Source organism: Bombus huntii, chromosome 11 (assembly GCF_024542735.1).
Source record: "Bombus huntii isolate Logan2020A chromosome 11, iyBomHunt1.1, whole genome shotgun sequence".
NCBI classification, from domain to species: Eukaryota; Metazoa; Arthropoda; class Insecta; order Hymenoptera; family Apidae; genus Bombus; species Bombus huntii.
Window position 1 is genome coordinate 6,016,408 of NC_066248.1, and position 551,407 is coordinate 6,567,814.

General features: G+C 39.6%; 7 protein-coding genes and 2 long non-coding RNA genes across 30 annotated transcripts; 4 read left to right on the plus strand and 5 right to left on the minus strand.

Moving 5' to 3' along the window:
- Window positions 1-1,040: 1,040 nt before the first annotated feature.
- Window positions 1,041-25,765, minus strand: LOC126871309 (collagen alpha-2(IV) chain-like). Its single transcript, XM_050629946.1, has 8 exons — window positions 25,625-25,765; window positions 9,328-9,448; window positions 8,888-9,247; window positions 7,341-8,591; window positions 3,660-6,827; window positions 3,372-3,515; window positions 2,565-3,299; window positions 1,041-2,434 (listed from the first exon to the last, which is right to left on the minus strand). Exons 1-8 carry the CDS (start codon window positions 25,658-25,660, stop codon window positions 1,041-1,043), a joined length of 7,209 nt encoding a protein of 2,402 aa, XP_050485903.1. The 5' UTR covers window positions 25,661-25,765.
- A 32,308-nt stretch (window positions 25,766-58,073) lies between these two features.
- Window positions 58,074-83,556, minus strand: LOC126871407 (transmembrane protein KIAA1109). 11 transcript variants are annotated; one of them, XM_050630173.1, is made up of 51 exons: window positions 83,411-83,556; window positions 82,419-82,729; window positions 82,188-82,331; window positions 81,780-82,099; window positions 79,430-81,705; window positions 79,082-79,368; window positions 78,709-79,012; window positions 78,445-78,630; window positions 77,474-77,846; window positions 76,900-77,403; window positions 76,562-76,820; window positions 76,136-76,483; window positions 75,983-76,059; window positions 75,576-75,912; window positions 75,323-75,501; window positions 75,020-75,245; window positions 74,560-74,948; window positions 74,322-74,483; window positions 74,123-74,248; window positions 73,008-73,146; window positions 72,055-72,297; window positions 71,349-71,605; window positions 71,234-71,263; window positions 70,780-71,083; window positions 70,298-70,693; window positions 69,713-70,222; window positions 69,214-69,629; window positions 68,691-69,132; window positions 68,366-68,613; window positions 67,604-68,298; window positions 67,364-67,524; window positions 67,082-67,290; window positions 66,645-66,874; window positions 66,331-66,549; window positions 66,176-66,247; window positions 65,955-66,110; window positions 65,702-65,881; window positions 65,422-65,623; window positions 64,917-65,299; window positions 64,440-64,849; window positions 64,027-64,356; window positions 63,649-63,957; window positions 63,369-63,561; window positions 63,051-63,280; window positions 62,683-62,967; window positions 62,414-62,602; window positions 62,117-62,323; window positions 61,900-61,923; window positions 61,117-61,247; window positions 60,834-61,030; window positions 58,074-60,762 (listed from the first exon to the last, which is right to left on the minus strand). In XM_050630173.1, exons 2-51 carry the CDS (start codon window positions 82,669-82,671, stop codon window positions 60,543-60,545), a joined length of 14,967 nt encoding a protein of 4,988 aa, XP_050486130.1. In that variant the 5' UTR covers window positions 82,672-82,729; window positions 83,411-83,556; the 3' UTR covers window positions 58,074-60,542. The 11 variants fall into 11 exon arrangements, with proteins under 11 accessions (XP_050486130.1, XP_050486123.1, XP_050486124.1 ...); XM_050630166.1 differs by having other exon boundaries at window positions 76,148-76,483; window positions 78,307-78,630; XM_050630167.1 differs by having other exon boundaries at window positions 67,094-67,290; window positions 78,307-78,630.
- A 1,031-nt stretch (window positions 83,557-84,587) lies between these two features.
- LOC126870836 (uncharacterized) lies at window positions 84,588-87,569 on the plus strand. 3 transcript variants are annotated; one of them, XM_050628892.1, is made up of 9 exons: window positions 84,588-84,810; window positions 85,002-85,172; window positions 85,310-85,554; window positions 85,613-85,839; window positions 85,906-86,169; window positions 86,245-86,436; window positions 86,516-86,757; window positions 86,855-87,169; window positions 87,239-87,569. In XM_050628892.1, the coding sequence occupies exons 2-9, from the start codon at window positions 85,090-85,092 to the stop codon at window positions 87,357-87,359; spliced, it is 1,689 nt and encodes a 562-aa protein (XP_050484849.1). In that variant the 5' UTR covers window positions 84,588-84,810; window positions 85,002-85,089; the 3' UTR covers window positions 87,360-87,569. The 3 variants fall into 3 exon arrangements, with proteins under 3 accessions (XP_050484849.1, XP_050484850.1, XP_050484851.1); XM_050628893.1 differs by having other exon boundaries at window positions 84,588-84,795; XM_050628894.1 differs by lacking the exons at window positions 84,588-84,810; window positions 85,002-85,172 and having other exon boundaries at window positions 85,377-85,554; window positions 85,642-85,839.
- A 144-nt stretch (window positions 87,570-87,713) lies between these two features.
- LOC126870830 (ATP-dependent DNA helicase Q5-like) lies at window positions 87,714-93,510 on the plus strand. 3 transcript variants are annotated; one of them, XM_050628881.1, is made up of 13 exons: window positions 87,714-89,265; window positions 89,387-89,511; window positions 89,634-89,798; window positions 89,881-90,057; window positions 90,135-90,314; window positions 90,415-90,520; window positions 90,602-90,713; window positions 90,791-91,018; window positions 91,093-91,287; window positions 91,374-91,497; window positions 91,568-91,840; window positions 91,920-93,132; window positions 93,207-93,510. In XM_050628881.1, the coding sequence occupies exons 1-13, from the start codon at window positions 89,178-89,180 to the stop codon at window positions 93,254-93,256; spliced, it is 3,036 nt and encodes a 1,011-aa protein (XP_050484838.1). In that variant the 5' UTR covers window positions 87,714-89,177; the 3' UTR covers window positions 93,257-93,510. The 3 variants fall into 3 exon arrangements, with proteins under 3 accessions (XP_050484838.1, XP_050484839.1, XP_050484840.1); XM_050628882.1 differs by having other exon boundaries at window positions 87,714-89,048; XM_050628883.1 differs by lacking the exons at window positions 87,714-89,265; window positions 89,387-89,511; window positions 89,634-89,798 and having other exon boundaries at window positions 89,911-90,057; window positions 90,115-90,314.
- A 65-nt stretch (window positions 93,511-93,575) lies between these two features.
- Window positions 93,576-112,417, minus strand: LOC126870834 (scavenger receptor class B member 1-like). Its single transcript, XM_050628890.1, has 8 exons — window positions 111,634-112,417; window positions 101,559-101,814; window positions 101,089-101,230; window positions 97,458-97,658; window positions 96,987-97,211; window positions 96,587-96,749; window positions 95,877-96,121; window positions 93,576-95,655 (listed from the first exon to the last, which is right to left on the minus strand). The coding sequence occupies exons 1-8, from the start codon at window positions 111,845-111,847 to the stop codon at window positions 95,308-95,310; spliced, it is 1,794 nt and encodes a 597-aa protein (XP_050484847.1). The 5' UTR covers window positions 111,848-112,417; the 3' UTR covers window positions 93,576-95,307.
- A 13,655-nt stretch (window positions 112,418-126,072) lies between these two features.
- LOC126871310 (uncharacterized) lies at window positions 126,073-135,148 on the plus strand. Its single transcript, XM_050629947.1, has 5 exons — window positions 126,073-126,438; window positions 127,171-130,659; window positions 130,732-130,866; window positions 130,977-132,944; window positions 133,298-135,148. Exons 1-5 carry the CDS (start codon window positions 126,073-126,075, stop codon window positions 135,146-135,148), a joined length of 7,809 nt encoding a protein of 2,602 aa, XP_050485904.1.
- A 735-nt stretch (window positions 135,149-135,883) lies between these two features.
- On the minus strand, window positions 135,884-480,941 carry LOC126870837 (fasciclin-3). 8 transcript variants are annotated; one of them, XM_050628896.1, is made up of 11 exons: window positions 480,611-480,941; window positions 157,155-157,481; window positions 156,155-156,289; window positions 155,875-156,063; window positions 155,335-155,519; window positions 153,729-153,870; window positions 153,079-153,099; window positions 151,632-151,745; window positions 140,664-140,694; window positions 138,673-138,841; window positions 135,884-138,188 (listed from the first exon to the last, which is right to left on the minus strand). In XM_050628896.1, the coding sequence occupies exons 1-11, from the start codon at window positions 480,693-480,695 to the stop codon at window positions 137,988-137,990; spliced, it is 1,599 nt and encodes a 532-aa protein (XP_050484853.1). In that variant the 5' UTR covers window positions 480,696-480,941; the 3' UTR covers window positions 135,884-137,987. The 8 variants fall into 8 exon arrangements, with proteins under 8 accessions (XP_050484853.1, XP_050484852.1, XP_050484860.1 ...); XM_050628895.1 differs by having other exon boundaries at window positions 153,049-153,099; XM_050628903.1 differs by lacking the exon at window positions 480,611-480,941 and adding an exon at window positions 200,036-200,095 and having other exon boundaries at window positions 153,049-153,099.
- LOC126870855 (uncharacterized) lies at window positions 300,558-301,504 on the minus strand. The gene is made up of 2 exons (XR_007691450.1): window positions 301,118-301,504; window positions 300,558-301,033 (listed from the first exon to the last, which is right to left on the minus strand). It is a non-coding gene; the product is annotated as an uncharacterized LOC126870855 (long non-coding RNA).
- On the plus strand, window positions 352,193-357,001 carry LOC126870856 (uncharacterized). The gene is made up of 3 exons (XR_007691451.1): window positions 352,193-352,874; window positions 353,397-353,588; window positions 354,207-357,001. It is a non-coding gene; the product is annotated as an uncharacterized LOC126870856 (long non-coding RNA).
- Window positions 480,942-551,407: the final 70,466 nt, after the last annotated feature.

Below are 551,407 nucleotides of genomic sequence, written 5' to 3' on the forward strand. Positions count from 1 at the left end.
ATGTACAGTTAAATACGAAGTTTAATTAATTATTCGCGTGAAGTATTCCACGTACCTTAAACCCTACACTTTTTGGAAAAAGATTGATCCTTAAGAATTTGTCTATCCGTGGCGACAGTTCTGTACGTGCTCAATAAAAATTATAGTACGTATTAGCACTTGTACGATCAATATTTAACCTCAAGCATACGTTAAACACGAGAATACAGTGGATGATTCCATTTCTCACGATGTTTATACAAATTAAATCGAAAGAAGATCTTTAAACGAAAATACAATTAAATATCAGACAGTTTATAACTTTTTACGCAATCAACATCGAGCGAAACGAAATAGTATCCTTGAAATTAAATAATAGATGATATATTATAACTAGAAGGTAAACTAAAGATATTTTTTGCATCGTTATAACTACGAAGAGGGAGAACTACGGAAACATTCGAATTCGACGATAATACAAAGGTTTGCTTTACATATGTGTCTCTGTGAGATGACAAACATCGAATACTTTATCCTGCATTAATCCTTACGTATCCTGAATTTTTATAAAACACAATTTACTGCTCGCGGAAACGATTCTAGAAACTGTATTCCAGTTTCGTTTCGCTGTCCCCGTCGCTGCAACAAACAGTAACGTCTTGTATTCCAGGTTTAATGATTAAAAACTGTCCCATAAATTATCATCCGTGTTAAAAGAGAAAAAAGTTAAGAACGAAAATGCAAAACTGTTATGTACGCTAGCCAGTACGCTACCTCTGGATAACCATAGTCGATCGTTCTAAGTACCACGATCCGTTACTTTCACTCTGTCAGCTTCCACCTAATCCTGTAAGAACGTACAGATTATGGTTACCCATTGCGAGACAATGATGATTTTTCTCGTTGGTTTTCGATCGTGTCTCTCTTTGGCCATCCTTCAGCTGTCCAGCAGCTGACGGACGGGCAGTGTTTCTCCGTTTTACGAACCGTTCCCGCGGAAATTCTCGGCTGTCCCTGTAGCCGAGTGACGAACTAAAATCCGTGAATCGCAATCGCACTCTTCACTTGACGTGCCGACTCTTCGCCCCCCTCCTTTCCGTCCGACGCCGTGCTGAAACATTTAAAAAGCCAAGTTTTGCTTGCCGCAACGCCTCGCGAAGATTCTCTATATTGCCAAGCTGATTCACGCTGAGAAGCTTCGTTTCGATTTTCCCGGTTTGCAAGCCGCACGTGTCGCATGCATATGGGACAGGCATTGCAGAGGGGAACATGTCTTTCATGTTTTCGCTGTCCGTCTCGTCGTTGCCCGGACAGTATGGTACAAATACTACTGGAATGAAGCCAAGCTGACCAATGAGAGGAATGGATGTCGTGCTGGTGGTTTTGACTGTATCGTTTCCAGGCTCGACAAGGTAACAGGGACAGGTTTCAGGGTCTGGCCCTACAGACTGATCGTAGGGCTTGATATTGATCGGATTCGGTGGCTGAACACCGATCGCAGCGAACTCGAAGCTCGGTTCGCTAGATTTTTCGGATAATTGGTTTACCTGTTTGATAAGCGCGGCGGTATTTTCTTCGGGGCTCGTTTCTATTCGAATCACAGGTTCGCTCAATTTCGTCACTTGTTGCGGATATTTACGATTCTCGCGAGAGCCCTGTTGCAATCTGTCTCGGCTGGAGTACTTCGCACTAGTGGTAGGACCACCCACTCCGTCGTAAACAGTTTGAGGAATTGGCGATACAATTTTCTTAAGATCTTCGTAGTTATTTCGGTCTTCCTGTTCTGTGTATTTACGCAATTCCTTTCGTTGCGTTTGCAGCAAAGAATTAATTTCGTCCGCATTTTGGTTCACTTGTCCTGTCTGATAGCCGGGTCTCTGGGATCGATTTGCCAACTGCGAGTCTATATATGCATCCTTCACTCCTATGGGACCGCTTATCTTGCTTGGATATGTAAACGTTGTAGATTCGACGTTCTTTTCGTAGCCTTCATTCGAAGTTTCATTATTGAAATATTTCAATTCGAACTTAGAGTTAGAGGTTAACCGTTCTACTTGCTTCTGTCCATACAACGGATAAACGTAAGAGGTTGGCGTCGTAGCTTCGTAATATTTGATGGGATATTGAATCTTAATTGGTCCTTCGTAGTGTGGACGAATTGTTGGGTGAGCTCCAGGCACGTAGTCGGGATCACCAGGCCATGGCCCATCTGGGCCGGGCGAACCTGTCGGCCATGGACCATCTGGACCAGGAGGGCCATCGCCACCTATACCTCCTATTCCTCCAATTCCACCTTCAGGGCCTCCTGGCCCGCCTGGTCCACCTGGACCGCTTGGTCCTTGAGGACCATCCGGACCATTGGGCCATGGACCATTGGGACCATCTGGACCTACACCACCAATTGGGCCTTCATGCCCGGGAGGATATCCTGGATATGGGGGATACGGAGGCTGATCTGAAACAACAGAAAAAAATTTATAATTTTAGTGGAATATATATTAATAAAAAATGAACCAAATATTTCTATTATACTAGAAATTCTACACATTTGCTAAGTTCAACATGGAGATTTAAAATGTACATACCTGGAGTTGATGATCCGGGATGTCCATGATGTCCAGGCTTCCCAGGCTTTCCAGGGACCTCTGGATACGGCGGTGTTCCAGGGTATCCTGGTTGCGGTGGGACAGGTGGGACCCCAGGTATCCCAGGCTGTCCCGGCCTACCCGGCTTGCCAGGTTTACCAGGTTTTCCAGGTATACCTGGTATTCCAGGAGTTCCTGGCGTACCGGGGGTACCGGGATAACCTGGTTGTGGAGGTATTGGTGGAGTTCCGGGTGTTCCAGGAGTTCCTGGTCTACCAGGGATACCGGGATAACCTGGTTGTGGAGATATTGGTGGAGTTCCGGGTGTTCCGGGTGTTCCGGGAATTCCTGGCGTACCGGGGATACCGGGATAACCTGGCTGTGGAGGTATTGGTGAAGTTCCGGGTGTTCCGGGAATTCCTGGTGTACCAGGGATACCGGGATAACCTGGCTGTGGAGGTATTGGCGGAGTGCCGGGTGTTCCAGGAGTTCCTGGTGTACCGGGGATACCGGGATAACCTGGTTGTGGAGGTACTGGAGGAGTTCCGGGTGTTCCGGGAATTCCTGGTGTACCAGGGATACCGGGATAACCTGGCTGTGGAGGTATTGGCGGAGTGCCGGGTGTTCCAGGAGTTCCTGGTGTACCGGGGATACCGGGATAACCTGGTTGTGGAGGTACTGGAGGAGTTCCGGGTGTTCCGGGAATTCCTGGTGTACCAGGGATACCGGGATAACCTGGCTGTGGAGATATTGGCGGAGAGCCGGGTGTTCCAGGAGTTCCTGGTGTACCGGGGATACCGGGATAACCTGGTTGTGGAGGTACTGGAGGAGTTCCGGGTGTTCCGGGAATTCCTGGTGTACCAGGGATACCGGGATAACCTGGCTGTGGAGGTATTGGCGGAGTGCCGGGTGTTCCAGGAGTTCCTGGTGTACCGGGGATACCGGGATAACCTGGTTGTGGAGGTACTGGAGGAGTTCCGGGTGTTCCGGGAATGCCTGGTGTACCAGGGATACCGGGATAACCTGGCTGTGGAGGTATTGGCGGAGTGCCGGGTGTTCCAGGAGTTCCTGGTGTACCGGGAATACCGGGATAACCTGGTTGTGGAGGTACTGGTGGAGTTCCGGGTGTTCCGGGAATTCCTGGCGCACCGGGGATACCGGGATAACCTGGTTGTGGAGGTACTGGTGGAGTTCCAGGTATTGCTGGAGTTCCTGGTGTACCGGGGGTGCCGGGATAACCTGGTTGAGGAGGTATTGGTGGAGTTCCGGGTGTTCCGGGAATTCCGGGCGTCCCGGGAATACCGGGATAACCTGGCTGTGGAGGTATTGGTGGAGCTCCGGGTATTCCAGGAGTTCCTGGCGTGCCGGGGGTGCCAGGATATCCTGGCGTACCAGGAGGACCAGGATGACCGGGTCTACCTGGTGAACCGGGACTTCCGGGGTAACCCGGATGTGATGGATGTCCAGGCTTACTCGGTTTGCCAGGTTTGCCAGGTTTGCTAGGCCTGCCAGGTTTACCTGGTATTCCGGGTGTTCCAGGCAATCCAGGAGCTCCAGGACTACCAGGGGAGCCAGGATATTCCGGAGATGGTGGATATGGCGGTGGATATGGCATGCCGGGAGTTTCTGGAGTTTCGGATGAACCAGGATATGGTGGTTGTTCTGGAATTGCTGGGACGCCAGGTTTCCCAGGTTTCCCGGGTTTGGCAGGTTTCCCAGGTTTGCCCGGTCTTCCTGGTGCACCAGGATATCCTGGTTGTGCTGGGCCACCAGGTATTCCAGGCGTTCCGGGATATCCAGGTTGCGGCGGCGTACCAGGGTAGCCTGGTGTTCCTGGTATACCCGGTGTACCGGGAGTACCAGGCGTGCCAGGGCCTCCAGGTTGGGACGGTTTTCCGGGGAAGCCGGGTTGTCCTGGCGTACCAGGTTGAGGTGGTGCTCCAGGATATCCGGGAGTTCCCGGTGTACCAGGCGTTCCAGGTGCCCCAGGTGTGCCTGGGTATCCGGGTTGTGGTGGTGTTCCAGGATAGCCGGGTTGTCCTGGCGTTCCAGGTGTGCCAGGTGTGCCAGGTGTGCCAGGTGTGCCAGGTGTTCCGGGTTTACCTGGGTATCCAGGTTGGGGTGGTGTTCCAGGATATCCCGGTGTTCCCGGTGTACCGGGTGTTCCTGGTATGCCTGGGTATCCGGGTTGCGGCGGTGTTCCAGGATAGCCGGGTTGTCCTGGCGTCCCAGGTGTGCCAGGTGTGCCAGGTGTGCTGGGGCTTCCAGGTTGTGGTGGTGTTCCAGGATAGCCGGGTTGTCCTGGCGTTCCAGGTGTGCCAGGTGTTCCGGGTTTACCTGGGTATCCAGGTTGGGGTGGTGTTCCAGGATATCCCGGTGTTCCCGGTGTACCGGGTGTTCCTGGTATGCCTGGGTATCCGGGTTGCGGCGGTGTTCCAGGATAGCCGGGTTGTCCTGGCGTCCCAGGTGTGCCAGGTGTGCCAGGTGTGCCAGGCTTGCCTGGATATCCAGGTTGCGGCGGTGTTCCAGGATAGCCGGGTTGTCCTGGCGTCCCAGGTGTGCCAGGTATGCCAGGTGTTCCGGGTTTACCTGGGTATCCAGGTTGGGGAGGTGTTCCAGGATATCCCGGGGTTCCCGGTGCACCGGGTGTTCCAGGTGTGCCTGGGTATCCGGGTTGTGGTGGAGTTCCAGGATAACCGGGTTGTCCTGGCGTTCCAGGTGTGCCAGGTGTGCCAGGTGTTCCGGGTTTACCTGGGTATCCAGGTTGCGGCGGTGTTCCAGGATAACCGGGTTGTCCTGGCGTTCCAGGTGTGCCAGGTGTGCCTGGGTATCCGGGTTGTGGTGGCGTTCCAGGATATCCAGGTTGAGGTGGCGTCCCAGGGTAGCCGGGTTGTCCTGGCGTTCCGGGTGTGCCAGGAGTGCCGGGTGTTCCGGGTTTGCCTGGGTATCCAGGTTGGGGTGGAGTTCCAGGATAACCGGGTTGTCCTGGCGTTCCAGGTGTGCCAGGTGTTCCGGGTTTACCTGGGTATCCAGGTTGCGGCGGTGTTCCAGGATAACCGGGTTGTCCTGGCGTTCCAGGTGTGCCAGGTGTGCCTGGGTATCCGGGTTGTGGTGGCGTTCCAGGATATCCAGGTTGAGGTGGTGTCCCAGGATAGCCGGGCTGTCCTGGCTTTCCTGGTGTACCAGGCGTGCCGGGTGTGCCGGGGTGTCCAGGTTGAGGTGGCGTTCCAGGATGTCCGGGTTGTCCTGGCTTTCCAGGTATGCCAGGAGTGCCAGGTGTTCCAGGTTTGCCCGGGTGTCCAGGCATGCCAGGTGTGCCTGGGTATCCAGGTTGTGGTGGTTTTCCGGGGTAACCGGGTTGCCCTGGTGTTCCTGGCGTGCCAGGCTTGCCAGGTGTGCCTGGGTATCCAGGTTGCGATGGTTTTCCGGGGTAGCCTGGTTTTCCTGGCGTTCCCGGTGTTCCCGGTGTACCAGGCGTGCCAGGTGTGCCTGGGTATCCAGGTTGTGGTGGTTTTCCGGGGTAACCGGGTTGCCCTGGAGTTCCGGGCGTACCAGGCGTGCCAGGTGTGCCTGGGTATCCGGGTTGTTCTGGCGTTCCAGGTGTGCCAGGAGTGCCAGGTGTTCCGGGTTTACCTGGGTATCCAGGTTGGGGTGGTGTTCCAGGGTAGCCGGGTTGTCCTGGTGTACCAGGTGTGCCAGGAGTGCCAGGTGTGCCGGGGCTTCCAGGTTGTGGTGGTGTTCCAGGATGGCCGGGTTGTCCTGGCGTTCCAGGTGCTCCAGGTGTGCCAGGTGTGCCAGGCTTACCTGGGTATCCAGGTTGTGGCGGCGTTCCGGGATATCCGGGTTGTCCTGGCTTTCCAGGTGTGCCAGGAGTGCCAGGTGTTCCAGGTTTGCCCGGGTGTCCAGGCATGCCAGGTGTGCCTGGGTATCCAGGTTGTGGTGGTTTTCCGGGGTAACCGGGTTGCCCTGGAGTTCCGGGCGTACCAGGCGTGCCAGGTGTGCCTGGGTATCCGGGCTGTGGTGGTTTTCCAGGATAGCCGGGTTGTCCTGGCGTTCCAGGTGTGCCAGGAGTGCCAGGTGTTCCGGGTTTACCTGGGTATCCAGGTTGGGGTGGTGTTCCAGGGTAGCCGGGTTGTCCTGGTGTACCAGGTGTGCCAGGAGTGCCAGGTGTGCCGGGGCTTCCAGGTTGTGGTGGTGTTCCAGGATGGCCGGGTTGTCCTGGCGTTCCGGGTGTGCCAGGAGTGCCAGGTGTTCCGGGTTTACCTGGGTATCCTGGTTGGGGTGGTGTCCCAGGATATGCCGGTGTTCCCGGTGTACCAGGTATTCCTGGTGTGCCTGGATATCCGGGTTGTGGTGGTGTTCCAGGATAGCCGGGTTTTCCTGGCGTTCCGGGTGTGCCAGGAGTGCCAGGTGTGCCAGGCTTGCCTGGATATCCAGGTTGCGGCGGTGTTCCAGGATAGCCGGGTTGTCCTGGCGTCCCAGGTGTGCCAGGTATGCCAGGTGTTCCGGGTTTACCTGGGTATCCAGGTTGGGGAGGTGTTCCAGGATATCCCGGGGTTCCCGGTGCACCGGGTGTTCCAGGTGTGCCTGGGTATCCGGGTTGTGGTGGAGTTCCAGGATAACCGGGTTGTCCTGGCGTTCCAGGTGCGCCAGGTGTGCCAGGTGTGCCAGGTGTTCCGGGTTTACCTGGGTATCCAGGTTGTGGTGGTGTTCCAGGATATCCTGGTTGTCCTGGCGTTCCAGGTGTACCAGGGGTGCCAGGTGTTCCTGGTTTACCTGGGTATCCAGGTTGGGGTGGTGTTCCAGGATACCCTGGTGTTCCCGGTGTACCAGGTGTTCCAGGTGTGCCTGGGTATCCGGGTTGTGGTGGTGTTCCAGGGTAGCCGGGTTGCCCTGGCGTTCCAGGTGTGCCAGGAGTGCCAGGTGTTCCTGGTTTACCTGGGTATCCAGGTTGGGGTGGTGTTCCAGGATACCCTGGTGTTCCCGGTGTACCAGGTGTTCCAGGTGTGCCTGGGTATCCGGGTTGTGGTGGTGTTCCAGGGTAGCCGGGTTGCCCTGGCGTTCCAGGTGTGCCAGGACTGCCAGGTGTTCCGGGTTTACCTGGGTATCCAGGTTGGGGTGGTGTTCCAGGATACCCTGGTGTTCCCGGTGTACCAGGTGTTCCAGGTGTGCCTGGGTATCCGGGTTGTGGTGGTGTTCCAGGGTAGCCGGGTTGCCCTGGCGTTCCAGGTGTGCCAGGACTGCCAGGTGTTCCGGGTTTACCTGGGTATCCAGGTTGGGGTGGTGTTCCAGGATACCCTGGTGTTCCCGGTGTACCAGGTGTTCCAGGTGTGCCTGGGTATCCGGGTTGTGGTGGTTTTCCAGGGTAGCCGGGTTGCCCTGGCGTTCCAGGTGTGCCAGGAGTGCCAGGTTGTGGTGGTGTTCCAGGATATCCGGGTTGTCCTGGCGTTCCAGGTGTACCAGGCGTGCCAGGTATACCTGGAGTTCCAGGTGTGCCTGGGTATCCGGGTTGTGGTGGTGTTCCAGGATAGCCGGGTTTTCCTGGCGTTCCAGGTGTGCCAGGAGTGCCAGGTGTTCCTGGTTTACCTGGGTATCCAGGTTGGGGTGGTGTTCCAGGATACCCTGGTGTTCCCGGTGTACCAGGTGTTCCAGGTGTGCCTGGGTATCCGGGTTGTGGTGGTGTTCCAGGGTAGCCGGGTTGTCCTGGCGTTCCAGGTGTGCCAGGAGTGCCAGGTGTTCCGGGTTTACCTGGGTATCCAGGTTGGGGTGGTGTTCCAGGATACCCTGGTGTTCCCGGTGTACCAGGTGTTCCAGGTGTGCCTGGGTATCCGGGTTGTGGTGGTTTTCCAGGGTAGCCGGGTTGCCCTGGCGTTCCAGGTGTGCCAGGAGTGCCAGGTTGTGGTGGTGTTCCAGGATATCCGGGTTGTCCTGGCTTTCCAGGTGTACCAGGCGTGCCAGGTATACCTGGAGTTCCAGGTGTGCCTGGGTATCCGGGTTGTGACGGTGTTTCCGGCATTCCGGGATATCCTGTAAATGAAATTTTTGTATTTGTTATGGATCTTTTTAAAATTTTCGTACTAGTATTCTTTCGTCGCATGTTGTATGTTTCGTACAGTATCGACGTTTGCCATTCTGTCATGTTGTGCATACCAGGGTTATTCGGGTATTCCGGTTGTTTTGGTGGATTCTGTATTTTACCTGGTTATGTCAGTGTTCCACCTATGATTGAACCGTTTGTGCTTGGGCCTTTGTGTTATTTAATGTTAGTGTTTTGGTTTCGAACTTGACTTGTTTGTTTGTTATTTATATGAATAGTGATTTACCTGGTATTGGTATGACGCTTGATCCTGAACCCGTTCCATCGAATTGTCTACATATTTCTGGGAAATACAGATTTGCCCATTCTGTAATCACCCCATGATGATCGTGATGATCATCATGTTCCTGATGATGTTGTCCTGTGTCATCTTCGTGGTGATGTTCGTGTTCATGAAGGAACAATTCAACCGAGTTTCCTGGTTGAACAACTCGATATCCCCAACCATCGCTGATGTAGAACGTTGTTTTCAGCTTTCCAAATGGATCAATATATCCATAGCATCCATACGTGATGTCGTCTGGACCGCGTACCTCGTGATGAAATTGCCCGTTGGGACTTACTTCATAACCATAATTATATGCATCTGATAAGAAGAATAATAATATATTCAAATATGTACGAAACGATTCTCCAATATGCTGTCATCAATAACTATATACTCACTCGAATAGAAATCTTGATTTAGGTATTGAATTTTCTGCTCGTCACTGATGTTCAATATTACTTCTCTACTCTGCCTGCTTCCTTGTTGCTGTGTGTATTGCAACAGAGATGTGGCAATCACCTATTGCAGATGAATTTACGATTAATTAGTAAAAAAATTGTGTTTTATTATTACAATATTCGTTTGCATTTTATTTTGTAAAGTATATAGTTATGACACTGGGTTTTAGAAGGCTGATTATAAATCAGGAGAAAGCTATAAATAATACAGTTTGTTATTCTAATACGCTTGTAACTCACACTATATGATTAATTAATCAGAAACGATAATTAAGCACGAAATTAGCCAACTTGTTTTTCGCTAGGTGGACTTTAGCTGGACTAATCTTGTTCACCTTTTAAAAGCTTAGCAAAGATTCACTAACAGATCGTCTCGTCATCTTAAATGTCAAGTCGACCGCTTGAAGTTCAGAAATATGCTTGCTGAAACCATGCAACTACATTTTATTCTAAAAATTAGTTCCCTTTTGATTTTAAACAATCAGTTAGGTAACATATTTATATATTTCAATTTTTTAAATTTTCTTTCGTCATAAATCAGTTATATAGGTATAGCTGAAAATGACATACAAAATCTAATTTTTTATTGCCCCTGGGCTTTAATTCATTTCTGACTATAAAAATTTCAATAAGTTTATACACATTCTTTATTCTGATATTTCCTAATATAAACCAGAAATATCTAGATTAAATTTTGTTCTCTTAAAATATTTTAAGAATACTGTTTCGCTATTAAAATACATATAAAAAAAAAGACTAAAAGGAGGTTTCGCTATTACTTTACGAGCATTATTTTTGTTCATGTGCCCTTAACGAACACCTTCATACACGCATAAAACAAGGTAGTACCACGAAATCGTTGTACTATGCTTAATTTCGCTCTTTTTTTGTCACTAACAATAACGTTTGATCTTCTTATACCCTAAAAGTCAACTTAATGAGTCCTGGAATTATTTCCACGTGCTTAATGCTAAAAAAGCCTTTTTCATTCGCGTTGCAGTTTAGGATAATTAAAAAATAAAGTCGCGTAATCTTTCAATGGAACATCATCGTGTTCCTCAGTGGAACGATAAACATCTCAGGAACGTCGGCAATCCTTATAACGTTTTACACTTCGAGTGCTTCTTCCCCGAAGAAATTTTATTTCAAAATAATGAGGTCAATGAAGCTTGTACGATTTACGTCGACAAGCCACAGTCAAAGGATAAAAATCGTCCAAATTTATTGCTTCTGCTTGGACGTTCGTATTACTACTATTGGCGCTATTACAGTCACAGTGCGTCATTTTATCTCCCACGTTTTTTAATTATACCCTGAAACCACTAAACGATCATCGGACGTGATATGCGTAGTAAAAGGACAAAAAATGTCTTTTTATTCATGAAGATTTATTCGTAATGATTATAAGAATCATTTTTATTGCTCTACGCTCGTCGTAGCGATAGTGGACTTCCTTCGACTTTGTGGTAAAGCTGCTTCGTTACCTTCGACGATGTTACGGTGGTACAGTGAGATAACAATGCGACAATTAACATGTTAATTTTGTATGGACGATGATTTAACGAGATATTTCTGCTTTATGTGTTCTTCGCGCTATACACATTGTTATTAAATTATGGTTTCTACGCGTTGCGATTAAGAAATTGTTTAAGCACCGCTTAGTGAAGCTTAAAGGATACAGGAACAAAGGTACCCCGAGTATAATGAAACTAAGCTTCAGGAGCTTAAAGGAATGCAAAATATCGGTTAGACGATGGAGACTTTCACGGAGACGAAGTAAAAATATATTACGGTATAATCGTAACAGAAATATTTTTCAGAATTTGAACGTTAAAGAGATCAGATGGAACGAGTCGATTCATTACCAAAGCAAACATTGCGATTTTCATTAATGGGAATAATTGATCGAAAGTTATATTTTATCGAAGCTACGAATAAGAGCAGATTATCTTTATGCTAAAGAAAACTATCCCAGGCAAACGAGACGCTGGTCTTATTTAACGTTAAATAACATTCATAATTTTTCATTAAAACTTTAATTAGTAAATTGAAAGTGGATATTTTCGTTTAAGTAGATTATCCGAATATTCCATTACGCGAATCCTGTCCTGTTTATCAACGCCCACTCGTGTCAACCGAAAGTGAAATTTCGAAGCAGTTTCTGCGCGATACCTCGGCCGATCCTACCGAACGAGTTTAGATTCACGTTGTTTGCTTGCGTATTTATCGGTTATTGCGGATCGATAGCGAAGAGGAATTATTAATCGCGTTATAGGTTCGAAAAAATACGACTTTCCATTACTTTCGTTCGATTTCCAATTTTCATTCGATTTATGTGTGATCTGGTTATTGGTCTACGAGCATTTTTACGGTGTTTAAGAAATATCGAAGTTAGATATAATGGCTGGGAAAGAAGTTACGAGTAGAAAATACAAGACATTCGTTGCAAACGTATACTTCAACGAGATGACAAGATTCTAATTCTCTACAAAACTCTAATTTCAGATAAATCTTTCTTAACTTTTGCTATGAATTTTCCCAACGCTCTAATCATTGCAAGCCACACTTGTTGTGTATCAAAGCGTTTGAAAGGGTAGCCAGTTAATAGAGACGTTTGTTATAACACGCATCTTCTCGTTCGTGACGTTAAAACACGCTTAGAATTATCAACTTATGTTCGTAATCATGATTGATGGTTGCTTAGTTACGGGTTCCACCCACATGAAAGGCAATTGAAACGCTACTTTATTCTTCACAAGTATTTTTGACAGTCCTATTCAATCAGATTAATGATACCTTGCTAAGCTTTAATCACTGATTTCAGCTAGAAAGCTATGATTTATGCACGCGATGTAATAAGTCAATAACGAAATGAAACAGATACAAATTGGCATTGAGCAATGGGTCGCGTGAGCCTTCGCGGTAAGACGGTACGTATAAAAAAATAGCTGATTAAAAAAAGTTTATTTTCTTTTGCTTATTTTGCATAAAATTTGCCAGGCTTTCCATTCCTAAGCGTCGTAATACGACGATCGAGGAATGTGCCGTTGAATCGATTAGATAGAAGATTGATGGAAAGAATGATGCATTTTCTGGAATTTCACCTTATCGATCCAGCTATTATTAAGAAATCCTAACATCATCGATCACCAACCGAACGATAATCTCCGTGAAAATATTCATTTATAGAAACTGTTTATGCATATACGAACTAGTTCCAGCATATTCTTAATGGTATCAAGGACGTTGGTACCATCGATCTCCGATCGTATTTCCATTCTGATATTTCCGCGACAACGCGTCAAATCAAACATTCCAAAACGTACAACATCTACGATAGTCGACGTCAAATATAAAAACGATTTAATATACGTTTGAGAGATGTACGATAACATCTGATCATTGGTAAAAGTGGTTTCTAAATTTGACAAGTGACGCGTATCGCTTTCTTTCCACGCCTTGCAAATCGCGAACCCTTTCTCGCCCCGCGTTCCAATCCACGTCGATCGAACAGGCTGCGAAAGCAAATTGACGCGGTAGGTTCGCTCCTCCTTGACGAGTACGAGAAATCAATGGTCGCGTACAACCACGTAGTTTCACCCATGAATAATAAACGAAGAGGTCGTCTGGACTCTGAAAGCGCGAGTATTCGATCGCGAAACATCTTGTTCGGCACGAGGTCGACCTAGATCGTTGTGAAAAGTGGCACGATCGCTCGTATCCTGCTAGGACGTTCTTTGCCGCGTGATCGATGATGTCAGACAGCCGTATCGTTCCACCTACGAAAAGGGAAAGTGAGATCCCGAGTAGCTCTTCTTCCCGACCATCTCTTCGCCATATCTCGCCTTCTGTATATACAGTCCTTCGTGTGTGGTGGGAAAGGTTAATATATGCCAACGCTCGACCTGCCCTGCGCCGTGAATCAAACGTCGCCTGTTAATCCCTCTGGTATTCGTGCCGGCGCGATATTTTAGTGGACAATGGTAAATCAAGGATCGAACCCCAGGCAGTAACCATCCGCGTTTACGCGCCTCACCGGCTGTCAAGATTAACATCGTGTCGCGTCGCTTAGACGTCTTCAGGATACACACGGACATAAACCCACATTGGGAACCGGTGAAGATTTCGCGGGGGACTCGAGGACGTCCGAGAACGCGCGAAAGGCAGTTGATCGATCGTGGTCCGGTCGATCGAAACGAATGTTTCGCTAAGGAAATCACAGGTCACAAAAGTACTCGGACAATTGTAAAGAAGTTCGATGCGTGTGTCATGTAAAATATGTTGAAATTTCGTTTGCGCTGTGATGAGACACGCGAGTACACTTTTTGTTTTCTTTTTTCTTTTCTGTCTTTTCGTTGATGTGCTCTGGATATGGTAAAATTATCTTCATAGAACGCCATACGCTTTTGAATTTGTAGACACGAGCTGCGATAGGAGGGAGCGATTTTCTCACTAGTGTATTAAAGGACGAAAGACGAATTCGTCCGAGGTGGTTGAAATTTTTGCGAATAAGAGAGAGTTATACATATGTGTACATTGGCGAATATCGTTTCGATGTACGTATTTCGGATTGTTTATTCTGCGTCCCTGTTGCTTTCATCGCGATTCGCTGTTGTTGATTTCGAATGTTAGGTGCGCGCGAAGTTATTTCCCGAGGGAAAAATATTATTACGAGTAACTACTGTTTAATAAATATTCATATGGTAAATATGCAGCGTGATAGTTTCGGTATTTGTATCTCGAGAACGATAAATAATCACGTTTAAGATTACATTGAAAATGATTAGTCTCATATTAAAATACTTCGATTAGCTATCAAGCAAAAAGTTATTACATTTTCCCTGTCGTCTTCCCTTGCGATAACTTGTCCTGTAAACTATGTATTTTTTCTTCCGAGATGATAATTCGAAACCTCTTAAATTATCTGTAAATCGATAGATCCAGTCTCGCTATGAATTGCCTTTAAAAACCTAATTGTAATTCTCGATGCGGTGTTAGCATCGTAAAACCGAGTATTAGAGATTATCCACGGAACAGCGATGAAATGGCACGTAAACGAATGCAGATTATCGAAAGATGAAGCGGTGTTTATCGAATAGGGCATCTGAAATTATACGTATGATTTTCAGGCGAAGAAACGTGGATCCGTATGAATATCCACGTGACGAGGATTGTCCCGGCCGATCGAGACGGTCGTCGATCCCTTAAAATGGTATTCTATACGTTAAAAGTAAGAAATCTTTCGTGATGATTAAAAGCAACAACGATCTGTATATCCTTTTGCAGAAAAACAACGAATTTATTAACGAAACAGGTAAATTCCGACGAGGAAATTTTATAAATTGTAAAAATTGTTAAAAATTTGATAAAAATGTAAAAAAAAAATTGAATAAAAATGAACTATTTGCCGATAATTTGTTACCCGTCAAATCACGCTATAATTAGTTATTATATTATTACGCGGCAAAATAGTTACCCGTTTATTACCTGGTTTTTCCACGAGAACTTTACAATGGGAAAGGCGATTGGGATTCGTTTTCTCATCGCACGGTGAAGATGTAATCAGTCATAAAATTCATAGCGATAAATTCATACGGCTCTGTCAATAGAATAAATTCTCAATGACATTGATGATTGATAATTGAGAATTACAAGTCAAGGGCCGGACGAACAACCGTAAAAGTTCACGACAATTCATAAATTCGTAGCTTCGTTACGCGTTCTATTTGTTCCGTTTCGTATCGAACTGTTTTATTACCTTCGATACGAATCCTCCTCCGTGAAACTTTCGTTTTCTGAGTCATTGGTAATCAGATAACTCGGCCTCATATATCAGTACACTGGAGGATACAGGCATAAAAAATGCTATAAAAATTCGATTATTTATACGTATAAAAACTTTCTTGGTTTATTCATCGTACACCATCTGTTCGTTAGAAAAGCGACGCAAATAAGAAAAGTACATTTTTGTGGAAATCTCATCTCGCCCGAACTATCCTCTTAAATATCACGCGAAACGATTCTTCGCGTAGGAAACTGGGAATATCAAAGTGGAAAATTTCATTCGACTTTCGTATTAAATTCCGATTTGATCTGAGGTAGTCGATTTGGTAGCAAAACGAACGCGGTTAGTCGTACTTGGTCGCTTGTTCTGATAACACTATCACGCGGCATCGCATAAAGTCGAACAGTATTGGCCATTATACGCGATCTTTTCTATATCTCGTGTCGCGATTGAAACGTTAATTTCCTTTCTACTCGTTGGATCGTGCAGATTTATTTTTGGTACGATTGCCAGACAGAGTATGGCGTTCCTGGTCGACCTCGAGTATCGAAAATTGAAAACGAAAGCTAGCTTTTAATCGAGTCGGTGGTTAAATGAAGCAGCATCGCAAATAGTATCTGAGGCATATAAACGATCGTTTAACACGAATTCGTTTCGTTTGGTTTCAGTGGGTGACTGGTGTTTGCGTTTTTAAATAGCACATTTTTAAATCGTGGCCGCGAGTGCCTGGCTGACGACTTCTTGAAAATGAGAACACCGCGAGTAACGAAGAGATACTTGGACCAGAACGTCGTGCCATCGTGGTTCAAGGTAAGAAATTGTGCCCATTCGTCACTTCCATATGCGTAGCCTTTTATTTACAAGCGGCTCTAAGACCTTTGTTGCGTGAACGATTACGCGCAAAACTTACGCACAGTATGCGTTTGCCGTGTTAAATTCTGATTTGTTTAAACATGCAGCAAGTTCGTGTGATATATTGTACCGAAACAGAGGAGGGAAATATAGATTAATTATCGTTGGGCAAAATTACGTACGCGTGGGTAAACGTCATGAGTGGATTTAAGCAAAAGTCAAAGGTGAAGTTATAAAAAGCTAGAGGGCTTTGAAAAGTATAATTCGTCTAAAAAGAATTCTTTCATTTCCACGTTTTTAATCCGTTCTCTTAATCAAGTATTTTCTGATCGATGGAAAACCTTTTTGCATAAGAAAGAAATAATAGGCTTTGAAGCGCGATAGCGTTTACCGATAATATCAACATCGCTTAAACCCATTTTCACGTGACAATCTCGTAATAAGCTCGATCGTGTACACACAGGCGATCTCTGTGGAAGAGAAATAACACAACGATATCATCCGTGACTTGTGTTCGCGGGCGGATAGCCGGAATATTGCAAAATGAAAACAGAGAATCGTGTAACACGGTTATGAGAAAATTACAAGCGTATGTAAGATGTTCGAAATCTTATTAAGTCTCGACAGATATCGTTAATTAAAGCGTGTGAACGCATAATGGTTACAATTTCTTCTCTCTGAGAAAAAAAGAACGATCGGCTGAAAAGATTGCGGCCGTCGATTGCATAATCGCTCGTATGTACCACGAAACGCGCTACTCTATTCACGCTCGTCCCGTTCTCCGTTTTCATTTACTCTGTCATTTGCATACAGATGTTGCGTTTTTGCGGTGTATAATCATTATGACAGGTAGAAACTCGAGGGACGTAAAAACAAGTCCGTAAATATGTGTATCTATAATCTTCTCGCGTGGAACATCCTTATTAATTATTAATTCTTCTATCTTATCTTTCGTATCGTGGGTCTGATTTTAATATGCATATAGTTTGTTTCAAAGGTGAAAATTTCATTAACAAAGTCTGTTAATTATTTACAACTTTTCATACTTATGGACATAGGCTCGCGAACAGCCTGTGTTCGAACGCTTGTACAATTCCTTTGTATATGTAATCTTTATATAAACTTTGACAGTTGCTTCCAATTTTTCCGATATGATCTTGGCAGTGCTATCTCATTACAGTGTTAATGAAATTTGAAAACGTATATCATATGGACATGAAAATTTTCCATAAGTATTTTGTGTTTAAGTATTTTCATGAAGCAATGTATATGTATATATATTGTATATATATATATATAAAGTTAAATAAAAGAGAAGAGTGAAATATAATTATTTCCTGAAGAAAATTTGAAAGAGAAATTTTGAAGTTACGAAGCTTTAAAATCAATAATTAATATTGCAGATAATATTATAATAATAGTAGTACTGTAATACTTAATATAGCAAAGAGAAAGAAGATGTATAATGATGTCTCATTTGAGAAACTACATAATTAATAATAATTGGATCACGGTAGAAAGATACTAGAGAAGAGAATAAAGTCGATTATTGTCTTAACGTGATCCCCATAAAGAGAACGCAACGATCTCTCGTTCACATGCTCCAACAGAAAATAATTACATACAAGCTCTCGTAATCCTGTGACAGAAAAATTCCACTAAACGAGGGACAATTAGCAGAAATCGATACTCTTTGTGCAAATTCATTTCCTACATTACTCGTATTCTGTTCCACGCGTTACTCATATCTTTACGTAACTCGACATGATTCTCTTCTTTTTTTTGTCAAGTCACTAAAAATCTAAGTCACTAATCAAAGAGAAGAAACAGAAAATGCATATATCGAACAAATCGTACCGTCATCGGAAGGATTTCCCCGAGACAGGAATTTCCATCAGCAGTTAGAGTCTTTATATTTAACATTGCTGTTTACACTTTGCACTTGTTCTTAACTGTGTATACAGTTGGTTTTGAAAATAATCGAACATTAGCATAACTTTGACTTCTACGTTCTGTACCCGAGATAAATACAGATAAAACCGTGCTATTGAACAAAAGGACTATCAGACAATTACCATTTTTCGCGACACGAAAATTCACTTTTTCCCCAACGTTTCTTTAAAATATTTAAACAACGGTTTGTTCTAAGCCACAAATTCTTTACCTCCTGAATCTATACACTTCGATATACCACATAGCATTCTTGCTGTTTTATCTGCTGTTTTATCTTAAAAGTTATACTACTATCCGAATATCTTCGAGGTCGACCGTATATGCTCGTGTATCAGACATTAAAATAAAGTTTAATTTTAGTTCGGATACTCCGAGCACCTATCTTTCCTACATGGATAAATTTAAATCTTTACGCAATACCAAAAATTCCTACATTTCTAATTCAATTACAAAATAACGAAATTCGTTTGAATCAGTTCCACTGAAATCTTTCACAACGAACAGTCGTTAAATTGCACATCCCTTGGCATGTATTATACTTCTGCTTTAAAAGACGAACGTATCTTTAAAATCGTTTTACGTTTGTATCAAAGATCTAACATTAAAACAAACATTCTTTCTTCACACGGACCCATTTGCCTATCTATCGTATCAATTAATCTTCCTAATAATTTGATGCGCGATCGCCTACGGGGTGGTAAAACCGATCAACCCCTGTATAATGTATATCGCGTGATGAATCGGCCCGAGGCTGGACGGTGGCCTCTGTGTCGCGAAACACGAATCGGCGCATCATAGCATTCAGTGAAAGTCAGCGACGAGTTGCGTAATGGAACGTCGATATCGCTTGGAGCCAGGCCTCTGGCCTGGCGATCGTTTATCTTACGGTTTGGCCGCATCGATTCGAGCAGATACGCGCGCACAGCCGAGTTTAGGATCATTCAGATCGTTTTCTATTCGGAGAAAGTTCAGCCGGCCTGGTTCGTGCGAAATTCATGGCCGAACGAGCTCGAATCGTTGAACACATAGGATAAGACCGAAGCGAGATTGATAAGAATTGATTGGCAATTCGAGTAGGAATGATAATCGTAGAAAGAGGAATCGATTTATAGATATTAGAAGAGGAATGAACTTAGTGATTATTTCCAGGGGAGGGATTAAATGATAAGGATGAAAGAAGTTTTCGATATTAGATAAAGTAACATTTCTATTGTTTCGTTGAGTTTGAATGGCTGACACTGCAGTTCAAGTAAGTCGAAGGAGATTCAAATAGATTGGTCAGGTAGGTTAGGTGAGATATTAAAAAATAGTCATAGATATAATTAAAAGAGATGCAATTAAATAAGTTGCAACTGACTTAAATGCATCGATCGGTCGAAGTTGTGTGCAGCATTGATGAATAATTGTATTTGATATATTGATTGATATTGTATTTTGATAATTTGATTAAATATTTGCTTAATATCAATAATATCCGAATGGTGTTTGAATTGCAATGCTCAAACATCGATATCGTATTGTACGATTTGTATTGCGATCGATTACGTGGATGCTCGCAGGTTGCGTGCTTCACGGGAATCGTTCTATCCGATCCTCGAAACATCGAGGGATCGTTGTTCCAAAAATCAAGATAACTCGGTGGTCTCGCAACCGACACTGTACGCGACACTTAATCTCCCTCCTTCTTTTCCTTCGTTCATCAACGTAATCGTACTAATTGTTCGTGGAAACAATGGCCGGTTGCGGGAGAAAAGCAATTTAATATCAGAAGGCCAACCGGGATATTACCGAAACCAGATGGAGGCGGTTTGCATTATTGGGAGGATTACGAAAAGAAAGTTAGCTCGATAGGATCTACACGGATTCATTGTCAGCCCGTTGCGGAGGTCGTGGCAACAAGTGTGCGAGGGTTCGACGGTGTTTGTTGCGGCTTTGTGGTTTCTTCTAATGTAAAATCAGACAAAACGCGAATTAATTTATCACATACTGCCTAGCACGTGGAACATTGAACAACAAAGGAATAGAAAGAAACTTTTTTAATTGAAACACCAGAAATCGAATACTTTTCATATTTGTTTTAGAATATTTTTTCCTAGCTTCTTTCTAATGGTGACGTTACCTCGATTATAGAAACCTTTCACGAATATATCATGCGTGTTATATAGAACTTTTTGAAATTTCGTTAGCACTATGGTGAAACACGACTATTAAGATTGTATCGATAATGTTTGAAACGAACTTGAAAATATATATGGAAGTTACAAAATGTTTGTCTGGTTTTCATGAGCTGGTTAAAAATCACCAAAGTATCTGATCGGTAAATTATTATCGATTGTATCAGTAAGCAACAATATTCAGCAAATTGTCAGAAGAAAACTCTCTCTGAGGATCTGCCACTATTTAAAAAGAAAACAAAATTTCTATTCCCGTGGTATCTGTTCCAAAATATTCCCAGTGATGCAACTTTCGATCGTTGCACAGTACTTTCACATTTTCTATCTATTTTCTCCCAGATAAACCCGAAATAGAAATCTGATTTAATCATTAGCATATTCGTAACGTTACCACCTTGCTTTGTAACACTTGCTTTCTATGTCATTGTTCCCTGATTGGACACAGACCATTTTCTGAAACCCTGAGTCATGTTCTCTCTGTGAATTTGTAACTTCAATCTTTCTGCATATCGAAAACATAAGAGGCCAAGTAAAATCCTGCGGGGAAATTAATCGAAAAGGACATTGTGGCAAAATCAGCGTGGCCGATACACGTGCTCCTCAAACAAGACTTTCTTGCTGTCTAACCTTTAAACATTGTTCCTTGCGCGCGTCTTTCACAACTGAGTTGCAACGAGTTGCTTAATGCATCGCGTACCAACATTATGTTTTACTGATTACATTAATATATAAATTCTTAGACAAGTTGTACGGCATTTAGTGAACTTTCGCATCGCATTGAAAGGAACGATTATGGTTTTTCAACTATTTAATTTCGATATAGGCAAGCATTATTAAATAATAATTTTGCTTTTCGCTTGCAATTCACGTTATTGCTCTTTATGTATTTCCCTGGGCACATGCAAATCCTTTTACTTTTCGATTTGCTTTGTAATTTTCAGAGCTGCCAGTGTAATTAAACACAAATAAAAAAAAAAAAAGAAAAAAAAATGATGCCCGAAGTAACAATTTCAGTCGGTTTTAGCTCTAGAAATTTAAGAGAAAATAACGTGGTTTATTGTTTGTTACGTTTTAGCTGCGATTTTCTACGCGAATCAAACTTTAATTTCAGAATTCCTCGCCGTGCTTTTAAACCGACTGCAATTTCATTTAAACACCTGCTGTGCTCAATTTCAATCACACTTTACAACGATTATACTCTTGACCCGAGCAATCGAATCTTGCGTACATTCGCGAAATAATTTCCATCGTGAGTTACGATTATATGGAAGATATTGCATGATATTTAGCTAGAAGACCTAACGACGAAGGTAAAGGGTAATTGTGAACGTGAGCGTATCGGCGATCAAGCATTCAATAAATCATAAAACATAATTATTACCTCAGGGTATCAGCTTTTAGAAAAGTTTCCACGTGAGAGGGTAGCCTTTTGAAATCTGTGTTATTTAGCCAAGTAGTCGGAGCTCGTGACGAGCGTCGTATGTCGTTTCATCAAAGATCCGTCTGTTTGCGAGGCAGTTACGACGAATCGGCAGTTAAACGCGTTTGCAAATTACCTTTTACCTTAGGGTGGCTGGTACATCTCATTGCACCACCTCGTGACTATGACAACGAGTTCGACGAAACTTTCAATTCTATCCAGGATTAAATGACGATTGTGGCCAGGTGCGTGTGCAAACTTACTCCCTTTGTACTCTCAGCACGTTTACACATCGTTTAAATGTCTTTCAAATAGGATCTTCTCGCCAAGGGAATTATCTCTGCCGTAAAAAAATTCCCCCTACATCTGGTTAATTAAAATTTACTCGTCTGACAGACGTCGCGGTTTTTAATTCTTGTTAAACCCTTTTTTGTAACGTTTCAATAGAGATACACGGGTTCTTGAAAGTATTCGAACACTCGTAGACATCTTTCACCGAATACATTATGTACGAAACATTGTGAAATTTCATTAGCACCGTTATGAGACTGATTATCATGATTATGTTCGTTAAGTTTGAAACAAATGCAAAAGTAGGATATACGTATGTAAAAATGAGAAGATATTCACTAAAGTACAAATGTACGCGTATTTCGCAATGATCACGAAAGTTAAGTTTAAGTAATCAATTAACCATTGTATTGATAAACCTGGATATTCGTTGGGGACCTTCGTCAATGCTAATTTTTTTTTATTGATAAACTTTCAAACTTTATTGATAAAACCATGAGACTCGTGTCTCGTTAGAGTACTAATCAAGACGTTTTACGTAACACGTACGATATACACATCGAGGGTTTCTGTGATATGTGTTCAAATACCTTCGTGAACCACTGTACAAAGAAGGTAAAGGGGTTATCTGTTAATAGATATCTGATAGATAAAGATTATCTATTTCGTGGAAGAGTCGATGCACCGTTCAGGGAGTCAAAAATTTGCAAGAAATTGGCGGCCAGACGAATTTGCAAATTTGCAACGTACTATCGCAGAAGCGCAGTAAACGGGCAGCTGCGGACCGGAACAAATTAGCTGAGCTTTTGTATTTAACTAGCCGTATCAAAGCGTTAAACGCTGTATCTCGCCGGATTTGTAAACAGTACAAACGGATTGCATCTGAAGATAATTTCTAGAGATTGAAGATAGAGCCGGAGCAGCCTATAGTTCAACCGGTAGTCGTCAATCATTGCCAGACTTTCGATAGAAGAGGCCTTATTCGAAGTTCTCCCGACAGATGAGCAGATCTTCTGCTAACCATTGACCGGCTATTATTTCACAAGCCCTTTCTTTTTCCCCAGCCCCCTGTACCTATCCATCTCCTCTGTATTTGTGCACTTAGAACCCTATAGTTATCGCCCGTCTACCATCAATATCGGAGACTCGTTGAAAAGATCGAATCTAATTTCTAAATTAAAGAATCCCATTCTTTCAATCTCTACGATTATCTAATTCTGTCGTAAACAAACGATATCGATTTTTCATTTATTTCAGTGAAAAGTATTTCTTCAAATCTTTGTTCCATCTCTCTTAATTCATCTTCTATTAAATTCCTAATTACAATTTTTTTTTATTCAATACCACAGCTACTAGTGCTTTCTATCTTTGGTATTCCTCTCGAATATCCTCTTTTTATTCTAAAACTCGCGAATAATTATGCACGTTAATGGGACAGATTCTTCGTCGATTCGTTGACGAGTCCCTAAACGTTCCATATACCAAAACTCTGATCCGATGTCTTTATCGCGACCGTCGATCGTTCGTTTCGCGGTTGTTCCATCGTTTGTACGCAAGTAGTCGCAGCTTACTTATATAATTTATACCCTGAGAGACAATGATGCGTCGGATAGCAGGGGTCATCTCGATGACTGGCGACCGATACGCGTTCGAATGCATCGTTATGCGTCACGCTCGAACGAACCACGGGATTACACGCGAGCATAATAGCGTTACTCCCGCGGCATTGAGAGTTATGAATGAAATGTAGTGCAACGACATTGGCGTGCGAGTGCCAAGATCAATGAAACTCCGCTCCACGAGCATCGACCATCGCGATACCGGCCTATTATATTATATGATGGTGCAATCGTCATTCGCTTCGATTCGCGTGTAACTACGTCCGACGCATTTCAAATGTATAACCGAACCTCTGTTATCTGCGCAAGGTTTAATGACCTTGAAACATTCCTCTTCCAATCCCTACTCGTACACGTAAGCGGAATAATTAATTTCCACGTGATATTCTTGAAAATTCGTTAGAGGCTTCCGATCGAGATTAAATAATTCTTGAAATTGTTTTCGCAACCACTGTGAATAATTTCTGCGCATAATTGAAATACTATTTGTATGTTTTTAATTAATCTATACTATGAGAGTTATTTGATTGATGAGAATTATTTAATTGGTGAGAGTCGATGGAAATTGCACTAGGAATACTCGATAAAGGAAATGATCTATATTATTTCCCAAAAAAAAAAAAAAGAAAAAAAATAGGTAACATATAGAGTAAGAAATCTAAAAATTAAACTTTGACGAGTTGATAAGGATTAAAGGTTGATTTTTCTTTTGTTTTTCTAAACATAAGCGGAAGTGTGTTGGAAGTAACGAGCGTTACATTGGGTGCAGTGCAAGAGAATGATCGCCGACCCGATTGTTGGTTGCGATTTTCTATTTGCAGTCGAATAAACGTATGCCTTTATTTCGTAATTCGTTGATACTTCGTCGCGACGTGGCGTGAATCTCTTTGCTTTCATCCCAGAGAACGTGCAGGTGTAAACGCCTATCATCGCTATATTTAAGTGACGGCTACCGTGAAAGATTATTCGCGGATAAACGCTTTATTTCAGTCTGACTAATGATCAATCAATTTCAATCAACTCGTGGCTAGTACGCTAATGAATTTCTATATAATTTGAAATCTATTGAATAACGATAGTGCGATCGATTAATTTTACTTTCGTGATAGGAAATATTTGAAATTTTACAAGTCACACGTTGTTTTTATATTTTAACCACCCACTATTTCTATTTTATTTATCTATCGTTTAATAACATAAAATTATTAGACCGTTTAGAAGTTTCTTCGCATATTCCAAACATATTTTTATGTTGAATGAGACACGATGAAGAGTTTGTTGCAGACGAAGGTACGTGCGCAAATTTCAATGGATACGTAGAATTTGAGAATTATTGCAGAATGTTCATATGAAAGGACACGTTTTCTGTTTCTCGTGCAACCTATGAAACGAATAGAATGAACTCAATATTGAAATTGCGTCGAGTTAATAAATATCGTTCCCGCGTTCCACATATCAGCGCGAAAAAAAGGGAAGCTTCAATTAAAAGTTTAATTGTAACATGGAATAAATCATACACACAATTTGTAGTGTTGCGATTACGAACTTGTTGATAACATTTTAATTCCATCGATATTCGCTATCAATTTAAAACATCAAAAGTTTGATCGCGTTATTACACAGAGTAATATATCGTGTTCCAAATATTTCAAGCTCGTCGAGCACCCAAACAAAATTAGAGTACAGTTTACCCATTTCTCGAACTACACCTAAATCACAATCAACGTTTCCAACAGCTCGTTTCAACTTCGAAAACGACACTTCCTCGTCGCGTTGCAAAAGGATTTGCCAAATAAATAATTTCCATACAAGGCCATCGGACCAAAACGCAGCAATCCATGTCAATGGTATTCTACTCAGCCCACGCGATTATCTCATCCATTTCTACCTGATTGCCAACTCTAAAACGTCTAAAACACCTTGCCTACTCTCGACAAACTCAACGAACCTACATCCACGACCGTTCTATTTGCAGCGAAATTGAGTTGTAACGTTTCTCTGACCAACATCCCGTTTCACAATTACCTAACTACGGCAATTCACTGACTCGACTGTCAAAAAGGAAGAGAAGATGAAGAAAGAAGCGAAAAGGAATAGAAAAGAATTTGTAGCACTCGTGGTCCTGCGTATATGGGACACGTACCAGGCTGAAGAAAGCGGCGCGCACACGGCCGACCATCCTGACGCACCGGTTGCTTCCGTTTAGCAAGGCATCGTCACGACGATCTCAGTCTCGTACAGATGATGATCTCTTCGTATTGTACACGCAGTGTGCCGTTCGAACTGAAAGACTGAAGACGTAGCCAGCAGAAGAAGGCTTATATACAGGGTGGGGGTCGGCAAGACCAACCGACCAACTTGGTGCCCATCCTCTTCTTGGTGTCTTCTCTTTTCCCCATTCTTCTCCGTTTCGACTCTTCAGGGATAATTCTTACGTGCTCCCCACTCTATTTGCCCTCCCCCTCACGATATAGTGATCCTTGTTCGTCTTGAATCTGCAGGACCCTTCCGCTCGAGTAAAAAGGAGTCATGGAACGTGGCACGATCCTCCAACCATCGTTATGCTTATGGAATGGGGGATTCGATGGTTTCCGAGGATGGCTGATGGTTTCAGAACACCTCCTTTTTTCCCTACTCCTCCATTCTGTTGCTTTTGTTTTGGTACCTTCAAAAAAGGCTCGCGGTTGTTAGTCGAAACGAGGAGGTGTGCTATAGACGGATGATCGATGAGTGTCGAGCGATGTAAATCGTTTCTTCCACCTTTCTTCGGGGGCGGTTTCGTTATTTTTACCAGCGGCCATGGAAGAATGTGGGTGGCAATCGGGAGTTTCGTTGCAGTTTATCTTTACGGACGTGTTACTTTCTTCTTGAAGAGCAAAGAGTGTATTATTTTTAATATTATTTTAGTAGATTTTATAGAAATTTGCGATCTACTACGTATCTTGAGAGTGTACCGCTAGACTGCGAATTTTTATGCCTTTGTGGGAAATTTAATTTCTTTTTCTTCAAAAATATTTAAATTTAAAAATCCATACGATACTTATGGTATGTATCGCCTGTAAAACTGAACAAAGCACGGTAAAAATAAATCAGGATTATACGTAAAAGCACCCGGAACTACGCAGAATTCTCTCGCAGCATTGGAAAGAAGAAATTCGTAATTCGGTCCATAGCGTGGCCTTTCCAGCGATCGCAAGGACTGTGCAGGTATTTCGCAGGTGGGACGCGACGCGACGATGAATCACCTCGTTAAAGATTCTCGAGAAATTCACTGTATCCGATTCATCAAGTTTCGTAGGTACGCAATTGGGAAAGGCCGAGATAGATATTTGCACGTTTACGACCTTCGATTGGCTAGATCGCGTAAACAGGAACGCATTTTTCTACTCGATGAAGGCTTTGTACGCTTTACACCGGAGGCATTTTTGTCATACAGCTGCACACGAATGTCTCACGATCCGAGTCAATTTGGCCTCAAGATTATCGTGAGAAATAGCGAGTTGCTCACAAAAGTGTTCGAACACTCGTAAAAACCTTCTATCGATATGTTGTTCGTGTCATATAGAAAATTCTGAAATTCCATTATCGTCGCGATAACATCTGTTTGCCATGATTATATTAGCAAAGTTTCCTTTAAATTTACGTTACATATATATATTTTCAAATTGACTTCGAACACTTCGATATAATTATGAGAGTCGGTTCTATTCCTGTTCTACTTCAACTCATTTCGTTGTCAATGAAATTTTAAAACGTTTAAAACGTAACACGCATAACGTATACGTCGAAGTTTTTTATGACAAGCGTTTAAATATCGCCACGGGCTACTGTACAGAAAACGCGACGAAAAACTTACAAACGGATATCTATGGAACAAAGGGTAGCTTCAAGTGTAGTTGAGTTAGTCATCAATTAGACATCGATTGAGATATACTTACAGGTATCGTGTCCCTGGAGAACCTCCATTAACGAGCATTTCTATAAAGGGTTTCAAGTTTGTTGCAGTTCAGTTACCAATTAACGATCGGATTTCTGGATTTCGCTTCCGTGTCTCGTGTTCACGCAAATATGCCGAATGCCATCAAAAATGGCAATAAATGACTACTTTGATCATAGTATTTCATGTCTAATGAGAAGTCGTAACGATAAAAGTATCATTTTAGAACTTTAGCTAAATTAATGATGATGTTGGAGATCAAGATTGATGATAGTTTATTGTAGCGGTTTTTAATAGAAACGACAGATACGTGGTAGGAAGCTAATTAAAAACCCACGAGTGATTCTGTATATAGATAACTTGAGAGAAATCTACCTTTATTCTGTCATATCGAAACATTATTTTAAATTTATCTTACGATCTTATCTGTGACATCTTCCTACGACGGATGAATTTATAGAAGCGTGTCGTTCGTGTTTGCAGAATTGGATATAAGTAACGTACAATGAAATGTAAATGTAACGAAATATAAGAATATGTAAAGAGTGGAGTTGAAGATCAGTTTGGCTCTTGAGAGAGTGCATTACAACGAAGAACATCGAAGCTGACATAACGATGTATCCAAACATTAGGCTCCTTGACGTTCTAACATAATGAGTCATGACGTTAGCGACGAGCTATCGAGGGTATCGCTGGGAAAGCTCCAGAATGGCAGAGGCCATTTTTTTACCAACATTCGCCACAGATGTACTTTAATTAGCGAGTCGAGAGCCGCGTATAATACGCCGCATGACGGTTCATGTAACGCACGAGATACACAGTGAAAAAATAAATCAGAGATACGTAATAACATTTTTTCATACGATTAAAACTTCATTTCCGTTCTCGACAATATCAAATTTAAAAGTTTGCTTAATATGCATATGGCTAATAACTTGGTTAATTATCGACCGATTGCAAACAGAAGATTATTTTATATGCAAAAATAAATGAAAAAAACGTAGAATTAAATTTTTCCATTTAAGCCCTCTTTAAGTCTTAAAGAAAACAAAGTTTCAAGGGTTTAGTTACAAACGATCAATTTTCAAAGCTCGTTTTCTCGTAAATGAAACCGTTCTATGGACCAATTTTATTCTACATTTTTTACTGTGCAATGAGCCGGAATGAGCCGAAGCTTAAGAAATCTTCAAACTCGGCTTTCTCGAAAACAAAACGTCGTTCAGAAAATTTTATCGTATATCATCGATTTTCCTTCTTCACGTAGAACCTTCCCCTTGTAAATCGTACCATAATTACTGAGACACCCCGTATAAGGTTTCAAGAAGACACGAGCGTTTTTGTGTGTGTGTGTGTGCGTGTCTTGCATAACTCGAATTTGAAGCGTAAACCTTGACTTTAAAACTGGTTGCACCGGTGATGGCCAGTGGCTGCACTTTCTTCGCGATCGGATACGCTTTCCTTGCAAAAGCTAAACACGTTAACAATTATCATTGGATTTCAATGAATTTAGTTTTTCAGCATATTTGAAAATAGCAGATCGATATTATGATGACCGAAGTAATGACATTTTGTTGGAAGATGTATCGTCGACAGATAATTTGGTATTTGATTTTAATTTACAGGATCGATACTTGATAATGTCTTTCGAACGATGTAGTCAATGATTATTATGTCGTTATGACGATGATTTATTAGCTGCCTGAATGTTAACGAGAGAGCCGCGATTTGCTATTATGTATTGAATAATTACGCTAAGGTATTTTTCGAACACGTTGGTTTTGTAACACAATTCTTTGTTTCGTTGCTATCAATCTAACCTTCCTTCGACTGGCGTGTTTCAGTCGTAGACGATCGAAACTATGGGTTTCAATTAAAGTTAAAATTATTTAATAAATCTTGCCATGTTCATGAAATACAGACTACGAATTAAAATTAAGTAACTTGGTCCATCATGTCGAAAGTGCCAAAAATGTATCGCACATAATTTCTGTTTTTTTGAGAAAAGTTAAGGATGCAAGCTATTCTTCGTGATTTGAAATAAACTTGTGACAATGAGACGTGGGAATTTTTTATTTGGTAACGTTGGAGAAAGAACAGTTCGTATTTGGCAGTACGTACATTACATATGCATATGCAATATAATTAAGAAATTCTTTTCTCGCTTGTATCGCGTCCTCTTCCTATCACATATTAAAGTTTGTTCAATCTTGCAGAGAGTGTTCTGTATTTAAGTTAGAAATTTGGTTAATGTAGATACGAAGCTTTTTCACACGATGCCACTGGGACACGTCTCCTCCCTTTCCTTTAAGCTTGCAACCTTTAAACCTGATCGTTATACGTTGCTATTAGAATTCCTCTGTCTCTTGGGTCCGGTTTGCTTTATTCGACAACCGTGAAATTAGATATTTGATTATTCCGAGCTGTGAATTTCTCCGATCGTGGCATACCTCGGAATGTTTTAAATAAAACCCATCGCGTGCAATTTTCTTACGTTAGTAAACATTCAGAATGCTAACATGCTGTGACATAGAATACCTCACACGATTTTACTATTGATCATGCGATATAGAGTGTGACACGTTTTCACTTTCGTATCTGTCTACTTTACTAAGCTTAACTTTCACGTTATAATAATACACAACAGTTTTATCATCTATTACACAATTATCAACAACACACTATCGTGTGTTTTTAGAGTAATGTTGCAGTTAACTGCAGTCTAATTTCTTAGAATATTCCAATGAACTACATAGCGTTTTGAATCATGGCTAAATATTCTAAAATACCGTATCGTATGTCTCAAGTTTTCTCGTGTTCTCTTACAATACTACGTTTGATCTACGATATCAAAACTTTCGTATTATCTTACACATATTACGAAGAATATAACAAGCGACATTTTTTAAATGAAAATCCACTACGCTGTTAAAAGTAATATTATACTAACATCGCTATATTTTTACGTGGTTTTCGGATCAGATACGTATCTTTATAACTCTTTTCAACATATCGTATCATTGTTAATCAATCAAATTTTCACCATACTTGATGGATGTATCGCTTAGCTTCACAAGGCCTGTATCTTTCGCTCCTTCGTCGTGAATTTCCTTCCCCGATAGTACTATAAATAAAAAGTATTTTCTTTTATTTTAATTAACGAAAATGAACTTTTTCCCCCGTTATCGAATTAACACAAAATTTCGCCTAACAATTTCATCCTACCCTTATATGCTTTTACTCCCCTATCTTATTTTACTCCCTTACTTTATCACAGTACAGGGATCAACCCAATTATCTCATACTACTTAGCACAGTAACCTTACCAATACACTTTGCCCGGTAAAAAGTACTGAAATTTTTCACGCTGGCCTACATTCGAAGTCGCATTATAATTCGGCCTGACACCACGATGGAGGATCGAGCTCGATCCACGATTGATCGCGACAGAGACAGCGAAGCAGCGGCATTGGAGACTGTCTCCTAAAAAGTTTCTACTGCTTGTTGCCATTCTTGCGCGATGATCGCTGTGTTTTGCATGCCGGATACGTAAATCGACGGAACGATACGAATTTTTACGCGGACCTGCTGTTACAGATTTCCATCTCGCCCATCCTCGTTCGATCAACTATCACGTACACGCCGAAAAACCTCTCTCAGCCGTTCTAATTTCCTCTTGGTAATTTCACCCGGGCAAAACTATCGGAAACCCTGCCCGGAATACGATTATCACGCAGACCAACATAACGACACGGACACGAGTCTAAAGGGGCTTTGCTTTGCTCGTTGCGTTCTCCAACCTCGAATTAAAGGTTTGAAAGTTCCATTCGTGAAATGGCACGATGTTTGGGATATAATATAGAATTTGTCGAGTATGAACGTTTCAATTTTCCGCGAGTATGTACCAATGATATTAAAACTACTGGAATTATTTCACGATACGTAAGGAACTTGGTATTTTGGTTTCCTTGTGTGCTCCGCTATTTGAGGTATTTCTTGCATATGGATGAAAATCGAGAGGAACAGAAAGTTTTAATTAATCAATGTTAGCTTCGTCATTTTTCACTGGAGACTTGTCTGTCCAATTAAAAATGTTTTTAGCCGAATTTGGTACCAGCAAAGAGAGCAGCTCGTTATTAATAGTTCGATGTAATTAAAAAGTTTTTAATTATCATTCAAAGAGATTCGACATGGATTCAATATCTATCTACCTTTGAAATTCTACGCTTGAATTTACGATGTTACTCCCCACTAATCCTTGCATTTTTGTACCAAACAAATTTTAAACGGTTGAATAACATTACGGAGGAATAAATTTTATTGCCGAACGATCCGAGATTGTTACACGATCTTTTTAATTAATCGCTGCATCGTGCAGTATTTTTTCCTGAAAAACAGAGGAAACTTTCTATAATCACGTAAACGAAACTATTAATAATGCAAATTGAAACCTGTAACTGGTCATCTGGTCAATATATTCGGAAGAAATTCGGAAGTGGTTTTTGGTTCCTTAGTTGCCCAAACGTTGCGTGTGAAAATAATATCCGTGACACGCAGTCACTTTCACCGGTGCTAAGATTCATTGTCAAAAGACACATTCCAACAGGAATTCTATCCATAAATTAGCACATCAATTTGTCTAGTTAATTCGGAAATGACACATCGTAGAAAACAGCTAACCGCCGTTAATCGCTTGGAAATTTCGTTGATCGTTTGATTAATCGAAACGTTGGAGATAGTGCCGGATAATTAACCCTAGACGTAAGTAATTGCTCCGTAGTAACGGCTGCCAATTGCAATTTCCAACTTAATTACTAAGATACGCGATACATAAAACCTTTATAAATCCATATGGCTATTTAATTCTTTACGATTCGAGTTCCCATTTCCACGTGTTATCATATTTCAATAAGTTCAATGAGCTGTGAATAACTTGCTTTTAAAAACTGTTCGCAATTTCGAAATATATTTTTCCATTTTACTAACATATTTCTATTAAACAAAATATTAGAAATAGAATAAACATGGTACGTCTGAAATAATACAATTCAAATAAAATACGGAATTGATATCGACGTACAGGACTACGAGGATTCAAAGGATGCCAGGTCCGCAAATTTGATCGCAATAGCAAAGTCAGAAAAGTAAATCTTATTAATTCGAACGTAATTCAAAGGAAAGTTACATTGGAGTATCAACCTACAAAGAAAGAACCGCTGCGTCAAGGCGTCTCTACAAAACGAGATTTTATAAATAAAGAAAAACGAGCTGTCACCTACACCAGATCTCTTAGAAATAAGAAAATTGAATCTTGATTAATACAAATTCCCATCGCCTGAGGTATCATTGTTAAGGAATACAGGACCAAGTAAGCAACGAATGTACAAAGGAATCGTCTTCTTTTAAATAAGTGATTTCCTTTAGCGACCATCTGCGGTAAAATCATTTCTGCAAGCGCAGTTATCAGTCAGTTTTCTTGAGTCTCTCGGAGGAGAAAAGCTTGAGCCATTTCAACTTCTACCCATTATCGAAAAACCGTTAAATTTCACTTGCAAACGGCGTCACTATCGTACCTTCGAATTTCGTATCCGATTACGTTTCTGCGATGCTTCTTTTTATCTTTCTCGAAGTAAGCAATGCGAAAAGTTGCAAAAGAATGTTCAAACAGATGGAAACTCTGAATCGAAATTTAGAAGATTATTCGCAACTTGGTTTCATTTTGATTTCGTTTATTGTCTTTCTTATCTGCGGCAATTCCTCTTTAACGAAAATTAATGAGCGCCTGAGAAGATCGTGACAAAAGCAAAGGATCGAAGAAGCCGCAGGAAGAATAACGAAGAACAAATTTGACAAGGAAATATGATCCTGAATCGATATTAGTTAGGCAACAAAATTACTTTCGTTCTCTTTTTATAAACTTTCCATTGACGCAATTTATGGTGTATAATCATAAAGGAAAGCTATTTTTGAGATCAGAGTTTTCCGCTGTTTTCGAGTACCGAAGTATGTATATCCTGACGAAGGAAGTTAGTTAAATGTTTGCATGGAGTTTTAGATTATCCGTGTCACTGTGGCCTAAACTATCGACAGGTTAAAGACTTGTGGTGAATTAGAAATTTTCAAACGGTGAATTTGTTCGTAATGATCCAATAATCGAAGCTTCAGACACTAAACTTCATTTACTTTATGTCAACGTGGAGATCTTTCAGAGAATATGCATGAACATCCACAGTATACTTGTCAAAATCTTTTGATACTGATCAATTTTTGCATATAGCTTGTCAACATCTCCTGATACTTTTTCGTTGGTTGTATCTTTTTTCAAAAACACAGTCATATGCATACGTATAAATATCACGGAGTGGGAATATTATCTTTGAAAACGACAAGTAACAAATTGTGACTTCGTACACAAAGTGACACTGATTTACGTTTATAGCTGGTTTCCATAGCTGACTTTAATAATTAACAAGGATGAAACGATAAGATCTGCTTCGCGAGCTCTCTTGATAAATAATCAAACGGAAACCGTCAACTTTCGAGCTTAACTTCTTTGAAATTTCTTCGACCAATGAAAATTCTTTCACGATGAAAACTATCCGTTAAATCTACCAACCCTCTAATCGCCTAGATGCTTTCCGCAAAATTCTATCGAATGAATGAATAAAAAGTTATGGTCGATTGGCCGTTTCCTTGGCCATTTTATATAAAATCAGGAAATGTCTTAATATTTATGAATAGGTGTGAATATACGTGTAGCATTTCAGGGTTAATCATTTCTTGTAAATCATGTCAATCGTCCCCGTGGAAAAATATTTCGCAAGCCAGTCATACCTCGAAATAAAATTTTATTGAAACATCTACACTTTGGATATCGACATTCGTAATACGTTCTTTCGAACCAACGAAATAGCTTTTGCATATAAATTTCTCGCAGTTTTCTCCGCGATACTTGGTGTTGACATTAGCTAGAAAATGAGACGGAATTCGAATTGGCAAGAAGTCGCGCTTAATCGTGAATCACACGCGATCCCTCATCATGACACAAATCACTTTCTCTGGCTGCTTAACGTCCTACAGAATGATACTCTACGCCGTGAGTCCTCTTGATAATTTCCGACAAAGTATAATTTACATGTGGTAACTGGTTTGACACGCTACCGCGCGTAACTTTCCCGCTCAGGAATAGAGGAAAGAGAACCAGTCGGGACGCTCGTCGTCGTGACTTGCTAGTCGCGCGTTAACATTCCACTTCCTTGACACTATGCTGACACTGTTATTGTTGTGATATAATCGCGTTAGGCAGCCAATTGAACAGGCTAACTGAATATAATCAGCGAAAATTCTGTTGACGATTATTCTTGTTGCGTAGATGAAACGGTGAAAGATATTTATAATTACACTGGCATCCGTGTTATACGGTATGTTACTAGGATTATGTAACATGTACGTGCATATAATATTTATATTAGAATATACAACTGAATAAATCTCATGGTTGGCTGAGTGACGTAAGTCGGGTCACTGCACTGCATATTTTCATAAAATACACTGGTTCCGCAATTTACGCGGCATTTTTTTACGTGAGACACTTTTTACTCTTTTTTACATGGTAAATTGTGTTACAATTTACCATGCGGTAGTTTTTGTGCGCGATCTTAATTTACGCGGCCAGGTAGGTGTTGTATGAGATAAGAATGAAAATACGTTACATTGTGCTAGTCATCATACGTGTACGTATGTTTTCTTTTGTACTGGCAGATTTTATTTAGACGATTTTCGGGACCAGTGTAATGTCCTACGTTCTTACAGAAAATTCGTAGTATTTTTTGAAATCATAAGAACGCGTCATAACAGACAGTAAAGTTACACTTTAATTAACTACGAAATTAAAAAGAGACGATGCTTGTAAGAATTGAAATATATAAATAAATGCAAAGTCTGAAAATCTTCACACTCTAATGTGATATGTAGCACATTGTATGGAACGAAAATTGATGTTTATTCTTTTCATCGTTAAAAGAAAAAATAATAAAGACGAGGAAGAACTTGATAAGGTTTAAAACTGCGTTTTCTTGTATTCCAATGTATTGAAATCTGAAGCCTGAACTCGTATTCTAAAAGTTCTGCAAACGCGTAGAAAAAATGGTACAAACATGCTTTCGTTCGACTAAAGAAATATTCATTAAATATTGGTCGACGTTTATTCATCCACTGGTGTCCAATACCTATACATACAGACAAAATTCTTATATCGAGGCGAAAAATGGAAAGTAAAAATGAAAAACCGTTAATCGAAACTATTTGAATATTCGATCAATGAATCCAAGGAATCTTAAGGATTACAACATCGCGTCAACATTGCGTTAATGCAACACTGCCTGCATTTCCAACACTTTCGATCAATTTACATTATCGAATTCCGTTTCACAACGTTGTGACTCCGAAGGAGAATTCCAAGGATTCGGTCGATTCATTTTATTTTCAGTTTATTTCATTTAGATTTTACAACTTTATGAAACTTAAATTGAGATATTTACAAGGCCGTAATAAACAATCGTTTCGTCCTTAACGAGTTAAGGCAAACTCCTGAGAGGTGAAATTTACCTACATCCGATGAAACGTAGCACGAAGTATTCTTTGAACAATCAAACTGTCTGAAACAGGCGAACCAATAGAAATGTGCTTAAACGCGGTCGAAACGAGAAGGCGGTGGTGTTTTTCTAAAGACCGTGCGCCAATGTGAAACTAACTGTAATTCCAAAATTCCAGAATAATTCATCGTCGTTCTACATTCGAATCTTTTCACTCCGTCCGAACTACGACTTCGCGTTATCTCGAACGGCGCTGTGATTTTTCAACGCGAAAAGAATTCACGGATGTGACGTCAGAGATTATTTTGGGGCATACGTTGGTGTCTCGCGACCAGTTATCATCGTGCAGAGATCGTGGCCCGTTTGTGGGAAGGTTAAGGCCCGGGGTCTCGTGTGGGCGAACTGGTCATGTGAAATCTCGCGGCCGATCGATATATCTCGCCGAAACTCCTAAGTATGTACTTTAATTTATTGATTTATAATTTCGTTTCCTGGTCGCGAGATCGATTGCGAAAGATGCCGATGAGATTGTTTTATAGCGATGTTATGCATCGTCGGACTTCGTCCTTTATTGTACGAAACATTGGCAGAATAGAATTTAAAAAACGAGCGAATCTTTTTGGATGAGGAATTACAGAAGAGGAAAATTGGATTAGGCACATGTAAGGTATATTTATATTATTTATTTATTTATTCGATTGGAAAAAATTCATATTCAAAGGTGCTTCGTTTTTGCGATAAATAATATTAATCTTCCCGTGAAGGAAGGTTAATATTCTTACAAGTGTTGAACAATTGTGGAGAGTGTTATTCGAAGAAAGGATTGTTGAACGTATATCTTGAGCTTATTAATAAAGAAAATAAATGATTCGATGGGAAGAAAATTCAGATCCAAAGATGCTTCGTTTTTGCGATAAATAATATTAATCTTCCCGTGAAGGAAGGTTAATATTCTTACAAGTGTTGAATAATTATGGAGAGTGTTATTTAAAGAAAGGATTGTTGAACGTATATCTTGAGCTTATGAATAATTCAACGAAGCTTTAAAATCTTAAAACACTTTAAGAGCATAAAGCCCGGATAAAAGCTTAATTCATGGAGTATACAAAAAAGTAGTTATCTGCATATTGTATACACTGCGCCTGTTACAACAAGATTATCCTGAGTGCGTTTTCTTGCTGCTGCTGAAAAAGGAGAATATCGTACGGAAGAGAATACAAATTAATCCACGCAGGCTATAAAATCGTGAAACCCTCTTAAAGGGTTTGAAATAAGAATAAAAGAATGAAGTGTATCTTCGTTCGCTTCTTTACTTCTAAAATGGCTCAAAATTAAGCCGTGCATAAACTCTAGGACAACGTTAAAGCAATATCCTCCGGCTTTTCTTTCTACGTTTGCATGGGACAATTGCATCTAAATGAACTTACACCGAGAATACTTTCGAAATCGTTTTCCTCAGAAACGAAGCCTCGTACGGAAAATCTTTGTTCTACATTCTCAACTTGTTTTTTCACGTAGAATCGCTCCTTGCTGGATTGTACCATCAGCTACCGGGCGCTTTACATATTCAACACTCCCATATTTGCACCCCGCTAAACAAACATCAGCTTCAGTCGTCGAAAGGAAGGAAAGAAAAGAAGATAAAGATGCAAAAACACAACACAGAATGGTACTAAATTATCATAAATGCAACCTGTTTAAAGGAAAATCAACTTATTTCGTCGAGAATAGAGCCGTAGAAATAGTAGAATCAAAGGTAACGATCCTTTAGTGGGATGCGTCATGACTAGTTGAGGACGCGCTACTTGTAAGGCCGGATGAGCCAGCGATTGATCAATCTATTACATTGATCGATAGCGCAATCGCTCCTCTTTCGATCCGGCCAGGAATGGATTCAAATTCCTCGGTAATGTATGGATTGCGAATGGCCAAAGTCTCTGCGATTGTGAATCCTTGTCGCCATGGTGCAACAAGTGTTGCGCGCAACACAACCTTTACCCTGGAAGCTGTTTTTCAAGCAGATGTTCATTTGCTATTCGTATGACAAACGGTGTTTACAAAACCGAGTTTTGTAACGTGACCGGCCTTTTTAACCAACGCCAGTTGTCAGTCGAAACAATTACGGAAACACATTCATAATTACACAACTGATCGTGTTTTACAGGCAAAACGATATTCCTAGCTTCGTACAATTCCTTTCTCTCGCTGTTATGTGAAAAAATTCTGTCGAATATCTCATCGTCGATGATTTATCAACGATTATCGTATGTTGTTCAGTGATGGGAAAATAGGTGAATTGGTAATAGATGAAGATACGATTTAAACGATCGCTGACGAGAGTATTTGGACGCTTGTAGAAGCTTCTTCTCAATATATTATTTATTAGAAGATTTTGTACGACGCGCAACAGGATTACATACAAGTGGTAAACAACAGAAGATGTAAAAAAAATAGTTGAAATAAAAGTTATTCCGTGTGTAGGAAATTACATAAGAAAATGGTTCTTCCAAAAAATTTTCGCACGGATTTATAGGTCTCAAGACACGGTATAACTTTTATTTCGATAATTTCTTGATATCATTGTCGCTTACGATTTGTAAATATTTACGTAGAAGGACCAGCTCGGATAAAAGGGTTGATTTTTTCCTTAAAGTAAAAGACAGTCACGAACAGGATACGAGTAAATTCTTAGATAAGTCTAACGAACGTTTGTGCAAAGTTTCATCAATGTTGGCGTGTACAAGTCACTGGGATTCCCTTGTAAACGTATGTTTACAGTAAATGTCTTTGTACGCCACGGTATGTTGATTTTGGATTGCTAACATTTTCTTAGATTACAACAACGATAGTCACGGCTATTTACGTAAGCTTGCAGCTTGCAGAAATCGATAATGTCGATGTTATGTAGTTGAACGAGGTGCTTGTTTTGACTCTTATCGTTATCAGTGAATTATGCGTTCGTAATTAAATTGCTATCGATTAATATAACAATTTTACAAATATTCATGTCGTCGTCGTTTTCGAATTTTTGATCCGTTTCGTCAAACTTTTATTTGGACGCTTCGAAGCTTCTTAAGGCTCGACAACATTATTATCGATCTTTTTTCCGCTGGGAATCACTGCTGTTGTACTTAAAGTTTTCGCTTCTTCCGATATTGTGATTATCGGTGGATTTATCTCGATATTTGTATCGCAAAACGCATTTTATTAAGATGTTCAATCTAACTTATCTCTTTGTAATCGCTCGAAGTACTAACTAGCGAAATCTCTATATCTAGCGAGTTCTCATGAGAGTTCTTCGTCCAAATTCTTTCTCTCCGCTTTACAATCTCGATCTTTTAGACGTTAACAATCTTAGTTACAGAAGAAACTATTATGGCTACGTGATTTATTCCTTTTATACTTGAGATCTCCACGAGATATGTACGTAATTACATGTATGACTTTCTTTATTATCGCAACTAACAACTGCGGTCTTTACACAATAGACGAATTCCATAATAGCGAAATGTTTGTTTCTTAATTTAAAAGAAAAAGAGTGTATTATATCCTAAATCGCTGACAGTATATGTATTAGGTTGTCCGAAATGTTTCTTTCGTCTCATAAGGTGATAATAGATTTCTATTATTATGTTCATGCATAATTCAATAAACTAATATAAAACAAGAAACACTGTGCGTCTATTATTTCCTTATAAAACGAACGAAACTTTTCGGGCAACCTAACGTAATATAACGGTTAATCGAGTGAAAAACGTATATCCCACGTTTGCGTCGGCGAAAAGCGGCAAGTGAGATGCTTAAACGGGATTTCGTGGCGTAAACAAAATGCTAAAGCCCTCGAGTTTCGACGTAAATCACTGTTAAAATCTACTAAACTCTGACGTTGTTTCCACGAACTAGGATTCCGACATACATTGATTATAATTTGCTTAATTAAGCTTGTGTTCTCTTATCGAGATTGAAGAAAAAAGATGAGTGAACGACCGGAAAACAAGTAATAAAATGATATCGGTACCGTTATTTCACAACACCTTTTCAGAATCGAGCGCCGCTTCAAACGAGAAGCGAGAAATCTTTGGGCGGATTATTTTCCCAAAAATTAAAGTGCTACGTGTTGTTTATTATTCGAATTGCCGTAACATTTTATCGCTACGTTTTATCTCGCCAACGATGCCGTTACTTCGATCGATTGCAATCTCAGGTTTTAATGAACAACACCGTTCAGGAATGGCGTTTACGCAGGAAGATCAGGTCATCGGCAATGAACATCTTACACGGTCACTCAGACCATTCAATAAGTTATTCTTCGTTAATTTATTTCATTACTTGGTCAATTAGCGTGCATATTTCTGCATATCGTTATTCCTTTTTCTATCATTTTTTCTTCATTTAGTCGCTTTCTTCGGTTTCCAGTAATAACATTTTTATTGGCTACTTATTTATTCAAACGTTTCGATAATATGTACAGCAACAAATATATCAATAATATTGAAAATGATAAACATAAAAAAATATTGAACATGATATAAATTACTCACGGAATTACTTATTAGGAATTAGCGTCATTAATCATGTGGACAATTTGCATGTTTATTATTGAGTTTTGACATTTCTTTTATAAATTCACATCTCACTCTTAATCCTTCTTTTATCGTTTCTCTTTCATATTATTCTACAAATTTCAGCGGCTCTTAAAGGATTTAATCGAACTATGCTCTTAAAATTTTAAAACCACACACTTTTTGACTTGAATGATTATTCTATGATTTTTTTGTACTTTGATTTTTGTCAAATTAAACATAAGAAAGTTTGTATTAATAATGCCAAGCAACGAACAGTTTGTACGAATGTATCAATAGTCGTTTATGTCACACTCTATAAGAGCTTTGAATATTCAAACAACAAACCAATGTAACATTTAGGTTCGTACATTTTCTATTTCGCTTTCCGGTTCTCTTTAATAAACGTGCATATTGCTCGAAAGAACGCGCCAGAGTAGTATTTTTATACAATACGTGATGTATCGTAATGTCACGAAATGATTATGAAAAAATGTTTCGGCAACACGTCGATGATACTCGCCATCGAAACTTTTTCAAAAATTCCATTGCGAAGATAGAAAATAATATCGTGCACGTGAATCGTTCGATCGTGTAGCGAACGAAAATGATATCGAATGCGACTCCTGACAATTTAAGGAACTGTATGTGCGACAGAATAACCTGTCATGTCTCCACACAATGTTAATGAAATTTTATATGAACATAAACGTCGTCTATAATAAATGTTCAAATGTGGATTTTTATGAGCCAGTGTATGTCCAATTTATTTGTCGTAGTTTACGATTTCAGTAGCACGGAGAACGAAACTTCGCTCTGATGTCGATTAGAAAAAAATTCTGTTTGCTTCGTACAAAAAGAGAAATAGTTTTAATAGACAGCTAAAAAATAGTCTTATATATTGGGTATTATCTAGACAAACTCCATAAATTATACGATTGGAATTTTTATCGATTTTATAGAAGATCAAATGCGATACGAAGAGTAACAGAGTTTTATAAATTAAATTATAAATTCTTAGATTTTTACATTTTACTGATTTCAAAATTAATTTTAACGCAATTCGTTCAATTATAATCTTTATTATCTGTTTATCCAATTTCCTCTTCAAACCATCGTTCCCCCATTGCTCTCGAAATCAGCGTTCTCTCGTTTCCCCGTTAATTTCCGTTGTGTTTCAAGCCACAAATTTGGCCATGGATCTTCCGATGTGTTCAAAACTTATTCGACTGTGGCAACAACTAACTCGTTTGCGCAAAATACCAGACGAATAAAACAGAGGCAGTTAATTTCCAGCTTTTGTTCAAATTCCTGCTTCCAGAGTTGTACATTCGTGATATATCTATAAATCATCGGATTAAATAGCATCTAAATACATTCTTGTTTTTGGCAAGTGGCACGGAATTCGACCGAACGATGTTTCTGACTTCTGCGATACATAATTATCCGAATATATCGGATCCTTAAAACCCATTTAATTTAAACTTGTTTTGTTTAATACTTACGTATCCATAATAATGCAGAAAATTATAGGAAGTTTAAAAGTATAGCAGTTTCTGTAATACTCGATGAAACGATTTTCTACCGAGCTTCTACTCTTTAAATTATATCCTCAGAAATATGAATTTGCATAAAAATCGCAAAATTCTCTCAAAATATGACAACGCAATATTTTTTCTAAAAATTAGCTTGGAACATATTGTCCCATTACCTTGTCTTGCAATGGTTACAGAAACCGTCTCTTTCAAAATACCTGGGTTTATCATTGCATCATGAAACCGAGATACACCGAAATTTATTTAAATAATCGATACGTTGTTGAGAAATATACTTGTCCTATGGTCGAATGCGTAATTGCTTGATATTCGTTGCACGTCTCGAGGTTGTGTCTCCTCGACCCGGATGAGATTTTATTTATGAAGAGCAGTTTTCGAGCGCCGGTTATCACGGGAATTTTATCTATCGTCATACGTATTTCCTTTTTGTTTTACGTTGGTCCGCCTCGCGGATTCTCGCGGACGTGTAACAGGTCGAGGAAGAGACGTATTGGAATGCGTGGCTCAGTGGCGGAGATTTTTACCCGCTGACGAATCCTTAGCGGGAATTTTCGATGGTTGCCAACGAATTTCACGTGCCGTTTGCGTCTAGATTTATGTGAAATCTTTGATCATTGTGTTCTCGAGATCCTGTTCGACTGTGGAATTAGTCTCGGTGACGAGTTGGAATTTATTTCGTCGCCAGTGGAAGCTTGGAATTTATGATAATATCGAGCGTCATCGTAGTAGTCATCGAGTTAAAAGGTTTTTGGTCCGTGAAATTCTTTCGGACTCGGAACACTAGAAAATTTCTGACAACTAAGTTGAAACGGATTTACGTAACGCGTAATCTTAATTGTTATCGTAGAGTGGATGCATGGTTTTTCTTAGTAATGTACTCAACTTTTATCAATCAACGTGAAGGAATGGCAATTTATTGCGATAGATACACGCGTTGTTCATTTCCTTCCTTCGTTCATTAACATGATTCAATATGACAATATATATAGCGGGCAGAACATCATAGTGGCGAAAGTAAAGATTTTAAAAATTTGAATTTAGTTTTAGAATAGAATTATTTCAACTCTTGTATCATCCCTTTAGTTTCGTAATTAATTAACGAAGCTACATGTAACTTTCTTCTTTGCCATGATACGTGTTGATCGATTTAGTCATCATTGCGATTCTCTGCCCTCTGTATGTAATATATAATTATTTATATTTTTGATAGAATACATTGTCTAAATTCAGAGAAAGATTTATGACAATGCATAATTCTCGAACGATTTCATTCGATCTCTTATAGAATTGGTTTCACAAATGAGGAAATGAAAAGAAGAAGCTGGTAGAAGGTTAATATGATATTAAAATTCGAACAACGCAATTTTGACGAAGTTCAAATGGGGAAGCTTAAAAGAACGAATTGAAAAGTTTCAACGGCGTTGGAGTTACAGAAACTTCAGCCAACTCCGTGAAAGTCGTGGCGCGACGCTTTTCAAAAGAACGAAGTACTTAATTCTACTCGATGAGAAATAGAAAGTCTTCTAACAAATTTATATTTTCGATTCGTCCGTGATTTCACACGTCAACTATTGTGACAGACAAATTGTGCGAAATTTTACGAACCTCTTTTCATTACCACGTAACAAGATTCTTCGCCGAGAGGAAGAGAAAAATCGGCAAACGAAATCTAATAAGAAGAATGATTAACGAGTGGAGTATCAATTCAACACACATGCTCACTGTTGCATTAACGCATTAACGCACACATAGAAACCTACTTAACAAATGACAAGAATCCTTATAATCGATCACGTGTCATTAAACTAAAATAATTCATGGTTTCCTTCTTAATTAAAAAAAAAAAAAAAAAAGAAAAGTTTATCAATCATGGCTATTTCAAGTTGTATGTATATGTATCTATCTGTTCATCTAATCTATCTACCTACTCACTACCTTACAAGCAAGATATTAAACTCTATCAATATTACTTCTCTCTCAACGACCCATCCCATATCACTATATCAATCTCCTCCAACGAAATTTGATACCAACCCCTTGTCTACACGACCGATCCCAGGATAACTTTCTGCTTTACGAAAATCTTGTCTATCCATCGTCGATCATCGTGGATGGCTCTGGAAACGTAGTGGAACACGTTCGCTTTGAATGGCGAGGCGCATTGCCGGATCGCATGAGATACGGTGTTTGAATACTTCGTACCGGAAAACATACTCTTACTAGCAAGCCACGATATATGCCGTACACGTTTGACCCCCGTGCGTGAATTTTTAACAAACTTAAGCAGATTCCCCGATTCGCCGCCGCGTCTACGTCCGCAAGAACGCGCGCGGTTTATTGACCTCGCAGTTACAGACCGGTGAACCTGATAGCCGCTCTTTCGTACGTTGGCCTACGCCGCGTTCAACCCAAATTCTATCCTCGAAATGTCAATGTCGAGGCTAAATTACTACGAAGCTAGAAATTGATGCACGTAGGACTATGGTGAAATCGATAGGTGAAGCGCGATGTTTCATAAATCGCTTTGTCTAGGCGAGAAAGTAGCGCTTCATTTTGTATCATACGTTAAAGATTCTTAGAAACGACGTTATCTTGCTACGCTGTGTTCCTTCTTTCGTGATAATTAATTTTAAATTCAGAAAATTGGCTATTAGATTTCTTAATCCGTTAGGTCTCTTAATCCGTTAACGTCTCTCAATCTTAGGATATTTTTACCATCGGATAACGAACAACGTCCTTACGCGTTTCAATGTTGAAAAAGAAATATACAAGTAACGCGGAAAATCGTTTATGCATTCGGTTCGCTGATATTCAATGCTTTTGGCAAGTGCTTCTTGGACTCATTGCAGCTACACACAGTAAATATCTGCAGTAACTGTTTGCCCACAAGGCAGCAATTCGTAATGAAGGACAGAAAAAAAAACGGCAAAACTTTCTGAACAAACTCATTTCTCTAGAAATATATGATTCGCAAATTTGTTCGCTAAACTTGGACGACCACTCGGACGAAGGATGATATCTTTCTGTGGCAATTTCATCAGATGGTAATAAAACAGGAAAAAAGGACAAAAGAGGGAGAGCTCAAGGAGGGAAAATACAGGGCGTGGAAAGAACGTGCACCGTAGAAAGCGGAAGCTGTCGTAACACGGTCATTACCGACGATTAAACTCGTGAACATTTGACGCGAGTATTATTCAATATCACGCCGTAAGGTCGGCTTTGGAGCCATCGAACGGTTGTTTCGCGGGTTGACCAGTAACCCCGATTCGTGCAGGCCAATAGAAATAAGACTTTCGCTTCCTCGGCAGGCACAGTTGCCAAACATCTTCCGGAATTCTTCGCGGTGGCTTGGGACAATTAACCTTTTCCCCTAGAACCTTTAACGACCTCGATACGTTCCACGAGAATCGCTCGTTTAATTCGTTTCGTGAATCCAGACGATCAGTCTTTTACCTTCCACCTTCGACTTCATTCGACTCGATTAAAGTCGATTTCTATCGGTAATCGGTATACACCGTGGTCCTAAATTTGTAATACCATCGAAGTCAGAGGGATTCTATGGGTCAGAATAAGGCGAAAATCAGGAATAATGGGATTACGTTGGACGCTTCCTGTTCAGAAGAATTAAGTCCGAAAACTTGTCGAGTGTATGCGAATTTCAGTAATTCTAATGAGATAGGAGAAACAATCGTCAGGAGATTATTCTGTATACGATAATAAGTCGAAATGATAGAATTGAACTTTTTCGCTTAAGGGTTCGTTCCGAGAAAAATCAAATTTAGAAGATCTAGATTAATAATTCCAATTCGTGGCATCCCCAAATTCCTATCTCGTTTTAAATTAAGGAATCAAATTCCAAACAAATTAAGCTTCATGCTTTTTTATATTTTTCGTTCGTTAGTTCTCTTCCTCTTTTGACTCCAATCCGCGTCATTCGCAAGAGTTCCGAGACCGGTTGTTTTTGGTATCTCAAAAATGTTAAGAATGCACCCGCATCATTATGCGAAGCTGAAGTAATGTAACTTGTTGGATAAACACGACGATAACGAACCGTGGTATATATGAAACATCGGAAGACGTTATAAATGCGTTGAAAGTATAATGAAGCCGAGAACATGGTACCCGAGTGGTCCTAAAATTAATCAAGATTAGTAGCCGGTGTTTTTCCGTATCTTGGTGAGAAATAGATTCTCGAGAAAGCTGTTTTAAAATACAAGTAGCTCGAGGCATGTAGCATCGAGGAGAATTTGAGAGGAAATTAATTCAAATGTGAAATATATGAAGATGGATTTAAGCGAAACGTTAGAAGAATGTTATTCGAACCAAGAAGAGATAAAGCAAAATGTTGACTGTCAACGTTGGTATGCAGATAAAATAGTATATGCGATAATGGTTGACGTGCATAACGCGAAGGACATGACTAATTTCATCAGTCTGCTAAGACTAACAATAAAATTAATACAAACAATTAAGTAATAAATATATAATTTAAATCATAGAAACGAGGTATTATGGTCAAAGTGTAATATATAAAGAAAGCAGGCTGTAAATTAGAAGTTAAGAAGAAATTAGTGTAATATTCGGCGAAACTAATTGCAAATTTGTTTTTAAAAACTGCAAGTTACATAATAATTTAGTTTGAAATGATTTATATTCGGATCGAGTAAGTTTCAGGTTTGAAAATCTCGGCAAATATCAACATTAAAGTATAGAATATCGACTTTCGCATTGTACAAACGGCATAGTTTATCACGTAGGAAATTAGCGGAACCTGGGACTCATCGTAGACCATCTAGAATCTAGTGGATTTACCCCGACCTCGTTGTCGAGAAGCCTGCCACGGGTCACGGAGGAGTTAAAGAACCTTGAACTCCCTGCACACAACGCTATACGATCCGTCAAGGACAATCCAGAAACCGAAGGACTTTCATAGACTTGAGAATGTAAAATACCATTATTGTACCATTCCCAACTTTCTGACCGTGAGACCACCAAAACTTAGAGAACGAAAGCTATAATTTAAAGACAAGTGAGTCCAATTACCAGCCTGCCCGAGGTCAAGAAATCTCCAAGTCCACGACATAATCTCTATAAGCCACCCAAGAGTTGAAAAGCCTCGGAGGTCTCGATTACATAAACAAATTTCAAAATGCTTGGACCTATAATTTCGAAGTTCATTATTGATTATGCAGAAATTAGGATGTCTTGATGATCTGGAGACTATAAGTTGCATAGAAAGTAATAGCATAAGTTGCATAAGAATTCAGAAATTTCGAAACTCTACAAGTTGCACAGACGTTGACAATTCAGAAACCTTGAAACAATGACCCCCTGACGATTTCTCCACAATTCTAAAGTAGTTTCCCTGATAAATCTCAATTTTTTATTATTAGAGTCGAACGTTTCGACGTCCCTTCGCCTTGGACTGTGTCGTAACCGATCTTATCTTCAAAATTATGAATCAGAATCATGGATTTTTGATTAATCTGTAATCCATAATGTCAGTCAAGGTAACCATAGCTCCACAACTTTTGGTTGGTCTGTTGCAAGTTCATGATGTCAGGGTCGATGATTACAAAGTCTTTAGGTTTTAACTAGTTCTTAACTGGTTCAATGGCCTTCTTATTGTGGATGTCACAATTCGTCGTCTCTTAGATAATCCAAGATCCGTTCGTGACACTCAAAGGCATTTTGAGTTTCAAGGATTTTGAGCTGTACGATTTCGACTTGGTCCACGATTATCCGATATTTCTGAAATGTGTTTTTTATACAATCCGTGGCGTGTCCTACAATTTATCGTCTTCAGCGTCATCCTTATGCTAAATATTAATTTCTTGCTAAATATATGTTTGTAATAAATATCTTGTAACATATTTCAGACTGATTTCAATTCTTACCAACTTCGTCACGACGTCATCGTGCTTCATTATAGCGTTAACGAAATTTCAAAATATTTTACATAACATGTACAATATATACGTAAGACTGTTTTATGTTATGCATTGAAATAATGTCGTCGGCCACTACACCGAGTACATACTTCACATGAAAGCTTAATATTAGCTTCACGGATCTGCTCCAGACAAAGCTTCATTCAGATGCTGCGAATCAGCAACATAGAGAACAAAGTGTTTCTCTCTGAATCACCGTCAAAGAAACGCGTGCACGGCATAACGAAGGAAAAATATAACAGGCATAACAGAGACACGACATAACCTGGATCTAGTATTCCATTCCGAAATGATAGTTGATTTTTTTGCCGTGACGATGGTACACCCGGCTGCTTATAGTAACAACAAATCACGGTCGTGATGTGCGTTAAACGCTCGACCTCGTCAAATGCTTTTCTGCAAAGTGTCCCTACACGTCCTTCCTTTCAAGAACATCTCCATATTAGGGTGAAAGCCAGTGAACTGTTTGTTCGCGTACTATGGTACCGTGAAATTGTTACGCACGACCTCGCTGTCACTGCGTTTCTGCGAAATCTTAATTAGTTCTAGCTGGTTATCTTGATCAGAGACGTTCCTCGGAAGTTACTTTAATGAAATGCGGAGAACGAACTTGGTTAAGTTGAAACCTGCTCCATATGGTTGATTTTATGACTTTTTTATTACCACTTTTATATGAAGCAGATTGAATAACAAATATTCATTACGAAATTTCTCTTCATCTTCGATGTCCATTAGCGTTACGCGCTCAGGGTGGAAAGCAAGGTAAATTGGAAGTACTTAAATTCGATGGTACACTTATTTAGGGGAAGAGTAAATTAAAGAAAGTTGAAAGAAACTCGAGTTCTTTTTCGAGTATATAAAAAGTACCGTTGCATTTATTTAAATATTGCGTGTATGTGATAGAAATTACCACTATTCGGAATGAAGAAGATTATCGATCTTTATGAATCGGAGCTATTGATTAATCAATTAGCCTTTCACGAAATTCTATTCTTTTCTAAATCTTGTATTAATATAATAATATATGTAGAATTTGTTTCATAAATCCTTTCAAATGGTATTCAGTACCGTTAATATAGCACTTGAATGTATTTATGCAAGTTACAAAACAGTAGAACATTCTATTGTCGTTGACGTATAGTGATTTACAATGATTATCGGGCTAAACCCTGGTGATAAATAGGAATGAAATCTATGAGTTAAAACTACTACATTGTGAGAACATCAATGAATAATAGTCACTTTCTAATTCTCCGCTCGTTGCTCAGGTACAACTAATAGTACAAGCAACATCGATACAAAACATTGAACTTCGCAGCCGTCAAGTCATTAATACGTGTATCGAGGAACGGTGTACAGCATTTTAATTTGTTGGTCTGTCGATGGGGCTCACGTATACCTTAATTTATGTACAGGCGTACCTTTCTGCACCTGTTGTGAGTATTCACCATTCGACGTATTTATCGATCCACAGAGATCACGATCACGCGAAATTAAGCCTCGATTGAATTGCTGAAATATTTATTGCTTAAATGACTGAGCGTGGGATTGATTCAAATATCTTGTGTCATATTCTGAGACAAGAAATTTGACAGTCAGATTTTCACTGAGTTATTAGCTCTAATGGCAACATGTAAAACATAGTTTCGTGTAAAATCACCACTGCAGAATTTAAAAAGTTAAAGGCTAAATCGTCGCAACCCCAACCAACGCGAAACACGACTCGCTGAAAATTTAATAAAAAAGAAAAAAAAGAGGGACAGTCAAAGGCCAATTCGTCGACACGAAAATTGAAGTGTACGAGTATATCGTAAAATTTGTCGTTTATACAAACGATTCGTTAGAGAACGGTACACAAGAAAACCGACTGTAAAACAAATTGAGCTTTCCCTTTACAAACACAGCGCGGCTACTAACTATCCGTAGAAATGACGTAACGATTTAAAAAAGGAATATAGCGGCGCGGACTTTGTCAAAGTTAACGGCTTTTAGTCGCTAATTTTTGCAAATGGAAATTAAATGCAACCGATGATCCTTTCGTACTAATTACGCACAAAGAATATTTTTAAAAAGCGAAACGCTCGAAGGAAGGATCTGATGAATTAATACAGAACTTGCATAAGGCTTACAAAGCAAATTTGAGTTTGCACTATGAGATTTTAACTATCTATAAAAGTGGTATTTTAGCTGCTAAGAATCGTCCTTCTAAAAAGCACCAGTTCGCTTTACCTGCCAAGTTAAGAAGGATAAACAACTCCTAATTATTCTTCTCGCTCATTCTTTCATACTTTACAAAACGAAGATTTCAAATACGATTCCTAATAACTTCGAGAATACGTTCACGCGTGTGTAATTTTATTGAAAAATATGCCGAAGGTTATAGGGTTAATCGACCTGCTCGTCCAGTTACCAAAGCACCAAAACTGTTTAATGCTACGGCGCACCCTACATTACGCCCTCGAATCTGATTATAATTCCAGGCATCGCGTACGCACGACACTGCGCGTCATTAAACCGAAGATTTACGGGTAAAGATCAAGAAACGCTCCGGGCAGAATCGCGGTGTCATCAACCTTTCGTAATCGGTCGTGTTTCGCTATCGAAATCGGCGATTCGGTCGATTGTTACGGCGAGATTAGATCCAGCCGGATCTTCTTCATCTTCGTCGTCATCTTCATGATCGTCTTCGTCGTGGTCTCGTGACATTCGTGGCCGGTTTCGAAAACGATCGCAAAGACACTCGAAGACGCGCGAATAATTGCGAGGAGATTGAAATGGTGTCAGACCTTCGTGCGCATCGCTCGTGATCCCCTTGTGGATATTAATTGCCTATTGTCCGATTGCATGGATGCGCGAAACCGATCTTTATGGCAGCGGAAGGCTATGTTTAAGCGATCCACGGAGTGAGGTCGGGTCGCCCGAACGTCGAAGAATCGATTAAAATTGGAATCGTTGAATTTCATTTGCCTGTTATTCACGAGCGTGTGGGATAGTCGAGGAACGATTACTTCGAAATCAGCGGCAGATTGGACACTATTGGACAGGTTGTTTGTTCTCGGATACGGGAGCTTCGGTATCCGTGTCTCTTGGGGGGCTGATGACATACGAGCTATGACAATAATTGAAATTTAGGTCACATTTGTATATTCGATCTATTTCCTTTCACGGACACGTATATGTACATTTGTAGTGCTGATGTATGTTGGTTTATGGAAAATATCTGAAAACACTTTGAAATCTCATTAGCACTGACACGAAACACAACTGGCACGATTCTACTGATAAAATTTGAAATCAACCGAGAAATGTATGTGGAAGTTCCAAGGTATTTGTACGTATTTTAATTAGAGATGAGTGAAGAGAGATGATGATAACGATAATGATAAGAGAAAAACCGCTATGAAGGTAATTTCACCAAACGAGCAAACATAACAGTTAGATTACAGGATCGATAACGAACAAATCAACGAATTCAATGATCGTTCGATTTGATCACGTATTCGTTCTTAACAACGCTAATAGATCATATATGTTGGTCCGAGAAACACGATATCAACGATCATTCGCGTGGCAAGAATATTTCAATGATCAACCTGTTGCTGATACATCTAGCATTGCTATTGTGTTGTTGCTTCGTTATGCATCTGGATTGTCTTAATTATCGTCTCTATTACGTATCTCTGGCGATGGTACTCGGGGATGGAAAATTTATGATGCTGTTCTTCTTTGTCTATAGACACGTTACGTCACGTTTTATCCGAAGATCAAGAGCAGAAACCAACCTTGACATTGATGCGCAGACACCGTTTCCTCAGTTGGAGAAAGTTGCATATTTTTATTGCAAATCTATTCGTTTATCGATCTTTTCTGATATTTTTCTATATAAACGTTAAAGATTTGATATTACTAATTAATTATTAAATAAACACAATTTAATGGCACAAATTTCTTTTGTATCGTATTTAACTTGTATCGATTGTTTGCAAATTAAAAAGTCGTTGCTCTTTTATTTTATGGATTGAAAACATCGAAAATATTGTAAATCGTTTTATTCCATCATTCGATATCTTCGATGCTGAACATTTATGCAACAATGTATATCTAACGTCAGAATCAAGTAACAATTTGTAGCTTCACTTTGAACTTTCACGTTTGCTCATAAAGCTAGTCGTTGCTAGTGTTAAACAGAGTTTGCAAGTTTCAGTTTAATACGGTTTCATAAACAAGATTCGTCTCTACGCTATTACTAATTTTACCATCAAGCTAACCATCGAGCTAACTCGATGACACAGATATAAATGTTATTATACTCTTTCAACAATGAAAAGATAAATAAAGATATCTCTTAATTAAATCTTCTTACTATTCTACGAACGTTATCAAACTACTTTACGTATCAAAAGGAATTTATTTGTATTGCAACTGTACTTAATAGGTTGCGATACACAGCACTTTCGATTTATCTTGAAAAGAATTCCGACCGCTCGAAAGCTTCCTACCCAGTCGGAAGAAATTCCATAAAAAACAAATGAAGGGAGAGCAAAAGGGTTACTTATTCTCATTCCATGTGCCACGATAAGCCCTTGGTGCTGGTTCGAAAAAACCACGCCGTGGCAGGCTCGTAAAAAGGATCTTGCCCCCGAAACCAGTTTGGTGCAGGAAAATCCGCGAACAAATTCTTTCTCGCCGTTTCCTACTGGCTCCTGGCGTAAAAATGGAACCACAAAACAGTGCACGGTGTTGGTCAGTGGCCGGTGACCCATGAATTCGAACGAAATCTTACGATTCCTGCCGCGAAACCGGTTAAAGCTCGCTCTTTCGCCTCGCTCGCATTCAAATTTCAAGGAGCTATCAAGAACCGCAAGATGCAAATTGTTTTAACGAATTTCGTTCCCTCTGTTCAAGTTCGGGGAACTACTTTTATGGTGCTCGTGCCTTTTTGTTATTTTAAGAACACGAAAGGCGTGGAATTTCAAAAATCGAGTTGAAAGTTCGCCAGTAGAGTTTAATATTTTTCTTGCAAACATTTTAGAGAGATGTACATTCGCGTTTATCAATTTCTAGGGTACTTTTGGGGACAGTGAAAGACGTTCTTTTCTAATGATGATTAGGCAGATGATAAGGAATTGTTACTTGTAATTTATTCGCATTTCAAATTAACAAAAATACTCTGTGTTGTCTTATAGTACGGTACCTGTGTATTTTTTGTCGAACAGGAACGAAGAGATTAGATCACCTAATGGGCAATTTGAAACAAGAATCTTCCCAGTGCACGTAGATAAAAGTCTACAGATCCAGAAAAAGATACTTTTTGTAGTCTGACAATTACGTTACAAAAGACGCGAGTTGTTAATTGTGCTGCTGCGTGTATAAGGTGCGAAAGAAAAGAAAGCCATAAATCTTTCTAGATCCTGATCAACGTCCAGCGTTGATCGATATTGTTCGCTTCCGCTTTTTAATTTCTATAATTAAGTGTAAAAAAATGGGCAACGAATGGCAGACAAATCTTAATGATTTTCTCTATGAAAATATTCAAATATGAAAGGCATTAACCCGTAAAATCCACGAGGGTCGTAATGTCAGGAAAAGAAATATATGCATTATATAAAATAAAAATTCTAAGTTTTAACATTTTTAAATTTACTTAAAAGGAGGGTTAACTGTCACATAGTGTAATATCCTTTCTGATTTTATGGTTTTGGTCAAAGATTTGATCTCGGTCAAAGATTTGAAAGTTTGACCAAATTCTATTATTTATACGATAGAAATCACGAAGTTGTATTATATTTTGGAACTTTTAACGCCTTCTCTTCTTCTGTAAAAAACCGTGTTATGTAAATAGTAGAAACTTGGTGGATCCTTCCGCGTAGGTTGAAATCGGAAATAATTTATCTCACAAAATCGCATACGTCCGATCTTTTCACGTAAACCTAATATACTATCGTGGGTGTCTTGACTTTTTCTTTTGAAATAGAATTCACGCTTCTATTATAAAGTACTATCGATAATTTATGAAAGAGAATATAATTTCGAACAGTTGCAAAACCTTCAAAACCAACCGAAAAATTTCAGTGAATTTTATTAAAAAATTAATATAGAAATTACAAAGCGATGCTTTATGCGTATCAAGGCTGTTTAATGCTTTATCGTTTAAAATCTTAAAAATTGAAAAATTTCATCTCTTAAAATATTTCTGAACGTTGCTTCCTAATTGTTTTAAGCGCTCCGCCCTGTCTTCTTCGCTTCTGTTCATATTTCACCTATAATTTAATTATACGCCAATTTTCCATGCTCGGTGTCACGGTACAACGACAAAATGTCCATTAAAGTTTTAGAGACTGGAACGAACGGCTACAAAGTGAATTCGCGAGATCATGTTTCGTCAATAGGAAATTGGAAATTTTAGGTATGCGTTAAATGAACTAAAAAACTGGTAATGTCTCTACGATTAATCGCGAACTCCGTGAAATGGCATTAAGGTATTAGGCAGTGATAATACCAAGAATCAAGTACATTAATGTCACGAAAGAATGGACCGCCCACCGGCTTCGATACAACGTGAACTATTGCAAAATCGTTTAGGGACACGGAGCACGTCATCGTTAATATCATCTTCGTGATGGAGATCGTTGGATTCGATGAAGATTCACGACTGCTTGAGATCGAATTAATCACCAGGTGTGTTATCAAGGAACGTACAAATTCCTACACACCTAGCATAGTTATTCACTATATTTAACTCTGTCGTTTTATTTTCTGACTTCGAAATTTGCTGCAAGCAACCGTAGCGAGAGCAACGGTAATTAATTAAATAATGGTTACTGTGTTTCGAACTGATTTATCTTCATTATCCTTCTTACCGGTAATTGAATCTTAAAATCCTTCGTCTAAGCATCTCTTGCGATTCCCAGCATCCTCTTTCCGGTATAATATAAAGAATTCATTATTAGCGTATTTGTAATTTATAATAATGCTTTCAGCGAATTTTTGATTGAGAAAATATTAGGTTTCTGTTTGTTGTTGCAGAGCGCTGGATTAATTTTTATTTAAGACAAAGGAATAAACTTTTTGGAATTTTGCATCTTCAACGAATCGATTAGAAAATGGTCAGAGTTTAAAACTCAACGATAAAACCCTCGAATTCACCTTTTGTTAGTTTTTTCGTGGGTCTATAACAGAAATCCTACTCTCTTCCTCTCTCTCTATCTCTCTCTCCGACTCTAACTCGTCTTAAAACGTCACAACTTTGAGAACTTTATCAGCTGACAGTCTAGAAGTTTCCTTCGTTTATAAAACATAAATGATTTATCACGTTAACGTTCTTGTGTATGTTCGTGTGTATTAATACAATTTCCTATAACTTTCTCACGACTTCTGTCATATCATCCAAAATTTATCTGACAACATAGTTAACGATACAACTTACCGTAGCTTGGTTGATTAACTGTCTTACGATCCCGAGAATAGGATCAAGAAGGCTCTGTTTATACAGGCGAGACCCAAAAGACTTTGCACGTGATAAAAATCAAACGAACATTGAAATCATGGCGGAATAAATGAGCTCGTTTGTAGAGACTCGAGGCAACCTTTTTGTGATCCATCCATCGTGACAAGAGAATGGCGAAGAACGATTATCCATAAAAGTGCGTTCTACTAACTCTGAGACTACCTTGACACGGTTGTTCACATTTCAACCGAATGCTCTTACTCTTCGGTATCGTTTGAAATAATTAAAGAACGATATCGTTCCTTGGTCTTTTCTTCTGCCTGAATCTTCAAAGATTCTATGTACTCTTAGCTATTTAAATTTAACGTCATGAAATATGTAAAAGCAGGATTGTATCTTGGAATAAATGCATTTGTGCAATAAGATATGTAGCATGTATAGATGCACCTGCCAGCAAGATTCTCCAAAGAATTACTTTCCTCTTTCTTTTCCGTAACATCATTTCCATGAGGTCCGCAGAAGCGTTGGTGAATGTGAGATAGCGAACTTCGGAAGTTACGTCTCTCCCGAGGATCATCGGAAGAAATGAGACGACGATAAGAATATTGCAAAAATCGTATCAAGCGTAATATCGGTTTAAAATTTGTATACCTCTATCATATAGCCTATAGTGGCTGTTCATTGCGATGAAATTACGAAACTCGAATCGCAGAAGATTCTTGCAAGAAGCATCCTCCTTTTAATACTCAATGACTCGCAATCTGAATACGCAACAAAAAGATAATCCGCAGAAGAAGGCAATTGCCTGTAAATTAAAAGCACCATAAACTTTCCAGGAGGAATGAAAAATGATCGAGCATAACATTAAAGCAACGGGCTGACGATATAAATTTGTACGTCGCGCACACGTCGGTAACCGGTCAAATTATAATTCGGCCGGTTTCGCAACGAGGTCCGTTTATTGTTTCGAAATTTCTCCCGGACGTCGCGCGAGATATCGGAAATCGCCGGCCGTCTCGATCGATCATTCGGTGGGATCGCCTTGTAACGCGTGTAACGACGCGTTCCTCGCGTTCATCATGAATTTCGAGGAGGGGCGGCTGGCCTTAATTTCGCCCGCGGAAAAGGATTCCCGCGCTGTGAGACGCGTAACGAAGCTTTCGTTGCGCCACGCAACGGGACGATTTACCATGGCAAAAATTAACGACTACACACGATTATATCGCGCAGCGTCCAACACCGGCAACGTAAATGTGTTCCGGGTTAAACAAGCGGCTGTGACACGAAAATTGATCTTATCAGAGAGAACGCTGATTAATCGGCGTTAAGAACATGTAACCAGCTGGCTCGCCTACTTCACGACTGATTTCACGATTATTATTCGGCCACGAGAAGCCTTGTTCCATCAACTGCCTTTATTTCTTAATTACACGACCAACCGATTTATCGGAGATCGATTTTGCGCAGGGAGAAATTTTTATCGAGCCAAGTGAATCAGCCTGCGGTAGAATGCTACTTTATTCAATTTGCTGAATCCTCGCGTGCCTTTGCAATTCGAATTAGATTTTAAGCGAATTAATTATTTCAACGGATATCTGGCAGGAAATGAGATTAAGTAGAAAATTCTCCGAGTGCTTTGGATGCAGATGGTTCTTTGCTGACGTACTTTTGAATAATTTACTATTGAATAACTGCGTATTATGCGTAATCTTTTGATGTAAAATATCGAGAAATTTAATTGTAAAGTTCTCATGGTTTAAAAACTCATTAACGCTCAATGTTCCAAATTTTACTTCACTAAAATAATTTATGAATATTCTAGCACGGTTCCGAGTACACGTATAGAGTTGATTTTTTAAAATGTGAAACTTGGAAAAACTTGGACGATAATATAATCTAATGTCGTCGGGACGAAAAAACCGATTCACGGTGTCTGTGAAATGTCATCCTTGACATCTTTGGACAAAATAGATATGATCGAACAGGCTGCAGTATTGAGAAAAAACCGCGTGCACATTCCCCGGTCGGGAACCGGTCGTGGAGTCTCCTCCACCGATTGCGCAATTTCAGAATGCGCTTACTTTATCTGGACCTTTATCTCGATATGGAATATTTATAACATCAAAGGATATATTGCGACTAAATAGTCTCTAATGACTTCTTAATCCGTTGAGAGCATGTTTTATTCTATTTTACTTAGATGCGCATAAAAAATTGAAAGGTCCGTAAAGCTAAAAGAAGTAGAGAGAAACGGACGATGTATAATTAAAAAGAATAAATTAACAAACGTAAGTTTCAAGTAAAGGAAATAATTGAAATACTCCCATGATCGAGGAACTGCAAATTCGATAACTTTAATCCATGTACGTATAGCGATAGTTTCTTTTTTTTTTTTTTTTAATACTTTTATTAATTTGTTCAAATAGAATAACAAATGTACAAAGAAAGTAGAACAACAGTTGACAATTCAGTAAAAGCAATTATACGTCGAAATGAACAAAGACTATACGCCATAAATGCTACGGGGAGAGATGTTAAACATATCGTATCTCAGGCACATTAATATATTTCTTCTAATTTGGACATGTACCAATTTCACATCTATAGATACATTATTTTACGCGCTGACACATTTGGCTAATGAACGGAAACATTTCTAGTACACTAAAAAATTAACTGTTGATTCAGTTGCTTTGTAACTTTCGATATCCTTTACTCGAAGCAAATTTTTATCATTCGAGTATGGAAATAAATAAAAAATATTTATACAAATACACCATCTGTTTTCGTAAATAATACTAGTGTTGTAATGTAAAATCCACTATTCTTGTACTGGCTGGATCTACGAAGTCTTTATACATATATGTATATATATCTTTTTTATTAAATAGAGAATGTCACGCGCGAAAAAGTCGTAACTGTGAGCAAATATACACGCACGCGATACAAGTTCCGGTGAAAATTTATATTTTTTAAATCAATTAACGAGCAACGTTCGATACGTTGGATTAACTAAAGAGATTATTACATTTGCTAAATTTTTTTCTATATATTACATTTAAAGGAACATATTTTCCGTTACTTGAACATTTTTTTAATTAAGTCAATTCAACTATATAATATTTCAGGTGCAAATATACACGATAATCTTACTTAAATCTATTAACTATGTAGAAAGTTTCTATTAACATTGTAAATGTCAAAGTCTTATAGTATCAATATAAGAAGTTAATACTTTCAATAGAATTACGTCATTGCCGGAACTTGCATATAAAGTTATACATATATTACGATACGAATTCAATACGTACATAATATACATATACATATGTTTTACGACAAATTTTCTGTAGTAAATAGGTATTATTGCGATATCAGCGGTCGCGAACAATAACAAGCTCAGAATCACTATTTGCAATTTAGGAAAAACGATTTGCTTTCTTTCACATTTCATAGAAATATATCGACATATGCTAAATATGCATTTAATTTTATGTATAGAAAAATTCGGCTGATCAACTTAATTATTGCAAGTGATTAAATTGCAGTAATTTGCACTTAAAATTAAATAGTGCTCTAGGAAGACTGAACCGAAGAAACTAATCTTTGTGATTACATCGGTGGGTCTATAACGTGTACACGCTCTCGAATGAAAAAAGATGCTTGAACGACGATACAGCGATTGTTTGTTCTTTGCATACCCTCTACGTTACATTTCTAACCGATTTTTACATTTCATTTAAAATACAGTATATGTATACATTGAAATCCATTATCCTATAGTAACAACTTAAGTCTAATATGTACCACTTTTGTTATTTTATCGTTTTAAAGTGCACATTGCAATTACAAGTTGGCATCAATATGTATATATGTATATATCAATATGTACTTATACGAAAAAAGTCGGGCGATGTATACACAAAAATATATTACATTACATTACAGTAATAGTTTAATATGCACAAAAGCGGTTCGTAGATTGTAGAATTAAACAAAGACCTTATTCCGCCGTACGTTAAAAGATAAATTATCGTTATGCATAGGATTCACGTAAATTATCCTGAAAAATGAGCAAAAATGCCGCGACTGGTATCGATTAACTATATATAAGTTTTAACATCCTCCCCTCCTATTCAAAAGAAAGGAGAACAGGAAAAGAGAATACAGATTATAACTACAAAAAAATAATTTCAAGAATCTAAGCGTAATCCCGTGAGCAGTTTGTAGAAAGACAATTCTTTTGAAAGTAGTACGTGCTAATAAAGCTGCAAAGTTTCAAGCTAGGAAAGCATTCTGCTTCCATGCATAGATTTCGATATTTCTAACACGTACAATCGTTTCAGTTTTCATCTAGGCTCGTAAGTCTGCTTAAAACGCTAATATCTACACATAATACGTAATTTATAAAATTCTAAAGCTGAAAACTCGTTAAATACTTCCGATATACTAAACGTCGTACTCGAAACGCATATCGATACGATGATATATATAGATTGCGATTGCGAACGGCTTTTGCGACAAATTTCCATTTCCTCGAACAAAAATTCTTTTGTATGACTTTATGAAAATATAACGAAGCGTTGTTGAACGCTGTTAATACACATATGTTTCCTAACGCTCGTTGCTGTGCCCTTGGCGTTCTGTGCAATATTTAACACGTTCGAACGAAATATCGATGATGATAAACCTTTATCTATATATCTTAATATACAATTGCTTGATTACATGTTGCACATTATTAACACACTTCTTACAAATGTCCTTTTAATCATGCACTCTCAAAATATCAATTTCACGAGTAAGAGTTTTTTCCGATTCCTACACTGAACTGACCTGATCTGATCACTATAGTTTATCCTTTTATTAGCAAATTTATATTATTCAACGTTCACTTTATACAATATAAAGAAACAGTGATTTTATTGATATTATCGCCTACCAATTTGCGCAAAAAAATTGCGGACATTATTATGTTGGACGATTATTGTACGATTCCACTTTCTATTTGTGTTAATTATTTTTCTCGTTTATGTTCTTTTTGCTCTTCCGACGATTCTTCTCGAACGGCTAAAACCATCCTTAACATTAGAATGGCCAGTAATTTGTCTAAAGGATCCATAAAACCTCGTTGAATCCATTTTGGTATCGTTGTACGAGCATGAGAAAATCCTAATTTTTGCAAAATGTAATCTATTCCATAAGGCTCAATGCTTTTACCAGCCCACGAAAGTAACCTTTGGTATCAAGAATAAAGATTACGTCACACATAACTTAATAGTAAAATAATGGCAAATGTCATCATTACCTTACAGTTGGTTCAACATGCCACGTTTTACACCTGTACGATCGCCAATCTTTTATGAACATTTCTGCTGGATCAAATTGCTTACGTTTCTTCTCGTCTTCAGAAGTAATCGTTGTTGTAGCGGAAGTACTGCCAGTGTTTGAAGTTCCGCCTTTCTTTTCTTGAGGATCTGGACTGTGCGCTCGTGCACCCATATTCTATAAATGGTTACACAACAAATACGATTGAGAAAATACATTTTCATAACATGTAATTGCTTCGAAAAGATATAAGATATATTTACCACTTTCTCTTTTTCTTTTACATATGAAGTAATTAAATCATGAAGGAAGAAAAAGGCCTCTGCGTCTACCGTAACAAAAATGTGGTCCTCAAATTCCGTTATGAAACTACATTCAACTAGTGGCTTTTCACCTGTTAAAAAGCGATTTTTATATAATAAATTTTATAGAATATTCATCTTGTACTAATTTTAACATTGCATTTTAGAATATGGATTAATACTTCCATGATGATATACATATAACTTTTTAAATAGTCCAAAAACTATGTATCTATGTGTCAATACAAATTCGTCAATTACAGATTCATCTAATTTATGTAATGAATTCTATACTACATTACATGATTGTAACCTTTATGCTTTTCTAATATAATACTGAAATATAATATTTCACAATGAAAATGTTTATAGAATTATAACCTGTTATAATATTGGACGGCATTAGTCTTATACTTTTATATTAATAAAAACTATATACTACAACTTCATTATTGTAAGAAATGTATATTTAAACATTAATACCTCATTAATAATTTTATTTTGTGCGGATCATGCATACTTAATATGAATTTGATCATATAGATTAGCAATTACAAAAATTTAAGTCTAGTCTTTAGCACTTATTGAACATTTCATGCAAAATAATTTTTAATATAGTACTCTATATGTTAATAAAGCATTTAATAACCTGGCATAGTGTACAAATCAACCCATGTTATTAATTCCAAATTAAGAATGCTTCTTACCAAGTTTTATATAAATCAATTCTCTTTTTATACTTACTATATAATATATGTTTAGGTGCTCCTAAAAATATACAAAGGAAACAGTTGCAACACATAATTTAAAGAGAAAAAGTTCCTACTGCAGCTTTCATATTTATAAATACAATAGTATTATATATTAAACATGTGTCATCAGACACATATTTTGTTATATCATTAGAATTCTTAAATATTTTGACTTAAGTTGGATAACAGTAAATAGAGATGTTACGTACCGACAACAACTGGAGTTTTTGCGGTTTGCAGATGTTCCGTTTTTAGATGTAACTGCAATGATGGTAGAGCAAATATAACTTCTCTTCCATGAGAATGTTCTTGTAATTTTCCAGAAGTTGTTGATGTACTTCTCCCACGAGTTATATTACTACTATCAGACGTACTGTCTGTTCGTTCTCTTTCAACACACGGAAACCGATCTACAGCTGTACATTAAAGTGACAGACATTAAGGCACTTTCATTTATATTCTACTACTATTAAAATTAATTTATTTTCAATACATTTATAGCGTACCATCTATTTCACTACTAGCAAACGCATAATGAAACCATTCTTGCAATGATTTAAATTGTGGTGGGAATAATACACTACGACTGAATCTGCAAACAGTAGCCATAGAGTGGTGTCTTGCATGTTGTTCTTGTTGTTGGCCTAAACTGATGGTCAATGTTTGCACAACATGAACATCACGTGTATTTGGGGCTGTCAAAAATATCATTATTAAACCATTTTGAACAAAACACAAATTTTAGTCAGTTATACTTATATAAGATATTCCTTACATTCAACGCTTGGAATTTCTTGAGCTTCAGTAGTGAAACTAATACATGGTTCTTTTAGTGAGAATAGTGCCCAACTTTTACTTTTGAAATTAATTCCATGGAAACACGCTAAACTAATATTGCAGCCATGAAGTTCCATTGTTCCTCCAAGTACAGTTCCTGTTGGTGGTAAAGAAAAGCTTAAACTACCTAACTGCAGACCAGCTACTTGGGCTAATACACCTTGCCAATGTCTGTGATGACGAGCATCCGTCACTGTAGTTGTTTGATTTGTGTTCCATGGACCTGTAGTATATGAATTTAGAAATAATTCCATTATATTGATTTGAAATACACATAGCTCAACTATATTAAATATGTAGGTTTACCTTCATTAGTAATTTTCCTTCTTTGAGTTCTTTTTCTAAAGCTACTATTATTTACTCTTTGATGTCTTGGTTGTAAAGAACTAAACACTCGTTTACTACTTTTAAATTGTTGACTGAAAAACTCATCTAATTTATAATACATTTTTAATAGATCTGCTGTTGTAGATTTACTAATCATAATCTGCAATTGATCCCAACCCAAGTCTCCATGCATAAAAATTACCGCAGGTCTGTTAGGAGTGATATTTAAATAAAAGATTATATAAAGATTTGTTTAATTATTAACTAGTAATTATAAAAATATAGATATAAAATAACCTTCTCGTTGGCATAAAGGCATCTCCATTATTGTTGCGATTAATTTTCCATTCATCCCTTAATGTAACATCCAGTGAAGATACTCTAGACATCAATACACTTGTTCCCATATAATCCAATCGCAATTCTAATGCAAACAGTTTTAAACCTACAGTATGATCAGGTTCTATACCAGGTTCTTCTCGTATGTGTACTACAAGTATATACATACATAAGTAATACAATTAAATTAGTAAAACTAATATATTTTTTAGTATAAATTTGAATATCAATAACATACTGTATGTATCAATTTCACTCAATTCAATGACACCACCAACAATACCACCCTTTGCATCCAAACTAGAACCTCCTAATCCAATGCCTATATATAAATTCTTATGTCCAGTGCTACCTATAGACAGTCTTCCATCAGATCTAAAATCCTTTGTCATCCATGTAACATTGCCCATGACATTACCCATGTTCATGTGAACATTCAAACGTGTGAAATTTATGGCAAATAGTACTAATGTTTCCCATGCAGATTCTCTTAATTTAAGCTCTGACGTTTGTTTATCAGAAGTAAAACTCCATCCTCTACCGATATCTAGTATTAACATATGTATATTGGTATTAAAAATTATTAGAAATGATTGTTAAACATTTTATAAAGTACCTTTCAATCTTGCATGTTTCGGTATATCACTTTCTAAGCTCAATCTTAATTTATCCCTATTCAAAGTTGGACTTCGTTCTGGAGCACTTTTTGATAGTACATCAGTACCGTGTCGATCATAGTGTTTTAATAAAGAGCTACCCATAACTGCCTCTTCTTGATTCAGAGAAGGACTACCGTCACCCTCAGAATATGCTGTACCTGAACTTAAATCTCCTAAAAATAATCGACGTACTATACTACGTCTATACCACGCTTTTGGGAAAGCCAATATTTCACTTAATCTTCGCATATCATATTTAAACGAAGCAGATCCAATGTCAACAATTGCTGAAAAATTATGTAGAAATATTTCATTAATCCCTTTGGCATGTGTTAAATAACATTTGGATATAAGAAGAAATGATACATACTAGAAAACCGAATAACTGCACGACTAGTATCTGACATCTTCTTCAATTGTTCACTTTGAAAATTTAATTTACGACTTCTTGACATATGAAATTTTACAAATGCGACATTAATACTTAAAGAATCTTTTCTTTCGCTATCCGATAAAGGTGACCATTGTGCTTCTTTTAACCCAGTTTTCTTCCCACCACCATAAGGATGAAAAATATAAACAGAAAAATCAGCAAGACATCCAGTAACTGATAATCCACCAATCGCTGAACCAGCTTCTTTTCCAGTAGGTTGTGTACTTGGAGATTTGTACTCTCGAAACTCTATGAGCTCTTCTTCTGCTCGCTTGGACGAAAACACTATATCAAGGGACGGCAATTGCAAAATACATTCCACCCGAGAAACCGGTAAACAAGAGAATCTGAAATGATGAAAAATTATAATGACTAATAATTATAAATAAACTAATAAAATTATTTGAAAATTACCTAAATGTAGAAGGTTGCATATGAAAATATACTATCACATCGACAGGGAAACTCGCATAAACATAATTGCTGTTTGCTGCAGTAGCAGCCCAAGATGTGCTTTCCGCATTTTCCAATGGAAATACTGTATTTGTTTGTGCATTGCTATGAAAATGGGTTTTACTTGGAATCGGTTCTAACGTTTGTTCCAAAAATTCAAGGATATGTGGACTTATTATAGTTTCTTCTGGTATACTTTGAAGAGTCATCCAAGCAAATAAACTAGCCTTCTTAGTACTAGACTTTTTAAACGCAGTTACTGATGAAGGATTAAGCAAGCTATTGTCTGATGATACACGGGGAGACACAGATTCTTCTGGAAGTGTTTTAGATTCATAATGTACCTGTAATGAAATTTATTTAAAAAAAATTAATTTAGAACATGTAAATACAAAAACACGTGTACATATGTGTACATATATGTACCTTTAACATCTTATATATATATGCAACAACATATTTTTACCTTTACATCTAAGCCAGGAATATGAAAAATTGTTAAATCTACTAAAGGTACATTCGTGTGTTGTAAATATCGTAGTCGAGATGTACTTGCAGTGGATGATTTTTCTTTGCTACTTAAATGTTTCCTACTACTACTAGGACTGCTTGGTTGAAATTCAAATGTACCTCCAGAACACGATCGCTCCTTCTTCATTCGACTCATACTGTAAAAAGATATTCATTTACATCAAATGCATAAAACACGCGCAATAAACATTAAATTAGTTAATAAATATATATACATTTTAATTTCATCTTCTTTTCCTGGATCTTTTGTGTGGAGTACACATTTGCCACTATTAATTAGAACTTTTACATCAAGTTCAAAGTCTATATTAGGTTCTTGAGTTTTCTGAGGTGTTATGTACGGTGACGAAGTTGATGAGGATTGTTCTTTTCCAAACGAATCAAGTAGTGGTGCGCTATGAAAATTAAAACTTAGAAAACATAATATATTGTATTCATATCTTATCTATATCACATGCTCATACATACTTTCCTTCCATGCTATCATAACTCGATGTGTAACTAATATCTCTGCTTTTTTTTCTTAATTCAACTCGTTCTCCGTCTATTTCAATAGTTTCTGGCCACTCTAATTCTCCTTCTGGCAAACTTAACTCAGAACCAGCACTCGGAAGCGATGATTGTCTACATAACATCATTATTTTAAAAATGGTGGTAATAAATATATTAGAATTATTTGATAAACATACCTGCCCATTGTATGTGTGTCACTAAAAGTAACACGTGGTCCGCCTAGTCCTCTTACACGAAGGGAGGCAGATCTTTAAATTAATATATATCACGACATAAAATTTTGCGAAAACAAAGATAAAATATAGCTTTTATAAGTGAAAATATACAATACCGGCTTGGACCGCTTCTAGGACTACTTTCATAACTAGCGGAATTTGCTGAATTGACTTCTAGATTCATATCTTCAGGACTTTCGAGCTGATTTTCGAGTGTTGGTGAAGGTACAATAAACGAACGCGATCGATACGTATTCGGTTTTCCACCCAATCCTAATTTTCCTTTTATTCCTGAAGCTTTAACCGACTGTCTCCTTAGCTTCTGGATCATATCTCTATAAAATTTATATAGAAATTTTATTTTTACGTACTTAGTAATGTACTGCATTATATTTCATAGCAATCTAAAATGCGTTTCACAAGTTTATACCTTCTAAAATCTTTAAAAACCATAGCTTCCAACTCATGTAGACGCTTCATTTCTTGTTCTATTGTTCCGTGAGAAGCACCCAGTGACCGTAGATCGTTTATAATTTTTGCCTGTTCATTCATCTCTTTTTCTATTAATTTTGATCTCTTCTTCGCATCAAGCGTAGGATCAAAAACAAACGCTGGTAGACTGTCTGTCCAATTTTTAGATTTCTTCATTAGTATACTCTCCTACAAACATACAAAATTCGATTAATGAACAATACACATACCATTATGAAGCTTTAAATAAAAAAAATTTATGGATATAAGAAAATAAAAAAATCATATATTCTGTGAAAATAGTCTTAATAATTGATATCTAATTTCTAATACATTACCCAATAAAAGGACCGAAAAAAAGTACTATAGGATGAAATAAATATAATTAAACCATACTTTTTTCTTAACCTGGCTAGTACTATTATCTGGCTGATCTGCATCATCGCTATCATAATCTGCAGGTACATGAATATCATCTTCTTCAGAACCAGTCAACATTGTTAGTGTATGTCCAAGTGCTGACAGTTGTTGTCCTACATTAACATCTAGATGAATATCGACACCTTCCATTTGCCATTGTACATTTAAGATCCACTTGGCATTATCTGAAAATAATTACATTGCATTATCCATTCCCAACAAAAGAACAAACAACAAATAAAGTTTTATTCTTATTACCAGACTTATCTTGTTTTTGTGCAATTGTTCTACTACATACTTCATAAGTGCCTTCAGATACCATACATAAATTCATTATACTACTATCAGTTACATCTGGTTTCCAATCATCCAGGGAAGTTTCAAAATCATCAGCAAATCTTAAGCACAAACCCATAAATCTGTAAAATGATAATGTATTCATAATCAATTCGTTCATAACGTTTATTAAGAATTGAATAATTAATAATAACATTATACCTTGCTTTACTAACTAAGCTACCACTGCTGCATGCTGATATGCTTGTATTTTCTAATGTCACTACTACAGCACCCCTTGATTCGCCATCATACAGTCCCCTGTTCATACCCCAAGTGGGTGGCAAGGGATTAAGTGGTAAACAAATACCCATATCATCTACAGTCAATTGCAAAAACAATGTCCCCAAATGAGGAGCACTTAATTGACTCGTTATTTGACCAAATGGAACTTTTTCAAATACTTGCTGTGTGGCGGTCAAAACCTCTTTATTTAAGTTAGCTCTCTTCTCGTTCCAATATTCGTACGCGTTTTTATAATTTAGCCAAACAAGTATAGCTTTATCAATAGCCATTGGCTGAATATATATTAATGGACGCTTTAGCGTAATTAATACTACTTCCTTATCTTCACCTTGTGCCGTTTCTTCTTGAAAAGCGTTTCTTAATCCTACTCTGGTATTAAAAAAGGCAAATTGCTGAAATTCTGGTTCTGCTTCTTCAAATAAAACATTTTTTAATAATTGTCCAAGACTTAAATTAATGTCAACTTGTGCTTTCCCAAATAGCTTCATGTATGGATTTGGTTGTGTAGCACCAGAAACATTTTGTACTCTATTAGATAATTGAAGTTCAACAGCTCCAGTTTCCAGTCGAACTGCCGAATTCGTTGGGGTTGTTGCCGTCAATTGTATCCTCTATATATAATACGAAGAATATTAAATATTACAAATTTCAAATTATTGATATTAATATGACACTGACCTTAATGCGAATAATTAAAGTAAATAATATCCTTTTTACAGTCGCATTACTTGGCTCTTCATCTTCTAACCACAAAGGAACTGGTTTCTCTCCACCATAAACTTTTTGTACAACTTCATTTACTTCTTTCATGAACACTTTTTGTACGAATACTAAATGATTAAGGAGATCTGTAGTCAATGAATGTTCAAAAACACCGATATCTGCCGTTGCACTAAGATAGCTGCCTTGTCTTAATACAACACCATCTACAAATTACAAGAAATTCAATATATCTGTATCATAAAATGTATTACACAAATCTGTAAAATATTAGATTACTAACCAGCTAATTTACTATCATTCATGTTACTGTTACCATCTTGAATATATTCTGCAGATACATGTACTTTGGGAAGTTCAATGCTAGCTTCGGAAGGTAAATTTGCTTCCGTCACTTGAAGTTTCGTCGTAAAACTCAAGGTATGGTGAGGCAGATCTATCGTGAACTTAGCTTTACTACCAGTTATACCAGAACTAGTTACCTGATCCATTTTATATTGTGCTTGTAGAGATGGTAACAGCGCTGCTGTTATACTCAAACTTTGAAATATTATGTGAAATTGCATTACGATTGGTTCTAACAAACTAGATACAACTTGTGGTTTTTCTAAATCAACTGATGGTGCTGGCGCATAATGATGTGGACTACCAGGTACTCCAGTATCCACCTCGTCCTGTTGTTGACCTCTGGACATTCTTGAGGATGTTCTTGTTACCCTAAGTTCCTGAACATTTTTTATTATTTAGGATTATAACGAATTTAATTACCATTATTATCACTATAAAAAAGGAAATTATATATTTACTTGTAAAGTCGATGATAATTGTTTACTACCTCTGGTCATCATACCATGTAAAGCTACTGGATGTTGTGGAATATCTATGTTGACAGCGCCGACAGTCAGTAATCCACTATTCTTATCTTTTTGTCGTCTGCTAATACTCGAATACAAAGCTTGTGATTTGCCCACAGTTACTCTAACAACCGTTTGTTGATTAGGTGCAACGCCTTCTAGTAAAACAATCATTGTTCTACCAATTTGACCAGTCAAGCTACATTCTAAGCTGGCAGGTCTTGATTTCTTGCGGCATGTAAAACTTGCATGAAGACTCGTTATTTCTGCTTCAAGTTTCAATCCACTGAGAGTAGCTAATAATCTGGTCCTGTGTATTCGAGCAACTCCAAAAATAACTAATCTTGTCCGTTCTCCCGTAACAATATCTATAATATATTGTTATGTACATACAATTAATAATAAAATTTAGTTTTAAGGTAAGTATTAAATAAATTAAATTAGTATTAACTTAATTCTCGTGGAAGTGGCACAGGTGTTGAACTATTTTCAGCATTCAGTCCTTTCTCAATATCTGCATCTTTTGTTTCATTTAATAATTCATATTTTCGACCACTTTTATAATGTTCTGAAGCGTCCGCTGGTATGGAAAAACGATGTGTAATAGTCTTAGTCTCTGGTCGAGTAGCATATAAATCCAACAAATAGTAGATCGTTTTCCAGCATCGTGGCGTTAAATGTGTTGTATCTTTACATTTATCGGGAAGTACACAAAATTTGTCTAAACCAGATCCACTTGGACTCGCTCCAAAATTGGGAGTTATTACTCCTTCGCTCAAATTAATGTATCCTTTTACACTTTTTCCTGTACTACGTAGTTTTTGAGCAAAACTTTGCGGTCGAGATCGAATACTCGCACCAGGTGATATAATTTTCGAAAGATTGGGTTCAAAACTATTACGAAGTAATGGAACATCTATCTTTTTACCTTCTAACAAAAGTTGCTCTTGTAAATCAGATGCTGTTAAAAAATAAGAATATGTTACATTCATATTTAAGCATGTAGTTAATAAAAAATAAACAAAATAATATTTACTTGAAGATGATCCATTTTTTACTGCTGTATCATTAACAATTAAATTATTGTTTCGTTTACTTTCTGGTTGTTGTTCTTTTAGTTCCATTTGTGTTTCTTTAACATTTTGATACATATTACTAATTTGATGCAATAATCTGAGAAGAGGCATGTTTACTTGTTGACTAATGTATCGTATATTTAAACTAAAGTTCACAACTGTACTTGTATGTTTCTTCAATTGGCCCCGAGATATATATAATACAGTTTGCTTCTGAATCATATCATCTACCGCCATATCAGCCATTTTCTTAACATCAATATCAATGCCGATTTTTTCGCACAAAAATGCTGGTGTCTCTGGTGGTATATCCAAATGAAATTTCGAATTTCCTTTCTTTGTTTGGTACTTATTACCTAATACATTGGTTTAAATTCGCGATCATTCCCATTTTGAACAATATTTGAAATTGATTCTCAAGCAAATATTCTTTTTTACATACCCTTTCTTTTATCTGTTACTTTTCCAAATTCACTGACAACTATGTCAATACGCATAGTTTCCATATTCCCTACTAGAGATAAATTTGATCCTAACGAGTCTAAGGAAGATACATTGTTTATATTTCCTGACCCAATGGCAGATAACATTTGTTGTGGCATAACAGATAAGGAAGATAGAAGTGGTTCAAAAATTAAATGTGCATCTAAAAGTCTAAGTGAATCTTTCATAGGATAAAGAAGAGTACCACTTTGAACATCAGAATCTTCTGTGTCATCTGTTGTCATTGTATTGATCTTAGAATCCTGAAAACATATAATCATTATATTAAATAAAGAAACAAACAAGTATACCCTAAAAATAGAATAAAAATTCTTAAAATAATTCATATAGTAATATATAAAATAGAGCTTGTTAAAGGCAATACATTCAATTCTACAATAAACTTGAAGTACCTTTAAAGACTTTTGCTCTGCACGAAAGACCTGAGATGATAGGAGTAATGAAAATGTATTGTATTATAAATATCTTTTCTTGAACCTTTTATGTGTAATAGGAGATTTTGCTTACCCAATTTCCTTTTAAATTGTTTTTATCATTATCCTTTATAAATTCTTGTTGTTTAGCCATCCAGCTATACAGATCTTCACCAGTATTTAAAGGTTTATTGGAATGATGACTTGTAGGAGATGTAACTTGATCTAAGCTTCCAGTACTATGTTGACTACCATGTCCACCTCCAGAATAGATACTTGGATTAGAACCCAATTGATGAGAATGGGAAATGTGAATTTGTGGTGTCTTCTCTTCTCGCAATGTGCCATAACCTAATGTAAAACTCTACTTGTATATACATTATTTTTATGCTATTAAAAAAGTACAACACATTAACTAAGAAAGTAAAGCACAAAATACTGTTAGAGGAATAGAAATTCAGAGTTAGATAAACAGAAACAAATATAAGATAGATACTTAATAAGCGCTACAATGAAGTAAAAAGCAATACACGTGAGAAACAAACAAACTGATATGATATGATAGTGCTAGTCATATAGTGTTAAAGTTGAAGAGCAAGGCGATACAAACTACAAAGAAAATTAATGATATATATTTATTGCAAACAAAACAGTCTATTCACTAGAATATTCATTTCAACCATTTTAATCTTTTACTTTCTTTGTCCAGGTAAACCTTTCATCAATAAACTTCCAATTTACTTATATCATACTAATGTATAGACTGTTTGTACATAATCATTTAATCGTCTTGCACTTACTTATATTATTTGGTTCCCGAGTTTGATTGAATAACCCACCACTTGCAAGCAATGGAAAAACAATACTCGCTCGTGTACTAGCAGGCATTTGCGTGGGTTGAAGTGATTTTCCTTTCTTTAGACGAACTACTGGTGGAGAAGGGGAGGTTAGTGAATCTGGGCCTGGATCCGGTGTTGCTATGGGAGTTGTATCTTTTCCCCGAGGAGAACTTACAGGAACCGTCAAACCATCACCACAAATACCTGGTCATTCCATATCAAGCCATGATTTTTGTTTAGAAAGCTGATGACTATACTGTTAATATATGTTTGAAGAAGCATATTGTAACTTTAATATATATAGTGCTATATTTATTACAGAATGTATTTGGTACTTCAGTTTCTACAAATAGTATTCTAAAGACTGTAATTAAAACTTAAGTAGGAAAAATGTCTTATATGCAAAGACTAATAAGGACCAGTATACTTAAAAATTTGATAAATATTTGATTTCAAGAGTTTTTTGATATTAAATATCTAAATAACAATTATAAAATAAATAACTTGTCCTACATGTAAATTAAGAATTTTGATAATAATATTAATGAAGAGAGAAAATTGGACAAAAGTAGTATAAGCAAGCACATGTTATACATATTATACACGTATACGTAATTAATATGTAAATATCATACAAGTTTTTAATAGAAGATTAATGCTGTTGTGTGAATACTTCACAATCACTAATGCTAAAGACACATACTATAATGTGTCTATATGAGAATGCAGATTAAGATATTAAGCAATTATTAAAATTATGATTTAAAGCAGATGCTAAAAGCTGCAGGTGTATTAAATTGAAGTTTTGCAAAATATCAAATAATCTAATAAAGTTATATCAATAAAAAGATACTATACCAATTATCTTCATAGATTATATGATTAGAACCTTGTTTTAATTTAACTTATAGTACCTGTACTTTTATCTTGTCCAGTCTTGGCATGTGTATGCTTGTGCATATGGTCTGTGTGAATTAACATAGCACATTCATCTGTGACTTCCTGATCATCAACTTCTCCTGCGCTACCCTCACCATCAGTCAGCAAATTTTCCTGTACATGAATAAGTCAAGTCCAAAATGTTTATTTAATATCTTCAATAATGAAAGTCAAAATACTTTATTTGATCATAATCAATGATAAATGAAATAAATATCAAAGTTTTAATTTCCAATAAATCAAAATATAAAATAGTTAATGGATAAAGAATTGTGAGAATAGTTTTCAGAAGATTTTGGTTTCAGAAGTTTTGAATTTCACAGGAAGTCTTAAAATTATAACATAATTTTTACATATATATAATATTTTCAGTTAAATATTGCATAAGCCCTGAAGAAACCTCCACCACTTAAGATTCATACTGCCAAATACTACTAATTTTTACTTACAAGGCAAGATGAACATTATCTTATTTAAACACAATATAAATTAAGTAAAATACATATGTCCATGGCATACATATATAAGTTCTGTTAATAAACACATATACATCATTGCAAAGTACATTATATTACATTAGCACATTGTATTACATTAAAATAGAGTTAATAGTTATTAGACAAAGCATGTAAGTATAAATTTATTAAAGTGAAAGTAGATTTTTATATAAAAATAGTTTGCAAAGATATTGTGTTAGAGCTACTTCTTTGAATATATTTTGAAAATTCTTACTGAATTTTACATTGCAATCATCATCCTGTACATCCGTGTTTATTTGCTGAAAAAAAAAATTCTCTACCAAATTATGTTCCCTATAAAATATATTATGAACTTCTGAATGAAATAGAAAGCTTCCTTTTTGATGTACTATAATGCTATTAATATAAGAACAATTATATTTTAAAATTATTGCCTAATAAAGGATAAATGAGAAATATTACATATTAGAAAAGTAAAATGTTAATAATTGTTTGAGGAAAAATATTAATATAAGAAATATAAAAGGAACAAAGTTATATGAAATTCCATTCCCATTCTAATTTAATTTTTAATAAAGACATTTAAGTATAAAAACAAATAATATCCATACCTCATCTGGGTCTGAGACTGCAAATGTGACATTCAATGGTTTAACATGTTTGGTTTTGTAATTATGTTCCAATAATAGTGGAGTATAGAGAACATTCTTCCATTGTCTGCTCAATACTATAACTCCCTAATAATATATAGATGAATGCATATATGAAATAGCTTAAAAAAGATTAAAGTATGTTTATAATATAACTTACTTGTCGAAGTGTTGATAATAAAGGTAAATCTGACTCCTTTAAGTTAGCTTCAATGCTTTTTAATTCATTTAATAAAACATAATTTTGTAAAATTGTACATAATTGACAAGATGGATCTTCTTGTAGTGTTTTTGCTAATGGGGTTAATCTTCCGTAACGACTCTATAAAACAAATAATAACAATTTTGCTAAATATAATAAATTTAGTTAAACATACAACACATAAATAAATACATACTTTAGTGGGCATGTGTGTCGCTTGAACATCTAATGCTTCTGCCATGAGACAAGCAACTATAGCAGTTGATCTTCGATACATAGTTCTAAACATATGTACAATTCGAATTGCAAACTTATTGCTAGGATTCATCCAAGCATTTATAGCAGGTGATGCAGTACTTAGTAGATTCCAATCTAATCGAGTATAATCAATTTTTCTTGTTATGGGTGTACGAGGTGGTGCTGCAAAATTAAACCATACCGTTTTTAATTCTATAATACAAGAAACAGTATTTCCATTTCCTGCTTTTGAGGCGAGACTAGCACATGTTGCACTAGTATTTATTTGTGCTCCATTATGCAAGTTTGTCGAAGCTGTTTCTGGATCACCTATAGGTGCAGTAGAAGCTGTAATATAATAAATAATGTAGATATATAATATTTATTAAGAATCATTTAATTTACAAAACTGAATATACCAGCTGCATTGTCTAATTCTTCTTGACTCTTTACACTATCCGTATAAAATATTTCGGCATCGACCTTTTTACTATCGTTTCCGTTTTCTCCTTTTTCAAATTGAGATCTTTTTACTACTTTCAATTTGACACCTTCTAAACCACATTCAAACATTATAAAACCCAATCTATCTTCCCCGCTACCGAGGGTAAATTCTTCTGTTGCTTGTGGAGATCCAAATTGTTTCTGAAATAAATACACTTCTGATGAGTTTTAGACAATATATAGTACTAAGAATAAATTAGAAAAGATAAAAAACATACACTTTTCTCTTTGTCATCTGTAAATTGATGTAAATAATAATCAACACACTTTAGTGGAGAAGTTATTCTAGTACATGTGAATAACACTCTTGAATAATGAGCAGGAATTGCTGTTATAACAGCATCTTTTAATATTGAAGATTCATTTCTAAGTCTGCGTAATTGTGAATGAGCTTTCCCTATTATATCAATTATTTAAATTAATGTTATACAATAGTTTACAATTATTACAGTAATATGTTATGTAATTTACCTATATTTAGTGTAACTACAATTTCTTCTTGCTGTTTCTCAGAGGTTTCTATGTATACTGTTTCACCACTTCCAATATCTGCAACCACAGCAGCAGTTTGATGCCCAGGTAAAAATGCCTTGCTAATTTTGTTAACTTTCTTTTGATTCGGCAATACAACTGGTTTATGAAATGTTTGAACTACTTCTCGGGCTTGTTTTCCAATATAGAATCTTGCTGTCACATCATCAAAACAGATGGCGAATAACGATACACATGTTAAATCACGAATGTTTTCAAGAGCAGAAAAAGATATAATTTCTTCAACAACCGAGGCTTGCAACAAAGTTATGCTCATCTAAAATTAGACATTAATATACGCATAAAATATTTCATAGAAAAATTATATATTGTAAATTATTAATCACCTTTGGTAAAATAATACTGCCCTGTACTTGTGTCATAATACTTTCTTCATATACGTTTGTTTGCAATGCAATTTTACCTGTTATTAAACAGTATGAATGTTAACAAATACACATTTATGCATTACAAAAGGAACTGAATGTAATAAAACTAACGTTTATCATCACCTTGACCATTTTTTATATTTCTTTCAGCAGTGGATCGTTTTGAACTAGTTTGTACTTGACTCCAATAAGATAAACTTTGGTCTTGTTTTAAAATATTAGCATCTTCAACCTTTCCAATGCATTCATGATGAAGATGGTTTAGAATAGTTAGTGGGTGTAAAGTAGCTAATGTTGGTATAATAGCATCAATGAAACGTTGTAACGATTCGAGTATCATAGGACTTAACATGATATCTACATCTCCCTTAAATTTTACGATAACCGTTGTTCGTGATCCATTTTCATGTTGCACAGTTAATAATTCTTCCTTGTTATGAGTTGTATGATCTCCTTCTCCTTAATATAACAATACAATCTTCAGGTATACATATATGTCTTTAAGGTAATTAATAACATAAAGCTACTGTTTATTACCTTCCATATGATTAATAGTTGTATTATCCCAAAGGTATGGATGTGTAGGAGTTTTATTAGATGAGTTGGCTACAGGTGAACCATCAGATCTTGTAATCATTTTTAGCGAAGTAAATCCTTCAGCAACAGTTTCAAATTTCGGTACATATCTGCCACCAACATAAACTAGCCTACCATCTTCAGTACGTTGAAAAAGTGGTGTAGTAAATGCAGCACTTCCTGCTGGTATTGATGATTGACTCCAATTTGAACAACGTATCTAAAATTGATTGTATATCCCATATAAATTGCATCTCTCAGACACATTGAAAATTTAAAATTCACAAGTTTCAAACTACCTGAGTTAAATGGCTAACGTAGCTTGACATGAGAAGTGGAGAATCAACAATTGGCTTATTTACTTGCATATGTAAATTAACAAGAGTAACATCTTCTTGCGAAGATACAGCTGATATGAAACTAGTAGAAGAAACAGAATGGCTATCGGATGAATCACGTAATCCACCATTTCCACTGTTTGAATCAGTTTCGTTTTGAAAGCTAGTATTTCGATTTACTCTAGGACTACGTTTCGTACTTATTGCCTGTGGTTTTGCTCTCTCTAAAGTATGTGCTTTTTCCGATACGGTAACATTCACATTTGTTGAACTTTCTACAATAGACAAGTCTGATGAAAACTTTTTTTTCATGCTATCATTACGATTTAATACTGAGCCAGATCCAACAATAGATTGACGTAAACTTGATGTGCGACTTCCGCTCAAACCGTGACTTGTGTCCTCATCAGCAGAATAAAAAGCTTCTGAATGATTTTCTGAAGACATAGATATTGTCCGTTGAACCTGTAAACATATAGAAGATTTAAAATATAATTAAAAATATTATTTAATTATATTAATTTATTAATCTCACTTCTTGTTTTAATTTTTCTTCAGACTCTGATTTTACATATAATGAGTGGCGAGAATCAGAAATGTTGATACTATCAACAGTTTTTATGCTTGTTTGCATCGATTCAGAGAAATTTATTTCTGTAGATACTACTGGTAGTGATTGTGGACTATTTGATTCAAATGGTTCTACATCTGATGCATTGAAATAGTCAACCGCTAATTTAGAATCAGACACACTACTTTTTGGAGCAGTTTCGATTTCAGGAACACTTAAGATTGATTTGCTGCGTTCTGTATGCAATTTTGAATCTGAATCTAATTTTTGCGGTAGCTGTACAACAGGACTCGCGTCAACTAATCTAGAATATGGAACATCTTTTACACTGCTTCCACTGCAATAAAAAGTTAAAAGTTAAAATTTATTAATATATAATAAAATAAAAATTAAATGTCTAATCTGTGAAATTTGGTAGCAATTTTTATATTTATTTTTATTATTATATTATTAAATATAGCATATTAGAAATAAATATTAAAAAATAAGATATTTTCTATGTTAAAAAGATAAGCTTGCATGAAGCAGAAAATTTTCATGGAGACAGAACCCACTGAAACATAAGATACATTAAAAAATTACATTAACAAATAGCAGCATAAATGATATATAATTTTTATATTTTTGTTTATTATTACGCAAAATTTTTATTTGAATTTTTATTATTTTTATAGTTATTCTAAATATAAATGAGCATATTGTAAATTCAAAATTTAGCGTATTTGTGCAATCATGCAATATTTAAAGAAATTAATCAAATTATTAAAAAGCTGCTTCAAAGCTATTCCAAAGATTACCGAATCGATGTATACGAAAATCTTCTGCCCAGTAGTTTCCGTTCCCCACTGCATGCGAATGGACTTGCTGATGCAGTAATTAATTTTGTACTACTAGTTTCTTCGATACCGGAATCTTTATTATGATCTGTCACAGACCTTGGTCGTTCGACACCCTTTCTCGAGGTTTGTGATCCATCCTGCGTGGCAGTTATTTTTACTCCAGTAACAGGATAATCTTGTAAAGATACATCTTGTAAATTATAAGGTGATGTATGGAACACCAGTTGACCGTTGTGCAATATAGATTGTCCAAATCCTTTTTCTTTTCCGGATTCGTTAATTCTACGATAATATATGAAAAAAGTAACAAGTAGTTCGCCGATAAGTTAATAATTACTAGAGTAATTAATAGATTTGTACCTGTATGCGGCAACATTTATTCCATCTTGAAAATCATGGTAGCTTGGTTTAAAAAATCTTAACCCATTTCGATTATTTCCAAAAAATGCGCAGCCGCCTATACAACCACATCTTGTTGCTTTCACACCACTTTCTCGAGGCCATAAAAACCACAAACGTTTTGTGGCCTCATCATGTAGTTTTAAATATTTATTTTGTATTAAATGTAAATTATGTTCAGGAGTTGGAAGTGAAATAGCAGCTTCTAAGATTACTGGTCCTAAAGCTACAGATCCTACTTCTAACCAAATGTCAGATCCATCACCTAAGATATATAAAACAAATAGCATTATCTTTAACTTTGTATTTCTAAAGTTACATATATTTGTCATACCTGACATACGACTGCTTGCATTATTATGTGATCTGCCACTACCAGCTGTGTTGGTATTACTTGTATTTGCAAAATGATCAGCAGCTGATACAAATTGTCTTATTAATATTCTTGGTAAAACACCAGTTACCCCAGATTTTACTTGTTGACCATGAAGATTACAGGTTGACATGCGAATTGGAGATATCCAGGTATGGATAGTAGTTCCTACTTCTTGAAAATATAAATCAATTGCATCTACTGCTACTCTAGTCATTCTATATTTTATATCTTCTGAACTAGGACATCTGTAACAATATTATAATATTATTGTCTTTAAGTCTACAAGCATTAAAAATTATTGCATACCTGTAATGTTTGTCAACATCACTATCAGGACATTGTAAAGGTGGAATACCATGATGGCAATGATGTGGTAGATCTGGAGGACGTAAACTGTTTTCATTATTTTTTACCATTAATAAAAATGTTTCCAAAGATATAATAAGATGATGCAGTTGGGGTGAACTCATTTTCCCAGTCAATTTTCCTAATTGCACTTCGATTAACCATGCATACTCCAAAGTCTCTTGATCTAAACTTCTTCCTTCGTTACTGAACATTGCATGCCCCCTAACCTGCAATGCACTTAACATTAAATGTCCCTGATTTAAATGACGTTCTTTATTCGAACGAACGACGTTATCAGTGACTAATGCGATCGCTGGCGATAGGAGCAGCTGAAGCTCTGTTTCCTTATATTTCTTTTTCATTTCAAATCCAAATCGTTCCAAAAGTATAACTGGACAAGGAGGATCATTTTCTCCACAATTTTTCACTAAATGAGCTTGAATATCATGCATAGTAATTCCAACAGTTACTTCTAATGGTCGATAATCTCTTGGATCAAATGGTTTTGATTTTGCATCCTCATCTTCTACAGATTCAACACTACTATTTTGCACATCTCTGTCTTTACTTCTTTCTGTACTTATCGATGTAGGATTTGTTCGACTCTGTTGCATATCGGTAAACGTTTGATAATCGCCAAACAAGTTTTCTTTTAAGTGCATAAAATTTTTTAAAAGCGATCCATATAAAATTAATATAGATGGGCCAATCTCAAGATCTAAACTAACTTTATCAGGAGCTATAGACTGTGGATCAAATTTCTGATTACCGTTTCTTGTCCAATGAAGACCTGGTGATTTCCTGCATCTAGGAATTCTCATTGGAGATAAAAGAATTTCTTCTTTCTCTGGTGTTGTTATATTTGCTTGTGGCGTAGGTCCCAATGGTGGACATGGATGATATGTATAATTGATACTTAATGCCACAATTGGTACAGACCAACAGTCAACCCAGCCTGCTCCTTTCTGACAAACATTTCTCCACTTTTTGTTTTTGTTCAATTCTGACAAATATATATGTGATCCATCACGTGTCATAATCTTTGCATTTTTATTCAAAGCTAACAAAATTGTACGACTTGTATTGACTTCAGGTAGATAAAACGAAAGATCAACACTTTCACCTTGAATCCAGAAACGCAAAGGTATTGTAATGGGCAAATAATCCACAAATGGAAGATCAAATGATAGTTCAAAAAATTCCCCACAAAAAGCAATGTGCGCATTTTCTTGATTCTGTGATGAACAATCAATCCAATTATATTCATTACATAATGTAATTATTTCAAATTCTTTTAACAATAAATTGAACTTCCACGTATAAGGTACAAAATGTAAAATGTCAGGTCTGGCTTTACTGGCCCAATCATTAATCATATCTTGAAAAAATTCTTTGTGCGAATAAACTAAGTTAGCTGTGGCTTTACATCCAGTTAAATTTAACATCCATTCTTGATGATCGTTCCACTTTATTGGGTAATGACACTTAACACCAAACTCTAGCGTTTCGCTTTCAACTAAACTTCGATATTGCAAACTTGTAGTGGCTTCCAAGTGTAACAGTTGACCTGTTATTTTTGTAGTATATCCATCTTGCAAAACTATCCATGGCATAGTGATCTCCAGATATGATCCAGGTCCTACATTTATATGAACTGCATTTGTTTCCCTGTTTTTACTAAAAAGTATATCAATTGTAGCTTCATTTAATGTTGATAATCTTATATCAAATGATTGAACTTGTCTTTTCTCTCCAGTAACAGGGGTTTTTGTAACTTTCAATGGTTGGTAATCATTAGGGAAAAAGAATTTAAATAAATGTTCTCTTTGTCTATCAGCCCATGGTCCATAACTGAAATCAGTGCCCTTTCCACATTTAATATCAATGCCCCAGATTGGTGGCATAGCTTCAACCATGTCTCCATTTACTAATTGAATCATTTGTGGCTGTTCAGGAACAAATCCAGGTTCATCCATGTAGTAATAAACTTCTATGTTGTTTGAACTTAATATAACAAACCCTTCACCCATATATCTAGGTGGATCATCTACCATTCCTGTATACTTTGGACTAGGTGCTAAAATAACTTTGAAATTCTCTGCTTTACATTTTGTAAAATGCATGAAATGATCGTATCGAGATGCTGCCGGTTTCGTAGAATATACAAAATGCGCTTCTTCCACAGTTATTGATAAGGTTGTTGGTATTAACCGATTACCAAATACCAATCTGCCCTAAAATAACAGAACACTTTAAATAACAGCAACCGGAGATATATTGAAAAATATCAATTAATTTATGTACTAACTGTGCAAACATCTAATTTAATAACAGGTATTAAATCTCTCCATGTTCGAGCTATAACATGAGCTTCTTTTTTCCTAATATTATCAACGTGACGTGAAACATCCATTGCATTTATTTGTTGACGTGTTTCATGAGTAGTATTACTAAATGATTCTGCATCATGATCATCACTATTAACATTGTGATTTTCCTCATCAGGAAACATTTGTGGTGTAAGACCAAATGTTTTTTCTAATTGTGCATATAGCTGACAGCGATTATAAACATGCAATTCAAAGCCATTTAACATAACAGAAAGTCGTGTATCAGAATGTGAAAGATCTAGAAGAAAATTTATTAAAAACTTTAACACAAATTTATATGTTATAATTTCAATCAAACATAATACAATTGTTTCTATATAAAATACCTTCAGATACATCTTTGGGAACATAACTCCGCCACCATCGAAATATAAGCCATCCATCCTGTACTCTGATACTATAGTCTGTTGTGATATAAACTATATCTCGAAACATTATTTTTCCACTTAGTGCACTTAAAGTGAAAGAGCCTAAAAATAAACAGTACATATCACAATTTATAATGGTATGTATATTAATATAAAATAAATTATTCTTAGTATTTTTTAGGGACTTACCTACTTTAACATATCCATCCCTAATAACAAATCGATTTAATAATTTTGTTAATATATAACCAATGACTCTGCTATTATAGTAAGCTATATAAATAATCCATGAAATAGCAGATACTAATGAACAAAGTAAATATATAAAACTGCTATCCATCTTAAGGTCATCAAGGATGACATGATCAGAATAGTTCCAAAAGGCTGGTTCAATTCCAGAGAAAGATGGAACTGTAACATTATACAGTTCATTCTCCTCCATGGTGATATTGTTTCTTTGTTACAGAATCAAGAAATATTAGTCATTTTGTAATTAATCACTGAAACCATAAAACAAACATATTTATAGAAATAGTGAAAATACAAATATTTCTGTTTAATATACTTAAAATGCTTTGCTTGGAATTTCGAAAATATAATCTATAATTTATCATAACTTACTACTTTCATATTAATTTCTTTCATTATAATGTTGTTCAATTTTTATATATATTCAAAAGTTATTATGTACATAATTGGAATCAAAAACTTAAAAAAAAAATTTGTAAACATAACCTAATCAACTGACTAATTAAAAAAAATTTAAAAATTTATTCAGTAATCTCTGTAAACATATTATTTCACTATATTTAGTACCTGCTCCTTACATATGATACTGTTAGCAGTTAACAAAATATTATCTACTAATGAGTAATAAAGAATAATGAGTAATAAAAGAAATAAGGTTTAAAGATTTGTTATCAACATAAAATAGTGACTATCACAAAAGGTAAAAGATAAAATATGTACTTTGTTATACATTTATTGATACTTCGGGTTATTTAAATGATTATCTACTTATCAATGAAAGCAAAATATCTATTGTATGTGTATGTATGTATGTATGCATGTATATGTGTGTATATATATATATATGTATATATATATAATACAAACTACATATTTTAAAAAGTACTTTATGAATAAATACCAGGACAAATTAATTTATTCAACTAATTTACCTTTATTCGATAATTATATAAGAATTACACTCAATTTTTGTTGTGTCACTCATGGTTTTGTGTTTATCGGTACATCAGTTTTAATAGATGTCACAAAACTGTCATCGATAGACAGCGACACACATAACCATACATAACCAGTTGATTACCAGCACTAACTATAGATTTGGTAGCGACACCATAGATAAGGCACAAGATAGAGTTCACATCAGATAGAGTTAGTAATGTTCTAGTTGTCCGTTAGATGGCATGAGCTGTTATAAAAACAAAAGTTCGCGGGAAAAGACAGATGCTTTAAAATACTGAAGTATTAAACTCCAGTATTTATCGACTTTTTTATATTTACCCAACTTTATCGAAATAAATAAGAATTAAATAGATTTAGAGATTGCTCTATATCTTATTCGTATCGAGACTATCTCTCCGTTTCTTCGTTACAATTCCTGATTTAGCAAAATGTAAAATTCAGGAGGTTCAATTTAAAGGATAGTTCCCTTATTCAAGGAGGCATCTTGTAAGGATTCCAATAGAGAATGTGCAGTAGACTCCCTCCTCCACGTTCTCAGATTTGTGACTTGATCGAGGAGGCGTTATCGAGAAGAATCTTGTCAAAAGATCCTTTTCTTATCGCTGTCCTCGATTAAGAGGATTATAAAGTTTATAAGTTTCGAAGATCCATTTGAAACATTACAGTTGTCCCCTTTTACTGTTTCTAACTGCATTCTTGTTTGTGAATTTTTTTCTGCTCAAGTGATCACTTAATCTAGTGGAGTATTTCACCAAGAATGTCTTTATTATTGTTGAGTCAAAAGCTAAAAGCGATTCTCACGTTCTTCAAATATTTAGATAATGAGCGCTATTTCGACGATGGAAATTATTAAGATGGCGATATCACGTACCAATCTCCAAAAATTCATAGTGTTTTTTATATCTCGTCAGTGTTTTTAAAAATTATACGTATTTAGGCCAATAGTCGAAAATGATAAAGTCTATGGTAAAATTTGGATTGCAAAAAATTCAGTATTGATTAAGATAAATCATTTTTATACATTTTTATAGTAAAATAAGTGAAATAAATAATTTGTCGGATTTAATTTTAATTTCAATCACTGCTAATGCTACCAGAGATGCTATAAATTTTTTGTATGGTGAATCGATAACGTTGATGATGAGCAAGATGATTTTCTATCTTACAGTTTGTCTATGGGCGTAAAAATTGGGGCTAATACTGCGCCGTTAACTAGATTTGAATTAAAAAAGAATTAATTTTTCTACACATTTTTGTTTATACGTTATTTTAGTGATTTGTGAAGTAGTTCATACTTATTTAATTCATATAACTTGTTCTATACTCACAAAATAATGTATGATCAATTAAATGTTTGGTAAAGATCTTACGGGTAACGGTTTAAATAACTTAAATTTCATTCAGTTTTAACAAATTTTTTATTTTTATATAACACTGAAAACAGTTAGAAATTATTTTTACAATTCTATTAGGTTTTGCATATTAAATAATATATTTATTTTTTATTTTTATTGTATCTATTTCAAGATTCAGGGTAAAATTATATTTATATTAACTTTTCAGTTCGACGTAAAGGTGTAATTCCAATTAAATTTCTTTCGGTTATGTTTATAATATATTTTATTGTGGATATAATTAACGTTTTATAATTATGGAAAAATCTATGGATGTATTTACATGGATTTATCAATTAGAATGTCCACCTACAATATTCAACGATTCAGTAAAACAAATGTTTGTATAAAATTTTATAAATTTATTTTTATTTACATATAATGTGTCTTATAACTTTATTCTTGATCATGTATGATATTACTTAAATTATGATTATATACATATTTCAATTTTAAATTATCTATTATTTGTGATAGGTTGTACTCAGGCCTTGCTGGATTGATGTGGGATGATTTAGCTGAGGTTATATTTAGTGCTAAAGAAGCAAAAACAATAAGAAAAAATGTCTTATTATATCATTTAAAACAGAAAACATCTAATAAAGCTGTTCAATGTATGAAAAATTTATTAGAATTAAAATCAGAAAAAAATAATTTAAGGGATCAAATATCTAAGTTAGAGGAAGAATATGAACAACAAGATTTTAGAGTTAGGCAAAAAGGTATGTTATTACCAAAAATATGACAGAGAATATATATTTAACAAATATTTTTATTTAGTCCAAAAACTAAGAGATATTTCATCTAAGCGTTCTGTCATAAGAGCAAGAAGAGATTTACTTCAGATGAAATATGATCAAACTAATACACAACTTCATGATTGTAATAATATGAGATTAGTTTGTCAACATTTAATGCCACAAACTTGCAAAGATTTAGATCATAAAGTACTAATGGAAATGTCAGATGTAGTGACAAGTCTTTGGACCGGAGCAAATAAAAGACAAGTATGTATCTATATAACATTGAAGACAATGACAATTATATCTATATTATTTAGATTATATTTATAGGTGTGGGATATAGTATCAAGTAATCTTAGTCACATTGAAGTATCTACATTATGGCATTATTTATATCAAAGCTTAACTGAAGATCTGGATATATTAATTAAATCAGAAAATATGAAATCTGTGGAGCCAAATGGAAAACACATAAATATTGGTATTGCTAAAACATATGGACAGCATATTTCCATAGTCTCCAAACGATTATTATATAATGCAAGAACAAGTAATCATCAACAAAATGTTTTGGAATATATAGAAAAGATTGAGGTATGTTAAATATTAGTTAAATATAAAAAATTAAATATTAAATATTAACTTTGTTAATTTTAATTCTAATTTTAGACAGCTTCAAATAATTCTTCAGATATAAGTGAGTGGTTAGCATTAGCATTAGAAGTGCACAAATTAGAAAGTGAGCAAAGAAGTTTACAAAGAGAAATTGATAAAATTCGGGATGATTTATATGAAAGTAACACATTTGCATTTGACCTAACACAACTAGTTCTAGAAATTCAAAATACTAGTGCTGAAATTGTATGTTAACATTTTATAATTATTGTAGTGTGTATATGTATACATGATTATTTTTGCATTAATTTTAAATTAATTCTAGGCAACATGTATACAAGATATACAGCAATCGTTAAACCTTTTGAAATCTGCACCAATGTTTCTCATGAAAACAGAAGAAAAAATAAATGCGGAGTTACAAAAAATAATAACAATGCGAAATGATGGTTATGACTGTACAATGTTAAAAAATGATTTATCTACTGAATTGGATATATTTCATAATGTTTTAGATCTTAATGCTTTAAAGAAAGTCATGTTAAAAGGAGAAATTGGAATTTACAGGTCAGACTTCTTCCATATTGTAAAAATTTATTACTTTCTATTTCTAAATCTAAAATAAAAATTGTAAATTGATTTGTATATTATGCAAATGTTTTAGGCATACGAAAAGTTGTTTCAGTGAAGCATCTGTTTCAATTACTAACTCCCAAATTTCAAATCTTGCGTCATATTTTCCATTGATTCAAATTCCTATATATTCTTTAATAGAATGTTATAAAAATCTAATTTCAATGTTCATGTATAAAAAATTAGAATCCTTAGAAACTGAAGAATATCTAAATGCATTTCATTTACCCCCAATAACATATGAGGAGAATAATTATAATACAGTGGAACTTTTGAAATTATCACAAAATATTAATACGCAAACGAGGACAGAAATTGATGAATTTAATGAAATCTTAAATGATTGGTAAGTATATCAATTACAATTAATATTTTGACTGTGGATGGCTATTAACGTTTGTATTATTACTAACAGGGTGAATCAACCGGTTCAAAAAGTAATGGAAGTTATTGAAAAAGTTGTAGATGGTGCAACTTTCCCAGAGTGGATCGAATTTTATGATTTATTATTATATAGGTTACAAAATCCTACATAGTTATGTGTATAAATGTATTTTATTTCTTATAATCCAAAATTTTTATGACATAGAACTACATATGTATAATAGAATAATTTATATATTTTGTTATTAAATTTTGTAATATTAAAAATATAGTTATTATTTACTGGGTTGGCAACTATGTGATTTTAAATAAGAAGGAAAATTCAAAATTTTTGATTAAAAATATAACTTTATTCAATTAGGTATTGTCTGTTTTTGTTGATGACCTTTTGCCATCTTTCAGGCAGTGTCATAATTCCATGTACATAAAACTTCTGATTTGTGCCAGCAAAAAACTGAATTAATTGTGATTTTACATCAGCGTCATTAAAAATTTTACCATTTAAGGAGTTCTGCATGGAACGAAATAGGTAATCTGAAGGCGCAAGGTCAGGGCTATATGGTGGATGTGACAACACATCCCAACCTAGTTCCAATAATTTTTGGCAAGTCACCAAAGATGTGTGGAGCTTTGCATTATCATAATGGGCTACCTTTCTTGAACTGCATCTCTCAGTTTGGCGAGTTGTTGAACGTACATGTTTGAAATAATCGTTTGGTTTCTTGGTAAAAGTTCAAAGTACAGAATTCCTTTATAATCCCACCAAACTGACAGCATAATCTTCTTTTGGTGAATCTCAACTTTTGGTGTCGTCTGGGCTGATTCATCTTGCATCATCCACGATCTTTTCCAATTAATGTTGTTATAAACTACCCACTTTTCGTCGCCAGTAATCAGTCGTTTCAGAAATGGATCAATTTCGTTGCGTTTCAAAAGCGAATCGTAGATGCTAATGCGTTGCGTCAAATGAATTTTCTTAACCTGATGAGGGACCCATAAATCGAGTTTCTTGACATAGCGAAGAAACTCGATTTATGGGTCCCTCATCAGCTTAAGAAAATTCATTGTTTTAATTTTTTTTCAATGCGTGTATGCGATACATTGAGCTTCTCTGCAATCTCATGCGTTGTGCTATGACGATCTGAATAGATAATGGCCTTGATATGGATCTCATCAATTTCAACTGGACGGCCAGATCGTTAAACATTTTTCAGTGAAAAATCATCAGAACGAAATTTGGCAAACCAATTTTGACACTGCTATTCTTTCAAGGTTTCATCCCCATATACGGCACGTAACTTCTTGTGTGCTTGCGATGCGTTCTTGCCTTTTCGGAAATAATACAATAAAATATGTCTGAAATGCACGTCTTGCTCTTTCATTTTTAAATTGGGGTAAAAACGAAACTAAATAACTAATCGATACAATTTTTTTACTAAATTAAAGGTGGAAGTCCAAACAACATAAACGCAATACAGGTTAGGTGCTTTGAACACGCTGACAAAACAAAAAAATGTGCTAAGACCACCTATTGACAAAATCCGCATACCACTTAATTGCCAAACCAAATTATCATAAAAGAACATATGAATCCTCTAACGTATGCATATACAGTCTGTTTAACGAGACGAGGCATTAAACTTAAAATTTGATTGCTACGACTGCAATAGCTGCCGACTAGTGATTAGTAACTAGCGTCGACAGAGTTTCACTAGTCGGCAGCCAATAATTGGAGTCACAACGTCATATTTTGTTTAAGTTTACTCTGGTCTCGTTGAATGGGCTATAGTATTCTAGTATTTATAGTGACTTTATCTATACTCATAATCATGGCGGGTTTTGTAAGTAGCGTATTTATAAGTTTAGTCTACAAGGATAAAAACTAAAAAGAATTATTTTGTATAATGTACAAGCAATAATTGTATCTCTGCACTTTTACGATTAAAGAATTTAATTTATTGTGGGATAAAATGCTGTCAGTTGTTCTGAAGTCTGTATTTGGTTATGATGATTTTAAAAGTGATATTCAGAAACAAGCAACCACTGCTGTTTATAAAGGTTGATGTCATTTATAAATAACAAATATGTGGAATTTACTTATTTTTTTATCGGCATTAAAATTTGTTGTTATTCTTAATATTTCTGAATAAATCAACTACGATAAATTAAACATTTTTAGCCAAACAAGATGTATTTGTGTGTATGCCAACTGGATCTGGGAAATCACTTTGTTTTCAATTGCCAGCTTTAATGAAAGAAGATAAAATCACAATTGTTTTTTCACCATTACTAGCTTTAATAAAGGTATATATATATATATATATATACATATATGTTACAAATATGTATCATACATGAGCATCATATAGAAATGTAGAATATCCAAAAACAAACTGAATCTATCATATAATGTTTTCTTATTGTAGAATCAAGTTGACTTTTTAATAAGTAAGAAAGTTAATGCAAACTCATTGAATTCAAATACATCCACTAAAGAAAGAAATGCAATAATGAAAGATTTGGCATCTAATTCTCCAAAAATCAAATTATTATATGTTACTCCTGAAATGGGCGCACAGCAACATTTTCAAGTAAATGACTAATTTACAATTGTGATAGAATTTCCAATGGCTGTATGCATATTAATTGATTATTCAAATTACCTTTCTACAGGCCACAATAACAAGATTGAACAAAATAAAAGCATTATCTTATTTTGTTGTTGATGAAGCTCACTGTTTGAGTCAGTGGGGTCATGATTTTAGACCTAGTTATAGAGAATTAGGAAAATTTAAAAAATTATGTCCTAATATTCCCATAATTGCATTAACAGCTACTGCTGCAAAAGAGGTAAGTATGTATACTTTATAAACTTAAGGTATTTACAAAGGTTTAAAATTTAAATAGTGTGAAATATATTATTATAGGTGAAAGATGATATACTCCAATGCTTAAATATGAAAAACCCTGCCATATTCTCAGTTCCTGTATTTCGACCTAATCTTTATTACGATGTATGGTTTTTAGAAATATTAGATAAGCCATTTGAACATTTAAGAAATTTTGTTATAGAAGCTCTTGATTCCCAAGATAAATCCATTCCAAAAGTAAGTTATTGTGCATGATAAACTTATAATATATGTAACATATGTTAGGTAACATACATAAGTACATAATATGTAACATATATAACAAAATTAATTGCAGGCCAAAAAAAATTGTGGCATTATTTATTGTAGGAAAAAAGAAGCAACTGAAATAATTGCACATAAATTATCCAGTTCTGGTATACCTGCTCTAGCGTATCATGCAGGTAAATGTTATTATTATCCCTAATACTCATGAAACTAACAATGATAAAATAACTAGTAATATCTAATAATTATTTCTACAGGTTTAAAAAATCAAGAACGTAATGAGGTTCAAAATAAATGGACATCTGGTGAAGTACCTATTATTGCAGCAACATGTAGTTTTGGGATGGGTGTAGACAAGGGCTCTGTTAGGTAAATTATTTTATTTTATAGGAAGTGTATGTCACTTTTACTGACATTTGATAGTAATATTGTAATTTTATGTGCAGATTTGTAGTGCATTGGACAGTTCCTCAAAATATAGCAGCATATTACCAAGAATCTGGTAGAGCTGGCAGGGATGGTAAACCAGCATTTTGTAGGATTTATTTTAGTAATAAAGAATATTCAGCTATTGCATTTCTTATTAAAGAAGAAATTACGCGAAAAAAGTCTGACCTTGTAAAATTAAATTGGAAAAATTTTGAAAAAGCTGTTTCTTACTGTCTTGAAGCAAAGTAAGAATTATTATATTATCTATGAATATCCTCTTATATACAAAGATTTAAGTACGGTTTAATGGATTCTACAGATGTAGGCATGCCGTGTTTTCTAAATATTTTGGAGATAATCCACCTCCATGCAAAGATAGGTGTGATGTATGTAAAAAGAAAGATGCTGTTCAAGAAAGAATATCAAAGTTTGAAATGTGTCAAACTAGATCACAATCTCAACCTAAGTCCAGTAGCAATTTAGATGGTATTGCTTTACCAAAGTATGATGTTGAGTAAGTAATATACTTTAAAATGTTACGGTTATATATATTTTTTACTAAATTATAATTATCTCAGTCTTAATTATTTTTATCTACAGTGAAAATGAATATGGAGGGAGATTAGACTCAAGGGAAAAATTATTAGCTGAAAGTAAACGGGAAACAAAAGAATTAATTGAAAAACAGTTTGCTATTCGGAGAAATAATAATAAAAGCGACGAGGTAAATATATCTAAAGGGTAGACTTATATCTCTTTTATCGTTTTTCTTATCTGTATTTTTCCTACTTTAGTTAAAAAAACAAAATCGTGAAGATGCTAAACAATCTCATGTACGTGCACCTGAAAGTACTGATATAAAAATAAAAGGTTTAGCTGTGCAAATTCGTGAACATTTCTACAATCAATTGAGATCAGCCTTACTGGATAATTATGAAGCGGTTTTTCCTGAATCTAAAGGACAAATTCAAGAGACTGATATGCATGATTTAGCATATGATCTTGAATATAAAGAGTTATGCAGCAGTAAAATTGCAAATAAATATAAATTTGATATGTATAAATTGGTATGTAATTTGGCATTTTATATAATTCATTCATACTTTATTCATGATGTTTAATAACTTGAGTTTTTGGTAAATACAGATTTCTTCGATACGGAAATGTACCAGTTCTAATAAGTTACATGAACATTTACGCGATTTTAACGCAAAAAGTAAACAAAATAAGCGACTAGAATATTTTAATGAATATGATAAAGAAAGAAATAATAGTCATTTAGAACATGACACAGAAGATAAGTTAAGTAAACAAGCAAATAAAAATATTTTATGCCCTACATTTAAGACTGCTCTAGAACTAAAAAAAAGCGAAAAAATATTGGAAAACAAGCCTATTAATAAGAAAAATATATTCGAGGCAAGTATTTTACAAGACGATAATAAAGATATCAATATGATAGAATCAAAAGACAATGTTAGTAAAAATTGCTTCTCTTTTACTGAAGATGTGGTTGTTAAAAATAGTTATCTCACAAAAAAAGACAGTGAAAAAGCTATAACACAACACAAGACTACTGACTTTCAAGCATTAAGTGGTTTCACATGCGCTCGAAAGATTCACGAAGAAATGTTACTAAAGGATCACAATAAAAAGTCACGAAAATTTTCGAAAGAACCCGCAAAGGAAAGTCCCAAAACTAAAAAAGCATCTCCCGCAAGTAAATCAGTTTATGAGCAAATTTTGCAATCTACAAAATCAAATTCTGTTGTAGTTATAGAAGATAATGGGAGTAATGGTAGTACTAATATCGAGGTTGAAAAAGAATCAAAATGTCAAAATAAAAAGAAACGTAAAGATGTAAATTTATTTGAAAGTAACGTAAATACAAAATTGAATAAAAAGGTGAAGTTTGAAGAAAAAAGATGTTCTGTAATTAACGAGGAAAAGGTTACCAATACTGAAGACATTGAAATAAATGAAATCTTTAGCGATAAAAATAATAAAATTAATCATGAAAAAATTGAAACCAAAGACATTAAAGATAAAAGAATATTTACAACAATAGAAGATATAGAAAGAAAAGAAATGTCAGAACAGGAAAGCATAATAGTTGAACATGTAGAAATAAAAAAATGTTTGCAAGAGAAACGTGATAGAAAAGACCATTTAAAGCAATACACAGATAAAGATAAAAAAAAACTTGTACCTGCAGATAAAGCTACACAATTTAAAACTGTAAAAATTTTAAAATCATATTTAATGAAGTATTACCCATCTGAACGTATCCCTGATCGAACGGCATTTTCAAAAATATGTAGAGAAATGCATTATACTCTCCTTGGAAAAAAAATATTTGGTAATGTACAATTTTAAAAAGTTTTCATCTTTTTATGTTATTCAATTACTTTGAATTGACGGTAAATGTTTCAGATAAAGAGGGAATACAACAATTTGTTGCAAAATATATGACACAGAATTAATAGTCTTTGTCACAAGTGTCCATTTGAATATTATAAACAATTACACAAATTTTGTATATATACCTGTATAGATATGAAATCATAATTTGATTTAAGAAAAATTTTTTATTCATTATATATATTTATATCGGTATTGTAATTGTAAATTAAAACTCGAATTTCTTAAGTGTATCATTAAATGTATCTTTTTATTGAAATTTTTGTATTTGTAGAATCGAACCGCTGTAGTTTTTAATAAAGTATTTATGAGCCTATGCTTACAGTTTCTTATTTTTGCTTATAGAATATGTTGGCATTGTATTACAAAATAAATTTGGGGCCCTGTGTTAAAAACATTATTTATTGAGCAATTCTTACAAATACTTATATGTATCATTAACATTTCACTGGCAAGAATTCAATATTTTTGTAAAGAACATAACATTATTCCCATTAAATTGTGCAGAATATATAACTCAAGGAAATAGAATTTATGTATACAAAAAATTGTTATTGTTTTAAAGCTAAACATGATTTATAGGAATATATTTATTTGCATATTATAAGAATACTATTTCCTTAGTTCACTACAATTATTATTTAGATCTATAAATGAGGCAAGAGTGATGAAATATTTAAAGAAATATCCATACTTATGTTATGGGAACTTCAAAAATTTATACACAATGTGAATACTATATATGTTGAAAATTCGTAATTAATGTTGTTTGAACAATATTTACAAGTAGAGAACTGAAATACTTTGATATAAAAGGGGAAATAGTACATTTGGTCATATTTTAAGAATAATGTAGTCCTAATCTCAGAATTATAAATTTTCTTTAGAAAACTCAAATCTTAGTGTTAGAAACGTCTTAATAATTACTTAAAACTAATGGAAGACTATCACAAATTTAATTGTACATACGTGAAATTACGAAATAAATGAATATGTGATAACATTGCGATCTGGTATCATTATATCATATCATATGGATATGGTATCAACCAATTATATTGAAGTTCAATGACAGAATTTGCACTTAATAATAAAAATATAAGGATCTTTTTTATCATTGATAAAAAAGAATCTATGATGATAATATGTATATTTTACCACTTTTTATGATTAATATAATATAATACTTTTAACAGCTCTTAACAAAAGAGCAGTATATATTTATTTAGTATATGTAATTAATAATAAAATTCTATTACTATGATATCAATAAATATGTTTTAAATATACAAAATCAAATAATCCACAATCCCCTTTACCGTTTCCTAAATCCATTTCAATTTTAATTACAAACGATGCTATTCAAACTTGATATTTTTTGTATATTATATTACATATGATAACATGATTGGTTATGTTAATGAAGTACCAACTACCTCATGTTTTTCTTTTAATATTTATATGTATTATAAATCACTTAATCACTATACCAGTCTATAATATCAGTCTTAATGCACTTAATTATCTATATAAAATTAGAAAACCCCTTTATGCAAATTATTGTATCCTCTTGTGCTTCTTTATCTATAAGTGCACCGGTCTTTGAGAAATTTATTATAAATATAAAATACCATCACCAAAATATTAATAATAAAAATTTCTGCACCCATCAACAATTTTCCAATAACAAAAGATGTTAATTATACGTAAAAGTAGAAACTAATAATTTCTGAATTAGCACCGTTTGTATTGTGTCGTTTAATCAGTAAAATTACAATTGTTTAACAAGATGTCACTATTTACCACTTTGCGATTCCATTTGAAAAAGGTTATCAATTATTTCATATTTTATACACTATGCAACTATATTTTCATTCTAAGATCACAGTGCATTAATAAATAAATAAAATTTCAATTTTACGATACTATAACCAGTTTAAGAAATATCGAAGATAAACATATTTTCTTACTTATCGATGTGGAATTCGATATTTCGTTTGTATCTACCGCAGTATCTCGAGATTGAAAATAATCTGTATGCTTCCCATTGGTTTCGAACATCAATTTTACGCGGGAAATAGCCTCTTTCTATAGTTTTCCCGGATGTTGATGGTTACACGATATCTTCTTTCAAAGTTGGTAAGTCCGTTGTTAGTTCGGATTCTTTGCTTTCTTCTTTTGATTCAATTAACGAACTGTAATAAGTATCCATTTCGTCGATCTTACACGACATTCGCCTACTGTTAAAAAATTGTAATTTTTTGTTTTTCATTTGAGAGCCGAACCATTGGGTAGTCAACGTTGATTCTTTCGGATGTACGAAGATTTTGCGAACACCGAGAGCTATAAGTATAGGGCCAATGAGCAACGAAGAATAAATCATTATACTTTGAAAAACCGGTAAGAAATTTAAGTAGAACCAGAAACGAATAAGCATCGATGTTGGCAATTTGGACATTCCCTGGAAAAAATATATTGAAAATTAGATATATTTTTATGGGAAATTTTACAAAATTTATATTTATAATGTATTTATTATATTATATTGACAATATCATGACATATCATGGATTATTTAAATTTATTTGGTAAATCCGAATGTCGAGATATCAATGCTATTGATATATTCGATATTGAAGGTATATGTTCGATACTTGCAATTCGATATTTTTCAGTACTTACGATTTCGAACCACAGTAATGGTAAGACGAAGTTTTCGAATTTTTCTACTCTGGCCATATGTCCGATATTTTGCAAAGCCATGTTGATTTGAAAACGGAAAGCAAACTCTACCGGAAGACCTGACTGTGGTTGAATATATACGAAAGATTCGTGAGCATCACGGTTTGGAGTTAACCCATCGATAGATTCCAGGATACTTGGATCGGCCTTGTAGAAGTGTGGATACGAGAGAGCAATTGGAAATCCTGCATCATTGTGAAGGTAAGTAATCAACATGAATATATAAATTAATTTCCTTTCTTTTCGTTCTTTTAACTCCATATTCTTAATGTTAATGGTTGTACGAAGATGTCATCGATTGTTTATTATTACACAGTGTATTTACTCATGTATCTACTAATTTTTTAATATTTACTAGTATGAATGAATTATTCATTCTTCTTTGGTAATTAAAGCAATTAGAGTATATCTACGATTGATATAGGAATTTATCTCCCTAAATGGATCTTTTTTCTATCAAACTATAACTATCAATCTGTCTATTTTGACTATGTTAATTGATACTGTTAGTATGAGTGATGGGAATAAAATTTAACGACACCTTTTGATTTAATGTTAACACGATCCATACTTTGAAACATTTTTAATATTCGTCAATGTAAAATATATATTTTTTTATGCTATTTTTATAATCATTTAAACCATTTTACCGTAATAACAGTCGGTGACATCAATTAAGCCAGGTTTTAAACAATATCCATGGCGGCAGAAACATTTGTTCTCCGGAATGTAAGCACCATTATCCATTATATTTTCGACGAATGTATATTTATATGTATGCAAACCCTTTATTGTTTTTTCTCCAATTCGTGTCTGTAAAATTATGTTTTAATCTTGCTTATTATACCCTTCGATAGTAAACATCTACTTAACCTCTAATATTTTATATACTATTTACTATATTTTTGATAATAACTTTCTTTTCATAAGTCAATGATAATTCAAAGTAGTACGAGGATCCTTCGAAGATATATTACAAGATATTATGAAATTATTTGAATACGTAATTCTCAAGTGTTTAACGTGTACGAGCATTGAGATACAACTTACCATGGTGGCACTGCGACAGAGGCTTTTTCTAAAGAATAATACGGTATCGTTCGGCTCGATGTAATTTGCATACTTTGCTCCATCGCTAGCCCCCTTCACATTTGCACATTTTCCTGTCCATTGCGGCAAATTTACATCACCATTATACTTCTCAATCAAACCTGTCCGCCGTATATCCTTCTCGCCGGTATAAACGTTTATGTAATCACCCTCAAAATCGTACATCTGTAGTAAAAAGGAAACACTAAAATCTCTGCAAAATCAGATGTACAGTCGAGATTCGAAGTGATACCTAGCAAAAGGGTAGCGACTTTCCAGAAGCTTATAAGATTGTTAGTTAATATTTTTCAAGAGGACCTGATTAAAATTTAAAGTAATAATCGTCTGTGAATTAATTTATTAATATAATTGCGAATTAATAAATTTTCAAAAGAATTGAACAGACAAAGTTGTTAAGAATGTGAAACTCACTCTGTCAATGAGACCTAGTTTGTCAAATTTGATCCACGATGGCATCATCTTATTGCCAAGTGTAACAAGAGTGGATTTGTAGCCAAACATAAATTCTTTAGCAGTCATTCGTACAAGAGGGTACGAATTCGTGTTAACGATTAGTAGATTTAATGCTAATCTGGTTAGATAGGCAGAATTCCTCATTACGTTTGTGATACTCTGAAATGAAAAAAAGAGAATTATCTCATAAAAATGTGAAAAATTATTTTGCACTTGAATCCTTTTATAAAGATTCGAAGAGTCGAATAAAATAGCTTCCTGATTATTATCAAGATATACATATAATCGGATTCTAAATTATAAATTTGACGCTAGTGTAAACATTTGTGAATGTTAGCGATGAAACAGTCTAAGCTCGCTATTAATTAGCTATTTATTTTCTTTTCTTCCATTTGTAAGCTCATCAATTTTTGTGTCGCGATATAATTAATCTTCTTTATTATGAAATGTGATTTTTCATGGTCGACGTATTCTACAGTTAATTAACGATGACTTGTTGTCGGAAAATGTTAAAGAGAACATTATTCATTCCCGTATCTTCTGTTAGGCGACTTAATTATGCCGTTTCGTTTTGTCCTCGTACCGAACTAGGGTTTCCCTCATCTTCATTTTCTGTCTGAAAGTTCATTCACGCGGCTGCATTTAATTACATGCATTTACCGATCTATGTATACGACTAGAAGATCTCGCTTTGCGTTAACTATTTTTTTTACTACATATATACATTTGTATGCATGCGCACTGGTACATGTGCTACACACGAATATACATTGATAAATTTTTTCTTTATACTTCGACTGTTATGAATAATTATTGAAATGTTCTGAAGAGGAAATTGCACTTTCGGTTTCACATTTAGCTTTCCCTCTTCGTTGTTGTACGTAACAATCGTTCTTTTTGATGTTTCTAAGAACATAATTTAGAACCGGACACTATAGAGGATGTTGTTATCCGTGTTCATTGATATAGACGTACTTGCAATAACGGAAATTGATGATTAAGTCACTGGAGAGGACTGGTCATAAAACGCGTTGTGTACGATGAGAATATTGCATTTCTTGGATTCTTTGGATCTTATTATTATTTGGTTTATTTGTTTTTCTTTGATACAAACTTGTTAATAAAAAGTTTATAGAAGATACAAATAATGCAAAAAGATAATAACTGATGTTAGATTGATCGTAATGTTTGTTTAGTTTTTATGATCATTTAATAATATGCATAAGTTTTTAATTGAACGTTTTAGTCTTTTTTGATTATTACCAGTCCACTAATGGCACATTCAATATTTTAGAATTACTTCACTTCTTATAAAGTCATTGTCAATATGCAAGTAATCGAACGAAGTATGTTATTATGTTGCGTAAAGCTAAGAAATCTATTGATGAAATGTTTAATTCTCTTAAACAATTTGTATAAATTTTGCCTTAAAAAAGCACCCTAAATGTATGGTGAAACATTCTCTTGATTCAAGTACTTGATGCTTTCTTGCTTTAAATATGATGCATTCGTCAAGAATGTCTTCGTGCGTCGAATGGAAATTTACCGTGTATGCGTCGGCGATCACGGTTTTTTTCGAATGCAATACAATTCTAGGGAAACAGAGATGTGTCACGCGGAATATTTCGTTCAACCGGTATTTTTCTGTGTTTCAAGGAAATGTTCTTTTATAAACAACACATATAAAGTTGAATTTTAGTATTCATTGTAATGGAACATGATATAGCTGTAAAATTTTACGACGTCGTTGTTAGTTGAAACTTGAAATTTTTCCTACCGAGAGAATAGACTTTTTTTGCAGTTAAAATTGAGTATTTTACCCTACGGCATTATTCCACCTCTCTACCTTTAGCTTTCGTGTCTTTAGTAGGACATTCTTTTAAAGGAAATGAATAGATTCGAATATTCTCGATTCCTGGTGAACCACCTTGGACCACTTTACTTAACCAAAGTTTTATTTATCACATATATCAAATATGGTACTCTTTTACGCCACAATCTTGCTAGAGTATCTGTATGTTTTTATAGAAGTGGAGATATCAACGAATAATACCAAATACACTGATTCAATTAATCGTGCATTACTGAACAACATGTAATTTTCATGATTAGCTTTCTTTCTGTATGCAGAATTCAAACACAATATTATATAATACTTCCGTCTTTTTTGTCACGATGACCTGTAACCTGCTTTAACGGTAGACCTTGAGCTTTCTGCTTCTAATGAATATCCTATTCAATTTCTGTGACGAAGACTCGATTGGGATGGAATATATCTCCATTCCAATTATTTACATTAACCTGTTCCGTGCTTCTTTTCTTATCCTTAATATTGTAAGATATGGTATTTCTTTCATCTAATAAAGAATTTGCTTTAAGAACAAAATATTCTTCTTCATTTCAACGAAGAATTCTTTAAAGAGAAGAAAACGGAAGTTTAGCCGTGATACTCGTGAAGGAATCGTGCTTGATGAATCATTGACCCTATTGGCAGCTATTCTACGGCTGGATGCAACTTATCAATATATTATTTCTTGCTCTTGAAATTTTACTGATTCTGAGTACTATTAAATATCTCCTTATCAAATATTGTTCTATGTTGACAAATAATAATTTCTCTGCGCAATTACGTTGCAATGAAGTTATCATTTCATAATAAAGAAAACGAGTATAATCAAATGATCTTATTTGAAAGATTGTTTTCTAATTTTGATATTTGCTGAGAACTTGCCGATACAATTAAAAATATAACACGGTAGTACTACAAGTTCAAATGAATTATTAATGATGGATGACTTACTTGTTTCTTAACATTTTAAACTATGATTATGCGATTATCAGATTAAAGGAAGGTACATAAAGGTTCATAAGGCTTATACATTTATACTCTGTTAGCGATGAATTTATATACTAAAGCGCAAGTGCTGAATAAATATGCTAAAACACAATGTAATTAAGTAAACTCGTAACCTTGAAATTTAATTAAGTTGAAGTGTAGAGAATTAGTTGTAGTTGATTCATTTGAGCCTGGTAAAGGTTATCATATGATTTAGTATGTGTGTGTCAGTTATATGCGGTTATATAGGTTTATAGGAACACCTTATAGAAATTCTTTATAGGAACAGTTAGTGAATAGAAGCTAAACAGATTTAACTGAGTGAATTATCCGATGTTTGTGCATATGCATATTATGAAATATTAATAATTTTGGAAATATTTATGAATATATATTTTTGTTTGCATTCTGTAAATTAATAGGTTTTTGTAGTCGTCATGAAAATATGAAAATTCAAATATCCGCGAATTTGACGATTTTTAAATTCGAAAATGCGTAAATTAAAAAATTTCAGATGGAATTGACATTTAGCTTTTATATTTATCGAATCGCATATGTCGATTAATAAAACCACCGAAATTGTTCATTCATTTTCGAGATTTTCTTCGCTATGATTCAACGTGCATACACGTGTACATACTGGTGTAGATTAATCAACATTAAATAAGACTGTCTCTTGGTAATTGTGTGAAACATTCTCATCCGTTAGTTTCTCCTTCCCATAAAAGTATATAATTAAACAGTTTCGCTTACCAATAAGGCGATGTTCGGTAATATCATTATATCTTCTTCTGTCCCATTGCTCATATGTGGTATATATTGCAACGGGTGATGTAGATATGCCAGCACCGTACCATTGTCATTGAACTGAATATCTTTGTGCTCTAACGATTCCCTAAAAATCAATTATTTTACGACATTAAAGAAAGATATTGAGGCTTTCAAATTGAAATTAAATATCTATGTACGACTGAAAATTTTCATTTTTACGTGTAGCACCTTTAAAAAATAGTCTGTTGAAAATTTTATCTAATTAAACAAGAACGTTACAGCTTTTTAATCTTCCAATTGCAGTTTTAATTTGTTTTCAACAATACTGGTCATGGTTAAATTATAGAATTGAATAATTTATAATTAAATTAACTGTATATACTTAATGTGCTCGAAATAATTTCTCTAAATCACTTAAGTTTTATTTAGGTATAATAACTTGATACACTTACCGGTAAACGTAGGGTCCAATTTCCTGGAATCGTAGCTTGCTTTCCTGGCCAGATAAATATTCCTCGTGGTTTGTTACGTTAAAAAGATAGACTTTCAGGTAGAGTTCGATATTCGGTCTTCGCCATATTTCGAATATTTCACCTCCGGGGCTGAACATCACCTTCGCGCGGAAAACTATTTCGTATGGATCGAGCGCCATAAGAACACAGCCGATGGTAATACCAAAGAATCCCAAAATCATCGGCATGAGAATATCTGCACGGTTTTGAAAAATTAACGGAGTGAGAATTTTAGAGCATTCGATTCGTAATAATTAATATTTGATTCCATCGGATGATAAGATTGTTGATTGGATCGTTTTATCATGTCATTTGTCGACATGGGATACATAGTAGGTGTGAAAATTTCTTGATCGTTATATCGTTTTTATAATGAATTTCATAAAATACAGATCTATTGAATACGTACAGTATCATGACTAAAATATATTATTATATTCGTCGTTAATGTATAATTTGAACTAAAATAACAATAAAATTTGATGGAAAATTTTTGACAGACTCTTTTGTGACTTCTTTAAATTTAGATAATTATAGTTGCAAATGCCTGTCGAATGTAGAAAGCGAACTTTCGGTTTGTGCATAAATACATCATTTGCGGCTGAAACAAGACTTTTTTCCCCTGTTTGGTAATCAATTGCGTCAACGTGACTCTTCTGGATAAAGTACGATCATCTAACTTTTTTTTCTAGATCGTCTTACGTAATTTCACAGCAACCCGCTTTTCCTATTTTGTGTGACATTGTGAAAAACACTGTTTGGATCGAGCTACGAGCCCCAGTGCAATATTTCGATTGGTGAAGTTACAACAAAAATGATTCGTATGTTGGAATCGACATTATAAAAAGTGATCTATGTCTTGATTTATCGTCGAATGAAAATTAGGCTTGTGAGAATTATGTAACCATTTTTAAAATTATGTTTTTTATTCATTTCATCATCCTTTTACTTATTAATTTTAAATTGTGTAATTATATAATGAATATTGTCCGAATATATTGTTTATCTAGAATTTAAAAGTATCGAGTATTCTCTTGCTCGCTCGGGGAAAAACAAACGCGGACAAATGTCATGGTATGAATCCCTCAATTTTTTAGAGAATCGTATCCTTCAAGAGCTTCGAATTATACAGTCCAGGACCAGAACTTCCGACTTGTTTCAAAATATTACGTGCCGCGAACGGACGACAATTTGTCGAATTTGCATGAGATATATGTACTTGGAATACACGAGAATTCATTCTAAAATTTGTCGCTTGTGCACATGAAACTGTTCGATGAATTTTAAGAGAATATTCATCAGGCCTCGAAGAAAATATTCGAGGTTTTGCGTCCTTTTTAAAGGAATTTACCTTCGTATTATACTTTTTTTCATAAACTGATGTTTATTTCGATTGTGAATATTTTTAATATCAATTGGAAAATATGTATGTACATTACGCAAATGTTCACCTATTCAGTCTTACGAAGTGGTTAAAGTGCATCTGCTGATGCAATTCAGGTTGTAACATGTACTTGATTTCGATGTTTAAGGTCTCTAACTATACTTCTGGTTAGTTTTGGGTCGATATTTTAATCATTTGATTGTAAATGGCAATTTGAAAAATTTAACAAACGAATAATTAAAAGTTATTTTGTATATTTTCTTTTGTATCTCGATAATGATAATTTCCGATGAAAAATAATTTTCGTCATGCCTAAGCGAAATCATCTAAATTAAGATATTAATTCTTTAATATTAATATAAAGTGTATATAATATTAATATAATACTAATATAAAATTCTTAAATACTAATGGATTGATATTGAAAGGGACACTTTAAAAAGTTCATTTTCTCACGGAAGGGAGCAGAGATCGAAGCATCGATGCACGATAATCAACGATCTGTTCAGTTTTATTTATTCGTCAAGCATTTACGTGTTAGCGTGATGTTGTCGGAATCCTTGGCGGAATAAATTTATTTAAACGGTATATTGTGATATATCAGGAATTTGCATACATGTTATTTATCGAGCGAAAGAAAAGAAGATTACGTAAGGCTTGATTGTTTTCGAGATTAGGAACGAAGGACTCGATGGCCCTGGATTTTGCATAAATCTCTATTTTTGTTTGATCACGTTTACGCGGCTTTGATTTCTTTCTTATCTTCAAATCAAACGACGATGGAAAAGTAGCTGTAGTAGAAAATGACGAAAACAATTAGACAGTGATTTAGGCGTGCAAATGATATGCTAATTTAATGGCTTAGTGGCCACGTGTAATATATCGCATATATGTAAAATCCTACGGATAAAGATCGTCTAGATCTTTGATTACTTTTAATTTCTGCGCATTTTCTGTTTCCTGTTTTTCTTTTTTTCTGAACTTGATCACGAGACTGACTTAGTTGAACCACCTGATTTACGTAATTGTACGCACTATTACTGTCTGTGCGTTACACACCCATGGTATTCATCGAAAAACGATGAACGTGTAACCGATTGCTTTGGTAACCGTTAAGTAATCTTTTCGTAGATCACCAGGAATACTAATGTGTCGCGGAAATACAATCGCAAATATCGAACCCCGTGCGTTCCTTCGAAGGACGTGCATACCTGTCGATCGATATAGGTCGTCTTCAATCATATTGAATTTTTTGAATACGATTTAAGTGTAAGACTGTCCAAATATCTGTAAAGTATTATGAAATTAGATCCTGTTCCTCAATCGTTCGGTAACGTATTTGAGACTTCAGCTAATCATGGCAATTAGACAGGTTAGACTTAGAAATTGATCGTTATAAATAATCGATTGGTATAAATAACTTCAACTCGTAAGATAATCGCTCAATTAATACATCGTACGATGTTATCTCCGGCAACACGCCGTGCAATTGTCACGTAGTACGTGATAAGAGAGAAAATGTAAAAATAAAAGTAGCGAGACGCGGATTGATCATACGTCATTTTCTCGGGAGATGAAAATTTAATGAGATGTTTCGAGTAGCAACACCACGCGGCGATTGTAAACTAGAAAAAGACAGCTAACGATAAGTACTTAATTATAAGCGTGTGCACGAGAACCTTTTCAACATCATAAAGAAATGAGAATGATTTCCTAAAATGATTTTACGTAGAGGAACGATTATTTTATGTCATCAAGTTCGTTGCTGATTGGAAATTATTTCTGACATTTCAAAGTAGCGAACACCGCTAAGTTCGATATATGAATACTAAAATTCTGGTGAGTGATCGAAGATTACCAAATACTCTATAGGCCTATAGGTTTCGTAGAAGGAATCGTTTTGCTCTCGACTATTGCAAGATCGCTGGCAGTGCGGCACGATGTGGTAATAATTTTCCGGCGGTAATCGGGACGCGACTGCAAATACGCCATCCAATAGAAAGTGCATATTTGCCCCGTGTCTCGTTATATTTTATATCCAGGGAATCGCGGCTCTTTTGTGGATGTTCACTTTGACGAAACATCTAGCTTCCATACACGGAACAGGAAATTACAAAATACATATCTATTCGTGGGCAACGACGCCGTCTTATAGCAATCTTCCAACAAAATGTTACAAATCATCACGTAAATTGTAGATTATTAATCACAAGACTTCACTTACTATTATATCTTACATGTTACTTTTATAAAAAAACGTAGTTATTCTTTAGCAAGGTATACATTAAGCAATATGATAAAAATTAATAAGCACATATATGTAATCATGCTTCGATCTCCATAAAATTAACGTATACTCGTATGTGTTTAGTAATTGCTAAAACAGCAAATTTAATAGCAGTCATTTTCACTGATTTGGTGTTAAAATTGATATAAAAATGAAATACTATAGTATCATATTAGTGGAATCAACGAAGATTCTATTATCTATCGGTTAGAGCAAAAAGCTATATTAATATTCAATCTGATCTCATTTTCGAATTAGTTCCTTGTACATTGATTAATACGTAATTACGGCACTTATCGTCAATGCGAAATGCGAGCTCGTGTTCATTAACTAGATACATAGCATTATCGGTTAACCGACGCCTGCACGTGTGACTGCACACAATTTATTGTCAGATTAGCTGGTTGATGACTTCCATACGATCATTTGCTTGCAACGAACAATGCACTTTGAGACAAAAGCAACCTGAAGCATCGTTCGTTTAATAGTTTATGGATCTTTTTATACCGGTCGCGACTCGCGAAGTTGTGTAATGTAAATAAATCCAACGAAGGTATGGCACGTGCGAATTTTTCTTTTTTGTAGAACCTTGTTCGCAATGTGAACAAGGTAATAATGAAATGTTTTAGTTGCGTGCCGAGTCTACCTTTCTTAGGTTCCGACTTCGTACTGCAGGTACTTTTATTGTCATCTTTCTCCTCCATTTTATTTATGCAATCGCCACTTGAATGAAAGATCAAGATCGCGATTCTGAATGCATCGTACGTCTTTATAACTTTTGTCTTCTTTTATTTTTTATTTTCTTTATAGTTACGCACTCACTTGAGAGACTTCTAAATATATTCGTAACTTCATAATTTTCATTCATATGTAATTTTCATTCAGATTGCAGCATTCATTAGCGCGTGTATTCAATATTTTGATCTTTCACAGTGCGTATTTTTATATTCTTTATTCTTCTCTATTCTTATGTAGGAATTCCCATAAAATGTGCAGTAAGTATTACTCGGTAATCTTGTCTAAGAGTTAAGCTAAAATGCTAGATAAAATGGCCAGATAAAAACAAGCACTTTGCAGAGGTATGTTGAGGATATTGTTTTCACTGTATCAGAGGAGATCGTAAAATTCTAGAAAGTGGTAATTCATCTGCATGCGTAACAACGTTGTTTCGTAGTTTTGAAATATTCGCGTAATGACAGATTACGAGAATTCATTTACCGTGATCTTTCCCCTTTCTATTATTTCACAAGCGTTCGATCAATTGAAAAGTTCTATAGATCCCCTATTTCATGCCTTCCACCATTCATCATTCCTATTCTTTTCTCGTGTCTTCAGCAGGTGCATCGTGTGACCTTAGGTGAGAGATTTAGCAAGACACGTTCCATTCGCTTAATTTAGGATCTGACTTTTTTCAGTGAGTAAAAATCGTCAATTCTCATGCGTTGAATTAACATTCCGATGGGTACATCAAATGCCAGCAACGAACGACCAAATTACGAAGTCTCGCGTTGGTATTTTTAAGTGGAACCACCTTGCGCAAACGTCATGTAAATGAACTGGACGTACTTTGCAATGCGATAAATTTATGAGATAGAGGTAGTACCATATATTTTCCTAATGTAATTATCAGGTGGTAAATAATAGTTATTCCTTCACTTCATCTATCTACTTATTTATTTATTATATTTATGATTTTATGTATTGATTTATTTGATTTTATATTTCGATTTTTGATTTTATCGGCGTTCAATTTTTTATTCTTATGATGTATGCAAGATTTCTTGAATATTAATTCAATATTAAGGCGAACACTTTCGCGAGGTTGAGAAATCCGGGCACTCCTCCGTAGTAATGTACTAAACAGGGCCGGAGGGGTGAGTGGGTTGATGGTGGGCTTAAAAAAAGAAGGTGATAAATAACAGGCAGGAAAGGATATAGAAAGTGCGAGAAACAGCGTATTTGTCATTAGAAATAGCGAATTTAGGAAACAACTGAAAAGTTTTCAACAACTTGTTAACGTTATATCGTTGATATAATAGATATCTTTCTGATAGATACGCGTGGAAATTTGATTTTTAAATTTAAGCATTTCTAAATTTGATTGTTTCTTGTTTTCATATTTTTTGAATTTTAAATGAATGTTTTTACTATACATCCCGATTTATGTGGACTACTCTACAATGCGATAGGAATTCCTAACACAATTAATGCACTTATGCGTATTCAAATGTATCAGAATAAAATAGCCTGTCAGAGATGGTAAATTTTTGTTAAAGATCGTAAAAAAAGAAACGCATTTCTTTACAACGATATGATTGTTATTGCTGCTGGTTGGTTCAATAGACCCAGTTGTAAGTATGATATAAATATCAAAAAAGAAAAAGAAAATGATTGATAAAGACGATCGGAATGAGTTCTTTCTGTAAAATAACTCGTTAAGAAGCAAAGCTCGATCTAAGGAGAGAATACTGTTCGACGTTAATGGTTTTTCATTCTCCGATTTTGCTTTCATCTTTTCGTCTACTTGTATAATTTCCTGCATACCAAGCAAATTGGTCACTCTTTTTATTATCTACCTTGCTAAACCGCATCGGGAAAATGGTAGATGGCAATGTTGTGTTGCACCGGTTACAAGAACAGGTTTATCGAAGCTAAGGCGATACGAAAGAATAACCTTGCGTTCGACAGGAGACTGCCTACTACATTAAAATACCAAATTAGAGAAGCAACCACTATAATAACCGTTATTTTTGAACGTGTTGATAACCCTACAAATCAAACGTTAATGCAATTAACCCAGTCATCATAAGATAGTATCTCTTTCGGCCTCGATTGGTTTTATATTTATTCATCCATCCTTTTTTTATTTTTTATAATGTAAATATAGATGCTAATGAGTTAATAATAGATTATACCATTAAAAAATTCCTTAAGCATCGTTTATCATGCTGTTGGATAGATACGTGCGAGGTGTCTGGAAGTTTCTGATACTTTATTTTTGTCCCTTTTCGTCTCGATGAACCGGTTTTGGTGGAAGTATCCGGTTGTTCTTTTATAAACGATTTCAATACCATTGCCAAGTTATAAGAACTCCGAATCGAGGCGTTTGAAATATGTATAAATTAGTTTTTACTTTGATGGAAAAGAAGCAAGCTACCGACAGCTTCTTTAGAGATCTTTAATCTTTCGTGCTTGTCAAGAACAATTAAATTTATCCTGTGTGAATCTCTTTAGCATTTTGCATCGTTTTCGTTACCTTTTATTTCTTAAAGAAAGAAAACGTTCTCTAGAAGTTTAGTAGAAAAACAATTTTGGAATGCCATTTTATGCCACTCGAATACAGTACATAAGATATGCACACATTTTTCTAATTAAACGTATCGCTAATCACGCAAAGGATTGTTTATAGTTCAACTTGAGTGATTGAAAATGTTTTGACATTTCAACTATCAAGTTTGAATAAGTATTCAACAAGTAATCTTAACCACAATGAAGCTATACACAGGAAAAATGCACCATTCACTAACGTTACAGATAACTTTATCAAAGGTTTAAGGGCAAACTGATAAGATATGAATGCACACTAATACTAACGAAGCTATGATGCATTTCTTGAGGAACGCGGCCTCATTTGTAAGTTTCTGGTAATACGTATTACATGGGAATGTGATAAATATTCGATAACTCGATTACTTCAGTGAAAAATGTTAATACCCTGAGATGAGAGTGGTCAATATTTTTGTACATATTGGTTACGTTACTACTTATGCTGTCTGATTTCGAAGAAATGAGTCACGTTAAATATTGCTGCAAAAATATATGTTAATAGATTCTTGTGGTGTATCGAGCCGTATATCGAAGATCTAGCTATTACGAGTGACGAGTAAATGTTTTGAATTCGAAATAAAGACCCGTTGGATGTTCTTGTTTTTTTTATCAGATATGTATTTTACCGTCGTTCAGTGCACTCTGAATGTTTTCATCGATTTTAAAGTGAACAGATTATCCGTTCGAATCTTCAAGAATTCGTAATTTCAAAAAACTTTATTTCGAAGAAGTTCGAGTCGTCGCCATTTGGAATGACAAATTGACTGTTATTGCCTACTTATCTTTTACTGGCTTACTCATTTTTCTTGCCATTCTTTTTCTTCTGAATTATTAGGTATATTAAATTACTTTATAATAGCATTCGGTTTATTAATTTTTTACAGGTCAATTTGCAAATGACAATAAGCCACATAAAGTCGTTAGAAAATTTCATTAGTGAATCATTGCAGTAATTCATCAGAAGGTTTATTCTCTCGAGGAAAAGCTAGATTATCTTGTTACTTGGAATATGCATTCAGTTAAGATTCTGATTAGAAGATTACCTTAATTTGTATTGTTAAAACACCAGTTTATACGGCATTGAACGAAGAAGGAAGCTTTTCATATTCGAGGATTCTATGACGTTCTTGCGATTCTCCGACGCGTGTGTCCAGGAAGGATAATCATTATTAGCATAAAGTACGCGTGCCGTTTTTTTATTGCTTCATTGAAATCTTCATATGGAGACGGACATTCTCCTTTCTTTTTCCTTTGTTCTCAGTGAGTAGGAATTGCGATTGCTTTGTCACACGTACCGGCTATCATAAACGAATAAAGAGAGAATGAGAACCGCTCATTTTCCAAATTAAAACTTGTAACCTGTACTAGCTGTAACTCATTATGGAAATTTTGTTGTCTTTAATTGATGTTTTTTAATCTACCTATTAAGATATTTGAAAACTTTTCATAAAATTGGTTTAATATCTTCACTATTTCTACACTATTCGCTATTTTCACTCTTTTAAATAAGAACCATTAATTTTTCAAGCAATAATAGTAATTTTACAGCATTATTCTTCATTCATTTCTAATAAACGAATGATACATACGTAGCTGTACAATATTAATAGGACATAGATAAATGATGAATATATGGCGAAAATAGATTATGATTTTTAGCGTATATTTGCAACGCATCAAACATATAATCTGTTTATAAAATTATCAATTTACTAATAACCATAAAATGTTTTATTGACATTTGACACAGAAATGAAAGGCGATAGCGATATCAAAAGTAAATTCGTTGATAAACTACCCGAGTGGTATATCACTCACTTCGTAGACAAATTTTTATAATTTTTTATTTGTATTCCATAGTCCGAATGTCATTTAATCTCATGTTAAAAAATGTCGAAACGGGGTTGTTAAACTTCGTAATGTCCTAAATTTAATTTTATCGTTCCTCTAGATAAATATAATCTATGAATAGATACCAGAAATCTTTGGAGTCAGAAGCTACATGAGAAAGTAACGTCCAGAATAATTGCAGTGTAATTTATGAATGAGTGACAGAAATTTTTAAAAGTTATACAAGGCATATAATTGACAAAAAACAATACGAAGCGTAAAAAGCACTGTTTTTTATGATCTCTTAATTCTTCTGTCATTTAATTAGCTCCACGATATTAACATAATTCTTTCTTCAATAAACAGCTTCCCTCTTTGTTAACAACGATTATTTAGATCTATCTAAAGTAAAGGATTAGAATTGATGTGACTTTACGTAATAAATAAAACGTTGAATAAAAATGAACAAAGAATAATTGAAGCATAAATAGCCGGGGGCGAATTCTATCTCACGAATCTCACGTGTAACTGTATCAGATACGGTAATTCGATCATTTTAGGCGATAACTGAAACGTTGGCATGAAGATGTTGCACGATTATAGATTTATACTAGGAAGTAATTATTATTATATTATTATATATTATAATTATTCTATAAAAAAGAGTCGTGTCATACCATTCCATTTCATTGCATTACTTGATGTTGCGTCCACTTGTCGAATAACACCATGATAATGCATAATTTACCGTGAATGCGTGAATTCACTGATATTTGCTATAAATACGTATCATTTGCACTGCGATCGTATTTTTAGTTAGATACACTCGATAATTTCAGGAAATTCTATAAATTGGCGTTTTATGGTAGATTTGTAATTGCCTGATTTGTTGCAGCTTCGATTCGTCATCGTCATTATCAGCGATATAAACGTATTTATTGTATGAAATTTAATGTCTTGAATGGAGAGTAATACAAATTTTATCTTAATACTTAATTTTATCTTATCTTATAAATTTTTCACAGAAAGATTCAGCGTGAATTAATTTTCGAATCAACAATTCAGACTATAGTATATGAACATTTATAAATTCGTCCCGTCGAATGGAAACTTAACAAAGAGACAATTACGAATTCACCGTGCAGCTTTTGAATTTACAATTTCCGCATTTAAAAGCAATTACTTACTTCTCCATCGACTTGGCCTTTTATGCGTATGCACCGAGAGAGCCGTATTAATGAAATGATTCATGACAATCGAAGACTTTCTTCTTAAATCGCTTGCCCTCCGACTCATCGCCATCTCCTCGGATTCGCTGGAGTCGCTCTGATTTTGATTCGCGTTGACGTTCGAGTAGCGTCGACCGGTGATTTTGCTCCATATCATCGTAATTTCCTTCATGGCGTAACAGTAGGCACAATCTCTTTTGTGTTAGCGAAGAAAGTCCATAACAAAAGGCACCCGCACGAGAGATTTCGTATTATATATAATTCACTTGGCGTGTTACGAAAATTGCATGATAATAATTTCAGTTCTTTGACAGAGAATTCACGAAAAAAAAAATTCGAACAAATCAGATGTAGAAACGAATCAACATCCACGTAACAAACTTTCGACTCAAATAAAGTTCAAGTTCAATACACTATATAACGGTTCCTTCAGTCACACTGTGTGATAACTTTAACGATACTATGGTGTCCAATAGTCGATCGTGGACAGTTCTCGAGTCGATTAAAGATTCTTCTTCGTGAAATTCGACGATTTGAATTCGTGAAAACGTTACCAACGAATAGCTCGATTTGGACGATCGTTGATTGATCACTGAACGATTCTAACTCGTCACGCTACATAAATGGTCAGAAGAATCGTGCACTCGATCGTTCTCGGTCGACAATCAACTGTTCTCTCGGTCTCGGTGCGAACCGTGTGCGCTTCTGTACAAAAGTGACGAAACCATGGAACAGCAGAGTTCAAAAAATGTATTAAAGTCACTCTCGACCCCCACTTGCCTTTCAACCTGCTACTCGCGGTTCGTAGCACGTGGAGTACTGGCCACTCAGCAAGTCGTATAGGTGCCCCACCACCAGGTAGGAAAGATCAGTTGTTGCTTGAGAAAGATGAGGTGAAGGATAATGCAGCGCGACACTTACAACGTGCCACTCGGTTGCACTGATCAAAGGTCAATGGAATATTGTTGCGATCGATCATATATGCCAGTCAGGGGATGTCCGGCCGTTTCTTTATCGTTCAGGGCAGGTTCGTAACGCGGGGAAAGCTATTCGATGCGCGATTTGTTCGAGATTCTATAGTTCGAGAAGTAGGCAGTTTGTATGCTGGGGTCGTTTTCCCGTGTCTCGCTTCTGAAAAGATTACAAATTGATTTTCTTGTGTTGGTTAGGTTTCTGTTAGTGTATATGCCAGATTTAGTATGAACGGTAAAAACAATCGAGGAAATTGGAGCTAGAAAATTACTGTTTCACTTATTTGTGGAACAATGGCGTCATTAGGGCAATGTTTGTTTAGCAATTGATATCGTACGTGCAACTTAGCGAAAAATGATACAATTTACGAGATCAGGAAAAATAGTAGGATTTGTTTTACTTAAAGTACATAAAGATTTTTCTCTTAAAATTTAACTTTATGCAGTTTTTACTGCAATTTTCTCAAATCAAAAATTTTCTCCGTCCTTGTTCCATTTCGTCTCCGAGTTCCTCGTGTATGTTACAAAAACGATAAAACAAAACGAAGCATTCGCTCATTTATGGCAGAACATAATGTTCTGAGAATGAAGGAAAAAGTTTGCCAAAATGTTGCGTATCGTTCCGAATCAACCCAAACGCAGATAATCTTCGTTTCGAAAGAAATTTATTTGACGCCTCGGTTGATTTTCTACTAGCGGGAATATTATCACGAATTCCACTGGCTTCTTTTCGATTAAGGATTTATAAAGATGAGATTCGAAAGAATCTTTCCGCTCGTCGGATTCCTAAACGACAACAACCGTTTCGTATAGGAATTTTTTCTCGATCGAATGATTAATATGTTTACAGGGTGTATAATGATGTATAGCGTCGCGGTAAAAGTTTTTATTGATCAGATTTCTGCAAATTCACGCTATCAGATGTAAATAATATCCTACATGTATACGTCAATAATCAACTGTGGACATACCTTTTTTATAATCTAGTTTAAAGTACTGCCACACGTTGTAACGAAGACATTCATCAACGTCAAGGAATAAAGGAATTTCTATTTACATAAATAAGTCATGACACTGTCCTGTGGCTGAATTGTTTATTCAGTTACTTGGAATGAATTATTGAATGTTGATAATAAAAGACAAGGACTTTTTGCTGTAAAAAAATTCAGACAAAATAAAAATTCAGGTAAACTAGATTTATATTAAACTTTCTATGAGATTGTGTTTGGTTGTTTTCGAAAGGAATAGTCTGTCGTATCTATGCTGTTGTATGTTGCATGCACTTATGCATGTATATATGCATTTCAGTTGATCAAGTTGATTAATCATACTCATATAAGTTTATGACCCGTGATCGAATAAATAAATGATTACAATTATACGTATCGTTTGTGACTATGATCTCATGTGAATTACAAAACTTTCAGTCCAAGTTGGTTACTCGTTTAACCTTTTATGGGCTAATTTGCAAAGATTTAGTTTCAAAAAAATTTCGCCACAGCGTGCACGAATGTCAGAATACTTAAATTCTTTAACGAAAGAAATAAAGCACTCTCATAACTGGTTATAATAGCGTGTAATGCTGTGTATCCTTGTACATGCAGGCAAAGTTTCGTGAATTATGTCATTGTTCTGTCTACCTTATTATAGTAACTCATATAATTATTAATCTATTATAATTATAATTTATTTTATATTACTACGTTAACCAACATGAAAGTCGCAAGTTTTTATTCGTACATTGTTACATTTAAATATCGCAGTGGAGGAAATAATAAACATGATTAATAATACGTAACACTTGAAGATCTTTTGCGTCCTTTGCACATGATCAGCAATAATTACATTTCAAGGATACAGTAAGAATTAAATGTCGTTTCGTTGCTGGTATCCAATTACGTATGGTGTATATATATATATGTACATATAAAAGATAGGATTAAAACAAAGGTGGTAGGATATGTATTTCACCATGGATAAATTTTGAAATAGACGATCGAACAAGTTTATATATGGCTGAAGTCAAGGACCTGTAATACATCGTGCACTTCAAGGTTAATCATTCCATGAATGTTCGTACATAAGAAAGAATCTTAATCTTAGTAGAAATGTATAGATTACGAAATCGATTCTACTTATGATTCAAGAGTGAGTGTAATTCTTTTACGTTTATGTTCCTTGGAAGTAATTCATTCATTTGCTTACCTTAACGGATATAAACACTTTATGTAATGGTAAATGATAAAGGCTAAAATTAGACAAAATAAAAGAGTTAGCCACAAATTAAAGGAGAATAGCAAAAAGGAGAAATGGTAGTCGAGAATCGTCAATGATTATAAGCTAAAAATAAATCGATGATGGGCTATGCGTGAACTCGGTGGAGATATTTTTGTGATCGTCACATTTCCACCTCTTCAATACTGGTTGGGGTCAGAGTTTCTATCTATGCTCTGGATAGAGAAATCACGCAGACTGTAAGTTCAGTTCCAAAGAAAAGTTTCTACGCGTCAGATAAAGCAATAGCATGGTAAGTAAGAAAACGAAGATAAGCTGACACGCCAATGCTCGAGGAAAATAGCTTTAATTTTAAATCTTCGATACCCTGGTAACACATATATTCAACGTTTATTCAATAATTACATTTATTACATCATTTACCAATCTATCTAAGGGGAATCGGTATCAAAGGTTAATCGTTTTAAATCTTTGAATCAATGTTAATGTATGCCATAAATCTCGACAAAGAGCATTCTACGTTCGTAAGACTATACGTGAAAGGAGCAAAGATAAAAGTGGAAATTCTTGAAGTTATTGAAATAGGAATATCTGAGGTGTTGTGCATCGTCATTGTTTATTTCGGTCTGTCTCGTTGCAATTTACTTAGAAAACTTCTTGATTTGAGAAGATGATCGATAGAAGCTCCGTGGCGTACATTCGCTTACTGAATATTCCTTGCGCGCATATATGTATCATAATCAAACAAGAAACCAAAAATTAAAGTAGCCAACGTCGTCTGATTAATAATTAGTCACGAGCAAGCGTGCTTCTTTCGAATTGAAATCTTCCAATAAAAATTTCCATACGTTTACTGTATGTACCGAAAATTCTAGATACCAACGTTCTTCTTTGTTTCTACCCTGTTACATTAGTTCGTCTTCTTTTCGTTCGAGATGAAATTAATTCTAACTAGAAGCAACGGGCTGTTTTTATCATTCAATTAAGAATCACATTAATATGAAGGAATGAGAAATCGATCGAACATCCGTTTCCTTGATATTTTTCTGTATCTTCCCGCTTTCAATGCGTTATTATGTTTTTTTACTCGTAATATGATTGAGACCTTGTACTACAATTCACAACCAGGCTGCAAATTGTACGCGAGGTGGGGGGGGGGGGGGGGGAGCAATAATTCGTCATTATTCCATTCCATTTTGTACAGTTACTTTTCCCTTGATCAAGTTTAATGGTTGTTGTCCTTACATCTTACTGGTTTACCTTTATTTGCAAAACTTGATGTACGATTAATGCAGTTTAATATTATAAAACATTCTAAATTTAGAAGTAATTGATGCTTTCGGCTAAAATAATTAACAATTCAGATAATAGTATCGTGAATAACACCGATTCACCATACGTTTATCTGTATTCCCTGGCAATAGGAAATATTACGGAAATTAATACAGTTATCAAGGTACGTTTCTGTGAATAAACGAAATAGATAGCGGCATTGCTTTGGAACGTACATAATTCTGCGTATTGTTTTATTAATCGAGCATTAACGATTACCAGAGCTCGAATTCTATCTGTATTCTAGAACTGCAACGATAATAGAAGGAAATGACATTCTGTTATACATCTTCGATATTGATTCTATCTTGCACCCTTTTGTCTTTTAAAACGGTGGATTTTAATTGGTGGACGATGATACAAGAAATTTTTGGTCAATGAAACGAACAGTAATGAATAATTGATAACCATATCTATAAAGGAAAACTTATAAATCAGTACGCTTTATTATTTTAGTGGATTATTGAAGTATTCTTATCTTAATATCGTTATCTTAATGTTTATGTATTACGTACATATATTAGGAGAGGAATGACATTTTACAACTTTCGTAATCAGTTTAATTTTTCTTTTAGATCCTCGCAAGGTAACAATGATTATGATTTCTGACAATGATGATTACTTTCGATCATACCACAAGAATTTTAATACGGAATCATGAATTTTAAATAATTTTAGATAATTTTAAATAATAATTTATTTGGCAGTATTATTCTATCAATATTAATACTATAAATATTAATCCAGTGATTTGAATTTCGGATAACTTTTGATGAGAATACAGAATGAATATTTATCTTATTGAAGAGATTGACAATTCGATAAGATTTGACTTTTTGCCATTAAATGCTTACAATACAAGTAACATGTTACTTATTAAATTACAGTCCTGCGCAAAATGTTTCTCTTAATGTTTTTTGTATATCAAATTACTTGTGTAATTTGCATATTAGGTCCGGAAATCTTGAAGTTATTCCGGCGATAGACGTGACGCAAATCGTATGATCCACGAATTTAATATGAAACACGTTCATTTGACGCTTATTGCTAATTGTAGTGCGAAAAAAAGCAATGTTTGTTACATTTTCCTTTAATTACTGCCAATTTTTTCTTCAATCAAGGAAACAACTACAAGATAGATAGACGCAATAAATAATTGCATGTTATGGACAAGAAATATGCCAGTATGCGATTGATTACTTAGAAACTGTGATTATTCGTTTTGTGGGCTATCTTTGAAGTTTTCCACTCGTAGCACGATAAAATAAATGAGAAGAACAAAAGCAGATAAAAGTATTACTAATATTTTGCATTGGTACGCCATGCTAATACAATTGCTGTAAAAACCGAATTGTCTTGAAAGCTTTTGAGTGAAACGATCGTATAGAGATATTTTAGTTACTGATTTTTAATTGCCTATTACCAATCAATGTCTCGTTCAGAAAATCCTACAAATTCCGAATAATTAATTTAATTATAATTAATTATTAAATTAATTAGATAGTTTAATTATAAAGTGCATCTCTGGTAGTTTTTATAAATATAATATAATTTGTTAAATAAAAAGGAACAATATAATTTCGCGACGCGTAGTTTATTGTTGTGAGCAATTGCACCTTTTCCGTTTATTGAAGTTGGCTACTTGCTAGTTCGCTTTAATAGTTCGTGATTAATAGGTTTTCAAGACTTTAAACGCTTGCGATCATTCATTCTTTGAAATCTCGAATGTGGGATATCATAAATTATACTACTAGAATTGTGGCGCAATTAATAGTTTGTATATCATACGTAGTGTGTAACAACACGTTTGCTACTTAGGCTAGAGCACAAGTTATCGATTTTTTAAGTATCTTTAAACGAGAAACGGGGGTGATTTAAGCGAATCTCCGTCGTAACCGAAGTTTTTTGCTTATTTGTGCTATTTACACGATATACCTTATCAGCGAACTGATAACACGATTTCATATTTGAATGTATGTTATTTTTATTCGTAGCGAAAATTAGGTCGGGTCTAGGTTAAATTGTAGGTTAGATCGAACAGTTTACGTATTTTTATGTTACGTATTTTATTCTGTCGCTTCTATCTGGAATAGTAGTGGCAGGTTTTCACATATTCTTGCACGTACGATATTATTATGTAACAAGACCTCGTAAGTGCAATGCAGTGTAAACCATATACAGGGCTGAACCTGGTACCATTTAATTGCCAACCACTTTTACCAAACGTTTAGGTCGGTATCAGAGATATAGAAACTTCATGTATATCTTTATTTTTTATCTACTTTTGTTTTTTCATGCAATATTCGTGATAATTTCGAAATAATATTACATACGCTATGTGTAAATTAATCAATATTTCAACAGCGAACGAGAGTCAGATAATAAATTTCATTATGCAGATAAGGATGTCTAGGTATATAGGATAATTAAATTAAACTGAACTACAAATTAATTGTTAATTTGGTCGGTGAATTGTTTTCTTAAATTCGTGTTGTTATTTTATTGAAAAGTTTATGGAAGAAATATTGTAATTTATAATTGTGCAATTAATGTTTCTTTAATTATCCCAAACAGCATATATCCATATAAAATTATTTTCGGGAAACATCGAATCCTCAAGATAAAAAATGTACGATGCGTTATTGCCCACGACATAATAAAGGCGCGTCTAATTTTAGATGTTTTATTCAAAGAATCTGCAAAATATTTTCATATGTCCAGTATCCCAGAAGGTAAAGCAACTCGTCGCAGGTCCTAAAAGCCAATCTTTCTTTCGCATTTCTGTAGTGAAAAATTCCGATTGGTTACTATTTGCATACTTGAAGTTTGCTCGTGTCCAGTTCGGTTGCTGGGCAAGATAACGATGCAAATACCAAGTTTAGCGGGAGAAAAGGGTTTCGCCCGTGACGTTAGTGGTTATGAAGAAAAAGGAACTAAAGTGATTTTGGTGCTTATTTACGTATATATCTCGATTGCTCTTCAACCAGTTTCTCGTTATAAAAACTGTTAGGTTTTAAAAAGGAATCGCAGAGTGCAGTACTTTTTAGAGGCGCATATTCCAAATATATGTACATTCGGTTATAGTGGTTGAATAAAAAATAGCCATAAAAAGGTTGAATATACAACTTGAGGATCAATTTAAATGATAGTTGGTCAATGAAATGGAACTTTTAAAATAAATTAAAAACAACTGTCATGTAAAAAATCTGCTGAATATATAAGCATATATTTTACTGTTGAACTACTTGAATATATCATATTTTAGGATAATTATTTTTTAGTGAATACATAATATAATAATTAATAAATCAATCAATAAATCAGCGTGAATCTGTTTAAAAACATGATATAATTAATTTTATTTTTTTTCTTGGAAATATATGGAATATTATATCTTATTTATTCTATGAAACTACCCTATTTGTATATTGATTCACAATTTTTATTACAATGGATGTTCTATGTAATAAGTTGAATATTCTTTAGGGACTCGCCAAAGTGAATGAAGTTGATGCTTTGTACAATAAAAACGTATGTTCAGTTGATATCGCGGTATATGTCTAATTAAATAAATGTGGTAAATATAAAAATTTATACGTGATCATTTGGACTGTACTGTATTGTACAAATATCATGCTACTGTATTTGGAGTGTACAGTAGCATGATATTTGTACTTTATAAATAGGTTGTTACGTTGTTTACTTTAATCAATATGGCGTATCTAAGCAGGTAATAAACGCGATCAAGTTCTAATTAGTCGAGGAATCTGATCACAGACGCATTTAATGCTAATCCATATAGATTCTGCGAAACAAATAATTAGTTTGCCGTCAGATTTTTTTTCTTACAAATATCTATTATAACACAAACTTAACGAGATCTGGAAAATGTCGTTCAAGGTGTATCTTAATGATAAACAATCGTTTTGCAGTTTGTGTAAAATTGCGAATCATGTTCGTTCTAGGATAATAACGTAACTGCAAATATTATATGTTAGAAATAAAAAAGAATGAAAATTAAGCAGGTTTTGTACTATTATACTAACAGATCAACTATTTCATATATTTTTTCCACCTGTTAATTGTATAATAATTTTACACGTTGCACGATACCACATAGTTTAAGAAAAATATGTTCTTATTTTTTTTAGTTATGCGCACCTGTCGTGTAGTTATTTCTCATTAGTGATAATGTTGAATGAGAAAGAGTTTGTATTTTGAACAAAGGTATTTGGTAAGTTATTTCTTTCCATAGAATGAATTTGCGTAATTTAAGGATTACACAATGTATGAAAATATTGTGTTTATTCTGTGGATAGAAAATTAGCTCGCATCGAGATCGTTGATTTCGTGATCTAGATCAAAACGCACGGCACTACATATGAGATTGTCACCGCAGACTATCACGTGGGACAATAATTAACTGATATGTTATACAATAAATTAGTATTCATATCACGTACGATTTACATAATACATATCCGATTCTGACGTTTTGTGGAAATACCTGTTTTCTAGTATATCCATAAAGTATGTTTTAATTGCTCCTCGTCTTATTACATCCGATCATAACACAAGTTTTATGAAATTATACTATTCGTACTTTATTCCCTTCTTCAATGTTGTCAGATATAAATTATATAATTTTACACATGCAAGTATGTCTTATGGAAATTCTTGAGTATGCAAATTTGTTTCATAAGAGAATGGAACCGAGCTAAAATAATCGATGAAACGAGGTTGTTCACAAGAACCTAGTGACAGATCGCTGTAAAAATGTACACATTTCACTTGATTTACAAAAAATTTATATACGATTATTTTTTATTGCATAAGAGCGACCAATTTCGCTATGCAGAAAGCGCACTGTTGTATCGCGTTTAACAATCTATACGGAACTCTGTGAACAAGTGCGTGTTTGTTTCATCATGCGCGTGCTTTATATCAACAAATATCGAAATAACAAATTTTTGATAATTTTCTTTTCAGAAGGTATTGTTGTACTGTATTGTTGTATTGTATATTGAACGTGCATCCATTGTTTTTCGTGACATATTTTTATTGATTATTTTCGCAAGTTTGGCGTTTCATAATAATTCTAATCGTTGGCGTCAAGAATATTTTCACGTTAAAGCATGATGGATCCTACACTTTCTAGTAATTTCACTATTGTTTACAATAACTTTTGTACGCAAGCCTGAACAGTTGTCAGTGATTTCTACACATATGTATGTTACATTATGCTATCGACTATACTATTTACTCTTTATCATTGTTATATGTCAATAATAAATCTCTACATCTCTAATATCCCATAATCATCGAATTGCAACAACTCGTTCCCTGAAGGAAAATTTCGTTCCACCAAACCGATTAATATCAGAAGTTATATACTGAGACATTTTTTTCATTCTTGCTACACCGATTTACCATTAATCGTGGCGTGAAAATATTACGTATTATAAGATATATAGATAAATCACACTGTTTGTTTGCACCATTTTTGTATAAGTTTGTTTTTCACGTTCGTTACTCACGCTAACAAACCTATTAATTATTAGTCCCTATTACGTTATTTACGTTATTATATTCCCTGGTTATATTTTTCCAATATATCGACGCGCGCAATGTATATTTTCTTGATCTTTCGAAACTTAATAGCCACTTTTAACGGATACGATATTTGCCTGTGTGTTCGTTATGGTGTTATATTCTTTCGAGGCAAGATCATGGTATATACTTACATGGAAGTGTAAGGTGGAACGTTGCAAAAGAAATGCGATCGCTTTCGGGCGTAATGCGCAACGTTTACTCGTAAGACTGTTATGTCTACACGGAAGTTGCTTAACAATGTGATTTTAATAAATTGTTACCCGTGAATTCACGGTATGCGTAAATCGCGTTTAGCATAACCACTGTTTCGTTCACGTTCGGTTGACGCTATAACTCCTAAATTTGTCAAAATGACAGATGAATAGCAACACAAACTCTTTGCATTTACGTCTAAGCGATAACATACCGAATTTTTAAACTGTCTGTAAAACGATAGACACCGTAACTTACCGTGTTCTTCCTCAAGTAACTGTCAAAATCTATGGAAAGTAATTTGAGAAATCACGAACGACGTTAATAGAAGATTGAGCGATAGCGATAAATCGAAATAAATAGCAATGAATCATGGTCATCCAAAATGTGTCGCGATTGTGCGGCAGTCGCGAAAGAGGTTGAGAACCTGTAGGAAAAAGAAGCTCTTTTCTTGTTACAGGATTCCAAAGGAACTGTACGAACCCAATTATGTCACGACGCGTCTTGTATTTGTCTCGATCCGGTGACAGGAAGATAACGTTAAATCATCTAAGAAACGAAAGCAGCTCCATTTATAAAATTTCTGTGGAAGTAGGTCTGCAATTTTATTCGAGAAATCTATACCATCTCTATAAAAACGAAATTGTGCGATATTTTTTCAATGGACTTTATGCTTGTTCAAATTGAATGCATTGTTATCCAGCGACGATTGAAGGTAATATGTTTCTTGCCTTCATGGTAATTATATTCGGAATTATCATAAATAATTAGAGCATTGAATATATAAATAAATGCCTTTCAGGATACGTGTGTTATCCCACATAATAAGGGAGATATAAATCTATACGCTTGCTAATGTTCTGCGGTAAGTATAGTCGACTTATTAATTTTAATAAAAGATATCAGCGTAACGTCAATAATGTCGCATTGCAATAATTATTTCATTTTTACTGCGGCAATTTAATCGTATGAAACGTTATAATTTTCTTACTTACAAATTGACCTTGGTGTCTTGGTGTAGCAGAACATTTTCATGTGTCTAATCTCGTTCCTGTGATGACACTAAGTCCGATTACCATCGAATTTCGGAAATTTTTAAATATTTAGATTTAGTACCGTCTTGGGCGTCTTCGTCGACAAACGTTCACACACTGACAAAGACAATTCAATTTATCGCAGACTTTTTCGAATCGGGTTGAAATCATCGAATGATAACTACTGTTGGTTGCTCCTACTAACAGATAAGATGGTTTGTGTGAAGACACATATTGTCTGTCATTTGACTTAGGGTGATTCGCTGCAACAAACTTGTTTCCAAGTCACTTAACAACTTAATTTTGTTAGTGGCATAAATAACCACGCCGTTTTATACGCCGATTAGTGAACTAATTAGAAATTTCTGTATCTATACTGTGCTAATACTCAACCGGTTTACGATTTGCTAGTATTTTTTTCAATTTGGCCACATGTGTAGTGCATACGCTGCGCGGATAAATATATATATATATATATATATATATATATATATAAAGATAATAAGTCAAAGTATAATCCAATTCAATGCTTAAAGAGATAAAGAATAAAGAGAGATAAAGATTTCAATTTTAAATCTTCTTTCTTGTTAAATACAATATCTCTAACTTCTAATTGAAGATAATAAATTGGTTTCTTTATTTACAAACTTTTTAAGAAGGAAATCTCAATCTATATTATGTTTTTCTCGATACTAGATCTGGATTTTAGAACCATTTCTCCATTACATATTTCAAGGTTTGTTCTGTTAACAATAAATTTCTATCTTGCAATCTCATTATTGATCGAAGCAGTAGTAGCAGACATGTTTCTGTAGTTCTGGAACTGCTTTCAGTTTTGTTAGAATGTATCAGCCTCATCCGCTTATTAGTAATAGTCGATAATTATCGACTATTGATGTTGATTATAAGCAACATTCTTTTGTCGTGAACAAGTCGTGCAAATCGCCTAATTACCCGGTCATTCGTACCTTTTACCGTATAGTCGGATTAAACGGTTCACGGAAGGATCTTCTGCTCAGCAGAAGCTAGTGGAAACTCGTTTTACCTTTACGTATACGGTGTGTGAAATACTTTCGGATCATCAACTAGGGTTGTATCGTTACGCGTATATAAGATGTGTAAAGGACGACTATTATCAAATTGTATTTTTGAACATTATATTCATCTCGTTATTTGTTTTTGCTAATGTATTCTGGTAAACATTTTTTCAATCCGGTTAATTAGTTTCTATGATTTGTCAATTTTTTTTTAATTTACCATCTTTGTGCCTTGACTGTTTTATTTTTTCCTCATTTGTTATGTTTCTATGGCTGCAATTGGGAGAAGGAAATTAATTCTCTGTTTTAGAACTGGATTGATGAGCTTCGCGTTGATACTTTTTCATCTCCTCTTTATCCTTTGCTGTTAACTTTACACCTAATCAGTATAATACATTTTTCGCAAATAAATACTGATTTTTAGTGTGTCGTTAATATTATTCTCTTTAATGATATCGACGATACCTGCAAGACATATGCGACTATCGCAGGAACAAATGCTGTCGCATTCACTGTCTTTTGATTCCGATTCTCCTAAGGCTCTACGAGACGACCTTTCCGTACAGGGTTTTGTACAGATACTTTTCCTTCCGCGGCTTTTCTGTTGGCTCATGTAAGTCTGGCTTGTTGCTACCACAGAAATGCGTAATATGAACGAGAATTGAAATTATTTCTGTTCCTTTAATTACTATTATTGACGTAATTGCGCTAGTTTGCAAAGAAACGATTAAATGTAAATAGTCTTATGTAAAATGTAAAAGGTGGTATAAAGTATTAATAAAGTAAGTTCATTGCAAAAATGATTTGCATTCGCACAGTTAGCGGTTGAACAAATGTGCAAAATATCTTTGATAGGAACGAATGTGTTAAAAATTAGAAAAGAGTGCATGTCGTTTAAAAGAAGAATTCAGCTCTGTATATGAAATTACTATGAAAGTACCTTTGTAACTTAATTTAATTAGCGATGTTTACATTCAAAAGATCGTTACTTTCATCTTACCTGGGCTTTCCGATGTAATATCCATTTTAGATACACTAAATCCTAGGCAACCAATATGACGTGGATTAAGAAGGAATTGCCTCTCTTCTATCGAGGGTTTTATACATCCTAACACTAGCTCTGCGAACGAAACTCGTTTAACCAGTTTCCTAATCAATTTCTTTGACTTCTTTCTCTTCTTCTTTTTTCTGCATTTTCGATATTTCACTTTCATTACGGTTTTAGGCATAACTTCTTCTATCTCGCCTTCATTGATACAATCGGTTACTAGTTTTCTGCGTCTTCGTTTTTTGATTTCTTTCTTCGTTCCCTTTGATTCTTTTGCTCGTTCCTCTTTCCATTTTCTGTATTTTCGACAATCGGCTTTACGACGAAGATCCATATTTTATATAAAGGTAAGTTTATAACAATACCAATCTTTTTAAGAGTTCAATGTGTGTTGTATTGAGAAGTGGGTTGATAGGTGGATGCGCCTATTTACATCTTTGTATGGGAATATTCTGATTGATTTTTGATAATCATGATTAACTGGCTACGGTAAATCCATGTTGAGTTTTTAAAAGGTTCCTCTGGTGTGGATTTTACGTGAATGCATTTTGTCAGATCTATGAATTTATTAGAAGAACCACGTTAAACTTTCTCGCTTGTTTTTCGTTTGAGATAGACGTAACATTGTATGCAATCTCCGTACGTAGTAAACTTCATACTATATTTTGTATAATTTTTGACAGATAATTTACCAAGCATGGCAAAATTTTAAGTAACGTAGAAAGTACCTGAAAATGTTAAAATATTATCACTTCCTATTAGAAATAATCGTGTAAATGCACAAAATTATTTGATACAATTTTTTTAACAAAATGTAGATTATATGCTAAATCAAGTGTGAACTTAAAATGCTACAACCTTTCTTTCATGATTCCTACTGTCTTAGAATCGTTCAAATTCCATTGTATAAACCAGTAACTTGGTAATTAAGCGCAATGGTTCAAAAAGATTTGAAATCAAAATCAGGGCTCGACGTAAACCGAAAGAAGCAAGTACAAAGACACAAACTGAAGCAACTCGCAGAATGCGACGAGATTGTTTCTTCGGAAACTGTGAATGCTATCGGTCGAGTTACAGATGTTGTTCGAGCCGCCGATGACAATGCACCGAGTAGCGATGAGCTCGACGAAGACCTCGAAGAGCAGCACAAAGACCTAAATTTGCATCTCGATTTGCCAAATGATACGTATTCCCTGACCGCGATCAGGCCAGAGCTTCCAACCTGCGTTAGATATGGTGTTCGTGAAGGGATGACTCATATTAACATGCCAAAGTTTTCACCATTGTCCAGGGGTCATCAGGTAAATAAAATTTTCGGCACCATCGTAAACTTAGCTGTATCACAATTGAGGAATTTGAAAATTCACCGAAGTTACTTTCGTTGAACGGATTGTCTTTGCAGATCTATAAACTCTTTTGACAAAATATTGGTAGCATATGAAGACTACAAAAGAAAAGCATGACAAGCAATTTAAAAATTCGATAATCAATTCCACGTAACCAAAATTATCCATTTATTTGATCAGAGAATGAAACATGTCTTTTTGCAGCCTGTCAAACATTTAAAAAATCATTACTCGTTTGATTTTGCAGAAGATTTCACACATTTGTCAGTTATTTTCAGGAATCTTGCCACCAAATGACATCAGAATCACAAAATCAACAAAAAATTGTCTTGTCATGTTCATCTAATAGTATATCTGCAATTAAAATAATTTTATAGATATTAAATAATATCTGTAATTTAAGATAATCATTTTAACTATTAGGCTCTACCATTATTAAATATTTCATGACCAAAGTATTACGTACTGTGTAGTTATAATATTAAACTTGCACAACTTAAAACAAATTATCACAATTTACTCATTTAATGGTTTCCGCTTGAAAGAGCTTTCTTTTGATCAAATTCAACGAAATCGCAGGGTTTATGCAATTTTATCTACTTAACATACCTGCAAAGATGCAATCTTAATCGGTGCAAGAGACTTTCTGTCGCAACTTATCGCTGCTACCTATTATTTCGATGATAGGGTGGAGCAACAGCGATCGCGGCGTTTGCGACAACAACAGTTTATAAATCCCGTTGTTGGAACGAGGCGGTTATCGATCAGATTATCGAAGATGGAGATACGTTTTATTGTGAATCATATAAAGACATAAACACGGACGATCGACGAATGCTGTCGATCCTCGATTTAAAGAGGACTCTATGCGTGCAAGGCAAGTTGACCGTTAACGTCAGCATCGAGGAGGCTGCATACGCTGGCAAATTTCGCTCCACAGAGGTGACGGAATTGCATCTGGTCAAAGCCTTGGATTTATTCTTCAAACGCTACAACGCTGGTATTTTGGCATCATCAGTATTGAACGTGGCGATTTGGAAAGACTCGAAGTATTATAATCTGTTCGATGGTCAGCCAAGGAAAGAGAATTGCGAACCAGCAGGTGATGGAGTCAGTGGAATAGCTAAGCTGTTTTTGGTCAAGGATCTAATAGGACTTCTTTTTATTATCCTCGAGAAGAGCAACGTGAAGAACGAGCCTTTCGTTCTCTACGCGATAGCGATTAGTGGCGTGGATCATTACACTCAACCAGTGGATGCTGAGAAGCAGGAGAGAGCCAATCACAGAGCACAAAGACGACCGAGTGGTTATAAAATGCAGGAGAAGTATCGAGCTGTGGTCCAAGGCTCTTATCATGTTACACATCCTGTAATTCCAGCCCCACTTCGTAGTCGAACATTCCTGATTATAGCTCTGGCAGCTCTGGTCTATTCGCGACTGGTGAACGCCAATAAGTGGACCAGTGCTCTGATCGATCTAATTTTTAATCAATCCAATATATATTTCGTCGATCTGGTACGCGTTCTCGATAAAGATTTGGATGATAAAGAGTTCGAGCTTCGTTTGGACGATATCATGGGTGACATCATTCTCGGAGCATACTCCGCGAAAGTGAAGATTCGAACGAACGTTGTCCCAGGTCACGGACAGAAAAAAGGTAAACTCGGGATTGACGATGGTATACGCGAGTTCTTTCAGACTCAAGTGACCGGTCTGCTCGAGATAAAGAATTTCTTCTATGCAATTTGGAGACACGACGACACGTACTATTTCATGGATCCCTTTGCCTGTGACGAAGAAGGATTCCGAAGTAGTTCGGCTGAGATAGATGGTTCAGCGAATCCTGGGGAAGCTGCCTGTGTGACGATGAACAGCTCGATCAATCAAGTGGTGGAGACCATTATGGAGAACACGGGTAGTAGGGACAGAGATCCTTTTGTGATCCACGGAGTCCGAGTCCTGTACGTGAAGACTGGAACCACACCTGGCGGTCCGTTGGAGAAGGTGATCTATCGAGAGAAAGGTACGAACCGCAGGCCGCAAGCATTATCGCCATTACCGACGGTCAAGGACGACGCGTTAAAGCTGAACGAAGTGGTCGATATGAAACCAAGAATACGACCGGATGTGGATAAAATGAGGGACGTGGAGGTCCAGGTTCCAGATCTGCTAACAGACGCGGAGAATTATATGATGACGGATGACGAGCCTACGACTTACGTAATCGTGCCACCTGAAGAGAAGAAGGAGCCAGAGGAAGAACTTTGGGGAGAAGAGGAAGAGGAAGAAGAAGAAGATATAAGGAGATTGCGGGCGGAAGCTGGCGACATTACAGAAGAAGAGGAGGAAGAAGGTCCTGAAATAATCGAAGAGAAAGAGCCTGTTGAAGAACCAGTCGTGAAGTTAGTCAAGGGTTACAAAGTGATAAATCCTAATCGTTTGATCCTTCAAGGGTCGAAGAACTGTTTGGACGAAAATTTTGACGAATGGTCGAGGGGAAAGCAAGGACTGATAGCAGCTCTCGCGGTTTTGGCTTATAGAAGATTGAAGAATCCCACCAAGTGGCGAAACATGGATATCGATCAACTGGTCGACGTCAGCAACAGAATTTTCGACGAGATTATAGATTGGATTAGAAAGGGACGTCCTAAGACGAGAGATCCCGAAGAAATAGTTGAAGAAGAAGCGGAAGAAGAGGAAGAGGAAGAAGAGAGAGAAGGTGAAGTTGAAGAGAAATTGTTACCTAAACCAAGTCACTTGGATATGACGATGTTACCCCAAAGAATAAAGATGGGAGAGAACGATGTGTTCTTTAAGACGAAGATGAAAATTATTCAAGGTGAAGCGAGTCCTTTGGCAAATCTTGCAGAGGCTCTCGAATGCTACTTCAACCGATATCCAGAATTAATCCTGGAGAACAAGAGACTGATGTATGGTATTTGGAAAGAGGGCCCTAACTTCTTCATGTTCAATCCATACGGAAGCGACACAGAAGGTTGGCGTCTTCGCGACTATCCGGCTTCATTTGCAGTAGTAGCTAGTTTGAACGAATTAACCGATCTTCTTTACGGCGTGTTGGAATTCAACGATCCTTCCTTTATAATTCACTTCGTCGGACTGGACTCGATACAGCCTGGCCTTTATGCTACTGAGGAGGAAATAATAGTTCCAGAAGATGCCGTGATCGAGCAATTCAAAACGAGATTTCTACCGATCACGGACGACGATCTAGAAAAGTTACAGGCTGAATTAAAGGAGGCAGAGGAAGTTGAGGAAGAACCAGATGTCGTAGACGTGGAGGTTATGGGCGAAGAAGAGGAAGAGGAGGAGGAAGAGGAAGAAGGTAGGAGACCTGTGAGAAAGTTATACGAGGAAGAGGAAAAGCCTTTAATCGATCCATTGCTAGAGGCTCAGGAACAAGATCAACCTGATGCACCCTATCGTTTGAACCTAATTCTACTTACGTCCAACATGAAGGTCTTTGACGAAAACGAAGAAACCATTGACCAGGTGCACGAACAGATAGCCTTAGAGAAGTTAAAGTACAATCATCCTCCTCCTTACGTTATGCCATCTAGTAAAACATTATTGAAGCTTTTGGAAGCGAAACGAGCCAAAAGATCCATTCCATCTTTAGTATCGAGATTCTCCATAGACTCCAGATTAGATGTAAAAAGGAAAGGCGGAATTTCTATGATTATCTTGGCTAAGTCGACGATGATCGTACCGTCAGGGGTATTGGAGGAAGCGAAACCTTCAAAAATGATTAAACTGTCTCCGAAAAAATATTTATACTCTAGAATTTTGCCAATCTGTCTGATGCCTCTGAGAGCTATTAACGACATGTATATACAAGATGAAGATCTTGCCACGGCTCTCCGATTAGAAGATCTACGGAGGTTGGAGGAAGAACAGAGGAGGGCCGAAGAATATGTTCAAGAGCTTGTACCGGAAGTACCTGTGGGAGTTCGTATACGACCAACGTTGATACCACTCGGACCGATTATTAAAACGCCGATTTCTGAGAAGAGGACGATTACTTGTATTGAAAAGAAGAAACGTAAATGTTTGTTGAGCAAAGCTGACGAAGGCGATGCTTTGATGGAGAAGGTTCTCTGCAATACGGAGGATCTATTGTTAGAACTGTTCTTCCCTGACTTTAAAACAAAGGATCAGGTTCGTTTTAAAATAGTTATTATAGAATGGAAATTTATATATCTATTTACGATGTTTTCGTCGTCGTGATAGCAGACAGAACCAAAAGTTATGGAGACCAAAATTTCTGAACTTACTAAACCGATGGAGTCTGAAACGACGACGATTAAAAGGAACACAGTGGGTAATCAAAAGAAAAGGTCTGTGCAAGATTCGCGTGGTTTAAAAGTAAGCTCCATTCTTTAAGTGATTCGTTTGATGATTCGTTTAAAGTAAATATCGAACAGGAAATAATTATTATAAACTATTGTATGAATATTACTTATTTTCATTCTAAGCTGACGCAAGATGGAATCCGAATACTTCATGGTAACATATGTTTCAAAAATCGCGACGAAGTCCAAATCTGTCACTTCAAATCTTGCTTCTTTACCGCTCTGCTGTGTATTCTGGCGAAGATCAAACTGGATCCAGATCGTTTCTCCGGGAAGATTTTAGATCAACTCATATTTCTCGGAGACAAGATCTATCAACAAACCGGAAAACTACGGTATAAACCATATCGATGGTTCCATCATATCGAAATTCTCGATACGGTTTACAACGTGATCACGAAGCAGGCTGTTTACGCGGATCCTAAAAATTGCGAGGACGACGAGCTGGAATTCGTGCTGGACAATTTCTTCGAGAAAGATAAGACCGGAATCATCGTATTTATCAATTGCTCGTACGCCTTTTGGACGGCCAACGATCGATATTATTTGTACGATCCTTATCCCTGTGACGAGAAGGGTAATGTTTCAGAGGAAGGTTACTCCTGTCTTATGGAATTTTGCAACATGAGCGCGATGATCGATAAGATCGAAGCTAACGTCGGTGAAAATATTAAGAAACCGTATCGAATATACACGATATGTATAGCTCACATGGAGACAAGAAAGAGAGCGAAGAAGAAACGAAGAAAAAAGTGGGTTCATTGCGTGGAGAAGCAGGTCGAAGAAGTTCGCATCGAAGAGCCCTCGGAAATGGAAGTATCCACTAACGCATCAGAAGCATCTCTAATCGAGTCGGCCGACTGGGTGAAACAGGAATCGAAAACTAGTCTCGTATATGATATGACGATTCCTGGTTTCGCTCCTATTAAACATTATAACGCCTCGATGTTCGACGTAGACGTTCTGGAAAATGAAATCACCGCTCCACGATTGGCACCTTTTAAAAAATCTTCTGTAAGGGAATCGGAGAAAGTGGAGGATGAGTTCGAGGCGATAAAACTGTTGGTCAGGAGGAAAGTTTATGAAAAAAGGTTCAAGCCGCATACAGCAATCACTACTCCTTTGGATCTTTGCATCATGGCTTGGTCGTTGATTCACGATCCAGTTACCTGGTCTGTTAGGACGATAAAGGGACTGTTCGAGGCGAGTACCGACTATACTTTCGACAGCATGTTGGCCGCAGAAGATTCAACGGTCAGTGAAATGACTGATGGTTTATTACCCGAGTTTGAGATAGCCAATTACGTGTTTCGAGTGGTGTTCGTACCTCTGCACTATGGAACCCTGTACAGTATCGAGGGTTGGAATCTCTCGATGTCCTTGCAGAAAGTGTTCGACACATTCAACTACACGGGCGCGATTATAATTTGCGGTGATTCTCATATGGGTGTTTTAAAGAAGGATGAAAATCATTTTGCTTGGTGGACAATTAGAAGAACGAAAAAATTGAGGATCGTTACTTCTATAGATATGAAGGAATTTTTGAAGTTGATCGTTCAGGAGATCGATCAACCCGAGGAGACGGTTTTTATGATGAGAGTAATTACGGTTTCTTATGCCCAAAAAGTTGATCCTGACTGTAACGATACAAAAGGTCTTCATGAGCCAGTGATGCCAACCAGCTCGCTGGCGGAAATTCATAGAATGCCAGCTAAACCTTACGATCTCGAGGCAATATTCAGGCCTACCGTGCCAGAATCAAATAAACCGATCTTTATACAGGGAACGGTTGCCCTGAACAATAGAGATACCGTGACTGAACCGAGAGTTAAAAGATGTTACTTTGTCGCTGCTCTAGCGGTGATGGTGAAAAGAGATATCATTCAGAGTCCCATGCCAGGAATGATAGATAAAGTGATCGAGGTTGCTGAATCAGTTTATAGAGAATTTTCGGAGCCCAAGTTTCATACGGAACACATTTTGCGTAATGTTACTGTGATGAATAGAATTTTCGATTTTCGCGACTGTGCATCTCCTTTGGTAACGCTTACGCTAAACCCTCGAACTTTGAGAACCGACTTTTACGTTCAGGTTAGCAAATTTATGTTTTATTTATTACGTTAGATTAGCGCGTATGAAATGTCGTTTTCCCAAGATTATCCTCCAATTCTATCCTATTTTTCAAATATTCAATGTTGAAAAAACATTTCATATAATGGTTTACGAAAGTATTCGAATTTATAAAAACTTTTTATGAATAGGTATATTATGTGTATTCGAATTGTATGATGGAATTTCAAAATAATTTATATAACGCATACGATGTATATAAAAGTTTCCTATGACAAGTGTTCAAATACTTTTTTGTCAACCAGTGTACGTACTAATCTAACACGTTAATTAAATCACACAATGAAAATCGCTTTTATTCCCATCCATCACAGGTAAGGAAGCATTTACGAAAATATTTTAAAACGTACGCAAGTGGAATTCTGCATTTCACCAACTGCTGTTACGGTTTCTGGTATTCGAGAGCCACGAACGCGTATTACTATTTAGATCCTTACCAGTGCAATGAAAAAGGAAGGAAAGTTTCAAACGGTGGTAAAGCTTGTCTGTGTATCTTCCCCAGTATTTGTCAAATGGTGAGAAACATGTGCTTTAATCAGTTCGAAGACACCTCAGGCTTCTTTATTCATCGTCTGCACGTGGACTCGGTAAACGTGCCATCGTTCAAAACGTTCAAGGAAGATCCTATGTGGTTGTACCTGGATTATCATTGGAACTTCAAACACGCCCCGGACATCGTAAAATCAAATACCAAGAAGAAAAAACAAGTGGAAGAATCGGAAAAGAAAAACGTCAAGCAATTCTGGAACAATTACGCTGTCGAGGTGTCTAATCTTATCTATTCGGTTTGGGGAACCATTGGCTCTTACGATTCCCGATTCGGTGATCGGGCTGGAAAGAATCAGGCAGCCATTTGCGTGGCTGTCTTGGCCATGCAGTATCTCAGTCATCCATCGAGATGGGGTCCGGCCATTTTGGATTCAGCCGTGATCTGCGGAGACTCTTATTATACGGAAAGCTTAAGAAGCTCCATCCAAAAATGTGCCAAGCATTTCAACAGGTTCAATTTACAAAGCTCTTTCAAGATCTTTCCCCACTTGTGGACTATTGACTTCAGAGATGGTATTTGTGGAATTTTATACGGTGCTCGAAATAGGATGACTCTCGCGACTGCATTGCAGAAAGCTTTCGAAGAGTCACCGAACGTTCTCATCGAGTGCAACAAAATCACGTTAGCAGCCCTCGCGGCGAAAGATGGATACTACGTCGCTGATCCCTGTTGGGTCGGACCACCCCTGTTCAACAAGGACCATGGAGCGATCTATGTCCTTCGTTGTAAGAACATGAACTCCCTGGTCTACGCGGTGATCAAGATGCTTAACACTAATCAGAGACTCGATTTCCGTTTGACTCCTATCATGTTCACGTTTGAACAGGAGGACTTTAACTTTGTTGAAGGAAAGAAACGCGAAGCGAAGAGGAAGGTCTTCTTGGATCCTATTAGAACTACTCCAGGGAAAGTCACTGACCCTGGTATGCCTATTCCAGGCGCTCACACGGCCCCAGACGGGGTTTCTTATCTCACGTATCGCAAGAATCTTGAAATGGGCATAAGCAGAGCCCACGAACTGGAGAATCCTGAGTTGCCTTCGGTAGAGCCAGTGTTGGAGAAGGATAACATGACCAGCACGCTCATTAGTACCACCTGGCATCTGAATCTCGGCCAGGCCGCTCCTTTGGAGAAATCTACGCCTGTGTTCGAACCTCGGGTGATCCAACATGTGCCGGAACAGTGCGAGGCACGGGTAGTTGATTCATTCGAGCCAACTCGCCACGTGCAAATGTCTATTACCGACCTGCTGGCAGCCTGTGACGATTATCCAAGAGTGGTAGATTTCACTGGCGAACCTGCTCCACAGCTAAGACCGCTGGAATGCGCCGCCGCGCGTAGTTTTCTTAGCGACGCTACTCGTCAAGAATTTCGTGCTCATACCGCGGACATGGCCAGCGAAGTTTATAAAACTTACAAACATCGGCTTCCCAAGATAGCAAAGGAACGATCAGCCGCCGGCGATAGCGGAATACCTGTCGAAGACATTCATCCCATCACCGAGGAGGAAATGGAAGTGAAGCAGAATTCTCCTGACACCGAGGGAGAGACAGAGGGCACAGAAGATGAAACGTTTACGGAAACGGAAGCTACTGAAACCGCGGAAGACGACTAATGCACTGATAATTGTAACAAAATTCTAAATTATTGTTTTTGGGTAATTTGTTTTATTTGTTTCGTCAAGGATTTTAGAGGAAGCCAGGTTAGTGCCTAGTCTCTAGCATTTTATAAGGTCTGTTGTTTTATTACGTGATATTTAAATGTAGTCGACATTATTTTGTGGCTAATGATTTTTTGATGAGACGTCTTTAAATTCTTGTAAGTAAATGAGTATTGTGTTGTTGATTTTGATTTTGATTTTGATTTAATAAATTACATGGATTTTAAACATCAGATATTTTATGTTTTATTGAATTTACGTCTCGATGTAGGTATTTGTGGTTAATAAAATATTCATAGAGAGATATTGTAAAAAATTTAGTATGATTTAATTTCGTATTCTATGCTGTTTAATGTACCATGTTTGTTTCTACAGATACTTGCTCGTTTATGCAGTCTGGGATGTAATATAGAGATGCAGAGAATTGATTTAGATACACATCTAGTTCTTTATGACTTCTCAACAGTTATTGAGTTATTGTCCTTTGTAATCCTACAATCTTCCAATTTGGAATCCAAAATATGAAGGTGGTTCACCTTGGGCTCCGTGATGTGGAATTTTTTAAAATTTCAAAATTCTGCAAGTCAGAGTTACTGTGAAATAAGTATTCAAGAAAATGAAGAGAAATATTTACCTTATGGATAGAAGCATATTTTTAATAACATACTATTTAATAATTAGATAGAGATCTACATTGATCAAGTCGTAATTTATTTGACAAAAAAGGTACAAATCAGTAAGAAGAATATTCTATGATGGACGGCAATTAACATTAAAATTACAAACTTACAACAAAATTACAACATAATGATATATAAGTAATGTATATTATTTAAAAAAAATTTATTCTATGATGATAATGACACAGGTTTTAAGCTTAGAATGACACAAATATCAAGAGTTTCTTTAGTTATGATAAAATACAACTAACTTTCATAAGAAATTATACAAATATTTGTAATGTTAATCAATATTGAAATATGCGACGCAATTGGTATAATGATTTGTCGCATATGATGATCATTAATAGATATTTGTTATCGATACAAAATGAAATTAAAACAATTTATATAATATATAATATCTCATTCAAGCATACAAAAATTCACAATATACAAACGCAGTATACACCGTTTTAAAGCAGCTTGGTTCGTTTTCTGTTTGATATGATTCAAAATGACATGGACGCACCAAAATTACTATTTTACTTGCAATTATATCTTATATATAAAATGTAAAATATATTGTGCATCCTAAATCAGTCAAAACATGTATAGAGTCAAAATTTGTTATTTATTTCAGCTATCAACATTTACTTTTATATATTTTACTCTGTTTCAACTTTCGTAAAATTCGATAGATTCGATAGTTCGTTAGCATCTTGCACGTATTCACAGCAGTTTATAGGAAGCGAACTTTTCAAGCGACTTTCAAACGAACAGCACGTACGATACAAATATTACATTTAGATTACATTTAAATGCGCGATAACAAATATTAACAAGAAGATTTAAGTACGTGAAATCTCTGACTTTCTTTCGCGTTTAATGCACTTGATTTTTGAGAACTTGATGCAATCATCGAAGATTTTTTGTTTGTCATGGAAAATATCGACCGAACGTATGAAGAGGCATTCATGAAATTTTACATATTCCGATAAAACGGTGCAAGTAAATTGTTACTTTTGCTTCTTCAATCTAGTAGTTGCAAGTGTAAAATTCTTATATTTTCCTATCTTTTAGTCAAAAGCAATGAAAAATGACCGTAATTTATTTTACGACTAACGTTTAATGGTCCATTGATTTTTATTAATGAGCGGAAATGTTGACCGTCGAACGCCTTCGTACTTGTTTGCATCAAGTCATATAAATCCTGACGTTTTTTTTACTTTCCATAAATTATTTCCATAAATTATTATTATCCATAATACATTTTTACGGCGACCATTTTATTTTTGCACACGAGGTACTTCATTTTGCTTGTTCAACTTTGGACGTTATACCTTTTTCAACCTTCTACAGGAAATGGACGAGTATTAGAAGGCAAACGGTTTAACACTAATGGCTATGGTAACAAACGATTGTAGTATGTTGCCGGTTGAAGACCGGTTCTTTGTTTCGCAAAATTATGGTAAATTAACTCCAGATGAACTCGTGGCCTCGAAAGTATAAAATTTTAACGATTCTACAAATACACTAACTCGTTAAAGTAACTGAAAGTAAGTACGAAGTTACGATTTCGGTTGTTCTCCTGATTTGTAGAAATTATCAATGGTCTTTGGAAGTTTCCTCAATTCCACCCCAAAAATGTAGTTTCATTTTGATATTCGCAAAATTTATGAAAAATCGAATCTTCCTTTGTTAACCATAGAACGACATTCCTCCGATAGATAATTACGCATTAAATCCCTTCCAATTTTGATAATCTTATCAATCTTAATGTAACCTACGAAATAATTCGTAAGAGAAGAGAGGGAATGATAAAATAATAAGTAGAACGTTGGATCCTTTTCAGCCGAATGTAATTGCACGGTGAGACTCGTTTCTGACGTATAATAATTATCACTTTTTATTATCATTTCTCATACTAAAAAATTCCCATCGTATGCTCTTACACCGTATTACAAATAAATGAGAATATATAAATTCTAGATGATAGAATGGTTTTATATTCTCGTTATTAGATCGTAAACTGAAAAGGATCGAAATCGTTTAATAATGGGTACAATAAAAAAACGTAAACGTTTGATTATTTTGTAAAAAGTTGCATCTTCTTGTACGAACGAGCGAAGAGTTTACTCGTTGGGTGTTTGTTGCTGTTCTTCTGTCGCTGGTTTCGTGTATAAGATTTCGGCGTACTCCGTTTTGTCCTCGTTTAGACGACGTGGAACGCTTTGTTGTTGCTGCGTCAAGTCCAATTCTGCATAAACTATTCCTCCTTCGCCCGTGGTAGGATTGAGTTTAGTTTCTTGTGCACCCGGCATTCCAGGTTGTAGCTGCGGAATTTAAACAATTTTATCAATTTCATCAAAAACTTGCTTTGTAGTTGTTTGGGAAATTTCGAAAATTTTACATGGAAATTTATTTTAAGCGTGAGGAACTTTTTTGCGATAATAATTTAAATTGAAATATGGTAAACTGTTAAATTTGTTAAAATAACTATACATATATGTATACGTAATATAATTAATGAGTATATATTTTTAGAAATTCAATAGGAAATAGGCTCATACTTAAAATTAACTTTTGACATAATACAATGAATTGAATGTCAGTGATTTCTTAATTTGTTTATCGTCTGTTGTATTAAATTTAGATATAACGAAAAATTAAAAGAAAGTATCGATATCATAGAAATTATTGCATTGTCGAAGCTTCTACTGTTACTTAGGAAAAACGTAAAAGGGATCAAATTTATAGAAACGATTAGGATAAACGTAACGTTTGTTTTGAAACAAGAATATTCGAGAATGAAGTCACCTTTTCATCATCGACTGTGACGACAGTTCTCACGGTGTCTGTGTCCGCGCCAGACACTTTGTCCTTGTTGCGTTTAAAGAGGCGGGACAAGCTGATTCTCGATTTCCGTTCACCTCGAGATCCATCGACTTCTGTTCTGGAGTAACGGCCGGCACTCTCCGTATCACTTCTAATTAATACAATTTATTCCCTTTTAAAATTTGTGCAATTGTTACATTTTTATATTACCTTGTTCCTTTAGCAACGAAACAAATTTTGTGAGACGATAATTACATAGACAGTAGACAAAGAAACAAACACAAGAAAACAAATACTCGAAGTGATTATTCTGTAATCATGTGAAATTCCGATAAGCTACAGTGTAATTTCTAGAAAGTTATAAACTTATTTCACTTATTTATATTTTCTTCAAAAAGAATTGGCGCAAAAATTAATAACGACAAACGGCTCATGGAATTATGAAGTGGCGTTATTAATTGAGCGGAACGAATCTGGTGATCACGATTTGCATATCGCAAGGACATAATTGAGTCGAAAACAAGCATTATATGTTGAATAATGCACACGTATTCGATTACGATGCGCCTTTTTCTTTGACTTCAGATGATTTATGAATCGCTAATGAAGCTTTAAAGAATCACTTAATAAATACCATCTCTTAAAATATAGTTTTATCTTTATATATGAAGACAGAACCAGCCAATTGATTACGTTCAACATATCCTTTTGAAAATGTTGATGAAAACAAATGAACAAAGATGAAGAAACGTGCATATTATGTGCATGTTAAAGATCTGAAACAGATTGATTGTTAACTAATACGTTCAAAATTCACTTGTTCAAAAATGATTTCCATCTTATTCATTATTGTGTAATACAGACAGGTACAACCTAAATAAGTAACTTTCAGTTTTTGTTGTATATAAACGTCATGTATTAGGAAATTTTTGATTTGTAAGAATTAAATGTAATTAAGAGGGTGCAGTTAAAGCTGATTAGTAATAAGCATGCATATGGAGGAAGGGGGGAAAAAAGAGAAATGATTAAGCAGACACGCAAATTATATGATAATAGGCGACAATTTTAATTATTCCGATATAATTTCCTTGAAGAACTTGTAATTACTTCAGAACCAGTAGTAGTATAGAGCAATTTTTTCTTGAATATTAAGTTTAAAGAAAGAAGGAAATAAGTGATTTAATATCAATTTCCATGTAGAATTTATAATTATTTATATTATTTTTTTTCCAAGATCTTTTTCTTATAAGTCATAAAAATAAGCGATTATATAGCCAGTAAATTTATCGGAATATATGTTTATGTGTAATTATCATTTCAATAAAATAATTTTTTTTCCTCGTTACAATCGTTGTTGCCACACGTGACATGAATTATATACGAGGTATTTGTTACATGCGAATTCAATGAAAATTATCTCGGTATCTTCCATAAAATGATGATTCCACGTTTGATATTGGCATAAGCTTGAAATTCCATGTTTTCTTTTTCCATGAGAGAAGTAGAAAAAAAAGCTTGCCTTCGCCTATCGGTTTCGTCTGCGCTTTTCGATTTCTCAAAACGAAGTAGACTAACGCTTGCTGCCGGATCCGCGAAGTCTTGAATTCTGTGCGATTTCCTGGTAATATGGTAAATACCGACAGATAAATTTGCTTTGAACGGATAATCAAACGTGTCCATTTTTTATTCGACCGTTTTTCAGCCGTTTCTATTTGTTTAAAGAAGTAGAAGACATAATTATATGTAACTACGTTTGAACGGCTTAATTAACAAATTTTTTTCATCTATCTTGTTCATTTGAATAAAGTTTCATATCAGTGTCAAGTAAACGATCGAAGTATCTCTACTCTAAGGAAGCACCAGCAGAAAAAAGAATATTAGTTACGGAATTTGGTGTAGAATATTGAAACACTGGAAGTGCGTTGTGCTACTAGAGGGAAACCACTATAAAACCTGTAGAAAATTATACTCACGACTCGCCAAGGTTCCTAGATGTCGTGTTACCTGTAAATAATCGACGAAAATTCAGATCTCGATTAATTAGAATCTTGATATTATCGGAACAATGGCACGAATCAGAATTTCTAATTCCAAGTTAAATAGTTTCACTTGACCTGATTAATAAAGTATGATTGATCGATGGATAAATTAATTGAAAAACACTCAAAATATGAATGCACTTGAAATAAATTCAATCGATTCATCGTCGATGTTACAATTTCATCGTGAAACCGATGCAGGTTTAACGAAATTGAAACGCGAATTGGAAAATTATTTACGATGCGATGACGGGATGGCATATTCTCGTGTACGTTCGTGTGTATTTAAAACAAATGTTTTATTTCAAAAATCATATAATACCTAAGTATAATATCATAGCGATGAATGAACTTACAATTAATTACATACAGCTCTTCTATATATTAATTTCATTTGAATTCTTAATTAGATTTACTTCTGCCTATTGCGTTGTATCTACAAGTACAGATACAAAATGTTCATATTCTTTTCTCGTATTCGTTTCTCATATGGTCGCAGTGTAAGTGTGGAGATGCGGCTGTGTTGGTGTAGATTTGTGTGTTCGTTATTTTATTTATCGACCGTATAACATTCAAAATCTCAAATTGTCTTTTATCTGTTACTTCTTTTTCGTATTTTTTTGTTCGTTTTGTTAAACAGTGATTTTTTAAATTGTTTCTCTTTCTCCTTTCCTCTTCTCGTTTTTTAAACTTTAACGTTTAAACTAGTGATCTCTGAAGTATTCTTAAAGTGTTTCCACCGCTGTGATGCTGTTTGCATATTGGGCCCTCGTCACGAAAAGATTTTGATAAAATCAACGTCATTGCGTCAAATTATATGGAATATCAAAAGAACTGAATTTTCCGAGCGTAATCGGTTCTTTTCAATTCTATATTATAATGTATGCTTGTGCTCGTCCTATCGATGATTCACATTCTAAAAATTTTTCAGAGAACACCATACTCAGGTATTCGCGATCGTCAATATTTCGTGATCTTTATAATCATATCTAATAGCTAGACTTAACATAAATATATGTATATATATATAATATATATATACTCCATTGTATGGCCAACGATCATGCTTTCTCATGTTAATATTACACTAAAATCTTCGTCGTTAATTTATTAGAAGTTTTACAAATCTTCAATTTCGCCATTTTGTCTCGTTTATCGGTCGTATCTTATTTAGATTCTACAAAGAGAAAGAAAAAAAAAAAAAAAAGATCCAATATCAATAACCTAACAGCAGCATACTTATATGTATCTTAATACACGTATGTATACGAGTGTAATCGCAGCATGATCATCGTTGCATTTAAATAATTAACCATTACAAATAATGAACAATAGAAATGAATTACAAAATAAGTGGCTTAATATCGTTTAAAATGTACCGCAAGGAATTTTTTGTACATCAACGTATATCCGCGCGTAATATCCTTTAAAACTTCCTCCTTTATATCTTAAAACTCCCTATTTCCCTTTTTCCATCGTTTTCGCGTTAATCGATTATCGTTTCGACGTGCTTTCATTGTCGTAGTCGCGTTGTACGCGGGCCGAACAGGTCGAACACAGATTGTACCACAGACGGCAACGAATGCCCGTCTATTTCTTTCCTTTTCTTCTCTGCCATTATTCTCTTTGCTCCGCACGTACGGTAGCAAGTTCTTCGACAAATTCGTTTCTCGCGCGTAGGACTAACAATAAGACCGAGAGGGGATTCGAGCGAAACGGAGAAATCCTTCGTGTCTCGAATTATCGTGGAAAAGATTCCAGAGGTTTTCAGTGTATATTTTGGCAGTGATTATTTTCGACTCGGCTTCTCGCCCTTTGCAATCCGCTTTGTGCTGATCCTTTCTTACTCCCGTCATATCGTTCTGCTATGATTCGCTGTAAAATCACAAGACGTCCATTTTTGTTCAAACAAGATATTTCATTTTTATTTAACGTTACTGTCACGCGTTCGCAGGAATTTATACTTTGCACGCGTTTTTAAACATTCTTAGAATCAGAAGAGATCGCCAAAGATATGCTTCATAAATTATAAGAAATATCCTCGTGTTCGAGCAATTCAAACATTTGCTTTTCTCTTGTAAGAAATGGTTGCCTTCGTTACAACGAATCACAAGGGAAAGATAGTTTCTTCAGATATGAATATGGTAAATGCTTCAAAATCGTATATAACCTACGCTGTATGTGTGTATAAAAAAATTCGGGCGGCCCTGGTCTCGTTAGTCGTTTGAACGTATCATCGAATCATCCCCTCGCGTGTCTATTATGAGTTTAGATTAACTAGACGCGTGTTTCTTCCCTTTGCGTTAGGCTCTATTACATACACTAATACGTTTAATCGTTCGTACACATAATATATACCACAATAGTTACATGTGATTCGTTGGGAACGCACGAGGACGCCCATTTGTTCTACCAGACGAGACTTTTATAAATTAATTGGCAGCATAAAGTGACATCTTTGTACAATAACCAATGGAAAGAATGCGTACGATAACTCAATTTAAACAGATATATCAGGTTTTCCCTTCCTCTCCTTAAGTTTGTCCTCAGACTTAGCGGAACAAAAGGTGTCGGAACGTGCGTTGCTCACGGCACATTGACATACGGATGCGGCTCAGCCTCTTTAACGGCACAAACAACGCTTCGACATCGCGAATACGATACAGAATAGTACTTAATTGGCAACGTACATCCACGTTTAATCGATTTACTTTTTAAATAATCCAACGCTCTAGTTTCTTTCCCGCACTGTGTCTCGTCCGATCGCGTTTCTCTATTCACGATCGGACGATGATTTTCTCTTTCGCGTTAAAACTCACGCTTAAGTTGTATATAACCTTATTTCTTTGCCCGATAATAGTCTTCCTCTCAAAAAATTCACGGATAACGACAGGTCGCTCGGCAATTGGAGTGCAAGTGGATAAATAAGTATTCAGTTAATATTTACGAGTTGCAAGCCAAGTGCCCTCGACACAGAATATATAATATATTCATTACTATTATATTCAATCTCGTATCATAATATTTATAATATATTTATATATATATATTTATTTATTTTATATATATATATATTTAATATATACAACATGTAATTTTTTTCGATCGTCTTCGCCCGACCAGTTTCTTCGGTAGATTCTTTCCTTTTTCTCTTCCTTTAATTTTTGTCTGTTAAATTTATTACTTGACGCCCACTGTTCAAATTGGCGTTAATTCCTTTTATATGTAAATTAGATCGACGAGAACTCGTTGGACGAGACGATCCCTCTTTGTAAGTGAAAACACGATCGCATATGGAAAAAGTGAAGGAGTGTATGTGCAGAATTCGGAAATGTTTCGTCAACGAGTGACACACACAGGGTTCGATACTCTCGCTTCTTCTCACCCTCTCTTTTCTTTCTCTCCTCTCTCTTTTTTTTTTACGTTTTTTTCTATTTTTTCCCCTACTATTCTTAATTTAATAATTCATGTTTACGACGCCGTGGACACCTACGTTCGTGAACTTGTTTCTTCCTGTCTGCGAGTGTCGTACAACATATGTGTATGATTGTGTGCACGTGTATGTGGTTACGAGCGTAGAATCATAAGTTCGTTCCTTTCTTCTTGCGCGTGTCTTCTTTCATTTTCTTTTTTCTCTTTTTCGATGACGATTAAGCTAAGCAAAGATTATCCGTACAAAAGTACAAAGAACACTTATTGTCGACGGGAATGATAATGAAATCACAAAACTCACTAGTCGAAAAGTATTCCAGTCGCGGTTGATGACTTCTGTAGTTACTTTATATTATATGTATATCGTTCCATCAACTTTCAATGTTGTTTTTTGTATTCTTCAACCAGAAACGACACTTTGAAAGCGGACTAACACTCGATGAATCGTATGTACTCTTATAATCAAGAAATTCGCGATCGATAGTTTACGCGATTCGTCTACAAGAACGACTGGTGTTCGATGAATATTCCGTCAAGATTATCGTCGGTTAGAAATTTCCCTCTTTTTCTGAATTCTATTCGCACAGAGGCGAAGGTGTAGAAGTGTTAAATGATCGAACCTGTTAGAAACATCTAAAGGAAAAGAAAGGATTGTCAATGGAGAGAGCTCGGTGACGCGCGAGAACCGACGTCAGGACGTCACGATGGAGGAAGGAAAAATGGACAGCGTCCTTTGTAATCTCGTTAAAGCGAAAAATACTTGCAAATGTTGTTTTTGTCGCGAATGAAAAGGAACCAACGAGGTCTGCCTTCGCCTTCAGAGGGCATTGTGACGCTAATGAATCTGGTTGAGCTTATCGAACGTTTTTATCATCGTTACGAGTACATCCAATGATCAGATGATTCGTATCGATCGTAGAGATTCGTATCAAAAGTCATTTCTTTACATTTAAAATCAGACATCGTCTGATGGTGGGCTTTGTTCATCGGTGAATCGACAACGTGACTGTATGATATAAAATTCTGGCTGAAAAACTCTCCTGTAAAAAAGTACGATAGCCGTAGATTGCTTGCAGTGTTTGTCGCGATCTTAAGATACGAAGACGCACGATAAGTGGATGCACTTCCGGCTGAACTGAAAACGTGGCAGCGTTCGTGTGATTTATTTATCGCGTTAACCCTTCGGATAATTTTTTAACTTTTGTTTCATTTTTCCAGTACATGTTTTAAGTTATACATATTTTTATAGGAATTTTTGTGTCCATTTTATTCTTAAAGAACGTATTTATCCCACTTGTAAAAGATACCTTTAACATGAAGTCTCGTTATAAAATCGTGGTAAAAAAGTTTCAGTAAAAAGAAGATTAAAAAGCAACGATACATTTTCGAGGAGTTAACAATTGTTAAGTAAAAATTCTCTTGCGAAACGTGCGTAACCATTGTTACTGAGTCACGGTATATCCGAGTATTTTAAGAGTATTATAAAGATTGTTCGTTTCGAACAGTCGTTGAATCGTCGATCGAACGTGCAATATCGATACCGCGTTTATACATAGAAAAAACTATCGCGTTATAAGGGCGCGTATCTATCTGTGAAAAAGATCGTGGTAGAACACGCCCCGCTTCGGGCCAGTGAATCGTTTCGAAACGTACAAATAATACTGTCTCCACTAAAAATATGTCTAAATTACAAAACGCGAGATACGATCCACATGTGTCAGTCAGCACGTGCACGTCCTGGATTAAAAGGGTGGGCGCGTCTAAGAACGAAAGCTACATCGTGGAATGTGTTTGTCTCCTCTTATCTTTGTTTCTGCTGTTTGAACGTGGTAACGGCGTTATTTTTAATAGATTCCGTTGCTCGTGCACGTAAAGCATTTCTTCTCACAGCGATAATTCATTCTCCCGCGTCGACCACGCCGAGTTGTTGAAAGGGACACGTCCCCGAAAGAGCTTTGCAAAAATTCAGTCGGAAGTTTAACGCGTTGGAAACAGGCAAGTTTTCATTCGTTTCCGTATACGTTTGTTACTATATCGTGTAATTCGTTAAAACGTTCGGCGTTGCATATGTTTAAAACAAACTCGCGGAAAACGAATTGCGAAAGGAAAATTGTGAATTACCAACCGTGGAAAATCTGTGTTTGTCGTGCACGCGCAATTCCTACCTACGATACCTTTTCTCCCTGCTTCCTTTCTTTTTTTCTTTTTGCTCTAGATTTTCCTATAGCCCCCTCCCGCCCCGTTTCTTTTTTTTTTTATGTCGATGCGTCCTTTAGAAAAAAACCTCGACTACAAAATTTGATTTGTTCGCGCTAGCATATGAGACATTTTTCACTACTCGGAGAACTCGACTCGTCCTCTCCGTGTCTTTTTTTCTCTTCATACGCTTAATCACTTTGTTTCAATAATTGCTAGACATCGCGTTCAAGTATACGATAGGTTTCGTTCGCGTCAGAGCGAGACGACAAACCGCAAAGACACAGCTCTCTTTCTCTCTCTTGCTTTCTCAAGCTCGGATCTCCGGATATCGGCGTTCTCCTCCTCTCACGCGGGAAACTCGATTACAAAGATTTTACTTAGAATAGAGTGGTATAATCTGAGGACAGCTCGCAAACGCGTGTTACCTAACAATGATACCTTAGCGATACTTCGATCTTTCAACTTCTCGAGGATACAGAACGAACGAATCAATTCTTTCTTTCAAGTAAATTCTTAAGATAAACATTTGAGATTCCTGTTACCATAATCCCTTGCTTCGTCTTTCTTCCGCTTCGTTGAAAAATCGATCCTCGAAAAGTTAACGATCGTACGACGACGTGTGTGGTTGTACAAGTAATAACGTGTGAGTAACTCGATCGAAGCGAATTTTTCTCAATGTGACGTGTGTGTGAATGTGTGTGTGTTGTCGAGAAGAAAGAAAAGGCGGCGTAAAAACCGCCAATTGGACGACGGTGGATCGCGTCGCGAAATCCTATTTACAAAAGATACACGGCGACTGAGGATACCGAATGTTCGCTTTCGCGATTGCATATCGAGGCATCGAGGGATCGTTCCCGATCGTTGACGAGCGGAGAATCGTGGTTGATCGCGATTCGCGCACGGTCGTTTTTCCGGCTACGAACAGAGCTGCCATCGAAGAGACGGAAATCGTAGAAAAGTGAAAAAGCGAACGGAAAAATGGATCAGATCTAACGTGAAATTCTCTTTTTTATACTCTGCCACGCGAACGGAGTTTCTCCGACGAAATAATAATACTACGTCACGTAAAATAAATACGCAATAATCGTGCGAAAAAAAAGAAAGCAGTTCGTTTCGATAAACTAAAATGAGATTCGCGTATGACCAGACAGGGAGGAACACGTGTACGTACTTTTGGACGAAAACACGACAGGTGTACCTCTCTGCTGTCAATTTCAAACCCTTTGCACTTTCCGCGTATGTTTGCAGTTTCTGTGAATTTAATCCGAAGTTACTGTATCATTTAATAAGCAGTTTCAGAACAACTGAAAAACATAGCGTGTTCTTGTTCCCAAGATACGTTGGATCGAATTGACATCAATCAAGAGATTTTAGTTTCTTTGAAATAAAAGCTATCGATCGACTATTAAACTCGTAATATCATAAATTATCGTATACTTTAATGACCGTCTCCGCGGTCCTCGATAATCTGCATAATTTCAGCCGATAATAAATATCGATCTGACCCTAAGATGACTCGATCCAATTACCTCGACCTAAACGCATCGAGTATCGTGCAACAAGATATATCCCAAAGATGTTATTTTTCACGTGACTGGAGATCGATTTGCAAAGGGTTATCGAACCGAAACGAGGGGTGGCAGGTTATTTCCGCCGCAGAAGAAGGAACGACCGTTGAATGGACCGTCAAACGGATGATCGGTCTTTAAACAGGCGTGTCCGTCTTCTCGTCCTTTTTCGGCTCCTTGATGTCCGTGCGGCCGTTCACGTATTCCGTGCTCGCGTGTATTGGATTCTCCTGGCCACCCTGCGGTATTTTTTCATCGATGATACGCGGGTCCTCGTGATCCTCTTCATCTTCGTCCCCGGGGGTGATGTGCGCCTCGCTTCCGGCGCCGACACCGCTCGCAGCTTCCTCGTCGCCCCGACGCCTCGCTGCAACAAGCAACGCCACGATCGGTCAAGGCAAAAGTGCGTGTGTGGATCCCTCTTTCTTTTTTTTTATTTTTTGTTCTGTTCTCTCTATTATCTTTTTTTTTTATTCTTTTGTATTTCTTTGTTTTTTATTTCGGTTTTGTTTGACTCGATTATTCAAGGGTGGCGTATTTTCTTTGGTTTTATTAACGGTTCTATTTTTGCGCTCTGAACGATTGTCACGGGGTTAGTTAGTGGCGTCTCTGTCGTTTCGCGTTACTCTACGTTCCGATCGATTCTCATCGTGCAGGACAGACTGTCTTTTTTTTTGAGGAATTTGCAAACGCGCGAGCTATACGCCGAGGTAAGAGCTTTTCTTTCGTTTGCGCTTTAGCATCACGATAAAAGTTGCTCATCTTGTTTAGATGATTTTTAAGCGATTAATTTTCTACTGTGTTTTTATAGTGTGATTCGACGTTTGTCATACGTACCTCCAAGAAATAGTATAGATAATAGTTTTGCTTTTCTATCTGTCTTAGTGTCAGATACGAAAAGATATGACAATTGCTCAATCTCAAACGTTAGTTTAATCCAAAAGCTGAATTAATTGTCGATCGAATTGTCTATTTTCATTGACGTTTGTTGTACATCGTCGTGTGGCCGCGTTGCTCAGGCGTTTGCAATCGAGCGCGATTTAATCGGTCGTTAGAGCGGTTAATAATCATAAACATTCACAGGCAAGTCATCGCACTAATGTATGTTCCAATCCAAGCAAGGTAAATGTGAATGAACGTGAACGTGGTCAAATTTCAACACGTAACCAGCTAATTATCAGCTAAGATAAATAGTAAAAACATCGAGAATCGTGAAAGGTTCGAGATGGGGTTGGATTGTAAAAAAGGGACGAGCATGCTTGTGCGGTCATAATCTAGGAACAGATTATAGAATTAATAATATAATTAATTAATAATCACTGTTCTAATTGGGCAAAAAGAAAAAATATAGTCACGACGGAGAAGCAAATTGAAAGAAAGATAACATCGATAAAGGGTCTGGTCTGGTTTCACTTCGAACAAATGTCACCACACTTGCCTTCGCCGATTGTTCGTCGTTGCTTGTCGCAAAAAGAAACTCGCTCCTGTTTCATTTGACCCAGCGGGCCTTGAATTTAGAGGAATTCTCGCCGGGGATTTCTTGAACAACGTATCGCAACAGACAATCGTGGCCTGAGTCAGTGTTTTTCAAATAGCTTTCTTCTCCCTTACGAGCCGTTATTCGATCGCGAATGAACGCTTTTCCCCTTCAAAGTGTCGAATTAAATGCTACAGGAATACTTTTATCGAGAAGTTGAGCCAAATATCCGTTGAAAAGGAATTTTTTATCTTCGAAATTCTTTCTGTCTTTTCTTAATACATGTCTCGAAGAGAATTTATGATTTTTGCTTTTTGGTAGGTCGGAAAGCGAAGAATTTGAAAAACACTGCGCGAATAATAATGAACGGAGCATAAATTAGGCATCGTATTAGTAGTACATGCTGTATGAAAGTCGTAAGCACGATGTGCATGCACGAATGGCAGAAATATGTATGTTTATGATTTAATGAGATCGACTCGATGATATTCATAATTCTGTATAGTTTCGGGTTCTTTTTATTGCTCTTAGTAACGTTTGAAATTTTTAATAAAGAATCGTATTCAGATCTGTTCTAATCTTTAGATTCTTTGGAATCTTAGATACAGAGGTATTGTGTTGCTACTTTAAAGAAATATAAAAATCCGATTTATATAAAAATCTTTTTAATCAAATCATGTTTAACGATCGATTGGGAATATAGCAACTTTTAAGCAAAAATATCTTTGCCAGAATTGTGTTTATCGACTCACAAACCGATAAATGGATCATTCCGAACAATGAAATTCTGATTTGTTCATTTGTCACGCGAGTATCGATTATACGCCAGATTTCTGGCATGAATAATCGAACTTTAACTCTGTTTATTCTCTTCTACATACTATCGGAAGTTTAACCACTTTTTTTTTTTGCTTTTCTAGTACACTGTGACACTGGTTCGAGCAGAATTTAAAAATAAATGGGAATCGACAAAATTGTAAAAATCAAATCGCCGTTGAAGTTCGTTCGTATTTGCTTTAAACGCATTTTGAAGTTACATACTTTCATTTTTTATCCTAATAGTTCCTAATGAAACAGCCTTAACGATTACTAGAGTAACATAATCGTTTGATTCGTTTCTAGATTTCTAAATTCTCAAAATTTGTATTAAATTTAATATTGATTATCTAATCGCATGTTAACTCTCGTTACACACATTTATCCAAGGCAAATCATCTCGTAACATCGCTTTCCATTAATTCACGGCACGTATCGGAATCTATTGCAGGGATCGAGTATTTCCACGATAATTCGAGACCAGGTAACGACGACAATGTGAATGTGTCAGGAGAGTTGATTAAAAATGGTCTGACACGGATATGAGAAAAGTGGCGAGCAGACCAGCTGATGATGAACGAGGAACGAGCAATACTTTTAAAAAAAGGGGTGTTTTGCTGCCTGAGGTGACTTACCCCTGGACAGTGTCATGCCTAGAGTACGGAATCGCAAGGTAATTGTTGCTGTTTCTCCTTATTCTTTACTTGGCCCGACTTGCATGCTGTCCTATCGGTAGCGGCACAACACACAAGACATTTGTATACATACAAATATAGAGATATAAATTAAGAAACATGTATAGTTTTACGATGGAGTACAGCTAGCGAAGGTTGTTTGCTTCCTACACACGTACAACCGCTCATGATTTCATTGGAATTATTATAGTGTGCTTATTAAGAAACCTTCTCTCAATTTTTCTAGAGTTTCATAAATCGTTTTGTACGAGTTATCCAACAGACAATTTCAGCAACTAAATTCCTTTACAATCTAATATTATGTAAATGTCTATTATTTTGATAAAGGAGATGGAACACAAATAAGAAAAATTAGATATATAGAGGACAGCTGAAAAAAGAAATTGATGTAGTGTATAAATAACACAGTCGCTGCTGATAAAAAATATCGCTAATATCCTATCCATCGATACAAAAATAATATAAGATCGATTTTATCTTATTGCGTTGTCTGTAACTCGATCGCGAGTGGCTGACTTTAGCCAATTAACTTTTATCTTCCTTCGAGTCTGTGCATCGCTCGTTTATTTACTTTCCATTCATCGTTTATTATATTTGTTATTATCCTTGTCAAATCGAAGTGACAAAAGTACACGAAAAATCGCCAAAAGGGATGGGGAATCGCGCGGTACGAACGAAGTAGTTCGTGTGAATTATTGAAAAAATAGATACTCACCTGCGAAGCACCAGCGTCCGGTCGCACGGGCAAAAATTAGTATGAAAACGGTGAGAAGTAGCACCAGGGCTCCAACAACGATGGCGATGATAGAACCGGCATCTAAATCGACGCCTGAAATTTTATAGAAAGTCAAAATGACGTTTGTTGTACAACTTGTTTTTATCGATACAAACAAATTAAACTAATCTTATCATCGACTATTTCGCATGAGATAAATTTCCGCGACTTTTGTATAATATCTTCATCGCGATTGTAGTCTGCAAAGTTTCGAGTTCGAATATGAATAAGATCAAATGCAGAGGACACACGTATATAAAAATATTAAAAATATCGAAAATTGAATTAGAAAATATCGAATTAAAAATCATGCGCCAGTAATTGAATACGAATGCACCTCTATCGTTGAAAAATGAAGAAAAGCCAGCTTAACGAAGCTTTAACATTTCCAAGACACAGTCGATCGAACTTGAATATCTGTTAGAATAAAAATCAAAGTGTCATTGTGTCTTGTATATACTCATGTTAAAAAATGCGTTTCATCGATAATGAATGTACAAAGCAGATCGTAAATATGTTCGTGTTGGATAAAAAATATATATATACGTAAAAATATACATATATACGTAATGTAACAAGAGTCAACAAGCACTCTGAAGCCTTTGGTACATTTAATGTCTATGAAACTTATAATTCTAATGCAGAAATGTGCAAGAGAGGTCGGTGACGCGAAATCTGTGTTCGATATCGACAAAAAAGCGTTGATTCATGTAAAGGCGATCGCATAAAAATTTAGTCACGTTTATTTGAAAAATACAGATTTGCCATTCATGTTTGCAGTGGTATCAATAACAAACGTAACGTTGTATATATAACCGTATCCCGTAGCGCGGAGTTCCATTTACGTGATCCCTCTATGAATCTATCGTGTGACTTTCGCATGAATTGATGACACGGTTTGAAAATCGCGACGACGAAAAAAGAAAAAAAAAAAGAAAAATAAAGAAAAAAGAATAAGATGTTACAGCTACAGTGTTTGCACGATCTTTAAACAAACAGAGAAATATTACTTGGAGACAAACAACGTTTGGTAGATTAATAAAAATAGAAGATCGTTACGATTCTGCCGCTTCGAAAAATATCGCTGTTGTTCTTTAGCATTTCTTTTTCCTTTAATTTTTCACCGAATTCCCTTCATTCGAAAGTATACACAGACCGATAAAATAAATTTAACAAAATAAAAAATATCGTGAACCGACGTAGCTTAGTAGTAAAAATATGGCGATAAGTGTTTCGGCTTTGGGCATAGTTTATCAATTACAAAACGTGTCGTAATCCACTATTTTCATGGAACTTCACGCGTACGGAGCTACATCGACTACTTACTACGTATAATAATTTGAAAGAATGACATTACCTAGTGCGTGCATGTGTTCGGAGAGCTTACCATAGAAGTGACCGAACGGCCCTGCGTGAAAGCATGCGGTGAAGGATCGATATGGTTAGAAATACATAGCGCATACGGACACAATAGAGAAAAGACACGCAAAAATATTCTAATTCGTACATATTCGGTGTAATTGAAAACGTAATGACGGCCGTTGACTAGCGCGTGAAAGTGACAACGAATATGACATGAATCGGTAGACAGATGGTGAGTATGCTTGATCGGATGAAATGATGGTGACAAACACGAAATGTGAAAACTAACAGCATGATCGACAGCTACCGACGAATTTCAAATCAGTTTTATCGTCTTTCTCTATAGCGATATCGAATAATCAATATTCACCCGACCATACGAATGAAAATTAATTCTGTTGCTATTTAATACTTTTTCTCCCGTCAACATCGTTGATCGTGCATTTTTTTTTTTGTTTTACGCTTGCATGACTGATATTTTTAAAAATCTATTTTAATATTACGATCACACGATTAATGCTTGACATTTTTGCCTCTCTTCGTCTTTTATGTTTCCATTTTCCACTTTGACGCAGATAAAAGTTCGTCGTGATTTGCACGCTACTTTGGTGCACAGTGAGATTAGGTGATTTTTTTTCACGATAATTGAATTCTGAGCGTTTCCGTGGTTTTTACCTGCGGGTTCTGTGGCTGTCGACAAAATGATACGATATTCGTAAGCCCCTTCGTCGTTACGGGCTTCCAGGATATAGTCCTTCTCCGTGTCGGATTTTTGCACGCTGTCGATCGTCAGGATCACGCTCCACGCTCCTCTTCCCTGTAAAAAACAAATTCTTTGGTCACTTAATTACTCGATCTCTTACCAACCAAACGTTCTCTGATCCTAAAGGCGATTAATTTTTACCGTCATAAAATTGTAAATATAAAGATATTTTTACTTTTGGAATGTTTTCGAATTCGTTTATCTAACGAGCAGAGGCCAGGATCACTTTTGCATTTAAACGACGCTGTAATTTCAATCTCCGACATTCTATGGTCCGACCAAATTCTACCAACTGATATTACGCGTATTTCGATGAATTTTAATTTGATCATATTAATATTATGAATTCATTGCTGAATGTTTAATTTCGTATGCTGCATTATTATGCTAAACTTTTCACTAGCTGTGGTGTCCCTGAAAAAATTTCCTTAATGGTAATTTATCTATAAAATTTCCAAGCCTTCTGCATTTAATTATTTCAACGACGAAAACAGAAAATCACTTTAATTTATCTTTTTTCGAACGAGACGAATAATTCAACAGTTTTACTTATTTTTTTTCCTGTTGCCTCTTTTATACAAAATGAGACAGTTTTTGATACCGATAGTCGAATTATTTCGCGAGATTTCACTGCACGAATTTTAGCATCCGAATCGGCCGGAATTTCATTAAAGCTGTTTGATTAGCGAGAAACTTTGCGAGTCACGCAAATGTATAAAAAGCGCTAAGTGCACCGTGAAAATCGATGCTCTGGAATGCGGAATCTTTGTTCCATTACCCTCACTCGTATTCTCTTCCATTTCTCGTTCGTTCCTCAATTTACTCTTTCGCTGTTTTTTCACGAGAAAGCTCCTTTGGCAACTCAAATTCTACTAGCAGCTTCAGTATCTATTCCATCATTTTCTTCATTGATAATTCGATTCGTATCTCTTTTTACGAATTAATCTTTACATACTTCATTTCTATGTATAGCTTTACGTTTTGCTTCGTAGAATTCAATGTGCATTACTATTCAGGCATCTCGAGGAACGTTCAAAAAAATATTCAACATTTATAGCTAGAATTTTCATGCTGTGTTCGTTCGACCGAGCGAATTGAGAGAACACAATCGACGCGAACCTTTTACTAGTAAAGTCTATCAGACTTTCCAAGTGGAAGAATATTTATTTATCTGATAATAGAAGCTCGTTTACGTGGAAAATTTTTTAAGACGGTTTCGTACGGATTTCTTTCGATACGTTTCTAGTCTCGAATTAATGCGTGATGTTTCGTATTGATTTATACGTATCTCTGACTTTCGATAGTATTCGTTATTTAGAATAATGTGATTCTTTGATTTTTTAAACGTCTGTTGCAATAATTACAATATCGCATTTTCCATCTTGTTGTATGTTCGATATTACATTTTTTTAAATATATAATATTTCATTTTAAATAGATATGGATCATAATAATAATAAGAAGATATATGTACAGATATTAATTTGATGGAAGGTATAAGAAATTTCGTTAATTTACCAGATCCACAGCGGTCGAGGTTTCGAGTCGATTGCTTTCGTCTGGGTTACCCTCGGTGATTATTTCATTGTTCACTCGCCATTTGAAATGCGGCCTAGGGTTTGCGTAAACGGTCACGTTCACGATACCCTGGCGTCCAACTACGTATCCAAAACGCTCGATGGTTGGTTGCGGTTGAGGAGGATCTAAAAAGAAAATTTTTATTTTAATTGTTCCGCATCTTCCACAAATTTCAATATTCCGTCGTAATTCGCGTCACTGATAGAAATTCCATGCTGAAAATAAAATATTTCGAACATCTCCATATATACCCATGAAAGATTTTTAATTTGGAAAAATAGAAATAAATCGCTGGCAAGCTTACGGTTGAGTAATTAGAATTTATTTAATATCTCCAATAAGAATTTTTATTCATTCCTTTTTTTAAGTTCCTTACGTTTAGAAAGTGTTTGTACTTTTATTAGCAAAGAAGGAGTTTCTTGTTACATTACGTGTTGAGATTTGCAATTTCGTATATCGTTCGAACAATCGATCGCTTACAGAAAACTTGCAGTTGCATAGTAGTTTCCTTAGGCCGGTCGAGTGCAATGTGGCTGGCAACGCATCGAAGGATTTTTCCATTGTCCGTCCAATCCAAGCTACGCGATGCATTTTGCACGGCCAGTGAGTTATCGTCCAGGTTCGAGTCGTAAATCGTAGGTCTTTCTTCGTTGCCAATAGGTTCGTCGTCTAGTTATCATAAAAAGGACACAGAACTGAGTACGGTATAATCTCTGACAAAAAGTTAATTAAAAATCCCTCTATTTCGCCGACTAATTACCAAGGAACAAAGAAACATTGGCTGCTGGTCGTCCGGCTGGTGCGCTGCAACTCACTTCCAATTTTTCTCCTTTTCTATATATATTTCTTCCATCGGATCCAGGACTAGCGTGAAGCTCTGGATTATTCGGCGGTTCTGAAAATCCAGTTGCAAGCATTAATTATTCCTTAGATGCAAGAACGACGTTGAATTTTCTATTGAAAGTCAAGCGTTAAAATTGCCCAGCTATGTCGATGCTCGTTAATTTTCCACGGTTCAAGCAGGAGAAAACTTGCAGATCTTTATTTAAATTCGCTCGAAACATCTGCAAGTCTCCATCATGACCCGTTTTCGTCATTTATCTTTATCGACTTTATCTGAAAATAGTAATTTCCTTTCGCGCTACCCTCCCCTCCTTCTACAAACCCGTCGCGTAAGCAATTCTCTTAACGAAGATTAATTAGCTCTCGAATTCCCGCACACGTATATTCCACACTGTAATATTTTTCCCTGTACGGGGGAATACTTTTCTCAGACAACTAACGTCGCGAAGTTTTACAACGATTTTCTCATTAATTTCCAGGCTACGCGTAAAAACGACGACGATTAATTACGCGCGCTCTTTTAATTATGCTTCGACTCCTTTGCAATTAAGGATTAGCATCTGATGCATGTGACATACACTGCTGTTTTTAACTGCTATCCGTAACTCTTGTGTTAAAACGAATTCTTTAGCGATTCTTTCCAACGTATAAGGCTATGATAAGAGTAACTGCATCTTTCTGATGAACTGATTGACGAATATGCCAGAACGATCAGACGTATAGATTCTTATGAGAGAAGCTCTAACGTTCTTCGGATGTTTGATTCGTCAGGACTCATATCAACTGTAACCATAGCCTAAGAAAGATACAAGGAAGAGGAAACTGCTACTTCTAGTCTTATTATTAATCTTAACGCGAGTTGTGAAATTAAAATTAGACCTTGAAGAGTGAAATGGATAGAAAATAATAATACATACTGGCTACGATAATTCTCGTAGATGCCTGTGCCTCCGCTCGACGTTCGGTAGTTGTCAGGGTGCACTTGAAAATTCCATCGTGACTTTCCTTGATCTTGGCAATGTGAACGCCGCATTGGCCGGCCTCCGTGCCTTCTCCGTAATACTCGATACCATCTTCAGACGGTTGTCCCTTGGATAACACCATTCCACCTTCTTCGCCAGGTATTTCGACACGGCATACCCGTAGTGGTCTACCCACTCTGCACAAAATTTGCAAACTTTCGCCCAGTCGCACGGCAGTCTGATGTTTTGGCTCGATGTCCACGACCAGGTTCGGTTTCGATGCTGGAACCAAGAGAAAGAATAATTAGATTCTCTGATGAAAATAATTTCAAAGGCATGCTATATTATATCAGGTGAAAATTTGCGCACGAAACGGGACGAATTTAAAAGAATTGCAACGCTGATGGTTTTCACAGACACTAGACATTATGAATATATTATACTATATGGCGAAAATTCACAGCGTAGTATACCTATTATATAAAAACGCGTATGTGAAACGCGATGAATTTAAAGAGATTAAAATTCCGTTAGTTTCATCAGACGTTGTTTCAAAGTCTGCCTGAATTTTTCTCCCGGCAGTTAATTTTTTTGCAGCCCGCCATGCAATTGAATTATCGCGCAAAGGAACAGGGTTGAAGCTCCATAATTTTTCTTAATCTCCGCGTTACACGTTACTTCTTACCGGGTACTGTGAATCCTCCGCGTTTGTGGCACTCGCTTTCGAGAACATTCGTTATAATTTCATTGAAACGCGCGGAGATTCACGGTGCATATAATCGGCGAAGTAACGAAGATACAGTGTTTTAGCGAAGAAGTGACAATAAGTGTAGCCGTTTGTAGTGGACGATATCGTGCTATTTATATGCGAATGGAGTTCTTGCGAGGAGAGTTAAGGGAGGTGTTAAATTTATGGATACGTGTCCGCTTTCAATGGCTCGTAACTTATAATAATCAAGAAGACGCGCAATAAAAGCCTGCCTTCATCGACTACGTGGGCGACGAAGATTTAATATCAGCGTCACCTTGAAATTGCACGTCATCCCACGACGTTAATTTTAATTTCCAGTCGATTCGTTGCACGGTATAATAATCATCGTCATTACGCTCGCGGAGAGGCGTAACCATGGTTTTTCGGCTGTGCTTTTATACTTGCGTCGACTCGTGCTTTCGACTCTTCGTAAAGAAAATCGTAAAACTCATATAAGACGTTTCATTTCGAAGAATGAAACTTGCACTGTATGAAAACATTTTATACGATTTCATACTTTTTATATTCTTTGTACTTCTTTTATGACTTTGCTCGTCCTGCTTTCCAACTTCGTGAAATTGATTTCTTTAATCTTAATTCCTAAAAGCCCCTTTTATATTAGACTTTTTATACCTTAATTCCACTTCTACGGCTTCTTATTTCAAATTCTTAATCTTCCGCCATCGTTCTGTACACTTTTACAATAAACTGACGGAAGCGTTTCCTACTTTCTTATACTTCTATAAATAACACTTTCGATCGTTTCATATTCTTCGAAGATAATAACGGTATTACATTCTACGGAACATAAATAAGATTTCAGATTCTTTCGAGCGACAGACGTAGATACAAATATCTGTGTATCGTTGTATCGTTTTATCGAGTAACAAAACGACGTGAGATTACGTTTCCCATTTTGCACGGCTACCTCTTTTCCAATCGGTTTTCCCTATTTGCTCCCCACAACGTGGCTGAAACTTGCAGCGCGATCGTTCATCTAAAACAGCGCGGAAAAAAAGACGGGCGAGCTTCGAAGGAATTTCCTTTCGAACCAGCGCACCCCATCCCCATCGCTTTTCTGAAACTTTCCGTAATTGTACTGGTATGTAATGGATAACGAGAACTACCTACAGTCCGCTTGTATCGCAAATGAACAAAAGTTTCGGCGCAAAAAGCTTCGAAAGTATCGAGCTGTACCTGAGCCAGCTCCAATGTCTAGGAAATGGACGAGAGAAAGAGACAGCAACGCTTACTAGAAAAGCGAGAACGTGTAACTGCCACGTTCCATTAGTAATTGCATTGTCAAACTGGTGTTAGAGTTACAGTTTGCGTTATAAGACGCGTTATGGATCCATTCAAAGTATTGTAGCGGCACATGAGTCAATGGAAGATACGAGTCGGGAGAGACTCGTATTGTTGTGACTTGAAGCGTCAACGTTGTTTTGGTTTGCTAGGTTCAAAGGTAAACGAACTCCGGACAAAATATTATTTGTTATCGTCAACCGGAGTTACATTGGAACTTTTTATGATACCACCGGTCGATACAAATAGACGAACGCCTCTGTAGGACAATCAGTATAGCGAATCATTAAATAGCGAGTCATGCAGTCGAATAGCGAGCGTAGAGTTGAACAGTAGCATCGAGCGAGCGACGATTACGACAGGTATACAATATCTTTGTGCTTGTATTTAAAGTGATTCTAATATAATCGACTATCACAATTGTATCACTCGTATCTTTAATAAATCAACACGTTTAATAATCCATCTGAGCATCATTGAGCATTTCAACTTTCTGTGTACATATAATATATGTTTGCAACGGGGCTGTCTTTAGGAATAAGAATTTATGTGGATGACGGCTAATTGTGAATTAGAAAACCGTTTATTGTAGAGTATCGAACACGCAGTAGAAATATGCCTGAATGTATGTGTATGCATCGTTTACCTTGAGTAATATATTGTAGTTAAAGTTTTTCGTTTCGATAGCATTTGATATAATTAAATCGAAGCAGAATTCTCGTAGTATGTTTGAAATTGGGAGAAAAAGTAATCCAATAATGGGTGGATTGAAAGGCGGGCTTTCAGTTTCTGTTTCTATGTCCCTTGTTCAATTGGTCATCGTTCATACTTGTTTAAACGTAAGCTGTATTATGTTCTCGACAGTGCAGTGTGTAAAAGCGGTTGCACATTAAAAGAAAACTGGATTTCCCTCGGTTTTCGGCTTAGTTCGTTATAAGCAGTCACGCGTGCTCTTGTGCGCGATGCTCGTGAGCAACGCCGCAGTGAAAAACGAGAAACAGGCTTACGAGCGACTGTTCTGCAACAAATTAAATTTTAGAGAAAATTGGTTCATTATCCGTGCGAACGTTTCACAGTGTAACGCAGTTTGTTGCTATAATTGAATTACGAATCGGGCGGTAGCACCGTTGCCTTGTGAATTTATTGTATAGAGACAGATATAAATTTTATATTTTTCGTTACATTTGGAGAAAATTTATCCTATCCTCTGAACAATTATTTTGTAAGTTCTTTTATTACTTCTCTTCTTGAGAAACTGTCTGTTTACTACGATTTACAAAATTTACTGTCACTTGAACGCTGTTCTTAAAAGAAATATGAATGCAAATTGTCAGCTATTTAATTAAAGTATTTTCTAATATTCCTCCCAAGCGCTTCTCTGTGTAAAGTTAAGTATGTACAAACACAATCTTCCGTTTCTTTATCGCCTTGAAAATTATACCACGGTTGGTATATCGTTGCATAAAGAAAAACTAACGAGCATCTGATTTGTCGGCAAAACAAAGTCCCGCGCGCGACAAGGGATGACGAAAGATGCCTGTAAGAAGAACGGCTGATACAATTCGTGGGTAGTTATTATTCGATGCGTCAAGGCGAGATGAAATATGATAATCGTTATTCGCGCCACGCCCGGTTTATCATATTTCTTCGGTCGCATTATCATAATGGCATCGTGCACGAGATCGGCCACGTTCGGCTCGATGTGAGACAGGCCGTGTTCCTAACTCGCCAGATTGATGCAGCTTATGATCCCTCGAACGAAATTCGACCTCGTTTCTTCCTCAACGCATTGCCATCTAGTCAATTCATATGTCAGCGGCAACGAATTAGATGTTTAGAATTTTCTTATGTAGCAAATGTAACTGGCCACGCTTAGATCTAATTTGTATGATGATGATAGAGTCACCTCCGTGCCTCCTATGACGCGTTAATTGCTAGAGGGAAAAAGGAAACGAGAGTTGCTAATCGAACAAGATCGCAGTTCTTTTTGATTGAGTTATTACAGGCAAGTGAGCAATAAATCAGAGTGTAACGAGGAAAAAGATTTGTCGTGAGACAAAGTGGATATTTTCGGATTTTATCGATGTAATCGCGAATAGTCGTGCCTCGTTGCAATGCTAATGGAATTTTCGCAAGTTACGTATAGTATACCATACATGCATAATACAAAAATGTTCTATGGTTAGTGTTTCGTAAATAACGTTTACGTTCGCGTTTGCTGTATCCTTTGAAGATTACGCTGGGGTTTTGCATACAAGCGTTCTCTCCTACATAAACGTAACTCACGTCCACGTAAGAAAAGCTACGTCGCGATTAACATATAGCGTGTAAAACACATTAATACCGTAAATTACATACGGTAGGGCTTAAAACAGAGGCATTCTCGCAACCGATGAAAAATCATCATGAAACTTCTTCACCGGGGGGTTGAAAAAAGGTATAGAAACGCGGTACTGCAGAAACGACTTTGTTTCTCTGCTTTGATTTATTTGCACCACTTAATTAAATCCCGTCTCTATTCATTCGTGATTATAATCTTTTTACTGTGATGAACAAGAAGGAGCTTTTATTTTGTCCAGTGAAAGAACTCGCTAAGCGATTTCCTTAAGAGAAAGAAACTCCTTTCAACGTCCATTGTTCCATCAGGAACTTGATATGTACCTTAAAAACGAACATTTTTAATCACCTTTATTTCTTTAATTTTTTCTCCTCCGAGCATCTTTCATCATTTTTCTTTTTTCTCTTGATTCCACGGTGTCAATCTTTCACGTAAAATTAATTCTTATCGTTTATTATCTTTCCTATGTTCCTGTATTCTTCGCCGAGATGTACTCTCCGATGTAAAAAGAAAGTAAAAGAAGAAGAAGGAAAGCAGTAGGAGATTTCAAAAGAAATTGTCGAGCCACTCGAGGCTCTTTCAGTCTATCCTTAAGAGTCGTTATGCTTTCCTTTGTGAGAATCTTTCTTAAAACAGAGACAGTTCGCAAAGTAGCTCTTTCAATCAGCGGAAACGATACGCTCAAACCGTTGAAGCCACGATATCGCGATGCTACCGATCGATTAAACAAAGAAACCAAGTAACGATATTAAAATAAGATTTATTTCGTTACGATTCGAGGATTGGTTTATCGTAACGTAATTTCCTTTGCAGCTCGGGAATTCACGAGATTATCTGCTTGATTCTTCTTTAGATCGAAAACACACGCTGTAAACGAACGCGTTCGATGCTCTCATTAGATTAGGACACCGTTCGACTATCGTAAGCACATAAATCCAATTTGATTTTCCGGCCATCAATTTGTTATACGGCTGACGTCGCGATCTAATTTGAAACACCTCCATTTCACCGTCCCGTGCCCCTACATTTGCCGCGGAGGTCCGAAAACCGCAGCAACAGATGCGATGATTTGTGGACAGTGGCGTGCATCAGTGCACCTATGAGGCTGATGCACTTTGCAGCCCCGCATAATGAATCGACACTGTACTCGTCCATAAATTAAATTTAATGAAATCCTGCTTTATCTTTTTAGAGCTTCTTATGCGATGCCTCGTTTAGGAAAGTTTATTGAATATCGATTTCCTGTCAACATTCAACGTATCGTCAAGCAATTCTACATCAGAATTTTCATTATTTCGTGTCAAAACACGACTGTTTAGCCAAGTGATATAGAACTTAGAAATGATGTTTCACGGTAGTTGCAAAATACGTCTGGCCATTTGCGGTCTGCTTCTACTTGGCCGCTTATACGTATCCTAAGTGCAAGTATTAATCATATATCTGTGTATTTTATTGTTTCTTTAGATATTCGTCTTATTCGGAAAATTATTACGATCAACAATCATATTCAACGTCACCAAGCGTTTATAACTCATCGTATAAAGCTTTTTGAAAATTTTTTTTTATGATTCCAACGTAATTACTATTTTTCGATGCTCATTCTGCGATTAATTTTCTCTTCTACTTCGAACATTCAAATTCTTCGAAAAACCAATGTCGATTCATACAAAGGGGAAAAGAGCGATGGCAGGGCAAGATACCGACAGTCTAGCAGAATCGCGACAGAGTTTCATTGTCGAAGCGACTCGAACGATTCTGAAGTATGCCCCCAAGGTTGAGCCGCGTTTCTGTTTAAAGTTCCCTCGTAGCAAGACACGTTGAACCGCGAAGAAAAGAAAAACACAAAGCGATCCACCAATAATCATGCTCGCTCGTTCCCACGAGATACTTCCTTTCGAACTGCAGTTTTCGCCGAGAAGAAAATGCTCGTGGCGGACAAAGGGCGGAGGGAACAAGCGGACGGGATGAATCGCTGCCAGTTTGAATTTGCGTATCGATGACTGTCTCAACCCTTCCAAAAATGACTGGTAAACACGTCCTTTGTATACTGAATTCTTATTGCCGTCTATTTTTGTCGCGTTAAAGCAGGGAATCGCGAGACCTACTTGGGAACACGTGTAACCGCGAGCAGAAACAAAATGAGACGTAAGAGAAATAAAAACGAAGAGCACAGAGTTATGAAATACGAAGGAGAATTTAAAGCGCTGAAAATAGGTCGTAAAAATATAATTCTTGGTAATTTGCGAAAGAATTAAAATTCAACTCCAGACACATGGAAATTTAGAAGAATTCCGGAAAGTATATTTTAATAAGAAGTAAGCATGGACTTCTGCGAACAATTGCGAGTGACACGAATGATAGATAGCGTCATTATCTGGCCAAGGATTCGAACGAACGAACCTAATTCCTTCCTGAGAATATTGAATAGAGACGAGAAAAAATCAAATTAATAAAAGGATAAAAGTAATCGTTTTACCATAAATTATAGACATTTTATTTGATACGTAATGACACGATTGATAAAAGTCCATACGATGAAACAGTCGGTTGACTAATTTAAATATGGATTCAATTGAAACTAGCAATTCGTTGTGCACACGTTGACCCAGTAATTTTCAGTCGTCTGGTCGAGTAATTAATTGAAAAATATGGCGACAAGCGCAACGATGAATAACCAAAGTTTTAAAAAAATGGACAGTTCCCTGAAAGAAGTAGCAAAAATGATTTTCCTCGGTGAAATAATTTATAAGGTCATCCAATCCTGACGTCGTAAATATTGTTTAACCGCGATATTTTTTAACGTAGAACATCTTCCTCGTCTTCGGCGAGCACGTCGCCACGACACGGACTCACGAAGATTTATATTCTACTAAAAAATTTATTTTTTCTTATCGTTGCCATATCTGCGCTTACATATTTTCTGGGTGTGGCGTAAATTTCTTTCAGAAGAAGACGTAGTACACGACTCTTCGAGAATATCGTCGGCACCAGTGATCCGATCGCGAACCACGACTTTTAAATTTTAAAGGACGCGGTGAGATAATCTCGGTTATATGGAAATGCGATGCGCCGCACCCGTTTCACGTGTACACAATTTCCCACTGATTTCCAATTTTCTTGACTGTGTATTTTCGCCTCATGAAGTGTGCGTCACGATAGGAAATGACGGAGCTAGTTGGACGAACATATTCGGACAAAAGTAGAAGCGCGAGGGCAACGCTGGTTTCTGGAGCGATGAAGATAAGAATAAGAAAAATTAGATGTTAGAAGAAGATCGATCTATTTTTGTCTACTTTAAGTGGATTTTCATAGAACGACATACACCTAATTCTAATCTCTCTGTTCGTCTCGGTTGGTAATTTCTAATGAATTCTAGTGCACGAAAACATGCACGAAAATCTACAGGTGGTTACAAGCAGACTTTAGATTTATGGAAAATTAAAAAAGGAAAGAATGCATAAAATGCGCGATATGTTACAAAGTATAGTACTCGTTATAAGATTCAGCGTGTGAAAGGAATGTGTGTCCAAGTTCCATCTTTTTAGCTCCATTCATAAAAACGTGAATATGCATAAAGAGCTCCAATTATAAATACTAAAGCAAAATTACAGCGAAGAAGAAAACGAGAAAGGAGAAAAATTAAAAGAATCGTACGTTTAATAAGAGTATCCCGTTTCTGAAGAAAAACATATAACGCGATATTTCTTTTCGAAAATGTTATTTTCTTAATTGTCTGGCGCAAGGGGTAAAAAACGACGAAGAGCAAGAAGCATGGAAAGACGGATACGAGGAAAGGAATACAGAGCATGGAAAAAGAAGAGGAAGGAATAAAGTAACCGTACGAGGCGATGATACGACAAAGTAGAAACGGATGAAGGAAAGCGGAATTAAAGGGATGCACGAGGACAGTGTCGGAGCAAACCGCTGCGGCCACCTACTATATGCAAGCTGCAAGGGGTGGAACTAATCCCAGCCGGCACTTCTCGTATTAGATGATATTCTCTAACATTGCTAATTTCGCTCTCGGTGTGTCGCTACAAAATATGCGAAGCTACCCACTATGCCGTGTTTCGTGTTCCTGTTCCTGTTCCCTGTGCCTGGTTCACCCCATAGTTGCAGACGAGAGGACGAAACTCGATTTTCGTCGTAATCAGAGCGAAGTGCAGGCGCTGCACGCGGCTCGTATGTTAAAATTCAGGGCAAGGATGTATTTAAAGGATACGCTGACGTGGATATTAACTGCTGGCAATCCGTTGCAACGCGAAGGCCGCCCTCGAGAAAGGGCCATAATTTTCGCACTGCAGTTACGCGTTTCTAATTTTTATATCGCTTTAACTTGTTCGACTGCTTCTCCTTTCTACTGAATATAATGAAATAGTTTTCGACTGTTCGTGCGTAATTGTCAAGCTACCGTCGTACGATGGTTTTCAGAGTTGACATTTTTCCCTAGTTTTTCAACTTTTTATTAAATTTTCTCTTATTGCATTCGTATGCACAGGCTGCTTTGTTTATCGTTGTGTGATAAAACTTGCCCGGACAAAGTAATACTATTTCGAGGGGCGCGTGTGACGTCGGATGAAATCGTTTTTCGAGATCATCCTTTCATTCTAAATCTGTCGTTACGCATGCCCATTGAAACTGGGTAACATAATTTTCATAAGTTTCTTCGTGAAACAGTAAGTGATAGAGATATGTAGGTGCCTTGTTTCTCGTGACTCATCCTATCCTATCAAGAGAAAGTAAAGTTCTTCTTCTCTGCCTTTCACCGATTACGATATCGTCGAAGATCGACAAACGAAGGGATTAAAGATCTTTCCCGAAGACTGTTCGTCTCCGCCGTTCCTCGATAAGAATGATCTTAATTCCAGTGGAAAAATCGCTGGCCTCGTTTCCTTGCTGATAAGCTGCATGGAAAGGTATTGCATAGACAGACAAGTATATGCAAAAAGAGGATCCAGCGAAAAAAGTTGACGCTTTATGGAAGGGAGAAACACGACTATCGAGTACGACGGCAGAGTAGTTCTCTATGTTTCAAATCCCTAAAGCTTTTTCCAGACCAACCGAGCAAGGAAAAGGGTACATCATTCAAGCCCGGGGAAAATAGAGCAATCTCGTGACACATGGGAAATCCATGCATTACTTGTACCGATGGAGCAGTTGCTCTCGAACGTATTGCATTTTTGTATGGTGCGTAGCGAAGCGGCTAGCGTGACTTGGCTGGTGAAAGAGTCGTCGCCCCGCGATCACCAAATGGATCCATTTGGCCATTCATCGTGGCCACGTATTTGATGGTTTAATGACGAACGTCCAGAGTTAAAAGGTCCCTTCGACGTTTTAGCAATTAGTAACCTGTGAAATATTCGGAAAGTGACCGCGGCCGAAAAGAACTGTTTCCGGCGAATGATTGATAAAAGAAAGAGGGAAAATGATTTTTTCGTCAAGCGTAGTTCGATTGCCGCGAATTAATCACGGCTGGTCAGTTGAGAAAGAAATTATATTTTGAAGGAGCATGTACGTGGTTCGATAATACAATAGGAATATTTTGAAAGTATTTCGATAAACATCGCTTTTTCAATTTAATTGAACGTGGCTTTGTACTAAACGTTGTTTTATTTTTCATATTCCATAGATAAATATCCCCCGTGTAATCCACATTTTACAGATTATTTTATACGAATAATATTTATTTATTAATATATTTTACCGTCAGTTAAATAAATAAATAAATAAATATTTAATCCCCGTTTGGAAGTTAATCATGCGCACGTTACACGATATTAAAGCAAAACCGACGTGTATAAATTTTTGGCGGGTCCACGGTCGCGCGGATCCAACCATAATTATCATCGCCTTGTAAATCGTACCTCATGCATTAACCACATAAATTATTCTCTATGCGGGGGAGGAGCAGGTTCAGAAACTGCATTACATCATCGCGTGTATGCAAATAATTAGTCATTATCGAACAACGACGAGTATCGTGTATAATCATACGGATTAACGCGACCGTAAAAGAACAATCGAGTGTTCTCTATCGACAAAAATTGATAAATATTTCCTCGATTCAGCCGTTTCGTCGCGTCGACGAAATAACCAACGTGAACAGTCGAGCGCGCCACCATTTTATTGATTTTTAATTTTAATTGCCCATCCTCGTTAGCCTGTCGCAGCGACGAAACAGGATAAACACAAAATCCGATGTAAATACATTGCTTCGACGGATCGTACGAGGGATCACGCGATTTTTTTTTTCTATAATTAATCGCGCGAAACACCTCGATTTTTGTTCATGAATAATAAAAAATTGAAATTCGAGCGTGCTACGGGAGGCGTAATAGCATCGGTATCTCGATCACAGTGATTTTAATAAATTCCTGTAACTCGACGGAAATCTCTCTGTTCCTCTTACACGGCGTTGTTTTACAGGCCGACGAGTTTTAACGTTGATATCACGCGATAGATCCGAAAACGACAAGTAAAATAATTAATTTCACGTCCCGTTCGCAACGAAGGCTTTAAATGAAACGCTTCGCAATTGGTGATTATCTACACTTTTATTAAAAGATCGGCGAGAATGTCAGTTTCGAATTAAAAAACGATTTTAATTGAAAACATTTGGGAAATTCTCGTTACTACGAAAAATGGCACCATGATACGATAATCATACAGAAATAAATTAATCTTTGGATTTAAAAGATATAATACAATACATAATGATTTACGAACATTTTTCAACGCCTATTTTTCGATCTCTGATCGAAATACCTACATGCGCTAAATGTTCCTTGACTTCTACGTATTATACATTTTCCAATTTCTTTCAAACTCTATCGACATAATCGTGGATCATAGTCTGATCTCATTACTGGTGCCAATGAAATTTCACTACGATTCATGAAAATTAATCCAACGAATCGATCATCTCGTCTCGAGAAAATATCAATCTCTAACGTAACGTTCGATCAATAACGACGAAAGAAATGACACAGGGGGAAAAACTTAGATCGTCTGAAAGGTCAATGTGGTAGCCGATGGAGCTGCTTGAAGCGGTAATTTAGGTGAAATGGCCACAAATCTTGACGGGGATTAAGGTTGGTTTACACGACAGTAAATCAACTCATCATCGTTCGTCCGGTCCGAGAGCATCGTCAGCCTCGATTCACCCCTTTTTCCAGGTAGTTCGCGAACGCAGGAAGAGAAGCTCGTCTCAAGCACGATACGAAGCTTCTCTACCCTTCACGAAACTTGGCAAATCGGTTTTGCTCAGCCGATGATGGCGTCGGAATCGAGTTACGCAAAATGGATTTCGCGTTAAATAACTATCGCGTTTCTGCTCGTCGGACACGACACGGTCACGATCTTTGCATTTCTTACCTTATCGTTGTCCGTTGCTTGACTGCGGATATTTATACAAATTCATATTTTTATAAAACGGAGAAGTGAAATTAGAATAAAACTGCGTATCTTGGTGCATTCCAACGAAATTTAATACCGTTGGGTGGATCGACCGCGAAATAGAAGAAAACAAGGGTAGAGATTCCGAATTCGTTCGGCAACGCGAGTTCGTAGTTTGTTTAATTAGATTTACGCCGACTTCGTTCGAGATAGGTAAGAACAGCGTCCGCGAACTGCTGCAAATGGAAATTTAGTTTGGATGAGTGTACTTCAGCCTTGAAACTTCAGCTTTATCCCTGAAGTATCTCTTTTTCTGGAGCAAAAACAAACTGCTGGTTGGGCGATTAGTGTCAGAAGTGGAATATTTTGAAATTCCTTGGTCTTTCGATAAGATTGATCGAATTTATGAAATGGCGATCAAACGATGCCAAATTATCAAGTAATTCTGTTAAATTTTAGTTGCTTTACGGGTGGTCATATGACGATTTTTTAATTAAGAAATATGGGCGAAATTGTAATTCCTATTAGACAATCTAGAAGATTAATTAGTCACGATTAGAATTAGCCACGAGAGTCTAATATTCTGAGAAACTAAAATTTACAAGAGATAATGCAACATTGCACACGCGCAGAATAATAATAACGAAACTCCCAAAAGGTGCATCGAACGTTCGATAATGGGGTAAAAGATACGCTCGACACGTTCGAAAGTTGACCGATGGAAGAGACGTAGCTTGCCGCAAAGATGATTGTTGAGCGGCAGTTATCGCCGATCTGTTGTCACCTTACAATGGATCGGTTCGTAACAGTTCTCTCTCGTAGTTGCGCTTCCTTCCACTTATTCGCCAAGTTTCGTCGATTTCTACGTTGTTGTAGCCTCGCTGGCAGCGACGCTACGCCGTGAGTATTTCTGTTGCAAAAGCAACCGGTCGCACGGTTCGTTAAACTGTAACAATTAAACAGGGGAACAGAGTCTTCGGGCTTTCTGTTCCTGATTATTAACGATCCCGTGCGAAAAGAGCCTCTCTCGTCCCCCTGTCGTCCGGACGCCGACAGAATTTTCAATTTACTCTAATATTTGCTCCCCTTGTTTTCCCCGTTGCGCGTAAATGGAACACTTTAAATGGGGGAGTGGGGACGAAACGGTGATGCAGTTTCGCGAGGGTGCACCGAAATTGATCGAAGGAAATATACCAGATCTCTCCCTCGTAGCGACGACCGAGGTTTTGTTAAACGAGGCGTTCAAACCAGCGAATTTTGCATCGATGAGCGTAGACGGGTTATTTGGTCGATACGAATCGACAGACTCGTCGTGTGTCTCTCAATGTGTGCAACGGTATAATGGAGAAACGGGAAAGATCGAATCAATCAATGAAAGTAAAAAGAAATTGGAAAACGAGAGAAATTGAACGAATGGTTGAATGGCAAAATGTGATGACGACGATGACCGTGCGATCGTTTAGACACGTTTTTAAAATCTTTTTACAATATATCGACAAAAGTATTCGAACGCTTGTAGGAACATTCGATGAATATATACGATTGTTGAGAATTTTGGATCTTAATTGCCGAAATACTGGTATAGGAACATTAAATTTACACTTAGAATTTGTATTAGAATAGTTATATATTTATTCGATAAACGATTTCAAAGATATTCATCGATACTCACTTGCACGCGCCTCACCTTCTTCCATACCATACTGTTAACTCAACAGTTTACATTCCTTTGTTTTCGAGACGCCGCGCACACACATGCTTCCACACACTGATATTCACATACAAGTGTCACTACTACGCAGCTAACCTAGTCTGGCACATAAAATTAAACATATCTCGATATACGAATCGGAAGAGACTCATATTGTTGTGCCCTTGGAGTGTCAACGTTATTTTGGTTTGCTACGTTCAAAGGTAAACCAACTCCGGACAAAATATTATCACTGTTGTTTGTAATCGTCAACCAGAGTTCTTATAATAACAACTGTAGTTGTAAACAGACGAACGTACTCTCTAGGACAGTCATTGTAACGAGTCCTTATAGTGAATCAGTATAGCCTGGCATACGACCAGCATACAATATCTCTGTACTTGTATTTAAAGTGATTTTAATATACACTGACTATTACAATTTTATTACTCGTCTCTTTAATAAACTAACACGTGTAATAAACCACCTCATCGGATGAGAGGGAACTGGGCAACTTTTTCGACATTGCGCATATACAGACACGCGAACAGTGCATTTTACCGGATACTTATCATGTAGATATTGCAGGACAAAATTGAGACGTCCAAGCAGGCATGGTCATTCCAGGTATTTATCTGCGAACGCGATCTCGGCTCGAATATAAAATTATGACTGTCCACGAGAGCACGATGCCGGACCCAAAGATGTAAACACGACCCGAAACATTATCGTTAAGCCCACGCAACAACAGCTAGGGATACGAAATTGCATGCAATTGGAGCCGATGACGCCTGTTGTGGCATCATTTTGCGCTGTTGGAAAGCCTGTGTTTTCTCGTAATAACCGCGTCAGTTCTTCCACGATACTTGTTTAAGCGGTTCGAAACTCGACGTTAACGTGGCGTTCGATTTTCAATAGCTGCACATTTTCTTTTCTTTTGGGTTGGGAAAAAGTACAGTTATGCTACGTACGATTCTGCAAATCAAAGCATTCCGCGAACACTTTGTTCGTTGAAGTATTTTTCTGTGCAGGATATTTAAATTACACAAACGTGTCGGGTGTCAACCGTGTAAAATTCAACATCGTCTGTAATTCAACATTGTTACGAAATTTTTCCTCAAGCAAATCCGAAACCTCTGTTCGAGAGTTGCAAAAATCCTCATTAATTGTAGCTGGAATACCGCGCCGAGTAAATTCCATGTTTACATAAACGCGTATTCTAATTCACAATTAATAGATCCAACACGATTCTCGTGCAAGCTTAAGGTAAATCTAACTAAAATCTGCTTGAGCTTTCGGCTAAGCCAATAAACTCAATTGGACATTAGCCAAAACTGCGTTAGACTTAGCGCTAGATTAATCTCTGTTTAACCAAACGAAAGCCAGATAGTCCTCGAGATAATAATGAGGTGCAATTTCTAGATCTTTCGTTTGCGTTTCTACATATCCTCGTCCTTTTTCTTTTTTAATTTATTTAACTTCTGTTTATTCATCTCCTTTATTATTTTTATCTATCTTTTATTCTTATTATTCTTTCTTATTCGTTTCGTTTTGTATCTTTTTAAATTTATTTAATTTATAACATCCATAGAAATTCGTTCATCTGTACGACACGTTATTCTACGTGCGTAGATATTTACGAGTATCGGAAATTTTGGTAAATCAAAGTGAAAAATAGTCGTTTGACTGAAAAAATGCTTATTTTCATTCAGAAGGAAACAGTTAACGAGAAACGCTCGTATTTGTCAATATGTATTTCGAATGCAAAATTCGCATCCGTCTAATTGATGTAGAATCCTATTTATCGAGCTTTTGTTTTCCAACAACGAATCGTGAATGAACATCCGCTATAAATTAAATTCCCTAGACAGAAGAATAACATTTGCTCAAGCAATACACGTATTGTGCGTAATTACCTGTTACACCGAGCCGTAGCTTGATATTTGCATGCTTTATCGGTAATGGAATTTTGGAAAATTTCGGCGAAAATCTTAATTAATGTTGTGAAAATTATGATCGCAATATTCTATTTTGTAACTCAGCGAATTTCACGAATTAATTATTTAAAGCTTGTTTATATCATCGACAGGCAACAAGTCAAAATGCGCGCATTATCGAAACAAAGAGAATTTCCATTCAATTTTTCGTTTGATAATTTTAAAACGTGAAACGGCCAATCTATGTTTGACGCGTGTTTCGTTAAAAATAATTTATGGATATGAAATTTAAACAATTAAACGCCGTTGATATAAAATCCATCGTGAGAGATGATTTTTAAAGAATAACACGCAAACCGTATACATGAAAAGTAGGTACATGGGAAAAGATACAACGGAGAAAAAATAAAATACGAGAAATATTGAGGAAGTGGAATTTTGTCGACACCGTCGAAATTAATTAATAAAAACGATACACATGTTCGTACAGCTCGTCTATTTTATATACATTTTAAAGTACAAACTCTATTCTACTCTTTCGCGAACATGTTTCATCGTAATATTTGCTCAAATGACAGAAGCTATTTCATTTTCGACTCGACGTGTTCCTAATAGCGTGGCTGGGAACGTAAAATTGGACAGAGTAAAATTAGTCGGTGTACAACGTGCATAAACATTAAAGTACGCACAAAAGACAGGTATAATCAAGAGTTGCGACGCGACGCCATCCATGAATCCATGGTGTATTACCTTTCTGACGAGGGGAAATTGTCCGCTCGTACGTTTGTTCCCAAACTTTTTTAATAAAGAATTTGTTGCGGGAAATGAGGCTTCTCTTTCACCATAGAATAACAAAAGCTCGCAGGTTATATTACGCCGCTGATAAATTGCCACGGTTGCTAATACAAAGACAGTGAATGGATTCTGTAAAAACAATAGCCCCGTATTTGCATCGGATATTGGCGTGTTCGTTGATTGAAGTCCAAGGCAAGCACGGCTAATCTTTACACCAACGCTTCCTGTACAAGAACCACCATGAACAAGATAAAACTAATCGCAGCAACAAAGAATACAAAGCGGAAAAAAAGATGTTTCCCGATATTTCTGCTTTTATGTGCAACAGCCACGATATGTAAGATAAAATTAATCGGAGAACAAAGGATGGGAGAACAAATTTTCCTCGTGATATTTCCGCCCTTATAACTTTACAATTTCTCTCTTACGGGAAAGAATATCGAAAACGCGAATTAGACAATAATACAGAGTTATTATTTTATGAAAAAGTTTGAAAATTATAATTCAATTTCTCGCTAGAAGGATTGAAGTTTTTACAGTGGATAATTTAAGATTCAACATTTCTACAGAATATTGCCAATATTTTTGTTTTTCTATAAATAACTCACCAAGAGTATCAGAATCAATCTTTGCCTTATTTTACATGAATCAGTCGACATCAGAGATACTTCGCGTCTTAATAACGTGAGCGTCCTGTATAAGAACGTAAGAGCTGAGCCCAAGTGCCATTAATCTTCAACGTGGTTAACAATTCCTCGGTATTTTCCATGATTCCAATGGATTATGCGACAATCTCTGTAATCAATTATAGAAGCAAGTATCGGTGTAAAATACGAGAGGTATAAGCGGTCACTGCGATACTTCGATTCCCGAAGAAACCACTCGAGGCGAAAGTCAATGGAGAGAAACCAGTGAGGAGGTAATCTGACTGCGATTTTTTCCCCTCGATATTCTTTGGTTTTAATGGATGGCTCTTATACCGGAAAAAGGGGTTTGTCGAGTGTGCTTGGCTCGAGTATCTCCGTGGCCAGGAAATGAAAAAATCATTGAACGAGGACAACGAGGCGAAAAAGAAAATGGTGCACTGTCGAATGAAAGATGAACGTAGCCGAAGTAACGTACACGAATAAGACAGAAGTGACCCTTTCCCTCTTTCGTTTTCTTCTTCTTTCTTCTCTCTTGGCGATGAATTATACGTCGACAGTCCCCTTCAAGGTGTGAACAATTTTAGGCTACGAAATTTCGCAGTCTCTTCGCGATTTTCACGTTCAGAAGATTCTCCGGGGACGATACGTTGGATTTAATTTAACGAGACGATCGAAGTCGAAGGAAAGTTTGTGAAAAACTTTTATTTTATTTGGGATTTTAGTCGGTGTAGAATTTGTAGAGTGTAGAATTCAACGATTTCGTTTGGGACTTTAAAACAAGATCGTTGATTTATTGATGAAATTTCTAAATGAAGAAATAGACTTTTCAGTATTTCAATGTTCGCTATGATTATCCGAATAATATATATGTTTTTATTTCGTTGTAGCGTGAAATTGATTACACGCTGTTACACCTTATGTGTAATAGCAGCAAAAAGCAAACTTGTTGAAACGAAACAGGAGATATTTTAGAAACTGAGAAGCGATAAAAGGGTAAGAAAAATCGCACGAGCGCAGAACGTTGAAAGCTTTTTCACTTCCAAGCATTTAGGATATTAGGAAAGTGACGTTTAGATGGTTTAAGTTGCAAACACACAATCCAACACAACTTAACGCATTAAATGGCGTGGAAATACCGTACAACAGGAAAAAAAACGTATGAAACCCTCTTACAATTTATTCCCTGCGATTGTCATTAGCATTTCTATTTCTGAAAATATACAAGTAAAGACGAGTATTGCTATCCAAAAATCTTCAACTGAACCATCCTATCTCGTTGTTAATTCAGACACTGTATATTACATTCTATTTTTCATACGCATATTAAATCGGCGTCAAAACTGTAACATTTTCGATATGATTGAAACTTGTTTTTAGGATTCGGGATAGAGTTCGACATAAATTAGTTTGATACCATAAACCTTCACGAGGCTTTAAACGTTCATATTCCACAATTCCATAAAATAAGACAGCGTAATAGAAAGCAGCATAGACCAGAGATTAACATTGTTTCAATGTGCTTTTTGCACAAAGTTACTTTTAACGAGGCACATCCACAGACAAGATCGAAACTCGATAAACAATCTCTCGTCCTTTTCCATAAATTTCGAAGTTAGCTTAACGCCGGTTTCGAGCCGTCCATCCCTCAAGCTGGTGAAAATGGCTTTTGCTCGCGAGAATCGAGAAGAATACCAGTTTCCAAGGGAACAGTTGGACATTAATTCGAAACTTCCCCGTGGAGATGCACAAACTCGCAAGAGAATGCCGGAGTTCGAAACTGCGCTTGCAGTTACACGGCTCGGAATCATCGAAGAACAGAGAACACGTTCCCTTCGGGTTCAAAGGGAGAGTAGCTGTATAGTCGAGAGCTGTGTAAGACATCCGTAATCCGCGGAAACGCTTCGGATTAGCTGGCGGATTTTCCGAAAACGCGCCTCACCCTCGTTCTTGATAATCAGATAGAGCTAAGTTAATGCCTGCTTGCTAGGCTGCTTAAAACGCAGTCGAATTTCATCTCAACCGCTCCAGTCAAGAGCGGTCACGATGCTCGTTTTAATACTTTCCTCGGGATCGCCACTTATAATCTTCTTGCTATTTCAAGAGTTGTCCAACTGACCCTAATACCGGCCTATCGTAAATCGCGACGCGACGAAAACTTTCTTCTTAATACTTTGGTATCTCTTTAGACATCTTCTATTCCTGCAACGTTTAATTGTAAGCAGCGTGCAACAGGGAAGATAGAGAATTATACTAAATACCAGCGAATATTTCAAAACTGTTAAATATTTACTACTAGCGAATGTAACATCTGTGACGGCACTCGGCAACGATGTATATCGCCGAAGCGAAGTGCCTAATGAGCTATCAATATCCCAGCGGTCCTTCCGCCAAATGTTCGAGAAGAAGGCGTACGTGGCAACGGTCGCGGACGCTTAACAAACGGGATAGTGGGGATACTGAGGGGCGACAAAAAGAAAAGAATCGAATCCGATCGACAGTTAGGTTCGAACCAGGAAGCGATAGAGTCGAGTTGTAACCGGGCAGCCAGATTGACTAGAGAAACCGAGAGCGATACGCGACGCGATCAAATGAACACACTTGTTAATAAATATATTGTTGAACATTGAGAGTTTTTCTTGGGCACTTACATTCAACTCCACCTCACATCGATTCCTGATCCAATAAATTGAACGAGACGAACAGAGTTAAATAAAGAATAGAAAATGTAACGCCTGAAATTTGATCAAAAATATTTCCAGGATCGAACAAATACTAAACGATTGCACGTGGCTAATGAAACACGTTGAAAGTTGAAACGAACATTGTATACACTTTTAATCGTCTGAAGCTTACAAGCCGATTCACGAGTCCAACTTCCATGATTCATTAAACGCTGAAATACGTTGAAGGAATTTTATCCGTGGAAATCCACGGATCGCTTAACCGACAGCCGAGCGCATCGCTCTTACCTGAGCGGATTAATTCACGATCAGTGAAGAGAACGTCTTAGCAGTCGGAGGATGGTTCATTAAAATTCCATCGATACCAACCAAAAAGTGACACGTGCAGGACAGCGATGGTGAAATCGTGGAGAATATTGGATCCCTATGACGATGTCGGCGCAGGTAGTTAAAACTGCATCAAGCCATGTTCTCGCAGGAGGTGCCGCATCCATCGGTTGGCCAGAAAGCCAGCCTCGCACCAACCACGCCTTCCTAATGCTGCTGCCAACGCCAAAACCTTTCCACCGTGTCTATAGCCCGAACACAGACTCAATATCGGCTGCGACAAACCGAGAATCTTTTCCACTGCGCCGTCTAATGAAGTCCCATTTGTTCCAAGATTTCCTCCTTTTTCCTTTAATTTTTTGGCTCGTTGAACCGTGGATACTGATTCTTCAGCGTAGTATTGGGTTGGCAACTAAGTGATTGCGGCTTTTGTCATTACCACCTAATGACAAAAGTCGTGTCACTTAGTTGCCAACCCAATATATTCGACTAGCGTAGAACAAATTCAGTTACGATTGAAACCTAAATGCTAAAAGCGGCGGATTAGTTTTCGTATTTCGAGCGAATCGTGTTTGAATACGCGCTTTTGTTACACATCGTGATATGGGGAAAACAGTGGAACAGCCTTTAATGCCAGTTCTACTTTAATATAACGAGAACACGTAGCAATTATCCTACGATATTCTACTCCATGATATTATAATATTTATAATCCATAGGAATGAAATTACGCGTAACATCAGCGAAATATTAAAATCGATTTTCAATAATAATATCCCGTGATAAAAGAATATTTCATAAAGAATAATTCTCTTTCTTCTTTATCAAATACTCTGCTATCGTTCCTTTATTTATTCTATTCGTTTCAAGTGTTGGCTCGATGAAATATTTCCTCGAAAGCATCGTAGACAGGTCGGCAAGCGTTTGCGAGGCGCATTCGTATTTTTTCCAAGGATAGAACCAACGCTTTCAGAAGTTGGAGTAATTAATGCGATACTTTGAGAAAGTACAGTTCGTTTGATCTCGTAGCTCTTTTCGTAAGAAAAGTGCAAAGTAACCGGACTTGTTTTATCATCGTCAGAGTACGGGTTTTACGTTTGCGGCCGTGCTGCAGAATTATTTGCATGCCCGAAATTACCAGAGCCTTACGGGATTATAAAAAGTTTCGAGGTCGAACCAGCAATGTGGCTTTTCATATTCGTGTACGTTTCTCGCACAGACATTTAACTACATCTGTCGCGTGCTATCCATCGAATAGAAATTCGACGATATCGGCCTGTATTTTATAATAATAACGCTAACTCGAGATATGATAAATTGAATCGTTTGCTCGATGGCGAATTCGTAAGATAATTTGTAAGGAATGTAGTAGTCCAGAAATCTTTAATTTTATTATAACATTTGAAAAATTCAGCCAAAGCATTTTTACATTATTCCTCGAGATTATAGTAATTCTTTCTCACATTTTAAAGATTACACGCGTATTCGGGATTTTTTAAAATTTCCAAGAATGAATACACCCATGATAAGAAAATTTATTTTCCATCGAAGAAAATAATTCAACGAAATGGTATCACGTTCGAATCGAAAGAAAATTGATACACCAGTTCGAAATATTATTATTCGATTGATCACATGAAATTGCAGCAACGATCGATTATGAGCCCAGGAAGAGAAGACCACACATTCGAAGGTTGGGATCTGGAAGAACAGTGATCTAGAGCACGAGTTTCTTGGTAACCGCTGCGAGATATTGGATTCAGCGACTGTATCGATGTGCTGTGGCCACTTTAGTCCAAGAGGAATCCTCTTTAAATTGCTTCGTGCGCCGCGGTTGCACGGGGTCTCCGTCGCTTTACAACCTCGACTCCTCATTCCTTCCTTTTGTCCTCGTTTAATGCCTGTTTTTCCCCTTTTCTACCTTTTTCCGAACGTTATCTCGCTCTTCTTCCGACTCCTTTTTATAAATCCACGAATAGAATCCCAAACTTATCCCTTTAATAATACGGTTCTAATAATAATTTGTAATAGCTTTTATTGAATTATTCAAATGGAATCTACCCTTCTAATAAATTATACTACTTTCTGACGATATAAAATCCTGTATCTTTTTTTTGAAGATCTCAACCACTCTAAATTAATTATTTTTCAAATCGTCAATCGTCAAGCGATCAATTTCTCTTCTCGAGTTTAATTATCGGTAGATTACGGATCGAAAACGATTTTCAGGAAAAAACTGTGATTTATTAGAGGCTTGTGCATCTGTTCTCTCGCGATGACATCGTCCAACGACGACAACGACGACGTGACAACTCACGAGCTACATCCGCGCGATGCAAGAACGAAGCAAGCAAACGAATATTTATACCTTTGTAGTCGCGCGAAGCTATCACAAATTACCGGCTCAATGGCCGCGCGACTAACAATCAGCCACGAGGAAAACGTTATATTAATTAGTAGGTACGACGAGACGAGGCGGACACGTAAAATGAATCGTTCTCGAAAATATCCCTGAAAATCCGCTCCCGGGTCCAGAGAGTTCAACAGTCCGAAACATATGTGCCAACGAATGTTAATTAAATCACCGCCAGAAGCGACCGATCCGCCTCCATTCTCGTCTCTTCTCGTCTGCCATGATCTCGCCATGTTTTTAATCCTCCTTCCACCCGGTTCTCCATTTCCACTCAGGTGTTTTCGTTTTTTGACGAACTATCGGTGGTAGTTGGGACACGTGACTCTTCGTAAATCCTCCCAGAGCAAGCTGCGAATTAAATTACCATTACAAACTGTTTCGCGACCGGGTGCGGAATACTCTTCAACGGCTCTTGTGAAATACCAGAGGAAAATGGATGTATGAATGCTAGGAAGGCAAGAGCACCCAGTCGTTGCACCTACCACCTTATCGCGCGTTTCCTGTTTTTCTTCTCTTCCTCTTTCATTTCTCACTCTCTTGACTTCTAACTTCCTTTGTTTCCAATGTTTCCATACCCTTTATTCTCTTTCGTATCTTTTGATATTCCGTCAGTCGCTCGAGTGTTCGATTACCGCGTGTTAGCGTTACGATAACGTGTTAAGTCGAGGGTGGTGAGGTAAAGCAGCAAGGTAAAATCAAGCCGTCAAATTGATCCGTCGTTCGCGTGAGTTGTCAAAGAATCATAATTGATATAGTAAGGGTGAACGAACGATTGTCGGGCGTCTAAGTAAATATTTCGGTCTTACAGTTGATGAACGATGGAGCGTTTAAATTGTAAGAAATTGCACATGATACGGCGAAGGAAAATTTTTGCTCGACCACGAACTCTTTTCTTTCTTTTTTTATTATATTCAGAATAATGTTCCGCTCTGGTAGATATACTTTTTTGTCTAATTTCATCGTCTAGTGGATTAAACGCTTGGATTACCACTCACGCGTCACTAGGTCAAAAATAAAACCTACGCATATCGAAACGCAATTTTTCCAACGAAAAAGTAATTTCCTCGTACGAAGCAAGTATCAGTATCTAAGCGTTAATCCAGCCCGGAGGTTATGATAAACCTTCCCTAGGCGAAAGAGAAAAGGAAGTCCGGTCACCCGACGGTTTCTTCAAGAATTCGATAAAACGACGTCAGTCTCATTTCCATCGGGGGGCGTCAAAAGGGATCAAAAGGGATTACTTTGCGGTTGATTGGATCACGGATTTTCCCACGGATTTTCCTGCGAGTAGCAGCACCCATCGCATAAATTTCCACGGGGGTATCAATTTTACAACGGAAATTGTACGAGAAATCATGGGGAAGTCTCGTTACGAAAGCAGTATAACTGAAACGCGAGAAGAGAAGAATAAACCACCAACCGAACTTCCAACTGTATAATTTCTTCCACGATCGGCGTTTCTTTTCAAGGACGAAAATTTATCCGGTTAAAAAGAGTATTCAGCCGTTATTTGCAAACGGAATCTTCTTTTATTCAATCATCGCCACCGCGATCCTTTATATAGCGACAGCGGAAGCGTCAAAGGGTGGCAACGAGGTCGGCTACGTTTTTACGATCGATCGGATTAAATCTTTTTCTTCGCTCGTCTCTCCCTCTCATAAATTTACATCGACTGCCGATACCGACGAAAGTCGTCCAACAAGAAACGAGGATCGAGGAATAACGGCGCGGATAAAGATGAAGAGGTTAGGATCGAAAAGAGAGGAACAGGGATAGAAAGACCAGAGCGTCCTTGCAGAAAGGACGAGACCTCAAAAATCTCGACGTACGCCATTACCGGCGTCGTTGGATCCCATTTGAACGGAGCGCACCTCGGCGCTCTTGCAGTCTGGTCTCTCCTAATGAGACCGGCTTTTTCTTTCCTCCGTTCGTTCCTCTAACCCTCGTCCGGACTTTTCGCCCTTTCCCTCTCTTCGCCCCTTCCCGGTCCTCGTGGCCCTGGCACTCGTTTCTCTTTTTCTCTTTCTCTCTATCTCTCTCCCTTTCTTCCTCCTTCTCCATCCTTTTTTCTCTCTCTCTTTTTTTTTTTAATCCCCCTCGCGCGCCGTTTCAATGAGGAGGAGGTGGCACGAGGAGAAACCCGGAGCGGCTGAATGTTATCATCGCGCCGCCAGATGCAGTCTGAAATGGCAACGAGAGGATACGCCAGCCAGACTACACCCCGGCATAATTAAAACTTGTACTGCTCCGGTAGCGTCTCGAAGGTTAGAAATACGCGTCTTTTGTGAATACGTACACAGGCTCGAAACCTCTATAACCATTCCCTGTGTTTACGCGTCAGGCATTATCGTTACTTCGTAGCGCGAGCACGTGAACGCACATGAACGCACGTGAACAAACTCGCAACCCCTCCGTTTGCTCTGTGAATAAGGCGGCTCATTGAAATCGAACGTACCTGGCCGATGATGCCGCTGGCTATGTAGTAAATTAACTTCGCGTGGCTCTGCCACCGAGCACGGACGTCGCTCGTTGTTACGGACACGTTGACCGTGATAGCGGTTTCGCGGTGCTGTCGATTGAATCTACGAATCTACGATCTTTGTCGAAGGGCAGTCTGTGCGCGTTTGTTGCTTCGCGAAGCTGGAAATCAACGTGGTATTGTGATGGCCTGTTGCGAGAGGTGCTTGGAAAATTCGATGTTCCCTGTCGATACGTATTGAAATTCATTGCGCGATTTTACGTGTTAAAAATCATTTTATATTTCTCGCCATTGCGAAGAGGATTTATTTTTTCCTCTTTTTTTTTTTTTTTTGTTTCGACATCGCGTTTCGGTTTTATAATTGCAGCGCTGCCCATGGGGAAGTGGTGGCAGAGGTGACGCCTCGTGATTGACGTGCAGCACCGGCAGTTTGGTAAATTATAGATGAAAATAATATGTTCAGAGCCGTGTGAAAACACTCAAAGGTAACGCGTGTGTCAGTTGTGCGATTCAAACAGAGACGGCACATCCATCTGGAAAAAAGCAAACCGTGAAATATTCATTTAAAAGCGACGCACACTCGTTTGATATTTTGCCGTGCAGGAACGAGCTAATGCGATTTTCGATTCGAATGTCCGATTTCATCGAGCCGTACCGCGCACCTGTTTACTCGCACCGTCACGATTCATTGATTAACACCTTCGACGTTCTGATCCTTAATATTCCATAGGAAACGTTACGCCGTTTAATTAATTCATCCTGCGATTAGATATTCGGGTAAATACTTTCTCGATTGAACCACGTGCAATGAGATCTTTATTCCACGTTGCTAATTCAATTCCACACGGTTCACTCTAAATCGATGAGTCAATCTAATTTAACTGGCACAGAATCGATGATTCTCGTCCATTTAAAGTCGCTTGTTAGAATCGATTGGTCCAATTTCATTGAAAGTTACGAGTCACCAATAAAATAGTAACATATACGTCGCACTAATTCACACAATACAGTAACGAAGATATTTGAACACTTTGCACGTACATACAGGGTGGTTGGTAACTGGTGGTACAAGCGAAAAGGGGGTGATTCTACGCGAAAAAAGAAGTTGAAAATATAGAATAGAAATTTTTTTTTTAATTTTTCCATCGAGACAACGATCTACAGTGAGATCCGTTATAACGAGACGTGATAAAGTGCACGCGTATCGAGCGAAAATTCAAAGTCGATTTTCTCGAAAACAAAGCCTCGAACGAAAAATTTTTATTCTATATTTTCGACTTCTTTTTTCGCGTAGAATCACCCCCTTTCCGCTTGTACCACTAGTTACCAACAATATATATACATTTCCAGATTTCTTGCAAATTTCACGAATCCAATCACGACAATTGCAATTCTAAGTGAGGTTTCAAAATCTTCTGTCTAACGCTCATAATAAATTCGAAAAGGATTTCTATGTGTACTAATTTGTCATAAAATTCCATTTTGATATATACATATATATATTTTTTTTTATGGTAATTCATAAATACATATATTTAGCAGTAGCAGCTTCAGAGCTTGTCGCCTCAGCTGAAACGCGAATCCACTAACACGCGCGCGTAATTGCCATCTAATTAACTCTGTTTGTCGTTTGTTTTCGCATGAACGACGTTCCCGCGCTACGACAATAAACTATTAGCCGACTTTCACCGCGTCGATTCCATACAGCAAGCTGTTTCGGTAATCTTAATAAAGTTTATATGAACCTGCAGAGTACAGAGTTCTCGTGTTTGTGCTCGCAGGCAACAGCTACTTAAGCAAGACAAGTGCGATGTAAACAGAAACGCTACCCCCCTGGGGAGGGGGCGAGGGTTCGTAACTTTCGAATGAAGGGTGCAGCCAGCCATATTTCCAGCTAACGAATCCGCGTAGGGAGAGTTCGGTCAATGTATGACACCCACAATATTTTATTGTTCGTTGAGGCGTACTGGTTTCGTATTAAGCCGACGTTTCTGATTTACGCGGAAATTAGAGAGAAGAAGGGTACGAGGGTTCATTACCTCTCTGATATTTCATTAGCGGCCTGGTTACGTTGAAATAATAGAATTTTTCACAAAAGCACGAAGTTCGATGAAAATTGTATTTAAATCACGGAAATTTTCATTGGTAATTATACAGTTTAATGGATTTTTCCAATCTGGACGTTAACGTTGAATGGAAAGGTTAAGCTGAGAAACATGAAGTTTCAAAAATTTCTGGTTATTTCGTAAGAAGAAATGCTGGCATTAAATTGAAAAATTCTCGAAATTATCAGGTGATTAGCTGAAGAAACTAACATATAGTAGAACACAAGGAACGAGAGAAAGATATTTGCAACTTTTTCGATGTTCGTAAAAATTAGAAAATTTGACAAAATATTGCAGTAGTCGATTTTATATTTCGACGATTTTCTCGTGGCGCAATCGCCGTTATTGTTTTAACAAATATGTCGTTCTAAGATTTTTGCGGTAAGTTTCCATCGGCTTAACGCGAAACAGCTTTTAAGCTCATATCGGCGTACGTCGAGCGAGATAAGTTAATTATAACAGCGGCAGGTGCGTTTCGCTATATAAGCCGGAGTTAATTTTCAATATTTAAAATTACGCGAAACTTAAACGGCCGCAGGCTGTTCCTTTACGTACCGGAGGAATCTTCAATAATTTATTGCATCTACTAACGACGGATTAGCTATCGCATAAAATCGTCCATAATTCAAATTGAATGACGACATATCGTCTCTGGTGTGAAACCTCGTACGTTATTCATCCAGAAATTGTTATCGCGTCAAATTCGCTGATTTTATACTCCCAAGTTTCGCTATTAATTAGATAATCTCACACACGCGTATAACATGAACCGGAGTACTTTTTTTATCCTCTAAGTTTCATACTATATTCGAATTTTTGCTCCATTATAAAATAATGTTAAGATACTCGTATCTCAAATAGTTATTTAATTCTATGAAATAGTATTTTCTTTCTATTCTATTGTATTCGTAGGGAAACTTAAGGAAGGTTCGACCAGAATTAAACTTTTTCCCAGCTGTAATTTTTCTTGAAAAATTGTCCCTTTCTATAACAATGAAATAAAAATAAAATACGAAATTCTGGCGAAATTTTCGAAGGATAACGCGAGTGAACGACTTTCGAGTACAGTTAGACAGGTGTTCCATTAAATTTAAAGTATAAAAGGAGCTAGCCGATTTCTTGGGACGATGCGCTAATGACATTTCGCAACGTAAGACAGTGGCGAATAGGGAAAGTGGCGAGCATTGTCAGGTAAAAGCAGGATAACGCTAGAAGCTAAAACGAACACATCGAAGGATAATACCGGTCTATGAAATGAATTATATATTTGTTGCTTACTTAGTTTTCGTGTCTAATGACGAGTGAAGAAGAGATAAAACAGGAAGAGAGACTGAAATAAATTTCGTTGTCCAAGAAAGCTTGCATTAACGAGCACAGCTATCATGTTCTTTGTTTTCCTGGCGTCTTATCTTCATTTTTCGCTGTTTAGGAGATGATAGCTGACAGAAACGCGACTGCTATTCCTTATGCACGGCCCTGATTCGTGTCAATAGCGTTGATTAACAATAGCGATCATTAACGGAAAATTTAACCGTGTAAATATGTACAGAACGCATGTAATATACAGAAATGGACACGTGATTATCGTGGGATCTATTCGCGGATCAGAATTGAATGTTTGTTAATTAGTTGAAATATTTCAGCTAATTGTGATCTGGTAATTAAGTAGCTTTATTCATTGGTCTTGAGGTACCAAAAATTCTGATCCCAAGCATTAGTTCGGTGAGTCGTGCTGTGTTTTATATCGCAGACTTTCCTCTGCCCACGTGCGAATCGATCGATCAATTAATCCATCAGTGTTCATTCATCCATGCTGTGATCACAAGCTACTATGTTTACACGTAGTATGAACAAAAAAGAGTAAACTTCGCTATCAATGGATCCTCAAACTCACTGAACTTCCCTACTAGAGTGGCATCAGTATAAAACTTAGATCGAAAAAGTTCTAGCTTTTTACACACACATACACGTAGTTCAATGTATTTTTCAGTTTTAAACGATTAACGCTAAATCTCCATTAGAAATTGAGATTATCAAAGAAAAAAACAGGACGTACTACGTTGCACCAATCTGGACAGTGGTTTTCTTCTTGTTTTAATTGATATCTGCTTGTTCATCGGTATGTTTTCTGGGTTACCCAGGGACGAACAAACACATTTATCAGCGGCACGTCGACCCGTATCGCACGTCCGCTGTGCTTTTAACATGGAGAATTAGCACGTTTGTACGCTCGCTCGGACTTTTCGGGCCAAAATGCAATTAACTTTCGTCCTCCCCACACCTCTTTATATAATATATTTCCTCGCTTAAACGACACGCTTTCTAGGTCACGCGTGACGCATCGGTTTCACCACAATTCACAAGCGATAGTGATGTTGCCTTCACTATCGTTTGTGGTCGTTCCTTTTCATTATAATGGAATTACATGAATTGTGAATGAAAATTATAACGAATAATTGGATATACGAATTTCTCATCTACCTGATTATCCTACGGTCGAATGTTTCATTTATTTCACCGCGAAAACGAATCTTTCACAATTTTACGAGATTTCTTTGAATCGTAATATTTATTATTGATTCATTTAACATTCGATATCTCTTCTACTACGCGTAAAGGATGGATCTGCTCGAATGAAATAAAAATTTAAATTTTTGTCCGCGACAGTGCTTCCAAACGCATTTCCGTATTTACACGATACGCATTGACTCGGATCCATTGTCGTATCAGTGGCCACGACAGTTCGAAAATCGATTCCCCGTAGACGTTTTCTCCGCTTTCGATCGCGGAAACTCGAGCATGTCGTTCCGCGACAATCACGTTTCCTCGACGTGGCATAGATGTAGTCGTGGTCCTGGTCGTGGCGAAAGCAGAAAGTCTGAGGGACCGTAATGTCGACGGATGTCATTGCACCTTCGTCTTCTCTTTTTCCACTCGCAAAACAGATCGGAGCTTATTTCAATACGAATCGAGAACGGATTGCGGATATCAACGTCAGGAACCTGAATGAAATTACCATAATAAAGGGGCTACGCCCGCCAGAGAAGACGGTATCTGGACGACAGCCTCCGCTAGGATTCGGGAGGCAAATGAATTATCGTATCAAACGCAGAAAATCGCTTATCGATCCCTTACACGTCGACTTCTCTTCAACTTCCTAACCAACCCTTTCGAAGTAAAACGAACCAATTACTTCTTCTTACTCGGTTTATTTAATGCAGATTGGCCAACCGAGTTGTATCGAGAATCTTGTTACAAGATCTACAGGTATTTCTGTAGCTTCAGTTCGGTGACTCGTTTGATCGAGGCAAGTTGCAATGTTAGTTCAAGTTTGCAGATGTTTCAAAGTCATTATAATCAGAAATTTTTAAAATATTGTAACATTCAACACACTTTACTGTACGTTTTAACCGATGCAGTTAATGCGACTTTCGAGCAGTTTATGTTCCATTACTAAAGCTACAAAGGAGTATGTTAAAGAATGGCCATCTTTAGACCTTCGTGCGAACGACAATGCAAATTTTTTGTCCTTCTTTTCCAAGGTTATAGTGACCAACTCACTCCCTGATTAGTTTTACATATCACACGCGTTTATCTATTTTCTCTTGCAATTAGCTTTGCATTTCACAACCTATTTTTAATTATTATTTCCGCTCATGTTTCCCTTTCGCACATCGACGATGTCCGGAGTTGCGCGACCGAATCTTCCCCGCGGCAGCCTGTTAACGCGACGAAGGCTGCAGCCAGCAGACGATATTTCATTCTCGTTCGATGGCCAGAGACGATCGCGACGAACGAAATGTAGTGGACGGCGACAGAGAGAAAGGAACCATCCTAGCGCGAGGATACGTCGATTATCGGGAAAATTCGGGCTTTTTTTCTTGTTCCTTTTTTCAACGACGGCGCTCACTCCAACTAGAATTAATCTTTTTTTCGGGCTGAACGAAACCGTTGGCCTGTGAAGAGTACCAGAAGACAAGGACAGCATGTGGCAACGTTGGTAATACGGTGACGCGAACCGGGAAAGGGGTGCTTTCTGCTCCTCTCAAAGCAATCCCCTGCGCTGTGCGTTGAAACAATGCCGCCTGTGAACTTGCTCGAGCACGGAATGGAACGGAACCTGTTGCAGCGCGCGACCACGGCGTCACGGGAAATTGGATTTTTTAGAGTGCTTTGGACCCTCAGCCGGCAGCGACGCTGCTGGCTGGATGCGATTCTCGTGTATGTCGACGCATCGTCAACCGGGTACTCAGGATTTGGCTCTTCTATGCACGATACGCGAACGAGATACGCGACCGGTCAACTTTGTTACAGCTACGTTCAGCCGCTTCACGAAGGGGTCGAGCGGACAATACTCGAGTTATGAGACAGTGCCGGCTACGTGTCCAGACTTCGTTGACGCTGCTCTAATGAGCTTTACGCACTTTTCCCGAGGACAATGGAATTTGACCCAGGCTTCGTGTGCCTGGGGCAGGGAATTCTGTTACGATAGCACTTGGTGGGAGACGACACGTAGGAAGCGGTATATCGATTCACTGTTATTTTCGCCCTCAAAAACTTTAACAATTTTACGCTGAATTCCTACTGCTGTGTTCTCGAAAGAGTGAACGAATGTTGATTAACTTGGCTCCACGCTATTTTTCTAAATTCAAACAATAAATCCACGCGAAGCTTTCAGATCTCCATATCAACGTCGTAGCGAATATTATTTTTATTTCTCCAATGAAACATTGCCAATAACGATGATTCGTATTTGACCTGTAAAATCTGTATATTTTGTTGAAATGGTCACCACTTCTAAGAAAACTCTACATCTGGCCTTTTTAATTTTCTCAAGCACTGAAGCCATCGACAGCCTATAGACAAAAGACAAAAATAGCGTATAGAAAGTAGACAGAAGCTTGGGGGTTTTCAGTTATAGGGTAACACTGCTAGCGCGCGGATCTGGACCAGCTCAAATTATATTCCTACTTGTACTTACACTTCTGTGTTAAAATATATTTTCTACTTTACAATTTATCCACGCGTTTCTCTGTTTATACATCTAATAACCTCAACATATTTCAAGCTGCATATTGCATATAACGAGGAGCGATACATTTCCAATTTCACGCGTTCGTCTCTTCCTTCTGCAATCGTAGAACGCGGTGAAACGAAGCGAGGCGAATCCGCGTAAAGGATATTTAATCGAACGAATGAACAACAGTGAAATAAGACGCGCGATGGAACACGGGAGTAATTAATGTCTCGTCGAAATGATTAATATCCGCGTAGCAGACTCAGGAGAGTAACCGTTAGCTAGCAATCATTTTGGTAATGTATAATTCCGGCGACGTAACTGCAATTATAGTTCGCGCGTAATCTTCCTGTCTCCGTTCTCTCTGTTCCTAACGATCGAGCGGCAGCCATGCTGGCATATCTCGGGCCCAGACCGACCTAATCTCACAGGCACGGCTAATAACAAGCCCGAGATACCATGATGCGTGCACATCAACAGATATTACCGTGAACGTAACGTATTTCGGTCTGCTTATCGGTCGATAGTTTCGTCTTAACGACCGTTTCTCGCCAAAGAAGACGACGAGAAGCGTACAGCTGTTTCCATCCTGTGACTTTCAACGGGGAGACTCGATTTTCCACGGGAAACTTTCCAGCCCATCTATTGCCAGCCAGAACAGCAACTTGTCTGCGTGGGTGATGCATCGCGATACGGCCACGTATCTTCGTACATAGCTCCGCGATTTTTATGTAAAAGGACTCGGCGAACTTTTGGCCCCCGAAGACGCTCTACTTTCGTGTCACTTCGTATGTATGTACTTTGCTGGATTGAACGGGAAGAACTTTTCGGAGAGCGCCGGTGTACTTCGACGTTGAGGTTCCGCAGATAAGGAAACGCGTGTTCTGGTTGTTTCGACTTTATGAGAACGGATTTCAGATTTTGGATACTCGACGCTGCTTACGCCCTCTTTCTGTTTTTCTGATACGGTTGGATCGATTCTCGTAGGAAAATAAATTCTCGGATATACGTAAAACGACGGTGCTTGCAATATTATCGATTTCTCTACTTTTCTACTTGCCGAGTTGATCGATGTGGCTTCTCAATAGCTCCATTATCGCATCTTTTATGAGAGAGAAGAAAATGCGTTAACGGAGTGTATATTCTAATATCTTCCAAACGATGCCAACTACTTTCTTCCCTCCGTTTCTGTCGCACCAAGTCCACTACGGCGCCCTAAATAATTCGCCGATACGTACGCGTTGAACTGCCTCGTTGGTAAAAACAAAAAGATGACTCGAGTCGTATTCGAACGAGCTATTCCGCATTCTGACGTGTCCCGACGTCAAGGTGCAAACTATATGGCACACGAATGAGAACGAAAATGCAACTGAAGTCGTGAAGTTTGTTAGAATGCCTCCGACATGTTCGTAACTCGTCGACCTGATATAAGTAATACTGACTAAGTAGCAACATTGTTATTGCGGTTGGTGCAGGTAATTCTATCACGGGAGTAAGAGGGGCCGCGTCGCAAACGGAATGTGCAACCGCCGCACGCGAACGTAAGCCGCGACTCGCGGAAGCCGCTGCACACAGAGGGGCAAGAGAAACGAAGAGAACGAAAACGGAGACAGACAGCGTGGAAACGAACAAACAGGTATAATGCAAGAGAGGAACGTTTTATATGCACGACGACGCCTCGTGGATGCTGTCGCGCATACCGATCGCCTCTCCACGTTCCTGGAAACGTGTAAACGATGAGTTTTTCACCGACTATACCGTTTCGATGTTCGAACTTGTGCGCGCCTCGGCCGACGACACTCGCACCTCGTCTCTCTTTCATTCTCAACATTCATCCCGCCGAATTTTCCACGCTTTTTCGTTGTTCAGTTTTGCCCGCTATTGCCATGGAGTCCCAACCAGATAACAATTTGATAGTTCCAAATTTGAGCGTGATTTTTATGTACATCGATCGATTTTGTCGTTATTGTTGTCGTCGTTCGGTTTATTTTTGCTTCCCCTTTTCCTTTTTTTTTTTTCAACATAGTAGATATTTTCGTACTTTCATTTCGCTGTCGCTTCAACTACCCTTTTTGTTTATTAGATATCGGTTTTTACGCTGTTTGTGTCCGAACGAGATATATTCATCTGGCGTGACGCACGCCACGAAATGATCGGCTTTGACACACACACTATTTGCTCGCCGCTGAACGTTTGAATATTTTGTCAAAGGTATACACCGTATGTTACCGTACGTGATTCCCTGGCAATGTTTCGTCGTATAGGGAATTGTGAAAATGAGAAACGTAGCGCGATTGTTTTACGATGGAAATAGAAGCTTCTGGTCGTGTATTTTAACCGAGTTACAGGATTTTGGCTCTCTGATATCTCGATGTTGCGATTTTTATTAGTTATCTTGATAAACTATTCCAATGCGTTACTTTACGAAGATATAAATTCCATTTATATAAATTTTACACGTGTTTCACGTTCTTCCTGCTCCAGGGGTATACCACGCGGTCAACGTTTTCTCATCTATTACTTCAACAGCTACTGTTTACGTTTAATTAAGTCTCACACAACATTTCTATATAAATGCCACGAAATAGATTGCATATTCACATGGTGTACCACCAAATGCTACAATAATATTCTCTGTTGATGCAGTCGCGTTACTCATTGACAGATCGGTGTCTATGCAACTCGTGTATTAGCTTGTGGCGGCACATGAGTCAACGGAAGCTTCGAATCGGAAGAGACTCGTATTGTTGTGTCTTGGAGTGTCAACGTTATTTTGGTTTGCTACGTTCAAAGGTAAACCAACTCCGGACAAAATATTATCATTGTTATTTGTAATCGTCAACCGGAGTTACATTCGAACATTTTATAATAACAGCTGTAGTTAAAATAGACGAACGTGCTCTCTAGGACAGTCATTGTAACGAGTCCTTATAGCGAATTAGTATAGCGTGGCATACGACCGGCATACAATATCTGTGTACTGGTATTTAAAGCGATGTTAATATACACTGACTATTACAATTTTATCACTCGTCTCTTTAATAAACTAACACATATAATAAACCACCTCAAACTTTTCAGCGACTTGCAGTGTCTTCACCTGGTTTCGTGTAATTTTTCATAATCGACAAGTTAAAATGGTAATCGACGTAAGCGTTGTTTCAACTTCCATGTAATCGATCTTAAATTCTACTTTCGAACAATTAAGGATGCATTTCCAATCAAGGATTGCATACACTTCTATCAAGGATGCGTGCAAGGAAGAGTTAAAACGATTTAGAAAGAATTCTCCAAATTCTCCAATTAATGAGGTGAAATGGGAGGAAATAAGTTTGCAACGTACGATCGGATCAAACGAATGTCCACGGGCAAACCCCGCGAGTTTCTCTAATTTCCGTGCTGATATCATGGCAAATTTGGAATTCGGTTTGACGAGAAGCCGAGTAATTAGCTGTTGAATGTCGCGACGCAGTTCCGAGGATACGAGGTGCGCGTCTTGTTTGCTCGTACGGGCCGAGTATTGCACTTTGACAAGTTGCCTCGTCTCTGTGCCGAAAACGTGCTGTGTTTTAGCTTTCGTTGCCGGCAGAACTTCCCCCTAGGCGCGCTGCACTCGAAAACCCTCCTCAGAATGTTGAAACTAATTCGACTATCGAATTTTTGAACGAAACGTAGACGAGCAGTTTGATAAAAATTGTTAGTTGGCGAATTTATAATTCGCGGGAGAATTTTATTCGAATATTTTCTCTTTATTTGTAGTAAAAATATATTTGTACGTTCAGGTTGTAAAAATTCCCAGATAAATACTTTTTACGGTCCTGTGTAGACTCGATATTCCATTTTATTGCAGGATTTTTGCTTGCAATAAACAAATTGATTCAACAGAAACGAATATAATAAAGTTATTGGGCGTAAAAGTTACTTTCGCGAGCCACTGCGTTCGCCGAGTATAAATCATTCGGAACAAAATGTCATTGGGCCACAAAGGGTTAATTTCCAAGTATAAACGCACAGAATATAAAATTCCAAGTTAAAACCTTTTAAGCGTGTCGCGGGAATTAAATGGAGAAAGATCGACGAAAGGAGATCGGTTGTGTAAGAAATTCAACGGTGATATAACCGAACCACTTGCCAGTGAATTAAGCAGAGAGGCAACGAGCAAAGCTTTTATTCCGACAAGGACGATCGTAGGAAATTAAACATCGATCGGGTTTCATGGGGAATGGCTGGCGGCTATGGCAGGCCTCGTCGCTTCTGCATTAAATTCGAAGACGTTACGGTCCAAGTCGTATAATTCTCTCCGTATAATCCATATATCCACTGCCTATCTATTCTCGGATTGTTATTCCCGACTCAGCCACCAACCAGTTCAACCTCTGTAGTACTAAAATCGAGATATTGCGCCTTGTAAACTGACTATATCCATCGGACGGATTATGTGCTAACTCAAGGAGCTTACGTGCTGACTTAATAATCCTTCTTGTAAATCAACCCGGTCTCTCTTCCACCGATTCACTGATTCACCGATATCGTTTCGCATTTTATCGCCACTTTCGTTATTACGCGTCCCCATCCGTTCTTAAACTTGTAGGTACTTGAATCTTGAGGATTACATTCGCGTCTCGAAATGACTGGCGAGATGTTTTGTCCGATCCATTCGGGATATTACTACTGCCTCTTGTTGCGTTTATCCAAACATCCGTTTATCCAAGAATAAATTACCGACTCAGCAAAATTTTTATGTTTTACGATCGTTCAATCGTTTTACCATTTTTTTTTATACAACAACGTTAATAAACGATTCATGTTTTTACCAAGGTTTTATAGCCAACGAAATATACGTTTTCCGAACGATCAGACTATCGTTATTCTTGAATTTAAGAACGCGTTCCGCAGGTTGTTTAAAAACTAAGTGGCAGAGAAATAGAAATTTAAAGGAGAAAGCGAAATAAAAAGTTTAATCAACGTTAAGAAAATTCAGACGTTTTACTGCTGCTCCGTTCTATTTTTTTTCTTACCAAAACAACGCAATAAAAAGTTGATGTTTTTTAATTCACAAAAAAGGTATGCCTACTAAAGTCCAAGGTTATCATCGCGGTTCTACGCGTGTATCCTGAAATTGCACGTCGTTTTCATTTGTTCCAAAGTACGCTGGAAAATTAAATATGAAAAACGGTATATATCGTTTCGCTTTCTCGAAATCAGACGTGGCTACGGAATATTTCACAATATCCGACGACATCTGTGCGGTAAAATATTTACACGCGTGTGTAACTCGTACAACTTGAAATTATCATGCAACCGTTTGTAGCCGCGCGTGTCGTTCGTCTTTCCATCTTCTCGTTTCGCTTCCGTCCCCCCTTTCCGCTTTCTCTTCCTCTTCTTTTTTTCTCCTTCTGCCTTCTCTGCCCGACGCGACGTCGCGGTTTCCGTGGATTTGCATAAGTCCACGAAAGCGTCAAATACCGTATACCGACAGGAATATCTTATCAGGTCGCGAAAGTTTCCCTCGTTACGATACGAAACACGCCGAAGAATTTTTCTTGTTGGAACGCCATCGATCTGACTGTTTTACATTGATTTCTGATTAATTTAACTTTCCTGTATATCTCGTTTCTGAAAACGCAGTGGCGTCAAAAAGTATCTGCACACAGTCTTATTTCCCAATTTTCAAAGTTTCCGAAAGTTTCTCTTTCTTCTTTTATCAGGTTCTATATTTCGTTTCCTTTTAAAACTTAAAATTCAACCTCAAAACTTTCATTAAAAAGTTATATAATTTTTTTAATAGCAGTAGTAGCCAAATACAAGCAGACAGAATTTTTCTCGTCGATAATGGTTAGCGGTAATCAAAAAAGAAATTGGAATTATTCGTAATGATTATTCGTAATCAGAACAATCAAAAATGAATATTTTTTAGTCGTTTCTTTTTTTTACAAATTTCTTCCCAGTTTATCGCTAACTGGCTTCCACGTAAATGAAAATTAATGTTTGCTCAAACACGGACTTTTTTCTAAAAAATATTCAAAATGACTGTTATTTTTCTTTATTTTTTATTCTTTACAACTACGGTGTAATTCGTTCGTTACGTCGTATATGATATAATTAAATTAAACACAGTATAATTAAATAATACATTCTTTCTGTTTTTTCGTAGGGGTTGACTCATGTCACGCATTTGACCCCTTTTCTTTCTTTACCGCGTGTTTCATAAAGATTAGTCACGATTACGGGGTGGAAAATGATCCGAGAACGATAAATGGATGGCATGCTTGCGACGCATAATGATTTTACGTCGTATTAAAGTTTAATTTATCTGTCGCAGTTTCATTAGAGTATACGATATAAACGAATGGATAGAATTTCTTTCTTTTTCATTTTTGATTGCGAACGTTGTTGAAGTTAATGGGAAACGAGGGCTTGTTTCGTCAAAGCGATACGATTTCTACTAAAACATAATTTGTATATTTTGCACCGTAGCTATTGCTCATAGTACAACCGTACTTGTACAGTTAGGATTACGAAATAGAACGAAAATTGCGTGCGAATTGCTATATGAATGATATACCTTTCTGTAGTATACAAATTCGCGAGCTTGTTAATTCTAACAATTTATTTTACCAACCATAGAATAATAGTTGCTGCCTGTATGTATTATTCAGAAAATTTCATAACTACGCGGCAATTAAGTACTTTTTGATACGAAGTGAATGCCAGACTAAAGCAGAATTTCACCTATTGTATGTTCAGCCATTCAACGTAGATGCATTTAATTTTTAACGTGTGTAATTTGTAATTTCTTTTTTTTTACCGTATCAATTGATTCTGTGTTTTTCAATGAACATTCTCTTGTTTTCAAGTTTGTATTTAAAATTCATTGCCGGAAGAGAGAGGTATTTCGCGGGACGCTTGTATGTGCAAACGGGGCATAATTTCCAACGAAATGAATATCTCATTAGGTCACAGAACTTGCGCATTCTTATCGTGGTTATTATCATAACGTCGGTGTCGCGTGTGCGCAATTAAGCACGAGTGCTTTCCTATCTCCCTGTAATATAACATCTCTATAATACTTTTACTGTTTTCGTTTCTCATCCGTTGATCCTAATTCCTGATTTGCATAACTCCTAGAAAATTTCACCAGTCCACATCTTTTCTTCTCTGTGCTCTGACAAAATTTATCTCCTCGGCTGGACGTTGTGGCGAGACCAAATAAATGTTTCAAATTGAAAAAGAGCGGGGGAAGATTCGAATAGAAAATTACTCGGACGATCCTTCTTCTACTATACGAGACACGTTTGCCTTAAAACGGATCAAAAGGCAAGAAATGAACTCGTCAAGAAACAAACAGAGAAATAATCTGTAGAACTTGTATCGGAATAACAGATACGTTAAAGAAGCCGACAACACGAACCGGAGGCACAAAAGGAATTTCTATAATCTGACTAGAACAATTTATCACGCAGATATGTAGAATATTTCAACTTTTTCAAACTTTACAAGGTTGTAGAATTTATATAGAAAAAGAAATAGTAAGGAAAAAGGTATTGAACTAATTCGTGGAATCCCTTTTTGGTGATCACAATATAAATGCAATCTTATGAATTATAATGAATTAACTAAACTGAAATTACAAACGAAATGAAAATTCCATTCTCGAAGATATCATCGAGCGATCGATTTTCTTTCTCATAGCCATCCACTGATTTCACAACCACAATTACACTCGATCGCTCTTCGATCAAGAATAACGATATCAAACTACGATCGACGACGTTCATTCCCGTCAGGCGCAATTAATATAGCAAACTTCCGATTCTTACAAGATGCTACATTTCTCTTCTCGTGATCTCCGTTTCCCTTTGACGACTCGCAGGTCTTTGGCCGTTTTCACGGATTTGCATAAGCCGCTGCAACGCCGGCAACCTCGAAGAACAAATACCGTGCCACACCACGAATACCTTATTAGGTCAGAAAGTTTTGATTTCGCGGGTCTGCGACGAAGGTAGACAAAGGAGAAATAAAGGCAGAGAAGGAAAGAGAGAGAGAGAGAGAGAGAGGGAGAGAGAGAGAGAGAGAGAAGGCATGCGCCTCTTAAAACCGATCCCTGCTGAATATAATTATTCGCTGGCCAAGCCAGAGGAGGATAAATGGATTCCGCTGGCATCGAGCTGGCGACAGATGTTTGATCTGTTGGAAAGTTCAGTTAGAACGACGTTCCTTGTTTACGGTTTCGCTCCCTGTTCGCGCTGAAACGTGAAACGCCTAGCGAATACTTCTCAGAGTTCTCGATACACCCGCGCACCTGTGTTTCGCGCGTTTCTTTTCGATCAGGTTTTGATTGAAGCTTAAAAGCATACGAGAAGCTCTTCTAATGAAAGTTTTCGACGATGTTGGAATTATTCGAATGGGATGTTTGGTTCAGAGGCTCGAGAACTAATCTTCACGTTTATTAGGAAATTTTAGTGAAGATTTTAATGTCTCTCGTGTTCCAGTGCTAAACTTCTTTCCGAGGTGAGAGGTCGAAATGGATTATTTTTGTATAATCGACGTGATATGGTTATTATGCGATTGGTCATGTTTTTTGCAGGTACCGTAAGAAGTAATTACGCGATCAGAGCTCGTAGTTCGCCGAACTAATAGCTGAACTATCGCTTAGCAAAGGGTTCTATTACAGAGAGTGATGATGCAACATACCTGCGCGGGGCTGATTTATAGGGTGACTTGTAACATTGCGGTCTAAATTTCGATGAAAAATAGATTCTGAATACCGAAAGGATGCGAATTGTTACGTTGGTTTTGTCCAATTACCGAATATGATTTAATACGGTCGTGTCTGATTATATTTCGTCAAGTATTAGGTTGTCCGAAAAGTGTCTTTCTTTCACAGACGCGTCTTTTATAACGATGCATCTTTATACAAACACGAAACCTAATCTGTCGAACGTTGTAATCTTTATTCTGATAGAACAAAATGGATCATACGTAATTCGATAAAATAATATAAAACGGGAAATCCATTATTTCCTTATAAAACGAAAGAAACTTTTCAGACGACCTAATACATACGTATTTCCAGACTTTGGTAAGTAATTAAATACATTCGTTAAATAGCTAGTCTTCGTGGAAATACGATTAGGCTACCCGAGTACTCGTACCAATATACGTTACCATTACCACGTCTTTGAATCCAAAGCATTAAGTATGTTTAATCGATTCTAGATATGTTTGTTCAGTCTGTTGAGCATACGCTGCCGCTTATATTGGATCGATCCCGTTTACCTTCAAAGCTACCTAATATTGAACACTGATAATGGTGATCCAGCATTTCTATATATGATATTCAACCAGTTATAGTAGTATATTAATCTCAAATAAGATAGAAATATAAATTATGCACCCGCTTGTTTGTTTTTTCATTTATATATCACTTAATCGTCCATTAGATACCAAAATTTCGTTCGAACAAATGGTCCTTATATAAACGAAGTTTCACTGTACTCGTATCTTGACGCGATCTATGCAATAGAATATGCGATAAAGACGCTGCAAACTAACAACGTTTATCCAGTTTCTTCTCACTCAAGCATTGACACAACTGCATTACTTCTTAAAAGTACAAAACGCGTTTATCATTCTGGAGATCTTCCCCCCTGTCCCCTTCACCTTCTAAATTTCAATTACCAGGCTCCAAACGAGGAATTAAAGTCGGCAATCCCGGTGGCGAAGTTTCGTGAAGCATCGTCACAAAATCCACTCGGCAGTTGCATGGCGAAGGTAGAAGGCAAGGTAAACAGGCCGGAAGTTCGGTCGTCCTCGATAAGTTTCGTTTTCAATAAAGGCGAGAGTCAGGTTTACCTTGGCCATACAGCCGACAAACGGCTCGCATTATTAATTCGCAGGTAAAACAAGCGAACTCCCAAGGAGCCTGGTTCCATTCCTCTGGTTTTTCCCTCGACAATGAAATATCTCGATTACCTCGAGAATCGGCGAGTGGTTCTGTTTCCGATATCGTCGCGCGATCGGTTTCGGTTCGTCGCAAAATTCCACGTGCCGTATCGGTGGAATTAGTTTTTCCAACACGCTTGCTGTATCAAGTCGCCCGCAAACTCTGCCCGTTTTTCCTCCACGGTGTTTTTCACGGCGGCAGAAACCGCCCAAGGGAATTCCAACGGAGAGCAATCCAACTCGATACACGGGGAAATCTCCCGCGTGGAAAAACAACGCCCGGATACCTGATCAAACGCTCCGCACGATCGTGCGCCGGTTTCATCGCCGTACGTAGAATTAACGGGAATTGGAAGCGGTTTCTTGCGCTGTCCGTGAATTACCGAGTATCAGAAGATATTGTCTCTCATGGGAGAACTTTTGGAACACCAAAATGTGCACAATCGATTCACCAAACGTTCTGTGAATGATTGTCTCGATCGGAATTCTCGTTAAATACCGTAGCTGCAAAATGTATCTCAAAGTACATCGACGTGTTTATCGTACAGCTTACGTGTTAACGTAACGTGTAACAATGATAGAAATTGGAATGTTTCTAGTAGAAGTGGTGGTTGGCGATAAAGAAACGATAGAGAATGTGTGATGCGATAAGAGTGGTTTTTAGCGATGGACATTTATATTACCACACGGTTTGACGATTAATATGCCAAGTAAAAATCTTTGTACGCTGATCGTTAATATTACTGTGAATATTCTATCGCTGCCTCTGTCTTCGCAATGAATGTTTCATCGCAATGCGTGTAGGATAGGATAAAGCTCGCGTGTACAACCTTCTAGCTTTATTATCAAGCTGGAACACAACGGAGTTACGAGGATTTCGAAATACAGACGAATGATCTACTTTATGCTCTGTGTCACGTAACGAAACGTAGACTGTTTTAAGAGTATTGTATATCACTGTAATAGCGAATGTTACGAGTTCATGACAGGTGTTCCGGTTTTAGATTCACTTACGTTATTCACGTGCATTCTATCCTCTGATGCATCTAACTTGGTTTTCGTAATTGGTTAAACGAACTCGATTACCTGAAACAGAAAGAATTAATTAATTACGGAAACGAGATATCTTTATCGTTAGCCAGTGTTAGAAAAAAAGATTAAGAATTTTTAATAGGCTAATGAATTGAAATAGTAACTTTTGCCAACAATTTCACGCAAACTCAAAATAATACCAGTTAGGTTATTACGGGAGAAATGAAATTTCATTAAAATTTTAAACTCAAGTTCCGCATTCAGTGAAAACAAAAGGGAGGAAGAAGTATTTCTTGAAATTGTAAAATTCTTCTCTCGTCGCGCGGGAAAACTGACGACAATGATAGAATTTTCAGGTTAAGGACCGCGTTCCCGCTTTCTAACGGGCTTCATTCTTATTCCTGCAAAAAGTTTCGACCAGCCGCAAACTGGTCAATTGCTCGTAGAAGTTAGGCGAGAATAATTAAAAGATTCAACAGGGCCTGAGAGCCATGGGACGTCGAAAAGTACGCGGGATAACTTCGTGCTCCAGGCTGTTTGTTAAATATTCATAAGCTTTTTCTCGAGTTGACGTTTCAACATCGCCAACGACTTGCCGTTTTTGCAATTGAAACTTTATCACCCTTGTGAACTATGTGTCGCCGCCTTGCAGCCCAAGACCTTCGTAAAAATATCGTCAACCGCAATAATTCTCTTCCACGAATTTACAAGCCGCCAGCCACCGTGCGAAATATCCGTTTCTTTCCACCAGTTCATATAAGTTTTCCACTATTCTTCCCGCTATCATATTACTTACAACTTTTCTTTCCCTTTTCTATTTCAAGTTCACAGGACGAAAGAATAATAAATCATATCTTTCATGTTTTACTGAAGAACAGTTTTAAATTGTAATATATCGTTAATCAATTTTATATTATCAATTTCTTTTCTGTCATTTCACTTTAGCATCAAACGTACGTATGTACAGTTTTGTCAGTTCTTTGAACGTTTCAAAAATATCAACTATGTGAATCTATCAGCTATTTCTAAACGACTTGTATCTTTCGATTTAACGAGTCTTCTTCTCAATTATTAGGTACATTAACACTAACTTTGCCAGTTCTTCTTCTTCTTATTCTTATATTATCTGTTTAATCGATTTATCAATTTTTGTTGATATAGAAATTTACATAAAGTTAGACGAACAAAAGAAATAACAATGAATGTACAATTTTTAATTATATTTTCAAACCGGTCACTTGACCAGTCCTGGTATGGTTAACGTTAAAATACTGTCCTCTAGTTATTAAGTAGCATAAAAATTGCAAAATCAACAAGAATAATTCTTCGTCAACTTATTGAATTTCTTCCCATAGTTCTCGTACATAATTACATCATTCGTCATTTTTTATTAAAAAATGCCTTTACTCTACCTAACGTTCGCCCTGTGAGATGCAGCGCTCGCGCGCGTTTACCACTTTGCTCGACAACACAAACGAGATTTCGTATCCGCGCGATACGCTCGCCTCTCGACAATTTCCCACGAGAAGTTACGCGAGCAAGCACGCGCGATTATCCAGCCTGTTCGCTCCGATTGTGGCAACCGTATGGAGATACACGTACGTACACTGCTGCATAACCCGTCATAGCTCGGTTATGGGTGCGCCGAAGGAGAGAGAACCGGAGTCGGGGGACTACGGCATTAAGTTTATGCCTCGCGCAGAATTACGTAGTTTAACACGTTGATAACCAGCTAGACGTTGCCACGGGTCCCGAAATGACAGCAACTTTCAGCCGGCGACAGAACGGCCGGTTCAATGTTTCTCGGCGATACTTTCCATGGACGATGGAGAACGATCCTTGCCACACTACGGAATTGTTCCGCTGTTTATCGACCCAATGCAAATCACGATAACTCGATCGTTGCTCCCGGCAACTGGTCCAACGCGATCAGCTCAGTTTGCATAGTCGATACGCGGTTTAAATACGTTGTTTAGCTATTATGCAGTTCGATTCTGACGGATCGTACGTGGACTCTTAGCAGTTGAGAAGCCTAGGTGGTTATAGGTGGATGATTTTGTGACAACGACCATAACCAAATCTACGTCATTCCATACTATCTGACAGCGAACCGTTAGGCTTTGACTTGACCTTTGTACATGGCCCAACGTTACACTTTCCCCATTACGTTGGGTAATCAGGATCCTCTCAACACTTACAAACGCAACGTATAAAAACCGCAAGCATTCGACCACGAGACTAATCTTGTGTGCAATTTTGGCCTTGATTTGAACAACTATTTTTAACTTCGCTACTTCATTGTAATATTATACTTAATCATCTTCGTGAATAAAAGTCTACAAAATTATAAAAGCACAGTCAAGTTAAGTTATTGCTCAGCTACTCCTTTTTTATCATTAATTTTACGTGACAATTTCGATGATGGAATCGTTTGCAAGTATTAAAACACGTATGGGAAACGATGTCTAGCGAAATTGTTGAAGCCTTTAAGAATTATTATGTGGCTTGAAACGCAGCTTACAAAATAGGAGTAGTAAGAAAAGAAATACGAAAGCGCACGTGTAAATAAAAACGTGTTATAAAGTACAAACTAACTGATCATTCTATTTGGCACAAAGTTGAAAAATTGTAGAAGTTTATTATAGCCTGGAATTTGTAACTCGTCAGTTCTCTAACGTTGTTGATTGGTAAATTATTGCGCGAAGAAACGCTGATTAAAAACCTTCCAATTCGACAATTCTCGACGTTAATAAATTCATAAATTCATCGAACCAACCGAAATGATTAAATGGTTAATTCAAATGCCACGGACTACATCTCTTGTGTTATCCTCGTAGAGGTTGCTTTGTTGTTTTCGTCGTTTAATTATGCCGTGCTGGTAATTACATACGCGATTATTGAGCAATAACTTGTTAATGGATTGCGTCGGTGATCGGCCAACTTCCGACAGAACGCACGATCAAACGTGTATGTACATTATACTTCAGCACGTGAATTAGCTGTGTCTTTTCGCGTGTATGCGCACGCCATCGTACGTGGCGCGCATATGGAAACGACGATATTTCCTACTTCGTTCCATTTCCCGCGGGAAATTTTCACCGCTGCTCAGTGTAAACTCTATGAACGTTCCTCCCTTGAAGGGTCAGTCGAAACTTAATATCGCGGTCTGATAGCGGGCCATCGAGCCCGGTGTCAACCGTGAAATGCAGTTTTACGATTCTTTCTTCAGGTATCTGATCGGGGAAGATCAGTAGTCTTCGTGATATGGCTGGGGTATAAATCAAGTAGCTGTTCTGATTGACGCAGCAACGTCTTGGGTCACCGTGGTATTTTGTCTTTGTCTGTAGAGACTGACTCGGTGCTGAGAGATATCTAGGACTTCAGACTTTATCCTCTCAGTTCTTTATTATCACAGGATATACGAGCAATAAGATAGAATATATAAAACGTAGAGTAATATTTGGCAACAAGAATCCAACGTTGCACCAGAGAGATCAAAATGGAAGGTATATGACAAAATATCATTCAAATGAAGAAGAAATAAAAATTATCAAGTTAGAAACGAGTTGTAGGTTCGTGACGCAGTTCAGTTACGATTTCAACCATCCTCGTTACTATTTCATAGCTTCATCAACGTCAAATTGATGTTTGCAATTTAAATGTAAGCGACTGTAAGTAAATACATATGTCCTGAAAATGTGACAAGCGCGTGACCATGTAAGTTTTCGAAGGATCTCGCGCGCGATGGCTTCTTCCGAAATGTAAAATGGACGATTCAGCGAAGCCAGGAGTCGACGATGCGTAAGCGGCACGAGCAGGTAATCAAATAAAGCAAAGCTTCCAGTCCATTATTCTCGTTCCACTTGCACTTCAGCCCGGAAATCGTTGACCTATCTATCCAATCGTTATAAATTGGAGCAAGAACTGTCGGTCCTTGCATTCCCTCGACAGCTGATCGATAAATCACAGCGTCGTCTACGAACAATAATTTCGTGCAAGAAACATGCGGATGATAATTCATCTATTTTTCAGAGACATTTCTCGACGAAAGTGTGCTTTAAGCAGTGATGTATTTCGTTAAATTAAAAATCTACTACTCTGAAAAACTAATGGAAATTCCTGACATTTTTTCTTCCATTCACTTGCCACTATACTATTTTATTAACAACATTGAACATTCGTTGCTTTGATATCTTTCGTTTCTGCATAGCCATCCCTATATCCTGTCCCTGTACGATCCACGAAAGAATCTCGGGAAATGGCAAGATTAAATATGTCCAGTGTCCACGCTTTTCTTCATCAGAGGATGCTTTGAATATGAACAGCGAACGAAGAAAATTCTGGCGGTTTAAAATCGTCGAAAGGTAAAACTGACAAGCTGTAGCTGCGTTACGCTGTGGCTTAAAGCATCGTTAGCGTAGTCGTATACTAAGATAGTATACAAGGATTGAGGTTCGAGTTGCAACCATAACTTCGCCATTATCCGACTTGCCAACTTTCTGTCGCTCTGCCTTCGTCTCCGTCTTATTCTTTCAGCCTTTTCCAAGTGTATCTCGACAGTGTTCGTGGCTCCTTCTCTCCTTTTTCCCACCTCCCTCCTACCTTTCTCTTTCCATTTCAGACTATACTCATTTCTTGTTCCTTAGTTCATTTTCTTTTCTTTCACTTACGTGTTCTTTCTTTCTTTTTGTATTCCTAGTTTGTCTCTCTTTTTCGCTATTCGTTTGTCCGATTGTTTGCCCGCGGTTACATCTTGGCGAACGATTTTCGCACAGGTTTACTCTGTTCCTCTAACTTTTCGTTTGCTCTCGTCCGTGTTTCTACCAACCACAAACACAAAGATGTAACAATGCAATGATGGACGGGGGATAAATATTGGTTGAAAGAGCGAGAACCGTGGGACAAGACAGCGGAACGTCGAAGAATCAGCTGCGGGGCTTGTTTGGACTGTGCGTGAGAGAACGATATGACAGATTGCTTTCGATGCTATGTTTAACTAGGATTTCGCTTCGAGAACATCCTAAGTAGAAGATAAACGCCGAGACGAGGGAATCGATCTATTTCCTGTAAGTTGTCGCTCAAGTTAAGGTGCTGTTCGTCAGAGTTGTTATTGGTTTGAGAACAAACAGGTATTTTCTCTTTCATTATCTTCCATGTGAAGTATGTTTTTCTTATAATTGAAACAGTCATCGATATTTTAACCTCGCTGTTCTTCCCGACCTTGCGTAACCCAAAATCGATGTCACGTTTCGATAAATATTATTACAAATATAAATAGCCTTTAAATGCCCGCTTCTGGTACTCGATATTTGCATTGAATTTGTGTGTTCACAAACCGAGAAAGATATTCGAAGAGACGAGGAAAACGACAGAATTGACTTGATCGATCGCTGTAATCTTATTACAACACAGTTCACAAAAATCGGAATCTTTTCTAATTATGTCGAGACTCATCTTAGCAAGTCCGGTCAAACAACCGATATCAAAATGCAATTTAAAATTGGACCCATCGTTATTTCTTTCGTTCATCTAACTTTATGTAAATTCTTATACTAAGAACAATTGACAAATTGATTAATCGGATAACATAAGAATCTACGTAAATTTAAATGAACAAAAAAAATAACATTGAATGTACGATTTTAATTAAATTTTACTGGGCTTGGCAAGCTTAGCATTGAAGAACGATATCGCATGATATTGGGTTGTCCGAAATGTTTCTTTCGTTTTATAAGGAAATAATAGACGCACAATGTTTTTTATTTTATATTAGCTTATTGAATTATACACGAACATAATAATAGAAATAGAACGAAATGGATCATATCTAATTCAATAAAATAATATAAAACAGACATTTTTGTTTACCTATTATCGCTTTATGAAACGAAAGAAACTTTTGTCATCAACTGTCATCAACTACATCATCATACATACACCATCATCGTTTAAAACCAATCGCATTAAAAACTAATCGTATTACAAAATTCCTTTTCCCTGATTAACATTATCACTAATGTAATAATGCAACGTCGACGCAATGAATTTTCCTCCAACATTGTCTCCTAAATTTCTCCATTACATATCGTACGAACTTCCAATAGGAGAATCTCGTGACGACGCGATAAACGTTGAAAAATTGAACGACGGATTCGTCGAAAGTTTCTGGAAGGGGGTAGATATTTGCGGGGCAGGTCGTATAACATCGCGGTTAATTGAACCGGAGAGGCGAGAGATCGGCGAGGATAAGGGAAAGTCGCAAAACAGCGGCGCGAATTCGTGGGAAAGGGACGATAAGCGTCCGTTCCCTCGGAACCGTTCTCGCGGCCCGTTATCGCCCGAAACGTCAACGAAAGTTCGCCTTATCATGAGATTCGCGGTGCCTTTTTCGTGGAGGGCTCGTTACCAGAGCGAGCCTGCGGGCTCTCTGAGCAACGTCTCGAGAAGAAGTGGAAAACGCTGGATGGTCGTTGAAAGATGGAATCTCAGACGGGAAAGAAAACGAAGAATTAAGTGGATTTAAACGGGATGCCAAGCCACCGCGGGCTACGCGCAGGAAGTTTCGCCTGGAACGCCGAAAATGGAGAATAGGTACTTATTGTTAATGAACATCGTAACTACCAAGTTCTCTTGGTTCGTTCGTGATAATTGCCTAATTTGATCGCGAAGATGATAAAGTTCCAAGTCGAGTACGAATAATCGGCAATTCTTGATTCTTCATTTCTAATATCGTGTTCTTTCCTCCCAAAGAGATTTATTCGTTTAGATATTTCTCTTAGCTTGAGGGTATCCTCACTTAACAGTTTCACTGCCACGCCGAAATCACATGTTTCGCTCAGGACGTCACGAGAGTATTTTTATTATTCAAAGCGTATAATGGCAAAATAATAATAAATTGATGATGTAAGACGACATTCTTCCCCAATGGACCGTTTACCTTATTGGCTGTCACGGGTGACCACCGTGGCGCCTTGGTAACAGTTGATAGCGACATATCGTAACAAGGCTTCGTTTATTTCAACAAACCATTCGCATTCGTTATTTCGTCGTAAGCAAAACATGCAGAATATATTGTTGAAACGCGTAGAAGATATTACTAAACAGTATTTGCTCGTTCTATATATGATAGTAAGGTATGTGCATACTTCTAATTTCAATTATACGATTATAAAGCAGCATTTACGATTATTTTCTAAGCTGTGTTTATAATAATATTCGTAGATTACCCCTCAAAGATATGGACGCAAACGCAGTGCATCGTTAGATGCAATATTTGTTCTCATTTTTTTCTTTATTGATGTTCTAATAAAAATGTTTAATTGTTCAATGGGGCACTTTTTATTTCAAAGTATCTTCTATTTGTTGATTATATTCAAAATGCCCTAACTGTCAATTTTCATTCAATTTTTACAATTGTAAGAAGCTGTAAATAGTTCTGGTTGTCTAAGGAATTTTCATAACATCGATTTGCAAGCATGTCTGACGAATACGGTCCATATCTACTTAACGTTTGTTCTCATTTTTTTCTTTATTGATGTTCTAATAAAAATGTTTAATTGTTCAATGGGGCACTTTTTATTTCAAAGTATCTTCTATTTGTTGATTATATTCAAAATGCCCTAACTGTCAATTTTCATTCAATTTTTACAATTGTAAGAAGCTGTAAATAGTTCTGGTTGTCTAAGGAACTTTCATAACATCGATTTGCAAGCATGTCTGACGAATACGGCCCATATCTACTTAAACTTTTCTATTCCTCGCAATTCACACGAAACGAATGTAGTATTCGAATAATAATTCGCGTTTTTAAGTTTGTATATACACACAGATTCGCATTTCTATCTGTGAAATACACAGAGGCTCAAAGAAGATGACACAAAGAAGGTAATTTTCAATCGATAGGAAAACGAGGCGTGTTGTTCCTTCTCCGCAACGTACGTCGCCGACGACACAGATCCAACGCGTTATCAGTAGTCAAGCCGTTTCTCCTTCCAGTTCGACCGACGATATCTTCAGCGCCAATAAGTGCCGCGTTATAGGTCGCTATCAAACAAACTGGCATGGTGGTACGTTCGAGTCATTGGTTACAAAAGGCGGACCACGCGATTGCTGCGGGAAAAAGAAATTTCGCGGCCGATTAGATCCCCCGCTGTAAACGAGATTCCGCCTGGAAACGAACGCCGCGGGCCATGCGATCGAAAATCGCGGCATCCAACGATCCAACTATCGTATCTGGCGAGAATCTCGAACGTCGCGATGAGAATTGTTATTTCTTTTTCCGCGCTGAATTGATAGGCTCTGTCATTAAAGTTTAGGATTACAATAAAATTCTTGCTCTTAAGTTGGTACGTGTGAAATGTTGTTTTTCTGAAACTTGATCCTAAAAAATCAACGTATATCTTGTTCCTAATCGTAAAGCACACCAATGAAGAGCAAGTGTATTAAAATCATCAAATTGCTATTGGCAATTGGGGAAGTTCGAATACCTGCCACGGCCATGTAGGCAATTTTGTAATATATAAAACATTTTCGAGGAAACTGTAAACGAAGGAACTTTAACAATATCATTACAAAAGTTGTTGAACTCTTGGACTAGATTTCTATAAATCTGAAACAAACAAGCAGAATAAGTCAGTTGCACATTTAAAGTTTTATTTGGAAACAACCTAATATAAATTGATTTCCGATTGCGCTCATCGCAGTTTCAACGACGTCAATTTCAATTCCTAGCGGCTAAAGTACGACGAAAGGTAACCGTAAAGAGTTGAATGGCCGAACGAACAACTATTTATTCATTAACGTCGCATTTTCTTGCCGTTACGATCAAGAATGAGAACTGGCCACGGGACAATTACATTTTATCGTCGAGTTAATTCGTTCGTTTCGAATTACCGGGAAAACCCGGTAGCAATTTCGACTTGTACAATTATACTTATCGCGCAAGGAGGAGTAAGGTTCGAATTTCCGTTTCCATTTGGCCGTGATTACGGTTTTATTTTTCGGTAACGCGTATAGCTCCGGACACGACCGGGTGAAACTTTCCTCGCAAACGTTTAAAAATTAAATAATACGCTTGCGAGCGGACTGAAGCGGGAATTAAAAGAATTCCTACGAGGCACTCAATTTGTCGTGGAAACGGGATAGAAACGGACAAAGGCAGAGAGAGAAAAGCTTCTTGTCGGTAGCACTCCGTTTTATTATTAATTTCCACCGGGCAACAGATCTCACGGGAACGCGGGGAGGTGATCATCGAATTAAACCGGATTTTATCGCGCACGCGAAATTCCTTTGAATTTCCCGCAATCTTCCGTTCCGCTCGAATTACTCCCGGTGTTAGAGAGTTGAACGAAATTTGTACAGAGAAAAGCTAATTAACAACTTGATTCAATGTAAACAAGATACGGGTCTTGTGCCTGTTGAAGTTTCAACTCTTCTCGACAGGGCATTGCGTTCTTACTTTGTGACTGTACGCCGAGGTATGCGTCTGATTACAAAATACAGGAAAACCGTAGCAAAGCATGTAGTCAAACAATTCATTTTCTTGTTCACGTTTTATTATAATTTCCAGAGTGTATGACGAAAAAAAAAAAAATGTAGGTTTTCGTACAAATTTAAATCTTTGATCGTGATAAAGGGGAAACGGGTTAAGTGGATGCGCGGCTTGTTCCTAAAATATAAATTTTCAAAAGGGACAAAAATCTTGTGTTTCTTTTTCAATACACGCGCCGCGATTATATTGAGAAAGAAGAAGGGAAGGACGGAAACGCGGATGCGAGGAAAAAGAAAAAGGGAAGAAAAGAAGATACAGAACGACAACGCGTGAAACGTTGAAGCGTTATTATCCCTTTAATCGTGATGATACGCGTTCGCTATCCGTGTTATTACGTAGGTCGGTGTTTAGAGGCGTGAATGAAACGCAGAGCGACAACGACGCGTGTCGTCCGATCCTTTTTCTCTGCCGTTCTTCGACCGTGGATAATGAGTCGGATGTCGCGTAAACGAATGGCACGAATATTTCACACTGACATACTTCCAACGTAACGACGAGACGCGACGAATAAAACCCCCGGCCGGTGACGTACGATTGCATTAATCTCGTGACTCGTTCCGCCTCCTGTATACGCGAATACGTTGCGTGGTACGCAAACGTGATGCACACGCAACTCGTCTCGAAACGAGTATCGATGAAAGCAAAGAGAGAGAAAGGCGAATGGGCTCGACGTGAATGAAATTCACTGCTTTTCATCGGTTAAGAAAAAATACTGATAGCGACGCACAGAAAGGGATGAAAGCGACCCTCGACGCGTTTCTGCCTAGCGAGAGCGACATCATCCACCGTTCCGTGATTATATTTTGCCCCGTCATTAGTAGGAAAATAATTTTTTTTCTCTTTCTCTCTCACTCTCCCTTTTTTTTTTTTTTTTTTTTTTTTTAATCACATTATGCACGTGAAACGAATGGGTGGAGTGTTCCTAGAGAGCTTTGGAGAATAGGCCGAAGAGCGGTAAGAGATTCTTCAGGTTTCAAGTGAGTCGTTTCACGTTTAATCCCTTCTGTGTGGTCACTTCTTTTTAAGGAAAAAGGAAAGAAAGACATTGATATGGAAATCAAAGGTAATTTGGCAATTCGTGTATTTATTTCTATCTCACGAAAGGTATTTTATATTCAATCTGGATGTTCCTCGTGTCTATATAATCCGAGATGGATGTTATATTTCAATGGATATTATTAAAACATAGATGTTTTTTAAATGTTTGATGTTGGTATTGAATTTTACCGTCTCTTTTATATTCCATGCTCTTTTTGAATAACGTAAAAACGTATCGCAAAAAGAACAGGAGATATCTGAACAGGAGATGCAAATGTGAAGAGGGAGCGAGGTTTCATTCTCTCTCTTTTAATAAAAAGTATTTAATATTCCGTTAAATATTTGGTCTTTTCTATAAATGAAAATACTTAACCGATAATTGAGCGAATTTTACCGCGTCAAGCGTTAATTCCCATCGAACTCATCGACTGCAGGGCAAAACAAAAATGTTGTGGTGTATCGTAACACGAATTCGGGCAACAAACTGCCGGCGGATTTGCGGATGCAACGGTGCCGTCCACATAATTTATTAATTACGTTGAAACCAGGAACAAATTTGCCCGGACGAAATTAGCGCTAGTCAAATTCGAGATACGCGGACAAACGGACGAAATGAGCGCGTAGTTAGCTCAAACAACGACGAGTATGATCGATGCATGACTCGAATGTTAACTGAAGTCTGGAAAATGTTTTCATCTGCCCGATGCGGCACCGCGTCGTCCATGTTCAATTTCTGTTTGACAGTTTCAAACGTTTCGTTGAACCTGCTGATTCGATTCTATCATAAAGTTTTATTTACCTAGTTACATAAATTTTTATTTGAAAATAAAAAATTATAAAAATCCACTATGGAGTGCTATATATAGAATATTCACTATTTCAGAGATTACACGTTTTAACAATTTTTTCATCAGGTCTACATATCGTGGAACGTTTATTCTTTATCGATATCAGAAAGTACGAATGCAATGTGAGAATCGATGAATAACGTCATTTAATCTTAGCATTTAATGATATTATCTATTTATGAAATTCCATCGTCTCCTTGCGATCAGGTACGTTCGTTTTGCGTCGCGTTCGTCTAAATGAAATCGAAGGGAGTTTCATTTTTAATCTTCCTATCGATAATCTCCTTAAAAAATGTTCCCTCATTATCGAATCATTCGGCTTTCTAAAATTCAATATTCTATTCCGGCATGGTCTCACGCATAATTACATTTATCCTAAAAATATGTGTCATACTAGAAACATGAAAAATTTCAATTTCGAATATTATCGATGATTGAGAATTGAAAAACGATTACGTTGGATAGTTACAGAGAAAAGCCTAGAAGGGATAACAAAATTAGGCGAAAAGTGTTGGAAACGACGACAACGTTAGGGAAAACGTAAAAGAGCTAATCGGACGTGTGATCGTCCTTTTTCCTCGACGGAAATTCGACCAGTGACGTGCAATCGGTGTGCAATAAAAAACAGTTATCTGCGAAACGTCGGGATTTGATCGACCGCGGTGTCCGTTTTTATTTTTATGGTCAATACGGGCAGAGACGTCGTTCCCTCGAAACGAATCTTGATATCGTTGATAGCTAGCGAGTAAAATAAAACGAGGACAGAAAAAAAGGAACGAGGAAAAAAAGTACAGAGAAAGAAAAAATAGAAGAAAAGGAAAAAGAAGATGATTTGTTTACAGGTGAAAAAGCTGCGACGCGACTACAATGAGAAGAAGAAGAACGAAACCATGGCCACTAAAAACATCGAGAAACCAATTTCTTTTTCCGCGGGAAGTCCGAATTTCAAGGCTGGCCTGAAACGAACCTCGACAATGGCGTTCGAACGAACCGGTGCAGTGGTGCAGGACTTTCTGGAATTTTTCAAAACTCCGATGAATACCGAGCCAGAATCGCGTAAAAACAGTTCGCTTTCTCGTGAAAGGACCGCTCTCATCGATCGATTCGCCTGAAATTTTCTGCAATATTCTGCATGATGGTCTCCGACCGACAAAATAGATGGTCCTCGAACGAATAATTACAGTGCGTTATTCGAGCTGTTCCGTGCTTTTTCCATTCGCGTCTCGCCAAGATTTTCCGCGCTTCGCCGAGAAAAATTCGCGGCTTTTAGAAGGGACGTGCTCGCCATGGCCGGCGAGAAAAATCCTGTGCTCGGCAATGTAAGGGGAATCGGATCTGAATAAGGTTTTCGTCGATTTATTCGTGACGCCAGGGACGAGCTCTATTCGTGATCTGTGCCATTATGTCGACGGATGTCCAACTTTGTACGGCTTCTTCCGACGTAACGGCCCGGTGTACGATGACACATAACTGTATTATGTGAATCACGGTTTGCAATAACGCGACAGAATTGCGCTGAAATTTAGGTTAGTCGACAATGCCCGGAAACTGAATTTCAAGCGTATTTGGTTATTGGAAGCCTCCTCCGCTATATCGGCTAATAATATTCGCGAAGATGGTGTAAGATTATTGAAAAATTAATTAGCAGCTATTGTTAATACGTTGGAAGATCGTAGAGGAAGAGATATCATAACTTGAGAAATTAATATTTTTTAAATTTAATAAAATGGTAGTTTTATTAGGATGTGATTGGTTGACAAGATATTGAATTTTTAAATTGTTCTCGTATGAGAAATAAAAATATAGCTCGTCGTGTCGTTCGTCCGTGGTCCTCGTATAATATAACCATACTGATGTAGTATAGAAAATAGTGAAACGTTCTTTTTCTCTATCAGTTAACGAAGAAATTGGTACAAATAATTTAGAAAGAGAATATCACACTTAGAATTTCCTTTTTTCCAAAAATGGACAAACCTTCGATCAACGAATGATATCGTCTACGAGTCGCACGCAAGTCGGAAAGAAAACAGGGGCGATAGAATATTTGAGAAGACCAGCTGGTTACAAGACCAATTAAATTGTAAACGTATCTAGGATAATTTATTATTGAACGACGAAACGACACGATTGAAATATCTACGCGGTGGCGTTCGTGATAACACATAGCACGCAATCGAATGTGTGCACGCTACAAAAGGCAGTTAATTTAACAGCGATACGAGGCGATGTGTTGTTGAAATTTTTGGAACCATCTCCCTCTCTATACCGACGTTGCGCCGATCTTGTTTAAATTTTAACAAACTTCCGTGGAATAATTAACTTGGATTGGCCGCCGGACCGGTTAATAAAGAATGACCAGACTGTAATTACAATATGGTCGGGCGAGGACTTTACAAAAATAATCAGCATCGCCGATCGCGGTACACCGCGACTATCGATCGGCAAACGAATCCGAGTTGCGATACTCTTCGGAACACGAATTACGTGCCAACGAAAATTAAAATCGAGAAGGTGAAATAGCAGATATGAAAAAGTAAATAAAAGATTTTCTTTGGCAAAAAAAATGTACATTGTCTAGAAAAGTATTGGTCATATTATTCTTTAGATTCTACATCTGATTTTCACAGAGTCAAATTCATAGCTCAGCCGCGTGAAATTTAGTAACCGATCAAGAATAATTGTGTATCGCTATATTACGCACTTGTAAATCCCATTCCTTTATTCGCAATATTAATTAATGTATTATAAAGGCAAAGCATGCTTCAGTCACTGTTCATCGTGACACTACAACTGTTGGGAGAAGTTGCTCTGGAACTTCAGTAACTCGATACAACGTCTCTGTGTGTACCAGGAATTTACGTCCTACCTATGCTATCTACATACACTATGAAAATTGCAATTATCAACTTTAATAATCATAGTTATAATATCAAAAAAGCCACCGTGTAATTCCAACTTCAGAAACCATTCAATTGCCATCCCATCAATCGAAAGAATGTTTATTCCAACACAAATATACATCGTGCATACCCGCGCATTATTAAATCGCCAATATTTATATAAATATTACCAAAGTATTATTCGAAGCAAATATAGTTATTGAAAAGATGGAAATCGAATATTGCGCAGTATCCGGCTATTTTGTATACTTTTGTCTATCACAAATATCTATTATATGCATTTCCACTTCCGTATTTCCTGAAAATACCGAAAAATTCACTACATACCGTCGATACTCTAAAAAATTCACATCGTGGGCGCACCTGATACGCCTTCCTCGACATCGGCAGCCGCAATCGACACGTAGTAGGAAGCGTCATAAAGCTGGTTTCCGCCGCGTATTGGTCAGCGTCAATCTGCTTTTTTTACGGTTATGTATGCGCCTTCGCGTGGTCGGCATCGTTATGGACGAGACGCGTTAACGTCAGCCGGCTTCTCTTGAAAAACGACGGGCTACATTGGACAGTCGCGCGGATTGAAATTGTGGAAATTGCGGGTCGTCGAGCGGTTAGTCGGCTACCGATACAGATTCGTCGGTTGTCGCCGCGTAAGTGGCAGGAAACCCGCCGATACCGACATAGGCTGTGATATTTAGAGACGTGGGCGCCGACCGTGAGAAAATTCTACTACGAAGAGTTGAGGGTGAAAGAGCAACGCCAGAATGGAGAGTGGAAAAATGGGATGGAAAAACGAGGAAAGTTACGAGGTAACGATAAAATAAATATTTTCTGTTACGCCCGACGTCGTTACCGGTTATGCTATGTGGCGATATTCGCCTTTTTAGTGCCTCTATAAACGGCGCAATCCGCGCGATCCGCCGTTTTACGATTCCGTAAACGTGTCGCGATATTCTTCGATTTCGCCGCTAACAAATTGCTACATGTACATACTAACGGCGAGAGCCTCGGTTTAGAGCTGTAAACTCGCTCGAAACCGTCCCGTTTCGACGGTGAATCTTTTGTGCAAAACGTTCGTTTGTTTGGCTGCGTTAGATCGTAGGGATTGGATTGAATGGGCTTTTTTTTCTGTTGGGAGGAAGTTTGTAAGCTACAATGGTTTAGCATCGCAAGTTTTTTTCGTTGACGACCGACGTACTTGGGTGTGAAGCAAGCAATTGCCGGTTTTCCTCGTTGTATGCAATGCCGCTTGCAGGTGTTTGGTCACCTCATGACATTATATAAAAGGCGATAAATCTAGATCATCGATAAAACGACATACGACTGACCAAACAGAACTTTATGCTCGAATTGCAGAATTGAGATTCTGTACGTGTAGCGGTAATTTAGTAAAATTACTTGCAAGAGTTACAGAAATATAATAAATCTTGTAATTTTCTATTCTAAATCCTACGCTATATCCACATAGCTTCGTGGGCCATTGTATTGTATTGTATAGTCGAGAAATGACTGAAATGTATTGCATATTTTGTTTAGTTTTTCCTCAAAATACAGCAAACTTGTCATTAACGTGCAACTGTCTAACAATCGGATCTATCTAGAAGTAAAAGACTGAAGTGAAAATGAACATACTGCGGAAACGGCCATAGAGGAGAAGGATAATCTATTGGGATGTGCATCATCAGTACAGATTCATTGGGCAACATCGCGCAAATGATCCGAAAACCGCGGATACAGAGCTGGGTCGTGTATCCGAGGCACTTGCCGCCGAGTTTTCCGCTTCATCCGATTCTGCACGCGATAGGAAGCGGTCGGCGCACAGACTGCATCGTGCGCTGTGCTGCTGATATTCCCATGAGTGGGCAGTGTACACACGCACGTTCCCTGCCTTCGCTCGTCTCTCTCCCGCGATATGATTCATCGCTTTTTGCCGCTATTCAACTTTGTGCATCTCTGCAGAAGCTAAATCAAATGCTGCAGAGGAATTAGCCGCGTCCAATTCTCAGTTTAGATTTTCAGTTTCCTGTCATTGAATGCTTTTGAGCCAAGGTAGGTACTGTTCGAAAGATTGTTGAAAATTATTTCCACTTTTGTCCTGTTTGCCAGATTTCATCAAACGGACGCTATAGAAAGCTTTTTCCCCAGCTTTAAGCTGAAAAGTTTCATTAAATAATATCGGATATGGATATATTAATACTCTTGTAAATAAAAATGCTGCACGTCTATTGCGATTAATAAAAGCTACGTACGATCATTTAATGATTGATTACATTTAATAATTGTATCTCAAATGTACAATAGATATCTAAGATTAGCGTTAATTCTGCTCTTCGATTCTACGTTTAATCCTTCCGGTGTACATATAACTTTAAATAATATGATGTTTTAATCAACGTGTATTTTCAATTTGGATGAAGAAAAAGCAACTTTTTAATCATGTACCTAATAGAACTAGTCTGAAACATTCAAACGGTTGTATATAACATACACACGTTATTAACAAGCAACGTTTTGATCAATTGAACCAACCAACAATTATCGCGAGATTTTGTTTAATCTACGTCTCGCCTGGTATCGCTCATTCACCAACAAGTTTTCTCTTTTCTCTTTTTTTCTACCTCGCGGAATAATAATGGCTTGTCGGTAGCGCGTGTAACGTTTCTCCTTTCCCAACATTCCGGATAAATTTGACAAGAATGAAATTTCGAAGCGTGCCAGAGAAATATACGGATTCGGTGGAAACTTGTTGGGGTAATGGAGTTTCCGTTACGTGGAAATAACGTGTGCAAAGGCAGATCCTATGGCGAGAATAAAACACTTTTTTCTAGCTACTCGTCCTCCCTTTTCTGTCGAACATTTTTAGTCATTAAACGTATACACACTCTCCGCAAACTCTAATTTCCACCGACGAAATCGTGTTAATGGTCGCGAAACGACGGAGAATTAAAAATTGATCGTATCCGTTTCTACTGCGCTTCATCGAATCAGAACGAATCGTGAATTGTATCGCGGCTAAAACGACGAAAATTGTATATACCACTGACATATATGCAGGTACTCGACGTGTCTTTTGTGGAACGTGATTTATCAAATATTTAAAAAAAGAAATTCCAGCTTTATCGATTCCCGCACGATATTCAAAGTTAAATGATTTTAATCAGAGTTTGCGCGTTCCATTTCATATCGCGTTCTACGATTTTTGTGAAAATAGAGGTTGGGTAAAAAGGTGAAATTATTTGTTTTTTTCTCTTTTTTTTCGGAAACGCGAGAATGAAATTTATCGTGTTTCGATTAAAATTTTTATAGACCTCGTATCACTCCAACTCGATATCAAATTTACTCGTTAGTTTACAGATCATTCTCAATTACACCCAACCATGTCTCTACGCCATAGATATATTTTAAAGAACACGTCCGTATAGTTATGGGCCGGCGTTACGACGAAAACCCCAATAACGCGTGATCTCGAGATTTACGGACGGACCGGGGCAAAGTAATTGCGAGGAGAAGCCGAGGGAGGAAGGTGGTTTCGTTCGAGGATTTCGTGGCGAATTCGAGGCGTTCGCTTTCTTGCTGGCAGTGAGGCTAGGGAAACGATGAATGTATTCCTTCCCTTCTTTTTTTTCCACCTCTTTTCGCCAGCTCGAAGGAGAAGCAAGGCCTGAAAACGACGACCCCACCGGCCCATAGAACGTTTTCATGCGAGCCCGGTTGGTGCAGCCAAGATGAGCCGGCGCCCAGCTATAGTTTGTTACGCGCGTATTGTGGATTTCCTTTTTTCCACCGTTTTATTTCCCTGGCCTGACGGCCTCCGAGGTTCCTTCCCAACTCACCCTCGATTCTTCCCCTTCCATCGTCTCCACTCTGCTCTTCTTTTTCGTCGACGAACGGGATGATGGCGCCGCGTTGCTCCGAGCGCTCATTTCCTTCCCATAAATTTAGCCGCGTGCGGTAATGGTCGACACGCAGACGATCGCGATTCTTCGCGGTAATTTGTCGCCTCGCCGAAACTCCGGTATCGAGTGTCGTAACAGGCAATCGAACTTCCGGTGACATCTTCACTTCGCCTTAAACGCGCTCCGCTTAAAGAACGAGAAGTTACAGTTTGCTATAAATGAACGCTTTGCTGGCCGTAACTCACTTGCATTGAACGAACAATAATCATTATGGATTTTATGGGAAATTTAAGGCCGCAAAGATGCATAAAATACACACGAGGTAAGAATATATAAAGCATCAGTAGAAGATACAAATCTCTGCAAAATGTTCGATTATTCGTTTTCGTTTGTCATTGTAAAGTAACCGTTATTGAATATTTTAAGAAGCAAAAATGTCTAACTTGGCCAAAGTTAGTAAAGTATTATTAAGAATTCTATGTATCTTTGTTTTAGTGATTAGGAGTAGATTTAACATACGACTGGAACGACGGAGCGTTTTCGTGATTGAGATTAATGGCGTAAATTGTGTTTCTTTATTGGCAGATCGACAGATAGATCGATAGATATTCTGTATTCGTGTTTTATTTCGACTTTAATTCGTATATTTATGTCGTTTTCTTACAGAGTTGAATAAAGGTGTACCTAATTTTTGGAAGACTTTTTAAGGGTTCTGTTTACAAAGGGAATCGTGAATTCTTGGCCGGTGTGCTTGGTGGAATTTTTTACACGAAGCCAGGAAGCGCAATTCTTCCTTCCTGTAAAAAAGACTGCCTACGTTTCATGAAACTATTCTTCCTTTTTTTTTCCTCACAACACAAGCGGAAAAACTCCTCAAACTCATGGTACAAGAACGAAAGAATACCCGGTCTCCTGTGCGCGAACATTATTCACTTTTGTACTACGGTGCAAGTATTCTACGCAGTATAATTCAAAATTAACATCATTGCCTTCTGTCGTCGTGTTAAAAACACAAATAATCCACAACGACTCGACATATTTATTCCTCTTCCTCGCGTAAATCCCTGAGAAGCTTTAGAATCATCCTAAGTAGGATTGAATTGCGAATTAGGCTCGCGAAGAAAAGAAAAATTCGCTATTCGACTTTGCTGGCGGCTTTAAATTTCGCTAAAAGAATTTCATTTGATGACCAAACTGTCGCTCGATAACTTTACCGATTCTCTTATTTTGAAATGAAACAATGAAATGACAATGAAAATTAGATACCAATGATGTAATTATCCTAAAAATAATCGATGAACGAAGGAAGTTTTGTAACAGCCAAAGATATAATTATTCGGACCAAATCAAATACACAGACAAATTTGCCAATATTGCATTGATTGACAACGCAGTAGATCTTAAAAATACTTTCCTGTATAAAATAATAAATATGATTTGTCGCGATCTCTGCCTATTGTCTTCAATTGTAAGCAATTGGAACGTCAGGGAAATTGAAAAAGAATTAAAAGAAGGGAAAAACGATGCGAAAGACGGATAGAAGGTAGATGGTGCAGGTTTACCGCAATGCATATGCGGTAAATCAGCGCAGATGAGCAGATATACGCGCACACGGGCGGTCGGTGGCCATCGGCCATCGTTGGGGTGGAAAAGGCCGGGCGCGAGTACACTGGGGTGCACGTTGACCGATAGCAGGACGGAGGAGGGTCGACGGATGCAACAACGTACCGTACACAGATTATATACGCGTTTGCATACATGAAACCCATGTACAGGGTCCCGATGGTCCGGCCGGCCTGCGCTTGGCTTATATCACTGTTACCGTTCGATGCGCCGGACCTAGCGCCGGCCTATACTACTGCCGCCCTGTCGGACGAAACGTTTCCACGAGCTTTGAATATGTACGAGCGACCATCTCCTTCTATCGGCTACCCTATATTGAAAGTCTATCGAATAATTTGCTCGGTTGGTTAACGTACATCCTAACAGTGTATTTATCTCTCCTCCTTGGGATTTCACGCGATATATCTTGTTAAGCAGAGGTATGTATATGTGCATCTGTGATTTGAATGCATCGGTAATCGGAACGTTCGTGTTACCTCGTGAACGGTAAATTAGAGTTTTATCGTCGATGACGTTATTATTTTTACAAAATGTGATAAATTATAGACATACAATTATAGAAGTTGTAAATTATGGACGTTTTATCGTAAGGTAGCACGCTCTTCATAGAATGAATGTACGAGTACTACATACTCGAATGGAATTAACCTTGCAGCCAGAAAGCATTGTAAATTCAAATTTTCTACTTACGCATAATCCTCTTAATAAAACAACACCCACAATAGCAAAATTCCAAATGATTACCGTTCGTTTTAATAAATTTCTAAGCCCTTCAACTTTCTACAAACATTATTCCAAACATCTGGAATTCTCCTCGATTTATCAAACTTCTCTGAACATCATCAAACGGCATTATTTTCACGGCATTATCAGCGCTTGTATAAAATTTTTCATCCAAACAAAGCTTCTCAAACGAGAGGATAATCGTTGTTTCTCGTTTCTACGCGTACGTATAATTTCTCTCTCTTGCTCTTACGGTCTTTTTCAGCAACTTGTACTCGATTCACGAGCGACAAAAGGGGAGCATAAAATTAAAACGGCAGAGATCGCTAATTCGACGAATTACAGTGATAACAAGGTCTCGCGTAGTATTTATGTCAGAACGCGTAGGTGCACGTAGACGTGGCAGCCGTAGAATTAATAGTGCGTGTACACCATACGCACACGAACGCGGCCAAGCGGCTATAAACTAAGTTGCTCCATAAACCGAGCCGCGAATATGCATGAGGAAGGTGTGGCTCGCGTTGTTGTTGCACCCAGCAGGGTTGATTTCGGAAACGTTATAAGTCGGCCGCGAGTGCATCATGCACGTTGCATCGCATTTGCAAAGCAAAGCACACAGACGCGTTTCCACCTGTCCCGACTAGATTAGCCGGTACTTTGTTGCCTGTTTTAAGGAACATCGTTTCCGCCATCCCCCCTCCATTTAGAAGCGCCCTTTACATGACGCGGAGAAACCGGATAATGATTCTCCGGGGCTTTCTGCGCGCAGCTTTCGACCATGTTATGAAACTCAAATATAGAATCTGATAGAACGACGTTTCATTGGAAAATAAGGATATATGTCGCTACTTTGTGTAGTCGTTGTACCCTTAATAACGAACAATTACACGCGTAAAGAAACTACTTACGAAAGCGTGCAAAAGTCACCGTTAATTATCGTCATCGTGACTGTGGTAAAAAATGGGAATTATGAGAGTCTGTACTTTTTGTTTGGCCTGTAAACGTAGTATGAATGTAGAAGCGATTGAATTATCAGGCAGTGAATTAATGTGCTGGGAAAGAAAATGTATTCGAGAAACGCACGTAAGAACTTGGTACTATTATAAAAACATGTGAATAAATAATTATATTTGATACAACGTTCTACCGTACGACGTAAGAATATACCGCTTTACTGGTTTTGTAAGTGGTAATTCTTAAGCGGTAGCGCAATAACTTCTTTTCTACGGGACACAATGACAGCCTGTGAATGATTTAGCATTAATTCTTGAAGAAAACAGCAGGGCAACAGCTTTATGAATGCGATATCCGATGGTGCTCGAATGCAACTGAAATGTAAATTTTAAATCGGCTCCGACGAGAGAACGAAGGTTATTTACGTGGAAACGGAGACATTGGAAAACAGAATGGTAAACTACGTGGAAAGATAACGGTGTTCTTCATGCACTTCACTTCTGCGCTTTCTTAAGTGCTTAAAGAAATTCTCTTGCTACCGCATTCAAGTGGGCGTTATTGAAGTCGTCTTGGCCTCGACGATGTAATTCTTCTTATTCGATACTCGAACGATCAAATTTCAAAGACCACAACCTACTGCTACTATTGCACTGCGACTTAGGGACATTCAAAATTTGCAATATTTTTCATCTCTTTAATAAAATTCTTTTAATAAGATTTCAATAAAATAAAAATTCGCCTATAGATATTTCTCGCTAATTTCCATCTTTTTCTCATCAAAATCAGGATAATTAATATAAAAAGAAAAACGCGGGAGAAAGAAGAGGAAATGTAGAGACGTTCGAAATTCGCAGCCGAGAAATCGACGTCGCTTGGTTTAAGACGCGACGTAATTTGTTTAGGTTAAGGTTGACGAGATTGCGTAATGAATACAAAGTTGGCAGGGAGCGTGGCCAGCGTTCCAACGGTTCGAGAGCCAGCGAAATTGGAAGAAAGAAATATTTACCCCGAAATTGGTACATCAGCCGGCTAGCGCTGGATCGTTCGTCCAGAGCCAGCTCGGCTAGCTTCTTCTTCTCAGCTAGAGCCGGGATAATATCTCAAAGACACTTTAACCGGGATTTGGCTGGGTTCCTCCTGCTCGAATTAGTCGGACAGCCTTGCACGAGCTTCCTCGAGGAAAAAGACCGAGCCCGGCTCTTCCGTGTTAGATGCACGCGGTTAATATGAAAATGAAAAAGGAACCGACCGGAGGACAACCCCTCGTTATCGCTTACCAAGCTTCTACGGCAAATTTGTATCCTGTCTCCTTCCCCGCGCTATCTCGTCCTCTAGTTCATTCCGAGATAGTTCTACCACAGTTTTCGTCAATTTACGGTAAATCACTACGTTCGAAACATTTTTCAGGCAGCTTCTCGCAGCGAAATTTTAAGGATGGAAATTTTCTGGCTCGCACGTTTCCGAATAAGACGATGGTCGGTTTTGATGACGAAGAATTAGTTGAAGTATTCGAACTATTTAGAAGTAAAACTGATCAACTGCGTCGAAGTTAATCGTTTGATTTCTAAAGAATGGAGCCATTATTAAAATCGATCGTGTATTCTGACTACGAAAATCGAGAACTCTGTAGATAAATGAAATCGATCAATTTGATTTCTGCGTTTACAACTATCAGAAACTATTTTCTTTCTGTTTCTATTTTCGACTATGGGATTTGCAGCGAAAAACCGATGAGGTGAACGGCGCTTTGGAGGAGAGTGTTTTCGTGGAAAAAATTCAATGGCTCGGGATTATCTCTCCGCGATGAAATTCTTTTTCTTCGGTGTTAGGGCCGCAAGCGGAACACGCTCTTGCACTTTCCTCCCTGATGAGACTGCGTACCTCTCGCTCAATAAGTCGATCCCTTCCGCTATTCTGGATTTCGTATGTATGTATGTGAAAACTAAGTAGAACAAGCGGTACTCTGTATTTTACGTCACCATGGGAAATTGAATTTTTTCAAAAATCTCCTCGAGCTTTTTACGTGAAAGTAAATAATCCTATAAAAGCAAATATTTATGTCCGCTACATCTTTATCATACGAATTTTTCTAATTCTCGTAAAACCACCGCGACTAACTCTCGATTTCCGACTCTCGTGTCGGAAAGATCTTAGACGTCAAGGAATTTTTCCACTTCCGTATAATATCACTTTTCTTGCTTGTGATATTCGATAGTATCGAAGGAAAGATAAAGGCGACTGTGGATTATTTCCTATCAAATGATATTTTTACTTTCCTGCAAGATTGATTCATCGATCCAAGAAATTACTAGCTGCCGGTAAAGGTTTCAGATCGTTCGTGGAACAATCCGCCGCTACAACAAAGCGTTTCTATCGGACAGGTGAATAATCGGCGCAGGTAATCGCTGATTTACGTGACGAGTTTATTACCTCGTGCTCGCAGGAGTCGCTTTACAATCGGCACGGGTTTATTTCAGCGAGCCACACACACGTTCTGATGATGGATCGAGCGGAAATCTGTCAAAGAACGGGGCGGAGTCGAATTTAATAGGAACTCGATTTCTTTGAAATCGACCAATTTTTGTAGAAACAAAGCTTCCTGTGATTTATCTATGTGATACTTGATATCATAAAATCGATATTATAATATGATCATAAAGCCTTTTACAAAATTACACCTTCACGTTCCGATAATTATTTCACTGCAATATGCTATTATAATGCTATTATTCATTGTAAATAAAATCCTATTGTTGCTTGTCATTATCATTCGAATGTGATAATTCTGGAATGAGAATTTCGTTAAAAGAGCATCGTTTCCAAAGGAATCGAATGTGCAAAGTCGATGCTTATTTTTCTTACTAAAAAATGATAATCGAAAACATTTGGAAACGACAAAGTTAGCAAACTGTGATCCAATCTTCTTCGAGAATAAAGCCCTAGGGATAGAATACGTTAAGTAATTATATGCGCAAAGAGTGGAACGAAGACTCGATGTTATTCGACATAATCTCGATTCCGTCTGCAATAACAGCAAGAGTAAACATCTATAACAGATACGAAGCCTTTATTCGGTGAATTACTCACGGTCTCTTGCATCCGCATCGCTGAAACGAACAGAATGCTCGATCGATAAGAAACGACGTCGCGGGGAGAGGCTGTTCTCGCAAGAAACCCGGAACATCTTCGACAACCTTTTCCCTCTTCCATCCGACGCCGGAGATGATGGAACGTCAATGTCGCGCGTTTCGTTCGTTCGAAGAAAAATTCGCGACAGAAGAAGAATGAAACATCGGTTCCAGCATACGGACGAAAGCTTTTGAATAAGCAATAGTCTCGACCGACAAGACGTCTTCTCGTTAAATGTATTATTATTCTTCCTATTCAATTCCTGCAACCCTCTCTCTGCGCACAAGCGACGTACAAAGATAGGTTTCCAGTTTATTTGAAAATAATAATGATCTCGTTTCACTCTCCGTTACGCTCGTTATCCTCAGATATTAAGGGGACATTATGACCATGAAACAATTAACTTCCACGAATAGTTATTGGCGATTCGAAATTTAGAGGAACATGATATTCATAGCATTTTCATTGTCCGCGGCAAATATTATAGAAATCGGGGAATGGGCGATGAACACGGGATTTGTATAATTCATTCGCATCGAATTGTATATAATTCGTGATAATAGCCGTAGTAATAATGCGTGAAAATAATTATTCGATCGGTAATCGTGTACGCTGATTCTTCGTTCGTTATGGGGCGATTTAAAAGTTCCCACGTTCCTCGAATCTTCGTTTTTCTAAATAATCTGCTCCAGTTTGATTAACGACATGTTAATATCCTCCTCTTCTTCGTTGTAACAACGTTATTACATTTCAAATGATTGTCATTTATTTGACCAGTAAAAGAACTCGGCAAGCCTATTTGTTCTCTTAATTCCCTTTTAATAACTAAATTACCTCTGGAGTATGATCGACGAACAATTGTAACAAAATAACCGCAACAAAGATTCGCCTGTGTCTGAAAGGCAAACCAGTTAAAAGTTGGTCGAGGAAACAACGATCCGTGAATAATGGCCAGACCAAGAAAAAGAAAGACTCACCAAGGCTACGTAACAGTTCAATTAATTACAGGGCATCGTAATATCGCTAATAGTTAATTTATTTATCGAAGCCTGGTCAAAGTTGCACCGACGATAGGAAACTTTTCATCGAGTCCCTGGTCGATCGACCGTTTTCGTTACGATCGAAATGTAATTAGCGAAAAATAAATAACCGAGACGCGATGGAAAGGTGTTCTCTCCGAATATTCCTGGGTTTCTTTCTCTTTCTTTCGCTCGATTCGAATAGGAACGAAAGAAACGCCGGGCAAAGGACTTTTAAACGACGCAAAGGAGCGCCTTAAGTGCGATGCAATCGCGGATGCAATTCGTTCCGTTGAAAACGGACGATGTTTCAGGCCAGATCAAAGTCCTTCTTGCGGAAAGATGAAGGATACTCGAGAACGACCACGCCTACCCTAATTTCGTGCTTCCACTATCGACGGTTCCCTTTGAGCCTTTCATCGACTGACACCACCTTTCCGCTCACAACTTCTCCTCTATGCTGCCTGTTTTCCCATCTTTCTCTCTCTCTCTCTCTCTCCTTCTATCTCTTTCTCTGTCTCTCTTGTCGTCTAATTTCATTCGATCCACTTTCACAGGCCGTTCTTTCACCGACAAAACATGAGACCTCTTATACATCGATTTTTGTAGGTGCGTGTGTCGCGAATTTCCATATTACGAACGTTTGAGATTAAGAATCTTGTTATTATCGTGATTTAAAAAGGTAATCGTGAAGAAGCAAGTAGTAAATCATCGGTGGGTCTATTAGATGAAAATAACCTGCCGTTGATGTAATAAAGCGACAGAATCGCATAATAATAGCTCCATTATATCAAATTCAATTGCTAATGACAAATTCAACTGTAACGTGCGAATATTATTAATTGTTTATCCAGTGCAGCACATGAATATAACAAATCAAGTTACTAATTCAAATTTATACAAACATGCAATCAAGCATCCCTGTTGCGTGTATAGATTATTTTATGTTTGCTACGTGTATAATTCTATTTTTCTGATGGTATTTTCTTGTCGATAAATAAATAATATACAAGATACCGATATACATTATTGATATATAAGATATTAAAATCCTTGGCTAAAAATTTTCAGTATAAATGTTACGTGTCAACGGGGAGACAAGTTCTTACAACTTGTCTTCCAAGTGCCAGCAAAATGCTCCAAGGGTCCTTCCCCAAATACTATAACCGATATACAAACATGAATTTCCATCAAATAAAAAGCCCAGAGAAACACCCGTACATATATTATTTAGGGAAAAAACACACGATGAAATTAAAATGTACGATCCTATCGGGACTATGGATCTCTTATCGGATGTTTCGAAACGCGGTGTGACTTGGTCCCCTTTAAATTTCGCTTTCCCAAGGGTGATCTCCCGGCTACGCTTCAATTGACTTTGGAAATTGATCGGAACGAGGTAATGCTGTAACGAACCAGCCCTCTTTTTTCTAGGATACTGTCGCGAGCAGTCACATGAATATAAATACCGTTGATCCACCACAGCGTTCCGTTTTTTTCTCCTCACCCCCTTGCTACTCCGTCGTCGTTCTTTTTCTTTCTCTCTTTTTTTTTGTTATCTATGAATTTACATACGCACGCTTCGATACCAATTGTCAATCCCTCGTCCACCTCTCTAAAGAATGGGAAATATCCATCTGCCTCTTATTGTGGCGACCAAAACTTCCAGGAGTCCAAAATTCATCGATCGTAGTCGGGCGAATTTGTTCCAGGAAATAATATCGACGATCGATGACAGAAAAAAGAAAAATGAAATTTGATCAACTTTTTGAAATCCTAGGATTGATTTTTTCAATACGATATATTGTAATTTTGTAATTTGGTGGTAAATTGATGGAGTGTAGAATTGGCAGGAACAACGGCTCAAAGAATTCCTAATAAACAAAGTTTGTATTATAGGCAGAAATAATATTACGCAAATTACTGAACCGATTTACAGTTTTGCCCTCTACTCGTTTAATTGTCGCGAGTGAATTAATTCGTACTAACAGTGTAATTCATTATACGTTACGCTCCACTGCATAACTAAGTTATATCATATGCCAATTAATAATGCTTGCGGAATTTCTGTAAACTCGCAACTTCATTAGCAACAACAATCATTATTTCTTTGTAACGTTATGACAAATTATTGTTTACGCAACGCAATGGGTTAGATAATTCATTCTGCGCGTTTTGAAAAACGTGTTCAGATTCTTTGATCGAACATCTCACACTCGAAATTCAAAAACGTAAATCCAAATTTTCCAAAATGAAAAATTTTACCGTAACAATTCCACTGAGATCGCGAACGTTCAAACGCAAGATGAATTCAAAAGGTTGGCTAAAAATCGCTGGAGAAACACTATCCACGTACGTATTATCTACACCGAAGAAAATGTTATCTCTATTACACATTCCCTTCTGTATCCTTCCCAGAGGATAATCAAACGGCTAGCACGAGGTTCACGAGAGAAATTTCGGGAGGACGCGTTCTGGAACGCAAGGATAATAACGTGTAGGATCCATCGCGTACCGGAAGCAAGAGAAGTCCCGTAGGAACGCGCGTGGACCGGCAAGTTCTCTGTCATGGCAGATAGCTCGAAGCTGTCACTCCCTGACCGCACGGTCGTTTGTCTAGATCACTCCCGTTTTGCGGCCCCCGAGATCCTCGTTACGCCCGGTCCGGTTCGATTTTATCCCCCTTGGACTGAACCGCGCAGTCACCAAGTCGGGTCTGGAATTTCTGATAAGACACCAGGGCTTTCCACAACCTCGGTGTTTAGCGTGACTCGACGAATTTTTCGAAGTCCATCCTTTTAAGTATCCCAGTTCTGTCCTAATTTCTTTGGCAATTTCGATCGCCAGATTGTTGATTTTTGATAACGAGCTCAATGTCCTTTCTATGGCGTTTCCTTCAGGAATTTTATCCAGACATTTGTTTAATGGATCGGACATGAAAATCGAATAAATTTACTGGTATACAAGGTGAGACTAACGACGACAAGATACGAAAGTATTCAATCCTCGAGAAACTTATTTTCCATTGCAATTGACTTAGAACAACGATCAACGACCTTCAGCTATAGTCCATTGTATTGGTCTCGAAGCATTCTATCGGAAGATAAATAAAAAATTCATTCATTTCATTCAGGTTCCATCCTGTATTATAGCAGGAAATCTGAATTGGATACAGCAAAAAGTTCGCCCCCAATAAATACACTATTTCGCGGATAATTTTTCTGCATTCAGATCACGAAATCTCGATTTTTCCAAGTACCCGAAAGGAAGCGTAAAATTGTGTGCGAAGGCCGGTAACCAAAGACGATACGAGCCACAATGACATTCACTATGAAATCTTCCGAACAGCGGAACAACGATAGAAATAGTGTTTGGCCGATACCCGGTCACGGGTAAAAGGGGTTAGTGGCCGGGGGTGAGGGCCACAAACCGATTTCAAGCGCAATATGTATGCACAGGCGACGCGAAACGATTTCCAGAACACACGAGAGGGTCGCGCCGTAAAAAGTCGGTGTCGGCACAGCAGCCTTCTGAAGTAGGCATTCAAATAAACCATCTAGGCGCTGGCTTCCACTTTCTGTTATCCAGCAGCGTGGAAGCAACCCTCTTAGAATACTTCCGACGCGAGCAGTAAATTCCATCGAGGCACCGACGTTTCCACTCATCCCGCTTCTTCCTTCGCCTGTCGTCTTTCCCGTTCTCTTTCTGCCACCACCTACAACCTCTCTGCCACCCTTTCCCAGTGCACAGCCTATCTCCTCCTCCACCTATTTCTTTACCCCCTTCTGCTCCCCCTTCGCCAATCCTCTTGGTATTTTGTTTTCAACGAGAAATGTCTCCTCGCCTCGACTAAGATTCGAGTGGTCGAATCGTTATCCAACAACCCCCTTCTACCCTCAGCTTTCGTCTTCGCTGTTTCTTCCACCTTTCCTGACCTTCTTCCCCTCCCTCCTCCTTTCTTTTATTATCGTTTCTTTTTTCTTCTCGTTGCCCATCTCTCTACTTTGTCTTTGTTCGTTCGTTCATTCGTCCACGACCGACCGTCGCCATAGTAACTTTCAGTTTGGCTTCGTTTTATTCGGTGAATTAAACCGTTCCCGCTGCGATTCCCCTGTTGTTTTATTTTGCTAAATTAAGTCGACTCGCTTTAAGAGCGCAGCTGCTACGCGATCCCCTGCATCGGGACGTAAGCTCCGTCACGGTTCTATCTGTTTTGTATTTGCTCGGTCTCTATCTTTCTTTTTTTATCCTACCTCTGTCTCTTTTTTCCACAACGTTATAAAACGGCCTTTTTCACAGTGGAATTACGCGAACATGGTCGCTTAACGTCCTCCCATCCCCTGTTCGACGATGTATCTCCGTTAGTTTCATATTGGCTATTTTCCCTTCGTAAGATGACGAAACTTGCTCGAGGATTTCTCGAACGAATGGATAAGGGGGTGAAATAACGTTTTAAGTGGAAATAAACGACACAGTTGGCTCTCTGATGTGCTCTACAGAATAAGAATGCTTTCAATGATAATTTACTTCATTCGTTTTTCTTTGACTGTAATAGCACTGCACCGTCAAAAGATAAGTTTTATTAATTCGCAAACAATTCTTCGGATAAAAAGTTACGACTATTGAACAAATCATGTGTTCTAGATTGTTATAGTAATTCAATATTTGTCACTGTTTGGAAAGTAAAAGTTTTAGAGCAGCGCAACTCTAGTGTGAAAAGTTTCAATTTGCACATTTCATTCGTTTGCTACAAGAATGCGACTATGTATTATAGTATTCGTTTCGAATATAGTTTACGTCTTGCGAATCAGCGAACAAATAGCACGAAAGCTTCGCGCAAAAAACTACAGGTTTCTTGGTAGACACGTGTCTCCTATATGCTATTCCACGCGTTCTGCGAACAGGGTTGCTCGAGTTCATTCCCTAAGTAAACCGAATTCATTGCAGTTTCTTGTTACGGGAAGACAAATAATTTACCTGAGAATTTAATTCAATTCTCTACAGCTTCCAAACAGGACTACGAGTTTCAGGTTACGACTACGTATGTTGTTACGTGTTAGCTTTGGAAGAGAACTTCTTGGAGGCGGAAAGATATCGTTTCCCTTTTCGATAAAGTACCGTTTAAAATAACAGAAATCCAAGAACTTGCGACGTAATATCAACTGAAAAGCCAATTACTGTCAGTATTTATCAAACAGTATTACTAACCTAATATAATATAGTTCGCAGAGTTTCTAAAGATATAAAATTAATGAAGAAGAATTCATCATATTTAACAGTGGAAATTTGAAAAAATTAGAAATTCTATAACATGGAGCATATAGAATCCAATTATTTGAAAAGTTAATGTCACGTTTATCGATTAAATGAGACATTCGGAGCGACGATAAATATGGAAAAAGTCAATCGTATCTCAAATCCTTATTAAGATCCTAAATTGTTTCGTTCGCAAAAATAAAATAACAAATTCGTTGATATACAACTGAACTGAATATAATAAAATCCAATTATTTTAGAAATCAGCGACGTGCTCGACGCTTAAATAAAAGATTCGTAAAAAGAGATATTAATGAAAAAGGCAATCATCGTTCGATCAATATTAAATGAAATTGTTTATACCAAAAGTATTTCGTTTTTTACGTTCAGAATGTAATGTTATAAATTGTTTAACGTAGATAGAATAAATACGATAAAACTCGATTATTTTTAATGTTATAGTGATACTTCAAATTTAAACGAAAAATCAGTAATTTTTCGAGTATTTAATTCGTGTACAGGAAGCTCCCGTAATTTCCCAAGCAAAGTGGAACAACGACTTCTCAGCTGACGCCGTTTCGCTCTTCTGCGTCTTCCGATAGAATTCAATAATGACCTAATACCATGGTGTCGTAAATTAATGGAGAACGTGCAAGCTGGCAATACCCATCGACCGGTATTTATTGTTGGCGATCGATAAAACCTTGTGCCTGCGAGACGACGATATTGCCAATCTGTTTTGGTCGGCTATCGAGAAAAAATGACGCCATTACGCGATTTCATCGACTTCCGACATTTGCATGCTGCTGCTATATTATTACGAAAGATTTCTACGATTGTTTGAATACTTTACATCGGCTACTTTACATCGGTCGATATATCAATTTTTATCAATCCTTCATAACAGGACTTTAAACGTCAAGGGTTCTGTATTTGTACTAGATATTACATTTTATACGATAAATTGTTAAAAGAAGAATTGAAAAAAGAATATTAATACCAAAAAAAAAGGAAGAAAAAATGGCAATATTAATAAAACACGAATACGTCGAGTGAATACATAAATTTCGACATTGCCCGGAAATGTATCTTTACGTCCATTTTAAAATCCGATCGAGAAAAATTATTATAAACTGTAAATTAAAAATTGTCAATTCGATACTCGCGTAAATTAACTGTTAATTAGAGATGCGCGTGCGTGCGCGCGCGCACACACACACACGCAAACGCACGCACGCACGCACGCACACACACACACAGCTAGAGATAATATATTATTTCATTTAAAAGTCTAATTTGTTCCATTATATCATATATGGAGCGATTTATCTGTGCGATCGTAAATAACGCAATATTGGATCGCACGTAACGATGCAACAATTATTAATAGTGGTTTAACATTTACTATGCAGTGGTCACGAAACTGCTTCGATTAAATTGAGCTCCCAATCGATACAATATTGACGGCTGGTAGGTATTTATGCCGCAATGTTAAATTGCTCACGCTGTAACATTATCTTAACAGTCCTGAACTCCTATGATTAGAAATCTGTCAATATTTTAATATCCGTTTCCCATAATAATTAATCTTAGAGATTTAAATCGGAGTACACAAAATGAGCAGAAGCAATATTTCTTTAATCGCGAACTCAGATTTTAACTCGGAGAATATAAAAAAAATATAATAATTAATTCATATCATCGTTTAAAAATTCATATCACATATTAAAAAATACTTACTTTTTGGTCGAATATCGAATGCGATATATTCGTCGAGGAGTTTATTACCTGTTTGTCGAGTGATACAATGGATACGTACCTGAAACAGAAAAGTTTACACTATTAATCGAAACGCAACGATGATGAATGACTTTACAATAAGCGTTTGAACACTGCGCGACCAATTTGCAATAAATATTCAATAAACGATCGATATTATCAATTGAGTTGGCCATTGTGAGCAAGTACAGTTTTCCAAAACGTTGAATTTCCAATAATCGCCTCAAACATTGCGCGACAATTTATAATTAATTAATTTATATTATGTCTTTATATTTATTTAATATTGTAAATTATAAATTATATTATATAAATTTAAATTATAAAATTAAATTATATTTATTTATAACGTCTACATAAATTAATGTATTTAAATAATTTATAATGTCGCAGGTAGCTGACAAACATTAATTCGAGCACAATTTTTTTCGGATTTGTTTCACAATTTCCTTCTTTACATATTACACAGTGGCTTTTTACAGAATGGTATCTTTTGCCTTATCACGAGATTCGACTCTCTCTCGACCCTCAAACGCAAGGCAATAAAAGTCGATGATCATTTACGAAAGAGCTCACAATAATCGACACCTGCAAAATTTCACTTTACTTTTGTTTTTTTCATTTTAACTCGACGAAACGTTCGCGAATCGATTCGTTTCAATACTCATATACATCTCGCCATGAAAATATGTATCAATTTCATGAATCTCGACCGTTCGAGAACCTTTTGATATACGAATGCAAATTCAATATTTAGTAATTATACAATAATCATTTAATATTAACCGATATATATCTCCTGCGTTTCAAACGGAATAAAACAGAGGGAGGAAAAAAGGGTAAAAAAGAGGAAAGAGTAGCCTTGAAATTCTCGTTTGCCAGTTATCATGTCGGTTTCTTATCGTTGAAATTTTTCGCTCATTCACGGCAAAAGTTTCTCATGGTTGGCGGGTGCAGCGTGTGCAAAAAGTACGATCGGCCTGTCTGGAGAACATGCCGGCCCATATGAGAACCGTATCTTATCCGAATGCGGATGGTGCAAGTGTGACAAAGTACCGTCCGGCTTCAGGAACCTGTCTGCTTCCACTTGACGCGCAGACACATACATACGCTCAGCTTGGGCGGCCTCGATGCCGGACGACACGAGTTATGGCTACGACAACGGAATTACTTTGGAAATGAGATGGCACGGCTGATAAAGTCGCTCCGGACGAATGTTATTTCCACCATATATTTCCTTTTACGGTGCTCGCCGGGACGATCATCGTCTCTCATTTACGTGGAGCATCTTGCGCGATGTAAATGATAGCCGACCTCTCGCAGCGTATGAACAGATCGATTGAACGAAAAGAGAAAAGCCCGATGGCCAGAGTTAAAGTTATATAAATGATATGGCAAGATATTAAATGAAATTATTAAATGAGGATTCAGGTTCATGTATACACGAAACAGACAGATTAATATAAGTAGATTTTTTCATTTCCTATATTACATTTATTTTATTTAAAGTGAAGATTAAAATTGTCTGCATCAGGATATAAATTCTGCGCAAAGTTTTCGCCTTGTCGAAAAGCAAATAGGACATTAAAGCACATGAGGCAATTTCAACTAAAACTGAAAGCTGTATATTTTTATAAGCAATCTTTTATAACGTATTGCAGCGTACATACGTCCAAGAGGATGCGCGACATTTCATAAAATAGGTCAGATGTTATACGAGTCTGATTAAATTTCATAACGACCTGGACAGCAGCACAAATATTGCATGCACAGCACTATAAATATAGAATTATAGTGTATACACACGCAGATTTTTAAATATCGCCAACAGTTTCCCGTTTATGTCAGGTGGATGTTGATCCAAATCTTTATTATCGGTTATTGCTTAGAAGATATTTAAAACGTGTCTTATTAAAATTTTATAGTGACTTTCTTATCAATTTAGTCTTTCTTTCTTTCTATTTTAACTCGTTCAATGATTCATTCTCTTACCTACGATATTATTAAATAACGTTTAACACCGATGAGTTTAGATAGATATTTCGATGAAATCTTACTTGCGGACATTATCAATTCAAATCGCATCAAATTACGATTATAATATCCAATTTCAGCATCGCTCGAAAGTTACAGCGCCGTGAATATTTGTAAATTCGATCCCACTTTTTTTATTTTCTATGATATTAAAAGAAAAATTGACGACGTCTTTCGTATAATTACATATTATGATATAAAACAAAACGAAAGATACAACAAACAAAGTTTTCTTCTTCCGAAGTCTGGAACAAATTTAACTTTCTGTCAAAATTATATTTTTGAAAAAATAGAAACCTAATGTTAATTTTGTTACGTTTTCGCTCGATATTTAGTGGGTTTCTCTTTACTTTTCATTGCTTCTATTAATATCTTAGATACGTTATTTATTTCAAATTTCGTTTTGAATATCCGTTCATACGGTTTTTATTTTTTTTTTTTTTTTCAAGTTTCGACGATATTCTCTTATTGGTGGTTTCTCTCCGTCGTAAACTCTTGTTAAAATTTCACATTTAGGTTCCCGATCGGGTAATAATCCTATAGCGAAATCCTGAAACCATTTTTTTATAGCTGCGACCGAATGAATAGGAGCCATTGTCTTGTTGAAGAATTCTCTTTTTGTTTTCGATTTCAGTTACGAAAGGCAATAACTCGTCACGTAATTCTCCTGATATCTTATAGCGTTCAATTTACCCTTTACAAAAATAATTTCACTCAACATGGACATCGAAGAAATAATGCAGAAACTGTGCTTGCATCTATAATTATTCGCAACACCGTACCATAAATCGATAAGTATCCGACTCGAATATTGTCGAGATATTCATAAAATATTACTAATCTTGATCATTCATAAAATATCAAGTTATTTTACCTCATTGATAGTATATCGACGTATTTGCATATTTTATCTTACATCTAATACTGCTTTCTTTTAAATTTAAATTGATTTTTAGATTTTGATTCTGGATCGATTTTTGGTAAATAGATTTTTAAAAGGTAACACAACGTTCTAAGCGGACTTGCTGTCAAATTTTCTCTCAGCTACCGTTTACTTTCCACGCAATCGTCCAAAACAGACGTATTTCGCCGTGCATATAACATTGACGTTCGAATTATCCATTTTTCCATCAAAACAAGCTCGACTTTTTTGCAAAATTCCTGGATTTTACGGAACACGCGCAGATCGCAAACTTTCATCCGCCTTTCGCCTACCATTCATCCACCTTGCAGTCTTCCAAATCTCATTGTGCATACGAAATTCACGTTCTGGCTATCCATCCTCTCAGCTCGGTTTTTCATTTGGGTAAAAAGAACCGTCGCAAGTGTCTTTGGTCAGATTTAAATTTGTTGGAAAACCGATGGGCGAGGCCTTGGCATAGAGCAGAAGGGCGCAAAGTGGAATTCGGGCTTCCACTCGAGCTTGTAAGACGTGGCAGGTGGTCTCGAGGGGCGAGCCACTCGGCTAGAGAAGGCGTCACGGCTGCAGACGAGATGGAGGCATTCACGGGTCTTGATTTAACACCTTGGATTAATTACAGTCTGTGTACCTAGCTGGTAACGCGTACGTATGCGAGTAAAGGGCCACGTTCGCGTCATCGTGCCAGAACTTGCCGCACCAATGCACCGAATACATCACTGCGTTCCATATATTTGTGGCAGTGGAAATTTCGTGTGAATGTTTACAGCGAGTGACTGTGTCCCGTGGATTAGCAACGAGCGGAGGGATCGTGTGCTTGAGAGATTAGAGTCGATTCAAATTGCATCGAGTGACGAATCAATTATTGGAATTCTACAAATATTTGAAAACAATATCGATAGATATATAAAAGCACGAAGGAAAGGTAGACTTGAGAAAGCAGGAACCAATGAACAATGTGGCGTGAGTATTTTTCATCAAAATAGCGTTCTTGGTTTGTTGTTATAAAGACTCGTTATAGTTTCCTCAAATCACGAATGAAGTTATAACTTGATTATTTCTGAAATCGAAGGCGGACGATGCTTCTGAAAGTTGACTTACACCGCTACGATTTCCAGTGCACTGTGCGTATATTGGGCGATAGCTGCGCAAAGAACAATATTTTTTTCTCAAAGCACTTAATTCATGAAAACAGTGCGGACGGTCTGTAAAAACACGTACTTATGTTGAGTATTTAATGGCGGTTCGTAACTGGCGGCATTCCATAAAGCTAGCCGTCACGTTCAAATTAGTTTCGAAGGATCATAATCGGAAGGACTACAAAATCCACGTATTAAGTCGGCCATAAAAATGCTAATGCGGCAACGATCGAGCGGTTTTATATGCCGCGACCGTATTACCCATTTTCCGGGATTATATACGCCGGAAGGTTAACGTAAATGAGTTTTTAATTTATGAAAATCTTCTCTTCTGCCGTGTCGTTAAAACCGATACATTCACCAGCGGAGAAACCGAATTAACGCGAGCGGAAAATTTTCTTCGGGGCACAGGCGAAAAAGGAGAACTGGAAGAAACGAGGAGCGTGAAATAGAAAGAGGGAAAATCGACGGATGCAGGATAATTAATCCATCGAGTTTGTTTAGCGGCTAAATTTCGATGTGAAATTCGACTTCCATTGGCGTCAATCCGTTCGCAACTATCCTGATAATTTAACACAATAGATTTTAATTAAAGCAACGAGGTAAATCGATAAAGCTTTAATTTTACAGACAATCTGCCATTTCGCCAATCTCACATTGCCCATTCGATAAATCTCATATTACTAAAATTGTCTTTATATTTGATACTGGAGTTAATTAGTAGATTCTTTTATCCCCTTTAACATTCTCGAAATATTGTTCGTCATAGTATCGGAGGTTATTTTAAACATTGCATTATTGGATTCCATAAAACCACTCTTAACAAAATTAACGTTGATTTTTACCAACGTAAGAGTATTCTTTGGATTACAATTTCTATCGAGCGGAACCGAGAGACAAGAAACACCTTCGATCCACGAAAATGATAGGCCAGCAGGAACCTAAACATTTTCCCAACGGTCCTGTTACTCGACATCGCACTTAGCTTCATTTTTCACGTTAGAAAGGATCCCCGGAAAGCTCGGGGAAGCGCAAAAAAGCACGATGGTCAGCCGTGGTGAGTACGTTCGACGTCGAGAGACAAGGTGAAAAAGGAAGCCGACTTTCATTCTCGTGTTTACTGCTCTGTAACACGTTCCGTCCATTTTTCAATTCCACGACGACCAATTCCTTCACTCGCACGAATTTCGATATTTTTTGATCGTATATACCCGCCCATTTAAGTATAAATCCATTCCAAGTTAATTCAGCTCGAAGATAACGCTTTGATTCGAAATTGAAAATCATTTTAGGGAATAAATCAATTGTGGGAATATTAAAATTGTTATTGAAACTATATTTACGAGACTTGATTTAGGAACGTGACAATGTTCAGTTTGGCTGTCAATCGTTGTGATGTTGATTTAATATTTGTTAACAATGTTTATTAACTTTCTAAATCTAGGAATCGTACAAGATTTCTTGAAGCTTGAAGCTTAAATCAGAAGCGCGCACAAGCTTCTTGAAAAGATCCCTATATTTATTGATCGATTCCACGTGACCGTTCGGATAATCCAGCGAAGCAAATCGTCCCACATCGTCGATTTCGCTTCCATAAAGTGAGATAATGGCACTAATGACGCTTAACGCTTAACTCAAGTGCATCCACGCCACAGTTTATGGAGAACACTATAATGGCTTGTCGGTACGAGCTTTTATCAAAACGCGTCCTCCCAGGTTTTTGATAGATACAGGTGGGCGATTTATCGCGACACCTTTATCCGCAATTAAGAACCCTTCCTGGATGAACAGAGGATATTCTTACCAAGACGGGTAATACCGTGCAAAGAAAATGACGAAAATACTCAAATCCTATAGGATAATTAATTTATCGAAAAACCGACCGTATATTCTATAGTTAGGAAAAAAATGTAACAATTTTAAAAATTGACTGAGACGCATGATTTTTTCTTTTTCACAAATGAAATTATTTAACAGCGGAAAAATGATCTTCATTTCCATCCATTGCTTCCCTCATCCATTGAACATTCGTTCTGCGACGATCATGTTCCAGCCTTGCAGGTTCCATAATAACAGGGGAAAGCAAACATCCGGCGTATTACGCGCATTCCACTGGTTCATCGCCACCGCGCATTTCAATATTCTCAAACAACGGAGTCCCATTGTCAATGAAAACCCGGGCAAACGTTTGCCCGCCACTTTCGCCTAATTAAACCAACGTTCGGCTGTAACAAAGGCGTTGCTCTTGATCGTCGAGATCGAATCTCGTGCTTTAGCATGCAAAATAATGGCTCTTTTAGCGAATTATTCGCCGATCTGATGATCAAGCCGCTGCAAACTTACGGTTGCTCGCGCATAATCACAACAGTCGTGTCTCATTACGATGCTAATGAAATTTCAAGTTGTTTTATATAACGCATCCAGTGATAAGTGGTCGAGTAATTTCCTGACCTACTATACATGCAAATATATACAAAGTAACATGCAAAGATACACGAAATATTCAAATTAGGGAACCTCTTAAAATACTTAGAGAGTGAGCAAACAATATAATGCATGTAACTGGCGGTTCGTGACGCGTTGGACATTTTTCAACAGTCGTTTTATAGGTCGTGACGAGTTCTGCCGAGAAAGTAGCGTGCTTACATTTGCGCTTAGTTTTCACCTGGAGAGAACTTGGCTGACACTGTTCGTTTTTCTTTTTTCTACTGGTAGTTGTGTGAAGATTGATTAGGGGAAAGAAAAAGGCAGTTGTGTAGTTTGAGGGTTGATAATGAGTTTATTGCGAAAGGCTGGTTTTCTTGCCAGCGAAACTCGTTAGATCCGAAGAATTTTAACCGTAGATAATGGAAGACTGATTAAGCTACTTAATTAGCTAGATTATGATACGATTTTTTATGCGTAATTATTAAAATTGTACATACTCGTGTTATCACGATATTACAATGCTGTGTATTTTAGCTAAAGTTTCTCGTTAAATAGAAATAAGGTAATAAAGAGGAATTAATGCGCAAAAGCTACTGGAATTATCGTGTGAACGGTACCTATACAATTAAAATGTTTCTTGTTAATGTGCCATAACGTCGAGATTTAACGAATTATTCCTCGTTTTGTCGAATTTATGATACATTGTCGGGAGATGAATAGGCACAGGACTAATTAATGAAACTTCACGTTAACTATAACGTAATTAATTCTAACTATGAGCAACGATAGTGGTGGAAAAGTTCGGTTGGGCAGAGCTACTGAATATTTGAGTGCAAATCCTCTGGAAAAGCCTTTCTAGACGAGTAACTATGCCGTTCTTCGCGTGTAACAAAATTCATCCATTTATTTCCCGACGTGGAAACTTCAAACGGTGTTTCCATTCTCGTAATATTCAGTATTCGCGCAGCGCACTTTTACTCGCTGGTTTACATCAAAATTTCACTCGAATAATGAATACAGAGAACATGCTGGTTGTGCGTGGTAGAGACGAAACCGCCATCGCTACATGTTTCTCCATGAAATATAAATTTTCACTGCAACTGTTTTTAACCGTCAAATTCAATATTTAGGGAAATGTTGTTGTTACTTCGTTGGTGCATCCGTGCCCTCTGTAAATAATTGGCGAACACACGCGGTTTCATTGCTATTTAATTGAAACACGCCTCAATTAATACGGATATCAGTTTATCATGTTTCCGTTGACGAAAAAGATTCTCGTTGCTTTGCAATCAACAGCTGGAAAACAATTTAATCGAGCTGCCTCGCTTAATGATAACTCATAACAAATTCCTGTAATAATTCCTGTAATATCGTATAATAATTAATATAAAATTACCGTTATAATCGGAAACCTCCGCTACGATATCAGACTTCGATGCAGTTTTCAAATTTCCAATTTACCCAACGCGAATATAACTTTTATTTCTGTCTCGCGAGTGTTATTTTTTTAATTATAAAAATTCATTCTCAGTCAGATTATCGTACGTAGCTACGCGATTGTTCTTCGAAAGCTGATATTCAAACGATTCCTCTTGGTCGCGTTTCGTCGCAGCTTCAGTAGTATAGGCTCGCTTTAGTCAGACATCCATACGCGGCGCGAAAAATAAAGTCATCCTCGGGGGAACTAACCAGGAACTGAAGAGTGGAGTACGTGGTGTAAAGATATGAAACATTGGCTAATTAGGCAAATCGCGTTACAGCAGACGCGACACATTTTCCGCGTTAAAGCTGCCGTACATGGAGGACACTGCCGGAGGCTTAGTACACGTTCGTAACATGCAAAAGATGGGGCTGCTAATGGACGACGAGACTCGACTTTAAACTGGCTGCCGTCTAATGTCCTCATAAGTGCTAATGAACGCCGCTTGTATCCGACCGACATTTATCCTTTGAGTCGAGAGTCGCGGTTACGTGAAAGGCGGTCTAATACACGAGGCTCGCGTGCGCGATGCTTTCAAAAACGAGCGACCTGTCATATGTTACCTGTCATGGATCAAACAGCGGAATTAGACTCACATGCACGCGGAAATTGTGCAACAATAGAAGTGTAATACCGTTGTAAGTTGTATTCATTAAGTTGTAGTTGTTTCGTAACTGTTTTTCATGATGAAAAGGTAGATTTCGTTTTGTAGAAACACGTAACGCAAAGACGATTCTAGCAAAAGAAGCCATAGACTGACTTTGTTCAATAAATAATTCGATCTGGTTTTGTAATTATTTCAGTAATATACATTTAAAATATAAGGTTTCAGAAACCTATCAATTCGCTACGCGCCGATCGTTCTCGTGTCGAGTTTCGGGAAAGTTCTGAACGCAAAACTCTCCGAATTTATGTATGCGAAAACGAATATATTCCAATATACGATGCAATATCTATTATGTTCGATATATTACGAAATTTGTAATTATCCCCGATCATCATTTTCTCCGCCTACCTGCAATTCTACTATATTTCAATATTCGTTTCGACAGAAAATTGAACAGACGATGATGTCTTTGGATATCGAGATTACACGAACCGAGCATCAATTTTCAATACCACTATAGCAGCAGCGGCGACTGATAATTTCCACGTGATCAAGCCATAAGTAGCTCATCGGTTTGCGAGGAACGCGGTCTGAGGAACGCGTAGCAGCTAATAAATGTAATCGGCTCGTCGCCAGGTGAGCGTCGATGCAGTCGAACGGGAATTATCGACATAACGAGTTCAGAATAGCGACCGAACGTTCGAACTGCGAGATCACGCACTCAGACTGATCGCGTTAATTAAAACCAGCTGAGTTCTCACTCCTACTCAGGCCGCGTGGAATTTATCACTGAAACGCCGGGCACTCCACGCTCAACTTCGCCGTCAGGTAAGTAGCTACTCGACTGAAATTACCGAAACAACCTGGAAATAGTAATGGTTCTCCAGCTACATAACTATAGCGCCTCGAGGAACTAGTTTCGAAACTACGCTGTATATACCGACACACGGCTGACTATGGATTGAATTTTAACGAAAAACACTTTCTACGTGCGTTCGTCCTACGTCTCGAGCGACAACTATCTCAATAACTGCAGCATTCTCGAAGGAAATTTTCGCGACATTCTGGACAAACCGTCCTCCACTCGTTCTGGTAATAGGTCGGTACAGGAAATAGTTTGGATCCCATTGTTGGATTTGTTAGAGGCACTAAGATTCGCATTCAATGGCTATTTGCTTGGGTACAAATGGCTATGAATGGCGTTTTGAATGGAGAAAGTTTGGAAGAACTGAATAGTAAATACGAGCGTATAATGCATCTATCGGCCACACTTTGCTTCTATTTTCCTTCGTCCGGTCCTTTTGATAGCTTTCGGGCTTATATTCAGTCTTTGTAGGTATCAGACATGAACCATGGAAAGATTACCATGCGCCGAGCTCTCGCACGAATTGATTATTAAATAGATGCTAAGATTTTGATGTTTTTTTATTTCCTGTTCCCTTCTGGTATCGATCTCAGGGACTTATCCGGAACGTGGAATTCTTTTAGTAGAATTCTCTGCCAACGAGACGAACAGATTCTAAAAATCTGTCTAGAATCTGGACGATGAAAATTCGCTATATGCGGAATATTGCCGGGCGGAAGAGTTGGACATAAACCGATCCAAATCACAGAAACGCGAGTGTTCCACGTGTAAAAAGCTTCGCGGGAAATATGCTGACGGTTAAACAGTAAAACGAATTCTCTTCGTTTTATGTCTGGACAGAAAATCAAAGTTTATTTCCCCACACAACGAATGCCATTAAAAATCATAATCACTGAGTAGTTGGAACGAGTCGAACCAGCCCTCTGTTATATTCTTAATTATCCCGGTTTCCAAATTACGCGGAATTAATTCGTTTTACGACGCGCCAAAGCTAGAACGTCCGACGATCGTAATTCTCGCGGTATTTTATGATCCGCGAAGTATATTAATTCGTGCGTGGAAAAAAGGCAAAGGGTAAAAAAGACGAAAAGGAAAACACGAGTGGAAACGTTAAAGAGGGAGAGTTAGAAAAAAGGAGTGAAAAGGAGTGGGTGGCCCGATGGCCCATTAGAATTCGCATGATGTAAGCGGAAATACGGAGGCGGAATGGAGCTTGCAGGCCACGACATAAAACTGCGCGGTGGCGGGGCATAGAACAGGAACAAATCGCTTAAAAATTTTATGAGCGGTAACGTTTCTGCCTCTCCTTTAAAAGCTTTTTCTTAAACTGGCCATTAAGCTTCCTGCAGATCTACTCTGGATGTTACGCTAATGTTCTTATCCACTTATTGCGCCATCACTACGGCTACGATGAACGAGGTCCGACAGCCGCGACGTGAGCAAACTACGTGGTTTCGTTTTAACGTTACAATCGTTTCTCTTACCGTGCCAGTGTTTCAGGCGTTTCTTCTTTCGCCATCGAGTCGAGAAAAAATCCCACCTTTTTATTCTTCCAACTAAATTTCATTTTTTATAAAGCTGAACGAACCTGTGCAGGTGAATCGTTTGGATGTAAATCGTGTACTTATGCGTAAGTAGTGGAATTAAGAAGATCTTTTGCTCGTGCGCTCAATTCTCCAATTTACCACGGATTCTTGGCTGGAACAATCTTCAAAAGAAAATTTCCCTTGTCGTAAAACTAACCTCGAGGAAAATATCATCCATCTCGACCTAACTGATCAAAAATATTCCACTCTATATTCCCATAAATTAACCTCTTCAAGCCAAAAACAAATCCTCTTGGTTTCCCCATTTTTGGAACGTCATATTTGAAATGACAGCGGCGAACAATACTCCTCGACTTGGAAATCCACCGGGCGAGGCACGCTTGATATCACTGCTTCCCCGTGTAGAAAAAAAAGGGGAAGACAGCCGAGGGATGGAAACCATAGAAGGAAACGTACGCTCATTCGCACGCATTTCCGTGTCCGTGGAACGACAATTTTCGCTTGGCGTCGTCGAAGTGGTTTGCTGCGAGTAGAGAAAGAGAAAGAGGCTGCTGAACAAAGTAGGGAAAAGGGGAGGGGGCGGGAAAACGGAAGAGAGTGGAGGAGAGCATTTCCTTTATGAGGAAGCCCGCTCTTTACCGGCGCGAGCACAAAGTGGAAGATGCTAGATAGTGCTCGCAGCGAGCGCTAACAGCGGCTCACGTCTGCCTGAGACTTTTCTACGTCGGGCCGGAAGTCGTTGCTCTATCTTCGTCACGTCAACCGTCGCGAGTCGGCCGACAGTCTGCTTTCTTGGCATGGCGCGCGATTCCGCCAGGAAGAGGAAAGAATCCTTCCTCCTCTCCTGTTAGTTTTATCTTTCATGGTTTCGTCTCATTTGCGTCGCTCCGACACGAGCCAACGTAGATAAGGGAAATCTGTTCCGCGAGGGGAAACCAACTGTCTCTCGATTTTTGATACGAAGCAGCGTGATGCTCCTTTCAAGCCTCGCGAAAGGTAGCGTTGGCGATGTTTCGAGGATCCAGGGATCTTTTATTAGTCGATGCTATCGGTATGCGTTGGCTCTGTCTCTTCTTTTATCGACGGGTAACTGACTCGACATAAAGCGAGTTGAGTACCGTCGGAGCATAAAGCGCAGATTTAGCGTAGAAATTTCTGTTGACGTTTCGAGGGAAGATAATTTAACGTCAAATTTTAATATCTTGCGATATCCATTGCGGTAGATGTTGTCCGAATATGTACAGATCGATCACGTGCCTGTATTTCTCTATACTTTTACGATAAAACGTCATTGTTTCGTCATTTAACGAGATACAGTCGACCGGTGAGTTATAAAAGCATTATGAAAGAAACGGTTGTTTGAGCGATTCGGATAATTGTTTTATCGCGATAGGACTAGGGGCAAACTTTATATTCTCGGTCTTCCTTTCAATGATCTGCTAAAAGTGTTCGATCCAGAGAAGACAGGTGAAAGTCAATGATCGTGCGAAGAGACACGGCCAAAGTGGTAGCGAAGAACAGAAAAGGAAGCGAAAAGGTAATCAGTTCGAGGGGTAAAGTAACTCGATTTATTCTCAGAGGACTCCATTTTCCTTTATTACCGTCTCAAAGCGATTTTATCGCGGAAGAGAGGAAGAGGCAGGGACAAGGTACACCGCTCCCGCTTCCGGTTTTTTCCCTTTTAAGGGATAAAATAGGTTGCACGAAAAAGAGGCGAAAGGGGTGGAGGGCTAAAAGTCGGAACGTCGTAAGATCGGCTGAATTACGATTGGACTTCCGACTATAGAAGACACTCATAGTCGTTAAATCAGCACACATGGCGAAACTTCGTGTGTCGTGCGGGGCCACATGCTCGTTATACGGTCACTTAAATTCTGAACCGTTCCATACCGAGAGCAGAGGAGCGAGAGAGGCGGACAGAAAGGGAAAGAAGCGTGACTACCTGCTGCGAACGGCACACGCTGCACCACCGCGAATAATTACACCGTTCAACGAGCTTTTTGTTGGCTACTCGCTCCTCGCTGGTAACAGATTGTACTCGTTGAATATTTTGAGAACCAATTTGCCAGACGAACGGAGTATGTTCCGGTATAAAATTGACCAACCTCTGCGGAATCTCTGTCGTTTAAAATGCTTTTACGTAATGCAACGTTCCACGATATGTCTGCAGCGTGTATTTTGTCCACTGACAAATTTGTCCAATTTTTGACTAATTTCTTGCGTAAATATTATACCGGCTGTGCGCAACTATTGTGCTATAGTCGAGAAGATACCTGTTGAAGCTTTTTAAATCTATTGCGAATCTTCAATTTTTAGTTACATATTATCATCTCGCTCTTGTCTCAATGAATAAGAAGACTGAATTTGAGATGTTTAGTATAAAATCGCATTATTAAAAATTATTCGATCGACCAATAAACAATCGTCGACGATGCTTTACACGGTGGTTTCTCTGGCAGTTTCGTGCGAAAGCTGGATCGATCGGACTTCATTACGATTGTATAGTAGCGGACTCGTGTTTATCGAAAACGCGAACACCATAGGTGGACAATAATCAATTGGTGTCGTCAGAGTTTTCGATACGTCACGCTCAGTGGCCGTGGAAGTTGCAGGATTTTCCCGGACCACGTCCATTATTCCGTATAACGGCGCTGTGATTCAATAGCGTAGCCTGCGCACGCTTGTAACTCGATTATCAACCATTATCGCCAACGATATTATTTCGCGTAATTTATGGCGAAACGCTTAGAATCGGATATCGCGTAATTGCACGGGCAACTTGCATGGAGACGTCGCAGACTTTCGCGATGATATCCAGTTATTACCGAGCCGCGTTTAGGACTCGCGGGTTCAGTTGCTTTCGACGACTGAATCGTCGTGTCATTTCTGTTTCGAAGATACCGAGAAGCTTGCTGAAAATATTCCGCCAGTTATATGGATACGAGAAGAGTGGAGATGTGATAGAAGGCTGACATAATTTACGTTGGACAATTCAAGAGCATTTCGACCACAAAAATAGATGAAATGAAAAATTTCCATTGGATAAATGTAATAGAGGAAGCAGAGATTGCGGAAAAAAGCGAAATGAAATATTAAAAAGGCTAGTGAAGTAAAATATTGAATATCTATTTTCTACGATTATTTGCAACGAATGGAAATGACGGAGAAAATAGATAGAAAGAGAAAGGAAGCAAGAGAATATTTATGCGATGGAAAATCACTGTTGAAGATTTAATTGAGAGCAAGGAATTGAAAATAAGCGAGTAAGAGGTTTTCTTCACGTGTCCTTTATGCATGGAGCTATTGTACAATAACTTTCGCAACTTTGTATTTTGCATATGTTTGTTCGTACGGAAAGTTATTTAATACGATAGCAGTGAAAGGGAAAAATAAAATGCAGGGTAAGCGTTATTCGATGAATCGGTTCCACGGTTTCCAGAAATGCATCTTGTATGTCCAATTTTCTCTGGTTTCCCCTTTACGGTCTGCTTTGGACCGTTCCTTTGTGCAAATATATACTCTTGTATATCTCAAGTACATATACCTACATTTTCTCATATAAAGGAGGGGCTCTTTAATGTAACATAAAATTAAAGCTACTACCGTTTCAGTTCAAAATACGCTTTATGCCCAAGTTTCGCACCAGCAATTTCCAAGTGCTGTTCTAAATGGTACGATATTATTACTAGGGTTAACTTAATTTATTGAGTATTGTATATCTCATTATACATTTCGTTGTAAAATTCAATATCATGCATTTGGAATTAATATCTTTCAGTGTGGAATTTTATATTAAATAGGAATTTTATACAAAACGGTACGATATCAGAAATTAAAGAATAAACGTAACGGTAAATTATGAGTTTAGTTTAATCGAGATATATTTACTGTCGAAATTCATTTTATCAAATGAATTCTTTTTAAAAGGCTTTTTAAAAGCAAAATAAAAACGGCCGGGATTAACACAATTCTGAATTTATAAACGAATAGATAGAACAGAAGAGACATAAAGGAAGGATAATGAATTGGCGATGAGACTTATACTTCGCATTTAAAAATGATTCCATGCCAAAAAATCCTATTCTGTTCCTCCAATGAGAATTTCATTACGTACGTTCAATGTAAAAGCAAAGCAACGGAACGATTTTACATTAAATTAAAAAAAATTTGACATTCCTCTTGCCGTGTGTTTTTTGTGGTGGGAATTTTTATAATCAAGCGTAATTTTTCCCTTTTATAAATGGAAAATAGTATATAAATATGAATAAATGAGACAAACAATAAAGAAACGATCTATCGAGAACGACAAAAAGAATCAAGAAGCGATCAACAAGTTATCGACTTCCCATTAAACTACTGAAATTTTAAACGCCGTCCGTTTAAAAACCAATTTCTCATAGTGTTGAAAATGAAAACTTTTTCAAGCCACTCGATGTCGGCTCTGTTTCTGCTTCGTTTCACCAGCTTTGTAAATCAATTTCACCTTGATGAACAACGGAAAACAGAAACCAGAGGAAAAAGAAAGGAGGAAAAACTGGAGACCGAAAAGACACAACAGTTAATAATATCTCCCTTTGCCGGAGACAGAAGAAAAAGGGAAATCGATTACCCCATAACATATCCGACCCACGCAAAAATGTACGTAGGAAAACGAGTACGTCCGGCCGGAAGTTGAAGCTCGATGGACCGTCAATATTAAACCGGCGATTGCTTTTTATTCTGCTCCGATGTCGGTCGGACATGTCGTGGAGAAGAGTGAAACCCGTGCAAAACAGGAACACAAATGGGAGGATGAAAAACCACAAAACGAAGATATAGCGATCTGTGTATGTGTATGAGAGGGGGAGGGGATAGAAAAAAAAAGAAAAATCAATAAATGCGAACCTTTCTAATTTCCCAAGTGTACGTGAAGCGAGGCAATTTCGCGCCAGCCATTCGAATCGGCGCAAAATAAAAATACCACTTGATCCGGAACGACGTGCAAACCGATGGAGAGTAACGACCAGAAAGATCAAGGGGAACGAAAGGGAGATTTCGCGGGGAAAGAAGATGAGAGGGGGGAGGATCCTCGACGAGTTCCAATGACGGAAGTTGGACTTAAGTTGGACGACCCCCGGGCGGAAATAGAAATTTCTTCGTCCTTTGTTCATTTTCACGGGTGACGACCCTTGTCCCAGCCGGGATAAACGCGAAACTTTCCTTAATAAATAAACATTTTTCTTCTGCCCCTACCCTTTACTCTTTACGTTAAATACAAGACACAGCGACAAGCAAAGGAAAAGGTGAGGACACGGCTGCGAGATAAAATTGAATATAAAGACGAGAGAGAAGTTTCAAGGCCCGCTAACGACAATAGATCTTTCCGCCTGTGTTCCCTGAAGCTACTTTGATTTTTATATTCTTCTGAACGGCGCTCTGCGTAAAATGAATCTTTAGTTGGCTTCTTCTTGCTGCTTGGTGCTTGCTATGGAGATCTTATTATGATTTCTCCAATGTTAATGTATGTGATTTGATTTAACTTGCACGGCGACAAGCTTGTTAAAGAGTCTCATAGATTTGAAAATATTTATCCATTTAGAAACACGTTTGATTTATAAAGATATTAAATGAAGTCTCTCGAGAGATTAACCAAATTATCGTTGAACGATTCCACAATTTTTATCTGGCACGGATCAAAAGCTTCTCCGAGACGAATCTTTAAAAGACATTCGAGTAGTTTCTGAAATTATCGTTTTCCAAACGAGCGATTCGATATTCTGTAATTCACACTGTTCGAGCCCTTTTAAGAATTAGGGGATTCTAGCCACATTTTTGATATAAAGAAAACCATCCTTTCACTAATATTTTGTTTAATGGTAATAGCTCAGCGTAGAATTCACTAGGATCCTGTTGCATTTCCAATTCTGTCATTAAACCGGATAGAAAGGACAGCTTAGTCGGGATCAAAATCCTTTAATGCGATTGAATGGAGTCAATGGAACTGTACTCGCGGTCGTACTATACGATAAATTCGTGCGAGTTCGCGTTTCAGCTCGCGAAATCGCTCGAGTTAGTATGATAGTGCAGTTATGAAAAGAACGGTCAGTTCAGTGGAAAGTTCGAGGAAATATCGTTGATTATATTCCTTTTACGAGCGTTTACAACGGCGATTCACCGATGGACCGGGATGGACCAAGGCTGGCTTTCGATACACGAGCATCTCGTCCCTGTGTACGTGGATATACACACGTATAGGGCTGGTGCAAAGACACGAAGAGATTGAGAGTGGGAGGGAGAGAGACAGAGAGAGAGAAAGAGAGTTTGCAGCGGGCGAAGAGATTATAGAAGACTGAAACGAGAGAAAACTCAATTCCAAGGGGCAGTTTTGCGATCCAATCTGGCAATTGGCCAATCTAAAATGAAAACTTGCCGGACCCGATTCCATGCTCGTTCTACGGTGCGAAAGGACGCAGAATTGCTCCCAAATAGAACGTTAATTTCACAAATGGTCCGAAAACCGGGGATACGCGTACAGGCGATCGTGAGAGAAGAACGCGAGTTGCAGAAAATCAAAGTACGCGTATAACGCTGTAAAGAGTAATTCAAAACATCCGCATACCACAGATTCTTAATATATTTTAGAAACAAATACCTACCTGGACACAAGAATCAACACGGTAGTAGTTGAAGATTAAATTCGAAACTCGTCGTGTCAGAGAGATGCTGGAAACTTTGCGTCCTAATCGCCGAATTCTGGCAATACGTGTCTCCAACATCGGAAAACCCTTTCCACCCGATACGTTTAACGAAGTACAAACAAGCCTACAACCATATCCCCGCTGATATGTATTCAGTCCGAGTCGGCGTAACGAGCACCGGCCAGGTATTCCCATTGAATGCAATCAAAATTCACACGTAAGAATTTCCAATTTAGCGCGCAGAAGCGGTTCGTTCGTGCTGGCACGTCGAAGCGGCAATGACGGCCATGCGAGGAATTTCGCCGCAGTCCTTCGCAGTGCCGGCAAAAACCAGGCCGAGAATCAAGATACTAAGAACGTAAAACGGATCCCCTGCCCTGTTGGAACGAATCGTTCTACCCTTTTGTCGCAGGTATTCGACTCGATAGAGCCGTGAAACTCGCAAACTGTGGAACCAGTCGAATTGCAGCCTGTCTCCAACTTCTCTCCCTCTCTCTGTCTCTGTCTTTCTCTCTGTTGAAGGTTAGAGCAAAACGCCCTCGACGAAGTCGCAGACGGTGTTCTTGTCCACGGGGAAACACCTGCACCGACACGACGAAGTCGCACGCGCGCGCTACCGTGTTCTCATCTCGTCTAATTTGCGCTTAGGTGGGGACACTTTAATTTGGTCAGGTAGACCCGCCACCACCTAGCGACAACTTCGCCTCTAATTTACCATGCCCGCCGGAAGTGTCGTTCCAACTAGCTGCCTAATACGTTCAACGTTGTACAGAGCGTACGGGGGTGGTGAGTGCTCGATGACGAGAGAAACAGCCTGGCCACTGGGAAGGATGAGCGTCGAAAGCAAGAAACGTCGCAGTATGGTCTTGTTTGATGGACTGTGGGAAACAATTAAGCAGCTGTGTCCTTTCCGTTGGTCTCCACTGGACTGTATAGGGTAGAAGGTAGAGCTATTTCAGTCAGCTAAGCTCCCACATCTTAAAATTTAATCATCAACTTTACATGAAATAATCAAGCTTGTATATTACGTTTGTGACGACAAACTGTTAGTATTATCTCAGCCTTCGTGTATCTTAGGTGCAACAGGAAACGTAAAAAGAGATATCTCGTATATCAGTATGATACTATACATAAAAAGAACTAATAAAATATACTAAAAAAATTCTTATCTTTTGACGAATTAAAGTATACTATGTTAGAAACACTGTCGTATTGTAATTTCGCGTGTAATTTCACGGTCAGAGATGTTCTGTAGCGACGTTACAGTATGCTTTTGGTCATTTCGAATGGTATAGAGCAAACGTGTCATATAATTGGTGACAAATTCGATACTAATAACAATTGATAGTTGCGAGGGTCAACGATGCCTCGTTTATCAATTTTATGTTATACGAAACTCATAGAGATAATTAATACGTTTCAGACGAAGGTATCGATTGTTTCAACAAATGGATAATTAATATTGTCAGCGGCATGCCTTCTATCGGCATAATCGTTAACAAGAAAGGTTTAATTATATAATTGTGGTTAAAAAAAATCGGTGACAAATTAATTGCGAATAACGGAACAAAATGAAACAACGAGTTAATAAGCGGTTACTTATGATAAATGTAGCTGGAGGTTCATAAAAATGGAAACAGGTGAATGTGCATATGTATGCAGGTATTACGCACATTTAATCAAACTGACAAACATCAACGTGTAGATTAAATCAAAGTAACAGAAGTTTGTAATCTTTGCTGAAACATGACACGGGATATTTCGAATGTATAGCGTCGAGTTGCGCTAATTTATTACGCAAATGAAAGCTGCACGCATATCAGAAACGAAATGGAACAGACACTTGTATTTACGATTTCTATATCGGACTCTAGGTAGATGATTCAACTAAAACGGGAAAATTGTTTTTCAAATTGAAAGCAAACGTAATTATAAAATATGAATCTGAAATGATGAGAAAAGAAATAACATAAGATAATCATGTGAATTTCAAATGCATACCACAAGTTTCCGCCGCTATGACAATATTTAAAGTATCTTCCTGGGGAAAATCTAAAGCGAGTAGATTTTCCATCAGGCTGCAGACATTTTGCCTATTGCATAGCGAGCGGTGTGGTTCTTATTGCTGTCTACTTCAATCTGTCTTGAAATGGCTTATAAAACTTGCCTTGACAGCAGATGCATACGATATTAGGTTGCCCCGTAAGTTTTGCCTCTGCACTTTTTACCGGATACAAAGTAAGAATTTTGTCGCTTTCAAGCAACTCTTGCTCCACTCTCTGCTACTAAACGTAAAGCAGCTTCTCTGATATTTATCAAAATGCTAAGAAGAAATAACATAAAACACCATTTCTTCTTTTCACTAAATTTCCAAAACGAAATCACCTTATTAGCAGTTAACTGGGTTTATAGTAAAATTAAAGTAGAATTATCTCCAACGATGTTCCTCGTGGATATCAAAGACGAGCATCGTACATACGTATTTTGTATCCTATATACGTCAAAGTTGTCCCACTTTATTCTACGAAATTGGCCCTACATCAGGGTAGAAACTTTCGCCAGAAAATCTCGCTCGTCGCTCTTCATCTTCAAGGAACGCTATCCGCAGACTACGGTGTACCAGAAACCCTGATGTCGAGACGTACAGGGAATTCGCATTAGGGATCCCTGGTTGGTGTAACATATTTGTATTTTCCCGGTAATTACGAGATCCTCGTCTGCTCGATCATCGTTGCAGACGGCAACATGGGACGGACGAGGGTAAACAGATGATCGCGCGCGATCTCGCTCCACTAGATTCTCGACTAAACTCATTCTGTTCCAGCGATAATTTAATTGGATCATTTTATTTGTTCGGTCGTGGAGGTGCGACAACGACGCGCAAAGAGAAAGAAAGAAAAGAAGAAATGGAAAACGCTTGGATAACGAGAGAACGGAAGTATGTAGTTCGACGAAGGCTTCAGCAAAGATACACCAAGTGGCAGTCAACCTACTCGAATGCCACGTGAACTTTCGATTGTTTTTCGTTAATTGGACTTTCCCCTTGCCTGGATCTCTTTTTCCTCCTTTCCTGTGTCACGTGAGCGTGTGCGCGCTCGTGGGTGTTCGTCACGTGGCCGATAATTAAAGCAATTTCATTTGACGTTGCTGGCTTTCGCTCATCGGTTTATCGAATCTTCATCGATAGAGGATCGGATAAGCGTGAACGAAGAAACCGGGATCGGTACCGATCGAGTGGCAGTCTCGCGTATAATTCGCACCATTTCTTTGCGTTCAAAGATATATTCGTGGGCTTTATTTTTTCTGTACTTGTATTTTTTATTTAACAGAGTGTTAGAAAATATTGTATGAAACTGTTGCTATAGTTACATTATACATGTAGTTACACTGGATCGCAGTGAATTATAATAAAAGGAAAATTTGGCAGAAGCGAATTTCTGTTGCGATTACTGCGGCTGGTAAAGCAAGTAGAATAGCCACGGACGTTCAGACAAACGAAATACAGTTTCCAACGGATTCTACATTATTCAGCGGGCTATATTAGGATAATACGATGAAATTATGACATAATTTACAACACGATTACCAACCTTTGATCTACCGTAACCTGTTTCTAATTATGATACATAAAGTTTCTAATTATGATACAGGCAGTTTCCTATCCGCAAAAAGAACAAGAAATTAAATCTTGTAAAAATGTTCAGTCTTCTAAAAATCTGTCTAAACTTCCAAAAATGCTGACGACGATACGGCCAAGAAAATTCTATTCTAAACGCGTCGTGTTACTGTCAAATTCGTCCAATCGGCCGGATTTCGTCTATCTTATCAATCCTACAAATACCGGATCAAACACTTTCGGATTAAATTATCAGCAGCGGATTGAACAGCCGTTTAAGTTAAACCTTATAAACGAGCCACAATCGAGATCAAAGTGAAGTTCGTCGTCGCGGATTGCTCGACGTTTCATCCAATTTCACGACCACATCCCGTTCTCGTTATTATATCAATCGGCCCAGCGAAAACGCGTAACAATCGGCTTAGTCTCTCCGGAACCAGTCGTCCTCATGATCGACGCGAACAATGGAAAAGGTCGCGTGGGAAATACCGATCCTACATAGACCGAAGAAATTTTTACCTTTTTTCTACTCTCTGTATCTCTCTCTCTCTCTCTCTCTTTTTTTCTGTGCTAGTCGAACGCGAAGAAAATTCGATTCGCATGTCGACGAGCCACGAACGGGACCTGGTAAAAACGAGAGCATAGAGAGAGAGAGAGAGAGAGAGAAAGAGAAAGAAAGCGTGAGAGAGAGAGAGAGAGAGAGAAAGAGAAAGAGCTCGGGGAGAGCTGACCACGAAGAGAATCGCAATAAAATATTTATATCTCTATTTGCATTTTAAAAGCCGGAACTCGGTTCCTGTCCCCGATGCAGTCCGGCTTTTAATTGCGGAGGCACACCAGCGTTATCATTCCTCCTGTCCACGCTATATCGATTATAAATCCTCCTTTTTTTTCGCCCTGTTATCGCTTGAAACGCGCCAGCCTGATTTAGGGCGACGGAACTGTGTTTCAATTTTCGATGAACGTTTCCTCCTCGTTTCTTTTTCTATCTCTCTTTTCCCATTTCTTTTTTCCTCGCGCGTTTTCTTCTCTCGAACTGTCTTGTTCGCAAGTTATACGAACGTTGATATGACACGGATGGGGAATATACGGTGTAACGGAAGTTTAATATTTTATGCTTGCGAACGATAGAATGAATGGAAGTGTGAACGAATATAATGAAGTGAATGGAAGGAACGAAAATGGTATTCGACGAACGAATATAATCAAGCGAATGGGAAGGATTAAAATAAAATTGTACATTCGTCGAAGTTGATATGAGCCTTCTTCCCTAGTGATTTGCATTTTCCATTTTTCCTCAGCTTTCGTTCATTCGAAAATTAGAATGAAATCTTCGTGTATGCTAAACATGTACCGAGAAATAAGCAAGACGTACAGAACATTCTCTCGTTTACAAACAAGCGCAGATTTTCGTAAATATTTGCAGAACTTTACGCATTTACATGAATTCTACTTCTGGTTCGATATTATCCGATAAAAACCATCGTTCTCCAACTGCGGTATTATTTTATGATACACTGTTATTACCGTATCGCATGGCGTGAGAAATACTCGATAAAAAAGTCAAGAGCAACTGGAACGCGATTTGCTCTGTTAAACACACGAAACAAATATTCGTAAATATTTGCACGTTAGCTCCCGTATATCTTGTAACCGTATATTTCTCAGATTTCCTATTTTTTTTTCTTTCGTTTACTTTACTTTTTATCTTTTCATTCCTCTCTTTCCTTTTTTTACTTTTTTATTTTACACAAGCAAATCCCGTCTGCTTTATCGTGATCGCGGTCTGGATCGTCCAGATAAACCACGCGCTCGTACAAACGTGTCATACAAATATTTGCGAATCGTTAGATGTAATGCTTCGATGTTCAAATCGAATATGATTGACGGAAAAGTCGACTTCGTTTCGAGACCAGACATGTTCGCATTTTACAAATAGTACGTGAAATGAAATCGATGTCAAACGACGACGATGCAATTCTCTTTGAGAAATTTAATCGAATAAAATCCATATGATAATAACGAGATATTTTTAACGTTAAGATCAGTTTCATTGACAAATGAATATATTATATTCAAATGAAAAACATTACTAATTGATTGCTTCTATAACTGCACTATAATTTACCAGCTAATTATATTAAAGAAACTAGAAGTTACAGGTTGTAGGGCTATAAATTTCTTTACCATAATTTTACACAAAATGAAATAATTGGATAAATTGTATTAGTTCGATCGTGTGTACAAGAAGGGCAAGAAGTCTTGAAAAATTATAAAATCTAACAAAGTGAAAGAGCAGGAAGATGAAGATGGAAGATGTAGAAACAAATGGAGAGATGAAAGCTCCTGTCGTGGACAGTACGGTTATCGACGGCGAGGCAGCGAGAAAATTAAAGCATCCAGTTTCATCTGGAAAAAAATGCGGTTCAGCTCTCCGGCGCTGCTTCCTCAAATAAAATAACCAACGAAGATGCGTTTCACTCCGGCGAACTTTTAATTAAAAGCAACGACGTCACGACGGAACACCGTTACCGAAACTTTTCGTTTCCCTTAGAAATTGTTGTTACGACGGCGATTTTTCATGCAGCTGATCCCAGCTGAATATCACGAAGAATCCTCCAAGATTCTTTACCAGCCTTCCGAATCTTTTCGATCTGTCCGGCTTAAATCCGGGTCGAACTTTCGTTTCGACTTGCAGACGGAAGAATTTCGCCGAGAGGAAAAAAACCCTGTCTCGCATTCCTCTTATCGAGAAGAACGGCACCGCTTTGATATTTCTCAGAGATACCAGCGAATTCTCGATTATTTCGTACGAAAATCGGATTTACTTTTTACTTCGATGGCTCGAGCGAGAGGAAACAAAGAAAAGAAGATAATAAATTTAAGGGACTTTTTTTACGCATTTAACGACGTGAAACGTGTAAATAGATAAAACCGAGAGTAAAGAAACGGGTGGAGGGTCGAAGTACACGCGAAAGGAGAAACGCTGATGTCTTTAGTATTCCGAGCGTAAGCCGAGACTTCGACAGACGGCCAAGTTCCGCGCAACTTTTGATTGCTTTCGCAATGAGCTTTGTTAAATGTTAAACAGGATGACGCGTCATTGGCCAACGTGCCCAACTTGGATTCCTCCCATTTGCTACCACGCAGACGTCTACTCGATTTTGCGAGACAACACTCGGCTGGAAAATACGAGATCGTGGAGATGCAAACGGCAGAGTAAACGAAGGTATTTCACATAGGCGAAACATGGTTTTTACCATTTTATGGCTTACTGTTAGAACACCTGTAGATTTAATTTCTAATTTTGATGAATCGTGGAGGAAAGAAGATCGAGCAACTATGACACGTAATTAAATTAATCGACTCGAAGATCACAAGGGGGAAGACGCGACAAGTTAAAATTAAACTGAAAAAATATAAGTTTAATATATTTATCACATAATCATCACATATTATCGAGATCTTCGAACCGAATAGGCTATTCCTCTTTTCATATTAAAATATATCCTTTCAAAGATGAAATTACATCAAACTCAGAGAATCAGAGAAATTGAACTTTTCTTATTTTTCTGCTGTAATCTTCATGCGTGCCTACATAGCTGTATCATTAAAAATGACTCGTGTATGATTAAATAGAGTATCGAAGGGAGTAATTTATCATCGCCTGAGACTAATAACGAAAGGACTATTTTACGTACGAAGAATGTTTCGCAATAGGTTTGACGGTTTGCACGTGTATACTTTGCAAAAGCACTGGTTTCAATCAATTTAACCGAACAAACGAGGCTACTCGTATTCGTGAAAACGTCAAATTACCGCGGATTATAATCCAGCAACGTGCTCGCGTGCTACGAAACTTTTAATACTCGTGCCAAAAGCGTTAAGCTTGAAAGCAAAGTAAACTTCGACCTAGCGGGCGTAATTGTAGCGCTCATCGATCTCGTACTCGGAGAAATCGTTAGTCCTGCCCAAAGTACTATTGAAACTTTGTGAAAACACTTCTCTCGGCCCACCCTTTCGTTTTCACCTGCTCTCATCGAGATCGGATTCAAAATTTCAATAAATAGAATTTCGAAAAATGAAAAATCGTTCCTAAACTTAATTCGATACTTTATTATGTTAGGATGTCCCAATAGTTTCTTTCGTTTCATGAGTGAAATAATAGACGCACAACATTTTTTATTTTATATTATTTTATGGACCTATGTATGATCTATTTTGTAGTAACAGAATAAAATGGATCAAACAAAATTCAATAAAATAATATGAAACAAAAAATGTTGTGCATCTACTACTTTCTTATAAAACGAAAGGAACTTTCGGGACAACCTGACACTATTACATTATACCATAATAGCCTGAAAATTTGCAGAATATCAGAGGAAATATATATGGGACGATAGATAGTGAAATATGTATTCTAGAATATGAAATATATACACACATTCACACAAATAACGTAGCAAAGTAATGTGACGCTGTACGTTGTCGTTAACACAGGAAGCTCGTTTTATACGACCAACAATGATATCATCGCTTCGCAGCTCACGAAATTCAATCTAACAGTTTCTTTCAGAACGATAGAAAATTATTTGTCTAATAAAAGATATTACTTTGTTAACCAGATTATCCCTTAACGAGAAACTTCTATGATCGTGAGATTTAAAAAATTGGTAATAAAGACAAATGAATTTTGATATAAACCTGATATAACTTGTTGTAAGAAAAATGTTGATTGTACATAAGAAGACAGGGGATTTAAAAAAAAATTATTATCCGAATGACGAGTTAACTCGTTTTATCCCGTTAAAAAATTAAAAAGTCTTAATATAAATGACAATATTTTATATTGGATACAATTAAGTTGACATGGTTATAGTTAAATTTTAATAGTGAAATTCCGTATGTTTCGACATGTTGGAACCTATTACTATACGAAAGTCGAAGGAAGCGGGTCGGTGACCGAATGGTAATGCGACGACGATACTATTCGATGGTACGGGCCACTAGATATCGGATCCCGAGGATATTGGTTTAATACACAAAGATGAACGTTATGGATTTTGGATGGCGGCTTTTGCCAGAGTCAAATGACCTCGTATCGCATCCCAAAGGAATCGATGCCTCCTTTCGGACCGCTGCCATCCTATTTGTCTCTCTTCTTGGCTAGCAAGATTTCGGCGACAGATGAAATCTCTGATGTTGCTACGCTACATTTAACTCTATACCACGGAAAAAGTGCCCACAAATCGTGAAAAGAAGGTGATAAGCAATAGTACGCAACGTCCATTACGAAATATTGCCAGAGCAATCAATTTTAAATGGCGAACAAACGGGGCATTTGAAGCAACCAAGTTTCAGAATAATTTAATATCGGAAATGTAGATCTTGTTGGAAATATCTCATTCATACATTCCAGTATAAATTAGTAAAGAATTATTAATAATTTAAATAAATAAAATGTCATCGTTATTAACTATTGGCTTGACTTAATTTGAATTATTAACTGTCATTGGCGAATGTAAAATCGCCATAAACAGCGACAGACATTAACTTTCAACAAACAAGAATTCACTCATAAAATCGCAACAAATATCGATACGTTGTACGCTAGAATGGCACGCGAAATCGGAATTTTCCTTCGTGTTTATTGAACGCATCTTTCCTATACTGCGCTAAAAACAGACGAGACAGAGTGAATGGGGAAAATGTTATTCGTCATTCGTCGACGATATCGTGTCTAGCGTGTTCTAAGAGACACTCGCGTATCTCCCAACGTTACATATGTATACGTAACTATTCTCTACCATTTTTCCTGTTCTTTTTCTGCTTTTTTCATTTTTCTAGGCTTCTGCTACGTATGGCACGCGTGCAGTCAACGTATAATCTCGTCACGATTCCGTGGGACGCGACGTTATAAAATCGTAGGCACCGCTAACTGTCCGCCATTTAAACACAACGTGAATAATTAATAGCAGCCCGTTGGCCTGGTTTCGCGGGATGTACACGAGTCGCTTTTACGCCGGGACGACACGTGAGCGAACTGGCAATTTATTCGCCCTTTACTGCCTCGTAAAAAAGGCAGAGAGAGGTGGAAAAAGAGGAAGAGGAAAAAGAGTGGAAGTAAAAAACATAACGGTAACAACAACACAGAATACCGGTGGCACACGTACACGTAGTAATTCCGTGTACGTGGAGCGGAGGACGTGAATTTCCATAAAATTTCGGCCATCGTCTTGATCAACAACGCATAAATTGCCGGCTATGAAAGCGAATCTGTAGAATTCATGGGATTACGGGTGGTAAAGGAAAAGAGAAAAGGGAAATGGAAGAAGAGAAACCGTGGGGAGGAAAGAAAGGAAACGAGGGATGAAGCAAAGAGATATACTGCGAGCAGCCCTTTTAAAGATTCATCAACCGTGGCTGTAAATAGGAAAGTAAAAAAAACCGACATTTCATCGCGAAGCTCGTTTCCGCTTCGAGAAGAACCGGCCACCAAGGAAATTGTGACTCCAAGTTTGATCATATCCCTGGAATATTCTACGGTGTAGCAACTGTTTCAGTCTTCTTAGTATCGGTCTTGAGAACAGTGGACGATCTTTTTCTCATTTTACACTAGCAGCGAAAGTTTCGTATCTTACGGCATATTTTTAATATCTCAGAGTTAGAACGTATTTTGATATAATTACAAGATTGTAGAAGATCTCTCGACTAACTTTTTTAACTTAACTAAAATTCCGCTGAGAGAGCTAACTACGTGATAGAAAAATAAAATCGATTATAGAGACTAATGGGTACTAAAACTGCGTAACAAAATTCACAGAGTTCATCCTCTTAATTGTACAACTTAGCAGATTTCTGTTACTCAACTTATCATTCGTTAACGTAGATCGCTCGCCTAGTCTGAAACCGGCTGCAAATAAATGCAAAATACTAAAAGTAGAAGATTCTGATTCGGTATTCGAAAGATTTCCTCTATTTCACGGTAATCTTAAAATCCAATCTACCTTACAAAGTTCACGAGCCGGATCTCTTCACTGCATTTCTGCGCGCAAGTGGTCCGGGAACGCGCGTTTCCCATTTTTCTATGTCGACGCGACACCGATCGCTTAACACGCCGTCTTTCACGCCGAGAAATACCCGATTTACCGGGTTTCGGACATTTTTGACGGGAATCGACAATATCGCGTGAAATAGGGGCACAATGGTCGATATAAAAAAAGAGAGAAAATAGGTGGGAAGGAAAGGAAGGAAACTCAGCTGTTTCCTGGCAGAGACGTGAACGTGCCACTAACATTTCGAATGCGCATGGGTTCGAGCATTTACGAGGGCGATAATTTCGTGGAAAACCTACGGTGTTCTGGCTTTGTAGCCCCCGCAGTTTCTTTTAAAGCGATTTGATTTTCAGTCCCTTAATCTAAAGTTCCGATGTTCCTTAAAGAAGCGAGAAAGTTATTCTTCAAAGAAGCTTCTTTATGATTCTCTCTAAAGCGAATTTTTTAATGAAAGTGTACGATGATCTCCAAGTTATATGATTTTACAAAAGAGATTAAAGTAGCTTGTAAAATAACAAACAAAAAGTTTGTGTATTTTTATAAGAAAGACAGAAAGCAACGTCGGCATAACTAAGTAGCCTGAGTACATTACGTCTGACTATAACTAAGTTTTACTAATTTACTAGTTTTATAGATTTTGTCCGATACTTACACGCGCTATCTTCTTTTTATTCGCTAAATATTAATAAAAAAAGCTTTAACGAACAACTACAAAAATTCCACACAAATTCCAGCGGTCGCATAATATACGCAAAATAGCTTCGAGTGCCAAAGTACCACATCCTATTAACATATCGAGTTAATCGAACCAGCTTTAAAGTCCAATGGTGAATCTTCTAAGTACTTTTGGCACGATTTGGAATTACGTAAATACACGATAGGTCAGAGAATCTTTTGACGGTCATGGAAACACGCCGGTCGGGGATATTTCAAACGAAATCGCGATTCAAACTTGCCAAGAGGCGTTCTCATCGACGATCATCGATAATGGTTTGCCGATTCGGAAATATAAAAATTCGCTGGCGAGAGAACATACAACAAACACCATTTTCGTGCTACTAGCGATATGGTTCGAGAAACTTTTCCTGCGTTCCTTCTTTTTTCGCATATGGCGTTTGGTTTGTGTGTAGTCATTTGTGCACTAAAGCTTTCGTCGTATCGACGCCACCGCGTTCCTCGCGGTAAAAGCACGCGAAAATGCGACAGCATTGCTCGCCTTACGGCTTTTAAACTTAAAACGATTTACCGCGATAGATATGTACCGGCGGCGATGCGCTTCTATTGAGACCTACCTATATGCGATATTAAGCTTCCTACGCAGTCGCCGAGATCCAGTTTCTTGCATTTTTATTATTCGAATAGCGTTATATGTAACGTTACGAGAAGATAGAGTTACTCGAATCGCCATCTTCGACATCTTAACATTCGGTCTGGAACTTTGGACGATATAATGAAACTTGTTGTATATTACGACGAGCGTCGTTATTTTAATTAATGTTTTTATCGTTCATATCACGTTCATACTCTATATAGATGATATATCGCTGCTTATTAATCCACTATGAATTTATAATGGAGCTGAACATAGAAATGAAATTAAAAATTCCGAAGAAACGCGTAACATCTTTCAGGAAATGTAGATCGCGCGATTTCGCGGTTCATCTACGTCTTTATTCAGCAAAATGAAAAGCGGTGGCCGTCGTTTCGGATTCAATATGCGGCATTGAAAAACAATTACACGTTGTGGCTCCTTTAATTCGCCTCCGAGCGGCAGGATATGCGAACGTTCGCTGTATAAAATCGCAATAAGGAATATTAATGAGCGGTATAATGTCCACGATCAGGGGCCGTTCGACGACATCGTAGGCGCGACGTAGTTTGAAAATTGGCTGGCTAACTCAAAATCGAGCACAGCGAATTCGTGTCCGATATTCCGGACATTAAAATTTCATGAGACTTGATAACGTTTAATAACAGGAAACAGTCCACACGTTCTGCCATGTTGCAACAGAAATCCAGATATCCTTTGAACCTTTCCCTTTCTTTCTCTGCCAATTTAAGCGAGCAATTGTTTCTTTTCTTGCTAGAATTTGAAATGATATTAGTAGATCGGTCGAGAGATATGTAACGCTTTCCGACAATAGAATTTTTATTCAAAAAACAAAAGAAAAAAAGAAAAAAAAGAAAAGAGCGTTGATTCACGAGGCGTTGGCTCGCACCAAAAACGTTCTCGCGTTCAATGAATCCGATTATAGCCGAAAAACAAATCGAGGCAGCGTCGCGAGAGAACAGAACGTATTAAAAGCATCGATCACCTATTACATCGATTGGTTGTTTACGCGAGCCGATGCGGGGGTATCTCGCAAGCTGGCAGCGATTTAAACGAGTCGTTTGAACGTGGACGCGGAAACTTCTTGTCGATAACGTTCGATTCGATCGAAATGTTTCAATTCACGACCGGGAACATGACTAATTTCACGCCATAAAATGGAATAAACAACGTTTGTGAGAGCTTAACGCGCGAAAGCAATTTGTCACTCGAGTGGATTATTTATTTTACAAAAAGATGGAGCGTAGCGTGAGATGAAAATAACGGAATCTGTCGAAAAAATATTCGAGCTCGATGAAACGCGAAATCTCGACGATCGAAAACTTTTATAACGTCGTAATAACCGCTACAACGATCCGTGTCCGATGTCGTTTCACGTGTTCATCGATAAACCCGTACGATCTGTTGTTTTTATTTCGTAATCTATTTCTCTCTCTCTGACTTTATTTTTTATTTTATTTCGCCGTTTTCTTCCACCAGAGAGGACCGGCTTCCATTCAATCGGATAGCGAATACCCGACACGGATAATATTATTTCAACGAGCGGGGAAAAACGATTTGTGCGTCAATGACGATTCGATTGTTGACTGAAAACAAATGACAGTGGGTTGGAAGAAGGGTGGCTGACGCGTTCGGTTGGATGGACAAACGATTCGACAGAGAGGTATAGGTACTGATTTCGAGCGTCACCGATGTCCAGTGAAAAGCGCAAACGCGCTCAATTAGTTCATAATTTCGCGCGTATCTCACCCCGTACGCTTTCCAGCAAAAGCTGAACATTTTCGTTCGACACGCGACCGATTAATCGATCGAAAGTAGGTGAACGATTTCGCACCATTCGATGCTTTGTAATTTGATCATTTGGAATTGTAGATCTGCCTCGGAGGATTGATAAATGAGAAATTTTAAATATAAATGATAAATGATAATTATTAAAATTGATGGTAATTATTAAAATTGAGAAAAATAAATAAAAAGACTGAAAAATTCATTGAAATCGATTTTCAGTTCTTGAAATAATCATAAAACGGAAGTCGATCGGTTTATGTAGGTACACCTGGAAAATAAAATTAAATAATCGAATAGAGAGAAAAGTAAGGTAATCGAATTATTTGGAATGCAGCAATCTTTTCTAATTTTCCAGTAGAGAAATAACGACTCTTCGATGGAGAAACAGGATATACGAGCAGTGCCTGTAGCTTTCCGCGTTCTCTTTTTTCAGTTGGGAGAAAAAGAAAGAAAAAAAAAAAGAGAAACAGTGATGCAAGGAAAAAGCTCAGGGGACTGAGTGGCTACAAGCAAACGCTACCCTTGATCTGCGGCTTTTAACTTTCCGGAAATCACTTTCCTCCATTATTTCCTAACGCTCTCTCCTCCCAGACGCTTCCGTTGAATCCCCAAGCAAGACACCGGGCATTACTTACGTTCTGAGCCTGATACTTATAAAATACTTATTTACTACCACGCATTTCCGCAAACTCTTTTGGCCTTGGCCATCTGGATTACGATCTAACTAAAATTCATATCGTTTCAAAAAAAGTGTGACGAAATTACACGCTAAATATGCATTCTTTCGTAACTACACTATCTTTCCATATATTTGGTGGTCATATTAACGAGGAGCAACTTCTTTCTCTCTCTCTCTCACTCTCTTTCTCTCTTTCTCTCTGTATATATATACATACACGCATCTCCGGCTTGATTTCAGATTTTATCAACATAATTACGATAGTCGTATCACATTGCAGTGTTAATTAAATTTCAAAGAGTCTCGTATAACTCACATAGCATATTCATGAACATTTTCCGTGGTAAATATTCGAACACTGTTGCGAGTCACCCGTAGATCGCCGAATATCCCCTGGAAACGAAGCCGGATCAACGAAATAAGACTTCTCCTTTGCCAAGAATTCTACGCTCGCGTTGTAAGGGAAGAATAACACGAACTCACGGCGAAAAGGGGCGATAGCCACGAAAGAAATCGCGTAACGCAGGAATCAGCTAAGAAACCAACGGCTATCTAAAGCAGGTCGTCGAAAATGAATTTGGCGTGTGGCCACGCTGTCGGAGGATCGAGATGATCCTCAGCGACGTAGAATGGAAACGGCAGCGAGGATCATTCGGAGCCGGAAGTTTTCTCGAGGACCGTATCGTTGACCTTACGTCGGTCCGTATACGTTGCTTCGATGGAATCCAAAAACAAGTTTCACGTAGCAGGCTGTTGCCGCGAAAGTTTAAATAATCCAATCTTCCTTCTGTTCCCTCGGTGTTCCGGTGGATATGGCGTCGACATTTCGTCGGGAAGAAATCTCCTCGTTGAGTTTCAATTTCATTATCGGAAAACGAAAGGGATTGGACGTCGGTTGCAACGCAAAGAGAATGGACGTGTAAGGGAATCTGTTGTGCATAGAAGCAACCTCGTTATTCGCCGACCCGTTGCTCGCGAAGGGAGCACGCTGAAAAAAAGCTTTCAACCCTCTTCCTCCGACTGTCGCCGTGTCAATTCGTTTTCGTGTTTTTTTAGCGACACGAGCATCCGGGGTGGAACGATGTTTCTGCCCTATTCGAAAATTATACGTCGTCTCGATCGTCTGTAACAGGTCTGCTTCGAAATTAATTTCTTTACGGAGTTAAGAAGTTGGTCGTTTGACAAATTTTAGATAACTTTCGAGTGAAAAGTTTCTGACGAAGATAGTTGAAATGAAGAAATTGCAGATGATTTAAAATATAATATCCGAGTGCACTTTCGCGTGGAAATATGGTGAATCATAGTGGTACGAGTCAAGATTTTGAGAACTGAAATTTAGTCACGTATTTCAACGCTGCATGCATTTTTTTACTTAGAAGGTAAGGTGAATTTTTTATAACAATGAACACGGAACATAATTTTACGAAAAATAACAGTAGACTGGTTCGGATCGTTATGATTCTCGGATATGCAATTGAGTGCTTTTTAATACATCCTCATTTTTCAAGTGCAATTATACGCTGTACTTGCTAAAAAATTCCAACAATTATAGGGTCAATTAGGAGCATTTAATAATAAATTCAAACAAGATTAACGAGGCTTGGAATTTCAATTAATCATAAAATTATGACTGTCGCGTGGATCTAATTATACGAGCACGCGTACAATCGGACATTCTTCTCTCACAGAAACAAATTAAAGAGAGTATGAAATCAATTTGAAACTCATTTAAACAGCTGGAATTCAATCTCATTTTCGATACTGAATGAGAACAAAGAAGATTTCTACTGTAATTTGACTTTTAACGTGCAACAGTGGTCCTAACCGCTAAACCTACAAGGCTCGATATGAGAAACGTAATAGTCGCTTTAAAACCTTTGTCTTTAAAATTCCTTTTTGCCATTTCACATCGCGCTTCAGACGTTTAACTTCAAATGACCGACCTTCTGGAACGTGGCGTTCTGTTTGCGAGACCGAATCGTCCACTTTTCAGATTCGGCACTGAACTCTCGATATTCGTCCTCGATTCTTTGTTTCTTCGGTGTTTGACGTTGAATTAACCTCGAATTATGCTGGACTTCCAGCTAGTTTCAAATTTGACGAACATTATCACGATAGTCGTACATCGTTACAGTGCTGTTGAAATTTTGAAGAGATTTCTACAATATACACAATATGTATACTCGTGAAAACTTTGTATGGTTGTTCAAATAGAATCTTGAGCCACTAGAATTTTTATTCTGCGAATAATGCTATATTTTCGAAGTTACTGAATTAAAAGCTATTAGTCTGGATACATGGGGAGATTTTCAAGCAACCGTGATTTCGAACGTGCATGTTCAAGGGATAACTATTATTTAGTCATGCGTTCGGTACATTTTTCCCCAAAGAGATTTCGTTACAACAAAGTGTCTCGGATTATCCGACTGTTCTCTCTCCAACATGGGCATAACCGAGTGAAAAATGTGCGATGTGCCTGCACGCAGCAGGTACAGGCGTGCAATAAATTCTCGTTGTTCCAATAGCCACGAAACGGCAGCAACTATGATGGACTATTTGATCGAAGTACAATGCATGTTTTCATCACGACACACGAGATCTCGATTCGTAATATATGTATTAGTATTAGTATTAGTATAAAGAGAGTCGAAACTCGAAGTGTAGCAAAGATTTTTTTACTACAATACTGTCTGTTTAATCTACGACACGCGAATGTACGAGAAAATGCGTTTTATCAGAGAATGCTCCTCGTTGAAAATTTACCATGAAAAAATATTTCGCCATCACGTAACGTTTAACTAAAAAGTAAAAAATGAAACGAAGATTGATGTTGCCTGAATGAATGAAAAATACACTTATTACTAAAATATTACTCGATACGATAAATGATACAACCGTCAGACTATATTTTAGAAAGCCATATTTTTCCTAAATTAATATTTATTTCTTAAGTAATGGTATAAGGCGCGCTTTGAAGATACTTTAGATTTTTAATAAAATTTAAAACCGCGATAAAACAGATACGTCGTAGAGATATTAAATAACAATATATTTTAAATTCTCTGTTCACGAATCCGCTGTTGTTCCAGCGTTTTATACCTCAAACTTAACCGACATTTTTCCCAAGTCTCTCTGGAGGAGGAACGTGTACAGACAGATTCTTTCAGCTTATTGTAAAAACCATGTATACTTTATGAACGTATTCAAGGAGCGTGGGTTGCATAAACGAGGCGATATGGACGCAGGTGGACTTCCGTAGAAACGACCAATGAATTCTTCCAGGGAAACTGCTGCTCGTACACGAAAATGTTCATAGACACTTTCTTCATCGTGCTGGTGTAAAAGTCTACCACAAATTTCCGGACTTATACTCTTGTAAAAATATTATTGACGGCCGATGCGCTAAAGTTCATCCAATGAAAAGTTCCGACCCACTTGTTGTTTCGTTACGAGGCCATTCTGTAATTTGTCTATTCCACGTTCTTTTTCTTTTTCTTCTTTTAGAAACGAAATATTCCGAAAAGTAGGATATCTAAGAAGATAGAAAGTTCGGAGAACAGCAGAATTAATCGTCGAAAAACTTCAAACTCATAAATAAATCATATCCTCTTTGCTATAGTACAGGCGATGTTTCATGCAACTGGATCATTCTACTGTAACTTCGAAGCAATAGAAGACAGAAAGAAATGTAAAACCGACAATGTATCTGTACAAATAAATTCAAACATTCAACGTTCCTAACTCTTTGCAACGCATCGTAGAAGCTTCTGTAAATCGAAGCTTTGCGAACGACAGCTTCCAATTTAATAACATGATCAGGATAGATAGCGCGACGAATGTTAAAGCCGCTAGCCGGCTGTTAAAGCGAACGCGGTAATTTTAAACAATTCCGTTTCACGCGTTTCGTCTTCTTCCATTTATTTTTGCGTTTTCCCCATTCGCGTAACTTGCTTGCTTTCCATCTATGTTCAACCGTTCTCTTTGTTCTACTTCCCACGAGTCTTTTTTCGCCTTCTTATCGTTTATCGTCGACAACGTCGCGGCACGGCGCTTCCTAGTCTTTTCCGCCGTTCGAGATTGCGGACGCCTGCTTTCATCGGATGATCAAAGTTTTCCGCGCGTATATTGTTATGATTAAAGTTCGCGGATTTTTACGCGCCCTTTAAGTGCATTCTTATGTTACGCGTCGATAGAGTGGCGAGAGACAGGGAACAGCAGCTTCGAGCAACTCTTTCACTTCCAGTCGAGGATGCGAGGAAGACGTAAGCGTCTTCTGAGAACTTTTGTTAAGGTGTCGAGAAACGACGCTTTTTTAATTGTTCTTTTCTCAAAATAAATGTACTGTAAGGTAGATGTACTGTAAAGTATTCGAACACTTATAGAGAACTTTTATGTTCATGTTGTACGTGTTACGTAAAATATTTTGCGATCTCTGTGTAAACGTATTTTTAAATTTGTTCCAAACTTGATCAATATACTCGTGATAGACGAGTTCAATGACGATGCTAATGAAATTTTGGAATGTTTCATATCGTACACGTAATACAGGGTGGTTGGTAACTGGTGGTACAAGCGGAAAGGGGTGACTCTACGCGAAAAAAGAAGTCGAAAATATAGAATAAAAATTTTTTTTTTAATTTTTCCATCGAGACAACGATCAACAGTGAGATCCGTTGTAACGTACCGCACGCGTAATTCAAAGTCGATTTTCTCGAAAACAAAGCCTCAAACGAAAAATTTTTATTCTATATTTTCGACTTCTTTTTTCGCGTAGAATCACCCCCTTTCCGCTTGTACCACCAGTTACCAATCACCCTGTATATTTATAAAAGGTGTCTATAAGCGTTTGACTACTTCCGTGAAGCTGTGTAAACATAGCGTACTTATTTATTGCGTCGCGTTTGTATAATAATCTCGATAAATATTTGTTCATTTGAGGCGTTCTCAATTCATTGGATAATGGAAACCCGTGGAAAATTGATCGAAGTCGTATTTATTCGCGACATTATTATTGTACGTGTTGCATCTCTTTGCAAATATCTGCGCGCTGTGTTTACAATGTCACCTCTTGAAACTTCTTTTTATGTTTTCCAGCGTCTCCACGTACAATATGCGTTTTGAATTATTATACCTCGATGTAATATCGTCGACGAAAAGGTACGGTCGAATAAATAGGTGAGCAAACTCTCTATGGATGGTTTCATCATCACGAACAGAAAATTAATATTATCTTTTCCGTGTGCATTGCGTATTAACTATCCAGTATCGAGTTAAATTTCTCATAACTGCTTTCGTTCCTGATAGATCAACCTTACGATACTCTTTCTTAAACATTAATGATTCACTTTCATTCTTCGCATACGGAGCAAACTTTAAATACAACAACGAGGAAATTAGCTCCGTATTAATACGATGGCACGATACTTTGACTTTTAATATCGTTCTTGTTTCATCTCGATACTTATCCTGCCTCGTATATAATTCTAACATATTATCGCTTAGAGAGATAATCCTGACTAATTTACTCTGCTCTCAGACTTGTTCGCTTCGATCTTTCTCGCGTACTTTGTCGCTGACCTACCTCAATCTTGCTCTTGTCTGGATATTGCCTACGGTAGACGCTGAATCAGCGGCTTTTTTTCTACTATCACCAATACGTACGTATTTTACAGAAAAAAAAAGGTGACTCAAGACGGCTTTGATCTTTTCGATCTCCATTCACGTGCTACAAACAAGCGATACTTTCCATACGATATCCAATACTTTTACACATTGACCGTTGGAGAAATTTTATAAGTTTCAAAGTCTTTATTTGTCCCTTTCTTTAGTACTGTAACTATAAACAGATTTTATTTCGTTCCTTCGTTCAGTTTATTTTACCGTTATTTACATGCTGTCACCTTCGATTTCATCCCCATTTTTTTATACCATTTGTTAACGTTTTGTATTCATAAAATACATCGTATCAGATGATATAATGATATTATTGAGAAAAAAGGAATACTTAAAGTAGAGTAAAATTCAGCCACTACATTTGGCCAGATGATCGCCACGCAAGTCACATTTGTCCCACGGTATTTCGTCCCTTTAAATACATTGTAATACCACAATCGAGGGCAGCGGCGATCCAATAATAATTTTATCGTAACTACCTCGTAATCCTATTGCTACGTGCGGTTAGAGTAAATGGAGAATCGTCCGGTCAGCTCCGAACTGTAGCTGAAAGTCGTAACATAGAAATTGAGGGCTTGCATTACCGAAGTGTCTTGCAGCATTTTAAAGGATTATCCGGTGGATCGGATCGGATGTCGACTGCCGCTAAACTTCATCCGGATGGACATAAAGTTCCAATAGTGCAGTCCGGACATCCGAAGATGTTCGACGGTTTATCGCGCAGTATAACATTTGACAGGAAATAACTTGGGACAGTTTTTCCATCCGAACAGGTAAGTCCGCCAGCCTAAGTTTTTTCAGCCTAAACCACTAATGGAAAAGTACGCCAGAACCATAATTTTTCTTATGTATGATCGTCGCCTACAAACTTTCCAACTATATACACGGATATTCATTTTTACTCGAATATTCTTTTTTCTTTTACGGTCTGAGTTTCTTTCACGGAACGGGCATAAATTAAATAAATAAGTTGACTGAAAATTCTGAGTTGCAAGAATCGCTGCGTCTGGTTCTCATCTTTGTGGCTGATAATTATGTGTTAGTTTCTTTTTACGATGTTGAAATTACATTATGGTTGTACTTATAGGGTTACAAAATCAATACAATATCGATACAATATTATGGCAGACTTTGACGGACCAACGAAAAGCAAATCATTCTACTGTTTTATAAAATGATGTACCTTCACAATTATTTTATAATCAAACAATATTGAACATTTTACTTTGCTCGTTGGCACGATGATATTTAGATATCGCTATGTAGGTTACAGATATTTCTTTTATGGCAGGTTCGATAAAGAAGAGTCATTTCCTAAATCCACACATTTTCCCGATTACCGGCGTAAACATGTTGAAAGCATCGAACGAAAGATCCATCGTCACCCTCCGTTAATAACTACGTAACCGTGAAAATATAGCGACGAAGGGAGAGACAGAGGCTCGTACGCTATCTTCGAGCCGGATGATTAATTTCGTTGACTTTAAAGATCGATAATGGAACGCCAATCTTTGACGAAGAACGCGGTGGTTCTAATGGAGCCGGCGGATGATAGAGAAACGAATAACGAACGATGGAGCTGCTCTCGTTCCATGAAGGATGAAAAAAGCGGTCCGTAATTCTTCCGTGGAATGGATCCGACGCGAAATAGAATTAAACGGCGCTGGTGGCCGCGAGCGATGAGTCGTGACTGGGTTATTGAAACAGAAACGCAATGATCCCCGGCAAGAAGTTTCAGGATATTCTCCGGAGATTTAACGAATTCACCACCTGCTATCCAACTATAACTATAACGGGAAAGCTCAATTTCTCGATGCGGTGAATGTATGAACATTATTTTAGATCGTGCAGAGAAGCAGGTTAATTCCGCCAAGCGGTTCGATTGAAAATTTAATATCGATCGTAATTGAGATCGGATCGATCAAAACTCGAAAGGGATTCATTGTTAATCGTAGAATATCTGTCTGAGAAGAATTAAAATATCTATTTCATTCGTCGCAGCAATGAGTTTTAAGGATTTCAATGTTTCAACTATATTGAATTAATTTTGATATCACAGTGATTTGGTAGATAAAATTATCAAATAATATTTCTGAGAGATTATACATCCACGATAATAATAAAAATATAAGACACCTGTGGTTGAGAATTATTTCCTCGAAAACTGAAGAAATCTCGCAATCCATGTTGTCATTTTTTGAAACGTACCATCGCTAATTGTCAGACCAGGCTAATCTGTTCCTCAATTGATTCATTACCGTATTCCATGAGGACTTAAAGCACGAGACGATAAAGAAGAAGGACGAGGCGAGCAACACGGTAGACGAACGAGGCGTGCTGATATGATTGATGACGGATTTTGTCCGAGAATCAGCAGGTGCCCAAGAGTTTGCTGAGTAATTCATCGCGTGTACTTTTAGCCCGCGTGGACGAGGGATGCTTTCCAAAGAAGGACAAAGAGGGTAATAATTAATTGCTTCAAGGATCAACCCCTCTATTCTACTTTCTTGTTTTATCCTTTTCTTTCAAAACAACGTACTGTGTCAGCTACGTCAAAACACTGTGACGAGTGTGTATTTCGTTCAGAGGATAAAAAACTGCTGCTTGCTTTCCTCCACCTCGTTTCTTCTCCTCCTTCCATGTTATTTTTCTGCCTTTTTACGACCTCGACGAGCACACCATGAACATATTCTAATTGAGTCGTGTCGTTTGCAAAGTCGACTCAAAGAATTGCGCAGTCGCTGATTGCGTCGCGATAGAAACAATTTTTCTTTTCTCCCGACGTAATAATGATATTTTAAGACTCTTTTATCGTGCTTTGCTTTATATCACGCCGTGTCCCTGTTTATTATGCCTCATGATTAATTATGTATTTCGATCATGCAGCTGGTAATTAAATGGATTCAGACTGAAGGTGAAGGGAATTTATTTTCTTCACTTTTTACACGATGTATGATTAATCGGGAAAGCAGAGCATGAGAAAGATCGTGTGTTTGATTTAATTGCAAATTTAGGTGGGCATCGAAGAAATCTATTGAATATATGTAGAATTCTAAATCGACTAAACTTCAAGCATACCCCGCTGGATCGTATCTCTTCGACACTTGAATAAACCATCCGCGATTGCAATCCATCACTCCGCTTGAAGGTTAATATTTCTTTAACCCTGTCGAGGTGAAATACTTGCCACATAACCGATACATCAGGGTTAGCTGGATCTCGAGCAAAGAGGTGGATAGCGTTTACGAATAGCTCGCGAATAAATTCACACACACGGTCACGAAGTGTAAAATATTGATAATAGAAATTAATTTGTCCTAACAAATTTCCCCGCTAATTTTTTGAAGGATCGTCGATATCAAAGATTGTGAAAATGAGCTGACGTTGAAACATAGATTGGCAAATAAGTGATAAAGATCCGATACACAAATGAAGAATGAAAATACATCGTCCATCATTGACAAAAGGGAACATACGATCCGAAGCAAAAGCGAGAAAGGAAACCGAGGATCAAGAGAGAAAGAGGAATAAATCCACCCACCCGCATAATCAAGTTATCGTCGCGACATATCGCACATTAATCACAACTATCAATGACAGCCGCACACCAGCCATCGAGGTCCTTTAATCCCTGGCTGGCTCGTGTCTCACCACCCACCGTCACCTCGTCCGCTTCGTTTCGCCTCCATCGCATCCGCTGAACCATCCTCAATCCGCTATCTTCGCGATTAATGACTGGTCACGGCAACTTCCGTCGTTGCTGACTCTTCCGGTCTCTGTTATCGAAGAAATCGCTTCGATCTGCCAGTTCCCGAACCTCCATTGTCTCCAACAACGATAAAGAAGGAGATAATGGTAAGTGGAAATTGGCGAAAATCGCATTTATTACGATTAAATCTTAGGAAGTCGAGAGAGCTTCCGACGATGAATTGTCGGTTTCGAGATCGCGAATTTCAACGATATTATCGATAATAGTCCGACTGTGATTTAGCGAGATCACAGAGTAGAAGTTCAAAGTAGACTTATCGTTGGATAACTGTGCATAAATTTCTATTTTCACGTATAGAGCTACAGAAACGGAATACAAGCAGAGATTTCGTTCGTCTATTAAATTCTGCAACGAGTACTTTGGATATTTTCATGTATTTCTGAATATTTTACGCATTATGTGTATTTTTGTGTCTACCCATAAATTCACGAATATCCACAGTTTACTGTCTCGGTACGTTTCCACGATTTGAAAGAATACGATGGTGAATTTCTCGTAACGATAAACGTAGGCTACGATTTTATGAAAAGCAGCAGCGAGAACCGACTTATATCACGTGTATACGTCCAATTAAAAATCTCCACCAAATATTCTAGAATCAACCGACGATAATAACAGGCAACTAAAAAATTCCAATTCAAATGTGAAAGAGCTGAAACTGTTCATCCAGAAGCTGGGTTTTCCGTTCGATTGCACGATTCCATGAACGATCGCGGAAGCGCGAACGAAAGGGAGCTGGTAACGAAGGGATCCTCGCGAATTTAGAAAAAGGAAAAAAAAGAAAAGGAACGTTCCGTCGCGTCGTTTCCTGAACGTTTCCTGTTCGGGCTCGCTCTCGAGAGTGAAATTCCTTTTCTGTTCGGGGAGTCACGAGCCTCGAACGCCACTGCACGGCAATTTCGTGTATCGTCCACGGTCAATTAGAGCGGAATAAGGGAGGAACGAGTAGACAGACAGTGTTTCGGTCGAGCAGAGAACGCGAGTTCGATGGTGTGGAAATCATTGGCCGCGGTGTACGAATCAACAGGAGGACGTTTCGCTTCTGCTCTTCTCTAACCCCGGACCGAAAGTACAACAATGGAGTTTCTAACGGCCAATAGAAACTTGCCGATCCACTAACGAGATCGTCGGAATTCCTGGTGACTTCCGAGACCCTGGTTCTACCGATTTCCTTGCTACGACCGCATCATAAAATCTTGCTTCCGATGTAACGCAAAAGTATCGTCCTGAAGTACCTGTACTCGACGAGCTGTTTCGTTATTCTTCGATGTTCGATTATCGTACGAATCTATTTGAGCTCCTGAATTCCGATGAAATAAGAAAATGCTGGAACAATTAAATGGCATTTTTGAAATTGAAGCGTACGAATGATAAAACATATAATAAAAAAAAAATAACCACGGACGTTGCTACTAACTAAACATAAATTTGACGAGAAGCGTGTTTAATCATCGACATGACATCGTAGGATATTTAGAATTGAGACAATCGATCGATGATAGGATTCAATCTTCGCTGAGGTGCAGACCAATAGGTCGATGCTAAGATATTAAATTCATATTTGTGTACGCCGACGTGTAAATTCCATCGTACGCCAATATTAATTATTTGCTCGATCGTGCCAAGATCGTTAGCTGACCGTTAAACAAGCCACAGATTGTTTAGGATAATAGCCAGAGTCTATTATACATATTAGCAGTTGTGTATCTGACTAACTCATTAAGCGTTTAGGAAACACTATGGGTTTGCACGGACGAGATCCCTCGATGACGTTGTTTCGTGCCATTATTTCGAGACAACAATGATTTTGAACGCTTAGAGACAAAGTTAATAAAGAATTTAAGATAGATGATCATACGTCAGTGGAATAATCTGGTAAAGTTTTGATTTGTCGACATGTTAGAACTTACAGAATGTTAAGTATCATTTTCCAAAATTTCATATGGTTAACACTAAAACTACCATACCAGTCAAATCGACTGTTTTTACAATTTTATTTTAAAATTCCTACTTCACGTTATATTTTCTTTCCGCAATGATGTAATGACTTTCGCAACAATAACTAAAAGAATAATACAATGAATTTTATTTTGTTTTTTTAGTAGTTAGACTTAAAATAATTTTGCATTAAGGCCACTTATACCAATATTAGTCAAAATGACTGGTACTTGCCAAAGCGTAAAAGGGTCCTGCAATCTGTTTATCGACCCCCAATTAACCAGTTTCCTCGTTTTGTACAACTTGCCACACGTTTTTCAAATTTTCACTGCGTATCATCCAATATGATGATATCAGTTATCAGGAAAACTCCAGATCGATGGCTAGAGCGCTAGATGCTAACACTAGAAATGCCATACCAGTCAAAATGACTGACTCTACAATTTTATAAATGTGTCAACTCCTGTAAGAAAATAATAAATCAATAAATAGAAAAATATTCTATTATTACATATTTTTTAAAAACCAGTCAAAATGACTGATTCTGATAAAAATAGCTTCGATAATTCTAGTGTTGATCCATGCTTAATTTTCGCACATACGATATAAATCATATTTACCTACCTGACGAAAGGAAACGTATTGTTTGAAAATCGGACAGAAATTCTCGTTATACAACCGGCGACAATAACATGCAAGAGCCAACGAACGTCAACGACTGCAGTGGCTCGTCCAGGTCTTGAAATCCGATACCGATCAAAAGTTACGGTACGACGAGCTATCCTCCATGGAGCAAAAGTTTTCGCCGGACACTCCACTTGCAGAACACTGTCCGAAACTTTCGTCAGGAAGCCGGGATTCGATGAAACGGGACATAGATTCCTCGTAGTTTTTGTTTTTCCACCAGCGAGTAAATGGAGTATTTCGTTTTGCCGATCGAAATCAATGATTCTTTTAAAAATCGATGCGATAGAAACGTTGGAACGTGCGAATATGTGTCCCATTAATGTTTTTATGAATTAGTTAGAGTCGCAGTTATCGGCTGAAAGTGTATTAGTATCGTAAAAACAATGATTAGTCGGAACGCGAAAGTTGGAAACAAAATAAGGGAAATCCGAGAATAGGTTGGGATATGCTATGAAGGATAAAATTCCAATTATCGTCGATATTTCATACGTATTAAATTCCCAAGCTCAGCCTCTAATTTTCACTGAAAAAAACCGTGCGATCGGCTTAAACGAGATTTATCGTTTCACCGGATGTAATTGTCCATATCGTTAAACAACCGGGTGTCGATGATTCGCACGGACTGCAAGTATTTTAAAATAATCGCCAGAACGCGTCGCGAAGCCGCAAATAAAACATCGTAATGGGCTGGCGAGTAGCTGATCAGCAATTTAGCGGAAAGCCGCCGTTTCCACGGTAGATAATTAATTAATTATAAAATATCTGTCGCCGTAAATCGTTACGAACGATATCTCATAATACTATCCTGTAGGCATTTACAAAAATTAATGTACTTCCTCTTCGTCTATACTGGTATCGTCTTAGTATATGTTTTTCTTCTTGTCTGCTGTTCTGTACTTTTCCGTAACGAATTGTGTTCGATATTGGATGATTGTCATTGAAGCAAATTCTAGCGAAAGAACAAGGTTTTATTACTCCGTATGCGAATATTTAAAAAACGTACAAACATATCCAATCGGTTATTAAGCTATAAAAATCAAAGATAAAGTTTCGCGGTGTACTAACGAGTAAATGTCAATTTCCGATAATAAACGAAAAAGGTAAACTCGTCCAATTTAACTCGTTTCACGAGACGAATTATTTGAACGAGATAAAAATTGAAATTGAAGAACTTCGCGGTGTCAAAATCGTTTGGTCTTAATCCAAATGTATCAGTCGCCAAGGATTATCACGTAATGACACGCGAAATTTCACTCTGGCTCAAAACAGTAATTTCGTTTCAACTTACCGAAAGTTATCGACATTTTCATTTACGGAAAATCGCTTAACTTCTCAGACCACTTTCGTCTCGATCCATCGTCGTTTCATGTTATTTTTCCAAGGACTAATTCGAAATAACAATTGATGGACGCGTCGCTCTATCAATTGATCACCTGGATTTTTGAAATTGATTGAAAAATGCCCGATATTTTGCCGAGGAGAATTCGTTTGGACAAATGGCCGACTTTCATCGATCGATGCTGTGCAGTTGCTTTTCCGAAGAACGAAGTCGATGAAACCAGAGGGAAGTTGCAATGGATTTTCGCGAATATCGGTCTTTGTAAACCGCCGTCCTGTCGTCGACGAATTTTTAATGAACTTGCGCGTTAAAAATGATGTTCTACGGATAATGCAAAGATCGCAAGAAATAAAATGTTCCGTGGTAATGAGATATTAAAAAAAAATTCCATCTGGTATTTGCCTGTGTCCGGTTGTACTGTTCAATAAATTCGATTCCGTGGTTATTCCACTGTCCTCGTATAATATAAAAATAATTACGCGCTGGAACTTATTTAATTGGATCAAAGTAATCAAGATACAGTCGTAGTAACAGGGAAAGAGAGAGAAAAGAAAGAGATAGGAAACGACACAGTGTATTCTGAATATAAAATAACGATCGTTTTTATATTAGACAGACGTAGCTTCATATTCAATGATAAAATGAGCTATTGGTTCTGTTTATGTAAAAATATCCGCAACTAATTAATTCGATACTATTATATTTTATTATTTTATATTTTTATAGTTGACATTTTCCGGTTATAAGGTGAACAGAACATAAATATAAAGCTCTAATTTTATCAGACTAATTTTATCAGATGCTTCAGATTGCAAGAAAAAGATTCTTTCGTGACAAGTGCAAAAGCAGAGGGTATATTTGATCGGTAACATTAAAAACAGGTTGAAAATAAAATTCAATTATCGATGAATAACAATATCTTAAGTATTAGCCGATGAATACGTCGTTGCAATAACTGTCACGTTTCAATCGTCAGAACAAGCGAGACGTTCGTGAAACATTATTGCATACAATATGCGTTACGATATATTTTGGAAGGACATAGATCCAGACTGATTACTACGTTGCTATGAAGCAATTTCGATAAATAGGTGACTCGCAATGGTTCAACAGAGAAATTGATAGCAAACTTGCGTCTAATTTGAGAGAAACCTCCCGTCTACATAGTATCCTAATCATGTTCGACCTCCTGGGAGTCTATGAAGTAATTAAATGTGGAGTAATGAGAGTAATATCCGATAAGAGAAACTTCAGCATCCTGACGTTGCATTAAATAAAAATTGTTATCGGTACAAAACTTGTGAATGGAAATGACCGAATAATATCTGTAATTTAATCTAATTGATAATTAGTTATATTCAACGTGACAAATTTTTTACACAAATAATGACTTCTCGTTGCTATGAATTTAATAACAAAGATTTCAAAGTTAAGTTATAGATATTTTGGTATATTCAATGTTTAATAATGATGAACTAAAAACGTTAATTATTTTATACCGTGCAGGATTTCCCGAAAGCAGGGCTTAAAGTTTTCGGTAAATGTTGATAGTCACAAGACACGACGTAACAGAAATTCTATTTTTCCTCTACCATTAGGTTTGTACTCGAAAGCCACAAATAAACATGCCGCGAATAATAGAAAAATGCTCGTAGCTTTTGATGGAAGAAGAACTCGCGAAGAATATTGTTGACTCGTTGAAGAATCCGGAAAAACACTCGTAGGATGCTTGTAGAACACTTCTGCGAGATTTGTAGAACACTCGACTTGTTTGGAAGAGAACACTTGCAGAAAGCTGGTGGAATGTTAGCGGAACGTTGGACTTGTTTCGGTTCGTAATACCGAATCAACTTCCAGATTCTGCAAGAAGATAAACTTCCTTCGAACGAAGCTATGGTTCGATTCATTTTACCGCGCAGTCTAAAGACCTCTGACGATATCTAAAGACCACCATACAGGACCTTCCGGGGATGTACGAGATCATAAATCTGTGTCCAGGAGTTTCGAGAGTACGGTAATATTGCCCGAGGACCGGAATTACAAGAACTGCCAGCTGAAGCAGCTCACAAACGAACCTTCGTCACGAATAAAACATCCACGTCGCTATTTTCATGAGAATCTTCTTCTACGATGGTTAATAAAAGAAAATTGATGTATTTTTCTAATCTTGGAACGTCGAGTTTTTCTATATTGGTTTATTAACGAGTTGCGAACCCATGTCAAGGAGAATCAAATCGTTAGGAAGCTGACGATCAAACATGTGCAACGTCTATCTTCTCGTAAACCAGGCCTCAAACTCCAAACTTAATTCTCCACTTACGGCTTATTTTGATCATAGAATCTCCTGAACTTTAATCGTACCGCGAACGTAGAACCACAGTGTATAATAGTAGCTTTAATAATCATAGCGTTTCGTGAAAAACCGAGGTAGAACAGTTTTGATAACGACTCGACATTAGCCATACTGACTAAACACGAGATTCGGGCAAAGACGAGAAGTTATAAAACGAAAAAACAAGGAAGAAAGCAGCTAAAAAAGAAAGAGAGAGAAACCTGAAGATTCGAAAACGAGAGGCAGCTAACGGTAAAAGGCTCATCGGAGGGGATGTAAGGATAATTAGAGTAGCCTGCGGATGGGCGCAACGGAAGCCTTATATTCCAAGCAATGCTCATTAAAACAACCGTTACGTACTGATAGTGGCTCATTAACGGAAGTTTCGGTTCTACGATTCAATTACCTCGCCGGTTTTAATTGCGCCTGTCTATCTGGTCAGGATATTTCCTGGAATTTCGACAGAGCGACTTTATAATTATTTCGACCAAAAATCTTTCCACACGCCCGAGCGAATACCGAGTGTCGACGAATAATTGGGAAAATAGAAGCCTCGGTCTGTCGTGCGTGCGCCTCTGTCTCTTGACTCTAGCTTTTCGCTCCTCTACCTCCTCTCCCTAGATCTAATTTGCCCGTGTGCACCCTTCTACGCTCGAATTCCATGCCATCGTGCTTCGACGATCGCCAGCTTACACTTGGTGAATTTCTTCGAGACAGGGCTGCTGTGTTCTTGAAACTTCGTTAATTCTCTACGAATTGGCAATCTTTTTCTTTCCTTGCTTTTAGAAAGAACAACGTTTCTTTAGGATCATTGTACGAAATTGTAAAGGTTAATCCATTGTGGAGTTAGCGATAGATTTTTGTAAGTAAAAATTAGCTCCAGGAATCCTACGAAGCGATGGAGATTGTACGTCTAATCATTCCATGAATTCGCTACTCTTTAAATGATTTCATTAAGAAAGAAAGTATGTTCCTAATAAGATTCCTTTCAAATCCCTAATCAATTTCATCCATTGCTCATTCTTCAGCTAGTACTCATTAGCAACGGATGGAAATTACAATCAATCGTGTCCCATGACGCTTTATCGACACGAAGATTGCTGATGAAGAGGAGGGAGGGGACGAAAGTTCGAACGAACGAACGACTTATCACAGAGGTAAATTAGAATCAACGAGTCCTCGGCTCTGCACGAGTTCCTCGTCCCCCGAAAACGGTTTGGGTCTTAAGGACAGGGCTGCCGTATAATTAAATGAGTTAATTAAGCAATTTGCCTAAGTGGGGCCAGCTTAACGAGGAAAAACATGTGACGCTTCAACCCTTTGTTTCGTAAGCTTCGCTTTTTGTCCCTGGCTGCGAGCAACAAAATGCGCCGTGTTTCTGCTGACTCGTGTCTCGCTTCCGATTTTCCTTTTTCCACCTCGTTCCTTTGTCTTCCTCCCATCCCTTCTACTTTGCTAGCCGGTTCTTTACTGGTCGAAGGCTCCTTTGAACGATAGCCTCAATAACGAGGGCAATTTGCTACACCAAAAATCAACGGGACAAAAACGCGAACACTTTTTCCTTTCCTGGAAAAGTGCCTGGCCCCTTCCACATCGGTGAACGTCTATGAGAATTATTTTTGCCAACGAAAGAAATGATTTGTTTCGTTTCGTTTAGCGTTTACTTCTGATATTCGATCGTCGTACAGAAAATAAAGCAAACTTTCGGAAATAACCAAGTCGGAGTTCGCGAATATTATATCGAGGAATCAGACGATTGGTTTCTATTGTTATATCGTTTCATCCTCCTTTAATTTATATCTTTCTGTTTGCCTCGTAGCTGTTCCGATCTTGCTCTTTGAAGAGAAATCAGAAGCGTGAAGTTACACATGTTAATAATGATTCTGTCATTCCAGCTGGACTAAAACTAAACCAAACAGCGAGTTAGGGTTGCTGATCTATTTTTACTCGATCTTTACGTAACCAACATATCTATAAATTAATCTCTAAATTTTCTGCGTATAAACGTCTTCAAACCCGTGAAAAAAAGTGCAAAGTGGTACTATTTCACGATCTAAACTGCACATATCAATTTGACTCAATTGGACAAACATGGACAGGAGAAAAACACCAGTTTCATGCGAATTTCGTTCGAAACCCAGACACGCTGTGTCGAACCGTTCAAATTGCAGGGACACATACAGGTGCAGTTAGCCTAGGTGCAGGTTTAAACGAGGATCGTGCGAAATTCGCATTCAACGGTCGCCAAGCAGATGGCGCGTAAACAGAAAAACGAAGCTCTTGCTGCGACTCGTCGCGCGTTTCGCAAACAGGTCGGGAATTTGGCGTCGCTTTTGCAACGGGCAAGTAAACTAATGAAAATGTAATTAATGGCGCAGCGTTCGTCGTCGACGCTGCTCCCTTCTCCGGTCATTTGCATAGATATCATTCTTTTAAACAAACGCGCGAACCCGCGAAATTATTCCTATACAATGGCTAGTCGCGCGAGATACTCCGTTCCTATGATCGAATAATTGGTGCCCTGTTACACACGGCAGCGTATTGTTCGACGAAAATGAACCATTTTATCCGCCTTCCGCGCCCCCATTCAACCCTCCTGATCATGCGTTCGAAACTAAAATCCAATCGACCCTGACAATTGCCGATTAATAATTAAATATTTATACACGTATATATATGTCGGAGATGAAATGAAAAACCGGAGCCTTCCCTATGCAATTTTGAGGAAGCCTTTTAATGCTTTAGCTTAGATTTTATCGTAACTGTAATTAAGTAATTGTCATCTGCAATTGTTTGACATTTGTGAAAAGTGAAAGTGGGTTCGAGGTGACAACTGGTCGCTGAACGTAGCCACGGTCACGGGATAAACGTTTTGCTTGATGAAGACAGAAATTGCCTAGTATCGGCGTTTGGATCTTTCTCGATGTTTCCAAAGAGTATACAACAAACTTTTGACAGATATTGCTTAGCAACAACGTTTGGAACCTTCTCGATGTTTCCAGCGAGAACATAACAAACAAATGCAGTCGTATAACGAAAAAGATTTTAATCAGATATTCATTCGTGAGATTGCCTTGGAAAGTGATACATCGAGTAATTTACCGAGTGATTCAGCAAACGTATTTTTGTGTTATAAAATTGTTTAAAGTTTTCCCGTTGACCGTGGATTTGTTTGAACCCCGCATCTTTGTTTAAAGAGTAAATTAAATTTAATATTTGTAAATTTATCAATCGTTAATTTTCATTATTCGTTAAATTAGTAATTCGTAAGATATATTATTCGTTCCTTTTATTGTTCGATAAAACTTATTATTCTTTAATATAATTAATAATTTAATTTATCATTTGTTAATTAATCATATCATTTACAAAAATTCATTATTCATAATATTTTGTAAAACCCTGTTTGTTTGTGTAAATATATTCTCTGTTTTGTAAAACGATGGCTAATTCAAATGAAGAAACATTTCGTGATTCAAATCCTAATGACAACCCGACATATATATATATTGTCCATGTTAAAAATGTAATCGCAATAAAAAATATTTACACCTCTTCCGAGTCATTCCATGGTATTAAGTCTTCTCGAAGGACAGCTCTATCTTTGAAACGCAGCACACAGTGATGAGAGTTTTCTGAAACAATAACCGATATCCTCGGTGCCGTTCGATATTTATACGGACAATTAAGTCGCTTCTCCGAACGTATCTTCGACGACATTCAAGCGTTGACACAACGTCCTTGTGTTTGTAGTTAAACTACATGCCGCCAGACCATTTCTCTTGAACCGACGAGCAGCTAGTGTGCACAACGGTCCCTTCGAGCGAAGGGTCGAAGGCGGAAGAACCGGAGGTCCTATAAGTTCCGCGTCTTATCGCGAAACGTAAGCCACTTAACGATAGGGCGGGGGGAAGGGGGCGAGAGACTGATATGGAAATCGAACGAAGTTATGGCTGTGAACGAAAGCAAGTTTAACAAGGTAAACGTTAACTGTAAAATAGAAAGGAATTAACTTAAAAATAGAAAGGAATTTATTTGGGAGAAAAAATATGACGAGAATGTATACGTGTATAGACATAATAATATATTTCTTTGGACATTTTCTCTTTTACTTCTTTCAATTTCACACTGCGAAGGTAAAAATCTTTTGTACAAAACTTTCAATGTTGCGGAGCTTCGACGTAGAAATAAAAGCAGAGACACGGCTTAAAATCGAATAAAAAGAAAGCGAGATGGGAGCCAGATCTCGAAACGAGGGCGTCAACAGAAGTGGCCATCGACGCGAGCTCTCCGCTTGAAATATTCCCAACGGATGGCAAAGGGATTGCAGTGTCAACGTAAGGGGCGGATCTCCGTTGGATTCTTACGCGCAGAACCGCGTGCACGTGCACGGCGACGGCTAATTAGTAAAATCAATACGGAAAATCCTGTGTATAAACGGGCAGACTGTGACAACGGGTACCGTTCAACCGACGTTAAATCTAATAAAACGGTATCCTCCGCCGTGTCTCGAAATCCACTCGCGTTAACGATCGCGAGAAACTCGTCCCTCGCGTTCAATGTCCTGTCATTACACGCTTCGAACGTTGTAGTTTCTGACAACTCGGAACGGTGTATATCCTCTGCCAGCGACCAGCTACGCGTTGAAAGTAAAGAAAGAGACGAAACGAATGGAAAAATGAATCTTTCATTGTCACTGGAAATTATCCCGGACCGAAGTATTCCGTTCCCAGCGGGATTTTTGGCTGATTTTTTATTGACTATACCTGGACAGTGGGTTTATTTGAAATTAGTTCGAAATTCGAATTCGATCCCCGTTTGATGAAATTGTAAGTGGAACAACTGTGATGGATCGAAGTACTCTTTTTCTCTTCCGTGACGGACAATCCATGTTAAAAGTAGAATTTAATTTGAATGTAGTGTGCTGTTAGTAGAGAATATATGGTGTATTTTGAGATCCATGCAAAGGCCGAGGATTAACAAAAGTAGAATCAGATATCATGCAGAATAAACGAAATACAATGTGAAGCGGAACTATCGTTTATCGACTAAGACAGATATTTTCGATAGAAATCACTAAACGATAAAGGAAGGAAATTCTTCTCTTAAATAACCATACGTTAAAAAATATCTTTCAATAGGAAAGAAGAAAAGACAATGCAGTTATTAATGTAATAACGTAGTTATCAGTACATTAATTGTAGTTGTTACGTTTCATTTTTGCACCCCATGCGCAGGAATATCAGTCGAAAACATCTCGCACGATTAGGGGTAGAATAAAAAGCCTGTTCGATTGTTTTATTTAACCGGCACTGTCGATGGTCATTCATTATTTTATCGGAATTACGAGAGATATCTCGAGCCAGTTCCGAGAGGCGGAAGCACGAAGAAGAGAGAGGAAAGGGTGGCTAGGGGGTTGCAGGTGTACGCTGCGGTGTGCGGTCAGCATTACCCACCCAAGCGCTGTCAGCACCTCCCCTAATCGCCGTTTTTGTCGTCGCACCGACCATTTCTCTTGCTCTAACCTCTTTCGACCCCTTTCGACCCCTTTCGACCCTTACCACCGATCTCCCTTTATTCCTATTCGTGCTCTCTCGGTTTCTCGTATTCGTGTTTATGCTCCAGGAAATTTTCGTTCGTTTCCTTGACCACTGTTTTCCCTACGTGTCCCTTTCTCACACCCCCGTTTCGCTTCAGCTCCTTTAGTCACGCTCTTTTTTCCTTCACGAAGAACGTCTGCGGCGAGAGATTTGGTCTTCGAGCAAGCTGTTTAAGCTCTTCCAAATGGCACCCTTAATAGCTTTTATTCGTAAAAGTATTTGAAAAGGTATTTGGATATTACACCTGGTATTACACCTTCCTTTCGTTCGATTCAATTAATTAATATACTAGAATTTTTTACTGAGAGAACGATCGTCTTTCTATCGTTTCCTCTTAATAATCTAAGAACATTAATATCAGGAAAAATACTTGCGTAATTTTATTAATTGCGAAAACTAAAAATTTGAATTACCGAACGTATTAAAAGTAATACGATAGGATATCTGCGACAAGTTATCAAATACTTGCCACGCTGTATATTAATATCCTTAATATAGAACGCGGCGAAACCACAGACATTCTCAACCATCTCTTTCTTCGAAATTAAAACAAATCACGGGTCCAATAACCAACCCACGATCTCATCCCTCGGGGCTTTCATCGAATGACAAATGATCTCATCAACTTACGCGCGTCTCTCAAATCCGTGGACCGAGACATCAAAGAAGATTCGCCAGCAACAGTAAACGAGATTACGGAAGGGAAGCGAAAGGGAAGTCGCGAGTTGAACGCCTGCAGTCACGTTCTTCACGAACGACGACGTTTCTTTTTTACTCCGTTTCCTCTTTCGTGCCGAAAGCTTACCTGAAACAGAAAGGAGAAGGAAATATTAATGACGCTCGTAAAAGTTAGCGACAGCGCGGCGTGTCTCGCCACTTGACCTTATAAATCTCTTTGCACCCGCCGGGAAAGCACGATGCCGAGATCAACATCGACGATCCTCGACAACGACGACGAGACGCGACTCAAGGTAAACGGTGTATCGCGTACGGCTATCGCGTCGACGTAACGAATGCATTGTTCTTAATTGCACGTCGTCGAGCTTTACGGGGTGATATTCATCCTTGGCGTCGCGTAACTGCGAATTCGTTCCGGCCGGATGCTAATCGGCACTGTGGCTCGCTTGCGTTTTATGCTTGTCGTATAAACTAAACGACTTCGAGGTTTCTGTCGGTGAATATTAAGGAAAAGATGCTCGGTAATAGAGGGTAATAAGGCGAAGAACAAATTGTACAATGTGAGCTGCGAGAAGGAAGGTTTCTCGACTGTCAGAGAGGGCAAAAGTGTGTAGATGATCTAGTGCAAGATACCATTTCCCTTAGACGACAATTAGTATTTCCATAGTTGAGCATCAGATTTAGAAGCGATAAAATCTGCCTTTGATTATTTTAACGCGTCATTTAAATAGACTAAGTTAGTTTTTTAAATTTCTAAACGTCTTTATCTACGAAGGCATATATCGTACGATGTGGCTTTCCGAAACACGCAACTTCTGTATATAATAATTGTTTGTGTAACGCATAGTCTGGAAGTTATCGCGTATGTTTAAGTTAAGCTACAACATCCTGCACGATATATAGGGCCAGATCGATAGAAATTCGATTCTAGGATCGCTTGCAAGAACAATCGATACGTTATAAACGTCGGAGCCAACTAAATTGGTCTTACCAAATGTTAACTAGTGCATACCACAAGGTACCGAAGTGAAACTAACTCCACGAGGCTTTAACTGCAGACTTGAAGTTCCAACGCTCAAATTTTGTTACCTACAATTCGCAATTTCTTCGAAAACCGATATAAGCTTAGCATTGAGAATATTAAGTATTATTCAAAAGCCAAGTTTCGAATATTATTCAAAAACATGTGAAGAGCATTTTGACGACCCTTTCTTCGAAGGTCGAAAATTGTCAAATCAGCCAAAGCAACGAATTCGAGTATCAACGATGAGAATCGAGGAAATAGAGCGGTGAATCGAGATAGGGAATGGACCACTTGACGCCCGACTTCCGGTTACCGTAGGAAAGGGCTAGAAAATCGGAAATCGGACGTCCGGCTGGTCCTCGAGAATTAGAGCTCGTCCAAGGAAGGAAGTCTCGGTGAGGACGTGGTCTTGCAATGCAAATCGTCGGACAGAGAGGTTGCACCGCGAAATTGCGGACACCCCTCGGCGATTCCTTCCTCTCGTCTGTCCGAGAATTGCAAATTCGTGCACGAACCAATCGAACGTTAACCCCGGAACCCGGCTCGTGGTTGCTTTCAGACGCAATTATCGATGTTCTCGGTGAAAGTAAATTGTTAATGTCTTCTAGAGAGATGGGCATTGTTCGGTTGCACCTATTTCTGATAAAAATTTAAATTTTCTGCGAACGAAATGGACATGAGAATTATATATGAAACTACAAATTTGAATATTGGCTTTGGTAGTTTGTACAATAATTCTACAGAAAAGATTTAATTCATTTGCAAACGATTCATCAGTCATTGAAATCACTTATCATCGAACAAGCTTATTTGCATATTGATACATATCATGTATTTTAGATTTCTTATTCCTGTACGTTCGTGCACTATTAAAGTTTAATTGGAGCTAGACCTTTTAATAGACGATGGTACGATATTCCTCGGGAATATTTTAAAACAACATATTCGATGAGACCAACGAACTATCGACCTGAAGAAGTCTCGAGGAAATTGCCTCAAATATTGAAGAAGGTACGTGGAGGAACGTTCGAAGTGGATAAGAATTATAAGGAAGACCATTCTCGCTAGCGAAGAGTATCATCTAGCAATTTGACCAGAAAAACATAGAGCTAGTCGTTCCTCTTCGCTATCTTCTACTTCGGCTCGTTATTAACGCGGTGCACCTTCGTTTTTTCGTAACTCGAAAGCACTTCAACTCGTTCCACCTTTTCCACCCTTTCGAGAACCGAGTGGCGAACATCTGCAACCCTCAAAAAGAGATGGAGGGTTGCCGAGTATTAGCGTGCGTACCACTTTGTGTCTGTTGCCGTTTCCGTTCTTTTGCTTGTTCGTCCTGACGAGGAAAGCCTCGAACGAGTTTCAAGCTACGAGGGGTTTCAACTATTTTCGCTTTCCCTTCTTGTATTTTGATTATAGCCCCGGGCGTTGGTGAATCAAGAGGACTTCGAACGATCGTAATTTCAAGGAAAGGATACAAATAAGAACCGACGCGTCGCTTTGTGCACGAGTACTCGTAGCAGGTGATGCTCTTTGTTTCATTATTAAGAGGTTCATCTTCGTGTCCAGTGGTTCTTTCATTAGTTTCCAATATTTAAGCGACGCGTATATTTATTTTGATTAAGATCTTGATTTTGATCGGTGAATTAATCCTGATTAATGTCGGAAGACATTAATAGAGATTGATAAATATCTTTACCCATATTTCAAAAAGAAGATAAGATAGAGAACAATAATCTCGGTCGGAATCTTCTAAACGGAGCAGCCGGAAATAATTTTCATTCCTTCGTTACAACAAAATTTCTCTTACGTCCTATCCTGGTACCAAATTACGTACCAACTTCCTCGTACATCGCAATTTTCCCTAAATAAGCAATCAAGTTGATAGAACTCGTGCCATTTGACGAGCTCCACCGCAATTTTGCATCGTCGACGTCTAATCGAACGATTTATTTTGCGTGGTAGCACGCGTTTCCACGGGAACTCGATTCCACTTCGATTCACCGTCCAGAAGAGATCACGATGTTTGGCAAAGTTTGTTGGCGGATCGCGATACGTCGTCGAACAGGTCGCGGATGGGACGCGGCAGAGGGCGATCAAGGCCGGCCCGAACGAAATTACACGAGGCCATAAATCTCTGGATATAATGCGGCGAAATAATAATGACAATGGAAACTTTCGACAATAAGCGGCACGAGGGACAATCGTATTGAAAGCAGCGAGGGCGGCTTTCACAATGGCGGTCCGTCTTACGTGGAACTCAGCGAATAATTATTGGCCCGAGACTAACAGCCCGTGAATTTTGCCAAGCGTGTTTCCCACGGACAAAAGTTTTGCGATAGCGTTGTTTAGTGTCTTATTTCGTGGTTGAACGCGCCCTGTTTAAGGGATCGCCATTCACACCCGAAACTTTCGCACTGCCTTTTAACGAATTGCCATTCGGGTCGACAGCTGCTGACGTTATTAGACCTGATAATGAGGCTACTTTCGTCGAGGACGTTTGTGTGTGAAGTAGTTTCCAGGTTCTTTGGATTTCCTATTGCGCTTGCTCCTTTTCGTAGAACGCGGAAACACTAGCGGACATACATTATGCCTTAAAACGGAACACCAAGGGGTTGAAGTTGTAACATCGTTAAAGAGAATTATTACCTTGTGCGGTTAGCTAATTTTCATAAATTCCTGTGAAAATATGTCCACTGAAAATCCATTTGCAATTTTCACCTTATTCGCTATATTTATTTACCATTTATATCGTTCATATATTTTAGTTCACGTTAATATAATTGAAAACGAGAGAGCTTGGTCGAGCAATAGAAATGAAAAATTTAAAGGTACTCGAGACAATGCAACGTGTGGTTCGTTCGTGAAAAATAACAAGCATCGAAAGCATCAGATCCAGCAACCATAAGACTCAATCGAGAGATGTGTCTTGAGTTTGTGTATGGATTTCCCAGTCGGTGTACTAGGGTCGTTAATTCGCGCGGCGCGGAAGAGCGAACGCGTGGCCTCGTTTACGTTTAATTACAATTAAATTAAAACCAGCCGCCGCCTAATCTTTGCTCGTGCGAGCAACGTGCCGCCAGACATATTTAATGATAATCTTTTGTTGCGTCTGGGCACAATGAAAATTGTTCGAAGCACCGGCTTGTACTTCGTTAGAGATTGAAAGTAATATTTCGTGAAATAATGGCCAGCCTGTTAGAGGCCGTCGACTCCTTCTAGGATCCAATTATTATTATCTTTCCCCGCTTCTCTTCCTTTTTTTATCACGTCTGACTCTCTTCCTTCATCTTTTACACCTTATCTTACTCCCTTCCTTTCTTCCTCTCACTTTTTTCTCCATCTTTTTTCTTCCATCGTTCGTTTAGCCGTCGGTCACGACGACTGCAATTCAATGGAGGTATTATCTATGCGGGACGGCGGAAAAATATCAATCCTCTTGTTTGTCCGTAACACCGGTCCAGAATCGAACAATGCGGCTCGAAGGCCGATTCAATGCAGATTCAGACGAATTGCATCCGGCCGAGTCGCAGCCGATCGAAGCGACTCTGGATGCTTTCCACCCACGAGGAACCGAGGAATATTTCCTTCGACAGCTTTATTGGCGACCGACGAGCTTCATGGGAATACCGACTGCTCAGCTGCACCGGGGTAACTTCCAAGAACGAATCCATTTTTTTCCTTTCACAGCGATCTTTCGGGGAACACGAATCGATCGGCGAGAGCGCGCCTTTGCTAAATTATCATGCAGACGTCAGAAGTTGTACGGTCAGGTACGATCGAAGTTTCCTCTGGACGAAGCAATTCTTGAAAATGTCGAGCGTAACGTAACGACGGGATATTCTTTATCGGATCGATCATTAAAAGTATGCAATGCTACTTTCAACTTTATTCCGGTGCACACCTATACTCGTCAAATTAAATCGGAATCGACGAGCGTTTAAAGCTTGTGTAGGCAAATCCATTAAAAATATAGGCGAAAATTGACATCGCTATATCACATCCGCTAATAAAACAAAACACAACAGGGAAATTGTTCCTGGCCAAAATTGATCCTGGTGAAAAAAAGGGGAATATTTTTTCATAGGCCGGCTAGGATTTATTTACCTCGATGAGAATCGCAATATTTCTCTACCAATACAATTCGCTGCTAGCAGGAGAAAAAAAAAACATCAAATTGATTTGGCATCAAGCGTTTTCGATATTGAATCCGCTCGATTATAATTATCGAATAAACGAATAGTTTAGCCGGGATCGCGAGAAGAGTCCTCGATACGTGTGATACGATGATCGTGAAATTTGCCTGTCGTTCATGGCCGCGAATTGTTGGAAAATCGGCCGAAACAACGGTACCAGCGTTGCTTGCTAGACATTAGACTGCGAACACCACTTAGCGGTTATTATTCCTAGTAATCTCGGTGATTAAAATAAATTTAGTGCCGGGCATTAATTACACCGTATGGGCGTCGCGGTTATTTCCATTGAAGGGCGCTTTACGTGGAGCGTGTTGGTAGTAGGCGCAACTCATATGCACAAATTCGCCTATAAATTTTCCAAGTAGCGGCCCCGTTTACCCTGCAACTACGTTAAGCTACGTTCACACCTAACGTCTCTTCCGCTTGACGAATTGTACCGACTATTCGTACAATAGAATTCCATTTATCTCAGCATATTCATATGGACAAAGCAGTTTGAATAATTTCCACCATTCCTATATACGATGGTAGTATTCGCAATACTTCCGTTTAAATAATCGAAATTCATGTTTGAACAACCGAATTTATAAATGAATTGGACAGTGCTTCGACATATTGATCGTTGGACGAATTTCTGACTTTAGTCGTAGCTGTACCGTTGTATTCGTATTGTATTTATCGTGATTTTATTTGAATTTAGACTGTGTACGGATTATAAAACAATACAACTTTATAAATATCTTATTGTAAAGAAGGTATAAAAAAAGAATCGGAACCTAGAAAATAAGAACTAAGAAATAATACACGATGGAAGCAGAGACGATTGGGAATAAAGACGAAAGCTGGGAATTTAGAGAGGAGACAAAGCCCCGAAGCGCACGGCACGAGCTGAAGCTTGAAATAAACGACACTTCAACGTCTGGTATTACAGCGAAACAGCGTCGACTTAAAATGTCACTAACGCAGGTTCAAAATGCCTGAAAGCGATGAACACGAGCAGCCAACTCAGAACCAATGTAGACATCAAACGCCGTGGATCTCAAAGCAAACTACGCGATTGTATTTTCAAAATTTGTTTCACCGGAAGGGATACAAACAGAGACAAGTGACTTTCTAAACAAGCAATTCTCATATTAAACTATAAACGAAAGACGTATTTTCATTCATACAGAAACTATTATGTAGACAAATTTGCGGCCAAAAAACATTTGCTTCAACGATATTTAGAAATACAAAAGATCGATATCTAAAAACTAAAATAAAAGGCGTTTTAGCTACGAACTTGTATTCTCGCGAGACGCGTTCATCTTTTGCGCAATTTCATTGCATGGACCAACGTAAACTTTTGCCGATATTTATCTCTTAGTATCAAGAGAAAACAGTGGCACAATAAATGTCAGCTTGTGAAACGGCAGCCTGGATTCCTTCGGACCTAAATTAAGGACGGTTCCCTGTTTTCTATGCACTTTGAGATTCTTGCGTTACTCGACCTTTCAGTATGCATGGTAAAAATTAGAATTGTCATTATTATTACTGTTGTTGTTGTTACTTTCTACTATTATTCTGTATTATCGTTCCTATATCTCGGCAAAAAAGTAAAAATCTTATCTACAGATCATTCGTCTCTCACAGACGCCCGAATTTTTATATCATTTTTATCAGCTCCAACATTTAAGTACCTTCGATAGTAAGACAGTTTCATTAAAAAATTATTGCGATCGGATTGAGAAATTTCCTTCTGTAAATCAGCCATATCGTTTCTCGTACGGTTTACGGACTATTTCCTCTGAAAATCGAGCATATTATCCTGTCGACTCGAGCGGCGTTTCTCTTTGGTGGAACCGCAAACAAACTGCAGCAAATTTTTGAACGTGTAGCCGATGTTTTAAATTTGTCTGCTCTCTGAAACCACGTGAAGTTCTGAATAAATATCGGCAGTTGTTACTTTGTCTCATGACATGTTACTCGAGAATTCGTTTGGGATTCACTTTCTCCCGAATCAACAAGTGTATCAAGCCAGATCGTGAGGATCAAGCTGCAGAGCTAATTTTACGCGCTTTCTTATCGCGGTAGGACGTTTTCCTGCGACGCGTAAAAGATGTGGTAGCCGCGATTCGCAGCACGCGATCGTAAAATTCAGATCGTTTAGGGTCGCCTCGAAATGATTTTTTTCCCCCTCGCCCTTCGACTCGGTTTCACGAGCTACGAGGAAGCCTGTCGGCGACGTGAAACTTTTCCCTCGGATATGAATTCCGAGAGTATCGGTGTCGAGCTGTCGCGTATCGCCCGCCGTTTTCCAACTTCACGCCAATATGGCCAACTGCCGACAGTCATTTTGCGCTTATTTGCACACTCCGCCGCGATGTTACCTCGCCTCCGCCTCCCGCGTACCTGGTCGTTCGTGTGCTCGCTCGCTTTGGAAAATGTGCGCCAAGAAAAGACGGCTGCTAGGGTTTCATCCGATTCTTACTCGCGAAATTTACCAGTGAAAAATTCGCGAAATCGTTTCCCAGAAAGAGAAAAGGGAAGGAGAGAGGAAAGTTTCGCATCGAAATACATTTTCGAACGTATACCGAGCAATCATATCTTTGTGAATGGACCATTCGAAAATAATATCTGCGATTATGTGTTCATTCAAGTTGAATCTTCGCCATTCTGTTGATAACTGATCCAGATATGTTTGAAACAAGATCAAAGTATTTTAAATAGATAAACAGTGCAACTACGTTTTTACTACTCTGTAAGCTAACTCTGTAAATGGGATCTTGCTTCTTTCGATTAACTCTGTCATAGTATTCGGTGAACTTTTCCACGGTACTCGAATTTCATTTTCGTACTACTCGTAAATTATTCTACAGAATAAACAAACTCATGAATGATTAACATGAAACTCTATGAAATCCACGTCTTTTCACTACTATTTAAATGACGAAAGTACGTCTATGATATTATAGTTCTTAAAACCGGAGGCAAACTTCTAATGGGATTTCTAATGAGCTGAACTAGCAGCAAAATTGAAGGACCTGCCCTCGAAGGACTTGAAGCACCAAATAAATGAGGTTCGAAGGAAGCGAGGGAGTTTTCAATATTTCCTGTGGTCACGGTAGAAAGCGGCTTGGTAGGAAACACGGAGGAGAACGCTCGTCGAATGATAAGCTAGCAAGCGACGAGGGAATAAACGATAGTAACACACAACGGGCTAGGTACTAAAAGAATATGAACCCAGCAGCTTATAAGACGGCGAACTTGTATACAGGGTGAACAGCCGTTAAGAAGGTAAAAAAGGAGAAGGAAAGAAAAAGAATGAAAAAAGAAGAGGCGGAGGAGACCGAGCTTGGTAGCTTCTACGGGAAACGAAGCAGCCGCACAAAGAAGCAGGCGGGGCAAACAAGGAGAAGGAAGACGGTGTACTGGTGCACCCTGTAAAATTGAAAATACAAGTCGGAGGGGAGTTTCATTAACAGCAGCAGAGGGTGTCGCGTCGTACGTTGTCAGAACTTGCCAACTTTTAAATTACGTTTCGGCGGAAAACTGGCGCTAAAACTGCGTAGACCGATGATAGATCACCATCCTTCTTCCCTGTTTTATTCTCTTCTTTATTTCCTTCTTCGATATCCTTCTTCGCTTATCTTTTCTTGTCCTTCGAATATTCTATTTTTATAGAATCTTTTCTGAAGATTTTATTCTTCTTAAGTAGCACGTATAATACATCGTTTGGGTCTTTTTCTTTTTCAACATCCGTTGAACGCGAGCTTTCCTCCTCTGCAATACTTCCACCCTTACTCTACCATACTTTCTCCCTTGGCTCTCCTGTTTCAAGAACTAATATCCTTTCCAAGGATAATACTTCCTTCTATCTTTTCTTCCAGTGTTTTACATGTGTACGTACCATGCTTTTCTAAGATTTCTCGTCTTTTATCTTTTTCTTCGATCTCTTTCGCCGTCGAATTATCCTCTTATCGATCGCTTATGGTATAGAGGATTGTGTATGATACCATAGACAATTCTGTAGGTTGCAATTAAGGGATGATTCGCCATGAGTATTTGGCGAGATTCGTTAATAGCGTAACAAGCTGACACTCTTGTGAAGTTTCACGGACGGTTAAATCGCGGTTACTCTTTACGCCCAAGTTTTAAAGGGATAATTAACAGCTTGTTGACCTAAGGACCGGGTAGCCTAAGTTCTGCTCGGAAGCTGCGCGTAGTAGCTGTTTACGTTGTATTCTGGATGGATTAACTGATTTTCTACGCCAGTCGTTATATGTATATTCCTGTAAGATATTTTAGAAATCAACGAATGCGATATTAAACAGGAATGAAGCATAATCAGCACTGTGAAAATTAAACTTCATTACCAACTTCGTTACCGTTGTGCAGCAGAATTTGTTAATCCTAGTAACTTGCGTCTCGTGATTTCTACAATCTTACTAAAAATATTATTAGCTGAATTTTGCAAGATAGTTCTATCGAATATGTTTGTTATTGATCTGATTATTTTCTCATTCCTGGTGTCTTCCAATATTGTTGAGAACTTGATGTTTCGTTTTATAATGTGATACTTCAACATTTTCAATAGACGTCCCATTGCTTTCTGCTGTGCGATCAATTCCTGAAGAGGGGCTTACATAATGCACCCTCTATAAGAAGAAATAGGAAACCGAAAACTAGAAACGAGATTTTTCTTACTTTCATTACATCGTTGTCGAAACCATTCTTCTATTCTATAATGTGGTGTTTCAGTATCTTCGACGGACGTTTCATTGTCTTCAGGCGTAAAATCAATCCCCGAAAAGGATGCCACATATTACGAGACGCTCTATACAAAAAGAAATAAGAAACCGAAAGAAAAAGCGAGATTTCTCTTACTTTCGTTAAATCACGACGATCGATCGAATAAGCAAATACCAATACGACCACACGAATTCCCACGAAAGAAGAGTGGGAGAACGTTTCGTCTACAAATTTTCCACCATTATTTCTCCATCTCCGTTCGCGATACGGGAGTGGTGCCATTACACAGGGCTCATAAGCGGATCACGCGACCATTTCGTCTGCTTATGAAACTTCATAACGTGAGAGCGTTTCGTCGAACAACTGGACACTACGCGTCTCCCTTACTCCGTTACTCGCTTAACCCTCGCGAGCATAAACTTTTTATCGATGCTGCAAAGCAGCCTGCTTGATATAGGGAGCATCGCAACGTCGGGAAATTTCATTATCAGTACATGCATTTAATGGTGTACAGGAGTAAACTCGGTTCCGGTCGAGACGGGCGTCGATAAATTAATTATCTAACGAGAATGAGCCCCTCGTCGACAGAACGTTGGTTGCCAAACAAAAGAAGAAAAAGAAAAGGAAGCAAGAAATAACCCACTTTGTCGTGCTGTTACGCAATATCGCGAGAAATTGGATTACCCCGTTGCCACGAAGGGCGTGATACTTTCTTGGAATAAACGGTGAGAAAGAAGGCAGATTTTCCGGCGGTTTCCTCGAGAACAGTCTCGCTGATGCTTCTTATAGACTCTAATAAGACGAGTGTAATAAACGGCTGCCATGTCAGGCATATGTACATTACGGCGGAAAATATCTTGAATTTTGATAGAACCACAAAATGTTACAGAACATCTTTAGGACTAGTACAATTTTTTATACTCATCGTCGACCCGAACGAAACAATTTGGCTAAAAAGCGTCGAGTCATAGTCGGATGCGTGTTCTGAAACTTGCTTTACAATATGGGCAACGTATTTATCCTATCGTTCGACTATATTCGTTCTTGAGTACTTACACGTAAATAAATAACACATTTCGGCCAATAAGACAATTAGGCCGAAGATACGATTGAGTAGAAAGAACGGTGCTACGTAACCATGCTACGTAAATAAGTAGTACAGCTCGATCAGAATTCAGGCAACGATACAATGCGATAGGAACAATGGACGTTCGATTCGATAGAAATGGAATAAAAGCGAGGTTCGATAATGAATAGGAATAAAACTCGAACAGAACATTCATCGAGGACCAGCTCTCGATCGATAATCCAACTTGAGACGAGAATATACATGAGGGAAGAGGACGTGGTTCAATCAAAGTTACCACACACATGTCTAACCACCTGTTTCTAACAGGAAACAAGATTCAATCAGAAACACGGTTCCGTTTTCAGGAACGACTATGTTGAAGATAGTGGTGTTGAGATCGGAAGCTCAAGTCGATGAAAGGCGTGCAGTCCGATGAAAGAAACAGCCCGATCAAACAGAGAGTCCGTGGTTCGAACGGGGAATCTTCTAGGTCAGAGACATGATTTAATCAAGACCGCAACTCGATTATATCCATTTGAAATACTGAATCGACTCGATCGAGCCAACGTGACGCGACGTACAGCCAGTTGTCCGTCGAACAATAGACTGGAGGAAGGTGCCGGTCGATTACCGGCACGTGAAAAATGACGACGAGTTAACCCTGTTGTCGGTGGTCGTCGACCCTATCGAGAAGAAAGATAGAAGCTTGAAAAGATCGGGGAACGTCGTCGTGGCAATTCGTCACGCACGGCGTGATGAGAAAGCGCGGAACACGCCCACGAAACAAGGATTACGAGCACTTGGCTACGCTTCTTTGTTAATGGTTTCATGGTTCAATCGGTGGATCGCGATCGTCCGTAGTAAGAGCGTGGTAACAGCTTTCGTGGCTGTCAACGAGGAGCATTGGAGATGCACGCGATTAAATGTTATTAAAGATGGCAATCTGGAGGCAAGGTGATCGTGGTCGGTCATCCTTGAAACAGGATGTTCAGGATGAAAGAAGGTAATGAACGAGTGAAAGGCGACGCACGGAGAAATGGAAATGTTGCTGGCAGAAACTGTATATCGTATAGAAATCATTTCCGTTTTTCGACAAACAGTCCTCGCAGTATGCAAATAAGTTTACAGACAGCCGTTCTACCCGCTCATAGAAATGAATTTCGAAATTTACCTCGAGATGAAAGTTTCCTCTTCCTCTTTAGTCCCTACTTTACGCTTCCCCTCCGTCTTCCTCTCATTCTCTGCACACGGCATACAGACACACTTTGCACTCTCTCATCGAGCTCAACTTTCCTCTCGAATAAGCCAGAGAGTCCCCCCTGCGGGACAAAATGCATAACTCGCTTATGTTGGTAACGCGAGTTTCCCCCGAGTGGTCATAAAATTGCATATTCATATTATACGTAACTGCCGCTTTTAGCGTGGTAATAAAATGGCGCGAATAAGACATTCCAAATAAGGCACGTAACTAATAAACCGAGTAACAACATCCTGCGGCTGATGTCACAGGCGGAATTCCGTTGAATTACAAAAATGAATGGTCAAGAGTCGACGTCTGTACTGAATTTGTAGCGAATTAAAGTCCAATGGATAATCAAGGTTCGAGAGGAGATAAGTGAAGATGTATTTTCCATGCCAAAATAAGCTCTTCGTCTTTAGAAGATCTATTTCTCTTTATAATATAATCATAAGCAAACTATAGCCTATATAAGCCTACCTAAATTTTATCCGTTTCTTCAATTTTACATTCGTTTAAAAACAGAAGAGAATCATAAAGTGTATACGTGGAAGCGTTTGTTATCGGTAAATGGAAAACCGTGGATAATCGTGATCTAAGTTGATCATGGATAATCGCGATTCGCTCGATCAAGATCCTACTGTAGTTTATTCTAACTGCGCGTAATACCTTAGACTAATTGTAAGGCTTGTCTTTCCATAGAGAAACGAAGATCTTGGTAGGAATTTCGGTGAAAAGTGACAGTGCGCTGTGATTCGTTCTTAAATTCATTCTGTGATATTCTTTCATCCGTATCCTAATATTTCTATGTAAATATTACAATGCTCGAGCTTATCACGCATATATACAATATATGCCAATAGTCAGGATTATCGCATATGTCACATCGATCATTCGCATACTTGTCAGCGTGATAAATGATTAATTATTGATTGTTAATTATTATTATAAATTGTTAGGTACATGCGAATGTGTATGTGTAAGTGTCAGAGGGCGTCCAGGTCTCAGTTGAGACAAAAGACGATTGGAAGCTGTTAGAAGAATCTAGAGGAGTCGGTTGACAACAAACGTGCGTGCAAGAAAGTTATCGAGGTCTTCAGAGTGTAATATATATGTATAGCTATTGTTTGTGAATAAAGTAAACTATTTATATTTCCGAATCCTCTCTATACTTTAACATAAATGATAATAATTAATTTATTGATTTATTTAGTCTGGAATTTTCGTTTTGAGGTTTAGCGCTTTAGTTTATTTTTTAATTGAAATGCGGTTCTTGTCGATAACATTTGTGTCTTTCTAATGGTTTTTGGGAATTTTTTTGCTGCAGGAGAGATAGGAAAAAGGATTTTTCAAAAATTCAAGCAAGATTTTTTTTATTAGTAATTATTACTGATTACATATTATTCATTTATAAAATCATTTCTCGTTCTTTTGTTTTCATAAGCAAGTGGAGAAAGAACCGATCATTTATGGCCGCCTATGGTAACATGTATACACCTAATCAACATTCGTGTAAGATAATAAAATTAAATACAGGAAACGAATGATAGAGAACAAACTGCTTAACCTTGATAACATAAAATTGCGGAATAGTCAAGATAAAAGTATCTCTTTTAAAATAAAAATAAAAATAAACGGTGGTATTATGAAAAGACACTTAAATGTCCATAGTTACGCTGTCACTACGATTGTAAATGTAATTATAAATCACCATAGCCGTTTGTATTTTTCTTATTAACGAAACATATAGTGCAAATAGTGCAAATATCATCGTGGCCAATAAATCACTGAAATACCAAACGTGATCAAATCCTTTGCCAGTTTTCAACAATCTGCGCCAAAAAATATATAATCTTTTGCATTTTCCACTTTTTAATAGTCGTTCAAATTATTATGTGTCTATAGTCACTTCTCACCTAAAGCGAAGCTTTATACATCAAAAGTGGTATTTCCTTCGTTGTCTTCGTTATGATCCGTTCCACAGCAGCAACAACAAATTATTTTTCTGCATTTTATGATGAGGTAAACACATTTTGCGATCACAGCTATAATTACGGCGAATATCTTACTAGCAACTTGTGGGCTGATATATATATCTGGAGGCTTTGTAACAGGAAGTTGTACATTTTGGTAATCAAGTGCATTTCGCAAATCATTTCGTTTTATTTGTTCCTGACGAAGTTTGTCTAATAAATCCCATGATGAAGCATACGGCGCAAAAATGATGCAAATAACAACACTGACCAAATATACGTGATGCATGTTGGGTACTTGAATACAAACTGATCGGACTAACACGCGACTGTAAGCTATTATCGCTGTAATAAGCATGTGTTGAGCGTCGATAACACTTATGGCTGTATATGTGGCATAAGTGTGCGGCAAGAAGATGGAAGTCTGCGTTAATTTAATATCGGCACTCGATACAAAAAAGAAGAAGAATGTCAATGCTGTTACTAAATAGAAAGCTAGAAAATAATTTGTTAATAAAACAGTAAACGCAGAATCGCATGGCAAGAACGAACAGACGTAGTGTCGCTGATCAGAAAATTATTCAAATGTTAATTGTTAAAACATTGGGTCCTCGAACGTTGAGGAGCATCGTCTGAGATCCTCTATACTTTTTCTTTCTTTCTCTTAAGAAAACCAATAAATAAATTCAACGTTGTCTGATTGTTCGATATCAACGGCACCAATACGTACAACTCAGTTTCACTCAACTAATGATCTTCCCTATTTTTGGCTATGGAAGTCGCTATCAGTTAGAAGATAATCAGAAATCAATAGAATAGCCAGTTTTTTAATCATCGATCGTTTGAACGTTCATTCTTTCCACTGAACATGTAGATAATGTCCATGTCACGACAGAAACGTGAATTCGTCGAGCTGTAATCAGACCCATTGTCTTTTGACGGTGTTCAATGATAGTTAAAACGTGACAATGCTCGTTGAAACGGGACAATTAGTAACCAGGACTACGTCAGCTCCACTTGTGTATCAATTACATTGTGTGCCGATTACGACGGACGTTTACCGGGAACGTCAGTCCGTAGCCCGTAAATTAATATTTTGTAAATTAATACATTTCAACGAGAATCGTAATGATATTTGACGCGATCGTGTACAAAACGCGAACAGCTCGCGATACAACTTCAACACGAACTGATTAATTCCTCCACCGTTTAATGACTCTTTTAATGGCTGTTGCAAACATAATACAGCATTTCGCGATTCAAGTAATTTCACAGATTGATTATTACATTTTACAATTGTTACTATCGTCCCTTGTTTACCATCGTCGTTTACATTTACCCCCGTCTTTATACAATAGTTTTACGACCCTTTTATCGCTTCGTTGCTGTGCAGTCGTTTTCCAACCACGTCTTTCTGAAATCTTCGCCACGAACGTTACGGGCTTAGAAATTCCGAGAACAAAATTCCACACTAGGAATAAAAAATAAGAATTTGTAACAGTAACTATACAACAACCATATGCTCTGAATATATTATAGTTCAACTAGACTTGCAAATCTCTTAACACAAGTGAGATTTATGACATTATATTATTAATAAAATTAATAATAATAATTGCAAATGTTAAATGAAGGTAAACTCTGTTTCTAAGAAAACGTATCACGCGACAGTAGCGAGCATAGAATACAAATTGGTTTCGATAAACATTCAGCGTGGTTTTTAATGACAATTACGCATCGATCGACAGCATCACCTTCGAGGATACTTGTAACAACAGCAGCCACGCCTAGCGACTTTCAAGACGAAAAAGGAACGAAGGGAACAAGTTGAAAGTTGGCCAGTCGGAGAAAGGAACTAATTATTCAATGCCAATGCCAGAGTATTCAGTGAGTCGTGAAAAGCTGGAAATCCGCGGCGAACTTTCATCAACCTCGATGATGAACAGACGGTCCATCGAATTCCGTTCGATTGTCTTGTCGGGTCGAAGCGATTGCTTATCGAAACGTAACAATGCTTATTGAGACAGCATAATTACAGAGTTGACTGACGCGCTCGCACGGTTCGATGTTTACGTGACGTGCGTGGCAACGTGTGTCAGACGGGCCACGATGTAACACAACCCCCTGTTTCGCGAACAATCGACGAGGATAGGGGTAAGAATCAGACGCGACGCTCCATGTGAATATCTATTGCAGGCCCTTTCATGTTGTGCGGTCGTATGGCAAGAAACGACCCCGTTGTTACTTCCTCTGCTGTCTTTTCTACGTTACATCGGAGTAATTGACGCGGAAAATCAGGCCAAGGGGAGATAACAATCGCCACGAGGAAAGTCGGGGGAAACGGCCAAATTAAACAAAATTGAGGTGTAGGGGGATATTTGGTAAATTGGGTTCATTGGTTTCATTCGTTCGCTCATTCGTTTTCGGAGATTCGTTTCGCATTATTGGAGATGTAATGGCGACGAAAGAACACTTTTCGCAGGAAATTTTCGTAAAGAGAATTTGCAATCGTTACAAGATTCAATTATTTTCAGTTTGTGTTTTACAAGTTTTATATTTCGTAAATTTTGCAACGAAATAAAGGAAGAAACTTGATAAAAAACAATATCATACACACACATACCAAGCATATTAAAAAATAATTTTAATATGCGGCGCGTTCGTTGAATGGTGTAATGGAGATTTTCAATAAAGATTGTAATCTTTTCGTAATTAAACGATACGAAATACATCGAAAACGTTGAGTAATTGCACTGTAGCGAGTAATCCTTTGCGAAATATTTAAAGGATTAATAGATGCACAAAGTTCATCAGAGTAGCTTGACTGAGTTCCATTGATAAAGAATTCATGAAAAATGATCGAGAGTAACAAGTTTGTTGGAAAGAAACTAACTTTTTACGAGTAAACGCTCACCGAGAAACTTCGACGCTTTCCGCCATCTAATTGATTTTACCATTAATTACATGGATCAAATGAAAGAATCTAAAAAGTAAATTAAAAGCCCACATTTGTTTTTAATGAACAGAGTAATTATAGTCCGTTAATTAACGTAGCAGCCGACAAACTTTCTTAAAATCGTCTCGTTTTATGGCGGTCGAACGTCTTTAAAACGGATAACTAGAAATCGATCAAAAAGGTAAACGGTATCGTTGACTAGAGTTTCAGAAAACTGCAAGTTCCTCGTTTCCGAAGTTTTCACGGTTCGACGGACAGAGACGAGAATGAAGGAGCTTCCTCCTCGCGGCGTCGATAGCGAATAAGCAACACGGAAATCGAGGGTATCGTTGAGCTTCGATGCAAACATTCGCAGCCTTTCACCCACTCGACGGAATAAACAGCACGGCGGAAGTAACTTATTCATGCAAATTTATCACGATGCCCTCTTTTTCCTTCAAAGAAACCAATGTTGTTCTTGCTTGTGTCAGCGATTGATTCCTCACGAAAATCTTGACATTTTGCATATGATCCCGGGTTACGTGACCTCTTTATTTCGCGAACGAAACATCCGACAAACGAATATTCGTGCATAACTCGATAATTCCTTATTTCCCCTTTCTCTCTCTCTCTCTTCGAACCACGTGGAAAAGATTTATGCGTCAAAGGATTCAAGAGGAACCATATTTCATACGCGGCAATGTAATGAAATTTTGTAGAGGCGCATCGTGGCTTCCCAAACGGGACGGAAAGTAACTCGCTCACGGGTTCATGTATTAGGCGCGAAACGCGTGCAAGCCACACGCCGCGCCGGCGAAACTTTTCGTCCTTTGACGCGCACTGATTGATCGATACGGGCAATTTGAAGCTCACGCAGCCATCTGATAAAACAGCAGATTTATTGTGGCGGAACCGCGAACAGTTAGTTACCGTGCAGTTAGTTCACGACAAAGGGAGGCCCGGTGCCGAAACTCTGCCTTTGGTACAGCTTTTAATACTAATGGCCAACTATGTGGCAACCACCTTCACCCTCCGACCCCCCGAATGGCAAAGCATGTTTCTCACTCTTGCCAACACGCATACCGTTCCGCTGCACTCCACGTGATTGTCGAACCTCCCTGTAGATTCAATTTAATCTTACGACCGGATTAAGCCGCGAGGTTAAATTGCGCTCGTTGCCGGCGATGGAGCCGCAGAAACCTTCATATCCGCTCGCCACGCTCCCTTTCGCATAAGGTATCTAATAATAATTAGATTGTTGCATGTAGAAACGAGATACGGTGTCTCATCAAGCCGTCGGCGATTCGTACAACGATTCGCTATTCGTTCAGGATTGTCTTTCGTGGCTGGACGAAGGTGAGTTTATAGAGGAGCCAAGAAGTGGATTCGGGCTAGCTTTGATGAGTTTGTGAAAAATGGCGAACGGTGGATGGAAAAGTTTCGAGAATTAGGGTTTCGATATCGGGGCGTGTTACGTGATTGATGGGAAAAATTAGGCGCGAAGTTTAAAGATGTTCCACTTTTTAATAAATTTATAATAAAATATTCTGTTGTCGAAGAATAAGGTTTTAAAAGATTAAGAACTTATAGTGGTCGTTAAGAAGAGATAAAAGAGAGGTAAAAATGTTTCAACGATATCGAACTTAAAATTATATATTTCATAAGGGAAAGAGTATAATTTTGTATTTGTTTGTTGCACGGTAAAGTAAGGAAGCATTTTAAAATTCGGGGATATATAAATATCCCGTGATAATATATTTAACTAAATTTCTTTATACGAAGACATCAAATGATGGCAAATTTTCCAACAGGATAGAAAGCCCGAGGAGCTAAACGCTAAAATTTTGTTTGCGCGAGCGCGAGAGCATCTTTTTTTCCCACCCCTTATCTCTTATTTTCTAGTCGACGGTACCGCGTTACCTTTCCCTTCACCGAAGCTTTCAGCATGAAAGAGTATCAACACTATCACGGTGACACGTTAATCTTCGAAGTGCCACACTTTTGAAGGAATACCTCGGTGAAACTTTTCGAAGCGCCTTTGAAACTCCCTGTCTTTTACAAAATGCTTTGAGCCACGCGCATCACCCCTTTTCAACGATGCAACCCGCTTGATTCAGTTTTTGACCCAGAAAAATATTTCACCAGATACATCATTGTCCTCCGCTGTGCTCATTGGCTTCGTGAAATCTTTTTTTCTCTGCCATACGAATTTTCCTCGAAAAAGATTTCAAAACGTCAACCGACCGTAAATTGTTTCACTACTGAAGTTTCTGTATAATTTTATACAATGTGTCATTTGCAAACGCAGCTTCGGTCACATTACGTTAAACAGCAAGGATTTTTTCTAACTAAAAACAACCGAATACGTATAAAATTTGGATCGACGATAATGACAAGACAATTCCGAGTTAACGTTCGCTCACATTTCGTATCACACTCGGCCAACGTTCTTAAGCAATTTCCAGAACGATCTCGTTCTATCCGGCTGATCCGGTACATTTCACGATGTAAGACAGAGAATCGAGAGGCATCAGGATGATGGTGAAGGCTTTTAAAATCTCGCCAGTTAAGTTTACGAGCGTACGGAAGCGACAGTCGCATCCTGGCGAGGCGTCGATATCCTTAAATACTCGTAAAACGTTAAGTAGATATTAAGCAGTCAGTAAGTCGACGAATGATCACAGATTAAGGACCTCATTAAGCTTTTCAAACAGCCACGGTTACAAGCAATCACGTTCCACTGTAAAATCCACACCTTCGTGAAACGACTTTTATATTGACGCGCAGGACACGCGCTACTTCGGGTCCGGTGCAATCTATCAATCACGAGTTTTACAATCATCTAAGCAATCTGGAAGAAAATGCTTCTTTCACGCTTGTCGAATTTACAGTGCACATAGTAAATTGTAAGATATAACGTACAAACAAGCCATATGGATACTTAGAGCGATAAAATGCTCTCATTTCCAATGAAACGATCTCAAGGTCTATTAAAAGACCTATCTACTTGAAGATAATTCAATGTAAAAGTATATCTTCGCATTACTAATTTAAACTTACAGTTGAAACTCTCTTAACGAAGCAATCCAATGAACTTCGATCATTCTCGATTCCTGTCGCAAAGCCACGATTTCTCGAATCTACTCGACCAGAGAAAGCCATTGAGCGTAGTACACCTTACCTTTGCCTGGTGTAATTAAACCGTAAGGACGAGCAATCCTAAATGACCAAGCATTAAGAGCACCGCTGTTGGCATATTCCAAGCGTTGCTCGTCACAACACGAAACAGAAATCCTTTACCCACGAGACTCTCCGTAATACCTTCTACGAGAACATTTATAAAGCCAAGCTGCCTCGCTAGCTTCCGTTTGAACATTTTTCCATTTGTCATTCGCCGCAAGCTTCGCAAATCGGCCATGAAACGGAATTAACTTTGATTTGTTCATCGTCCCGGTATTTTCGACAGAATCTTCCATCGATCGACTTTTATTCTCGTCATCCATGCCAACGCTCCTCGATTCAGAGCACTTTTCCTTTCTATCGCTTCTGTTCCATTTCTCCGACCCGTTTCTCTCATCCCCGTCGTCCCGGTTGTCGACTGTTCCTCACTTTTCTTTTTTTCATTCTCATGGCTCATTTGTTATTCTGCCAGTTTGTGTTGTTCGCGTGCTTTCAGTCGATTCCTCTCCTCTACCCTCTTTTTTTTTCAGCGCAAGCTACGTTCACAGCCTTCTACTCCTTCCTCGAGCCTTTCACCCCTTTTACCCCTTTTCACGGAGCCCTTTTCTTCTTTCTCGTAGGCAGGCTTACCGTAGACAACTTCTCCGAGACGGTGATCGATATTGCGAGCGGAACCGCTCAAGGCGAGCTTGCGAGTCTTGTGTCAGCACGCGACTGCAAAACGCGAGTTTCTTCTCGCCTCCTCCGAGATCGACGACACGTGGAGTTTCTGCGAGATTTGCTTGCTTTGTCGCGTATCCGAAAGATTTCTCGCATACGCCAAGCCAATCGCTCGAACCCACGGCGTAGCGTAGATATTCCCGAAATTAATCGTAGCGTTGCGAACGTTTAGTCGTTTACGGGAAATTGGAAGATGCAAAGATGTACGCGATACGCGAAATTATATAAAATGTATGAAGTAAAATGCGCGTTATAGTGTTTAATAGGCGAAACGAACAAAGATTCGGATACATTAAAATGTATCTTATTATCAGATCTTATAATATCGCTGTTAATTGCCTTGTATCGGTAACAAGTGCAGAGTAGAATAGCAAATTACTTTATAATGGAAAATCTAATCCAAGATAAGATGGAAGACGTATCAAACGAGGAAGAAGAAGAATTCCTGCTATGTAAATTGGCGTGGAATTCGACTTCGGTATAATTCGAAGGTAGTTTATTTCACGGTGACATTGTTAGAAGCTAACGCGTGAAAACGAAGCTCGGTTCTCCCCCGGCGCCATAATTCCACGGGAAACAGATATTTCAGCTCCAGAGCTTGGATTAACGTCGTTGTTGCTTAATAAATTTCGTACCGTTCCCGTCGCTCGACAAACAAATCGCCATCCCTAACTTCAAGGTACCTGTAGCGTCCACTTCATACCCGGCGGCCCCGCGAGAACGCGATTACATTTCAATACTTAACAAGGCGGCGGAAATTCACAGCGAAACCCGCGATTACATCGTGCGGAACTTGCTAAGCGGAAACAAGCCAGTCGTAACAAATTATTTCGCACTTCGTAAATATTTTTCTGGCGAATGAAATACACGCGAGCCCGCCAGAACCAACGTGAAAACTCTTTCAACATCGTTGTTCACGGTAGTACCGCGATTATCGTAAAAAATCTGTCGCACGATTTCACGAGAAACAATCGAGAGTGCGCGTTGAAACGGCGTTTACAAGCGAAGCGTGGCCCGATAATGCGCGGCTAGACGCCGCGATAAAATAATCCCATAAATTCACATTACGTCCGACCGGCGTGGCAACTTGAAAAATCGTGGTGTATCCTTGAAAGGTTTTTCATCTTCCATCCACCGAGAGTCCGCAGAGGGTTCACATATTGCGCTATGATAAAATCTTTTTGGCCTGAGTTATTTCACGCAATCGTCCGCATTTCGCCGCTTTTTAATCTTCGTTCCACGTTGATTTCTCATTTCGGTTTATCGCCGATTGTATCATTTTTATCTGTAGGAAAATTCGAGCATGAAAATTGCTTGCTTTTTTCTTCTTAATTCGTATACTATGTTCGTATAAATTACAATATCTATATTTTAGGTATCGTGATGGACAAATTCGCTGTTTAATTTAAGCGTTTTAACAACAGATTTATTAGTCGAAACGAGCCCTTGATATTCTGTTAGCAGAGGAAACAGATGTAACCAAGTGGGGATGAAATTGAAACATAAATCGATGTTTCGCGAGGACGATGATAATCAACGCGCTCCAAGCGCTTCTTTCTTTTCAATTTTGCACCAAGTGCACTTCAGCTGTAGGACTCTTTCCGAACCGTTAAGAGGAACTACGAGTGTTCTCGGTTTCAGCAATCCGCTTCATTTCCTATCTAATTTCCGGTCCTTCCATGAGGATTATATCTTTGAAGTGTAACGAGTGTCTCTGTTAAGCCCATCCAGTGTTTTCAGATATTAAGTAAAATTACTCTTTGACGCTCAACAAACGGATATCGCGTGAACGAGACACAACTAATTGCTCGCGACATGTAATTCTCGCTTAAAAATGAGACGACTATGCTCTCGTGACGAGCAAGAGTCGAATTTTCTCTCAGACAGTTCGAATCAGCAATCCTACCGTGTGATTCGATACCGTTGCAATTACATTTTGACGAATTTTCGCCGTTAGTGTCATGTGAAAACGCAAGAATAAATTAAATGAAATTTTTATTACATTTACGATGAATTCATTTCTTCGATTAATCGCGAATTACGAAATTGTTTAACGAGACATTAAAATTCCACGAGACTCATAACCCTCAGTTCTCAGCTCATTTTCCTCGAGGTTTCCACAGAACTCAGTGACTCTTGAAAATTCGTCAAGTCAATCTACTCTTGAGACGTTCGTCCTATTTTGCGCCGTGACAAGGAACTACGAACGCAAAGAAATCCCACGACCGTGAAAAAGACTCCGACAAAAGCAACCGGAAAGTCCAAGAGGTTCAAAAAAGCTAATCCCACGAACAAACGTAATCATACTGTCGCTTCAACAAATGTACAGCTAGATTTCCCTTCCATTTCCTTCGTTTCCGTGTATTAAGAAGGAAAAAATCCCACGTAAAAGCATTCCTGTTTCAATCATACAATGCCGAGGATATTAATTTTTGAACTTCAAGAATCTACTTATGTAGCTACATTGAGTTGTATTAAGCGCATTTCGATTTTCAGATGTTTCATCTGTGTCAGTACGGCAGTTCGTCGATGGCAACAATCGAAGAAAAACGGAAAAGGAATTATGACCAGCTTGAAAGGGTAACCCAAACGAAGACTGCGATTACGACTGAATTTACAGCCCAAATTGAAATTCCTATCGTCTGAATTTCGTTTTATTTCCTGACATCCATTAAAAAGGAATTAATTAACCGCATCGAACGCATACGTTGGCCGTGTCTCACGGAGAATAAAACGACCGCGCCCACGCAGTGTCTCGCAACTCATCCTCCGTCTCATGCAACCTTTCTGCAGATCGTCGATGAGACAGAACCAGCCCCCGGGAACAATGTTTTCCGCGTAAATCAAAAGGAACTTGGAAGGGCTTCACCGCAAAGAACACTGGTTAATGGCGTCGGGAAAGTTCCATTCGTGGAATATCGAGTTTCACCCGCGAATCAATCGACTTTGTTCGACTTGGCCGACACCAGACGAATCCGTCCCGGGGAATAACTGACTCTCCGTGAAAGTTAACGACTTTCTTCAAGACCGAATTTCCCGATAACGAAGTTTCACCCTCTTCCACCCTTCGTCCTGCTTGCCCTCTCCACCGCGACGCTTCACGAGGCCGTCGAGATTCACCGGAAGCAACTTCTTCGTCCGTTCCGTTCGGCATATCCTTCCTTCTCGTCGTTGGCCCGCATCTCGCCGATTTTCCTTTTTCTTCGCAATCATATTTGCCTCGACAAATCGAGAAGAATTAACGGCTCGACGACGAAAGTAAAATATAACGGAGATTCCATAAATGGAATGGTTGGAGCAGAGATGAAAATTGCAATAGGAATGCTTTCTACTTCGTCGATTTTAAATAAAAACTGGATCGACGAAGAAACCGAGTCATCCTTTTTAACGTAACTTAATTTTTCAAGACCTATCAGGTTATGTATGTAATTGAATGTTCTACATAAGCTTCTTTCACGTTGATATTTCCGACAGGACGACGTGTTCGATCGACATTTTTGTGTTAGAAATTGTCCTGTATTTAGTGAACAATGGACATCCTTCTTAAGGAAGAAAGAACGTGTGACGTCTGTGTGGCCAATCCTCGGTCTTTGGTAGTGCTGCTTGATGTGTCCTGTCAAACGATAAGACTAAAGTTATTTCCGTGGATAATCGTTTTGTCGGGAATATTTTCAGGAAATTTTCCCAGTTTCTTTGCTTCTGAATTCGTTGAAAAATTGTTATGTTTCAATGTCGTATGGCGATAGATCGAATCGATAAAATCATAGAGGAGAACGATCGATGTTAGTGCGGTTATCGTTGGAAATTTCATACCGCGAAATTTCATATCGCGAATTATGATGTAATCCGAATGTCTAGCTTATTCGATTTGTTCTTAAGAACACGCTCGTTAGATTAATAGTCGGACGTTAAAAATGTAACATCAAAAGTACAGTGATATTTTGCCGGTGGTTGTTGTTCGGTTGGATCTTAATAAAGGCAGGATCGTGTGTGCAGCATCCATCATGATCACTTTTGCGCCGACACTCCATTAAGTTTCATTTCTTTCTTCTTCATAAGGGTTTATTATCGGCCGCGACCAAATTACAAACACCGTTATAAAAGCGGGCCAGTTCCCTCCTGAAAATCATTCTCATGAATATAAATTGTTGAATAGCGGGGATGAGCGATAGCGTCGGAACAAAAACGATACTCTGTCTTCCCTTTCTCTTTCTCGATTCTTTTCTGTCAGCGATGAGATCCCGCTATCGAGCAACACGTTGTTCGCAAATACGTAAAAAAGATTTGCAATTTCGTATCGTACAACGTTTTAAATGGAAATAAGTTAATCATCATCGTATTTTACCTGTACTACACATTGCATATTCTACAATATTTTTGGATAAATATTGCTACTAAAAGTTAACTAGTCATCCGTCAGTGATGTATAAATAACGTTTGCATTTTGTTCATAAAAATTGCTCGTTTGTATTCATTAACATCGGAACGCTGATTAACTTTCGAATTGCAGCTGACGGAAATTTAGATTTCATAGCACGCGTCTAACGTGTCAATTTTTCGGTCCCATTAAAATTATTCCAGCAATATTAAATCTATATTTATTATAGTAATCGCTTCTATATTTATAGGATTATCGAATTTCTAAAGATAGCAGGATATATCGAATAAAGCGAACTTCTTCGACGATTATTCTGTAAAATCTATAATCTAAAAATACAATTAGCTCCTTAAAATAAATCGCATTTCTCGTTTTATCCTCCACGCGGGGACTCGTTAGACTTCCCAATTGACAAGCGGAGGGTCGTCATCTTTAAAAACACGCATAACGAAACGTACCATCGAGGTCTCGCGAGGATTATAGATTACAGCCCCGTTCTAAAAGGGTTTTCTCTTTGATGTGACGTTAAGCTGCCATCAGCGGTACGTGTTTATGTGCTGATTAACATTCACGATACACGTGCGACACGAAAGGGGTCTCTGGAAAGGCAATAGACTAGCCAGGAGGACCGAAAATGGAACGAGACTGAACCTCGCGAATGGAATTCTACGAACCTTACGTTTCGTAAAGAATCTTATTCGAAGCTATCAGATTTTCGAATAGCTGCTTATACTTTCAGACTCTATCGACTCTGACAAAAGGCTCTCGAGCCTGTGAAATTTTCTTAACCAAATTCCACGACTCCAACGGTATATTTATTCGCCGACTTCCATATTTCTCTTGCACAGTGCGCTCTTTGCATGCTACATTTAAATGCATACAATGCCAGTGAGATTGGTCAGAAAGGTTTCGAGCTTCGTGGTATCGGGAAGAAGGATCGTAAAGACAAACAGCGGGATTTGAAATCGTAAGTAGGAAATACTTTAGGACCTTTATCTCTGTCGGTAGCACGATTTCTCGTAAAACGTTATTCATGTCGTCATGGATAATTTTTATCGTCGTGGCTTGAAAGGAAATAAAATTAATTATATCCTGTTACTCGGGAATTTCTGGAAATTTCATTTTACCGAATTTTATCTGTGAAAATAGTTTCGAGCGTAAGAAATGGGAACTGTCAGCTTTATTTTTACCGAAACGAAGACGGAGAATCAGATTCTGAATAGAAAATTTCATTATTTGAAATTTTCTATGCTACAATTTTATGAATTTCCCTTCCGTGCAGGTTGCGATGAAACGAAAAATTTCCTCGTTCAGTTCGCCAGATTTCGCAAGAACTTTCGAACCATAAACTTTGGAACTTTCAGAATGGCTATCTCGTCAAGTGCGAGAATTTCGAATTCTTCGAGAAAACTTGCGCCAACAACCCGCTTAAAAATTGTCGCAGACTTTACGACCAATCTTCGTTCGTTTCATAAAAAGCCGTAAATAAAATTTTAATCGTTCAGATTGCGAATAAAAACGAATCTACGGTCTTAGTCGTTTCGTTTAAGCCCAAAGACAAAGAAAGCTTGCCACTAAAGACGAAGAAGTATAGCTTATATCAACCCTTGCTTTTATTTCAATTTATCCCTCTACTGATATCTACCAACTTTTCAGTCTGCAATATTCCATCTATAATATCCGAATAATTATATTCTACTTATTATTTTCTTATACTTGTAATGTTCCATATCCATTCACCATTAAAATACGTTTCCCAGGTTGAAAATCAGAAGTCATACGAAGTGAAATCATCTACCACGTTATTATTGTTTTGCGTAGCAATCTAATGTAGTCCGCCTTGGATAACACAACCCTTGAAGGAAATACGAAGATACAATGTCTTCTCGAGCCATCCATTCTACTCCCACTCAGCCGGTACAACAGAATTCAGTAGCTAGTAATGTTTATGAATGGAAAACATCGTCCGTGATCTTGTTACGCGGTCGTTGCAACGAAGTACCCCTGGGCGCCGCTTCTCATCCCCTGTCGTTGCCTCGAAGTCTGTGTTCTCTCCTATCGATGAACCAAATCAGCAAACATAATGGTCTCTCGATGATGTCGCTCAGAAGGAAAAGTTCGATAGTCGTGGAACGATACGACGGAGTGGCGACGATGGTATCTGAGACTGAGGGGTTGAAAAGATGGCGTATGTAAATAGGAAGGTCTGGGCACATCGGTTGGAGAATGAGGTGGCAACGATCTCTCTCGCGGGGGTTGTTCGAGTAACAGATAACTCGAGATCCGGATCTCAAGAACAGACTGACGAGTTAAGATGATCGAGAGAAAGCATCGGTGGCGTAAGTTTATCTGGAAAGGGTAGAAAAAAGGTTGGTAGAAAAATGAGAGGCACGATCGACCAGTTCCGCAATAAGAATTCCCCTCGTACTGTGACTGGATCGTGAAGGTTTTCTGTTCAGGTTATTAGATGTATAAACAGAAAAACGTGTGGATAAATTGTAAGGTATGTAAGTATCGTGAGCTGCTTAGGGCTGCAGATGTCGTCGGTGCTGGGTACGGCCGCTTTTCTTCTCATTCTTTGTATCGTGGAAGAAAAATCGGACTCCGGTCGCCGGGATTCGAACCCGAGTTTCGAACGTTCGCAACCTAAGGCGCTAATGTCCGACACTTTTTTTTTAATGATGTTTATTTAGCCTAAGATACAGTTTTAGATACATATTGGTATTCACAATAAACGGTGAATCGTCGTCCGACACTAGTCAGTGTCGAGTGATGGTATTTGCTATCGAGTGCCGCCACAGGCCTTTTTTCCACGATACTACAGGTAGAAAATATATTTTAATACAGAAGTGTAAGTACAAGTAGGAATATAATTTGAGCTGATCCAGATACGCACGCTAGCAGTGTTACCCTATAACTGAAAACCCCGAAGCCCTCGTCGCCTGTCTACTGTCTATGGTCTGCCTTCGTCCCAGTCTTTTGTCTATACGCTGTCGATGGCTTCAATGCTTGAGAAAACTAAAAAGACCAGATGTAGAGTTTTCTTAGAAGTGGTGAGCACTTCAACATTTTCGATGGTTGATACGACTCGTGGTACATTGTTATTGAGAAGGTTGTTACTTTATACGCAAGATGAGATGGGTTCTTGATTGCTTTAATCTGCTCAGATTCGCACAAAAGAAGTTAAAAACGTAATATTCCGCGATGAATTTCTTTCTATTTTAATATCTCCATCCCGTAAGTATATATAATATAATATAATGAAATACGAGCCGAGCAGAGAGAAAGTAATAAGCTTTAAAATTAAATACCTGAGATTAATAAGAATTAATTTAACATATCCTGCTGCGTCGAAAGCTGAAGCTACTGTTCGAAACACCGGAGAAGCGTTCAACAATCGGTAGAAAAGAAAAAGAAAAAGCTTTGTTACACCGGCAAAAGAATCCATTTATAATTGCCCCGAGAGTCTCATTCCGCGCGTTACATTCCATTCCAGGATTAGTGTCCCATTTCGAAATTACATTCTATCTCGCATGCCGACTCGGCCAGAAGCAACCGGCTGCCTGTGTCTCCGACGATAAATTCACGGTGCTATAATTACAACTTTAATCTACCCACGAATTAATAATATTACATCATCGTATCGTCCCTTTCTACTTTCCCCGATAACTTCTAGCAGCATGCGTATTTTCTCGCGCCATGGCCAGATAAAATCTTCCTGCTCGTGCCACGAAGCCAACGAAAACGGTGTAAAAGCCACGACGAAGGACAAAGAACGATAATCCATTTCGGCGACCGTTTCGTTCCGCGGTCGAGGGTTAACAGAAGCGGAAGTGGGAACCGAGGTAATCAAACGTTGGAATATTACACGCTACGCGAAGCTGACAGCTGAAACGCTGACTTGCCAACTGTTCGACTTAACCGTGTTACCGACATTGCCCGTTGGGCAACGGTCAGTATATGGCCAATGGGGGTCGGAACTGGGTTAATTTAGAGTATTAAATACACCGGAAGCGAAGAAGAGAACGGTTGCGAGACGGAGGGTACCGACCGATGAGACTAGGCCGCGTGAATGCGTCGCGGTTTACGTTGTACGGTAAGCTCCGCAATCTGATTTCCAGAGAGACATTCGTCGTCCTCGTTTATTACTTTCGCGCAAATATTTGCCGCGCTAGCAAATGGTTTTATTACTGGAAAGAACATTAAAACGCAGCAAACGACTAATCTCTAATTCGAAAGGTCATTCGTGGCGTGTAATTAGTGATAATAGTAATAATAGTAATAACATCGAATATCGAGGAAATATACGTGCCTATTAATGTGAATTTTTTTCTCGTAATCTAGTGGTAAATCATATGGACGAATGATAAAATTAATTAGTTTGCGACTCGTTAGACAGCGAACGTTTTGCGTAATTAATATTCGTTTCTGAGGTATAATTAACGCGATTAAAGATCATTTCGTTTCTCGATGAATTTCAATCGCAATCGTACATTGCGCCGTATAGGAAAATTAGTTTCGAATCCGAAGTATCCGCGGTCTTGCACGTTCGGATCTTTGAACCGTTAATTACGCCAATTTCATCGGTGCCTGCTCAGCCATGGGAAAACATATTTCCACGAGGCGATGTTCCGTTACTGTGTTAAAGCACACCGACGCGACGTTAAGCCTCCAAAGTAAGTATTTGAACAGAGCTGATGCGAAATTGATGCAGTTGCGGCTGAAATTTCTCGAGCAATGCGTCGACAGCCGGAGTTCCTTCCTACCGTTTCTGGTTTTCCTTCGTCCTAGGAATATTTCGCTGTCGGGCATTCGTATCGACGTTTTCTACAGTGTCAATAGTAGTTAAGAGGATGATCGAGTTCAGTTGACTGCTACTCGATCGCTCGGCATTGTTCCCGATTCCTTCGTCATCAATATATGCCATTAAGGCAAAACCAATCGACCAGCTTTCGTTTCTTTTTTGTCCAGTTTTCGTTACCACTCTATTTAGATCGGCCGCCTCGCGATCGATATCACCGTCAATCCGATTCCAAAGGTTCGATTCAATCGACATCAACTTACTCGAAGCGATTGAGAGCTTCGAGCAAATTATCCGCTCGTTTGGTAATTTTATATTCCAACGGAGCTTTCTTCGTGTTCCGCGCTGCCCCGTCGATTAGGGCAACCAAATCCTTTTCCGTTAAAAGAGAAAAATCGCGTACGGTTTTATGGTATACTACACTCTACATACCGAGTCGGAATTTCATCTTCGTTTTTGATTTTTACATCTTTATGCCTTTATGTCGTTATACCATCACGCTTTTATATTTTTATGCGTTCAGGAAATTCTGACTCTTTTAATAACAATAACTTTACGAAGCCAGTGAACACGTATTCCATCTGTTGAGAGATAGACGTTTCCCTGTTATGGCGAACGACTTAAGATTTTCCTTCCAGCTTTGTATTCCTGGTATGCATTCTCGCGAGTCAGAGTGCTTCATAAGGGTTTATTGCATACTACGGTCGCTGGGTAAGATTCACTCAGGAATCTCGGTACGTATCACGCTCAAGAGCATCACTTAGCTGGTTGTTGCCATTCTCCAAAAAGAGGGTACACAATCGCAGCAAATTGACCATTACTGTTACAAATTCGAAATACTTCGATAGCCTATGCGCGTATCATATTTCCGCCAACGTGTCTCCGTACGAAATGTCTCGAGACATTTTCCCTGGACGAATCGTCACTCACGTTTCAACAATCAAACAACTCGCTTCTCAATCACAAATTATTCACATCGCTACAATACTATCAGACGATTAACTTCGTTCAATATTCGATTAGTTATTATTATTATATTATTATATTATCATTATTAGTTAATATTCGAATAGTTTGGACATTCTCTTCTTTGTTCTTCTAATCGTACAAATTCGCAGTGTATCTTGTCTAATCGTTAATAGAAAAAATTAAAATTTAAGCGTTTCGTTAATCGGTACAAGCTTCAATAATTTCAAGAATCGTAGGAGACTTCAACGTGGCCAACGTGGCGTCGATAAAAATCGTAACGAAGATTTACAACGTTCGTTGACTTCGTTTTACCAGTGGATCTGCTTCGTCGCGGCGCGTTAAACACTCCATTTACCTTGTCGCTTGTACGAGCTCGGCGTATGTTTTTTAAACGACGAAAATGCGTTTTGCTTCTGGATTTTACGCCTCTCTAGTTTCGTCTATTAGAAGCGTATCGGTGTATGAAACGATGTTGTAGAAGGTAATTTAAGAAGCGGAGATAATGCAATTTTCGGCGATAAATGAAATTGATTTAAAGAGGCAATTCACGATGTCGGCTCGGTCGTTAAAATCAAGGTTTAATGCCCGTGGAATTGAATCGAGTCGATCAAGATCCCGTTCTCTAATTCATCTAATCGCGCCGATGGGGAAACACTTCTGTGCTCGATTTTCTAATGAACCGTTCGCTGCAGCGCGGAGAATAAAACGAGAAAACCGAGCGAGTGCGTTGTACCAGAAAGGTGAAACTTCCGTTTGCACGCGTCATTAAATCCGTTTCTCGAAATCAATTCCCGACTTCTTCTCCCATCGTCTCTAAAATTGAGTTTGCCAACAGAAAAACGGATTATCTCCGCCTCTCTTCAAACATTTTTCAAATAAAAAATTTCTAATTAAAAATTTGCAAGCAACCTGTTGATTCAAGAAAATTTCTCAGTTTATGAAGGGCAGAGCGCATGGATAAAAAACTGGGAGCAAAATCACTCTTTACGTTGCGTTGGTCCCGTCGATTGTCAGGTTCATTTCGAAATCGTCTCAATTTGATTATCCGACTTGTCCACCTCCGTCCCCTCCATCCTCGTTCCGTCGCCACTATTTAATTTGACTCGCGATTAATTATTAAACGACATTAAAGTAGTACCGTTGACGAAGAATGGCACGGTTTCAATTAGCCTGTCCAATTTCTCTAGCGCGAATGTCAGACTCGAAAGCGCACCACGAGAAAGTACTCCACGGGTACGTTTCACTCGTCGATCTGATAAACTTTCGGCAAAGATCAGCCACGTTAACAGACACTTCAACGTATTTGACAGAGATAAGGGCGCATATCCGTGCGTGGTTCCTGAAATTTCTTGACCGAGTGTTAACACGTAGCTAGTACTCAGCACGTCTCTCGTCGCGTTTCTACGTGTTCGTAGTTAACCCGAGCGTGCAGTTTCTTTGTTATTATATTACGTAAAATGGATACTTATGCAGGTGGTGCACCTGTTACTTAACGTTTGCCGGCAGCGAATGAAATGAAACTCGCGACACTCGGCTACGAGCGAATGGTTTTCCTGAAAACCACAGCCGCCTGTAACTTCTGCGACTTCTGCGAACGACCTCCGTAACGATATCGTACGATCTTCTCATAGATTTGCATACTCCTTCAGCTCGTAGAAGGAACAAAATTTAACAATAATTTTGGGAAGAATTCGCTGAAGAAATGCAACGAGATCGTTACTTTTTGGTAAAAGAACGGAACTTCCGTTGTGTAACGATAATGAAGTTATTAACTGTGACAAGAGCGTCAGAGACTTCGAGGGATCTTGATAGAAACTTTCATTGTCCCGTAATTTCGAGACGCTCGTTTCTTGCTCTGACATCATTTACCACCGTGACCCGGTAAATTGAATGTGTTAAAGTAGCTAGATCGCGGCACTGATTTCACGCAGTTAACTAGATTATGCCGCAGTTCCTTGAATCTAATAAATTAAGTTTCAAAGGCCTGTCTGTCCTCTCTAACTAGGTATGATTAAAATATATGGAAATTTTTGAATCCGAATTGGATAATCGGTTGAATGACGCGCGAGACAATCTCGTTCTACCATTCCTATTTAACTACCATTGCACCCCGATCAACAGACATAATTTCAAACAATTTCGTGCCGAAACACGGTAAAAACACTTGCTGCATTGTTTCGTAACGATCATTGCCATCGTTCGATTAGCTTTTCAATTGCAGCCGAGCAGCGATTTAACTAGCAATACGTCGTTCGATTCCCAATGTGAAACGCGGTCGATCCATTTTTAAGATGGCCGGCTGGTAGCGGAAATGCGGCCAGCGCGTTAACGACGCGCAATTCCGATTAACTCGTACACATGACGCGCGATTTGCACACCAGCGTCCGTTGGTACTTCGAAATTGCCGATAGCGAAAAATCAAATAACGCCCGTGTCCAGCGGCGTTACAAATTAACCGCCGGATATTTTCTGTGTCTCCATACATTAAACGGTTTTCGATAATGGCGTCAACGTGAAACAATTTGTACATAATTCTACGGACCGCACCGATGTTCAAAACAATGGTCCAACTTGTTTCTTCTGTATCCTTGTTCTGGATTCGAACGAGAAACCATTATGAATAATATAACAGTAAAGCGAATGACTGGTTAGAATGGCGATCAACTTATCGTTGTTATTCATGTAAAATTGTATAGAATTTGGAAGATTAAATGAAATAGTATTAACGGTGATTGGATAATTAATAAAGTTGATAACGTTTGTCTCCTAAGTTTCTTTTAGTAATTTAAGTACGTTCAATTAACCTAACGCTAGCGCGAATAATCGTTTTTCTCTGCCCTCCGTCTACTTTATTGATTTCATTGCTTCCGTCTTTATTTTAGCAACGTAAAAGGAAGGGAGCTAAAGAAACTTAACGATGACAAGTTTATAAGGTTTAATCTTGTAAGAGGCTTTATTTTACATGCTTTCGGGGCTTTGCTCTTACTAGCTACGGAACGCTTTGTATCGATTTCTTAAGGTGCTCGAAGCTTTATTTCTAATTTTAATTTTAGAATAAGCTTTTCTCCGGCATAACGATCCTGGGGATTACTAGTCTACGTAGAATGAATATTTACAATTCTACGCACTATGAATAATTCAACAAATTCGCTAGCAGAATTCGTAGAGGCCTTTTTATGTATTGTATACCCACTCGAAGGTTTGCTTCTTTAGACAATTAGGTATGCAAAATAAGACTTTTATTAAATTAATCAGTCTTTCCAATTTAATTCACCAGTGCACTAAAATAATATGCGAAACAATTTGCGTAATGAAAAGATCAGAGCGTCTCTCGTGTAGGCTCCTGCTCCAGTTGAAATCTGATAATTGATATCATTCGCCAAAGAAAAATTAATCTACGAAGAGCGATGCCAAGCTAAGAACCACGTAAAGTTTAAGGTATATGCAATTTATTCTACATCTTAGGAGTTTCCTTTAAACTTTAACTTAATATGCATTAGGGATACTACGACGAATGAAGTTGGTGTTTAACTTTTACGCTGGTCTTTACATTATGAAAGATAGTTGTCGATGTCTGCGAGCTTTTCGTAAAGTATAATAAGTCATTTAAATTGTAAGATTTAAGTAAACTATGACGACACAAATGACGTTATATCTTTATTCCACTTGAAAATTTTATTCTAATTTATACCGATAAAACAAACAATATAATAAAAGTAATCTCCGAGTCCGCTTCATCTTCCTGACGACTATATCCGCATTTAAATGTCCTATTTATATAAAAATCTCATTCGTAATTTTTCATTCGCTTTCGCCAAGCTAACGAATTACTTAGAACAGAAACGGGACACATCTAATCGATGTTCGCGGTTTCTAGCAATTAATTATTCTGGTTTGCATGTGGAACGAAAAGTAGGACTGCCGGTTCTCAAAGGAGCCCGCCACGGGTTTCTTTTATACAGGCGTTTCTCTGCCATTTATTTTATCGCTCTTTACTTCGTTGAACGACGGCACACCTATGACGGTGGTATTTCCTCACCCCATGGTCAACGCCCATCTTAATTCGTATGTGTGTTCATCAGAAACACCCCTTTAACCGCGCCTTTATTTCCGACGCAGATTAAAGAGATAAATAGCACACGTATGTAATTTATCGTTGCAAACGGTGGCGCGTCGAGTAAATAATATTATTTGTCACACACATATGCGAAATTGCGACGATTCAGCAGGTAGAGGGATGCAGATGGACGATGTTGACAAAGGACTCGCGGTTCAAATGGAATATAGTATATACGTAACCGTAAATATTTTCTCGTCCGCATAACGTGCATTTTGAAAATTTATAGATGACGATCATCTAATCTTGAATTATGTAAAATTAAACTAAACCCAGTTGTTTCGTTCACTACAATTCGCAGTGGAAACAGAAATAAGATAATATTGGAAGATCGCCTCATAATTCGTATAAAACTTTTGTAGAATAAGTTTCTCAGTCTACTATTCTTTTATCAACAAATCAACAAAATTGCCAGTAATTTTGACGCTTTTAACATCCTTTCCACTTCGAATTACATCGAAAAATGTCCCATCAAAGAACGATATTCGCGGAACAATTAATCAAAGAACGTCTAATCGATAAGATCGAAGGGCTGAGGGAGGCAAAGGTGAACAGACAAGAGAGCAAAATTGAATGGATTCTGTAAAACGATTTGTAGAGATGCGGGCCGTGGAAGGTCTTCCGTGTTCCGGCAAATCGTATTATCCTTGATAATAAAGCAAACCCGCCGTTCGTGGATGAGGTTACGTTCTTCGTATCGGTTTGGTCGGTATCGTTCTTTTTCTCTCCAGTGCCGCGGTTTCTCGGTGTCCTTAAAGGGAAACTCTTTGCTCGAAAGGTCGATACAGACGCTCGATTCTATCCGGAGAATTATAGGCGCTTTAACGTTCACTGTTCGTAACCAGTTAGAGTGGTCGAACAGAAATAAATCGTCGGAGTTTGAGAAATTAGGTCCAACGTTTGCCATCGTTCGATTTTTTAATTTGAAGATACTCGATCTTCCTCGCCAGGTTCGTTCAAATATCTTCCTTTCCTTTCCTTTTTTTTTTTTTTTTTTTTGCTTTGGAATTTAAGTTCACATCACGAATACTTGAACTTCAATTTGGAACCTCTGAATTTAATGTTTCAATTTTCATTCGACAACATTGAACTCCATTGGAACTATATCTAATCTTCAACGTGCGTTTTCTTTCTAAATGAAAAGGAAGCTGGTTAAATGAATACAATTTTCTGAACAAAATAATCGCACGCGTATACAAAATGAACAACGACCTATGAAATTCGAGAAAATCTTTAACCTTTCTCCATGCTCGACTGGCTTTTCCAATTTCAATCGTACGAAACGCGCAAGATAATAAAAACATCAAACTATCTAATCTATCGGATCTATCACGGTCGTAATTATATCAAGTAGCGGGACAAATTGGAAGTCAGCTTAATCCGTCGAGCTGCAACGCGACATTTCCGACAGGCCTGTTCTTCCACCGTAAATATACGGATTTCTAGCTCTCTGCGAAGACACGGCCGCGCAACCGTCGGTACCCCGGCAATTTCCGCTTCGTATACACCGCGCAAGATTTACTCTGACACGTCGCAATGTTTGCCGATAGACAGCGTCGGATATACACCAGGCTCTCTTCTACGCGAATGCTCGTCTATATGGCCAGGAAACGTCGATACGACGACGCCGAGAAACGACGCCGACGACGACGTCCCGACGATTCATCGGAAACGCGAGTTCGCGATAAATCACCGCACTTCATTCGCTTCATTCGCGATCGATTCTACGGACAAGTCTTTCAAAAGTCGTGCAAAAACCATAACTGTGATCGTAATGTTATAGAACGTGCATGAAATAAATCAGAAGATTTTAGAACTGTCCGGATGAGAAACAGCAGCAAAGGACGAGAATCAACTTCCTGCGATACTGAGAAAATGGCAAGAAATTGTACAGACGGAATAAAAGAACTTTTCGTACGAAATTATATAGTACTTGAGTAAAAAGAAAATTAGTAGCGTAATTTTGATATTTAAACGAGATAAGTTCATCGTCGAGGTAAAATGGAAAACGATGTTTGCAGCAATTCGTTCAGAAAAACGTAACTTATACCATGGGATTTCTAGTTGGATAATACCCAGGAGAATAAGGCGGAGAACAGACAAGAAAAACCGCTCTCATTTGTTTTCACTATCGTGGTCAGACAGACGTCCTCGGGGAAGACGATACGAGTATTTCAATGTTGAACAATTTCTCTTTACGATTTTCTCTTTCCATTTTTTCGTTATTTTGAGTGCGTTGTTCCGCTAAAGGCACAAGAACTAACCGAAGCATACCCTAAATGAATTTCTAGTTGAAATCTTAATTGGTTGATATTCGCGGTAGCAACAGCAATCTTTTATCATTATACTATTACCATTTGCTTTTCCTTAATAATTATTAAGAACTCTCTGTGTCGTGACGTTCCACCATCCTCGAAGATTACTTTGCTAAGCATCCAACAAATCAAAAAATCAAACAAAAATTCCACCCTTCAAACGTACAAACCTCTGTCTACAAACCTGGCTGATCGAACCCTCGACCGAACTCTCGTTAAACAGAAAGGGCTGGGAAATTATCCTGCAGTTGTTTACTTGCCCAAGACAACCACGCTGTGTATTAACTTCCGGAAGCTGTTTACTAATATCCGCAACAACAATTTGACTGAACCAAGAAGGGCAACGCGCTCTCCGCAAAACTTGCACCACAGATACGTCGAATCCCGTGTATTATTCCGTGCCGAAGCGTTCGTGTAAACAAAATAGTCACGTCAACGTCGTAAACTACGCGGATAGTTCGCAGTCTAATTTCCGACCAGTTTCTCGTCCAATGGTCACGTTCCTCTGTTTTATCGAAGAAACAAGCTGACCTCGTTCCCAGCACGTTTTCACGGACCACGATAATACAGCCTGCTCGTCGACGTTAACCCTTTGTCTCGATTGAATGGCTTGAGGCTCGAGAAGCCAACTTGAGAACACTCGCGTGGAATCGTTGTTCGAGGCGTCTGACGAGTTTCCGGTTGGTCAAGGGCTGGCCAAAAGATAGCGGAGTTACTGCAAGGCGAACTGTTTAGAGCGCTTCTTTATGCGGAGTGGTTCGATAGTGTACGGACATTCTTCATGCAAATTCTTGCTTAACTTCGGTCTTCATCATCCGGAAGGGTTTTACGTTACAACGACGACACGCAGACGAGATACTCTCACAGAGACGTAGAAATTGCTTATTAATTTGGACAAGTTATTAATAATAGCTTAAACTTCACGGTATTCCTTTCCGGTGGAACACGAGATGCAACATTTATGAGGGTTAATTGGAAACGCAGCGCTGTAGGATATTATTGGACGAACTGAACTAAGCTTTCTCTTCCTCGCTCTCTCCATTCTACCTTGGCTTCTGTAATTCTTTATAACTTCTACCTTCCATAAATTCCGTAATCACTTTCCTTTGTAAAACTGCTCGACGTAAGCGGAAAGGCGACGCAATATGACGGTCGAGTTCTTTTCCTCCGGAGCATTTTTTCTTCCTTCTTCGCTTTTCTTCTTTTTCTTTCGTTCGTTGCAAGTCCCAACAAGGTGATTAAAAGCTTCTTAGGCGGAACTTTTGAAACTCCACCTTTACCCTTTGCCGCGGTAAAGAATAGATACTTTTCAGTTTCCTTACAATATCAGCGGCAATGGCAATAAATTCATAGGACGTAACAATCGAGTCTTTGAATGTTTCGTGCAACGCGACGCAAAGACAGAAGAGAAACGAATCCAAACGGACGAAACACGTGCAAACGATCCTTACGTATATTATCGTTTCAACTGTGCTTACCATTCGTTGTATTACTTTGGTCCTTTCGCGTGCGAGTCATAAAGGTAGTCCACAAGATGAATGAAATTTTAGTTTGCATTATACGAACACGGGTGAAAGTATGGCTCTAGATTCTAGAAGAATGAAACGCAAGCTTGGAACCGTACAAATAGATATTTTAAAAATTCTATTGTGTGATTACACTGTTGCATTTAAAGTGAAAAATAGAGAACCGTTGTTTTTATTAAACACGCGGTTACGTTGTGCGTTTCTTTCGCAGTGCACAGATTATTTAGTCTGGAAATTTTACTTCTAGTCCCGCCTATATAACCCCCGCCGCGTTACATAAATAATTAAACGAAAAAACTTGTCACCGAAGAGAAACGTAATTTAGCTGAACGTAACAAAAACAACTGCGCTTTCACTGTTAAATTTTACAGAGATTTTACGTACGAATTCTACGTACACTCTACATTCCAACTTCGTTTCAGACTTTCTTGAATTTGTTGCATAAATACATTTTAAGATAAAAATTAGTAATACAATCTGCCAAACTCCAACACACCGAATTAAACGCTTCGCATAATTAAGAATCACACCGTGAACGCGTCGAGCGAAGTATTTACGCTAGTAGCCAGGCTGTTCGATCCTATCAAAGAAATTTCCAAAGTAATTATAAGTACGGCATCACGTGAAATTACTTTCGACGATATAGTGTTCGTTACGTTGAAAAATCATCGCACGTCCTTCGTATAGACGGACTGATGAAGCACAGGGTGCGCGTTTAGGTGATCGAACAATTAATTAAGTCCGCGGACTATCACGAAATAACGGAAATTGTTGGAGAACAAGAACGAAAATTTCTCAATATCGCGGACGCCACCACAGTATCCGCAGCGATGTAATTCAAACCACTGGGAAAAGAAGCGCGCGTTCCAAGGATGGTGGTTGGTTTCAAAAGAATACGAACGAAACGACCTCGTGACGTCTTGGTAAACGAGCCGTTTTATTAAGCCAACAAAAGAAAAATGAAACAACGCATAGAGGTTGCAACGATGCGAATATAAAAGACCTGATAGTGCATATAAGATAATATATAAAATGAACGATCTGCTTATCGTTAAACGTGAGCAGATTATCGCATCGAACGGATAAAATCATAGCGAACAGCATCGTCCCCAAACGAAACTGGCCTGTAATAATCCAAATCGGAAAACAATCGAAATGAGCCAATCAATTTTCACATAAAAGAAAGACAGTAGAATTATAGCTTTTTCGAATTGGCATCTCGACCTTCGAATAAAAATATCTCCGATTTTACGAGGCGCTCCTCGATTTAATCCGGCGAAATTTTTGCTGGGCAAGCTCCCAATTAAATTTCACTCGGCTGCAGTTAAAAGCATCGTTGTACCGGCATCGGTACACGCCGACCAACAATAAATATCCCTGCGACGATGACTGGCCCTCCGACGAGAGAGAAAAAAATAATTCCATCTCGAACGATCGGCCGGTGTAACGTTGCCGTTTATTCGCGAACATTTCGCGCGTCCAGCCAACGGCAAAAGTGAATGGAGCCGGTGTGTCAAAATAGAGAATAAAAGATATTTACTGGGCGAAGGGTGGCGTTGGGTGCGGTGGCTTGATAAAGTGGAAAAATGCAGCCGGATGGCACGACGAGTTTGAAGGGGTAGCCAACGGGGTCAAAGGGGAGGGGGCGAGGGTGGTTTTGCCGAAACAACGGGACAGTCATCCCTCAAGCCAGCGAAACCCATCAGCTTCGTGCTTGGCCGGTTTTATCACGGCGCCGTTTATCACCGCTTGCGTAGACAATGCCGTTGTTGTTCCCATTGTGAGCCGCACAGAAACGTCCTGACCTACATCCGCCTCATCGAATGGCCCCACACAGAAAATCGACCGCATTCAGAGAGAATTTTTCGATATTTTCCACCAGTGGTCGACAACGATCCGGTAGAAGGTCAATCTTTTCTTACTGTCGCGTCGATATTCTTGAACTTCACGGTTAAGCTCGTTCCGTTCTGCCGTGATAAACACATCGTCCAAATGGTTTGATCTGTTCTATGATAACGGATATCGATTGGTAAGGCTATCGTCCTAATTGATCGACTATATAACGCATATTTAGCAGGCCATAAATTAAGGTGGTAATATCGATCGATGCATGTATATAGGTACATACGTATGTAGTAGTTGCACCTAATGCAATAAATTTCTTTATAACATATAGACGTAGATTACGTGAAAACGTAAGAAATTGTACTGCAAGTGTATCGTAAAATTTCCTATAATCCTAACAAGAGTGTACATCTAGCAATGAAAAAGTCATTTTTGTTTGGTGGTTGCTCGTTGGACGATTCCAGTTACGAAGAGCTCTTTTTCTCTAAATTAGCGATACAGTACGTTTACCGTTCTGTCGATAACAGAAGATACGATGCAAATAAAGCGTACCGAAGAACTTCTATCAGCGAACGTTCATCGCATTACCAAATTCGATTGCTATGAATATTGCACGCGCGTCGCCGTTCAACTACCAAAACGACCGCATAAGGTCCTTGGGACGTCAGTTCTGCTGATTGTATTGCAATTCGATGCAAATTCCCCACGCAATCTTACAACCAATAGCACGTACTATTTCCTCAATAGTATTTCCTGCAACCCTCGGATCGTGCGATGAATCGAGAAACGATCGATTCATCGCGTTTTATCGGAACTCGTGATGCCGCTCGATTATATCAAGAGATCTACGTGATTCGTACTGCTTCTAATATTTGTTATATCGTCTGATTAAACTGACGACAACGACGAATATCCAATAAATCATTTTCACGTAACCCGTGAATTCCAAAAACATACTGTTAATTTTGGAGGAAAACTATCGATGAAAGATTCATTTGCATTGCAATTTTACTTTTTCGTCGTGTTCGTCATATCGTTTTGGCGAGTGACCGAGGAACGTTGCAATTTATCCCGGAAACGGCGAGAAACGTACGCCGCTCAAAAAGAGTTATTGTAAACGACGAGAAACGAGGGGATTTTCTATGAAACCGCACGCGTCCGTTTACACGGTGTTACGCGACTGAAAGTCGCTCGCAAGTTCAACGAATTTACGAGGGCAATTTGCGTAAAACGATTTAATGCGGACGGAAGACACCAACGACACGGCGCAGAAAGATTGCCGTGGTCGATCGATAGGACGACCTTATCGTAATTTTTTACAACTGTGATAACGACACTATCCGGAGAATACTCGTAACGCGCAACGAGCCTGGTTTCTTTGGCGATCGCGAAATATTGTCGCGATCGATCGACAGTTTTGCTATCGCGACGTATTTCTCTATTTTAAGATCTTGGAGAAACTTCTCGCGACGAGCTTAGTTCTCATTTTATGGAAGAATTTATTCCATGGCGTTTAAACGTCACGTATGCTCGTTTTATTTTCTAGATCGATGAGATCTATCGTCGAACGAATGATGTCGAATAAAATTCCAATAAATAGTAATAAAACGAAATATTGAAAAATAGAGAGACACAAACAGAGAGTTATGGATTTTTCGGGCAATTTAACAGTGTAAAAACAATGGCGAAGTTATCGGAGCATCGTATAAATGTTTGCGATATTTTTTTCACGATTTAAAACGTTTTAATGCGGGGCAAACTTTTATACGCTACTAAATTTGAAAAACTTATACGCCGAGTAAATGAAAATGTAGACGGCGAAATAAACGGGACGAGTGGACCATTTTTGCGTATATGTAATTGACATTCGTTGCAGCAAGTTGCTTAATAATACGAATAAAAGACAGAGACAGATTGAAAGATTAATAGGCGAATGGCAAACGATTTAATGAAGATTCTGTTTCACCGAGTGTATTCGTTAATGATGCCATTTACTTTTACCCTTCTATAGTAATGAGGATTATTAATTTGTCGCGGCGAGCGAGAGTAGTCCGAGGCGACAAAAAGGGAATCTCAAGATTTCTCATGGATTCTTTTCTCGCAATTTCATTTTCTACGGCGGAGCAGAAGACTTCATTAAAGTAGAGATTCATTAAAGATTTAATAATTATACAAAGATCAGCCGTTTCATCGAGTGGTACCGAATCAACAGGATGGCATCGTCGAGTAAGATAATGAAAAATTATTTACATCAATGAAGTGAAAATTAAAATCGTTAACCGTTTGCATATTGAATTTATAAAGAATCAAGTAATGAAAAAGGAACGAACAATAGTTTATGACGATTAAACCTTTCGCTTTACGTAGAATTACGAAACTATGTTTTTATTCAATTGAACGTAGACATAAATACATAAATGCATGTAGTTCAGATAATCTGCAATTAAATACAGATTTATTCGTAAATTTCCGTACCTCGAACTATTTATTTTCCAATTATTTACGATACTTTAAAATACTTTGCCGCCAGGAAAAACTCATTTCCTCAAAACACTCGGTATAACAAGATTACGCGTATCGACGACGATCCTATTATAACCATCCAGCGAGCACATCCCGAAATTCCATTTCCAATCACGACCATCCAACAACGCCTTTCTATTTTTCCATTTTCACACGGTCCACCCTTTCCAGCCTGTTACTTGCTCGTTTTTCCTCTGACCGTAGTCGTGGCCATCCCCGATGGTACGGCACCGATGAATCGATAATGATCGATTTACCGTCGAAAAACAACAAGTCGACTAATTGAAGGAGAAAAAGTGGGGCGTCTCGTCGATAAGGGAAGCCGGTGAACAAAAAGCGACGACCGTGGAGAAAGTGAGAGGCGTATCGAAAGAGAAACGTGTGCCAGAACCACGGTCACTTAATTGCCACCTCGAGGAGCTAATAAAAAGTATACCGCGATAGGGTGGAAGCAAGGGCGGGGGTGTCGATCGACGGCCAGCCACTCGAAGGCTGTTGCCACCCTCTGGAGCGCGCGCTCCGCCACGAACAATGCAATGCTTTTTAGTTCGTAGCTGGCGAGAACCGCTGCTGGATATCGGGAAACATTGGAGCAACAGGAACGAAATGGAAGTCGCTAACACCGGATTTTCGATATCGCAACCAGCATTCCCTTTATTACTAGTCGCGATCTTCAGCTTCGTCTACTACCCAGTGTCGATTAACGCGACTTTCCGCAATTTCTACACGTGTTCCGTGATTTCATCCCCGTCTCAATACCGAATTTCAGTCAGCAGGTATCATGCAAGAACTGATAAAATAACTTAGATATATAAAATAATATACACAAGCCACCAAATCGTGATAATTACAACTGAAGATGTTTATTAGGTTGCAAAGATATTTATTTTTTACAACAATGCACCTTCATACAAATGTGAAACCAAGTCTGTGAAACGTCGCGGTGTTTATCTCAACAGAACAAAATCGATCGTACGTAATTCGACAAAATAATATAAAACGAAAAACGTTGTGCGTCTATTACTTCCTGATAAAACGAAAGAAACTTTTCAGACAACCTAATACATTGGACGAACTTCGTTCCTTTCGATAGATAGAAGTCAATCCTCGTAAAAACTATGACAATGTAGGTGCAAACACGATTTACTTCGTTGTTTATCACGTTACTAATAACGAACAGATAGATCGCCTAAGTATCGTTCATAACCGAATTTAGCGAATTGCTTGTCTTCGTTTATCCTATTACGAATTCTACTTAATACTGGCTTAATACGAGAATTCAAAATAGATGGGACTAACAGAGTACGTGATTTCGAGAAGAAGAGCTATTGACAGGGATTGGAAAATTCTTTATCGAATGGCGAATGACTGACGAATTAACTGGCACGCGTCGCAGTAAGATAGATACGGGTAGAGATTTAAACAGAAGTCTGCGGAGTTTCCAGAATACGTCTCCTCGTGGCACAAGATTGCACGTTCTATTCACGATAAATCTTGCTCCCACACATGGTTGAGTTTCGCGCAATGCACGCGAAATCCTCTTACCGTCTTCCTTCTGCCCAACGGCTGCGCCCTTTACAAGATTGTAAGCACATTATGCCTTCTGATTATACATTCGATCGGCAAATATATGGAAACCGGCTATGCGTGTTCCATTTTGCACCTCCGTGCACCAGTGCCACAAGAGTTCCTTTGATTTCGGATTTAAATGCGCTCTGTCTAATCCGCTCCGGCAGTTTGTAGAGGGTTATAGTCTTTCATTAATCGGTTTTCAACGCTAATGATAATTCCACGCGTTTGTTCCACGCCATAATTTCACGGTACGTTATTCGATTATACCATATGGTGAGCAGTTTGAGGCACGCGAACTTTTATTAAAACTGTGGAATACTTAGCGATATAATTAATACGATCTTCAAAGATTTTCGATTTTTAAAAGTTCGCTCTAAGAGTAAATGTTTCCTCGGTGATTTTTTTATCGTACTAAGATATAGCAAATAACTGAATTGCGAATAGGAAGGAAAGAATGAATTCGAGAAATGAATTCCGATTCACATAGTTTCGGTGTTTCTGTTCCTCTCTTATGTCTTTATCGATTTGATTTGTTGATCAAAAATGTCATTCCAACCGGTTGGAATATCTTCACAGTGGCAACGAGAAGTCAGTCTGGTTGAATAATATCGGGACTCATATATGATACAGTGCAATCTGTCTAGCGGGCGCCGCAAACGAGCCCTTATTCTTCGAAAATGGCGTAGCCAGCGTAGCACGAAATTAAACCAATTTGTCGTAGCGGTGGGACGTTGGTGCGGCAGGAAACCGCCGCCCATTTATAGGTTTCTAATTACATTTAAGTCTTACGATCTCTCAGGATTAACGAAGTAAATGCAGCTAAATGAGGTTACCCGATCTCACGTTCGCGCACAATCTTCAGCTAATTTGAATTTATACTCGACCCTTTACACTTTTCCTGTCCGTTTCACGCTCGTGACCCGCATGCGAAATCGCGGATGCAACCTCTTGAAAGCTGAGAACGCCAACAAGGATGAACCAATCCGAACCAGATTTTTGTTCAAGTTTCTCGATAATTGAAGGTAATTTTCAATTTTCTATTTTCTATTAATATGTACATGAATATTTTTCGATTTTCCTGAAAGACTTAGACTCAACCAAAGAGATTAAGCCGCGTTTTAATTTAGCCGCGTTTTAATTTAGCTCCGTTTGCGATAGAGTTGCGTGAGAGTTTAATATCCCCGATCGCGAACAAAACTGGAACAAGTTACGAAACAGAACGATCGAGTCTCGCAGCTTTATACTGAACGCTCATAAATATTTCCGCGTGACTGTGATTGAATTAAGCGTAAGAATTGTATTACGGAGGTGTTTCTACTGTTTCTTTGAATAAATGATTTTATGTCAGTTAGTCGAGGACAGGTTTCGTGAAGGAAATGCATCGTTCCGGGGATAATTAACGCTGACTCGATCGTTAGTCGAAGAGACAGACGTTTCCTGTCTTCTAGTTACCAGTAAGTAATCAATTATATTCAAAGAGGTTATTTGTCATTAGTTCGAGTACGAGCAGAAGCACATTTTTCTCTGTAGTTTTCTTCCAACGCTGTTACTTAATTATTCCGAAAAGTTAAAGATCTTTTTATTCTCCTGTAATAAAATGTGGATTCTGTACCTTCTGAGAATAATTGTGTACTGTTTCATGTTCACCTAGGACTTAGTGCAACTTATGGAAATGTATTGAAAGTCATCAAATGTGAGCGTCGGTTCAAGCGATTTACTGTGCCAGCGACTATGACCTGTTTGACGGGTCTCGAAGTGGACGACCGGTTGAATTTGATGTTGATGCTTTAAAATCTGAAGTCTGATCCGAGGTTAAGTATACAGGAATTATCAAGAAGCCTTAGGTTCACATGGCCAACTGTACAAAGGCATCTACGTGAAATTGGCAAGATACATAGACAAGGAATATGGGTTCTATGCCAATTATCCGATGCCAACAAAGATCTTCGACGAACAGTTTGCACTTCATTGCTCGCCAGATTACGTGCAGATCCATTTCTATCCAGGGCCGTCATCGAAGACGAAAAATGAATCCTCTGCGATAACATGAGGCGTTCCAAACAATGGCTATCTTCAAACAAGACACCCAAGCCAACCCCTAAACCGAGGAAAGCTTTTATTGTGTGTTAGACGGGAATGTAATGGTATAATTCACTTCGAGTCATTGAAACCTGCACAACGGCTGCATTCCAAATTACTAGAAAAGAGGGCAATTTTAAAAAAGATAGAAAATGCGTAATACTCCAACAGGGCCACATGCAGTAAATCATCCAGGAAACAATTAAAGAGTGGGAAGATCTATTGTACCCACCATACTGTCTAGACGTTGCACCGTCTGACTATCATTTTTTCAGATTTTTGGAGCACTTCTTAAGAGATAGAACTGTACTGTACTCCTCAAGAAATATAAATGTAACTGAAATATGCTTCTGTAGCCGATATAAGAACTCATCTTGAATTTTACTTTGCGTCACGGACATGAGATTTCTACAAGAGGGATATTGAACTTTTGCAGAAGAGATGGCAAACTGTTATTGATAATGACGGAGATTATACAATTAATTAAAAAATAAAAATGTCATTTTCTTGCAGAAGAGAAGCTTCTCAATGAAATAAATTTATCGTATATTCGTACATATTTATATTATGTATAATATAAATAAAGCGATTTGAACGTTTGGAAATGTAGAAATCCAATTTGACCAATTCTATTTCCAGTAACGATCAAGCTGAAATTGTTCAGCTCGGTGAAAAAAAGCCGAGGCTAAACCTGATGATATTGTAAAAGCAATAATCGAGTCACGTCGATCTGATTGGCGAATTCCATACATTATAATACACAGTCGCAATAATGCAGGGTATTGGTAATTGCGATTTGGCTGATTTGTCTCGTGGCCTGGTTCATCGGTTCGTTGGTTCCGAATCAGCCCCAATTACCCGATAAAAAAATGAATCAATGCGGTCGGGACGTGTCCCGAGATTTACGTTGTACAGCTTGTTGCTAATAGTTGATCCTGCTATCTCTAATTGCCATGATAACCACAACTTTCTGACGCACTTGCGCATACTGATATTATCCTGAAATTCAATAAACAACAAAAACTCGGAGAAACAGGGTTGAGGAGAACTGAAACTTGTTGAGTCATTATATTATACCGAATTATTTCCATTGCTTTGTTACGTATAGTTAAATAATGAAATTAAGAGATTTCAAAAAGTTGACTTGCTCAGATTGGTTTCCTGTTGAAGACTAATGGTGTTTCGTGCAAAGTTTAACACTGAATTTTAATCTGTTGACCCTTAGCTGATTTAAATAACCCTGCCTTACCCTATGTCTAACCTGTTAGGTTACACCTGTAATGTTTGAACTCGAATTATGAAATCCTCTAACCCCAATTTCTTACCCTAATATACAAAGACACCACCGAAAGATAACGATATCAGAGAACATATGACGCAATCTCCAGCTAAATCACCCTCGACCCAAATCAGCCACGATTCATCGCACGCCCAACGTCTCTTGCCATCACGAACTGCGCGTGGGCGTGTGGAAATTGTTTGGACGTCTCGACAGGGTGGCATTCATTTTTTTTTCTTCGCCCTACAGGCGCCGTCTGTGTTTCAGCCGCTGTAACATAGGTCGACGTAATCCTCGCCACGTAGCTCCGTCTCGTTGCGTCAATAACGTATCCCCAAAGGACAAGAATCAATGACTGATCGTTTCGCTGATCGAATCGACCCGCCTCGTCGTGTCCCGATCGTCAAACGATGAAGATTGATCGCGACTCACGAGCTCGCAAGGGTCGCGCGGTGATACCACGCTCGCGATTATCGTTTTCGGCAAGGGCCGATAATTCTTACGGCCGTATTCTGCGACTGGTAATCCTCTTATCGTTCGAGCGCGCCGCGCTCGTCGACTTCGCGGAGTAACGAGATACGCAATTAAGATCCTGGGGAAATTCGTGAAATACAGGACGGATAAAAGTCTCGATTAATCGACCGCTTCGAAGGAACTCGCTTGTACCGAGAAAAAGGGTTTCTACCACAGCAAGGTTCTGATACTGCATTCGTGAAATTTTTAACGCAAATGGTTTGTTGCGAATACGATTTTCCTTTTTAATTTCACAAAATTGTGAAATTTAGATGGAAGAAATGGTGACGTGAAGAAGTTCTTGAAATTTCTTTTTAGCGAAATTTCAGTCCTTAATGGTATTGACGGATGAAACACGCGTGAGTCGATGAGGAAGTAACGTTGATTATCGTCAGAAAATTTTGTTTCGCCGCACTTACCTTATTAAACTCGATCTAACCCGCGTCACGCCGGTTAAGAGTTACAACGCCGGAGAAAGAAACATAAAGATACAGTATACGCGCATAAATTGGCATAAAAATATCGTTATAGGCCAACAATGCGATAATACTTGAAGCTCTCGATCCAACTCCCATGCCGTAACAAACAAGTTCATTTCCTGATGTCACCGGATCCGCCACGCGTCTTCAGACGAAAAGGGGGAAAATAGTTCTTCCACGTTGTACATTCAATTTCTTCCCATTGTCATCTGAGAGTACGGGGGTGGAAGTTCTCTCGGAGGTCGTTACGTCGTGCAAAACGACCCCGAATGAACGTTTTCTGAATTCACATGTTCAAGATCCCTGGGGTGACGTATACCGCGTTTCAAAAGAGAAGATCTAACAGAGGCACAGGATGGAACGTTCACGTTTTGCCACGCGTTTTACCGATATCGTTAACAATGTATGCAAGCCTTTTTTTATGTAGACTGACGCCGATAAATCGATGGACATTTGAAACTCGCTCAACCCTACGACGACTTTATAACCCGCTTTCGTGCGTGTTTCGTTCCCATGTTTCGATAGCTCGTGTGCCACTTTTTATCTATGTCTCTGTCCCTCGAGCATTTGCAAATACTTTCTTTCATACCAACTCATAACGGACCCTGCTTTACGGTACATTGTATCGTTTGATCTTCAACGTTACGCCCTTCGATCAAAGAAGAGCTTCGCGAGTCAGTATTCATTCGTGTAACGGGTAGATGAAAACCTTTTAATCATTAAAACGTCCCAGTTATACGTAGCAACGTTAGAACTAAAACTTTCAGTCGATTACACATATAGCAAGACAGCGAGTATAGAATGTTCTACATTTCTGCATATTACAAGATACCGATCCCTAGTAGCTAATGCTTCCTTACGGCAATACATCGTTCCTCTACCTTTTAATCTTCTTGTTCCCTTTCTGTCTACCAGAGAAATTATCGACATCGTCGAATTACAGCGTGTTACGCTATCCCATAATCTGATAATCTATGACAGCGATATATCTAAGTGTTCAACCAGCCAACAGCGTCTACGGTAACTTCTTCTATAATGACACGGTAATTCCAGTTTCGGGAGTGAAAAGGGGAGCTACGTGGACCGGTATCGAGCAACTTTAACTTTTACTCGTATCTCATAAAAATAACAACTCCTCCGGCAAACTTCAGACATGATAATTCCCTTAACCACGTCGTAGTCGAACTTTGCTCGCTCAACTCCGCCGCAGAAACTCTTCCACGGTAGTGAAAGCGTTAACGTGGAGTTAAACCTTCGTGCCAGAGTTCTGTCCGCTTGTACGCCTAATATTGACTGACTGACTAGACCGACGATCGATAGATTGCAGAACACTTGCCTGGCTGTGTCAAAATCGCGTGTAGTCGCGTACAGGCGAGCGTACATGACGGCCAGTGTTATAACAGAACGCGGATGAACGCGCGGTTATCGATAGATATCTGTGAATAGAGAAACGATTCGCGGAGAACTAGACGAAAGAGAGAATGGTACATTCGCGGATTAAACGTTTCAACCGCGAGATATCTTGTTAACACACGGACCAAAGCGGACATTAGTCGCTAATTAGGATACAAATCGGATAATCTCTACTGATAGATTTCAATCTCTGATAATTATTAGACAAAACGATGAGAGGTAATGGGTCGATGGTGATACAATAATAGACTGTTTGATGTTGTTAGGTAATCGCGTTTGTAGGCTGTTTAACGCGATGAATTGTGTATTAACCTGTGGGTACGCGATAGTTTGGCGAAAGGTATTTAATTTTAAATGCGACCCCGCAACCATACGCTCGGTGCTTCGATAAAACTGATTATCGGCGGGTTTATCGACTAAACGATGATTTTGTGTGTTCTTTAAACAGGTTCGTGCAAAGAGAGCCGTTCAGATAGATCTGTGCGTGATTGTACAAATGGACTGTCTTCCAAATAAATCGAAAGGAATTTCGATAAACCAGATTCTCGTTAATGTCGATAACGAGTTCATTGCAACTTTCCCGCTGAGAAAGAAAAGCTGGAACTGAAAATTCAGACGAATAAGTTTCATTCAGTGAGTCACAAGCTAAAGTACGTAGCTTGAGACCTGATAGTGAAGCTAATCCTGTAAAAAGTTGGCCGCTTGTAACACGATCGAAGTGCTACCGGCGGAACTTTGTCGATTGGTTCCACGTTTCCGTATTGAGGGGAAAAATATAAAAAGCGGAAAGACAAAAAAATATATAAGGGAGAAGGAATACAGAAAATTGAAAGAAGCTTCATTGTATCAAACGAGGTATATACGTACTTTTAAAGTTCATCAGCTCGTTCACCCAGAAATCGGCTTTACGATCGATATCAACATCGAGTGGATATTTACCTGAAACAAGGGAAAACGATATTTATTAAAACAAAGTACGCGAAAAGAAAATACAACGACACGAATGTAAACATTCCCGGAAATCAAATCTCAACTGAGAAATAAAAATCATGTTTTCCTGTACATGCACGTATAGTATATCTTACACGGAGTTAACAAAAACACAGATATTTATTTCCTGGTGTATCGTTCGCGTCGGAACTCGTTATGAACAATCAATTTTGATACTGATTCCCTGCTAACAAACGTTTATTAATTTTGTATCGCACACCCGCCCTACACCGTTCGTAACGGAGAAGTTGTACAATTAACGATCGTGTTGCCAAAAGTTCGTCGAACTACTTTCCAGGTCGTTTGAATGGGAAAAGTTATATTCGTTGGCGTTAAACACACACAAAAAAAAAAAAAAGAATTAAAATAGTTCAATTTTTTCGACTAACGGTCCTTTCTCCAACACTTCCAATAACGATGACTCTCGAATTTACAGTTCTACCAGCTCTATAATAATGCGAATACAAAACCCGATACAAAACTCACAAATATTGTGTTCCCTCGAATAAGTTTCGATTTCGGATAGAATTTCGTTATACAGGCAACGAACGTTGTCCCCACTCTGGATAATAACGTCGTGGCCCATGATACTTGTTAATATCGTGTTACCACTTGCCGAGTTAATTCGACGGTATACGTGGCACGCTCGAACACAAACCGATAGCAAATATAAAAGTCGTCGATGGAATACGATCGAAATCGCAGCGATAAGTAAGGGACGAAAGCTCGGCGACGCGGCAAGGAATCATTGAACCGCAAGAAACCGTTCGCACTGCGCCGACGAGAGGAGATAATTTGTTGGTTCAGCGACTTCTTTCCCCGGGAGTCGAGCCACGCGATTTCAACTACGTGGCTTTTTTCTCTTTGTCGTCGCGGTCTCGAAGGAGGAACAGCCACGATAATATCCGAGCCAAAGGGATTCTCTCGCCCTATCTACGACCCTCTGCCAATTATTTGTCTCCGATCAACCGAAACACGCTATTTAACGTGGAAGTCGATGTCTCCGCGATGTTCGCTCAATATGGAGGGGATTTTCGACCGTTTTAGTTAAATACACGTTTAATTGAATGGTTAATTCCAGTCTGGTGCTATTCACATAACTGTAATTTAGTAATTAGACTGAATTAGGAAAGAAGCTACTTTATATTCAGAAGCACCTTTTGCAAGGTCTATAGGTTCATGTCTTAAATCGATAAACGCATCAATATTGAAAGATCTCCATTATCTTTTAAACTTAGGTGCTATTTTCTGCTGGCGTTAATAGAACGCGGTTATTATATTTCTGTCTCGATTAAATTCGACTTTAAATTACGTTCATGCGAACGCTACCAAAGGAATAGTTAATAAGCTATTATCTCGCAGCCAATCCAAACCGAGGTTCTTCCAGATTCTCGCAGAAATCCTGGGCTTCGTACCGTTGTTCCGTAAAAGATGGCGGAAAGACGAGGGTAACGAAGAGAGGATGAAATAGAATGTGCTTTGCGGTCACGGCGGGTAAGTGCAATGGTCAACCACCGTCTAACCGGCCAACTCGGAGATACGTGTCCGTACGTGAAAGGAACTTCTCCGAGAACTTCTCTAATTAAACGACCGTTCCTTTCGTGATTAGTAATGTTACGCTAATGAACTCCCGCCAGTTACTTTCGGGTTTGTTTTCTGTACAGCTCGCACTCCGTTTTGTCTCCTATGATCAAGTAACCAGTAAGTAACTTAGTACCTTTTACATTTGCGATAAAATATTAAACGAATATAGAATATCTTCAAACTTTTCCTAAATTTCGCTATCAATTTTCCGGACAAATCAATTTTAACCCAAAGCTTTACATGTCTGGGATTACATCCATTCGAACATTTTATACACCTTGAAAAATTCAATAGCTCACGTATATTCTAAGGATTCCCTGGTTCTACATATTAATTAAACATTTCTCGTTCGTACGTAACATATTCCTGAAAGCGATCATTTCCGAGTACCTTGCGTTCAAATAATCATACAATCTGTCCCATTTCATTTTGAAAAATTCACGTCCCATTCATTTGTCGATCCTTAAAAACTAACGTCAGTCAAAGACAATGACAGATTCACCGGACAAAGGTTTTTCACCTCTTCCGAGTATTAACACCGAATGAATTTCCGGAATCGTCGACGGGACAGATCGAGAAATTCCTGGCCGCGCAATAGCCGAGTTCGTTTATAAAAATGGGAGGACGAACGGATCCCGAGATATGCAGATATCGGTGGAATTTTCATTGTTTCCCTATTTCAGCCAGCGCCGAACGGTGCACGCGTGTGCACGACCGCGCGCGCGCGCGCGTTTATGCGACTCTTCTGGCGACACGCCCTTTCCAACTGAGGTATTCTCTGAGAAAGGTGAGATAACGGAAGTACGTAAGGAATGTGAGACCGAAAGGAGAACGCTTAACGGGATTAGAATCGGTCGCGTGCCGAGCATATCTTTCCGGTATTACGTAATTGCGTCGTTTTCGCCTGTGCGCAGTCGCCATCACGATTCGCTAACCTGCACACACGTCTCGAGTTTCATTGTTTTTCCACGATAACTGGAAGTTACAGCGTGAGGAAAAAGAAAACGAAATTTTGGATATTCGTCGAGAGAACGATACTGGCGGCTAATTAAAATAAAACTTGATCGACGTGGAAATATAAAATAGGATGAAATGCGGGGAGTTGCTCGCAACGAGAATTTCACTGGGTTTTTTAATTATCGAAAAGTTTGACTCGATGGATTTGAAGGGTTGATGGATTTGTGACAGTGATTCAATGAAGCTACGTGAAATTCGGTAGCATCGGGGTATTATGGATATGAAGGGTGAATGAATCGAATAGGATTGATCGACAGTCAGAATAATTGTTACGCTGCCAGTTGTTTGCCTTAGGCACACATTGTTTAAAAATGTATTAACTTTCATTCAAATGTTTCGGCAGGATCTATGGCAGAATAAATGAAATGGTTTCGAGTTTTTATATAATTCGTTAAAACAAAAATGTTCGTCAGTTCGAATAGCTGCGGTATTCAACCGAGATGAAAAGCGAGAAGAAACCATTGGCCATAATCGAACCATAAGTCAACGTTTCGTTGGCTTCGGTCTCGTAAATCGATCACGATAAATCACGATCAAATTTTCGCTTATTTTCTCGCATAATTAATAATCTCGTGTTCCTGTTCACGTTGATTTTCTCGCGCGAAAAAGAGGTCACGATCGAAAGCGTTCTACAAGCTTAGCTCTGGATCGAAAACGAAAGAACTTAAGCACTCTTGGTGGCCACTTAGAGCCTATGGATCGGGAGCAAATCGAACGGTACGTGACATCGAGATTCCACGGGGTTGCTGTCAAAGGGGAATCGAGGGATGTGTTTTATTCCATTGGAATTTCAAGAGAAGCCCGAGGCTGACTAGGCTGCGAGAATCGGCCTGATACACGGATGAAATATGACGCTCGAGGAGTTCGTACGCCGCGAAGGAGCAATAAAATCTGTCCTGGGTAACCGAACACCTCTTGCTCCTGTAACACCCTGGAACAAGCTTCCGCCGTGTCTCCGCTGTCGGGGAGAATGATACGCGTTGACGAGACACAATGAAATTGCCCGTGGAATACGTCATGTAAATTTTCAGCCTGACATCACGATACGCGACCTCCTCCTAGCTCTTGCATTATCAGTTTGCAGCACGTAGCTTCTTGCGGATGAAAGCTGAGTTTAAGACGAAGGGTTCCTGATGGGGATATTTAATATCAGGAATATTACGAAGATTCAATTTCGTGGGTTGGATACAGGGTTGGAATAAATTGAATTTACTACGAGAATAATTCTGATAAATAAAATGAATGGTTGTATGTGATCGGACTAATGATGGATCTGGCTATAGTATGTGAAATGTGTAAGTACTACTTTAGTTGAGATTGATTTAGTTGAGATATATGTCAGAATAATTTTCAAGTAACTATAACGCTATTTGAAAGGGTTTAAAGGTTATAAATGAAGCCTCGATATAAAGTACCTTTCTATCGTCTCTGTCAATTATTGAACACTTCAAAGTAACGTGAATTATTTATCTTTCTATTGGCTGCATGTTTCTATACTAGAGAACAAGTAACATCCCTACCTGACCATACACTACTCTATAATCATGCACAACGTCAAATGCAGAACAATGCACCGCGTGCCATAATACGAAGGAGGTCATCAGTGGCACGTAATAAAGAGTCTCGCGTCGACATAACAGATGCACATCGTCCGTGCAACACGAGCTTCGCAACATTCTCGTTTTAGGAAACTCACAATCCTATCGTCGTTACGCAAGTAAGGTTAACGACCTCCCAAAGTAATATTACTTTCGTCGATCGAGTCTGTGCTGATAAATCCAGACCTCTTTTGTACGCAGAGTCTCGTTGCAGATGCGGATGATGTCCTGCGTCATGCAACATTTACGACTTACGTTGGCTCCTGTCGGTTTTTACGACGAAACGCAGAGCCCTTCCATCATACTGTCGACTAAACATACGACAAGCTGTAAATTTCACAAACTTCACGAGACCGTAGTAAAAACTAAGCTCCCTTTCATAGATCAAATTCCTATTTATAGAACTCTCGTTTTTCGATAGCGTATTTTATTTTGGAAGCTTTAACAAATATCCACTGTGTTTGGCAACATTTTAGTATTAAATCATATTTATCTTTCAACGAAATAACCGAGTCCTTTGATCTGCTTTCGTCTAAATTCTAATAAGAAAATATGAAATTTCACATAGATAGACTATACTTAAAACTATACAACTTATTTATTTCAATCATTTTGGCACCTTCTTCTTGTCGACCGCTTTTTCATCCCGAAATCTCATCCCGAAAAGAGCAACTTGTACAATTCCATGGAGAATGAATGATGCAAAGGAAACGAAAGGATTTCGGTGTTTTCTTTGGGGCGAAAATGAACGACCGGCCGGGCACGGAGGAACCGCTTCCAGGCTACGGGGTCGATCCTTAAAGTTCTTCATACAAGCCGGGAGTGGCATTATTCCAAGCACACGCTCGTGGGCACGGGCCTTAAACCGCATTCTGCGCGACGCCCTGGGGTGCTTTTGTCAGATGACACGCCGGTGAATAATTCACCTGGCGCGCATACACAGCGATGACGCCGCTGGACGGAAAATCGTGATACCACAGCTACCCATAAAACCGGCCCTCCGCCCACTGTTTTCCATCCCCCCGAAATTTATCTTGGCTTATTGTGTTCCCGTTTCTTGGGTAACCTACCCATCGACCACGTACCAGCGAATTGTACAGGTTTCTCGTAACGTCGTCGAGATTTTTGTCTTCTATGTAATAACAGCTTGAACGCACGAGAACGACCGTAAGGTTCGCATTGCGTGCGAGCTGTAAAAGAAATTAAGAAATTGCAAATGTTTTAGAAGCATACTCTTTTCAATATACATTTTCATTGGAATAATTCATGGTCTGATTTAACTTTTCCCTTAACGTTGGGTATATTTGTCCGCAAGAATAAGAAACAAATGCAAAAGAAGAAACGGAATGAACTGCTCCGTGGAAAAACGTTAAAACGTAAGATAGTAATATGAAGATCTAATTCCTTGGAATTTTAGTGAATCGCCCTGACAAAATTTCCTTGTAAAGCTGCATTTACAACTTGAATGCATCAAGATTCTCATATCTCTCCTCCTCTCGCATTCCAACCACCAGTAAACCAACAAACTCATCTCAGAAACAGCTTCCACGACTCTCTTACCCGGACCCATCAAAAATGCACGTCGACCCACAGCGTGTTTTCCATTCTTCTCAGAGAATTTCACCAGTCTCGACGGTGTTATTCCACGGGAAATCCGGAAACACGGAGTGACGCTCTTTCCAGGGGAACTCTCGTGGATGGAATCGAAAGACGAATAACAGGTATTCCAGTGGAAGAGAGGTTTGCCCGATCTGTCAGCCGGCCGAGTATCAGCCAGACTCACTTACGTATGCGTTCCTGTTGAAGGTATTAAATCTCAAATATTTAATATCCTCAGATTTTTGAGCGTATCCGTGGCTGTTGGGGAGAACGCGGTACGGAGATCGTGTTGCAAACACAAACGGAAAAGGTATTCGTACCCTGTATCCGTGAACGTTGCGACATTATAAACTGTTGTACCCGTTTTCGAAGATCGAATCGAAGGAAAAAACAGGGAGGGAAATGTTGATCCGTCAAAGTCGAAGTGGCGCCGGATCTGAATGGTCTGTCATGAGAAGCGAGTTTGCGTAGATCGTGTGATTCGCTGGTTATGAGCGAGAATAGGATAGTACAAGCATCCGTAGACGGTCTCTCGGGTAATGGAATTTGGGAGCTTATCGTAGGTCAGGATCAAGAGGAATGGCACGTGTATCATTCAAGCAGAAAGATAGCAAGTTGATGTTATTAGTTTAGCAAGTGTAGAGGATTCTAGTTTAGTTGTATTTTCGTACTTTGCGTTAAAATCGTTCAGAAGAACGATGGATTGGCTAGACAAGTTGGATATTTTTGTTCAAGGTATCGACAAGCAAGAAACGTCGAAAATTTCAGAACCTGAGAATCCCGACGGTGTATCAAAATGTTAAGAAGGGAACTTTTGACGAAACATTGCTTAACATCTGAAAGATGTTGAAAGTTAAGTATTTAAAACGTTTCAAGAAGGCCAAGCAGGAATAAGAACGAGCGCTCGGAGCAATCTATCTCGAATACGCCTGTTCTACGGGACGCGGACTAAAAGCAGAGATTCCCCGAGGAATAATTCCTTAATTCCTCTATTTAATCTTCTTAATTAACCGACTTTTCGTTTGAACGTTTTATTCAAAACGGGAGACGAACGACGATGACCCACGGACCAACGACAATGCTTTATCCGACATTATCGTCCAGAACTTGCCTCTACCTTTGAACCGATATAATTGGTTATTAGATGCCGACCGAGGATATCGATCAGAGCCTGGAACGTCACGACCACACAGAGGGGCAATTATCTAAGTGGCAGTCCGCTTTAAAGATCATTGGCGATGTATTCGTATCCGTGCTTCGCACCACTGATCGATGAGGAAACCGTTCAACTGGCAACCATCGTCAAAAGGACTCCATTAATTCCATCTCCAATTATCTATTTTGATCTATATCGACACATTTTCTGTGACAAAATTAATTTTGAGACTAAGTCTTCGAAGCGAAACGCGAACCGAATTAATTCTAGATGATAGTAGAGCATACGGTAATTTTATTTTAGAATCCAGTTTCTAGGTCCGTTTTCCACCTGTGCCTGACAGACATCCATGTGAAATTCTATCTATGCCAGTTCTATAATCCTCTTACATCACCCAGATACACTGATCATTCGTAATGCAATCACGGCAACATCAAATTCGACCGATCATCGATCATTTACCAAAGTCAGAAGTGAGACGGAGGAGGATCGTCCGATAAATCTAATCCAGGCGTTTCCAATCGAATTACGACAGGGACATGAAATCCACGGTAGAAACATAGTGTCGATGGAATGAAACTGGAAAGAAAAATATGGTACCCGGAGGAAAGCGTCGTTCATGGGCAGACAATTTCAAAGGCGATTCTCCCGTCTGGCGTTGGTGAGCTCCGACACGAGAAACGATACATACTTCGAATCGGCGAATGCATCGTTTAACATCGCTCAGGTTGGTCGAGGTCTGGATAGGGTCGCGTTATTCCCAGAAAAATGAATTTATATTCCCGGCAGTGCCGACACCTGCAACCGCTCTCTCTCTCTCTCTCTCCCTCTCCCTCGTCCCTCCTCTATTCTCTTCCCTCTTTCATTTGTCTCGAGGCAGAAGTGGGTGGAGCAGCTTCAAGAGTTGATAAATGCGAAGCCCGAAACTCATCCTACCGATTGCGTCTCGCGTGCGACGAAACAGCAGCCGGATCGCTTTGTTTCCGTCCATGCGCGTTTCAAGAACTTGATGGACAGAAAAAAGAAAGGAACGAGCTATGAGAGACAAACGGTAGAAATTCTGGGGCCGGGTCGCGATAAATGACGCTCTGACAGCGAAAAACAGGGAGGGAGGATCTAGGAATAAAAATGAAGCCTACTGTGTCGGTGCTACTGCGATTACAAGAGTTCAGAATGCAATTACTTTCAATTATTTCACATTTTGCCTGAACATCGACGTGTTAAAATAATAATGTTAGAATCTGATACGTTGAATCAGGCTGAATGTTTAGGTATGGCTATTAGAAAATTATTACGATCAGAACGGCCAGAAATCTAACAGTGGGAAGTACAGGATAAATGAAGATTTGACTACATTACAGACCACCTACTCCATATAGCTGATTCCACTCAGGTTCTATAATAATCTGTTAATCTAACTGTAATCCCACATCCTCTGTATGATCCGATTAGGTAGCCGTGCCCTCTGGGTGCTCTAAGTGCATTTTCACACAACTCCTATCGATCATAGGAATCCTATTGCTTCTAAGTACAGCCCGATTAGAGTGAGTTCAATTGCTTTTGACCGGGCCAATCGGAGAACACATAAATATACTAGGGTTTATATTAGGTTGTCCAGAAAGTGTCTTTCTTTCGCAAACGTGTTTTTTTATACGACAGTGCACCTTCATACAAACGTGAAACCAAGTCTGTGAAATGTCACGGTGCTTATCTCAACAAAAGAAAATGTGTCGTACGTAATTCGACAAAATAATATAAAACAAAAAACGTTATACGTCTATTATTTCTTCATAAAACGAAAGGAATTTTTCGGACAACCTTGTACCAAATTACGTTTTCGATGACGAGTTTCGAATTTGGTATCGCGTGATTCCCAAAAACTGCGACTTGAGAAAACATTTTTGTTCTTCATAGTTGTTGAAAAATTTTCAGAAATCAATAAGATTTCTACGCGTTCCCTCGAAAATGGTATTATTATACTATAATATATATAGGTTGTTACTTCACGGTAAACGACACAACGCTATTTTCACGTATCAGGAGTCGATAGGTCCTGCCATTAGGATTTCCGAAAATGATCGTCGTGACGTTGAACGAGACACACTCCAACTTCAATTTCTGCGACGTTGAAACTCGCCGGAAGTTTGAACGAGAGCTTTCCCGAAGCTTGAAGCTTGGACGGCGCCTTCACGCGCTTTCAACTCGTTCCGGTGAAATTGCCGTTCTATTGCTGTTCCATTCGGCCTGTTGGAAAACTGACGTTTTACTCGGTGAAAAACTTTAGCGAGTCATTGAAAAACGCTTCTAGCCCTTGGATAAAATTCCTGGCCCTGGACTTTCTAGTGCTTCACTATTAAGAAACAGACAGGAAAGAAGTGGACGACAGACAAATAAAACAGCGCAAGGAAGCAAGAATAAAAAAGGTGGTGCGATATGTAAGCAACGGAAAGTTGTTCCGTAAACAAACGCTGTAGAAACGCTCGTAGAGAGTTTCTTCTCTCTTCTTTTTCAATTCTTTTTCCATGCTTTTCAGAAAAATTAATTGATCTTAAATCGAGAACCATCAAGTTTCTCTTAAAAACACAAACATTCACATCTTCGAGACCAACGAAACAATTCGATCACGAACCCATTGAAAGAATCCATCCGCGTGTACAATGAAACCTGAGCTCTACGCGAGGTGGTTCGATCTTCCATTCCCCGAACGAGTCTCGCGGCTCTGTCACAAATTTTCCAAACCTATTTTCAACCTGGTCTCGACGGGTGCGACGAGAATGGCTCTCGTATCTTGACCAGACTCGTGGCGGTTTTTCCAAGGCGGACTTTAGTCCCCGCTGTCCCGTGAATCATAGCGGTTTGGATGCCCCAGGATGCGGCACGTTCTATAAAGTTCGCCAGAATTTCTTCGTGGGCGTAACCGATCCAACCAGTTTCTACACGAGCGTGGAGGAGGTGGCGCATTACGATATTCAATATCCGACGTCGTAATTGCGGTCAAAGTTCCGTTTCGTAGCCCCATGCATCGTCGAAATTTGCATGTATATCACGATTTAGCAGCCGACGCAGAGACGTGGCAGGCGCGGCGCGGCGCCACGTGAAGGCCCCTCAACGGTCACGAGGAATTGTTCTGCAATGCAGAGAAATCTCCTTCGAAGTTTCGATCCTGTAACCGCGTTTCGAATTATCGGCTGTCCTACAGGTAAAGTGTTACTCTCCTCGTGCAATAAGGTCCGAACTCGGCTCCTATTACTCGGCCGACTTTCAGCGTTCGAACTTTGCTCGCTGTGTCACGGAATACCGTGCGCTGTTGCGACTTCGTAGAAGTTGCGAGGTCGCGAGGCAGTAACTCGTGGATTAATAGTCAATGGATTGCAAATGCATTTACGAGAATTTTAAATATACAGACACGTAGTACTCAATATGAAAATACGTAGGAAATGCACAAAATAAAGTACTTGCGGATGGAACAAACTGTTATTTAAATTCCATCTCCTAGTTGTCATCGTAAAATTATAAATTTGCATAAAAGTCTGCAGCCCAATAGTGAGTTAATCAACGATTCGACTTGAATATCGTAATCGATAGTTCTACCTCCCTTTTCTTTCTTTCTCGAATTAATTACGTTTCTACAAATATAAAATATCAAAGTAGATAGAATGCCTTCTCGATACCAATTATCGATGATTCTACTTGAAACGTTACTTTACTTGGAATTTGCGGTAACACGAAGGAAGGAAAGAGACATTACGTAACCTTGAAGTTTACCAGAACACCGGATCTCTTATTTTCTCGTCGATCTTTCTCGATAGGGAGTTCTCCTTCGCGAACCTGTCCAAGCGTATCGATATCTTTCTGCTCATAGTCCATACGATTCGTTGCCATGGTGGCAACCGACGATGCTTGTGGATTCCATTCTTTAGATGTCATTCAAATGCGGGGCGAAGGATCAACCAGCCGGAAATGAGACGGCCAAACACAAAAAAGATCTCTTTACCGAGCGCGAACGCAAGAGATACCTACGGAACGACTGCCCCCACATCGTCCAGACGATATCCTTTTCCTTGCAGCCTTCTGCCAACGTTCTTAAACGCATCGTCCTCCACTTATCTTTCGAAACATCTCGCAAACGATCGAACCTGATAACGAAAGCTTTCTGTAGATTTTTCACCCCACGTTCTACCGAAAATCTAAAAATCTTTGTGCCTGGAAAATCCTTAGTAAATTTTAGGATTCGTAAGTTTCAACAATTTTTAATAAATTTTTATTCTCTGCGTTTCGGTTATTTCTTCGGTAAATTTTAGTAAAATATATTTACACATTTTTCTAGCACGATTCCGTGTCTAACTTTTTAAGAAGGAAATTTTTATATTCGATTTGCAATTTCTATTCTCAAACTATGGAAAGTTAAACGCGTCGCAAAATCAGGTAAGCAATAGCTTTTTCAAAAACCAAAACTGGAACATTAACGCTCCTAATTTATTGTTGATTTTCATATAATCGATACGACTGTCCTGTGTATGTAACGAAGTAGAGATATATTACAGATTAAACATAGCTCTTACTATGGTAATGATTTGTTGTTGAATAACAACAATTTATCACGATAAATGTTATCGTATTATAATAGCATGCCATGATATTTCATTGTGAATATTGCATATCAATGTTCTCTGGCTATGTTCGCTTCGGTGACATGGATGAAATTTTACCATAAATGAAATTGATTACGATACATCCACCCACGGCTGATGTTTCACCGTGAACTATTAAGACTAATTAAGGTCGTGCAGCTAGTAAAGAGGCGGGAAAAAGATTCCCACTCGTACATAGGCACTCGTATTCTTAGATGCGACAAATTAAACCATATGAAGTAATAAGGCTGCTCCTGAACCTTGGCCCCGCTACCATTACGTATTTAAGTGGTATGCCACGATGACGTTTGCCGCAATAATTGTAGTTCCCTCTGCTTGCGTAACTACGTAGTCGTGGTTCCTGTCTTTTAGCGTTCGCCCCCGTCGATTTCGTCGTTTAATTAATTAAAACGCAATCATTAATTAAATTTCGCGATTTAATTAGCCGACCACGTTCGTCTGTTGCAAAGGAAGATTTAGTTTTCATCCGGATTTGATATTTTGCAGCAAGAAATTATCTGAAGCGTTTTAGAATACTAATTTGAGATACTAGAATCCACATTTTGCTCAGAAAATTGCCAGGAAATCAATCTGTAATACGTTAATATTTTTCATTCGATGATAATTGATAGATTAGATACTTTGTGGTTTCGGTAACGTGGAAAGTATTTCGGCCGTTAATGATACATACGGAATACGTTGGAATTAATATTCATGGCTTGGTAAGTAGAATATATCATCCACGATTGGACAAACGGAACCACCCCTAACTAAACAAGCAGAATAGAGACCATTCTAGGCCACACAAGTAGAACAAGGACTATCAGTGGCCGCCCAGACAGGTATTATTCGTAGTTAGACAAGTAGAATGTAGATCGAACAAGTAGAACAGATCCCATCCTTAATCAAACAAGTAAAATGAAACTGTCTAGTCGAAGTTGCATTAGGACATCAGAACGTGCAGCCTTGATATCAGTTTCGAAATGCTCGGAATAGGCTTCGAAAGCTGTCTATTACGTTCGTAAGATTTATTTTCAGCGCGCAATTGTAAGTTCTATGATACATAAGCGGCGAAGAAAGAAAAAAATGAAAAGATGAAAAAGTGCGATGTATTCCATTTCGGCGACGTTCTTGTACGATCCGACGTGGTCGTCCACGTTCATTGAACATGGCCCTATTGTCGTGGTTCACTCACCCTCGAATTCACCGTCGATCGGCTACATTCGTGAAACGTTTTACCAAATTGGGTTGAGAGACATCGTGGAGGACATCGAAATTATATGTCCAATAGACGAACGTAGCTCGCGAAGCCTGCAGAAGCTTACATCGAAGCTATTCAACTGGAAAAAGACTCGCTGTGTTCCAAGTTTCGACAAATCCTTCTAACAATACCAAGAAAAATACCTTTTTCACCAAATCAGGTCGAAATCGCGCGGGATAATACAATTGCATTTAGAAACTGTCTTACGAAGAAACACACCGAACTGGTAAGCACCGTAGTGATAATTTCAATGAAAGTTTTTGGTCTTCTCTAAGGATATTCTTCGTAATGATATTTATCGGAAAGTTTCCACGTCGAAAGGATAAAAGTTGCCCAGAAATTTTAAAGGTAGCAGACATATTCAGGCGAATTTCGTACATTTGGACAGCAAATTGGATCACTTGAAATACTATATCCTAGAATATTCCTACTAAATTCCTTTCAAAGTTCACAAATCGTTGATATTTATCCGTATGAAGGAAACAAAAATTCACAGCGACGAAATACCATCCAATTAGCGGCATTTTACTCAAACGTATCGTCGCGCAAAGAGGACCGCATGTATACCATTCGCTATTGAATTTCGTTGATCCGCGCCAAGTATCTTCGTGCTGTGCTCGCAAAGAGGAGCAGCTCGACGGCTGTACACGAATGTACAGGTGCAGCTCGTGTCTGGCGCGCAGTGGAGCGAGGACTGCGTGAGGCAGTCACGTAGTTGGGGACTAGGTGAAACGGGTTCGTGAGACAAGGATCGGTCGGTAGTCCTGCAGTTAGGTGGCTTCTCCCTGTCGATGGGTATTGTGGGTGCATTGACTTATCGACCAGGCTAGGAAGCATGGTTCTGTCCTACGATGGATTGCGGTTACGTCTGTTGTTCCGGTAACGAGGCTCCCCCTTTGCCCGCCCACGCGTCTGCCGCCAACGGTTCCCTGTCCGTCTTTGTCGTTTGAACGCGTCTACCGACGTTCGAATGCACGTCATTACCTGTCAACGCCGGGATACCGTCGATGTCTCTGATAAGGAGCAACGGGGACGGAGAAAACTGGAGAGAACCTTCTCGAGACGCGTCGATCCGGTGAATCCCACGTCGGACGACGGGATGACGTCCTTCAATTTACGACGTGCTCGTACAGTCCATGATCTTCGCTTCTTCGAGTCTCCTCTGTCTTACAGTGCTACATTCGACGCGGGCCGACGCGGCTTTTAAGGCTTTCTCACTCGTACGTATCGTTAATATCGTTCATTGTTTCGATTTAAACGAGGATACACGTGAATTGTTCTACACCTGGCATTTTGACTTTTCTGCTAGCTGCTTGATGATTGTCGGATATTCACCATCGTATCGTCGTAGTTGATGCAAAATATCGAAACGTTGCATATAATTTGCAATTGGAAATCTTGAGGGCGGAGGCAAAATTACGACCTGTCTTTGTTAAGTAATTATTAAAACTATCATCGCGAGCCAAAGGATTAGAATTTCATTGTAAATTACATTGTGATATTATAGCATAGTTTACGTTTGTAAAATATAATCTTGACAATTGATTTAGATAATATTTATCTGAAATAAGGATGCAAAATGGGAGGTTTTATAGATTTAATTGACACATGTTCGTAACGTTCGATTTATATCTCACATTTCCAATCCAACAGTTCTTTATCTATGCCAACGTGGACATTATCATGCCTCGATCTAATTATTATACCATTATTCGTCTCTGTCATCCGTCTCTCCTTAGCAGGGGTTCGAATGCACGTCATTACCTGCCGTCAACGCTAGGATATGTCGGACATATCTAAGAGGGAGGATGACGTATGTGGAAAGGGTGAGCAAGGAGGACTCCAGAAGAGCCGCACTGACAGGATTCTGTAAATAAGACAGCACGCAAGAGATAATGGATGCCATCGGTACATGATGGATGCAGAACTATACGGTATGAGATATTGCAACTCGATGTCACAAGATATGGACGACGATAATTTTCTTGCCAGATCTTAAACTTCCTATTTCGTTGCAAATTATTGTGCATTTCATCTTTGTTAAGTCGATCAAAATTTTTAAACGTAATGAATAGCGTGCTAGCCACGAGGTATTTGTATAATTTTATGATGGGTACTTAGTTTGATGTGAGCTATGATGATAAAACTTCGTATAGAAGAATCCGTAGCAGAGTATCGGAGAACAGTGATAAAAGTAAGTTAAGTAGATTTTGTTAACGACGAGGTTCAAGTACAATATTATATTTTCTAAAGAAACTTTACCGGCCATTGAACTTTTGTTAACAACTTCGTCAACGAGAAACGTTTATTTTCTCCAATTATCTAGGCCAACGAAAGAGTCTATAATAATCTTTGTTTCGAACGTCACGCATTACGGCCGAATACAGATAATACAATGAAAAATTCGAAAAAATACACCACATTCTTTCGACCATCTCGAGGAAGGAATTTGATTCGAAGATCAGAAGCATTTCTCTTCCCGTATTCGCCAGATAAAACAGACAATGTTGCTTATTTTTCTTCATTCTGTAATCTTTTCCGCGACCTTACAGCCTCGCAGTCGACGAATAGCAGACGCGCGCGAACCAAGGATACCGCGATTCTGTGATCGGAATCGGCAGGCGCCGAGATGACGGTCGCGAAGAAATTGCTGAGAAAATAGAAAGAGAAGAACGACGATATTGATGGAGAGCAAGTCTCGATGGTAGCAATGGGAAGATTGTATTTTTACCTTGACGACACCGGGAAATGAGAAATAGCGGAGGGCCAACAGAAGAACGCTCTACCATTCCTATGCATACCTCTACTTTTACCACGCCGACTATGCAACCAGAGTATTCCTCGATCGTGAAAATGGACCAATCTTATCGTGTATGAAATGTTCGGAATAATCGGACTGTGGATATTCATTCATTCGTGGGAATTTAAAATGTGTAACAATGTAGAGAATATGTACAATATATAGAAATTTACAAAATATTTCAAGTTAAATGTTTCATAAAAATGTGAATAAATATCCGCAATCTAGTGACAACGCCATAGATCGAATCGATGCGCCACTGCTTCCTCTGCGAGCAAAGGAAAGAATTAAATCAGTATCCGTTAGAATTTTTCGAGAGAGCGAAGGCAATGGTGTTAAAGGACACCGTGCGACAAAAGAGCTGTTAGGCTGATGGATGTCATTGGCAGTGGAAATGGAACAGCGTTGTCAGACCGTGGAGAGTTCCTCTGGATTATGTTCATCTTCGAGAACGTTTCTCAACCTGATAGAGGATGAACGGATTTGAAGGATACTTTAGAGATATTGATTTGATTAAAAACGTGTCTGGGTTCGTTATTCTCGAGATTAAGAAAATAAGCAAGCAATTTTTCCAACACAAAATATCATATTTTGGAAGTAGAAACTTCAGACATCGTCGATTTTAGACCAATCATTCAAAAACCAGATGACTCACGCAGCCTGCAACAGAATATCACGTAACGTGACTCACTGGGTGACCCACATTGCATTACACACGTCGAACGACATGTAATCAATCACGTTCGGTAGAAAAGAATCTGCCATTCAAAAGATTACACAACTTCGTCCCACGCTGTTGCGTGACGCTTTGCTTTTTCCACCTAACGGCGAAAAAATTCGAAAAGCAACGCGTCTTATTGCAAGAACGTTTTGCTATCTGGTTAAGCGTTTGTTAAGTAAGTTCAGGATTCTATAATTTACGTACTTAACTCGCTTGATCGTGATTCGCTTCGAGAAATGAACTCTAAAAATCGACAAAGATAGCGATGCCAGTTGACCGGCAAAATCGAAGCCAATTGATGCAACACTACAAACAACAATATCGTACAATGTCGTACATCCACGTGGACATTTTTATAACGGAACGATGTCTAGTCGCCGCTCCGTCTTCCTGAAATATCATCGTCGTGAAAAGAAGCCTTTGGAGCGTGCGAAAAGAGATTGGTCCGGCCGTGGTGCTCCAACTACGCGTACGTGTGTTACGTGTAGGCGTGCATCGAATGCAAATCGATACGTGGAAGAGAAAGCGGATCGAACGAAGAGAGCTCGTCGAGACGGACAACGAAACGAGATCGTAATGGCGAAAGGAAATGGTCCAAGCAGATGCGATGTTTGCCAGCCGCCCTTAGCTCGATTCACGCCACTGCCCCTTTCACGGTGTTTCCAAGCCCGGGGGATCATTCGATCGCCGACAGAGGCCAAAGCGTTCGGAAAATCTATCGTTGATCGTTTTTGGACCCGGCCACCGCTCGATTTCACATCAAGGAAATGAGTTTCCTCGCGCCCGATCCGTGAGACCGTCGATTTCTAGCGTTCGCCACCATTTTACTCTTACCGAACGGAAAAATGGCGCGGAACATTTTCGATCTACGTTCTTACGAATGTGTCTCTCCGCGTCTCTCGAACAAATATTGCTCGTCGTCACGATTCCTTTTTAGCGTCGATCGAATCGTATCTTTTTACTGCAATTCTAAATATTATTGATCATGTTACATGGAACGTTCTTCGCTTATCGTTGTGCAGGAAAATTGCGGTTAAGTTGATTTGAAACCGTATAAATGCGATGGAAAATTGTATAATGTAAAACGGAGAAACTAGGTCTTTGATTCGTTACAAAACACATTTCTTTACAAATGATTAACCGTACTGCGTTGTTTCAATAAGTTACTTCGAAAGCAGCCAAGCTTGAAATTCTGAATCCGCTGAATTAGCTTTAACGCTAAACAGAACCGTGAAATAACGTTCTCGTATAAAGCGCAACATAATCAATTGATTATCGCCAAATATTCAGGGTATTTCGCGTAATCTACAGTACACAGACTTTTAGTCGACGGGTTTTATTTTCGCGTTACCTTAGCCGGTAACGTTATTACGATCGTCAAAGCGGTATTAAAGGTTTTACGACGCGAGGCAGGAACAGGGGCAACTGTAGAGGAGAGAAATTGAGAAAAAAGTAGGAAACCATTGAATCGAATTGTTGGCAAGCTGCCAATATACCGATATTTCGAGTACGTACGCTGATTGAAGCACGAGAACCCGTTATCATACATTATGCGTGAATTCTGATTAATACATGCGCTGTTTACCATTCAATCTACCGAATTTATCCATTAGAGCGAATAGAATTTTTCGTGCAATGACTCGTGCGTATTTACCAGAATCTCCATGAAGAAAAAAAGGAAAACATCGATTGTATCGTCGATCGTGAATAAAGCGAGCGCGTAATGTTGTGTTAATGCGAAGAAAGATAAAATAAAATAAAAGAGGGCCGCATGATGAAAAATACGAAGAACGACCCTTGACAAGTTCGAATGGAAAGAGAGAAAATACATTTTCTGGCACAAAGCGTGAAGGCTAGTTAAACAAACGCCAGGGAAAATATCAGGTTGAAATTTATGTTCGAAATAACCGATCCTTTGAGATTTATTTAGCAGCGAATTACAAATTCGTAATTAAAGGTTGTACGCACGCAAGCAGGAAAAATTTTAATGGAAATGCTTCTTAACAAAACGTTTGCGCCACGCTTTTATAGATCATAACGGACTTATAATTGAATAAATCAAACGAAACGGTTGTTTCCTCAGAAACTTTCAAACGTTACTGCAGAATGTTGTTATAACAAAATTCTCCAAAAGATGTAATGTAAATAATTAAATGAAATAATTCCAGAGAGACCAGGTTAATTTCAAATTATTTTAGTACACGCTTTGTATTTTCCATTGAAATTAACGTTATTGAATACATTTTACAATGTTTTCTGCCTCAGAATAATTTCGAAACCCATTCTTTGCCAATAATTATATTCTTCCTATGTATTTACTAATTAAAGTGAATTTTCTTCGTAGCATCGGATAAAATAATTTGAAAAAATCCATCGTAAATCGCTAATTAAAAATTCTACTTCCAAAAATCTTCTTAGCCAAACTCATTAACACATCCTAAATGTACCACGAATCGTCGAAATCTGAAACATCGTGAACGGAATTCAGCTACGAATAATATTTAGAGAACGACCATACACCCGTGTGTATATATATGTGTGTGTGTATGCAAAGCCTGTTCGAGATGGTGTCATGAATTTAAATTTCCACTAATTGGGACCGCGGTTAAGGCGGATCGACTAATTGCTGTTCGATTCCCGACGAGATCTCCGCGTGGTAGTATGTTTCCTCGAATAATCCGACAATGATTCTTCGATCGACCGCTTCGATGGGATTCAACGATATCGCGGCAGATATTAATTCACGTGCAACGCTTTCCACGGTATTGAACGCGATGTTTATAGAAATATATCTAGCTGCATGAAACTAACGAGCACCGTGCGTGATCTGGCGATGTTCTTCATCGTATAAATCCCTTGAAATAATGATAACGTCTGTATCATTACTCCGCTGCAAATATATCTGCGATTTCTTCTCCGAGAAACGAATCCCCTGGATTTATGTGGTTTTAGAAAATTGACAGGATAATAACGAAGATTTGTTGAAAACCATCTTTCCTACGGTAGATTTCAGGATTTTTTCGCTGCCGGCTGTCGCTTTGTACAATTCTGGATAATGACAAACGCTTTAAACCGTTACAATTTTCAGAGGATTTCTCCACAGGATATAGCCATGATCCTAAATGAAAAAAAGTAACGCGATCAAATGCTGAATGCTTCTTTATCAAAGATCAGTCACGCCAAGTTTCTAAAAGATAGCAATCTTTTTATCAACTTCGTAATCGTCAAAGTTAAACTACGAATCTAGATGTTACCCTGCGATATCCTATAAGCTTTTGCTGCAATTAAGGCGAGTAATATAAATCCGTAATGACCCAGACGCTTCTGTTTTCCGATCGTCGGTTTTTCGGCCTTAAATTAGATGGTAAAATTGAAATGACGAGATGCGGCGCAACGCAACGGTTGGAAAAGGGAAAAATCGTATTGAAATAGGCCGTGGTGGCGCGTGATCTCGAAAGGGGAACCAAGCGAGAGAATCTCTTTCCACGTGTCATTTTCAGTTTTCGGTTCGCCGGTTATCTACAGCTCGGCTAACTAGAATTCTCGTTCAAGTGGATCTAAATCGTTCGTTCTCTTTTTTCTTCTCTCCCTCTTAGCCCGGCGCCGGATTATCCGGCCAACCAAAAAGAGCTTCACCGAATCGCTTTTAAGCCCAATTATACCTAGAAAATGGCTTCCGCTGCGTCTAATTACCAACCAGAAGCTTCCGCTCATTCGATATTTCTGATATTCGCGGTCGTTCGCGAGAAAATTATCCTTGATGTTTGCTTGCGAAACTGGCGAGATATTTTATAGAATCCATCATCTACATATGTTTTGCATATGACGATCAATGATGCCTACATCCTTTTTTTCTTTTTTATTAATTTTGATTTTATTCTTTGAGATATTTCTCTTTACCAGCGTGAGAATCTACATCGCGCTTGGGAAAGATTAATTGGTGTCAACGTCATTCTCTTTATACTTAACTAGCAGGCTGACCGCAGCTTCGTCCGCACCATATTTCTTTCTATGACAATCTTTGTTTAGCATTCTCTGTTCGAGCACCATCTGGGAATTGCATTTCGAAAAACGCTTTTATTCGCAAACACGAGTTTATTTACTTTTAATGAGGTGTTTCTTTGCCGAATCCCAAAATCTCCAGCTTCAGTGGATAAGGAGATACGGTTATTCTTCGAGAAAACAACTCACTTCTTTTTCATCCGTACAAGGACTGAATTTCAAACGACACTGAAACACGTGTTTGTTTATTTTTCATGAGAAGTTCATATGCCGAATTTCACGTTCTCAACTTTAGCAACTCCTAGGATATTGGTATCCCCTATAAATAATTTTATCCCACTTTTTTCACCGTTAGGATCCGTATTTCCAGAAATTCTTCCTTGTGTCATACCCACGTCATGAAGAAAATATAAATATGAACGAGTCAATCACGTTTGCATTTTAAATGTACGTAAAGATTAAGACGCAAGTAATACGAAGGTAGAAATTTAACCTGACCTACGACAAAGCCAATAAAAAAACTTCTCTTACTTCCATCAAGGATCATGTTACAATATTCTTCCAGATCGATGTAATTGTTTCTAAATCATTAACCACTCGAATCTTACTACGTTCTGTTCGAAAGAAATTCAAAGTGTAAACAGTATCAAGACACAAATGGGGATTTGCCGCGATAGCGCGCAATAAAGCCAAGCAAGATTTTCCTTAATCCTATAAAAGATCATGTAGTCTTATGGCAGTCATTAGCTCGCTTTTTTCGCGACATTGTCGATATAGTCTCGTCCTTACGGCCCTGTAAAATTATACAGCTGCAGTTTGGCGTACGTGGCACGTGTGCACGCATTATCGAAGAAGCATTATGCAAACTTTCTTCGAAAACAATTACCGGTCGCCCCGGACGACGATACCCTGGCGGGTGAAATTTTCCGCGAAAGCACCATGCATCTACATATAAACGCGTTTACGTGACCGCGTTTAATTTGCCCAGGTTCACGATCAGCTTGTTTCCTATCAATCGGTTTCGATTCGCCCTTCTTCCAACGTGAAATTTCATCATTTCTCCGCACCATCGTATAAATGTTTATCGCCAATTTATACAACGTGTTCCACACTTTCCTGTCCAAGCCTCGCCCATATCATCTATTATACAAACAACAATGAATGTGAACTGAAATATCGCGCAACAAAAAGTTCATAAATTCTTCGTTAAAAAACTACAATAAAAATATGAAATAAAGAAGATATCGGGTACAGAATACACTCTTCGAAGACAGAAGTTTTATTAGCTTTGTCGATAGACGAAGGTGTGTTAAGTATACTTACCAAACATATATATACCATGATATGGTCTCTTATCATATAACCTATCGTCTTTGTTTGTTCCAATATCAAGGATTAAATATTGCGACACTTGTAATTAGTCGGAGCGATAAAATAATTGAAAGAACATTGGAACACCGAAGTCCTGGAAAATTGGTGACTCGTGACAGCGCTGCATAAAAGGTGTCATTTCTTCGTGGAATAATTGCGCATCGAATTTTACGACGTGGATACTTTAACAACCGTCGAGCCAATTTCGATGGTAATAAAACGTGTCATAAATATTGATTCGTCTAAAGCTTCTGGCCGATTCTTATAAAACGATGGTCCAGCAAAGAATCCATATAATCCGTTGGAAACTTTTATTTCGCTATTATTGAGCTCGCTCATCTCTATTCGCCACGACGGATTTTTATTCGTCCTGAACCAACTTTAAAAACGTTCGCAGCTTTTTCGCAGCGCTAACGTAAATTTACTGCCGGCCACCACTGTCCAGATCAATAAATCCTCAAAACGTTTGAATGCCAGGTTAATAACTAGCAAACTACCGGTACGGATCGATATTTCTCTCGCGATCGCTCGTAAAAAGTGCCGCGAGTTTGTCTACTCGAACCTCCAGTGGGTAACAATTGACCCAATTAACGGCGTGCATGGTTCAGGCTTCGTTCGAGCATGAAGACTCGCAACGAAATAAATTCTTACGACGTATCGAGGCCTCTTGCGCAAAGAAACCATCGCCGTACTACATGCGGTCGCGTTTGGCCTTCTACGTCTTCTGGATACCGAGCTTTTTATTTTCGTAGCGAGCGTTCTATTTGAATCGCAAGAAGCAACGAGAGAAATGGTAGTAGCGTTATTTCAACGGTACGTTTTCGACGATGGAGATTGAAACGTGAGAATAGAAAACTTTCCAGATTCAAATTTCATTTCACTGTTAAAATGCATCCGCTTTTAAAAGTTTCAGTCGGACAGTTATAAAATTAGTTTCGGTTTAGCTTCAGTAGTTATAAAATTAGACGAGAATAAAAGTATTGTACGATAAAAGCACAAAGAGACCTTATTTGTACAATAACACGGAAATCACCGCAATGCTTAAACGCGGACGAAAATAGAGGATTCTATTCTGATATATCATCGATTTATTTAGAACTTCGTGCCTCTTTCTTCAGGTTTTTGTCCAAGTTTCGCTAAGAATGAGATGGCTTTAGAATTTTGGGCAGAAGTGTAAACATCTGAAATGTTAACATATAAACTATTTCATTCGTTTCCGCCATAAAAAAAAAAAAAAAAAATAGACGGAATCTGAATAAAACATGTATACCGTATTAATTTCGAGTGATCGACGAGCTCCAAGCAAAACAGAAAATTTCATTCAGAAAAGTTTCATGCAGCGAAATTGGCATAAAATAGTAATTTTACGTTGAGAGCTAACTCTCGTATTCGAGTGGTTGCTGACACCAGGGTGTCGGCCGAATGACAGGCTTTTCCTGTCTTTACGACAAATCCGATCTAGCGGTCGCCTCTAGCGGATCTGGCTTAATCGTAAATGCGGCGCGTTTAGACGCTGCCGGTTGAATTACACGATGGATGCGGGTGCCAAACAAGGGATGTAACTGCTCGGATTCCTGGGATTGCAATTGCATAATGCATCTCGCCGCGGAGTGTCGATCATTTGGCGCGAACACGTCTACCAGTCCAACGGATCGTCGATGGTCCACTACTTGTGGTGAAACGAAATGGAGATCAATGCGAATCAAATATTACGAGTAGCTTCTGATCGATCGAATTATGCAAATAGATTATGAAATAGTTCCAATATTAATGCAGACCAAATTTTCGATCAAACACTTTCCTGAAATTTCACAGTTTCAAGTGTGAAACAGGCGCATCGTTCCAACTATGCTTTTTTTTCTAGAACATTATTTGTCGCCGCTTTCACACACATAAATTTTCCATCCCTTTGTTAACTGATGGATCAAATCAATAGATGATTTCTCTATCATCGACCTTCTTCCAGATATTAGCACAAAGAGAGATCGTTGAGTGAGATACACGTAAGATTTCGCAATTGCCCAGAAGATTACTCATCAAGCACGTCGATCCTTTTTTCTATCGACTATCAATTTTCCAAATGATACGAAGGTAGCTCGTAAATCGCCTATGAGTATCCACATTCGAGAAACTTCCTCGTACAGCTCAACCTGTAATTAGTGAAATTCGTTTACACCGCAAGACAGGTAGTTTCGTGACGGAATCGTTATAACGATCTTTCTCGACGTTTCTGTACCTGAACCTATATGCAAGGAGGAGTGAAATGGTGTGAACGAGATAGCAGGCCAGAGAGACGAAGAGCAATTTCTGATGGGCCAAGACGTCGTGGTCTCTGACCACTTTAGATTACAGAACCTTCGAAATATCGGGCACAGAGAATGCACCTTTCCCCGATCGCGTCATTTCGCGTTCTGCAGACCTATGCATCGAGTGGATGCGATTTCTGAGCGTCGACCAGCGCGCAGGATAAATGCAGTTTCGTGGGGTGGCTGCATCTAACACCGGGAGGACCATTGAGATTTATTATCCAATTTATGTCGCTATTCGGACCGACGTCGCTTGAAAGTAGAACGTTCCCGGGGAAATTAACGCTTCGTTGTAACCAAAGACGAACGATATCGAATATTTCGAATATTTAAGATCGATATATTTAATTAATCGATATACTGATAATCGAATAATAATAAATAATCGACTAATTAATGTATTGTAAATATTTTATGTACTTTTACGTACTTCGCGCGTACTGTACACTTCTACACTTTCAAATCTCCATGTACGCTGAGAAGCTCGTAATCCTATAAAACGGTGCCGATTAACACACGTACAAAGTTCACGGTGATCGAGGAACGATGCCGATGTTCGGAAATAATTATAATTGATCCGAATACACGGTAATCGGCGAAGGTCCATAAGACAGTTCGAAGACTCACACCGACACGCTCCACGAATATTTGCCGACTAACTAGAACAGATATTCTATTACCACCGATTCCGGGGCTTCCCTCGACGCATTTGAAACCTAATCCAATTTCATATCCAGCGTACGTAGCCCGAGCGTGCATCTCGAGTTCGTCGAACTTTTTCTTCTTTCTTCGCTCCACGATGGCTATATTTCTTCTTAACGGTATTTCTGTGTTAGCAATTTCTACGTAACTTACTCTTTATATATTTCTTTATATATCTTTCCTCTTCTGGTTTTCTCTTTTTTTCGGTCAAACTTAAAAATAGACAAAGTAAGAAGTATCATGGAAAGACGTCGGTGACCCAGATTTAAGTAACCGTTTTGTTCGTATGTATTGGAGCAAAGAAAGGGACAAAGAAAGAGAACGATCCACAATTTACTAATCTGCAAGAATTGATTGAGCGGTTAGCTGACTGAGAGAATACCAACTTCTAGTATTTAACTCTTCGTATTTCTCGTTATCTTCCATTACTCTAAAAAAAAAAAAATTCCTCCAATAAAAGGAATTAACGGCGGCAACGTAATGTATTTACGGCCCAGCCAGACTAATTAATCCCATTAAAGCACGTCGATCCTGTCGCCCTTCTTTCGTTCGCAGAATAATCACGTTCGTAGGTATCGAGAACAAGTGCCACGACCAGCCGTCCGTTTCTTTTCTATCTCCGAAGATCGACCGATCCGCGCACCCGATGGAAAAACAATCCAGCGAGTTTGCTCTGGTCGTTAACGCCGGTGAAACGAGACTCGGGCGCAGCCGCCCGCCGGGAAAATTCATTCGATTGTCAGAAAAGTTTAAAACGACTTGTCACGGGCCGACCGACGCCCGTGCGTCTTAACTGCTTCCCTGTTTCGAGGACTTCGAAATCCTTCGAGGCAACTCGACGACATAATAACGACAATTATCGTTATAAGTTCGTGCGAGCAACTTTCAACGAACTCACCGTTTAATTTGTCGACGAGGCTCGCAGACGAGGTATACGAAATAGCCGGCGGTACGCAAAATTTTTCGTGGCAACTTTCTCATCTCGGACTGTCGAGAGAACATTTCTCCTCTTTTTCTCTTTTCTTCTCGTTTCTAATTTTTTTTTTCTCTCTTCCCTTCCTCTACGTCGCAAATTTCGTGTACAAATATAGCAGTAAAAACAGGTTCGTTGAAGCACTCAGTCGCGAGGGACGCAATTTCACGTGAGAAACTTTTCAGAATCGCCGCAATTAACGAAACTCGTTTAGAGCCGCGGGGAAAATCCGCTTGGCTACCGATTAAAATTAAAGCTTCCGGCGAATTTCCGACGGCTGATTCTTCCGGCAGTTTTTTTATCATTTCGAAGGTCGAGATCGACGTTGCGTCTGACGATTTTATTGGCGCCGAAACGAGAACGATGCAATTAAAACGTCCTAGGCTCATGAGAACTGAGAAATCCGTCGCAGTAGATACGCGCGTGACTGGTCAGACGAGGAAAAAAGTATTGCATCGCGGCATTGACTTCGACTGCGTCCACGAGTTTCGTTCTGGTACTTTTCCACTTGTACTCGTTTCAATTCACGCGTAGTAGGTAACTTTTGTCGGCCGTTCGATTGACATCACGTTTATGATAATGTTTCTGTGTAGTGTATCTCGTTAACGACTGAAAGTACTGGAAACTCTGCTTCCTTTCCATTGCTATTTCCTTCTTTTTCCTTTTTTTCTTTTTTCGTGAGTTTCAACCAGAATTGGTCGTACTTTCTATTAAATTTCTACCATTAATGGATTAACTGGGCTACGCAGTCGCGTATAAGAATTTCGCATTAGGCTGTTTTATCGTTTCCTCGATAATTCGAGGCATCGTTTAAAACGAAACGACAGAAAAACAAAGAGTATATATTCTTTTATTCTTGAAAGAGGTTACGGGTTTTCTTTAATGTTTCAACGTTTCCGTTTGGCAACCGCTTTCGCGGAATCAGATCTTCTTACGGTAAGAAGCTTTCTCCTCGTAGTTTTACCCATCATCCGCGTAATTAATAATTCAATTTCATTATCCGACGATCGAAGTATCCGGCGAAGAAAGTTTTTCAACCAGCGAATAAATGATAAATCGATTAGAGGTTGATTCGGTGTTTTAGGTGACATCGACTTTCAACGTAACCACAATTATTGACAGAATATAACGACGAACTTTTAGTTAACTAGAAATGATTACTTGTCTAAAATATTATGATTTATCTTTCTTCTACGTTTAACTGGAAACTCTAAGACAGAAAATATATCTCTTGTTTTACGAATATCCTACGTGTTTCCTTTCCTTATCTATCGACGATACAGAAGAAAATTGTCGCCATTAAGAATTGGAAAAGTAAAATGTAACGCGTTAGAAGCTAGAAAACGAGTTAATAGCATACGAATGCACTGGCGTTCTATCGACGTTACACGAGAATTCACCTTATCGCAGTAAATCGCTAGGATTATTCACGAGCTCAGCGATCACGAGGCAAAACAACCGCAATTACACGCTCTGAATCATCGATGATCACTGTCATTCCGTGGTTAATCGAGATCTAAACGTGGAAGCGTCTAATTATTACTCGGTCGACATTTATATCCACGTATTACTCTCGTCTCATCCATAATTACTCCTAATCTTCCTCGAAATATAAATTGCCTCGGGAATACCGCAAATAAACAGCTCGGAGAAGGCAAGATGAAATAAATGGCAAAGAAAATACAACCAGCTTTATTTCGATAAACCTACGTATTGCGAGAATATTAATAAGATAGGAAAATTTGGAAGGAAAGTTCCTTCGTACGACGAGGACTGTCAATTTTCTATCGATTCGATTTCCAAATTTACGATGAGAATGTGCAGCGGTAACGTGATTCTAGGGCAGTAAGATAATCGAAATCCCGTTCGGCAGTGACAGAGCATGAATACTTGGGTATAGGTCAGCCTGACATTATCCGCGGCAATCAGAGACACTGTGCGCGCATCACAATTTCGCAAACGTTTACGAGCGGCACGAGCCACTGTAAAATTGATTTCGCAAATGCCCGTGGAACATGTCTCTTCGCACAGTAGTACAACCATTAAAGGTTAGCTGGGTAGAATTTCAGCCGCGTATACGAAGCATTGTTTAACTTGGAAGGAGAAAGAGACCAAGAAACTGCGAGTATCTAATTGTGCTAATAGCGCTAAGAAAATAAAGTTTGCGCGATAATTGGAAACTAATGGAAATAAATAAATGGTCTTGGAACAATGGAACTTTTTTACAACAGAAATTTTTATCGTTGCTATTTAATTGGCAATGTTCTTTCCCGTTAGATATTACATTAAACATTAATCTTGTCGGATTAATTAGACGACCGTTTTATCTTATTAAATGTCTACCATTAACGATATTTTCAAAATCTTCCTACCATTATTGAGTTGCGCAGCATTATCACAGCACCAGTCCCAATTAAACGTACCATCGAACTTTCGTGACAATTCGACGAACTTGTATTGCTTCTGGTAGTGCGGGGCCCTCGCTGTTCAAGCGCGTTAATAATTGCCCCGGTACAAGCGAAAACAGTTACAGGATGCAAACCACGATTTCCAAGCAACCGACGATCGTGAACTGCGCCCGAGGAACAACCGCGACGTCCACTGTTTGAATAGGGTTAAATTGAATCGTTCGCTCGGTCGCGCCATCGTGACAAAGAAGAAGAGAAGACGTCGAAATTCGTGCAAGTTCACCGAATGAACGTCGATGAAACGAAATCCTTTTTTTTCCTGTCTGTCTGTCTCTTTCTCTTTTCCCTTCGTTGTCGCATCGACGAAACGCGATGTTCGGATTTCGCTGACTACGACGAACAGTTTGTCCGGCCGAAATTACGAGTGTTGGGCCGTGTTCCATCCGCAGTCAAGAGGAACATATCGATTGACGAAACATCGGACAGGGACTTTGCACCGTGAAATGGATCCCCGCGTTAATGGAGGCTTTCAGCGTGCGCGTAAACATTTACAGGAAATGCATCCTGATTTCCTGCGCGTCGTTAAACACCCTGATCATAAATCATAACGCGTTGTGTATTTATCCTTGCGCTAGTGATGCACAAGGACGATGCTTTTCATTAAATAATTGCCCATATAGAAAACAACCGAGTACGCGATCACGTTCGACCGTGTGGAAATCATTGTCCGCCAGTTTATTTCCGTAATGGATTCCTTTGCCCCATTTGGTTCATTTGTCTTGGCTTACCTGTAACAGAAAACGGAAGTTCCATTTGATTAATTAACACGATAAATGGAATACGCTGTTTTTGGGCAAAGTAGATTAAATACACACGGTGTTTCGTCTAATTCGAATGCCTTAAACATTTCGTTTGTTGACGGTGGAAGGGAACGCGAGAAATATGTTATTTGCTTCGAAAAGCTAAATACCGTAGTATTAAAAAGCATTTGTTAAAATATTTGTTTTAACGAGAGTTTGCAATTCCAGAAACTTTTCCAAAAAACAATAATTTCCGAAACTCTCGTGTTCTTCATTCCATCGCTGAATCAACAACGTAAGGCGAATAAAATACAATCGTCTGAATCAAGAGATAGAACGATGTTCAATTCTCACTTTCGGATTTGTCAGTCAAAGGATATCGGATGAATTATGGAGAAATTTTCGCGAGTGAAAAACCATCGACAGGATGGAAATGTTTTCGCGTGTTTAGCATAACTGGAAAACCGATCGAGGATGCGCAGCAGGTAACGAGTCGGTGGCGTTAGATCATGTCCGGATGGCTCGAAAGCTACCACCGGCGCAGCTACACCGACACGGATAAGACCTGGCAGGTGGCCAGCCTTCGAGATATTGCACATGTTTCTTCGGCCGCATTTGCATACCAAAGCCCCGTAAAGTGTGAAACTATTGCCGGCGAAGCCGATCCGTAGATCGCAGATTAAACGGTTGTTCGCGGGCTGCAACCCCTTCGCGCCCATTCTGCTCTGCTCTTCTTCCTCTCTCCTCTGCTAGATTCTCCTCAATTTTCCATCCCCTCCTTATCTATCACGAAAAGAAAACCTTGACGGAATTATATCCAACGCCTTTACTTGGTTACGCGTTTTTCTTCGAAATACTCACTGCACCGGTAAATATTTACGCGTTTGCGTACGCTAGAGATATCGCACATATCTTTCTCAGAGTTTGTTATATTATCCGATCGCTTTTTGCCAGACGAGCTCGTGAATGGAGCCGATAAGAAACTGTTGGGGTTGACTGATTGAAGAACGAGTGGATGAATTTGTAATAGAAAAGTATATTGAAATAATTAAAGGTATAAGTATAAATTTATGCTGATTCAGATCCTTACTCTCTTAGTGTTACTAGAAAATGGAATGATAGGGAGCACGTTCATATATTTATAGCAAAAAGACATTATCAAAAAAGTACAAGGAACATAAACAGAAATCTGTTTATTAGTTCCTTTGTTCCTAGACTTTGCAACCCAAAACATATTGTATATTCAAGGGTACTATAATATGCACCTTTCCTTATTCAGAATATTTCTACGTAATAGCAGTCTCCAGGCCAAGGATATACATAAATAAAGACGTAGAGTTTTTCTTGAAGTAGTCACTTCAACAGAAACAAACAGAGAGATAAATATTTCAATGAATTCTATTTTTCAAAATTTTTCTTGAACGTACTCGTCGAATATACGAGATGGTGTGTATCCATATGAGCTTGCTGGAGACATACGACGTTGCTCTGATATATAGTTAAAGTATATCGAAATTCTATTTCTGACAAGTACAGGAAGTTTCCGTCCTCATATATATTTAAAGGGTCGACCCTACTATTTTCGTGACACGTAACTCAAATTTGTTTATGTCTGAATTCTGTATATGCTCAGAAGTTTGGTCAAAGGCGCATATTTTAGCGCCAGTATATTTATACAAAGTGAAAACACCCATTACGTTTCACGACCCATTACGTTCGATTAATTCGTCACAGTTTCGCAAGCGTTACCCGAGGCACGCCACAATTAACCACAATTAGCTCTCCCTCTTTCTCTTGGTAACCACGTTAAGAAAGGGTTACGGGATCGCGAGGTGTTGCCGAACGAGCAAACGAAAATCTCTGGCATCGAGCGAGTGCCGGAGACACGCGATCGCATAATGAACGAACGAAGCGTGGTTAGCCCCGTGTTATTCGCGTTAACACGTGAAAGTAACTCGGTTATACCGATATTTCGGCCACGATATTTCGTGGTGTTTCACGGCCAGCATATGGTCGTCTCGCCAATAATAGTATCGCAGATACGCGGCGCGATAGCACATGTTAACGTTTCGTATGTAGCGAGATTGGTAGAGAGCTGTTAACAGAATTATATCAAGTCGCTGCGGAGAATCTTCGCGGTCGGCACCGTTGCTGAGTTATTAGCTGTTTCCCTTCAGAATTAGCAGTAAATTAGCATACCATTAACGCTAGGCTGCACGCACTCGGGACACTCGATAATCCTCTAATCCCCGAGTTTATCTTCGCGTGATCCCATTATCGCCATGTGAAACGGCCTGTGAGTACGTGTTGCTTTTCGAGCACGAAGAATACTTCGAGTAACGGGAACGTGTGTACGTGTACGTATGATCGTTCGTTTCGCCGGAACTACCGCTTGGTTGGCACCAAGTTATGTTCTTTCCAACGATCCATCACACGCTTCATGGGCGTATCTCTCATCCGGAAGAATTTCCAACGGGTCGAGGTATCTTCTGCCCCACAAAAATTGATTTTTTCGTTCGCCATTGCTATTCCGCGTATCGTCTATTAGATCATTCGGTAAGTTCGTTTGTCATGCTCGCGCGTGAGGATGAATAGTCCCAGTGATACGATTAGAAACGATTGAAAATCGAGCGAATGTTTATGATATGGATGTCGGAAACGATCATGAGAATACAGGTGGATATACGATGTCGCGTGAAAATTTGGCTGCCGCGTGGTGAAAATATATGTTGTATATGTGAGAAAAACGAGAGAACTTTGTGTGCGATATTAAAGAATTACGACTCGTAGCAGCGTAGATTAATAATAAACAGTCCAGACTAAACTGAATTAGTTATTGGTGTTAAATGTTCTTATTGACTGCTGTAACCTCGCTTGGAATGTTCCTAAAATGGCACACCGCTGTGCTCGACAGCCGTAGGGTGGAGTTTCCCAATTTGGGGCTTTTGGCGATTCTACGGTCGTAAATTTAGTTAAGCACCCGATCCACGCTTTACAGAGAAAGATTTGAACGTAAAATTGATTAATGACTTTATAAGTAACGATATAATAACGATAAAATAATTATTTTATAAGTTATTTAATTTATTACATTCATAGAATATCGTATTTTTAATAATTCACGCGCCAAATCACGAAATGTAGGTTTCGAGGTGCACGAGGTGAAGAACATAGATCAGATGACTTTAAAAGATACACGTATGCCGTAGACATAATCTTCGCCTCTCATCTATTTCAAGATTATGAGGGTTATTTAATGTTCCCTTCTAATGGAAGCGAGTTCCTTTTACGTCTTTCGCACGAAGAAGATAACCTCAAGATAAAGTATACCGAACGTTACATCTCTCTTACACATCCTACTTGGTCTTTTTAAATTAAAAACGATATTTAGAAGCGGTTCTAAATGTCACGTTGTCCGGTGCAAGATAACAAATCTTCGAGTCTTGACAATTACGGTATTGAAATTTACAAACGCTAAACGAGATCCACGTAACTTTTCAACATCTACAGGACCATAAATATTTCTTTATCAAGATTGCAGTAGCAGACGCATGTTTTCGTGACAATGCATTATTTACTCTCACCCGCAATACGATAGACCAACACACACGAAACTGCGCAATAATACGCTTTTTATGCGGAAGACCGCCCAGCTATTTACACGAAATAGTCGCGTTTCAGTAACTTTACGATTATTGTTTCGGTTCGATGACGCTTTACGAAGCACGTAAAGACTATCACAGCGTTGAGAAACAACGACGAGGCCGCCTGATTCCCCTAAGAAAACCTATTAACGCGTTCCATTTTACAGCAGCGAGGTTATCGATTCTCGTTGCACTCGGTGACTACAGGAAATGCCGACGAAGAAACAATAGCGATCATCGTCGTGAATATCCATGAAACATTATTCGAATGGCAACAATACCTTTAAGCTTTTTCCTCTTTCGATACTCGCCCTCTGTTCTTTCGATTCTCCTAACTTACAGTTGCGTAATAACTTAAAGGAAAATTTTGCAGGTTAGATAAGGATTTGAGCTCATGGAAGGTAACAGAAATTGCCAGCTTAATACATTTAATCCTAGCAACGACAGATCACATATTGAGATATGTATAATTTTGTGTGCTAGACTAGATTGGCCGCGTGTAATGACACACGTATGTGAATATGTGTGTGCGGAAGTACGTGTGTGCGCGGTGTCTCGAAAAACAGATGAATGTAACTGTTCCGTTGGCAGTGTGGTACAGAAGATCGTGAGACAAAGAAAGTGCTGAGACGCGTGCAAATGTACATCGACGAAGATCCTGGAAATCGTTTATTAAATAAATCTAAAACTATTTTAATATGAATTCTAAGTGTAACCTTAGTGTTCCTTTACTTTTATTTACTTTTTTATTATTATAACTTTATTAATATATAAATATAAATTATTATAATTATAATAATAATATATTAATATAATAATTATAATAATAATAATTAATATATAATTATAATAATAATATATAAATTATTATACTTTTATATTTTTTATTACGATTAAGATCCACAATTCTCAACATCACAAATAAATAAAAACTGCTATTCTCACTCTTCCGCGTTATTGCAAATATACAGATACATTTCTCTCGCAAATGAAACTGCAGATGTAAGTCCAATCAAACATCGAAGACATCTCGAAACTTGGAAACATTTCCGTCGTAACGGGTTTACCTGGTAAAATCCCGACGGGAAACCGAGGTATTAATCTGCTTGTAAGCAGGCCGCGCAATTCCTCGTCCCGGAGAATCGTGCTTAATTCGGAAACGTCTTCCGGGAGGGCGTTTGAGGGCGACCAAGAAAATGGATGTTTCGTGGCGTTTAACTCTCCTCGTTCACCTCGAGGTCTACGGGTTGTGAGAGAAGCACCGACAACGACATTGGATGCAATGTGGATGCTGTGGCGAGGCCGCGAGCTCGCGCTACGTTAAGCGAAAACGGGCTAATTTCGACAGGTAGTGTCCTGGTCGGGTGTATTCAAAGTTTCAAGGTCTCCGCGGGGATGTATTCTGACGACGAGTGGTCAATGCAAATTTTGACCTCTTGAAGCATGAGGTTTGCTGCGCAAGAAAAGTTCAACGAGATGAGTGCGGGACACTGAAACGAATCGACGCAACGAATGACGATATCAATGTCGAGGCATTGGCCATTGATGATGTACGGCCTCTTCCTCTTTAATTAATTTTAAAATAAGCGATCGATATTACGAAACGATTGAACTGGCATCGTACCAGTGTAGATGAACTGTATCTGTACAATATTTCTGTCTTTCGTTATACCTCGTTACATGCGAATATTCGACAAAGATTTTCCTCCGGAAAGCTTGACAACCTCCATGTCGTGAAATTCGTGCGGTGTACTGCAGCGAGGTGAAGCGTTAATTTTATCCAGAAAGGAAGGGTGTCAGCGCGATGCTAACCCTGGGGACGTAGCCAGGGACGAAATGGACGCGTAACCTTCATCCATCTGCAACGAAGTCGTTGCTGGCAGCAACATTTAACCTGCCATTTCTCTAAACCTTCTTCTTCGCTCTACGCCTCCTCTCCATCTCTCCCTCCCACCCTCTCATTCGCTGTTACCTCTTAACTCGTTTCCGGAAATGGAGTTCAGTCGTGGGTCACGTTCGCCGCTATTTCTCTGGATTGTCGTAATTAGGATTCAGCCCAGTTCGGCTCGGCTTCGGCGAATTTATCCCACTTCCGCCACTCCGACTCTTTCCCCGGGTTTCGACTGCAAGAAACTTCTGTGCCCGCTGTTCTCCGTCTGCCGCGCTCGTTTCTCGCCTCCCTCTTCCAGTGGCTCGGTCCTCTTGGAAGGAAGAGGAGGACATCTTCCCTGAGAACGAATCTGTGGGTACCATCTGGTAAGCGAGAAGAGTCGAAACGTGTCTATTCGAGGCACACGTACCAGAAGGATTCACTGCATCTGGCTCCTTATCTCGCGAATAATCCGTGATTTAAGATTCCACTAACGATAACGATTAACTCACGACTCTGTACGTATATCCGTAGGAATTAGGAAACTTTCCGATTTTATGAACTATTCGCCAACTTCACGTGCCATCGCAAGAGAACTGCGATTCACGCGATGAAACCACGAAAGAAAGACGTAAATGGTTCGTTGCTGATATTAAAGGAAATTGTGTTAGTCGTAATCGATTTTGTCAGTCAGTTCGTGCGTTGCTGCAGATCCTATCCGAAGGAGGTACGCGTGTAATTCGATTAGAAAATCTATGATATATCCGGAATTGTTAATGCTTCGCTATCACCTATTGCAATTTAGGCGCTCCGAATATTAATTACATAAATAATTCAGAGATAGATATGAACAGAAAATAGCTAGAAGAAACGTAATATCGTTTATAGAAATTAGTTTTCGACATAAAACACGAATCTAAACGTCGTATTGTATTGCCGAATTGTCGCAGTTTCTAAATTTGTTAGAACTATTGAATAATAATAATGAAATTAAATCGATTTAAGGTACGAACCGAAAGTTATCTAATGAGTGTAAAAAGTTAATTCCAGAAACAAACGAAAGGCTGATACTCGAGGAGAATAGCATCTGCGTTAAAAGTATTTTCGATGTTCCAAGGAATTGTTAAGTCAGATGTGTATCTCGAGATAAGGCACATGCTGCGTGTGCACGTATCGTTGTACCGTTTGTTTTTCACGAGTAAATATCGTAGATCCTGAACACGGCGCCACCGTTGTCGGGGAAATTTTTCGATCGATACGCAGATTGGAACACCGTAAAATAACGTTTATGGGGAGTATCCGCTTATCGAACATCTTACTCCGGAGGCTTTAATCAGAAACTTTAATCGCGCACGTAATTCTCGTATTCCTCGTAAGGTATGCACACGCTTTTCACTGCTTGGTGAAACTGGTACCGTCTGGATGAGTGAGCGAAGAAATTCTTATGCGTGGTCACGCGATTCTCGAGTTATCACCCTAAAATAAGTCAAGCCTCGTTTGCAAACATCGAGGATAGTTGTTCATTCATTGGAATCGCTTGATTTCTTCCGACGATTCCAAGACGAAGATGGTGATCGCACCGGCTGATAGTTATTATCAAGCCGATGTTCGTTTCTTTGCATCATAAGGGTAAAAATTATTATGGTAAAAGCGTTAGAAGTGATCTACATTTACAAATATTGTTTACAAGTGTTCAAATGCTTTCCTGAGCCAGCCGTATATAGCTCACGGTGAATAATATTCGAGTATCTGAAATATCACTGGAATATATAAATATCTACATTTCCTGGATCTGTTACATTTCCTCGACGAAATCTGCATCGACCTTCCAGATTTCTCGTGCAAAGGGATACGAGAGCGTAGAGGATGAGGAGGATGAAGGTGCTGTATTTCACGCGAAATATATTATCTTTTATGGGTTGCATCTAAGCGGCGTTCTGGCCCTAATGCCTTTTATCCGATAAAGAGCATCAGGTTCGAGGAACGAGGAACAGGTTCGAGAAGCAGAAAGAGCTAGCCAGCTGCGAGCTGCCGTAAATCGTCGAATGCAGAGTCCACTTGAATTCGGAGCAGAATTTCCTGGCTGGTTCCGCGGCCGACGACAGTGAAAAAGCGTTAAACGTTTCCGAGATTTGCGAGTGGTAAAAGGCGGTTATCAAGGGGGCAAGCGATAAGATCGTCGCCGACCGATACACCAGACTCTCGTTTAAAACTGTTGGTGCCCGATGCAAATGAAAACAAAGGTTTGTATCTCTGCGTTCTAATGTGAGACGAATGCACCCCTCGGTTGAATCGTATCTAACGGGAGCTCGTCGTTTTCAGTCGAAGAAAGGTCGCGTGTTATTCGCGGATATCTTCGCCCAGAGATCTTAACAGAGGATTTAATGAAATTTATTAGAGACTGGAATCGCCGTTTTATTTTACAGATTATTTAGTACGCGATTAAAGAAATAACCGGGTTGGTATATCGTTCTTAAATCGTGCAAGTGCTTTCTTCGGTCTTCGTAAAAGAATTAAATAGCGATCGCTTGAGTGGCGAATTAACTTGCGAAAAGGGTAACAATAACGACGAAATAAGCACAGGTATTTGTTAAAATTTCATACTGTTTGTATTATATTGTTATGGCGAAGGACAGATAACAAATTGATAGAAAAATATCTTTTTTAACTTGAGATAATATCAACGATACGATAAACAAATTAATCGTTACGAAAATAGATATTGAAAGAGGTTATAACAAAAGAAATATTATCACTGTTTTATCGCGCGTTCCGGCAAAATCCTTTCGATAGAAAGGATCTAAAATTCCCTTTGCCGATAGGAAGGGAGAAAACAAAGGAAATAGATAGCGGTAGGAAATCGCAAAATCTCTGTAATTCATGAAAGAATTATTTTTTCGCTTGTCAACTAGCTTGATTATTCCGCGACACCGATTAAATCGCAATTGAATATTATCTCTATGCCAGATACCTATCGGATCCGGGAAACACAGAAACTTTTCCAAACGAATTCCAGGCGACGTTCCTGTTTATTTAGACTCAAAGCACGGAAGTTTATTTTCTGCTTTCGGTGTTTTTCCAATCTGCATACCGCGGAATCTCGCCGTGCAGATTCTGAAATCCCTGCGTTTTCATTGAAATAACAAAACGAGCCGAACCATTCTCCAAATAAACCGGATTCCAGTGTCGGTATTACGCTGATTTCTCGTGTCCTTTTCCCCGCTTTCGACCGCATGCTTTTCTTCCTACCAACGATAACACGAATCGCCAATGTTTTAAAGAATACGAGCGGAGAAACAACTGGCCTGGGATTGTAAAAAGGCTATAAGAACGATCTCTTTTGTTGCGAACGGAAACAGGCGACCTTAAGTCACATCATGGTTGATCTTTATTACGCAAATCGATAGGTCGTAAAGCGGTTCGATCCTTCGTCGTGCTTCCTAGCCCTTTGATGGACGGTGTATAATGCATAAACACTTGATATTAAAGCACGGTACATCGCTCGTGAATAGACACGCATCGTTGGGGAGTTTTACGACCGTAAAACGAATCGTAAAGGCACGTTGACAATCAGATTAGAGGGCGGCAAAGACAATTGCGTGATTTACTAGCGTAGGTATTATCTTATCGTACGAAAAAGCTCTTTAAAGATATAATTAAACTATGAAGAAAAACAATTTTAGCAAAGTGTAATGAGTTGGGAAATTCCATACGTAACAAAGTAAGTTATGTTTGTACTATTACTTTACATTACCAAGTTTTTATTGTTAGCACAGTCGATATTCGTTAAAAAAATTGTGCACTGTTTCACTACGTATTGTAAACGGTTATGAATCAAACGAAAACCTATTGTAATAAACGAAAACCTTACTAAAAATTCCATCCGTTTCCGCATACGAGATGAATCTCTAAATGTTTTCGCATGCACGTTAACGAAATAATATCGTTTCCAATAAATGGCGAATTTCATAATGCGTTTTGTTGCGATAAGGGACTGAATTCTTTTATATAAAACTTTGCTTGTATGTTGGGAATTATCGCATTTTTGTTCGGTTGATTAAAAACTTGACTAGTCCGGCATAATGAAAAAAAGAACGTCTGTTTAAAGAATTGCCAGGAAATAAAAATCGAGTCCATCAGTACGTCAGAGGCGTGTTGTCGCGATAATTCTAGTCGAGATTAATGCCACTTCATATTCTCCGCGTGCAGTGCAATGAAAATTGCCTCCGCGTTGGTTCGCCATTGTCTCACTTTAAAAACCACGCTTACCTTCTAATAGCTACAAACAAACGGACAAATCTAATGCAACTAATGTCGGCTTTATATCCTTAACATTTAACGCGATACACACGCGAGAGTGGATTATCAACGCTAGCAGCAACGCTCGCAGCCATCGTTACAAGTACGATATCAAAGCTACTAATTACTCAAGCGAAATACCTTGATTGGGGTATAATCTCAATATTTTAAATGTCCATTCGATCTCACGACCTTTCGCTCGCGGAACCCGATTGTAATTACAACAGAGCAGAATTACAATTCGCCTCGATTATCGGCGAGTATAACGCCGCGGAGAATTTCCCCGAGCATTATCCGCGTTCTCTATCCGTTGTTAGCAATTAAACCGCGACACCGATACTACGGAAAACGCGCAACCCCCGTCGCCGGCAAACAGATATTACGTCGATTAATTTAATAGCAGACCGTATTACCGGCGTTGTTCTGCCAAGTCTGTCTACACATTGACACGGTATTGTCAGTCTCGCTAATTATAGAGATTTTGAAGCTACTGGTGTCACGTGCCCAACGGGGTAGCAGGACGATGGCAACTGGAGGATACGTCATAAAGCAGATCTAAAGGCTGCGTTACGCAAATATTGATAACTTTAGCACGCATCAGCTGCCGCGATTCCATAGTAACACACGTTCAATCGCCATAGCTATCGTTGCGTAACACGCGCTCAGTGAAGTCTCCGTGACAGTCCACTCGACGGCTATCGCGCGTCCTTTTAGACCTACGGTGCATACAGAATTTCAAGGGGAACGGAGAGAGTATAGTACACACGATAACTCGGTTGTGAAACCTGCCACAGGGATAACAGAGAACCGATGCTTCTCGCTTTTTGCCTTCGTTTACCTTTTTCCTTTGCAGCTGGTAGGGTGATGGTACCGATGAGGAAGGTGAATCGAGGCAGAGTAAGATCGAGCAGGTTTTTCTCGGGATCTCTGAAAGGTTTCATTCCATTCAAACGAAACGTAGCTTCTACTATTGACTTTAATTAATGCTCATACTTGCGTACTTCCTTGTGTATTAAAGCTGACCGAAGATTCTTTATAATTCAAGAGAAACAGTTAATTAAATTCTATTTAATCGATAGCCATCGATGTTTTTTCTTGAGGATGATCTTCCAATCGTAAGAATCGTATTTATAGCCTTTTACGTTACGGGACAGTCTAATAGTTGATTCTATTAGTTGTACAATCGTTATTCAGTTGACCGGTTCGCTTAGCAATCGCAATTAATCGTTCGTCGCGTTGACGCCGAAGACGAATTGCTCTCTCTCTCTCTCTCTCTCTGCCTCTCTTGTTGGTCGATCGGTGGAGGAGATTAATCAACGATTTGCGTGCACGCGAGCACGCCGATGACTCACCGGATATTTTCAAACGCGCCAAACGCTGTCGATAAGTTTATTCTTCGTGACGTTCGCGCATATCATTTCCTCTAAGTGGTTCTGGTCGTATATCCACATAATTTCCATAAAAGGATGAAACCGATACGCTAATATTTCCATCGATGCCTATATCTATAGAAAGACCTATAAAAATCGTACGAAGAAAACGCGTTCCACGCAAAATGTTTGTTTTCATTTAATCGTTTCAAGGCGAAAAGGAAGTTATCGAAATGAGATTACACGAGAAGAGTCATCAACGGTGTGTGTAACTTCCGGAATAGACGATGAATGATATTCTGCGCGCATCTCGCGAATACGCCTCACATAAAATCTGTTTACACAGCTGGAAAACACACCCCTGTGGTCGACCGAAGTACCGTGAACAACTAAGCACTCGTTGGCTCCGGCAGCCATCGCCTCCGGAATTTTATTAGCTGGAAGAGAGCAGGGAATTTGCATCAGATGCTCAAATCCTCTGGTCTTTTTGTTATTGCAGATATATTCACCCCGGCCTGCAAACCGGATCGCGCGCGATCCACCCCGCAACCGATCCTTCCTCCTGATATATTCAAGCGAATTTATCAGGTGCATGCACCGATCTCGCCAAAATTTGGCGATTTACGGCCAATTGTTGGAGTTTTATTGGCCATTCGCGGGGGAAATTAGCAGCTGAATCGTGGTTGCTGCCTAACTTTTACGATAGCCCTAAAAATTGATCAGTCGCTCGCGTTTCCCGCCGACACAAATTGTCCGCTAATTCTTCCTGGCACGTGTCATCGACAGCGTGAAATTGATTTCGCAAGATCCTTTAGGAATTCCATTACGAACATGCCATTGATTTTATGCTCACGTTTTACGACAACTATCCGTAAATTTCGGTTTCACCGTGTACGCGAAGAATCTTCAAAACTATAGTTACGAACGACAAATGACAAAAGACTCGCAACGTCACGAAAATTTCACTTCGATTCGTTAAATTCTACTATTTAAAAATCGAAGTCCCAATGCGCTAAAAAGAAAAATCCCTCTGAATACCTTGCTGCACGCGTATCGTAACTCTGGTCGTGGAAGATTTAAATAACTTAAACTTATGCAGCGAGATATAAAAGAGAAGAAAAAATGTAATAAGAGGATACAACCTACGGAATATTCGGTTTGAATTAACAGACGCGATGGCGCATAAAAAAAATGTACGTGCTGGAGGGGCAGGTGGGGGGCGGTGCGAACAACCGCAGAATCTGGGAAGCTTTACACCGACCGTAAGACGGCGCTGTATTTTATTAGCAGAAGAAGATGAAATTTGCATGAGATCTCTGAACTTTCGTCCCCGTTACCGCTCCCCTGGCTTCTCAATTCCACCTTTAAGGACTCGCATAACGCCCTCAAGTTACTTGCTAAGTTACGAGCCGAACTTTCGGCTGGTTCTACAGATTTATCGTATACGCACGTGTAATAAGTGTCGGATAAAGAAAGAAACACGACCAGCCGGTTTAAGAGAATACTTCACCGCTAGCTATAATTCGATACACTTGGATCAAATCCTTCGCAGAACGCTATTTACATTTCCTTGAACCGATGATAATCACGATGACTGTACCACGGCTGTAACAACAATGATATTGATTTTATGATTTTCGTATCGTTTGTTCTTATTGAGCTTCGGGCTGCGCATCGTGTTTCGAGACGATGACGAAATGAAAAATGCATCCTGCGTTTAGATAAGAAAAAGGCGCTTTAATAACTCTATGGTTGGCTCGTAAATGTATTTATACTACTAGAGAAGAAAAAAAAACGGAAGAAAAAAGTAGGAAAAGAAAACGCATAAGAAACAACAGTCATATCGTGCGTCCTCAACTTTTATACGATAAGTCCGGTTTATTATCTGAGAACGCGACATATCTACGATATTCCCGTACTCATTCGCGTATTGTAACGATTGCCCCATCGTAATTTAACATGTTCGTTATATAGCTGTGGCTCTTTCGAATGATCCTCGGAAATTCTTGCCAGTGCGACGGTAGCCGTGGCTCGTGCACAATTTATACGCGAATCGTGAAATAAATTCCGCTACACTCTCCCGTTATTCTGTTGAAAATATGGAGGATGGATTAATTTCTCTTGCATCCGGCTAAGTATTTGCAATTACGAAAAGAACTCGTGTCCGACAAGGGGAAAATTCCAGTTCGTCGATGTAATTATATTAATCCGTGCCGTTCGTTACGATTTACTGTTAGGCGAATGATTTAGGCAGATGTACGGACGAAAGTTTTGCCGGAACCTCGAAAAATACGTTGTTACTTCTCAACAGCGATCGTACAACAGTACTTTTAGCGATTAAACGCAGTAAAGTATGTTTCTATTGCCTCTTTTTCACTCGTAACTGTTTGATATAACTCGTAACTATTTAACGTGCAGGTTGCCAAGTTGGACGATTTACAATCGGATAAGCGTCTGTAGAAAAATTAGCAAAGCGTTCTATTGCCATGAAGAAGAAACTTTATTATATCCGTCTAGCAATATCGTGTAATAAAATTACTAATTTACCGCGAAGTGTAAAGTGAAAAAATTGGCAACGCGCTAATTATTCTTCCGTTGCATAAAATTGTTCGTAGCCTGGATATTTTAAAGACCCTAAGCGCAAGTGTAACCGAAGCGAAGAAAATGAAATGAAATTCACAGTGGAGAGAGATATCGCGTTCGACCCTCCTTTTTTCGTATTCCGAATGATCGTTCACGTTACGTGGTCATTCATGAGGCAATATTTAGCCCCGAAATTTTATTGAGGTCGATAAATTTATCGCATACGCACACACGCGTTGGATAATTCCGAATGCATGGCCGAGCAGATTAACGAAATCCTGTCCGAAAGGGTGAGCGTTGGCGCGTGATTCTTTTGCATTTTCCGTCGAGTGGTTTAAGTGCCCCAAGGGCTGCTTCAGTCCGAATGGCTGCTGTGTGTACGGAACAACACTCGTCGAAACCACGGGGGACTTCCGCTTTAGAAGGACTGTTTAAACTTTCACCCCATGTCTATACTCGATTTCGCGCAAAAATCTCGCCTTCTAACGAAATTCCGATAAAGGACACGCTAAAACCGAACTACTTAAATTTTATATTAGATTGACTGCGGCTATTCAGATGTTAGAAATCGGACGAAATGCAAAATGTAACAATAATTTTACGAGACTTGCGATAATACTTCATCTGGTTTCGTATTTATCAAAGTCGTGTCGAGATTCGAGTAACAGAATCGTATCGAAATTTATGCGATGTACCTATCTGTATAGCGAAACAGTCATATTTCTTGCTATACCGAAAACGAAAAAGAAAATGGTTATCGTTTCATAATATTAAATCTCTAGCACAATTCTGTGATCAGATCGTAGAGAGATCGGCGTTTCATAGACAATGTCTTTTTATGCGACGCTATGGAACAAAAGAGTCAGAGTGTCAAAAGGGTGGTTAAATTAGAAAGCAATCAAGATGCCCTCTTGCGTGGTTTCCTCCCGCTAAGAACTGGTAATTGCGATCGGTTTCCAAAGATTACTTGGCGAAAAACGTTAGCAGGTCAAGAACTTCTAACCAATCCCAGAACATAGGAGTTCTTTTTCAACTTTCAAACTTCGAAATGGATTACGGATAGCAATATCGAAACATAGACTAAGATAGATTAAACTGGCATGTGAGTTTACTTAATTCTTCGCCATCTACTCCATTCTACATCGTTACGTTCAACAAACAATATATCACAAGATATAATATTACCTGACAATCGTAGAAAACGATACCCTAGAAATGTTTCATTCGTTTCATCGGGAAAAATTTATTGAAAAAAAAAAAAGTTACGTGAGAGCTACCGATCTTTGCGATATAGAGACGTATTAGATATTAAATCTACATTATCCAATTACCAAATGCCAGGTTAAGAACAAGAATATTCGTCCAGTGTACGAAAAGAGGCCAAAACATTTATGGAGGAAAACTTTTTATACGACGACGAGCTCGCTCTGTCAGGAAAAGATGTTCTCGGCGGAGACAGTTCCTTCTCTGTTGAAGACGTGGAAAAAATTTTAAGACCAAGCTTCGTGGCTTCAAATAGCGCGGTACATTTTTAAGAAACGAGGGTGACCTCGAAACTCCTCCGAGTTTCCATCCAGAGGTAAAAAAAAAAAAAAAAAAAGAAAAAAAGAAGAAAAAGAGAAAAGAAGGAAAAAGGTATATCCAGCGCGTGCAAAGTCTTCCTCTCGGCTTCGTACATTTTTCCTGCCACGCCATTTGTCCGCATTGCCCAAAAGTAAGGAGAGAAGATTTCAAGCCGAAAGTATCGTTGGTCCATCTCCTGTCTCCATTATACACCGTCGGATTGAATTCTCAAAGATCGTTTCGCGATCGTTTACAGCCAATTGTCTCGCGTTTATCTCGAGCGCGGACGTCGAGCAGAGACGATAAAACAGTCCGTATATCGTCCAACTTCGCGGATAACTTTCGCCTTGAAGTATCCGCTCGATTTTTACGAACAACATCGACAGATCCTCGACTTCGATGAATCGCCGAGATATCGGCAGGTTCGAGTCGTTTCTGACGGTCGCGGTCGTTCCATCGACGATTGCGACACGCGACACATAATCGCGTATCTCGGTCGTTTCCCGTTTTTTACGAGCCGAAACGAAGGCGATTCGACCGCTTAGAATCGAGTTTGCAGAGTTGGTAGTCGCCTCGTAAAGCAACCTGGGGTCAGACAGTATGTAATTTCCAGTCGTGTTACTTAATAAAAACCTGCAAGCTCGCGGGTGTACCAGCTGTTTAATCTAGTGTCGGTGAAAACGATCTTTGGGAAACGATAAAGAGAAAGAAATAGAAGGAAAAAAAACAGGAACGCGAAGAAGTTAATTATCTTGGTTTAATTCGCACGAAAGTTTACTTTTCGTAATCAATTTATCGTCCTCAACTACTTGTTTAGTTCGACCTATTTCCGTGAAAATACTCATTTATTCACCGTGCAATCGGATTTTCCCGTGGTTTCCGCCAGAGATCAAAGTCTCGTTTAACTTTTTCCATATCTACTTGTATAATCGTACGAGAAAAAAAAAAGAAATATTGCAATTAATACATCTTTTTAACACCACAAACGGTTCGTTTAATTCTCGCGAAAATTCTACGGGACCAGTTTCACCGTTGATTCAAAGTTTTCACGTAAGCTTGTCCCCAATTATTTTCAATTTAATCTCCACTACTGGATATTCGCAAGTTATTCCGAACGAGTCCGCATCCGTATCAATTGGTCTACCAACAAACAACCGCCACAACCAAACGGTACCAGTCGCGAACCGACAAGTTCCCATAAAACAAACTAAAAACGAAAAGCAAACATGGACAAGAGAAAGAAGGAAATATAAAAGAGAAAAGGAAGGCTTGCAAACGTGTTCGGATAACCGCTGGAAATTCTCGTGTATCCCGTTGAATTCGACGCGGGTCTGTATTTACCGTGGCGACGAACCCGTCAATATTTTAGGACAAGCTACGTGATCCGAAACTAGTTACCGGCAGGCTCCATTGTGTTACAAATGCTGGCAGGATGTCGGCGAGCTATGGGGGTGAGGACAATGTAGCGGTGCGCGAAACCGGAAGCTAAACGCCATCGCAACGGGGTCAGTTTCGCCCTTAGTGCAGGGTGCGTGCGCGCCGCGCGTGTCATATAAATAAAGTCGTTTTACATTTTTATGGTAGCACGGATATATATTGCGGCGCGTTTATTTAAGCGGCAAGGGAGGTCGACTTCTGACTGTTCTAACGACGAGATAAATATTTAAGCGGACCATTCAGCCCGATTTATTTCCGCTAGGCCCAAGACCAGAAAGGGAGATCATCGTAACAGCGATGACGTTTTCAAGTGGAAGGCTCGTTTGAGAAACGAAATGGAGCGGTACGTGACACACAGCCAACGTTATAAATTTCGTTGTTTCGTTTACACTGGTCGGCGTAAAGTTGACAAACTCGGTTAATGGACAGGCATTTTTCACGGCACCGTATAAGTCGCAGGATGATGCGATAAAAAAGCTCCATACGTTTGTAAAAAAAAAAAAAAAATGTTTCCAGCGTGTGAAAAGGTTGACTCGTAACCGAGTGTAAACGTGTTGCGTATCCCGGTGATAGAAGAGATATCAGTAGCGACAGCTGTTTTAGCCACGAAGCTCGTTGGTATGTAAATCGTCCGTTCGCGATCTACGCTGTCTCCCGTTGCGAGAACGATCGACTGATAAGAAACTGGGTAATCCGTATCTTTCGTTACTTCGTTTTAATTAGATTTACGAGTAGTCTTCACGGAACACCGCGTTAAACTAAAACTGTGCTAATTGAGCACGTGGTACTGCGATTAATCGTAATCTTAAATATCAAACCTGCTTAAAGTGCCGACGAAAGAGATGGATTTTGACTATCGAACAGGATAGGGTGGTCCATGAAGGATAATGGCATATCCGTCAGAAAAGTCATCTTCCAAGAACGATCTTATAAATTGCTCCTCCTAATTATTCTCAGAACATTGAACAAAACAATTTTCCGGTGGACTTTTTCAGCAGTTGTGCCACGCAGCCGGAAATAAAACGAGGCGTGGCGCATAAATAACTTTGGTTTACATAGAGGAGGTCCTCGGTTCTTATTTCAAAGATCGATAGAGCGTTTCTGTTCTTCGGTTCGCGGACACCGCCCGCCCGACCCACTGTCGAAAAAGGGGGGAAAATGCGAAAAGAAGGGCAGGAGCGCGTGGAGCCTGTGGAGCTAGGCAGCTCGAGAGGACGCGTGCACGCGTGCGTTGTACATCAACGAAATAACGTATAAACTCGTAGAAAGCACGAAAGTATTATTTACGGATAAAACCTCGGCGCAGAAATGGAGCGCTGGGCGCGCATCCACGGTTTCTTTATACTGGCACAATGACTCCGGCGTCCTTTTCATGGGGGAGCCATTACTATCGTCGACGGCAAATGTATCCGTGGAAGCAAACTCGCACGACTTCGCCGGAAGAATCCTGTAAACGATCCGGAACGGGTCGACGCTTTTGTGTATATACGTATATATACCAAGGAAATGTAATTTCGTTCGCGGCACGACGAGATTTTACGCGGAAAATTAGATGCCGATGCGACGATATCGTTTCACGCGAAATTAACAGAGAACCGACGAACCCCTCGGCTTCGGGATAATTGTAATTGGAATAGAAATTTGCTGAGTGATCGAACCGAGCTCGACGATGAATAAGGTCTCGGGTCGGTCTTGGGTTGTTAGACAGGTTGAACGAATTCCTTTCGAAGATGGGTTTCCAGGTAAAATTTAATGATGATAGAATCTACGATATCGAGGATACGAGCTTACTTAAATTTTCTTTTCAATTTAAAAAAGGCAATCGAACGAAGAAACACGTGAAAGGTGGAATAAAAAGGAATGACAAGAATTTAAAACGATGGAAAATTAGAAATTATCGGCGCCTCGTCGTCTTGTACCTTCGATCTTGTTGCTTTCGCTTCGTGTTTCTGCATCGTACACAAATTGTATCGATGCAGATAGATGAGAAATTAAAATGTAAATATTCAGAGTGTCGACCGAGAACGTACACGTAACAAGTGGAGAGAAAATTTCATTAATCAATCGATTTTCTTTTTGCAGGAAATCGTTAATTTCCCATCGGCCTCGGGCGAATATTCCACGAATTTCTAGTCACGGATGGGAACGTCGTTCGTTAAAAGGGCGGTCGTAAACGATGCAATTTCGCAAAACTGTAAAATCAAAATCACCAACTAACGAAGTGGAGAAAGTGGCGTGGAAAAGGAAGGATTGCGCGAGACCGGTGCAAAGTGGGAAAATTGGCGAATACCCGTACATCGCGTTATTAACTAACCCTGAATATTTTGAGTGCTCGATCGAACGCAACTTTGGCCACACACAGTTCCGAAAGTTTTCATCGCGCGAGTTTCCTACCGGTCACATTTTACTTCGTTAATGAATTAAACTAGCACGTGGCTCGTTACCCTTTAGCAAATTATCCTTCGAAGGTCGACGATTTTACGACGCCTTGGGCGAATTCACTTTTTATTTCAGAAATATGTCAATTCAAATTTCCTTCGTAATACGTATAATAAAAATACTTGAAACTTAGAGTATGAGAACGCAATCACCCAACAGCAAACGGTTGATATATCGTAAGGAAAAATTTCTATCTGGCGTATCTGTGGACTTTACTGCGATACAACAATCCGGACGAAATAGAGTGAAACTTACGGCCCATGAAAATTATATACAGCGAGTAAACCACGAGCATCGACTCCGATCTCTTCTCTATCGTTCCGTAAAAATCTCATCTCACGAATCAAAAGCTCATTACTTCGTAATAAATGCTTCAACTATTCGATATTTGAGCTTCGTTCTCCCCGTGGAACGATCGAGTAAAATCGTATCTCGTTTAAATCGGAACGCTTAATAAAATATTGATTTCCTACCGTAACGCGCTTTCGTAACGACTTTCAGTTTTCGGGAAATCTTTTACCATTATTTCACAGAAATTCGTTCTATTATTCCAGGGAATAAAGACGTTTCGTTCGTATACGAATTTCGAAGGCATCCGCTAATTCTTTATATATCGCTTTATGCATACTTTAGACTGCTTTACATAATCTATTCAATTTCCGGCTGGCACTGCTGCTAAATTGACTCGGTCCACTCTATTCTGCCAATGGGACTCGGATGCTTCGTTAAAATACAAATTCTTTTTTGTGTTCCTGTATTCCCTCGTTTCATCGAGTACGCGAGCACCACAGGGAAATTCTTGAATTATTGATTCTCCGATACTAAGTGCGGGGATGCTTCAAAGAACTGCAACCAGCCAGTGTAACCATGCGCTACCTTCGCTTCCGACAAAGATAAAAATTCTGGAAACTCGGACGATGTAAGGAAACCTGGCTTTAATATATGCGCTTCGAACCGCAGTTCCAAATATCCCGGAATCTCATTAACCCTCGTGTATATAGATCCAAAGTTTTGTCTTGGCAAATAATTTACTTTCTTTTTATGTTCAAAGAGAAACTTTTCTTGGCCCGATACTTCGGCAATTCTTGGGAAAATCTTGTTCGATGGAAATATAAAATACTTACAGGGTCGACGCTCGAAACAACGAAAGAAGTTCGTTTAAAAAAATCTCGTTTCAGGCATATTTTTCGAGTACGAAGCAATTTAATTTTACTCTATAGATGTCTCTACCTATTTTGTGTGTTGAAACAACTGACGAAAAAAAAAGGGGACAAAGGAGAGATTTTTCATGAAAATCTCGGCTAAATTCTCAAAAAAACAAGGACTATTGTCGTATGTAAAACTGGATTTTTACGAAACGGATTTTCCAACGTTCCGAAACTGCAAGTGTGAAAAAGGATCGTCACGTTTGATGCTGGAGCTCGAAGAGAGAGTGGTTTCTCGCGAATTTTCCGCTGCCACAAAAACAGAATCCCGAAGCAACGCAACAGTAAATGGAAATCTTCCAGTAATCGGCTCGTGTGCCGTGAAATTTGCATCGGGAGTGACGCGAATTAACGCCGGAAGAAGTAGATTTTCACGCGTTAACACGACTAATCCGACGAATCGTGCGTGGTAAAGCGGACACTTGTCAAAGTGGAGAGACTTCACGCGTACACCCGCTAAATTAATTTTCTCTCCCGTCCCGACTCATTTCACATTCCAACAGAACGGCCAGCAGTCGACTGGTCGACGCGACACTGCGACCGCATGTCGAGTTGCGAGCGTCGTTTAAAGTGAACTCCCCCGACAAAGTGCCTCGGATTTCATAAAACAATTGAAAGCTCTCTACACAGACGTTTTCCATCCGCTCTCGCTTCTCTTCTGATTCTTCGCCGTTCCACGCCGTTGGTCTTGAGCGAGAATTTCTTACGCGTTCGAGAAGAAAAGTAGTAGATATTCGAACTGCCTAGAAATTGAGTATCTTTTTTTTTTACCATGAATACTTACATTCGAACTTGAATTTAATAATTCTACGTAACTCTCCAAGATATTATCGCGCTCTGCTTGTTTCTGCATTTTGTTTACAATCTCCTCGGCTGCTTCTTAAAATACGTATCTCCACGAAGTTGAGATTATTTGAATAGTTGAAAGTTTAAAAAAATGTTGAACGATAGATCAATGCGATGATTGTGGCAATAGAACGTGTTCGGCATATTTAACTTTGGTATATTCCCGCGATATTCCTGCAAACATTCTTTTTCTAAACATTGGCTTGAGAAGTTCTCTCGTTTAACTTGAACCGTATATCATGGCGTTATGGTGCACTGACCGCTCCCAAGAACGCATTTACCCTACACATGTGCATGCACATTTATCGCCGTTCTCCTCTATTGCGAAACATGCACACGTTTAAAATGCCAGTTTTCTAAACATGTTAAACACGCTTGACACCTCTTTGTTGCCTAGCTTTCACAACAATTTTATTCGCCTTCCGCCGTCTTAACGCATTATCGTCGCACGTGTTTTCAAAATTAAAAACATTTGTAGAATATTTTTGTGAAATATATCTTAAATATATCTTAAAATACCATATCGACGATTATTCGCTATTTTTCATTAAACACATATCCTGGAAAAGATTTCGTAGTCCGTTTGTAACTTCTTACTGTTCCCTCGTATCTTTCTGCTATCTTACAAAACGATGCAGTTTTGCGGCTGCTGCGACCAGTCAAAGCTTATGAAAAGACGTAATTTTTACGCCGCTGCTGTGAATGTGACGATTCGCTTCGAATTTTAAAAAATACGAGTAGTTTTAAATCGTTTGGCACGTGCGAAAAGAAAATTCGCAACATACGTCGAATGAAACGAATGTTTGTCGGTAAGCAGAACAGTGACGCAACAGGATCGTTTCATTGGAGAATGTTAGAAATCCCACAGGGATTTGCAAAGAAGTGATTCGGGCCAAGTGACGCGTAATCCAGCTCCATTAATTCACCCATTAAAAATGAATATAACCTCGAAACGAGGTCGGGAACCGGTGCTCGCGTTGCATACATGGATCACTCTAATCTCCGCATTATGCGTGGAAAGGTTCCAAGCCGCGTATCGACCATCGCTCTCTCGTTTCCTACGCCTCCGCCCTCCAACCTTTTCTTTTTCTCTCGTCGGTAGTCCCGTGAAAATTATATGCAGGACGGGGTTGTACGTTGAAAACCAGATAAGATTTCTGTGGCGCTTGCCGGGAAAGAAGAAACGAAAGGCCACCGCGAAAGTGGTAAGGTGACGAGCGGACAAAGCCCGTGAAAGGGATGAAAGGTGGGATGGGGCGTGATAACGGCGGCCGATTGCACAAAGGAATCCGACGTAATTCGCTGGCAAAAGTCAGCAAGAGAGGGTTGACGGAGGGTACACAGATGCTCCAAGCCGACGCAGAAACGAACGTAGATTGGATTCCACCAAGGATTAAAACGCTCCATGGTGAACAGACCGTATTTCTATTTTCAAACATCTGACTTGACGAATCGATCGACATTGCATTAGTTTATAAATAAATTTCTTCAAACGTCATATAAGACGCGTATTTCTCCTTGTACGATATGATTTTAGAATCAGGCAAATTTCAAATGCAGAAACACTTAAAAAGTAGTCCCTTCGAACTTTACTTGCAAATGTAGATTTCATTGGACTTAATAAACTCTATATTTTGTCATTAAATATTACATCAAAGGTACCGACTTTCAAAAAGTTCAACGATCCCTTATGAACGAGATTAATCTTTTTAAACGGTTTCTTGGCTCTTTCCTATCTTCATACTAAAATACTTCCAGAGAGATATCTTGGCTGAGGGGCGATAAGTTTGAGATTCAAATTTTACGAGATTTTGAGCGCTCCCTATTAAAGGATGTTTTCGAACGACCTCATGAAACCTTCGCCTCTTTACCTCTCGATACTCCAGAACGAACCTTTCATTTCTGAAACTAATCACCAGATTAATCGAGCTTGCTAATAGATAGCAGGCCTATGGGTTTTATTAAATCATAAAACCTGATTAGATTCATCTCTGACGACTCTTTTGGGTAAACGCGAATACGATATTTAAGAAAGAAAAAAGGTAGAGAAAAATACTATTGGGATATGTATAATTTTATACGTGCTAGACTAGGTCAGCTGCGTAGTAGTAATAATTGTATGTGAATATCAGTATGTGGAAGTACGTGTGTGCGCGGCGTCTCGAAAACAAAGGAATGTAAACTGTTCAATTAACAGTTATGGATATGGAAGAAAATGCTGAGACGCGTGCAAGTATGTATCGATAAATATCTTTGGAATCGTTTATCAAATAAATATACAGGGTGGTTGGTAACTGGTGGTACAAGCGGAAAGGGGGTGATTCTACGCGAAAAAAGAAGTCGAAAATATAAAATTAAAATTGTTCGTTTGAGGCTTTGTTTTCGAGAAAATCGACTTTGAATTTTCGCCCGGTACGCATGCACTTTATCACGTCTCGTTACAACGGATCTCACTGTAGATCGTTGTCTCGATGGAAAAATTTTAAAAAAAGAAAAAATTAAAAAAAAAAATTTTTATTCTATATTTTCGATTTAGCTCTAAGTGTAAATCTAATGCTCCTGTACCATTGTTTCGGCTATTGAAATCCAAAATTCTCAACAAATACATTCTCTTGAGAAGCAAGAAGAAACCGAATTCACGGTTTTTAATAAAAGTTTCCAAAGTTTAGCCTCATTCCATCAAATTTACTGGAAATTCGTCAAAGCTTCTTTATGAATCTCTCTGAAAAACTTTCAGAAACGCTTCCTATATGAAACACTTTTGCGAGGGCGGAAAAATCTGCATGGTGAATCGGAAATAAGCCAACGGAGTCACGTAACACCGGTTGTAGACAGAAGAGAAACGGAGTATCGATGGATTTGCCTGGTGAACGAGGTGCAAAGGGAAACCGTGGATTTAATAAAGCGCAAAAATGAGAAGTTCTCGAGCCAGTCGATTCAGTTAACGGTAATCCATGCCACGTCAATTATCGGCAGGCACGATTATAAATTGTAGCAATCGGCTTCCTGTGCAACGACAGACCGTAATTCGCGACGCGTAAAACACGCCTCGGACAAATCAGTAATTTAATCCTTCGTGACGTGGGCAAGATAAAAATTGGTGAGAATTCGTGATCGGTTGCCCTTTACGATTTTTATTTACGACAGTATCGTTTGATAATGTTGCGATTAATTCGTACGAATCCGTGTTACTTCAAGATGCACGATCTTCGTCAAACTTGTCTTCGCCATTCGAATGACGGTCTTTTCTGAATTTTTCCATCGATGCATTATCGAATCTTCAATTTTTACGTAACGTCGACATCGTAGAATTACTAAAATTCGTAGAACGTAAGTTACTTTCTGAAAAGAAAGGATTCGGCAAGCAAAAACGCGCGAAGAACGTGGACCGTATTCATTATCGTTATGCGAATCGCTGAAATCCGTTAATAATCGCATTGTTCGAGAAGAATAATGAAGATAGTGGATGATTCCGTCGAATCGTGTGAAGCGTGAGAATCGCAATAAGTTGGGGCGGGCTGGGCGGCGCGGCGGTAAGAAATTAGCTCGGTTCGAATGCCTCGTATCTTCGCTGACCATCAACGAGTCACTCAATTCACTCGAATGACTATTCGTCATGGGCAGAAAAAACAGAAACGAAAAAAGAAAAGAAATGGAAGGAACGTCTAACGAGGATATCGAGGAGCGATCGAACTGCTCGGTTAGCTAGCCCAACTGTCCGAGCTTCTCCGAGGACTTGTTCAACCTTTTTGTCGTTTCGTAAAATTTCAGTCCGATACGTCCGCCTTTGCCGACTTTGTTCTCAATCCTCGATCGATTCATCTTGGTCGTGCCTAATGTGATTTCTACGAAGAACTGTAGTTAATTTACGCAAAAAGCTTATCCTTTTAGCCGGTTAAACGAGATCTTCGACCAGAAATGTTGATCGTTCAATTAGAAGTTAATAGAGACAAGTATACCATAATTAATCGAATAAAAAGGAAGAGCGAAGAATCGAGTTGAGCATCGAACGAACGAATTACAGCGGGAGGCCGCGAAATCTGCAGCTCATCCGTTGCAATTAAATCACGGTACAACTCTCGCAACGACGAAATTAGAACGAACGGTGCGTCCAATTACGTGCAGGATCGGCGAATACGTGACGAATCAAGCCCATAAATAAAGCACGAAACGAGAGATTAGAAAGGAAGTGAATCGGCTTAAGAAACCGATCTGCGATTTCGCATCGGAAGAAAGGCTATTAGAGGCGGCGTCGACGGTGGTCGAAAGGCGTAACGAGGGTTCAATTTGGCTCGGCTTTCACCTTATTTACAACGGCCGTTTAATCCGCACGATCGGCACGCCGCTATTGCAGTCGCGCGATCTCGCGAACAGATATCACGATCGACCAGTTTCCCCGTGTAGTCGCTTTAATTTGTCAGCGTCCGGTCCATGACGTCGTATCAACCGTGATATCACCGATAAAATTATGTATCGAACGGGACCACGATCTCCGTGATCGGTGCGGTTTCTCCAAACAACCAGCCAGCCTCTCGATTCGAACCTTGCAATCTGCGATCGAGAGAAATGGCGTGGCTCGATAGAAGGATCCGCGTCGGATTACAGCTTGCGCGAGGAATAACGATTCGTTGCAGTACTTGCGAGCACGGGATAACACGTACGAGCAGAATGGTGCATGCCACGCCAGCATCCTCGTTCAGGAAAGATTTTATTAAATGTAATCACGCGGCAAGCTCACCGCCGCTCGAGTGTTGGCTGTATGATCGACACGACGCGAACACGTGTATCTCGCGATACGTATTGACTCAATTGTTGTTCGCGAGCGAAGTGCTTGTATGCCTTTTGTTCGTGTTCTCGCGTTACGTTTTGCTCCTGTATCTGCTTTCACGTCCAATTGCATTTCGACTAACTGTTGCTGCTCTTGATAGGTATTCACAGCTTTCTACCATCGTTCACGATGCGCGTATAACGAGCGGAAAATTTCATTTCCATCCATAATCGAAACGTTTCTTATGCCAATGATTTTTCTTTGTTATAGCAGTTTATAACGTCTAGCTTTGTAAATTCCGTCTACTTCGCGACTATTCCGATATCGTAAGACGCGTTCTGAAAAATCAGAGTTGCTCCGAGAAAATCAGCGTTAGGAAGTGCAGAGACAGACAAAGGTAGTTCGTTTTCCGAACTACCGTTTCAATCAGATTTTCCTCGAAGAGACTAGACGATCCACTAAGTTTCTCGCCTTGGGCGCAACCCGTTCTTTCCGCTGGAAAAATCCGCACTTGCTCGGCCAAATCGAGCTCCCTCTCTCGTAGCCTAGAGACCGCAGAAACTTTAATCACAGATCATATGATTCAACCGCGATTCCCATTCGTCACGCAAAACCAAGAACAAGGTTGGACCGACGCTGCCACTACCATCGCTTTCGTATAGTTTCGCGGAGTATAAAGGATGCGACCGTAAATCTTCCGTAGACCTCATTTCGCCGTGGCAACACAATAGTTGGCCGCTGCGTGGACGGGGCTGCTTGTTCGAAAGAGCCCTCGGCTAGTGGTCATTTGATCGTAATACGATTTACGGTTGAACCCTCTCATCCTTTCCTGCATGCTGTGATTCATTTACGCGTATCGTGAATTCGTCGCCAAGCTGATTTCTTCCTCTGATTGAACGAGACTCTTCGTTATCGCTTACCTGTAACATAAAACATGTTAAAATCAATTAGAGGATATATTTTTAAAATTCCAATAATATATTTAACGTACGTAACATAATACTACCATAATATTATTTAAAAAGAATGAGAGTTCAAAAGACAACAAGCGAAACGAGTATTTCAAAAATTAACAAATACACTATGATACCGGTAAAAGGGATTGCAGATAGAATTAATTTTTAAAATGAACGAGGATAACGCAGATATGCCTTTCCTAAGGCTCTTTTAAGGACCTCTCCGCACTACGACCTTAATTACAGTCCGGCACTTGGTGCGGTCTTGGGGTGGACGCAAACCGACCCGACAAGGTGTCCCCCCCCCCCCGGGCCCAAGTTTTTCCTGGCACGTGGTACCGATTAAACGTAACGAAAACATCCGCGTAATTACACGCGAGGCGTGCTTCCACGGGGGCTGCAATTAACTCGAAACCTCGCTCGCGTTCCTCGCGATTCAGTAGTTAATCACTCAGGAAGTTATACGGCATTGGGCCTCTGTGTCACATCCATTCCCTTCGAAGCCGAACCCCTCTCTCGCTTCATTAGGCCAGCATTCATAAACAATCGTCGTTTCCTCGATTCAATTATCGATGGTTAGCAAATGCAAAGTAAAGAGACTGATTGAAACTCGCTCGTTAGATATATCCGATATGTATACACGGTTGTATAAGATACAGCTACGCGTTACGCATACGTATGTCAGCTTTGCCGTGGAGCCTAATTTTCCAGTTTGTTAACAGCCAATTGTCCTATTAGCGAGAATTTGAACAGCTGTATATACCTCACATTCGCTGTGAATTTTATAATTTTTCGTTTACACAGTTTTGTGTCTTTTCCTTTTTTTTTTTTTTTTGTTTTCTTTTCTTTATGAAGGAAAAAGATATAAATTTTGTATCGTAAAGACCCTGTATAACGTCGAGTTTCTGTTACCTTCGCTGTATCGACATGCCTGGCGTTTTCAAAGTCAGAAATTTCGGTTTAAGAGATAGGTTTTACGAACAGGTTAAGCAGTTACGACTGGACGATGGATGAAACCGGTGGTGGTGCAGGTATTTATTCGAATAACGTATGTTAATGTTTCAGAGCTAGGAATGTAGAAACGATGCAGGTGAATGCGCCAGGCTGTCGATTTTCAGTTTGTAGATTACAGAACGCGATTTCAATGCGGTTCTGCGTATTTCCATCTTTAGAGAGGAATTCACGATGTAATGAACGTTGTTATAACGAAGGTTATTTTCTCTGTACGAAATGTATGTGGAAATTACTTGTCCGAGGAGCTGGAATTAATTAGAGAATCGTCGATTCCCGTTTAAACGAGACTTGATATTACTATCGTGGTAAATTCCTTCCGAAGAAATTCGATTCGATTGGCAGCAATTCCAAGTCAATTTATATCTTTCTATCTAGTTTCTTTTTTTTTTTCTTTTTTCAAAATTCGTAACGATCAACATCGGTTTACGAAACAAACTTCCAAAAAAATGTATAACAACGATCTAGAAAGTTCGTTGTGCATATTCGTTTTGCAAAAAAGGACAACTCGTACACGTTTTACGGGACGGTTCGAAGCGTGCGGTTTGCTTTTAATGTTTTTATCCCGAGGGCCAAAGCGAACGCGCCACTGTAAAATTTTATGGTAGCTAATTGTAAGCGATAACGTCCGGGCATAGCGTACGAGCAAGATTTACTCCGGCGATTTGCCGCGAGTTATCGTCTCGCAACACGAAAGTAGATCGCGCGGTTCGACCGAAGGAGAGAAGGCTGAAACCCATTTGCACTCTTTAGTCGTTTGACAATTTCCTGATACGATCGCGACGTTCCATTTGAGAAACCGTCCGCGAGGATCTCGCGATTGCCTTTTGCCGGAGCATCGTTTTTTGCAAGGGGAAACCTGACGTACGTATTCTGCACGGTGCTCGCGCCAATGTTTCCTGGATAACAATCCATGATCCGCGTCTCGAACCAAACCACCTAGCAATAAAACTCTGCCTCGGCCAAGTGCTCCTTTTTCATGCAAATGTACCTCTAAACGAACTTGCACGCCCGGATTTCGCTAGCAATCCGTTTGCCAGACGAGTTTCTATAAGTTACAATTCCCAACGTTATTGCCGATGATATCTTCTAAAACTTTTCCCCACGTGTCTCCAATCTTATAATTCTCCCGGGTGTAGGGCTTTTTAATTTTCAACTTTAGAAATCTTCGAATTCGTAAATATTCAACTTCTTCAACTTTCAAATTTTCAATCGTTTACAATGTAGCATACGCTTAAATCTTGATAATTACAATTAGTTGAAAGAGTGTTAGTTGATGTTTCTTAACGACAACCTTTCGCTTGCTCGTCAGGGAAAACCTCGAGTTACTGAAACGTTGAGAAAGAAAAAGGGAACTCGTTGAACGATTCTTGGGTTAAACATAATGCGCCTTTTACGAACAGCTCCGGCATCGCGCTTCACCGCGATTTCACACCGTCTCGTTCAATGGAACTCGTTCGCGCGTTCTAAAATACAAAAAAGGTTAGCATCGCGATCGAAAGTGGTTGCGATTCGCGGTTGACGAACGCGTCGTCCCGATATTTCCGGCTCTGTGAAAAGCAGAGCCGGCAAGGCGACGAGTCGATGGCGGCGGCTGGCATCGTCAGACCGCTATCGATGGGTTCGCGTGATCGAGTCGAAGCGGAGAAAACCGTTCCGTGAGCGCTAATGGATTAAGGCGGAAAACGCAGTTAAGCCGAAACCAATCCCTTATCTCTCATCTGGTAAGTGTATTGCGGCCGTGCCGCGGCGTAGCTTCCTTTGTGAAATATCTTCCTTTATTTTTTATCCGGCCCTCCTCTTTCTGGAGCACGTATTCCCTTTACGAGAGAAAGAGAGAGAGGGAAAAGCGATCGTGCCTTCGAAATTTCCTCGTACCGCTTTATTCCCTTCTTCCCTTATATTGCATTAAAACACGTCGATGCTCTCCCCATCAACACGTCCCTTCAATGGATGTTCCAATTTTCCGTTTGACGACGTGATTATGAATTCGTTGCGATCACGCTGCTCTTTGATCAATTAACGGCATGAATTACGGCTACACGTATTATATTTTATGTTTCCATTTCTCTCGATGAACATGCGATTGCTATTACTTCACATTTTGCATCGTGTCAATATTCCCTTTCGACGTTAAGTTTCTTCAACGATATCATCGTCGATTCTTTGCGTTCGTTTCGCGAACAAAACCAGGTCCATTCGCTAAAATCAAAGGCTTGCGTGTACGATAAACCTATAATGCTAATAAACGCGTGTATTATTGAAATTTTGCGAGTAATAAAATACTCTGAATACGTTGAAGAACGAGGAAATAACGTGTATTAACTTTAATTCCTCGCATTAAGCTTTCTGATCCCTAATCTTTCCGGGAAAGTCGAGTTTCATCAAGAGCGAGATTGAACTGGAAAGAGTTCGAATAAGACCGCGCTTTATTCTATCTTTTATTTCCCGACGACGCGACATGGCGTGTGAGGAAACGAACCGCCGTAGCGAACAGGCTTATCGTCGTGACGTAGAAAAATATTGCTTCTAAAGATATAGTTGGTTCCGACGCAGGAAAATATCACTTCTTCCATTTCTCAACAAGTGGTGATTAGCGGAGAGGAGTGGAAAAGGCGAGAATATATCAGCGAGATGTTTAACAACGAAGGGTGAAAAATTACCAACGTAGGGGGTTGGCTTTTATTCCAAGTTTTTTGCTCCGTTCCTTTCGATCGGGACCATTGAACTTTCATCCACGTGACAATGCCTCTACCTCGGCTGATCGATGATGCCTGCGATATCTTAATGATTTTCCGCAATAGAAACAACTGTTTTTTTTTCACGGCTTTTTGATATTAATCGTATTTTTGTACGAACATTTCATTCATTAACTATGCTAATTTTTTCACATTAACGATAGCGTCAGAATTCAGTTTCGATGATCCAACGAATCAACGAGTTCAACGTTGATTACAGAAAATCGCTCATCAGCTTCGAAATCGATCATCAGGTTCGAGCCTTGCCAGGAATATAATATTTGCAAAGAATCTAACCTAACAAGAAACTTAAATAATAGCGTACATAATAAATTTAGATTGGTAAGAATTAAAAATTAGCAATTTCCTATTACTCTCTTTTACCACCAACGAAGAATTAATAAATTGTAATAATTCCAATACGAAATATCAACGGTTTGAAAATTGCTTTCTCCAATTGCGTGTAACAGATTCAGCCAGGAAGATAATTCCTGCGAATGTCATAAGGGTCGAAACAAGTTTCCAATTTTCACGGTTTGCGTCGTATTAACATAAACCATCAATCACGCCGCATTTACGGGGAACGTTGGAAAAGAAACGAATGTATGTGCACGTGTATCACAAGTTGGATCAACGACGACAGTCCGGGGGTTAAATTGTCGCGTTACGACGGGCCAGGTGTCCAGATTTAACGTCCCTCTCGTAACGATCCATTCTCATCAAGTCGTTGCTGCAATACCAGCAGCTCCGCCCAGCGGGATAAGAAATAGCGAGAGGCGAAAAGGAATTAATAAATTCCAACTACGACGATGTGTAGCGACCGGCGTATCCTCGTTCGAGTAATTTTTTAACGTTAATGTATCGTGCCTCGATATTGTAACTAGTTTGTCGGCAGTATGTAAATCGAATCGGCGAAAAAATTTATTAGCTTGTTGCCTCGCGATTTTCGTTATGCTCGCGTGCAGGCGAGGCGGCTTGTTAGACGCTTGAGTGAGTGTGACGGATGAAACACGTCGAAGTATGGAAAATTTCTTTCTAACGATCTTTTGGACCTGTAGTAACATGCTAATGTACACGCGTTTCTAAAGGATTTTTTCTTTCGATAAATTAGCGATATTTGATTAAAATAACGAATGCATAAAATAAAAAATTTTTCCTTTGCATCATGCAGATGGTCAAGCATCTACGATGATCGACCGCTTTGCAAAAACGTTAGACAACCAGACCACACCCTAAAAGAGCATTCTACTCGATAATTCGGTGAGTTACATCAAAGAAAGAAGCAACCCTGCCTGGGATTGTGCAATCAAATAATCGTTAGCATACATTCATCAAGATGGAATGGCGAATGCATCCATGGAATCGACCACCCTTGACGAAAATAAGTATAACGCAGAGAGCAACAGCGAACCTCGGGATCGTAACCGAGATTGAGTCACTTCGGTGGCACGTATACGTCATGAAAATTCAATAGACAACGTCCCCTTGCATATGTCCGGGTTATAAGTGGGAAAGAGAGAGGTGGAACGAAGCGCGAGACTGAGAACGAAAGGGGGAGAGGAAGCGCGAGTCAAAGGGGATGGGAGGGGAGGGAAAAATCCGTCGGAGATGCAATAACGGCGCCATGGGGCGCTTATCCCGGGGATCTTTGTAGCTCGTGCGAGGCTTGCCCTTTGTGAGTCGCTGCCCCTTATCGTGATCGACGACCTCTTGGCCGCCGCGTTTCGAAATTCACCCACCCCAAAAAGCCATTTCTGGCGTGCTACGTCCTGTGGGACCGACGAAAAGGCGCGGCCGAACGGTCGTGCGTAATAGCTTTCGCCCTGTCTTTGAAACCGGCCCAAGGGACTCTTCCGTCGTAACATCGTCGAAAATAGAATTCCGTAGCATCCATCGGCCATCCACCGGTGTTATTATTAATTAATACGCTTACGTACGTTTACGTTCGCTCTACCGTTCGTTGGCTATCGAGCCACGCGCTCTTGGAAAATAGTTACGATACGATGAATAAAGTACCGTCTCCCTTGAGCTTTGTCCAAGCATCCAGACACAACGAAAATTTACGGACGCAGTGTTTTATTTTCTTTTATTGTATCTTGCGGGCACGACCAATTGCTTGCAATTTAATTCGGTAGTCCATTCGCCAGACAGGCGACGGGATCTTTCTTCGAGGAAAGATTTGTAAATTTCCTCGATTACACGGTGAAACACAGCCACTGTTGTTCTCTAGCTGATCCAGCGAACGCGGCAACTCGTTGCTCGCGGTTCAAACGGCGCGGAGAAAGAAAGCTCGCGGCAACTACGTCTAGTCATCGACTCTTTTATCAGAGTCGCCTTTCGATCGACTTTGATTAAAATCCGAACGGTCGGTAGAGTGGTTTCTCTACTCCTATGCCGGTTTAGATCGCGTGTATCGCGCGAATACTTTGTGCGCCGCGGTGCATGCGGCTTATCGTACGCGAAATTACGGTGCATTTAAAGTCCCGCATTCACGACAAATGTGAATATGGGCTCTCGTGACAGGGTTGCTCCGCGATATTTCCGCATTAACGTTGCACGTCATACATCCGGTTTTCGTTCAACGTCTACCGTCTCTTGCCTCCTATCTCTTTTTCTGTCCGGTTAAATCGTGATCCTCCCTTTTTCACTGACCGTGTGACGCGCACGGAAATTGCACGAAAAAAAGCAGGAAAATAGAAAAAAAAAATATGCGTTTCAATCAGAGAAATGTGCCTGGCGGTGACGCGAACACAGCTCGACGTCGGATAACACTAACTGCAATTACGAATTATTTCATTACCGTTTTCACGATTCGAAAGCGACCAACGAATTTTTTCTCCCCCCACCTAGGCGAATAGCGAGAGGAACAAAGATAAAAGAGAAACGCGTCCGGCGGAATCATTAAGATTATTACCACGCGGGAATATAACGGATGGGCATTCGACGTGCGTCGTATCCCTCGCCGGTGTGTTCGAGGAACTGGCGTTTCATAAAATATTCAAAAGTACGAGCCTCAGTTCTCTCTGGTGGTTTTCGCCGGACGAAGTGCAAATACGAGGGTTCGTTGGACGACGGTTGTTTCTCGGGGAAAACGAAATTGAACGTTAGAACATATACATATTTTTTTTAATAGCGACGTCCCTACATATTAAGCTAACTGCGACGATAAATGACGATCTATATTCGTCAGGCGAACTTCAACGTTCTTTTACCTTTTACCGCTAAATTCTAGTAATTTTTTTCCTTTCACTTTACGACGATCGGTAATGAATTAAAATCGACTGCATTTCGATTGTATCAAAGAGCGAATACAGTTAGATTGCAGAAGGGAAAGACACTCGAAAAACGATTGTCGCAACGAAATCTCCTTCGGTTGTAAATTTCCGCGAGGCTATTCAATTACCGTGACAACATCGAAGGATGGTATCGTAAAACTAACGACGGTAAATCAAACTAATTGAAACAAATTCTGTATACGAGGTACGCGTAACCAACGAGAAAGCACGATTAATACTCTTTGTATCGGGGCTGACAATGCGCACGCGGCTGCTTTCGTAGAAAAGACAAATAACCAGCTGTCCGTGGAGCTGTACATATGGCGGACCTAAATCAGTGCACAATATGCGTTACGCGTATCCGATGGATCGTCCAATGAGATATGTTACCCACGCATACACGCTCACCATCCACCGGGAATCCGGTTATCTGTCCGTGTTCTGATTGGGCCTATCAGCTCGACGCAGCACCGTCATTCACCATTTCGTATGCGAGCCAGCGAGTTCTTTGATCTTTCGCGATTTCAATCCAGTTATACAACGGCTCGCCGATGTATGTACCTTCATCCACCCCAGGCCCTTAACCGAGTCGTGTCGTCCGTGTCGTTCATCCCCTTCTCTTACTTTTATTCCCCTGTCTTCGTGTGTCTCTCTCCCTTTCTCCCTTTCGTTCCATTCTCTTTCTTTCGTTTCTTTCTTTCTCTTTTCTTTTTTACAGAACACTCTCAGCTCGAATGCACGTGTATCTTCAGCGAGAGTTGTGTATTTGCACCGATGGGATTCAACGTAACGGGGACAACTTTATTCATTCGTTCGACGAATCCGACACGGATCGCGGCTGGCTGAACATCAGCCACGTCCATGCACCGATTCGCCACGGTCCTCGAACGACACGACACGCGTGTGCACTCGTCTGCTGCACGGCCAAGTTTCTAAGCTGAAAGGAAGGGTAGATACGCTACGAGGATCAAGGACCTGTTAAACTGCCGTAGCCCGTGACCGATACTCGCCAGATGGGAAACCGAGGATTTCTACGAGATCGGAGGAATCTCGTTTTGTCGAAGCTTCTTCGACGAGAGATTCACCGGAGAACTGGTTCCGAGAATATGTTTCCAAGACATTTTATCAAATAAAATAATTTATACGATACGGCTTAAAGTAAATTACATTAGTTCTAAAAGTTCCCGTGGTTGTATTTCCAGTCTTACAATATTATACGAATCGTGTGGCAAAAATATTCCATATTGATTTAATTACGGTCTGGTTAACCTCGTTCGAGTAACTACGGTTGCACAATATCGTGTAATAGAGCGAGAAAAGATCGAGAAGCGTATAAATCAATAATTAAAACATTACTCGGGACATACGAGAAATTCCGTCGTGTCCAAGGTACGGAGAATCCTTGAAACAGCAAACAACGCGTCTCGTATATTCTATTCATAGCTCGGTTTTACCTGTGGTAACGCTAAAAAAACATAACGATGAAATCCATCCTCGACAATGGTGGACGTCAATTCCAAAGCGCGAATAAATCCGAAACGCAGATGCTCGTCGTAGATTTTTCACGAGCAGCCGTTCGCGCGTTGAAAATTGAAAAACAGAGAACGGAATCAATTTATCTTCGTTCGAATCTTCAACACCGAGCGTGCAGAAAAGACATCGAGCGACACAAGCAGAACGCGCGGAAAAAAAAGAAAGAAGGGGGGCAAACGTATCCAATAAATCCTCGGAATAATAGTCGCGAAGAAGACGAATAATCGGCAACGGCATAAATCGCGACCCGGGACCCAGTGAATCCGGACGAACGTTCGAACGCGATAAGATTCGTCGCGCAACGCGTCGAGCAGATTTTCCGACGAGCCATCGTCGATCTACCCTCGCCCCCGATACATCGGATAATTGGCGTGACGATGCGTACACGTGCTTCGTCAGTTTTAGTACACAAAATCACGAGAGGGCAGACAGCGGGCCGGATTCGGTTGAGTGTCGAGTTTTCGCGGTCCGCTCTGTTTCATCCGGTTAAAAGGTTCGATATTTGGTTACCCCAACACGTTTCAACGCTGCGCACATCGCTTTGAACCGGACACACATTGAAATTAGTTTGTTTCCGAACGAGGCTGGCATTCATCAGGCTGGTCTTTTTTTACGGGACGAGCTCTCATCGTCGACATAGCTGGACCGAGGCTGAAATATTCCGACAGAGATATTCATACATATAAGTAGGGAAATTTCATCGTCGTTAGAAATGCTGGTCACGCCGGGGGGAAATCGCTCTCGGGAACCACGGCAGATATAATTTAAATCGTACGCCGGCGAATCTGCAAATTCAGCTCGGCTGGCAGCGTTCCGCAAGGTGTGTCCGGCGAAACACGAAATTGCCAGGACGAATCGGGACAGGCCGTGCTTTTCCGCGGAGTTAAACGCTCTAGGAACACGGGACAATCATTTTGCAGCTATTAAATCCCAATTTTGAAAGTATTGTGATCGCAGTCGAAATCTGACATATTTGCAAATAGGAATTTCACTAACATAGAATTTCTTCTGGTTTGCAGCGCAAAGGTCAAAAGATAAAGAACAGAAGTGTGACGTAATTGCGAGGAAAGAAAAGTGAAACATATCGTTTCGACGATTTTGGTGGTCCTTTCGAGCAATGTCTCTTCACACGCTAGGGTCGCGGGCACACAATGAAGCAAACGTAATTGAATTTCGCGTGACGATCGACGCACGTTACCATTCACGTATCGACTTCGATTTACGGCCGAACTTGTGCCAAAAGGTATCCGAGAGTAACGCGTGAAACGTGAAAATTCGATGGGGGAATATCAGAACATCGGTGGACTCTTGAGAACCGGCGTGGCGCGAAGTTGGAACTCGAGGCGCGGCGAATTTGACAATGTTCCATAACCGATATGCGAGTCGAGTTCGCTATTTGAAAGCGAGCTGTTTCGTACGTAGAGCGTGCAGATCGTTATCCAATCCCGTGCATGCGTATCCCATCCCCGTGGGTAATAAAACACTCGTCTACGCGGCCAGCTCATTTTGCCATAAAGCCCCGAACAACTAAGGATGCGCCTTTTGATTTTTCCACCCCTCGATGCTACTTATCGAGGATATACAATTCGAAATAGGCTATTTATGGTAAAAAAGGGTAGCCAGATTTTCAGACCCCGCTTCGTCGCCCTGCTTATCCCGTGATCCTCCTCTCCCCCTGTCCCTTTCTCTGCGCCCGATGTTTCCAGCTCCCTTACTCGACGAAGATCATCCTGATCGTCCTTACGTGCAATAAATCACGTCGCTTCCGTGAGAAGCACCGCTCCACGCTCTCTCTGAAACGCGTCACTACGTTCAGCCACTACGTTCACGATGATAAAACGCGATAGCGTGCCCCAGATTAGGCGAGTTCCTTGACTCCGACCAATTGCCCTTTTAACGGCGTTACAGCATGGTGAGAACGCGCAAATGGAATATGGAAAAGCTGGTGCTCGACGAACGAATGAGCGTAACTGGCGCTAACAACCAAGTAAAGCTTTTTTCCCTCGTTCGTATTTGGAACGGTACTTAACACGGACCACTCGAATCAACGCTTCGATAGTTCACCTATCGAATTCAGTTCGTGCTCGTGCGGCTTCGTTCGCAAATTCTTCCGGTCGACGAGCGCAGGAATTAAGCGGCGTCGCGGGAACGTATCTCGGAATCGAAGGTCAATCTTGGTGGAAGTAGGGCGGTGCGATAGAACGATCCCCAAGCCGCCGGCTCGGTGGGACGAAAATGTTTTCGCAGCGGACTATCACGGGAAACTCGTCGAGTCAGAAGAACCTAATCCGACCGAGCAAAGGGCAAAAGGGGAAAATATCTGGCGCGCGACGAAATCCCTGCTCGACTCCGCATCGAGGGCCACTCCAACGTCGGAGCGTCTCTTATTTGCGATTCTTTCGAGGGGGCGAGAGACCCGACACCCCGTGACCATTCTCGCACCCCTACAGTCGTCCTCGCTCTGCCCTCCTCCTCCTTGACTACGGTTCATCCCCTAACCGAGCTAATAAGCAACCCTAAAGAGACGTCGACCGGCAACTGTGACATGTATATACCGACGCAGGATGCCAGAGGGCAATTTGTATTCATATTCGGCATGGTAATTAGACCGAGGGCATAATAATCCTGATACTTGGACGGTACGCGCCCAGCGCCTGAATAGATTCGGAATAATCGGCCTCTGACTTTAATAATAACGCTGCGGCCCGCGAGGGGAGAAACACCCAGCCACCCCTTTCGTGTCGCTCGTGCTTCGACCCTTGGAGCGATTTATTATTTGAAACGTACGAAACCGCACGCTCTCGATTCTCGTACACCTCCTGACGTATCGACTTCGCTTGCATTGTGTACGACAGCCAATTTGCATCGAGAACATGCGATTCGCAAAGCTTTACCGGAGTTGCTTTGTCAGGGGGGCGAGGGTGAGACGAAGAAGCGAAACAGGATTGTAATATAGTTCAATTAGGTACGAGTGTTTGCTCTCCATTGAATTACATTGCTAATGCTTGCGCGTAATTATTAACCCCTCAACGACAGAATTCGTACGGATGCAGAGGTTTTAGGGGTGAAAATTATTTCCAGCTTTCAACGTGTAAATCGTTGATGGCGAGTATTCGGACGAAGTGAAAATATTGTTGTTGAAAAGCTTTCTGTACTTTAAACTAACGTAAAAGCATTGGATGATAAGAAATTGAATATTCATGAAAAATTGATCTATAGATACGACCGAAATTTTTTATTGTATATCGAGATTGAACGACCAAGTGAATGAAAAGGCTATGTAAATCAATCTGATTTTGTAGTCGGCAGGCAAAAATTAATATTACATACAAGAGAAACTTTCTTTTTGTCAAGTTACAAATATATTGTCTTTTATAGCTTACATTTTAGAAATGCCGCGTAATCGATAACAGGTGAATAGAAAGTTTGATTGTATCTCCACGGTGTTAGGCGAAACAGCGTACAAACGAAGCCCGAAAATCATAGCGAAAAGTGCAAATCGGAAACGGGGGAAAAACCGTTTGTATCTTTTGGTTCGCAAGAGACGCCATTGAGGTGCGGAAACTGAGTATTGTCCCGACTCGTTTGCGTCTAAATCCGCAAAAAAAACCGCGTTGACAAAAATTCAAAAGAACGAGCTACGAATGTAAAGCAGGATGCACAGAGTGGTTCACTACGCGCGACTGAACATCGTCGAAGCTCCGCTTACCAAAACATGCGTGCGCAGTTCTGTAAACGCGACTCGTCGACGAAAAGCGAGATCGGATAAACCATAATTTTCCAGCGTTATTTTCGCGTTTCGACAAAAGTAGCTGATTCAAACCTAATTCAATCTTAATGGATGGCAACGCGAGAGCATTCGAATATACGCGGAAAAGTTAACCAAACGTAACGAAAAACAAAAATGCGGTTCATTTTTCTCCCTTTACTGTCTAGTAAACGTAGACGCGAAGGCTTCCGTAAAAATTCCCGATCGTGTTTCTGTATCTATAAACGAGAGATTGGGCCGAGTTTCGAAATATTCGCGAAAAATCTGTCGCCATGAAAAAAAAATATTCGCCGGTGCGCAATGTATTTCTGATAACGCGTCTGATCCGCGATTTTACCACGAGAAAAAGGGCGGAAAAAATATTTCCCTGTAACGAGCGTGTCTTCAAACGAACACAACCATCGTCGAGTCACAGAGGGCACCAAAACACCGTATTCCAATAAAGCGGCAACGCGATTCGTTGAACCGAGTTTCCAAGGAAAATCGTCGAGTCGTTTCGGGTGGAACGATGGCCCTTTTATTCGGGAAATTCGTGGTTCCGCGAGCGAAACGAACCTCCGTGTGATTACTTACGGGTTAATAACGGCTTGCAATCGATGCACCATGGAGACGTAGGGATTGAAAATGTCATCGGGACAACGAACAGGTCCACGCCCCGTAGCATACGGACGTCAGAAGCGATTTAGGGTGAAGCCACGGGGTGAGAGTCAAATAGAAACCCCGTTGCTTTGAAATACGACATTAGGACATCCCACGGTACGTTAAGGAAAGAAACGGGACACGAGTCTCCTATATAGGGTGCGCTCAAACGTTGGCTAATTTAGCATGCGTGTACCGTACGGAAGCAAATATCACATAAATTACGATGTACAAGTATCCTTTACTCCATAGGGATTTCGCGTCGTCCCTCAATGTCAACTAACTAAGAAACGTTCTGACACAGGTGTAGAATCTTCTACAACATATACGATTAATTTATTACGATATTTCTAATATAATATTTAATTTATAATACCGTGTATGACGTATAATCGATCAACGCTTTCTAAAATAAATATTTTATCAAAAGCATCGATAACTCCCTACTTTTCCGATAACAAAAAGACCATACATTGCGCGATGCGTCAAGCACATCCGCCCATCCAGGCCACCCTGTATATACGTAAACGTCGGTTTCCATCCCCGCGAGTTCGAACGGTTATAGGGACACGAAGGGAGTTCGGTCGCATCTTTGGGGGAACGTAGCCTCGCGACATTATGTATCACTTAAATACCCTGCCGGCGACAAATAGCCTGACTCATGGGATTTTATTAGGCTACCGTGGGCACATTCTATCGCGAAATAATAGCGTCTACCCAGCGTCGACGCTCAACCATACAGGATATCATGGTATATGCCAGCACGTATATACACCACGTCCATATATAATGTACATACGTGTATTCCGGTTACGTTAGCACACACACGTTCGTATTTGGCCTAGCACTCGAGATGAGGCGAGAGACTATCTCCGGGATACGGTGACAGCGAGAAACGGCCATTAAAAGGGAAGTTAAGAGGCAAATGAATTAGTTAAGACTTTCATTTTTTTTCTCTTCTTCTTCTTTTTCATCATCTTCTTTCTTTTCTTCCTCCTCCTTCTTCTTCTTCGCCCTTCTTCTTTTTGTCGTTTTCTTCCTCGTTTTCCACCAACGAGTTGAACCGCGGCACTGATTTACTGGCAACGAGCGAACTAACTCGGCCGGCAATCGGACGACTGAGAAAGAACACCGGAAATGGCTGCTTTTGTACGCCACCAGCGGATACGAATTATGGGTCGCCGGCAGAAATTGGAGGACGTTTGTCGTTTCCGTGCTCCATGTAAAGCTTCCCCTTGTTACGCTAACGGCAGTTTCGTTACTCGGATTCGCGTTATTCCCGCCGTTGGGAACCTATTTTTGGCTCGGCAGCGACGAAATTACGTTTAGGTAAATGAAAATAACGAGGCTATGTAATGCGGCCCTAAATTAACCATGCTGCACTCTTTGGGTCATTTCAATCGTATTTCTTCGTCCTTAGAAAGCTTAAGCTTGATGAATCGATAGAATATACGCGATCTTTCGTTTCCATTTTACCCTAAGGACTATCTTGAAACGTTAAAGGCGTTTCATTTGCCAAGACGAGTACGAAGTTCTCAAGCTATAGAGTATAATATACCACTACTAATATAACACACTATTAACAGCAACGTGAATTCGAAATACGTTCGCTATGATTTGACATCGATTGGTACAAGCTAAAAATAGTAGCCTGTTCTTCCATCAGTTTCTTTTAATAACACTTATTATTACTACATATTGTACCACATTATACAACACTGTATAGAGATGATCAGAATTCGAGATGAATTAAAGATGATTTTAAGACTTACTTATTCGTTGAATAAGTAAAACTTGGTGTGAATCTAGTCGGTGAATTGGAACGTGGGCATAAACGAAGGAATAAAGTCGTGCTGACCTAGAACTAGATCATACGTTCACCGGCTATGTAAATAAATAAGTATCTATTTCAGATCGATCGACGGAAATTGGATCTCTTTTAAACGCCACGAGAAGATACTTCGTGTCCCGCGAATATTCAGTTACGCAAATATACAAGACGTTCGATGGTCTCTCGGTATGTTTCAAATCCGAAAGCTTGAAACGTGTCGCCGACGTTGACAGCGTGTTTAAATCTCCTTTCGTTCGATCGCGATTCCTATCTTTCTCGCGTGGCAAAGTCGACAGAAGAAAGAGGCATCTAAAAAGGCGGAGAGACGCCGGACGTCATTCATGATTTTTCTTGTTGCTTTTCAACGTGTCCCGACGACGTCACCATGGAACGAGATCGTACGAGAAGGTTCTTACGGCTAACCAACAACCCCCAGCGACCTTCTTAACATTTCGTACGATGATCATAAATACCTATTAACGAGTATCCCTTTTATCCTGTTGCCGTGTTACGGAGACAGTGGCTTTTTACCCAGGCAAGTCGAAAAGTTTCTGGTCAAAGGGTTTCTCAACCGCCATAAATAACTGGCAAAAAAGAAAACGAATGCGAGTGTCCGCGGAAACTAATAAAAGTGGATGATCGATGCGGTGTGAAACGAGTTTTCCAGACCAGAGTGTAACTGCTGTTTCGGAATTGCGGTGAATTTGAATTGCGTCAAAATAATATCGCGTTGAATTTACATGAAATTTTGCGTAGAATATTTAAAAATTCGAGAGATAAAAATCAATTGTCACTTTCCAACTACTCTGTCACCATTGACCGACGAATCTTCCAACTTTAACTCTTCCTAATTGTATTTTCATCCATAGATCACTCTCTTCTTCGCACAGCTTACGATGAGATCCGACGCTCGCTTAACGCGTGGTATTATTTTATATTATCATAAGGAGAATCTTGGACTCGCACGTTATCCAACACAGTCCCGCTACGGCAGGTCGATCGAATTTCAATATTTATAAGATTCTCTTGAAACCGGAACGGATGCGTCTGCGAAAGAGGAGTCTAACGTTGTACCGAAAACTCGCCAACTAACAATAGACAAGCAAACAACGGTATCATCGAGCACAAAAGCAGCCACTGGGAAACGCGAGGTCACCGTGTACGTGATTTCCACGTAATAATTCAGTAACCGTGATAGAGAGGCGCGTTCCAAAACGAAATGATGACTTGCTGAAAATCTAAACACGACTCTGTCCTTGTTCGCCGTGTCGCAGGTGGTCGATCTGCCGCTGAAAGCAGAGGATTATTCAAAACTACCGGCCAATTTTTTCTCACCCTCGGCGGACCCTTTTAAAATAACGTTGGCCCTTGATTAACTCGCGGTTCGCGATATGAATATTTATGGGACGCAGAGCGTTCGCAGCACCAGGCCAGAGAGTAGCTTGTGCCGGTCATATTTTTGAGCAGAACCGACAGAGAGGTATAAGTAAGTAGAACGCTGCCTCACCGGTCAATTTCCGGAGTCTGTCGAGACGAGTCCGCAAAAAGCTAACTTTATCTTGGCTCGCGTCCACCGACCAAACCGAACAAACAAATAGCACGAATCTACGTATCGTAAGATTGAGCGAAGTCTTTGCGAGATAACTCACAGCGAATAACGACGAGATCGAGGCGAGATAGAAAAATGTGGTACGAGAACGGGAAAAGCGTCTTTCCGCGCTTTCTCTCGCTATCTTTGCGGATAGTTTCCAGGAAAATATACAGAATCCCAATTTTCCAATGTCGCCAGTTCAAAATCTAACTCGTCCTCGATTCTTCCAATTTTCAGAGGTAAAAAAGACATCGTTCGCCCGTGCGTCTGCGCACCTGCCACCTGCAGAGACATTTCTCGGCTACGCTCGGTTCGGTAACGCGAAAACCAAATATTTTTCGAATAAAGTCCATGGCTGAAAAACAAACGTATCGAGGAACGTTCTATCTCGCACGAGGTCCTTCGACTATTCGTTGAATAATATTTTTTTGTACCCACGGAAACTGTTTTCTTTTTCCTTTTTTCTTTCCCAGTTAGACCTTACAAATTCACTCCCTCTGTTTCTTCGCTTCCAATTCTCGTTTCGGTATTCACGTGCGCGTTATATTTCCGTCCGATCGACGTTCTCATTGCGATATTCCCGCTAATATATCGAAAATATATCGAAAACTGTTATTTCGACAGCAGTTATTTCGATGACAAGTATTTACTTTCGCCGTAAAATTGCGCTGGCCGCGATCTCTTATACATATTTGCCGTACGCAAACCATCAGGCAAATTATGCTATCCACGTGAATTAAGCTGCTCCAAAAAGCACACATATTACAAAATGTCTCGATTAAATATTTACCCTGAAACGGTCGGTCCAGTCAGTCCCCAAGGCACCGGGTCACAAGTTACGATTTTGCCTTGCTCTACCAAAATGCAGCCACCCCTCGAGCAGTGGATACTTTAATGAAAATTCGTGCACATTTGTGTCGTGTCTTGACGGCGTCAATTAAGCATCGTTAATCATTCATCGATATAGATCGATTTCCTGCCCGGACTGGGAAGGGAGGAACGCTCCATCGCGTACTGTATTTAGTCTCGACGGTTCTACAAAACGGCCGAAAGGGCTGTGAATTTTTTATCGAAAAAAGGTAGGGACGAGAGCTATCGAGATGGAATGGATGAAGTAGACGGATAAAGTATAACGACGTTTATGCTGCATTTTTTGTACAAATAGGCGTGCTTAATTTGATTGTACAATAATACGAAAACGCAGGCAATCGTTAATCGCGTTAATTAAATTCGGCTTTCCTCGATCGAAGGTATTCGTGCATTCAAATCGCTCCACTCTCATTAATACGTTTTCTACGATATTGATCGGTCATAATCGCTCGCTTAATTTTGCACTAACCGATTCAATGCTCGAAATTCGTGCTTGCATTTCAATTCATATTCATGGTATATAGATAGCGAGAAGCTTTTACTATCGTAGAATATGACGGACATTGTACATTAAGGATTACTTGAAAAGAATTCTCGTTACCATTGAGAAGTAAATATATCGAAGACTATCGGTGGACTGAAAATCTGAAAAGCATATTAAGAAAGCATGAAAATAAATCTAAAATCATATTTTCTTTGGAACGCGATCACGTTCCATTTGAAACGATTTGAAATGACAAAACGCTACGTTCTATCTGATTCTAGCAAACTCGATTTATCGATCGTGAATTTACTTTAAGCGATACCGCGTTTCGATTGAATCGTTGCTCGACTTTTCCCAATGTGTTGTACGAATAAATCGATGTTCCAACGTTCACACGCGCCTTTCAATGCCTATATTTATATGTACCGGGATTTTTTCCACGCAATACCAGCGAAATCACGAGGAGAGGAAAAAAGATGCAGGCGAAGAAGAGATAGTCGAGGGACGAGGTGGAAGGAAAAAGGGAGAGAGTGGGATTACATTTTCCATTAGCGGTCGAGCCGAGCTTTCTTCGGACTTGTCGCGTTGGCACTCGTGCTGATTATCAACCTGTTCGGGACAGAAGCTTTTTCCCCGCGTTTTACCTCATTTCCCATTCCTTTATACGGTGAATCACGTGCGCGTAATAATAAAGCAGCGAGAGCTCGTGCGACATCGCGCTAATGCATGCTATCTCATTCCTTTCCTCTCCCTATCTCTCATGCCCATCCTCCTTTTTTAATTTTTTTGGCTAAATCGCCGAAGATTACCTTCCGAATGTGCTCGGAAGTGTTCACAAAAGCGTCATTACTTCTACTAATATTTCGTTGGGAAACAAAGCGAAGCGGATTTTGGGTGAAGTTCGAACATTTCAATAGAAAATCTGTGTTCAAAAGCGGATAATTCCTTGCGACTTTATAGGATTTTAAATCCTGTTTACGCTTTAACTTTTATGAAAATCCTCTTTGCGCTTTGGCTAATTGCCCCGTGATAATTTATTTTCATTCTGAAATTACAAACAAAAAGTTACAGTTACTTTAAAAAACGTCTAAACGGATATATCGATCGAACACGATACTCGATACTAAACCCGAACATCTATTAATTTATTTAATTACAGCAATATACTTGTAGCTGCACAATTTGTTCCACATAATCCACATCGTGATAAATTATAGATTTAGATACTCGCATGCGAACATCCTAATCTACGATAGAAGCGATCTAATTCCAAAAGCCTGGAAATATTCGGATTTTTCAACCGTCCCTATCATCGACGATCAAAATATCAAAGACCGCGCATTCCTTTAAATAGCCTCATTTATTATACAAATTTAATACGAAGGTCACGCGCGCTGGGAAATTCATTTGTTCGCGTGATAGGGCAACGCGTGTTCGCTTCAGCCCCCGTCTCGCTTCGAATCTTTAACGAAATTGCCTGCTCGTCTCGCGCTAAGATACGCGGAAATTGTTAACGAAATACCGAATGTTTATGAACGCGAATAAATTTAATCGCCGGTAGTTCGTGCGAACCGCTTGAGCCAGGCAATTAGAGATAGAGCCCCGCCAAGCGGTGCAGAAAAGACCGCGTTGATTTTAATCGGCAAACAGCGCGTAGGCGTGCGCGCGCGCCTTCAAGATCTCCCTTTCAAGATCCGCCAGAAGGCTGGTTTCCCTTGTGCTCTGAACTGATAGTACAGCCGTCTCAACACGAAGTTTCTATAATTTTCACCGGATACAATAACCACGCGATCTGTGCGAACGAAGAACGAGGAAACGACTGAAACCAGCGTCGAATACGTTTTCTTATCCGCCTTTGTTTTTCAACAGTTTTTCAGGCTTCGAAATATCGCGCGACTCGACATTTTGTCGTTTACACTTTTACACTTTCACGTTTTTCATTGCACGGTCTTCTCGTGGCTGTCGTTCGAAGAAAGGATACAAGAATGATATCGCGAACGAACCTAATTTGCCTATTTACTGGATACTCGAGAGATAGTTTTGCACTGGAATATTTGCGTGCAGCATGCGTTCCGAAGATTGTTGGCGATGTTATCGCCAGCACGCTCGCAAGTAAAGGAGCTCCATGAAAATGGGGAATAAGCAGGAGGGAAATATCGGTCAGTCCGTAAGTCGTTTTTAGTTCGTTTCTTTTTATAGCACTTCGGGGAAATTATTATTTTCCGCTTGTTTATGTATATAACATATACTGTCTGGGAATTTTAGCGACGGATCCTCGTGTTCGGTATCGTTTCGAAAAATTCCCGCGTTATTAAACGTCGTGTCTGGAGCACGAGCTATGGGATTCCTCGTCGTTGCACCGTAATTGCAATTCCTCACGGTACATCTTTGCTTCGATGTTTTTACTCGAACGTCACGTACCTACGAACGCAGCTTCGTTCAACTACTGCAAAATGGTTTTAATAAAATCTACCAGGAAAGTTACGTTACGTAATTTCTCTTTCTATCTTCCTATCTTTTTTACCACTTGACATTACGCTTCCTCCATTGTCTTTACCGTGATAACAGAGCGACGTTTCCAGGGAAAATTTGTTCTACGAGTCACGCAGACTTGTAGTCGGCGCCGTGATATTTCAAAACGTCCCATTGAAAATCGCTGTATTTCCCCGATAAATTCGCGGAACACCTTCAAAAATCCGTTTGACGGCGATGCAAGATACGTACAAAGAACACGCGTGTTCTCTACGAATTTAGCACTTTCAGTTTAATCCAGAGGGGTGGCAGGCGTAGCTTGCGTAGACAGAGCATTAAAAGCTAGGAATTTTCGTTTGTACCGCGATTCCCCCGACAGAATTGAGCACTTAACCATACACGTGCGAATCTGTCGTGCGGAAAAATATCAGCGACAGGCGTTACACTCGGCCGGAATGGAATTCCGCCGGGATCGTGGTGTTCCCTTTCGTCAAAAATTCAAAATACAACCCTCGTTGCTTTCCTCTTTTCGGGCAAGCAAGCGTGCACACCGAGCGTACGCCCATCGTGCCACGATCGTGCGCGTTTAGCTTCGTTCTTGGTCTCGTTTCCGTTGAACGAAAAGGGGTGGAATCGAGAATCGAAAATGCGTCACGTGTCCCGCGTTTCAAATCGAACCGGCCTCGTATTCGTAACACGACATGAATGGAAGGAATTCGATGCCTCCTAATGCCGCTGAACGAATGGAAGGGGGTTGCTAAGTTGCTACTTCTCTCGATCGCTTTATCTATTACGATCCGTACTGAAACTTTCATCCGCAGACGCCGCCAATGTTCTTTTATTGAGCACGCTTGATCGATCAATCGAGGAATTCTCTTAGGCGTCTCTCTCGTACGATAGCCGAGGCGTTCCCCTTGCTCTTCCCTCTCGGTTAAGTATTTGCGTTAGCGTTATTTATAGCGAGCTGACTCTAAACGCTTTCGTCTTTCCGTTCTCCTTCCATTTAATTTTTAATTTGTTCAATCGAGTTTCGAGAACCGAAAGAACGCTTCGTATTCTTCTTCCAAGGATCCTGTACCTGTAAAACGGACGATACTCTTTCGTCGACACGTTTTTACGCGTTGATTTCACGCGTTATGAGCTTCGTAACGGATTAATATAGAATTAATAAGTCAACATAGCGTGCGACTGGGCATTCTGTTAAACAAAGAGCGCGTAGAGTCTGTTCTCTTGATCGACGTTAAATCGATTCCGGCCTATTAGTTACGTAACGGGCATTTTACCTTGTTAATTGGATTCTTTGATGTAAACATGTATACCTATTTAATGCTTCGTTTACTTTAATCGCCGATATTTCCATCGAGCGTAGACGAGTGAAACGAACAGCGTAAATTGTATCTGAAAAAAGTGAACTGCATCGAGACAGCGACAGGGTCAAAACTCTCACGACGTTCCTTCCCCGTCCCTCCCCCGATCATAACGCCGAGTCATCGTGGTTAACTTGCAAACCAGAAACTTTCTAGCGCACAAGATTACTCGATCGAATCACAGGGCAGTCTGAAATGTAGTCTCTCGTTTGTTTATCGTTCCACGGAAGTTCGGCCAGATCGTTCGTCGTTTTATTGCGCACGGTCGAGTGGTCAACGAGAAATGAAATTAGTCCCGTTTGATCCGCAACCGTGGAATCTTTCGCCGACTCGAACGGGGATCAGCGTATCTTCTAATACAGAAGCTTCGGATGCAGCAAGTGGCCGCGGGGGTTCCGTCTGTAAACTCCTGCCAGACGAGGATCTCAATAGAGGGGGTTGAAAGCCCGAGGGCAAAGTGAAAGCGAGTCTCTCGTACCCTATCTCGCTCGCTCGCTCGGCTGGTTCCGCGTGTTATGTAAATACATGTGTGTTCTCCGGACGAAGGGATGCACGCTCGTGCCTCCTTAACGAATATTACCAAAGTTCCGAGGGTGAATGTTTCCGGAGATGTGTATGAGCCCGTGGATTTGGATTTTCCAGCCAGGACTCGCGGCCAGAAGCACGATTGGGTCTGTGAGCACGCACTTGACAGAAGGAACGGTTCGTTGCCGAATCGAAGAGATTTTAGTTAGACAGAGGATAGCTAGTTTAGAAGTTAGGAAACGAGGATCTGATTAATTTTATACGCTGCTGTATCGATCGTCGTGTCACACGTTTTTTAGTGAGTGAAGCCACGTGATATATCGACGTGCCACGCTGTACTATGATGTATTTTTCTAATTTTCACGTTAAAAAAATATTTTAAACTATTTTGACAGTTACATGGCACATGTAAAATGTTTGTTTTACACTAGTTCAGAGAAACGTGTACAACAGAAATCCAATGCGACGTGTATCCGAAAACATCGCAGATTTCAGATAGCAAATATCAGGGGTTTCGGATAGTAAAGCCAAACTTTCGCACGCGTATCGGAACAATTAGCTTTCCAGAAGCACGAGTATTCGATCGAGCATCGCGACGTGCACACTTTTTTCCCCAGTTTTTTAATCACGAAAATAGAAATTCCCCATTGTACGTCAAACATTCCGCGCGGTAGAGAAACGTTGATTCCGCTGCCCATATTGTTACGCGTTACACGAGCTGCTTCGTGAATAGTGCCAGAATCAGTGTGTAGCTGGTGATAGAATAAAGCGACAAGCTACATATATATGCCGATGTGGCAGCGAGTATTGTACACAATGCAGCACTTGAATCTTTGAGTGTATTCGCGCACAAGCGTATCGTCACGGTGACTCGTGGCGTCAAAGCGATGCTTGATCTTTTGATTTTGCCTACAGTCAAGTGGATGCAGCTGATTATCGTTGAACAAAACACGGTGTCACGTTTTCGAGTAAACTGAAATCGAAATCACATGGAAATGTTCCTTTCTTTTCAGTTCGATACGAGAAAAATTTGTTCCTTTTACATTAATTCGATCGATAAATTTGCGATAAGATTCGAGTATTTAAATTATGACGGAAATTTCATTTTTTTCGATTTTTCTAATGACTGCGTTCGTCGACTGCTCGCTAACGATCCGCCAAGCGTTTCTTATGGATAAACTTTTGCTGTGAAACGAAACTATGAATTACGCTTTGATATCGCGATCGAATATATTTTTAATAAAGAAACAGAAAGGAAAAATGGAATTCTTGAGAAGAAAAATTTCAATGCCGACCATATTTCTAAAACTACTATTATATTGCCATACGTTTCATCCCTCGAGATCTCGAACTTTGTCATAATGTCGCACCCGCAAAAAAACACCCTGATTTACGAGAGCCTGGCACGCACGTTTTTCCCTTATCTCGTGTACGCACAAGCCCCAGTCACGCGCCTTACGAACCGTGCGTTATCAGTACTATCGTGCCGGTCACGTGGCGATCCACCGCCATTGTCATCGTTTGCCTACCTCGAGACGATTGTTCCAACTTCGTCCTGTAAAAATTCCACCGACTCTATTTCGTATTAAATTTCTATTAACTGTGCAATCGCGCGTAAGAAAATCCAGGCTAACACCTCCAATGACATTTTAATTTGAATTATTCAAGAGTGAAAAAAAAGTGGAATGCCTCATACGACATGGTAAAATATAGTTTTAATGCATACGGTGTTAAATACATAGAAGAAGCTAAAATCTGGATTAATCGAGGATTAGAAATCTCGGGTAGTTTTTATCGAAAAACGGAGAGCAAGTGCTACTACGGCCGTAATTTATACCGTGTTTTTACGGTTACGTGAAAGTTGTACCGTCAGGAATTAGAAAACCGACATCGAACCTACACCTGCGAACATTCAGCATTCAATTAATACGATCACTTTCACATAGGCACATTTTACCGAAATGCCAATTTACGTCGACGATTTGATCATTAAACTCTATTTTAACTATTAAATCAGATCCACATATTGTATAAATTCTCTTTTACAAGTATCTTATAAAATATACAGAGTAGCTTCATCGACTGATTAGCAAGTGATTAGAAATTTAACGATTTCCAGGGGCGAAAAACCGATCGTACGACTGCTGATAGTTCGAACGCGATTAATTTCGCGTCCTGTCTCGTTTCCTCTAATGGAGTCGTTTCTCGTGGTCGTTTTAACACCGCCAGGCATCGGCGAATGAACACGTTTTACCGTATTTGCCTGTGGAAACTTAGTTAAAACCATCTATCCAGCTGTGCAGCTGTTATTCAATTTGCATTCAACGGTGTGCCGGTTAATGCGTCAAGAAAGGACTGTATGCTCGTGTTATAATGGAGGATCTGGAATATCATTACAGGTAAAGGGCTAATTTAGAGCAACGCGCAACGGAAGATGAGCGTTTCCAGCAGGGGAATGCAGGGCGTTGTCTGCGATGAGCCGCCCGGTAATTCGATCGAAATTTAACAGGATTTCGCGTAAACAGTTCGGAAATCTCATCGAATTGGCTGGATAATGAGAAATTGACAAGATTACGGTCTATGTGTCTTGTACACAAAGAAAATAGGTAAGAACCTTGGCGAAACGTTAAATTCTAGCGAGATAAGGATACCTATATCAGAGTATTTAATCGGAGAAAAAGATCGGTGGCGCGATCGTTCCATCGAGTAATTTTATTCGCGAATAAAGAAACGACATAATAAAGAAGCGAAGAAGCGAGAAAAGTTCGCGATAAATCATCGTATAAATCGTCGAATTGCCGGATTAAAGCACGAATCTGGGTCAGCGGTGGTTCGATTTTGTCTTTTTCAAATTCGTTTTTCACACGAAGCTCTTCCAGGGTCTTATAATTGATTCGCGATGTCATCTACTCGATATCAAACGCGAGAATTCTTCGGTTATCGGTGGGAATTTTCCGCTAAACGAAAATCTAGACTGCGAATCGAGATTCTAGATTGAAGTGACGCGACGCAACGCTCTTCGTCAAACCCAGAGCTACCCTTACGAAAGTCACAGTTTACCTTATCGATTTGCCTCGATGCCTGTGAACAATTTGTACGAGCAGATCCGCCGCTATGACTGTTAATTCTTTCTGGAAATGCACAGCCGAATCGAACGAGAGAATAGTTCGTGTGTGCGCACAATAGAGCATTGTGAAGCCACCACTTTCCCTCGTACGATACACGCTCGATATAAAATGGATCCACGAAAAAGATCATCGTTAACGACCGTCGATTGCCAGACAAATCCACCGAACAACCAGATCGTGTTCTAATTGGCGCATTCTTGCATAGATGTTAATTGAACCGTTGAAAATTACGCCAAATAGCCTCGCATAACTCTAGTACCCGTGAATGTCTCATCGTGGAATGAGAAATCCGCAAATCGCTATGGGCCATGTTTTTCAGCATGGAAATTCCCAGTCGGGAAAGGTACCGAGCTTTTCCACCTGAATGTTTCCTCGGAATGACCCAGCTTTTGTTCCCCTACGAGTTATAAATAGACGAACGAAATGAAAGAGTTGTTTAATACATTTCATGCCACGCCAACTTTACGTGATTTGTCGTTTAGTCTGTCGTTTAGTAAGTCAGTGGTAATTCCTTGTATACTCATTATACGCATGTATGAAATAAATTATATTTCTGTAATGGTTACAAAATTATAAAACTTATTATTGTAAAGGGCAATGCCTGGCGTACGAAATATTTCAATCTGTCGTAATTCTTTACCGACAAATGATCGTAATTAAAGTATCAAGAAAATTGCTTAGAAGATTCAACGTATAGTTCATGAAGCAGAGAGTGCGTTGGAAGAATGCGAATTGTGGAATGGGATGCACGACAAAGTTTCTCCATTCTGTCGACGCGGATGCCGTGTATCATAAACTGCGTATTTCCACGTTGCGGTTTCTGATGAAATTGAAAGCGCATCATGACTGAGAATCAGCTCCATGCTGCAACGTTTATCCATCGTTTCGCTTTCGCGCGCAAGACCCTTAGACGTCGCGCCAACAAGACACCGGATAGAATTTTACGCGTACGTGCGCGGAAAATCGTTCTTCGTTTCACCGTTCCAGGTTTCCACGGGAAGACATCGGAAAAGGGGATGTTGATGCTCTTAAGACGTAATCGAATTCGAGAGAAAGTGGACGGAAGGAAACGAGAGTCTTGAGCGGATCAAATGGTGAAAATGCAGAATTTTACGAGCTCGGCTATAAGAATGGCTCGGTGCAGCGTGGGAAATGAGATTTCAAATTCAAGAAGAAAAACATGTGAATTTACCTATGCGAATAGCGAAGAGAATAAATTATCGCTAGAATATGGATGCTTTCAATTTTCTTAAGATGAAAATGCAATTTTCATTAATAAAATTAACGAAAGGATAAATTGGTATTATTGATAAAATTTTGAAAACAACTTGAAATGTGAAACTGGAAATTAATCTGGGATCTGATCTAAATTAACGTCGATAGTGAATTAACGTGGAAACTATTTGTAATATGAACGATATGATACGTGATAGCGAAGCTTAGAAAAATTTCTTGGATTCGCACGGAGCTTGCAAACATCATGTATGATTTAACATAACCTACAGCAAAGAGAGTCCTCGACGCTTTTCGCACTTTTTCCGATCTCTGAGCTCCTTCCGGCCTGGAGTTGTATTTAAAATAGCACGAACGGGGAGAAGTGCGTTACGAAAGAAAACACGAAAACGTTCGAGTAAAAAGTACGAAAATTTTGAACGACGATAGTAATCTGCCGTGAAGAACTCAAATTACAATTAATCGTCAACTGTGAGTACGTCGATTTTAATTTCTTTGAGAAACCTGCTTCGTGATTGATGACTGAACTTCAGAGCGATATAAAAATTTCAAATAAAAGAAACTGAATATAACCCTTCGCGTTATAAAATTCATTTTTACAGAGCATGGCGCTCAGGACACGGCCTCAATTACGTAATTAACAGCGTTATGAACGCGAATAGAGGTACATCAAAACGAAGGTCGCAGTTTACGAAATAGTGCCACCCCAATTCCCATTTTCAGCCCTCGCGTGTTTTCCGCCTCGAGTGTCACCAAGAAGAAAACGGTGTACATTAAAGGGAGGAAGCAAAGGATGAAGAAGGCGAAAGGGGATGAACGAGCCACCCTCGAAACTCGGACGATAAAAATAATCTCCACGGAGAGTGGCGCAGTTACCACTGGCAAATAAGGGTGTCATCTTTCTGATTGCCCCTAAGGAGAATACCGTCTGTGTTGTACGGCCAAAGTGGGGCTGTTGTTAGGCCGAAACAGGGAATGAGAGTGCATCGTAGCGCCGCGTTTAAACTGTCATCGTCTGTGGACACGTTTCACGCGACGACGACAGTGACGAAGATCAAAGGAAACAGCAATCAGACGACGAACTCGCAATAGTTCCTTAATTAAACGAACAAGAAGAAACTGTCGACCTCGACAATGAAACATCTCGTCGTGGGAACCCTTCGTCGAAAGACGCCACCAAAGATAATCTCGACACCAGAGCACGTGTCGATTATTCGCGTTCCCTTCGATCGACGCGAGAACCCTAAATAGTTTGAAACTCTCTGAATAAACTGCACACCCTCTTTTGTATTCTAGATTACCGAGAGTATCTGCTTGTATCTTCTCTATTTGCACAAGAACCAATCAGATTGAAAAGCATCCTTTTCCTCGTAAAGGAATCGTGAATTATGGTCTTACGTCGGTTTTGAGTCAACACGCTGTTAGACCGATAAGATTTCTCTTATATCTGTGTACTTTTTGATTATTTACTTCGAACTCGGAGCTCGTCCTGTTTATTAAACATCATAACGTAAATACATCTTGCCGAAATTAAATTCCTGAATTTATAATATCTCATACTTCTCTGTATTAACCGTAAATCCTCTCCTTCAACTTTAAATTATTTAGCAAAGGAAACCAACATTAAGGGATTTTTGTTCTTTTTTAAATTTGAAACGGTAAAAAGGTGAAATGAAAAGAAACATGGTTCAACATCAAAGTGAAATACAAATAATATACAAGTAATGCTTATATACAGGGTGGTTGGTAACTGGTGGTACAAAAGAAGTCGAAAATATAGAATAAAAATTTAAAAATTTAAAAATTTAAAAATTCAAAAATTTAAAAATTTGAAAATTTAAAAATTTAAAAATTTGAAAATTTAAAAATTCAAAAATTTAAAAATTTGAAAATTTAAAAATTTAAAAATTTTTTAAATTTAAAAATAACGTCAATCGAGACAACGATCTATAGTGAGATCCGTTATAACCAGACGAGCGAAAATTCAAAGTCGATTTTCTCGAAGACAAAGCCTCAAACGAAAAATTTTTATTTTATATTTTCGACTTCTTTTTTCGCGTAGAATCACCCCCTTTCCGCTCGTACCACCAGTTACCAACCACCCTGTATATTGAGAGTTAAAGTTGCAAATACTCACATCGAAGGAATTGTATCCAACAATCTTAATGCAAAGTAAATCAAAATTTGCTATCGTGCAGTTGCTGCAACGACATCTCCCTATCCAGATGCAGTTGGTATGCATCTAATACGCTCGAGATTAACCTGTAAGACGGTGGTATCGGTGTCGAATACACAATTGCGCTCTCGTTCGGTGTACCGCAAACAGAAGCACGGAGAACTACATGGAACTACGTAAGACTATGTATGCCTGACACGACGGCCGAATATAAACGCGTGTGTCGGTCGTGTGTACAGAGCCAAGCCTATACACGTACAATGGACGGCAAGTTTGTCCAGTTACCATGCAAGGAAGCCTCGCGCGACACGACGATATACTCCGTCGGCTGCTGCTTAGTCGCAACGGTGCGTGGCGTTAATTCTGGCAAACACGCCAGACAGAGAGAACTGTTTGTGTTTGTTTCGTGCGCATGACGTTTGCGCGACCGCAAACTATTCTGACACGAGCGCAGAAATTCGGGAGATCCGTACAGCCATCGTCGACCAAAGGGGGATGTTACTCTTGTCACGGGACGGTTGTGTCGAACCAGTTAAGTCTCGATATCCTGGAAGGTTCGAGACGGATTCACAGATATTTACGATCAATCTTACTTCCACATGGACGATAAAACGAAAAGATTCGGTAAGCAGGAAAGTTTGAATTCAAGCCGTTTGAATTCAAGTAACACGAGTGATATGAGCGAGACTCGAAGGTTTGAATATTTCAATAACTAACATAGAAAGATGCAGTGGCTATAAAAGCTATTGAATGAATTTACAAATTTGATGTTATAAAAATGAAATGTGGATGCTTCGTTGAAAGAGTGTCGGTATCTTTTGTAGCCGCGATAAGAACGTGAAAGTGAATAATTTGCAAGCGTTGCTCAATTATGTATTTTTCACTGTGTCGCGCGAAAAATTACAATGGTGTTTTTTTATGTGGGTGCGCGTATTAATCCGATTCCTATTTTTTCTTTTTTTGACCGCTTGTCACGTCGAAGCATAAGTCGGAACGATCGCCGCTGGACGAGCCGACGTATTTGTTCTCGATACAAATTGAATATCGATCAACATCGGCCGGTACACGAGCCAATATGAGAATACACGCGTCGCCAGGAATCGAGGTCAGAGCAACGATAAATCGTTCCAATTTCACGGAAATCGATGCCGACCGCACTTTTATTAAAGTCGAACTCGCAACGCCGTAGACGGGCTCCACACGGCATTCATCGATCCGTGGGTGATTAAACCGATGGCAACACAACCGATGCCTACTAATTAAATAACTCTGCCCCATATAATTAACTGGACACACCGACGGTAGAGGGAACATCCACCATCGTGTCAATAACCTGCTTTGCACAATGGTGAATTCCGTTTTCATTGTTCACATCGGCCTAATTGCGGCCACGCTTGCCCTGCCAATTGTGAGTTAACGCCGATCATTTCCAATCCATCGTTTCTATCTTGTCAAACATCGACCGATAACCTTCGGAGCTACCTGCTACGTTACAAACTTATGGTATCAGGTTGTCCGAAAAGTGTCTTTCTTTTACAGACCCGTCTTTTACGACGATGCATCTTTATACAAACATGAAGCCTAATCTGTCGAACGTTGTGATATTTATTTTGATAGAACAAAATGGATCATACGTAATTCGATAAAATAATATAAAACAAAAAATGTCGTGCATCCATTATTTCTTTATAAAACGTAAGAAACGTTTCGGACGATCGAATACTTTAAAATGTAGCAAATTCGTATCAAAGTGGGGATAATTCGCTATTTCCTATATGTATGTCGTTCTACTTCGATATTATCGCTGCTGATGGACGCAGTATACAAATACGACTATTGACATAGTATTATATCAATTCACGATCAAAGTCACTGATGTTGCAGATATCTTTAGTGCTGCGGTCGATTTATACAAGATAACCATTACTTGATAATGTTATCTGTGATAATACCAATGAAAGGATAACACACTTGTCAAAAGGCGTGTTGTCTGGAGTAAATAGTGACAGTGATACGATTCAAATATGCTGGTAAGAAGTGGCAAACAAAGGTATACAGCATGAATCATCGATAGTATACGATCACTGAATCATGCAAGTGAAATCTGTATTCCTGAATGTATAGATTAATGGTATGTATTTCCCTATAGTTAGTACCCTCACACTACACTTGTTCAATTTATTCTTTCGTAATTTTCTAACGACTCTGTAACGACTCCCTGATGACTCGCGACTCTTCATCTTCCTAATCGTACCGAGCCTAAAGATTTCATACGTCAAACACGCAATCTTGCCACGTGACATCATACGCATAAATCTCCACGTGGCACCATGCATTTTAGTCTCTACTTACGTTCGAATCGTTCCTCGTTTGCATTCGAGTCGCACTTTTCCTCCATTGAAATTCGTATAAAGAGAAATGTCACTCGATGATCGATAATTAAAGATACAAAGAAATTGACACAATCAATCTCATAAAAATACTCGTAATCCACTTAATATTCAGAGATGGTATATCCTTACGAAAGAAAAACTGGCGACTACCGTGGAATTCGATCTGATATAACCTGTCTAATATTCTTCAGCCTTTCCAACGAATATCCAGGGATTCCTGTCAGACGGAGTCGAATGTCAATCCGTAGTAGGAAGTGCTAAAGCGGAACAAGGCAGCGAATTCCAGGCAAAAGAATGCGACGTGTATGCGTGTTCGGGATTGCCGTGTACGAGGTTGGAGGGACGATGTTCGACGTAAACCGGGCGACTCGCGAGAACTCGTGCGCTCTGGTTACGTATTGGAAAAGCTCCGCGTGGAATTCACTGATTTTACGCGCGTTGCAGAAAATATTTCTGGGAATTGGCCGGGTAACGACCATGGGAAAGCTGCTATACGTCTGCCAGGGCTACGACCGCAGTTGGAAAGTAGTATAGGCAGCAGATAACGCCGAAAGAATATCAACGACGCCCTTTTCGTGGCACGCGCTATCGGGAGTCGTGGTAACGCCATTTCTTGCAGAATTCGGACTCGTTCATGAATGCATTACCGCCTTACTTTCCTGCAGTTCTTGTTTGTTCTTTTCCTGCCACCTGTCTATTCTCCCTCGAAAACTTCTGGAAACGTGATATTCATGGAAAAAACGTGACAATGTTTTGTGGCTGTATCTCGTTAACGCTTGGCAAGCTCGTTGCGTCGTTGCTACGATCCTAATAACGTTGATGATAACTATCTTAATGTTCGTTGTGATTGTAAGTTGCACCGATCGTGGTATCTTCTATTCTAATTTTAAAGGAATTTAATGGAGAAAGATGTAGAGAGATATTCGAAGAACTCTCGAAAGACTTAAACCACGAAATTCTAATTACAATATAATAAAAATGAAATTCCACGTCAATCGCTTCTCGTGCTGCCCGTCCACGATCAATTTCAACTCGCTGGAGAAAATTACATCGAGCCGGAAACCGTACCGGATAAGAAGAAGTAGGTACGAAGGCGAAGAAAGAATCGGTGATCGGCGAAGGAACGTGTATCGATCGTGTAAATGCTTGGAGTAGGAACACGGAATTCATCGGTTGGCGGTTCGATTCGGGCTCAAAGATTCAAGAGTAATCCGAGGTCAAACTCGATTTAAATCGCGGAGAACCTGGAAAAATTCAGCCATAAATGCGGCAGAAAGTTCGCTACTATCTTTTGTAATAGTATTACCGCAACTTCAGCGGGTCGAAAGATTTTCTTCGTGGCCTATCGATATTTTCCTGTCTTCGGGCCAGAAAGTACCTACAGATTTTCACGGAAGCACACCGAGATTCGCTAGGAACCGATGAATTGCATCCGCATCCCCGGGGTAGTTCGTTGCAATGGTTTCGTCCGTCCATTTCCGAAGATTTCCAAAATACTGTAATCTCCGCCGGTATAAATAGGTTTAGCCGGATGGAAATTATCCGACGGGAAAGGGAGAACCAGAGCGGAGCCAGGGGTACTAGAGAGCCATGTTCTGGAGCGAGGTTGCCTTGGCGAAGGGATAAAACCGTTCTCGTTCCATCAGGAACCACGCGAACGACGATGTTCCAGATTCGTTGGAATTCGGCAAAGTTGAATCCGGCAAAGTTGAAATTCGACGGAGTAAGATGGAACGGGAGAGAGACTTGTTTTTCACAACTTTATCGCCGCTCTCCGGCGAAGATTATTATTGCCCGATGTACCGAGACGACGCTCGTTTTGGATATATGTAAATAGAAAATATCGTGAATGGAAGTTTCAGCAGGGCGAAGCTTCTGCCAACTAGAAAATTCTGTGCAAACTCTCCGTTCGTCTGTTCGTCGCTGCATTTCGCGTTTAGCCGCGTGGCTAGTGCGCCGTAATTGTCGCTGAATTTTCTTTCGTCAGAAAATATTTAGAAAATTTCGCGTCGTCGCGTCGGCAAGTCGAAGGTTCGTGTTTGCATTTTCTTGGAAAAAGGGAAACAGAGACTTTACGTTGATGGTGCGTGCAGAGAAATACAAGTCTCCTGGCGGAGTCGCAGACGTTGTTTTCACACGTCGCGTGCAAATAGCCCGGAGGTATAAACGTTGAGAGGCATAAACGGATGCATTAGTAGAAACGTCAATACCATATAACGATTGGAAGAGCGTTGGGGGGATATAGGGCGGGCAAATTTCACGTTACCATTCACCGTTATATCCCCGGACATAGTTTCTATCTCCATAAAGATTGCGCGTCCGCCCACCACGTGCGAAGAGTTTTCAATTTTCGATAGAAATCAAATTTCTGTTGACCGATCTGTAGAAACATACGGCAGGGCGTCAAAAACAGACAAGAAATCATTCAACGTTGTTGCGTTGACAACGGTATTTCATGGATCGTGTTTTTCCACACTTTCAAGGTGCAAAGAAATATCAAATTTTTCGAATGTAAAAATACAAAGAAAATATTTAGTTACTAAATATACTAACAGCAATCAAGAATGTTAGCATAATCGGTTAATTTAAGCTAGTATAAGTTAATATAAATAAATTGTATCTCCCTTTAAATGTTTGTACGCTACTATAAACACATTATTGGAAAAATCTTAAGCGCTACATGTTTGTTCCAATTCATTTTCCAACGTTCCACACGAGGATAAAAAAATTTGCAACACAGGATTAACTATTTTATGTTGTAAACAGATAAACGATCCGATAAATTGTTTTCCCTTCAATTCTGCGTGTATTTACGAGTTCCAATCAAAACTGGTACGCACAGATTGTTATCCGCGGGCCATAGATATCCTCCGCAACGTCGCGTCGCGTCGCATCGTTCCGAAACGGAGAGAGATTTAATCCGCTCTCAAACGTTACATCGACCAAGAACGGAATTGCGATTCTTATCGTAACCGAGTGCTTCTCCGTGGACAGATTGAAAATCTCTGTTGCTGCGTTGCGGTGGTTTCCACCACATATACGTACGTATATAACCGGCGACTTGCCGGCGAAATACCGGACATAAAAATCGCCGTCGCCGTTCAAAAGCTCGTTGTCTACCACGTGGCACGAAGAAACAAAAGCTGCAACAGCGGTGAATTTGTCACGGCCTCGATTCGTTTTATTCACAAATTGCGTTTCAATCGCTGAATTGGTTTTAACCGTATCGCATGACGAATGTTTTCCAAATAATATCTGCCTGTTTATTCTCGTTTATTCGCAATGAAATATATTTCACATTTCTATTCCCTCTTTACATAGCCACATCTCACGATTTGAATACGAAGGCTTTACAACGCGGAGAAAATCCGATAACCCTCAAGTAGAGCCGTGCAAAACGTCGAATATCTCGTTTTAGCACCGAATATGTATGTCGGATAACCGATTCATGACCAGCGGCGACTATGTTTAATCGCAACGTGATACGAGTGCCCCACCTACGCGTGCGTTCCAACCACCGCAGACGATCACTGTTATTGAAATTTATATTAATGCCCCGTGGCTGAGCCCGTGGCCCAACGATTTTCGTAATTTTCGAACGGAAGCGGGCACGTGCGCCACGCCGATTTCCAGGCAGAAGACCCACGACAGCGTGCCGGGGGTCGTAGGTCACGTGCCGTCGAGCAACGTCGTTAATGTAAAATGTGGTACGGCGATGTAACGTTCCTTAAACGGTAGTTGGATCGGAAATACGCAAACATGGAACGTAGATGCAGCGGTCCGATGTTATGATTGGGTGGATCGATATTGAACGCGAGATGGTTCTACATGCTGCAGGCTAAATTCGAGAACTGTTGTATTTTTGGCTTGATTAATACGACCGAAGATTGATACAGGCATAGGGCGAAAATTTGTTCGTGTATGGTAATATTCTTGGAGAGATGGTAATATTCTAAAAAATATACTTTGTCTTCCTTTAAGTACAGTAAATTTCTAAGCTCTATATTTTTAATAAATGTAGAGGCAACAAAGCAACAGAAGCAGACAAAAATGTAATGCACTACGCTATGTTACACTACGCTATATAGTATTGAGTGTGTTTGTATGCAACGTTTTAAACGATGTCTCGTTCAAGTTTGCAACTGTGCAGCAGTTTTGTTAGCAATTTGATCAGACTGAGTGACGAAAAACGATATATGAGTTTTGAAAATGTTGAAACGATTAGTAATATTTCATTGCGAAGAGAAAAAGTCAATTTGTGGGGGAGCGGGTGTGTTAAAGAACAATGTGAAAAATGTTTAGAAGAAGAATGGAAACAAATCGGTGTTGATTATTTAAAAAACCTTATTTCTACTATGCCGAAAGGTTTACACCGTGTCATCAAACACGTGGAATATCTAATACAATTTTAAACTTTCATGAATAATCATTATTAGTTATAGATTATTATGTGTAATTTAGTTGCAATATAAAGTAATTTAGTTGTTGTTTAGTTTTACGCGTACGGTTAGTATTAGTGTTCGATTTTTGTGACATAAAAATTCACTCTTTTTCGGTGTTTTTCTTAATATTTGGACAACAACTTAGAAATGAAAATTACACAGTGACCGACTCGATTAACCGAGTGATTGAATCGAAATTAGGTTGTTGTAAATTTCACATTCTACGATCTTGTATCGATAGAATATTTACAGTTTCTAGACGATATAGAATTGAATAATACGCTGTACTTTATTGCTGAATCACGTTTGAATGCTGAACATAATAGAAATCGAATGAAAATTGTAGTTTCCAGCGTAATATCTAAATCAAGTGCCATTGATAGATGCAATCGTTAGTAACGAGTGGTCAGCCAACGATAATCTGTCTCAAATGTGAATAATAGACAAAATAATTAGCGAATCATTAGCATTTAATCCCCTGGAACGGATGTGCCGATAACAACGGTCATAAATGTTTTACGTCATAATAAACTGGATTATAACGTTTATCCAACGTTCACGTTGATTTGGCGCCCTAGAATATCGAACGGAACGAAATTTTCCATTGGTACGTCAAACTAAATATCCCGCATTAATTTGCATCAAGAGATTACCGTTATGTAACGACACGCCTCCCGATAATTCGTGATGAAAAATTACGATAAGTGCAGGGCCCGTGTACGTGGCGTTCGGGGTCGTTTTTGGTTTTAACGCGTTCCACGAACCGTAAAATTGTTTCAAGCGGCGCGATTAAAGTTTCTCCGATCCAAGGGCTAAATGTTAATTTAGACCACGGATTTCTCGATTACGCCAAGGATAATTAACTTTTACACCGCGTGATTGTCGTTCCTTTATTCGTACTTTCACGGCTATTGTCTCTTCACGTGCTAGGTAATAACATTTTAGAAATTTCCAGAAGAAAATCTAATGTTTCGTTTGCTTCGGAGAGAAATCGATACAGAAATAGATATTCTGTTTGTACAAAAATTATTTCGAAATTCTAAAACTTGCAAACAGTTTTCTTCCTGCTATTTTTCGCACGTTGCTGCAATGCGCCAAACCACGCGGTACAATTAAACCGTTCGATTCACAGTAAAATCGGTACGAGCTTTGCGTACGTCGAGTAAGGCAGAAGTTGGAGAAAGCCCGAATATAGAGATTCAATTTAATGGCGCTGACTGATCGTAAACCGTTTCAGCGTTTCGATTTGAGTCACGCTCGCGAATTTCACAGTCTTCGAACATACTAGCAGTGAATTCGTTTCGCGAGAAAACCAAGGTGACCAGCTAAGAGATTAAAGAGATGCGCTCGAATGGCATCCTCTCGTGAGACTGAACTCGCCAAAACGAATATCCTATCGAACCGTTTGCCAATCCGTGAATAACAATATCAGATGTCTTGCAGTTTTACGTAAAAATAAATATCGTAGATACATGTAGATATATGAAAGAAATATCATAGAAATTACAGACATCTGAGCCGTGACATTAGCTAGTTTGCAAGTTGGATGCATGCAGTGTGCTCCAAATAGGTACACGAGAAAGTTTGGTTACCGTGTTAGAAGCAAAGTGTTTAAGGCTTCCAAGCTCGGGATGTAAATTCCTAAATTTCCTGACAGGCAGTTGCTGTGCAACGCCTTACACGCAGTCAACTAACCTCGAAGAGAAATCTCATCTCGCTCGGATGGTACTTGAGCCCTACTATTCCCGGCAACGACACGAGACTCGCTCGAAAAGAATTGCAATTTACGAAGCAGCGGCGTCGTTAAGCAGCTTTAAGCTCGATATGGATGGCATGGGTTAAGGGCGTCGTTCCCGGAATCATACGAGGTGCTACGGGCAAAAAGGCGTGCCAGCAGTTGCCTTCTGTGATTTAGCAGCCAACCCCTGCCATCGTCGTCGGAGTTGTCCAACTGTTGTTCAGACTGTTGTGAGCACGGCTTGCGAGCCGCGATATCAGCCCGAGAATTATGAGCCCTCGTGACGAATAGCCGTTTCGCCTTGTTGAAAAAAGGATCGCGAGGGCGGTCTGTTCTCTTTCTCCACGGTAACGTTTGATTAAATTAACGGGTTATTTATGGGCTCGATATCGAAACGATTCTAAGCCGATCGTATCGAATTTTCACTCAATATCGCAATTTCTTCAATTTCTCAAATATTAAATAACTTTTGTAAATTTCCCTACAGAACTATTTTTATATTACATTACATTATACTATATCAGTATTTTAATGGGAGGTTGTTCTTCGAACAAATACTTGGGAAGCTACTGCCAAATAAAAGGAACAAAGATTCGTAAACAGCGGGAAGGCACCTTCCCCTCGACCATATGTATACACGCTAAAAAGCAAAAAAGGGAAAGAGATGTCCAGCATCGATCGTGCGGAAACACAAATTTGACAGACGAGTACACGACCAATGGGTGTCCTGGTCTCCACTTGTCTCGTTCGAAACTGGGAAACAACTATTTAATGCGGATAACAGCGACCATCCCATCGTTGGACAACAAAGAAGGACAACAACAAAAAAAAAAAAAAAAATATGCACCCTCGACGGAATATGGGGGATTTTGCCACACGGATAGTCGAACAATTTCCATTCGATTTCACGCCTCTTCTGTCAACATTAGCGAAAATACGCTCTGCGATGGCGCAGCAGATGCGAGAGTTCTGCAATGTGTACTTACATAAATTGCAGGGGAATCGGGGGTACGGGACATATGTCGTCGATGCATCTCGCGCGACGACAAAGGCGGAAAATATCGGCGGCGTAAAATTAGGGCGCGTGAATTCAGAGTGCACGATCGAGCGTGAAATGACGTAATATAAGGGGAGTGACAACTCCGCAGACACGATAGTCCAGGGAGAAGAGATATATATATACATCGTGTGCCAGGCCTAGTATATAGCTGTAATAGTTAGGCTTGGACGCCCCCTTGGGACGAGTTCGGTCATTTCCGGAGGCGCTATATTAACCGATTAATTAGAAATCTTGGCTCGTTGGGGCGCGACTGATCCTAATCTAAGGGGAGTCAACGGCAAAGTGACGCTCGCTACTCTGTAAATTACGTCCGTGGAGAATACCGTCGCCGAAATTACGGCCATCGATTGTATCAGCCCAACCCATCGCTTCTTTTCTCTTTACCTTATTTTCTAGATATAACGCAATTTTTCTGAGAAACTGCAAGCATCCTACGAATAACGGAGTACTTGAAATGTAAATGTATAAGTTTTGAATAACGCAATGAAAGATTGTTACGTCTCTCGAACTGAATGGATAGAAATAGAATAGATATAATAGAAATCTTCACTCCTAGGATTTCATAAAAATCACATTATTAACGTTCGGATTGATGTAATAGCTTTTATGGGCGAATGTAGGATGGAAATATAGTAGTCACCTGTAAATGCAACCTAACGAGTTTTCACGATATTAGATGCTGCAAATTGCCGTGAATAATCGTGTAAGTTGCACGAAAAGGAATGGCGCTATATTCCGCTGAACAGAGACGTTGCTATTGAACCGAACAGCAAGCAAAAACCTTGTTCACGCTCGTCCGATCGTTAAAGTAGAAAGACAGTCGAGCGCTCTTTCGTTGTTCGATAATACAGGCTGAAAGGCGAGGGGCAAAATGTTGCGGTGTGAAAAACGTGATAATTTGGTCCGTGCACGGAACAGGTGGTCGAGATTTTTTGCCCAGCGAGATCCGTGTCCTTTACGCTAGGGGTTGGTCGTTTTTTAACGCTTTAGCTTTTAACGAAATTAAGAACGTTAAGAAGCACACGCCTATTTCAACAAGACGTTCATCGTTGAATGCTATTTTAGTAAACGTGCACGGGAATCAACAGGTACATCGTCGCGGATGCCGTTCAAATGATGTCGATTGATTTAAACGTACGAATGATTAACGAAAGCGGTTTCGTTGCATCGTTTCGCTGCTTCGTATTTATTTTGCATATATTCTGTGAAATACAATTTCCGCGATGTACGGAAATTGCTATTATTACAAATCCAAAATGAGAAAGTCTTGATATGAAAATTTTATGTAAGACTTCTAAAAATAACTCTGACGATCGTATCGATCGATTCTTTGATGGCGATTCGGATAAGCGACGTGAGTAAGATAAAGTTTCACGAATGATAACGCGACAGCTGAAGCTCGATAAGATAACAAACCGTTAGAAACGATGTCGATTAAACTAACCCGCATCTAGGGACCGATGCAGCTGCGTTTACAGCCAACGCGAGTGTGCTATTGACGACACCGCGTGCATGGCCAATGCATATAGCGCAATTGTACCCACGCAACGGTGCAACTAAGGTGGTACGAGTAGAGAAGAAGTTGCAAATATGGACCAAGGTTAGAGATTGTGCACGGTAATGCGATAACTCGGCGGTCAACGGATTTTGCATGCGTACCGCAAATCTTCGTATGCGTTTCGCCTTCTATCTGCTCGCCATCGTTCGCGGTGTTCTTTCTTCGTTCGTTCATTCCGTAGGAACAATTCGAAGCATCTATTGCTTATCAATCCGATGATTTGCGCTACATAGCACTTCGTTACGTTGAACGGGACATCGAAAGGAATGGAAATAAATTCTCCGGTAGCCTGTATCCCGGCTTTTCGAAAAGGTTTCAGATCGAGGGAGTAGCACGATAAACGCATCTGTTCAAAACTTTTCCAATTTTACCTGGGAAGACGCTCCACCTTTGTTTCTGTTTCGTCGCTCGAATGGGGTAGCGTCACCGAGAACGTTAAGCATTTTATTCCGCATTCATATCGAATACGATGAGGAAATATTTTAGCCTGCTCACTTGCAAATTGCTGAAAGAACCTCGCAAGGGAGAAAATCTCCTTTGTTTTTCCAACTTGTGCAATTTTACGTCTCGCGACGCGCTACTTTCGTTTATGCCATCGTTCTCGATCGTCAAACACGCCTTTCTCCGAGGCAACGAGCTTTCTTTCCTACGAAAAAGAAGCAGATTGCACCGTTTGCCAAGATGAATCGAACGCCGTTGGTAAAAACAGCGACGCCACGCGAGTAGACGGTCGATATCTCGTGATCCACGATCTCGAGACGAACAACGGAGCAGCGTCCCAATTTACGTGAGACGCGGTTCGATTAACACAAGCATCGTGGCGAACGCGCACCGTAGCGAACTTAGGAGAAGGCAGAGCTACATCGTCTATAGGAATGCTCCTTTCATCGGTTCGATTTTACAGTTAACCGAACGGGCAAAGAAACGATAAAAGGATACTGACAGAAGGAATTCGGGGGAGCGAATATCAGGCTAACGCTCGACATGCCGGCTATCAAAGCGTACAATAAAAGTCAACGAACCGTGAATTTTCCGGCCTCACGCGTCGAATACTTTTCCCGCGCGTTGCTCGCCTATGGTGAAAATATCCAGAGACGACGAAAAAGTAACTCGACCGATTGGTGTGCCCCGACTCGATCGACGCGCGTCATCCTCCGCGCGTTCAGACATGCAAATAACTCGTCGGCTTATGAGCTTTCCGTTCGATTTCGCCGAATGCGACGCGCCATCGCTTCCGATCGATACCCGCGCCCGTAACGCTAATTCGATCGCTAACGCGAGCGTTTATTAGTTTTCTCTCGATCGAAAACCAACTATCGATCGTATCGTCGATATCCACCGGGACAAGTCAGCGTCGATACGTCGAAACGTGTGCACACCGGACACCAATATTCCCTTTCGTTATCTGCCTATTTCGATTTTACAGCCGGTGATTCGCGCTCCGATCATCGTGTAGCCCTTGTATCGCGATGCCTCGAAAGTTTATGGATCGTACGTCGCTATTCCAAAGTCAAGCCTGATATCCAGACGCCTCTAAATAATCATAGAAATCGGTGGGACTGACGGGTCGAAGCAGAATGCGTATCCGGAATCGATATAACGGATCGCAGGAAGTCAGAGCCTCTGGACAAGGAACCACTTTCAGCGGATTTCGCTCCATTTTGGTGCAGGGGCTTCAACGGGTTAAAGGGTGGCGGTTACGTACGCGTTACCGTTTGAACATGGTTTTACGAGAGTCTAGCTGGTGTATATGTGTTAGCCTACACGTACACATGTATATTTGTATATGTATGAATACACGTAAGGGAAACGGAGAAGGAGCAGAAAGCCTTTGAACGGTATTACCTCGAGACAAAGCCATCATCTCAGCATTGTCTGGGCCAAACCAAGCAAATCAACCGCCAACCGCTTCTGCTGCTTACCTCTCGTCCTCTTATCCTCTCTCGTTCCTGCTCTCTTGTCCGCTCATCCTTTGCTCCACTTTCGCACCCAGACCCTGCGGACCAACCCCCTTCGGGTACCTACTAAAGAGAGCATTGCCTCCGTTGATCTACCGTGTTCAACTTCCAACCCCGTTCTCTATCTTTCTCTAGTCAAGCAACGTCTTTCGAAACAGGATCAAGATTTTTGACATCTTTCTTATCGAGTCGTCAATGTCCCCTTTGTAGAATTTACATTTGTTTACCATATGAGGAAAGAAGAAATTCTTAAGTTAAAGAAGTTTATGTATTAATCTTTTTTTTTCTTTTTTTTGGTTCAGCATCAAATTAAACGAAGCGAGATAAGAAGGAACATTTTGATTCTCAATACGAAAACGGGATAATATAAGTTTCCAATGAAAAAGATCTTATCGAATTTTCATGTATTAGAAGTGATCGACGCGTGACGGATTGCTTTCACTGCAGGAAGGAAATTTTGGAATTTACGGGTTCGTAGTTGCAAGAAAATGTGTACGTGTAACGTTCGAGTATTTTTGGCATGCGAAGCGAGCAAGGCAGACCGATAATGTGGGAGAATGACTCACGCTGCTCACGTAGGAGGAAGAAAAAATCAACTGGATGTAATTTCATCACGAGGCATCAGGTTCATCTAGATGTATATTATTATTCGCCGCGAACTCTTGGGAATCGCAATAACCGAAGTGGATGGCACACCTTCGTGGCATCGCGCTAGCGGGCACGCTAACGAACGCATCTCACGACCGCTGTTTCTAATTCATCTGCTGAAACTGGACCGCGATGCACGGCGCCGAACAAATGTCGCGTTTAACAAACGGCGTAATTAAGGATTTCAATCAGGGAACGTTGCTCGATAAAAAGCTAATTACGTACGCTTCAAGAAGCGCCAAGGTTGACAATTAAAACGCTTAAACAGATTTCATTACGAAATGATATACGCGCGCATGATTTACAGTGCAGTTAGCGCGTGTGCTCGCGATCGTATCGTATCTTCATGCTAGAACTGCTTCTTGAAATTCTCTCAAAAATAGTCGAATCGTGGAACATCGAGTCAGGAAAGTCTTGAATTTTTTCATGAGTCTAAAAGGTCTTGAATTGCACATGTACGTACCTACGTATGTTTGAAAAGTTCCAGTCTCGTGCGTGTCTTTTGTCAAAGTAGGTATAAAAGCGTGATTTGGCATTGGGCTCACGTTTCCAACCGCTGCTATCGACCAGCAATAGCAGACGGTTGTAAAACAATAAAGTTTATCTACTTCTTGTTCTATTCTTTTCTTACATTTTCATGCACAACTTTCTTTTCTGTGAAACCAAGACTGCGGATACCTAGTCTATAAAATCTTTCGCGTCCTTTTACTATTACGAAGGTAGGAAATCCTATTACACAGATGCAAAAATACAAGCCTTTAACTTCGCGTGATCTAATATGCAAATAATTATCGTTGATAACGATCGGACGATTAAAATCTTCTTCGGATGGAAGGCAAAACTGACGATTTCTTCGTACTTGGTCGTAATACGGTAAAAGCGTGAGTAAAACGACGAGTGGCACATTAACCGGAAACGCTGACCTCCGAACACAGGTGGTTGCATGAAACCCGTCTCCACCCAAACCACCGGAGTGTTCACGCTATGTTACGCACATTCCACTTACTGCACGAATAGCGTACATTCTTCGTGTACACGCAGCTCTATCCGCATGCGTTTCAATATGCTATAAAATACTGGCTTATCAATGAATTTCTATCAGAAATTTCGAGTTATCATTGCCGTAAATTATACAAAGTGCATATTACGATAGTTCCATACTACGATTTTTCAAATATATTACACTGTCGTTATTAATTTCCACCGATAAACAGAATATTTATTAGCGCTATAAATAAGAAATTATCTTCGATTATTTTTCACTCATCGTTACTCGTTTCCTTATATAAGATATCTCACGTGCGTCTCATTTCACACTTACGAAACGTCATTCGATCTTTACACCTACCTTACCGGAAGAATTAAGATAATAATAGGATTGCAAAACAAGAGGAAGTAAATGTGAGACGATACAGCAAAGTACGTATAATTAATAGAGGCAGTAACTACGCGAATAAATTCAGAAGTAGAGAAAAAAAGACACCGAATATCTATACATTAAAAGCAGTAATTCGACGAATTAATGCGCTCTAATTTCATCTAAAACCGATCGATCAAACTGCTCGAAGCGAACTTTTTCGCGGAATTAAATGTAAGAAGAAGACGTTGAATATCCGAAAACGTAATTCACGCTGGCAATATCCGCGCACCTGTGCGCGCTTATACGTCAGATAGATCCGTGCGAGGAGGGAAAAGCGAAGACAAGCCAGTCGTCGACAGTTACGACGATGACTATGACGAGGTCTGCGGGTTTGCGGTTAACCCTATGCACCAGCCGGAGAGAAATAGGGTCAGTGCGTTGCATGCGAATAACAGCTAATCGCTGTCTAATAAGTTTGCCCGCATAATCGATAACAGACGTCGCCTGGAGCGGCGCTACGCTCTCAAACAGAGGGGCAAAAGGGGAGGAAACCGCGGAAGATTTCACGGTAACGTTCAATGAATGATATTCGATCGATTCCCGTTTACCACGGCGATAATCAATTTCGAAGAGCTGACAGATTGCTAACGTTGCCGAATTTATGTAGCCAGAACGCCGACGCCAGAGCGCAAATTTATAATAGGCAAACCAGTTGATTCGAGGATAATCATACGGACGAGTTTTCGAAGTTACGTAACGATAAACTCGATTAATTTCAAAGGGAAAACTCGCCGAAATTCTCGGCGCCACTCTGAAAACTGTGCGCCAGTTTTTCGAGAGCATCGTGCTCGGAAACAAAAATGGTATACCCTCGATGTGAATCCGGCACACGTTATACGCGAAATACGCTCTACTCGTGCCACTACTCCCGATCAACAGCAATATCGACAGGGTTATACACGTGCTATCCATCGATGCCATTTGCAATCATACGTTCGTAGCTGATGGCAGATCCCGTTTCAGTTTCGACGATTATACGCGGTGAGTCTGCAATAACGGCGAACGCCACGATGTTTTCTCCCTACTTCTAGCTTCCAATAACCGACAACCTGTTACGGTTTCATCATAAAGCTCGCTCGATTACGAGTCGACATTCAGACCTTACCCTCGTTCTGGCTCGCGAGGGTTCACCGACGAAGATGCGTATTTCGATTCGCCTTAAACGCTAATGTAACTCGAATCAAATGGCGAAAGGCAGCTAAATCGATAAATCGTATATACTTTCCATCTGGAACTCGATTGACGGTTAAAGAGGGAAGGTGCGATGGAATTACTGAAAGTCGGATTGCCAGTTTTAACTGGTTTTCTTTTCTCTAAATTCCACGAGAATTATGATTTCATTAAGGGACGAAATTGTCCGATGGCTAGCGTGCAATCGTTTGCTCATAAAGGAAATTGCGGTATATTTATAAAAGAACGGGCAGACAGCCGGGTAAAAATTGAACGAACTAAATTATCCAAGGAACGTTTATTTCCAGTTACGAGAGAATTAAAAGAGGGAGAGAGAGGGAAAGAGAACGGAGACGCAGAAGAGACAATGATATCTAAAGAATTTTACCCGATACGTTTAAACCACTTTTTCTCGCGATGCTATATTTCCCCTTTCTTTAACAGACTTCGGATTATTCATCGCGACATCTCGTTCTTTCCCATCTGTCGCGACGTTTCTAAATTCGATTCTGCTCGAGCACACAACGTACAAATATCCTCTTAATGAATTCAACGACGTCCCTCAATTAAAATAAAACGAAACAAAACGTTCCCTGGTATTTGCAAGGAAAAGAAGCGGACTCGACTCGACTGGCCTTTCTCGGTTTGCGCTGTTCACTCGCTCGATTTCTTTCCACGACCAGCACCAGGCCGTGTCGTCCCTGAGAGCAGTCTCTCGCGATTCTATACTCATCGCGTGGGCGTCGAATGGTTAGATGCGTGCTCCCCTCGCCTCTCGCCCCAGGCCAGGGCAATCCCCCTGCAACTCCTGTGCATTACGGTGTCGGTTGGGTATCGTAGACAGACCGCGTCCGCCGTCCATCATGTTGTTAATGTACGTCGTTTTCTCTCCTACCTCCCCGCCTCATCTTCTCTTTTTCTCTTGTCGGGCTATTCCTCTTTCTTTCCCGTGTCTTCCCTCATAAACGCATTTATCCGTCTTGCCTGGACGATTCCCTTCCAGTTTCTAGCGCCGTTTTTTCTGCGCGTGGTCTTCTTTCCTTCGTCCTCGGCTCATCGCCACGTTCTGTTTTACGTTCCACGTTCTATGATTCTCCTTTTCACGTTTTTCCTGGGAACGACATCATCCAGCCGCTCCTTAAACTCTTGCTTTCCCGCCGGTGTACTTACGAGTAACTGCACTTCGAGTTCCACCTCTGAAGGAACTCGAAGGTTTTCTCTGCTTCCTGGTTGCCTCGTGGCAATACTCGCTCCGTGATTTTCGTTTGGCGTTGAAATTACATTTTGAAATCGTGGAAAGTTGGTGCGGCGTGTTATCGTAGCGCGGCTTGCCAATTTTTATAACGGTTGCTTGATAAATGACTCGGTTAAACGGTAACAATGCTAATAGCATTCGTTGCACAGTTTCGCCGGAGGAATTCTACGACTGAAAGTAGAATAGGTCCGTCCTTACAACGAGTATGGAAATGTCTTAATTAACGGCAACTCGTAACTAACCCCGAGCACTTGCTTTCTTTTCCTGCGACCGCGGAGTCGCTAGCTCGTCTAGCAATTTATTATTTGAACGTGCCACTTTATAAATTATTCATATATAGGTAGATGTATATATATAACCATGGCTGTGAATATACACGACTCCCTCTCACTTATCTTCACTCACTTCCCCGCCAACAACTTTCTCGATATATCATATAATATTCCGTTGGTAGACTGGAAACCATTATCCTGATAAGCTACAGGCTATTTTCTCAAATTTCCTCCTTTATTCCTTGTTTCCTCTCGTTATTTTCTTTCCACGTCCTTAACTCTTCCATTGTGCTCGTATCTGATCGTCGATTTCGTGATTCTTCTTTCACTAAAAATTCTCCATCGATAATCGGTGAAAATCGTTAAAATGCTATTCATTATCTGACTTTTTCTCTTTTTCCTTTTTTGTTTTTGATAGAGGGATGACCTAAGCAAACCGGGCGTTGGAAACATCGAGGAAGCTTATCTGCGTTCAACGATGACAGTCATCAAGGAAGAGAGCTAGAATCATGTCGATTGTTAAGGTCATTACGCGCCTCCCCCGCGTCCCTTCTTCCGGAACCAGATTACAACCGACCCAGCACAGTTTCGCCTCTGCCGACAACAATTCCGGAGTTTACGATCGCGAGGCCTCCGCTGCAGAATCACAATGTTGAAATGTTGTTCGATTCGAAACGCTCCCAGGCTGAGTCATTCCGAGATGCCGAAAGAGCAGAACGTTGTGCTACTTCGTCTACGAAGAAATCTATGCGCTTAAAGAAAACTATTCCAAAGAAAAGGATTAGATACAACGAGTCTTCTATGAATCGAAGAGTCGCGCGAAAGTTGGCGAAATGCTATCAGAATTTTGCAAAAGAGTACAATGAATTCAAGTTGCTCGATCAAATATTTTCACGATATCGATCGAATCGCCGTTAAAGTTTAGTGTCAATGCAAACCATTTTTGTCTTTCAACTGTGCCTTTCAATTAAAACTTTCGTACGACTTTTCAAGTGTCACTACTTATATTCGCGCGTCAACCAGGCAACCGTAACTCTTAATTCCCAAACTTCTCAGTCCGGGTTCGCATGGGAGTCTTAACGCTCGGGATCAACGTTGTCGGGACACAGAAAGTGTTTACGTGTCGGTGTCGTCACCGAACAGACACGTTCATGGAAGCTTTTATAGCCGGTTGCTTGGACGTGCACCTAATTAACGTCGAGTTCTATACAAAGTGTGAGAGTACAGAAAAGTATTTCATATTTGCAGAACGAAGCATGAAATCTATGGTACAGTCAGGGTATATCGAGGTCGTAAATTAAAGCATCAAGCAGCGGTACCTATTGATGTCACTACGCTTATTGTTAGGGCCGTATACTACGTATATTCTCTTATGGGGTTCTGCATACTGCGAGCGAGACGATTTATGTCTATCGGGGGTATATTTGTTGCGAATAGAAAAATTCTCGGCATAAAGATATCGACATTCAGTTTTATGCGACGAAGACAACTTATTGTTAATACACTGAACTCGTCTTAAATATTCGTTACGTGATATTACGTTTGTCCATTCGCTCCTACTGACATCTGAGAAGTGATCACGTGCTTTAATGTTCGACTGATTTTACAACCTCGTTAGATCGTAGCTGTTACTGTGCTACAAGGAATAAAGCACTTTAAAAGTAACAATAAGATGGAAGAAGAATGACAGGCTCCGAGATCGTGGACCTTTATTCTCAGAAGAATCACGAACATTGTCACAGGCTATTTACTCCTTTGTCGGACACACTATTTCCTTCTGAGGAAGTTAACAGACCTTGACTACAAATGTTCCTCTAGGTAATCCACAGAAATCCGCTATGCAATCAACGACTTATTCCTCCTGTGTATTCCATTTACAAATGCAGCATCGCGCTTAACAATTTTACGATCGTTTAATCTTTCTCCAGCCTGGCTCTTCGCATTTTACCGTTTAGTTTATATCTCGCTCAAAACGAACAATGTTTTTCAAATCTCGCAGCATGGCGCAACATCGTGGCTAACGTATTCGAGATCGATGACCCGATGTACGAGTCATTTGGTGTCTCACCTGTATGATATATTACGTCGATGACGAGTGGATGAGCCCGTTTATTCCATGCTGAGACAGCATATACATATGTAAAGTCGTATCTCCGTTTCTATCCTCTAATAATACTCCGATGTGGAGTTCGTTATCGCGTTTCCGTGCAACGAATTAGTTTTCATCAATTCCGTCCCCTTGAAGCGGTTCGTTTTACGAATTTTGGAACACGAACAAAATTCGTCGATACGCGTTAATAAGCTTTCCCTCGTGAAACTTCTGCGAAACGAACGTTCATCGTAGTTGTCCATTTTCGAAGTGCAGTTATAAACTCGATTCGACGAACGTTTTACACTGGTTTTAGACAAAAACACGTCATAATCACGCAACTATCCTTCAGGCTTTTTCTACTCTTTCTTCTCTCCTTCCGCCCATCTATTTCGTGAAGACGAGTGGCTAATAAAACGCGCGATCGCGGAGGTAATTAAAAAACAGAGAAATTGTAGGATCGCGAAAACCGAGAGATAATTCGTTAGATAAAAGCTCGTAGAAATTACACGGGCTGCTGCTTCTTCGATTTTCACGTATTTTCCCGCGATGCTCCAGCTTTTTCCTCTTTTACGTCTCGCAGCATTTACGTTGATTAAACCGCATCGACGTTTTTCTGCCGCTGTTCCCTGGCCGTGAACGAGTGGCAAGAGCCTTCCTAACCTACTCTCGCACACGCTTAAAACGAGGTGTTCATTTATCGCAACAGCAAATTCGTTGTTCGACGAGAACTATCGCGCGCTTAAATTTCATCCTTGTATGTAAGTAGAACGTCTAAAAAACAAAACAAATATAATAATTTCTTGCTTTCATTAGTTTTTCTTTACCGTAATGTTAATTTTTCATTTCCCTTTACTAATTACACACCTCCACGTACCGTTAATCACGCAACTCTAAAAATTTAGAATAATTCGTTCTGTCATGATTCGACTATTTCTATGATTGCTGAAAACACGCGCTATTTAACCAACGGTGAAGTATCTGCAAATGCCATTTGCAATCTCATGTATCGTGTCGCTTTTTCTAAACCAACTATCTTTAGAAAGGCAGTTTAGTAAGTGAGAATTGGCGTGTTAGTGTGTCCTACAATTTCACTTGACGATGACTGTTCATAGCTTCGACCATGATTACCGTAAACGAGTGCAGAGTAGTCGCGTGACTGGGTGAAAACAGTACGAAAGTCTGGCATAAATCTCGAGCGAGAAGGTGCGATGAGAGGAGAGGCCAGAACGAAGCAAGAAGGCAAAGACGACAGGACAAAGTAACACGCTTCCGTACGCCGGTTTCGTCGAAATTTAGCTCTTCTCCGGGTCAATTTCAGCATCCATAAAACGCGGTCTTGTTACTGTTTCTACCACAGTTGAACCGCGACGATAAACTCCGGGCGAAAATTGAGTCGTAAACTTTGGGCAACGCGTTTCTATGAATCCCAGTACCGTTACACGCCGAGTCCAGCTTTCTTCTCCCTATCCGGCAAGAACGATGACATCTTGTCGAGTTAATTAGCAGCCCGAGTCGAGACTTAGGGACTCCTTAATGAACCGTTAATCATAGTTCGCTACGCTCCAGGAAGCTGTTGTCACGTGGGTTTGGGAGAAATACGTTTTTTTGGCAAAAAAACTTCTTCGCCAGTTGATGCGTTAAACATAGGACACGAGGTTCAGCTGATTCAATTAACGAAAATCATGCAACGACTATAAATGGTTTTTGAAAAGCGCAAGTATGCTGTTAGTACTAGTCTTTTAAAAATGATATGTAACGATCGCTACTTAAGTGGAAGATTACAGTCTTCTTTAAGTTGTAGATTACTTCACTTATTGATTCTTTGAATTATCATAGGGCAGGGTACTTCTATCACAGTCATAATTGTTGGTAATACGCTGTTCATTAACAAGTCAACATACCGGCTTATCAATAGACTGACGAACAACTGCGTTATCTTTTTAGACAAGTTTTATTCTAATTATTTATAACAAAAGCAAACTACCGTCGCGCCTCTATTGTCGGTAGCCTGAAACTCGAAAAAAAATCCTACATCGTGTCAGTGCCATTGTGTAATCCAACGTTCCGAAGGCCGAGATAATGGAGGGTCCCGGGTAACGGGGCACCACAAAAGAAACGTACACCGCATTGTTTAAAATTATGAAATCTACAAAATTCATCCTCCCTTTAGCGGAAAGTCATGCGGTAAATGGCGAACGGACGAGGCCGTGGCCACGGAATCCTTGCTTGCGCAGCAGATGATTAATTTAACCGGGCCTCTTTCTTCTCGACGAACGGAAAAAAAGGAAAGAGACAGAAAGAGAGAGAGAGAGAGGAAGAATCTCTGCCGTGCAATTATCTCTTCTTGCGTGGACTATTGTCTCGTGGAGGCGAAGTTGAAAAATGCAGCGCTTGCACCGCGACAGCCACATCGCAGTTCGTGCTCGGTTTCGTCCACTGAATGAAACTCATTATTAACTAAGGAAGACAAATTCTTTTTTGTACGGGACCTCGAAGCGCGAACGAGAACCAACGAAATATACTCCCTCTCGCTCTGTCTCCTTTCATTTCTCTCTTATCTGTCTCCCTTTTCCCCTTGTTCTCCTTGTGTCCTTCGGCAAGGATGTCGAGGTGCGAACAATACGCGTCTCAAGCACCTTTGTCGTCGGAGTTCGCCTGCATTCTTCTCGAGTGCGCCACCTCCTTTTCGATACAGTCCCCCGATACGTTTCGCGATCCACAAAAGACAAGCTACGCACAGAATCTTATCTCGTTTTCGCGTGTAACGCGACAGAGCCCCGGGCGAATACTTAGGCGCTCGCGACGAACCTTTTGTTCTTCCAAGGAGAAGAAAAGAAACGTTCAACATACTTTCGAGGTCGAAGCTCCAGGCGATAGCATGTTAGGTGGAACGAGGCACGGTCCGATCATTGTTCCCTAGATGCAACGGTTCCTTCGCAGACGTTCCCTCTCAGCCACGGATTTTCACGAGCTTCGCTTCTTAAAATCGCTGCACCAATCAATCTATTCTAAAAATGTTGTCCAATTTTGAAATCTCCGCTGACTTCGAACGAACGAGAATTCCCACATGCGGCCTTTGATAAAAACGGTTACTTCGATCGCGACACTCTACAACTGGTCTGAAAATTTAATCTCCAAGAACTCTTTTTCAAACTACGATTTCCGCCTCGACATGAAGGAAAGAACTGCAAAGTCCATACTTGCATCGTGGTCGATAGCGGCAACGCACTTACCAAGCGGTAAATGGTTTACGCAATGTTCGGCAGATACCTAGAAGAAACTTGACTGGATTCGGCTCGCGTACTTCTGCATCGAGACTAGAACGTTATGCTGGTCATGCGTGCCGACCAAGCGAGGTTCTCGACTAAGGGGAACTCCCGGACCAACCACGGCGAAACTGTAACGGGACATGCACACTGGGACTACGGTATGTTTGCCAATCGCAAATGACTTTAAAAGTTAAATATTGCGCCTGGTGTGTGCGCGAAACGCTTGCGATTCATCTCGCTAACTCGACGTAATCTCATTTCGCGAGTTTCCCTTCAACGTGGAATTCAAGCGCTCGTGAAACGCGTTTATCGCAACTTCAACCACGGTAGCATCGTTCATTGATGCATTCAGCCTGAATAGGGGAGAGCCTGTTAAACAACGCGACGGAAAAACCGCCGGACGAACGCCGAATGAATTTTCATGATTTTTGTCGCGTATCTTCGTGTCTAACCGAGACCGGCGGAATTCCCGAGATCGTAAAGCTTTCCTTACGGGGACTTATTACCGGGCAAGGATCCCCGACCAGGAATGAATCGAACACGCGACACCAGAATCGCATGCACGGCATCGACAATCCAAGTAACGCGAACGAGGTGGGAAATAAATGAGATTCCGCATAGATAAAACAGGATTCTGGTTCTGGTTCATTGAAACAGGGAACCTATACTTTAGGAAGGAACATTTTGTAGCTCGAAATCCGAGCGTATTGAGTCTCCTCCCACAGAGGAACTGGGGAAATTCTACTTTGAGGAAGAAAGAATAATACGTACGCGTACAGGCTTGTTCATAAGTATCAGGACATTTATTGGAAGTAAGATATATACTTATGGAAAAAAGATAAACGAAGAATTCGTATATTCGATATTGTATGTAATAATCATCATGTGATGTAACAACGTTCGATTTCTTCTCGTTTATAATTTACATAGATCCAATTACGTTGACCAATTTTGTCACCCGTGTACTTAATCCTTTTTAACGTATTTATTTTTGTACATTTGTTTTTAAGCCTCAGATATGCGTAATATTCGACAAAACCGTAAAAGGAACGAAAACGGTTTGGACTGACAAGGACTAACGATAAGTCGGACAAAGTTCAAGCAAGTTCGTCCACCTTAGCCCGGTCCGGGCGATGCTACTGAAGAAACGTTTCCTTTGGCCTGCGGCTTACAAACCATTCTGAATGAAACATGCATGTACAAGGTTAGGCAGCACAATTTTCGCGGAAAATAGCGGTGCCGTCCTTGTTTTCCCGTAACAAGTTTCCTATTGTATATGTAAAAGATGCGCCATGATTCCGGTAGCTTGGCTACCTACGCCGAAATCACTTCTTTTCAGCGTTTCGGAAAACATCGACTAATCTACCGGCCGATTAAAAGAAGAACCTTGATACTTTACCTTTTTAAGTTCCCATATCGTTCCGAATTTAATATCGTAGAATATCGTGGAATTTTAAAACGTAATTGTTTCAACGTTTCACCGGAACAGTGGAATTTCGTAAAATACGAAAACGAAGGAAAATGAATAAGCAGCGTTCAATTAAGAATCTCGAAACGAAAACCGCTGTTATCGAAATTTTGGTGGTTTTTATAACAACGCATTCTAACAAAGACACGATAGCATAAAAACTATCTATTGTTTGGATTACCATGAAGCAAGAATCGACAGGTTTTAAAATAGAACTTCGGTGAAAATTATTTTCTAATCGAGTCGACGCTGTTGCTAAGATTGGTATTCCATCGACGTGTCATTTATTTATTACTCATGACGCTCACATCGAGATGATTCACCCTCATTACAACTACGAAGTAGTAGAATACTGATGTTATGTATTCAGAAGCCAGCAACTTTATGATTCAATTGAAATCTATCGAAGAAAAATAAAAGACATCGGTGTATTCTTTTACTCCCCTGATAAACGATAAAAATTAACCAGAGCCATCTCTCTGTTACGAGCCCTTCAATTTATAGAACTATTCTTCCTGCAGTATATCCTTAAGGGCTGCAATCAAAGACCATAAGAGCCGCAATGAAATTGCTACGTCGACTCAAGGTACGTACAAAACATTTGCAAGGGGGTGATTGGAACGGTGTTTCCTACAAGTTATGTGTTGCCAATCAAACGTAGTACCGACCGGTGGCCCCGGATATGTAAATAGCTGGCGCATAAAAAATTCAAGCTTGGGGGAAGTCGTAAAGAAAGCGGTGTAGCGCAGCAAGTAAATATAAGTGCAGTCTGTAGCGGATGTGTCGATATTTCAGCCATTCGGAGTTTTTCCCGAACGTGGCTGTCAAGTCGTTCACGTTCCCGCCACATTTCAATTTCGTTCATCCGGCTGTGTTGGAATTCTTATTCCTTTCGACGCCAGCCACGCCGTATCCCCTCAGACAGGCTCCAGCACAGTCGATTCTCCATGACAATTTCAGTTGCTGTGATCCAAACACGCGAATTTTTCCAGTCGATAGAAAATGTCATCGAAACGACGCGAATCTTTTTTCGAAAATCTTCCGACGAAAGAACGCGTTTATTCGACTACTTTCTTTTAAAGAGGCTTTCGGCAGAAAATGAAATTGAAACCGCAAGAAAAATATATCATCTTTTCCCTTCGTGTTTCAATTTTAGCTTCTTCGTTACTCGGTATTTCGAGAAGAACGCTGTTAACGACGTTCCCGCGGACTTTCTACAATTAAAAAACTTGGTAAAACGTCAGGGAGCGCAGCGATTACCGCTAAGAACGTGGTAATGAACAAAATCCGATTAATTCGTCATGCGTCGGAGACAAGTTTTAAAACGAAAGTTTCTAATTGTCCCGACGCGAAGCGCGCCGCTTAAGTTTTTAGTAGACACCTTCTTCTACTATTTTTATCTTAATTAATCGAGTTTCCCATGATTAATAAGCGAGTCGCAACGGACAGCGTGGAGAGATCGCGTGAAATCCGTCAACGAGGTCGATGAGGCCAAACGATCGAAGAAAGACAGATAACAGCCGGCCGTCGGATATGGGAAATTACGAGAAGCATTTTCCAGAGGGAATAGTCGACAGGTGGAGTTTACTAATGCCGAAATGACTGGAGGATAAGAAGCACGAAAATAAAGGTCTGATAAAAATTGTATAGTATCTGTCCGCGGTGCTTTGCCCGCGGCGTTAATAAATAAAATGCCGAGACTTTTTTTGTCGAGTGACGGATACGAGGAGTCATAATGAATGTCATTTGTCTAGCGAATAAAGAACGGACGGCCTGGACGTAGTGATCGATGGCCGTACACTACGTACCTAGTGCTTCAAGCACACGCTAACCGCAGTTTCCCATAATTTAAATACGGTATATGCACTTGTGATATTTTTCTTTTTCGTTCCGTCCCCGGTAAAAAAAAAAAAGGAAAGCTGGCAGCAGTTTAAAACTCGGTAGACACCGGCGAATTGCGACGCAATTGGATCTGGGAATTCGCTATAAACGAACGGATCACGTGCAATAAAACGACGAAGTTTGATAATCTTTTCGTAACCAATACGATACACATATTTGAATGGTACGTAAAAGCTGGAAAAGTTATAGGAACCTGGGGACCGAGCGGAGCGATTTATTGCGAAACAGTCGATGATTTTTTGCACGCACGACTGACAGGTTCCTTTCGGATAGAAGCACATCGTTTAATGAAAAATGAGCGCGAGTTCCTCTTTACGTCGTACGGCCTCAACCATCCATCTATGAATCATCCGTTGTTTACTAACCGAGAATTCTTGATCGAACGCGTCGATGATTCGATCTACTATTATTAATAATTATAGCGGCGTTAATAATTTCCTAGCTACGGCTGAACGTACGTTATACCTCGTGCACGTTCAGCACAAAAGGAACGTGATGCCCCGATGTTCACGGTGAAGACGATCCGTTATGTCATTACGTGACCGAAATACAAAAATCGTCAGGTCAAAGAAAGGAACCGACATTTTCACAGGCCCCTGGTTCCAGATGGAGAGACAGATTATACAGAGATAGAAGGATCGTTGGCAAGAGAAACAGAGGGAGGTAGGAGCAGGGAGAGAAGCAAACGGAGCATACAGAACATACGTAACAGTGCGATTCATCAAGGTTGTGTCAAGCTAATCCTATCGACCTTAGCCACGTGAATGCGCTTCCAATCAGTTAAAGGATCCGTATGTCTGTCCCAATCATCCGAGAATATTTGGCACAAATCATCGTTACCCACTGACAAAGTAGTAGTTTGGAAATTTCGGTGAACTTCATTATACGTCCGAACTAATCGCAAAGTCCGGTAACTATGCTAATATCGTACGCTAGTTAGGCCACTGAAGCACTGGTTATTAAACGCAGTATCGTTTTATATCTCTATATCGATATCAAAGTTCACATATTAATATTTCATCGTTATTGTTTTAGCTTAAGTGTATAACTGTTCGTTAATTAAATCTGGATTTTAATGCGTTGATATTATTATTAACATTACTAACGAATAATAATCTGTTATCAATTTATCGATAAAGATAAATGGACAGATATATTTGCAAAATTTCCATTCGATTATGTTAAAATGAACGGGTAAATCACACGAGAGACTGTCGTTGTTCTATATCAATTGCACTAAAAAAATTACGTTACGTAAAATACAGATACAAGTATAATGGAACAAACGGAAAATGGAGAAAATTAAAGAAAAGGAACAACGAGGAAAGAAGCGACGAATCTATAACGCGATTAACAATCACGTAATGTTCGAAACAAATGTCTCATGAGTCGAAGATTGCACTCGCCTTGCATTCGTATGCAGCTCTCGATTAAGGCTTGTTGCGTGTATGCGAAAGGCAGGAAGGCCGAACTCGAATTGGCTGAATCAAACATGCGGCACGAGTGTGGCTGCCTTAACGACGGTTGAATGCATTTTCGGTGATGCATCGGCGCATCGAACGTGTAGAACGCAGCGCGCACCGACTCCAATCTAATCGATTGCTCGTCAAACAATCTCGGTACGTTGTCAATCTGCTCCGTTTGACTGTGACCACGATTCGGTGTGAACCGATCGATTTAACGATTCCACAGCTGATCCAGTACCTCCGGTTATACCGAGTGATTCGGTAACCATGTTTGTCCAAAAGACAATGCGAATGCTAACGAACATCACGTTTCCTCCATAGATTCGCAACGACGACAGATCACTGTCTGAATTTCCGTAATTCTATGTTACAATTTAATTGTTCGCTTGAAAAAAAAAAAAGAAAACAACGAGCACCAGTTAGTGACGTAATATATAATAATGACATAACATATAATGACATATGACGTAACATATAATAATAGTAACATAATAAAAGAAATAAAATATCGCCTTCTATTGATCTTTAAATCAGAACGTATTAGCTACTCGATGTATCGTGTCATCTGTCGTTTCAAGCAAATGAAATTTTAATCGTCGCTCTGTCTAATCAGCGCCAAATAATCGTATAGATTGTTCCACAATACATTAATTCAACCATCGATTGATCAATAAATGGCACTTGGTGTCAGCGAAGCGTAAATATACAAATTACTCAACGAGCATTATTGCCGGTTAATTAATGGAAGTCCCGTAACCGGTGGTTTCCAAACACCGGTTAATAATTTATCTAGCGTACATTAAAACGAACGAAACCGTCAAGCAGAAGAGGGGCGGGAAGAGGACTGGGGACCCTAATTAAATTCAATTAAGCGACAGATGCTCAAGGAGAGGGTCAGATCGCAGCTTTAAGAAACCCTATCAATACGAGTTTCCATTAATATTCAGTCCTCGGCTGAAAGTTTTCGAGACCGACACCACTCGCCGGAAATTGAGTACCCGCACCGTAATCCCCTATTAATATCAAGCTTTAAAGTTGTTCCCTCGTTAGGAAGCTCAGACGGCAACACGTCGTTCCCCTCGTACCTAGATTATAGGAGTGACTCGACTGACGTACCTACGATTAATGCACGTTGTCGCGTCCGGAGAAGAAATTTCGTGCATCGTGTACGACGCAGCTGCGATATGCACCTGCTCGCGTCCACCCACGGAAATTTACAACTGACTCTAACTTTGTGTCAATGGTACAAAGTTCCTCTTCGAGAGACTCGGTTAACTATTCGAAACAGCGAATTGTTCGAGAATATAGAAACGCATGGCGATTTGGATTTGAGCGTCGTAGATCATAAATGGACACCTTTTGTAGAATATGCGTATGATACGTTGAGTATCCAATTGATTAACCTGTATAGTATTGATCGATCGCGATTTGATATTTAATTAGGACAATTTTTGTATATTACTTCCGAATGACAGGGAATGCGTTCGATGGCACAAAGGGGCCCACTGTGCCAAAAGTGCGGCTGAAGTATGCAAAAAAGGGAAAGGATTTATGGCGATTGAATAGGAGCTCAACGAGTCCGGGTGCACTGGCCTCGTTACAAAAAAGAATCGGTAATTTATCGTAATCCAGTCCGATGACTTGAAATATCCCAGAGCATTTGGTCGAAACGTGAACGGACTCTTGCACAACGAGAACGTAAGAAAAGCCGAACGATGCTCGAGCCGAGTCGAAACGAACGATAAGAATCCATTTTGCTCGCGACCGAATCGTGCATTGCGCTGCGTTTCTTTTTCTTTCCGAGAACCGATCGTAATTTCCGATAAATTGCGGCACGGTGAACAGCGGTGAATTCGATGATTTTCCAATTTGCGTTTCACGCGGAATTTATTCTCTCGATGATCGCGCTAAAACTTTCCCTTTCTACGTCGAACGCAAAAATGATACCAAAAGCGAAATTAGCCATCGAACGATTACGAGTTTTTTTTTTTTTACTATACGAAGAAAGAAACACTGAAAGATCGAAATGTGGTGCGATAGCTCGCGTTAGCCGTTGAGTTTTGGAGCGGCGCATGAATTATGAAAAAGAGACAGAGGGGAAGAAAGGACTTACGAAGTGTTTAAACTTTAAACGGCCGGGAACCATTTTAAGAGTTCAAGCTGCATGCCCTGCCTGCTCCCGTAATGTATATAGACTTTTCGCGTATATCACGGGAAGATTGCGCTCTTCAGGATCTTACATGGCGACATTCGCTGCGAGAGGAACGCATCTTCTTCTGATGTGAGAGGGCTCGACGCAATTCTCAAACCTTGCACGTTAAACATACCTGCAACAAAATGAAAAATATCGTCGGTTATTGACGAAAAACCTTTGGCAAAATTACATTTCGAAAAGATACGTTTCGTGCTTGTTTAATGTTTGTGTGCTAAGATTGCGCTAGAATATATATTCAGTATGGCAGCAATGATACAGTACGCTCGTAAAGCACGCTGACGAAGGGGTTTGTATAAAAAGGAAAATGTACAGAAAATAGATTTGTTTATTTAAGGTGGCAATTCGAAGAAAATTACGTTACACAATCTGTAAAAGCGTATTTGCAATAAAAGTTGAAAATATGAAATAATCAATGTATTCGTGCAAACGGAGAATTATTCCCTGATTTTAATTCGAATTACGGGTTAGTTAGATTTACAAATTTTCATCTATGTTTTACAAACATTGACTGTTGGAAAAATATCAATAGCAGTTTGTTTTAATATTACAATGCTACGTATGGTGAAAAAATAATCGAACAAATTTAATTCGTTAGAACCAAACGTCAATTCATATAAGTTTTGTATAAAAATAAAATTGGTTTTGCGTAACGAATATTTCCATTGATATCTACTGATAAAATATTATACATCAGTGTTATATTCGGCGCACAAATACCTCGCACATCGGTTATCTCGTAAAGCACATTAATAGTTGATCGGTCGAATGGAAGCTAACAATTACATTTCCACGGAGGACGTTTTATGTGATCGAAAAGTTTCTTAAACGGATAAAAAGCGGGGGTAAATTGGAAAAATTTTATCGAGCTCGGCTCAATTCCATTCAATTATTCGCTTTTATCGTCGTATGCGCTCGAGCACCCCCAACAGCCGACACAAATAATCGGACCGAGATGTTCCAATAATTACTGTCGTCGAGATTCCACGATAGAAAACAGAATTAACGTGACTCATCGTTGATATCTCGACAAGCGCAGATTAGGTTCTATCTAGCGGTATAAAAGGCGAAAGTAGAGGGAGCGACGGTCGCAAAAACTTTTCTTCGGAAGTTGAAGTCAGAGAGAAGCTTTCAGGATATCGAGAAACTTCGGTTACCGGGGTCTGCGTTTCCGCAGAAAATGATTAATTGCACTCCGAATCGAGGCGAGAATGCCTTCATTCTCCAAAAGGGATCCGGACTTTCAGGTCGCTCGTTTTTCGTGTTTCTTTTTTTTCCTCATCTTTTTTTTTCGTTCTTTTTCCCCTCTTTTCACTTCTTTTCTACTACCCTGCTTTCCTTTTCAATGAGCACCTTTTCGAGCCGACTACGTCTCTTTATAACTGCACAGAAATTATCCATTCACTATTCTGTCTATCGAAGATGATCATCCTTCTTGATAATTCCCGCGGGGATAATCAAGGATCGCGAATGTAGATCGAACTAGATCCGCCTTTGAAATTGCTTCGTAATTTATCATTAAAAGAATTTGAAGCAACTCGATCCTGTTAAAAGATAATATTAAAATTTTTCTCTATAAACATCCAATAATCTACCTTCCAACCATTGCCTCCACATTGAACGACTTAAAGACTTAAAGGGATCGCGGAACAGCTTGTGATCAAGCTCCAAATATTTGCAAGCGGCAAAGGAGCAACGAGCGTCTCGTACATTTTCGAGCACATAGAGTTAGACGTCGGTCAGATGATAAAATGCAAGAAGCTAGAGACGAGAGGCAGAAAGAAAATCCGGCCAAGTGGCTGTACTTCCTTCAGGGTCCAAGAGAGCGAGTCGGCCACACGAAACGGAATACGAGGACATCAGGTACGTGTAAACGAGGAGCCGGCCGTAATAGCCGGCTGGGAAGAAGAAACGGAAGCTGGAAAGCCGAGACGTACCGATAAAATCTACCGACCAACAGGCTCTGTGCGCGCTTATTAATATTCACTGTGTCTCCTGTTGGTTCCATGAACGGCTTCGCTCTCCGCGGCCTCAGGTAAAAGCACATACGCGAGCCGCGCACGTTGCCCTCTTCGTCTCTTCATTCAGGATAACATCGGTAAACGTTTTGCTGCCGGGAGTTGGCATTCAGCTTCAAAGTTACGAAAGAGCCACTGGCATTTCGCGGTCACGCGAAAGCCAGCAGGAAAAGGGAGCCACCCATGTTCCTTTTCTTCGTCGTAGGCTTATTGGGTTGCGTCGACTAATTAAAAGGCGTTCTATCTAGATGCTAATGGCGCCAGAGTGGATTCATTCCTTTTCTCGCGATCGAATCTAAGGAAGTGATTCATCGTTCGGAGCCGTGCAGGAGGGCAAGAAGTTGCAGATATTGAAATTAAGTCGCTCATGTCGCGTCATCTCGTTTTTCGCATCTACGCGTAGCTTATAAGGAAAACTCGGATAATTAATCGTATTTTTCAAACTGGTAGCAACACCAACGACACTGATTATCGTTTTAAGGTGGCGAAAATTTGTGAAATGGGAACGAACCAGAGACCGTGGCTGTGTAACGAAAAAACGAAGATGCGAAGGGAAGAAAATAAATAAAGAAAATTAATCGCAGGAAAGTTCTGCCATCTCGCGGCAAAGCGTCCTACAGAAATACATCGGATAACCTGAATAACAGGTGGCGCACCTGCCAGGTGCATGGATATTATCAGCTGGCAATCACTGGCCAAGTAATGCATGGCTACGGCGACATTCGCTAGAAGCAGCTTGACCCGGTTACAAATGCGCTACGTGACCTAATTTCCGCCAATGAATCATATTACACGTCGGAACGTTGAATAAAAGCATACATACAACATACACTGCGAAAGAGAACGCCTCTAATTTGCATTCCGCGACAGACTTCATCGCATAGAAGAATTATGATTTTTCTCACGAACACAGTTACCATTTTTCATTGTTTTGTAGCTTACAATCCGGCCGAATAAATTTATCTCAAATATCGTAATTAGCTTTTCAGAAATACACGATTTGAAAATCAATATAATATTTCTCAATGAATATCGAATAAAGGACGACACGCATTTTCCATAAGTTGGTCCGTTAAGTGATTAAATAGCCTCATGGTGTTCGGTAGCTCTGTTCACGAGACCACGGCTGACCATGCGTTTGCTATTCATATTTGTCCGGTGTGTGAAATCGTATTATCTCACTTTCCGTTTCAACAAACCACTTCTCAGAGAACAATTCCTATTCCTAACACACGTCGAGCCTTTGTGCCTAATCTCGCTTCTCCCGTGAAACACGGTGCGCATTTCACGTTGGTCACGAATGGATCCACGCTATATTTTCGCTTGGATGCTTTGGAGTGAATCATCGCGTTTCCGCTCCCGGTTATCGATAGTGTTATTTTTCTTAACGAGTACCTCCATTGTACGTACAATGGTTTTCGTTACACCTGTGTTTCTACGGGTTCTCATGGCGTCTTGTCATTAAGAGAATCGGCATTCAAGTACGAAAAATATAAGCAACGCCAGTAGCAATTATCTATATTCGAGTTTCGAAGTTGGTTATTAAATTTACCACGCGAAACGTAAAAGCGCAGCGGAAGCGTTTTGTCAGAGATATACCAAACTGTTTCGTGTAACAATGAATAATTCGTACAAAGCTAACTTAAAGGCAACAGAATCGACCATTAATTTCATTTACCCAGCTAATTATGCAACAGAAAGATCTGTTTCCTCCCAGATGTCAGGAACTTTCAGAAACTCAGATTTTTCCGGCACACCATGTTACGTAACCATCCCCTGGGGGACGATGTATGCATCGCAACAAAACTCTTTGCCGCGTAAAGGTATCGGTGTTAGTGTGGCAGCGCCTGGTGAGCACACGACTATACCGCTGATGTACAGTTGCCTTAATTATACATCCATCGTGCGGAACAACTTTCCTCTAGCGAATCGTAATTTACCCCGAACGATTACTTCCAGTGAAAACAGTTAGTTTGCGCGCGTACACCGGCATTTAAATAGAATCAGACGCGATTCGAGAAGCTTCGAGGAACGTACGCTAGGGTGATAACTCCTCTCGCGAAACCCGGAAATGGTCCTTGACTTGTAAAATATGTTACACGCGACTGCATACTTTTCTTACCTTCGATACTATATCAATCGTTACCACGACAACATCGATACGATACATTCATGATGAAAAAGGAATGGAGTAGGGTGGACGAGCAAGGAATAGAATGGGAGCGAACGATTTCCAGGGCCAAGCAGCGCGCGTATAATGTCTCATAAAAAATACAAAAGGGCTGTCCGAACGAAACGTAGTTCGGCCGCGAAAGTCACGCACGCCAGGACACGATGCTCATCCACGGAATGCGAAACAGTCACACATGTCGTCATAAATATTAATGTTTCGTGTGTGTATATACACAGCAAGTATGTATACGCACACTGCGACGAGACCATCGTGTTTGACGCAACCGCTGAGCCGTCATTATTGGACCAACTACCGAGCCCGCCACCGCCGATGGTAACCTAAAACTTTAGCGGCCTTCCGTGGAAGCCCGCTTGTTATACAATAAAATGACGACACCGTTACTCGCGTGCAACGTGCATATAAAAAATTATCCTACCTACCGTGGCCGTGGAATTTTATTTTTAGATCTAATTGGTCCGAGCGAACGACGTCTCGCGTTCGAATTAGGAGACGCAAAGGCGTATTGACACGATTTTATGCCGTCTCAATTACAGCCCGTGTTCTACATTGTACATTACCCGTTTGCGCGCGTAAACTAGGGAACAGGAGAAAAAAACGAGAAAACTCTGTTTTTATATGGATTCTATGAAATGGACGATCGTTTGTTTGACGGCGGTAACGATAAGCCTACCAGTATTCAACTGACAGCTGGTAACGCGGTTACAAGAACGAGGGACACCGGCAAATTGATCGCGAACGAGCGATCCGTTATCGTACGATGGTTGTAGATTCTTCTTGTCGGCGAAACTCTAACGGCTTCTGTCTTACGGTGCACCGTTACGTCTACGCTCGAGCAGACCTCGAAACAGTCAGATTCTGAACCACGATGACTGTAAATCTCTGCCCCAGCTAAGATGAATAGCCGTCTAAACGCGTTTTATAATTTGATGAAACGCGATTTCTACTATATAACTAATAGCAGAAGCGGATCTTCCTACTTATTCCAGCGTACGATTTAGAAACGTCATTGAACGCACGTATAAATCTTTTAGATAAAAAGTTGTAAATTTCGTTGTCAGATTCGACGTAGAGGTATAGTTAAATATTCCGGTTCACTGTAGAATAAAGCCAAGTTTATAATTTGTTACCAGATAGAGTTCCGGGAAGTACACGTGAGTACATGTGCTTTTCGAAAGGGATACACGTTTATCCCATGGTGGAGAAAGATCTGTCGGCAGGAAGTGCGTTGAACCGCAGTGTAACCTTGATGCCGTCACGGCTGTTGCATCCTCGTTGTCAGGTGTAACGACGAACAAAGAGACCCTACACTAGCTAGCGTTCGAATCGTTATGTTCGTTCTCTTCGACCTGTTTCGAAACGCCCCTAAAAATGATATTTAAATATCCTTTCGTTGTGTTTAAGCTCAAGTTTATTCCATCCGCTTATATGTCGAGGCTTTAAGAATAGAAGATAAAAGATATGTAATGTATAAATAAAACAAATACTATCGCGTACGGTGTTAATATCACAAACGAACGAAAGGATCGCTCGCAACGAGACGTTCGCAGTGGGAATCGTATAGAAAAATTACAATTAACCGGTCTCCAACCGAGCAAATGGCTATGTGGGAAAAAGTACGTGGTAAAACCTTCTGAACAGAGAATCCCTCGATTGATTGCGCGAGAGAACGGTGGCTACAAAGCGAGATACAAAGTGAAATATTCCATCTCGGGGTACCGGGTATCGAACAATTCCTCTCAATTTTCATCGGATTCGAACGATCAGCGGATTTCTTTTTATCGATGAAAAGAAGAGGCGTATATATCGGTCGACCGTGTCGTATCAATTCACGACTAAGGCTTTCCGATATGTGATAAAAACAACCAACGACATAAGAAGAAAGCAATACGTTCCTTTCTTACATCAATGTCGGATCTCTTTCCCTCCCGCGATAAACCTTTGCTTCTGCCTCTTTCTTTCTCTTTCCATTACTCCCTCGTTCTCTTTCGTCCCCTCTCGGTCTTCTCTGCGCACAGCTGGTAGTCAGAGGTGTCTGCAGCGGCTCGCTGACCTGTTGCATGCTCTTTTGTCCGGGACCTAGCGCGATTCTGGTTTTCTGAACCGTTCTATATCTCGCTTATTCTTTCTGCCACTCCTGAGCGACACCCGCGAAACAAGAAACTGTATTGTTCCGCGCTGCGAAATACTGTAATTTCAGTAGATCGACAGTCGGCCGAACTACGTCCTGTACAGCCGCTTCTTTACGTACCAGAATACATTCGTTGCTGAATTAAACTGTACGTTTAGATGAAGATTTTCAGAAAAAGCAGTTGTATCTCGAGGCTTCGAAACAGCACGATCTCGGTATCGAAGACACGCGATGCACTCGGCCGATATCTGTCGAAGAGAATAGGCGACTAAAATGTTCGCGACGAATCGCATTAACCAGGGCAAAAACCGTGTACCAGTGCGTCGAATTACGCGGACTTGGCAGGGATACACGGCTGAAATGTTATCCGTTCCGGGTCTCTAATTACGATCCGAGCTGCATGCGCATTAGCTTCGCAGTGTTCTCCTTTAAACCGGCAAGAAAAACAATGCGATAGGTGTAAGAATTAGAAAGTAGATTAATGCCGTCTATGAACAGGCTTCGAACGGCAAGCATCGATGAAAGTAGAAAGAGACGAATTATATTCGTACCGATGCCGGGCTACCGTTCAACGTAATCCACTTTCATGCTCCAGATATCGTCGAATAATCGCGACTCGTTCCCTACGTTTATTGCCATCGCTGCTGGGAACCCGTGTGTATATTGAGGAAAAAAATCGCCGAACAATGCCTTGAAGATATAGGTCGAAGTATACGTGCGTCGGTCCCTGTTTCTCGATTACGAGAAACGCGTTAATCATGCTGCAACGATCGAACGACCACCCGTAAGCTAAAACCTGGCTACGCGAATATCGCGAGTAATTGTCATGTAAATGGAATAACGTTCGAGTTTAAAAGGTTAACGCTTGTTATTCGTTTAAATACTGGATGAGTCACGAGGCATCGAGATCACAAAGACGCAAAGGTACTAACTCAATCGGATCTTTTAGAGACAGGAATGCTACATGCAAACGACGTCCTCTCGCTAATCGAACGAAGCGAGTCTCGACGAAGCCGCGTTTTCTCCATTCGCGATCATCGAGTTAAGTGAAATCGACGTAACGGCCAAGAAATATCGGTCTGTTAATCGAACGTTGAACGAACCGGTTGATTTCAATTTCGAAACACCTGATCGTAATTTCCGTAGCGGGCGTGCTGGCACGTGGCATTCTTTCACGATATTCTTTGGCGATACGTCGTTGTTTGTAACGAGACCTAATTTCAATTCGATCAAATTCCGTGTACGTTTGCAGATTCGGATTTCGACGTTGCTCGCGCGACGTACTCGCGCAACCACGAACGCGCCGAACGATCTTAAAACCCTTTATCGAGGAAAATATTCGAGGAACGGGTAAACGCGTAGCCCTCTCGCAATCTCGTTTCCACGGTGTTTTCTCACAAAACCGTGTACGCGAGCTACCTCCTACTTGCGAGAGTGGCACTGGTAAAGGTGCATATGTGCAACGTCACTTGTTCAAGGCGAAGTAATATTTTCTCGTCACGTACAGAAGAATGCGCTCTATTACTGCATAGCATCGGCTGCTGCCTCCGTGGCGGCGCGAGTCAAGAATTACGCGAGTAAAACCTCGCTTGCATCGATATGCGGTTACGTTCGACTTCCCTGCGGCGTTTCAGAAATACATTTTCAAGTGTATCGACATTACTTTGCTAAATGCAATCTACTTTCCGCGAGCGCCTCGGAACAGCCACTGCGTTCGCGCATTCCGCACTCGCGGAATTCGACCGGCTATACATAGTGTTCGTGATCGTTTTCCTTGTTTACGAGTTAAAGGGAATTAACCGGTCAGACAAACGATAAACGATAATGAATGTTTCGATGGTAATAATCCGGAAGCAGCTGCCTTTCGTACGAACGCTTCTATATAATATATTTTCATTAGTAGACGATAACAGCAGCGCTCCTTTGAAGTTAATTTCGTACCGGCTTATACGTTCGTGGCTGAAAAGTTGGCTGGCAGGAATCTGATTGGTTATAACGTGACAGAATCTTCTCCGGCATATTCTAAAAAACAGGGCGCGCCTATTTTCGTTATTGGCCGAAGTGATAGCATCGCGAAACGAAGAGCGCAAAGAGACATGTGGAAACCGACTGTGTATAGAGCAGTGACTAGCGTTGCGACCAAGTAAAAGCATCGGAGTAGACGTAGATTCAAAGCGTTACTCATCACATAAGATAAAAACCGTGACTACGTAGTCTATCTTACCGCTAGCCATCTTTCCAGCCACTCACGGTAAAGACATCCATACTTTTTTCATGAATAACAGCTTCCTTTCTAATAATAGTAATGATCGAAACCGACATATGCCGAGATACACCCAGTTCACCGCCTTCTTTCTTTACCGTACCACCCGTTATACTCGAAATACGCGCGGCAGTGCGGCAGATTATCCTCGAAGCGTGGAAAACAACTTAACGAAAGGAAACACTTTCTCGGAGTTCCCGCTACAACGATTGCGGACACGTTGAATGTAAGGAACGAACGGTACGTACACCATGCAATCGCATATACACACATATATACGTGTAGTATGTATGTACGTAGACCACGGCCAGCAAGTAAGTACGTCAGACTGGAGGAAACGCAGCTATCTTCGCAGCAGACGGAGGACGCGGCGCGCCGTTGCGAACGTCTCCACCCGATCGTGAGAGTTTGTCGCGTTATAAATGGTGTCGAGTCTACACCATTGAAACGTGACGCTCGTTTACTCTTTCAGACGTAGCTGGCACGTAGAGAAAGGTTCCTAACAAGTCCTCTCCGGCTTGGCTTTTTCCGTCGACGACTAGCGGCGCAAAATACCTTGCTGAAAGTCGATTCCTTGACGTGTGATCAGGTGGAATGTTGAAATACTAGGAATGTCGAAATAATAACGGGTCTCGGCTGTCGATCAATTATACCTCTATACGTTACGCGTGTGCTCCGTGTGTAGCCTTGTTTCATGTACATCTCTCCGGTTCTTTGTTTGATTGGCCATTAATGTTTGTACGTTAATGTACTTTAAAAGATTTCGTTGGCGTACCTGGCTGCTAAACGAGCATCAGCAAATTTGCAAGAACCTCGTGTAACTGCAATCGGTCGGCTATTAATACGATCCGAGATTTTAAGGTACTAAATCGTCTATTATCTGATATTGGATTATTTCAATACCAATACTTCGCTAGACAGCTTCATTGGAATGAAAACTGACGTTGATACCGACTGTAAATGCAGCATCCAAATATTCGCATTGGCGTGATTTATCTTTGGATTGGGTGGCTATAAGCACCATATTTCTGTCCTTGATTTAATACCGCTTTGTTATTATTATCGAGCGTATTGTTTAATAATACAAATATCCCAGAAAAAGAATCCCGTAAAATCGTGAGAACGTGCAAATGTCAGTGTTCAAAAGTAATTTACGAACACGAAGCAGATAATAGAGGACAGATCGTTGAACGTTAGTAACATCCGGCGGTAAAAGATGGTAATTCGATGGAAATAAGAAAGGCAATTGGGCCATGACCGGTCGTCTTTTCTTTCGTACACCTTTGGCAGGTAGAAACAGCTTTCGCAGGTGTTTTCGGTCGCTCGTCGTTTCTACAAATAGACTGTCGTCAGCGGCAGATGAAGAACGTGACCGACAATAATAGATTTTCAGCTTCTAATCGAGCTAGATATCGTGGCAGCCTGTGATTCATTTGCATGCGCTAAAGCCATCCGAATGGATCGTCGATGGCATCGATGGACGTCAAAGTTGTATTCCTAATGATCATTTTCCTCGCGCTTGCGTTTTCGCTATCCGAGCCAATTCGGAAACGGTCAATCTAGAGGCTGATTGGAAAATTTGTCAGGTAGAAATTGCGAGATCGTCCAGGGAATACAAATGCTGACAACATGAGACAGGCTATCGATAATCTGACTAAGCGTCAGCTTCCGTGACTTACGTTTAAGATCGCGAGCTTTACTGCAGTGAATGTGCGCAACTAGATCTGCTTGTTCAGCAGGAAATGCATTTCGCCGAGACACAACGGATAGCTTATAGCCGAATAACAATCTCGAAAATAGGATTAGAAATATCAAATGTATTAGATTTTCAAACTGAAAATATCAGCTTTCTAATATAACAAATATTAATTGTGGAAACTTTCGATATTTATGACAAAATTCCACTGAACGAGTTTCAGAAGCTGCCGCTTTCCAAAAGAACATACCGAAATCAGCGATTCATCGAGGAAGAATTTAAAAATTTCGACGGATATTTGCCTTCGGTTGCTCCGTCTGATTCATAAGATTTGTCTTCCTTCTTTTATTCTCGAATGTCGACCGTCTCTCGACCGTGTCACGCGACGAAGGTCTAGCGCGATCAGTTTGTTATACGAACCACGACTGGTTCTCGTTCAGAAAGATCGTCGAGAAAGAAACACGTTTATTACGTAGCAAATCTCCGTTGAAATCGTTCTCAACCTCTTTCGAAGAAGAAGCAACCGAAAGAAGGGGAGACAGTGCGACACCAGCGGGCCACGAGATGCCGGAAATCAGTTCGTCGCCACCGCTGTCGCGATTCCGGGCAACAATTTCACGTATTCGTGTTACTTTGTATGCATGTGCATACGCGGCTCGCTTGAGGGATGAAATTTCAGTTGGCACGGTTACTATCGCCCCACCGTTGTCTCTGTGAATTCCGTTACAATATTTCTCGACTATCAGCCCGTTCGTTCTCGTCAGAAAGTTACTGGGACGTGTTGCTCCACGGAGAAACTATGTCTGATACAGTTAATCGGAAAAGCTCGTGAATTTTACGCGACATTTTTGTCCACAAATCTCAACCCCGATTTATTACGTCGCTTTACCTTCGGAATAAATCAATGAGATACGAATCGTTGCAGAAATTCGAAGCGTAGCAAACTTGGAAATTTAAATTGTTCTTTCGTGCTATTTCTTCAACGATATGGTTATATTAGTCCGATGAAAGAAGGTGAAACTTTTGAATACGACCGAGCGACGACAATCAGAGCAATTATACTTATTAAGAAGCAATCGAGGCTAAAACTTTCCTAGTTTCATATCAGCAGGACGAATTCGTTGCGAAGCCAGCAGTCGTCGCTTGTATCGCTCTAAATACGTCAAATTAAAGCCTTAGTGGTCGGTCGACTCGTTGCTACGTTTACGGTTACAACGCGTGCAGCATAAAAGTCTTCGCGTGCGAATTCGCGGGGTCCACAAGAACAACGAGCGATTCGCAGGTCCCTTGAGAACGATCGTCGTAGCCCGAGTAGAAAGTTTAGAAAACGCAGTTGATTAATTCGAGGAGAAGGTTTCCACCGAGTCTACTATACTCTACTATGTATACTTCACTTTTGTTTTTACTTTCGAACCGGCGGAAAGAACGTACGCGCCAAAACACAGAAGTTGCATTAACATTTTATACAACGAGGTTTGCTGGTGAATGAAATTTTGAAAATGAAACTTCGCTCGGTCCATGGATCAAATACGTTGAGTGACAGCTTCGGAAAAAGTTTCGATGGTTTGCCGTTTCAAACTGAAAGGGTTAACGAGTACCGTTATCGGTCCAGATATTCCTATCGTTTAAAATCAATTAGAAATTTACGAACATGCGGTGCGCCACTGTTCCAGGGTCACGGAATCCTTTCCAGTCTCGATTCAAAAACATGTTCCGCAAGGGAGCGTTTCTTTTTATTCGAATACCGCCGTAATCAATATACTCGACACGCCGCTAACTGTATTGCGAGTATAAACCAATGAAAACGTTAACCGGTTTCGATTGGATAAGATCGGTTTAATTCAATTTACGCGATAAGTATCGTTGATAGCCGCGTTCTAAGCACGCGACCAAATATCAAACGCAAAGACACGGTCGCATCTGCGCAAGAGAAAAAAAAGTTTCTCCGTGAAAACTGATGGGACTTTAGCCTCGGTTGGATGACGTGACGGGACGAATTTCCAAACGAAAGGAATCAACGTGGTGAAAGGGGGCAAATAAAAATAACGGGAAACTTTTCCACGATAACTTCCTCTTTGTCATTTTTGGCGTTTGTAAACAGAAATCTTGGCAAGCGTCCCGAAAACCAGTCGTTATATTTCGCGTCCAGTTTTCTCCAAGTTCGCCCAAAGACCGAGTGTTTTTGCACGGAAGAGAGAATCCATGGAAAATACACACACGTCCCTTTGAAGTTATTGCCGACAGAACACGTAACTTCTATCTTATCCACTGACTATATCCAACGCGCTGAGACTTTCTATTATCGTCGACAAATTGTATGCGTCGGTCTATTATCGATTTCAAATTAACTGGCAAAAAGCTGGAAAATCATGTTTTCGCAAATGATATTTTATATAATTTTGATACATCTCGTATTTTACATATAACGTATACGTAATGTATTTTATCAAAGCAGGAGGAGATAGAAGGGAAAGGAGAACCGAGAAACGAGGGAAATTGCAAAATCAGGTGAAACGGGAGAAGTCGTCGGGCCACCACCGTCCAAGTGGTTCGACATCGAGGCAAGCTTAAAACCTAGGTCGAGACGAGTTTGCGCACCGACATACCAGTAGATTTAACGTTTCTCGATACCAGCAGCCATTCGATCGGATATCGTATCGTTCCACGATATTCTTCGTTCCTGATCAATGGTGCAGAACACGGGGAGGTAGCTTGGACAGTCTTTATAGAAACACCGACCAACATCCGGATCGTCCGCCGCATTCTACCTTTTACCGTACCGTAAACGAAATCCTCGTTGGGACTATAAAACACGAGCTATCGTTCCATGTCGTCGAGATAAGTAAAATCACAGTTGGCGAGCTTTCCTTCGACCAAGTTCAAGATCTAGCGATTTTCTTGGTTAAAACAGCCTTCCATTCCGATGTCGACCACCCAAACTACTATCTCCAATTTGAATATGTACATAGAAGAACGGAACCCCGGTTCCAATCTCGCATCCCGATCTTTTGTGCTTGATCTTGGCAAAACGAGCCGGTGCCTACGAAGCATGTTCTTGGAATTTCACGCGAGTTACCTTCATCTGCCACGTGATTGGCCGAGAAGTCTCGGAGGTTCATATAGGCGAATACGTTCCGTCGTTAAACTATAGAAAAATATCGAAAGAGGAAAATAGTATAGAAAAGGGAACGTGCCGTCTAATCTTCGTGTATACACTGCTAGAATACAACATGAACTGGCAACCGGCACGTTTCCACTGAATCGCTTCACGAAGAAAAATGTAGCTAGACGTGTGGCCCGACGTCGCTTCAAACGGCTCGCAAGCGTCCGTCAAAAAGGAAGATTCTGTTCCCGTTTCTAGGGACTCAACGAACGTCGCCTCCGAAGACGTTTACAAACAGTGATCTTGGCAAGTTTCCCAAAAAAGATGGAACCACGCCCCGACGACCGCTTGAAGAAAAGTTCAGAAGGTAGATATTATATAGAGGCTGCTGCGGTAAACGTCGTACAATCGCCAACCATGTCTCGTCGGTGAAAAAGAAATGAAAAACCGTACAACGTACACGATACAGATAACTTCGCAAAAATCTCGATGAGACGGAAACAGCAGTCATGTTAGGTTCGCTGTTCGAACCGAAGCAAACGTGGAGTTCAAACGATAAAATTGCTACTACTGGCGGACAACCGCTAGCCGGTTGTTATTATTTTACGATGTAACGATCGATATTTTAACTGGTACCTCGGAAATACTCCTGCGTGTATTCTTATCTTATTTTACGGGTAGGATTCATTATTGTCAGCTGTAAACATCGCAGTCACGTTGTACGGTATATTCTCGACGATTCCCAGTGAGTATTCGTGGATACAGAGAGCGGAGGTGTCCGAGGTTCTCTCGAAAGTCCAGCCAGTGTCGAGCAAAGAAAGAGGCTAACGGAGTAGAGGCTTTCGCCTACTCGACCCAAGAAACCTGTTCGACCGGTCTTTCCTGGCCAACCGCTTCTCTCTTTCTCTTCTTGCCCCTCTCTTTCTCTCTTTACGTCCGATTCACGTAAACCCACACGAACTGAGACGGCTGCAAGAACACAATGTTACGTTCGATGCAACATCGCTTCGAATCCTTTCGTATCTCGGGACCGAAGTCTCTGGAGCACGTTGGTTACCGAACAACGCCATGTATTATATGTAGAGCTTCCAAGCTGACCATAATAAAAACTCTTTACTCTCTCTCTCCCTCTCTCTCTCTCTCTCTCTCCCTGCTTCGACTCATGATATATTAGAATTATACCGTATTTGGACGATTAGTTACTCATCGCGTTAATTAAAATCTCAATCGACAAAATTGAGCGCCTTTCTCGAGGATGCGTCGTGGAATGTCAATTATCTTAGATCTACCATTATATGCGCCTACTTACGATGCACTAAGGGTCGAGGTACAATTAACAATAGACATTCTGAGAAACTTCCACACAAAAGTCATTAGAAAACCATGAAACAATAATAGGGAATCATCGGTAATTCTGAAAAGGTATATCGCTCGTAGCTTCGCGTAGATGCGAAAGAAATAGCAGTTAACTTAATAACCCCAACACGCACTACATATTTCCCCTGACGCCGTACTGTCTCTCGTAAATAGTTAATGATTCTCAAACTGTCTGATTCCTCGCAAAGAGTGGACCTTACTTCAAGGATCGTTGAACTCTATAGGCAGCCTTGAACTCGTCGACTGGGTTTCCTTGCTGGTACCTTCGCGAAGGTTCCAGGAAGTATAACGATCACTGGTAAAAGTGCGCCCCCTCCTACTACGTCGCTTTGTTCGTTCTTTAGTTTCATCGAGGCCGAAACGAGGGTCCGTTACTCGTTAGGATCAACTTAGGGCAAATATCATCGGTGGGCCGGAGACCTCGATATAATGTCCGTAATAAAAGGAAAGGACCCTGCCATTTCTCTCTGGTCGTTCGCACCGTTCCGTGTCTCGTCTCGGGAATATCAATGACGAGTAAAATAGATTATGGTGCACGTGGCATACGATATAGTGGAATCTAATAAAACAGAGAACTTATTAACCGATCGATAGTTGAAGAACGGTTTAGCCTTCCTGCTTCGATTGGCGACAATTCGTAATTGCTCCCTCGTACATATCTCGGGGATTCGACGAACTGCACAGACCTCGAGCATTTCGACATTTGTCAGTGTCAGTGCATCGTTCATCCGGCTTGGTGCGCTTAAACTTCATCCACCGTCTTACACATCGATATCCCCAACAACCACTTAAATCTTCCAGCCGGTGGATTCGGCGGTTCGAATGGAGTAGGTAATTGACCAGGATTCTCTCATAGATCTCCGTTAGGAGATGGCCCGCATTATGTGTACTACAGACACCGTCGCCTACGTTCAGGTTTGCCCTGTGTCCCTGTGCGTCTCGGTGTGAAAGTGTCCGATCAGTGTGGTAGGCTAGTGGCCTCTGGAGTGCACTAGCGATGGGGTAATTACGAGCAGCACACCGTCTCCACCGTCGACGATGCAGATCTATGATCGCAATGGATGGTTCGATGAGAGCGAGAGAGATACGCGGAACAACAGAGAAGGAAGGAAGGTGGAGTAAAAGGCAAGAGGGAAGAGAAGAGAAGCAAAGCGATGGAAAGGAACATTGGTGGAAGAAGAATGACTAGGGGGATGGAAATTCACCAGCTTTTGGGCACAGGGGAGACGCAGAAGACTTTATTAACGTCTGAAGAAGGGAGGAGTATCTTTGCAAGTCGAAATTGCGGATCGACATATAGGCGTATACCTCTATACTGCATCCTTCGGCATCTTTCGACTCGTTTCCATTACCTTTATCCCTCGAAAACCCTTCTCGAATCGACGTTTGAAGGATTACGATTGAAGGAACGTTTCTTCGTACGACACAGAGATTACGTAACTTATTAAAATACATATCAGACGCGCGAGGCATTTTTTCTAACGAAAATTCGTGACAATATTTAAGCTCCGACAGTTGTGCATACGAGCATCGACATTTGATGAACCTTGGGAACAACTGATTCGTGATGGAACGCGCGAGCCGTCGGTAATTTTGCTCACGGAACGCACATCCGGTGTAGAAACGCATTCGAGCGGCAAGGGAACGATACGGAAATCCATCTGTATATCGAGAAACAATTTTTATTGCTTCGAAAAACCGTTGAAATTGTAAAACGCTTCAAGTGTAAGAAATTATTGGATGTACGAGCACGTAATTCCAACACGCGAAGCGTAGATTAACGAGAATAATGCGATCTGCTGTATCGAAGAAGAAATGGAAAAACGACGACGAATCAAGGGTAGGAAGACTCGCGAAGAAATTACATCGAACCCGCGCAGAGAGTTTTGCACGAACGAAGAACGAAAAATAAGAAGTATCATCGAATAATGGAACGACGCGATCAATTTTCGTTTCAATTTTCCCGCTGTCTCTCCCGACAGAAATTACAAAGATGTTGCGACGCGCGGAGACTTGCCATGACATCAAATCAACAGCGTGGAAAATTCTAGCTGTAAGTTATGCAATATGCGATACTCGCAAATATTCGCATCGTCAATTGATTGCTTTGTTGTCCTCCGCTTCTAATTGCATAATAAAGTACTCGGATAATTACAAAATTTAATATTCATCGCGATTGATTCGCGGTTGCCAGGATTTTTGCTAATTACGACCATATCTTTTCGGTCATGGAACAAATGCGTGCGATATTATAAATTATGATCTATGCCATGTAATAACAAACGACATTAATTAGCATAATTGCAATCTATAACGAAGGTGAATGAAAACGCAATTGCACGGCGCGCTTGTGTGTACTTACTTTGCGAAAATAGGAATTCTCAAATGTAAATTACACCGTATACGATCGTAAAAATTGCTCCATGCTGTTTCAATTAGCGGAATTGGCGATTGTGCGACGATTGAGGACATTTTGTCTGTTCCATGAAATACAGTATGATTATATTTTATAGTAAACTAAGAAATATAAAGTCACACTCATGGGTAAGAAAATACAAATACAAATTAGAATAACCTGGCGTCGCTCTTCTTTGATCGAATTATTTAAAACAAGGACACGAAATTCGCTGCTCTGATTCGCATACGCGAATCGATACGTTTCATGAAAGAAAATAAAAACGTTGGTCGTACCTTTCTATTGTATAAATAGAACGTCGATCAGAAGATAACGATAAAGAAAGTATAAGGAAATTCGTTCAAGTACATCGAAAGAGCATTGAATCGCGAAACAAGAAAAGGCAATTATGTCCGTTTGAAAAGAAAGATGGTAAGTTCTAAACCGAGTCTCATCGAGGTTTCGTCGCAGCGCCAAACGAGGAAGTATCAGAGTGGAAGAAAGAGTCGAGTCACGACTTTCATCGTGGCGTGGCACGGGGAGATCCACCTTGCTCGTCCCAGCAGACATAGAAGCGACAATACTCCGTTGTTCTTCCTACTTCTCCTTTTCTTTCAGCCCTCTTTTCGCTCCACTGGCAGAAACTTTCTGGCTTTTCGGCCGAGAGCTGGCTAACGACGTAACGGCGCTAATTTATCAGATGCAACTAAGGTGATAAGAATCACCGTCTTCGATTCGTGGAATGCGGTTGCTGAACCGAAACCTCGGAATCGATTCTCACCTAGTCGCGATAACAAGGCCCGTTGCCTAAGAAAGACAACGAAGCTTTGTACTTGCTAATGAGATCGCTCGTATGTCAATGTCAACTCCAGTACTTACATGTATGGCAATAAAACAATAAAAATATACAGTCTTATTCCGAACACGATATTACGAATCAAATGAAAAATGCACGTGTTTCCATATAGAATGGATCCATTACGTGGAACCGATATTCGTGCGTGAATTCATATTTCCGCGTTTACCCCTCCAATCAAAATAAATAGAAAGGTTCGATCATAGTAAGAGAAACTTCAGTATCAGGCCGTAGAGGCAATCCTTCCCCTGTATGTTAGCTTTTAAATTATGCCAGGCATATTTTGCGATTTCCCGTAGAACGGCAACCGGTTGATCGATTTTCTGTCGGAAAAATGATACTGATATACGAGGTACGGTCGATTCCAATTCCCGTGAAGTCTAGTCTTGAAGAATATAATAGTGTAGCGATCTGTAGGCATGCTGTTGCCTTTATCGGCTACGTATGTAGCACGTAGATGTCCACGTAGCCCGTCCACATCCCGGGTATGTAACTTATATGCTCAACCTTGTCACTAAAAAATATTTGCTTGTGTTTGTCTTTCGAATAGCCGCATGGCTCTTCATATGACTTCTTACAACGGACAAGACACGAGAACGAATTGCTCACGCAAATTCCGCTAACATTCTACGTCGAATTAAACACGATTAGCGGCCATTACTCGGTCGTATTAATTAACAGTCAGTGGCTCCGTGCGGGTGCCCTCGCGTAATTATTTCTTCCTCTTTGTTCCTTTTTGCTTTCTTTCCTACCGGTCGAACTTTTGATTAACTACGATTGCCATACTAGAAATTGAACAATACGTTTCGTTGGTTAATAATGTTAGAAATACACTCAATGGTTCGACCTTGCTTATTGCTTCTCCTCCGGTTATAGAATAGATTTCGTGCAACCCGTGGGTATTGCTGACGTGAATAGATTCAATTGAAAACTATGGGCGTAACGCAGAAACTATCGAAGCGAGGACCAGTTCATCAACGAGCGCCAGCCGACGCCGCCGCTTGCCGGAGCTCGAAAGTTTTCCAGGGAACAATAGGCCTCGACCTGGTTCCAAGAAAAATAAATTCCACGATGATAAACGCGCCGAGGGCCTACGGAGTCCCCATGCAGATTTACACAATATAAACGGACGCCGCTCGGAACTAGCATTTTCTAGCATTAGCGGAGAACTCGGATCGAACTCGTGGCTCGATTTTCGTAAGACCAAGAGAGGTTCTGTATATGAATCACGTGAATTCACGGGTAAATCTATCGCTAGCCGCAACAGTTACATGGTTTATACTAACACGCAACACGTGTACATGATACTACGCACGCACGTCTACTTGGGTAAATACCTCTATTCTACACATTTTCGAGAAGTGACGTGCATAAAAGACCCTGTCAAGTCGTGCGTACAATGTTCAGATAACGACACATACCCGCGGTTCGACGTTGATTTTTTTTCGGAACACGACGCACGTTTTTCATGTCTGCATGTGTAAGCCACTTCCTTCTTTGCTCGCAAATTACGGCATTTTTCAAAACGGTAGTAGATGCACACGACACGCGGATTACGTTGATTTAATTGCATTTCAAACAAGCGATGCTATCGCGGAAAATGTGAAGTCAGAACAAGACTCGTTACGAACGAACTCGCGATCAATGGGAAAAACGAGGTACATACACGCTGTAAAAAGAAAGCGCCGATTTCGAATTGCATTTGCAATTCAGATAGCACGGCCGATATTTATCTCGTCCAATATATATTTTCGACACGGACTACCTACAACAAATACCATTAAATACAAACCAACATCGGCTATCGTCTTCAATACACCGCTAACTATATATCTCTTGCCTTTTCACTACTTTTTTAACCATTGTACAACGTTTTATGTACATATGTGTAGCATAATCGTTTGGACTGCGTAAGAAGCGCGAAATCGGATGGAAATTCGATTAAAAATCAATGACGTGTACGCATGAACAAAATCCACTAATGAGATTATCGGATATAGATAATGATCACGCGTATTCGCATGGGTATTGCGACTGAGTCAGCGTTGACTGAGAAGATTTGCTGGGCTTTCATAAAATCAAGACGGTCTATCGCGCGAATCTCTGATCAAAGGAAAACTTGGCAACCTGCCTATGTCGTGTCGTGATTCGCGTCCACGACTGCATTCGCTACGAGAAAAATCGACTCGGCACGATTGCGAAAACCGTACTGCGGTTATAATTGCCTTGATATTCTTTCGTGGAATCTACAATTTGACAGCTAAGACGTGATTAGATCGTTTAGAAAAAAAGAGAAACAGCTTATTTAATTACATAGAAAATATCGAAAATAAAATACTTGATCTAATCTCATATAAAGGAGGGAAAGGTAAAAGATTTTGACGATTCGTGTTGTCCGCGTTAAAGCATTGTTTTGTAACTAATGAACGACTAAATAAATCGATACTTACGTCGAGCGATCTCTCGAAAATAATTCCTGGAAATAGTAAAACTTGGAAAGGTTTCATCGGTCTAACGAGGAACTTAACAGACAGCTAACGGAGCTGCGTACAATGGTTTCTATTGCGTAACTATTGGGAGGGAAAGTTGCGAGAGACTGCGATCGTTTGGTTCGCGTGCACTTTACGAGGTCCCTTTCCGTGACCATGTGCTCTTTAGGATCGGGTCAATATCCTCCTTTCATCTATTTAGCCACGTACAATTAAGCCCTTCGCGAATGTCCGTCGATTAACAGAGCTCGCGCGTAACGTTTGACGCTGTTAAATTAGCCCGGTGTTCTTTGACCGCCATACTACTACGAACTTAAATCGATTAAGCAGCTAATTTGCTTCCGTTAGTTCTAACCATTTGCCACCCACGAACGGTGTATCGCCGGAGAATCAGAGTCCACTAAGTGTGTTGTACACGAAACTACGTATCAACAGGAATTGAAATTTAACTTCGATCGGTTGAAAAGTAGGTGAATAGTGGAACAGCGCGTTTACTGCATTAAAACAGAGTAAGTACATGGTATAACTATGTATCGATAAGTATAACGTACATTTAAAGGCGTGGTATCCAAGGTTTACATAGTATCACTCACAGCAGAGAAAATAACTTTTGGTTTACTGCGACCTAAGATATTCTTCGTTATATTAGAATATTGTGGTTTTCGTAGCTAAATGCAATATACCGCTCGATAAATCTGCAACAATGAACAAGTTTTTTTCGCATGAATCATCGTTCCACCGAGTGACGGTCTCCGTTCGTTCCAATCAAACGATATCTACGTTGAAATCGTCAACCGTAAACGTTAACCCAGCAACGGTAATAGCGCCACCGTATACAGAACTAATGCGTATCACCCTGAATCTCGATTTTCATTAATTATGCGTAGCTGTACACAGTCCAACACGGCACTACGTATTTTCGTGGCAGCTTAACGGCCTGACCGCTTTAGAAAACGCTCAACCACGTATCACACTGTATGAAATACGCTGCACAGGCCCGCACACGATCACCTCGCTATGCATATGCGTGCATAGGTACGTGGAAACTCGTGTACGTGTTCATATGCGTCCCTTGTATGCATCACTTGAACAGCGCACTCATACAAACTATATAAATGCCTTTATTATGACGCTACCGTACACAACCATCGCTCGAATAATGTATTTTAATATGACGTGTATTTAGACACGCGGATGCAATCGTGCGCAACCCTGTTAACGACCTTCAATCGAAGACAAGTTTATTGCGCCAAAATATCGCGAAAACTTAATTAATCCGACTGAATCTGCCAACAGATCGAAGAACTTCAACCGATTAGCCAACTAAATAATTTAGTAACTAACTCCGTTTTGACAAAGATACTCCGAAAGCTATTTTCTCCATTCCCTCTAAATTATCCAGAAGCTAACAACCTCCAACCACGGCCGACTGCACGTACTTACGGACGGCGTTATAATACATAAGAAAAAAAAATGCCATAATCCACGCGTTTTAATTACGCACGGTACCTGCGCGCCCTACCGAAGGTTACAGGAAAGAAAGGGCGATCGTAGCTTGGTTGAGCGTAATTTGAGGAGTTTAGACAGCGAAGAAGGGCCGAAAATAGGTACCGAAACCTGTTTCAAGGAGAACCTGTTGGTCGTCATAGGCGTATATATAGTTCTCTACTCGCATCTACGTCGAGCGAACGTGTGTTGGACATCACGCACGTCCGTACACAGAAACGAGGAACGCACCTGCCACGTAACTTTTCTTCACGGGGCGTTTCACCTTCTTTCCGCCGCATCTAAATGACTTTCGGTCTGTATGACTTTGACCGTTGGATCTTTATGGCTGCTTTGACCCTTCGACGTAGGTCGTCTGTAACATAGCAGTCCCTTTGGCCCGTGAGTCCTTTGTTTAATTTGGTCGAGGGAGAACGATTCGACGAAGGAGAGAACCGTGTCAACGACCGTTAGAGTAGGTCGTACTTGTGACGAAACGTTACGTGCCTTTACGCAAGCCATAGTTAATCCACGTACCGTTCCATCGCTTGGTGGTTATGCAAATAAATACACCGTAATAATGGAAGAATCTATGGGTATTATTATGGATATGAAATCGATGAAACGAGTTGTTTAATTTCAGTCGGAAGATATGTAAATGTTCGTAAGTAACGATAACATTGTTAAGAAACGAGGCTTTTCGGTTAAGTTTCGGGAATATCGACGATCGAGATTATGATAAGTAGGGTCGCTAAATGAGCTAAGCATTTAATGACTTACCGTGTTACGAATGTAATACGTAAGTCAGGATTCCGCAAACGTGTCTATAAGATGAATCATTTTACCGCGAAGTAGACGAATCATCGGTAAGCTCGCTACGTACTTCCTTTGCTATTTACTATTCATATTGACACTAATTACGAAATTCTACGGCGAAGCGTCTGTCTATCATTTTACTTATTGATTTATTTTAATTTTGTCATTCGCTCGATCACTCGTGGATTAATGATAAAAAATGACGCTTTCATAAGTAAAAGTGTTTGTTTCGTAGAAACCTGCCATAAAGATTAAGAAATAAACGTAATATCATTGCTAAAATTTGTCTACTGTGTATCGTTTTGTATTCCATTTGTAAATGAAATAGAATATAAACGAGTGAAATATCTGTAGAAACTAAAAAATCAAATAACATTGAACGTCTATGTAGCAGAAACTGTATATGTCATAAGCATAAAAGAATGTGTGGTACGTAGAGTCTCTCTAGTTTCATCAGGAGCGTAGCATAATTAGGTCGTCAATTCGTTCTACTCTCAACGACACCCTACATTCTTCTGAAATAAATTTCGCTATGTAATGGGATAGTTATATGTACGGTATCAATTAAATTGATAAATTCTTTGATATCAGAAAGCAAACTATACGTTACACTAGTGAATCATTTTTTCAGCTGCCCCGGAAAAGTTATCAGCTTATCAATAATAATCATACTTTTAAAATGTTAGATAAGGTTGTTTTCGAATTTATTAGTACGATAATACATTCATGACCTTACTTTTGAACTACTGCAACTTCCACTAAAAATATATAGATACCAATTTTACTCGAACACTAATTCTTAAAAAACTCTACTTTTATTTACTACTTGCTGTATTTGTAATAACACATCGTAACGTTTCTATCTCTTGTTCAATTTGTAGGCCGATTGCCTAGATAAAATGTTCTTTGACTCGGTAATTTTCGTCGAAATTATCCGGAGGATTGATGGGGTCTCTGACCGACTGTAGGTCGTGCATTAACTATGTCTACTATTGGTATGCGTGGGCTACGAAACTGGATTATCTAGAACCTGAAACGACCTGTATATATATGTATAGTCCGTGTATTCGCATTGAATGTGTGGCAGTATCGTGTTCGGCGTAAAAGACAAATGCTCCGGACCTTATCCTTGGACCGATGACTCGTACTCATCGATCAACGTTGACTCACCGAATCTTTAGAATCGAGATGCATTCTTCTGGCGAGAGGATGTGGTCGTGTTGCAGATGAATCGCGATAAAAAAAACGTAGAAGGAATATTTTGCATCCTGGCATTTGCGACTTTCAGAATTTCAGATTACCAGGTACTTAGCTACGATACGAGATTTCTTAAAGATCGGCGTTTTATGCAAAAAATGTCTAACTCGAATATGAAAAGCTGATATCGGAAAATAAAGGAAACAAGATCAATTGTATGTATGAGCTGAGATTCAACGAGATATGAATCTCATACGAGCAGCGTTGTAGGAGCGGGAAACTATCTTTAGCATTTTCAATTACATCATTTGCATCGACCTTTCTTTACAGCTCAAGGTAAGCACGAGTTAAGTTCGCGTCGCATAGAGGGAAAGGCATTTCGTGTAAATGTAACCTTAAACTTTCCGTGTATACGAGGCGTATCCCTCGACGCGTTCCACGATGCCATGCACGTGGCCAAGATTGTAATTCTCCGACGATAATTTTCACCTTGACTTTCCACGCGTCAGGTAGTTAATTTTCGATCGGTTTTTGTTCCACGAGGGCTGTCGCGAGGAAGCTCTTTGTCAGGCAAGCACGTCTCTGTCGTTGTCGTGGTGACCGGATGTATTAAACAAATACTTCGTCTTCATCACACGAAACTTTCGTCTCGTGTTTTCTGCTCTTACCGGTAATAAAGTTTATAGAGAGCAATTATGATATAACAGTGTATTAATTAGTACACGAGTTTCTCCACCTCATCCACTTTTCTCTCCTTTTATTAACTTTATCAACTATCTGATTTAATCTAGAGCTTCAAAACGGCGAACCTACGCGAAATTTCAGAGAAAGAGAGAAGAAAGAAAAAGTAATGCCGGAATAAAGATATTACTCAATGAAAAATTGTTCATAATTGCTAAGTACGTTGTCATAACCGTGCCGATATCCTTGAATTCTATATAGAAGCAAGAACTATCGCAAGAACTCAATCGGCAATAAACAGTTAGTTCTATTCGAGTCGTTATGTTACTATGTACAACAAAAGCTGGTGTTGTGCTTGATACCGGGCGTTATTCATAACCCTAGATCGATAAATACCAGACTCTCGCTGCGTTTTATACCTACTTCCAGGGAAAGTATCTGTTTCGTTTTACTTTATACTGACATCGAGAAAAATAATATAACCGCGGGAAAAGCGGACGAGGGTGGTCTATTTTGCATGGTAATCGAATTCAAACAAGATACCATCCGACCACTACAAAATTTATAAACCATCAAGGGAAAATGTCCTAACCCTGAACGTCGCAGCGTCCTAACCAGGATAACAAGCTTCTTCGTAGTAACAAAAGTTTCCATTGAAAAGTTTACATCGAAATTCCCTCTGCGAATTTAGCCCGTTCTACGATACGTATCGAAAGTCGAAACCGCATAACCGGTTTCCAGAGTTTCGAGATCATTGGACGTTATAATGATTTAGAGCATGGTAAACTCGTTGTGATTACGTCACGTATATTTAATGAGGACAATAAAAAATTTCAACCATGATGATTGCAAAGCGAATATTTTATACGCAGTTATCGTGTATCGATCGCAGTTGAATGAGCACGAGCGGATGGAAAAGTAAATAGCAACGAACGTCAAGGTTACGAAAACTGAAAAGGAACGTCGAAGCGCTTTGTAAACCACAGCAGATACATAATAGTAATTCTAGAAAATACAGAAAATATCTACGTTACAGACCACTAGTTACAACACCGTACCATAATTCCTGATTATACGGATACGAAAACATCAGTTCTATAAGTAATAATAAAAACATTCAAACAGGTAAAATAACAAAATTGATATTATTATCATAAGAAGATTACGGATGTGTAAAGTGGCGTATCATCAATGATAAATCTTCCATTATCGCGCTAGAATAATTCACACGGAACATTCTCCCCGTTCAGATAAGTGCTCAATAATTTCTTCGAATCTCCAATTTCCCAATCTCTTCCCTCTATTTCCAAAGAGTACAATCGTTCCGTATCTATTTTAGAAAATAATCCCGAGATAAGTTATCAGCTATGAAAGTGTCGAAGTTACAAGAAAGATGACTATGTTGCCCGTTTTCCAACCTTTCAAGGAGAACGTTTGAAGGAGAACCCCGATAACTTTCGACTTTCTAAGCTACGTATTTCAATAACCCGATACCGACTTCATTCACGCTTATTTTACTATTGATACGGCCGTGATCTCGGTGACCATCGGTTGACCTTAACAATGATCGTACAAATTATCGTGCCGGTCAACTAGGTCGAGCAAAGGAGCCAACGAACGTTTAGACGTTGCTTTTGCAACTTTCTCAGCAATAATTCACCATTACAGACCAGTTATAATTCGTTTAATCACATCAGTACGGCGATGCGATGAAACCAAATGTCAGTCTGGCACCAGTCTGTCTTGGTGACTAATCCGACCATGATTTCAACAAGGAACGGTTTCGCTCGTGATCAATAGAGGTATCGTTAACGTTACACAACATTCACCAATTGATCCATCATAATATTTCGTCGTAGGCTATACGACCTTTCTGTGAAGTAGTTTGAAACTCGATCGATTTTGTTTACTTCTTACCGTAATAACGACGTAAAATTACTGCGTAAAAATCGTACGATTTCGTACATTTTGTAGTACGCTCCACGTGAACACGATACTTTCTACAAGAATTATCCCCGCCTTTTGCACGCCATTTTAACACGAGATTTCAAACCGTTCGATAGATCGATTGAAAGGAATGGCGGCGAGAATCGTGCGCTGTCGTCGCAGAAAAAACCGTTACACATACGTCACTATGATATTGTTCCGATAGTCGCGACGTGCAATTACAATCTCACGAAATTACGTAAAACCGAAGAGATACAGAAAGAAAGTACAGATATTGTCGCACCTTTAACAGCCGTAGAACACAACAGGCCGATGAGGCAGACCCAGACGATCGTCATCTTGAAGTGGCTCGTCAATTCCATGCACATCACAAAAAAAAAGCACTGTCTAACTTCCTTTGAGAAAACGAACTGTCGGTGATTTAAACGGCGCGTTCCAACCGGACGGTGCACAAAACTCAGCGACGAAACTGGCGCGAGCGCGGTCAGTGTGAATCACGAGGATAAAACGAGGCAAGAACGAGAGACGTGCGACGTCAATTCGAATGTAAGTGCCCGACTCGACGTGAGTGCCAACCAGATAGCTCGGCGCGCGAAGACCGTCTGCCGCGCGCTTTGCTTTCGGCCCACTTCGTGAGACATCGGCAGAAGCCGAGATCGCCCGAACGCCTCGATCCCCCGATAGCGCCGTTTGATATCGTCCACGGTGTACCTACTTTCGTACTTTCGTGCCTAACCTACGTACACACGCACTTTACCGTATACCTGTTATTATGTGTTTATTTCGTATACACGTCCGCATCCACGATTTTCTACTTGGAGAATGGCTTTAGAAGAAGACCATGCACCGAACGTACGTTGCCCTCTCTTTCGTTTCCCAGCTTTTCAACGATTTCGATCTCGACGTTCACGCACCTAATTTAGCAACGAGTTTTGTCATTTCGGTGTAATCAGTGAATCTTTAACGTAAGTCCGTACCCATTTTTGATGACAGTCTTTTGTTAACGAAATCTTTGGTGGTTGTAATTGTTTTATAATCGGTCTTGGTTAAGGCAAATTCGTTTGTTTGTCAGGTGTATACAATATGTGTATGACTGTTATACGATTATAGGTTATATAATTTCTGTAATTTCTAAGAAAACCTTTCTCTAAGTTGAAAGATGGATAGAAATAAATGAATATGAGGAAATATTGTATAGAGTATACAATTATAACCAAGGATGCAATATTTTCGTGCCATGCTAATCGATTGTATTGTGGTTCATTATTTTATGCGAGTTTCCACATTTAATTTCTATAAATCTTTTGTCTTTAGTCTTCCATTCTTCTCTTACTGTTTAAATACAAGAAAAAGAATGTTATGAAACATGTCGCGCCATGTTTTTTCTGTAGCTTTATGACAAGTATGGGCAGAGACATCGATATATAGTATTTACTTTTGAAAGGAAAGAATAAATATTTAAATATTAAAACAGTAAGTATAAGTAAGTCTTTTGTAAGTAGACAGATATATATCTACTATGGCATGCTTAGGGTTATTCATAATATTCATGATAGTGTCACTCTTTCATTGACCTTTTTCATTTATTGCGCATTAGCACTTCTTATGTACAGTTAGAGGTTAGGCAGAAAAATTGAACGTGCGTTTCTTTCCATACTGCATACGCGAGCGGATTAATTTAATCATCTAATTCCTTTAGATCGTACGATAGGTTTTGTGAAAGTTTCACAACAAACTAGGTTCGGTACGCTAAATTGTAAAATTATGCTATATGTTCGTATTCAAAATTGTAAAAAGGAAATTGGAACTGTATCTATTCGCAGTTATTAATAAATTTTTACTTTGGTAAAAGCTTCATGTTCAAGAATTATTAGCCATGGTTAAAATAAAAACTTAAGACCTCGTTTCACGGTCTAGAGGTTACACGTCGAGGAAGAAATTATTAGTTAAGACACGAAGAAAAGAAGTTAAAGATATGTCGGAACAGGCACGGCCTCGTATATACGCAGTGTAATATTAGTTTAGAGAACATAGTTTTCTAATTACCGACATCTTTTTCGATAAAAACTTTACGCTTATAAAACATCAAATTATGAAGTATACGAAACGAATACTTTACAAATGTGTTTATAACCCACAGGAATATGTAGCAGGCGTCATGAAGAAATTATCGCGGCGTAAAAGAAAAGAAAAGAAAATTAAAACCTGTGTCAAGATAGGAAGGGTCGTACACAGGTACATAGAACGATATTGTGAAACGAGCGACACGGTTAGAGCAGATGTAGCCACGAAGCGTGCATGCAAGTGTATCGTCATGTGCATTATGACAGTGTTTTCCTATCGATGTTTACTCGACGATAACGTTGCTGGGTCTTACAAATGCGATTCTATATGATGGTGTACGTGACCGATATGTCGAAGGCGTGCCGTCTGGGACCACAGAAGCTGCAACAGCATATACCAAGGAGACGCACTAAGAACCGTAGTTCCGGAATTTATCAGGTAAGATAGTACCCACTTCCAGCGTGCTCGATACATGTTATGTGGATGAAAATACAGGCCCTGGGGAATGTACGCGTATACTCTTAACTGGTGCACTTAAAAGTTTTACGTTCTTTTTACAATGAGTTTTAGCACGAAATGTAAATTCATTTCCTTTCCCTTAAAGTCCAACTTGAGAGAGATAGCAATTTAAAGTTCCGCAGCACGTACACAGGAACATCAAGAAATTTTTCGTCGAAATCTCATTTTGAATTTCATTACTTTTATCCATTTTCAAATGTACATAATTCCTTCGGAGAAATTGTTATGATCAACATTTTGTCATTAAAAGACCAATAACAATTGATGGTAGTTCGGCCAGGTGAACTGACAAACCGTTACAGACCGTTATACAAACTTTTTACGTTTGTTTCTCTTTAGGAACGTAGAATTAGGTTTATCGTACAGTTGAGTTATAACGAACGGTGATCATGCTAACGTTAACGTTATCGTTAAAGTAGTTATGGATAGCAAGATCTTTAAAGTAAAGTTCTAGTTTGCGGTCAAGCAATCTCCATACCAGACCACCGTTTCTGTATCACGATAGAGGGACACTTCTATGGATTCAGCTAATCGAGTTGGCAACTATTGTGTAGGCACACACGTACACATAATCATGTTACCGGCAGGCAGTCGAACCCGTTGCCGTCGTCCAAAACGACCATACGAGTACTAACATGTAATAACACTTTTATTGCATGCACATGCTATAATATAAGTACAGTGTACCTGAGAGCCACGTACATATGATAAACACACTGCATTGATTATTTAACTAATAAACAGAGAAATTTTTGTCCTTGTGATAAAATTTATAATTTCGAAAGAAAGCACCTGATATTAGTAACATTCTTATTTATTACAATGTGTGTATGTTAAAGTTGAATCGTGAAATAAATGTTGATGCAAAAGACGCCTAACTAGACAGAATTATACCGGTACACTGATGTCCTTCGTGATGAATACGGTGAACCAAAATCTGGACTCACTAATTTTCTCTTTGATTAATCACCGGTAACTACCGCCGCTGAAATATGGGCTAAGAAACGAGCATGGACTCTCGTGTAGCTATGATATCTATCGACTACTCAAATATGTATCAAAGGGGTTTACATCACCGCTTGTTCACGCAAAAATAACCGACGCCACTAATTTTTCGATGATATATCGTTCAATGTTCTTTCTATTACTACTGAACTCGTCATTACCGTAATCAACTTCACTCATTTAATCAATTGAAATTTGTATGGCCTAGCTATTACTTTGATTGACAGTGGAATCCTTCCAATTTAAAGCAAACAATCGTAGACCCATATCTATGATATTATATATATTATATATGATGCTTGCTTTTGATATAAATACATTATACATAATTACAATACGTTTATGATAATATAATGGACATGTTATACCATATCTATGTACATTAATTTCTCGTTAATTACACCGTGATTAGAAGACCGTGATTAGAATTAATTGCGATCTTAATGGCTGCATTATAAAATGTAAACTGCGTGGGATAAAACGCGTGAAATAAATTAACGCCGGTTGGCCGATCGAATTTGGTTGTAGCGTCCGTAACTTTTTTTAACTGTGCATATTTTTCACGATGCGCGTGTATCGACTTCAGTTACATGGACCATCGTGAAGTTACTCTCACGATGGAAACTGTAAAAGCTTAAAAATTATGTGTTGTGGAGCGCTGACAATTTTATTAGCGCATTTTAAAAGCTGCGTACACACTCGCGTATCTATCTATATATACAATGTATACACTTTGCCACCTATATATCGGCCTTAAAAAGTTATTGAGGTGAGGATTACGGGTATAAAAAAGTTTACGATAAATACTTTATTCTTTGATGAAGACTTTTTTCATACAAGCATACACAGTTTACAAAATACTTGATCTTTCACCAACGAAGTTAGATTTTTATAGGACGTGTAAGCTCTTCCGAAAAACGTCTTATGTCCTTTAAATTAGTTTAGCGAACATCGAAGAGCATAAAGCCACGGCTCTTAACATGTAACAGGTACGTTACCCGAGAAGTTAATTCTAATGCGAATATGTACACGGCGATGCTATTAAGAATATTAGCATTTATCATCATGGTAGGAACATTACGCAAAAATAGGTTAACTGTTTCCAGGCTGTTCTAGTTGTTCTGTAACTGGATTATTGTTGTGCTCTTTACACGCTAGACAATTTCGGAATCATAGTTAGTACCGTTTCCGCGGCTTTGTTCGCTTAGAGAAATTAATCAGAATTGTTAGAACTCTAAAATTAGTATCGTGAAAAGTTATTTGTCTCTGCTTTGAAATATCATTAACAGGATTCGTAAAAAATGTGTTAGAATTAAAAAACAATTTACTAAGTTTCCTCTTAAGCCTTTCGCACGCGCAAAAATAATGGAGATACAATTACACCGTGTAAAAATCCGTATAGAAAAAAGTTAGTAGATGCAGGTTTTAACACGTATCGGTTACACCAGTAACGGGCAAATAATGGCGAAACGTGGATCGATAAAAATCGGGCTATTTCGTCGTCAAATGCCCGGGTATCGCTGGCTTAAACTCGAACTACAACACTTCTGTCATGATTTAATTTAAACCAAATTAAATATCGGATATACATGAATTACAAACGTACAATTAATGTGCATTCGTTTCAAATGTTCGTTCGGACGTTTTAATCTCGTTTCCATGTTCATTTAATTCTCTGTTCACTGAATTTATACCTTAGTAATGACAATGTTTTTGAAGTTCCAGCTACGAGACGGACATACAGATCACTGATTGATGTATATAGCAAGACAGATCATTCGTCATTAATAATGTCTCTGTTTCAAGCATTGACTATCATCCGGCTACCAATAAACATTGGTTCCATCTTGTTTAAACAACATCAAATTATTACGTCTTACGAGGAAGGCTAATAATTTCCGTTTTGCAATCATATGGACATTCTAGGTATACATGAAGAGGCATTTAATATTGCTACAAATATTTCCCTAGTGTATACATAAATCGTGGATTGCTGCCCTCTGAGTTAGTAACGCCGGATGTAGATATTAAAATATCCCGCATACCTATCGTGCAGATATATATAATATATTACTTCGAACTCAGGGTCGCAGTTTCCTACGAATTGAACGTCCTGGTATTCGTCGGGAAATTGGATATACATACATACATAAAAGGAAAGAAAGCAACATAATTCAAGAACTTCGACTCCGTGACCACCGCGTTGTAATGTTTTTTTTCATTTGCAACTAGACTAGATTTTTCTTCTCTACATATCTTTCTTTCTTTTTTTCATCGGAGTTCAAGCAGTTGGGTTTTACAGATTTTACGTAAAATCGTTCGTTCTGGCCTATCGGAATTGGAAAGCATAATTAGATTGCATGTACGTACTAAATTAAACCTATAAATCATAGAAGGATCGATCCACCCACTCGCGTATAATCTCCAGTGATTAAGAACCAGCTATACGTAGCTATTACTAGGGGATTCTCGCGTTCGCTCTGCATAATTTTGAGCTGTTTATTGTCTTTAAACCAACGTAACGATCAAATAAACCATGACAAATCTTTCGACATTATGTTCGACGATGTTTCCGACTTCACGATACTAGTATAGAGAATTTAACAGGAATTTATTTAATCAATATAAAATTCAATAAATCGTAATTCGCGAAACGACAGGCAGGATACGTTAAGAAAATACGAGCGAATGAAATTACATCGGGACAGCAGGACATGTTTTATCTGGTGACGAATGCGTTTATCCCTTGGAGCTCACAAACCCGTTAATTATTTCTAACAAGTTAGCCAGTCGCATAGTTGATTGACGCAACCACAGACACTGAATTAGAGTTCTCGGTGTACGTTGACCACCGTGCGGAAATTGAATTTCGATGACAAGCGCAAAATATTAATGGGCAATGCGCGGCTGTGTCGTTACGTAATATCTGACTACTTCAACGTGGTTCCCTGTAGTGCTAGAAATTGGGCGCAATTGTGGAATAATTGTGCATAATGACGTCGCGAAAATATTAACGATTCAGTGGATACGGCCGCGCGCTTGCACGTCGTCGAAGCACGTGAAACTGGTTGTTGGAGCGAAATCCATGAATGTCAGCAACAGGATGTGCGTTTTGCAAATCATAGATCGCGAACACTTATGTATGATAGAATTGAGCTGGTAATCAACGATTGTTAATGTTCAGTTGGACAACTTTAGTACCTACCCTTCGTTTAGTATTGTAGCATAGTAAAAGTAATGTAAATTACTTTATATTTTAAACCGCTTGGTTATGTCACTCAATGCGAATGAAAGTTTTTACATTTGATACTGGAATGGTATTTCTGAACGAGTGTCTATCAATCGAATCTCAATTTGTTGAAATCGAGCTGCGAGACGTACAAAAACGTAGGAATGTCCGCGAACTTTACGCGACAAAAGGGAACATTAACTGCGGAACATTAACTGCACTCACTTTAAAAGGATACTAGTCCAGAGTCGAACGATCGATCCACTCCTGTATCGCATGGGCATAATCGCATTTGCATGCTGTACTTTGATACAGCGCGCCCGTAAAATCCTCTTTCGAATGTTCAATGAATAGTGCTATTACACCGCGCGCCGCGATCTCATTCCTCAAATGCGTACAAAATTGTTAGTTTTCGCTTGTATGGATAAATTTCGAGGACGTTGTCGAAATTCCAAATTGCAATTCACGACACGCGTTCTCGGTTGCCAAAATCGATCGTGAAATTTACGTAACCGATAAATTCTGCTTTTTTTTTCTTCTTCCCTTGAATTTCCGTAGTTCGTTGAAAGTTCCGTTTACAGGGGCAATCAACGAAAAAGGAGCGAACAGAGAGGTCGAGAAGCACGTACCGCGGTTAAGTTTGTAACAACTTCGGGATCAAGCTCATGTCGGATAATATGACGAATGTTGCGGTTAAAACTCGAGATCGTGCATCAAGGGGATTACGCGTCGAAGAATGTCAGAAGGTTACACCGACTGTTTCGTTGCGAATCGAAGTTCCATCGGAGGGTGGGATTCAATTTCACGGCAAGTGAGGGAATTTACTTGAAACGGTCGCACGAACTCGTAGGAAACGGGCTCGTCTCTAAAAAGAAAATTCACTCGTTCTAATTCCGAGAAAAAGATTAGCGAGCACCGAGTAATCAGATTACCTTAGTTTAAAACCGTGACTTCCATTTGTTCCTTCTCTTGCTGTCTCTGCTAATGACTAGGATGTAGCAATTGCTAACCGGCGTGTCGGATAGCAATCGTTTTCTTTAAAGTTAATACGGTTCGTGTGGAAATTCGTCTGTATCATCCGAGCGATATATCTCGCCGTTAAGCTTCTAAATGGTAAAACTCTCCCGTTGGATTTCCGAATTGAAATAATTTTGGAATATTACTAACTGCGAAGTAGATTATGAGCGGAAATGGAAGCAGTTAATGAGATTCCAAATCTCGTTGAAAATCGGTTACATTGATTGATTCGATATTGGCCGTGGTGTAAACGATAATAATAATTTTTAACATTAAATTTCATCGGTCTTTTTAACTTTGCGCGAGAGAATATTAAATATTTATCGAATAAACTAGCCATGATCTATAAACCACGCCAGTATCAACACCCATCCGTATAATTTTGATCGATTATCTGACCGAGTAGTGACGGATACTGGCCACGTAACAATGTAAATCGATAAACGTAAGCTGGAACCTAACAAATACACGCTAATAATTCTTAAGCGATAATGAGTTAGCTAGAAAAAATACTAGATAAATAACTGTGCAAACTATCGTTTCCACAAGCAACATATTATCTTTCCCATGGCATGTTGTTACATGAAATGTGACTTTCTATCCACTCAACGATATACGATGTATAATTCATACAATGTGATCTTATAAGGAAGCCGATAATTGGATATATGAAGGCCCTATTGAATCCCATGTGCTGTGCGTCTGGCTTCGATTTTCAATATTTGGTTTTGACAGGAACTTGCCTCCCACGACACAATACTTCACGTATATACGCATAATACGATCGATTGGGATTAAATCAAATTCGTGCATTTCGCGCATATATGTTATTTTCCTCCCTCAATTCCAACGCCTTCAGCCTTACGAAGCTTTCTTAATTAAGCGATCCTCTCTTTATTTCGACGAATATTGTGTTGCGTTTGCATAAATCGGACAGACGCGAGCGATCAAATATGAGAAATCCATTTAATTTACACAAGAGAAAATATTCACGATAATTTACACAAGGGGAAAAATTGCTACAACAATTGATAAGCTACAATCCGCGAGACACGGATCGGTATCTCCGTTATTTTTTTTTAATATACCAGCCACGTTGCAAGGTTTAAATGTATCGGAACAAAAACTGGGAAGCATGGGTTGGTAAAATCGATCGAAACCATGTCGAGATAACGCACCGGCGAAACCACGAAAATTATATCCGACCGCTGTGGTTTTCTTTGAACTGCGAAAATGAAGCGTTAATATACGGAAAAATTCAACGGGAAGTGCTGGTCAAGTCGGAAAAGGGAAAGAAAGAGAAAAAAAAGAGGAACAGCAGCACAGAAGGCACGCTAGCTTTTCCTTATGGCCTAATTATGCGAAACTGTTAACTAATTCAGCTTAACCACGAGAAGAACCACGGTACAACATAAATTACGAGGCCGCGGTCAAATTATTAAAAAATCTTTCTTAATTCCACGCGGAGAAAATTATTTGAAGTCCTGGTTGAAAGTAACATAACAACCTCTAATGGTTAATTTACGGTTCTCAGGTCGTGGTATTTAATCCAAGTCGCTTCGTTTACATCAGAAACCTCATTGGCATAAACCGTTATTATTTTTCGTTTCGTTTTCATTCCTCCCTTGCAATGTTAGTCAATTAAACTGATAAATGGACTGGTTGTTGACTTTAAAAATTAGTAGAGGTAGCAGCTTTATAAAAGAGACACCGTTGATCATTAGTCGTGGTGGAGGGTCGTGATATTTCCTTCGTTTTCATCGGCCCGTGAACAACTAATAAGCGGCTTCGGACGAATCGAGTCCGAGTTCTATCAATATAGCACAACCTCAGGTGCATTATTACTTTTCGAAGCGCCATTGAATAAATCCGTGGCCTACTTTTATTGTCCGTCTGGTACTGCCGTGATTTCCACAAATCGAGTAAGCAGCAGATAACAGTACAATGTAAAAATCGATCCTTCGTTCGAATGCTGATTGGAAATTATTTATACGGTTGTGATTTCGATTCAGCCGCTTAGATGCGGCCGATAAATTTATTGAAGTCGTGGATATCGATCGGAAATGTAGTTTCTTACAATAATAATTAAAAATGTTTGGATCAAATAATGATACCCATAAGTCTTTGTCGTTACTTTGTCGTTTGTATTTTCTGTAAAAATTAAACGTATTGAAAAGAAGTAATAGTATTGAGTAACGTATAGAAACGTAATTTTTTCCAACATGATCTTCCTTTGCCGACATTATTTCTCAGTGAAAATACAATCAACATGCTGTACGTCTAAAATCTAATATTATTTTTATTTCATGAAATGAAACTTCCTTTGTTCTGGATAGTACAATATTATTCGTATGCTGATTCGTTTATTTTGGTGTACGATTCATATTTCGAGAGTAAAGATGTGCTGTAACGAGATCATAGTTTCATTTAAATCAAAAACAGTTTTTACCGCATTTTCGTTCAATATCATATTCGTTAGTATTTCTAACTAAGAGAAACTTAGGAAACGCAATCCGTAATATTGCACCACGGATATCCCTGACCTCTTCAACTAGAAACATGCTCCTGTGTGATATAAGAACAATGTACACTAAATCCACGAGGTTCTGCTCAATCATGGATTACGTATCGCAACATGCTTTGTAATTAACGTTTCCGCCTGACAGAATGCAACTTGTTGTCCTTTCGTATTAACCTATGTCCATACTTACAACATCACACAAATGCAAGTTATAACAAACAAAACCAATTCTAAACCCAATTTTCTTTACACCATCAGAAAAGCCGCCACAACTTCAGAACCAATTACTGTGGAACGTAAATTTAATTAACTTTGATTAACTAAAATAACATTGGGCCATCGCGACAAGAGTTTCATGAATAATAATTAACAGTTTCAAGTGACCTCGATCACCAATGACACGTCATTGATGACCCTCCATGATTTTCAAATGATTTTAAGTATCAGTAACACAACTTTGATAACCAGCCAAAATTTTGATGTAAACTTCGATATTATATCACGTTCCTTGATCGCTTATGCGCGGGGAATAAATTTCATTGTGCTGGCATTAATACGGCGGACAGAGGAGCCTGTGACTTCCAAGAAGGCGGATGTTCCTGCACGCGCCGATTCCACGTGCAATTCTCGCGTGAAGATTTACACGCGTGTTCATTCAGAAGAAAGAATGATGTCACCGCACCCAAAGACAAAGTTACGCGTCAACATCATAAATGCATCCTCAAATCAGAGAAAATGTTAGTCGACGGTCAAGCAGTCGAGCGATTTATAATCTTGACCGCTCGCTGATTTATCACTCATAAATTGTTCCTTCTTATTATACAGAGGGTAACTAAAATTGAAGTAGTTTGTGCATGTCAGTGGTATAATTGTGTCTGAAGAGAGATTGCCAGAAGAGAATTTCAAGGGAAAAACAGAATGTTAAAAAGGAATCGTGTAACTTTGGTAAACGAAAGGGCGACGGGAAGAAGATGGCAAGAAGTACCATCGATTCCCTGGCAGTACATCCGTGTAATCCAGGCTATCCGCGAGTCGACTTTTTATTGCCAAGTCGACTAATTTATCTCTCTAAGCCCTGGTGGCGTCTCATACATAAATCCTACTGACCGTCTCTGTACCGCCGTCCTCTTCCTGCACTGGTCATCCTGTGCACCAGCTGAATCGCGTCGGCATTCACTTGCCATCTTCTCTCTTCCTCCTTTCACCCTCCTGCAAATTAGACGAACTCTTTTAAGTGAACTCGGGTGGTGGCAAAAAAGCAGGATAGCTCTCCATCCATACTATAAGGGGCAACGTTAACCCATTGGGACGCTTAATTTTCTTACATCGTTCCTCGGGGATGTCCTGGAGACCAGCTTGGAAAATCGAAATTACACCACTGCTCACAGCGACTGGTCCAATCATTTTGCGTACGTGTTTCGACTACGTGGATTTTTTATTCTAGTAGAATAGTAAATATAGTATATAATCCATAAAATATAGTAATAATTTTATTTTTGTTTTCAATTGTTTAAAATAAAATAAAATATTTGACTCGTGATAAATTAATCGTTCTGTAATTTTATTTTGAAGGTAGTTGTTGATAATTTTCGCATATAATTTATGTTGCAACGGTACCATAGTAACATTATTTGACCTGATTTCCGCGGTAGCGACGCTTGTGACGAAAGCATTAAAATCTAAAAAGGAAGTGAACGAGCAAAACGTAATGAGAACATTATGACGTGGCTGGTAGGCTTTTAAGTATCCCACCCCTTCTACTCAGCGATGCTTAACTCCAACCTCTCTTCATGTCGCGCGCTCTTCTCTTTACATGGATGTTCCGAATCCTGTCAGTCGAAAACAACTATAATTCCATTATACAATGTAATCGACCACGTATAACAAACGTAGCTGTATTCAAACTTTTGTGCAAGGATTCATAAGTTCTCATGCAATTTCAGCTAGACTACCTAGCAATTTAACTACAGATGTTATGTTTGTTAGGTAATTTGTTTTGTCTTAACTTTTGAACTGGAAATTGAATTACGTAAAGTTGAAAAAATTATTTATATTTGTTAGATATTCGTTTAGATTAGTTTATAGTATCTTTTATATTCTTTTTTACGAGTTATTCTTACGTCCATAAAGGATAAAATTAACAATCACGCGATAAATACAAGGTGGGAAAAGTATGAAAAGTTTCTGGTGATCTCGCGTAGCACAGGCTGCGAGTGCATCGTTTCAATCGTTCTGCTTTAATTTCGGCGGCAGGTCGAGTTCATTAATAAAATTCGGGGGGTAAATTCCATGTGAACGAATTAATCAACGAATATCGTTGATTAATAATGACGTTAAAGTAATAGAGTACTGTATTTATTCTAAAATGCAATATTCTACTAACTTGTTGTTTTGCAACTAGGTTTCTCTAATTTCATTGATCCATTATCCAGTAAACGATTTCTTTACACAAGACTTTTACGAACATTCCTTACGTCTAGATTGATATCATTATCAGCATTAAAAAAATTTTTAAAACCTATACAAAAATGCGATGAAGGCGTAATGGTTTTTCCGAATCAAATTATACCTGACCTAAATGCTTCCTCGATGTCATTTATAGATGATATTTTTTTATGTACATCGAACGTCGTTAGATAATCGGTGTCCCTGCCAGACCTTCATCAATCACCAATATCAGCTGCCAAAACTAATACTATATAGAGCTGTGCGAGCAAACATGCTGTAAAAGCGTTTCGTCCTGGCTACAGTTCTCGTACAACGCGTACCTTTGATAATATTTATTTTTTCAGACACTATTATAAAATGTATATTCAAGAACGAGAGTAATAAAACATTATACAAAAATTCTCGTGCCCGATAACACGATGATGGGTTGCTTTCTTTCAAGGAACTTTATGAAACAGCCACTGAATATGTTATAAACATAAGTGCTGATAACGCGTGCTTCATTGGTGCTTGAGGAAAATGGAGTAACTATCTAAGTTGATAGCACGTTCCATGTGCCCTTCTGTCTTAATTTCATACCAGAGCTTATCGTAGTCCACTGTTATTCTTTGCTCACCTCCTCTCTTCTTTCTTCCTTTCTTTTTCTCTCGAATTATATAAAATGTAAGACACCGGAGAGTCACCCTGGTGGTTGCGTTCGAGGTTGAAGAGCCCTTTTTTAAGCGGCCCTCACCAGTTATCTCGAGCAGAGTACAGTTTTGCATAACGATTATTACTTTCTTTCCAACGAGGCTTTGACCGACTGTATAGAGTTCATATCTTTTTCACGTCTCTCTGGATCGACTAACTCACGCGTCCAGTATTGTTCGAGCCAATTTTATCGGGAAAATTAGTCATTTAACTATCATATTATTACTTGTAAAACATCATACTTGGAACATCAGATAACCTTCCGGGACAATAATTTCTTGCCAGCACGATAAGGGACGTTTAAACTTAACGACTCTATGTCGTGAATACACGCGAAAAGAATTACATGTTCGTCAAGTTCGTCATGTTTTGCAAGGATCGTTGTATTGTACTGGTTTTGTCACGCTGATACATCCCTGACGAATGTTCTGATAATTAACGTTCGTTCACGAGTATAAAATAGGATAATGATTCGCTCCGTTAAAGGGGAAGAATAGTTCATTCAGAATTTCTTAGAGTATACATCAAACGTGTTAACAACCGTCGTGTTTTGTAACGTATTACCGCGAACTTAACCATATTATGTAACAAAAACGTACATAGTCATACATGAAGCAGTTAAACATATACCTCCCACGTGTTTTTCTCGCGGTAACAGAACACCGAGACTTGCCACATTCACAAACATTTAGCCGAAATATACATCGTGTGCACGTCCGAAACTGCGAACTAGTCAAGTATATCGGATAGGTGGTAGTTAAATATCGCGATTTTGGGTAAGCGTTTTCACGCGATCGTTGCATGGATCGAGTTTTCAAACACAAACTTCAGTGCGAAATTGCAAATTGAAATCCTTGCTAACCGTATGATTCTCTAATTACATGTATTCCAACGTTGTCGCTGCTGAATATATGTAAGTGTATGTCTATGTGTGTTTTATGTTATATTCGTATCAATTTGCGCGTAGTATTAATTCGAAATTTGAAAATTAATTTCGTATTTCGACAAATATCCTTATCTGTTTTAAAAAATCATTTGCGCAAACGATCCAGGGGAAATATTCCATGTGTTTTAGATACGTAACGGGTAACGCTATTTATTTACCGATTTATCAGCTTTCCTCCAAGCTGATCGTTTTATAAACATTTGTCATGAGCAATCCGGACATATCCGACCAACGATCGATCAACGTTTCAGCTATGCCGTTTTCTATGCCTCTTGAACTATTTCGACGCAGAACAGTGCAGTATGATTTAAAATTAAAGTTCAACGATCTGCAACGATAATATTATGTCTATTCGATCTTCCTCGAAACCGAGAGATAAATACCAATGAGTCTGATTTTTCGTACGCGGGAAACGACGAAAATTTTTTTATCGAACGAGAGTGGCTTTTTTCCTTCTCGGGTGGCTATACGTGGCGATTAAATATGAGAATGAAATATTTTTTTTCCAAATTATACAAGATCACTTAACGTGTTTACATACTGTGAAAATCGCACGTCAAAATAATAGGTGTGTCCTGATTGGTGCTTCGCGTGTAGCTTTTAAAACAATTCGCGTGGCAGCTTCGGTTCGACGTGCAACGAGACTCGGTGCTTCAGAATCGATAGTCAATTTTGCGATCGGCCGCAAAGCTCACGCTAAAACAGATCTCCGTTTCGCCGATGAAACTTTCCATTAGCTTTCTCGTTTGAAATTACACACGACTCGGCTGTTCGGCATCGATCGTTCTAGACTTCGATGATAAAAATTTCCGGTCCCCCGTCTCTTTCGCCTTGCCTCTCGACTAATTGCTCTCTACCTTTATTCGTGATACCGCGATCTCGCGACTATGATGGCTCTGCGAAATTTCGAGAACGACGACAGGGAAGAAAATTTGGTCGCCTCGATGCAACCAGTTTTGTTGATTATTCTTCGGGTAAAATGTATTTTGGCGATGAAAATGGAATCTGACAGAATATAACGGGTGGCGAAAGCTAGGTCCGTATATCGATTCTGTGTTGGAGTATCTCCATTTGTTACCATTTATTTTCGTTCGCGTTCTCTTCATACATTCTCTCTCCACGCTTTCGCGCTGTACTTCTAACCCATATATTTTTTTCTTCTTCGTAACATTTATTTATTCAACGTTAATGAACGGGACTGGCGATAAAGGCGACACGTACTTCGATTTCGCGCACCACTGCTGCCGTCTATAAATCAAACGCTTGACGGTCTTTCGAGGTTTTTTCTCGGTCTGCTTTTCCTGGTGCGCGCCAACTTTCATTCACTTTCGGTATATGAACCGAGACGCGCATGTGGACGTTTATCATGGAAGACTTGCCGTCTTCCTTTTCACTTTGCCTCCGCAAAAGCGGCCAAACTTCGTGCCAGAAAAACACTGACTTCCGCTGAAAGTAATGCGACGGCGTGTAAGATACAGAAATCGCTGATACGTATAGGAAGTCGACGCTTTCATTGAACATTTGTGTCGCTATAATTTTCTATGCCAATGGCATCATTTTCTTCAATTACATCAAAATATCAAGCATATCAAAATACAGAATAACAAAATATCAAAAATGATCAAAAATCCTTTTTATAGGAAATAAAAAGAAGATTCGACAAATCAGAAAATCAGAATAACGATGCAATTCGATATACCGAATTAACAGATTCAGCCTGAAATATCAGAAGATCCGTAGTAACGGAATCCAAAGTTCCGAAATAACAATCGAATAAAGCGAACAGTAGAGACAATCTGTGTAAAATCGTTGGCTGAAAATTATCTTATAGTTGAAAGAGATTGTATGAGAATTTTTGAACTCGATAGCATAGAGTTTAGAAAGGAAATGTCGGTCGATGGCTGGTGAAAAGTACAATTGCAAAAGTCAGTTTCTGTTCCATGTTACTGCTTAAGATCCTAGTCTCTTCCGGATCGGTGGGCAAGCAGGTAGAGAGAAAGAGATCAATCTTCGACGTGCCGCACCTCGAAATGGATATTACCCTGGTTTCACGGCCCCGGCGGAGACACCGATCCGATACGGGAGAGTTACGAGCGACTCTCACGGGGAAGGTATGGTTTCACGTGATACCTTAAAGTTTAATCTCGATACGGTGTACGTCACTTCGAGCCGAAAAACCAGGGCATCCGAGTGTCTGTTCTTTTCTTTCAATCCCGATCCTATTTTCCATGTGATTTAGAGTCTCGTTTGCATTAAGAAATATATTTGGATAGAGAAACGAACGTTACGATCGATACGAGTATACTGAACGTTTTCTCTTTTATCTTTTTCATGTTTACGAATTATTTATGCTACTATACTCTTTTTCAAATACGCTTTCTCTTTCTTCTCGATGTTTCCAAGCTCGCTCGAATATTCAGCACGAGAATGCAGACGGTTCCGCGTGCGCCGTGAAAACGTATAGCTCGAAGCAGTGTATCGCAGACGAGAGTGTGGCAATTTACGAAAATAATGCGGCGGTGTAAGTGAATACGGTAAATGGCAGAGAGTAATAATTCATTGAAGCTTAAGTGCAGGAGAGAAGAGCGACAGAAAGGAAGGATTCTGGCGGATCAAGATTGCGGTTTCTCCCTTCGTCTCACTGTGATCTGCATCGCTTAACCGTAGTGCCGCGGCTACGATGCCATTCCCACCAGGCATGAAACTTTAAAGAGGGTACCAAGAGCAGCGAAGTAGAGTACGTAGCAAAAAAAAAAAAAAAAAGAGACTTGTCGCTGGCCGGAATCCCATTTAAAGACGTATTTTTAACGCATTTCCACGCTGGGAAACATGTCCGAGCTCGTTCATGCCACCGCCGCGGCTGAAACACGTTGAGCAGATAAGCAAACCTGCTTTTCCTAAATCCACTGTGCCTCTGTTTCCAAAAGATAATATCATATAAGATAAAAAGAACTGTTCTAGGTATAATAAAGTTATATCGTGTGACGCCATAAATATATCTTCGTCAAGAATATGTTCGATTAATTTTTCAACAAATCAACGTAATTAATTAAATTCCGAATATATGCACTTTAAGGTACAAAATACAGGAACGCAAAATAGGCGTTAGTAGTATGTGAAATGCATACCGAAGCATGAATATTATGCGGTTGACGCGCAAGTAGAATAGGTCGCGCATTGATCAGACAGCACGAGAGAGAAGAATCAATTCAATGAATTTTTCCTTCTTCTACCGAACACGTACCTTTTACAAGTTAATTCATCTTTCTAGATCTTTTCTAATCCTCTATAAATAGCGACATTTTATTTAAAAAATCGTTAAATTCATTGCGACAACTTCTATCATTCTTTTGCGAAGAAATTTTATCCCAAATTGGATCCATGCAATAAATCCTCAATTATCGATATCAATAATTTCTGGTAACTCTTAATTGAAGAAATAACACAACTTTTACCATCCATAAACTGATTAACGAACTGTGATGTTCAACATAACTTTCATTTTGCCTAAGTTTTTGGGGATGGGAGAAGGTTTTTATCAATTGCTTTATTACATGCTTTGATATACATATTTGATCATATCAAACGGTTAGGATCACCATGATGTTATCTACGTCGCTGTCTGCTCGGCCTGATCTAATTAAAATTTTCCTGTATGACATTAACTACACATACTTTATTCTCGGTGAAAGTTATAATGGTATTCGCGTGTATATGTAATTTTAATCGATGCATGAAAACTGCCACCGCATATCCGGAATAACGCGATAACTATCGAGAATCGCACATTATTCGGATGGTTAATGAAATTCTTCCTCGAAACATTGACACTGTTCACTTTGAGGTAAATCTGAATTAAAATACTGTCGAGTTACATTTGGGAAAATGGTCTGCAATTATGACGATAACGCGGCTACCCGACAATAACCATACAAACTCGCTACTTATTCGACATTTTTTTCGTTATAAAGACTCTAATACCTATTAATTCAAATACCTACGACTTCCATCGCGTTATAATCTCGGTTATCTCGACTACTTTGTATCTCCAACATCCCAAATATCATAATATTCAATTGAACGCGTCAAATATTATACACATTTTTCTATAATACACAAAATATAATAGTAAGACTGTTTTATGTTCCTCTATTATCATCGTTTGCTTTGCTTATTATTTTTACAACATTTTATAAGCGCAGTTGATTAACTTGGTTTATAATAAAATTCTGGTTGCATATTTCGTGCAATGGACTTAGCTTTCATCGTAATCATACACAGGCTTGTGGTAGTATTCGATGGTATTGAAGGGACAAGAACGTCGATCGATCGATAGTCGTCAATCGACGCTACGAAGACACGCGTTTGACTATATTTCGACAAGAAGATGTACTTTTGTAGGGGAACACTCGATTTGCACATTGAAGAGAGAAACGCTGATAATACGGAAACGGATGACATATTTTGCATTTTATGTGAGCGCCATGGTACCGTGACGCACTTACCTAGCTACGTTCATATGCGCCAGCAGGCATTTCGTTCGTAATATTTCTGAAAGCGCACTCCGATGGATTGTGGCTAACGCATTTACATTTTCATAAATCGGTTTTTGTTTTGCTCGTCGCTCGTCGACGTCCCATCGAAAATCATTTCTAACGTGTCTTTCCTTTATTTCCTATGTATCACGATCGTGCGATAGTTAATGTCTCGACTCGCGAGTTTCAGTTCAAAGGACAGAACGTATTTCACAGTTTAATAACGTCGCGTGCAACGAACTGCGAATGGGCACTGGCGAGATACTATGAAAACGTACGAGCTCCAGTCTCGGATTAGAAGTAACTGCTTTTCTTCGACGATATACTGTTATCTTCGAAATTTAACGAGTCCTGCGCCGGATAGCTACATAGTTTCATTTATCGTTGTTTTTTCGAACGTAACGTTCAGATAGTACGTAAGTCAAAGAGAAACGCAAATATCGTCGAAATTATTTCACGCTGTCGAAGAAAAGAATCTGACTTATGTAGCTTCCACGCGATTTAAAAATCTCTTCCTATCTTTCCATGAAAAATGTCCCATGTTTCCAAGGACTCTTTTTTTTTATCGTTCCCAACGATTTTGCTTTTTCTTCGCAAGTACATAACATCGTTCTCTATGAGAACGTATCTCGAATTTGCGGATGCTTAAGACCATAGAACGAAGTTACTTCTGCGAATGTTTTGGCTTAACGCTCACTAAAAAAACCTACAAAACAATAAACTCTCGCGCTTCCCGTTTGCCTGGAAAGCTTACGGTTTGACTTTCGCGCTACCGGCTATATAAAGCTCCGCGGCAGACTAAGTGTTTTACTCTGTTATCCTCTTACATTTCGCGCAGCCACTTCCACGCCCTTGGCCATCATGAAACGTCATTTTATCCACGATATTGTCACGTATATTTTTCAAACAGGATCGCCGTCGACTCGACCTGCTCAGGGGGTATTAAGTGATTTTAAAATAAATTACATCACTCGACGCTGAGTGAAATCCACTCCAATAGCTGTCCTTCAATCCAATCCAGTCATCGCCGAGCTAATCGTTCGGCTCCCGAAGTTCGTAAACTTCCCCTAATAACTGAGAATTCGTTGAAACGAGTTAGGTTACTGTTCGCTCTTAAATTTGAATAAGACGAAAGCGCCTGCCATCGGAATTCCAGAAAAACTCTAAAAGGACACTCGATAAGTTGATGGAAAGTAGCATAAAAGCTAGCAGTATCGCTTTACTATACTCTACGAACTCTGAAGGGAATAACACCAGGTGATCTTCCGCTTTGGAACACCCTCGGAGATACAATAGTCGGACAACATTTATCACACTGCCCCGTTCTCTTGTATCCGTGGCGACTGTGTGTATTCGCGTCTCTTAAAGTGGTCGAAAGCATTCTATAGGTCTTGTAATTAACGACAGTGCGGCACATGAAGTGGGTCATAAGGAACTAACCGTTGACCCTGGTAATGCGAGAATGACATATCCGAGCACTATATTTCCTCGTCTTCTACGTTCCTTCCTTTCATCCCGTGTCTCTCCGACCTGGCGTATACGCTTTTCACGTTGCGTCGACCTTTCGAGTGGTGTACTTCACTTTTAACGGAGAAATGCCAGCTAATATGGATCTGACAGCATTTCTGGTCGTGCTTGCGACTAGCAGCTGCCTTTCGTTGGATCGTCCACGAAATAGTACGGATACAGGAAGGTTAGCTGGAACAGGGACACGCATGGAAATAGCTGGTAGCCGCATTTGCATCTTCAAATCCGTTGTGATCCTAGAACGGCGAGGACGCGCGTTGACACGATGTAGACTGAATTTACTCGAGATAAGTAGACAAATACCGGGCTGTATCCGCCTTCGTGTAGCTACGTGCGTCGTTGCGGAAGATCGGGACTACGTCTGTATCGATTGCCGTGCTTCGGAACCCCGTAATGCAGTTCCGACGAATTAGTACGCTAACGCTTGCTTGCCTTTCACAAATACCTTAAACACTGATTAGAAAAACGCAGTTGCGCGCGGTTAAATGCGCGACCATTTCGTCCTAATTATACGGCGTTTCTAATTGCCATAAAAAATTCCATTGTGTTTTATCCATGATAGCTTCTCGTTGGAATACCCTTTTTTTTCTTTTTTGACTTTTTCGTTGTCCGATGTCAACGGTTACAATGAACGACGTCAATTTATTCCATCAAAGTGATCCGAATGGACTCGTTCCGATTGATTCAATTCACAGAGCTATTCGAAGTATATTACAGTCGACAAAGCGGAAGATAATACCGCGAGGTATTTACATTTGCTTTTATCAATTTTACATACACAGCCTATTTTCCCGTTGCCGTTCGGCTAGGCGTTACGCTACATTTAGCAGTTACATCCTGATTTGCGAGCTGTCTGTCGAACCGGAAATGAGAAACGAAGGTAACCGACCTTCTTTCTCTGCCAACGATAGCTACTGTTTTTCGAATATCCCCTATCGAACGAAGTATAACGAACCCCGACCCTCGATCGAGAATTCTCCCAAACTTCTTAGCCCACGTAACCATAAAGCATAAATACCGTGCAACGTACTATATTTCAAATACTTTCATCACGCTCACCCTCCAAATTATAATTAATCGACCAACGTGGCGAAGAGGATGAGAATTATTTCACGATCCATCACTCGTGTTCCCATAATTCGCACGTTGAATTCAACCGCTGTAAATATTATATAAGCGGACATTTATCAGGAACGTCGTGAGCCGTACTTCACGGAATATTCAGGAAAATCCGTGAAATCGATTGTCGGTTTTTTCCTCCGGCGAAAGGGTCGAACATCGCCGCGTGTCGATGTTCAATCTACCGGCCAGGCTCGTGCTGCCTGCTCGTGTATGTGGTCGTATACAATCGTCCGACCACGAGCTCGCACGTACACACGGAGTGTACGCACGGAGACTCGACGAAATTTCGGTGTTCCACGATACGGCGCGGAGTTTTAAGGAAATTTAAAATTCCGCTGACGATGCTGCCCTATTCACGTATACGTTATGTGTTGCTACACGTGCGGACGGCAAAAAGGGAGAGGAAGACGATACACGACACATATACAAGCGCACGTAAACGTATACGTACACGTGCACATGGCGGAACGTATCTTAACAGAGGAGGGAAGAGTTCGATGTGGGCCACTGGCGAAGGTTATTCCTTCGCCGCCGCCAGCTCTAACTCGTATCTGTTCAATCAATGAGGGTTGGCAGACTGTTACGGGGTTATGAAATACTGGCTGGGGACGTGGCAGTTTTCTAGAACTACCGAAAAACATGAGAGGGGACGCGCGGTCTAGGAAAATCTTACCCGTCCTATATACCGTGATTCTGGCTTGTAGTTGGACGTACCAATTCTTTGAAATGCGCCGTTGGCGATCTATCTTGACGATTCGACGCTTTCTCATCGACTCCGCTATCATCCAGCCCATCACCGATCGGAAGGAGAGAAGCTTCGTGAAAGAATCCTCGCTTAGTCGGCGAAACTGTTGGCCATGATACGTATATGATTTTGCTTCGAATGTCATTGTTTGTTAATATCGTCCTTTAAGTGCTGCTTTTTAAGAGACATTGAAATTCTACTTTGTCATTCACATTCGAGGTTTTCTATTGTGACAAAGGGCAAACTATCTGCTTTAGAAGGTTAGAAATTGGGTCCGTTAGTAGGACAAGTATCAAAGTTCTCTGAAATATTTCGGCTTTGCTCGTTGCGAGAGCGTTTCTCTCCAAGCGGTAGACTCGTCTTTGTTTACGTCCCACCGACGTAAACGAGTATCTTGCGTAGAGAAGATTCTTTGTAATATCACCGAGTATTGTCCTTACCTAAGAAAAAGCAGAACGTGAACGAGAAGGCGCTTGCTTCGAGCCGCCATCAAGTTAACCGGATTACATTTTCTCTGTGCTCCTCTCATCGTTGCTGCTTTCCAATTACGAATCGCACTTATACTCTTGAATTTTGCGCGTTTTATATTGGAGTTCGCGCGACACGGCTCGAAAAACGCTCGTACCGAGGATGGATCGCGCGAAACCGGCCACGAGATTTCTTCCGAAATGCTCGTTAGCCAGTGAAATGAGACGAACGAGCAGCCATATGAATATGTGAGGATGTAAATTCACGAAGATACGTTCTCGTACATTCTAGAATCTTTGGAAAACGTATGCAAGTGTGTGTTACAAAAAAGAGAAAAAAACTATCAACTATGAGTTTCCTCTAAAGATAAAGTAAAGTCGGCTCGCCGCACGTTGAAGTTTTCACCAAAAAATTATGAGAAGGGATAAAATGGTGGGTCGTAGAAGAAGCGTGTCCCTGTTCGTGCACGGGTATCGACGTAAAGGGACAGTTAATTTATGAAACCGGTATCGATCGGAACGTTTGTATTCAGCGAGGCACAAAGAAACAGCGAGTGGAAAAAGAAAGGAGGAGCGCCGCGAAAAAAAGAGAGCCGAAGAAGCGGGCTACACGGGTTGTGTGGCGTGCCACGTCGATGTCGTACACCTCAGCAATGGCAAGTGGACGATTTTTCAAGCAGATAAAAGTTGCGAGTAAAAAATCATCATTGCCTCGGTCAATGGCCATCGCAAATATACAACGAAATGCCGTGGAAGTTGTTGCATTTGCCGTAATCTGTCGAAAAATTCGATTTACCTCGTAATTTCACGGCGGTTGACAGCGTTTTAACACGCTGACAGAACGCTGTTTAAACACGGCCGTCAACATAGGCAGGCGCTGACATTAAACTCGGCTCGCGGGCTACGCGCTAAAATCAAGCAAACGTGCCTCTGACAGTCATTTAACACCGGTTGAAATAAACGCGACGTACGGCGCGAGGTGAAATAATTAAAAGGACGATTATTCGCGCCATAAAGTAAATGGATCGCCACCGTGCGGGATCGGCACCGTGCGGCTCGGCGCTAACTTTAACGACGTCCTCCGAGTATAAAATATCGATTCTATATTATCAGGGGCCGGCACAACTGTGGTAGGAGTGCAAGCAGCATGCAAATTCCATCCGTAAGTGGAACTGCGGCCGTGCTTCCGCGAAACTTGCCCCACTCGCAATAATATTCGAGTTTTCAACTCAATAAGCGCTTGATTAAAATGTGCCCTTACCCCTCTTTCCTTTCATTTCCTTTCCGTTCCTTTCCTACGCTTTCGCCGCTGTCGAGCGGTGCCAGTAATTTGAAAATGAGACGCGCCACCGCGAAACTTTTCAATACGATGCCACGTTTCCAACGTTGTTCTTCTTTCCGCTGCTACCACCGCTGCTTCTGCCGCCGTTGCTGCTGTTGTTCTTCTTCTTCTCCACCTTCTTGCTCTTCCGTTTCTTCTTTTTTGTTCAATCCGACTGAAAAGTCGTGGAAAGGTAACCGCGTCATCGCGTCCTCCTTTTCTCGCCAGTGTCACCGGCCACGATCGCATAAACACCGTTGTACTCTTTCACACGCCGACCTTTTAACGAACATTTTTCAGGCTTTGTAATCTCTGCGAGAGAGAAATTGTACGCTCATTGTTTCGCATTTCTTTCTGTCATTTATGCGAAGAAATTGTTGCCCGAAACACGCTGTGCGAACAGAACATTTTCACGTAATCCTTGATGTAATCGGATTTCGAAAGAGTCAAGGCGACAGTCGGTCAGACGTGTCTGTTAATTTCAACGTAGCTATTAATATAGAATTTGTATCGAAAACCGAGCGCTTCTTAGCGCCATGATCGATTGCTTATAAATCGTTAAAAGTATCTTTCAACTCTCTAAGACGCGCGATGATATCTTTCATAAATATCATTTCGCGTTTTAATGTCGTATAATAAGCGCCTGCAAAGTTAATTAACGCCAGTCGTTAAATATGTAGCTTGTTTAAAACATCATTAGCGGACGACCTGCGATTGCTTAATGGACCGTTATCGAACGTTAGTAATTATGATTAGCTGTCAAAATTGGAGAATAAAGCACAGGCGATCCGCTTTATATATAACACTTTTAGCAAGCGAAATATCCTTGTTACCTCATTTCCCCGGTAAATCGATCTTTTCCTCAAATGCAATTTATAAAATTCCCGTTTAATTTCGTGCTTCGCGCTGTGAGGAATAGCATTTTTTTTGCGGGGCGAAAATTCGTGGCACGCGGGCAGCCAAAATGGACATTCTTTGCCACGGGGCTGTAATTGACACGTAAATGTTTTATCCGGGAAATGATAACAATGGCATCGTCGTTTAAAGTACGCCGATCGCTCGGCGTTCGATGAAACAATGAAACAATTTTCAGCGCGCAAGGTAATTTAAAGGTATCACGGTCCCCACGTTGGTCGTGGAAAAAAGATTTATGCATTATATCATTTTGATACGGACAGCTTGGAAATACGAGAACGACGAAAATGCGAGCAATGCGAGCATCGAGTTATTAAAGAGTAGCCGAGATACGCGGAGGGAAAAAAGAGAGGCGCGAAATTAAAATAATGCATTACCTATGTCGTGGACTCTTTTCCCTGTCGCTTCTTCTTCGTGCGAAACACCGCGCCGCATAGCTCGCATTTATTACGCGCATTGTTGCATAGCCTGCAACGAGCGCGCCAAAGGTGGGACCAGGCTGCTTTAGTAAATAAAAGCTTTTCACGGGGAATTATTATGCAAATTTTGTTTAAAGTATACTTACCTGTTGTCTGAGCCCTTGCCGTTTTATGCAAACTGACAGAATGACTCGGAAAATGGAAAAGTTCAAATCTTTTATAACAAAGATCCACTTTCCGTGAGAAGCGCTTCAATCGTTGAAGAACAGGATTCTCGAGTGTAAACAAGTCGTCGAGTTTGCCAACGTTGAACAACGTTGTAGACATAGATAGAAATTTCGAAAAAAGATATACAAAGGAGACGGTCTTAGTCTTAGTTAAGCTTTAGTTTGTCTTGTAATAATAGGGAAACTGTGAGAATAGAAGACTTTCTTTCGACGCATTAGATCGACACGCAATGGAGTTGTCGCGGTTTAACAACGGGATCCTGACAGATTCGATGCAACAGGTATGCATTTGACAGATTTCGCCAATTAATCGTGTTTAATGCCTGTCTAGCGTGATCCATTCGTGACGATAAAAAGCGAGAACCGTTAGACGAGGCGATTGAATAATTCCGAGGAACGGGACGATTGTTTGCAAATCCTTCGATCGATAGGGAGCTACGCGGCTAATTATATCGTCCAGGAAACGATTAATCATTGCACGACGAAGCAAGTATCGCGTGCAACCCTCTCCGACCGACACGATGGTTCCTGTGTTTTTATTTGTCCTGGCTGTACCCTTGTCTGAATGGTGGCCGATACGGATGATTGAGTTTCAAAAATGTTGCTCATAGAGCGGAACCCAGCTGGAGGAAACTCCTCTACCATGAGGACGATCCATCATTGGCCTCTTCTTCGCGACAACTCCTTCTTCCTTTAGCAGAGTCGAATCGCGAGTGTAATAAAATCCGAGTCAATTAACAGTACGTCCAAGGATGCCATTAATAATTTCACAACCTCGACCGTGCTTCTTGGAATCCAGATAGGAAGGGTTGGCCCATCAGAGGAGAAAAAGAGAGGATTAGAAGCGAGTAAGAGAAAACGAGGAGGTGAAACTAGAGAGAGAGTGGAACGTTTATCTAGCAATGCTAACTTAACCGGAGTCTGGGTTCCGAGCAATAAAATTACTAGATTCCTTGCTTTCCTCGAGAATGACACTTAATAAAATGAACTTTCCGTTGGCACAAGCTGGTAAAAGGCAGTCGAGAAAAAGCATAGAAGCTGATTAAAGCTTCCTAACGAATACCAGCATTTACAACTAATTACGTTAAAAATTTCCAAATATCTTCGACGATGAAAACATTTGCATTTGTATGAAAGAAATAATTTAACATTCACCATCCTTCGTTTACATTACGACATATACTTCGATGCTTGGGACGCTTCAACTCTCTAAAACGCGCTTTCAAACTCTAATTTACTTTCCAACCTGTCGTATGCTTTACACGTAACGAGTTCCATAAATCCTCTGACAAGTTGAACGCGTAAAAGTAGACACCGATAAGCGCGATTTAATTTCCACTATACCATACAACCGTTGAACGCACAGTTATTCCTGTAACAGACTGGTTCAAGAAAACGGGAAGACAATACACACAGCGAAGGTATTAAAGCTCCGCTGGCTGAAAGAGCTACTCCACTCGCAGTGGAATATGACCAGCATTGATCCGGCACAGGAAGGTCGGCGAGCGACGGGAAAGAAAAAAGAAGGGCTGGAAATGTAAGCAAATACGTCTTTCGAAAGGATAGCAGCATACCTGTATAGGCTCTTCTCGTGGCCCCTGCAGCCCTTGCTTCGTCGCGCACGTCGCAGCTACTTTCTCCACCGTCTTTTAAGCATTCGCTATGCAAAAAGTAGTCACGAGTCGTTACTCCCCGTGGACTTTCCCGGACCTTCCTTGCGTCGATATATATATATATATTTACACATACGTATGTATACGTGCACGTGAATCCAGCCGGTTCACTTTTGTACGAAATCGGGGTCGTTTAATAGAGGGTAGTATATATCGCGAATCGCTCGATATCGATTTCATTGAAGTAGATAAAATTAAACTTGAAATTGGACATTTCATTGTTGTTCCCATTATAGAATGAAATCCTTTGGTTTTTTCTAACATTTTCTTCATATTGAAAATATATTATTTTAAAAAGCAGTTGTACATACCAGTTTTTTAATCAGCTTCTACATTTCACTTTCGTAGCATCATATTCCCGTAGCCATACGAAAGTATTATACTTTGAAGTACTAGTATAATACGAGGTATTGATATCGAATTTAATATGTTTCGAGCTAATTGATTAACACGTAAATGCTCGCTTTTTGTAGTCGCTCTATCTCGAATAGAAAGATCGAGTTAATTACATTTGTAATTTCATTATATTCGTCATAAGTTTGATAAATGTAAATTATATGCAAGTTATTCTTAATTCTCTATCGTTGGTATTTCTCTCTTGATACCGGCGGTACTATTTGTCTGGTTTACAGCAAATGGATAACCAGAAAATTTCCATCTTTCTCGTTTATGTCGTATCTGAAACATCACTGAGAATCGCAAGTGCTCGTTCAGTTTCACGGCGAGGGGAGCTTAATCGCACGCTACTATCAAGGCGAGAGCATCGTCGGAGTGAGTCTCGTTTACAGAAACGACTATGGAACATTAGTAAATTATCAGGACGCTGTTCGGTCGGCTTCCGTTTTGCACTTGGCCAAGGTCTTCGTGTCGCCCTGCTTTACTACACGATACATTTTCCACGATGTCAGCATAAATCCAGAAATATGGTAGCTGCCATGCTACAAACAGCACAATACCGCATACACCAGCTAAATTCTACAAGCGAGTCGTTCTCCCCGATGTGTATACATTTTATCTCTTGCTAAATGGTTCTGGTTTCTCTGTTGCGCTTCCATCCGTCTTGCCCGGAAGGAATCTCACTCCCATGGCCCTTTCTTTACTGAGCAAACAGCAAAAAGGCGATTCAACGGTCATTGCGCCGTGTCTTTTTAAATAACAGTGCGACTACGTTTAGTCCCTTATTTTTTACATCGAGATTAACCTAATCTAATTTTTCTCACATTAATAATTTTCGAATAATTCTGAATTACTCTTTACTAACCGAAGGAGAATGTCAATCTTATCTACTATCCATCTCGATTTACAAAACGTCATCGGAAAAGACGTGTGCTTTAATGCTTTAACCGTAGAAAACGTAGTCGGATAAATACTTTACGGTGCTCCACCGTGAAACGCGCACACTTGATATGGCGGGAAAAAAAAGTAGAAATGATTAAATTAGTGGGAATCGTACGATAACGAATCATTGGTGAAAAAAAGTGGCGGTGTGATAGGTAGAGCGAACATTGGTTCGCGTTATCGGTTATCTATCGGTGGAACGTCTTCGAAATGGGACGCGGAGCACAAAACAACATCAATTAGAGCAACGGAGCGATGTTGATTGTTCTGACTCGGTGAGGGGTTGGGGCAGGCGGCAGAGCGACGCAAAAACCCTTTAATTAATTCCGCTCACGGTACGCAAGAAATAACGCTCCGGGTTACACTGATATTACTAACTTTACGCTGTGTAGCCGGCGAGTCCGAGTGCGAGCGTTTTATACGCGCCATAAAGAGTCACTCTACAATGAAAGAAGTATCCCAGCGCGAAACATTTGGTCACCGAGTTATTACGCTCGTGGAATTTTCGAACTTTACGATCGAGTCGCTGGAGAAATTTTTCAGCGACTGGATCGAGCGTGTGGGAAAAGGGGGCGAAGAGCAGCAACTAACCAGTCTGGCACGTTCACGGGCTCGTGGTTGATCACGCGTCCATCAAAACGCTGCTGGTTCGCGGCTAGAATATTCAAGCTTGAAATAACGAGCCTTTCGCCGAGAACATTAACTTTTCTTCAAGATGTTCGCGCAGTCCATGAGAATGAGCGGCGCCGTCGCGCTTTAGCTCGATTGCAAAATGAACGCGGCATAAAATTCCACGCTAATAAATCATTTATTAAATTGGCCTACACTTCTAGCAACTATAATACCCACTCCTTGTTCGGCTAGTCCATCCTACATTGTTTATTACAAGCCTTGCGACAATGTTGGTTAGTTTAAAAATTGGGAAATGTTGCCTCGCGTACCGAGTGGTTCGCGAATGTTACGAAGAAACCTTGTAAAGCGATAAACTGTCTTTGTCTTTTGTGAACAAAAGCAGTTGGCTCGTTTCGGACGGACATATCTTCAGGATAGAAACGGAAAAAGCTTACACGGCGTATCTGCGCGCTGCGCTGTTGGCATCTTGAAGAGAATGAAAGAGAGAGAGAGAGAGAGAGAGAGTATTGTCGTCCGTTTGCGTCGCAGATTGCACAGGATCGTAAGTAAACGCAAAGCGATCTTGTTGCTGGTAATTAACCGTTTCTCAGCGACCGTTACGACGACGAAAGGACTCGTTGGCGTAAAAGAAGCCTGGCGAGGAAGCTTTCCTCTCGTTGTGTCGCTTCTGCCATAACTAACCGGTTGACGTTGCTGGCTTTTCCCGGAGAATCCAGATGCTCCAGCGAACAGGCAACGTGACAGACAATGCACCGCTTATGCCGGAAAGGTCAATTCCCTGTGAGCTTTTCTAATCACGGCGACGCGCGGAAAGCTCCCGAGCGATCGTTCTTTAAAAGTTCCATCGAGAAACACGCCTGCTCTTATCCCGTTTCTTCTCGAAGGAACAGCCGGGTCGACGGCTATTTTTCGGACGCCGAGCGACGAATTTGTCGGCCGGTAATTTCCAAAGAGTCGTGACGCTAAATCTTTACGGCTCGCTCGGCGCTGCTATCTTCGCTAGTAGATTTATAAGATCGAACTTTCGAACAGCTATGGAATTTCCTCTCTTCCTTATCGTCCTCTTTAACTTTCAATATCTCTTTGGTAATCGGCGCGACACGACCTGCTGTTAGCGTATCGCGACGAAAACTTAAATCTCGATATCTTGGAAAAATACGGCTTTAACGTTGATAATTGCTGAAATATTGCGTGTGTGAACCGCAGGATGAAATCGATGGACAGAGGAATTCCTTCGGAGCGTGCTCGAGCCGAAGCAACATCGAAAACCGGCAAGCACATAACGACCTCAATTACCGGGTAATGTTACAACATTTACGCTGTGGAAGCTCTCGGTTACGCTGTCTCTGAAAGCTCTGTCCGTCCTGTGATCGTTGTTTCTCATAAGGTTCGTGGTAAAAGACTCCTTTTGCATCACGCTTCGTTGCCACGAGGTACTTAATTAAAAAAAGGAAGGAAAAACTCTTTTACCCGGACCAGAGGTATAGCTATACGCTAAATTAAACACGATATCTCTCGTTAGTTACTAGCACCCTCAATTTACGAAATTTACTTGTCACTTTTACAAATTTATTATTACTTAAACTAACTCTAACGTTTCGTTCAGGCAATTCTTAAATTAAGATGCGCCGTAACTTGAAAACTTCCACACTGATTTCACTCGTACACGCATGATCGAAAGGAAGGCCACTTAAGTTTCGTTGCGAATCATCTGAGAATTCGCAAAGAGACCGATATTTGCGGCTCGTTCACGACCACTTAGTACACAGAGGATCGTACGAAATGCTTGCCGATAGTCTTGACAACGTTCGCGCGCGCTCGTTTTCCACACGAGTATGTGTTTCAAACGGATTACGCACTAGAAAGGCTCGTCAGGATTTTTACTCTAAAGTTAGTTTCTCTGATATTTCGCTTCTTTCTTTGCGCCCTCATTAGCCTTACCTTCGCTCTGAGGATGGTACAAACGCGTATGTGTACTTTTCATCGAATCTTCCGTGCAAAAGGTTTTTCTGCCGGTAAATTTAGGACAGGGAATGTAGGTTGTATCGTACGGATAAATTATACTGTAATATCTACGCGATAGAATTTAGAAAATAAAAAGATTTAAGGGGAAGAGGAAAAGGAAGGATAAAAATTTCCCTGAAAACATATTTGCCAATTACAAAATTCATAAAAGAGGTCGTGAATTATCAAAGCGAAATTAAGTATCGTAGTCCTATGCAATAAAAGATACTATACAGATACTATAACAAATATAATAAAATACTGTACAAATATATACAAGTACTATATAAAATACTATACAAATAAAATACACTATAATAAAAGATACTATAGTGTCAAAGTACTATACAACTTAATTCTTCATTCTCTGTCAATCGTTGAATGGTTGCCGGAATGCATTGCGATAAATCACCAAAACAGAAAAGTAATTAAATTCTGTCGTGCTATAATTTGGAATTTCGACGAGTCGAATCGGTAGAGATTTTTTCCCCCGGTGAACAATGGGAACAGTAGGCGTCGTATTTAATTGCATTATCGCGCTGTACTTTATATCCAGCGGGAGGAAGTAATGATCGTACCGTGACCCGCGACGACGAGGTGTGCAGAGAAGGAAAATCAATCGGGCCGCGTTTCTCGTTTTACAAACAAAGCTCTACTAATTGGACAATTTGATTTAATGGAGTCACGTTTACGCGCGCATGTTCCCGCTATAAATTATGCCGTCGCGTTTAATTGCCGGTTCCGGTTTTTCTAACGACGCTCGACGACGAACCGTGATGTCGCTCAAGATAGCGGCGTCCCGTTGAAACGCCTCTCCGTTTTACTTATTTATCGCCGTCGCCAATGCTATATAAATAACGCATTCGCCACTGGTCGTATTTCACGCGACCTTTCGTTCACGCCGATTGGATTGAAACGAACAAACAGAATGTGTAACTGAATGCACAGTCTCGAACTGTGGAAAATGTAATACGTAACGTATTTCACGCTCTCCTATTATTACGCTTCCAAATTGTTATTCAATTATCGTGTTTAAAATTTTTCAAGCGTAGAATTTCCCTCTTTTCGATGCTGATAATTAGAGAGACATTGATCGAACAGTTATTGAACGCGTTAAATAATTCATCGATTCGTTTCCAACTGAGAATGGCTGCGTTCCGAGGCAAGACAGACGTCGCGACGTTTTCTTACGCCAAATTATTCTGCGTCGCAATCACACTGACGCTTTCGTTGCCATCGACGTTGGCCTGTAACGACAACGTGTAAATATCGTTTTAATAACGAGTAGTTGAAGTACACGATTGTTCCAAGTCCGCCGCTTCCCGTTAACGACGTAAACGGTTGAAGTGGCACGTACTGAAAATTTTGCCGGCACTTTCGCGTCGTCTTATCCTCGGAAATAAAAGAAAACGTTCGTTGCCTTGTGATAAAACACGTTTCCTACTTGCTCCTTATTGAATTTGCAACCGCGTCGCGAAAACGTGTTACATTTGGAAGGCACTAAGATAGTCGCGACTCGTGTAGTCGGTTAACGTTATCTTCTCCGCGTGAAAGTCTCGTATAAGGATGATGTACGACTTCGCGAGACGGTTCTTCGTTTCATGGAGAGGATAGGAGACAGAGAATTGATAAGGATTTAAGGGAATTAAGTTTTAATTGCGATGCAAAACGCGTGGCCATTTTATCGCGATTTGGTCGAGTTGATTCGAGATCTGGATATGAACCGAACGAGGCAAGAACCAAGCAACGAAAGAAACCGACGTGGCGTGGATCTTGAGATCTTTTCTCGAAAACCGTCCGAAACAGTCGGTCGGTGTAGTAGGAAGAACGCGGACTTGCACGATGGAGTGCGGAAGAGAGAGCGACGAAGAGAAGTAGAGAGCGCGCGCATGACCGCGCGACGACATAAATCCTGAGCTTTTAAACGGATTTATGAGCCAGAAAGGGGAATGGAGGCAGGACAAAGAAAAGAAAAGAGGAAAAGAGAAAAGAAACAAGGCAAGAGGGTTGAACGGAGAGAATGGAGAGGGTGAAGAAGAGAAAAGGAGTAAGAAGAGAGAGACTGAAGTGGCGAGGATTTTTGCGATGGACCGTTGTCTTCGTACGATGTCTCGACAGACTGGTCGAGCGTGACATCAACGCCGCGTATCTTATTAAACCCCGAAACGTTTCGCCTGGCGTTTTAGCGCAGCTGACACGTAACTATGTCAACTGGAACCTTAAACGAGATTCGATATACTGCACGTTCATAGATAGAGGACAAACAGGTGCACGTACGTACGAAGGACGCGGACTGGTATACAAGACACGGTTGGAAGGCTGCAGGCACAGCTTTAACAGCTGGATTACACGAGCTGAGCCAATGATTAATCAAACACTCTGATGTGCAACGTAGTAACAATGCACGGCTGGCCGCTCAGGTGCCATTAGACGTAGGGGTTGCGGTCTCACGGTTAACCTGTGATTAACCATGTATCCGTATAAACACAAACCTGCTGGCCATGGACCAACTTCAAGATGATTCTGGGATCGAACCTCCGACTTATTAAAGGGGAAGATCCTTTCTACCGTTGAAACGTTTCATTATGGTTGAAATTCATTGCTGATCTAGGATTATAAATTAAAGAGAAATTTACTTTCGGTAAACACGATTTCTTCGTCAAGTTCCTTGACCAAAGTACATGTACAATAAAAGCAAAACGTCAGGAATGCAGGTTTGTCGCTGTTATTTTTGTACAGTTCTTCGATACTTTTTCAAATTTCATTGATATTCCAAATTATGAACCTGACGAACGGTTCGCTGACACTACATTTCGTTATCTTTGAAATCTCATCGATTTACGCGCGTTAGTGATAAACTCGGCGTTATTTAGTATTCCTGCGGGGTTGGCTGATTTTTAGATGGTATGTCTTAGAGTGACTGGAAGCTTGAATGGAACGGTGGTTTCGAGAGTTTAGAAGTAGATCGAAGTTTGGAGAACTGTGCGAATGTATGCGTTTAAAAGCGAATGAAAGATGCGCGTCAAGTTTACGAACTGTGACTAACTGCACAATGGACTTTAATGTATCAAAGTGTCGTGGAACACTGAAAAATGTCTTTTAAAGTCTTGAGGGAATAAAATCGAAAAGTATTTAGTATTTTACTTGATTTTATAGACACGAAACGCCGCTTGCATTCTGCATTTTGTCGCATCGTGAGTGTATCTCCAAAAGATTGGTAAAAAAAGTTGCCTAATAATCTACATGAATGATATATACGATCGAAATTAAACGACACAGTAGAAAAATTTGTAATTAATTTAGATACACGTCCGTGTGGGTAAACTTTCTTGAATTTCGTTGGCGCAACATTAGAATTAACGATAGTACATTGATAGGAGATCGCCGTTCGTTAATATCGTTATAATAACATCGTTACCGCCTGTTATTTACTTCTTCATTGTCTTTCATTCATGCTTTGTAAGCGAAACGCTTCGATTCCATTATAATATTATAACAACGCTTTAATTATTCACGTGATTCATTAACGACAGGGCAGCGTTAATGATCATTATGGAATAATGCATTAATCTATGAAACCTGTATCTTATTAAGAACAGGAGATTGCACCCTCGAATTACGTAATAAAATTAATTTATTTAAATTTCTGAATTCGTAATCCGATATGTATTAGCGTAATATTTCTTACCGAATGTTCAATTTGCCTTCCTTCTCGCGTACAAAAATTCCATAAAATTTCCTCTGTCGCAAGTCATAATTAAACTTTATTCCTACGTAAATTTTTAACGATGTTTAACATTTCATCGACGAATGCGTATACGTTATATCTCAATCGCGAAACTCTCGTTTCTCTACCTTCATTTTTCCAACACGTTTGGAAGTAGATCGTGAAGTGTTCATTCGAGCACCAACGCGAATTTTCGCTTATAGAATATTATTATAATCCGTGGAAAGGAAGGTAAGCACGATCGGCGGTGTAAATGCATGACGCGCGTGCACCGTTACCTTTGGCTCTTGGTCGGTTTAATAAACCACAGTTTCGCGTTAGTAGCGTCGTTTCGTTCATTGTCGGTGACGTTAGCCCGGATTGCCTTCGACATTCGGTTTACGGGGAAATTAGTATTCCGCATCGCGGCAACTGCAGGCCGGTGTACGGACGCATTACCCGATTCTATCTTCGACAGGAGTTTCGCGCACAATGACGAATGACGAGCGCACTCGCGTCGCTGCGAATTCGTTCACGACCGATTAACGTGTCTTCACCTCCGCCATGAAACATTACATCCAACGGGTCGCCTCGTCAGTAGGTAAATTTCTTCGTCTAGGCAAGTTCGTTAACGATGATCGGACAGAATTCAATAAAAACTCGTTAAAGCAACGAGCAAGAATGCGGAATGGGCAGGAAGGTAAGATGTTCAGACGAGAAAAGATGAACTACCAAAAGCCTTCAGGAGACCTTACGAGAGAAAAGTACTGTTAACTCGCCAGCAAACAAGCTATGTTGTTATCGCCGATTACACCGGGGGAATATTTACCGAGATACGGCGAGAGTAGTCGAGCGTTTTTTATATCAGGGCCGTTCATTGCTTGGAAGTAATTCGTTCAGGCTTTATGAATTCCGCGGAAATTGAATAAGACAGGGAGCCGGTTGCTCGGCGATGAAAACCTCGATGTCCCAGTTTCTCGTGCGTATTATAACGTTAATTTTTATTCTCGTTCTTATTTGCTAACCGTCAATCCTACGATATTCCATTATGAAAATTAGAGGATAGAAATTAGACGAGATGGATAGAGATGAAAGAAGAGAGGGAGGGAAAAATAATAAAATTTTATAGCGTAAAAGCATGCGAATGGTTCGACCCGGTTTTATAGCGTTCCTAGCCGCAAAACTTGTGAATCAAATAAAATTGTGCGACTGACAAGTCGAGAGCGACGTTTGTTTTGCCAGACCGGGCTACTCGGCCGAATTTGCGAAACAGTATATAAAGGCGAAAGGAGATTTTGGGGATAGAAAGTCGTAAAAACAAAGGAGCAAGCTGATCCCTTTTCTTCGTCGTCCCGTAAGAAAAGGTCGCCATAAATGTTTCTGCTAAGTTTCCTTCCTCAGCGAGGGAAAGTGAAAACGATTGTGGCGTCGTGACGCTTGCGTATACAAGCCTCCTCTATATTTCTCTGAACGGCGATTTATCTTCGGCTTTTTGCCGGTGTACACCGTACGACGAAGAAAAATGTATGTGAATATGTTGCAAAAGATACAAAGTAGTCCACCCACGATGTTAAACTAATCTTCGCGTCCAGAACCGTGTGATTTATGTCGTTGGCAATGTTTAGGACATACTGAAAGTCCAGCCGATGATAATCTCGACGCCACGCTGCAAATGTTCTTATTTATCTGCTGCGTCGAGAATGACTATTTTTCTTCGGTGCATCGTGCAACTTACTTACGACACGTTTAAGGGTGTTCGTTGCAAGTACCTTTGTAATTTGACGCTAAAGACTCTCATTAAAAGACCTCGTCTTGTGCGTTACGTAATATTGCTACTTTTATGTATGACTATCGTAAACACACTATCACATCGTCGTTAATCGCAGGCAAATTACTTATTAAAGTAATTCGCTCTTAATATTCTATAACACTTTACGCGTAATATTGACTAACCTCATTTACGGACGCTTTATCCTTTGCATTATTAATCGTATATCTCGTAGATAGAAAGAGGATAATCCCATTTGTCGAGAGATCTAGTCGGACGAGTTTCGACGAGAACTATTCGATCGACAGCGATTAAAAATTTTCATCATGCGAAAAGCGCGTCGCGAATGTCACGCTTATGGCTCGATTAATTCCCCGCAAACTGCAGGTGACTCGCGGCTAGTGCGGTAACAATGGCCGTGTTCATGGTCCATTCACGATTGTAACATCGGCACTGGCCTGACCGGCGCTATTTCCAGGACAAAAACAAGACAAATAGGCCAACTATCTAGAGCAGATAGACACTGAACGCTTTCTCCTGGTGTACGGCTCTGGGAATCAAGCACGAGTGGTTTGACCGTAAAAAGTATCCGCCTATTGGTTGCACGTGAACGTGGCCTGATTTTAGTCCCTTTTGAATTTTATCTGGTTGATCGAGAGGGCCAGTCGAACCACGAGTGCATTTTTTACATTGTCAGCCTGTAGAATGGACGATCCCTTAGTTGGAACATTTTCTAGCTACACAATTCGGAATTTTCAGTTCGCTGATTGAAAAGAAGTTCAATGAATAGCAGACATTTCCGTGGATGCGAAAGTAAAATAAAGTTTTAATTAACAGCCATGTAAATTCTAAATAGTTATTTCAACCAATTTTTTAAACGAACGAATCAATCGTATATCAATTCCAAAAGCAAATATTCGATAACTATTGTTAGGCGATCCTTTTCTAACAGTTGCCTGTATTTCGTATTTCTCTCGCTGTAAGATGACACGCGTATCGTATTTCGAAACCAATTAAATCATTCTGAACTATCCCGAACTCGTTTCTACGAACATTCCTACGAATTCTCGTAGCGTGCGCCGGCTTGACCAAACAAATGTTGAACGTAGCGTATCCTATCACGCAAATTAACTCACGAATTACAAACGTGATTGATGAAGGTTTACTACCAGTGCCACGTCCCGATCAATGTCTAATTAATTATCGCCTGGTAATACGCGTTGCAAAGAAAGTTCATCGACTACGGTACCCATACTTGTTTCGCTTCAACGATCGAATTGTAATTCAATAAATCTTCGTTTTCTTTCCCTTAACGCGCAACCTGTTCTGATACGATTTTCCGTCTACAGGGAAGTCAGATTACACAGCGTAGCGTTGAGAAACTTTGAGAGATGCGGCGTGTCTGAGAGTAGGCAGAGCGGACGTAGTTGATGGTCAAAGCTTGTATTAATTACAACTGTCAGAATTTTGAGTACACTGACTGGAACAGAAGCCAGTTACTGATACTGTTCCGAGTTTCGTTATACCCGGCCAGTGATTCTCAGTTTCAAGTAGACGAATCGTTTCACTCGAATGTGTTGCGCGGGATTCTTTCTTTGCTCGTCAATCAGTTTCGATAATAGTTCTGTCACGACTGTTCGGCAAACGAATCGGTTATTTACCTCGTTTCGCTAGTCTGTTTTTATTCTACGCGAAAATATCACGTAACACGATCAGTGGAAGGTAATAATTGTTTTAATCAATTCGTTTTATGCACAGTAAACAGGTCTCTTTTAGCCTGCTTATGTTAAATAGCAGCTCTCAATTGTATCCGAAACTAAAAATTTCCTGTAATTGAAATTTGTATCGTTTCGGACGTTCGTCGATTTTTTGTGGAAAGTTTACCGTACGATTTAACAGGAAAATCCAGATGAAGGTTTAAATAAAGGATAACAACCTGAACGCGAGAAAGCGATTAAATTTGCATTGTTTAAAAATGGTCCAACCGTAATCATCCGTCAAGCAAAGAACAAATGATATCGGTAATATTGGAGTTTACCTGGCAATATATTTTATTCGCTTTGACAAGTATTGCACAATTACTCTTTCAAAGGCAATTTTAAACGACTCTCCGGCAAAGTCTTTATTTTTCTGTACAGTAATAATATCTGCGATCGTATTCGTTAGAGAAAAGAGTTCAATATTTACAATTAAAGTTATAATTAATATATCGTAATTCCTCGGTCCCGTTGAAATAACATCGTTCGTTGCATACTTTAACGCGGAACGTTATATTTTTTTATCAAAACACGATAAAGCATCGGTTTATTGGTTCAGGATCGTTGTGCAATAAGAAGTAATAGAAAACTGAATTATACGCTAATTTACAAGCAACCAAATCTCTGATATAAGTATCAGTCATAGCCCATACTTTGGCCTCGATGCACGTCATGCGCCGAGACTGATGACTCGTTGGAGACTTTGAACATAATCAGAAACACCCAACCTAACCGTAGAGCCCCATTATTCGATGTCAGGCATCCATAATTGTGCCTGGTTAACCATCTCGTCCTAATGAGAAATCAAGCGTAGAAGAACGATGCTTAGACAGTTCAAAATTATCTCAGACTTATCTCACGACATGAATAATGTTGATATAAAATATCAAACAAAGACGAGCACTCTAATTATCGTGTAAAGTGCTGGCAATTATTCAAAATCGTTAGTGGACAATTTTGCGTTCTTGTAATCTGTTAAAATGCAAGTTCCACGATTTCGTAGTTGGCTACCTTGAGATTCGAGGGCTTCTGGATGGGCCAGGTCGTGTTCCAGCATCCTTTGGTCAATCAAGTCGCGACCCATTCCTTTGTGAGAACTCGTGATGGACCATTTGCTCAAGGATATTCCAAATGTAATTCTATGAACATCGAATTATCCAAATCGTGTCCCGTTACCTTCGAGTATTTCTTTCCTAGTTTTATTTATCCCGTTGCTTTTTCTAACGTTTAGAGCAATTTTGAATATTTTCTCTGGCTCACGCTGCGCTTTATTTTCTTACGAATCTACTAGCACCTACTGCAATGCTAGAATTACTTACCACTCAGCACAACGCATCAAGAATTATTTCGCTTACAACATTCCGCAGCGTAGTCTGAAATGGTTCGCGCTTAGAGTCTTGAGAACAATAAATATTTTCTTATACAGGGTTGGAAGCTGTGCTCTTGTAGCGGAGAGCGCATCAATCATGGAAAGCTCTCTAATATTAAGCAACCTAGGATAATCTATTATCCCGTCTGTTCCACATAATAAAGACTTCGTCGTGCTTTGTCTAGCTCCTCGCGCAAAATCCACCTCTGCTACTCTTCTAACGATTAACGACAGCCAATTTTATTTTCCTCAAATATAATCCAATTATTCGAATAAATCGAAGTTGACCATATAGCTACGAGGAAGCACGCTTTTAGTTTTTCCATGGATAGTGCCTGAGTCCTTGATCTACTAGCCTCGAAAAGGGGTGCAAGTAGTCGAGATTATTCCATCGCTCTCCGTTCTGTCCCAAATAATTCACCCCGGTGTCAACCACCCTCGACGCGTTAAGCCGCATATCAACCAACTCAATAAGAAAGCATTTCAACAGGATTTAATATGACGTGTACTCTGTTATTGCCAGCGTTGTCTTCACTTTCTCTCCTTTCTCTTTTCTTTCGTTGTCGGACGATCGACTACTCTCGCGTCTTTCCATCCGACGTTCGATACAGAGCAGCACGCGTATGTACGTGTAGGGTACGTTCGAATTTCGTAGCGCGTTCCATGCTTCCTCGTTTCTTCGCACGAACGCCGGCAAATCCTGATATTTCAATATCTCCGCGTCCTTAGACTTGCCCACTGCAGACTTTGGATTTTAATAACATCGTGTTTCTCCCGGCCATTACTCTCACTCTCTTCCGCGTCCTTGCTTGCCTTGATTTTTATCTCTTCCGAGAATGCGCTCTAATTTGTAAACCTCTTCCAAGACCGACGGAGTAACTGCGTTTGTCGGTCGACCTTTTTACCATAATCTTCGTTGCTCGGTTAAAACGTACTGTCCAAAGCGGATGGCGAAGACGCGCACCGCGAAATCTGCCACAAAATAAAGTAAATATCCGAGGGAAGAGTCAGAAGGATTGAAGTTGCTTTTGTTCGTCGTTCATCGATGACGCCCAGGGGGCATCCACATAATCCTACGAAATACAATTTCGTTGAACAGACGATAGATATTTCAGTTACGCTAGACAACCTTCGCTTCTCTTTCAGAACGTGCGTGCATTAATTTATTCGCATTTTGCAGCTTATCTCCGGTGACAAATGACGAATATCGAATAATCAAATAGTTGGTGCCGATACGCGAAATCATATTTCATCGACTCGATTTGGATATTTTGCTGGTGGCTACGCGAATGGTCCGCATATTTTAATGACACATATTTCCTGCAAGATACATCTGTGCCACGATACTGCGGAATATTTATCATCGAAAATCGATCAAGATTCACGGTTTGCGAAACCGCTACAATACGCGTGCTTCTCGCTTTGCACATCGCTGTTACTCGTAAAAATGCAAATACGAAGACGAAAAGCGTTGCCGCAATCGCGCGGATGAGCTTTTTGGGACAGAGCGAAGCCTCGATATCGGCAAACGCTAGAAGTAATTTACAATGCGGTCGATCAGTTCGTCAAAGTCATCGTAAATTATGACGTGGAATTCGCGCACATCGGCCGAACAGCGACGTTATTAAAGCGCTGAGCGGTCGACAAAAAGACCAACGCGAATACCATATAATTTCACGCTATGTCAGCGAGGCCGGTTCGCATTGTCGTTGGTCATCCGACCGTTTTACACATTTTGATTACGTCCCTACACCTGAAATACGTCGCGCGCGAATAGAATAGATCCAGGGAGCGCGTAAAATACGCATATTATCATCGGGCGCATTATTGAATTTCGCGCGAGATCGCGCTAGATTTTATTAACCCTTTTACGATATTATAAATTTCGGGTTACTGTAACATTCGTCGAGTTCGATTTCGTGGGTGAATTCGTCCGACGAAGGAATTATATCACAATGGAATAATTGCACGTCCGGTTAGACATAGGAATTTTCCATGATCCTGAATTTGTGGTTGTAGGAATTAGTATCCAATTAATATGCCCGTTAATTGAGATATACGTTTCGCTCTAATTACTCACCGTGATCTATACTTCGATTGGCTAATTGACCGGGACATGACTGATTATAATTGGCTGTCTGGCACAGCATTCCAGATTCCATCCCTGACACGCTTTCCCCTATAATTATTAACGATTCATCATTCGGTGCACCGATATTTTATTCGTCAGCTTATAAGAGAGCTAGGATCTTCGAATCCATTCTAAATAGAATTTAAATTTCCGCTGGCCCATTCGTCTTTCAGACTCGCCAAGAATTTGTGGTCCTCGTTCGTGTCCATATGGCGTGGAACCAGGCTGTTTCAACGCCTTACAAATCGCATTTCAGATAAAAGTTAGAAGCAATCCAACTTAGAACGAAATGCAGGAGGCGCGAGTCGAGGGACTGGCACGGATTTCGGTGTACGTATCTCGTAACCGCGAAAAGCAGAGTTCCCTTTTCTACACCGACTTTCCTCTCGTCCGGTCAATCGCTGATTTATGTATCGCGCATAAACCATTTACAATGTCGTATCTTACAAATAAATCAGTGCCAGCTGTTGCGAAGCAAGTTAAACGTGGAGCGATAAATATGAGATTTAACGCGCTATCGTTCATCGGACGAACGCTTTCACCCGTGGACGCTGCTTTCGTTACTTCATATTTTTGGAAATCTTCGATCTTTTCAATGGTTTGGAAAACAATTCGTCGATTATAAATAAAACTCGCTGATTGCATTGTAACGCGTTCTCTTTCAAACGCTCCTTGCTTTTGCGAAAATTCGAGGAAACATTGACTTGCAAATATACAGGGTGGTTGGTAACTGGTGATACAAGCGGAAAGGGGGCGATTCTACGCGAAAAAAGAAGTCGAAAATATGGAATAAAAATTTTTCGTTTGAGGCTTTGTTTTCGAGAAAATCTCGAAATTTTCGCTCGGTACGCGTGCGGTACGTTATAACGGATCTCATTGTAGATCGCTGTCTCGATGGAAAAATTAAAAAAAAAAATTTTTATTCTATATTTTCGACTTCTTTTTTCGCATAGAATCACCCCCTTTCCGTCTGTACCACCAGTTACCAACCACCCTGTATATATAAACCCTCGACGTTTTCGAATAGTATTGTACGAGATCATCAAATCATTAAGATTCTCGATATCGCGAACCCTTTAATGTCGTATGTCGCGAAACAGACTTTCGACAAACGACATGAATAATCCAGGTACGATAGAACTGGACAGAGGCGCCAGCATTTCAAGCAAACCAACTGCGAACCTTCACGGACACGTAGAACGTGACGCATAGGGCACTGGACCCAAGGGAACAGGTACAGATAACCCCATACACGTGGGACACGATACAGAGTTCTCAGATTCACGTAGAATTCAACGCAAACAATCCGGAATCCGACGAATACAAATTCGACAAATACACTTTCGTATTCGTGGGATTTTTATTTGTACATTTTGATCAAATTTATACGATTTACAGAATCCTGTTGCAGGTCGGATGCCATTGAATGCACTTTTGATCATCAAAACGGTAATTTTAACGCGTGCAATCGACACAATTCGATATCCATTATGCTAGAAATTACACAGGCGTAATCTGGTCGATCGGTCAATCGCGTAAATGAGATTCAGAAACAGCAGAGAAAGGAACAATGACAAATTGACCTGTGTTTCGTGGTTTTTACTTTATCGGCGTTGTAGTACATGCAAGTTGTGCGTGCAACTCACCGGTCCGGCAGGCGGGTCGTAAGAAACGTTCCAGAGGGTTTTAATTGAATAATAAAACACACGTATTATCCAGTGAACGGCAATTACGGGGACGTTTAGCGAATTTACGCAACCCTAGTGCCACGCGATTCGGTAGCAGAATTTACGATGCATATCTCGATTTTTATTCCCTCATATTTCGGCTGGTAATAAAGTTTCGAGCGTGTTAAAACTGCTAGCCAACTATAAAAGGCTGGTCCGTTAATTTTCCTAATTTCGCTGCCTGGACGTTGACGTTTTCCGATATTGAAATCGTTATCACGTCGTACGTTCACATCGTTTATTTCTCCAATTATTAATTACTTCCTGGAAACGGAGAACTTCGACAAAAATAACCGAATAATTGTTATTTTTACAACGAGTCTCGATAAAATAATGAAATTTGCCCGTGCTATGTAATCGCGAATACAATAAAAATACTCGCGTCATATCTTATCGCGCGAATTAGACGACAGTAATCCGTGCAAGGTTTCGCTGGGAGTATTACCGCGATGAAAAATATTGCGAATTATAAAAATGAATTCAGTTATACGCGTAAGCGTGGTGATACCGGCAGAGAGCAAGGGGCGAGTGCCGACAAGTAACGATAATAAATTGAGACTTCAGCTCGAGGAACAAAACGCAGAAGCGATTTTGTAACCTTGCCTCTGCGCACGAACTGTAATTTCGTCGGCAACGAGAGCAATTTATCCAAATTAAAATAGCAATAGGAAGTTATTTAAACTAACCTACCGATTAGGAGATTCCACAAGGGGAGCAGGCCACTATTTTCTTGGAGAACGAGCGGATTTCAGTTTCAGAGTGCCTCCGAAGGGGCTAATTTCGTATTAGACTAAGCGCAGAGGATAATATGGATAGCGGCAGATAGGGGCAACGGTTCTTTCTACCGGTTGAATTCAATTATTCTTTTATACTTTCCAGAGCGTGTAAAACTCGGGGAGCAAGGAGCGTAGTAAAACGAAACGCTCCCCCGGCTAATTTTCCCGCGATCGTTCCTCGAATTTAAATTATCGTCGTTTACTTACGAAGAAACGTCGTTCCGGGACGTCGTTTCTTCGCCCCGTGTCGCCTTCGCTTCAAGGATCTTCGTAGAAAAGGAGAACGCGAAAACCAAAGTGGACGAAGCTACGAATAGAATTACCGATAACGCCCGTAAATTCATGGCGATGCAAATCGTCAGATGGCCGTGACGTTCGGGTTTAAAATATGTTTCCCGATCTCGATCCCGAAAAGGATGTGCTAAATCATCGTGGAAAAATGTCCGATTTTTTCCACCTGGTCGATACCCCTCTTCTATCTGTACAAACAGCCACGGTCAACGGCCATTTTTCACGCTTCAAATTAAAGCGAAATAGTACCACCCCCTCGCGTGCCGATCTTTTTTACTCCCGCTCTGCCACTTCTCGTTCCATCGTTGATCGCGTTTTCTTCCGGACCCTTAATTGAATCGGGCAATCTACTTCCTATAGACGAACGAATTTAACAAAGAATTTAAGCCGAAAAATTAAAAGCTGCGGTACCGAGAATCTATTTTTCTTCCTTTTTTCTCTCCTTTCTTTCTTGCGCGCCAGTGGCATCGGCAAAAGTTACGAAGAATGATAAGAACGGAGCAACGGCGTTAAGCGGACGGGAGCGTATTTCCCTGGACGATGTAGAAACGCTCGCGGCGTATCCTACTTTTTAAGACTCTAAAACGGGCACGCTTAAATCAGAAGAACGATTGGAAGCGCAGCCGTTCAGGTGGTGGGAGTCGATGAAATATAACGGCAAATGGAAACAAAAGGAGAAGAGGAGAGAATCGAAGCTGGCGTTTCTCGCTCGGCCGATACGTTGTAAGCCAGGAAAACGCACGATGTACACTATATTTTCACCACTGGTTGCACCCACGTTGCATCACTGCATCACCGCCATGTGATATACACTAGGTATAACCTATACATCTAGAGGCTGTTTCAAACGGGGTCAACTATCGGTGGAATTAAATGACTCGTGCGAAAATAAGGACGTTTTATCGATTATTGGCCTGCACTATGTGTATACTTGAAGGAAAAAATATTTCTATTCTGGCTGGTTTGTTAAGGTTTAAATTGTGATGGACAGAAAGAAGCAGTCCGACTTCCTCTGTTGATAATTCTAGTTAGATGCATTGATTCTGCAATTATCTTTCGTCAACCACTTGTTTCTATACTTTATATTCGAAGAAACGATCGAAGAAAGAAAAATTCTCGTACGTAACATATCTTATTTAGCTAATTTTTGCAACTGATTTACAGTGTTGCGAGTCTTTACTTAAAACGTCCTACCTTTCCCGATGCATTAACAACCATACAACAGTTGCACGTTGCATGTCCTTAAACTTCCCGCGCATAAAGGCAAAGTTTAACAAGCACGATACACCGCGTGGCATGCAACGAAACGGTTCAATTATTTTTCACACGAACGTCGCTCTGGAATAGAGCCAGTAGATCTTTTGAATCGATCTGTACATTTAGGCTTCTGCGTCTGTGTCCGTACGAACAGACGCGATAATTTAAAGCGGGTAGCGAAAGTGTCTAGATAGATGCGCCGTAGAAATCGACAGGTATGATGAATGCTCAACAGGCGCCACCATATACTGCTAGCAGAGATTATTGCGTATTCCTGTCAAATGCGCCGTCGGTGGTAGCATAACAGAAGGTGAGGGAAGACTCGATGGAAGCCGACGTTGGAACATCTGCATTTTCAGAGACACGGCTGCGATGAAAGAGAGATGCCGCGTTTCTTCCCCTTTTACCATCTTTCTTCCTTTTCTTCTCCTTGCCTCCTGGCTCGTTCGCGGTGCTTTCCTATGCTTCTTCTCTCTAACTCCTTTTTTCCCCATCTAACCCCCTTTTCCCGCTCCCCCAGCCCCGCTGCCTGCCCATTTCTTTTGCATTTTCCTTGACGCTCGACGCCTCTATCGAAATCCTTTTAGCTTCCCCGTTCGAGTGATTCCAGGTTTTAAGCTCGCCGTTCAATCATCCGACACTTCACGTCGGCGGATGGCGTTCCCGTTGAACGAAGAAGAAGGCGACGACAACGACAAGAACGTACAACGTGGCGCGTCGAAGTTCCGCCGATGATTCTGCCGCGGAGTTACGAGGCAGCCACGACTAGGCCCAACGTGAATTGTCGGAACGAGTTTTGATGGATTATCTGCCGGCACCGGGCAAGTCAGTCGATACGAATTTATCGCGACTACACGGCTAACACCGCGTAACGCGGCCTATCTACCGTTCGACTCTTCGTCACGAAGTTGAATCGTTACGGTGATCGCGACCGAGATAAAAGTTTTCCATTTACACATCGCGCAGCCTGCTGCTATTACGTTCTGACGATATCAACGATATCGATCCAGTTCCCTAGAATTCCAACAGTCTATTTAACCAAATTTCTTATTTTTACGACAGACTCTGCTAGCAAATCTTCGTCTTCGAGTAGTTTCCTTATCGAGACTCTCGCTGGTTTATCTTTTTTCCGTCTATACGTATGTTTAATTAATTCCCGATTCGAGCACTTCCTGTTTTAATAAATCTCCATTCCGTCTGTGTAAAACGTGTCGTTCAAGAGTTCTCACGATTACCAAATGTCTCACGTAAGTATCATACCTACGTAGATGTACGGAGCGAAATCTTCGTTATTTACGATCCGTTCTCCAAATCTCGCATCTCCATTAGGCAAGCGCACAACCGTCGAGACATCCGCTTCTTCGACGACGGAACCTCGTCGACACTGATCCAAATTACCGGTGACAGAACATTAAATAATTTAAAGCAGAACATGCGAGTGGCTTTCGGTAAATCATTGAAAGCGACGTCATTCCTGTAGGATGGCCGGCTTGGTGGATTATCCATCAGGTGTAGGTAGTTCCTCGCGCGAGGATAGCCAGGTTGGGTGGCGGGAACGTAGCGAGGCGAGGCCTAGATGCGCCGGAAGGAAATCATCAGTACCTGACTCGCAGACTCGCGAAGCAATGGACAATGAGTTATTACCTTCTGGCCTTGCGATAGTACCACATGCTAGGCGACCCATTATGTCGTCCACATTGAAACATTTCCACGAGGGCCACGTTTAGGTACGAAATAACCAAGATCGTCGCGCTTTGTTTCCGCGACGTTGCGTGTCGCGAGTGTCCTGCCGCTTCCGGTGTCGCGGCGGAATCTCATTGTCGCGATAATACTCGACTTCGTATCGAGCTTCAACCACCACCACCCTTCCACCGTTCTGGATCGCTCAATTTCGACCGAGAAGTGCGCGGCACCCTCGATTCTCGAATTAAGCGATTTACCTTGTTACGAATTTAGGGTGGTTCGAGAAGGGGCTGAAAATCACAGACAGGCTCGTTCGTCTCCGTATCGTGGATGATTGATCCGATGTAGGTACGTTCTGTAGTCGTAATAGGTATAATGGTTGGGACATTATTTTTTGAGATCATATCCATCTGTGTTAATTCACTTGTTTACTTGTTCGTTTTTTGGAAGATGATAATCGGTCGGTTTACGTAGACAGCCTGTGTATCCATTATTCGCTGCTTACGACACCTGTTTTCCATAAACACGTTTCAATTTCGCAGAGTAGAAGGAAGAGGTTTCGTAAACCGGGACATATCACTGGCGAAGGAGCAGCAGATCCGATGAAATCGCATAATGCAACGCGATATACATTTCTATAATATGTATATAGAGGAATATATATGAGGTTGAATGTCTATGATGGTTGAGGGATTCGCTGGCATTTATACATCTTCTGATAGCGCGTCCTAACATTTGCAGGGGTTTTAAATCTTTACGATTCGACGCCGTCCGATTCAGGTTATCGCGTTTCTGCTAGCTTCTGTAAATAATAGAGGAAACAAACGTCGCTGCGAAGCTTATATTTTATATATGGGTGAAGCCAATCCGGTTTATCTTCGTGTTTTACACAGCGATATTTTTTTCCGCGTAAAACCGTCGGGATACAGAGTTTCGATAGTCGCTGAAGACACGGACAAATAAGATATAGATGTTTCGCAAAGTGACAAGCTCGTGATTATTTAGGGTGTGATGATAAAGATCGAGGACCATTCGTTACACGGATAAACGTTAACAAAGATTATACAGAACGGTTTTAAAGTCCTCTTTGTATTTGCATTGTGCTTAGTTCGAACGAAAAACCGGATGATAAAAATACATCGATACTAGACCGAAAACGAAACGTTTTAAAGGATCTTTTTCTATTATTTCGACGAATGAATTCGATGCGAAGGAATATTATCAAATTTGTTGACGTATAGGTAATTATACGTAAATTTATTAACAAGTTCCGATCGCGGTTGATAAACGTTTGTTCGATACTGCATGGCAAGTGAAATAGGAAAAGGCGTTTTATTTCATTTGTTCGCGATTTTTACGATTCGAAATGCTGCAAAGCATTTATTTTTCCAACCAGGCACGTTAGACCTAACGCGAACTGGCAACGGGCGAAGGTAATTTCCGGCAACCGAATGGAGTAGATTGGTTTCCTGTTACTGATATTTAAATGGACCAGCTCGTGCCGGAACGATCTGAAAAATTTATGGTTCCTTCCAGATTGGAATAGTGGACGGCAATATTGAATCTTAAATCCGCGGTGAGCGTTAAACGGACACGTTTAACGCGTTCGCCGTCTGGGCGACTTTTTTGCAGATATAATCACCGGAAGTTTATTGCTACCTAAATAAATCCGTAAAGTTGCCTTACATTCAGCTTCATTTTTACTGAAATAGGAGAATAGATAATACGAACTGATTAGTTCAGCCTATTTGCAAATTATGCGTAGAATATATTCTAAATAACATCGTCGTAATCGCATAATACGAATCAAATGTTTTTCTGTTCTCGATCTTGTGTCTGTCATTATGGAGATCTGCGTAAACGCGAAATTTTACATCAATGAAATTCACCACATACGATTGATCGGAATTATCATATTGCTGAGCAAAGTAATCTCTTGTATCGGCCAACTCTCGAAACACAAGCAATTTATATCACGAAAGCTTTTTACGACCAACCGTTTTGAAATATACTCGGTCGGTAAGTCGACCGAAGTTCCGTTTACTACCAATGCGTGCTTTTAGCGACTTTAATCGCGCTCATTAGCGGCGAACGTAAATATACGCGACTGCACAGCCGGTTTCTACGTACGTACACGCCGACTGTGCGTTAATTGCTGGCGCATCAGCACCGAAACACTAATCGAATCTTGGCTTCCGTTCCGCTGCCTGTCGCGTATAATACGTTAATGAATTCGCAGCTTCACGTACCTACGATTAATCAGTCCTTTCGAATTACAAAGTTCGTGAGATGGTAACACCATCGATTTATCGAACAATTTGATCGACCAAATTTTACTACGATTATATTTTATAGAATATTTCGTTTATAGGTTGAATGGTTTAACGATCGATAAATTAAATTTACAAATATTGCCTGTCCTGATAACCTGAAAAGGTAAGCTAGCATCGTAGTCGATATTTTATCAAGCGGTCAATTCCTTGTCAATTTCCTTCGCTGTTAACCATTTATCGATGTTTCATTAGCCGCTTTCGCGGACGTCAGACGTTTCGCTCAATTCATGTCTATACTGTTTTAGTAAGTACATCCAATCTTCTTCGACAGAGTTTCGTAGTATAATTACGGATACATTTAAATTACTGTGCCAATCAACGCGTGTATGCGATTACATTCCTGATATTATTTTTTAAATAAACTGTACTTTTTAAAATACATTCGGCTTAAATGTGTCACAAATAGAAGACACAAAATTCTGGTAATCAACCGGTTCGAAATTTTTCCAAGCTTTTACTATAAACATAGCATCTCCTGTCGTGAAAATGGATCGCATAGTAGAGGCGCGTTTCTCGATTGCTTTTTTCGTATTTTCCAATGCGGCATCGCTGGCACACTTGGAGCCGACACGCGGCCGCGGCGCCGGGTAATAGACGTTCCAGCCTACATTTTCGGTGGTGTTGGTCAGCAACCGGTGTGAATTCGCGTAAATTTGTTGGGGGCGGCAAAAATGGTGGTCGGGACGGAGGGGAGAGTGGCGCGGAGGAACCGGGTGGCGAAGGGAGAAACGGGGTAACGTGAATAATGCCGCCGGTTTAAACGGTGGCCGTCCGGTCATCGGGGGAGGACCCCGTTTATGCCGCATCAGAGTTCGCCAAATTTATTCCATTGCTCGGTGGCCGCGTTCACGTGACTTCCACGATGCCGTACGCTGGCCCCGGTGATGAATGCGCGCATTAAAATTGTCATTGGCGTGCGCGCCGCCGCTGTAAAGTGCACGGTTCGGTGTGCATCCCTGTGAACCTGTTCCCTCTGTTCTCGTTTCTCTTTTCATCCCTCGTGCACCAGCTACGTGCCCTCTTTCCCTCCCCGTCGTTAGATAATGCGTTCGCCGCTAAATTGTCCGCGGCACTCGTCGTTAAATAGATAATAACAGTTACTATTATTTCGAGCTTGGACAGGGTGAGATCGTGGCACGCGGCCTGACACGTCGCTGACGTACAGTACGCACGCGTTTTCACGATGGATTTCGTTCAGGAATTTCTGGCGATCCACCGGTTCAACGAGGGTGCGGCGAAGTTTCGTTGTTATTGCTGGTATAATAAATCGAATGTACGGTGACTCACGCAAGTATTTCGACATTTAATAGAAGAACCCTTATTCCGTATTTTCGCGGGACATTTGCTTGATCGATATGTTTGTTTCTTTTCCAAGAATATTCTTTGAGACTAAAGTGTTCATTCGGCAGAGGGATCGGCAAACTGATCATTTTCATCCTGTGGATCTTTGCCCGTGGGGTGCAACTAGTTAACGTCCTTCGGGGAGCCGACCCAAGGCGTTAGCAATCAAAACACACCAACGAAAACAAGCTATAACAGGGATCGTGTGTATGCCACCCCAAAGGTGAACCCATCCACTCTACCCTGTCGACTGTTATTTCCCCACATCGCCACTTCGCAATCAACAACCATTTGAAACTCTAGCTAACCGTCTTGAGTTACGCACAGTAACGACTTTCAACCAGTTGAATTCTCGAATTTTCACTTAAGAAAGAGATGGAATAATTTGTAGTTTAATTTCCACTCGACTAAACTTTTATATTAAGTTCTATGACGTTTGTAAGGGTTCTATAAACATAGATAAAATATATTTCGTTGTCGCGGTGAAAGTATAACGTTGCGTATAATTTGATGGCAGAGGAGAACGATGTTTATACGTAACTGTATATTCGAAGGAAACGCATACGTATCCAAGAAGGAATATTTGCAAGGATTGAACGTGCGGGTAAAGTTTAAAGAGCGAATCTTTAGGGAATACAGCAAGAAAAGCAAACATCTTGACAATACAGGAAGAGGGAGCTGTGTAAACAGTCTGGCAAGTTTACATTTGTTTTATTACCCTGGTTTTATATGTAACGTAGAAAATTGTTGATGTATTTCCTGCGCGGGTTATGTACAAACTATTTACACGAGTATCAAAGCACGAATGGTAAGAGGGCAATTAAAACTCGCTGATCAGATAACGTCGCGCATTACGTGCTCGGTGTACGATATATGTAAGCTCGTGGCTCATTATTCATTTACCTTGTTTTAACTTTGCAAAAAGTTGGTTAATTAAAATTAACAATTTTGTTACACACCCCGTGGTATATTTTATGAAACCGTGTAACATGCGGTATGATGGGGAAAAAAATGCGCTTGAACTCGGTCTAATTCCCTTTGTTACAAACTACACCGCTAACTGTATCAGTTAAAACTTGATCACGAATTACTCCATGATATCACTGTATCTCCTGCCAGAAATAATACATAACCTCGAAATATCTCAATTTCGAATTCCGTTACAAAATACGCCGGAACACGATTCTGCCATCCTCTTGTCCGATAACAACTTCGTGTAACCACCAGATAGCCAAAGCGGACGAGTGTATTGTTCTGGAGCAGCTACGATCAATTTCCATCGGACGCCCTGGTGCGGACCGTCGAGTACGCGAAACCCCAAGCATCGACCAGGATTCTCCCGCTAACCAGCAAAATATTTTCAAGCGAAAAGAAGTCACGGTGTAAATCAAGATCAAAGACTGCAACGACGAGTCGATGGTTCCGACATGCCGTCGCTCCATCCCACTATAACCATCGAGAATTATAAATAGACTTCGCAAGTTTCGATGCAGATTATTACGAGCTCGTATTCCAGTAATAATTCAAGAGGAACCGGTCGAAGAGGAGTGGGAGAAAGATGAAGACGGGGCGGGACAGAGAGAAGTTAGATGGGTGAAAGTTATTGGGCCACGATCGGTTAGAAAATCAGATATGCCAGAGAGTTTCGCTTCTGGGAGGAAGTGGCCCAGCCGGATGTTTACTTGAAACTCCAACCGCATCTACGGCGGAGCTAAGTGAAGTAAGGTGGGCCCGGAAGCTTCTTAAGTAAAACCATCCCTATCGTTCCTCCATCTCCTTTCTGCCTCCCTCCTTCGAATCAAATCAGCCCACTCCAACCGCCGCATAAATCCCGCGGATGGCGTGCCGGAGATTTGTTTTCTCGTCGTACTTCACGCCCGGACGAGAATAACGAAGATTAATCCTGATATTCGGCTCACCCCCGCTGGCCAAACCCGCTGGAGACATCGCATCGTTACGTTTCGTTGGATCCAGTCTCTACGATAGATTTCCTAATTTCATCAGCCACGAAACGATAGTTCTCCTTCGACTCACCAATGAGATTCGAATTTTCCTCTGTCCCACGAACCATCTCTGTAAAGCGGGATATTGAATTCAAATGAAAAGGAACATGGAATTGCCTGGTAATTTATTTCTTATGCTGAAACCATGTAAAGATAATCCTCGTGGAAATCTTCAAAGAAGAAACGGATATAGCGTGGCATTTACATTGAAACAATGTTAGATTAAATTTCTCGTAAAGGAGGTAAAATTTCATTCTTGCTTTACTCCGAAACGAATATTTATGTATTTTTTATAAAAATAGTTTCAAACGTTTCACTGAACGTACGATCGCGTAATAGAAGAGGGACGTTAACAAGTATCCTAGCATCTTCCCAGATTTTCCGAAAAACCTGCAGTAGTAATAAAGTTAGGTTCCACGAAGTGCGAAGAAATATCTTCGCCTATAAAGTGACCAATTATTCACTTATACTATCGCAAATAGTACGAATATACAATAAGTAAGATTAATATTCGAGAAGCTCGAATTAAATTCTCATTAAACTCGAATTTCAAAGAACCAGCGGACACAGCCAGTGTTTTTGACTCTCTGTCGACGAAACTTGGAATCTCGTTACCACGTACATCGCTATGAGACAGGTTTTCTACGAGCAACACGACGAGCCACGTCTTACAGGCTCTCTAGTATTCAATTTTATAAGCTACTTGTTATCTTGTGGCGAGGAGGGCAAGGGAAAAAAGTTACAGTGCAACGGCGGATCCATTGGTCGGGTTCCAACTCGACGGTTTTTGCTGTTTGCACGAAATCCGAGACTGCCGATTACCTTCGCATTGGACAACATCCAACTTCCCATTTTCACCAGTTTAAGGTCTCTCGTGCTCATCAGCCGTTGTTTTTCTAGGTTGCTCCATGAATTCGCTATCTCCTCGAGCTGCGGGTGAGCTTCGTAACCGCATTTGCATCTATCGCGATCAACCGCGTGCTCCTTGATTCGTTGGATCGCTACATCCTACTCCGCTCGTTCTACGAATACGTAATTAGATTGCTCAGAGCATTCGAACGAAAATCTTAGAGAGATTATGGGATTAGCTGTTTGTTTAAAACGCTTTGTCAACATAGGTCTACATACAAGTTAAGCCGCGGGAGATACAGGCCTTTCCGTCTGAATTTTGTCATACCGAATACAGGTGTTTCTCTAGTAGAATTGAATTTTAAGCAGATTCGAAAAGAGAATCGAATAATACATCGGTAAGTATACAACGATTGTTTTCATCGAGATCGTTCATCGAAAGACTAAGATGAAAAGATACAGGTCGCTGGATCGAAACACGATCAGGAAGGAGCGGTGAACAAAAGCTGGCGTAGGATATCTCATCGCGGGCGTTAAAACTTGACCGGTTCTGTGGAAATTCTTTAATTATTATCGTCCGTAAAACGGTAATTACTTTGTGCTCCATTGTTCCGTTACGATCCGACATCGCGTTAGAAAAACTCTGCAGTGGCGCAGTGTCGTCCGTTCCCTCTTCCTTCTTCCCCAGCGAGGTATATATAATCGTTCGTTACGTAATCACCGTGTCATCGACTTTTCAAGAAGCAGGAAAGCCGCCGTTTTATGTTTAGCCGGTTTCGACGGTGCATCTTTCCCCGCGGAAAACAAGCCGCGACGCACTCGGTGACACGGCGTTCGCGAAACACGCGACGTCCTTATTAATTTCCTTTTGAACCCGTGGTCGTTTATCTGGGTCGCTGTGCCGCTCTCAGTCGCGTGAATAATGACGTGACGTGACGTGATGGGAATTTCGTGGCTGTTCACGTACGATGAAAGGGAAGTTGGAAGTGAAAAATAGAAGAGGTACGCGGGTTAAAATGGCGGGCGACATTATATCGTGGAACGCGGCCGTGACATAAACACGACTGTCGGTACATCCGGTGCTATAACCTGCGAGCACGCTTCGAAAAAGAGAACGATGAAAAAGAGAAGGCGAAGCGAAGGGCCGCTTGGTCGTCGCATGGTAAATTTTTCATTACTGCCTGACACTTTCTACGTACGAGAAAATGACGGGGGCACTCGCGTATGAAATTGAAATACGTCTACCGATCGAACGGCCGATCCATTTTCCCCGGCCACGTTCCAGAGTCTAGGCGGGCTTCGCGTCGACGACGCGTAGCCAGTCGCCCGCGTAAAAATGACATTGGATCACGGCCGTACTACCGCCATGGACTCGGCACCGAATTCTTTTTCTCGCGTACGCCCATTCCAGGCCAGCATAGCCCCAGATATTTCTTATAGATTGCGTAACGCCAGCGATATTTTTCCGAAGGACCGACTTCCGCAACCTTGATCCCTCTCGAGTTTATCGCCAACGAATTTATCGAGGGATGCGACGGAGAGAGAGAGAGAGAGAGAGAGAGAGAGAGAGATAGAGAGGCCGGCTACTCTATCGGTTCGCTTGAATACAGTTTACGTCTGTGCGCGAGATTAACTCCGAGTATGAGGCTCTTTCACCGAAAGGATTTCTCGTTAAAGATTGATATCGCTGGTGGAAAGCTTGTTTCGGGGGCAAACATCTTTCAGCATGCTAGTTTTATTCTCATACATTCGGCGCGAAATGGAAACGTCGAAACGCGTACCATTCATCGAATATGATTTACGAATATGTACGTTGCGTTTATGACCAAGAGATTCGCGATCGATCTCCTGGAACGAAGCTTCGAATAGAAACGAGAAGCACATTTTCTCATTTTTCGAGTAATATTTTAGGTAACATTTGGATTATAGATATTCGCAATATGTCGCAATAGCTTGAAATTTCTGCGGTACGGCATGTCATCGATCACGAAACGCGAAAGTATCGTCCTTCGTATTTCAGTCCTAAGCTGCAACGCGAGAAAGCCGACGATGTTAGCGAACGGTTATTTCCATTGTTTATTTTATCCCTCGTGCTGCGACTGGTTTTCTTTGCTTATTTTCTCGGCCGTTCTCAAAGGAGAGGCTTTCTCGAAGAAAGAGTCCAGTGTCTCTGTTCGACTTCCGTAAAATCAAGCCCCGGCTCTGCTTACGAACAGATTTCCGCGAGGTAGTTGTCGTTTTCTCTTCTCCCAGCTTCTTTCTTTCGCTCAATTTCTTCTAACGGCCCTTCAAGCTCGCGACGAGGACCACTTCCTCGAAATCGTCGAGAATGATGATCCCATGGAATCCTCGTTCGAAGTTTCGACTCGGTGAAACTCACGGAGGGAACTCATAACCAACCGACTCGTTTCGCGTTACGTTCGATTAACGCGGCCACGTTTAAAATTTCACCCGGTGAACATTTTTGTGTTCAACGACGAGTAAAAACGAAAGAACGGAAACACGGAGAACAATGACAGTTTCGTACTTTCAACAACGCTGTTTTGCGTTGCACCTTCTAAATCCGACCCTTTTCCACCGGCCTCGTGTTCCTCATTAATTATTCATATTCAATTAAAACTTCTTTCCCGGGTTTCGAGAGTGCACGGTAAACGTTTCGATTAGCTTCGCTGCCGACTAAATAAAACTAACTCGGCTTCGCTGAAGGGTGCACGAGCACCAAATACGCCAACGTATTAAAGCCATTGTACCGCTGCTTCTAGCGAATTGAAGGAAACAAAGAAGAAGAAGAAAGATATTGATATTACGTAAATACGGGGGCTAGGGCCACGCAATTGTTCTTCAATCACCATTCCCCAATGTTAATCGAAAGGAACCGGTTTGTTTGGACGTTTAATCTTATTTGATCTTTGTATGAACAACCCCGTTTATTGATATTTGATGAGCTCGCGCTACTATATTAACTGCCTAATGAATTGATTTGTAATTTAATTGATTGATAAAGTCGCTTGGTTCAACGAAACGCTGACATTTCGATAGTTTCGACAATTGGTCGATTTGATCTCTATCGTCAAAACAACGTAATTTCTTTTATTTTGCAGGAGCCTTTACCAACTAACGCGTATACTTTTTGGCAAGGCTGTACACTGGAGAAAAAAAATCTGTATAGAAATGATTTTCGCTGTAGTTGCCTCGAAACCTTCGACGTTTCGGCACAAGAAATTGTCAATGAATCAGACCTTGTCGCTATCCTATAACAGAAATTTCCGATGTGCTCGCCGCTTCATCCCTTGCCATCGATAGAGCCCTGTTCCAGGAAACGGCGATTGCGAAAGGGGGCACGTTTCCATTTTATCTTCTGCCATATCGTTCCAGCCCCCGAGAAAGAAGAATGACGCCGAGCAAGAATCGCCGAGGGTTGGATGAAACGAAGGGTTAGCAGAGCCCGATGCTTCGAACTTAATTGAATGCTGGATCAACAAGGCTAGCGGTGACGTCAGTGACTCGTTAAACGCACGGTTCTTTAATTAAAGCATCGCTACGAATCGATAGCTTATCCTTCAAATTACAATAGGCTTATCTTTTTGTAGAAATACGTAATGTTGCCACCTCTCCGTTAGCTGGCGATCAGTTAAATTGTAATTGTTCGTTGGAGTCGTGAAACTTGGACGATACTAACGCTCGAGGTGGACGGTTGATTAAAGAGTTCGAGTATGATCGTGATTTTGTTGAATGTTTATTTTGAAGTATACTAACAGGATTGTGATTTTGAAGTGCCTCGTTTTCTGCCAGACAGGAATCTGCAATGTGTCTTGCAATTTGTGCGTCATGTGCCTACCTGGTCGAAGATGCGTAGCGTAACGTTCCGTTAAGGACATCGTCCTGTGGTCTGTTGTCGAGTTCTCAACCGGTGTCAAAATTTACGACACGTCGTTTGCTATTGAGCGGAATGGTCGAGCGCTTAAAATGCTAATTAAGTTGTTCCGATAAACCGAGCTAATCCGAGATAATGATCCGCGATGTAAACTTTATGCTGTGCAATGTGGAAAAATTCTAACTTCTCAAAGATAGCAGGTGCGCTGTCCGTATCGTAAACTTATGACAACATTATATCCTGAGCAAGTCAAATAATTAATATAATCGAATATATACATGTATACAAAAAATATAAAGGATCAATCTTTGAACTCGATTTTTTTTATCTCTAATACGATTAATTCTCAATAACTGTTATTTATATACTCGAAGAAAAGATATTTCCTGCAAATTAAATCGCTGTCGTATATCCAAGTTGACGACATAGGTATACGTTGTACCAATTCCTATCTCAAACGCGTACAACAATCGAAAAAGTTGGCTGTTCGCGGAACTAGTACTTAAAGTTGTCGATAGCGGGGGAACGTAAACTGGCGACAATCTAAACCATGTTACGTTCAAATAAAATGTTAAACGTCGTCCGTGAAGTTTCAGCTAGAACAATCGATATCTCGGTCCGGTCATTGAAGGGAAACTCAAGAAAACATTACCCTAAACTTGGTGAAGATTCCTCGACTCCGGCAACTAACTGGATCACTCGCTCAAACCACAAATGGTCGTGAAGCCAAAACGGAAGGAAAATTTGACGTTAACCAACGATTCGTATCGATCGGGGATGCAGTCAGAAGTTACTCGAAACCGCAGCACCGAACGTCGTGTTTCCCGCTCCAAGTTCTCCTTGGTTTAAGTCACTTGAACGCGACGCTCCTTCAAATTATAAACTTTACACCGTGTGAAACGCTATTCCTCCGGATCGAAAGAGCCTAGTTCGTACCCTCCGCTTCTTGCCCACAATGAAACCGAAAGTACTGCGCAAGTTGTCCTACGGACGTGACAACCATCGCGGATCGCAAGATTTCCACCCATTTGCACCTGGGATACGAGGTTTTAAAAGTTTCGATCGCTGTTCGATTATTATCGTAGAAACGAACCGTTTGAGCAGATCGATCGAAGCGAAACGAGTAAACGCTTCAAATTTTAGGGAAATTATCGAACTATTATCGCCTGTATCGTCAAAGTGTCATTTACTTCGCACTACCTGACATTCGTGTATCACCGTGATTACAAATGTTACGGGAAATCCAAGTAAATCCTTTCTCGTTCGGCGGTATTTCGCGTGTTTACGTGCTGTCACGTTGCACAGTGTCAGGTATCCGGCACGGTAGTTAGGTAAGTCTCAGTTTCGTCGAGCTTTGCCGATTTACGAGCGCGAACGAGACCTCGCGCGTGTTTATTGCCGAAGAAATAAGGAAGGGAATTAAAGACCCTCGAAGGAAGTTTGCGTGATGGCTAAAGACAGGGGAATGAAAATGCGCGAACCGACATACAGCGTCGAAGAGAAAGAAAGTATTCCAGGCTACGTGTGCACGGTCTTTATGTCAAAAACGCGTGATTCCTGCTTGAAAAAAGATTAGCCGTTCTACAACATTCCCCTCGTTTCTTCCGGCCTTTCACAACGGTGTTTTCGCGTATAGCGTTCGCGTGCCTCGCTTTTTGAGCGAAAACCTCGGCGCAGCTATTATATTAAAGGGATAAAGTATCTGAAAAAACGTAGTATGTAGAATGTGCGGCGCGTATGGCCGCTTTTCGCGCGGTTGTTATTGAATGGAAATACAAAAACGGATATGTACGTCACCACTGTGTGACTGTTGGACGCGTGGCGACTTTCTTATTACGCTGGTAGAATTCCGGCACAGTCGCTATCACGGTCCACGAAACTTACAACCTTAACGAAGCTTTTTCTTCCGCACGGGCGAAACTTGCATTAGCATTCACACCGATAATAACCGCGGTTCGCACAATTATACCCTCCTTCTCTTTCTTCTTCTTCTTCTTTTCACTTCTTTCTGGGAAAAACAAAATCTGCGCGCTCAAAAAAGAAAGAAAGTGAAAGGGAGGAGAGAAAAGCGGCAAGGAAATCTGAAGCGTTTTCATTAAGGGGCGGACTAAGCAGAACGAAAGGATTTCTTTGCGGAACCTTAACGCCGTTTGCAAATACCGCAATACCTGTATCGAGGTTGTTGCGAAACAAAAAAGAGGAGACGCGGATAACGGTAAATCGGGCGATTCCCTTGGCTGGTCTAGCCAGGAAATTTCCATAATATGCAGGAATCTGTGTTACGTAGCGAAGAAATATGTAGACGCTCGCAGCCGGTTAAACGAAATGGAAGGCCGTGTGTACGTCATTGTCTTGTAACGTCCTCCTTCGTTTCGCCCTCTTTCTATTCCTTTTCCAATTTAATTCTTTATTCCTGCAACCGCACCGCGGTAGACCGGGGCCCTTTGTCGCTTTTCATCGTTCCCACCACTACCGCCATCGCCACCACCACCGCTGCCCCCTTGGTCTTGCTTTTGTGCTATGAGTAATTAAAACATTTTGGTCAGACTATGAGGGTGAGAGTTCTTTGAGCTTTAAACACGCCAGAAAATTCATCCTTTGCCTACCGTTGCAAGCCCGCGTGTCCCCACTTTCATACTTTTTCACTGTACCGGTTGCGCGTTGGCTCTCTTTCTCTTTCACTTAATATACGCGAGTTTATGAAAGGACCCACGCACGTTGTGTAGAAACAGAAAACTCCGTTGAAATGATAAAAGCAAAGTGTCCGGCCCGAGTAGTGCCGGCCGCTTGCGCGCTTTTACCACCGCGTTGCGTGTTTAAATATCACTGTTTTTGTTTCCAGAAGCCCGTCTACACCTTTCCGCAATTGTCGGATTGTTTCCACTATTTCTACGATTGTCCCATCCGTTGTTTCGTCTCTCGCAATAATTTCATATTTATGGTCGCTTATGGCCGTTGACGGTCATGGAAATTTTTCTCGCTCGAACGATATTTATCGTAGAATTCTATCGTCCATGTCTCTCTTTGAAACAGCTTTCCGGGAGTCTTGATGGGTTGACTGTTTTTATTGGTCTGATGTCCCATCTCACACCGATCGGAAAGGAAAACGTTCTCACTATTCTTCTCCTTTGACGACTTTTATACGTGCAAAGTTTAAGAGAACGTTTGATCGTTAACCAGTTTGATAGTCGATTGAATTTGTCTTTTCGCCAAAAACTTAATCGTTAGAACGAGAAGGTGTCGAGTTTAAGTCTCGTTACCTCTCCCCCTGCAAGAGGAAATCAGTCCAGGATGTATATTAATAAATTTTTGGATAGATAAGCGGAAACGACTATTCTGATTGTGAATCGAAAATGCGTTATCCGTTATTTCCTCGATACGATAAATTTAACGGTCCCGCCGATCCAGAAGTTCGACGCAATAAAACTCGCGGCATTTCACGTGGAACACGGGCCTACGGCTTTTTTTTCATGGTTTTTAAACCTTTTGTTTCGCGACGACAACTAACAATGAAAATAAAAAAAAAAGAACAGGAAATACAACAAATCCAGTGAGAGCAATCATCACGCTCGAGAGGACAGGAACGTTATCAACAACTCGCGGATGTAAAATTCGCCCTTTCGGAAAAATATTATGCGCATAATCAACGCGAACGATCTTTTTTGGATCGCGGAAGAAACGGCCGGAAAATGGACTAAATACCTTCGTGTAGAAGCTATGAAAATCCATATTTAACGAGCGTTACCAAGCCAACAAAAGAAAAAGCTCGCTTCATTCATCAATTGTTTCGCTTTCATTCGGTCTCGTTGCGACGTAAACCGGAATGCACCGCTGAAACGAATAATTTTCTGGTAATTCATGGGATATATTACGCAGTGACGAGGATACGGTTGAAAACTGCCTGTCGGAATTAATTAAAGATTCTTCTGATTCGCTGGGACAAGCTGCTTTAATTCTCTCGTGAGTATCCTTGCGAATCGCAGCGACGTTTGGAAGGAGAATCTAGTGGTGGTTGCAACAACGGGGCATCTTCTCCGTGGGAAAACGACGAAACACCGGTTGATTAATAGTACCACGCTGCAAACTCAAGCACTGTGTCTCTTTCTCTTTCGTTTGGCTTCTCTTTTCTCCCAAATATATACCATTCTTCCTGTCTTCGTTCTACGTCTCCTCCCCTTTCCTCATCTTTGCCGTCGGACATCGTACGAAACTATCTATCATCCGCGGGTTTCCGTGTGTTATCAATTTCGTCGACTGTAACGACTGTGTACGGCGAAACCTTCTTCTTAATTTTTTAACCCACCGCCCTTACGTGTGTAACAAATGGCCCGTGTCTGACGAGCCTGGAATACTTCCACTGCGCATTCGCCGATTCCTCCTGGGAGAAACGGCGCACTACACCGGAAATCTCACGTGCTGGAAATCTATGAACCCTGAAAATATCCGTTCAACCGGAGCAACATCGGTTCAACTCTAACGAAATAATTGTGCCGATGTTTGTTTCCTAAACGACGATGCTTCTGCCGTGTGTTTCTTAATAACAAAGATTTTTTTTTAAATCGGGAATGTAGAGTACTTGTTTGTCGTTAATCGAAGATGATAAATCGCGTTTTCTGTGTTTCAGCGGGTAGCAATTACGAACTGTATGGGGCGTAACATGGCACTCGTACAATTCGACAAAAAGAATTATTCGCTAGTTAAAGGATTGATTGAGTACAATTTGACTATTATTATTCCACCCAGTTGTTAACGGAATATGCAGTTTTCAACACTTATCGCTGTAGCATCAACGAAACAGCGGTTAGGTTTGCCATCTGTTTGCTGACACTATCGGTCCTCGATGACTCTGAACGTGTAATCCTTCATTGTCGAAAATGGTCAGAAGAAAGGCTAAACATGAAAAGGCTGGAAGATACACCGTGAGAAGTTAACTAACCTGCAACTTCGCAATCTGCGTGCTCTTGGAAAGTCTTGCAAACTTTGCGCGAATTGTTAGGAAGATTCGCAAGAAGACAGAAAGTGAGATGGAAAGATCTTGCTTTAAGGCACCAAACATCATTCCCTAGTGATAATATTACTCTTGGATAAAGTTATCTAACCAGTCGAAATGTTATCGTTAATTTCCTAAATATTTTATGGCTTGCAATTTATTCAGCGCGCGTATACATATATCAAGCGTTTGAGTAGACTATTTATGAGCCTGATGAGAATAGTTATAGATCATGCGTAGTATAGAAACTGGACTTGTGCCAGGATACATCCCCTCTCCGAAGTGATTTGTCGTATCTCAAATAATATCATATTAAAACAAATATCTCCTCATTTTTCTACGTAATATGTCTGTTATTTATAAAAAATATTTTAAATACAATTTCTAATCCGATTCGGTTTTGCGATACAGATCCGTTGTATGCGATGTATATTATAACAGGTATCTTATGTCCGACGCATGTCTTTCGTTACAACTACATAGATGCTGGTGCTAATACGGTCTGTATTGTTCGTGCTACAGAACTATAAACTCGAAAAAGATTTTATTCAAACAGCAAAATACTTGCTGAAGTAAGGAATCGAGTTTATTACGAGTGTAGATTGTAAAATTTCTTTAATTCTTTAATTTATCAACTACGTTCGTAAGGAGATACATTCGTAATCTGTGTCTGACATGTCTCGGATAATACTACTGCGCGTTGCTCGCTTCTTACGTGGCGTTCACGATATTCGTGTCGTAGACCTGTGAACTCGAAAAAAGATTTGCTCGTATGAAGAGACATGCATTGGAGTATGAAAACAATATCGAAGATACACCAACGTTCGCTACACGCATCGATAGAAATATTCAAGTTTTGAGAGAATCTTTTCTTAAAGTATCGCGGAATAAAGAAAGTTGATTCGGTACGAAAATATAAATAAATTTGTTACGCAAAATAGCAACGTTAAACGAAAAAATTCCCTGTCACTTTTAACGCAAGAATTCCGTTCGCATTCGAAACTCGAAAACTGCATTTAATTTCTGCAACGTATAATCTTTATAATTCAACCACGCGCTCCAGCGCATGCAAAATTCAACAGATTTAAAAGTAATGAAATTTTATCCAGCCGAAATTCCTTCCCATTTTTCTCTCTTTTTCTTTTCATTCTTGTACAAGTAAAAATGTAAAAGAGGCGAAACGGTGCATGAAGAAAATCGCGTTTAGCTCGACTAAAGCCAACCGTCGAGCATTTTTTCTAGAAAGAATAACGCGCTTCTATCACGAAGATTACATCGGTGCATCTGTCGTGTGTACACTGCTCGCTCCTGTTCGGTCGGAAGGCCGTTCAATCGAACACCGTACGTCTGTCAAAGGAATCGACAAATCCTCGAGCCACCGGGAAACCGGATAATCGTAAAGTAAACGAAATATATGGTTATTTGTATTCGACAAACGTTTCGCGATTTCGATGGTGAGTGGAAAACGGCGAGATAGTTTTGCCCCCGTAGAATTTCCACAAAGATCTCTGCACGGTCAGAAGAAAATTGTCGACGAAGTTTGCTTTCGACTCTCGGGTTCTCGTGATTTAGATTCTTCGTGTCAAAGATAGTCGCAGCACTTCGCAATTGGCTAGATCAATTCCATTACTTGTCGAATTGAGGGATTGCCACCGCTTCGGGGTTGCCAAAGTATGTAACACTTGCAGAAATTGAAGTACGAACCCGGATGCTGGCCCCGAATTTCACGCGCTACCTGCTTCTAAACTCCGCCAGGAACTTACGCGATCCAACGTTTACAGGAAATTCTTTCGTTCTGGAAAACAATTTGTGAAAAATATCGCTGATGTCGAATACCCAGCATATCGGATCGCTTACAGTTCAACGACCTAAAGATTTTCATCATTTTCATAATTTCTATTCGATTAAGAAACTGTGCGATCGAAACTCGTAAATCATAATTTTCAATGTATACGGCAACGGAACACAGAAGATAAGAACCTGATGAAAATTGGAACGAAGATCCTAAGAGAACTGAATGCGTGATCGATCGTGCTACGATGGTGTGACGAACGCGCAACGCATACCATATGGCAGAACTCTGATCAGAAATCCGAATTACCGGAAGTGCGTTCCGTGATGCAACCAATATCTTGGTGAAAACTGGCATCGAACAGGAGCATTGTGGATGTTGTTTCAGTTGGAAGAGCCGATACCCGGTCTTGTAAACATAGACACGCCGGTGTAGATACGTGCATGTGCCGTGCGCATTAGGGTGATCGATGATACTCGACGTCGAGCGACTGGCCCGTTGGTCAAGTAGATGCATCAGCTGCAATTGCGCCGACGATTCGAATTTCAATGAACGTTCGAGTCAAAATCGTATAAAAATAGACGATGGTCAGAGCGCCGCTCGTTTGCGTTATTTTTTTCTTTTTTTTTTTTCCCCGTTCTTTTTTTTCTTTTTTTCTGTTGTCAACGTGCGTGGGTCGTTCGCTATGACGGATTAAACGGCACAAAAGCCGCGATTCGACGGGTTAGGCGTACGAATTGGCCGCGTTTTTTTCGCGAATGCGTATGAAATGCTTTCGTCAAAGGCCGTTTGAAATTTATAACTCTCGTAGTACGAAGCCCTAGTCGACCGCGCGTATAACGCCAATGACGTAATAGGATGCATCTGTTCTACATTGCGTTCATCTCGAGTTTACTTTACTTTGCGCTGGAAAATTTATAATAGTCAGGGAAAGTATCGAACGTCCCTATGCGTGTACGAACGAACGTTACGTGACGAACTTAGCCGGGATACGTTCCAGGCGGGCAAATCGTATAAATGCACGCTTTGTATACGCTTCTCCCGTTGAATTATGTTTATCGTTTAATTGTTGCATAGCACGATCCGCGGTCGCTTTACCGCGTACGTGATAACGTTTGCTTTATGCCATTAAGCGCAATCGCTTTCGTTCCGTTTCAGAAATGACGAGACTCGGTGAACGACCGTCGATAGAGAAAAAAGGAAGTTCGCCGCGGTCAACTTCGTTCATCGTTACTCGTCAAGTTTAGTTTAACGTCATTCCGTCCTGGATCGTGTCTCGTGCAATTTGTTCGACCGTTCGCGGAGAGACGCGTTCGCGATAGATCGCGCCAACGAGAGTCGTACATTCTCGTTACGATTAGATAATCGACGCCACGAATTGGTCGGTCCCCTATTTTGACTATGATAATAGAGGTGGTTGACTGATTATAACACTGGTAAAGTAACAGGTTATAATATATGTACTTCATTCCAACAACTTTGTACACATAAATAGTTACGCGTGGTGCGTGTAGACGTACCCTCAGAGACGTGTAAATAGTAAGTTAAAACTGATGGCTGATCAATGAACGAAAAACCAGTCGAGACATTGACAAGAGATGTTGACTGATTCAAGGATGAAAAACCAGTGAAGTTCGGTGACGATGCTGTCGCAGAGGAAAGCTATCGATGGTTGCTGGTCGCCCCACCAACGGTCGTTTGCGGGTGGAAATGATCGTTGAACATGGGAAAAACCCAAGCTTCCCATTTTTTACCTGATTGAACAATAACCATAATGAACGACTCTCGACTTGAAGATCTTTTATAACAATGAAGAACATTGATAGTAAAATAAATACTTAATTTATGACAGTTCCTTACGATTATTGCGGTTTGACTAATTATATTTGTACAGCTATTGGTCGTCTTGATCGAGGAATAAATTCTGGTTTATGCAAAGAGCGACCGCACGTAACGCAATTGAATAGAACGATTCAAATTTGAATACATACTTCCAACTTCAGAAGTGAATTGACTCAGCGTTTCTCTCTACGATGCTTTCTACCTTCTACATGCCGTATTTTGTTGCAAATTATACCAATTTAATCGAACCAGTCCGTATTATCATTTTTCCGATTCCAACGAGCTAATTTCAACAACGTTAATTTGTTTCGTTCAAAAGTATTGTATTATCCCATCTCTCACGCATTCACTGCACTTCCGTAATTATCAATTCAGTTTCTTGATTACGATGCGTTTTGTGATTATCACCGTATGATTATGGAACATTCTCGTGTTACACCTTCCCTTGTGGCTCGCGTCTGTCAATTTCTTGGACAAATGCGTAGATATACGATACGTTGCCGACCCTAATATCAGTGACATTGTCCGTCAGGACGACTCGTACGGCGTGAATCTGGCACGTAAATATTGCCAGGCCACGACAAATGGATATGTAGGCCACGCGCCTGTCATCAGTCATGGCAGGACCGCGTCATTAATACAACGGAATGCGCGCACTGGACACGCCGGGTAATTAATATTAACGGCACGAGCATCGGTGTAATTACAATTAAATAACGTCTCCCTAATTAACAGTATTGTAGCGTGGTGTGTGACTCCACGTAACTCTTCGTGATTCACTCTATCACGGAGGATAGTTTGATTCACCGATGTGTCGCTACATTTTGAAATTCTTTAATGAGGAAACATACGTATACAAAATCGTATAAACATGAATTTGTGCTTTTCAAAATACCGAATGCTTATCATTTTTTTGTACAAGATTTTCAAAGAGGAAAAGATACGATAAAGGTAGTTTTATGGGCTATGTTCGATATTTCAAATGTCAAATATTAGGTCGTCCGAAAAGTTTCTTTCGTTTTATAAGGAAATAATAGATGCAAAACATTTTCCGTTTTATATTATTTTATCGAATTACGTATGACTCATTTTGTTCTATCAAAATAAAGATCACAACGTTCGACAGATTAGGTTTCATGTTTGTATAAAGATGCATCGTTGTAAAAGAAAGACACTTTTCGGACAACCTAATACGATCGTGTTACATTTGCGCGTCTGTCGAGATTTGGAGTAGCACGAAGAGTATAACTCTCTGATGGAGACTGTTTTTAAAACTACCTGAAGAAGCTTTGCCTTCTTATATACCAGCTCTTCATCCTGGGGTTTTCCTTCTCACCATGGTTTTTATGGGGTACCCTCGTGGGCATGTATCCCTTGGTGTTTCTAACTGATACCAGACGTTTACTTTAGGGCGGACTCATTGACGGCCACTACAAATTTCGAACGATCGGTGACGATAAAAGTTTCGAATGGCACGACAGGGGAATGAAATCGCCCGAAAAAATTGTACGAAGTTCTTCGTAACGTGGCGCGAGTTCTCGACTGCTGCTCATGAACGTGGCCAATTGGGAAAATGCAAGAGTTCCTGGTGCCAGTAATGCGCTGCCTGTAAACACTTGGCCATAGAATGCGTAAAAGAGAGCGAAATTTTCCCTTTAGCCGGCAACAGCTCCTCCGATCGTTATCGTTCCTACGATTGTCCCTTTGTTCCATTATGTGTTAATGAAACTTAATGTTTGTAGCTTAAAAATATGGCAAATATGTGACACGAACGTAACGTGTTTTACAAAATTCAATACTAAATCTGTTGATAACATTCTTGAATACTCGATGTTCATGTTAAATGTAAGCAGGTCGAGATCTTTTTCCGTTGCAGTAAGCAAACCTATGCAAAATGCGAATTAATGCAAAACGCACACCAACGTAAATGTATATACCGCGCGATAAATGCCACGGATAATTTTCAAATGAAAAAAAGTCCATGAAATCTAGGACGTCGGTTCATCGGTTAAAACTGTCGTCGTTCGTCCTCGGACTTAAATTACCTTTTCAAAACGATCATTAGTTCAAGCGTAATTTATCTTTGCGCCTTTGTACTTCCTAAAGAGTCCCGAAAGTCTCGACCCATATTCGTTCGCGTACCGAGCGTTTCAAAGATGCAATGGTTCCATGTGACAAGGGAAAAACTCCGAAAATTGTGTCGTATATTACAAAGATAGAAATATGTAGATATGGGAATGTTCCATCAGTGTGTATCTTAAATAGAGAATAGAAGCATAAATGTAGTCTTGACAATGGTCATTTGATGTGAGACACGTTCGAAATAAAAGATAGTCATTAGTCGCAGAAAAGAAAAAATATAAAAAGGAAAAAAGATATTCCGTCCGATGATACGATCATGCAAAAATAAACATTTTTATTAGGCTATATTGTTTCCATTTACTTCAACGAATGGCCATTTAGGTTGAAAGAGGAACGCGTTGGTAATGTATTAAGAACTAAAATAACGGGATTAAATTTACACGAACATTGACCAAATTTCACGAGTATATTTAGCGATCATTCGAAACCCACAGAGTTAAATGGTGAAATTCGAGAGAAGAAAATTCCAGGTAACGCGATAAAAAGAGGAATCACTCGTTCTTTGTTTTATTTTAATCCACAATGCCATCTAATTATTCTTAATCCACAAGATATAGTTACACACGATAGAATGAAAATTATCTATGAATAACGACATACGAACGCACAAAATCGGTTAAACGTTTAAAACAATGTTATCCACTTGGGCCGATAAGCCGATTCCAATTGCTCGAATTAACGTCGTAATCTACCTTTATTACTCATCCTGGTGAATCGGGAAACGTTAGCACCGCTGACCACTTCCTTCTCCCTTATTAATACGTTATCCGTTCTCTCTTCTGGAAATTATTTCAACGTTGAGAACATTTCTCGCGAAGGATAATGTATCGTAGCCATGATGAAAGTTTATTGCGATAATAACGCATATCACAAGCAGGTGGTTGAAATAGCGCATCGATAATTGGTAAGACAAGAAAGAAGAAACGTCGCTCGTGATTGAATATACCGTGGCGTATCCTTGTTTAAGCATTTCCCCTTAAAGTAAACGAAGGCATCGTTAAAAGGGTTGGTTGGAGGGAGATCGAAGCCGCAATCCGTTCGTCTTAGAAAACACCATTATCGCGAGAAACGGGAATAGTTGAGATATCTATTGTGAAGATAACGATGTCGGTCCCGAATGACGAGTGCTATTGAATCAGATCTCCGATAAAGCTTCTAATATAGTCGCGGGGGAGGTTTATTATCGCTTTTCGTGCCATTCGAACGTATCTATCAATCCATGTGTGACGCGTCGGTACAGCTTGCATAAACGAGTCAAACTCGATATATTTTCTTCCATAGAATGATTTCACATGTCGTTCAGTTAGAATCGTAATCGAACTCATTTACTCTTTTCAGTCGACTCGCTTATTGTCTCAATATGTGAAACGTTTTTAAAGCAGCAAGCTTGAATTCTTATTAAACTGGTGCTTTTTGATGTAACGTACTATCCCGAAGAAATTCCTTTTTAAATTCTTACTTTTCACCTTTTTTTCCAAATTAATTGTAATTTTCAGATTAAGTGTTTTTTTATTTAATCTTACACGACATTACAATCGTACAACGACATTGTATAACGTTAGAAACGTTGGTCTAATTTCAACGATCTCAGTGAACATTCTTTTCTTCCAAGCATCTTCACTTTGTCTTTTTCCACGGTGTATGTAAAAATTATTCGCATAAGGAGAAGATTATTGATTTATTCGCCTACGAGGTAAAGCAAGATAACCCGCTCTCCTCATGACCGAAAGCGACTCTTTCTACTTTTTCATCGATTTGCCGAAGAAATTACTCTTACACGCTATCTCAGGATAGTTCGTTCTCGCCGTTCTCCGAAGTGGGAGAATTATGCGTTTGCATTCTATGAAAGGCCAACTACCAGTTTCTGGAGCTCCTTTCGGCTCTTGTCATTTGTCTTCCTCCGAGATAGAACCAAAGTTTCAAAGAGCTCTCCAAGTTGCGTCCCAGGCGGTTACCAGAGAACGCCTCCCTAAATTTTCTCGTTGTAGAAATTAATGGTGAAGCTAGTTTGTAAAATCTTCGTTAACCGCCTCTCCCGCCCTCCCTTCGCGCGAAGTCTGTTAGAATCTATGTTTCGATAGTTT

Coding starts and splice junctions, on each gene's coding strand:
- LOC126871407 (XM_050630165.1), bottom strand. CDS start 82,671: ATGGAGGAGAATGAACTGTATAATGTTACAGTTCCATCTTTCTCTGGA. Junction 68,299..68,365: donor CTTTAATTATTCGCATTAAG/GTCAGTGTCATA, acceptor TATTATATATAG/AGGATACAATTGACGGCAAC. Junction 60,763..60,833: donor CATGTTGAACCAACTGTAAG/GTAATGATGACA, acceptor TTGATACCAAAG/GTTACTTTCGTGGGCTGGTA.
- LOC126871309 (XM_050629946.1), bottom strand. CDS start 25,660: ATGGTCGGCCGTGTGCGCGCCGCTTTCTTCAGCCTG. Junction 6,828..7,340: donor ACCCCAACCTGGATACCCAG/GTAAACCAGGAA, acceptor CAGGATACCCAG/GTAAACCCGGAACACCTGGC. Junction 3,300..3,371: donor TCCAGTACCTCCACAACCAG/GTTATCCCGGTA, acceptor CTCCACAGCCAG/GTTATCCCGGTATCCCTGGT.
- LOC126870834 (XM_050628890.1), bottom strand. CDS start 111,847: ATGAAGGAAATTACGATGATATGGAGCAAAATCACCGGTCGACGCTAC. Junction 101,231..101,558: donor ATTGGACCCTACGTTTACCG/GTAAGTGTATCA, acceptor ATTGATTTTTAG/GGAATCGTTAGAGCACAAAG. Junction 95,656..95,876: donor CATTACTGTGGTTCGAAATC/GTAAGTACTGAA, acceptor TATTTTTTCCAG/GGAATGTCCAAATTGCCAAC.
- LOC126871310 (XM_050629947.1), top strand. CDS start 126,073: ATGGTTCAAAAAGATTTGAAATCAAAATCAGGGCTCGACGTAAACCGA. Junction 126,439..127,170: donor CATTGTCCAGGGGTCATCAG/GTAAATAAAATT, acceptor TTTCGATGATAG/GGTGGAGCAACAGCGATCGC. Junction 130,660..130,731: donor ACTTTAAAACAAAGGATCAG/GTTCGTTTTAAA, acceptor TCGTCGTGATAG/CAGACAGAACCAAAAGTTAT.
- LOC126870837 (XM_050628895.1), bottom strand. CDS start 480,695: ATGTGCATGGAATTGACGAGCCACTTCAAGATGACGATCGTCTGGGTC. Junction 157,482..480,610: donor GTGTTCTACGGCTGTTAAAG/GTGCGACAATAT, acceptor TCTTGGTTCCAG/CATCGAAACCGAACCTGGTC. Junction 153,871..155,334: donor CCTCGACCGCTGTGGATCTG/GTAAATTAACGA, acceptor TGTTTTTTACAG/GGAAGAGGAGCGTGGAGCGT.
- LOC126870830 (XM_050628881.1), top strand. CDS start 89,178: ATGCTGTCAGTTGTTCTGAAGTCTGTATTTGGTTATGATGATTTTAAA. Junction 89,266..89,386: donor AACCACTGCTGTTTATAAAG/GTTGATGTCATT, acceptor AAACATTTTTAG/CCAAACAAGATGTATTTGTG. Junction 90,058..90,134: donor CAGCTACTGCTGCAAAAGAG/GTAAGTATGTAT, acceptor ATATTATTATAG/GTGAAAGATGATATACTCCA.
- LOC126870836 (XM_050628892.1), top strand. CDS start 85,090: ATGGAAAAATCTATGGATGTATTTACATGGATTTATCAATTAGAATGT. Junction 85,555..85,612: donor TTTTAGAGTTAGGCAAAAAG/GTATGTTATTAC, acceptor ATTTTTATTTAG/TCCAAAAACTAAGAGATATT. Junction 87,170..87,238: donor AATGAAATCTTAAATGATTG/GTAAGTATATCA, acceptor TATTACTAACAG/GGTGAATCAACCGGTTCAAA.